A 576716-nucleotide genomic window follows, 5' to 3' on the forward strand; every position below is an offset into this window, starting at 1 on the left:
GGAAGTGTACTCTATGTAGGCGTTAACCCCAACGCATTTTGCATTAGGCTTCTTCAGGGATTCAGAAGATAGAGAGTAACTGTGGTTGCTGATAAAGACAGACAATGTAAGAGTATATACACATAAAGCAATATACAGAAACAATATGTATATGAATAATGTACAACCACTTACATCTTAGGCCCTCTAAGGGTGCCTAATTTCTATTTGGTGGATGCCCAGAAAAACACAACTGGTGAGATTGAAGGTCAGATGATAAAACATGTGAGGCAGTTACAGTGCCCATCAGTCCATGCCAAATGAAGCAGCGGGCCAGATTCCGGGGGGGGGGGGGGGGGTACACGACACCAAAGTCCACTCTCCACTAGTAGTCCCATCAAGATGCTAGAAGTCTTTTTCAGCAGCCTTTCCCCTATGCCATATAATTGTGCTGCATTTTACATATAATATATCATCTATAAAGAGTTTATATGTGTTTATACATGTGTGGGGGAAGTGGTTGATTGGCAGGGGAGGTGAAACTGTGGTTTCTTCTTGCTGTTTTTGGGGGTCATGCACACCAAAATATTTTAATATAAAAAAATATAACAAAAACATTTTTGTGTTTTATAATTTAGTTCTTGTGAGTTTTTTTCTTAGAGGGAGAACCTCAGTTTTGTTAAAATCCCAGTACTCTTCTTTTTTGTTTTTTAATATATTCACTATGGGGATGAGGAGCTGAAATAGTCAGCTAAACCTATCATCAGTATTTACACTTACCTATAGATATTGACCTATGATCCTATTAGGTCACTGTGCACCTTGCCTTTTATTTGGGCCTTTTCCACCTCCAGGTTACACCAGATGCATCAGCCTTGCTCCTCCTCCAATATCCGTTTCCACATATAAGGTGAAGTCTCTCCTCTCAACTTAATGTAGCTCAAAAATAACAAAAATGTTCATTGTGCAGGACATTGTATAAAGAATTTTGTATTTATTAAACTGAAAGCCACTTACAGATATGGTGCACTTCAATTCAGTGTACCAGAATGATTTTGCTTTAAATGTTGTATTGTCCCTTTAAGTTAAGGCTTCATCATCACATTTCTGGAAAACACCGCACTTCTGGTTCTGGTCGTATGTGTGATGGTGTCACATAGCTCTGCCCTGATGCATTGTGTCACACCTCATGACTCCCTCAAGGGGAAAGGAGCCACGCATAGATGTTTAAAGTAAACAAAAATCTTCCCTTATCTTCCTGTGAGTGAGCTAAATATTCATTTTTTTTATTACTCAAGTGTTCCCCCCCCATACACAGCCTATAGTAGGAGGGTTTTACCAACAGAGGCAGTGCTGTCAATCTAGAAAGCAGTGTGCAAGTATAGGTCTGGTGCTGGGTGACCATCTACAGGCTTGTGAATCAGCAGTGGCAATGCTTGAAATAATGACTTATCCAACTGTAATGCTAGCCCAACCTACATAAGAGTGGCAACACTGCTCTGAATTCAGAAACAGTGCAGAATCATTGCTGCACCATCTTGTCTGTGCCTCACCGCTGTGACAACAGCAGAACAATTTCTCTTCTTGTTATTGTGGGTTCAAAAGTTTCATGTTATATATGTTAACATTTTATCTACACATGAGTACCAACACCTGTACATGGAACTCAGGGTGATTCGCTGTTTCTTCAGCGCTGGACATCTCTTCGGCGAGTATATCCATCAAGAATTCAGTTGGCCAATGCCATAGCTGTGGCCTATATCCATCACCAAGGAGGCACCAGGAGTTGCGCCACTCTAAAAGAAATGGACTTGATCCTCTCTTGGGCAGAACTTCACATTCAACCCTATCTGACATGCACATCTCAGGTGTAGAAAATTGGCTGGTGGACTTTTCAGTCATCAGCATCTAGATCCAGAGGAATGGGCCCTTTATTGGGAGGTACTTTAAACCAGGGCTTAAAATTTCGAGTCTAGACCTACTAGGCAGGCACAAACCTTACTCTCCACCAGTTGCCCTACCCAACCTTGCCCAGGTCTGCCTCCAACCCAACCCCGGCCCACCCCCAACCCGCCCTCAGCCCTGCCCCCAACCACGCCCCCTTAAAGCTTATGAAATTACATTTTTCTTTAGAATAAAGAGTCCAAAATATAAAACTGTATACAGTAATGTATATCCCAGCTCCTTAATTACTGTATACATGTCATATCACTATAATGGAGTACAGGGGAGCTGGGATATTCATTACTGAGTAATGTATATTCCAGCTCCCCTGTACTCCATTATAGTGATATGACATGTATACAGTACTTACTCCTTGAGTCCCCCACGGTGGTGTAGAGGGTGTCTCCTCTCAGCGGAGGAGAGTGGACCTCTCCTGCACCTGTCCCCTTAGTGGCAGTGCCGAAGAAGCCGGGAACCAGAACTCGGCTTCACAATGAGGCTTGGAGCGCAGCCGCTCCATCATCTGTGCTCACCGCTGGCCGCTAGAGAATTTCTCCTCGCATTTGGCGAGCGGGCGAGCGGATTTTTCAAGCCCTGCTTTAAACTCTTTATCACACATGGGGGAAGCCAGATGTAGATTTACTGGAATTCGGATTCAACAACAAAGTGAACAGATTTGTTGCCAGATCATAAGATCAGTTCAGCCTGGTCTATGACTTTCCACCTCTTCAGACTCTCCCTACTTCACAAGATCAAGACTGAGGGAATTTTGGTGATCATCATTGTACCAAACTGGTCCAAGAAGATGTAGTACTCAGACATACTTAGACTCCTGTTAGAAACTCTGTGAGAACTTCTAAACTGTCCAGACCTCTTGTCCCAAGGACTAGTGTTTCATCATGGTCACTGGCTTTAATGGAATAGCTGTTGAAACCATGACCCTGAGGGACAAAGATCTTTTGGATCTTGCCATTCCTATCTATTAATGACTAGGAAGTTGACTTCTCACAAAGTCTTCCAACACACCTGGAAGTACTGTTGTTCAGTGTACAAAGTAAAGAAATTTAATCCCAGAATGTACTCCTTGGGACGTAATAATTTTTTTCCACACTTCGGATTGGACCAGCATCTGGCCTCCAGTACCATGAAGAAACAAATTTCAGCCTTGGCTTTTCTGTTTCAAAGGCTTCCAGCCTCTCACTCTATAGTTGAAGCATTTGCTCAGGGCAAACATACTGTAGCTCAGATCTCTCCTCATGTCTGATCTCCTTATAACCAAGAGCTGGGCTACAGCAATATGGAGACAGAGACATTGCCTTTTATTCCTATATCCCTCCACTAAGATACTGATGTTATGCTGCACCATTCTTCTGCAGCCAGCCGGGGGACAACTAAAGTCAAGCTATCCATAGACTTCTATCCAGAGAATCCTGGGAGTTGTAGTTTGAGATGGCAGCCATATAATAGGAGAAATAGACCCCTTACATTACAGATCCCAATAGGCACTATGCATTAGGAAAAGCAGAGAGATTATTTTTATTAAACTGCCTGAGAAAGTTCTTCCTCTTGGCACTGAAGGAGTTAAAGTGAGAACACCTCTGTCTGGATATTCACCTGTCAGTGGGAGACCATACCAGTGGAGATCTGAGCCTGAGACTGGGAGTGAGGACATCTGGGGGCAGCACAGAATTGCACACCTCACAGCACCCACACCTCTGCTGCAGGGAGACTGGAGCATCCATGTACCCTCTGATTACCACCGCTGATTATCGGAGGCTTTTGGGGAGAGGCCATGGGGGTTTTCCTTTCTACATTGAGAGGTCACCGCAGCATCTCAGGGACTGGTGAGAGGGCTATTCACCCATTGCTGATACTTCTAATAGGGACAGAGCAGGGGACCAAGTGTGTACCCAATCCATACAGCACCCATACTGCACTCTATATTGCACTTATTTTAAATCTAGACTGCACTTACACCAACCCTATACAGCATTATATCAAAGCTGTACCACATCTGAACTACATCTACCTTGCACATGTGCCAAGACTATACCGTACTTATACTGTACTTATACTGCATGCATGTTAACTGGCTCTGTCGGTAAGTGCATCAATGCTCTTAAAGGGCTCCAATGATATCCGAGAGAAGAACATCTCAACAGACTGCCCCTCCCATAATAATTATTCTGCAAGCCCCTTTTGTTCCCCTACCCCCTCCACCAGGGGCGGACTGACCATTTGGAAACTCGGGCACTGCCCGAGGGCCCAGGGTCAGTAGGGGGCCCCATGAGATGCCCTTGGTACCTTTTTCATAGGCTTTTTTGAGTTTGATCCCCTATTGCCCGGGGGCCCCATGAGTTGTCAGTCCGCCCCTGCCCTCCACTCCCATCCTCCTTTTCTTTTGGACAGTACATACCCAGTCAGTCTAGGACTAGTATTGTAGCCATAAATGCACTCAGTGGATAAAACTATACTATTGTTCACTGCTGCACTTGAGGTGGCCTTGCTACTTTTTATGCGGATTTGGATGCCAAACGTCATTTTATTCCTAGTCCCTACTGTTAATCACTTTGTATGCTAATTTGTGTTATTACCATGGTTAATCCATTTCATGCTTGCCTAGTTACTAATCATACTGGGTGACAATATATTAAGTCTGCCTTTACTACCTGGTTTGGTGCCTGTTTTCTTTGATATAGCACTACTATTGGGTACTATGTATTACATTCAGTGATTTCCTGCGATATTGTAAGCTTGAACACTCAACTTGGTGTGTCAGATGGGTTGAGATTCTTGAAAAAGTCAAAGCAAAGAATAAATGACCCACCCTGTCCAGTGGCTCCTAAAGGTTGAGCTCCTGTTTCTGCTTTGGACCTCAATGTGGTTCTCTTGGCTTTTCAGAAGCCACCTTTTGAAGCTATTACGAATAATGCTATCACATCTGCAGTACAGGGCACAGGTCCCTCCCTTCTCCCAGCTAGCTTCAGATTCGTAGCAAGTGGTAGTGAGATCATAAGAACAAAGGGAAGGTATCTGTGTCCTGTACTGTACTCCAGGAAATGGATTTTACTGGAAAGCCAAAAACCCTTTTTTGATCCAAAACACAGATGTTCCGTGCATCCCAGTGCAGGCAGTCCCATTCATGTCAGTTGGGACACAGCGACTGCACAGACACAGCAACTGATTGCCCCTGAATGCAGACAGAGTGCCTCTGGGGCTGTGCACCCACACATATGTCAAACTGGGTGTAGCGGTTGTGTCCATGCAGCATGGCTTTTGCACGGGTGTATGCTATAGTACGCCCATGTGAACAATAACTTAAATACAATACAATTCAAGTACATGTAAACCAAAGAAATAACATTCTCAAGTAGGTTATAACATGTTAAGAGTTACTTTCAATATTTCTTAGATCTGCAGCTTTCATTAAAATAATACCTGGTCATCCTGCCATAAAAGTTCTTATTCAGGCATTTCATGTTATAAGGTGACAATGTTATGTCCTTGTTTCCCAATTGTGCTTCTACGTTGTTACTCTGTCATAAAGTTAAACCAATGCATGGAGGTTTAAAAGTGTGTTATATCAAGAGTGCATCTGTATTTCATCCTCATTTGATTGTTTTGACATGATAAGATTTACTACAACTGGAGAGTGCAAAATATGGTGCATGCCTGCATGGTAGCCAATCAGCTTCTAACCTCAGCTTATTCAACTATGCTTTGACAAAAAAAACGGGGAAGTTGATTGGTTTCTATGCAGAGCTGGAGCAGATTTTGCACTCTCCAGTTGTAGTAAATCTTATCTTATCTTATCTTTAGTAAATCGACCCCTAAATCTATAAGCCAGTACCAAGATTCACACTTGTGTACAAGGTAAAGAAACAAGGTCTGCTGGGGCAACCTCTTTCTTGCTGCAGCAAAAGTCTACAGCTTCCCTCAGTTTAACTGTGAGTGCCACATACTTTTTGTATTTTTACATTCTATGAAGGTTTGGTGCATTCTACAATTACATTCTATAAAGGTTTGGTGCATTTTTTTTAACTTCTGAAGGTCCTGTAATATGTACAGTATAAACAGAAGAGGTGGATGGAAGATGTGTGTCCCCATACTTTTTGAGGATTTTTGGAGGAATTTAAAAGGAGACAATACATTTGGATTTTATCTTTGTGCATTAGAAAATGTCATTCCTGTACCTTGTTATGTAACAGTAGTATGTAAGAGCCTTTTATTTCACAAAGCTGATAGCCATGTTTGTTTGCAGGAGACATTACTGAAATGTATTAAGAGATGACAGTGCTATGCCCCACATACAAATACTATGCAAGTGTGTGTCACTGTTTTCACACCACAAACTCACACACCCTTCTAACAGGCTCATGCACATACTCCTACCAGAGCTACCTGATTCTCATGTGGCAATGTGTATGCAGGTCAGGGTGTGGGTCCTTTTTTTCTCCCACCCAGAAGCCATGTCCCCACCTTACCAATCTTCATCTCCTCCCTGAAGCGTTTCCACCTCACTCCAAGCAGTTTACAAACCGGTCGAACAGGTCAAAAGAAGATGATGACAAAAAATAATAATACAGAAGTGGATCCTCCCCCCCACCGTTATTTCACAACTGGTGCCTTCTTCGCAGACGCTCATACTTCATCTATTCACGTTTGATCTTTGGAAGAATTCAAAGAGGAGAACAGTTCATAAAGATTTTGGCAATATACCTCCTACCATTTCAGCTTCAAATTAATTGGATTTTACATCAGTTCCATGTTGACCTTTAGAATACTTCCATCAGTCTGTACAGAAAGTTTGGATCAGGTATCTTTGAACCTGGTAAAATTTATGGAATTGGAATTCATCTGGTCACTTTTCTTTGCATTTTACCTATGACTGAGAAGCATGGTTAATCAAAATGTTGGAATTTAAGTTCTGAAACCGTCGTCTAGAAGATTGCCAGGGACATATTTCTACAAAATTCATTTCTGGACTTTTCTATAATTCGATTTTACACTTTCAATCACAAGCAAGTTCACAGTATTGGATTATGCTACTAAATCTTTACAATTGTTATAAAGGGAAATTGGCCAATTTTGGAGGATAATGGATTAGATGGATTGTGTTGGGACAATTGTAAAAAAAAACTTGATCCTAGAAATTTCTTAGCATAGATTTGAAAACATTTTGGATTATCTGACATTAAAACAGGAATCAGGTGTGAAGCTATAAAGCCTCTTTAAGCAAATTACAGTACTGAAGCTGCAACTGTCAACGAGTCAGATTACCAGATACGTCCAGGAGATCTCAAGGCGGACAATATGCCCAGGGCATTTCTGGTGAAGAAGTCCAGCCTGAAATCAGGAAAGAGAAACTGGGGAGAAGTGCCTGATGAGGACAGAGGAGAGCTGTATATCCCAGGTGAATCATCTATTCTCTTCCTCTCATTTAACATTAAGTATCCCATAGCTTGGAGAACATAATTTTATAATTAGTCCTAGTTACCTTTAATGGTACAGATCACTGGTTAAAGCTTTTGTTGGTGGCTTGTTAAGACACTTATGTCTTGACAATGTTCTATTAATCACTAAAGCTAGTAACTGCATATACTGTTTGACAGTTACACTATGTACAAACAAACAGCCGGATATTCATGCTGTTTCACTATCACATGATTGTTAAGCTTAAAGTGACACTAAACTCTAGTTTTACAAAAGTCTACTCAAGTATGTATTCACAAGAAAATATCTTCTATTACTCTCAACCTCCTCCAAATTGTTTTCTGCATTTGTCAGACTTCATGTTAGAGGGTGGTGACATTTGTTCTCCATGGTCCCACTATATGTAGGTAAGCAGCTACCCTTTCTTGATCACTTCTGAGATGGACCATGGGCTATGGGATTTGTAGTGCGCATAGAGCAGTGCAAATGACTGCAAATAATGTGCACTGCTCATTCCAAAAAATGGGGAGGGGGTAAAAGAAGGGGTTCAGGAGCTCACAGAGGATGTTGCGAGGGGCAGAAAAACACAGCAAGAAATTATATAATGAAGGATAGATTACAGGGCCATTAAGTAATGGATATGCATGGATTATTTTTGGAACATAAGGATATTGTTTACTGTGACTTTAACTAGACATTAAACTAGTGCTAAAGCCATAACCTAGAGTGCAGGCGGGGGACCCCAGAAGAGGAGGATTGGGGCTGCTCTGTGCAAAACCATTGCACACAGCAGATAGTTATACCATGTTTGTTATTTTAATTAAAAAAAAAAAACCCTGAAGGTTTAATGTTACTTTAACATCACTGTGATGTACTAATTTAAAACTGTTGTGAAATGTGTTGTATTCTAATAACTGTATAGAACCAATACATCAGTTATAGTATTCAGTGTTTGTTTTTTTTTCTTGTTTTTGTTACCTTTATATGCAGTCCAAACTGTTAAGAAAAAAGTGACAGTTACATGATTTAGAACAAAGTATACCACTGCCAGTTGCAGTGTACTTATAGAAACTTTGTGTGTGTTTTTACAGTGGAAAGGTAACTACTGTAACCATTTTAACAGTGTTAGGCCAGCTTCACGCTGTTGTGCTGCAGTTCAGCGCAGCATGTGTGTATCTGTAGTTTTTGCATGTTTTCCAGCGGTTTTGGCCGCAGTCCCATTAGACTTTCTATTAGGTTGTGTGTTTTTGGCTCATTTTATGAAAGCGCAACAAAAGTACTGCATGCACACATCTTGGTGCACTTGCAGAAAAAATGTGCAACCTAAAAGAAAGTTTGGGGACTGCAACTAAAACCACAGGTAAAATGCACAAAAAAAGGATATACCCATGCTGCTGCCAAATCGCAGCACATCAGTGTGAAGCCGGCCTTATACTTTGATCCAACTCCTGTTACTATAACTTTTTCTGAAGGGTTTGGCTTGCATACAAATAAAAAATCTACCACCTTCTTAATCAATGGCTCCAGACCCTGTGCTCAGACTATGAGGCTTCTGATGCCTCTGCAAGGCACAATCCACCTAAGAAAATGTCTTACAGCTCAATTCATGTGATTTAATAAAGGAAGACCACATTTTGTTGACCTAAGAAGGGAAGGGGTGGTGCTACAACCTGTCAGCCAGCTTTGGGAGGAAGCAGACAAGCGGGTGCCAGATCATCAGCCACACTACTGTTAAAGCTTCATTCCTCACAAACTGATCGGCACACCAGAGAGCTGCAGTAAAGTTTTCCCTTTATTAAATCATTCACAGGGATAAAAACTCACAGAAAAGTTGACGCGTTTCTGCCCAAAAGAGGCCTCTGCCATTATGGCCCTTTGGGGCAGAAACGTGTCAATGTTTCTATAAATTTTAGTCCCTGTGGATGGATTAATAAGATTAAGATTTTACTGCAGCTCTCTGGTGTGCCGATTGATTTGTGTGGATTCAATTTTGTTGACCACCTTAGGTGCCGACTTTTTCTCCAGTGCATTAAAAAGCTGGTGAAAAGATTAATCATATTAATTCTTAATATTATCCTACCTGCTCTGATGACAGTTCATTGAAAAAGGATTAATGTTATAAGTTCTTGCGCTTTGTATATTCTTATTGAACTTTTTCCTACCTAACTAAAGTTCGCTTACTACTTTCAAATGTGGATTTGTGGAAATCACTAAGGGGTCTAAGTTTAAAGTGGAATTCCAGGTTTTTTTGCATTATAACATTCGTCCAGCTATGTATGTGTCCTATTTGGCTGATCCCTTTGGAAGATGAATATCAATGTAGTAGGCATCACTACTACAGTGATTGCCACTAGTTTCTGGGTCTCATGTTGAGCGCTTGCCCTCCTGCTTAGTAAACACAGAATGTCCGTCAGTTGTCATGGGCCCAACTCAAAGAACAGTTTAGCTCAGCTTGTAGAAAAGAGTGACAATGCTGCATCTGAACTGAGAGCTGGTGCACACGGGCCGGCTGAGCACATTCAGTGTATTTTCCGGTTTATGTCCTCCCCCCCCGGAAGCCCAGGTGCAGCACACAGCCTGTCATTGACCTGAAAGGCTGTGCCACTGTTCTTCTGCATCTGATGGTGCAAGCATACAGAGTATGGGAGAACTTTTTGCATAATTGCATTTTCCCATACGCTGTACTTGTGTTTATGATTGCACAGTCGTATAGGCAAACACAGTGGTACATAGCCGTTCATTTCAATTACATAGCTGCATCTGGGCAACCCCCTGGGTGGAAAGAATATCCCAGGAAACACGTTGAATGGGCTCAACCAGCCCATGTGCAAAAGCCCTTTGAATGGAAGGTCACCCTGAAAAAGAAAAACCTGTAGGTATAGCTTGCTGGTATTAGTTATTTAAACAACAACATTCTCAATGAATGCAAAGTTTTTTCTTATTGGGTGAGGTGGCAAAGAGGGGTGGTGATGTTACAGTTCTGTGCCAAATGAGCGACCTCCTGTGTTCATTAAGCAGCAGGGCAGCCACTTGGGACCCGGAAACTAACAGTGACTGCAGCAGCAGTGTGTACTACAGTGATTTCCAGCTTCTGTGGGAATTGGCCAGGTATAGGACATGCATTAATTAGATTGGTCCAAGCTGGTCCTTTGTAACTTTGCACAAAATATCCATACCTGTAATTCAGATTTTACTCCATCCAAGCATCATATGCACAATGCACATTGAGTTTGTGTTTTATGTTCCTTGTTCTGGACACATTAATATGGATCCTTGGTGGAACCAGGAACAGGAATGGATGTGACAGCATTAGGGTGCTTATGAGGTTCAGTGCTATCATTAGATCTGGGTGTTTGGGGAATGCTAATCTGACATTCAGAAGACCCACTGTGTACCTATTATGAGGCCATAGTATGCTTAAAGAGGTTCTTCAGATGACAAAAAAAAAAAAAGCCAGCAGCTGCTGACTTTTAATTAAAGGACACTAAGCTGTCCAGGGATCAGTGATATCCTCACCTGGATCAGTCTTCCGGACCCCTGCACTGCACTGTTTACTGTGGGAAGCTGGTTGTGACTACATGTGGCTTCACAGCTGGGTCCCCACTGCGCATGCATGAGTCGTGCTTTACTTTGTGAATGGAACCCCAACCTACTGGGACACGGGACATGTTTCAGGATATTGCAGGTGGGGGGTGGGGTGGAAGAACTTCCAGTGGAATTGCCTAGGTGATTCCTTTGGGGTGGGAGCGGGTACTGACAAAACTAGGTACGTTTTCTCCCCCCCAAAAAAGTTTCAAAAGTGGTAGAGGAGGTGGGGGGGGGGCATAATGCGTAACTTCCCTTTTGAGGTGAAGTTTCACTTTAAGCCTAAGGGTTGGAATAGCCATTCAACTCTGCCTGTGTCTCTAGTGTAATTATGTATATATTTATATCCCAAATCCAGGTTATAAGGGCTTTAAGAAATTAATTCTTTTGCACCAACACCATATTTTCATGATCAAGTTCTTGTCAATGCTTTTGAAAAAGTTGTGTTTGTACAGAGAAAATATACATAAACCCAGACAGACCAGTCATTGAGCTCCCTGCCACAGATGCATAGAAGAGACTGAACAGTAACTTAACATATGAACTATGTACTGGCTATGTGTCTTTGAAGGTAAATGTTCTCACATATTGCCAGAATGATGACTCCCATTGGATGAGTCGGGTGAATCTGCTGCAAATGTTTCAGTTCATCCTCTCACATAGTTTGTTCACCTTGTGTAAAGTCTCCATATTTATTTTTCATCTGTAGTGACCTTTCAGTATGTTGCCCGAAAGGAAGTTGAACCCGAATATGATAACGAGGTGGCTCTGGATCTGTCTCTTCATCACATTCGCTGCTTGGCAGGACCTTCCCCTTATCGAGGGACAGAGAGGAACATCATTCAGTTACCTGAAATGCAAGACCAAAGGCTTTCAACACAGGTAAGAAGGGAATCAATATGTCTATATTTTAGAATGGGACTGAGCAGGTTGTGTGGGAATAGACCAACTCCCTCAGTAGTATAAGCATCTCTTCACCTAGAACTTTCCTAATGCATCTAGGTGGCATCATGGAATTGTGAATGTCCATAGGTATGTTTTTATCCTTCTTGAATTCCTGCAAAGCATCCATTTGCAAACAGCTCACATGCAAATAAGTTCTCTCCGTTCATCTTATCTCAGCCACTTTGTCACTGCAGGCTTAGATCACCAGGGGAATGGAGTTTATTAGCTTACACTGTAAAGAATCAGCGGACGTTAAGTTGTGGCAGTGTCTTTCTTCCACAGCTAAGCACCTGGTCACAGGATTCACCTTGCCTTGAACAAGCCTGGACTCTTCTGAATACAGCAGGATCTGTAGGCAACCATCTCTTTCAGGGTTTACATACGTTATCTTGTATTTTCTTATTGCTCCACTCCTTAACATCCCCTGGGCCACAGGCCCTATCTTCATGAGCCTCCAACTTACATTTGTTGCTTGGGAAAGACTCCTTTTTGGAAAGAAATCCAGTTATGCAATCATGCAAAGAATGCCTGTCAACTCTTGCGTTTTGTGCCAACTATTCGTTCTGTTTCTTAACAAAGGTACACAGAAAGGTACCACCACCATAAGTTTTTGGTGCGGGTACATTTACATTGCATGTATTGCTTAGAATTTTGGCTGCAATCTACTGTATCTATCTCAATGTTATTTGACAACAAAATATGGGCCACACTCTCATATAGGCATGTATTATATAGAGCTCTGGTTGGTTTAATTTAGCCTTGGTCACCTACTTGTTTAGCAGTTTCAGTGCGATTGTTTGTCCTTCTGTGACCTTTCCAAGATTCCTTCTTTCCTTCCTTGAGATTAATTTTCCATGTAGCTTCTGGGGAGTTTGATGTAGCTTCCACATTCTCATTACTGAAGCAACAGCTCTGTCCTGGACATTCAGATATTTGCATATTGCTTTATATCCTTTTCCTAAGATTTTCATTTGTATTACTATATATTTCGTAAATGGCAAAGACTTTTCTTACTGAAAAAATTGTAAAGTCACAAAATATAAGTAATGATGCCAGATACTTTAGAAAAGATACTTCCTGCAATAGGAAATGCTCAAGTACATCATGGGAGATTGCTTAGTTGTCATGAGATGGTAAATGAAAAAAAGTGAAAAATTCAGTGCCAAAGATTATTCTACCAAAATACGTTGTGGTGGCATTAATTGTGAATGCCACTCCAATGCCTTGCAAAATAGAACACAATGCACATGGACTGCAGTGCACCACAATGCACATACCATGTGTTGAGGTGCACTGTGTTTCAAAAAAGAAGGATCATGTACAATTTTTCATGTATTGTGGTGCATTGGCATGTGCATTAAGAGACTGCATTGGAAAACTTAAGTGTGAATGGGTCCTGAAGTCATACACAAGCTTTGAACAAGACATCACACATTTCTTTAGATCATTACCTTATGTCTGTGGGTGACCAAGGATAGCAGATCTGCTAAGTGCTGCAGAGCACTCAACAGTGCCGAGACAAGGTCATCCAGTGCCCAGGGCAAAGATGCCAAACTGCGCCCTCCCTCCCTGGCTTGGGGATCCTATGCCCAGCGGTCGCTCGCTTGTCAAAATATCTGTCGCTGTTACTACTGCTGTCAGCCTTGTAAAAGGAGGAAGGCACCCCCATCTCTACAGTAAGCCATTGTGACCAGGGCAGCAACCCCTCCCGCCCAGCTCTTTTCCTAGCCCTGGCACTCAATACAAGCAAGCAAGGTCAGCCCTGCTACTCTAGCAAATTTATGTGAAATTAATGTAGAGGGTAGGAGATTTGTAATGAAGCCGGAAACTGTTGGTTCTGCTTATCTTGGGGGAAACCAATAGTGGTTTTCTGTTATGGCCAATATATTGTTTTCTCCCAATGATGCCTGCTAGTGTATGTAGGCAGGACCAGCAGACTGGAGATCATCACCTCATCTAGGCAGAAAACAGACAGGTCAGATGCCTGTCATCTCAAGACTATGGGTAGCCTAATTCAGAGATATTCTTTAGATTCACAACAAAGAAATATGCTTTAGATCAAAACTGTAGCATGGCAGAGGGTCAGACTCTGCGTTTGCCCTTCTCCAGCACTGATAGCTCTGCAATCCACTGCTGCTGCCATCTTCATCTTGTCTGGCATCAGGGAAGCCAGTGATGATAAAAACCAACTCTTTAAAAAGAACCTAAACCGTGGAAGCTCTGGACAAAAAAGGCAAGCAGAGAGAAAAAGGCTAGTCACCAGTATGGCCTATAGGTTCCCTGCAGCTGATTCTTTCCCCATTACTGCCCTACAATGCTGTGTTTTGCATTGTGTCCTTTGTGTTGATGTGGCCTTGGTAGAAGAGCTTTATTTCTTCATGTCAGAGCCTGCTTCCCCCTAATGACAGATGTGGACAAATAAAGCACAGATCTATAAAATGAATGAAGCTGAAGTAAGCAGATCCTTACACTGCCAGTCTTCAGGCATATCTTCATCTCCAGCATGGCGAAATGTGATCAGCACCATAGTGACATCATCAAACCTCACTCCATATCTCATGAGACTAGAGGCAGATGACCTCAGAATACAATTAGCATTTCTTGATGCTCCCTATAACATAGTAGGGCTTTACTTTTTGAGTTCAGGATCACTTTGATTTGATCAAAATCTACTTAACAGCAATTCTTAAAAATATTAAACATTAACATGAAACTTTTGTAAGAATGTTGTGAGTGCCTTGTTGCTTTGGTACTGATGTAGACAAACGCATACAGAGAATGTTGTTTTGTAATGGATATTTCCTGTATCTCACATTAGGAGGAGCAGAGGATGCTGTTCCGCTGTACTCTCTGTGACAAAAGCTTTTCATACCAGCGGATGTTGAATCGTCATATGAAATGTCATAGTGAAGTGAAGAGGCATCGATGTGAACATTGTGGAAAAGGTTTCAATGACACATTTGACCTCAAAAGACATGTCCGTACCCATACAGGTAAGAACAACATAAATGACAAAATAGAAGGGAAAAGGGGAAAATAAATATAGCACTACAAAACCACATATCATTGCTTTTTATGTCTTACATATGCTGTATTTAAAGTGTTACTAAACCCAGGACCCTGCATTCACTATATCTGGTCTCCCACAGTACTTAAAACATGGAAATGCAATTACTTTAGTAAAAATAAACTGCTAAATACCTTTTCTCATCAGCAGTTACAGCAGTCTTGTGATTTCAGCAGAGCACAGGTTAAAGATTGTAGGAGGAGTTTTCTTTCTGCTCTAGGAGGATGCAAAACCTCTGATCCTCTGTCTGGACAGTGCTGATTGGCCCTGTGCTGATCACATGCAGTCTCCCAAGAAAAAAAAAACCTCTCTGGCAATACACACTAAACTGAGCACTTCCATGTGGCTACGGGTTCAGTCTGTCTTATCAGGTGGACATCTAACCAAGAGGAGGGGGAGAGAAAACAGGATCAAGACCTTTTTTACACAATGCAGAGGATTAACCCCTTAGGTTCCACAGTGAGTATAACAAACATGCTTTACTGTATATACAGACTGATTTTACTGTTGTGGGTTTAGTAACATTTTAATAATTTCATTGACACCTACATTTTGATACAGTTTTTTAATCATATCACACATTTCTAGCCCTGTACCTTACTTTTATGAATAATCATGTTTCATGGTACTCAGAAAGTGGTACATATGGATTCCTGGCATCACTGATTTCAAGGTCAAATCAGTAAAGCCGTTTTTAATGCTTGGATTGGTGGACAGGCAACCAACAGATCAGCCTATAAAAAAAGGCTGCCGGAGTCAGGTTCAAGTTCAACCCACACAACAAGGTTTGTGAATTTCTATTGTTGCCTTTCACAGGGTGAATGTAACATTTTCTAACTTTGGTCATTAGGCCTCAAGCACAGTGTACATTAACCACTTCACGCCTAAGGGTAAAACAAATCTAAATGCCTAAGCACAATTTTGCAACGATGACATGTGTTAGTAAAACCGTACATATCATCACAACTACTTTGTACATCCAGGTGAATTATACCTTGTTTGTTTTCAAGACAAATTGGGCTTTCATTTGGTGGTAAATTGTAATGGATATCTCTTGATTTTTTTTTCATTATCAAAGGAAAACAGGCCCAAAATAATAAAAAAAAATTTTTTTTTTTATTTAGCTGTCTTTCTTGTTACTACCATAACTTACCACCAAAGAACAACCCAAAATAAATTCTCCAGCTCTTGACGATCGCAGCGATACCATATATGTGTATGTTATTTGTTGTTTTTACCCATAGTACAGCCCAGAAACAATAGTGCATATTTTGTTTTTGTCTTTTTTTTTTTTTTACCTAAAACACACTGACACTGACATTGACACTAACTGATACAGGGGCGGACTGATCATTTGGAAACTCGGGCACTGCCCGAGGGCCCAGGTCAGTAGGAGGCCCCATGAGATGCCCCTGGTACCTTTTTCATAGTCTTTTTTGAGTTTGGGCAAGAACACAGGGGCCCCATGATCCACTATTGCCCGGGGGCCCCATGAGTTGTCAGTCCCCCCCTGCACTGATACCAATTTTTTTTAAAACATCCTGACCTTTGATCCTGACCTTTTGACCTTGACCTTTGATCCTGACCTTGACTTAAACACTAACCCTGGCATTGAACTAGATCAAAACTTCGTCTAGGTATTTTTTCTTTCTTTTTTCTTTTTTTTTTAATATTTATTTCTTTTTTTTTTATATTTATTTCTTTTTTTTTTTTTACAAACATTTTTTTTTAACAAACATTTTTTTCCCTCTATGCCAGGAGTTTGAGAGATACAATATATCTCTCTCCTCCATTCATAGAGAGAGAAAAAAACAAGGGGGCCGGGCTGTACAGTGATTGCTCACTGTGATAGCCAATCAGAGGCTATCACAGCGATCATGTGACCCGGAATTGAGAGTCCCGAGTTCCAATCGTTAGAATGGGACCCAGTGCTCTCAGTGCTCCGTGCGGCACGCTCCCAGCACAAAGACAGGTACGCAGTTATGCGGCACCACAGAAAAAAGCCCAGTTCTGTGAGGTTGCATATTTGTGTTACGTCGGCGGCAATTGCCTTTATTTCTGCCTGTAAACGCCACTCAATGTCCATGCACCCATAGGCGTTTAGAGGCCACTGCCAGCACATTCAGGAGCAGCAGAAAAACACGTGACGCACCTAAACATGTGTAAATGCTAAGCACGTTTAGTATACACTATAAACTATTATTCTGATCAGTGAAGTGAACTAACGCCCAAATGCTTGACTGGCCTAAACTGATCTAAACACACTTAAATGTGTTTACAAAAATAGGCCTTTAGGCATGTTTTTAGTGCTGCTTTTCTCCTGCCGTGAGAAAGGCATACAAGAGAGCTAGGAAGACACCCAGAGTGCATGAGGCTCAAGAGAAAAAGTCTTAACATTCATTCAGAAGATTTAAAGAACACTGGACTAAAAGAGAAAATAGCTTAAAACCAGGACCGCTGATAAGGTGGTACCACCAGTTCTTATGTACGGGGCCCAGGTCAGTAGGGGGACCCAGGTAGCAGGGGGAATCGTATGTGGGCAGGGAGGGGGATCAGTGTGTGTGTGGGGGGGGGGTAATGGGTGGAGGTTGTGATAAATACTGGAACTAATCCCTTGTATAGCTCCCTCTGCAACAGCTAAAATTCAGCATCTTCTCTCCCTCCAGCTGGCTTTCAGCTGTTGCAGAGAGAGCTATCCAGGGGATCAGTTCCAGTAACTGCCCCACCACTGTCATGCTGATCACCCTCCCTATCTACCATCCTCTTCACCCTGCTGCCTGGACCCCCCTGTGTGCCCCCTTCCCTATGAAGCGTTACCGGCTCCCTCCTATCCCTCCCACCAGCACATAGGGATGTTTTAGGATGGAGAACAGGGAAAGTGCCGGTAAATATGTAATTTATCACCCCATTCCTTTCCTGAATGAACAGAATGAGTGATTGGTACCGATAAACTGTGTTTAGTATGCTTCAGTTTAAGAATGAACAGGAGCCTCTATACACAAAGGTTTCCATTCATTCATTGTCCAGAGCAGCTGCAGGGAGAGAAATTTATATACACTGTCTGTGTTTGGGGCCGTACATCTCCATCCATACGGCTGTCAAATTAGGACCTGCGGCTGTGTTCATACAGTTTCTGTGCCCTCATAGAATAACATAGGCTGCCTACAAACAGCTCCATCCACAAAAAACACTAATTCACACTGTACAGGCCACAGCACCCATTTGATGAGCTCCAAGACCTCATTAACACATACAACTTTATTAATTCAATACAGTTTTATCTTTTTGATTTAGCAGGACTTTTGTAAGTTATGTCGTGTTTGTGTCTGCTAATAATGATCTTAGCGTATTTTTAGTCAAAATATTGTTTTGATAACTGGGGGGGCTGTGATTTTAACCGCAGCCCTGCCTAAAGCTATAGGCTAAAAAAATTCGACCAGAAAAGGAAATAATATGAGGCAGACCTGTGCACTGTGTACACTGTGTATGGAGATATCAGCACTCGCCAATGACAGTGTAATGATTCAGTTACTGCAAATGGTGAACTGCTATACAGAATTAAGGGGAGTAATAGTGCCCTATCATTTGGTTCATTGGAAGGAATAGTGTCCCATCGTTAGTATCAATGGGAGGAATGGTGCAGCATCATTGGTATTAAGGAAAGTAATAGTCCCCCATTGTTGGTATCATTGGTAGTAATAGTGCCCCATTATTGGTATTAAAGGGAGTAATAGTGCCCTATTGTTGGTATCAATGGGAGGAATAGTGCCCCATCATTTGTATTAAGGGAAGTAATAGTTCCCCTATCATTGGTATTAATAGGTGGAATAGTGCCCCATCCTTGGTGTCAGTGGGAGGAATAGTGTCCCATCATCAGTGTCAGCGGGAGAAATAGTGTCCCATCATTGGTGTCAGTGGGAGGAATAGTGCTCTATCATTAGTGTCACTGAGAGGAATATTGTCCCATCATTGGTGTCAGTGAGAGGAATAGTGCCCCATCATTGGTGTCAGTGGGAGGAATAGTGCTCCATCATTGGTGTCAGTGAGAGGAATAGTGCTCCATCATTGGTGTCAGTGGGATGAATAGTGCCCCTTCATTGATTTCAGTGGGAGTAATAGTGCCCCATCATTGGTATCAGTGGAAGGAATGGTGCTCCATCGTTGATGTCAGTGAGAGGAATAGTGCCCCATCACTGTTGTCAGTGGGAGGAATAGTGTTCCATAATTGCTATCAATGGGAGGAATAGTATCCCATTGTTAGCTTCAGTGAGAGGATTAAACCCAAAAGCAAGCATTTATTATACTTCAGCTTACAAATACGTAGATGTGATGCCTGCAGTAGTTTTCTTTTTCAGGCATTTTTTCTTTTATTTTCATTTAGTGGTCTGTCCAGTATATTTGTCCTTTTTCAACAGAACAAGCTCTCCTGCCGTGCAGTGCAAGTTTTATGTGAAAGTTATTGTGTCTACAAATGGTGGAATATATACTGGAATTTTTTTTTATACTAGTAATAGCGGTGATCAGCGACTTAGGGGTTAACATTGGGGGCAATCAAAGGGTTAACTGTGTGCTGTTTTACTATGTGTGTTGCGTGTGTTTTACTATGTAAGCATGTTGCTTTGTATTGCTTCTGCTATGCAGAGCAATACAAAGCAGCATGCTGGTGCTGACAGGGGAGAGGTCTGTGTTGTTTACATACAGACCTCTCCCTTGTCAGTGTTCCTTGGCAATCGCTGTGTGCTGGCGGGGAATCTCCGGCCGGGACCCAGTGATCGACAGCTGTAGTTGCCAATGGCAGTGTGGGTAGGGCGATGCAGGTAGGTACCCGGAAATGCAAAGTCACGTATATATATATATATATATATATATATATATATGTGATTTTGCGTAGCCCTGCCGCCCTGTAGCAGTAGTTCTGCTATAGGGCTGCGGGGAACCGGTTAATTCCACTTTAATGCGGCCTAGAGTCATTGTCAGATAAAGTACATTAACCTCTTTGCTCCAGTGCCTCCCGACCCTTTAAGAATTTCAGAAGCTGGGATGCGGGGCAGGCTTTTAGGGTCATGTGACCGCCGTGATTCGCCGTTATGGCAGTCACATGATCGGAAAAGGTCCCGATCGAAAGGGGAGATCGGGACCTTTCCGGGAGTCATGGACATATGAGCTGGGAGCGCGCAGGATGCACGCTCTCATTACATATGTATTTTCTAATTGCACGCAAATATGCGGGCACTTGGCGCCAAGGCCCAGACGACAAGAGACCGCATATTTGCGTGTGATCGGCGTCAAGGGGTTAAGCTTAGTGTAAGGGAGATCATACATTGTTCAAATGTAAGCCTACATACACATTGAGGAAAATGCTAAAGTTAAAGCAGTATTAAACCCAACTGTGGAACTTTGCTCTATCTGATAACTGAAAAAATGTATGCCTTGTATGTACCTTTTAGACTTTTGAAAATGGCGGAATGCTGGCTCCGGCCAATGAAGTCACTCACGTATGCACACTCCACTCTACATTCATGGCACTGTGCTAAGATTGCAGAGCCGCGATGGTGACTTCCTTGTGCATGCCTGGGAGTGACATCATCACAGCCCAGACAATTAGGTGGCCGGAACACATGTATCATGAAGGAAAACTGAATCATATTGTGCTAATATGTGGTGCATACTGGCCCATTATGGCATCAACCACCTGGGGCCCATTGAAAAAAAATCCCGGTGTTTAATACCACTTTATTAATGTGGTAGTAAACTGGACAAAAACAAAAAACTGGAGGTTTATGCCATCATTTTCTAGTATCACAAGCTGTGATTATTATTATACAGGATTTATATAGCGCCAACGGTTTGCTCAGCGATTTACAATATAAAGGGAGACAATACAGCAACAATACAGTTGAATACAAGAGGGTTAGGAGGACCCTGGGAGCTTACAATCTAAAAGGGAGGGGCTGGTGGTACAAAAGGTAATAATTGTGGGGGATGGACTGGTAGGAGGAATAGAAGATTCTGTTATTAGCTGAAGGCAGTATAGGCTTCCCTAAAGAGATAGGTTTTCGGAGATAGCCTAAAAGTGGGCAGAGTAGGTGATAGATTGGGGTAGAGAGTTCCAGAGGATGGGGGAGGCTCTGGAGAATGTCACTACACTCTGCATCCTACAGCACACTCTGCTCCCTGAATGAGGAGTGTCACTGTACATGCGTGAGTGGCGTCATCGGCTATTGCCAATGTAAAAATCTCCTAAATGGTACATGTTTAGGAAATATTCATCAGAGGCATCCCTAGGGTTGGTGTCACCCGGTAACACTTGGTGACACCCCCTCCGACGATCCCTGCAGAATGGATCAGATCTGCAGATTGAGAATAATTATTATTATTATTATTATTATACAGGATTTATATAGCGCCAACGGTTTGCTCAGCGCTTTACATTATAAATGGATCAGACTCCGATCCATTATGCTCAGTCCGCAGATCTGATCCATTCTGCGGGGATCGTCGGCTTGCTTTACAACTTACCTTTTCGTGGAACGGGTCCGGTGTCACCCCATGCGGTTGGTGTCACCCAGTGCGGGCCACACTCCCCGCACCTGCCTCGGGACGTCAGCAGGGGCGGACTGACCATTTGGAAACTCAGACACTGCCTGAGGGTCCGGGGTCAGTAGGGGCCCCATGAGATGCCCCTGGTACCTTTTTCATAGGCTTTTTTGAGTTTGGGCAAGGACACTGGGGCCCCATGATCCCCTATTGCCCGGGGGCCCCATGAGTTGTCAGTCCGCCCCTGGACGCCACTGATATTCATTGCACAGGTGAACCTGATTGTAAGCTTACCTGTATATACCTGTTCACATGCAGAGTTGACTACTGCGTAAGGCTTGGTTCACATATGTGCAGGTGGTCCCGCTGCAGATCCGCACAAAAATCTGCAGCCGCACCACCCATACAGAGGACTGCGCACCCGCGGGCAGGTGCCATTAGTTCTGGTGACATCCTCCCTTGCTAATACTCTAACATGTTACAAGAGTGACATCTACTGGCTATGTGGATGTACAGAAATTAAAGAATTCTGAGTCATGAGTGCTTGTAAATGAATTGAGAGACTTTTCATTATAACCAATATTTCCTGTAGAAGATTTAACTGTTCAATAGTTAAATTTACCTCATAAATTTGGGCAGATGTGGGATTTGTTTTAAAAAGATACATAAATTATGTAGCCTATTTTGCACAATATTTGCTTTCAGTTTTGCTTCATTTTGATAGGTTTGATGGGGTTAAAGTTATATTAAAGGCATGCTTTAAAAAAAAATAAAAGTCATACTTACCTGCTCTGTCCAGTGGTTTTGCACAGAGAAGCCCTAATCTTCCTCTTCTCAGTTCACCCATCTGCGTTCCTGGCCCCTTCCTCCTGCCCCCAGAGCACGCAGCTTGCTATAGGGGCATCCAAGCAAGCTTGCTCCCAAGCTTCTGCTCTGCGTGTCCATTCACACACAGAGCTGCAGCTCGGCTCTGCCCCTCTCTTTCCTCATTGGATCACTGTCTGTGATTGCCAGCAGTGGGAGCCAATGGCTCCCTCTGCTCTCAAAGCCAATGAGAAGGGAGAATCCCAGGAGAGCACATTTCTGGATTATGATGGGGCTCAGGTAAGTACAGTTGTGTTCAAAATAATAGCAGTGTGTTGAAAAAAGTGAATCAAGCTCAAAATCCTTCTAATAGCTTTTATTTCCATACACACAAATGCATTGGGAACACTACACATTCTATTCCAAATCAAAACATGAAGAAAAATATATCAAATTTGTGTTGTTCCTCTAAACAAATTGAAGAAAAGTGAATATTAGACTGTTCAAAAAAATAGCAGTGTTTGTATTCTTCTTTACAAACTCAAACATTCACTATATAAACTGAAAAATGTTTGAAGATTTTGCTTTCCTTTGAATCACTTAATGAATATTTAGTTGTATAAGCACTGTTTCTGAGAACTGCTGTACATCTGTGTTGCATGGAGTCAACCAACTTCTGGCACCAGTGAACAGGTATTTTAGCCCAGGATGATTGGACTACATTCCACAGTTCTTCTCTATTTCTTGGTTTTGCCTCAGAAACTACATTTTTGATGTCACCCCACAAGTTTTCTATTGGATTAAGATCCGGGGATTGGGCTGGCCACTCCATAACGTCAATCTTGTTGGTCTGGAACCAAGATGGTGCATGTTTACTGGTGTGTTTGGGGTCATTGTCTTGTAGGAACACCCATTTCAAGGCCATTTCCTCTTCAGCATAAGGCAGCATGACCTCTTCAAGTATTCTGATGTATTGAAACTGATCCATGATCCCTGGTATGCGATAAATAGGCCCAACCGTAGTATGAGAAACATTCCCGTATCATGATGCTTGCGCAACCATGCTTCACTGTCTTCACAGTGTACTGTGGCTTGAATTCAGTGTTTGGGGGTCGTCTGACAAACTGTCTCCGGCCATTAGACCCAAAAAGAACAATCTTACTTTCATCAGTCCACAAAATGTTGCGCCATTTCTCTTTAGGCCAGTCAATGTGCTCTCTGGCAAATTGTAACCTCTTCAGCACATATCTTTTTTTCAACAGTGGGACTTTGCGGGGGCTTCTTGCAGATAGCTTGGCTTCACATAGGCGTCTTCTAACTGTAACAGTACTCACAGTTAACTTTAGACCTTCTTTGATCTTCCTGGAGCTGACTGTTGGCTGAGTCCTTGCCATTTTGGCTATTCTTCTATCCATTCGAATGGTAGTTTTTCACTTTCTTCCATGTCTTTCAGGTTTTGGTTGCCATTTTAAAGCATTTGCGATCATTTTAGCTGAGCAGCCTATCATTTTCTGCACTTCTTTATATGTTTTCCCCTCTCCAATCAACTTTTTAATCAAGGTACGCTGTTCTTCTGAACAATGTCTGGAACGACCCATTTTCCTCAGAATTTCAGAGAGAAATGCACTGTAACCAGCATGTACAACATTTGCTGCCTTCCTTCCTTAAATAATGGCAATAATTGCCACCTGTTTTTCAAAGAATGAATGACCTCACTAATAGAACTCCACACTGCTATTATTTTGAACATGCCCCTTTCAATTAGTGATTCAATGACACAGAATCAGCAGCATGTCATGACTGTTGGGTCTGTTGGATTTCTATTACTCTACTACACCTGCTAGTAAATTATTTGCCATGTAGAAATATCATTTCTACCAAAAACAGTGAGTGATCAGGTTAGTGATGACTGACTGCTATTATTTTGAACACAACTGTATTAGGGGGACTGCTGCATGAAGGTTTTTTACCTTCATACATAGAATGCATGAATGTAAAAGATCCTGAGCCTTTAGAACCACTTTAAGTTTTTTGGGGGAAAATGTCAGAAAGTCTTCATAGATCAGTAACATTTTTTACTTGATTTTCCTGTATTAATTTAAATTATTACAATATTTTCATACAACTTTAAGAGAACTTCATTTCCCCCTCTCTTTTTTTTTTCTATCCCTTCTTACCCGGTATGCAGCACTGTCGTTTCCTCAACCACTGGACTAATTTGTCCTCATGTCCAGTGTTGGGTCAGAGGCTTTTTATTGGACTTGATGATGTTAGAGTACCTGTGACTACCAAGGCAAAGGGAAGAAGAGGCTGTGGGGTCGGTCTTACAGCCTGGAGCGAAATTTGTTGAAGTGGAGAGTCAAGAAAGCGAAATTGCTTTTTGCGGCCTCCTAGACTTAAACGACCATTTAAACCTTGCAGTGTGGGGGCAGTCCCAATGTGAAGGACAATTTTTATTTTTTCTGGAGTTCAGCTTTGAAGGAGAAGTAGGACCAAAGCACTGTCGGATGACATCACTGAACAGGTCCTGGCTCTGGAGAGATGCCAAACTTTAAAGTTGGGATCCACCGTGATTCCTGACTGGCAGTTGGCTCAGCCTCTTAGCAAGCGGTATATTTGCGCACCTGTCTTTGCGGCGCTCTCCCAGCAAAAAAAATGCAGTGTCACTGAGAGTCCCAGGTCCCGTTCTAATGACCGGGACCCGGGACCTGGGACTCCCGATTCCGGGTCACAGGATCGCTGTGATAGCCTCTGATAGCCAACTATCACAGTGATCAGTCACTGTACAGCCCGGCCCCCTTGTGTTTTTTTCCCTCTCTATGAATGGAGGAGAGAGATACATTGTATCTCTCTATCTCCTGGCATAGAGGGAAAAAAATGTTTGTAAAAAAAAAAAAACAGAAATAAATAAATATTAAAAAATAAAATAAAAAAATAAAGAAAAAATACCTAGATCAAGGTTTGATCTAGTTCAGTGCCAGGTTAAGTGTTTGGGTCAAGGTCAGGGTCAAAGGTCAAGGTCAAACGTCAGGATTTAAACAAAAAAATTGGTATCAGTGTCAGTGTATTTTAGGTAAGAAACAAAACAAAACAAAATGCGCACTATTGTTTCTGGGCTGCACTACGGGTACAAACAACAAATAACATACACATATATGATATCGCTGCGATCGTCAAGAGCTGGAAAATTTATTTTGGGTTGTTCTTTGATGGTAGGTTATGGTAGTAACAACAAACACACAGCTAAATTTTAGAAAATGATTTATTTTTTTTACTATTTTGGGCCAGTTTTCCTTTGATAATAAAAAAAATCAGGAGATATCCATTATCATTTGCCACCAAATGAAAGCCCAATTTGTCCTGAAAAAAACAAGGTATAATTCACCTGGATGTACAAAGTAGTTGTAATGATATGTACGATTTTGCTAACACATGTCATCGTTGCAAAATTGTGCTTAGGCATTTAGATTTGTTTTACCCTTAGGGGTGAAGGGGTTAATTTACATACAGCCTCTTATGAAAGTACCTAGTGCTACCAGCAGAAGATAACTATCAGGAACAGTGGTGTATAGAATATGGATCTATAGAAAGAGCAGTAACAGAACAGCTACACAGAAGTCACAGCTACACAGGGTCAGATTTTATAAAAAATGAGGTACACAGAAACACAACCCTGCATTATACACAAAGTGAAAGTGGAACGTACACATTATAGTATGTAAGGTAGGATGTGCATTTGTGCCAGCACAGCACTACAGATGTTAACACTCTTAACATGCAGATAATTATCTGAAGCACAGTGTTTACACAGACTGAAAACTTTTCTACCAATTTTGTTTTCTGTAGGTGTTCGCCCATACAAATGCCACTTGTGCGACAAAGCCTTCACTCAGCGATGCTCACTGGAGTCACACTTGAAGAAAATACATGGAGTGCAACAGAATTATGCCTATAAGGAACGTAGGAACAAACTCTATGTTTGTGAGGACTGTGGATTTACAGCAGACAGCCAGGAAGCACACCTTCATCACATCCAAAATGTACACCCCAACAGTTCCCTAATCCAGCGTGCCTCCAAAAAATTGGCTGTCAATCTGCAAGATGATGTTAGCCCCTTGCTACACAGTAGCCATATTATTTGAGCAATTTTGCTCTGCATAGACATAATCGAGCTTTGGAATCATTTCAATGGAACTGCTAGTCATGGACATTATATTAACCAAGAACTTTGCAAGAGGGAAAATTACACCCAACACTGTCTATGGCTGATTACCAGTTCAGAAAAATAACGATTGTCTATCCTATCTGTATAAGAAAAATGCATCCATTTCTCTCAATGATATGATTAGACAAGAAAATCCTGAAGTCATTACAAAAATAACTATGTTAAAGGGAAAGTGTATTACTACTGAGCACTCATTTTTATTATTACTACAGTATTTACCTTAAAGTCATTTTGATGGAACTTTTACATTAAATGCTTGCTTTTGTATGTGTTTGTTATTGAATTAAAGGTTATTTAAACCCATAAACTCTCAGGCTCCCCCCACATTTTCACTTGGTAATCATACAAATAATACTGCCTGCCCTAAGAAGACTACACTAATTCTACTGCATCTATTTAGGAAATAGGGCTTCTTTCCCTATTTGGACTACAAACTTTTTTTTGCTCTTCATCAGTATTACATAGATGTCAGAGGAATTTGTTATTGGAAGGAAGATAACCTTATTTGTGATTTTAGTAGAATTCACAGGAAGCTCCAATCATTTTTGTCTAGATGTTCAAAACAGCATAAATGCATACCTGGAAAGAGAAGCGCAATACTTGAAGTCAAGGCGTATTTGACACACCCAGCATCAGCTATGGCAGTTTAAGGTTTACAAAGGAAGGGTAAAAATTAGCTTGAAAAGTTTAGGTGAAAGATATCTAGGACATAAAATAGTTGTAGGGATACATAACATACAAATGAGATGCAAGTCCTAGGGCCCCCTCATCATATTGTGGCTCTCGAGTTCTGTGTAATAATATAATCATGCTGAAGTATGAATATATCAAAGATCAATGCCCAGAAGTAGCAGAATGTGTCATTTTGGAAGGCTTAGGCGAAAGAAAGCTATTGCATAAAATAGTTGTTGGGATACATGCCATACAAATGAGATGCAAGTCCTAGGGCTCCCTCGTAATATTGTGTCACTCGAGTTCCTGTGTAATATTATAATCATGCTGAAGTGTGAATTTATCAAACATCAATGACTGATGGTAGCAGAATGATGCAGGGTAATTAATAGGGACGTTGTGGATAGGGAGGATCAGAATGAGATACAGAATAGGTAGCAAGGGTATCTGGTAAGGGCTAAAAGTTGAAAAGTGGAGGGACAGGAAAAGAGAAGGGAAAGTACACGAATAAGGAAACCCTGATTAATACATTTGTGACCACGTTGGATACAAACGTGGTTTGGAAGGAATGTACAGGTAGGTTCAAAGACAGAAATTAAAATTGTAACGGAATGTACATGTTCAGTCAGTAGGCAATCTTTTGATCTCGTCTGTACAGAAAAATTCAGTACAGTAAAACAACATGTAAAGAAACTTAAGAGTGTGTGTTTTTCATGAGCTAATGAGGATCTCCATTAACATAATATCAGCCTGTTTGATGCACAGGGGTGAAGAGGATTTCCACAATACTGGGATGCAGGAGTGTGCTGCATTGGACAAATGTCAAAGGACTGATTTTTGAGTTATGATAGAGAAGAAAAACTCCTATGGATAGTTCTATCTGTAATTGTTAGGGTTATCTCACATACGTCTATCCAAAAGTTGCTAAAGATCAGACAAGACCGGAAGATCTGTAACAGATATCCAGCACATTGCTGGAAAGGAAGGGTAGATGACATGGAGTACTGCTGGTGTACAGGACCAGTGGGTAACAATTGCATAGCTGGATTCCTGTTATTTATTGCTTATAGAAGACTTGTAGGACATGGTAAGACACATATATTGTGCCTATGATGACAAGGTGACACTGTGGTCCTTCTCCCAGTGCTCCAAAAATTGCACTGGGTTCTTGAGAAAGTAAGAGCATGTCAGATCAGTCCAGCTGTTTAACGTTCCTATTCAACTGGAATAATGCACATGAGAATTTAGCTGGAGTCAGCAGTGATCACAGGAAACAGCCATCTTGTAATATTTGCATTATGCCTTGAGAGGAAAACACTGGATCCATTGCCATTTGGGTGGGGGACAACCAGGATGAGTGGCTTAGAAAATATTTCACACACCATTTTTTCTCCTGGAGGCCAAGAAGAAAATTGGGGTTTCTCAAAATGAGAGTAAGGAGTGAGGCAAACAGGACAATCCATGAGATTGGAAAGCTGTCTTACAGGTCTGCCTAGTTGCCCTAAAAGGGGATGTTTATTTAGGTCAGGTGCAGCGAGCATAGGGGACCAAATAAGTGCTTTTAAAGAGACAGGAGAGGCTTCATGTTCAATTGTCAACCATTGTTTAAATACTTCTGTCTACACAAATTCAGGGCTACAGTTATGTGGGTGTCAATGTAGTAAAGCCATATATGTCTGAGCATACCATAACACCCAGTTCCTTTGGTCTCCAAAGGATGATCTTCTTTATGTGCACAGGTTTGGAGGACCAAGTTTTTATAAGGAATTGAATGTAAAATGTAACCTATAGGGTTCCACAGTGAGTATAACAAGCATGCTTTACTGCATATGCAGTCGGATTTTAATGTTGTGGGTTTAGTAACACTTTAAATACAATCACAAAATGTAGGCTCAAGAGTGAATGAAAACCCATCTGGGCCAGGAGCCTTACTGGTTTTAGTGGATTTAACTGCTAGGAGGAATTGGGATGATTCAATCAGTTCTTCAAGTACTTGAGAGCTACAGGTGTCTAGGGAAGGTAAAAATGGGATTTTTTTGTACTCACCGTAAAATCTCTTTCTCTGAGTTAATTGACAGACACAGCGCCATCTTCAACATTAATGAAGCAGGGTTTTATAGCCCCACCTACACGAGTAGGACACTAGGCAGAAAAAATTACTTGGCACCTCCTATGGGCAGTCCTCTCAGGGTATAAAACCCCCTCTCTGCTATAGGTCTCCAGTCCGTCACAAGGAGAGATCTCCCTAGAGGGGTGGGTGCTGTGTCCGTCAGGGAACTCAGAGAAATGGATTTTACGGTGACTACAAAAAAAATCCTTTTTTCTCTTACGTTCAATGACAGACACAGTGGCTTCTTCCTTAACATTAACGAAGCAGGGATGTCTCTAAGCAGTGCCAGAATGTAGGGAGGGCAACCATACAATGTAAAAAGAAGAACAAGCCAACACTCCGAACAACCCCAAAAAGGGAGGCCCAAGAGCCCTAAACAGCCGCCTGCAACACTTTGCGGCCAAAACTAGCATCAGGGGATGCCAACACATCAACTTTATAGAACTTCGTAAACGTGTGCACAGACAACCAGGTCGTTGCCTTGCAAACCTGAGAAACAGATGCCTGATGTTGGAACGCCCAGGAGGCACTTTCCGCCTTAGTGGAGTGTGCCGTAACTGGGAAGGGAGGCTCCTGCCCCTTAACAGCATATGTCTGAACAATCGTCTGCCGAATCCAACGAGAAACAGTGTCAGAAGATGCTGCCAGGCCCTTCTTTGGACCATTCGTGAGGACGAAGAGAAAGATTGACCTCCGAAAGGCAGCAGTTACAGACAAGTACATGCGAATCACATGGACCACATCAAGGGAATGCCAGGGCCACCTCTTTAGGGTGTGTCAGTCAAGGAGACAGTGAGGGAAGAACAATATCCTCATTCAAATCTAAATCTGACACCACCATATGCAGAAAGGAAGGGAAAGGCCGAAGCACCACCTTGTCTTTGTGTAAAACCATAAAAGGCGGCTTACAGAACAAAGCTGCCAACTTGGACATCCTTCGAGCTGAAGTGATAGTGACAAGGAAGGCAACCTTTTGCGAAAGTATAAGCAAGGGGATTTCCCGAATGGCCTTAAATGGAGGCCTCTGAAGAGCTGACAAAAGGGAGCGCACAGGAGGGACCATGTGACGAACCCCCTGAATGAAAGCAAGGACCAAAGAACGTGTAGCTATGGGCCACTGAGAGAAAACAGCCAGAGCAGAAACTTAAGCCTTGATTGTGCTCAACGCAAGCGAACACCAGAGCCACAACGAAGGAAAGAGGCTGGAACACTAAGGCTTTACACCAACCAATATAGGCTCTTCAGGTGCAATGATAAATCTTCCGGGAGGTAGACTTACAGGCTTTCAACATAGTCGGAATCACCAAACCACACAATCCCCTGTCCTTAAGAACCTGCCTCTCAATAGCCATGCTGTCAAAGCCAGCGACAGTAAAGCAGGGTGGAAGCCTGGCCTTTGAGACAGAAGGTCTTTCCGAAGAGACAGCCTCCAGGGAGTATCCATCACCAATTGCACTATGTCGGCTTACCACAGACGAAGAGGCCAGTCTGAAGCAATGAGGATGACTGGGATCCCTTCGGCCTCCATCCTGCGTAATAGACGAGGAATCAGTTGAAGGGGTGGGAAGGCGTAGATGAGAGTGTACTGATCCCACGGCACCACCAGCGCATCCACTGTGTCTGCCAGAAGATCCACATCCAGAGTCCCCCAGTGAATGCAGAGCTGATGGAACACTTCCAGATGTAGGGACCACTTGCCCTGATCCAGGGTCTGATGGCTGAGATAATCTGCTTGCCAGTTTTCCACACCTGGAATTTGTACAGAGGACAGAGCCGGAACAAACCTCTCACTGCAGAATGTGAGAGGCCTTCAGCACAGCTGCTGCACTTCTCGTGCATCCCTGATGATTGATACAAGCCACCACAGTGGCATTGTCCGACTGAATCCTGGTCGGTAGACCCTGCAGATGGTCCATCCAATGTGTCAGTGACAACCTGATTGCCCGAAGCTCCAGGATATTGATGGGTAAGCAAGCTTCCCCCGGAGTCCATCGATCCTGAGCAGAGTCTGCTCCAAGGACTGCTCCTCAGCCCGACAGGCAAGCATCTGGCAAGTGAATGGAGAGGAAAGACTTTCCATTCCGTAGAGCCGGGGATCTCATCCACCAAAGAAGGGAGGCCCTCGTTGACCATTCCAGGTGAATCCGAAGGTCCAAGGAGGCGGAAGCCCTGTTGTATTTCGATAGGATTCCCTTGTGTAGTGTTCTTGTATAAAACTGGACATACGGAACCACTTCAAAGGTAGCCACCATCAAGCCTAACACCCGCATGCAAAGATGCAGAGAGGGCAGGATGCCGGAGTTGCTGAACTGCCGACTGAAGCTTCTCCAATTTCTCCGATGGAAGAAACACCTTGACCTGCTCTGAATCGAGAATCAGCCCCAGATACTCCAGGTGCCTGGAAGGAGTCAATACCGACTTCCTGAGGCTCAGGATCCACCCGAAGTCCCGTAGAGAATACATGGTGATCTCCACACTGTCTAATAGTGAGGAGCGAGTCTCCGCAAGCAGGAGCAAATCATCCAGGTAGCTGAATACTGCAATTCTGTTATCTCAATAAGGCCAGGACCAGGGCTAGGACCTTGGTAAACACCCGAGGTGCAGAGGCCAGAACAAAGGGCAATGCCACAAATTAATAATATGCGTCCCCTATGGCAAAACGTAGGAAGCTATGATGCCCCTCGCAAATAGGGATGTGCAGGTTAGCGTCCTTGATATCCAAGGAGGCCTGGTGGAGGGAGGCCACCACTGAGTGAATAGATTCCATCTTGAACTTGTGAACCTACATGAAGACATTCTGGGCCTTGAGGTCCAGGATAGAGGCGAACCCCGTCCACCTTGGAAACAGTGAACAGGTTGGAGTAGAAATCACTCTTAATTGGGTACTGTGACGACCACTCCATGGAGCAGCAGTTCCTGCACAGCCCAGTACAGGGCTTGCAGGCAACCTGGCGAAAGCTGCAGATTGGAGGGAAAAATTTTGTCCAGTGGAAGGGAATGAAACTCTACCTTATATCCTGATAGAATGATCCTGTGAACCCACTTGTAGTGAATGAGGGAGGTTCACGGGCCCAGAAACCTGAGAAGATGCCCCCCACCCTGGAAGTGGGTGGGGGCAAACCTTCTTTCTGTGGGAGACTTATGTGCGGGCTTGGGGGACTTCTGGGGCCATGGATTCTTGGTGCTGCCTTCAGGGGCCTTAAAGGGCCTGGAGTCCTTGGCTGCAGAGCCAGAGGGGCGAAAAATGCATTTATGTGCTGTAAACGTTGGCCCTGACTTCCGACGAGCTTCCTTCCCCTCCTTGGCCTGAGGAAGGAAGGTACTTTCACCCCCAGTAAGGTTCTTGGTGACGTCATCCAGGGTAGCACCAAAAACCGGTCGCCCAGAAAAGGCAGGTCCACCAGAGCTTTCTTGGAGGTCTGGTCCACCGACTAACACTTGAGCCAAAGGACCTGCTGGAGCACAATGGCCGAGATGGACGTTTGGAAAAAAGAGGCGCTGCATCAAGGGCTGCGTCAGAAATGTACTTTAAGTCCTGGACCAACACGTTCGCCAGCTCCACATACGTTTGGGGTAACTGACTAAAAGTCAAGCCTTGGCCCATTCTGCCAGTCTCTGGGAGACAAAGGCCATAGCCAACACCGGCCTAAGTGCCGATCTGGAGACAGTGAACACCGAACAGGTCACCGCCTCTGCCCTGTGGACTGCAGGGTCCTTAAATGAGAGGGATTCCTCCACAGAAATTAACATGACCTTGGTAAGCTTGGAGATGGGAGGATCATCCACTGGCAGAGATGTCCACTTCTTCAGCAGGACCTCCTCAAAGGGATAACTCACTGCAAAGTGTTTGGGAAGCACAAACGGATGCTTTGGCCTACTCCAATCCTTATAAACAAATCTGTCAAAATATTCGGGGTAAGGAAAAACCTTAGCAGCCTGAACTGGCTTGTGCGTACCAAAAGGAACAGGTACAAACTTTAGCGTTTCACACACCAAATCAATAAGTGCTGCTACCTGTGCGGCAACAGAGGCAGAGCACCCATCCTCTCCTCATCTGAGGAAGCAGGGGAACACGGCTGTGGGATCTGACTCGGTCTCGGAATTGTCAAAGGATGAGGGAGATGGCAGGGGGTACTTCTTGTGGTCAACTGCTGCCTCCACACGGGATACGAACGTCTCCAGGATGACCGACAATGTGTCTAGGGTCTAGGGGGACCAAGGGACCTCCAGAAGGGGCCCGAATGTGCAGCATGCTCCTGAGCTTCCATGGGACAATTCCCCCCAGCTATACAGCGCCAACGAACGCTCCCAGTACAGAAGACCACCCCAGTAGGGAGACAGGAGAGAGAGACCCCAAGGGAGGACTCACCACCACCGCCAGGAGCTGCCAAGGTTCCCTCATGTCCCACCATCTGTCCCGCACCATGTGTATGTTGAGCCCTGCCCCCAAAAGCCCGAGATGCCAGCGAGAATTCCTGCTGTGGACAATGACAAATTGACTGCCAAGGACCCCCCCCCCCAGCCAGCCTCCATCGCTTGATAGCCACTCAGACCCCCAAAAATGGCCACCAACCAAAAATCGCCAGAAAAATGGCCGCCATGTCTGGCACTAGAGGTAAAAAAAAACTCTAAGAAAATGGCCACCACGGCTACAATAACATGACTGCCAGCCATCCCAGCCACATGTAACGCTCCACGCATCCCCGATACAGGCAGGCCTGCAAACCATAAGGGAGACCTCCCTCCAAAGAAGGACAAGGCCCCCTCCAGCCCCAGAGCACAGAGGGAAGGAGAGGAAGCACGCACTACCAGGGTCCAGCCAGGAATGAGGTATCTGGGCTGAGCCCACACCTTTTCCAGGGTGCTGGTGCATGAAGAGGGGAGGGAGGGGAGTGGGATATGTTGGGAGGGGACCCTGCAGGACCAACCACCCCAGGGAGCACCCACGCCCCGCACCGTATCCTGAACAGGAGGGAGGCACAACTTACCAATCCAGTGGAGCGTGTGGGTGAAGCTCCCGTGACAGATTCTCCTCTCCACGTAAGTGGGAGGGATGTCAGACAGGGGTACACTGTGACACAGACTAGAAGCACCCAGTCATGTGCGTCCCCACAAGGCTTTTAACTCACTGGCCACCCCTGTCCATGGGGCATAGTCATGGCCAACTGAGTGCGGAGCTTGTGGTCTATGCGAGCTTGCTGGTCAGACTGGGTTGACCACTTTATCTAGTAATCCAGCCCATAGCCCAGCCCGACTGTTGATAAAAGATCTCTGCAGGAACACAAAAGTCCAGGAAAAAAGAAAAGGAAAAATTGTGGGACCACGAGTCCCAGCAAAACTTCACATCAATATTCCTGACACTAGAAAGAAAAGACTAGAGACCTATAGCAGAGAGGGGGTTTTATACCCAGAGAGGACTGCCTAGTGTCTTACTCCTGTAGGTGGGGCTATAAAACCCTGCTTCGGTAATGCTATAGAAGCCGCTGTGTCCATCAATGAATGTAAGAGAAATTGGATTTTGCAAGATAATCCCTTATTCTTACTATATGTATCTTCATTGGGGTACATCTTTCTCTGGGCAAAGATCATAGAGCTTGTCAGAGTAGTCTCCAACTGTGGATGCAATATCTGGAGGAAGTGAAGTCTTGGATCCATTAAAATTATTGATACCAGGGATGAAAAGCTTTTGTTCTTTGCTGACAGAGGGCATTAGATAATTTACTACAGTGATTCTCACAGACATTACTTCAACATCTAGTTAGAGTTGCTTTTACATTATTTAGACGAGAGACCCAAGGCAGAGTCTGTAACTGTTCTGTAAGTATATCTGTTGTTCGTTTTTGTTGCGTTTCTAATCTCTGCTAGTAATTTAGGTTTGTGTTGTACTAATTGTTTAAGACAAGACCCATGTTTAATCTGCCTCTCATATAGGATTTATGGGCATCCCTGAGCATGTGGGTATGCATGTCTGGGGTTACATTAGTAGCAAAGTATGGTATTTCCTGCACTACATCTGTTCCAATTGAGGAGTCTTGCGGGAGCTACATAGCTAGTCCGGCTGAAAAACGGCAAAAGTCCATCTAGTTCAACCATAAAACAAACAAAAAAGTTATAATCCTATACCCACAGTTGATCCAGAGGAAGGCAAAAAACCCAGCAAAGCATGATCCAATTTGCTCCTGCAGGGGAAAAAAATCCTTCTTGATCCCCCCGAGAGGCAATTGGATATTCCCTGGATCAAGTTTATCTATAAATGTTAGTATCCAATTATGTATATCTAGGAAAGATTCCAGGCCTTTTTTAAAGCAATCTACTGAGCTAGCCAAAACCAACAATTGATGGAGTCTATTCCACATCTCTTGTGAAGAAACCTTTCCGTACTTGGAGATTAAATCTCTTTTCCTCCAGACGTGGCGTGCCCCCATGTCCTTTGTGATGACCTCAGGGTGAATAACTCTACACCAAGTTCACTATATGAACCACTGATGTATTTATACATGTTGATCATATCCCCCCTTAATCTCCTCTTTTCAAGAGAGAATAAATTAAATTCCTTTAATCTTTCCTCATAGCTGAGCTCCTCCATGCCTCTTATCAATTTGGTTGCCCTTCTCTGCACTTTTTCCAGTTACCCCATATTATTTTTGTGAATTGGTGCCCAAAACTGAACTGCATATTCCAGATGAGGTCTTACTAATGATTTGTACAGGGGTAAAATTATATATCTCTCTTGGAGTCTATACCTCTTTTAATACAAGAGAGGATTTTGCCCGCTTTAGAAACTGAAGCTTGGCATTGTATGCCATTATTAAGCTTGTGATCTACCAGAACTCCCAGATCCTTCTCCACCATTGATTCCCCCAGTTGTACTCCCCCTAGTATGTATGATGCATGCACATTCTTAATTCCCAAGTGCTTAACCTTACATTTATCAACATTGAACCTCATTTGCCACATAGTTGCCTAATTGAACAGTGTATTGAGGTCGGCTTGTAAGTTGAAGACATCCTGTAAGGACGGTATTCAACTGCACAGCTTGGTGTCATCTGCAAAGACTGAAATGGTATTTTTAATCCCAGACCCTATACCATTTATAAATATATTAAAAAGTAAGGGTCCCAACACTGAGCTTTGGGGTACACCACTAAGAACCCTAGACCATTCAAACTATGAATCAATAAACCACTACTCTCTGAATTTGATCTTTTAGCCAGTTTTCTATCCATTTACATACATATCTTTCCAAGCCTGTAGACTTTACCTTACACATTAGCCGCGTGTGGGGAACTGTGTCAAACGCTTTTGCAAAATACCACAGCAACCCCTCTGTCCAAGGTTTTGCTCACCTTCTCTTAAAAAGAAATCAGATTTGTTTGAGAACTTCTGCCTTTCATGAATCCATTCTGTCTGTTGCTTAAAATATTTTTTTCAAGCAAGAACTCATCTATGTGGTTTTTTATTAAACTCTCCAGTATCTTCCCAACTATAGAAGTTAAACTAACAGGTCTGTAATTACTTGGTAACGATTTTGATCCCTTTTTAAATACAGGCAAAAATTAAATAAATTAGAAACAATGGCTTTGAAATGACAGAGCTCAATTCTTTAAAGACCCGTGGGTGTATGCCATCCAGTTCAGGTGCTTTATTCAGTCTAAATAATTCTGGATTATTATTATGGACAAGAGCTTTGTATACACAAAACTGAAGAGGGTATTTAATAAATTTGCCTTCTCTTTGTCTCCATTCACCCACTCTAGATTATTTTGTAAAGGGCCTACATGCTCGGACCGGACCTTTTTACTATTAATATATTTGAAGACGTTTTGGGTTTGTCCTGTTATCTTTTGCAATCTGTCATTTGTTTATAATTTTTGCGGCCTTGATTTCCTTTTTACATATCCTGTTATATTCTTTGTAATGTGTAAACGATGATAGTGTTCCTTTATTTTTTATATTTGATAAGAGCTCTTTTCTTATTATCTATAACTTTGGCTGTAAGCCACATAGGTTTGATTTTTAGCCTTTTAAACTTGTTGCCCATGGGAATATATTTTGCAGTGTGTTCATATACATTCTTTTTAAAGAACTCCCATTTCTGTGTTCTGTTCATTGATGCCAATATTCCCTCTCAGTCTAAGTCTTGGAGAGCAGCTCTCAGCCTTAGAAAATTAGCTCTCTTAAAGTTGAGTATTTTTATTTTTCTGTGCTTGTTGTTTACAGTTAACAATAAATGAAATCATGTTATGGTCACTGCAACCCAGATGTTCTGTTATATGGACATTAGGAATAAACTCTGCATGGTTTGAGATTACCAGATCCAGCAGAGCATCACTTCTAGCTGAGGCCTCTATAAACTGTACCGGAAAATTGTCACACCAGTAAACATGCAACATCTTGGTTCCAGACCAACAAGATTGACGTTATGGAGTGGCCAGCCCTATCCCCGGATCTTAATCCAATAGAAAACTTATGTGGTGACATAAAAAATGCAGTTTCTGAGGCAAAACCAATAAATAGAGAAGAACTGTGGAATGTAGTCCAATCATCCTGAGCTGGAATACCTGTTCACAGGTGCCAGAAGTTGGTTGACTCCATGCAACACAGATGTACAGCAGTTCTCAGAAACAGTGCTTATACAACTAAATATTAATTAAGTGATTCAAAGGAAAGCAAAATCTTCAAACATTTTTCAGTTTAATAGTGAATGTTTGAGTTTGTAAAGAAGAATGCAAACACTGCTATTTTTTTGAACAGTCTAATATTCACTTTTCTTCGATTTTTTTAGAGGAACAACACAAATATGATATATTTTTCTTCATGTTTTGATTTTTAATAGAATGTGTAGTGTTCCCAATGCATTTGTGTGTATGGAAATAAAAGCTATTAGAAGGATTTTGAGCTTTGTTCACTTTTTTCAACACACAGCTATTATTTTGAACACAACTGTATGTATATAAAAGGTGTAAAAATATATATACAATTTAAGAGGGGTGCCTTGTGGTTCTATATTTGGTTTTCTTTTTCATATAATAATACATAAACCATAAGAAATATAAAAAATATATAAAAAATATAAAAAAATAATACATTTTCAAACAAAGTTAAAATTATGGGATTTTCAATTCAGTATGATTCATAAAATAAAATGCACATAATAAAACCAAATACATGTAAATTATTATGATTGAATAGTATGATGTTTTGATATATATATATATATATATATATATATATGTGTAAATAACCTAACTGGATCCTATCTTCTATTTGTTAATGGATATGTGATATGTATATCCAATCCGTATAAACTCTAAATAGATTAATATAAAAATTATTCCACTGAGACACCACTATAGTATTCATAGGTCTTCAATGTTATTTAACAGTCCCTGTTTCTAGTGAGGTTATGTAACCTTCTGATCAGTTACATAACTTATTAGCTTTGTCAATAAAACAGTTGATGTTTATTTCTATATTGTGGCCTTGGGGTGTTAGTGATTTTACCTCATAAATCCATTTAGTTTCGAGTTGTGATATGGCTCGTTTTTTGTTGCAGCCCCTCCAATGCGGACTTAGAATATCTATACCCACAAATTTAATGTCCCTAGGATTTCTATGGTGGACATCCTTGTAGTGCTTGGATAAAGAGTGTTCCTTATAACCTCTTTTGATGTTATAAACATGTTCCCTCATCCAGAATCTCATGCATCTTGTTGTTCTTCCTATGTACTGTTTACCACATGAGCATTCCAAAAAATATACCACATATTTGCTGTTGCATGAAATAAATTTGTCTATTTGATAAGTTTTATTTGTGGTATTAGAGGTAAAGGATGTGATTTTTGGAAGTCCATTAGTACCTAATACAAATATTGGGCAGTGGTTACAGGGATAGAAACCTTTTAATTCACCGAAAAATGACATTTGTTTTGGAGGGTTTATAACATTAAGCTCTATTTTATCCCTTATGGTTGGTGCTCTTCTATAGACTACCTCTGGTTTCTGTGGGAGAAGGTCTTTGAGTATTGGGTTGTTCCTCAGTATTTGCCAATGTTTCTTAAAATATTTTTAATTTGATACTGTTGTGATGAATAGTTGGTGATAAATGGGCAAATCATTCGACGTTGTTTGTCTTTATTATCCACAAGTAGATTGTTTCTATCTAAATTCGCTATTGCTGCAATGTTGATGTTCAGGGAATCAACAGAATACCCTTTTTCCACAAATCATTCTTTCAGGACATTAGCCTGTGTATGGAAGTCACACAAACTATGACAGTTGCGCCTAATTCTTGGAAATTCTCCCATTGGTATATTTTTCAACCACATGGGGTGGTGGCAACTGTCCATAGGGATAAAGCAGTTTCTGTCCGTTTGTTATAATAGGTTTTATTTACAATCCTATTGCCATCATTGATTAATGTTAAATCCTAAACATTTACCTGATTTTGACTGTACGTATGGGTCAATATGATGTTCAAAGTATTATCATTAAGAGTGGTAATAAAGTTATTCAAAGGAATCTCCTTCCCATGCCACAAAAACAGAATATCATCTATATACCTACTATAGAATATGAGGTCAGGCCAGTCCCTTGCATAAATCACATCTTCCTCCCATCGGGAAATAAATAGGTTTTCCAAACTTTGGGCAAGCTTAGCGCCCATTGCAACTCCCTTTATTTGGCTCCTGTGGTTGAGCAAATCTTTCCCAGATTTAAAGAGGCACGCGCCACCGCTTCTGAGAGGATGCTGGATTAACCCCAACTACCCCTGCACCCAGATGTGACAGAATTGTAACCAATGCCTGTATACATCAGAGTTCTGGTGAGTGCGCACCCATAAGAAGTGGTGGATATTTTTAAAGACACATGCACTACTGCACTTTGATACAGGATTTATCGTTTTAAATGGACAATTCTTTCTGATATTGCTGTTTATTTTTTTAATACTCTCCTTGGAGTACATATAATGATGATGGACTTTTTACCTTCACTTATGGCAATTATTATTATTATTATACAGTATTTATAAAGCGCCAATGGTTCGCTCAGTGCTGTACATTACAAAGGGGGACAGAACATGTGACAGAACAATACCAATACAATGCAAAACATGAGGGGATCGAGGGCCCTGCTCTTTCGAGCTTACAATCTAGGAGGGAGGGGATGGTGGCACAGCAGGAGATAGCTGTGGGGGATGGAGTGGTAGGAAGAGTGGAGGAGGTCGGTCAAGTTAGCAGGGGGTGGGGTAGCCTTCCCTGAAGAGATGGGTTTTCAGGGTGCGCCTAAAGGAGAGGAGAGTAGGGCATGGGAGGAGGAGACCAGGGAACTAGAGAGAAGGAGGTCTTCTGAGGAGCGGAGTGTGCGTGCTGGGCGGTACTTGGATATTAGGTCAGTGATGTAGTACAGGGCAGTATGGTGGACAGCTTTGTACGTCAGTGTTAGGATTTTGAATTTGATCCGTTGCGCAATCGGAAGCCAGTGGAGGGATTGGCAGAGGGGGGTGGCGGAAATGGAGCGGTTGGAAAGGTGAATGAGTCTGGCAGCCGTATTCAGGATCGACTGAAGCGGGGATAGCCAGCGGCGAGGCAGGCCAGTGAGGAGGGAGTTGCAGTAGTCGAGTCGTGATATGATGAGGGAGTGGATGAGCTGTTTAGTGGTTTCTGGGGTTAGGAACGTGCATATTTTGGCGATGTTGCGGAGGTGGAGTCTGCACAAGTTTGTCAAAGATTGGACTTGGGGCTGGAAGGATAGGTTGGAGTCCAGAATGACACCAAGTGCTCTGGCCTGCGGGGCGGGTTTGATGGTGGCGTTGTTGGATGTGACGGAGAAGTCAGTGAGGGGTGGTGTCCGAGCTGGGGGGAAGACAAGAAACTCGGTTTTGGAGAGGTTCAGTTTAAGGAAGTGGAGCGACATCCAGTCTGATATGTCGCTCAGTAGGTGTGTGATTCGGGCGGAGACCGAGGGGGTGAGGTGGGGGGTTGAGAGATAGATTTGTGTGTCGTCGGCATAGAGGTGGTAGTTGAAGCCGTGAGAGTGTATGAGTGTATGAGTTGGCCAAGGGAGGAGGTGTAGATGGAGAAGAGAAGGTAACGCTGAAAGAGCGTTGTGACAGGTAGGATGAGAGCCAGGAGAGAGCAGAATCTCTGAGGCCGAGGGAGTGTAGTTTTTTGAGGAGGAGGGGGTGGTCGACTGTGTCGAAGGTCGCAGAGAGGTCAAGGAGTAGGAGCACTGAATAGTGGCCATTAGCTTTGGCGGTTAGCAGGTCGTTGGAGAGTTTGAGTAAGGCAGTTTCGGTGGAGTGTAGGGGACGGAAGCCAGACTGTAGGGGATTGAGGAGGTTGTTGTCATTGAGGTGAGAGCTTAGGCAGGTGTAGACTAGGCGCTCGAGGAGTTTAGATGTAAATGGAAGCAGGGAGATGGGTCTGAGGTTGTTTGGGTCATTGGGGTCCAGGGAGGGCTTTTTAAGTATGGGGGTGATGTGTGCATGTTTCAGAGGGGAGGGGAAAGTGCCGGAGGAGAAGGAGAGATTAAAGATGTGGGTGAGGGAGCGTAGGATGGAGGGGGAGGGAGGTCGTAGGAGTTGTGAGGGGATAGGGTCGAGGGGGAAGGTGGTGAGGCGGGCATCAGAGAGGATCTTGGAGACTTCCTCGATGGTAGTAAGGTCAAAGGTGCGGAGTGTTGGGGGGGCTTCAGTATGAGGAATGTAGGGTGGGGTGGAAGTGGGGGTCAGAGCGGTGGTGGGGCCGTGGGAGAGGGGTGATGAGGGGGTAGCTGAGTGAGGGGGAACAGAGTTGGAGGGAGTTTGAGCAGCGACGAAGTCCCTGCGGGTTATGTCGAGGGAGAGGGGGGATGAGGGGGTAGCTGTGTGAGAGGGGACGGGTTAAGAGGGTGTGTGAGTTGCGGCGATGTCCTTGTGAATTGTGTCAATCTTGTTTTTGAAGTGATTGGCAATCTTAAGGGCAGTGAGTGAGGTGCTGGGTTGAGGTGGGGGTGGCGAGAGTAGAGAGTTGAAGGTGGAGAAGAGTAGGCGAGGATTGGAGGAGAGGGCCTTGATGATGGTCAGGAAGGCTTGTTTGGCGGCGTGGAGGGAGGAGGTGTAGGTGTGGAAGGCAGATTTGTAGCGGGTGAAGGCTTGTTGGGATTTGGTTTTGCACCATAGTCGCTCCAGGGCACGACTGCGTCATTTGAGGGTTTTGGTGTGATCAGTCTGCCAGGGCTGGAGCGGTCGGGGTCTGATGTTGCATGTGGTTAAAGGCGCTAGTGAGTCAAGGGCTGTTGATAGCGCGTTGTTGTAGGCAGTCATAGCCAAGTCGGGGCAGGACAGGGGAAGGATGCTGTCGTGGAGTTGATCAGCTGCAGAGTGGAGGGGGGCAGGGTTAAGGTTGCGGAGGTTACGGCTGGTAGTAGTGTGACATTTGGAGGAGTAGACGTTGGAGGATGAGGAGATAGAGAAGATAATCAGGTTGTGGTCAGAGAGAGGGAAGGGGGTGTTCGTGAGGTTGTGGGGAGCGTTGGAGAAGATGAGATCAAGGATATTATCGTCGGAGTGGGTGGTGGATTGTATGCACTGTGCAAGTGCAAAGGAGGAGGTTAAGTGGAGGAGATGGGATGTGTCTGGGTTGTCGAGGTTGACAGGGATGTTGAAATCCCCAAGGATGATGGTGGGTAGCTCAGAGGAGAGGAAGAAGGGTAGCCAGGAGAAGTCATCCAGGAAGCGGGATATGGATCCAGGAGGCCGGTATATCACAGCAATCTTCAGGGGGGTTGGGGAGAATAGTCGGACGCAGTGGGCCTCGAAGGAGGAGAAGGATAGGGAGGGGGGGTTTGGGAGGACTCGGAAGGTGCTCTGCGGTGACAGGAGCAGACCAACCCCACCACCTTTACGACCGTTAGGCCTGGGTGAGTGGGTCCAGGTGAGACCTCCGTAGGAGAGTGCAGCAGGGGAGGTAGAGTCAGTGGGCTGGATCCAGGTTTCCGTGATCGCTAGGAGGTTGAGGGAGCGGGAAACAAAGAAGTCGTGGATGGCGGTAAGCTTGTTGCACACCAGGAGTGCACATGAAAACGGGGGGGAGATTTTAGGGAGCAGGGGGACAGATACTAAGTTACGAGGGTTGCGGCAGGACGTGGAGGCAGGAGGGTGTTGTGTGGGTGAGGGAGGTGGTGGAGGGCCAGGATTCGGGGAGATGTCCCCCGTGGTTAGGAGGAGAAGGGGGAGAAAGGTGGCATGGGAGTGGGATGTGCAGGAGCGTGAGAAACTACTAGTGGAGGTGTTCGGGTCAGTGGGAGAGTGGAGTAATAGGAGGAGGTGGTGGGTGCCGTAGAGGGGTGAAGGAAGCAGTGAGGACACAATATACAATTATTTGGGAGGAGCAGAGGGATATAGTGAATGGATTTTGGGAACGGAGGAAAGGAAAATGAGGAGTGGAAGAGGCATTTTGGGGAGGTGGTGAGAGCAGTAGTAGGGAGATGATAGCAATGAGGGGGAGATGTACAAGTTTTGGGGTAGAGCAGAGGGGTAAAGAAATTAAATTTGGGAACAGAGGATAGTAATAAGATAAGGAGAAGAGGGGGCGTATTATATAAAGGTACACGGAGTGGGACTCAGGTATGTAAGAGATGTTTCCCAGGGTGTTTGCTTGCAGTCTGTCCAGCGTGCAGTAGAGTTTCTTGCTGTTGTTGTGTCTTCCTGCTGCTTAAGTTCTCCTGCTTTAGTTCAACTGCTGTGTTTAACTGCTTTGCACTCCTTCAACGCAGCACTGCTGTATTTAACTGCTTCGCACTCCTTCAACGCAGCACTGCTGTGTTTAACTGCTTCGCACTGCTTCGCACTCCTTCAATGCAGCACTCAATCAAAAGCAGCACCCCCATCAGAGACTGTGACCCCCATCAGTGATCTCCCCCCATGAGCTGATCTAAATTTACTCCACCCCAATTAGAAGCTGATAAGGATCACATGAATAGTGGGGGATGTTTCTTAGGAAACAGGCTACAGTCGTAAACCTGAGTGCGGCTAGAGGTGAGGACTGGTCAACATACACACAAATATAAATACACCATTTGTTCTGAATTTAACAGGAGTCAATGCGTTTTTCTAGTTAAGAGCGGAGATAGGAGATAGTTGCATTTACCCAGAAGAAAGCAGCAGGAGTCAATGCGTTTTTCTAGTTAAGAGTGGAGATAGTTGCATTTACCTGTGAAAGTAGAGAAGCAATAATTGCACTTTTAGAATTGAATGATATATGCTATGTTTATTTCCATATGAACTGATTGACAACATACGGAGACTGTTTTTCATTTATTTATTATTGCTTATATATTGCAGTTTTTTTTACACGTATAGCACTTCATTGTTATTGTGCACCATTTTTATATATATATATATATATATATATATATATATATATATATAGATATGGGCTGAAATAGCGCTGCACTTTATTATTATATGATGTTAAGAGTGAAGCCAAGATTCAGAAATACCAATTAAATCATAGTTCTCTTCATGCACCAAAGCTTCCAACTCACCTATATTGCTTGGCAGACTTCCGGCATTGGTGAACAAGTACTTAATTCATTGATAACCTTTGCACACATTTTTTATTTTCTTACAAAAAAATACCAATTCCAACGATTGCATGTAACATGGGAACCTTCTTATCACCTGCCATAGCCCTCCCCTGCATTCCACCCACCAATAAGGACTAACCTGTCTGCCCCATTATACTCTAATTTTCGCTCCCCCTCGATCCTAGTTTAACTGCTTACCCGCCATCGTATAGCAGATATACTGTGATACAGTGGCACGGGTGTGCAAAATCACATATCTATTATTATTATACTATCTATCCAGTCGGATCCGACCCTTGGCGACTGTATGGACAGTCACTCGTAATTGACTTTTTCCATGAATTCTTTTAGCAATTATTTTACAGGGTAGGTTACCAGGGATGAAACTAGGACAATTTAGACAGGAGCCATTTAACCTACCAGAAAGTCTTTGGAGTGTTGGAGGAAACTGAAGTACCTGGAGGACCCCACGTGAACATAGGGAAGAACATGCAAACTGCATGCAGGAGGCGCCATGGTTGGGAATTGAACCCATGACCCAATTACTGCAAGGCAAAAGTGCTAACCACTAAGCCAGCCCACATGTGTTTTTTGTATGTCCCGGAGCCAAGCCACCATTCACCGATGTCAATTGCTGGAGTCCGCAATCAATGACAGGGAAAAAGACTTTTGTTTAGTCTTCCTCTATCAGCTCGGGCACACAGCGAAGCACCCCCCCCTAGTAAAACACTCCCAACACACAGTTAACCCTTTAATCACCCCTCACATTAGCCCCTTCCTACCCAGTGTCAGTGCTGGTTTTTTTTTTTAGCACTGATTACTGTAGTAGTGTCACTGACACGAAGTTGGTTCCCCCCAGTGCCAGAATGCCTGCTGCCATCCCGCTAAAAGTCGCTGAACACCGCCATTACTAGTAGAGAATAAAAAACCCCACAGTATCTATACTGCCATTTGTAAATGCTATAACTTTCACGTAAACCAATTAATTTAACCACTTCCTGATGGCCCTATAGCAGAACTACTACAGGGCAGCGCAAAATCACGTGGATACGTGATGTTCTACTTCCAGGAAGGGAGCACACGCGCCGCCATTGGCAGCTTCAGCTGTTGATCATCGGGTCCCGGCCAGAAATTACCCACGGGCACACAGCGATCGCTGAGGAACACTGACAGGAGAGGGGTCTGTATGTAAATACAGATCTCTCCCCTGCCAGCACGCTGCTTTGTATAGCAGAGCAATACAAAGCAGCATGCTTACATAGTAAAACGGCACATGTGAAACAGTTGATGGCACCCCAGATGTTAACCCCTTCCTGCCCAGTGTGCTTTTTATTAGCACTAATCACTGTTATTAGTGTCACTGGAGATGTCAGTGATTTACACCTCCCATGTGTAGGAATAACCACTGTAAGTCGCTGATTGCTGCCATTACTAGTATTAAAAAAAAAAATTAATTCCAGTATATATTCATTGCCCTTTGTAGATGCTATAAGTTTCATGTAAACCAATAAATTTACACACATTGGGATTTTGTTTTAGCAAAGATGTAGCAGAATACATTGTAGCCTAATTTTATTTTTACTGGATGTTTTAGGGCTCATGTACACTGCAGCTGATAAACATTTAGGAGCTGTTCAGTGTTTTTTTTTTTCCCCAGCAGCCCCTGAACTCACCCTAATGTTTTCCTATGTGTCCATGTACACATCTTCATTTCCAGGCATTTTTTTGAACACAGAAATTGCATTCAGCAGACGATTTTATCAGGGTTTCAAAGGCAAAACACTTGTAAACGCATTTGAAATTTTTTTAACTCTTCCAGTTCCCGATGCTGTCCAGAGCCTTTTTTCATCATGAAAAATGCATGGAAAGTGCTTCAAGGTACTTAAATGGACAAAACACTGAACAAAGAATGTTCCTGCCAAGCTTATCAAACATTGTATTGAACAATTCATACCTCAGACCTCTCCCACCCTTGGAAACAAAAAGATATGTTAATGACCATTCACACCTCAAATTCCTCATAAGGACCCCCTGCCAGGTGGCCTTAATGACTCACTCCACCAGACACCTGTCCCACCCTTGGAATGAAATGTTAATGAGCAACTCACACCTAAGCCAATTTCAAACACATACTGCGGTCTCTGCTTCTACTCTCTCTGAAAGTTAATTACCACTTTTCAGTGCATTCTGGGGATTTGGGTTCTCCTGTGCTTATCTTTCAAAAATGCTTCTAAAAGCACACGCATAAATGCAGTATGCAAGCACAGCTAAACTGACATTTTCCAGCAGTCAATTTCCATTGTTCCGAAGTGTCCCATGTACATAGGGCCTTATAGCTAAAAGGCAAAATATTTCCCCCCATCTTCAAAACTGTCACTTTTCGATTTATAGCAAAAAAAAAAAGCCTGGTCAGAAAGGAGTGTAAATCCTCTAGAGCAGCGGTTCTCAACCTGGGGGTCGAACGACCATTTTCCAGGGGTCGCCTAAGACCATCGGAAAACACATATTTCCGATGGTCTTAGGAACCGAGACACCGCTGCAGTCTCCGGCGATGTGTGGGCGGGATGATACGCTGCTGTCACCTGGCCACACCTCCGGGATTGCTCAGCAGCTCCGCCTCCTCGCCGCTGATTGGCCACTGGAACTGTAGCTCAGGAGAGGCACACAGGCGGCCAATCACCGGCGAGGAGGTGGAGCTTGGAGAGGAGGAGCCGAGCGGCAGCGCGCGTACATCAAAGAAGACCGAGGGAGCTGCCGGAGCGAGTGAAGAGGAGAGCAGCCAGAGAAGGAAGACAGCTGACAGGTAAGTGAGAGAGCGAGCCCAGGCTGGAGCAGGGGTCAGCAAAGTAAGTATCATTGGTGTCAGTGGGAGGAATAGTGCCCCATCATTTGTGTCACTAATACCAACGATGGGGCACTATTCCTCCCCCCACTGACACCAACGATGGGGCACTATTCCTCCCCCCACTGACACCAACGATGGGGCACTATTCCTCCCCCCCACTGACCCCAACGATGGGGCACTATTTCCCCCCCCCCCCCACTGACCCCAACGATGGGGCACTATTTCCCCCCCCCCCCCACTGACCCCAACGATGGGGCACTATTTCCCCCCCCCCCCCCCACTGACCCCAACGATGGGACACTATTTCCCCCCCCCCACTGACCCCAACGATGGGGCACTATTCCCCCCCCCCACTGACCCCAACGATGGGGCACTATTCCTCCCACTGACACCAGTGATGGGGCACTACTCCCCCCACTGACACCAGTGATGGGGCACTACTCCTCCCACTGACACCAGTGATGGGGCACTACTCCCCCCACTGACACCAACGATGGGACACTACTCCCCCCACTGACACCAACGATGGGACACTACTCCTCCCACTGACACCAACGATGGGGCACTACTCCCCCCACTGACACCAACGATGGGGCACTACTCCTCCCACTGACACCAACGATGGGGCACTATTCATCCCACTGACATCAGTGATGGGGCACTATTCCTCCCACTGACATCAGTGATGGGGCACTATTCCTCCCACTGATACCAACAATGGGGCACTATTCATCCCACTGACATCAGTGATGGGGCACTATTCCTCCCACTGACATCAGTGATGGGGCACTATTCCTCCCACTGATACAAACGATGGGACACTATTCCTCCCACTGATACCAACAATGGGGCACTATTCATCCCACTGACATCAGTGATGGGGCACTACTCCTCCCACTGCAAAATTACAGTTATGAAGTAGCAATGAAAATAATTTTATGGTTGGGGGTCACCACAACATGAGGAACTGTATTAAGGGGTCGCGGCATTAGAAAGGTTGAGAACCACTGCTCTAGAGGGCAGGTGGTTAAATACTCCACCAGCTGTCCCATAAATCTCTTCCCCCACAGAGCAGACCTCCCCTTCCAATTAGGTGCAAACCATCTCTAGCATAGGTTGTACCCCAATGAAGTCAGCCTAGTGCTCTACAGGTGAAACTCAAAAAATTAGAATATTGTGCAAACGTTCATTTCAGTAATGCAACTTAATGGTGAAAATATGAGAGACTCATTACATGCAAAGCAAGATAGTTCAAGCCGCGATTTGTCATAATTGTGATGATTATGGCTTACAGCTCATGAAAACCCCAAATCCACAATCTCAGAAAATTAGAATATTGTGAAAAAAGGTGCAATATTCTAGGCCCAAAGTGTCCCACTCTAATAAGCTAAATAAGCCATAACACCTGCAAAGGGTTCCTGAGCCTTTAAATGGTCTCTCAGTCTGGTTCGGTAGGAATCACAATCATGGGAAAGACTGCTGTCCTGACAGTTGTGCAGAAAACAATTGACACCCTCCATAAGGAGGGAAAGCCTCAAAAAAAGGTAATTGCAAACGAAGTTGGATTTTCCCCAAAGTGCTGTATCAGAGCACATTAATAGAAAGTTATGTGGAAGGGAAGTGTGGAAGAAAAGGTGCACAAGCAGCAGGGATGACTGCAGCCTGGAGAGGATTGTCAGGAAAAGGCCATTCAAAAGTGTTGGGGACTTTCACAAGGAGTGGACTGAGGCTGGAGTCAGTGCATCAAGAGCCACCACAGACAGCTCCTGGACATGGGCTTCAAATGTCGTATTCCTCTTGTCAAGCCGCTCCTGAACAAACATCAGAAGCGCCTTTCGAGTTTCACCTGTAGAAACCCAAATCATTCCCTCTTACAACAGGTCTTAAGCCATGCATTCAGTTCTCTAATCTCAGTCTTCCCCGTGTTGCACATGGCACAGGTAATATTGCAGAGATAATCACCTTGGAGGTCCTTCCCTTCAACTTGTAGCCTAGTTCTTTAAATTGAAGGTGGTACCTCCACCTTTCATGTATTGTCAATGGTTTCAACATGACAAGACTGCTAGGTCATACCTAGCCCTCCCAGTAATTTATCAACCTGAATCAATCTCTCATATCTGTCTGAAGTATTGTTTTGATCTAAAAAGTTGTAGTCATGCCTTAGGAGTAAATACTGGCTATACACAAGCCTGAAGCTCCTGGTTGTTAAACATTAAATCACATCTAATAGGCAGACAGATGACACAGGATGGGGAGGTTCACCTTAAACATGTGCAAAGCATACACTTTACCTGGGAGAAATTTAGCCAAAAAAATAAAACCCAAGCAGGATTCAGTACCAAGCAAAATTATCTTGGTTTATCTACAGCCATGTCCCTGCTGAGGATTTCAACTTTGTAATGCTGTGTCTTTATTGGAGCAATTTCTTTACACTACTCATCCAATGCCAAAATTTCTTGCTATAGCAGAGCTTAGCACCACATACAGCAATAAAACCATCAGTGCTGGATATTCTGTCCTGGCGCCACAGGCAAAGCCCAAACAGATATTACTTAGCCATAAAAAAAAAAAAAAAAAAAAGGAACAGAAATATTAAGTGACCACACAGTACACATACTTTCATTATTTTATTAATGCTTATCTGCCAATATGACCATATTAGTAACGCAAAACAAAAAAAGGAAGTTGAGACTGCAATGAACATATGATTTTAATGGGAAGGACTGTAGAGGTGAAAAGAAAGGCTCCAGCCACCTGAATTTCTACAACCCATCCACAAGACCCCCCCCCCCCCCCAAAAAAGTCAGATAAGGGTCACAGCATTGAGGGAAATTGGCAAAATATACTAAATGTGGCCATCTATTTTAAAAATGAAATATGGAATGCTGGGTCAGGGTCAAAGAGCTGTGCTATGTTTTACAAGTTAATTAAAAAAGTAATCTTAAGTTACATTGATCAGCGGAAAATACTAATTACCCTGCAGATGCCAGATAGAAGAATAAGGAATGTTGAAAAAAACAAGTGGAATATTCAGGTGCACTCAATTTACATGACAGCACAATGAAGCCATCTCTACATAAAAGTAATAATGATCAGCCACAAAGTGCTAGGGGCAGCAGTTTGATCCCAAATGTAAGTTTTGGTCATCTAGGTTGACATAGCCAAATTGCCTTGTAAATACAGGAATGTGGGAGTGGAATAAACGCCAGTCTGCATTTGGCAAAATAACTCGACAAGCACAGGGAGGGGAAAAAAAAAAAACAAAAAAAAAAAACAGAAAATGTTGCTAGAAAGAAAGCTACCTCTGTAAAATCAAAATTAAATAACTTTCAAAAACACTATACTGTGGATTCATGTATGCAGGTGAATGGCTTCTAGGAGAAGGCTGCCTGTAGAATGAACGTTTCTCCTCTTCAAGAAGGCTTTCAGGGACTAGGAACAGGAGACACTGTCAGGGAATATGGTTACATGGAAGCCCCTTTATGAAGTGGCACAGACACTGGGAGAGGAGGCAATGAGGTTCTTCACAAGGGGAATCCTTCCACAGAGGTTACACAGCTGTTGCTACCTCCAAGTCTTTCAGCAAGGCAACTACGATCCTTTATTTCAGCAAGGCAGTTTACCTGATATTCGTGTTTGATGCCTAGAAACAAAACATCAGATTAATAATCTTGAAACTAGGAATTTAGTTATGCACAGACACCACAACTGTATATATGGTCCTTACCTGTAAATTTCTTCTTGATTGCATCTTTAGAACAGGCATATATCATTTTACTTTTCAATGGAGCAGATTCAGGAGCCCTGTGGAAAATATAACCAATAGTTTGTGGCTGTAAAACTTGTCACTTGAAAAATGCACAAGTTACTCCTTATGACTAATTCAGAATGATAAAGAGTTCCCCATGTTTAACATTTATATTGTGGCAAAATGCTGCTGCCAAGTTAAGCATAACTAAAGACAGAACTCAATTTTAACAGAACAGATGAGAATACTTGTCAGGTTTTTTTTTTTTATTGCTGCCTGTGTCCACAATTAGGGAGACTCACCCTATCCTTTCCACCATTTAAACTGCAAATTTTGCAGTCCCAGGGAATCTTTCAATAGACACCAGTGGGGGGTGGGGGTGAAGGCAACTCTCCCAAATGGGAGACAGAAGAGAAACTTAAAGCGGAACTGTAGGCAGAAGACGCTACTTCTAAATGTAAACTTGTTTCAGTTGAGCAATTGACACTACATCCACCAGTGTCCTCATTGCATGTAGTCAGCCATATAAATAGCACAATGCAATTTCCTGGCTGCTGCCTTTTCAAAATACTTGAACACTTTTTCCAATTCAATGAATGGGCTCCTGTGTCTGCACAAACACCCCAGTGTGAACCTAGCCTATTTAGTGTGTTTGAGGGCAAGGTGCATTTTTCAAGTGGAACCAAATGCCAAAATATCTAGAATTCCTTTGAGTTGTTTGTGAAGGGGGGGGGGGGGGGGGAAGAACACTCCACACAACCCAAAAGGAATTCTAGATATTTTGGTTCCACTTGAAAGGTGCACCTTGCCCTCAAAACACAATAGGCCAGGTTCACACTGGGGTGTTTGCGCAGACACAGGAGCCTGTTCATTTGAATTGGAAAAAGTGTTCAAGTATTTTGAAAAGGCAGCAGCCAGGAAATTGCATTGTACCATGCAATTTTCCCCATGCACTGCATTTGGGGATGCCACCAAGAATGAATTGCACTCTATTTAAAGAGCAGCACTGTTAGCTGCAGGCGTGTGAACAGCTGATTTCCCCCACCCACAATAGTCTGAACCTAGCCTACAGCTGGCCATACACATGTAGATTTTCTGATAAGAATATTCTTAAAATTCTTTGCACATTTGATGAATTGACAAATGTCATTTAAATGGTCTTTTGCCATTTGATTTTAAAATTATTAGCTGCACAGTTTTCCTCCTTTCATGTATAGAAGGTAAAAAAGCCACAAAAACCCAACAAATTTGTTTCCGCCTTTGGCACATCAATTAACAGTCAAATGCCCTCTAAGGATTCAGCAAGTAAGGGTTGAGAAAGTGCTGGAGCAACTTAAATATACTTGCTCTCTGCCTAAAAGCCACTATTCTCCATGTAGTGGACACCACAGCTTAGGTTTTGATACATGCTTGCAAGTGCATGTGACACAAACAATCTGGTGAAATCTCACCTTGTATACCCAGTAACTATCTATAGATTTAAATCAAGGGAGTGTTAATGCACTGTACACTTTACCTTTCTACGGTTTGCCAACCACCATTTTATAGATTTGGCCAGATATGTAATCCCCATATCACTTCTGTGTTCTCCATTTGTTCTGCTTACGGTTATCAAAAGTGAAAACCATTCCAAATTGTGAATGGACATCAGAACAGGAATTAAGGGGAATTTTGTAATGGGGACACAAGTTATGTTGACAACCCAGGAATCCTTCACTTTCCTGTTTTGGCTTTGGAACAAAAGGGATACAGATGTCAAAGAAAACCCCACACACCACAATAAGCCATGGTGTACTCCTGGATGGTTAAAAACCCCCCACAAACTATAGATAACGGGAGGGTGGAAATGTTGAATCTCTTGTTTTCCTGTTGAGGGTGGAGCAACTCAAGTAGCTGTCCTGAAGAGGATTTGGGAAATATGTTTTGCCTTTACTGACACTTTAAGGGCTCAAAAAGTGCCAGACCATATACAAGAGGGTACACAGGAAATTCCAAAATATGCTAAAGGTTCTGAATTGCCATTCTTGACATGGTAAAATACTGGCAATTAAGAAAATTCTTAAACAGGTGGCATCTGTTGTACAGACCCCCTGCACTAGATTTGAATTGGAAAAGCTCTAAACCCAAGATCATGCAATAGAAAAGGTGGGAATGTGTGATCCAGGAATGTAGCTACTGGGCTTTTCAACAATTGATAGGTGATCCTGTACAACCCTTCAGTCTGAAGTTAGGCAAATAATTTTTTTTTTGTAAAAAAGGACCCAGGGCTTTACTGGACTATTGCAGTATAGCCACTAGGAGGTTATGAGTCTTGTCTGGTGTCCCAAGTTGCTACCAGAGTGCTTTGAGAAAATCTCAGGTACACTTTCACATAAAATATAACACCTGTATTGTGCATTTGCCATTTCTGAAACTGAATAAGTGTCATATGTAGGAGGTAAAGTGTATGAAAGTACAATGATTAGTAGCAAACAGCTGCAAAGAGGCAGGTACAGAATGTAGGGTGGGCAAGCCAACTTCCACTTAATTTACAGAAAAGCAAAAAAAAAAAACCCCACAACTACCAGAAAAGTCAATCACGAGTTAGGCTAAAGCTAGCATTGGGCACCATTACCCCATCCACAAAAACCCCAAGACTTAGGTGTCAGTTTATGAACCAGCAGTAAATGATCGCTGCTCAGTTCTCCAGCATTCTCAGAGAACACCGTTCTCCTGTGAATGCCGTTTATGAAGCGGTGTAGATCAGTTCTACAAACGCTGGAAACCGGCTGCGTTTACTATAGTCTCGCGAGATTACAGTAAAATCAGTTTACTAAGAAGTGGTAAATTGCTGTTTAGTTTGCAGTTCCTCCGATTCTCCAGCTCTGGGCTGGAAAATCTGGAGGGAGAACACAGATTGCCAGTGAAGGGCTGACCGCTCCTCGCTGATCTCCTGAGTGTCAAACTGAATGACCAGAGAATAGCTGCGATCCTCTGAATCACAGCTATTCTGTCATAAACTCACACCTTAATTACCATGACCACATGACTGCTTTGGCTGTGGTTTTGCAATTGGCAGCATCTCTTCATATGTCCGATCTTAACAGCAATACTAGCATTCATTTAGAACTACGGGGAAATTAATTTCATTTTGGATAGAGCAAGGGAGGGTTATAAACCCGGTCAGTTTTTTGCCATCTGTGTTCCACAGGAAGTGAGATTCTCTGCAAATTAAGGGAATTCCTTGGGGACCCTCAGGTCACCAGAACTAAAATCCCCATTGGAAAAAAAAATTTCCCGCTCTTACTTTTCTGGGGACAACCCAAAATGTGGTGTTCTCACTTTTGGTGAGAACAGTAAACAGGACACAAAGTGTGAATCTCCCTAATGCGAGCACAGACTGCAATAAAAACCCTATGAGGGCTCTGAGGAAGAGGCTAGTCCTCGAAACATGTCAGCCTTTTGGATGTCCAAAGTTCTCAAAAAACAGACAGTGCGAATTGGACAGCTGTATTTTTGTGATGTGCTTTTTTGTTTGACCATTTGTAAGTACAACACCTAATATTTTACATTCATTAAACATACTTTTAAGGTGATGCACTAGACCGATGTGCCCTCTGTTTTTCTCTATTGCAATAAAAACCCAACAGGTGTTCTAACCCCTCTCCAAAAGATGCCCCAACCATATATGGCCATCTCATTTTCTATAATGTCTATTACACAATTGTGAAAGGTCAGTTTAACTTGTATGTCTGTACTTTGTTCTGTGCTTTTCATGCTGCACAATTTAAAAAGATACTGCATCTAAAACCATTATATTCATGGTTCTCAGAAAGTCACATGGCAAAGTAGGCAGCAGAAGCCATCATATAACCAATGCTAGACAGTAGATATAAAGTAAGCCAGAACATCTGTTACAATTAGGACAAATCCTTCCAATATTTCACTTGGTAAAGGAAAGCCAAGTTAACCAGTCTCCCAATATTAAAAAAACAAAAAAAAAAAAAACTCGGTATTGAAAGAACTCACTAAAACTGGAGCAGACAAATCTAGAACAGCTGCAACTAGTAATTAAATTGGCTTCCATTTTTTTTTAAAAAAGGGAATCTAGAAGCAGATTGGTTGCTATGCACAGTTACAGCCTTAGGCTGGCCATACATTATACAATTATCTGCAGATTTTTGGTTTAGATTAACCAAAAACCATATAATAGGAGGACAAACCTAAACAACACTTTCAGTTGTATCCAATTAGGCAGGCCCTTGCACTACATAGTTGAAGGTAAATCTAAAGGAAATTGGGCAGAAAATCTGCAGATAATTGTATAATGTATGGCCAGCCTTAGTAAGCTGCTTCAGTTTTAGGTAGAAATCAAAGTGCAAGTTTACACATGTAAGAAATGCAACACCAGTTTTAGTAACAAACTTTTCACTACATGATCTCACCAGAATACAAAGATTAGCTCTTCTTTCTTGCTCTCCTTTGTTTCATAGCAGCAGTCATAGAGAGCATATCGGCAGTCATTTGGTGGTAGCATTTCCACAAAGTGCTTGTAAGGGTCACAAGCATGATGGACATCTCCAACTAAGATCTCCTTGCCCTCTTCTGGGATGATAGTTTTCTTGTCATCACTCATGCAAAACAGGATTGCCTTAATACGCTTGCTTTTATCTTCTAACGTTTTGTGCAGTTTCATAGCATTGAATATTTTAATGACCAAGTCAGATACTGTCACACCTGAGGCCTGAAAAACAAAATTTTTTTGGATTAGAACAAAAAACCAAACCCCTAATTAAATGCAATACATTTGAATAAAAACACCTGGTATGAGTGCAGAGTTCAGGTGCAAGTGAGCTAGCAAGCAGTTCTTGCTTTCCACTGTCATTTTAGAACACTATCACTTCACAATGATTGAGTTCTACAGGGATGCCTGCAGCTGCAGGCATCATCCCAGTATTGTTTCTCAGCTGACTGTTAGCATTCTTGTAGAAGCAAAGCTAGTGGCCAATTAGCCACTGGACTGCTTTTATGAGCGGCAGGAGGGGACTTCTACCCCTACTCGGTCTCTTGCATCCCACTGGGGAACCAGAGTGCAGCCAGTGGTTCCACAGGCTGACCATAGAGCTGATCAGGGGACCTGTTCTCATGTATAGTTTCCATCTATTGTATGGAGTACATGCTATAATGGTATACTCTACAGACCCTTAAGGAAGAAAATGAGAACTTAATTGTTAGTACCTAGTAACAAAGGTGAAATAGCCATGGTTTAGGTTTTATGCCAAACTGACTAGCTGTCAAGTTCAATATTTATTTGGACATCTTAGTCCTGATTTTAGAGATCCCAGAAGCCCCATTACCTTTATCCCCCTATACAAGTCCTTAATTTGCCCTAAAGCCTTAAAATGGTTGTAAAAGCAGAGGTTTACCTTCATGCATGAAAGGGAAAAAAAAAAAAAAAACTCCACCACACCCCTTCTGTGTGCAGCTCTCCTGGGTTTCTCTCTACGCACTGGCTGAGACAGCAGCAGCAATTGGCTCTCACTGCTGTTAATTACAGCAAGTGCCTTATAGAAGCATGGAGTGGGGCTGAGGAGCGAGCATGTACGATTGCCCACATAGCAGCTTGTTATTGGCAGCATGAGCACCGGCAGGGGACCAGGGCTGCACGATACCCTTTTTATAGGGGCAAGTACTGATACGTGTGCTCAAATACTCACTGATGCCAAGTACCAAAACCTTTACAGTGGAATTTGAGCCCATACAAAAATGAATGGCTTAAATTGCAATTTGAACAGGAATGCAGTGCAATTAGTCCAAATCATGTATGGTTTCCTGCGCCACTCCTGTGGAAACCTAGGTTGAAGTCACCATGACATATCACTTTAATTAGGTTTAGCAAGTTTAAACCCCAGATATATTTTAAACCCCATTATGATTCATATATTAGACCAAAGTCTGTCTAGCAAAAGGATTCAAATTCATCAGGAATGGTCATGTGACTACAATGAATTAATGCATTTAAAAGAAAACTGGATAAGCACTTTTGCACCACAGGACAGTAGCTCGCTTTATCAGGGGACTCCCCAAATAGGTGTTCACCATCAAAAGGCATGTATATAAAAAGGTGTCTTACAAGTTGCTTCAGCAGACAAAGCTTTTAAACCACAAAATCCTACAGAGGGAGACATTTTAGAGACTTTTGCATTCACATTCTAGAGAAAGCAACTTGCAAAGGCCAAGGGCTGAACCCGCAAGTGCAGAGGAGGCCTTAAGGGGGCTTCAGGCCACCTATCAACAGAATACTTGAGGGAACACCCTCAATAGAACCGAGGTGTAAGAAAGTACGGTGGTAGACTGCAATTTCATCCCTCAAATTCCTTTTCCGTAGGATAAGAGCACAAAGCTTAAGAGGTGGTAATTTGTAGGATTAGGCCAATTCTCAGTGCATATTCAAAACTGAATAGGGAAAGTATTTTTGGATTTGCCAGCCTCTTCTTACCCATGGGGGCTTATTTTGGCAGCAAAGAATCAAGTGCTGCTAGGCAAAGGATAGACTGCAATGTGTCAGTGTCGAGTGAACAGCATATCAAGAAGCCCTAGCTTGTGGCTCAAAATACAGGGGTTGAAAATTAACAGGATCAGGGGAAAGTGCAGTTTTTGGTGCCTGGAAACTGAATGCTTTAACCATTAGCCGCCCGGCCAATGGCCGTTTGGCGTCTTGAAAAGCGCTGCAGCTTTCCGGGTGCACGCCATTTGGCGTGCTCCCGCACATGCGGTTTGCGCGGTTGCAGAGCGACGCAGCAGTGCAATCTGTCACCGCCCGTGCACCTCGGACACGGCCGATGACAGATCCGAGTACCGGCTCCCGTTGCCGGTACCATGTGACCTGCTGTGACCAATCACAGCAGGTCACATGACAGTTGTATACAATGGATGGCTTCATTCATGATGCCATCCATTGTATACTAGTGCCTAGCTGTGAATGGTCACAGCTAATCACATGCCCATGTCATGTGATTAGCTGTGACCAAATCACAGCTAAGCACAAAAAAAAAGCTGAATGAATCGATTTCATTCAGGTAAATGCTTGCTTATAGCAAAGTAATTCTTTGCTATAAGCAAATTGTGTAAAAAATAATAAAATACTGATCACTTCCCCAAAGTAGTACAGTGTTACTATGGTAACATTGTACTATTTTGGTCATAGTAAAATGTGAAAAAAAATCTTAATAAAAAAAAAAGGTAATAAAATAAAAAAAAAATATATATATATTTTTTTTTCATACTGTCACCAGTCAGTGTTGCTGTTCACCGCCATGCCAGTTATATGATGACGCTGTACTGCACTGGTGACAGTATGTAAAAAAAAATAGTGAAAATAATTTTTTTAATTTTTTCATTTTCCGAAAAATTATGACAAAAAAATACAACTTCAAAAAACTCGCCATGCCTCTTATGAAGTACGTCGGACTGTCTACTCTGCAAAAAGGGGTCATTTGGGGGATATCTGTACTATTCTGACATTCTTGGACCTCAAGAAATGAGATTGGCTGTCAGTACTTCAGGATTGATCAATATTCAGATCTATACCATAGTTTGTGAACTCTAACTTTCCTACAAACTAAAAATTACATCCTAATTTGGGTTATTTTCACCAAAGACATGTAGCAGAATACATCTCGGCCTAAATTTATGAACAACAATTATTTATTTGTAAACTTTTATAACAGAAACAAAGAAAAATGTGGGGTTTTTTTTCAAAATTTTTGGTCTTTTTTTGTTAATTTAGCAAAAAATAAAAACCCCAGCGGTGATTAAATACCACCAAAAGAAAGCTCTAGTTGTGTGAAGAAAATGATCAAATTTTAGTTTGGGTACAGTGTTGTATGACCGCGCAATTGTCATGCAAAGTGTGAGAGCGCTGAAACCTGAAAACTGGCCTGGGCAGGAAGGTGTAAAATTGCACGGTATTGAAACTGTAAAAAAAAAAAAAAAAAAAAAAAAAAAAAAAAAAAAAAAAAAACTTTCAGCACTCTTAAGAACCTTCAGACAATGGCAGAGAAATGCACTTAGACAGGTCACACTGCTGCCAAGGAGTAAGCGCAAGGAAAGGAGCAGTAGGGCAATATGCTGGGACAAGAATAGGTATCGGCCTACAGGAGACACGCCATTGTTCAGGGTATCAGCAGAAAGCATGTTATTTGGCCCTTGTCCAAGTAACCTGTATCTGATCCACCAATGCTGATGTGAAGGGATCCCTGATTGGGTACTCAGATGCAGGAGTTGGGTGTCTGAAATACAAAAACTACAATACATAAATGCTTGGGTTGCTTTTCCATAGTGGGAGGCTGCAGGAACTAAAGAGCGCAGAAGGGCAACAAGCTGGGAGGGGTGTCAAGATCAACCTAAATTTTAGGCAGCAATACTTTTGACCATGAAACTAATCACGTTACTCTGTACCCGTTGTGTGCCAAGCACTGCAGGTTGTCTATTGAGCCAGCCGTTTTTTGCTTTGCAAAACGCCAATGCTCTTACACTGGATTGGTCTCACTTTGAGACATGGGCCCTACCCCCAGAACCTGGTTTCCTTGAGCAGCTCTCTGCCTCTCCTCTGACATCCCTATCTGGCTAATACCCAAAGCAAGGCAAGTGGAGCACCGAAAGCAATAGGATACTTGTACAAAGCAAGTCAGAAATGCTTAAAGTGTTACTAAACACACAACCCTGAATTCACTATATCTAGTTTCCCACAGTACACATGAAAATGCAATTATTTTAATATAAACTGCCAAATACTTGGCAGTATATAGCAGTCTTGTGACTTCTATCAGTGTCCAGTTGAGCTCTGAAAACTCCCAAGTTTTAACCATTCAGCTTTGACTGTCCTATGGGGCTGCATAACCCCTGACCCTGTCTTAACCATGGTGATTTGGAGGGTGCATGTGATCAGCACAGGGCCAAAAAACAAAACAAACTGAGCATGTAAAGAGTGACTCCTAGAGCTCTGTACTATCAGCAGATGGATTGAGGACAGTAGAAGGGGCATATCAGAAGAGGATCAAACAGAATTTTTTCACAATGCAGAGGGTTAACCAGTAACCAGCATGCTTTACTGCACAGACTGATTTTTATTGTTCTGGGTTTAGTAACATTTTAAATCAATATTCCTGCAAAAAACACTGGACTGATTTAACATTACCAGAGAGCCCTGTGTAGCACTGGTCCTAGAACCAAAATGACCATTTTAAACAAGGAATTCTCTAATTGCACACTGGCACTGTACTATGGTTTGCAGCCTCCATACTGAGCTTCAGGATGAAGAGGGACTAAACACTGAACTTCCACCCAAAGCATGCTGAAAATACTGGGGCTGCATGTCACCTGCAGGAACTTATGCCTAAGAGCGGGCATGCAGGTCACCTTCACTGAAACCCCAGACTTCTGCTCTCCCTCAGGCTGTAACCCTAGCAGGCTCCCCTCACTGCAAAGTTAAAAGTGCAGGGTGCATATCTGATTTTTTTTTTTTTACCATTCTCAATAACTTCACTGGGCTTCCTTATAGCTGAACTCAAAGCTACTGGTCCCTGCTGCCCAGCCACCAACTGTACAGACTTAGAAAAGAGGCTTTGGAGCATCAGTTGCACAGAAGGGGCGTCTGTTGGATTGAGAAATAAGGCAAGTATTATATATTCCTCATCCCCTACAGGAAAGGGCCTTTGCAGTACAAGGGCAATTCCCAAACCTAGGCTTATTCATTTATCTGGTCTGCACTAAAATTAAACAATCAGACCTGTAGTATTTTTAGTATTGTAGCGCACTGACCGGTGCATTAGGGCGCCATTCACAAAAAATGCTCATGCGACAACAACCTGCTAGTGTGAATGGGCCCTCAATGGATTCAGACTCTGCAACTTTACTAAACAAACCACAGGTTTGACTAGGAGGTAACAAAAAGACAGTTCCTATCATTTAGAAATTAGGACAGGGTGAAACAGAACAGTTATAAAACTGCAATATTTACTAAAACACTTAACATGCATTTAGATCACACCTAGAGGACATCACTTTTTTCAACAAAGTGAGTTAAGACTGTCACCACTACCACATTCAAACCTGTCCCAGAATGAGAACTGCACTGTGAATGTAATAAACTTACAAGAGGAATGTGTCACACCAGAAGAGGTCTCCAAGTAACCTGAGCTATGGCAATAAATGACGTTTTCCAACCTGGAGGCCTTGACACCAGACCTTACAGGAAAATAAGGTCTTCTATCTTGCAGTACCGACACCCAAAAAACCCACCGCAAGCCATGACAAAATGATGAACATGCCTACCTCAAATCCCAGCTTGCTGCAAATGCTGGTGATGTCACCAGGCCCCACCCTGGATCACATCCTAGAGTGCATTCCTGCAACATCTGATCTGCTTTCCAAGAATTCAGCGACACTAGCTTCTGACGAACTCACCTAGGTTAGAGTGCATTGCATGTTCATTTATCTTCAAAGGTTTTATTTTTACAGCTTTTAGCAAGGTTTTTTTTTTCATATATATGGGGTGCTGCATGGTGCAGCCCCCATTGTCCTTTAAAGGCCAAATTGGGAAAATGTACGAGTTCTCCATTAAAGTGATTCTGCACCAGCACTGCAAGCATTAAGTGTACATTTCTATCTAGGGGGTGGTAAAGGCAATTATACTTTCCAGATCCTCCACTCTGCCATGTTCTTGCAGTGGATTGTCCCTTGGCATCCTCACAAATGCAGGGCTATGGGTTCTGCAACAGTCTTCACGTCAAAAGTATCCTACCACCAGAGTGCAGGGAAGAACAGACTGTAGGGACCATTCTAGCAGTAGGAAGAGTCTGTAGGTGGAGGATCAGACAAGTAAAACTGCTTTACTTGTCTTCTATACACATGAGTATTTAAAGTGTTACTAAACCCAGGACCCTGCATTCACTATATCTAGTCTCCCACAGTACATGGACGTGCAATTATTTTAGTAAATATAAACTGCTAAATACCTTCTCATCAGTTAGAGCAGTCATGTGACTTCAGCAGAGCACTGGTTAAAGCTTGTAGGAGGAGTTCTTTTTCCGCTCTAGGAGGATGCAGAACCCCTGACCTATCTGGACAGTGCTGATTACATGCACTCTCCCAAGAAAAAACCTCTAGCAATGCACACTAAACTGAGCATGTGCAGAAGGGCTACATGTTCAGTCTGTATTAACATTGACATTCAAACAAGAGGAGAGGCAGAGAAATCAGGATCAAACAGCCTTTACACAATGCAGAGGATTAACTCCTTAGGTTCCACAGTGAGTATAACAAGCATGCTTTACTACATATACAGATTGATTTTATGGTTGTGGGTTTATTAAAGCTTTAAGCTTTGCAGGGCCAGAAGTGTACTTGCTTTCCCCAGAGTTCAACTTTAACAGGCCAGTTGATAGGACCTCCTGTACACAACACTGAAAACTCCTTATGTATGAAACACATACAATACCACTCCAGGACATTCCATGCTTGTCCAAATTATAACTGTATGCATGTCCAGCTCATTGCTGAAGATCAACAAGAATGGTAACCACACTCCAGTAGAATGATTCCTTTACCGTTGTGTAGCCATAACAATACAGCAGGGGGAATGACCCAATATTTCACAAAAAAGCACTTGGTATCTATACAGTCAAGCACTTCCTGATGCGAAATCCATTCGAAGTCTCGCTCCTTCTGCTGTATTGTTTTTATGATGTACAATAAGAACTCCTACACAGTAAAGTATGGATGTAGCTGCTGCACCAGGAGACAACTACATCCATACTTTACATTGTACAGCCATTACCAAAAACACAGCAAGGTGCAAAGAGCCTATGGCATCAGTCACAGGTATACGTGCATTTTCTACAAGAAAGGTTCCTGCTGGCAGAGCTAAGAAAGCCTGTGTTAAATAGGCACCTAAAATACTTGTGTTAATGTACATTTATATGTGCATGCGCTGCAGTTGCATCTTGCTTGTGCACTGCTAAATGCAGCACACATTCTTATATGCAGCTGTGCGTATGGGCTCATTGATTACTGGCTGTGGTTAGCACTTCTGCCTGGCCGCACTAGGGTCATCAGTATAAATCCCAACCTGTCTGAAGTTGGCATGATCTCTGCACAGGTTTCCTCTGGGAACTCCAACACTATAAAGACATCGTGGTAGGTTAATTGGCTCTTATTTGAATTGGTCCTAGTATGTATGAATGTGAGTTAAAGACCTACAATTGCCAGCTCATTGAGGCCAGGGACTAATGTGAATGTATGATACAGGTTTAGAGTGCATCTAGATCCTCCAGAGTTTTGACTTGAATGCATTTAGGTTAAATCCCCCCCCCCTCATAAAAACAAAAACCTGCGTCATAGCCTCCCCCCCCCCCCCCCCCAATACTTACCTGAGCCACATCACGATTCAGGGCTGTGCACAAGAGCTGCTGCTCCCGCAAAACTCCAGTGACAATTGTCAATGGGCACTGCAGTGGGGCTCAGGAGCGAGCCCCCACAGAAAGTCTATTGCAAGATCCAAAAACAGAAGCCAGGAGCTCTGGCTGAAGACCTGAGGAGAGAAGGGTCAGGGACACTGATTCTATTCCACAGAGCGGGCAAGTATAGAATTTTATTCCCTGACATGAGATCCTTCACAACTGCTTTAAGATTGACAGCGCTATACAGATAGCTGTAATAAATAACTTCAAAGTGCTGCATCTAGGAGGCACGCCAAGCTATCTGCAGCAGTTTTCTACCAGTGTGAATGAATCCTAAAGCAATCTTCCTATTGGAGTACAGCCATACATATTATAAAGCCTTTAAATATAATCCGGTTTCAGTGACTTTCTCCACGTTATGGTGAGTTATAAGCTACACCCACACATTACCTGCTATGCACTACCATGACTCCACCGATGTCACACCCTGACAACACACCGGCAGGCTGTAGCGTTCCAAGATGGACTGAAGAGCACTTGGGCCGACACTGCAGTACCGCTGCGCACCAGCTGGGGGCAGCAGCGCGTTGGACTCGCCAAAGCCGGCCGTCACACGTGCACGCGCCCACATCCCCGGCCGCGCAAAGGGACTGACGTAGTTAACAGAGACCCTCCCACTGCTCTATTCAAAGTCTATAAGAATAAGGTCGCCATGTACATTGAAGCAACGCCACAATAGCCCAGTACGAGACCAATTTTATCGGCGGCGCTCCAAAAAGAAAGCAGAACACCAACACAGCCGGCCGGATAGCCCCGCCCCCATCCACCGCACAGGTAGCGTCAAGGCGCTTTAGCTGCCGCTAAACCACGCCCAGTGCCCGGCGCGTACCGTTCCCGCCCTTCGATCACCCGGCGGCTGGCACCCCGTAGCCTCCACCACGTGACCAGGCGCGGCCCGTCCGTCCATGATACTGACAGAACACCGGCTATAAGCGCGGAGGTAAGAAAACCTCCCCCCCCCCCCCACACACACACAGAGAACCCCAGGTATATTGTTAAAGCTGCTCTTCTTCACCCCAAAGTCCACACACGGCATAAAGAGGCCCGTGACAGGCCAGGCCCAGTGGTAGCGCCTTTAGTATTCTCACCTCCGCGCCAATCCCTGACAGACGGGGGGCGCAGAAAATGGCGGCACGAGGAGACGGGGCGTAGACCCGCCGCATTATGCCGGCTAGCCCCGCGCTCGGTCCCAGCTACTCACCATCTTTCACTCGGGGTAGAGGAGGCTGGAAGAAGCGCAAAGGGTGCAGGAGATGAAAAGAAAAGACAGCCGGGGGTCACGGATGCTCCCACTGAAAAAGGCCGTGCAGCTGCCTGACAGACGCACACCAAAATGAAGCCTTCTGCTCCCCTCTTTCCGCTTTCTTTAAGCGCCGCACAATGAGAAGGGAGGGGCCTATTTCCGGTCTGCCCTCGCACAGCCTGCCGGGAGTTGTAGTTGGATGGGAGAGCTAAGGGCGGGGTTGTGGCTGACGTCACCCCCTGCTGTGAGCGTGGTCAGCGGACGTGACACTCGGATAGCTCCGTGTAAGGTGGCAGAGTACAGAGAGATGTGACAAGAGGTAGTGGGAGGGCAGTGCAGGGCTGTCCTGATGGATGCTGGGTGAGCACTGTCTTTGCTGGCCACAGTAATCAATCAGAGGAGAGACTAAAGGAGCTGATGCCTTTGTGCAGAAGAGTGAGCTCATAAGCAGAGCTATTTAGCAATCTGTGGTGGAGGGGCCAGTAATGACAGCAGACGTTTAGAAAGATTTTGTCTGGGACACAGCAACCGTATATTAACAGGGGGCAACGTTCTTATGGAGGACCTCAACATCATCAAATGCATGCACATAAAATGAATGCTATTCATTGTCAGAGACAGCAGACACACAACAGGGTATAGTAAAAGACTATGGACAAAATACAAGAGCTGGTCAGAGATTGCAGCCGTGATACAAGAGCTGGTCAGAGACTGCAGCCGTGATACAAGAGCTGGTCAGAGACTGCAGCCGTGATACAAGAGCTGGTCAGAGACTGCAGCCGTGATACAAGAGCTGGTCAGAGACTGCAGCCGTGATACAAGAGCTGGTCAGAGACTGCAGCCGTGATACAAGAGCTGGTCAGAGACTGCAGCCGTGATACAAGAGATGATCAGAGACTGCAGACGTGATACAAGAGATGGTCAGAGACTGCAGACGTGATACAAGAGATGGTCAGAGACTGCAGACGTGATACAAGAGATGGTCTGAGACTGCAGACGTGATACAAGAGATGGTCTGAGACTGCAGACGTGATACAAGAGATGGTCTGAGAATGCAGACGTGATACAAGAGATGGTCTGAGACTGCAGACGTGATACAAGAGATGGTCTGAGAATGCAGACGTGATACAAGAGATGGTCAGAGACTGAAGACGTGATACAATAGACAGTGACTGAGGACATGATACAGGATACAATAGATCAGGGCTCTCCAAACTTTCTAAACAGAGGGCCAGTTTACTCTCCCTCAGACTTCGGAGGGGCCAGACTGTGGCCAGTGGGAGTAGAAAATGTTCTGTTGTCATAGGGAGTAAACAATGCCACATCTTCAGTAGGAGGAATAGTGCCCCATTGTTGGTGTCAGTGGGAAGAAAGGTGCCCCATTATTGGTGTCAGTAGGAAGAATAGTGCCCCATTGTTGGTGTCAGTGGAAGAAATTATGCTTCTATTGGTGGGATTAATAGTGCCCCATCATTGGTATCAGTGGGAGGAATAGTGCCCAATCATTGGTGTCAGGGTGAGAAATAGTGCTCCATTCTTGGTGTCATTGGCAAAAATTCTACCCCCATTGTTGGTGTCAGTAGGAGGAATAGTGCCCCAAAGGCTGGATAAAGGCAAGCAAAGGGCCAGATGTGGCCCCCGGGACGCAGTTTGGAGACCATTGCAATAGATGGTCAGAGGAAGCAGACGTGATAAAGGAGATGGTCAGAGAATGCAGACATGATACAATAGATGGTCAGAGACTGAGGTCATGATTCGGGAGATTGTCAGAAACAGAGGATGTAGTAGAGCAGATAGTCAGGGACTGTAGACGTGGTACAGGAGATGGTCAGGGACTGTAGACGTGATAAAGGAGATGGTCAGGGACTGAGGACATGATACAAGACTTGTTCATACAGTGAGGACATAGTAGAGAAGATAGGAACTGTAGACATGACACAAGAGTTGGTCAGAAACAGAGGACATAGTAGAGAAGATGGTCAGGAACTGTAGACATCATACAAGGGCTGGTTAAAGACTGCAGACATGTTACAAGAGATTGTCAGACACTGAGACGAGAGACCCTGAATTAATGTAAACACTCAGATATGTGGTTACAGGTTTGTTCGACCCCCCCCCCCCCAGCACACCATTGGTAGTAAATATTTCCCTGCAATAACACTAATAATCTTAGAGACTTGACGGTGTCTATAGTGCTGCGTTGTAGCTACCCCTATAGAAACACCCATAAATTGGGCTTTAGCCTGGGATGGAGCTACAGCAAAGCACAGATAGAAATACAAAACTGCTTTTATAGCATGACGGCTATGGATCAGAAAAGGACCAAGTGCTGCATGAACTTGATCCCCTGGGGGATGCAAAAAAGATTTAAAAGTTGCACTAACGTGGTCATTAAAAAATCTGCTTGAGGGCTGGTTCACACCATGCCCATACATGAATTGCATAGGAACGTGCTGTGAATTCCTGTTTAATTCACATGTGATTCTGTGCAGTGTGATTTCAGCGCATTCATTTTGAATGGGCTAATATCACAAAGCACCAAAAGTAGTGCCTGCACTACTTTTTAAAATGAACTGTAACTGGATCGCATGGTGCATAAGTACCATGCTTTCTGGTAGGGGCAAATACATTGTGTTTATGACCTGGATTTGGGGTGTTTCTATTGACACCTGCTGCAGATCGCAAGTGGAGTGTGTTTTGCATGCGGTCTGAATCACACAGGAATACACAGTGCAATTCATGTGCGGGCAGGGTGTGAACCAGCCCTAAAGCTTGATGAAAATTTGTAAATGCTTGCCATACACATTGCTCATTAGGGAGGCAGAGAGCAATGGCCCTTCAGTTTTTGAATATAGTGTGTGGACCAGTGAAGGGGAAAGCAGGAATGTACAAAATGGAAAAAGCAAAACCGTAACACTGTATTTGTGATGCATTATGACAATTCTGTATCACATATTAGAAGCTGAGATATGGGTTTCAGTCACATCTCCAGTCATATTACTGTATAGTGAAATGCTTTGGCTTTAAGGACTTGGGAGATCAGAATACCTAATATTTATATTTATTAATACCCGTATTGTTCTGTTTTTGAGTGTTCTAGTTTGAAAATCGAAGGCCTCTTGCACATAGACGAAACATTTACTGATGTTGATATGCAGGATACTGCGTACCTGGACGTCCTCCCACTGGCACTCATTGGGAGCGCTATGTGTGCCTTAGACAAAGCAGATCACAAAATGGGGTAACAGGCCAATCACAGCTGCTCTTTACCATGTGATCAGCTGTGTCCAAAAACAACTGTTACCGTGTAAACAGTCTCAGTTCCTTTTCCAGTTATCAGCTATCCCCTCCTCACACAGAGACTGTGTGTGAGGAACAGAGAGTCAGATCTGTGAGGGGCACGTTGAGTACAGTATTTACACTGATACACAGTGCCCTGATCATCAGTGTCCGGATTATTAGTGCAGTCTCATCAGTCTCAAAAGAAAAGTTAGTTATTTGCAAATTGTTACAACAGAAACTAAGAAATATGTTTGTTTTTTTAATTTTGATTGTTTTTGTTTATTTAGCAAAAAAACTAAAAAAACCCAGTGGTGATTAAATACCACAAAAATAAAGCTCTGTCTCAAAAAAATGATAACATTTCAATTGGGTACAGTGTTGCATGACTGAGTAATTGTCATTCAAAGCACTGACAGCACTGAAATATGAAAATTGGCCTGGGCAGGAAGAGGGTGAAAGTGTCTGTTATTGAAGTGGTTAAAGAAAACATTAAATTGTTTAAAAGAATGAGCAGTTTGTAGGAGGGGACAGTGAATGTCTATTTGAGGCATGATGGAGTGAAAGTGATTTGGAACCATTGGCATTGTGGAGGTGATGTTACTAAAACTGGAGAGTGCAAAATCTGATGCAGCTCTGCATAGAAACCAATCGGCTTCAATTTGTTTTGTGTCAAAGCTTACCTGAGCAAGCTGAAGTTAGAAGCTGATTGGTTGCCATGCACAGTTGATTGGCTGCTGGGCACATGTTTTACACTCTCCAGTTTTAGTACATCAACCTCTATGAGCTTGTGTTTATTATCTGTGTCTGTTATATAAACATGGATTGCTATGGAAGACAGGGATGCTATGTTTCAAAATCACACTTGAACATTTTGCACTCAAAGCTCGATGCTCAGAAGCACTCAACAAGTCAAATCCCATTAATTTCAGTAGCCCCTGTTCACATCTGAGCGTTCTGATGCCTGTAGCAAAACGCCTGGCGCTCAAAGTACATGCGTTACTTTTCAGGCATATTTGAGCAGTTCTTTAGGCTTTTTTTAGGTGTTCTCCTCCCCCTAGTGATTTCTATTGGCTAAAACAAAATGCCTAGATTAAAAAAAAGCCTGACACATTTTTCAAAAAAAAAAACACCTGAAAAAAAAAGCTGCTTTTCAGCTCCATGTGAATGTAGTCCTAAAATGGAACTAAACCCTCCTATCCTTTTAAGCCAGAGAAGCTGCCATCTTGGTCTCTGATCTGCAACTGTCACATCATGGTCTCTGTTTGATCTGCAACTGTCACATCTTGGTCTCTGTTTGATCTGCAACTGTCACATCTTGGTCTCTGTTTGATCTGCAACTGTCACATCCTGGTCTCTGTTTGATCTGCAACTGTCATGGTGCTGCACATGTGATCAGTTATGACACCAGACATTTGATGGGTTGACAGTTTGGCTGAGAACACAAGCAAATGTGACAGTTAGCAATACCAGCATTCCAGGAATGTGACTGTTTTTTTTTTTAAACTTTTAAATCGATGAGTTTAGTTCCACTTTAATGATTGACATCTTTTAATGGCAATGTACCCCAACATCTCCATGCCTCTTAACCCAGATGATTTTTAATCAATTGTGGTGGTTAGTAAAGCACATCTTTTTAAAGTGGTTGTAAAGGCTTAAAGTTTTTTTAACTTCATGTATTCTATGCATAAAGGTAACACCTGTGTGCAGCAGTGTCACCAGCCCCCTCAATACTTACTTGAGCCCCATCGCAATCCAGCAATGTGCATGACAGCCTCAGCTGTCCTGAGTCTCTGCTTTTGCCATTGGCTCCCGCTGCTGTCAACCACAGCCAGTCAGCCAATTAAGAGAGGGGGGGGCAAACCGCGGCTCCATGTGTGAATGGACAGACGGAGCAACGGGTGCCCCCATAGCAAGCTGCTTGCTGTGGGGGCACTTGACAAGAGGAAGGGGCCAGGAGAGCCTGTGGGGATCCGAGAAGAGGAGGATCCAGGATGCTGTGTGCAAATCCACTGCACACAGTAGGTAAGTATAGACACGTTTGTTATTTTCCAAAATTAACCTTTAGAATCACTTTAATGCACTCTTATTCCAACTTGGGCTGCATCTGCACAGTAAGCAGCCAAAGAGCTGGATAAGAATGTTTCCAGAGCATCTTCAGACTCTCTGATTTACAGAAGTACACCTATGTTGTAAGAGTAGTGCAGTAACAATGTTTTTTCTTAATATGTGGGTAAAAAGGGCAAAAATGTCCTCCACAACCAGCATAATTTTTATTCGGTATGATCCATGCAGGTTATTTTATTTATTACAAGCTTTTCAAATTACAGCCATGCAAGAATCACAGTCAATTTATGCAGCACTTTACATACTGTACATTCTAATCAGTCCCTGAGCTCAAGGAGGGTACGTATTGTCAATATTCCCACATAAGAGGGCACCTTATTCTACTTATTCACTCTCACTTTGCTGGTGGAAACAGCAGTTGGGACATAATAGCCATCTGTGACAGGATGGTATGTTGTCAAGTGTTCATGTACATTAGCGAATAGGTGCTTCTTGACAAAATAACCTTGACACCTGTTCCACCTGATGATCAGGTTCTTTATAGAAAGTACAAAACAATCTGCGTTCACTGCTGTGATGTGTACAAGCTGCAATGCTCATCTAGTGCAAAGTGGTACGAAAAAACACATTTGGTTTACAATGTGGCTAAACATGTATCCCAATATTTTCTGAGAGGTGCTAAAGTGAAACTCCAGCTAAAGCCTGGTACACACAGGAAGTTATTTTTCCCGTTCAACCCTGCCAGTGCTGATCGGATGCTCGTTTCCAGCATGCCGGTTGACAGAAGCTGGTTGTGAGACCACATTCTGTCAGATGAGGAGCTGTACACATGGGCCAAATGTCAGCCAGTGCCTGCTGAACCAACTGTTTTTGGCTGATTTTCAGCTTATGTGTACCCAGCTTAACACTTTTTTTCCACAGTTACAGCGACCCCTTTTTCCCATTTGGAATAAAGGTTTTACAGCTGACCATTATAAGCACCCCTGCTAGTGTAAAATTGTACCAACCCTGTAACTGCCCCTTGCTGGACAGCTTGTTGTTTTAAAGAAAGTTGAAAAATAGACTTACTGGCTGGCTCACCAGGTGAAAATAAAGGTAAAAAAACAAAGCAAATGCAGCCATCACAGCTAAGAATTGGCAAGCTGCAATATATTCCATTTTTGTTTTGGAGTTTAAAATATGACTAAAGAAAAGGCTTTTTTTTTTAGTTTTGGATAAAGTAGAGAGGGATTAGAACACCTGTCGGTTATTTATTGCCTTGGAGATTTACCCTCTATTTGTCCTGCTTACTGTTATCACAGAGTGAAAGAAAATTGTTGGCCCTGGTGACAACCAGGGACTCCCTCACTTTGCAGAGACTTCCTCTTTTGGCTTTGGGACAGGAATTGAGATAAATCTCCACAGATGGCAATAAAATAATATATATATATATATATATATATATATATATATATATATATAAAATATATTATACTGTTGATTGTAACATTCCATAAATATACTTATGCATCCTTGTAAACATAGTGAGAGGCCCACTTGAGGAAGACAACAGTCCTCTTTTCTGCGTATCCATTCTTTTACTATGATAATGTAACATTATGGAACTTGATGTCTCAGTTTTGGTTACTTTGTGATTATGCTGTAAGGAAAAAATTGCTTTTTTGTTTTGGTCCACAGTCTTCTAAAAGTGAAACTAATGTATACCTGCAAGTTGTGTGGATATTTTTCATGCTGTGTGTGAGCTTACACTTTCTGCATGAAATTCTTTCTGTATTTCCTTATATGGACTGAGCAGAGTTCTCCTTCTAATCTGACCTTTCATTATTTCGTAACTCTTTGCAATATAGGAAGTAAAGAAAAGCAGCCTGTATACAAATATCAAGCAGTAGTCAACTTTCTGTAACTTGATGGGATGTGCCAACAAATACTGTTCAGCAGTTCAGTTATTAGACTAGAAAGCAATGGATTGTTATTACTAGATCACTCTGCTGTATATATATATTGATCTAATGTGAAATTATATACTAGTTCACACTACTATGTGAACCATTTTGTTTAGTTCTCTAGTACAAAAATACTCTTTTGATGATTGCATTCATTGGAAGCGATTGGCTAATGTTGTTAACCAATGACAGCACTATAGTGTCCAAGATGAGCATTATCTGGTCTAAACAGTGATTATTTTGGGTTGATTCTAAAGACGGTTTAAATCTCGGCCAGTTCAGCAGAGATTTGGCCAAGATTTGAATCATCTATGGGCAGGCTGGTTGTACTGAAGTCGATCCATCAATCCACTTCAGTACAACCAGGCTGTCGGATTGTTTGTATGCGATTACTGCCGGCAGCTATAGCCACTAGCAGTAATCATTGTTTTCTGCCTGTAGGGAAGGGTCCCCGCCAATATAACACAATAGCACTAGGAAAGGGATTCCCCCGTCAATCCTGACTGTGTTGATGGGGGAATCAAGGGATTTTTCTATCCTTCCACCCGCTATGAAAGGAAAAAAAATTGTGCCATTTATGGCCTGCTTAAAGAATATGTGAACCCAACATTTCATATTCCTGCTATGTGCCTGCTGTACCATGTACTTGTATGAAAAATTATCCTGTATCATTTCTCTTTTAAAATGAATGGGTTATTTTACAAGGTGAGGGATTACAATCACTTTAAGTGGCCAACTGCTATCCAGAGAAAGCTATGTACAATGCTAGCTAAGCTTTACTGTGAAGGACATCTCTTCTAGAACTAATATGCAGTGAAAGCACTGTGATGTATGGGTCAAGGAGTTGTCATTAGAACTATAGGCAAGGCTTTTTCTTCAGTTTGGATACAGTAAGGGGGGTGTTGTATAACCTCTGTCCTATTGGGAAGATTTCCCTTCACTTCCTGTCTCATAGAGAAAACATAAAGTGAGAGGAAATGCCGCCAAAGTGAAGGAATCTTTGTCCGTCACCAGGGTCACAACAGTTAGTGTTCGTTTTGGATGATTTCTCATCCATCACTGTTCTGGGGACAACCAAACATTTGGGATTTTCCTTTACTCCTCATGCACGCTGGACATTTTTACAGCGGCTGTTTTTGGCTTTTGACTTTTTTTTTCTACAGCCAGTAAACCCCCCAGCATGTTATCCTATGTGTCCATGCACACATAGACTGTAATCAGTGTTTTTTGGGTGGAAAAAGCCCCCAGGACTAGTGGATTTCTAGAGGAGTTTTTTAGCTGCAAAAACTCTCTAACGCTGAAAAATGTGGCAAAATGCGGTAAATCTCGGCATAACAGCTTTTTTGGACTGTTTTTGACCAAAACAACCCAAAAAAACACAAATGCAAAAAAGCCACTAAACGCTAATGTAAAAACACTGAAAAAACTCACGGTTTTAACGTGACTTTACATAGCTAACGTTACCGGCGTTATTAAAATGGCCCTGGAGCCTTTCTTTCACTTTCGTTAATAACAGTAAACAGGACAAATAGAGAGGGTGAATCTCCCTAATGGGGACAGCAATAAAAACCTGACAGATGTTCTAATCTCTCTCTAATCTATCCAAAACTAAACGTTTTGCCTTAAAAGAGAAGCGTGAGAATCATTTTTACTTTTAAATCATACTTACCTAGATGGATGCAACAGAGAGTGGTGACTGTCAGTCACCGTTGTCTGCCCTGCCCCGCCCCTTGCGCTCATTGGAGTGCTAGGCTGAGGAGGGGAAGGAACGGCTGGCCTAGGCTATCAGCAGATTGCTGGGCGGCTGAGCCAGGTGCCGCTGCAGACTCTGGGGTGGATCCCGACTTCAAAGGCGTTTGAGGAGCGGCACCATAGACTTGAATGGGAGGCTGCAACTCCTCCTGACTTGACATGAGGCATCAGTTTTGCCACAACGCGATGCTAACGCTTCAGTGTGAAGAGCACTGTGTGCTGCCATGTGCAGAATTTTCATAGGCGTTTGAGAAGTGTTAAAAACGCTTCCCAAACGCCTGTCTGACATCTGCTGACAAAGCTAACTTTGCTGCAAAAAAATCAAAACTACACAGAACAGAAATGGAATTTCATAAAAAAAAGATGAGATAAAGAAAAGGTTCACTATCAGATTTTACTTGTGCATAGCGTAGGAACACTAAGCAATGTGCACTTATTTTTCATCAACCATTTCCACTACATAAATATTTATTGAAGGGACATAAGCATTAAAAGATGCTATACAAATGAGCCACATTATGATAAATGGCTATTACATTTAGCCCCTATTCACGTCATGCGATTTGAGCGTTCAAAATCGCATGACAAGTGGCGCCCTATTTGTGCCTGTGGAACTGTTCAAATTGGTGCAACTCTGACTTTGCGGTGCCGCACCGATTTTGAAAAAGGGTTCCTACACTATTTTTGGCGATTTCATGTGCGACTTGCATAGATATCTGTGCATGAAGTCGCACAGATGTCAGGCAAGCCGCACATAAAATTGCACTGACCAGTGGCTTCAGGATTTCAAAGTCGCATTCATTGCAAACCAGGGCTTAATGTATTTACAGAAAAAAGTCACACCATCCTGGGTATTTTTTAATAACTGAGGCCTTGCATTATAGGTTTGGCTGAGAACGGGAAATCTCCACACATGGGAAAAAAAAACTGTTTTACAGAAAAGGCTATTCAAGTGTATACTAAGGCTCTATTTCATTATATAGTCAGAACACGAAAAATAATCATTCACTACCAGGAAGTTTGAGGTTTCTTCCTCTTTCCCTGCCCAGTAAATTACAATTTCAAGGTTATATATTATAGGCCCACAAGTGGACTTTACAAAGCACTAATAAGCTTTTTGTTCAGTAGGATTTGGCATGTTAATTTATGACACCAGGCTTTCTTAGCTGACTATGCTTCTGACTAATGTTTCATAATCGTAGGGTGACAAAGCAGAAAAGGGTTGGTTTTTATAGTGGCTCCTATCCTGTCCCACTTTTGTTTTACCATAGAAATCATGCCTGTGATATAAAGATCATGTGCTTTGTACGGCTAAGAATATTTGTTAGTATAGTTTCATAATGTCTCTTGAAGCTCTGATTAATAAGTCAAAGTAACTATCTATGTAGCATGAAGTCACCTATAGTGTAAAACAAATATATCAGTAAAATATGGTTTTGTGCAGTAGCACTGATACTGGGCGAGCAATGAAGCAGGTGCTTTATTCTGCAGTTGCTGGAGGGAGGAGATTCCTCCCTGCATGATCTTGTGTGGAGCAGGCAGCAAAATCTGTTAGATTGTAAAAGGCTTCTTTTTTCTCATTCCTGCTATGTATTTGCCTGAGCAGAGAGAGCAAAACCAAGGTTTGCCCTATATGTCCTAATATGGCCATGTAAGCTGCAGAGGCGTTCCCTCTGCTTCATCAGAGCCAGAAGAGGGAGGGGGAGAAAAGGCGTCTGAGACTTCCTTTTTTGGAAGTGCTAAACCTTCCCAGCCTTGATGTGAAGGCAGAGCTTAGAAGACATCCCATGACATTTAGCAAGATGTGGGAGGTGGGAGTTGATGCTACCCTGAAAGTGGAGTGTGCCATTGTTCTGTACCTTGACACCGAATTGTTTCAGTGTTGCTAAACCCCCATAAAGACTCTACCATGTATAATGTAGATCATAGCAGTGTCAACTGTGATGGCAAGCTGTATTTTGCAGGAAAAATACACTTTTTATTACAATAGTAAACAATACAATTTGATGTTAGTTATACAGTAATATATTGCTGATTTCATTTATGTATTTTGTACATTTAACCTGTCATTTGAAAGCTCTTTGTCCCTTTTGTGATAATAGAATGAATTTTATGTGTGTGAATGTATATATTTTATAATATATATATATATATATATATATATATATATACACACATACATACAGCGTGTATGTATATATGTGTGTGTGTGTATACTGTATGTGTGTGTTTATATACATAAATACACACACACACATATACACACAGTGTATCTCTTAGATTGTAAGCAGGGTCCTCCTAACCCTCTTGTATTGAACTGTATTGTTGCTGTATTGCCTCCCTTTATATTGTAAAGCGCTGAGCAAACTATTGACGCTATATAAATCCTGTATAATATATGGTACCTCTGGAATGACTGCCAGCTAGTTTGGTAAAAGCAAATGTCTGTGGCATCAGCAAATGACAGATCGAAATAGGCCTTCAGGGGATCACCCGTGAGGAAAGGAGCAACAATACCAGCCCACTGGTCTTGGGGCCACCCCTCTGTTTCTGCTGTTCTCTCAAAAGTAGAAATGGCCATCTGGGGTAGAAAAGACAGTTTTTTTTCTCTGGCTTCTTTAGTTAAAGGTATTTTCCAGTATCCTTTGGTGAGGTCTAAGGTGGTAATGTACCGGGCTGGTCCCAACCTCTCTATCAGTTCGTCTACTCTGGGCATCGGGTATGCATCCAACTTCGATACCTCATTGAGTTTGAGGAAATCATTGCAAAACTGCAGAGTCCCATTAGGCTTCGGTACCAACGCAGTGGCACAATGGGGCTTGACCACCCACTCTGCGGTTCCTCAATGATATCAAGTTCAAGCATTTTCTGGACTTCCTGTGCCTCAGGAATGCGATAGGGTTTCACTCGAACTTTCACATTTAGGTTCTGTGACAATATCATGTTCAATAAAACGGGTGAGACCTGGCAGTCCTGAGAACTTCTTGTCAAGGTCCTACCTTTTTACCAGAGGTTATGTTACTCCATGTGCTGGCATCCATCTTGGATTTCTGCAGAGCATGGTGGGAATCTTTTATGCCTTCAGGTCTCTAAGGTCCATCCCCCAGAGGGGTGTGGCTGATGACATAAGCCTGTGTTCCGCACATGCTCTTTGCACTTGTGTCTTTGTGTTGCTGTTACTCTGTTCTGACTCTCGTGACTCTCCTGGAATCTGACTCGGCTTGTGACCTGACCATTCTTTGTGTTCTCCTTTGATCTGACCCTCCGTTGCTGAACCCGGCTTGTGACCTGTGATTCTCGTCTGCTGTCCTGTACCGTTTTGTCTCGTTGTTGTTGACCCGGCCTGCCCGACTACTCTATTGTCTTTACCACTAGCTACACGCCATTGGCAGCGGCCATTACTGCAGCTGGGGTGCCTCGAGGGCCGCGACCTGGTTCCTGGCTGCGTCAAGTCCATCCCCACCATCAGGGGCCCTGGTGAAGGGTAGCCTGGGACTTAGACTCCGCGCCCTGAGGGACTTCGGTCTGTGGGTGGTGGTTGTCGTCAGCCTGTGCGTTACATTGTTATTAGGCCTGCCTGTCCGTTTCCCAGCTCCTGCTCTGACATTACACAAGTGCCATGAATCCTGACGGTGCAGGTACGCCTTCGCTCCCAACGTTAGTCGCCAGACTCGATCAACAGGATCACCTGTTGGATCAGTTCGCTCAGGCGTTGTAAACTCTGCTTGCACGCACTGCGCACCTTGCTCCTGGTGCTATTAGGCCGGTAGTCACATCGGTGGTCGCTCCCGCTGCGACTCCGCTTGTTGCGCCCACCACCTCAGCTGCTGCATCATCGGCGGCACCCAGAGGTATGACTGGTTCTGCCCCTCTTCCACAGCGCTTTGGGGGTGAGCCGAGTCAGTGTCGCGGGTTCCTCAACCAGGTGGGCATTTATTTTGAGCTAATACCCTACGCCTTTCCGTCTGAGAGGTCAAAGGTAGGGTTCCTAATATCGCTGCTCTCAGACAAGGCCTTGGCCTGGGCAAATCCCTTATGGGAGAGGAACGACCCGGTGATTCGAAATTTTTCCGGTTTTGTCGATGCCTTCCGCAGGGTATTCGATGTACCGGCTCGTTCCACCTCGGCGGCCAAGCTGCTCATGACCATGCATCAGGGTTCATGGACCGTGGCCGAGTACGCCATAGAGTTTCGTACCCTGGCGGCAGAGGTGGGTTGGAACAATGAGGCTCTGGTGGCTGCGTTTTCCCATGGTCTTTCTGACGCATTGAAGGACGAGATTGCAGCTAAGGAACTGCCTGCGGAGTTGGAGGAGCTAATCTCTTTCCTTATCCTGATTGACACCAGGCTCAGGGAGAGGCCTTCACTTAAGGAACACCTGCGGAGGCCTTCCAATCGACTGGCACCTGCGTTTTTGTCTCACCCGTTCCTCCCTCTCCTCCCACACCTCCTGGGGATAGCTTGTCTGGAGGTGAGCCCATGCAGCTGGGGTTTGCTCGCCTTTCCGAGGGAGAGCGGGTCGCTCGGCGTCGGGAGGGTCGCTGCCTGTACTGTGGCCTCGATGGGCACTTTCGTTGGTCTTGTCCGATCCGTCCGGGAAACGCTCGCACCTGAGACAGCTCGTTTGCTGCGCAGCACTCCATTCCCCTGCAGGCTTGTGCTACCCCATTGGTTCTCGAAGCAATAGATGGCAGGCCCCTGCAACCGCCGCAGGTTACCCACGAGACTCTGCCAATTGAGGTAGCTATTGGGGCTGTTCACAGGGAGTTGGCCTGTTTTCAGGTGATTTCTTCCCCACACTATTCGGTGGTTTTGGGGTATCCTTGGCTCCAGAGGCACAATCCAACCTTCAATTGGCGAACAGCCGAGATCCTCTCATGGTCTCCACAGTGTGGGGCCGGCTGCATCCGGGGGCCGGTTAAGGTGTTGTGTGCCTCCTCGGACTCTGCATTGCCCATCAACTATGGGGAGTACCTGGACGTCTTTGATAAGGTACGCGCTGGTGCCTTACCTCCACATCGCCCTTACGACTGCGCCATATCCTTGCAACCCGGTGCCACTCCTCCGCGTGGCAGGGTGTATCCTCTCTCGGTTGCGGAGAATAAGACCATGGAGGAGTACGTTATGGATGCACTTTCTCGGGGGCACATTCGTAAGTCTACCTCTCCAGCAGGAGCAGGTTTTTTTTTTGTAAAGAAGGGTGGGGAATTGAGGCCTTGCATCGACTATAGGGGTCTCAATCGGATCACCATCAAGAATGCCTACCCAATTCCTTTGATTTCTGAGTTGTTCAACCGCCTTAAAGGAGCAACAGTCTTTACCAAACTCGACCTCAGGGCGGCGTACAACCTCGTACGGATCAAACGGGGATGAGTGGAAGACCGCGTTTAACACCAGAACCGGGCACTATGAATATCTGGTGATGCCCTTCGGGTTGTGTAACGCGCCTGCGGTTTTTCAGGAATTCATAAATGATGTCCTTCGTGACTTGTTGCAGCAGTGCGTGGTGGTTTACCTGGATGACATCCTGGTTTACTCTACCTCCATGGAGTCCCATATCCAGGATGTCAAGCGGGTGCTGCAACGATTACGGGAGAACGAACTCTTTTGTAAGCTCTAGAAGTGCGAGTTCCATTGATCCCAAGTTGCCTTTTTGGGCTACATCATCTCCGCGGAGGGATTCTCCATGGACCCTCAGAAGGTTGCGGCGGTTCTGCAGTGGCCTCGTCCCAATGGTCTTCGGCCCATTCAGCGCTTTCTGGGTTTTGCCAACTACTATCGGAAGTTCATCAGGAACTTCTCCACGTTGGCGAAACCTCTCTCTGATTTAACCAAAAAGGGGAGTAACCCTCACGAGTGGCCACCCGAGGCCATCTCCGCCTTCGAGGCCCTGAAGTCCACCTTCGTTTCGGCCTCGATTCTGTCTCATCCCAGTCCTGGGTTGCCTTTTGTCCTCGAGGTTGATGCATCTGAGATGGGAGTGGGAGCCCTCTTGTCTCAGCGTCAGTCACCCAAGGGACCCCTACTTCCTTGAGTGCAACTACCAGATTGGAGACAGGGAGTTGTTGGCCATTATTCTGGCTCTCAAGGAATGGAGGCATCTGCTTGAGGTTTCTGTGGTTCCGGTCCTAGTTCTCACTGACCACAAGAACCTCACATATCTCTCGGAGGCTAAGAGGTTGACGCCTCGTCAGGCCAGATGGGCCTTGTTCTTGTCACGCTTCAACTATGTGGTGTCCTATTTGCCTGGTTCCAAGAATGTCAGGGCTGATGCGTTATCACGGCAATACTCGGAGTTGTCCAGGGAGGACTCTGAGCCAACCTCGGTTATACCTCCGGATCGGATCCTTTCTGCCATTCGCACCAGTCTGACTTCTCCTCCTGGGGAGCAGATCTTGGCGGCTCAAACTGACGCTCCTCCCGAGAGACCGGAGGGTAGATGCTTCGTACCTGAGGAATTGCGCACCCGCCTGCTGCGTACATACCATAACTCCAAAACGGCCGGGCATCCGGGGAGGAACCAGTTGTTCTGGGTCGTCTCTCGCTTATTCTGGTGGCCAACTCTCCGTGCCGACATTGCTTCGTATGTAGCGGCATGTTCGATCTACGCCCAGAATAAATCTCCACGGCATCTCCCATTGGGTCTCCTGCAACCCATTCCCAATGGGGAGCGTCCTTGGTCACACCTGGGTATGGACTTTATTGTAGAGCTCCCGGTGTCTCGGGGTCATACAGTCATTCTCATGGTCGTCGATCGTTTTTCCAAAATGTGCCATTGCATTCCACTCAAGAAATTACCAACAGCGCAAGAACTGGCCACAGTCTTTTCCAGGGAGATTTTTCGCCTGCATGGGTTGCCCAAGGTGATTGTCTCGGACCGCGGGAGTCAGTGCGTTTCCAGATTCTGGCGCGCCTTCTGTTCCCAGTTGGGTATTAGGCTCTCCTTTTCTTCAGCCTACCACCCGCAGTTAAATGGGGCTGCGGAGCGTTCCAATCAGGCCCTAGAGCAATTCCTTCGTTGTTACATCTCGGACCATCAGGACGATTGGGCCGATCTCCTGCCTTGGGCAGAGTTTGCCAGGAACTCGGCAGTCAACTCCTCCTCCGGGATGTCTCCCTTCATGGCCAACTATGGGTTCCAACCCGCAGTATTAACTGAGAGGTTCTCACCCCAGGACATTCCGGCTGTGGAGAACCATCTTGCTGCTCTGCGTTCCTCATGGGGGCAGATCCAGAGGGCCTTGAGGGACTCAGCTCAGCGCCAGAAGTTCCAGGCTGATCTCAGACGGCTGCCCGCCCCTTCATATCAGGTCGGCGATCGGGTGTGGTTGTCTACTCGCAACCTCAATCTTCGGGTGCCCACACCCAAACTAGCCCCCCGTTTTGTTGGTCCTTTTCGCATTCTCCGCAAGGTGAATCCGGTGGCCTATGCCCTAGCCCTTCCTCCTGGGATGCGGATCTCCAATACCTTCCATGTATCCCTGTTGAAACCTCTGGTCTGCAATCGCTTCACTATCTCTCTGCCTCGGCCCCGTCCCATCCAGGTTGACGGTCATGAGGAGTATGAGGTGAGCCGGATCCTGGACTCTCGATTGGTGCACGGTCGGTTGCAGTTCCTGGTCCATTGGCGTGGTTATGGTCCTGAGGAACGTTCCTGGGTTCCTTCCGCGGATGTCCATGCTCCTGCCCTCCTCCGCGCTTTTCATACCCGCTTTCCTCAGAAACCTTTTGTTGAGCCGCGGAGGGGGAGGGGCCCTTGAGGAGGAGGTACTGTCAAGGTCCTACCTTTTTACCAGAGGTTATGTTACTCCATGTGCTGGCATCCATCTTGGATTTCTGCAGAGCATGGTGGGAATCTTTTATGCCTTCAGGTCTCTGAGGTCCATCCCCCAGAGGGGTGTGGCTGATGACATATAAGCCTGTGTTCCGCACATGCTCTTTGCACTTGTGTCTTGTGTCTTTGTGTTGCTGTTACTCTGTTCTGACTCTCGTGACTCTCCTGGAATCTGACTCGGCTTGTGACCTGACCATTCTTTGTGTTCTCCTTTGATCTGACCCTCCGTTGCTGAACCCGGCTTGTGACATGTGATTCTCGTCTGCTGTCCTGTACCGTTTTGACTCGTTGTTGTTGGCCCGGCTTGCCCGACTACTCTATTGTCTTTACCACTAGCTACACGCCATTGGCGGCGGCCATTACCGCAGCTGGGGTGCCTCGAGGGCCGCGACCTGGTTCCTGGCTGCGTCAAGTCCATCCCCACCATCAGGGGCCCTGGTGAAGGGCAGCCTGGGACTTAGACTCCGCGCCCTGAGGGACTTCGGTCTGTGGGTGGTGGTTGTCGTCAGCCTGTGCGTTACATTGTTATTAGGCCTGCCTGTCCGTTTTCCAGCTTCTGCCCTGACACTTCTCTCTATTCCTCTGTAAGAACTCTTTTACCTGCTGTGTTTGTGGCTTTGATAAGGAGTTGGAAACTAGGACTGAGTTTTCCCCTAATGGGGACTTAGAACTAACTTCAACCAGGGCAACTTCTTCCTCATGGTCCTTCCAGGGCTTTAGGAGATTTATATCGTATATCTGATGGAGCTTCCTCTTCCCAGGTTGTTGTATGTTATAGTTAACCTCCCCAACGTTTTCTACCACCTCCAAAAGGGCTCCTGCCACTTGGCCAGGAACTTACTTTCTACTGTAGGTATGAGCACAGCCACCCGATCCCCAACCTGGAACTAAGTTTGGCAGATCGGTTGTACACCTTTCTTTATGCCTCCTGCACTTTTTGTATATGCTCCTTGACAAGAGGCATCACCTTAGCGATCCTCTCTCTCATTTGAGTTATATGTTCTACAACTGTCTTATGAGGAGAGGACTCACTTTCCCACGTTTCCTTCACTTTGTCAAGAAGTCCACATGGACTTCGCCCGTACACCAATTCAAACGGGGAAAATCCTGTGGACGCCTGAAGAACTTCCCTAATTGCAAACATCAATGCTGGGAGTAGACAGTCCCAGTCTTTACCATCTTGTTGCACAACCCTTTTAAGCATAGACTTGAGAGTTTTATTGAACCGCTCTACCAGTCCATCTGTCTGTGGATGATAGACAGATGTTCGCATTTTTTTGTTTTGAAACAACTTGTACAGATCTGCCATCACCCGAGACATAAATGGGATGCCCTGGTCTGTCAAGATCTCCTTCGGGAATCCTGTCCTTGAGAACATATTAAACAATTCCCTGGCAATTGCTTTGAAGTAGTCCGCCTTAGGGAAATGGCCTCTGGATACCTAGTGGCATAATAGAGTACCATGTGAATGTGTTGGTGGCCCCGAGCTGATTTCACTAAAGGGCCCACTAAATCCATCGCAATACACTCAAATGATACCTTGATAATGGGCAACAGCACCAAAGGGTTCCTCAAGTGGGGCATTGGCACAGGCAGCTGGCAGGTGGGACATGAACTGCAATAACGTCGCATCTCTGCTGTCACCCCTGGCCAGTAGAACTGGTCTGTTATTTTTCCTCGGTCTCGTCAGCTCCCAGGTGACCCCCTAATGCGTCATTGTGAGCTTGGTTAAGTACCGTGCATCAGAACTGGTTGACCACTTTTCCCCTAACCTCAGTAATCTGGTATAGCAGCTCACCAATGACCACAAAGTGGGGAAAACTTTTTTAAGCTTCAGGTACTTGTGATACTCCATGAACTATGGTAACCTGTTCCCAGGCATTTTTCAATGTGGGATCCCTCTTTTGGGTAGAATAAAATGCACCCCGTGACACCTCGAGATCAGGATGGGCAAGACTAAAGGAGCTCTCTCCCTCGTCCTCCTCGGACATAACCTGCAGAGGAGAGGCTTCCTCTATGTTCTCCCCAGCCATGACCTGCATAAGAGTGGGTTCCCCCCCTCAGGGGCCTCCTTAGCTGGTGGAACATCTTCCCCACATGCAACTCTACCAGTGTCCTCTACAGTCTTGGTCTCCAGTTCCTTAAAGGGAACTAAGCAATCTGACTGTCCCAGAAGTCCTTGGCTCACATAGTCCCAAATTCAACAAATAAACGGCAATCTCTTCCTATAACAACATCATGGATGAGGTCAGGTACCACCCCAACCTCCTGGACAATTGTGCCACAGGCCGTGGTGATTGTCACTGACACCAGTGGGTATTCTTTGGTGTCCCCGTGTATGCATAACACCCTCAGAGTTCTTGCTGCTGGACCCACCTCTCCAGCTACCCTGGTACCCACAAGTGTTACCATACTTCCAGAGTCAAAACAATGCTCTGGCGTGAAGCTGGTTCACCTAAAGGTCACATTCAAACCGCCCCACAGTCAGGTCTAGGTGGGCATCACAGACCCTCTGGGCATAAAAGGACATCCTCCGTAGAGCGCTACACTCCATGGGCTCCTACTGCAGGGGACAGTGGGCCTGGATATGGCCCCAGGAGTGACACCGCCAGCGCGGCATGCCCTCATTCCTTAGGGCCAGAGCAAAGCTATGGGGGGGTCGCTCCTTGGCTTTTTTGAGTGCTGACTCCCAGGTTTATGGGTGGCTTGGCTCTCCCCACTGGTAAGGGTCCTCGAGGTTTGGCGGGTCCCAGTCGATCCTCCACCACAGCGTATCTCTCGACCATTTCCACTAGTTCTGCTGTCTTGGGGTCCCCATGACTCACCCAGCACTGAAGGTCAGTTGGCAGTGACCTGCTTGACCATCTGGGGACCAGTCAACACCTTGGGCTGCAGCCATTTCTTGACCAGCTGCCTCCACATCATCACTTGGCATCAACTTTTGCAGGTAGTGGCTGGCCCTCACGGCGACCTGGTTGCTAGGGGCAACAACTGTTTGTTCCTGACCCTGTGCAAGACGCAGCACTGCTTCCTGTAAAGCAGCCACCTGCGCTTGAGTGGTTTCTTGCTGGACTGTGAACTGGGCGACCATTAAGCGAGTAGTTTCTTGTTGCTGGGCCATTGCCTCCTCGTGGCGATGGTTGGCCTCTGCAGCGGCCTGCTGCTGGGCTATTGTGCTCTGAGCCAGGGCTTTTATAAACTCCTCCATGTTGTCTGCTGAGGTTTTCAGAGCTTGTGCAGCCCTAACCCAGGACATGCAAACAAAGGGCCTGGTACTGGCCCTTTAAATTTTACTTATGCATCCAAATACTTTTTGCAGCTACTCTCTGCCGTGCATCTGCCACCAACTGTAATATGGGGTAGCGCTGGAATGATCACCAGCCAGTTTGGTGAAAGCAAAACAGTTAATTTATTTGGATCATGGCTAAATAAAAAGACAGCTTACTTCAGCCAAAGTCTATAATCAGTCCAAAACCTGGTATCAGAAGCTAAACCACAAGCTCACAGTTAATTTTCGGCCCCATACAGGGGTTAGGCTACTCCATAATAAGGATTCCAAGCAGGCCACATTGGGGGATGAGCAGCCCGTGTCTCAGCTTGTTTGAGAACTTCCACTTGCCACACAGCTTGTGAGTCTCTCTCCCATTCACTTCCCTGACACACCTGCTGATTTCCCTCTGCTGCCATTTAAGCCTCCCTTACCTGGGACTTAACCCCTTTGGGACCAAAGTCCTGGTAGTCTCTGCAATTGTCTCCCTTAATGCGACCACACCAGAAATATCGAGGAAATGTATCTGCCATCCAGGACAAAGTCCTGTACACGATACTGTGTGTATGTATATAGGTGTGTGTATGTATGTATCTGTGTAATATATGTATATATATAGTGAAGGAAATAAATATTTGATCCCCTGCTGATTTTGAATGTTTGCTCACTCACAAAGAAATGATCAGTCTAAAAATTGAATGGTAGGTGTATTGTAACACTGAGAGACAGAATAGCAACAAAAAATTAAAAAATGCATGTCTAACAAATTATGCACTGATTTGCATGTTCATGAGGGAAATAAGTATTTGATCCTCTTCACAAAACATGACATAGTACTTGGTGGCAAATCCCTTGTTGGCAATCAGAGGTCAGACCTTTTCTGTAGTTGGCCACCAGGTTTGCATACATCTCAGGAGGGATTTTGGCCCACTCCTCTTGGCAGATCCTCTCCAAATCACTAAAGTTTGATGGCTGACGTTTGGCAACTCGAACTTTCAGCTCCCTCCACAGATTTTCATTCGGATTTAGGTCTGGAGACTGGCTAGGCCACTCCAGGACCTTAATGTGCTTCTTCTTGAGCCACTCCTTTGTTGCCTTGGCCGTGTGTTTTGGGTCATTGTCATGCTGGAACACCCATCCACAACCCATTTCCAATGCCCTGGCTGAGGGAAGAAGGTTCTCACCCAAGATTTGGGGGTACATTGCCCCATCGATCAGCCCTTTGATGCGGTGCAGTTGTCTTGTCCCCTTAGTAGAAAAACATCCCCAAAGCAGAATGTTTCCACCACCATGTTTGACAGTTGGGATAGTGTTCTTGGGATCATAGGCAGCATTCCTCCTCCTCCAAACACAGCGAGTTGAGTTGATGCCAGAGAGCTCGATTTTGGTCTCATCTGACCACAACATTTTCAACCAGTCCTCCTCTGCATCATTCAGATGTTCACTGGCAAACTTCAGATGGGCCTGGACATGTGATTTCTTGAGCAGAGGGACCTTGCAGGCACTGCAGCATTTCCATCCTTGTTGGCGTAGTGTGTTACCAATTGTTTTCTTGGTGACTGTGGCCCCAGCTGCCTGGAGTTCATTGACAGGATCCTCACGTGTAGTTCTGAGATGATTCCTCACTGTTCTCATGATCATTGACACTCCACGAGGTGAGATCTTGCATGGTGCACCAGTCCTATGGAGACTGACAGTTGTTTTGTGTTTCATCCATTTGCAAATGATTGCACCAACTGTTGTCACCTTCTCACCAAGCTGCTTGGTGATAGTTTTGTAGCCCAGTCCAGCCTTGTGTAGGTCTACAATTTTGTCCCTGACATCCTTGGACAGCTCTTTGGTCTTTGCCATGGTGGAGAGTTTGGAATCTGATTGTTTGTTTGCTCTTTTATACAGGTAACACAATGAGATTAGCAGTACTCCCTTTAATTGACTGCTTCTAATCTCAGCTTGTTACCTGTATGAAAGACACCTGGTAGCCAGAAATCCTGCTGAATGATAGGGGATCAAATACTTACTTCCCTCATGAACATGCAAATCAGTGCATAATTTGTTAGACATGCATTTCTTTAGAATTTTTAGTTGCTATTCTGTCTCTGTGTTAAAATTAACCTACCACTCGATTTTTAGACTTATCATTTCTTTGTGAGTGGGCAAACATTCAAAATCAGCAGGGGATCAAATACCTATTTCCTTCACTTTGTGTGTATGTATGTGTATATATATATATATATATATATATATATATATATATATATATATATACACACACACACAGTATCTCACAGAAGTGAGTCCACCCCTCACATTTTTGTAAATATTTTATTCTATCTTTTCATGTGACAACACTGAAGAAATGACACTTTACTACAATGTTAAGTAGTGAGTGTACAGCTTGAATAACAGTGCAAATTTGCTCTCCCCTCAAAATATTTCAACACACAGCCATTTATGTCTAAACTGCTGGCAACAAAAGTGAGTACACCTCTAAGTGAATATGTCCAAATTGGGCACTAAGTGTCAATATTTTGTGTGGCCACCATTATTTTCCAGCACTGCCTTAACCCTCTTGGGCATGGAGTTCACCAGAGCTTCACAGGTTGCCACTGGAGTCCTCTTCCACTCCTCCATGACGACATCACAGAGCGGCTCAACAGGGTTTAGGTCTGGAGACATGCTTGGCCAGTCCATCGCCTTTACCCTCAGCTTTTTTAGCAAGGCAGTGGGCGTCTTGGAGGTGTGTTTGGGGTCGTTCTCATGTTGGAATACTGCCCTGCGGCCCAGTTTCTGAAGGAAGGGGATCATGCTCTGCTTCAGTAAGGCTGGCCATACATTATACAATTTTCTTGAGAATTTTGCTTTAGATGTACCAAAAACCATATGAGGTCAAACGTAAACAACACTTTCAACTGTATCCAATTTGGCAGGCCCTTGCACTACATAGTTGAAGGTAAATCTAAAGGAAATTGGGCAGACATTGGACAGAAAATTGTATAGTGTATGGCCAGCCTTAGTCACAGTACATGTTGGCATTCATGGTTCCCTCAATGAACTGTAGCTCCCCAGTGTCGGCAGCACTCATGCAGCCCCAGACCATGACACTCCCACCACCATGCTTTACTGTAGGCAAGACACACTTGACTTTGTACTCCTTACCTGGTTGCCGCCCCACACGCTTGACACCATCTGAACCAAATAAGTGTATCTTGGTCTCATCAGACCACAGGATATGGTTCCAGTAATCCATGTCCTTAGTCTGCTTGTCTTCAGCAAATTGTTTGCGGGCTTTCTTGTACATCATCTTTAGAAGAGGCTTTCTTCTGGGATGACAGTCATGCAGACCAATTTGATGCAGTGTGCAGTGTATGGTATGAGCACTGACAAGCTGACCCCTCCCCACCCCTCCAACCTCTGCAGCAATGCTGGCAGCACTCATGCATCTATTTCCCAAAGACAACCTCTGGATATGACTCTGAGTTGTGCACTCAACTTCTTTGGTTGTCCATGGCGAGGCCTGTTCTGAGTTGAACCTATCCTGTTAAACCACTGTATGTTCTTGGCCACCGTGCTGCAGCTCAGTTTCAGGGTCTTGGCAATCTTCTTATAGCCTAGGCCATCTTTATGTAGAGCAAGAATTCTTTTTTTCAGATCCTCATAGAGTTCTTTGCCATGAGGTGCCATGTTGAACTTCCAGTGACCAGTATGAGAGAGTGAGAGCGATAACACCAAATTTAACACACCTACTCCCCATTCACACCTGAGACCTTTTGACACATGACATCGGGGATGGAAAATGGTTAATTGGGCTCAATTTGGACATTTTCACTTAGGGGTGTACTCACTTTTGTTGCCAGTGGTTTAGCCATTAATGGCTGTGTGTTGAGTTTTTTTGAGGGGACAGCAAATTTCCACTGTTATACAAGCCGTACACTCACTACTTTACATTGTAACAAAGTGTCATTTCTTCAGTGTTACATGAAAAGATAGAATAAAATATTTACAAAAATGTGAGGGGTGTACTCACTTCTGGGAGATACTGTATACACACACATCATAATGAGAATTCAGCAGCAATGGGACTTGCTTATTATATAGATTTTACACCGTGTTAAAATACTCAAAATCAATGCTGATTACATGCATTTGTACAAATAAATGACACATGTTCACAAATACTTGTAGGAATTTTTAGAAATAAAGGGTTTTACTAGTGAGAGTATAGTTTATGATCAGGTAGATTTTATGAAGCCGAATTAACATCTTCAGAAAAAACAACAACATTGCTTTACCCTGCTGTTATTTTCGTAGATTTTTTTACCTTTCCTAGCAGATTATGTTTAGATTTTAACAAACATAATACAAAAGAGAACATGTTTGTGTTCAGCAGTAAGCTAGGTATTATAGCTCTCCAGTATGCAGAGAAACGGAATCTTTTTAGGAGTGTCCATTTCCTTGTGCCCTTTGCCCCCTCAGTCTTGCACATACCTGCACTGTGACACAGGGCCTCAGGTAGGGTGTGTATGGCCAGGCTCAAAGCAGAGATAGTGTTGGGCGTGTTTGGACTGTAACACTTTTTTTTTTTTAACCACCTCAACACTGGGCACTTTTATTCCCTTCCTGCTCAGGCCAGTTTTCAGCTTTCAGTGCTGTTGCACTTTGATAATTACTGAGTCATGCAGCACTGTACCCATATGAAAGTGTTATATTATTTTTGCTTTCCTTTGGTGGTATTAGCGCTATAAACGTAAAATGACCACAAATTTTGAAAAAAGTGTTTTTCTTAGTTTCTGTTATAAAATTTTTCATGTAGTTTAATTTTTCTTCATAAATTTTTATCAAAATTTATACTGCTACATTTTTTTTGTAAAAATAACCCAAATCAGTGTATATTTTGTGGTCTATCTTTGTGAACATTATAGAGGCTACAAGTTATGGTACCAATAACTGAAAATTGATCACACCTGATGTACTGAGATCTCATTTGTTGAGGCCCTAACATGTCAGGACAGTACGAATACCTCCCAAATGACCCTTTATTGAGAAGTAGACAGTCTGAGGTATCTAGTAAGAGGCAAGGTCAGTTTTTTGAAGTTGTAATTTTTCCATAATTCTTTGGAAAATGAAGAAATTAAATAAAATGTGTTTTTTCTTTTCCCACAAAAATGTCTTATTAACAAGTTATTTCTTACACATGGCATAGGCATACTTGGAAAGGTACCCCAAAACATATTCTGCTGCTCCTCCTGAGTATGGTGATACCACATGTGTGAATTTTTTTTACAGTCTAGCCACAAAGACAGGCCCAGCATCCAAGGAGAGAACCTGCAGGCGTTATCCACTTTAAGACCAAGATGCCTTCTGATACTTTTTGTTTACAAGTGAAAATCAATATTTTGCTAGAACTTAGGACCCCCAAACATTATATATTTTTTAGCAGAGGCCCTAGAGAATATAATGGTGGGGTTTGCAAATTTTTATGTCACACAGTATTTGCAGAGCTATTTTTTGAATGCAAGTTTACACACTAATGCAAAAAATACACTTTAAATTATTTTAATTCACACAAACACAATATTTTCACGCTTGTAAAATGGCGCCAAACTTCGGTATTTAAAAATCTCCATAGCCGACACTGTATAAGCCTTTGCAGGTTACCAGTTTAGAGTTACAGAGGAGGTCTGGTGCTAGAATTATTGATTTTGCTGTAACATTCACGGCAATACGTAACATGTGGTTTACGTATGTGTATGGGACCAATGTGTGCGTTCGCATTTGCACGCGAGCATGGGGGGGGCACGGGCGTGGGTGCTTTAAGTTTATTTATTGATGGGACACTGGTACATTGACAGATGTTTTTGTGCACTTGTACAGATTTTGATCGTCCACTGGCAGACACGGACATATGTTGATGTTGCAGTGGAACACCATTGCAGATGTTTTTGTGCACTTGTAGACTGTGACAGATGTTGATGTGACACTGGTATACTGTGACAGATGTTGACTGGACACTTGTACACTGTGAAAGATGTGGATGTGACACTGGGACAGGGACAGATTGTGCTTGGTGTACTCTGTGGGGATGGCTGCAATCTGTGTGTTCTTTGTATAGTTGAACACTAAAAATCATCAGCTATGCAGAGAGCTGTCACAGGCTGCAGCATCCTCCTCTCCCCTCTGCACTGAACTCTCACTGAGCTCAGCAAGAAGCTCTGACACAGTCATGTGTCTCTGTTTACAGCCATCGTGTGATCAGAAGGGCCAATCACAGCTCCCATGTCCTTACCTGTGATGTGCTGTGTCCGAGGGACACAGCCATCATAGGAGTGCACCTCTGCGCGGCCCACGTTCTGACAGGACATTCGGGAACATCCACTCAGAATGGGAAAGCTCCCACCCGGCTGTTTATGTACAGTGGCCAAGTGAGAAGCGGTTAAATAAGGTGTTTATTTGCTGGAATGTAATGTTGGCTATTTACTGTGGAATTTCAATGTCTCAATCATGGACTATTTTTAATCATTATGCTGCTAGCATTAGTAAATAGATAGGATAGTCTATCGTAATAACTAGTTTTCATTTTTTTTTTTTTACATTTCTTCAGTTACTTCTTGGTTTCCTGCCTAAGCAAATGATGTCATACATCCCAGGAGTCTTCAAAAGAGGAGGAGGGCTTTCAGCTTGGCCAATGCCTGAGATAAAGGCAGGTGGATTCCAGGAAGTAAATGCTACATGATTCATCTGCCCTTACTGCCAGAAATGCTAGGGGTGTTTGTTAAAATTATTTCTCAGCAAAATAAATAATGGAGACATTGATGGAAGGGGGAATTTGCTTTTAATATAAACAATGAATTAAATAGCATTTTTGGTTTGTGGTGCTCAGAGGCAGTGTAGTTCCACTTTAAGCCTAAAGCATTGTAATTCAGTTTGTATCTAAGCTAAATATACACTATATTGCCAAAAGTATTGGAACACCTGCCTTTACACGCACATAAACTTCAACTTCAGTCTTAGTTTGTAGGGTTCAATATTGAGTTGGCCCACTCATTGCAGCTATAACAGCTTCAATTCTTCTGCGAAGGCTGTCCACAAGGTTTAGGAGTGTGTCTATGAGAATATTTGACCATTCTTCCAGAAGCACATCTGTGAGGTCAGGCACTGATATCGGACAAGGAGGCCTGGCTCGCAGTCTGCGCTCTAATTCATCCCAAAGTTGTTCTATCGGGTTGAGGTCATTCAATTTCCTCCACCCCAAACTCGTTCATCCATGTTTATGGACCTTGCTTTGTGCACTGGTGCGCAGTTATTTTGGAACTGGAAGGGGCCATCCCCAAACTGTTCCCACAAAGGTGGGAGCATGATATTGTCCAAAATGTCTTGGTATGCTGACTCCTTAAGAGTTCCCTTCAATGAAACTAAGGGGCCAAGCCCAACCTGTGAAAAACAACCCCACACCATAATCTCCCCTCCACCAAATTTTACACTTGGCACAATGCAGTCAGGCAAGTATCAATAAGTGTATATATATCCTCAGATACATACACAGGTGCCGCGCTCCATATATACCAGTAATCATATAAATAGTGCTGTGACAAAACTTAATGTGCTAAAAAACAGTGCAACATATGGTGCTCAACAAAAATAAATGCTGATTCAAAAAAAAAAAAAAGTCCTCTTTATACTTTATATATATTCAGTGACAAATTCTGTGCCGTGCCACACTCCCCGTGCTCTAAAGATAGATGTGCGCTCACCTCCTTCTTTAGCCAAACACAGTGGCTAACAGCGCTTTTTGTCCTCTCAGGACTAGGTAGTAATCTTCATATATTATATATATCCATCCTTGCCATGGATCTATATTGCCCTTTTCCTGCCACCAGAGGTCTCCCTTTTTATCCTCCTTCCACACTGAGCCTCAATGGATAGTAGGGATGGTTATTAGTAGTATTTCCTCCTCCCAGTAAAACAGGATACCATGTAAAAAAGAGCCACAATGGTGCCTTATCCTTTGTGAGGTTAAGTATTTTATTGTAAAAAAGATGCCACTCACATTGTGCTGTCTCCCACAGAGCTGTATCCAATAGAGCTGTGCCCAGATCCTGTGTTTGTAAATGCCGCTCGTCCACCGCGGCGTCGTGACGTCAGAGCCCCTCCCCTACACGTTACGCCACAGGGTCACGTGGCTTCATCAGGGGGAAAACAATTGGACGTCACTTCGCCCTGCTCTATATATATAGGCAGTCGGCGCCATTTTCTTGTAGCCCGCATGCGCGCGGCCATTTTCCTGGGGTCTATATATGCTGATTCACTACTGATATGTATACACATATCAGCTGTTCCATATAATATACTCTACTTCGTTCCTATTGCTATTTCTGACTTCATTGTCACTATTTACAAGCCAACAGGATCTAAGCACATTTACAACTTGATCATTAGTGAGCAGTAATTTATATAACTATTAAATACATGATTTTATTAAAACATAAACTATACCATTTTATTTATTAACAATTAAAAATATGCATAATAAAAAAAAAAAAATATATATATATATATATATATATATATATACTGTGGGGTTAGCTCAGGTGGGGGATCTCCTTCCCTGGGACAAAGGTAGACCGCACAGCAGGCTTTCGTCAAAATCTGACTGTTTGTCAGTTTTATTAAAAGGTTTGCAAGAAATATAAAAATAAAACAAAACATCAAAAATAAACCCTTGCCATTCAGGCACTAACTAAACAGAAGATGATTCCTCTCTCAGAGGTGAAGGGCTTCTCCCTGTCACCAAAACAAAATAACAGCAAACCTTTTCTTGTAGGTATAGTCCATACACACAGCTCTCTCAGAATACCTCTCTGAGTCCCAGGCCACGCCACTCCTTGCTCCAGCCCTGCCTTATTTATGCCACCTGTTGGTGGTCATCAGTGGAGCCCAAACTCTGGTCCGGAACCACCTCTGCCATTGTGGCCCCGAAAACCCGGAGCGGACTCCACCTTACACCTCACAGTAAGATCTCATGCGAGGTGACACATACCGTCCATCCATCAGTTTGCCGTTCATACTGTCACATATCCCCCCCCTCTGCTCAAGCCCCTGTGGCTGAGCAACTGTCCCAACCAGGCAATGGACCCGGGAAAGGGCATCTACATTACTTTGTAGTTTCCCCGCTCTGTGTTCCACTGTGAATTTGAACACTTGTAGCGCGAGAAACCACCTTGTCACTCGACTGTTTTTCTCCTTATTATCACACATCCATTTGAGCGGGGCATGATCAGTAACCAACTTGAACGGTCTTCCTAACAGGTAATATTTCAGGGCCTCCAAGGCCCATTTGATGGCCAAACATTCCTTCTCCACAATGGCATAGTTTCTCTCATGTTTGTTGAGCTTTCTACTGAGGAAGACCACAGGGTGCTCCTCCCCTTCTCTGACTTGGGACAGTACCGCACCTAGTCCCACGTCAGAGGCATCAGTCTGTACCACAAACTCTGTTGTGAAATCTGGGGTCACAAGCACAGGTTGAGCACAGAGAGCTTGTTTTAGCCTTTGAAATGCGGTCTCCGCCTCGGGATGCCACTTAATCATGACCGACCCCCTACCTTTTGTCAGATCTGTCAGGGGGGCTGCAATGGTGGCAAAATTGGGGATAAACCGCCTGTAGTATCCCGTGATTCCAAGAAATGCCCGGACTTGCTTTTTATTTACAGGTTGGGGCCACTTTTGAATTGCCTCAATTTTATTGATCTGAGGCCTAATGAGACCTCGACCAATGATGTAGCCAAGATATTTGGCCTCCTCTAAGCCTATAGCACACTTTCTGGGGTTGGCAGTAAGACCTACTTCCCGCAGCGAATCTACGACCGCTTGCAAGCGGGACAAATGAGATTCCCAGTCTGGACTGTGGATGACGACATCGTCCAAATAGGCAGCTGCATATTGGCGATGTGGTCTCAACGTCTTGTCCATCATCCTTTGGAATGATGCAGGAGCCCCATGCAAACCAAACGGCATCCGCCTATACTGAAAGGACCCCTCGGGGGTGGAGAATGCCGTCTTTTCTTTTGCAGCTTCCGTTAAAGGAATCTGCCAATAGCCTTTGGTCAGATCTAAGGTGGTTATGTACCGAGCCGTTCCCAACCTGTCAATGAGCTCATCCACCCGAGGCATCGGGTATGCATCAAACTTAGACACACTGTTCAGTTTCCTGAAATCATTACAGAAACGAATTGTTCCATCTGGTTTTGGGACCAACACTATGGGACTCGACCACTCACTGTGAGATTCCTCAATCACTCCCAACTCTAACATGTCCTTTATCTCCTTTGCCACCGCTTCCCGCCTGGCCTCGGGTATTCTATAGGGCTTGACATTTACGCGGACCCCGGGCGGGGTACCTATGTCATGCTGTATGACCGTTGTCAGTCCAGGTAGGTGAGAGAAGAAATCTCCATTTTTCCTCACAAACTCCTTAACATCATTTTGTTGGGCTACTGACAAGGTTTCCGTTACAGGTACCTGAGGGGCCACGGGAACCACGTCCTTGAGGGGCCTTGGTACTGCCAACAAACTTTCCCTGTCTTTCCAAGGTTTTAAGAGATTAACATGATAGATTTGTTCGGGTTTCCTTTTTCCTGGCTGGTAAACTTTATAATTTACTTCCCCCACTTTCTCCCTAATTTCAAAGGGACCTTGCCACTTTGCGAGGAATTTACTTTCCACGGTGGTGACGTAGCCCGGACGGACGGTGGGGCGGAACGTGTAGAGAGGTCTGGGCGGGGATGGCAGACCCGGAGCTGGAAGCGATAAGACAGCAGCGGCTGGCGGAGCTACAGGGGCTGCGATGGGGAAGCAGCCGGGAGATAAAGCGGCTGGATCGACTGCCAGGGCCGGTGCGGGGCGTCCCCGCGGGAATATGAAGAAAAAGACAAATTCCACCCCGAAGGACCCGGACACCCAGGAAATCCCGTTCAAGCTGCGAGAAATCATGAAGAGTCGGATGGAAATGGACAAACCGAAGAAAAAGAGGCGGCCAGTGCAGACACGAGGGCGGCACAGTGAGGGGTTGCAGACGGACATTCCGGTGCCGAAGTTCAAGCGGGAGAGAAACGAATCGGTCGGCGCCTTCCTGAGCCGCATGAATCGGGAGACCCAACATGTCCTCTTCCTCACCAAGAACCAGCTGGAGCGCCGGCCTGAGATGGATCTGGATGAGAAGGGAGAGCTTCCCAAGAAGGAGGAGGAGGTGGAGGTCACCAAGAAGCAGAAGTCTGAGAAGAGGAAACAGTTCGATCGGAAGTGTTTAGATAAATTCGTTCGGAGGCGAGAAGAGAAAAAAGAGGCTCGTCTGGAAAAGGAGATTTTCAAAGATGAAGTGATGTTCGGTGAAGTCGCGCTGGAGCCCCCATCACTCACAGTAAAGCCAAGAAAGGGTGCAGCTGGAACAAAGCCGAGAGAAAAACAGCTCTTCCTGAAGAAGCTCTTGGCCAAAGCGAGCGCTCCATCGATCCCGCCTCCGATGTCGATGGCCAGGAAGAGAATGGTGGAGGAGGAGCGAGAGCGGGTCATCAATGCCTACCGCGAGATGAAGAAGAGAAAACAGCAGCAAGCAGCCAAACCCTCCAGGTCTCCCCACACATGAGGGACCATCACTGGTGCTCTGTGGACAGCTGAGGAGGGGTTTGTGGGAGCTTTGGCTTCTGATTGGCTGTTATGAATTGTATTGGGGCACATCTGAGTGCGATTGATCAAACTATCCTGTAATTAAAGACCCCCAGCAGTCAATGATGGGGGTAGCCCTTGGTTAATGGGTGCCTCTGGGGCAAGGGCTTTCTCTAACGTTCTACCTTCAAGTGGGCATCTGAAGGCCGGCGTCCGAGATCAGTATTTACAACAAATAAACCACCCAACCCCCTCTCCGCCTCTCTCCATGAATGCCCGCATCCTCCACCATATGTGGGGTTAGCTCAGGTGGGGGATCTCCTTCCCTGGGACAAAGGTAGACCGCACAGCAGGCTTTCGTCAAAATCTGACTGTTTGTCAGTTTTATTAAAAGGTTTGCAAGAAATATAAAAATAAAACAAAACATCAAAAATAAACCCTTGCCATTCAGGCACTAACTAAACAGAAGATGATTCCTCTCTCAGAGGTGAAGGGCTTCTCCCTGTCACCAAAACAAAATAACAGCAAACCTTTTCTTGTAGGTATAGTCCATACACACAGCTCTCTCAGAATACCTCTCTGAGTCCCAGGCCACGCCACTGCTTGCTCCAGCCCTGCCTTATTTATGCCACCTGTTGGTGGTCATCAGTGGAGCCCAAACTCTGGTCCGGAACCACCTCTGCCATTGTGGCCCCGAAAACCCGGAGCGGACTCCACCTTACACCTCACAGTATGATCTCATGCGAGGTGACACATACCGTCCATCCATCAGTTTGCCGTTCATACTGTCACAATACTCATACATATATATATAAAAAATGAAAAATATATGTGTTTAAAAATTGTATACCATGCGGGTAAATACAAGCCTACTTTGTATAACTGGGATACACAATAGTATGTGGGGACCACTATATTCCCCATAATATATCCACTGCTTAATATTATCTTTATTTATTTATTATTCTCCTCATTCCAGATATCATATCAATAAATCATATACTAAAACCTACTTCTCTATATATCTTTTTTTACTAAAATTATTTTATTCTTTTAACCATAATATGGGTTCTATGCTCTTCTATTGTAATTATTTTCATATTAATTTATACTACCTATATTTCATAATTAGAAATTCTCTTAATTACATTATTTTAATCCATTTAAATATATACATAAAATCAAAACAATATCCATATACAATGAATCCATCTGAATAAAAATATATTATAAAATTAAAAATGTTTAAAAATTACTGATAAAACACGTGAGGTCAAATTCCTTATTTAAACCATGGGGGTCTAAACATCTCATTTCATAAATCCATTTTGACTCTTTTTTGCTTATCTCCCTTACCAAATTATCTCCTCTCCAGTGTCTCTGATGTTTCTCTATTCCCCAGAATTGTAATTTAGACGCATCTTGATTATGACATTGTCGAAAATGATATGACACATGATGGTATCTATACCCTCTATTGATGTTATAAACATGCTCCTTGATGCGTTCTTTTAGTGTCCTTTTAGTTCTACCGATGTACATCAGATTACATGGGCACTTCAGCGCATAAATCACTCCCTTCGTTTCACAGGAAATAAACTGTTTAATTTTATATTCCTTATCATTATATGTGTTCGAAAATGTAAATCTGCATCTTGGATTATTTACAACTCTCTTACACCCATAGCACCTCCCGCATGAATAGAACCCTTTACCTTGAAAGAAAGTAGAATGATTATTAATTTTCATTGGTTCCAATATATTTTTTACCAGTATATCTCTTAAATTCGGTGCTCTTTTGTATATAAATTTTGGTTTCTGGGGGATGATATTATTGAGATGTTTGTCTAATTTTAATATTCCCCAATGTTTAGAGATAATTCTCTGTATGGCTTTATATTGTTTGTGATAGTCCAGCACTATGGGTATATCATATTCCCCGTTCTCTTTCTTTGGTTTATCCATCAATAGGATATCTCTATTCATCTGTCCCACTTCATTTCTCTCTTTCTCAATTTTTATTGGATCATACCCTTTTGCTAAAAATCTGTTTTTTAAAACTTCACTTTGTACCTTATAATCTTCTTTTCTACTACAATTCCTTTTTAACCTTATGAATTGGCCCTTCGGGATATTATTTATCCACGGTTGATAGTGACAGCTCGTAGTTGGAATATATGCATTCCGGTCAGTCTTTTTAAAATAATTTTTTGTATACAATGACTGTCCTTCCTTTTTAATTGAGATATCCAGAAAATTAATTTCATCCTCCTTCATATTCCAACTTAAATTGATATTATCTCTATAGCCATTAAGATCTTGGTAAAATGATTCTAAACTTTCCTTACTGCCATTCCATATTATAATAATATCGTCAATGAATCTGTTATACAGTCTAATTTCTTCCCTGGGATTATTGTAAATTACCTCCTCCTCCCATTTTGACATATATAGGTTCGCTACACTCGGGGCGAATTTAGCGCCCATTGCTACTCCCCTTATTTGTAAATAATAATCTTTATTATACCAAAAGTAATTGTGGAATAAACAAAATTTCAAGCTCTTAATGATAAATTTTTTATGTTTATTAGGAATACTCGAGTATTTTTTTAAAGCCCATTTTACTGCTTCTACTGCTCCTTCATGATCAATATTCGTATATAATGAGGAGATGTCAGCTGTACTCATAATAATATTTTCATGTACCTGTATATTCTGTATCAACTGTATAACATGCTTCGTGTCTTTCAAATAAGCTGGCGTATTCTCTACTAACGGTTGCAAAAAGCTGTCAATGTACTCTCCCAATCTTGATGTCATTGAGTCTATGCCATTTATAATTGGTCGGCCTGGTGGGTTGGTACTGTCCTTGTGTATTTTGGGTACAGAATATATAACTGGCAGTTTGCAAACAGTGGGTACTAGATATTTCTCTTCTTTACTGTTCAGTATGCCTTTTTTAGTTCCATATTTTACTAGTTTGACCAATTCTTTTTTGTATTCTTTAGTGGGATTGCTAATGAGTTTCTGATAAGTGTTATTGTCACGCATCATATCTTCCATAGTGGCTTCGTATTGTTCCTTTGACATAACCACTATGCCTCCCCCCTTATCCGCTGGTCTAATCACTAAGTTTGACCTCTTCTTTAGGCTTTTGATGCCTTTCTGCAATTGTATATCTTCTTTATAATTTTTTATCCTCAAATTTTCTAAATCCTTACTAACTAAATTTTTAAAAACATTAATATATTTCCCATCAATATTGGTTGGGTTAAAAACTGATTTATTTTTCAAATTAGTATGATATCTGTATGAGGGTTCATTACAGCCAATTGAATTGGCTGGATATTGTGCGTAATATTTCTTAAGGTTTAAATTTCTAATCAATTTTTGTAAATTCACATATGTATCAAACTTATTCAACCCTCTAGTTGGTGCAAATTTTAATCCTTTATCTAACGCATGGATCTCTTCTTTTTTAAGGGGAACCCCACTGATGTTAAAAATCCCCTCCCTTTTAATCTCTCCTTCTTTTTTTGTTGTTGCCTTCTCCCTCCTCTGCACCCCCTCTTTTTGGTTTTCCCTTTGTTTCCCCCCTTTCTACTTGGGGGTACTGATTCCATCCTAAAAAAGGGTCATATAACGGTGTTTCTGGGGTGTGTGTTGCCAGTGGAGAGAATCTATTGTATTGGGGTTCCTCAAATCTATCATACATCGGTCTATTGTAGAATTGTGGCCTTTGAGGTTTGGGTGGGTATTGTGCATAAAAATTAGGTTGTGGGTAGTAATTTTGTGGTCCTCTAGGTTGATAACCTCCATGATTTTTGTTGTAATATGGTTTGCCTCCCCAATATGGTTGTTGGGGTGGGCCTCTATAACTAGGTTTCCAATTTTTGTTATTATTGGGTTTCCTATATCCTTGTGTATTTTGGTCTGGGTGATTATGTATAGGTTCTCTCTGTTCTCTGTTCATAGAGTTAGGAGGTGTTTTAAACTCCAATACTTTTTTATTTGGAGATAATTCCCCCATTTTTACTGGTGTAGATTCTGTGGATCTGATCTCTCCTTGTGTGAGTTTAGTTTGCCACTTGAAAACTTTTTTCATTTGGTAATCCTGTGTTACTTTAAGAAATTTTTTCTTTTTCTTATTTTTATTTTCCAAGTCTTTTTTTTGGACATATTTATTAAGTTCATCCATATACTTGACAAACTCCGGGTGTCCTTTATATGTCTCTATTTTGGCTTTATTCTCCTGTAGATTTGACTCTACCATCCTCATCTTTTTCTGTTTTCTTTTAATGAGAAACTGTAGGGTTTCCATACCCTTTTCATTAAAGAAATTAAACCAGTCTTGGACATCCTCCTCCCCTACTAATCCATCCGCTATTGGCAAGTCCCACCGTAACTTTCTATGTATCTGAGGATATATATACACTTATTGTTATATATTACATGTTTCACACAGATAATGAGTATTGTGTAAAGTGTTGATGCACCATTTATCTGATCTTTAAAAAAAATTTTTTGTACTAGGGGAGTATCACATTTTGGCTCACGAGTATCACTATATATTTTTCAGTCAGGCAAGTATCATTCTCCTGGTACCTGCCAAACTCGAACACATCCATCGGATTGCCAGACAGAGAAGCCTGATTCGTCACTCCAGTGAACATGTCTCCACTGCTTTAGAGTCCAGTGGGGGGCGTGCTTTACACCACTTCATCCGATGCTTTGCATTGAACTTGGTGATGTAAGGTTTGGATGCAGCTGTTCAGCCATGGAAACTCCTTTCTGTTGTTGTGCTAATCTGAAGGCCACACGAAGTTTGGAGGTCTTTAGCTACTGACTCTGCAGACAGTTGGCGACTTCTGCGCACTATGTGCTTCAGCATGTGCTGACCCCGCTCTGTCATTTTACGTGGCCTACCTCTTTGTCGCTGAGTTGCTGTTATTCCCAGTTGTTTCCACTTTGTTATAATACCACTAACAGTTGACCGTGGAATATTTAGTAGCAAGGAAATGTCACAAGTGGACTTATTGCACAGGTGACAACCTATCATGGTACCATTCTTGAATTCACTGAGCTCCTGAGAGCGACCCATTCTTTCACAAATGTTTGTAGAAGCAGTCTGCATGCCTAGGTGCTTGATTTTAAACTACCTGTGGCCATTGAGGTGATTGGAACACCTGAATCCAGTGATTTGGAGGGGTGTCCCAATACTTTTGGCAATATAGTGTATTTCTTCTCATCACATGGCATATACAAACCTTGACAACAAATATAATTCTGCCAATAGTGAACAAAGTCTTCAATGCAAATAGGCAAGCTGTGGGGTCTTGATACATTTCCTTCAAAATATTCATAGAGAAATGCTGCTATTAGTGACACATTCTAAGACCCTTCACAAGGCACAGTCAGCATTTGTCTTCATTTAATGAAACTGCAGCATTATCATGAGAAGTCTTATTCCTCCAGTGTGATCTTGTGTGGTTTTGCCTATATTTAAAATTATTCTAGATTTACAATGTTCAAGTAGCCCAACTATAACTGGAACTATACTATTGTAAATTAATAGATTTGAATTAAGGAAAGATTTCCGTTTACTTTTTCTTTTGATTTTTATGCTTTTAGTTTATAACACATACATACTGCTCTGTGTGGCAAATGCTGTCTGCTGACAGTGCTTACAAGGTGAATATCTGTCTTTGGGTATCCAACAGTTACTGACAGCATAGTCATTTATGTGGCAGTATGTACATTTTTATTTCTAATTTAATACACATAGGATGGCATGGGAGCCCCATGATTTTTTACATGTTTGACATATGTATACTTTCTGCAAAGACAAATAACAGTTTAATTATGTATACAGTTGCAAGAAAAAGTATGTGAACCCCTTGGGATTACATGGAGTTTTGCATGAATTGGGCATAAAATGTGCTCTGAACATCATCTAAGTCACAACAATAGAAGAACACAGTCTGCTGAACATAATACTACACAAACATTAGATGTTGCCATGGTTTAATTGCACATAACATGTAAACATTCACAGTGCAGGGAGGAAAAAGCATGTGAGGCCCTAGCTTAATGACTTCTCCCAGAGCTAATTGGAGCCAGGAGTGAGCCAACCTTGCCTCCAATCAGTGTGATGATATTGGATGTGTTGCTGACAGCTCTCCTGCCCTTAAAAAACACACACCTGTTTTGGGTTTACTGGTTTCAAGAAGCACTGTCTGATGTGAACCATGCCTTGCAGAAAAGAGCTCTCAGAAGACCTACGATCAAGAATTGTTGACTTGCATGAAGCTGGAAAGGGTTACAAAAGTATCTCCAAAAGCCTTGATGTTCATGTGTCCACAGTAAGACAGACTGTCTACAAATGGAGAAAGTTTAGCACTGTTGCTACTCTCCCTAGGCGTGGTCGTCCTGTAAAAATGACTGCAAGAGCACAGCGCAGAATGCTGCATGAGGTAAAGAAGAATCCCAGAGTGTCAGCTAAAGACCTACAGAAATCTCTGGCACATGCTAACATTTTTGTTGACACATCTACAATAGGGAAAACATTAAACAAGAATTGAGTACATGGGAGGACACCACTGAGGAAGCCATTGCTGTCCAAAAAGAATATTGAAGCACGTTTGAAGTTTGCAAAAGAGCACCTGGATGTTCCACAGCACTACTGGCAAAATATACTGTGGACAGATGAAACCAAGATTGAGTTGTTTGGGAAGAACACACAATACTATGTGTGGAGAAAAAAAGGCACAGCACACCAACATCAAAACCTCATCCCCACTGTAAAACATGGCGGAGGGAGCATCATGGTTTGGGGCTGCTTTGCTGCCTCAAGGCCTGGACAGATTGTTGTCATTCATGGGAAAATGAATTCCAGAGTTTATCAAGACATTTTGCAGGAAAACATATGACCATCTGTCCGCCAACTGAAGCTCCGCAGAGGATGGGTGATGCAACAGGACAATGACCCAAAGCATACAAGTAATTCAACAAAACAATGGCTGCAACAGCACAGAATATGCCTTCTGGAGTGGCCCAGTCAGAGTCCTGACCTCAACCCGATTGAAATGCTGTGGCATGACCTTAAGAGAGTGATTCACACCAGACATCCCAAGAATATTGCTACACTGCAACAGTTTTGTGAAGAGGAGTGGTCCAAAATTACTCCAGATCGTTGTGCAGGTCTGATCTGCAACTACAGGAAACGTTTGGTTGAGGTTATTGCTGCCAAAGGAGGGTCAACCAGTTATTAGGTCCAAAGGTTCACATACTTTTTCCTCCCTGCACTGTGAATGTTTACATGTTATGTGCAATTAAACCATGGCAATATCTAATGTTTGTGTAGTATTATGTTCAGCAGACTGTGTTCTTCTATTGTTGTGACTTAGATGACGTTCAGAGCACATTTTTTGTCCAATTCATGCAAAACTCCACGTAATCCCAAGGGGTTCACATACTTTTTCTTGCAACTGTATACTGGCTATCCTTGTATGGATATATATGACAGAAATGTCTTCCAGGCATCATGAATTGCTGAACAGAGATGTGCTATTATACAGTGAAGGTATATTACTTTTTTTATGGTCAATTGAGGGACAAAGAAAGATAGTAATTCTAAGGCTATGTTCACACTTCAGCTCTTCGGAAATGCAAGCAAAATTGTGTGCATTCCCACAATACACAGAAATGCTCTGACCTTTATCAGACGTATGGCGGTGCCATTCATTTCCAGATGACACCCCATGCATCTGCAAACTCAAGTGTTTTCGCGCATGCCAAAACACATGATGCTGAATGCTTTCTCAACAAAGTCAAGGACCTTTGAGCGTTTCCCAGGTGTAGGCAGCCCTTTGAAATGAATGGGCTGTCGTACATGCAATGTGCAGAACCTCTCATTCTTTAATATGAATTGAATCTTAGACATTTGGGACATACTGTGGCCTTTTATATTATTATTATACAGGATTTATATAGCGCCAACAGTTTGCGCAGCACTTTACAAAATGAAGGTAGACATTACAGTTACAATACAATTTGGTACAAGAGGAAACAGAGGGCCCGGCTCGTTAGAGCTTACAATCTAAGAGGAAGGGTTGAGTGATACAAAAGGTAATGGCTGTGGGGGATGAGCTGATGGAGGAAATAAAAGGAAGTTTACTAGTTAGAAGCAGGATAGGCTTATTTAAAGAGATAGTCTGAAGTTCTACAATCGTCTTAGATTGTAAGCTCCAAGGAGCAGGGCCCTCCTCTTGTATTGAACTGTATCGTTGCTATATTGTCTCCCTTTATATTGTAAAGCGCTGAGCAAACTGTTGGCGCTATATAAATCCTGTATAATAATAATAACAATAAAAGGTGCATAGATTAGGAGATAGCTGGACAGATTGGGGTAGGGAGTTTCATAGAATGGGAGAAGCTCAGGAGAAGACCTGGAGGCGAGCATGGGAGGCCTTCAGGAGATTTGGACAATGGCAAACCAAAAAATGTTAAGCTAGGGCCCATATAATCCCACCTCCAATCATCAGTTTTTTTTACAAGTGTTTGACACCTTTTTCCGCTGAGAAAAATGTTAACATTTTTACTAGACTTTTTATTCTGATTTATTCTTCAGTCAAGATACTCTGTAAACAATGGATGCTTTTACTGCTACTAAAGGTTATTTTTCTTTTTAACTTAAAATAACAAACATGTTATGCTAAATTACAGAGTGGCCTCGATCCTCCTCTTTTCGGTTCCCCTGCCAGCGATCTTGCCTCCTCTTCTTCGTAGTCAGACGCACACAGCAGGGCTTAGCCCTGCCCCCCACTTCCTTCTCACTACATTTTATTGACAGCAGCAGGAGCCAATGGCTTCTGCTGCTTCTTGAGTCCCTGTGGGAAGAGGAAGAGAGGGGGAAGCGATGCAGCTGTGCACAGCACTGGATCTCTTCTCCCCTCCCTTTCCCTTCATACAGGAAAGGGGGGGGGACAGCAAGCTATAAAATGTTTTTTTTTACCTTAATGCACGGAATGCTTTAAGGTTAAAAACGTTTTGGCTTTAGAACCACTTTAACCCCTTCATGCCTAAGGGTAAAACAAACCTTAATGCCTGAATGCAGTTTTGCAATTTTGACATGTGTTAGTTAAACTGTACATATCTTTGCAACGGCTTAGTGTATCCAAGTGGATTATGCCTCGTTTTCTTCAGGACACATTGGGCTTTCTTTTGATGGTAAATGTTAATGGATAATTTATACATCTTGTTTTATTATAAAAGGAAAACTGGCTCAAAATGGTAAAAAAAAATCAGTTTTTCCATTTTAACTATAGATTTCTTGCTGCTACTATGACCCACCACCAAAAAACAACCCAAAATAACTTCTTCTATTCCTGCTGTGAATAAATATGCCAAATATGTGTGTGTTATATGTTGTTTGTGCTCATTATTGGGCCCAAAAACCATAGTGAACATTTTGCCCTTAGGAGGGCAATTAATCCAAGTTCACTTTTCAGGGACCATGCATTCATTACAGACAATTTGTTGTATCCAAATAATGGAATTACCCCTCAAATCACTCCATCTTGAAATCATGACCCCCTGTCGTATTTTTTTAGGGGTAAATCTTGGGTTTTTAGCCTCTCTGTTTTCGTAGGAATGATTTTTAATTTGGTAGAGAAAAACAAAAATCTAAATTTTTTCCAAAAATGTTTCAATTTATCTGTATATTTTGTGCTTTTACTATAACCTACCACCAAAAATCAACCCAAAATAATTTCTCCCACTTTTTATGTGCATGGGGATACTATATATGTGTGCATTATATATTTTTTGTACCTGTAGTGGGGCTCAGAATCAATAGTGTGCATTTTACCTTTGAGAGGGCATTTAATTCAAGTTTAGTTTTCAGGCACCATGCATTTATTGCAGACACTTTATGGTATCCAAAAAACAGAATTACCCCCCAAATCACTCCACTTTGCAATCAAGACCCCCTAAGATATTTATATAGGGGTGCAGCCTGGGGTTTGACCCTCTCTTTTTGAAGGAAATCTTTTTGATTTGGTGGGAAAAAAAATAAAATAATTTTTTTTTTTTACAAATGTTTTAATTTAGCTGTATATTTTGTGCCATTACTATGACCTACCAACAAAAATCAACCCAAAATAAATTCTCCTACTTCTGACGTGCATGGGGATACTATATATGTGTGCATTATATATTTTGTGTACCTGTAGTGGGGCTCAGAATCAATAGTGTGTATTTTACCTTTGAGAGGGCATTTAATTCAAGTTTAGGTTTCAGGCACCATGCATTTATTGCAGACATTTTGTGATATCCAAATAACAGAATTACCCCCAAATCAATTCATTTTGCAATCCAGACCCCCTAAGATATTTATCTAGGGGTGCAGCCTGGGTTTTGACCCTCTGTTTTTGAAGTAATTCTTTTTGATTTGGTGGGAAAAAAAATAAAATTACATTTTTTTTCACAAGTGTTTTAATTTAGCTGTATATTTTGTGCCATTACTATGACCTACCAGCAAAAATCAACCCAAAATACATTCTCCTACTTCTGACGTGCATGGGGATACTATATATGTGCGCAATATATGTTGTTTTTAACCATAGTGGGATCCAAAAACAATAGTTTGATAATTCGATTTGGATTAATTGCCCTCTCTGAATGCAACACTTCAATATATATATTACAGACACTCTGCAGCGTGATATTATTTTTGAAGGATAAGTTCACCTTTTTTAACATGTTACATGTTACACCCTCAATATGGGTGTAACATGTTACATCTGCCCCCACACCCCCCCGATCTCCCGTTTCTGTGACAGTGAGTGGGGGGTTGACGATCCCCCACTCGCTGTCCCAAACTAATGTGATCGAATGTGAAAACTACAAGTACCAGCAGCCTTTGTGGCTGTCGGCTTGTAGTCATCAATGGACTACCAGGGCACTGTTGAGATCTCTAGATAGTTCATTGATGCTTCCTGTCATTGTGTAACTAACTGCCCATATCAGAGGTTCGGCAGACAGCAACACAGACAAGCCTGTAGGAACATGCCATTACACCCACGACCTGCTGACCATGAGTGCCATGATTTACAGGCTCCTAACGAAAAAAAAATTAATGCATATTTTTTTACCTGCAAAAAAATGTGCATTTTTTTTTTTTTTTGTGAGGGTGAATTTATCCTTTAAGGGCTAACTTAAAAATATGCATAAAATACTGCATAAATGACTGGCGCTATTTTAATAGAAGGGAAGAAATAAGGTAATAGTTAACCTCTTCCCTCTTAATATTTCTGGTTTTCAATAATGCACGATAGAGTGGTAAATTTCAAAACAAGGGTGGATGCACAGGCCTGGTTTGGAAGGGCATCTTGGACAGTGGTAACGAGTATCACTTCTTTTCCCTTTTTTGCTGCACACACGACACTTCTTCCTAGGGTATTTGTTGGTTAATGAGAAGGGGATAGGACACATAAAATGTTTTTCTGTTAGTCTCTTAACATCCTCTGATTCTATTGGTTGTCTGGGTTCTTCTTGAAACATCAGGTGTTCTATAATTTTTTCCTGGTACTGCAGGAAGGTGTCAGTACCACCAGATTTTTTATAAAGGACAAATGAATTGTGCATAGCCACCTGGATAAGGTATATTGCAACCTTTTTGTACCAGGCGTTTGATTTCCTCAGCACCAGGTAGGGCTGCAAGACCTGGTCAGAGAGGTCAACTCCACCCATGTATTTGTTGTATGCCATAATACACAGTGGCTTTTCCTTCAGTGTAGCTGACCCCCGTTCTGTTACAGTCACTGTGCCCTCTGGGTGGATTGTTGTCAGCATATAGACATCTTTTCTGTCTGAGAATTTGACAGCCATCATTTCCTCCTGTTGGTAACTGAGAGATGCGCCTCTCTGCAGATGTTGTTTCACCAGCTGCTGTGGAAAATCTTTGCGGTTTTTCCGCATGGTACCACATGCTCCTGTGCCAGCAGCATGCAGAGCTCTAAAAAGTGGCACACTGCTGTAGTAGTTGTCAACGTAAAGATGGTAGCCTTGGCGGAGCAGAGGTTGGATCAGCTGCCAAACAAGTTTCCCATTGACTCCAAGGTTGTTTGGGCAGCCCTGGGGGTTTAGTTGTCTGTCCCGTCCTTCATACATTAGAAAATCAAATGTATACCCTGTTGTACTTTCGCACAATTTGTAAAATTTTATGCCATACCGGGCACGTTTTGATGGCATGTACTGCTTAAAATGCAGTCGGCCTTTAAAATTCAGCAAGGATTCATCAATGGAGATATTCTTTTCTGGGGTATAAACAGCTGAAAATTTTTCAGAAAGAAAAGAAATTAGGGGCCTCAATTTGAACAGGCGGTCATATCTGGCGTCACTGCTTGGGGGACACTGCAAATTATCATTAAAATGCAAAAATCGCAGCAATACTTCAAAGCGGTCTCTTGAAATAACTGCAGGAAAAGATGGTGTGGTATGGATGGGGCTAGAGGTCCAATACTGCCGAATTGTGGGCTTTCGGACTATGCCCATGTTGAGTAACAAACCCAGTACGATTTTGAATTCTGTAAGGTGTGTTGGCACCCATCTCTTCCTGTGAGAAGATGTCGGGTGTTGAGCCATAAACTGGGTGGCATAAAGATTAGTTTGATCAATGATATGCTCTAGGAGCTCATCACTTATGAATACCTTGAAGAAATCCACATGGTCAAAATTTTCAACATTGATATTTATGCCTGGTGAGGCCGTAAATGTTGGTATTTGAGGGGTGAAAGACCTCGCAGGTATCCACTGAGAGGTGTACTGTTGTGCAGCAACTGATGTGGGGCTACCCTGTGCATCCTCTTGCTGCCTGCTAGTACTCGGACTTTCAGAGTTGGAGGAGCTGCCTGAAGTGGCACTTTTGCTGTCACAGATGAAATCCTCATCTTCTGAGCTTGACTCAGCTTCACTGTCAGAGCATAGGAGGGCATATGCCTCTTCAGCAGTATACAGCCTTCTTGCCATTTAAAAAAAAAATATAGGCCCCAAACTATGCAAAAGTATGTAAAATACTGAAATCTAAAACTTTTTTCTTAAAACACTGACACGATCAACGGCATTCACAGGAGCACTGATACTGGCCAAAGCACTAATTAACACAATTTTTTTTTTTTTTTAGTTGTACTAACATACAGAAATGGACAGTATGGGCACACACTAAATCTAAAAGTGTATGTATATATAATTATTATTTTTTTAATATAAAACACTGATATCAACCAGTGAATCGCTAACGCTGGGACCAACAGGGACGCTAACGCTGAGACCAACAGGGATGCTAACGCTGAGACCAACAGGGAAGCTAACGCTGAGACCAACAGGGAAGCTAACGCTGAGACCAACAGGGAAGCTAACGCTGAGACCAACAGGGACGCTAACGCTGAGACCAACAGGGACGCTAACGCTGAGACCAACAGGGACGCTAACGCTGAGACCAACAGGGACGCTAACGCTGAGACCAACAGGTATGCTAACGCTAGGACTAACAGGGATGCTGACGCTAACGCTAGGACCAACAGGGATGCTGACGCTAACGCTGGGACCAGTTGCAATAGGAACACAAACGCTGGGACAACGGTGACAGGTGAACTGGAGCGAAGCAGTCACAACACTACACTAACAGGAATGATCAGAGCCTAATCTGGGAACTACTGTGGGCTGATTATATTATATTTTACTTTTACTTTTTTTTTTTCTCAGAGAAAGATCTGAGAAACAGCACACTGTATCACTTTCTCCTCACGATCTGAAGAGAAAGAGATACTAGGAAGCTGTTTGACAGGCTTCCCATTCATGTGCTCACTGTGATTGGCTGTCACAGTGATCACATGACTGGGGGTGGGTTCTCCTGCCTGCCAATCATCAGTCCAGTTCCGAAGCTGTCATTGACACTCCACTCTCCTCGCTGCGGGCACGCGATCGGGCGCGATCCCGGTAAGAACATACTAGGAAGCTGTATGACAGGCTTCCCATTCATGTGCTCACTGTGATTGGCTGTCACAGTGATCACATGACTGGGGGTGGGTTCTCCTGCCTGCCAATCATCAGTCCGAGTTCCGAAGCTGTCATTGACACTTCTCTCTCCTCGCTGCGGGCACGCGATCGGGCGCGATCCCGGTAAGAACACAAGTACGCAAATATGCGGCTCCACGGAAAAAAGCCCAGTTCCGTGGGGCCGCATATTTGTGTACTGTCGGCGTCAAGGGGTTAAAGTTTGTAATGTATCATATTTCTGATATGTGTCTATGTTACCAAGTACTTGTATTAAAAATATCCTGTTATATTTGCATTGCTTTCTTTATGTGAAACAATTGGTGATTGTCACGTACCTGGATAGTGAGCCTGACGTGAAGAGGCAGGCCTCCAGTACAGCTCCGGCTCGAGGTAGGAGTGCCGGTGATCAGTCCAGTAGTGGGTGTTCCAGCAGTAGCTGGTAGGCAGATGAAGCAGCAGGGCAGACTGTTGGCAGAGAGCAGGATCCGGGTGCAGCCATGCTGGATGGATGGATCGCTGGGGAGCAAGGTGGAGGATGCGAGGTCAGACGAGCCAGGTTGGTAGCAGTTGGGCAGATCAGGCATAGATGGCAGGAGGTAGCGTAGTTGGGTCACAGGCAAGGTCAGCAGCAGAGGATCAATTGGACATGAGCAGGAGACAGAAGAGTAATCCAAGACAAGCCAGAGGTAAGGGCAGGTAGCAGACAAGCGGAGGTCCGGAACAAGCTGGTTCAGTATTAGGAGTCAAGCACAAGGATTGGGAAACACATGCAGAGGCTAAAGACCAAATGGCAAGGAGACATTAACTGCAGCCAGTTTAAATAGTTCTCTTGGCGCCAGCATTAGTGACAGGTGTGCGCCTGGATGCGCGACTGTGCATGTATGTGCACAACTGCGTGCGCCTATGCCCAAGTACATGCACATCTGTCTGGCCGTCATTGTTCTGTGCATGCACATATTTGTGCGCCGCAAGTCTTCACCTGTACTGTGGGCAAGCCTTTCCTGACAGTGATACTGTGAGTCCCCCTGCTTTCCTGTTTCAAATTGACAACACCAGGCATGGAAGCACACCTATCCCGGAGTGGACAGTTTTTTCTTCTTCGCATTCTACCTGGGAGCACAGCCTCCCTGTGCTCTAATTATCAAAGTTTTGCTGACATGCCCTCTGCACAGCTCTTCACTGGGAAGATCAGTGTACTGCTGTTTCTCTGTCACCTACTGACATGTCCCACCCCCACCCCCCTGCAGTTTCCATCCCCAGTTCTTAAGCCCCATAGGCCTCTTGCCATGGGAGTACAAAAACCGCCACATTTTTTATGTTTCTTATGTGATCACTTTTATTTATATATATGTATATATATATATATATATGTGTATTATAAATTGTTTTTATATATACACACTTGCACTTCTATTTTCAGCTCAATGGGTTGTGACCCAGTCTCCAAAGCCTAATGTAGTGAGTATGGCTGGAGGGCTGAAGCACTGGGAGCTAACTCATGGTTGGTACTGTTGGTGCCATATTAAATTTCCCATTACTGTTATTTTGTATCGGTAATAGTTGAGGCTAAGGGAACAGTGCAGTGACATCATCTGCTAAGTAGAGTGTGCATGTGTGCTTTACATGCTTTTTTACCCATCCTTATTAGCCTAGAGCAGGGGTCTCCAAACTCTATATACAAAGGGCCAGTGCACTGTTGTTCAGACTTTAGTGGGGCTGGATTATGGACATCGGGAATAGAAAATGTTCCAGTATCAGTGGGAGCAAACAATGCCCCATTTTTGGTGTTAATGAGAGAAACGTTGTGTCACTGGGGAATCGTGCCCCAATCATTGGCGTCATTGGGAGGAATTGTGCTCCATCATTGGTGTCATTGGGCAGAACTGTGCCCCATCATTGATGTCATTGGGAGGAATTGTGCCCCATCATTGGTGTTATTGGGCCCAAATGTTGGTGTTATTGGGAGGAACTGTGCCCCATCATTGGGAGGAATTGCACCCCTTCATTGGTATCATTAGGAGGAATTGCGCCCTTCATTGGTGTCAGTTAGGGGGAATTGGGAATTATGTCCCATTGTTGGTGTAAGTGGAAGATATAGTGCTCCAAGGGCCAGATAAAAGCAAGCAAAGGGCCACAATTTGGAGATCACTGGCCTATAGCAAGTGAACTGTGTAAAAAAAAAAAAAAAAAAAAAAAAAAAAAAAGTGTAGCTCCCTTCTTTGCAGATCCACCATTCTCCAGTCATACTCCTGCCTGCCTTCTGTAACTTGGCCTCCTCTTGCCATTTGTGAACTTCCTCAGTATCAGCTGCTCAGGTTTTTCAGTAAGAAAATCTTGCCTCTCCGCAGGCTTATCTGCAGTTTGTTGCACAGTACAACTAGCTTCGTAATGAACAAAGGACAATTCTGCTGCAACAAGTGACCTCAGCCCATACTCCTGCATTGTGGATAGGTGTAATTTCTTTGTATCCCCAAAAGGGTCTGAAGCTTGCAATATAGATCCTATAACCCTGCATTATTTTACATTCATCATCATCATCTTCATCAGCATCGTGTCCACAGCGTAAGCTGAAGACCTGTTCACAAGACTTTTAAAATCCATTTTGGATTTTGAATCAGTTTGTGCACAATTAATGCAGCAATCTGCTTGCAGGTGGTCCAAGTGTGCTCCAGTACCTTCCGTAGCACAATCACATTCTGTTCCTAGCAGACCTCCACCACCGAGTGTGCCTGAGGCATATATCGCTATCTCTGATTCAGACTCAGAGCCTTGAAGACTTCTTTTGATAAGCCTGCATTTAAACCAGTTCAGTACGACTCTACCATATGTACAAGGAGTCAGTGAAATGCTGATTCAGTGTATACTGCCATGCATTTGGAGGACTGGCTTGTTGTTACATATAGGTTCTTTTAGAGCTGTTGTTCATAAGACCTTCCTTATACTCCTTCCTCTACGAAGATCTTGACCTTCCTGTGGAATCATAGCTTCCTCCTGACAATATGACAGAGGCAATTTGTCTTTTAAACAGAATTTATTGATAAATGGTCTCTGTCCACTGCTCCAATAATTAACATTAACAAACTGCCAAACAGGTGGATGATGATTTTGATTTTTGGGATTTCACTAGCAGATATGTGGAGTAGATCTCATTTCTAGTTATCTGGTATAATGTCAATGTCCCCTATCGACAGTGACTTAGATTTATGAATCCATGTAAGTGTGGATCAGTTCTCTGAAATGAGACTTCTTCATCCCCAGGTTAAGCCCTCATGTCCTCGGTCAATTGTCTGGAGCCTTGTGGTTCAGTTGTGCTGGTTTCTTGCAGGCATGTAATCTGATCTTGCATGAGTGTTGTCTGTTCAATGCACAGGGTTTTTTGGTTTCATGTCTGAAGATATGCCAAAACAAGTTACTCACCCCTAAAGGATAGGTTTCTCTTTGGTTCTAACTTTGACACAATTATTCCTGATGCTACTGGTGCTCCGAATGTATGCCTTACTCAGCGCAGGAAATCTTGAAATAGGGCAGAGGATCCCCATTCTTTCTACTACTACATTCCACCTCCAACTCAAACTGCTGACATTAAAGCCAACAGTTTTCTGATTCATCTGCTCAACCCTCTGCATAACACTTATCAGACTTATTAAGTTGTTTTTTCAAGTGAGAGGTAATTTGTATGTTCTGCTGGATCTCCCAGCAGTTTAGAGTCTCAGGTTTTTCCTTGTAGCTCCAATCTTTAACTTTACATCTTTTTTATCTGATTCTGGCGTTACTGAACTCCTTGCACATTTTTTCAGAATTGTTTGAGTTCCCTGCTTCCTGGGATCTCTGGTTCATATTTTGGTAGAAATCTACAGTGCCTTGAAAAAGTTTCCACATTTTGCCATGTTACAACCAAAAACGTAAATTTATTTTATTGGGATTTTATGTGATAGACCAACACAAAGTGGCACATAATTGTGAAATGGAAGGAAAGTGGTAAATGTGTTAAATTTGTTTTACAAATATCTGGAAAGTGTGGCATGCATTTGTATTCAGTCCCTTTTACTCTAATACCCTTAACTAAAATCTAGCGGAACCAATTGCCTTCAGACATTACCTAATTAGTAAATAGAGTCCACTGGTGTGTAATTTAATCTCAGTATAAATACAGCTGTTCTGTGAAGCCCTCAGAGGTTTGCTAGAGAACATTAGTGAACAAACAGCACCATGAAGGCCAAGGAACAAACCAGAGAGGTCGGGGATAAAGCTGTGGAGAAGTTTAAAGCAGGGTTAGGTTATCAAAAATATCCCAAGCTTTGAACATCTCATGGAGCACTGTTCAACCCATCATCCGAAAATGGAAAGAGTATGGCATACCTGCAAACCTACCAAGACATGGCCGTTCACCTAAACTAACAGGCTGGGCAAGGGGAACCATAATCAGAGAAGCAGCCAAGAGGCCCATGGTAACTCTGGAGGAGCTGCAGAGATCCACAATTCAGGTGGGAGAATCTGTCCACAGGACAACTATTAGTCGTGCACTCCACAAATCTGGCTTTTATGGAAGAGTGGCAAAAAGAAAGCCATTGTTGAAAGAAAGCCATAAAAAGTCTCGTTTGTAGTTTGTGAGAAGCCATGTGGAGGACACAGCAAACATGTGGAAGAAGGTGCTCTAGTCAGATGAGACCAAAATATAACTTTTAGGCCTAAAAAGCAAAATGTTATGTGTGGTAGAAAACTAACACTGCACATCGCCCTGAACACACCATCCCCACTGTGAAACTTAGTGGTGGAAGCATCATGTTGTGGGGATGCTTTTCTTCAGCAGGGACAGAGAAGCTGGTCAGAGTTGCTGGGAAGATGGATGGAGCCAAATACAGGGCAATCCCAATAAAATACATTTTATGTTTTTGGTTGTAACATGACAAAATGTGGAAAATTTCAAGGGTATATGAATACTTTTTCAATGCACTGGATCCCACATGCTTCTTCATAGCAAAGACCTTTCTTTTCCACGATCCTGGGCTACTCTCCTGGAAATGCTTCAGTTCCTTCAAGTCCTATTCCTTTTTGAAAGATTTTCTGACTTGCTGAATCACAGAGATCAGTTTCCACTACTCCCTTGTCCAGTTGAAGCCTGACTCTGGAGCACTCTGGTAGAATTACTCCCCATCCATGACACTGCTGTATATGTCTACCCTGGGCTACTTTCTTAGGTTCCCCTTTGTGCAATGTCCTGAAGACCTGCGCCAAAAAAAGTTGGTGTCCTAGTTCCTGCTGAGCCAAGGATCCTATCGCCTACACTCTGGCTATACAGATGTATCTAATCTCCACCTTTCTGAGGTTGATTTACTAAAACTAGGGAGTGCACACTTTGGTGCAACTCTGCATAGAAACCAATCACTTCCATTTTTTTGTCAAGACTTAAGCAGGCCATACATGGGTCGAATTCCGAACGATTTTTGCAACCAATGATTTTGAAAATTAGTAGTTTTTCACAAATTTTCCAGCATGATCGATAAAAGAAATGGGGAGGAACCACGGTGCCATTGCCTCACTAACAGAGCAAAAATCGGCCAATTATTCTTAGGTCCGATTTTTGAATGAAAAATCGTTCGAAAAACGACCCATGTATGGCCGGCCTGAATTGAACAAGCTGAAGTTAGAATCTGAACAGGCACAGCTGCACCAGATTTTGCACTCTCCACTTTTATTAAATCAACCCCTTTGAGTCTAGTTCATCATCACAGTCTGTTTTCCATGTTTGAGAATTCTCCCTGTTGGGCAAAGGCTGCAGTACTTTTGTCCTTCAGAAAAGTTTTGAAATCTCGTTGTGTAACTGACTCCCTTCTCTATACAGTGCTCAGCATGTATTTTATGCCCGCACAGTTTACTAGATTCACATCTGTGTGAATTTGGGGCCCGTGTTTGCAGATGAACGGGCTGCTGTGTCTGCGTTTCCTATAAAAAAAAAAAAAAAAAAAGGTTCTGTGGGTCGAAATGCGTGGGGGTGCCATTAAGAATGAATGTCAGCCCTGCATGTCTCTACAGAGCAGCGCAATGTGCCTGTCTGTGCGGGAACAGGAATCACAGCTCTTCCCGCACCTGCAACCACCCACAACCAATTCATGCTGCTGTGTAGAGACCCACATGGCTGCCATTCATTCTTAATGGCATCCCCACGCATCTCAACCCGCAGTGTGTTTGCGGGTGCGGAAACCGCAGGGAAATCGCATGGTACAAAAACACCATGCGTTTTCCCTGCAGCTACATTTTGAAAAATGCGCAAACCTCTTTTTTTTTGCGGGAAACACAGGCACGCAGCCCATTTAAATGTGCCCGTGCAAACGCTGGCCGCAAACGTGCACAGCTGTGAACCTAAGTTAATTGTTGCTGTCAGATTCCTTTATCTATTGTTCTTCACTTAACATAGTGAGGGTATTGCAGAGTGTAGCCCCCTTTTTCTTATAATGAAACCTTCTTCTTCTAGTCCTGTAATCTTCTCCTGTATGGTCAGCCAGCAGGATTGTGTTACCTGGCTACACAGTTTTTTCCCAGTGGCATAGCATAAGTCTGAAAACCTTTGAGAGCCTTAATCTTTAGAAGATTTATCCACTTCCTAACTATTATAATGGCTAGTGTGTCCCCTGGTCCTAGCACATGAAGTTTCCTCCTGGCGTCTATTGGGGAAAAAAAACTGTTGCCCATTACAGAGCTCTGTTTCATTATTCTTAGAATCGTGTATTTAAAGCGGTATTAAACTCAAAAGCAGTTCATCACAAAAACATTGCTGAAACCAGAAATCAGGAATCTTGTGTTTTTTATTATTTACTAACTGGCAACTGTGCATTGTGATATGCATGGAGTGGGGTACAGCTGGACACCTTGTATCTGCCAGCCACTTTTACATCTGCTGTTGTTTCCACCCTCCTGCTCAAAGCACATCCCTTCCAGGGAAACTCTACCATGCAGACCTATGATCAGCAGGGTCGCTGTACAGGGGAGTCTTCTGCACTGGTCATTTGATATATCACAGGACCCTGTTAGGGAAGTTTAGAACAAACGACTTCCTGTAGCTGGTGGCTCTGGTAATCAGAAGTCTACATAAGTGCAGGGGGTGAGCACACCAGGCATTTCAAGGATGGAGGTGGGATTGCTTGATGGTCTAAGAAATTGCATAAGTTTGGACACCTGGGAAATAGTGCCTGGTTGGTCACTTATCTGCTGTGCCAAAGAAATGCAGGTGCCAGACAGAGATCCACTTGCTTACTTCTTTTGGGACACTGTCGCTACTGCGATGGAAATGTTTATAGCTCATATCCTTGCTGAAAACGTGTGGCTCTCGCCTATTATTGGGTGTCAGAAGACCCTCTGCTAATAATCTAGGAGGTAAGAGACGGAGGAGATATTTGTCACTCTCTTCCTGGTCTTTACTATACCTAATATAACCAATTAACTAATAATATGTAGTATTTTTCTTCAGTCTATGATGTTTTGGGCCTATTCACACTTGTGCATTTGGGCAACACATGCATGAACACGTTACCAGGATGCATTTCAACTCAACTGCTGTATTTGAGGTATGTTGCAGTGCCATTCATTGTGACACCCAAAAGCACTGTACAGTAGAGTGCAGCACACCACAATGCACACTCTTTTGTTGTGTGGCATTACTAAAAATGTATCACATCATGTGCATTTTTCAGTCTGTAGTGGTGTGTTGGAAGCGCATTCATAATAATGTGTATTTAAACACCATAACGAACAGTAGAGTGTGAATCAGGCTCGCCATACATTATACTGTTTTCCTGTACAATTTTCCTTTAGATTTACCAAAATCATATGAGGTTAAACCTAAACACTTTCAATTTTTATGCAGTCAGGCAGGCGTTTGCACTGCATAGTTGAAGGTAAATCTAAAGGAAGTTAGACAAACTTGTATAATGTATGGCCAGCTAAGACTTTATATAGTCTATGGTGTAGAAAACAGATTAGACATAAGGATTAAGTGAACCAATTCTTAACCCCTTCGTGCCACGCCTCCTGGCCCTTTAAAGGGTTTGTCATGCTGGGAGGTAGGGCGGGGTTTATGATCATGTGATCACTGTGATTGGCTATCACAGCAGTCACATGGTTGGAAAGCTCCCGATCAGCAACTGCTCCAGGAGCGCGCAGGGCTCGCGCTCTCGGCACATGTTTGTTTACATTTGGTACGCAAATATGTGGCCTCTCGGCGTCAAGGCGCACCCTCCCAGGGGCCACATATTTGCATACCATCAGCGCTAAGAGATTAATATGCTAATTCAACACATTGTGGGTAAAATCAGGCAACCAATTTGTGATATGATAAATGAGGTTTGAATTATCAGAGTGATAGAGGGTATCTGGTCAGTTGTGTTTTTTTTTTTTGTTATTAAATAGCATTTAAATATCCAATTACATGGCTTACAATTTTTAATTGGTTTGAAGTCAATGTTCACAGTGAGTCTTTTCACAGGATGTATCGGGCAAGGAAATTGTTCCTGCATTTTTACTTGAGTCACATTTCCTGTAAGGGCAAAGAAAACAGGTGAGGAAATCAGTACTTTCTGTTGTCTTAACACTCTGTTGTCATTGTTGCTGAAGGAAACACTCTTCTGTCTAAAAAGTTATCTGATCTGACAATTTTGTTTATATCTTCATGTTAGTAATTTATTTGTTTTTCATTTAATGGCAGATATAATTTTTAAAAAATATTATTAGGGATTACAGAATGTTGTCAAAACACACCATTCTGAAGTATTTTCAATACTTGAAACAAATTTGATATTTAGATTTTTTTTTTTTCTGTAGTCCTTAACCAAATTGAGCAGGGCTTTAAATGTATATCTGGGCATAGCAACAGTCTTGTGCCACTTACTCCCTGCTATATGGCCTTCCACCTTAAAACAGCTACTTCCTTTGCATGTTTTCAGGAATCTGCACTGTTGACAGATAATGGATGTGAATAATTTCTATAAATAATAGTTCCCTGAATAATCAGAATGGGTTGGTGAATAAAAATATTGCAGAGTCAGTTGGTGAAATTTAAATGAATTGGCTTGTAGGACCTAAGGCTTAGACTACTTTCACACTGTGGAGTTTTTGAAGCGCTTTTGTGTAAAAAAAAAAAAAACACCTGGAAAGCTGAAGATAAAAGCTTCCCTATGTATGTTTTCGCACTGGGGCATTGCACTTCCATTGCGGTATAAAAACTCCTGCTTGCAGCATCCTTGGAGCATGTTTGTTCAGTTAAAAAAAAACCTCCCTAAAAATGCATCTTCCCATTGAAATCAGTGCAAAATGCCTGAAAAACGAGAAGCATTTTTGGTGCAGTTTTTATGTTCTATGCTCTTTAGAAAACGCTCAGCGCAGCAAAAGAACAGCAAAAACGTGGAAAAAATGCATATGCAATTTTGCTACGTTTTTGTGGCGGATCAGTGTGAAAGTAGCATAAGGGATTAGATGGTCACAAAATAGAAAGTTATCGGGAACCGATATTTCATTTTAAAGTGCCAGGTTCATTTAAAAAAAATCCCCCATCACCTATTTTTTTTTTTTAGGTATAAAACAAAACAAAAACTCAGCCAGGGGACGACCCCTGCTGTTGGCCCAAACCCACTCACATACAGAAGAAAAAAAAATTCTTTATTGTCCATAGATGAACACAGAAATTCAGGGTTATACTGCCACACTGGTAAAAAAAACTTTACGCTAGTCCCCATATAAACCCCTCCTCCCCCCAGATTGCCTATATTTTTTGCTAGTATCCTAGTAGAATGTACATCTTTTCTTCATCTCTGCTGAACAAAGTCTAACTAAAATTTTGCTATCCTACTATTGTCATTATATTGATAATATACAATCTTCATACTTTGTTGAATCAAGATTTCCTTATCTCTGCTTGAGCTGGTCTCTGCATAGCAGCTATAAAGATCAGTGTGTCATCAGAAACTGCTTTGAGGGCTGCACCTGAACCTTGCTGGATTAAATGATTGTACAATGTGACCTTCAGCAACCAGGCTCTGCATTGTGACACTTTTTAGACCTTTTGTGTACTTTGTTAGTTGCAGCACACTTTCCAGGTTCCAGCTGTTGTACAGCCTTTGATGCGATCCTGTCCCTGAAGTATCACTTAATAAGGTCAGTCAGGCTGAATCATTGATACAACAACAACACAAGCAATACAGCAAGACACTAAACTTTATTGGCCAGTGATGACTAAAATAGCCCCATTAGTCCTGCTGCTGTGAAAATCCACTCGAGGGTAGAAGAAGTCAAAAGTTAACTCACAAAACACAGCGCAAGGACCATGAGAGTATATATGGTGTCCTAATAAACAGCCCAGATTATGGTGTTCATATTAGGGTCTTTAGTGAAAATAAATATTGTAGTGCAATAAGCCCCACCTCCTGTGTAATGGATGTATAAAGAGAGCACACATCCAGGGAGGCCCATACATAACCATCTTCCCACTTATAGCTAGCTTGTATTTCAGGGACAAGACTAGATTCATGGATGTAGGATGGAAATTGGGAGGCAATGGGCTGCAAGGAATGGTCTATATTTTGGGCAAGCCCACTGGTGAAGATGTTAGTGCTAGCTATGATGGGCCACCCCAGAAGGTTCTCCACCGACTTTTGTATTTTTGGTAGATGGTAAAAATATAGCATACTGAACTGTTGGGGTAATAAGAATAGTTTTTCTTTTTTATTAATGACACCGTCCTTAAAGGCTTGTTCTACAAGACATTTTAAAATAGGTTGCAACTCGGGTAGAGGGTCTCTTGGGAGCTTCCTTTGTTTTTAACCCCCTATTGACTCAGTAAAGTGTCCATTGGGTTTTAAATGAGATTGACATCCGGGCACAATAATTCAACACCACCATAAGAGTGTTTATTGCTTATTTAGGATCCTGGGCCCCTCCACAAAAAGGGGCAAACTTTTTTCCTTTGAGAGGGAACTTACTGATTAGTGGTCTCTTCTCACTGTAGATGCTCTAGTGATCCACGTCACAGGCATGCTCTTGAATGGGTTGATGATTATTATTATTATACAGTGTTTATATAGTGCCAAAAGGTTTGCTCAGCGCTGTACATTAAAGTGGGGGGACAGAACATGAGACAATACAGTAACAGTACAATACACGAGGGGTTCAAGGGCCCTGCTCTTTCGAGCTTACAATCTAGGAGGGAGGGGGTAGAGGTACAGGAGGAAGTGGCTGTGGGGTATGGAGTGGTAGGAGGAGTGGAGGAGAACGGCTGTTAGGTGAGGGTGGGGTAGGCTTCCCTGAAGAGATGGGTTTTCAGGGTGCGCCTGAAGGTGAGGAGGGTAGGTGACAGTCTGATGGATTGGGGTAGGGAGTTCCAGAGGATGGGGGAAGTCCTGGAGAAGTCCTGCAGTCGGGCGTGGGAGGAGGAGACCAGGGAGCTAGTCCTGCTACAAGTATTTTGCATGGAGCTGATTTCCATCCACATTTGTGAGCACTTTGGTTATGTGCTTGGGAAACACGTGATATGCCCAAGGATAATCTGAATTGGTTGTCCTTTGAAGGGAAGTTACCTCTTTGGACCTGTTCTTAATTGCCATATTTCATTCATATTTCATTCACATATATTGTATACAGTATAGTATATCATGCCGCTATATTTTGTTTTTTTTAATCCTCTAAGGATCTTATTCCTGAAGCATTGTTGTGTGGTCACATAATCTTTCCATATAACCCTGTTCTTTGGCATCTGCATGGAAACATCCTTGGGAGGGGCTTCTATTAATGAGGTATAAGTCTGTGTCTGTACAGCCCTGATTGGTGCTGTGCCAGTCCCATGACTTTAAAAAAAAAAAAGGTTCAGAAGAGCAATTCAAATTAAATAAATATCCAAAAACTGTTTTACAGCTCTATAAATCTATATTGAACATCAAATGTGTATTTTTTTTTTGTGTACTATTATGGTGTAGGCAGAGACAAATATGACTATCACTAGCTTTCATTTTGTTCAGACAGCATCTGCATCCAAGGCTTTTTTTTTTTTTTCTTTACAGGTATTCGTAGTTACTTTCAATATATTTAATACTGATTTTTGTTAATACTAAAGTTTTTTGTGAGTCAATCAGGATACTCTATCCCACCCCATAGTGTTTAACAATAGGAGGACACAGAGGAGAAGGGGTGGTGGGATGGGAATGACATTTAACACTGTAATTACACCAACATGTGTGACTCTATAGTCACATGGGCTGTACAGGTAAGAAAAAAGAGGAAATGAACAGCTTAAAAGAGAACCTAATGTGGAGCATGCTCAGTAGATGACAACAGCTGGTCTACACAATGCTAGGTTGCAATGGGGACACAGAGAAGATGGGAGGGACAACTGAAGGCAGGCTCAACCGGGTATATTTCACTCTACACAAAATGAATGCTTTAGTGGTTATGTGAGTATGCACACTCTGTTTTATAGCATGTAATGAGAGTTTGTCATAGTCTGTGTGACACTTAAACACCTCCATTAGCAATGCCACCGTTGGTCAGAGTATGCGCCTGCCTCAGTGCAGAAGGTCTGTTGTATGTGTGGAGGAACCCCACCCTTCTCCTTTATCTACCACAACACTAGGAGCTCGTAGGCAGTTAGGGTCTGCTGCAGACCCAGAGGTCATCTAACCCCTCTGCTCAGCCTTTTGCATGAAGGCGCCCCCCCACTTCTACAAATAGGGGACTGTTTATCCATCTAGCCTTTATTAGTTTACCTACTCTGCATTTGGATGTTCAGGTCTCCCCCTTAAGCCTCCAGCCTAGACCTGGGAACTTATTTAATTTGCCCTTCTTCACACTTCTATTATTACTGTACCTCCTTGTGCATCTTCCCAAGTTTGTTTAGGTTCCCCACACCCTGGGATCTCCGATTCCTACTCTGGTAGGAGCCTGTCCTTAGGAATGGTATCCCATTTGGACTGGCACTCTTCCCTTTAGGGAGTCCTTTTCCCTCTCATATAGTTGCACCCTTGCAGTTCTTGACCTCTCTCTGCTCTGTTCCTCTTTTGAGGGAACTATTGACCTACAAGAGGTGATCATGGTCCATTTCCTGCTATTCCCTTCCCTATTAAAGACCTAACTCTTCACTGTCAACACTGGCCCTTATGTCCACCTTAGTGTATTTTCCTGGCATCCTCCTTATGGAACGCTTCTAGGGCCCTCCCCAAAGAGTGTCAGTTTTCTGGAGTCTCATGGTTTGGGTAATGCTGAGGTTTCTGTGGCTTTTCCTTATGTGTAGCAGACTTTTTCCCATCTCCCCTTTCAGGGTTTGTGGGGTTGTTGGAGGATGCCCATTAAGTATGGTTTCCCCTCCTTCCTGTGTAGTCTTTTATTGCCTTTCAGCCTCTCCCTTTGTTAGGGAGTCTGGACATTGGGCAAGACATTAAACTGGTCTCTTTGGCCCAAGAAGTTCTTGAAGCTATTTGCCAGCCTCTGGCAGGGGATGGAATGTCTCTCCCTCCCTCATCCCCACCCAGGGAAGGACCCCTCTGAGGGTCGATCCTTGTGCCTGATCCTTGAGTCTGAATCCCCAGAGTAGACAGAGGGGATCCTTCTATCAGGTTGTATTCTTAACTGACCTTCTCTGGACAACATCTGGGTGCTACAGAGCCTTTACCTCTGGAACGGTATGGGAATTTTCCCTGCAACAGGTCCCTACAATGGACAGCTCTGAGTGGGTCATTTGTCAACATTCTATTACCTTCAGGATCCCTTCAACTGATGGTATTCACATTGAAGAATGAGGGTTTAACACTTGAGTGCCCCTTTTTTCCTGCTAGAAAGAAAGTGTTCTTTGCCAGAGGATCCTCTACTCCCCTGGATGGTCAGCAGACAGGACATGCTGATTTCCCCTTTGGGTGATAGTCTATGTCCAGAGGCCATAGTGGGACCTGATCACCGAGTCACAGGTCTTCCTTTGGCCGAGTTGCAGTCTTTTGAGTACATTTCTTTAGATTCCTTCCTCTCTGGTCCTTAGTCAGATGTATGTTCCTAGTTGTTAGGGATCCGGGTGTGACCAGAAATGTGTGGACTGACACAGGGAAGTAGCAGGCTTCAGGAACACAGGCGTAGTCAGGGCTGGAGAGGTGGAATGGTCAGGCAGGCCGCAAGGTACTGTCAGGCTCCGCCCAACGGGATCTCTAGTGGTCCACGGCACGGGGTTTCCCAGGACGCGGAGTCTAAGTCCCAGTCTGCCTTTTCACCAGGGCCCCTGATGGTGGGGATGGACTTGGTGCAAGACTGAAACCAGGTCGTGTTCCTGGGCACCCCCAGCGGTGGCAGAGGGGTCCCACTGAGGGTATGTGCCCGGGTTGAGCCTGCTGTGAAGGGGATGACAGATCCCGATCCGAGCGGGATGGATGGGATGACAGATCCCGATCCGAGCGGGATGGATGGGATGACAGATCCCGATCCGAGCGGGATGGATGGGATGACAGATCCCGATCCGAGCGGGATGGATGGGCGACTGTCAGGAGTAGGCTAAGTCAGACTAGCCGGGTCGGTATCGTGCGGGCAGCGTGGTACAGGGGGAGCAGGCAGAGAATAGTCAGGGTCACAAGCCGGGTTCAGTAACTCACGGACAGCGTGGTACGGGGGATCAGGCAGAAGGATGGTCAGGCAAGCCAGGGGTTCAACAGGAGACGGTCAGCAGAGGTCAGGATCAAGCAGGGTCAGCAACGAGGCAGGAACACAGGATACCAGGTACAGGGGCTCATGGGAAAACATACACCAAGGCCCTGATCACAGGTCTGGCCATTCCTTAAATACCCCCCCTGCAATCAGCCCCAGGTGTTGGCTGATTGCCTGGAGTGAGCTTCTGGCTGCTGAGAGCACCCGCTGGTCAGCCCTGGTACTGCAGCCCACACGGCAGGTGAGTGCCACCACCAGTGCTGAGTCCATTCCTGACACTAGTAGTAGCACTAGGATTCCTACCCCTCACTCATTGGCTGAGAATGCTGCTTTCTTCAGGGGGTAGGTTATATGATTTTTATCTCCAGGTTATCACACCCCAAGGATGTTTCCTGCTGTTGGCTAGGAGATCTTCTCTTCCTTCTGGTCCTGGTATTATTGTACACCAATCTGCTTTACATTATACCATCATCCCTGCCTACCCTTTTGTGAGTGTCATCGATCACCTTACTCCCTCCTTCAAGAGGATTTGGGTTTAGTAGTCTTCAGTTTTCTTATCTGTTTGTGGTGGTTCTGCAGATGTCTGCAAGGAGTGGATAAGCTTTACTTGGCATTCTGTTGTCAAAATCATTTTGCATCACTATATGTTTGGGGAGGGCTTTACTAAGAAAACTGAGGTTTCCCCTTGGAGTGGATTGGCCTGCTTTTAGCTGAATAAGTTCACAAAGTTCCCTTCCACACAGATCGATGCATAGTGTTGCTGGATCCTTATTGTGTCCTGTGCCTTGTTAAAATGACCTTAACAGAATGGGCCAGGCTCCTCACATCATGGTTTGTTGAATGAACAGGGATCTCCTGTTTTTTTGGTACATGTGTGGAACAACCGATTCAGGGCCTCACTTAGGTATGTGATGCGGCATTGTATGTTAGTTCTCTGGGTTCTGACTCTTAACCTTTTCTTTAGTTCTTTGTTGAATCATGTGGCTCAAATGTTGGTTTGTGGACCAGTTGTGGCTTAACTTCCTTTTTGTGGAGAACACCTGGCTGGATTGGCACTGGTTGAGCTCATGCACAGGGGGCATGGGTACCTTCCTGCCTCCAGCCAAGAAATGAAAGGCTCAGATTCTTCTTTTTCCATTCACAAGCTTTTTTTTTCATTCACAAGAGACATGTCTTACTTTGTCTTTCTTGGATCTTCTACATCTTGGCAGTTCTAGCCTAGCAGGCCCTTGGTTAAATAAATGTTTGCACACCCCTGTTCTTATCCAGGTGGGGGAAGTCTTCTAATGCTGAGAATATTCCTAGTGCTCCCTATCATTCCTGCTGCCTTGCATCAGTGACCCCCAGAGTCAGTGGGACGCCAACCTGGTTTCAGCTCCTGTGACTCAGTGCACTTCAGCCTGTACCCTGCTCCTGTGCCCTTGTGCATTACAGACAGCCTGTGTTCTACTCCTGTGTCCCCATGCAGGTATCCTGCTCTAGTGACCCCATGCACTCCAGCCAGTTTTCCGGCTCTGGTGATTCCTGTGCACTTGTCAGGGCAGGAGCTGAGGAACGGACAGGCAGGCCTAACAATGTAACGCACTGGCTGACGAAAACCACCACCCACAGACCGAAGTCCCTCAGGGCGCGGAGTCTAAGTCCCAGGCTGCCCTTCACCAGGGCCCCTGATGGTGGGGATGGACTTGACGCAGCCAGGAACCAGGTCGCGGCCCCCGAGACACCTCAGCTGCGGTAATGGCCACCGCCAATGGCGTGTAGCTGGTGGAAGAGACAAAAGAGTAGTCAGACAGGCCGGGGTCAACAACATGACAAAACGGTACAGGACAGCAGACGAGAATCACAGGTCACGAGCCGGGTTCAGCAACAGAGGGTCAGATCAAAGGAGAATACAAAGAATAGTCAAGTCACAAGCCGAATCAGATACCAGGAGAGTCACGAGAGTCAGAACAGAGTAATAGCAACACAAAGACACAAGACTCAAGTGCAAAGAGCATGTGCGGGCCACAGGCTTATATGTCATCAGCCACGCCCCTCTGGGGGATGGACCTCAGAGACCTGAAGGCATAAAAGGATTCCCACCATGCACAGCAGAATCCAAGATGGACGCCAGCACATGGAGTAACATAACCTCTGGGAAAAGGTAGGACCTTGACAGCACTCTAATCACATTCAGTCTTCCAGCTCAAGTGTCCTTTAAACCCCAGCCCTCCAGTGTGTTCCCCATGCACTTTTGCTGCGTGCAGAATCCCGCCTTCAGTGTGATCCCTGCGCACTCCTGCGACAACCAAGATTCCTTCCTTAATGAGTTCCCTGTGCACTCCACCAATACCTATTACTTGCATTCTCTGAGACCCCTGTAACTCCAGTGTCTCAGGTCTACCTGAGCACACCTGTGACCCCAGTGTCTTCAGCAATCCCTGCAGCCTGGTTCTACCAAAGACACTGTTCTCCAGTGTGTCTCCCTGACTTCCCCCACCAGTTTGTCTCCTGCACAGTAAATCTAGCATTTTTGTCTTCCATGTCCTGTGTGCCCCTGTGTACTCTTACTAGCACTCCGGCCCCCTTGTGCATCCAACAACTCAGTGCCTCACTATACCCCTGAACTTCCCTCCTCCACCTTCAGGAGCTCTGGTGAAGGCCAATAACACCTTGGATTCTGCTACCAAGCATACAGGCTGCACAATGGGTCCACATTCTGCAGCCATAGGTGACACTCAACATCTGACAGATTGTCTTTGGCAGTGCGTGGGGGAGGGGATTCAATTGTCAGTTAGAAACGTTTCAAAGGCATTGATTTAGTATATTCTGTCTTTATTAAGTACTTTTAGCATACTGTATATAAACAATACAGGGTAAAGCATATCCACACAGAGAACTGTCATCATCTGGTAAATATTGACAAATGCAAGACAACTAAAGCAACCAAAACAGGAGAGAGAGAGAGAAAAGGGGTGGGGGAGAGAAGGGGAAAGGCATTGATTTAAACCTCTCCACTGTCGTAAAGAAGGATGGGGTTTGGCCCATCCCCAGAAATCTGGTCTTGTCCCATCTTTCCACCTGGCATTCCTGGGTCTGGCCCAGCCCACCTGACTGGCAAGGTGTGTTTCCCATCTGAGAAGCTTCAACCCCACATTCAGCTCCTGTGCTACCGCAGGTGGACATTAATTTGATGTATGGAAATTTTGAGTCTTCCAGTCTTTTCATTCAAGGCAATCCTCTATAAAAACACCACACTCTAGTCCTTTACAGGGAAATTCTCTCGAAGTAGAACAATTCTAAATACTCCCTGGACAGGGAAATCAACCTGAGGCATTTGTCAAAGGCATCTCTACTTTGATGGCTTTGCTCACCACTGCTGAGTGCTGGGAAGGACTTCCTGCTGCTTTGCTGGATGATCATTACAACGGATGCCAGATCACTACATGAGAAGATGTACTGGGTAAACTCTTGACTCTGAGTCTCTGGTCCAAAGGGAAGGCTGGAAGGCTTCCTTCCCTTTTAACATGCTAGAAATCAGACTGTCTTCGGAGCAGTCATACTGTCACACCTGCACTGGACATGTCTCAGGGAAGGGCAACCAGTAAGTTTGCAGTCTGACAACGCCACTGCTGTGGCATATATCAAACACAAAGTAGGAGCAAAGAATATGCATGCATCACTAAAATTTCTCCACATCCTGTAATGGGCAAGAAAACATGTTCCTTCCGCAGTACACATTCTAAGTGAAAACATTTTGGCAGGCTATAAGTAACCAAAGTCTGGCTGTCAAAGAAAGTGGTCTCTTCACCATGAAATCTGTTACTAGTTGTCCTGCAGTGAGGAGGACATCAAATGTGAACTTGATGGTGTCTTACCTCAGGTGCAAGGTAGACGGGTTAGTAGCTAGTGTAAAAATTATGTAACTGTGCTGAGTGCCAAAAATCCAAACAAATTGTGAACCATAAAGCAAAACAAACAATGAAACAATAGCCGCACTCAAAAATACCAATACAAATGCTCAATAAGTGATATCCAGTTAATACTCTATAAATAAGTGGCGCGCAACATAAAATATGTAATTTATCCCTTATGTGCAATCTTCATAATAAAGTGCCTGTGTAATTACCCGTATAGCTTCTTATAAAGTGCATATAACATCACAGTGCATACATAAACAATTTGTGACATAAAGATCCCATATGGCAAAGAAAGTCTTTATATGACAAATTTATATCAATTCTTCTAAATAAAGTTGCTTAATTGTTGTAGATATTTGTGCACCTTCCTACTATATGCAAACACCCTTCTGTGTTTCTCCTCCATCGACACATATGTACTCTCACCTCCTTGATTTGACCTAAATATATGCAGGTCAAACAGCGCTTTTTCCTTTTAACCCGGGTAGGTATAATTCCTTTAATAGCTCCACTCTCCTCTACACTTTCCTCCAGAATGGTCTTCCTATTTATTAACCAACATGTCCTCCGAACATGTGAAAAAAAACACCCATTATAGTGTATCACTTATAACAACTAATATTTATTAAGATTGAGTGCACTCACATAAGTGTCCAAACTGGGGCACTGCAGTTGAAAAGCTTCCACAAGAAATACATCCAGTGTTCTACGGTGGCTCACAAAATAGCGGCTTGCAAACTTCCGGTCATGCGGCTTGACGTCATCGGCCCATGAGGTGGTGTAACAGAGCATGATGCTAAACATACACTGTATTGCCAAAAGTGCCAAAATGTGCCTTTATTAGCACATGAACTTCAATGGCTTCTCAGTCTTAGTCCGTAGGGTTCAATATTGAGTTGGCCCGCCCTTTACAGCTATAACCGCTTCAACTGTTCTGGGAAGGCTGTTCACAAGGTTTAGGTGTGTCTATGGGAATGTTTGACCATTCTTCCATAAGCGCATTCGTGAGGTCAGGCACTGATGTTGGAAAGAAGGCTTGGCTTGCAGTCTCCATTCTAATTCATCCCAAAGATGTTCTATCGGGTTGAGGTGTAGGCCAGTCAAGTTCCTCCACCCCACACTCCCTCATCCATGCCTTTATGGGCCTTGCTTGGTGTGCAGTCATGTTGGAACTGGAAGGGGCCATCCCCAAACTGTTCCCACAAAGTTGGGATCATGAAATTGTCCAAAATGTCTTACTATGCTGACGCCTCAAGATTTCCCTTCACTGGAACTGAGGGGCCAAGCCCAACCCCTGAAAAACAACCCCACACTATAATCCCCCCTCCTCCAAACTTTACACTTGGCACAATGCAGTCAGGCAAGTACCATTCTCCTGGCAATCGCCAAACCTAGACATATCCTTCAGATTGCCAGACAGAAGCGTGATTCGTCACTCCAGAGAACACATCTCCACTGTTCTAGAGTCCAGTGGTGGTGTGCTTTACATTACTGCATATGACACTTTGCATTTCACTTGGTGATGTAAGGCTTGGATGCAGCTGCCCAGCCATGGAACTCATTCCTGAAGCTCTCTACGCACTGTTGTGCTAATCTGAAGGCCACACAGTTTGGAGGTCTTTAGCTATTGACTCTGCAGACAGTTGTGACTTGTGCGCACTGTGCGCTTCAGCATGCGCTGACCCCACTCTGTCATTTTACATGGCCTACCACTTTGTCGCTGAGTTGCTGTTGTTCCCAGTTGCTTCCACTTTGTTATAATACCACTAACAGTTGAGTGTGGAATATTTAGTAGCAAGGAAATATCACTGATGGACTTATTCCCCAGGTGGCAACCTATCACGGTATCATGTTTGAATTCACTGGGCTCCTGAGAGCGACCCATTCTTTCACAAATGTTTGTAGAAGCAGTCTGCATGCCTATGTGCTTGATTTCATACACTTGTGGCCATGGAGGGGATTGGTACACTTGAATCCAATGATTTGGAGGGGTGTCCCAATACTTTTGGCAATATAGTGTATCTTGTTTGTAACATCCTAGATATAAAAGAGGTTTCACAGACTTTGATATCTCTCCTCCTCTCTTCCTCCCTTATTGGGATCTGCTGTGTACTCGGTCAAAAAGAATACTCCAGATACTGTGATATCGTACAAATGATTTATTATAGTAAAAAAAAAAGAAAAAAACGCTTACAAACTTCAAAGACAGACGAGCATGTAAATCATAAACGCCGTTGGTGCTGGCTGCAGACAGGCATGGGTGACGTCAGCACAATCTCTGTCCAGCCCCAGGGCTCAAAGTAAAATTCTTTTTTCTGAATCCATTGACATACATGGCACCCACCCCTCTGATTTTGTTGGCTACTGCCCATGTATGTTGGAGTGTTTTTTCTTTGTTTTTACTGCTCATTTAGAAACTAAGCTCTTCAAGAAGAGAGTAGATTTAGTCACCAATCAGCTGCTCCTAGGCTGAGCTTAAAGTTTATTTTATACCTAGTGTCCTACTCCTGCAGGTGATAGTATAACCCAGTTGAGAGGAATTGAGATAGCTTTATCCATCAATGGACTCATTGTACTCCATGGATTTATTTTCTATCCTTTTTCCTACACCGCTAATAGAAAACCTCTCTATTAAAATTTTGTTCCTGATGGAAAGTTTTAATTCCTGTCCTGGTCACAATGTTGTCAGCGAGACAAGTAGTAAGGAGAAAAACTCCTGAATCGGGCCATAGACAGTAAAAAAAAAAAACCCTTGGGTTCTGTTTCTTACACTATCCAAAACTGCAAAAATGTTTTGGCTAGAGACGCAGTTTATTATCAAAAATCCTTGGATACACAAAGTATAGCTTGGGACCTTTGTTCACACCATTGTATTTTCCAGGGTATTTTACTGCTTGGAAAATCACATTTAAATTCCTGCCCAGGCTTGTGAATGAAACTGTTCTGCGATGTACTCCCAATTGTTGCATGCTGCAGGTTAGGTATGCTTACTTGGAGTGAAGTGATAGCACTTCTACCTTACCACCGCACTTTTAAAGTTGTTTAACATACTAGCTTTCATTTGAGGAAACTTTTTAACTGGTGTTTGTGACTGAATATGTTTTTTTTTTTTTTTTTTGCTCTTGAGGAAATATTAGCAGCAGGATTCAAGCAGCTACGTGTTTTCAGCATAACTGCAACATTCCAATTCCATAGCCTTGCTTTAAAACAAAAGTTGAAAAGAATGTTCCTATTTGGCAGATGCTTTGGTGATTTCTTTTGCAGTCAGTGATCTGTCAGTGTCCATATGTAACCCAAACTTTATTATGCTCAAGAACTTTATCAGAGGATTTTACACTGCTGTTTTCTAAATAAAATACTGCAAGTTTTAGTTATTACACCACTTATAGTTTGCTCCTGAGTAAAAAAACAAAAAAAGAAACTGGGAAGGGTCAGGGTTTAAAAGGTGTGTGTGTGTGTTAACCTTTACTATTGGTTTATTGTAACAGTTGTTGATCTGCCAGAATGCACTGCTTTTTTATCAGCATATTGCTAGTGTATTATTGTGTCTGAATCCTGTGAAATATTGTCTCACTCAGAATCATAGGGTTCCAGTCTTGTCAGTTTTTAAAGCACATTCAGATTTGACGTTGTGGCCAAGATCCACTGTCCTACGCTTAAAGTATAACTAAAGGCAAAACTTTTGTTTTTAGCCTTGGATAGAGTGGTGAGGAGTTTGGACCATGGCTTTTATCATTGTCTGTCTCCGACTTAGGAGGATTCAGTCTCTCTAATTGTCTTGATCCCCAGTGTAAATATATTTCAATGTAAGGGTAAATACAAGATTTTGAGTTGCCACGAGAACAGGAATAGAGGGGAAATCTTCCAATATGGACATTTTGTTTCTGAGACATCTGTCTAAAAGGTGATTCCCCTAACAATACAAAGATATCCTTTCACTTCCTGTTATGTCTATAAGACAAGAATATCGTTTTAAAATGACACTAAACTCTCATTTTAAAGAAAAAAATCAAGCTTGTTTGGCCGTACTTCTCCTGTGTATCACGAGTGCAGTTCGTTCTGCACTCCTGTGTCCTGTTTTCAGACGACAGTGGGCTAAAGTCCATTGTCAGTTGACATCACTCAGCCGGTCCAGGCTGGGAAAAGATGGTCGGGATCCAGCCAGGAGCCTGGACCGGCACCTGGCTCAGCCTCTCAGCGATCTGCTGTGAGTGCTGGGTATGGCAGTGCAGACAGCAGGGACTAATGCAGGCCATAGATGGGGAGAAAAACGGCAGATTTTTCTTTTAAAAAACGAAAAATCGGTAGTTCAAGCGGCCGACGTTACCATCAATGGTAAAAAAAAAAAATCGGCCGATTTTCATCCCGTCTAGAGCCGGCAAAAAGTGTCCCTGCAGAGAGCTCTGCTATTTCTTTGACAGTTCTCTGACAGTTCCTTGACATTTACAGAGGTTGCAACATTGTATCTATTTGTTTCCATTTAGGATACAGATGTTTTTATTCGGAAACAAATAGATACATTGTTGCAACCGCTGTAAATGTCAAGCAACTGTCAGAGAACTGTCAAAGAAATAGCGGAGCTCTCTGCAGGGACACTTTTTGCCATACTGGAATTCCTCTAATTTTTCATTCTTCTTCTTCTTCTCCTGCTTCATCATCCTCCTCTTCTTCTTCATCATCATCCTCTTCTTCTTTTTCATCATCATCATCCTCTTCTTCTCTGTCATCATCCTCCTCTTCTTCCTCTTCTTCATCATCATCATCCTCTTCTACTTCTTCCTCTTCATCATCATCATCCTCTTCTTCTTCTACTTCTTCTTCCTCTTCATCATCATCATCCTCTTCTTCTTCTACTTCCTCTTCCTCTTCATCATCATCATCCTGTTCTTCTTCTTCTTCCTCTTCATCATCATCCTCTTCTTCTTCTTCTTCTTCTTCATCATCATCATCCTCTTCTTCTACTTCTTCTTCCTCTTCATCATCATCCTCTTCTTCTTCTTCTTCTTCCTCTTCATCATCATCATCCTCTTCTTCTTCTACTTCTTCTTCCTCTTCATCATCATCATCCTCTTCTTCTTCTTCTTCTACTTCTTCTTCCTCTTCATCATCCTCCTCTTCTTCTTCTTCTACTTCTTCTTCCTCTTCATCATCTTCATCCTCTTCTTCTTCTACTTCTTCCTCTTCATCATCATCTTCTTCTCATTCTTCTTCTACTTCTTCTTCCTCTTCATCATCTTCATCCTCTTCTTCTTTTACTTCTTCTTCCTCTTCATCATCATCATCATCCTTCTTCTTTTACTTCTTCTTCCTCTTCATCATCATCCTCTTCTTCTTCTTCTTCCTCTTCATCATCATCCTCTTCTTCTACTACTTCTTCCTCTTCATCATCATCATCCTCTTCTTCTTCTACTTCTTCATCATCTTCATCCTCTTCTTCTTCTTCCTCTTCTTCATCATCATCATCCTCTTCTTCTACTTCTTCCTCTTCATCATCTTCATCCTCTTCTTCTTCTACTTCTTCCTCTTCATCATCATCATCATCATCATCATCATCCTCTTCTTCCTCTTCATCATCATCATCCTCTTCTTCTTCTACTTCTTCTTCCTCTTCATCATCATCATCCTCTTCTTCTTCTTCCTCTTCATCATCGTCTTCTTCTTCTTCTACTTCTTCTTCCTCTTCATCATTGTCCTCTTCTTCTTCTTCTACTTCTTCTTCCTCTTCATCATCATCATCCTCTTCTACTTCTTCTTCCTCTTCATCATCATCATCATCCTCTTCTTCTACTTCTTCTACTTCTTCTTCATCATCTTCATCCTCTTCTTCTTTTTCTTCTTTTTGTCTTCCTCTTGCAGGTCACTGCTCATGCGCAGATTTTTTATCGGTAAAAAATCGGCCGATTTGCTCATTATTGCTGCGAAAATCGGCCGATCGGCAAAATCGGCCGATTTTTTTCCCAACTTTACCGAAAGAAAAAAAACCGGCCAAAATACCGAAAAATGGCCGACCAAATCGCCCACTAATGATCCGAAAATCGGCCGATTTTATTTCCGGCCGAAAAATCGGCCGATTTTCGACCCATCTATGGCCTGCATAACAGTCACTGCTCTCTTCTTAGAGTGGCAGGGAGAACTGAGCGATCAGTGGTGTCTGATCACTCAGTTCTCAGTCTTAGAGCCAGTGGGGGACAGATGCTGCATCAGATCAATGCTTCATTTTCTAGGCAAGTATGATTAAAAAAAACAAAACAAAAAAAATAAACCCCAAATACTTCCTTTTTAAGGTATGTATTCTTTATTTAACCAGTTCCCACCCACCACAGTACATTTACTGAGGCTGGACAGCATGGGCAGGCTGGATCACTTACATGTCATCCAGTCTGTTTTAGGTTAGGGTTAGGCTGTCCCGCACTGTCACTAGCAACAGCAGGAGTTTGTCAGCAGGTCCCAGCCAGTGATTTATGGCTGAGACTGCTGATTGGCTGTAGCTGATCACAGCAAAGTGTCCTGTGTTTACAAGCACCCAGGGCTCTGTTCACCGAACGGCGTTCTGGCTGTTTCTTCTCCCTGCAAAGCAGGGAGAAAAAACAGCCAGCACTGTAAGTAAAAATGGAACATCTTACACACATTGCACTTGTTAGGCACACAGTTAACCCTTTAATCACAACTTGATATTAACCCCATTCCCAGCCAGTGTCATTAGTACAGTGACAGTGCATAGTATGCTCACTGATCACAGTATTAATGTCACTTATGATGTCAGTGTCCTTCCTAGCGAGGGTCTGTTACCATCAGATTGCCCGCCGCCCTATCACAGTCCCACTGATCACTGCCATTACCAGTGTAGCGTCATAGCTGCGTAAATTCCAGGCTAGGTTTACCTTTTCCAAAAAAATGATTGCACACCTTTTTGCAAGTAAAAAAATGTACATTTATTATGTTTTTACTCTGCAGCCTGTAAGGCATTGCACCTGCAATCAGCAGATCACAGGTACAATGCCAGGCTCCTGCAAAGATTCAGTACAGCTTTCTGCCCATACCTCATAGGGGCAGACAGTTACTGAATGACAGCAATAATAAAAAAACTATGAGGACGCTCATCAGCACCCTCCCAGTTCATTGAGAACTACAAGCCGTAGGCTGCAGAGACCGGAGTAGATGCAATTTATGCATTCGCACAGCTGCGCTGTTTTTTACATCTTGACAGTGGATGTGGGGGCTCTGGGGAGAGGGTCCCTGCCCACTGTCACGGTGGGGGAAGATTGGGGGTGGAGGCAGGATTTGGAAAATGTTACAAGCTCCACCCTAAATACTGATGGAACATGTCAAATGAACAAGAGACAAAAGATGGCAGGTAGAAATGACTAAGGTCATATTGTGCTGTACCAATGAGAAAATTCACAAAGAAGATTTGAGCCTTTGCAGCCTTTGGAGCTCCAGTCAAAGCTAAAAAAAAAAAAAAAAAAAAAAAATCAGCTACAAAAACTGTAGCTGCTGACTTTTGAAAAACAACCACTCACCTGTCCCACGATCCAGTGGCTGACTTTTGAAAAACAGCCACTCACCTTTCCCACCATCCAGCGGTGTACTCACCGCAACCGGTTTCACCAGCCATCCTTGCTCCCCGGGGTAGACATCTTAAGTGTGGGCATCCAGCTGTGACAGCTTGTGACATCACAGCCGGGTGCCCACTGCGCTTTCGAGAGTAGAGTTGCTCCTTAAGAATGGACCCATAGTCTTCTGGGACAGTCACGTGTCCTAAAAGACTACGGGGAGAGAGGGGGAGGGCAACTTCTGCTTCTGATTGCCTAGGTGATCGCAGCGGAAGTGGGAACGGGTACCTTTCAAAATCGGGCACTCACTCCTTCAAGGTACCAATTCCTCACAGGGAGCGGGGACCAATACTTAAAGCGTTACTTGCCCTTTTAAGTGGAGTTCTGCTTTAAGTATACAACTAATTACAAAACTTTTATTTAGTTTTAGTTAGAGTGAAGAGGAATTAGAACACCTGTCATGTTTTTATTGCTGTCTGTGATGTTATTGGGGAGATTCATCTTCTCTTGTCCTGTTTATTGTTATCAGGGTTATCAGACGAGCCAGAGTCAGGGAACCAGAAGTCAGCGTAGTCAGGAGCCAAAAATCAGGAATCGGAAGAGAAGTCAGCCAGTCCGAGTTGTAGGCAGGAACACACTGGAGATCATAGACCACGCAAGGGCAAGGAGGAAATGAGCTAAGCTGCTAAAATAGCAAAAAAGGCTGGCTGTAGGCTGGACTAATGAGGCAGGTAGTGGTATCCAGGTGAGTCATTGTGGAACGAGTGACTGGTATTTAACCAACAGCTGAGCAGCTTCTGAGCACTGAAAGAAGAGAGCTGCTCGCTAAGTAGCAGGAGCCCAGCCCTGAAAAGTACCCAGGGGCAGACTGAGAACTCATGGGGCCCCCAGGCAATAGGGGATCATGGGACCCCTGTTTCCTTGCCCACACTCAAAAAAGCCTATAAAAAAGGTACCAGGGGCATTTTATGGGGCCCCTTACTGACCCCGGGCCATAGGGCAGTGCCCGAGTGCTCGAATGTTCAGTCCGCCCCTGGAAGTACCCCTTCCTGGGGGGGGGGGGGGGGGGGGGCGCGCCAGGCTTAAGGGGAAAACCTAAATGGAAAGCATGAGGGAAGGAGCATGTACGTCCGAAGATGAGACCCAAGATCGTAGTGAACTAGATATTGTATGTGTCCACGAAACCTACGGGAGTCAGTGATAGATTGTATTTCATATTTCTCAACCTGAACCGGGCTAAGGCGAGGTACTGAGGTAGTATAGTGGCTACACACCAAAGGTTTTAATAAGGAAACATGACATACGTTGGAAATATGCATGTTGGAAGGAAGATCTAATGCATATGCCACTGGGTTAACCCTACGGAGTATGCAGAAAGGGCCAATATGCCAAAGCACCAGCTTTAGTGAGGGAACACGGAGTTGGAGGTTACGGGAAGACAGTCAGACCCTCTCCCCAACTTGGTAGAAGGGTGCCGGTAGGCATCGGCGGGCAGCGTGGAGTTTGTACCTCTCTGGAGAGTTGCAAGCATTCTTGGATATGCTCCCAAGTGGAACGGAGTTCTCGAAGATGTTCCTCTAACGTAGGAATTCCCTGCGGAACAAATGTATCAGGCAACATGGATGGCTGGAACCCAAAGTTTGCCATAAAAGGAAATAATCGGGAGGCGGCATTGATGGCATTATTGTGAGCAAAGTTGCCCCAGGTAACAGGTCCGACCAGTTGTTATGGTGGTCTGAAATATACCAATGTAGGAACTGTTCCAAGGCTTGGTTGGCCTGTTCTGCGGCCCCATTAGACTGCGGGTTATATAATGAGGAGAAGGAAAGCTGAGTTTCCAACTGTGCACAAAAGGCTCACCAAAACCTGGACACAAACTGGCTATCCCTGTCCAAGATGATAACTTTAGGTAACCCATGTAACCGAAAGACCACCGAAAGGAATATTGATGCCAGTTCTTTGGATGTAGCAACTTCTGTAGCGGAATGCAGTGTGACTTTTTCGAAAACCGGTCACCCACCATAACAATAACTGTATTGCCCTGGAAGTTAGGTAAATGCACAATAAAATCAATAGACAAGAGGGTCCAATGCCTCTCTCCACTGGTTGTGGGTTGTAGAAGGCCTACTGGAAGGTGCCAGGGTATTTTATTCTGAGCACACATGGCACAAGCAGCTACAAAGGTGGTTACATCAGTGTGGAGTCTAGGCCACCAGAATTGTTGAGCCATAGACATATGAGTTGATTTTTCCCTGGGTGCCCAGCTGCTTTGGAAGAATGGTAGGTTTGGAGCAAAGAAGCGAGGAGATTTTCAGGGACAGCAGCGGTCATGAGGTTTTCCAGGAGAAGAATGGATTTAAGAAGCCAAAATTCCCTCACCCAAAGGTGAGGTGAGACTAGTGTGAATAGTGGCCAAAATACGGCCCGGAGGTATCACAGGAGTAGGAACAGACTCCATTTTGGAAGAGGAGAAATTCTTCGTACCGGGTAAGTGAAGCATGTAGTTGAAGCCTGACAGAAAAAGGGCCCACCGAACTCTTCTAGGAGATAAGCGTTTAGCCTCAGACAAGAATGTAAGATTTTTATGGTCAGTCAAAATGAGGACTGGCACAGTAATACCCTTGAGGAGATGCCTCTATTCTTTAAGAGCTAAAATGATTGCTAATAATTCTCTGTCCCCAATTTTGTAATTGCAATCTGCTAGAGACAATTTATTTATTAAAGTAACCACAAGGATGCATAGGGTCCACAGGGGTAGGACGTTGAGACAGGAGAGCGCTTACTCCAGTCTCAGACGCATCAACCTCACAAATGAAGGGTAATGTAGGATCGGGATGTGCCAGCACTTGGACTGCAGCCAAAGCGGCCTTGAGGGATTCAAAGGCCTTAATGGAATCTGGAGACCGATTCTGTGGGTTACCCATCTTTCTGGTCATATCAGTCAGGGTTTGACCAGAGAAGAGAAATTACAAATAAATTTCCAATAATACTTGGTGAAGCCAAGAAAATGTTAGAAGACGTAGACCTATGAGTTGAGGCCACTGTAGGACTGCAGACAGTCTGGGTCCATATAAAACCCAGCAGCAGATATTACATAACCCTAAAATTTACCTGTTCACGATGAAACTCACACTTTTCCAACTTGCAGTACAGGTGGTTCTCTCTCAAACCCTGTAGCACACGGGAGACGTCTATGTGGTGGTTCTCTAGGGATTCTGAATATATGAGAATATCGTTGAAGTAAACCACCACACATTGCTGCAGCATATCTCAGAGGACATCGTTAATAAATTCCTGGAAAAGTGCAGGAGCGTTGCAGAGACCAAAAAGGCATTATGAGGTAATCGTAGTGTCCTCTCCTAGTATTAAAGGCAGTTTTCCATTTGTCGCCCTCTTTAATCCTCACAAGATTGTATGCCCCTCTCAAATGGAGCTTAGTGAAGACAGTTTCTCCTTTGAGGCAGTCAAATAGTTCTGTTGTCAATGGGATCGGATAAGCAATTTTAATAGTAATGCGATTGAGATCCCTATAATTGATACAGGGTCTCAGTTCACCACTCTTCTTTTTCACAAAAAAAAAACAGCACTGGCAGGAGAAGAGGATTTGTGGATGAATCCCTGAGATAGTGAATCCGCAACATACTCCTCCATAGCCTTCCGAGACAGACAGATGGTAAACCTGGACACGAGGAGGAATGACACCAGGTTGAAGATCAATTGTGCAGTCATAAGGCAGAAGACATGCAAAAGACTGTACTCAGTTTCTGAAAACAAGTATTAGTGCATTGTGGCAACCATGACAGAACCTCGGCTCTATGCCAATCAAATGAAGGATTGCGCTTCTGTAACCAAGGATAACCAATGACAACTGGGTAATGAGGTGAGGAAATGACTTGGAATTGGATTATCTTATGGTGAAGAGCCCCTACAGCCATGGTCAACTGAGTGGTTTCATGGGTCACATGGGCATGCTGTAGAGGTCTCCCATCAATAGCCTCAATGGCAAGTGGGGAGGCATGAGACTACAGTGGTATCAAGTGCTTTAACACAGAGGCATGATCTGTGAACAAGCCTGCAGCCCCTGAATTGATTAGTGCCTGGATGTCAATGGAAAACTCGACCAGGAAAGGGTAACTGGAACTAGAGGCTTATTTTTAAAGATGGGGATGCAAAGACGCCACCTAATGTCAGTCCCCTACAGGACCTCAGGTGTGTGCGTTTCCTGGATGGATTGGACAAGACTTCAATAAGTGACCTACTTGGCCACAGTAAAGGCACAATCTCCCTTCTTCTAAAGGCCCTCTTTGGCAGAGAGACATGTGAAGCCCAGTTGCATGGGTTCTACTTCACTGGAGGACTCGGGCACAGGAGGCATGAGAGGTGAGGGAGGCATGGGTGGGAATGCAAAGCTCGGAGCCAAACATACAGGAGGCTTCTGCGAGCGCTCCTTAAAGGAAGGTCTCTCTCTGAGTCTATCAATGAAAATATTGAGAAAACGAGATCAACTCCAAGATTCTTCGGTACATATCGAACTGCAATCTCATCTTTAATGTTATCAGACAGGCCATAGAGAGCCCCAGAGTCAGGGAACAAGAAGTTAGCGTATTCAGGATCCAAACTCAGGAACAAGAATCGGAAGAGAAGTCAGCCAGACCGAGTTCTACACAGGAACACATGCAGGAACACACTGGAGATCATAGACCACGCAAGGGCAAGGAGGAAATGAGCAAGCTGCTAAAATAGCAGAAAAGGCTGGCTATAGGCTGGGCTAATGAGGCAGGTAATGGTATCCAGGTGAGTCACTGTGGAGTCGAGTAGCTGGTAAATAACTGACAGCTGAGCAGTTTCTAATCACTGAAAGAGAAGAGCTGCTCGTTAAGTAGCTGGAGCCCAGCCCTGACAATAGGATACACTATACAGTAAGATGAATATATATAAGTGCAGCGCTTAGGAAATTTACCACACTAATCCAAGTTAGATCAAAATAAATCAAATATAAATAAGGCCAAGAGTGTAGTTTTTTGAGGAGGAGGGGGTGGTCAACCGTGTCGAAAGCCACAGAGAGGTCGAGTAGTAAGAGCACTGAATAGTGGCCATTAGCTTTGGCGGTTAGCAGGTCCTTGGTGAGTTTGAGTAGGGCAGTTTCGGTGGAGTGTAGGGGGCGGAAGCCAGACTGTAGGGGATCAAGGAGGTTGTTGTCGGTGAGGTGGGAACTCAGGCAATTATAGACTAAGCACTCTAGGAGTTTGGATGTAAATGGCAGTAATGGCTCCATCTCCAGGAACTAAAAAAGCATTAGTGGAGACACCTAATGGAGAAAAAGGAAAATACAATTTGAGAAATTCTCTTGTAAGTTGTCATTTGTTCCTGCTGATTAGAGAAGTATTAGTTTGTAGGATATGAAAATTGATTGTACCTATATTTTAAAATGTTCAATGGTTTAACTTTTGTATCAATAAAGTTGTTATCAATTTTTTAATAGTAATAAACTTGTTGGATGTATTTTTGCTGCACTAAAGTCCAAATTGTTTACTCACTCACAAGGTAGTCTTCCTCGTTGCCATCACCTCTGAAAAGTGGTTCTCAGCGTTAGTGGCCTGATCCTCTAAAAAGCTCTTTCTAGTGTTACACAGTGGCAAGATTGTCTTGAGGCCCAAGGCCACCTTACTTCCCAAAGGGGGGGGGGGGGGCTTCACCTTCAACCTTAACCAGGAAATTGTTCTTGTCTCTGTGTCCTTCTCAAAAACATTCCAGGAAAGTTTATCCATACTGTCTGGATGTGCACACTGTGCAAATATCTACCTTTCAGCTATGGCTTATTTTAGATAGTCAGATTCACTCTTTGCTTTTTCACAGGTTCTCTGTAAGGGACACCCTGCATCTCATTTCACTATTTCTAGGTGAAGCAGACGGATCATCATTTGAGCCTATAGTCTAAAGTGGTGCCAGGGAGAGAAAAAGACAGCAGGTTTTAGGAGTATGCAAGTGTTCCAACAGGTTTTAAAAGTACTTGTGGATGAAGGGGGCAGGAGAGCACAGTGTTAGGGGGTTTAAAGTGTTACTAAACCCATAACAGTAAAAACAGTCTGTACATGCAGTAAAGCTTGCTTGTTATTGCTGTGGAACCTAAGGGGTTAATCCATCACATTGTATAAAAAGGCTGTTTGATCCTGTCTTCTCTGATCCTCCCCTTCTACTTTCCTAAATCCATCTGCTGATAGTACAGAGCTCTAGGAGACACTCTGCACATGCTCAGTTTAGTGTGCATGGCTAGAGAGTTGTTTTTTTTTTTTTTTTTGTAAGGATGCATATGATCAGTACATGGCCAATTAGCACTGTCCAGACAGAGGGTAAGGGGTTATGCAGCTTCATTGGACTGTCAGAGCAGAATGAAAACTTCTACAAGCTTTAACCAGTGCTCAGCTGGACACTTATAGAAGTCACAAGATTGCCATATACTGCTGATGAAAGAGGTATTTAGCAGTTTATATTTACTAAAATAATTGCATTTCCATATTCTGTGTACTGTGGGAGACCAGGGTCCCGGGTTTAGTATCACTAACTTTAAAAAATTAGAGGGCCTCAAGTATGACTGCCAACACTTCCAGAGGGCTACATAACACAAGTGCACTATTGTGCATTCAGGTGCATCAAGCTAGGCAGCCCATTCAAACTGAACCACCTGCAGTGCATCCCAATGCCTGGGAATGTAATTCCTGCTGCATTTTTTTTTTTTTTTGCAGCATTCCTCAGTGCCCACTGAAGAAAAATTTAGGAGTACAATGAGCTCCATCATCACTGTCAAAACTCCCAGTGTTGTAAGCTGATGCAATAATAACCCCTAGGATTGGTGCCAATAGCCAAAATAACCACTTGGCGACTGCCCTATAGCAGTTTTACTGCTACAGGATGGCCGCTGTGTGCTGAATCACATATATGTGTGATTCTGCACTTCCGTATAGGGGGCTCGCCGCTTCTGCTGTGATTTGTCCCAGCAGAAGCCAATCAGCAGGGAATAAAATCCAGCACATCCCCTAGTAAAAACACTTCACAGTACACACACCAAGCACTGTTAGGCACACTTTGAACTCTTTGCTCGCCATAGATGTTAACCCCTTCCCAGCCAGATCACTGTATTAGTGTCACTCGTTCCCACAAAGTGTCAGTGTCAGATTGTCCACTGCAATATTGCAGTCCCGTTATAAATTGTTGATCGCCGCCATTAGTAGTATAAAAAAAAAATTCTAGTATATATATATATATATATATATACATATATATATATATATATACATACACCATAATTTGTAGACGCTATAACTTTTGCACAAACCAATCAATATACACTTATTGGGAATTTTTTTTACCAAAAATACGTAGCAGAATACAAATTTTTTTTTACTGGATCTGTTTTTTAGTGGAAAGTAAAAAATAATGTTTTTTTTTTCCAAATTGTCAGTATTTTTTGTTTATAGTGCAAAAAATAAAAAACCCAGAGGTGATCAATCACCACCAAAAGAAAACTCTATTTGTGGGAAAAGATGCCATAAACGCAATTGTCAGTTAAAGTAACACAGTGCCGTATAGAAAAAAAATGGCCTGGCCACGAAGGGAGGTAATTCTTCCAGAGGTAAAGTGGATAATAACCCCTAGAATTGGCATCAGCGGCCGCAATTATATTAGAATCTGCAATAATAACCCACAGCATTGATGTCAGATAGCACAATAATAATTCTCATCATTGCTGCCAGAGACCGTAATAACAACCCTCAGCAATCGTGACAGTGGATGCAACAATAACCCCCAGCATTTGTGCCAGTGAATGCAAAAAAAAACCCCAGCATTTGTGTCAGTGGACCCAATAATAACTCCCAACACTGGTGTCAGGTAATATCTAATTACCTCCTGAGAGATCGAGTAGGAACTGTACTTCCCCCACTGAAGCAAATTGGACCATGCTTTACATAGTTAGTCTGACTGGCTTTATTAGGGTTTTTTCTTGCCTTCCTCTTGATCAACTGTGGGTATAGAATTGTATATTGTAGAGCGGGGGGTTCAGCAACCAGATTACGATCTATCAGTAGACTGCTGCCAGGTGTCTGGTAGATTGTGAACTGGGCTTGCTGATGTCCCATCACAGAGCATCATACAGTGCAATGAAGAGGGACTACTTGTAAAGTTGAAGCTGTAGTGGGGAGCAAGAGCTGCATAAGCCGATTCCTCCTTTGTAGTGCTGGGTCCTATCCCACGTGAAGTGAAACCAACTGCACTCCACCTCTTATTCTGGCTAGTAGTCTCCAGAATAGTGTCGGGAGCTGGAAAGAGATCTCCAGGTCAGTGTGAAGCAAGACACTGGGAATAATAATATAAGGCTGCTTTCACAGTGCTACACTGCGATTTACCCACACTGTGGTGTGGCGGAACGCGGCGTCCGACCCCTGCCCTTCTCACCAACTTGTGACCAAAGGACCAGCCGATCTTGCACCGCGCTGTCACTTGCGTAACAATGCCACTCTCAGCTGAGCCCTGCACAAAGATTTTCCAGCTCGCAGGCCCACAGTCTATGTGCCAGCAGCCTTAGAGCGATTGTTACTGAGTTAGGTTAATTACGCAATTAACCCTTCACATTGCCGCCACCACCTTTTTACAGAGAAGGAGGAAACTCACAAATCCTAGCATTAAAACTATGATATTAGCATAAGTGTCTGTAATACACACTATCACCACAGACAGGGATATTCAGAGGATTATTACATACAGTAGCACTCTTCAAGAGACAGGGATTCTTTAGTTTGCAAAATAGGGTTTATTACTAAAAAGGTCAAAATGGTGCAATTACAATATTTACAGAAAAAGATGTTACAAAAATATAAAGAGAACAATAAAGCAGAATACTTGCAATGTCCTTGGTTTTAGCAGAGTCCAATTGTCTGAACAAAAAGATTGCCTTGGCTCTCAAGTCCGTTAGATGTTTCCTGATGATGTTAACCACTTCCCGACCGGCCGTTGCATATAAACGGCCGGACGGTGGCACTGCAGGGTCGGGTGGCCGTTTATAAACGGCCTCCCTGCACCCTGCTTGGGCGCGCTCCTTGGGAGCGCGCAGCACCGCGATCCGGTGCCCGCTGTGTCCTCCGGACACAGTGAAACACCGATCGACGGATGGGACCTCTGTACGAGGTCCCGATCATGTGATCACTGATTGGCCAATCAGTGATCACATGCAGAGTAGTAAGCAAGATGTCACTTGTGACATCATTGCTTACTACGTGTGAAATCTGTGAATGATCACAGAGGTCACATGGTACAAGGCTATTCACAACAGCCTTGTACCATGTGACAAGCTGTGACCAATCACAGCTCACTCAGTACTTCTCAATGAGTGCAAGAATGCACACAGAGAGAAAGAGAAATGATTGCTTTTACATCCTATATGTGTAAAAAAAAAAAAATCTTCATCACTCCCCACAAGTAGTACAGTGTCACCATGGTGACACTGTACTGGTGACACTGTACTGCTAGGGTGACAGTATGTAAAAAAAAAAAATTAAAATAAAAAATAATATAAAAAAATAAAAAAATTTTTTAAAAATTATACTTTTTGGTTATAAACTAATTTGGATTTTTTTTTTACTAAAACGATAACGGAATAAATTTTGGCCAAGATTTATGATGAAATATTATTTATTTGCAAAATTTTATAAAAAAAACACTTTTTTTCAAAATTTTTGGACTTTTTCATTTACATAGCAAAAAAAATAAAAATCCCAGCGGTGAATAAATACCACCAAAATAAAGCTTTATCTGTCTCCAAAAAATGGTAAAAAATTCATTTGGGTACAGTGTTGCATGACCGCGCAATTGTCAAAGTGTGATAGCGCTGAAAGCTGAAAATTGCCCTGGTCAGGAAGGGGTAAAAGTGTCCGGTCTGGAAGTGGTTAAATAAGAGCTCTCTTCTTCAGGCCTGTCAGTCTTTTCTATGATATGAAAGGGGTGTCGTCTGTGAACAAATGACCAATCATCCAGTTTAGATATGGGTGCTAGGCGGTGACCAAGGTTATGACCACGTCTCAACTGCAGTTTCATACTAATATTACCTTCCAGCATGTGCACGTGGCATTCTAGCAACTGGCAGATTAATATTCAGAACTATATTTCAAACCCATGGATATCAAACACAGCGTACCCTTATCACCCAGGAGGGAATAGACTGCTTTCTTCTCTCTCCTAGTTGCTAATATAGTTATGTATAGTCTTGTCTGACTCACATTAAAATGATCTATCCAAATATATACCTAATATTAATGTGCCCAGTTCCTGCTGAACTTTATGAACTGTATGTGAAATTGTTACATGTGGAATGGACTTTTTATGGAACGCTCTAGCCCTAATGGCCTAACAGGTCATGACTGACTGAGTTATTGTTTTACGACTGGGCAGAGGAAAGTGGTTTTCAAAGCAGACCTCCTGCACCAGACTAATTAGCGGTTTACACCCCTGGAGTTTCATGTATCTGTATTTTATTTAAGATAAGAGGCCCTTTTGAAGTTCGTTCAGCTTACAGCTACAAATTCCATTTCAAGAGGGAGGAGAGGAGAGACAAAATGGCTGAGGCCTAACAAGATGGCTCTCACGTACAGCGTCCATGTCTCTATTGCGCACAATCGTCACATGTGGGTGCAGTGCAGTGTACCTACAGCTTTCCTGTGGGTTTGCTGTGCTTAGCCATAGACTTCTATTATATCCTGTGGGTTTGGCACACTTTCAGAAAGTGCACCACACCTGCAGCATATAATAGAAGTCTAAGACAAAGCTAACCCAGGAAATTCGCAGATACACTGCGATGCACCCTCTGTGCAGCTGAACTGCAGCACATCAGTGTGAAAGCAGCCTGAAAGGGGGCTCAGAAAAATAAGGGTTGATTTACATTTACAGTTTGGGCGGTGGTAAAATCCCATAGTTAAGATGTGTTTTTACCAACCCCTGCCCCAACCGCACCCCTTTAGTTGCAGTGGCCAGGGGTGTACACATATAGCAGCCACAGCAGGAGTTATATGCCCTGTCATGGTTGGTGGGTGTAGCACCTGCAAAGCTTGAGCCATTCAAGTGAATGAGGCCACTCAGGAAGTGCCCTGCAACCTTGTGCAGTACAGCAAACAAGGGATTAAAGCAGGCAGTGTTGTGTTGCTTTCTCACTACCTGCTTTAACTCCTTGGACCCTGCAGAAGCATACAGATGCAGGGCACTTGCAGAGTGGCCCCATTTACTTGATTGGGTCGTGATTGGCAGGAGGTAGCACCCACCAAAAGAAACAGGGGTTTTAATTTCTTCTGCAGCATGTGTATACCTTTGGCTGGTGCTCTCCCCCAGTCCCCCCTTATACTTACCTGATCTTGATCCAGCACTGTGCCCTAGAGCAGCATCTCTCCCTCTCCCTCCCTCTCTCTCTCTCCCCCCTCTCTCTCCCCGCTCTCTCTCTCCCCCTCTCTCTCTCCCCCCCTCTCCCCCCCCCTCTCCCTCCCTCTCTCCCCCCCTCTCTCCCCCCCCCTCTCTTGGTTTCAGTTACAGCAGGAGCAACAATTTGGAGTCTCGCAGGACCCCTTCATCAGGCTTGTGTCGCAGGCCTGATGCCTCTCGGTTCCAGCCTGTGGTCACTGCACAGCACCCACCTACATGTATAGCCACTCTTTGATACAGGAACGTGTGCGTTGGGTTTTTGGAATTGCGCTTAGAGATAACGTTGCCTCACAGTGAAATTTATTTTAGTGCAGGGTGCTGGAACACAGAATGTTTCAATGCCTGGCACCTTGCTGCCACCCTTGTGCCCAGTAGGTGACAGACCTAGCCCAACACATGGTGGGCCACACACAGAGAGTCCACAATAGTGCAAGCAGCCACAGCCAGAAAGAGAGGCGTTGACTTTAATTTTGGGCTGTGCAGCACTGATTGAATTAAAGCTGGAGTTTAGGTTTTTTTTTTTTTGCATAGATACTTTGGTACAACTTGGATCGATGTGAGCATGCATGTTTCATAGAGGCCTGATCCCTGTGTAAGCTGCAATTCACTGTAGTAGTGGCCAGTACTGCAGTGATAGCAGTTTTACAAGTGCAGTGCCAGGGAGCTGCATTTTTGCATACTATCCACAGGGGGTCGCTCCCTCTGCACTGCTGTACTTCAGAGAAAGCTTTGTTTTTTTCAGTTAATACAAGGCGTAATCTGATTGGACACCTGTCCAACCAATCTCATTATCTAAAATGAATAAGCTTCATGGTCTTGTGCCTCAGGCTCCAACACTGCTGCGTGATGATGTTGCCAGAACTATGTAGGTGTTTTTGGGAGGGACATCATTTAATGTGGTACTGTCAGCATATCTGGATATTACTAAATCCAGGAGGACTTGGGGCACATGCTACAGGTAGGGAGATCTAGAGACACCTACGTTATGCGCGTCATTCTTTTTTAGCATTTAATGTTGCAAGATAAACTTCCACATAACATAATCCCAATGAAATTTTAGAAATTTTTGTGCAATTCTAATTAATATCACCATTCCTATCAGGTACCTCTAAACTGAAGCTTAAGTGAAGATACGTGTTATTGCACAGTTATATTGATCCAGCTTGGAAGCAGAGGATCATTGTAGCAGCTGCCTCTACTGCAGTGATTTTCACTGTCTTTCTGGGCGTCGGCCACCCAACATAGGAGCCATTCAGAGAATGCCTTGTATTTTTTCTCAGTGAGGCACGCTCTGATTGGATGAAGTGGAGACGTTACCACCCCACATTACCCACTCCTTCAATCAGCAAATGCTTTTGCATTCATTGGTAAAATGCAGGCCGTTCTCAGAATGGCAACTATGCCAAGCGAGCAAACGACTGTGGTTACTATGCCACAGGGAAGCTGCTTTGGATGGAACCTGCACAGCGGGGATCACTGTAGTGGCAGCTACAATGGAGCACAATATAAGAATACTTGTAAAAAAATGAGCTGCATGGTCCAGTTGTCAGAAAGAAGCCTTTACTGCACCAATTAAAGCAAAAAATCAGCGAGCGCTCAGGAAAAAAATATCGCAAGCTGTATATGCACCAGTAAAGGAACCCTCAAGCCTTGTGAACAATATCAAAATAAAGAAATGGTGCAACGCTAAAATATATTAAATTGAAATAAAATAAGTAATATAATCAATAGTAATCAGATCATCCAAATTATAACGTAATGTGTAATATATAAGTGAATAAAGCGCTAATTTAGATGCCAAACATAAATGCGCTCATGTGAACAGTTTTTAATCAACAGAAGTGTTCATAAATTAGTGCAGGCTTGACGCTATCAGGTCAGCATATTAGTGATTCATAAAATTATATTGAACTAGTGACATCCAATAAATCCTTGTGACTTAATCCATGCAGAAAACTGTAAGAAATGCACACTCACCAGATGCTCATGATAAATGCGCAATAAGCTGAATATGAATCTGTAGGAAACCCCTTTAAGTGGATCTGCCAGACCGCATGGAACCAGGATCCCTCCTCTGGACATAAGCGTCCTCTGCAGCCACGCTTCCACTGGGGTCCTAGAAATCCTTAGCTCAAGCCAGAGCCAATAACAAAGATGCCTCATAGTGTAGTAATTAAAGTTGATTTATTGTATAAAAAATAGAAGCTAAATGATCATCCAGGTAAACGTACAAATTTCTGCTTAAAAAAGCTAAATTTTGGCTTGAACAGCCACTCACTAAGATGGCCGCCGGACCTTCGTGCGGCTCCGGCGGCGTGACAGTTGTTTCACAGTTGTTTTCTGGTTCCCATGGGTTAGTATCTAGCCTGCTCAGTGCATCCACATGACAAACTCACTGACTAATTGCAATGTAAAAAGCCACAGATGTGAGAAATGACCCTTTAATTGCCATTTTAACCTCTGTGTGTCACCTTGTATGTCTGTACTAAAGCCAAACATTCCAGGGTATATAAACTTTTGGTCAGGGCCATTTGGATGATTTCTGGTATTATGATTTAAAAAGGAGCCAAACAACTTTGTGAGAATAAATGGTTTCATCACTGTCTTTAAATAAAAGTCAGTTTTTTGGCATGATCAGTCATATTTTCAATATCGATGCCAAAATTTCACAATTTCTGTCGGGGTTTGCAAACTTTTCAGCACAACAGTATGTGTCTGCTGTACCATGTGCTTGTATGAAAAAGTATCCTGTTCTCTTTGTATTGCTTCTTTTATGTGAATTTCCTGGCGTTCCTGCCAGTCTCTTTGTTTTCCTATTAAAAACTGACCACGCTAAGAGAACGCACCGTGGTCAATTCTCTAGCTATGCTGGGAACTCAGTGTGCTCTCCTCTAATGATCAGACTTGTCCTGACACCCCCTTCACACAGCCATTCACTGGGAAGATCGGTATGCTGCTTTTTCTCCTCCCCCAGCTCTTATGCAGCTGAGAACAGAGGGAATGTGATCAATTATAAAAAAGGAGCAAAAAGTATTTATAATGGTTTTGCCTTTCATTTGTATTTTAAACTGAAAGGGTTGTTTTACAAGGTGAGGGTTTACATTTACCTTAAAAAATAATCAAATAGCGTTTTAATTTTGTGTTGCTTATACAGTCAAAGGTTAAGTTCACCTTTACATAAAAGAATAATAAATACATATTTTTCCAGGTAAAAATAAATGTGCGTTTATTATTCTGTAAAACAGGAGCATGCAAAGAATGGCACCTGCGATCTACTTATCACGGGTGCAAGAGTTTGCAGACTCCTGTACATACTGCCTACAGCTCTGTTGCTCGTACTTCTGTATGGGCTGTCATATTCAGAGCTGTAGGCAGTGTGAATGAATCAGGGGCGTGCTGATCAGTGTGCCCGGAGTTTATTCAAACTATAAGTCCATCTGCCATAGTGGCAGACGGTACTTGTAGTTTATTTGTTCACAGTAATCTGTGAATGAATAATGTTCCTATGTGTGCAGTGCCCCACACAGTCGCTTTATTCTTAAAAAGTGACAGTGCGCGCGGGGAGAAGAACCCCTGCTGTCACAGGAAGAGGGGGCAGGAGCTAGAACATGTTACATGTTCACCCCTAAATACAAGGGCAACATGTAACATGTTCCAAAAGTTTTAATTCCTGTAATTCTGGGAGTAGGCAACCAATGGTTCTCACTTCCTAGTAACAAGTCAGGACGTGGGGGTTGCTTTTTTAACCAGGCTTTTGACCTACAGGTAAAACAAAATAGTGAAATTTTACAAAGTTGCACATTTGTATTCTCTACTGGGGCCCCTTGATTGCAAAGGCTGTTTTCTAGAAAATTTGAACTTAGCCTTTAAGTTCAGCTTGAAGGCATGCACAAAGTAATTAGCATCACTCAAATTTTCAGGCAATTTTCTAGTATACAAGATAAATGACACAGTCTATTTCAGATACCACCATCTTATTGTTTTTTTTGTTTGTTTTTTTACAGCAGAGCCTGAAATTCTAAACTAGATACCAGTTCAACTACCAGTGCAAAAACCACCAGGTAAGAGCTGCAGTCATCTGAGGGTTTGGGTCTCCAATTTTTCTTTTGGTAGTTGAGATAGCAGCTTTGATAATTTGCAGCTAGAAAAGATTCTCAACATGCCCAGTCTATCTGTTCTATGTCCATAAAATGGGAAATAATATATGGCAGATTGTATCAAACCCAAATATGCCTTCATATGATTTTCTTACTGTTTCTTTTGTGTGGGAGAGGATACAATTCAATAGACTGGGTTTTGCAACCTTTTTTGGTTTTGTCCCAAAATACAGTACTGTTGAGGGAAAATACAAGTGATTGGACAAGGTTTTAACATTACATTGTGTCCTGATATGTTCAAAAACACCAGACAATGAGAATGTCTTCTAATTCTATGGGTAACCTAAAGCGGTAGTAAACCTTGTTTAAAAAAAAAAAACTGGTCTAGTATGCACCGCCATCCCGGCCACGACACCGCTTTCTCAGTGGATGGCATGCTGTCCATTGAGAGTACAGTGCGCATGTGCCGGTGACATCAGCAGCTGGTATACATGTAAATATCTCGTACACGGTGCACGTTTAGGAAGTATTAACTCTACCTACAGGTCAGTCTTATTATAGGTACAAGATACAAGGCGGAGTTTACTACCGCTTTAAATGAGTTCTTATATACCTAGTATCCAGTAATAATAAAGTTTAAGTGTTACATAGGGCATTCAAATCCCAGTGTAACTTTTCAATAGCATTTTAAAGGAGTTAGCTTATTTAAGAAACAGTTGTCCAATCACCTTAACAAGGCAGACAAGCTTCCTGAAGCAGAATTGCAAAGGCTCTGTGTCTTTAGAGTGCTCAAATTGTTTAACACAAACTGTGATTATTCTTCAGTTAGGTGTAGTATCTTCTGTGATCTGCTTATATTCTTTAAGAATACAGGTGATCTGGTGGCATTAGTTCATACACAGACCATAGATCCTATATGTAATCTGGTTGTATACTTTCAGACTGATATTATCATTATAATTAAAGAGTAACTTCACCCTTCCCCCCCATTAATTTTTTTCCCAGCTTATCTGATGCTGAGTTGTCCTCAATTCAGATAATTGCGGATCCAACGTTCTCCTGCTGAGATCTTCTTCTCTGCAGCCACCGCTCGGGTTCAGTGCCACCATGTTCCCCTGTGACATCATCGGCAGGCTGACGACTCTTCTGGGTTCAGATGCAGCTTCCCAATGATGTGCTGCTAGGCCCACATCCCTCCTCCTTTAGTGAATGGAATGACTTTAGTGCTCCTGGTTCCTCCTGGGATATGCACGTCACATATCCCAGGAGGCTCCGGGGGCTAGGCAAAAAGAGAGGATGGGACCGGGCCGAAACCTATTTACTGAAAATGTATTTAAACAAAAAAAAGATATTTGTGTAACGGAAAGAGGCGAGATCAAGAAAAGGATAGTTGTTTTAAAGGGTAAAGATCCTCTTTACTTATACATTTTAGATGCTGTTACAAATGTATTCTACACTTCCTGCTCCAGTGTACTTCAATAGACAATATCTTTATATTTCTCTCTATAACCCCTAGGAAGCAAATTCCTATGGTCCAGGCAGTGTGCAGCTGTCTCTTTTAATACTAATATCATGAATTCATTTTCTGCCGTCCATATTAAAATAGTTGTAAACCTCAGATATGAAGTATGAACAAAGTATATCCCTCTATTGTGTGTACTTGTCTCACTTAAAGTGTACTAAACCCAGAAGAAAAAAATCAGTCTGCAGTAAAGCATGCTTGTTATACTCACTGTGGAACCTAAGGGGTTAAAAAGGCAGTTTGATCTTGACTTCTCTGATCCTCCTGTTGTTCAAATGTCCACATCTTATCTACTGATAAGACAGACTGAACCCGTAGCCATTCTGCACATGCTCAGTTTAGTGTGTATTGCTAGAGAGGTTTTTTGTTTTCTTGGGAGAGTGCATGTGATCAGCACAGGGCCAATCAGCACTGTCCAGACAGAGGTCAGGGGTTTTGCATCCTCTTAGAGCAGAAAGAAAACTCCTGCAAGCTTTAACCAGTACTCTGGTGAACACTGATAGAAGTCACAAGACTGCTCTAACTGCTGATGAGAAAAGGTATTTAGCAGTATATATTTACTAAAATATTTGCATTTCCATGCTCTGTGTACTGTGGGAGACCAGATATAGTGAATGCAGGGTCCTGGGTTCAGCAACACTTTAAGAGCACGAAGTATCATTTCTGTCTGCTGCTTCGTTCCTCTGCTTATTAGCAAGAATCAAATCTGACAAGTTTTCCTGATACCAAGAGAAAAAAGGAGACTAGGGAGGGAGCTCCAGCTCACAGCTTGTGATTGACAGTCTTGGCTCTGCAGTGTGTAATTTCAGCTCTCTGCCCGTTTTCTGAAAGTCCTAACAAGCTTTTTAACTTCTGGATTTTTAACGGATGTAGCTTGAGGTGACACTCTCCTAACATTCTGCTAAAACTTTGTAGTAGTACTGCCTGGACCTTGAAGAAGGGGGCATAGCCCGAAAGCCTGTCCTCAAAATTGTATGTTAGTGCAAATAAAAAAAGTATCATGTCAGTACTCAATTGTTTCTAATGGAAGTAGAGAAGAGATGGCTGCAGATAAATTGGTACAACTTATGTAGGAGGATTTGGATCAAGTGTTTGTATCACCTGAGTCCCATCACTTCACTGGGTATATGTAAGGGTTTACAGCCACTTTAAGGACTCATTTTATACTGCAATTCTTGCTTTCAGTGTGCAATGCTGTGAGCTCATTTACATGCGTTATTTAATGCAATGTTGTGCATTTTTACTATTTTCTTTTACTTAGTTGCAATCACATGCGTTTGTGATGCTTTCACGTGTGTCCTGGTATGTTCACTTGCAGAACAAATACAGCATGATGTTTTTGTTTTTTTTAAATTGACATAACGGCGTCACAATATTGTAAACTAGGCTCATTGAAATACATTAAAATTTTTCTTCCATATGCCTTTGTACTATGTTTAATCACAGGTTTGATTGTTTCTGGTGTGAATGAGCCCTAAGTACATGCCAGAGAATGTAGCATTTTATTTTCCATAGGCCTAGAGACAGTTTGCCTGCTATGCTGCACATACGCCTTTCATAGAATATTCGACAGTACAGTCATAAAGCTAGCACAAGTTATTTTTGAACTTGTGGAAAAATGTTCAAAACTTGTTATTTTAACTGAGCAACATGTCCATGTCAGGAATGTGAGTCTAGCATAGAAGACTAAGCAGTTACATGAAAAGGGGCCAAGTCAATCCAGCATAAGGGAAAATATACTGCATAAAGTCAGATCCATAGAGTTAGTCATGGCCAAAAATATTGACACCCCTGCATTTCTGTCACATACAGGTGAAACTCGAAAAATTAGAATATCGTGCAAAAGTTCATTTATTTCAGTAATGCAACTTAAAAGGTGAAACTAATATATGAGATAGACTCATTACATGCGAAGCAAGATAGTTCAAGCTGTGATTTGTCATAATTGTGATGATTATGGCTTACAACTCATGAAAACCCCAAATCCACAATCTCAGAAAATTAGAGTATTACATGCAATCAATAAAACAAGGATTGTACATAGAACAATATTGGACCTCTGAAAAGTATAAGCATGCATATGTACTCTGTACTTGGTTTGGGCCCCTCTTGCAGCAATTAGTGCCTCAATTCGGTGTGGCATGACTCCAGCCTCAGTCCACTTCTTGTGAAAGTCCCCAATACTTTTGAATGGCTTTTTCCTGACAGACCTCTCCAGGCTGCGGTCATCCCTGCTGCTTGTGCACCTTTTCCCTCCACACTTTTCCCTTCCACATAACTTTCTATTAATGTGCTTTGATACAGCACTTTGGGAACATCCAACTTCTTTTGCAATTACCTTTTGAGGCTTTCCCTCCTTATGGAGGGTGTCAATGATGGTTTTCTGCACAACTGTCAGGTCAGCAGTCTTTCCCATGATTGTGATTCCTACTGAACCAGACTGAGAGACCATTTAAAGGCTCAGGACCCCTTTGCAGGTGTTATGGCTTAATTAGCTGATTAGAGTGGAACACTTTGAGCCTAGAATATTGCACCTTTTCACAATATTCTAATTTTCTGAGATTGATTAAAATATGAATATAAATAATGAAATATGTTACAACCAGTGTTATCCAAACTTTCCTTTATATGAATACATGTAATAATCTCTGCATTCTTTCAGTATAACAGTCCGATATGGGAAAGTATGAACCTTCCCATAAAATTATTCTGTAATACATTTTGCTGTTCCAGTAGTCCCCTGCAGCCAGCAACAATAGCCCCCTCCCAGCAACAATGTGGCACTGCTGAGGTGTTATGGAAGACCAGGATGCTTCAATAGCGGCCTTCGGCTCTTCTGCATTGTTCGGTTTCATGTCTCTCATCTTTCTCTTGGTAATGCCCTATAGATTCTCTATGGGGTTCAGGTCAGGCGAGTTTGCTGGCCAATCAAGCACAGTAATCCCACGGTCATTGAACTAGGTTTTGGTGCTCTTGGCAGTGTGGGCAGGTGCCAAGTCCTGCTGGAAAATGAAGTCAGCATCCCCATAAAGCTCGTCTGCAGAAGGAAGCATGAAGTGCTCCAAAAACTCCTGGTAGACGGCTGCGTTGACCCTGGACTTAATGAAGCACTGTGGACCAACACCTGCAGATGACATGGCTCCCCAAATCAACACAGACTGTGGAAACTTCACACTGGACTTCAAGCATCTTGCAGTGTGTGCCTCTCCATTCTTCCTCTATACTCTGGGTCCTTGGTTTCCAAATGAGATGCAAAAGTTGCTCTCATCAGAAAAGATGACTTTGGACCACTGAGCAACAGACCAGGTCTGTTTTTCTTTAGCCCAGGTAAGACGCTTCTGACATTGTTTATTGTTCAGGAGCGGCTTGACAAGAGGAATACAACATTTGAAGCCCATGTCCAGGATCAATCTGTGTGTGGTGGCTCTTGATGCACTGACTCCAGCCTCAGTCCACTCCTTGTGAAAGTCCCCAACACTTTTGAATGGCCTTTTCCTGACAATCCTCTCCAGGCTGTGGTCATCCCTGCTGCTTGTGCACCTTTTTCTTCCACACTTTTCTCTTCCACATAACTTTCTATTAATGTGCTTTGATACAGCACTTTGGGAACATCCAACTTCTTTTGCAATTACCTTTTGAGGCTTTCCCTCCTTTTGGAGGGTGTCAGTGATGGTTTTCTGCACAACTGTCAGGTCAGCAGTCTTTCCCATGATTGTGATTCCTACTGAACCAGACTGAGAGATCATTTAAAGGCTCAGGAACCCTTTGCAGGTGTTATGGCTTAATTAGATGATTAGAGTGGGACACTTTGAGCCTAGAATATTGCACCTTTTCACAATATTCTAATTTTCTGAGATTGTGGATTTGGGGTTTTCATGAGCTGTAAGCCATAATCATCACAATTATGACAAATCACGGCTTGAACTATCTTGCTTTGCATGTAATGAGTCTATCTCATATATTAGTTTCACCTTTTAAGTTGCGTTACTGAAATAAATGAACTTTTGCACGATATTCTAATTTTTCGAGTTTCACCTGTAATATAGCACTTTGCCCACAAAATTGTGGCAATTACAAATGTTTAGGCATTCTCATGTTTATTTCTTTTGTTTGTAATGGTATGACACAAAAAGTGGAGAAACAAAAAGCCAAATCTGACACATTCCACGTAAAACTCCAAATATGGACTGGACAAAATTATTGGCACCTTTTCAAAGCTGTAAGAAATAATTGCATTTCAAGTTTGTGATGCTCCTGTAATGTGTAATTAAACTTACCTGTATCAAACAACAGATGCTAACAATGTAGAAATCTAACTGGCAACCAATCAAAATGGTGAAAAAATTACCTCTCTTTTGTGTATCTCTGTGTGCCACAAGGAGCATGGAGAAGAGACAGAGCAGCAAAGAATCTTCAGAAGACTAGGGGAGGGAAGGAGTGAGGACACCTTCAGTTTCCGATCACCTAGGCAGTCCAACCACAATTGGGAGCCAGTACCTGTCAAACTCTGGTACCCGCTCCCCCCTGCCCCCCAAAAGTGCTAATCCTTAGTGGGGATCGGGGGCGCAGTCCTTAAAGCGGAACCTCCCCTTTTGGGCGGAGCTCCACTTTAAGGGTGGGCTGGGGGGAGCTGACATTGAAAGCTTTTTTACCTTAATGCAGAGAATGCTTTGTGGTAAAACAATGTTTAGAACAGGGTTTAATATATTTCCTTTGAATGTAGGACCTAGCTAAAAAAAGTTAGGAGCCAGGTTTTTTAAGCGTAGCGGCAAGCTTCACGCAATGTTTTTGGGCGACAAGCTTCACACAATGTTACTTGCAACGGGACAATCACGGCAAAATCGCACTACATTTTAGGTGCTATTGAAGATAATGGCACCTGAACATGCATTTTGCAATTACAACAATTCTGCTGTGATCCCAAAATGCCCAGGTGTGAATGGAGCCACCCTAGTTCACACATATGCGATTCTGGATATGTTTTCAAACTCACTGGTTCTCATGACAGGCTAGATATTATGTGTTCCTATCGAGGTGGTTCACACAGATGCAATCCACATGCATTGTGTTTTGAATGCCATTACAAAAAAGGGTCCTGCACGAGTTTGTAGCGGTGCGTTCTAGACTTGCAAATGATAGAGTAGAGTGGCATATGGAGATAAGTGTTCACATAGGATTGCTATTAACAGGAGTGTGACAGAGCGTAGGCAGGACAGAACACACAGAGCAGATGATAAACACACAAAGCTTTATTTAATTATGACAGTCACTCAATTTGGGTCTGAAGGTAGCGTCCAAGTACCCGAAAAGGGGAAGAGCAGGGATGCTTGGAGTCTCTGGTAAATTGCAATCCAGGCAGGGAAGGGTAAGGGGGGAAAGTTCACGGACAGTCCGTACAGGGGGGAAAACGGGCACAGACACTTACAGTTCCGGCAGGGGTTTCTCCTGGCTCACAGTGGCCGATAACAGGGGGCGACACTTAGCACACAGCTGAGGGTATACACAGCGGGTATAGTTCTGATTCTCCAGCACACAGCAACACGGGCAATCCTGGCCCCACAGTATTAGGCAGGGTAGCAGCGGGTGCTCCTCCTGAGCCCTGAGTATTAGCAGTGTTCAGTGGGTAATAATCCTGAGTCTCCCTGGAGTATTATGCAGAGTGTCAGTGGGTAATAGTCCCGGTATTCCTAGAGTATTATGCAGAGTGTCAGTGGGTAATAGTCCCGGTATTCCTAGAGTATTATGCAGAGTGGCAGCGGGTAATAGTCCCGGTATTCTGGAGTATTATGCAGAGTGGCTGCGGGGGTCTTGCCTCAGTGCAGACCTCCCAGCAGCTTTGCAACAGATGGGACAACACGGAGAATCCTGCCGCCAGCCTTCTTAAGACCAAGCAGGACGCTCCTGCTTGCCCTGGCAACGCCCGGCCCAGCAACGCATTGCCCGGGCAACGAGGCACGCCCCCTTGACACGGGCCGCGCTCTCGAGAACGCAGCCTTTGTCTCCGGCAGGTGCAGGACTCGCGCTGGAACTCCCGGCAGGGGTCCTGGCTATATGGCCTGGAGAGGTGTGAGTACCGCCGCAGGGGTCACTTTTCTCCCATCCTGCGCAGCCTGTCTTCAAAGGCTTCGTCAGTCTGTGAGGAGGTGACCAGAGGCAGGGGGGAGAGGTGACACTTCTCATCCTCTGCAGTCTAACTTCAAAGGCTGCGACAGGATGAGAAGAGGGTGAGAGGACACGGGGAAGACACAGGCACCCGGGGGGGTTTGCAGAGGAGCAGGCACTCCGTGACAAGGAGTTTTTGCATTGAAGTCAATGGGAGGTGTTTATGCATTGAAGTCAATGGGATGCGATTTGGCATGAAGTCAGTGGGAGGCAGTGTGTGAACCCAGCCGCCAGGACGCAATTTCTAGTCGCCATGGCGACCTGGCGCCTGGGATTTGTCCAGCCCTGCCTTTAGAACCATGTTAAGCATTCACCCTTTGGACATTATATGTTTGTCCTAAGAGCTGAACTAGTTAAGCTGAATGGGCTGTTTTACAAAGTAACGATTCACATTTATTTTAAGCTGCAATTTCTTTCTATGTAAAGTACATCCACCGTACCTGCATTGTAATAATTGAAAACAATAGGAAATCTTAAATTCTTCAAATAGGAATTTTTAATGACTTGCATACTATAATTTGATAAGTTTTCTATTAAAGATGTTGCAATGAGAAATTTTCTGCAATAGCGAGTTCAGGCCACAAGTTCTCCTCAAACGTGTGCTTGTAAAAGAAAAGTGTTAAATTCAAATACAAGTTCTAGACAGCTACATGACTCTGGCGCACACTGTGCCACTTTAAGAACACCCATGAGACACTTTTGCAAGTTCTGTGTGTCTTTTTTTTCTATTTAGACTGGTTCTGATCTCTCTTTAACTGGAGCATCTTTCTTAGGGTTCTCTGCCCAGTTCAAGTTCCTTCGAGAGAGTTCTTTCTCTCCTCATTGACCACAGTTTAGTTGCCAGTTCTTTTCTTGATGGAAATTTTTTGTTTATTACACCCTTCTGGTTGTGTCAAGTTAACCGGGTTCACGTTTTTTTTTCTATGGCTGGTGTCTCTCTCCCATATCAAGACATTTTCACTGATTAAGCAACCTTTCTCTTGGGGCTTGGGCATGAGGCATAGTTCCCAATCTTCTGGTCTGGTTAGTTTTTCTTCTTTCCAGGTGGGGGGGTTTGGCCTCTGGTGTTATTGAGTATGGGTTTCCTAGGCAGCTCTTAGGCTGTTGGCATTCCTCAGTTGTTATTCACATTGGGTCTGTTAGCAGTTGTTTTCTGTTGCCCATCCTGACAGTTAACCACTTGCCTACCAGGCACTTATACCCCCTTATTTACCAGGCCAATTTTCAGCTTTCAGCGCTGCCGCACTTTGATTGACAATTGCGCGGTCATGCAACATTGTACCCATATGAAATTTTGATCATTTTTTTCTCACAAATAGAGCTTTCTTTTGGTGGTATTTAATCGCCACTGGGCGCTTTACTTTTTGCGCTATAAATTAAAAAAGTGCAAAAAATTTGGAAAAAAAAAAAAAGTTTCTTTGTTTCTATTATAAAATTTTTCAAACAGGTAATTTTTCTCCTTCACTGATGTGCGTTGATGAGGCAGCACTGATGGGCACTGATAGGCGGCACTGATGGGCACTGATAGGCAGCACTAAAGGGCACTGATAGGCAGTACTAATGAGATGGCACGGATAGGCGGCACTGATAGGCAGCACTAATGAGGTGTCACGGATAGGCGGCACTAATATGCAGCACTGATAGGCGGCACTGATAGGTGACACTGATGATGGGTACTGATAGACGGCACTGACTGGCATCACTGCTGGGCACTGACTGGCGGCACTGACTGGCACAACCGCTGGACACTGACTGGCAGCACTGCTGGGCTGCACTGGTGGGCAGCACTGGTGGGTGGGCACAGGTGGGTGGCACTGCTGGGCACAGGTAGGTGGCACTTCTGGGCACAGGTGTGTGACACTGCAGAGTGGCACAGGTGGGTGCACTGCTGGGCACAGGTGGGTGATCTGCTGGGCACAGGTGGGCGGAGCTAGTGGGCGCACTGCTGGGCACAGGTGGGCGGAACTTGTGGGTGGCACTGCTGGGCACCGATCATCAGGGCACTGATCATCAGTGCCCTGATGATCGGTGCCGATCCTCGCTCTGACAACTGCCGGTTCTCGGCAGTACTTTCCTCACAATCTGACAGCGTGAGGAAAGTGCAGCCGAGAACCGGCACTTGCATTTCCCTGTGATCAGCGTGTCATTGGACACCGCTGATCATGTGGTAAAAGGCCGGTATGATTGGCCTTTTACCACATCTCATGATCAGCTGTGTCCGCAGGACACAGCGATCACGGAGATCGCCGGGTGCGCGCCCCCTGGGACGCGCAGGAGAGCGCGTTCTGGGGGGACGTCATATGAACACGATAAATGCCTGGTCAGGAAGTGAGGTAAATCCTCTGGAGGCCAAGTGGTTAATCAGAGGAGATATAGAGGGGGTTTATAATATCACAGCCTGTATTACTATCTGACAGACCCCCATAACCCCAACTACCGTCCCTCCCCCCATTGACAGACATCTCTATCACACCCCTATCCTCTTTCCTATCCCTCATACGTTAATCAGTAGGTGCTTTAAGTTGTACATGGTACAATATTGAAGTTTATTGGGAGTACCATATATCAGAGGGTTCCACCATTATTGTCAAGTTATTGATTAGTGAGGTAGCGCTGCACTTTTTTTTTTTTTCATGCCTATCCTTACTTTTGCTACATGCTGAAGTTTAATTGTGCCACATGCCGATCATTAGTATAATAGGTAATCACCACGCTACTATTTCCAATAAAATAAAAAATTGTGAGTAAAGCACTTTTTTCACCCCCCAAAAAAGCCAAAAAGTGCAGCTCTACTTTACTAATGAACGTAACAATAATGGCAGAACCCTCTAATGCAGTGTTTCTCAACTCCAGTCCTCATGGACCCCCAACAGGTCATGTTTTCAGGATTTCCCTCAGATGAAACAGCTGTGGTAATTACTAAGGCAGCGAAACTGATCAAATCACCTGTGCAAAATAATGGAAATCCTGAAAACATGACCTGTTGGAGGTCCATGAGGACTGGAGTTTAGAAACACTGCTCTAATGTATGGTACTCTCAGTAAACTTCGATATTACCACAATATCACAATAATAGTAACTAAAACATATCAAATTCAGTGTAACAATCTAATTCTGTGAATTCTATCAGTGTCCAACAAAACACTGATAAAAGCTTGTAGGAGGAGTTTTAATTCTCCCCTGATTGTCCTATGAAGCTGCAAAAACCCTGACCCTCTGTCTGGACAATGCTGATTGACCCTGTGCTGATCACATGCACTCTCCCAAGGAAAAAAAAAAAACCCTTGTAGCAATACACACCAAACTGAGCATGTGCAGCTTGCCCCCAAGACTCTTTTCTATCTGCAGATGAATTGGGGACAGTAGAAGGGGAAGATCAGAGAAGACAGGATCAAACATTCTTTTTACACACTGTGGAGGATTAACCCCTTAGGTTTAACAGTGAGTATAACAAGCATGATTTACCGCATATACAGTCTGATTTTACTGTTGTGGGTTTAGTAACACTTTAAACTCCCTTACGCTGTTCTCTTCTGCCCCCTTCATCCATTAAGCATTTTTAAAACCGGTTGGAACACTTTTATACTCCTAAAACCTGCTGTCTATGTCTCTCCCTGGCACCACTTGTTTAAGCCGGCTGAATGAAAAAAGAAATGAACAGATTCATTTATCCACACAGGAGTTGGATGGGGGAATTCCCACTGCCAGGATATGGTATTCTGACAGCAGCTTCTCAGCTGCAGCTACGGATTGAGAAAAGTTTTTCTCAATCAGTTTTTCTGTCAAGCACTGATTGAAATCCTGCCAGTCCTTGCTGAACTTCGATCCATCTGTGGCTAGCTTGACTGTGGGGAATCTGTAATACAGCAATTCCGATATGTCTGCTTTGCGTACTCCCCTTGCATTAAAGTCATTGCTCTGATCCATCTTCTGGATACTGACTACTGCAGGAAAATGTTATCTGAATTAGAAAATTACCATCGGCCCATATCTGTTATTTATACTTATGTAAAACTTTGGTGTTGTTAGTCATTTTAAACTATGTTTTGTGTGTCACTCTGCAGAAAATGCTCATCAATAGCTAAAACGTTTTGAAGGCTAGAAGATGCCAGGTCCAGTTACATTTGGACGCAAACGTCCTCTTCCTTCCTGTCCAAACCCTCTCTTTCTGAAATGGCTGACAGATTGGCGAGAGTCTGCTGCTGAGAAAGGCCTGAAAACACAGTTTGTATACCAAAAGGTAAGCTGTGCTGTACATTTATTCCTACAGCCTTCTCTTCTGTGTCTAAAGAAGAATATAGAAATATGCTGTTCTATCTTCATCCTACATGCTGTAAGATGAGCATTATGGTAGATTACATAGCACAATAATGTTATACATGCAGCATCTTTGTGGAGAAATGCTCTATTATGTATTTCTGTGCTGTCATTTTCAGCAGAGAAAGCGCTGATTCATGTGAATATCATGGACTTGTTGGTGAGAGCTTTCAAGGTTCTTTTTTAAGTGCCCAACATCACACTGGAAGTGCCCCCATCTCACATCAATGTGTTTTTTTTTTAAAGTCTGGAATCTCCTACAATTCAATATTTTGTTTAAGGAACTGGAAAGTTAAGTGAGAAGCCAGTGAGCAGAACGTATGTGTGGAACTTTGCCTGTAATAGTTTATATGCAGTACAGGGAGTAAAGCATTAAACTACACTATGAAACAAAAAAATCACCGATAGCTGAAGATTCCTTTGACTGTGGTAATTGATGAAAATGTGTGTATGTATATGTGTGTGTGTGTGTATATATATATATATGTATGTATTTATATATATATATATATATACACACACACACTTTTTAATGAGATGTACACCAGACTTATTTTAATGATTACCATAACCTGAATTTATGACACGGAAACACAATCTGTGTTTCAGGAACAGAGTAACACTTGGTGCTCATACCAATCACTCAGCAGTGTGTGCTTTGTGAATTTCCTCTTGTGAACACAGGTGGGTCAATTACAGATTGATCTCAGCAACTCAAACCCCTGTGCTTTTGTGAGAAGATCCCTATCTTGTGCTGCTGGTAAGGCTTGGATCCTACAGTCATAAAGAAAAGAGTTCAGCATTGTGTAAATATATCTAAAGAAAACAAGACAATATTGTATTAGCTAACAAATTAAAATAACTGGAAGCAGCTGAAGATGGATTAAATACATAGATGTTTGATTTTCACAAAAAGCTAAGCAAAGCTGAATGTAAACATGCTTCATCCTGAGGCCACTTCTAGTGACAGCCACAGGTGGTGTACACAGAGAGCCATGTTTTTTCTTGTCTTACACTGGTTTTGTGTATTTTTAGTATTCTTTATTTTGCTTGCTTGTGTCACTGTATTTGCTTTATAGCTGTTCAGCAGATTTGTGAAAGCTATACCAGGACAAAGTCCCTTCCAATTAGAAGTATGTACTCTTATACAGAAGAGTAGATATATCTGAATTTGCCTAAAATAATGCATAATGGGATGCTTTATTTACTCCTGGTAAGATATATATCTTTTTGAGATTGTAAAAAGCTTGTTTTTAGCAGTTTATATTTTTATATGGTCTCTCTGGAATATCCCACTTTAACTTTTGTTCCATCTGGGCTTTTTGTTATTTTTTTACATAGTTGGTAAGGTTGAATAAAGACACTAGACCATTTCTTAGTAAATAAAAATTATTGTGCTGCGCTCCCTAAAAACAAAAACAGCATGTGCATATATATCAATTTTCAGAAACATGCAATAACCCACTTAATTGTGTTCCACTAAAAATCGACCCATGCAGCAAAAACATCCCAATATAATACACAAAAAATCCTCATAGAAAATCACCCATGCATCAAAAAACATCCCAGTGTAATAAACAAAAGTCCTCTTTCCCATAAATGAGCTTCAATCAAATGGATTAATTCCAGGTTTCCAAGTTCCTTATAGCAACACTGCTGCTCTATTATGCGCTCACCTCAATTCATAGCCTATCAGGCTAATAATCGCAGTTTATCCCACATAAGGATGAAGGATCCCTGGGATGACCACCACCTTCTTTGGATCTCTCCACACTTCAGTGTTACTGATTAACCACCTGGACACTTAATCCTCTTCTATGGACATACGGATAAATGGATATAATATGCCTCTTCCACCCCTCCTGGGGAATTAACCTCCTAAAGATTACTCCAGCAATCTCCACATGTATGGTAATAAAGGGAAACAAAGAATAGTGCTTTATCCTTTTAAAACACTTTATTGCAAAACTAAGTTTGCCACACTCACATTGTAACAGATAAAAACAAGCCCATCAGTAAAAATAGCCATCAGTGTGTATCACACTCTCTCTCAGTACTCGCCGTATCACAGCAAAGTCGATCGAACGCGGTGACGTCAGAGCCCCTCCCCATTACTAATATGTATTTACTATTATATACACTATTATATGAGTTGGGTGTGAAGTGTTTGCGAACCACATATTATTTTTATTTTTGGTTTATTTTATGTTTTTATTCCTTTTTTAAAAAATAGTATATTTTATTTTGTTACACATTCTGAAGATGAAAGTCACTATATTGGCTCACGAGTCTTTTTTAAAAAAATTTTTTTTAACTAGACCATTTCTTGTTTTGTTTTTTTCATGTGAAGGTGAATATGGTTCTCGATTGTTATTTGTGCCAACCCTGTCTTAGAACAGTTTCTTCTTGAGTTTCATGGATTCGTTCTAATTTATATTTGGAAATATATGCTACATCTGTCCCCCACTGGCTGTAAGGGTGAGAACTCAGCAATGACATGACTGCTGATCGCTAAGTTCTCATCACCACTATGAGCAGAGAGTGACCGCTGTCAGCTCTGACATCTCCCTCCCTCCGGCTCACTGGAGAACTGGCCTGGGGAGGGGGAAGGAGCGACTGGATTGCCGAGAGGCTGAGCCAGTGCGCTCCAGACTGCGGGATGGATCCTGACTTTAAAGTTAGGATCTTTTCCCAGCCTGGACTGTCTGGGTAATGTCATCCAACAGCGGGCTTTAACCCGCTGTCAGCTGAAAACAGGTCATAAGAGTGCAAAACGAAGTGCACTCCTGTGATCCACAGAAGTACAGCCAAAGAGCTTGGGCTGTACGTCTCCTTTTAATATAATATGGTGTCAGAGTTATTTGATGTGATTTGAATAGTTGCTGGTTTTATTTGTCTCATCAGATATCCCCCATGTGCATTTTAATAAATTCAGTAACTACATTTATTATGATTTTGTTATGGAAAAGCTTTTAGGGTCCTTTTCACACGGGCGTGCCGTATCTGTTTTTCATCTGTCCATTTACGGATGAAAAACTGACCCCCCCCCATGTATTTCTATGTACTTGGGGGTGTAAACGGATTAACAACTTTTTATATCCTTTAATTTCCGGATCCGTTAAAATCTATTTTTTTTTTTTTTACGTAAGAAAACCCTATTTTTCTTCAGACAAAAGACCCGGAACAGACAAAAAACAGATGTCAACGGATTGTATGCAGCACAGCAGGTCAGGAAAGGGGGGGGGGGGGGGAGACAACATGTGGACAAGGTGCTTAAGGGGGGAAGCATCCCCCCATGTTAAGGGCATGTGGCCTGGTATGGTTCAGGATGGGGGGGGGGGTGCTCACTTCCCACTCCCCTTTCCTGACCTGCCGGGCTGCATGCTTGGATAAGGGTCTGGTATGGATTTTGGGGGGGGGGGAACCCCAGGCCATATCCCCCCCCCCCCCACAGTTATTTATCTTCCTTTTTTTCACATTCAGTGGTCAATGGGGAACCCTGCTGACAGCTGCTGACTACTGATGACTAAATACGGATGAAAAAAGGATGTAAACGTATGTAAACTCACCCATTTTTTCTTTGGAAAAACATGACTGAACTGATTGAAAAAAACAAAAAAAAACGGAACGCCCGTGTGAAAGGACCCTTAGTACTGTAACTCAGCAAGGGGCGTGCTTGATCTCTGCAGTGAGATGAGCAGTCCTTAGCTGCAGGCTGGTTGAAGGGGACTGGCTGTCTTAGTAGCAATGGGTACTTTATTAATAAGATATTCCAGTTAAGGCATTAAACACCACACCTGTGATTTTGGTTCATCCAAAACAGTGGGTGTAATTTTAGAAAATAAAAAAGTTCATTAGCACTTTAAATGTGATATCATATGAGCTGTATGAAACTTCACAAAATGCCATTTTCCATCCCTTGACAAAACGTAACATTGCCTCTTCTTCTGTCAGTTTTATATGTATGCTACAAAGAAAGGAATTGCAAGAATGCAGCTTTTATCTAAACCAACAGCATATGTTTATCATATGTGTCTGGATTTATATTGCTGTCATATGGTTACATTTATAAGGCTTGGTGAATAAAAAGATACAGAAGGCCGTGAGGTATTGTAATTTGTGCCACCTAACCAGCCTTGTAAGTGTCAAAGTCAAAAAATTATTTTGTGCATTCTGTTATGTAGAATATTTTGTAATGAACAATATCTGTCAGATTTCTTAGTCCTACAGTACAGGGCACAGGATCTACGGCCATTAACACTGGGTTATAAATAACACAAAAAACAGCGCAAAAATTCAATAAATAAAAATAATCACAAATAAATAAATGTCCGTACAAAAATATATATATAATATTTCAAACATAAGTCCTTATTTTCCCAAAAGGATTTTCAAGACAATGTTCCAAAATGTGCTTCCACCTAATCACCACGTGAAAAATAATATTGACCGCACTCACCAGATGGAGGTGAGTAATAAGCCTCATAGGATATAATGGATCCTATAGCCCCTCAGGAGGAACCCAAATCGCCTTCACCCTGCTTAGATACAGCAATCGACTCCACTCTACTTCTCCATGGAATCCTCAATAGTGTGCAAGGAAAGAAAGGCTACATAGTGTAATATTGCCACTCAATACCATATAAATCAATAGAATAAGGACACTCACATGTTTCAATAAAATAACAGGCCTTGTTTAATAGCCTCAAAGGCTTCAAAGGAACAAGTTTCCAAATTGTAAATATAGGGATCTCACGCTTTAAGGATCACTGTAGAGGATGACCAGCTTTCCACCTCAAAAATGGCTGCTTGAACTGCGAAAGTCAGCGTGCGTTGCAAATACCGGAAGTGACGTAGGCCAAGATGACGGCAAACCGGAAGTGCGTCAACGCGTTTCGCCCCACCCACAGGGCGTTCTCAAGCAAACACTGGGTTATATGCAACTACCATCAAGTGACTGGGCACTGGCAAAAAAAGAAGGCTGAAGGTACATCATCCTATATAACTCCAGCCACTCTCAGCTAGCCAGAGTTTTTGCTAATATTCACTGTGTGAATATTAGCAAAAACACTTAGGGAGAGCTTTACTAAAACTGGACTAATCAGAATCTGATGCAGCAGTGCATGGTAGCCAATCGGCTTCTAACGTCAGCTTGTTCCGTTAAGCTTTGACAAAACGTGGAAGCCGATTGGTTTCTTTGCAGAGCAGCACCAGATTTTGCACCATTCAGTTTTACTAAATTAGCCCCACCCTGTCCGATTTCTAAGATGAATCTCTTCTTCATCCACATGCACAGGATAGTTTCCTTAACTTCAATGCCAAAACCTTGGGTAGTTGCCCTTTGAAGGTGTTCGCCTCTTTGATATCTCCTTGTATCTCCTCAGTACTTCAGGGATATTACCAGGGTCCTTCAAAGATTTCTTTCAACCCTCCCTCTCACTCCTTCTATTCCAAATCAAAGGCAGGAACATAGACAAGTGTTAAGTTCATTTCCAGGGGCTACCAACTGGAGTTTCACTCTGCCTACTTCATGCTTTCAATCTTGCCATTTTCCTTCTTGCGTCAAATGGATCTTCTTGCCTGCTGTCCAGCGGCTCTTGCCTAAAAGGCTAATTATACCTGTACAAACCGATGCTTTGAAAGGTTTGTACGATTTCCAAAGCAAAGTTTAGTACAGAAACTGCCAGTTTGGTCATTGCCTCCTTCCAGGGAATTTTCTAGCTTCAGTAAACATCTGGGTAGCTTACTGGCACATTCCCATCTTTCCATCTCATTAGTGCTATCAGTGTTTTGCAGGGGGTGATCAGCATTATTAATTTGTTGCCCTCCCCTTTTGGCCTTTCAACGATCACCTGGGTTTTTACCAAGGATCTTGCCCCAGTCTTGGCTCTGTTCCCATGCTCCGGGGATATTGTGGGATATCTGGATGATCTCCAACATTCTGCAGATAGTGTGGACTCCAGAAGGTTTCAGTTGGCTCCTCAACCCGATGAAGCCATTGCTGGACCCATTTTTACAGATTGGAGTACCTGGCCCTGACAATGGACATGGTCCTGTCCAGTATCTTCCAGTCTTGGGACAACTCTATCGCTTTGTGCTTGGGTCTCATGATTGCCTTCTTTGAGGCTGTTCTGTATGTCTAGTTTCACTCCAGACCATTGCAACACATCGTTTTGGCAGTGTGGGACAAACAGACTCCGTCCTATGCACCTTACCCACAAGGCAAGACTCTCCCTAGTGTGGCTGATTGCCAACCTAGCTCTGGAGTCAGAGAAGCTGTTTCCTCTAAAATGCTCATTCTGCTTCTCTGTCACCAGCTTTAATGCATTCCTGCTGAGCCACAGTTCTGGGAAACAGGGAGCTTATCAGACTCGGTCATTCCTACCTTCTTGAAGGCCAAGAAATCAACTTCTTACAAAGTTTACCATCACAGCTGTAAGGCCTATTTTGCTTGATGACAGTCAAGGAAATTTCATGCTAAAAAGTACTTTGTGGAATTTATTCTGTCCTTCCTCCAGTATTTGTGTTTGAGTGCAATCAATGAGCTAGCTTTTGCTGTTCTGGTTAAAGGGCCATTGACTTTCACTCTCTAGTTAAGGCCTTTGTTCAGTGTGCTGTGCACATATCTTCCCCTATACACTCTGTCTCCTTGGAGCCCTAATCTAATTCTTTCATCTCTTCAGAAGCCAACTTTTAAACTATTAAGAGATATTTCATTTGCTTGAACTCACTCCTAAGGTGACCTTTCTTGCCGCTGTCATTGTTGCACAGATGGTCTGAGTTAGCTGCCTTATACTGTAAGGAACCCTTCGTAGTGTTTCACAAGGACAAGGTTGTCTTGAGGTCCTAAAGCCGCCTGCCTCCCTAAAGTGGACTCTTCCTTCCACCTTTACCAGGATATTATTCCTTCCTCCCTTTCTCTCTACTGTATTGACATGGTACGCAGTTATCTACATCTCAGTTACTGCCGCTTTTAGGCAATATGATTTCATCTCTGTACTTTTTCAGGGTTCCCAGAGGGGCCTTCCTTGTCATTCCACTATTGCTAAGTGGATCATACAAGTTTTCATCCAAGCATATAGTTTAAAGGATAGGGTTCCCCCTTCCCTGTTAAGGCATATTCTACCAGATTTGTTAGTGCTTCATGGGCTTTCCAGAATCCTCCTCTGATGCCAATTTCAGATATAAGGTTCTAAAAACTGCTTTCTGAGTCTGTTGAGCTTTCTTGACCTTTTTTGTTTCGTGGGCCTTTTTGGCATTGTTTACTGTATTGCTTACCCCTTAGTTAAAATGCTTTTGGATGGCCCAATGGTAAGGACTTAAGATCCTGTCTTTCGTACTGTACCACCAAGAAAATAGCATATTTAATTTAAAAAAAAAAAAAAAAAGGTCCCTCCCCTCCTGTGTTTTTTTTTTTTTTTTTTCTTTTTTTCTGTGATTTTTCATTTTGCTTGCTGAAAAACTGAGGCTAACAGGCAGTGTTAGGATTAATTTAGGATGATGTACCTTCAGTTTTCTTTTTTGCCAGTGTTTAATCTCCTAAAGGTAGCTGCAGTCTTACCCAGTCATAATGATTAAAGATCATAATAAATAAATAGGTTCAACGCTAAAAATGTCCATAAATTACTTAAATAAGTTAAAATTAAATGCCAGAAAAGTGACCGTCCGTGCAGGTCAAAGTGCGAATAAGCAGTAAATCCAGTGATAGTGCTCCAAATCGTGTGGTAAAATTACGCACTCACCAGATGCATAATGTATATACGCATTAAACAAATCTGTAGAGGTCCCCTTTAGGAGTTGGATAAAATCCTAATCCAGGATAATCCTCCCTCTAGGTAAGGTGGTGCTGTCAGGAGCTCACGGGTAGATACAGGATCCAGCTGGCCAGAGATCCCTTTAAGGGATGATCAGGTATAGATGCCTGCTTTAAGGGAATCCCTTCTCTGGGTACTTAAGGATGGCTGGATCGGATGGGCTCTATAAATAAATTGCTCCGCACAGGAGACCATAAAGAATGCCCATAGTGTAGTAGGTACTTACATAAATTTATTGTTAAAAACGAATTTGCAAATTCCAAAGAAATAAGATCAGGTATTGGACTAACTGTCCAGCAAGTAAAATAAAATAACGGGGAGGGGGAAAGAAGAACCCTTGCCATCCCCCGCCCCCTGCGCAGCGGTTGCACCATGCATGTGAGGTATCACCATGAACGTCAGATCGAGGGCAGTAATTCTAGCACTAACCTCCTGTGTAAATAAAAATTGGTGACTTATAAAGTCCTTTAAAGCATCGCGTATCGATACTAAAAATGTATGTAGTTTGTTGCCATTGTACCGGCATGCGTAATTTTAATGCATGTCATGTTTGGTATCTATTTACTTGGCGTAACATCATCTTTTATAATTTATCAAAAAATTGGGCAATATATTGTTATTGTGCATTAAAATTCTAAAAAGTGTATTTTTCCCAAAATATTTGGGTTTGAAAAATCGCTGCGCAAATAATGTGTGAAGTAAAAAATTTCGACACCCATTGTTTTATTCTCTAGGGCTTCTGCTTTAAAAAAATATATAATGTTTGGGGGTTCAAAGTAATTTTCTTGCAAAAAAAACGTTTTTCATGTGAACGAAAAGTGTCAGAAAAGGCTTGGTCTTCAAGAGTGGGTGATGTGTGGCATAAGCTTCTAATGATGTCCCTGAAATGCCAGGATAGTAAAAGCAACCCCTCCAAATTACCCCTTTTTGGAAAGTAGACACTGCAAGGTATTTGCTAAGAGGCATGGTGAATATTTTGCAGATCTCATTTGTTGCCACATGTGTTTGGAATACGAAGAAAGAAAGCAAATGTATTGTTTCTTTTCTTTTCCTTTTCCAAACCCTGTGACAAAAATGATATCTTTAAAATACTTACCATGCCCCTTATCAAATACCTTGGGGTGTCTACTTTCCAAAAAGGGGTCATGGGGGGGGGGGGGGTTGTACTATCCTGGCATTTTAGAGCCTCTGAAACTTTGATAGGTAGTGGGGAAGTGCTATGAGGAAATATGCCCTTTGAAAGCCTGGAGGTGGTCATTGGATTTTGTACGTCACTAGGCTGCCAAAAAGTCACATGTGTTATCCCCATACTCAGGAGAAGTAGATGAATGTGTTTTGGGGTGTTATTCCACATATACCCATGTCATGCATGATCAATATATCATTAAAGTGACAACTTTGTGTAAAATAAAGTTAAAAAAAAAAAGTCATATTCAAAAAATTTGTGGCAAAATATAAAATGTTCCATGGACTCAACACACCTCTCTGCAAAATCCTGGTGGTATCTACTTTCCAAAAAGGGGTCATTTAGAAGGGATTGTACTGCCCTGGCATTTTAGCACCACAAGAAATGTGATAGGCAGTCAGAAAGCAAACGCTACTTAAATTCCAATATATATGAGTTAGGTCCATATATATTTGGACAAAGGCACAATTTTAGGTATTTACCAAAACATATTCATGCATAGATAGTTATATAATGGATATGGGCTGAACACTCTCGGGTTTAATTTGAGGGTATGTACATCTAAATTGGAGGAAGGATTTAGGAATTATAGCTCTTAAATAGAGCCATCCCCCTTTTTTTTTTTCAAGGGACCAAAAGTAATTGGATGAATGAATATAATCATAAATAAAATGTTCATTTTTAATATTTTGTTGAGAATCCTTTACTGGCAATGACTGCCTGAAGTCATGGAAATTACTAAAGACTGGGTTTCCTTCTTTCTGATGCTTTGCCAGGCTCTAACTGCAGCTGTCTTCGGTTGTTATTTGTTTGTGGGTCTTTCTGCCTTTTTAGTTTTAACTTCAGCAAGTGAAATGCATGCTCAATTGGGTTGAGTTCAGGTGATTGACTCTGCCATTGCAGAATATTCCACTTCTTTTCCTTCAAAAGCTCCTGGGTTGCTTTTGCAGTGTGTTTTGGATCATTGTCCATCTGTACTGTGAAACGTCGTCCAATCAATTTTGCTGCATTTGGCTGAATCTGTGCTAACAGTATATCTCTAAACACTGCAGAATTTATTCGGATGCTTCTGTCTTCTGTCACATTATCAATAAACACCAATGACCCAGTGCCACTGGAAACCATGCATGCCCATGCCATCACACTACCTCCACCATGTTTTACAGATGACATTGTGTGCTTTGGATCATGAGCTGTTCCAAGCCTTCTCCACACTTTTCTTCCCGTCATTCTGGTACAGATTAATCTTAGTTTAATCTGTCCAAAGAATGCTTTTCCAGAACTGGTCTGGCTTTTTTAGATGTTTTTTTTGGCAAAGTCTAATCTGGCTTTTCTATTCTTCAGGCTTATGAATGGTTTGCACCTTGTGGTGAACCCTCTGTATTTGCTCTCGTGAAGTCCTCTCTTGAGCGTAGACTTTGACAATGATACGCCCACCTCCTGGAGAGTGTCCTTCACTTGTCTGGATGCTGTGAATGGGTTTTTCTTTACCATAGAGAGGATCCTGCAATCATCCACTACTGTTTTCTTCTGTGGACGTCAATGCCTTTTATGTTGCTGAGCTCACCGGTGTGTTCTTCTCTCCTCAGAATGTACTAAACTGTTGGTTTGGCCACTCCTAATATTGCAGCTATCTCTCTGATGGATTTTTTTCGTTCTTGAATCCTTACAATGGCCTGTTTCACTTGCATGGAAAGCTCCTTTTTGAACGCATGATATAGGTTCACAGCATAGATTCCAAATACAAATTCCACGCTTAGAATCAATGCCAGAACTTTTACCTGCTTCATTGATGAAGAAATAACAAAAGAGTAGCCTACACCTGGCCATGAAACAGCCTTTGATTCAACTGTCCAATTACTTTTGGTCTCTTGAAAAAGGGGGGATGGCTACTCTTAAGAGCTGTAATTCCGAAACCCTTCCTCCAATTTGGATGTGCATATCCTCAAATTAAACCTGAGAGTGTGCACTTGCCCATACCCAATACAGTTGCAAGAAAAAGTATGTGAACCACTTGGGATTACGTGGAGTTTTGCATGAATTGGGCATAAAATGTGCTCTGAACGTCATCGAAGTCACAACAATAGAAGAACACAGTCTGCTGAACATAATACTACACAAACATTAGATGTTGCCATGGTTTAATTGCACATAACATGTAAACATTCACAGTGCAGGGAGGAAAAAGTATGTGAACCTTTGGACTTAATAACTGGTTGACCCTCCTTTGGCAGCAAAAAACCTCAACCCAATGTTTCCAGTAGTTGCAGATCAGACCTGCACAACGATCTGGAGTAATTTTGGACCACTCCTCTTCACAAAACTGTGAAGAGCACATTTTATGCCCAATTCCTGCAAAACTCCATGTAATCCCAAGGGGTTCACATACTTTTTCTTGCAACTGTATATATCTATAGCTTGAATATGTTTTGATAAATATCTGAAAAAAGCTAAAATTGTGCCTGTGTCCAAATATATATGGACCTAACTGTGTGTGTGTATATACACACATATATAATTTTATATATATACATACACACCATAGTTTTGTAAATGCTATACCTTTTACACAAACCAATTTACTATACATGTATTAGGATTTTTTTTTTTTTTTTTACCAAAGACATGTTACAGAATACATGTTGGCCTAAATTTATAACTAACTTTGAGTTTATTGGATATTTTTTATAACCAAAAGTGAAAAAAATTGTTTTTCAAAATTTTCGGTCTTTTTTTGTTTATAGCACAAAAAGTAAAAACCACAGAGGTGATCAAATACCACCAAAAGAAAGCTCCATTTGTGTGAAAAAAAGAACATAAATTACGTTTGGGTACAGCATTGCACAACTGCGCAATTACCAGTTGAAATAGCGCAGTGCAGAACAGCAATAAATGGCCTGGTCATGAAGGGGGGTAAATCTTCTGGAGGGCAAGTGATTAAACTACATGATGCAAAATTTGGCGCAGCTCTGCATAGAAACCAATCATCTTTCAGGTTTTATTGTCAAAGGTTAATTCAACAAGCTGAATTTAGAAGCTAATTGGTTACTTTGCACAGCTGCACCAGATTCTGGGTGCACCAGGTTTAGTAAATACTCCTTTTAGTCTTTTGGCTGATAGTGCTCGGCTATGAACAGTTTTCTTCAGGTACAGGGAATATCGATACCTCACCAGCTTCAGTTCTTTGTCATGCGTTTTACTGCAGAGGCCTCAACACTTCATCAGTTTCTCTGCACTGCCCCCTCTATCAGTTGCATTGTTTTCTCTTTCCAGTGAGTACTTGTTTTTCACTAAGAACCACACTTTACATGGTTGGGCTTTGCAGAGTGAAATGTCCTATTATGGACTTTTGGTTTTCCCTTCTGAAGATTGTCTGTAAGTGAGCTAACAGGATACTAGATTTTCAGAAAAGGGTGAATCTGTAAACTGGAAAAAGTCCGGGTATTTGGTGTTCATGTAGATTTCCAATCTGTGGCATGTCAGGCAGCTTTCTCAGAGCGTTATTCATGGAAGGCCAAGGCAAATGGGAGGCCAGATAGTAGTCTGTTTAATTGAGCCAGATTTACAGTTTCACTTAGTCGCATCAAAGCCAAAATTTAACCTGCCCATTCCGTATACTACTGTACAAATCAACCAGCAAAAAGTCATGGACATGTACTGAGGAGCAGAATGATCAGTTAAAAGCTTTAAGTGGAAGATGACAGTAAATACAGATTAACAAGAACTTTTTTTTTTTCTCCCAGCAGGTTCCCTTGCAATATATTTTAGTATATTGTAAAGATTTGTGTTGATACTTTTGTTCACAAAGACTGGTTGGTTTAGAAATGTTGATTATATAGTTAATTTGGAATGATTAATATAAAAAATATCATGCCTCCTGTATGGGCAATATTTATGTATCAAGACATTCTGTCTTTATAGGCCATTAGCTCACTGAAGAAGTACCCCCTACCCCTCCATAGTGGAAAGGAAGCCAAAATACTTCAAAATTTTGGAGATGGAATTTGCAAGATGCTGGATGAGAAATTAGAGAAACATTATGCCGACCATGGTATGTACTGTCCATTATAAAACTCTGTTATGTTTTTGTTATCTTGGTTAATTCAATAATAGCAACCCTAAAATATTGTATTTGAATGTTATAAACATTCTATGGCTGTTGAAAACGTGAGAGTAAAAGGAGAAAGGATGCTGGAAAATTAAAGTTGAACTTTAGTGAGAAAATTTTAAGTCCTGCTAGATCACTTTAGGCTGGCCCCTTTTGCAGGTAAAGCTGGCCCCTTTTTTGCAGGTAAAGCTATGTAAAACATTAAAAATAAGTGTATATACTGTATAAAATCCAGCAATACACTGTCTCACCCTGCTGTGCACTTGCTTAGTTGCTCAGGGGCTTTGGGTGTTAACAGAATGGTAGCCTTCAGCAAGTAGAAACCAGAACAATGCTGGAGGCTTTTTGTTTTCATCACACACTAATTTTGGTAGCATAATTCTTAATGTGGAATGTATGTTCCTTGCTAAAAAAAAAAATATTTTTTACCAAGTTGTTATGCTTTCTCTGCCATCTAACTATGATGTAGCTTAGGCAGTGTGTACATACAAGGTGGTTAGGGTACTTTCTTGGATTTAACGGCATTTGCAAAGAACCCGTATAGCTGCAGATGATTTTGAGAAAATATAAGAAAATGTTAACTGGCAATATCCCAGTAATTAGAGGACCAAAGGAGAAAAAAATATTAAATGGTTTGTTTACCTGATCGCTTCATATGTCTGTGTATATTAAGGAGTAATTCCACTATGTTGAGAGAAAAAAGCATTCCCCTCTGGGTGATTTATGTACACTGCAAGGATCTTAACAAACTTTGTTGTATACTCCTACTTTTTGTTATTCTGAAGAAAGAGCTGTTTGTGTCTGTGTCCATGTGCTGAGTGAATCTGTATGGGAGTGCTTTTATAATTATCATTCAGCTGTTGCACCTGCAGGGCTCTGAGGTAATTGGCAAGGTCTGCATCCCTTATAGACATGATTTCTTTTTGGGAGCTTCTCACCAAAACTGACAATTTTGTTGCGGGGATGCCCAAAATCTAACTTGTATCCTAGTGCAGATTTCTGGGAAAATCAGTAAGCCAATTGCACAAGCAGGAAATTACATTTTCAGGGGGCATTCTGTACACAGATGGTAGCCAGGTAGCCATATTGCATTTTACAGAAATGCTGCAGATTGAAAAGGAAAGGTAATTTTTAATGTTTAATACAATATGACTTGAGTCGCAATTGTATGCGCTATATTATAATATTTTTTTTATTTGCAATTTTTTTTCTCCCACGAAACTACCCTTTAAGCTAAAATCCTTGGCCTTTTTTTTGTTGAAGAACAAACTGCACACTGGCATTGTGTGCCACCTTTCATATAACCTTTATTAAAAATAGTAAATGTGGTGCACACTGATGTTCTTTACTATCATGCTAAATCACATAAACTGGCATCCAGGAAGAAACCTGCTCAACCATCTTCTTGGGTGCCACTTTTTAACCAGTTGCCTGCCGCCCTATAGCAGAAATACTGCTACAGAGTGGCAATGCTGCGCAAACTTGTGTATGTATAATAAATAAATATATATATATTGTGTGTATGTGATTTGCATTTACGGGTAGGGGGTGTGCGCCATGGGCGTGTCCCAGCCGGAGATTCTTTGCCGGCACCCGGCGATAGGTGAGTAACACTGACATGGGAGAGACTTGTGTGTAAACAACGCAGGTCTTTCTCCTGCCAGCAATAACATGCTGTGCAGAGAAATACACAGCAGCATGTTTCCCAAGTAAAACACACACAGCACATGTTGTAAAACCGCACACAGTTAACCCTTTGATCGTTCCAGATGTTAACCTCTTCCTGCCAGGTGTCATTAGTACTTTTTGTTAGCACTGATCACTGTATTAGTGTGATTGGGATGCCAGTGGCAGTTAGTCAGTTCCCCCCAGTGTCAGAATGCCTGCCGCAGTCCTGCTATAAGTCTCTGATTGCCGCCATTACTAGTATAAGAAAAATAAAAATACAAATTCCAGTATATAATTTACATGTTTTGGGATTTCTTTTTTTTTTAGCTAAGCCATGTAGCAGAATACATTTTGGCCTAAATTTATTAAGAAATTTGACTTTTTTTTTGCTGGATATGTTTTATAGTAAAAAGTCAAAAATCTTTTTTTTTTTTTTTTTTTAAATTTTCGGTCTTTTTTTGTTTTATTGTGCCAAAATAATTTAACGCACAGTTGATAAAATACCATCAAAAGAAATCTCTATTTGTGGGGAAAAAAAGAACATACATTTTAATTTGGGTGCAGCACTGCATGACTGTGCAATTGTCAGTTAAAGTAACGCAGCGCCATTGCCTGGTCAGGAAGGGGGGTAAATCCTCTGGAGGGCAAGTGGTTAATAAAGTTTATATGAAGGTGTCACACAATGCTTGTGCGCTTTTTGTTTCTTCTATAGCATTTTATAAAGATTCACAGTTTTGAAAGAGGCAGCAAAGTCGTGGATACTGTGTATCAGGATTAACAAAGCTGTGGATACTGTTTTCTGTAATCACATTTACAAAAGAGAGCTTTTTTACAGGAAAGGACATTCCTAAGTTTCCATGCAACAAGATTGTATCCCTTCCCCCCCCCCCCCCCCCCCCCCCCGATTGACTGACTGTATTTCATCGCAACTTTTTAAATTGATCCAGGTTGGACCAATGTAAGTATACATAATGTATACCTGGCTCATCCCTGTGGAAGTGGATAATAACTGTAGTAGCTACCACTATTACAGGTGATCCTCACCTTGCCTCTCTGATAGGAAAAGGTGGAGATTGTGATGTCACTGCCCCACCTCTCCAAGGTGGACCAATGTATCTGTGCAAAAAAAGCATACATGGAATTCGGCTTTAACATCTATACACATTACTATAATAGATAGTGGGATTAAGTAGAACATTTTCATTCAATAGCATCACAGCATCTGTGTTGTAATTGTATAGCTCATGGAATGGGAGAGCCCAGGATAACCAGCAGCCACGTTGTTTAAAGTAACAATCTTTATTTTCCAAAAAGATAAATAGAAACAGCTTGGAAATACAGTTGTGGCCAAAATTATTCAACCCCCAATGCTGTAAAGGGGTTTAGGGACTATAGTGTACATTTGGAATTGTATTCAGAATCAAATCCTACAAGGACGTTGTAACTACCCAAATGCAACTAAAATGACATCAATTGTTTATGTAATACAGTAGTAAATGGTTCTTATGTGGTTTCTTCATTGCCACAATTATTCAACCCCTTAAAGACTACCACTCTGAAGAACAGAGGTTCATACAGGTGCTTTCCATCAGGTATTGAAAACACCTGTGGATGTCACCGAGCAGCAATCAAGCATAATAAGCACCAATTAGGCAGCTTTAAAATGACTGTGATACTCAGCTCCTTCTAGACATTTACTGGTGTGGTTACAAACATGGTGAAGGCAAGAGAATGGTCCAGGAAGACAAGAGAAGAGGTGATTTCTCTTCACAGGAAGGGCAATGGCTATAAGAAGATTGCAAAGATGTTAAACATACCAAGAGACACCTTAGGAAGCATCATTCGCAAATTCAAGGCAAAGGGCACTGTTGAAACGCTACCTGGTCGTGGCAGAAAGAAGATGCTGACTTCGACTGCTGTGCGCTACCTGAAGCGTAGAGTGGAGAGAAGTCCCCGTGTGACTGCTGAGGAACTGAGAAAAGATTTGTCAGATGTGGGTACAGAAGTTTCAGCCCAGACAATAAGACGCACACTGCGTAATGAAGGCCTCCGTGCCAGAACTCCCAGGCGTACCCCCTTGCTGTCTCCAAAGAATAAGAAGAGTCGACTGCAGTATGCCAAAAGCCATGTGGACAAACCACAAAAGTTGTGGGATAGTGTTCTGTGGACTGATGAAACAAAATTAGAACTGTTTGGGCCCATGGATCAACGCTATGTTTGGAGGAGGAAGAACAAGGCCTATGATGAAAAGAACACCTTGCCTACTGTGAAGCATGGTGGAGGGTCAATCATGCTTTGGGGCTGTTTTGCTTCTGCAGGTACAGGGAAGCTTCAGCGTGTGCAAGGTACCATGAATTCTCTTCAGTACCAGGAGATATTGGATGGAAACGTGATGCAGTCCGTCACACACCTGAGGCTTGGGAGACGTTGGACCTTTCAACAGGACAATGATCCCAAGCATACCTCCAAGTCCACTAGAGCATGGTTGCAGAGGAAAGGCTGGAACATTTTGGAGTGGCCATCGCAGTCACCAGACTTAAATCCGATTGAGAACCTCTGGTGGGACTTAAAGAAAGCAGTTGCAGTGCGCAAGCCTAAGAATGTGACTGAACTGGAGGCCTTTGCCCATGAAGAATGGGCGAAGATACCCGTAGATCGCTGCAAGACACTTGTGTCAAGCTATGCTTCACGTTTAAAAGCTGTTATAACTGTAAAAGGATGCTGTACTAAGTACTAAGATTGAATGTCACTTGGGGGTTGAATAAAACTGATAATGCTGTGAGCACAGAAAAGACATTTGTGGTTATTTCATTATAACTGTTATGTTATATTTGTCTGACCTACAAGTGCCTCTTTAATGTAAATGTAAGCAAGATGACTGAATGATCAAAAGCAATGTCAAACTGGCCAAAACACTCAATTTCAGTGGGGGTTGAATAATTTTGGCCACAACTGTAGCTGATTTCAGCATGAAACAATAAACAAAACAGTTCATACTCTTGATACAAAAAATAAAAGTTCGACTTACTGCCCATGAAACTTGCCCCTTAACAGGATTTTAGAGTTCCCGTCTGCTTCAAGGGTCCAGAAATCCAGAATTGGCTCAAGAGCTCAGCATTATCGTCCCAGTAATCAGACAGCCCACAGTTCTCACACAACTGTGTCCTTCCACACCCACCATCTCACAAACACCTGCTGACTGCTTCCTGCCCCATTCAGTCCTCTTTCAGGCAGGTTAACTATTTCAGGGCCTCAGTCCCCGCAGTCAGGGTTGGAGGCTCTTTCCCACCCAAAATCTCTGAGTCTCTGAATTCTGGATCTCATACCATACATAATAATCCGGGGAAAACTAGGTCCGTTTTCCCTATTGCCTGACCACCCCAGAACCCCATCACCCTGCATGGGTGAGAAACCCTGAGTACTCCCAACTTCACCCCCTTAACACCTTCCCGCCAATGCCTCCTGGTGCTTTAAGAGCATCTAGATACTGGGAGGCAGAAGCAGGCATTCAGGTCATGTGACTGCTGTGATTGGCTGTCACAGTGGTCACATGATCAGACAGCTCCTGATTGCAAGTATGCATAGGGAAGCTTATTGATCCCCGCCAGCTACTGTGCTGGGAGCATGCAGGGAGCTGCTGTCAGCACAGTAATACAGGGACCCATATATGTGGCCACTTGGCAATAAGGGCCAACCACCAAGAGGCCCCATATATGCGTATGGCAGACGGAAAGTTGTTAAAAGGGTCACAACTGAAATAATGTAAATGCATATATCCCATCTAGGTTCCATCTGTGGTGTCCTGAACAAGCTGTTTAGCTTGTAAATAGAATGTGTATAATATTCTGATATATTTAAAAAAAAAACAAAAAAAAAAACCTGTATTTATTTTGGCAATCCCTATAAAACAATTATTTGCATTAGTCTGGCATAAGATAGTTTTTTGGATCTCTGTACATGTATAACATTTTGAAGGGAATAAAGAATGCTACATTGAACTCCTAAACTGAGCACAATATTCTAGTTTTATAGAAATACTTTAGCTCCCTTCTCTCTTTGAATGATGCCAAATCTTATAAAATATCACCACTACATCATTAATCAAACAGGTTACACACATTTGGAGAATCTTACTAAAAGTAACTTGTGAAGCATATAGGAAATATGGAAGCCAGGCATAAACAAACCCTGGACAATTGCTTTTGAAGTCATTGGTGACATAGCTGTGGTACAGAATTGTGAACATCTTTCCTGCAGTCTTATGTCATGTTAGTGCATCCTAGTCCATTAATGAAGCACCTAGTGACCTTTTAAAACTGATGTTCTCAGTGAGTGTGAATTAAATTTGCAATATATGGCCTGGCCATGTACACCAGGTAACTATTGAGTGAAGATTTGAGAACCCAAACTTTGCAAGGCCTTTCTTGCCCTCTTCAAACCAGCTTTGCTTCAGATACAATAGGTGTTGAGATGCTCTGTCAGTTAAAAGAGCAAATAAAGCAATACGAGGATCTTTTTAAATTTTTTTTGTAACTGGGCAATAATTCCAATGGAGACTGGTAAATTCTTGATTGCATTGGGCAGATTGGTTTGAAGCTGATTTAGGCATCTACAGTCATGGCTAAATACAATCTGACTCGTCAATATGAATGAATTTTATAGGTAGAGATGGGGCAACTGCCAAACCTGTATTTCTTAATTGTACATCACAGACACAGAAGATTTTATATTTATAGCTACCTATGCTACCACTTCCAAGCGAATGGACATTGGCTAAAAAAAAGAAGGAATAACCCAGACATAACCTCTCCCAGCTCAGATAAGCCTCCATTTTTAGTTAGTGTCCTTAGGTAATACTTGTGCCTCTCGTTCTCTCTGAAGATCTCTTGTGAACGTGTTCCCATGACTTGTAGCCTGTTCTTACATCCCTTTTTGGGCAGAGGTAGATTTTATCTGGATCAGTCACTACAGCCAGCAGGCCAAGAGGGGACCATACCTTGTTTTTTTTTCAAAAGTTTCAGTTATTTTTTTGTTTAGCAAAAAATAAAAAATCGAGTGGTGATTAAATACCACCAAAAGAAAGCTCTATTTGTGTGAAAAAAAATGATAAAAATTTCATATGGATACAGTGTTGCATGACGGCGCAATTGTCATTCAAAGTGCGACAGAGCTGAAAGCTGAAAATTGGCCTGGGCAGGAAGGGAGTAAAAGTGCCCAGTACTGAAGTGGTTAAGGAAGAGTGGCAAGAAGAGAGCCATTGTTGAAAGAAAGCCATAAGAAGTCCTTTTTGCAGTTGTGTGGGACACAGCAAACATGTGGAAGAAGGTGCTCTGGTCAGATGAGACCAAAATTTAACTTTTTGGCCTAAAAGCAAAATGTTATGTGTGGCGAAAAACTAACACTGCACATCACCCTGAACACACCATCCCCACCATGAACCATGGTGGTGGCAGCATCATGTTGTGGAAATGCTTTTCTTCAGCAGGGACAGAGAAGCTGGTCAGAGTTGATGAGAAAATGGATGGAGCCAAAATCAGGGCAATCTTAGAAGAAAACCTGTTAGAGTCTGCAAAAGACTTGAGACTGGGGCGGAGGATCACCTTCCAGCAGGATAACGACCCTAAACATACAGCCAGAGCTACAACGGAATGGTCTAGATGAAATCACATTAATGTGTTAGAATGGCCCAGTCAAAGTCCAGACCTAAATCCAATTGAGAATCTGTGGCAAGACTTGAAAATTGCATAATCTCTCCATCCAATCTGACAGAGCTTGAGCTATTTTGCAAAGAAAAATGGGCAAAAATGTCACTCTCTAGATGTGCAAAGCTAGTAGGGATATACCCTCAAAAAACTTGCAGCTGTAATTGCAGTAAGAGGTGGGTCTACAAAGTATTGACTCAGGGGGGCTGAATACAAATGCACGCCACACTTTTCAGATATTTATTTGCAAAATATTTTGAAAACCATTTATCATTTTCTTTCCACTTCACAATTTTGAGCCACTTTGTGTTGGTTTATTACATAAAATCCCAATAAAATACATTTACGGTTTTGGTTGTAACCTGACAAAATGTGGAACATTTCAAGGGGTATGAATACTTTTTCAAGGCACTGTATTTTCATCCTAAACTCTGTAATTTCTTTGAGGTCATTACCTTGAAACCAAAGGAACCTCGAGTAGTTGTGGTTATCTTCTCTAAGCACGAAATAGTAAAACATTTGTTACACATCATTAGTAACTGCAGCTTGCTCTTTGCATAAACGTATAAGGACACCTAGCAGCATGTTATTCAAATCAGGGTCGCTAAGAAGTGCATGATTCAATGAGATACCGTCCATAATGAGCACTAGAATAAAAAATGACTCTGATCTGCCCTGGTTTTTGAGGGTGATAGATGCCAAAGATTGGTAGGTACCAATCCTTTTAACCTGGTTTCATTGGTGTGGAAGGTTCTGCTTGGTCATGATCAGAGATCTCTTGCATAAAGTTAGCAAAATGTCTTTCATTTCAGGTTTTCTTGCAAAGGAGTGCTGTAGAACAAGGAGTTTATTCTGCGCTTGCTCCCTGTTTTGTAGTCTAGGGCGTAGTGAGCAAAATGGTAGGGGTGCTACCCAGTGGTTTGCTTTGTCCACAAACCTCTCCTTTTCAACTACATCAAGGAACATATGATCTTCGGTGGACATAGCAGGTCTTTCATCATTTTTAGTGTTTTCGTGAACACGGCACCTAAACTGTCGCTGCTACAAGCTGTGGTCCCTGAATGGCATATTGGAGTGCGTGGCTGTAGTTGGCAAGCATTAAAGATCTTGTTTACTTGCATATGGCTGGTGCATGGATTGAATAGAAAAGGGTGTCCATTAGGCAGCATGTTTGTCTTAAATGAGGTTACATATGCTGGTATGTGAGTCCCACTTAAACATACTTCTCCAACTATGACCCAACCTAAATCCAAACATTATGCATAAGGAGAGTTATGGGGTCTGTTAATCTGCTCACACACCTTTTGCACCCTGAGAATATCTCTTCCTAGCAAGAGATGTATTTGGACATTAGAATCAATTGTGGGCATCTTATCTATTAAGGTTTTCAGATGAGGGAAGTGCTATGTAATCTCGGGGGTTGGTATTTCTAACCTGTCATTAGACATCATGTCACATTCAACGCGAGTGGGAAATTTTATGTGTGTTTTCTTATCAACAGACTGAACAGTGAAGTTCGATGCCCTACGTTCTGGTTTTACCATAGTACCTGAGCATGTTTTCACTGAACAGTCGGGTTTGTTAGAGGGGTATACAGTCGCTAAACAAATCTTGGAATGTGATCTGGGCCTCGCCCCTTCTGCACATACCTCCGTACACTTGGATACAACAGTTCATGTGGTAGGTTCATCTACCTCCTTGCCTGGCTGTTTGTTGGTTACCAGAGTCTCTGTTGCCCAAGGGACTGGACCTGACTGCAGGGCCGACGTATGCTGGTCACTACTGTACTCTCTGCATATTATACTGGCCTTGCAGTTTTTAGCAATGTGTTTGGATGCACAACATTTGAAGCAGATAGCATTTTCCTTCAGGTAATCTCTATGTTCATCAATGTGCTTGCTTCTGAACCCATAATACTTTGACAGTGGGTGTGTTTTTTATGGATTGGACATGAACTGTCTGGGTCCATTGGCTTCTTTTTAGAGTTGTTAAGATGTAAAGCTGTATCAGCGGCTCACAGCTCTATCTTTCTGACTGACACTGATGGTCTGTTGCCATGCTTTGCCCCTATCTTCTCTGCGTTTGACATCCTGGTTACTGAACATCGAGAATTTAAAGCTAGGGTCATTGCTTGTCTGCTTGGTTGACGATAAACTAGGTGAATAAATTGAATGAGCTTCCTTGTACTTGGAGCCTTGAGAAGTCCACTTATCTTGCAGACTGTATGAGAGCATTTCAGTCATTGTTTTAATCCCACGTGCTGTGTTCTTTTAACATTAGGTTGTCTTTGTTAGAGATTTTAGGGAAGTTTTCCAGTTTCTTCAACAGTGTTCTCAATAGCTTCAGGGCTGCCATGACAGTCCTCTATTTTCTGCCATACCATTTTAACCGCAGCAGCTGGATCCTGAATGTGTAGAAACCTGATTCTCTTGGCCTGTCAAGATGACTCTGGTCCAAGCCACTTTGATAGCAGATCTAGCTCTTCTCTAGCCATAAGACTGAGATCTCTGATGATGCCTTGGAAAGATGTCTTCCATGTCCAATAGTTCTCGGGGAGATCATCAAATGTTAGTAGCCTTGTGCTCACTAATTCTTGGTGAATTAGGTGCTTTGCTAGATCAGTTGTCCCTGAGGATCGGACCATTTCCGAAGGAGGATACATGGTAACCCATGTTGCGTGGTTAATGCTGAGGGTTAACATCGTCTGTTTCCTTGAACGTGTGACAGCTTCAGAATTATTGTGGAAAGCAGGGGACAGTACAGGTATATCTGGAGAGGGCTGTCAGTATGTCAAGTTAGGAAACTGTGGGAATGTGTTGCAGATAGGCTTGATAGAAGCATACTCTGTTCTAACTTGGTCTGGAGCATGGTTCTGTACATATGTTCCTGAGTCTTTTTGCGCTGAATAATGCGTTGCTGTTTCCTCAAGATCTTGGAACCAATCTCCTTCTGTGCCAACCGCATTTTTTTTATACTGCGACTTCTGCTGATGCTGCCATCTAAGTCTGCAGCACATGCATACAAGCTTCTAGCTCTGCTTTCTGCCTCCAAGAGTTGGATTCTAACTATACTTTCTGCCTCATCAAGTCAGCTTATTTTTGAGCATATAAGGCCTCTGCTTGTGCTGCTTCTGCCTTTGCTCTTGCTCTGAGGCCTGCAGAACTGACTTATAATCTGCTAGAACGCACTCAATATCTGGAGCCAGACATGTAAGACCTGGTCTTTGAAGTTTTGTGTGGAATGTCCACACTCCTATCTGGATCCATGATATATGAATTAAAGTGGACTGCAGTCCCAAGTACAGTTTTTGTGTGGATTCTTTTACGTTAAGCTCATTTTATCTTTGCCTATATACAGATGTCTATTTATTATGCTGTCCTACTAACGGTTAACCGACAGCTATCAAAACTAACAGAAGCAGTGTTGTGTTTAATTCCAAAACTGAATTTACTTTTTTGAATAGTTCTGTAAAACTGCAATACAATTACATAAACTGAAGTTACAATATACTTGTACATGACTTTTACAAATGCATACTATGAACACCTTTCTTGCAAACAGCTACCTATAAATCACATTAAATACATTTAAATGCAATCTGGATATATATGTAACTTTAATAAACACAACAAATTACCTTACAGGCATATGTGTATGAAAGGGAGAATGGAGGAGACCTTATCTGATGTTCTTCAGGAAGCTAAAATGGCTGCAGTGGTTGATGGAAAATCTTTAATACCAAAACACTCCCTATTCTTGTTGAAACGAATAATAAAAACAGGTGCAGTCGCAACGAACACCAAACAAATGGTTCCCTACTCAACACAATGATAATATACAGAACACTAACAATAAGGATAGCTGATGGGGAAAAAAAGTCAGGCGGATTACAAGTTAATGGTCACTGATCTAGATAGTATGTAATGAGTATTACAACTTTTTTTGTAATATTTTGTATTATAAAAGTAAAAGAAGGCATCATAAAATTAGTACAATATTTGGCACTGTTTTTAATAAACAAATTTATCAATATCTCATTCGATGGATGTAGTAGCAATTTTCAATGAATTCTGAAGGTTATCAGATTTTTTAGTTCTAATTTTTCCCTTTTGTGTGCTTCATGCTTGAAAATAGTTGTTCACAAAAATAGGTGCTGCCAAAAATTGATGACATGAAGGTTTAATTGTGAAGAATGGGAAATTTTTTCTTTGGGAAGATAAAACTTACAAAAAGTCCAGTAAAGAGACACTGTCAATTGTTTTTTTGGCCGCATATGTTTCCTAAGTGTAGATACATTTAAAAAAAAAAAAATATTCCAAATAAAAAAGTTGAGCCGCATTCATAGCTGTCTTGGGACGCAGGATGGACACCCCTGGTTTATAGCAAACAGAAACCTGTGATATAATCATCCCAATAACATTGTAAATGTGGTCCACAATATACTTTAAAATATAAGCAATACATCAAAGATATTCTTCATATGGATTGCAATATCACATTACTGCTACTCTTACTTTAGGGGTTTAGTTATTGTGCACTTGATGCGTTTCCTACATAGTTTTATCAGGAGTGCAGAGGTGCTGTTGAACAAAATAATTTAATCAGAATCAGTCATAATAAACCAAATGCATATATTCATATATGTAAGACTGCTATATTTACAGAACATACTAATTACATATTTACATACTAAATAGACGTGCCAAATACTGTTCACACAGTATGTGTTGGTGCTATACAAGGTAAAAGGTAACACATATGCCAATACTCTCAGCATAGGGTGAATACTATAGAAATCAGACTGTATAAAAATGATTTCTATAATTTTTAGAGATGAGCGAATTATTCAAAAATTCGATTCGACTGATTCGGCGAATTCGTGAAAAAATTTCGATTCGAGTCGAATATATTCGCTGCGAATTTAACTTATAAAAGGGTGTTTCTAGGCTTCAGAGAGCCTTTATATTAGTGCAGAACACTGTACCTTTAATTTAAATGCCCTTGGAGTCTGCTGGGGAAGAGAAATAATACTGACAGTCAGTATGACATGCAGATGAGTGCCATCGATCTTAGAATCACCGCACACTTCACTCATTTGGGCAGTCACGGGGCCAAAACCAGAGTGTGGAGCCACAGTGTGGCGGTGGAGGCAGCAGCAATGGGAGGCCATACAGCACCCTATGACAAAAATGGAAACCACCAGCAGTGTGAGGAGACCTGAAAGTGGCACATGGCAGAGTGTGGCGATGGAGACAGCAGCAATGGGAGGCCGTACAGGGACCCATGACACACTCTGGACCTGGCAGCAGCATGAGGAGGCGGTACAGGGGCCCATGACAGATTACGGGCCTGGCAGCAGCATGAGGAGTTGGTACGGGGGCCCATGGAAGATTACGGGCCTGGCAGCAGCAATGGGAGGCCGTACAGGGACCCATGACACACTCTGGACCTGGCAGCAGCATGAGGAGGCGGTACAGGGGCCCATGACAGATTACGGGCCTGGCAGCAGCATGAGGAGTCGGTACGGGGGCCCATGACACACTCTGGACCTGGCAGCAGCATGAGGAGGCGGTACAGGGGCGCATGACAGATTACGAGCCTGGCAGCAGCAACTTGGACAGGAGGACGTTCAGCTTCTGCACCGTCGGGTGCGTGCTCGCAAACTGTTGTCTCTTGGAAACGGATTCCAAGAAAGACTGCTGATGGAATCCGTGAAGAGGAGTAGCAGGAGAAGGAGCATCTGAACGAGCGGAATATGCCAACAAGCGACAACAGGGGCCCATGACAGATTACGGGCCTGGCAGCAGCATGAGGAGTTGGTACGGGGGCCCATGGCAGATTACGGGCCTGGCAGCAGCAATGGGAGGCCCGTAATCTGCCAGCACCCTATGACAAAAAATGGAACACACCAGCAGTGTGTGAGGAGACCTGAAAGTGGCACATGGCAGAGTGTGGCGATGGAGACAGCAGCAATGGGAGGCCGTACAGGGACCCATGAGAGACTGTGGACCTGGCAGCAGCATGAGGAGGCGGTACTGGGGCCCATGGCAGATTAGGGGCCTGGCAGCAGCAATGGGAGGCCCGTAATCTGCCAGCACCCTATGACAAAAAATGGAACACACCAGCAGCGTGTGAGGAGACCTGAAAGTGGCACATGGCAGAGTGTGGCGATGGAGACAGCAGCAATGGGAGGCCGTACAGGGACCCATGAGAGACTCTGGATCTGGCAGCAGCATGAGGAGGCGGTACAGGGGCCCATGGCAGATTAGGGGCCTGGCAGCAGCTATGGGAGGCCCGTAATCTGCCAGCACCCTATGACAAAAAATGGAACACACCAGCAGTGTGAGGAGACCTGAAAGTGGCACATGGCAGAGTGTGGCGATGGAGACAGCAGCAATGGGAGGCGGTTCAGGGACCCATGAGACACTGTGGACCTGGCAGCAGCATGAGGAGGCGGTACAGGGGCCCATGGCAGATTAAGGCCTGGCAGCAGCAATGGGAGGCCCGTAATCTGCCAGCACCCTATGACAAAATGGAACCCTGGGCTGGGGCAGGCAGAACCGCCGTATCTTTATCACGGTTTTCCCAGGCCACCGAATGGCGACGCTGCATATGCTGACGCAACGCTGTAGTCCCAACATGGGCCCCCTGGCCACGCTTGACTTTCTGGCCACATAGTCGACATACGGCTACGTTTACTTCCTCGGGCGGCTTGACGAAAAATTGCCACACCGCCGAGTAGGAAACTTTGCCCCCGCTACTCCTCACTGGCTGACTGCTACTTCCTCCGTGCACACCGGCACCACTACTGGCCGTGGTGGTAGGCTGCAGTGGAGCTGGTGCTCTACTCCGTGGCCGTTTGCCTCCACTGACACTGCTGCGACCCTGCTGCCTCCTGGCAGCAGCAATGGGAGGCCGTACAGGGACCCATGACACACTCTGGACCTGGCAGCAGCATGAAGAGGCGGTACAGGGGCCCATGGCAGATTACGGGCCTGGCAGCAGCAATGGGAGGCCCGTAATCTGCCAGCACCCTATGACAAAAAATGGAACACACCAGCAGTGTGTGAGGAGACCTGAAAGTGGCACATGGCATGAGACACTGTGGACCTGGCAGCAGCATGAGGAGGCGGTACAGGGGCCCATGGCAGATTAGGGGCCTGGCAGCAGCTATAGGAGGCCCGTAATCTGCCAGAACCCTATGATAAAAAATGGAACACACCAGCAGTGTGTGAGGAGACCTGAAAGTGGCACATGGCATGAGACACTGTGGACTTGGCAGCAGCATGAGGAGGCGGTACAGGGGCCCATGGCAGATTAGGGGCCTGGCAGCAGCTATGGGAGGCCCGTAATCTGCCAGCACCCTATGACAAAAAATGGAACACACCAGCAGTGTGAGGAGACCTGAAAGTGGCACATGTTTGGGGCATGATTCATGGCGGATTTAGTCAGTTGTGTCAGGAACTGGTGGTTTGAAATCCAGACTAATCCACGCCTGATTCATTTTCACAAACGTGAGTCTCTCCACACTTTGGGTGGACAGTCGTGTCCTCCGCGGAGTTACAATACCTCCTGCCGCACTAAACACGCGCTCCGATGCCACGCTACTGGCCGGGCATGACAGCCTTTCAAGGGCAAATTCAGCTAGTTGGGGCCAAAGGTCAAGTTTCGTTGCCCAGCAGTCAAGGGGATTGTCTACCTCGGTTGGCAGGGTGCTGTCCAAGTAGGCCTAAGCCTGTTGTTTGAGGTCCTGCTCCAGGTCCACCTGATGCTGCTGCTGCTGCGGCTGGTTAGTAGTTTCCTCACTGCGCTGGTGAAGAAAGCTACTCATCATCGACTGCAGACTGAGGCAGCCGCTGCTGGTGGAGCTGCCACTGCTCCTACCACCCCACCCCTCCCCTGCTGCCATGGCAGCGGAACGCGAGCGCACAGGGCCCACAGTGTCTGAGGATGGACGTTGGCGCAGAAAGGCAGAGACCAGCTGACTACATAGGTGGTTTTTATAGTACGTTATTTTGGCCTCCCTCTCAGCAGGTGTGAAAAAGGCCACCATTTTTGAACGGTAGCGAGGGTCCAACAAGGTGGACAGCCAAAAGTCATCCCTCTGTCTGATGGTTATTCGGCTGTCGCTACGCAAGCAAGCGAGCATGCTATGGGCCATTTGTGCCAAGGAATGCGAGGGACTCCCTGCCTCCATCTCCACAGCATACTGCCACGGTGCGTCTGGGTCCTCTGTCTCCTCCTCCTCTAACAGATGCTCTTGCTCCTCCACTCCTGTCCGCTGAGTGGAAAAACCACCCATTTCACTCAATAATTCCTGAGCACCAATGTCCTCCTCTACCTCCTCCTCTTCTTCCTGTCCTGCCCCCACAGGGGTCATGTGGCGTTGAGATCTGTGCGCCACGTCTACCGCACCCTGACCAGCCATTGTTAACAGCATTTGTTCCAGGACGTGCAACAGAGGAATGACGTCGTTCATCCCATAGTCCTGCCGACTCACGAATAGCGTGGCCTCCTCAAAGGGCCTGAGCAAGCGCAGGTGTCACGCATGAGCTGCCAATGGCTGACATCTAAGTTACACAGGGAGTACCTTTATCCGCTTTTAACATCAGGAAAGCTGTGATGGCCTTTCGCTGTTCGTAAAGGCGGTCTAACATATGTAGGGTTGAATTCCACCTTGTTGCAACGTCACAGCATGAGGAGTCGGTACGGGGGCCCATGGCAGATTACGGGCCTGGCAGCAGCAATGGGAGGCCCGTAATCTGCCAGCACCCTATGACAAAAAATGGAACCCACCAGCAGTGTGAGGAGACCTGAAAGTGGCACATGGCAGAGTGTGGCGATGGAGACAGCAGCAATGGGAGGCCGTACAGGGACCCATGAGAGACTCTGGACTTGGCAGCAGCATGAGGAGGCGGTATAGGGGCCCATGGCAGATTAGGGGCCTGGCAGCAGCTATGGGAGGCCCGTAATCTGCCAGCACCCTATGACAAAAAATGGAACACACCAGCAGTGTGAGGAGACCTGAAAGTGGCACATGGCAGAGTGTGGCGATGGAGACAGCAGCAATGGGAGGCCGTACAGGGACCCATGAGAGACTCTGGACTTGGCAGCAGCATGAGGAGGCGGTATAGGGGCCCATGGCAGATTAGGGGCCTGGCAGCAGCTATAGGAGGCCCGTAATCTGCCAGCACCCTATGACAAAAAATGGAACACAGCAGCAGTGTGAGGAGACCTGAAAGTGGCACATGGCGTGAGACACTGTGGACCTGGCAGCAGCATGAGGAGGCGGTACAGGGGCCCATGGCAGATTAGGGGCCTGGCAGCAGCTATGGGAGGCCCGTAATCTGCCAGCACCCTATGACAAAAAATGGAACACACCAGCAGTGTGAGGAGACCTGAAAGTGGCACATGGCAGAGTGTGGCGATGGAGACAGCAGCAATGGGAGGCCGTACAGGGACCCATGAGAGACTCTGGACCTGGCAGCAGCATGAGGAGGCGGTATAGGGGCCCATGACAGATTAGGGGCCTGGCAGCAGCTATAGGAGGCCCGTAATCTGCCAGCACCCTATGACAAAAAATGGAACACACCAGCAGTGTGAGGAGACCTAAAAGTGGCACATGGCATGAGACACTGTGGACCTGGCAGCAGCATGAGGAGGCGGTACAGGGGCCCATGGCAGATTAGGGGCCTGGCAGCAGCTATGGGAGGCCCGTAATCTGCCAGCACCCTATGACAAAAAATGGAACACACCAGCAGTGTGAGGAGACCTGAAAGTGGCACATGGCAGAGTGTGGCGATGGAGACAGCAGCAATGGGAGGCCGTACAGGGACCCATGAGAGACTCTGGACTTGGCAGCAGCATGAGGAGGCGGTATAGGGGCCCATGGCAGATTAGGGGCCTGGCAGCAGCTATAGGAGACCCGTAATCTGCCAGCACCCTATGACAAAAAATGGAACACACCAGCAGTGTGAGGAGACCTGAAAGTGGCATATGGCATGAGACACTGTGGACCTGGCAGCAGCATGAGGAGGCGGTACAGGGGCCCATGGCAGATTAGGGGCCTGGCAGCAGCTATGGGAGGCCCGTAATCTGCCAGCACCCTATGACAAAAAATAAAACACACCAGCAGTGTGAGGAGACCTGAAAGTGGCACATGGCAGAGTGTGGCGATGGAGACGGCAGCAATGGGAGGCCGTACAGGGACCCATGAGAGACTCTGGACTTGGCAGCAGCATGAGGAGGCGGTATAGGGGCCCATGGCAGATTAGGGGCCTGGCAGCAGCTATAGGAGGCCCGTAATCTGCCAGCACCCTATGACAAAAAATGGAACACACCAGCAGTGTGAGGAGACCTGAAAGTGGCACATGGCGTGAGACACTGTGGACCTGGCAGCAGCATGAGGAGGCGGTACAGGGGCCCATGGCAGATTAGGGGCCTGGCAGCAGCTATGGGAGGCCCGTAATCTGCCAGCACCCTATGACAAAAAATGGAACACACCAGCAGTGTGAGGAGACCTGAAAGTGGCACATGGCAGAGTGTGGCGATGGAGACAGCAGCAATGGGAGGCCGTACAGGGACCCATGAGAGACTCTGGACTTGGCAGCAGCATGAGGAGGCGGTATAGGGGCCCATGGCAGATTAGGGGCCTGGCAGCAGCTATGGGAGGTCCGTAATCTGCCAGCACCCTATGACAAAAAATGGAACACACCAGCAGTGTGAGGAGACCTGAAAGTGGCACATGGCAGAGTGTGGCGATGGAGACAGCAGCAATGGGAGGCCGTACAGGGACCCATGAGAGACTCTGGACTTGGCAGCAGCATGAGGAGGCGGTATAGGGGCCCATGGCAGATTAGGGGCCTGGCAGCAGCTATAGGAGGCCCGTAATCTGCCAGCACCCTATGACAAAAAATGGAACACACCAGCAGTGTGAGGAGACCTGAAAGTGGCACATGGCATGAGACACTGTGGACCTGGCAGCAGCATGAGGAGGCGGTACAGGGGCCCATGGCAGATTAGGGGCCTGGCAGCAGCTATGGGAGGCCCGTAATCTGCCAGCACCCTATGACAAAAAATGGAACACACCAGCAGTGTGAGGAGACCTGAAAGTGGCACATGGCAGAGTGTGGAGATGGAGACAGCAGCAATGGGAGGCCGTACAGGGACCCATGAGAGACTCTGGACTTGGCAGCAGCATGAGGAGGCGGTATAGGGGCCCATGGCAGATTAGGGGCCTGGCAGCAGCTATAGGAGGCCCGTAATCTGCCAGCACCCTATGACAAAAAATGGAACACACCAGCAGTGTGAGGAGACCTGAAAGTGGCACATGGCAGAGTGTGGCGATGGAGACAGCAGTAATGGGAGGCCGTACAGGGACCCATGAGAGACTCTGGACCTGGCAGCAGCATGAGGAGGCGGTATAGGGGCCCATGGCAGATTAGGGGCCTGGCAGCAGCTATGGGAGGCCCGTAATCTGCCAGCACCCTATGACAAAAAATGGAACACACCAGCAGTGTGAGGAGACCTGAAAGTGGCACATGTTTGGGGCATGATTCATGGCGGATTTAGTCAGTTGTGTCAGGAATTGGTGGTTTGAAATCCAGACTAATCCACGCCTGATTCATTTTCACAAACGTGAGTCTCTCCACACTTTGGGTGGACAGTCGTGTCCTCCGCGGAGTTACTATACCTCCTGCCGCACTAAACACGCGCTCCGATGCCACGCTACTGGCCGGGCATGACAGCCTTTCAAGGGCAAATTCAGCTAGTTGGGGCCAAAGGTCAAGTTTCGTTGCCCAGTAGTCAAGGGGATTGTCTACCTCGGTTGGCAGGGTGCTGTCCAAGTAGGCCCAAGCCTGTTGTTTGAGGTCCTGCTCCAGGTCCACCTGATGCTGCTGCTGCTGCTGCTGCTGCGGCTGGTTAGTAGTTTCCTCACTGCGCTGGTGAAGAAAGCTACTCATCATCGACTGCAGACTGAGGCAGCCGCTGCTGGTGGAGCTGCCACTGCTCCTACCACCCCACCCCTCCCCTGCTGCCATGGCAGCGGAACGCGAGCGCACAGGGCCCACAGTGTCTGAGGATTGACGTTGGCGCAGAAAGGCAGAGACCAACTGACTACATAGGTGGTTTTTATAGTACGTTATTTTGGCCTCCCTCTCAGCAGGTGTGAAAAAGGCCACCATTTTTGAACGGTAGCGAGGGTCCAACAAGGTGGACAGCCAAAAGTCATCCCTCTGTCTGATGGTTATTATTCGACTGTCGCTACGCAAGCAAGCGAGCATGCTATGGGCCATTTGTGCCAAGGAATGCGAGGGACTCCCTGCCTCCATCTCCACAGCATACTGCCACGGTGCATCTGGGTCCTCTGTCTCCTCCTCCTCCTCCTCTACCAGATGCTCCTGCTCCTCCACTCCTGTCCGCTGAGTGGAAAAACCACCCATTTCACTCAATAATTCCTGAGCACAAATGTCCTCCTCTACCTCCTCCTCTTCTTCCTGTCCTGCCCCCACAGGGGTCATGTGGCGTTGAGATCTGTGCGCCACGTCTACCGCACCCTGACCAGCCATTGTTAACAGCATTTGTTCCAGGACGTGCAACAGAGGAATGACGTCGTTCATCCCATAGTCCTGCCGACTCACGAATAGCGTGGCCTCCTCAAAGGGCCTGAGCAAGCGGCAGGTGTCACACATGAGCTGCCAATGGCTGACATCGAAGTTACACAGGGGAGTACCTTTATCCGCTTGTAACATCAGGAAATCGGTGATGGCCTTTCGCTGTTCGTAAAGGCGGTCTAACATGTGTAGGGTTGAATTCCACCTTGTTGCAACGTCGCAGATCAGGCGATGATGTGGAATTCCGTTCTGCCGCTGCAGCTCAAGGAGGGTGTGCTTTGCGGTGTAGGAATGGCTGAAATGCATGCAAAGTTTACGTGACATTTTAAGGATGTCTTGCAGTGGGATGGTGGATTTTAGGAACCGCTTGACAACCAGATTGAACACGTGAGCCATGCATGGTGCATGGCACAACCTTCCTTGACGCAGAGCAGACACCATGTTCTTTCCGTTGTCGGTCAACATGGTTCCGATTTTAAGTTTGCGCGGAGACAGCCATCTGTCGATTTCTCTGTTCATTACACTCAGAAGTTCCTCCCCTGTGTGACTACGTTCGCCAAGGCATACCAGGTGCAGCACAGCGTGACACCGTTGCGCCCTGCACATGTGATATGCCGGTCGGGTAATGGGACTTGGCACGGGGGGTGGCGGCTGAGGACACGGCGGAAGAAGAGGTGGTAGAGGCAGACATCTTTGCCGGACCAAGGACGTGCAAACGTGGAGGCAAAAGCGGCGTGACCTGTCCAAGTTGCTGGTGCGGCTGTGATGGCACCACGTTCACCCAGTGGGCCGTAAATGACATGTACTGTCCCTGACCGTAGTTACAGCTCCATACGTCGGCGCTGCAGTGCACTTTGGCAGAGACCGACATGCTCAACGACTGGCCCACCATCTCTTCTACATGTGAATGCAGGGCTGGCACTGCCTTTTTGGCGAAGAAATGACGGCTTGGCACTCTCCACCGCGGCGCGGCACAAGCCATCATTTCTCGGAAAGGTGCTGAGTCCACCACTTGGAAAGGGAGGGACTGCAGCACCAGCAACTTGGACAGGAGGACGTTCAGCTTTTGCACCGTCGGGTGCGTGCTCGCAAACTGTTGTCTCTTGGAAACGGATTCCAAGAAAGACTGCTGACGGAATCCGTGAAGAGGAGTAGCAGGAGAAGGAGCATCTGAACGAGCGGAAGATGCCAACGAGCGACAACTCCCCTCAGCAGAGGTGTTGGAGCCTTGACTGGCTGATAGAGGGCGATTGACGTCGGGTGACGGAGCAAGTAACGGAGCGGGTGATGGAGCGGGGGCTGGGGCGGGCAGAACCGCCGTATCTTTATCACGGTTTTCCCAGGCCACCAAATGGCGACGCTGCATATGCTGCCGCAACGCTGTAGTCCCAACATGGGCCCCCTGGCCACGCTCCTCTGCCACTCCTATGCATGTTGTCTGACATACTCTTTAATTAAACGATTCTGTGTCCCTGAGTAAAAATTCTGTGTCTGTCCCTGAGTAACAATTCTGTGTCCCTGAGTAACAATTCTGTGTCCCTGAGTAACAATTCTGTGTCCCTCAGTAACAATTCTGTGTCCCTCAGTAACAATTCTGTGTCTGTCCCTGAGTAACAATTCTGTGTCCCTCAGTAACAATTCTGTGTCCCTCAGTAAAAATTCTGTGTCCCTCAGTAACAATTCTGTGTCCCTGAGTAACAATTCTGTGTCCCTGAGTAACAATTCTGTGTCCCTGAGTAACAATTCTGTGTCCCTCAGTAACAATTCTGTGTCCCTCAGTAACAATTCTGTGTCTGTCCCTGAGTAACAATTCTGTGTCCCTCAGTAACAATTCTGTGTCCCTCAGTAACAATTCTGTGTCTGTCCCTGAGTAACAATTCTGTGTCTGTCGCTGAGTAACAATTCTGTGTCCCTCAGTAACAATTCTGTGTCCCTCAGTAACAATTCTGTGTCTGTCCCTGAGTAACAATTCTGTGTCCGTCCCTGAGTAACAATTCTGTGTCCCTCGGTAACAATTCTGTGTCTGTCCCTGAGTAACAATTCTGTGTCTGTCCCTGAGTAACAATTCTGTGTCCCTCAGTAACAATTCTGTGTCCCTCAGTAACAATTCTGTGTTGCTGAGTAACAATTCTGTGTCGCTGAGTAACAATTCTGTGTCCCTCAGTAACAATTCTGTGTCCCTCAGTAACAATTCTGTGTCTGTCCCTGAGTAACAATTCTGTGTCTGTCCCTGAGTAACAATTCTGTGTCCCTCAGTAACAATTCTGTGTCTGTCCCTGAGTAACAATTCTGTGTCCCTCAGTAACAATTCTGTGTCCCTCAGTAACAATTCTGTGTCTGTCCCTGAGTAACAATTCTGTGTCTGTCGCTGAGTAACAATTCTGTGTCCCTCAGTAACAATTCTGTGTCCCTCAGTAACAATTCTGTGTCTGTCCCTGAGTAACAATTCTGTGTCTGTCGCTGAGTAACAATTCTGTGTCCCTCAGTAACAATTCTGTGTCCCTCAGTAACAATTCTGTGTCTGTCCCTGAGTAACAATTCTGTGTCTGTCCCTGAGTAACAATTCTGTGTCCCTCAGTAACAATTCTGTGTCTGTCGCTGAGTAACAATTCTGTGTCCCTCAGTAACAATTCTGTGTCCCTCAGTAACAATTCTGTGTCTGTCCCTGAGTAACAATTCTGTGTCTGTCCCTGAGTAACAATTCTGTGTCCCTCAGTAACAATTCTGTGTCCCTGAGTAACAATTCTGTGTCCCTGAGTAACAATTCTGTGTCCCTCAGTAACAATTCTGTGTCCCTCAGTAACAATTCTGTGTCTGTCCCTGAGTAACAATTCTGTGTCCCTGAGTAACAATTCTGTGTCCCTCAGTAACAATTCTGTGTCCCTCAGTAACAATTCTGTGTCCCTCAGTAAAAATTCTGTGTCCCTCAGTAACAATTCTGTGTCCCTGAGTAACAATTCTGTGTCCCTCAGTAACAATTCTGTGTCTGTCCCTGAGTAACAATTCTGTGTCTGTCGCTGAGTAAAATTCTGTGTCCCTCAGTAACAATTCTGTGTCCCTCAGTAACAATTCTGTGTCTGTCCCTGAGTAACAATTCTGTGTCCCTAAGTAACGTTTCTGTGGCCCTAAGTAACGGTTCTGTGGCGCTCAGTAACAAATCTGTGTCCCTCAGTAACAATTCTGTGTCTGTCCCTAAGTAACAATTCTGTGGCACTAAGTAACGTTTCTGTGGCCCGAAGTAAAGTTTCTGTGGCCTTAAGTAACGATTCTGTGGCCCTAAGTAACGTTTCTGTAGCCCTAAGTAACGTTTCTGTGGCCCTAAGTAACGTTTCTGTGGCCCTAAGTAACGTTTCTGTGTCCCTCAGTAACAATTCTGTGTCTGTCCCTGAGTAACAATTCTGTGTCCCTAAGTAACAATTCTGTGTCTGTCCCTGAGTAACAATTCTGTGTCCCTAAGTAACGTTTCTGTGGCCCTAAGTAACGGTTCTGTGGCCCTCAGTAACAAATCTGTGTCCCTCAGTAACAATTCTGTGTCTGTCCCTAAGTAACGTTTCTGTGGCCCTAAGTAAAGTTTCTGTGGCCCTAAGTAACGATTCTGTGGCCCTAAGTAACGTTTCTGTAGCCCTAAGTAACGTTTCTGTGGCCCTAAGTAATGTTTCTGTGGCCCTAAGTAACGTTTCTGTGGCCCTAAGTAACAGTTCTGTGGCCCTCAGTAACAATCCTGTGTCCCTCAGTAACAATTCTGTGTCTGTCCCTGAGTAACAATTCTGTGTCCCTAAGTAACGTTTCTGTGGCCCTAAGTAACGGTTCTGTGGCCCTCAGTAACAAATCTTTGTCCCTAAGTAACAATTCTGTGGCCCTAAGTAACAATTCTGTGGCCCTAAGTAACGTTTCTGTGGCCCTAAGTAACGTTTCTGTGGCCCTCAGTAACAATTCTGTGTCTGTCCCTGAGTAACAATTCTGTGTCCCTAAGTAACGTTTCTGTGGCCCTAAGTAACAGTTCTGTGGCCCTCAGTAACAATTCTGTGTCTGTCCCTAAGTAACAATTCTGTGGCCCTAAGTAACGTTTCTGTGGCCCTCAGTAACAATTCTGTGTCCCTCAGTAACAATTCTGTGTCTTTCCCTAAGTAACAATTCTGTGGCCCTAAGTAACGTTTCTGTGTCTGTCCCTAAGTAACAATTCTGTGTCTGTCCCTGAGTAACAATTCTGTGTCCCTAAGTAACGTTTCTGTGGCCCTAAGTAACAGTTCTGTGGCCCTAAGTAACCGTTCTGTGGCCCTCAGTAGCAATTCTGTGTCCCTCAGTAACAATTCTGTGTCTGTCCCTAAGTAACAATTCTGTGTCCCTAAGTAACGTTTCTGTGGCCCTAAGTAACAGTTCCGTTGCCCTCAGTAACAATTCTGTGTCCCTCAGTAACAATTCTGTGTCTGTCCCTAAGTAACAATTCTGTGGCCCTAAGTAACGTTTCTGTGGCCCTAAGTAACGTTTCTGTGGCCATAAGTAACGATTCTGTGCCCCTCAGTAACAATTCTGTGTCTGTCCCTAAGTAACAATTCTGTGTCTGTCCCTGAGTAACAATTCTGTGTCCCTAAGTAACGTTTCTGTGGCCTTAAGTAACAGTTCTGTGGCCCTCAGTAACAATTCTGTGTCCCTCAGTAACAATTCTGTGTCTGTCCCTAAGTAACAATTCTGTGGCCCTAAGTAATGTTTCTGTGGCCCTAAGTAACAGTTCTGTGGCCCTCAGTAACAATTCTGTGTCCCTCAGTAACAATTCTGTGTCTGTCCCTAAGTAACAATTCTGTGGCCCTAAGTAACGTTTCTGTGGCCCTAAGTAACAGTTCTGTGGCCCTCAGTAACAATTCTGTGTCCCTCAGTAACAATTCTGTGTCTGTCCCTAAGTAACAATTCTGTGGCCCTAAGTAACGATTCTGTGGCCCTAAGTAACGTTTCTGTGGCCCTAAGTAACGATTCTGTGGCCCTAAGTAACGTTTCTGTGTCCCTAAGTAACGTTTCTGTGGCCCTAAGTAACGTTTCTGTGGCCCTAAGTAACGTTTCTGTGTCCCTAACTAACGTTTCTATGTCCCTAAGTAACGTTTCTGTGTCCCTAACTCTCTCCCTGAATACAGCCAGGTCTGCCTCTGTTGAATGACTGGAGGCAAATGGAGAATTCTAAAATGGCCGCCATTTATAGCTCGACCATTACACAGTGCTGGCTGGCTGGCTGGCTGCTGATTGGCTAATGCGATCACATGTCATGAATGAATGCATTATGGGTCAGCGCGCCTTGTCTGCGTGCCTTCCCAGGCATCCCTGCTCCGTCGCCGCACATGTCGCCGCCATTTTAGGAAAAATTTTGATTCGCGCATCTGAAGTCTGCTTATTTTCGGATTCGGCGCGAATCTAAATTTTTCTAATATTCCACTTCGCCTACTTCGATTCGCTCATCTCTAATAATTTTGTATAAATTATAGAAATCAGACTGTATAAAAATGATTTCTATAATTTTGTATAAATTATTTATTATTGTTGCTGAAATAAGTACTTTTTCTGTTACCCTGAGTAATAATAGACAAAGCTCTAATGGATAATTGTGAGTATTGTATTGTTTTTATTATGGAAAACATGCTATAGCTGTGCTAGAAAATGCTGCTTCAACGTTATTAACCATTTGTCCTCCAGAGGATTTACCCCCCTTCCTGATCAGGACATTTTTTGTTGTACGGCGTTGCGTTAATTTAACTGACAATTGCGTGGTCCTGCAACGCTGCACCCAAATGAAATTTATGTCCTTTTTTTCCCATGAATAGTGCTTTCTTTTGGTGGTATTTGATCACCTGTGCGGTTTTTATTTTTTGCACTATGAAATAAAAAATTACTGACAATTTTGAGAAAAAAACATTAATTTTGACTTTTGCTATTAAACATGTCCAAAAACATTTTAAAAATATAATTTCGGCATAAATGTAGGCCAAAATGTATTCTGCTACATGTCTTTGCTAAAAAAAAAAAAAAAATCCCAATACGTGTAAATTAATTGGTTTACGTGAAAGGTATAGCGTTTACAAATGGCGGTACATTTTTTGGTGTAATGGTGGCAATCAGCGACTTATAACGGGACTGCGGTGGGCATTCTGACACTAATAAACAGCACTGACATAATGGCACTGGGCAGGAAGGGGTTAACATGTGGGGCAATCAAAGGGTTAACAGTGTGCTGTTTTACTAGGGGCTGTGTCTCTGTGCTTCACTGTAAGCACACACTGTAAGCACACTGCTTTGCATGGCTGTGCTGTGCACAGCCATGCAAATCAGTGTGTAGGAGCTGACGGGAGAGAACACTTTTGTTTACAAACAGTTCTCCCCTCCCCTTCGGAGATAGTCGGCAATCGCTGGACGCTGGCAAGTCATCACCGGCCGGGACCTGGTGATTGGCGGCAGCGAATGGTGGCGCAGGTAGGACGCATGCGCCGCCTACCCGGAAATGCAAAATCACGTGTGCGTGTATGTGTGTGTGTGTATGTGTATGTGTGTGTGTATATATATATATATATATATATATATATATATGTGTGTATATATATATATATATATATATATATATGTGTATATATATATATATATATACATATACATACATGATCTTGCCATCCTGTAACAGTACTTTTGTTATAGGGTGGATGGGAAGCGGTTACTATTATTATTATACAGGATTTATATAGCACCAACAGTTTGCGCGGCGCTTTACAACATGACAACATAAAGATAATGCTTTCAGATTTCTTTATGCTTTCTTTTGTGTAGAATATTGTTAATGCCTGTCTAAAGAATCAGTGCACCCAAATCACCTTTATGCTGTATTGAGTATGGTATCCTGAGCTTTTGGCTAGGGCTTAAAGCAGCCTTTCTCAACCTTTTCAGAGGAACCCTTGACTTTCCAGTCTCAGGGAACCCCTGCTAAAAATGACTTTATCTACAATTCATGATACATTAGTGTGATAATCAGAGGTAAGAATGCTCCTTACACTTGTGGTCATTGGGAGGAATTACCCCCTTACAGATGGCTAAAAAGATCAATAGTGTCAGTGGGAACATACCCGAGAGGCAAAAATTGCTCAAGGAACCCCTGGCAACCTCCTGGAGCAACCCTAGGGTTCCACGGAACCCTGGTTGAAAAACCCTGGCTTAGAATAACTGGGGGAAGTGGGGGTGCCAAATAGACATCTACCCTTTTTGTCGTCTTCTATTTGAGGTCTTAAAACAGGTAAATGTTATAACTGGCACTATCACTAAAAGGGCAGTGCAGTATGTGTGCATCTAGCTGTATGTACTCACACATCCAGGACAGACTGCAAATGCTTGTTTGAATTAATGATATACAAGGGGGGTGCCGATTCTAGGCATTGTGTAGATTGTGAAAGCTGCAGTTTCTTAATGAAATCTGGTTTATATTTTTGTGGATAAAAAGTAGATGCCATTTTGTGCTAAAAAGTGTGACATTTAACAGCTGGAAATAAGATGATGGCTGGAAATTATTTTTTCTATGCAGACAGCTATGGAAGTAATAGTACAGTCTTTTCCAAAACACTAGACGAGTGAAAGCATGAATTTCAGAGCAGCCTGGTGAAAGAATTTGCAAACTCCAAGGACTTGTTGAAGAGAATTTTTAGACATGTTCAAGCTTGGATTGAGATGTGATCTCTGTTTGCTTAGGTTGATGTCACAAGAAAATGGCTTCTGAGATTGTTTTTAATGAATGTAATAACACTGCTGCCACCTAGGGTTGAATCTCTACAATGCATTCTCTTTCCTGTTCCAGTGAAGAATGAATAGGATTGTATTCAAAATAGTGTTCGGAGCTTAAGAGCAGCAACCATAACAACCAAATGGAATCCACTTTATCTGAAGATACACCAATACAAGATGAAACCTAATTGCTTGATTATGGATTTTGCATTTTGCTCCATGTTGAATAATCTATATTGATTTCTTGTGGGTTTATAACAGTAGTCATAGTTAATTGTGTAAAAGCTGTTGATTCATGAGTGTACGAAACACCTCCTAGGTTTAAGACTGCCATTTGATAAACATGACACACATTGCCTTCTGATTACCAACCTTTTATTTTAAAAGAGGCAAAAACAGCCACATTGATCCTTGGAAGTTTCAGTTACTTTGAAAGCTCTAGTTAATTACACAACTGTATCTTTCATTTTATTGAAGGGGGTGTAAGTATTACAGCAAATTAAGGGCCTATGTCGACTGGCTTTGTTGAGCAAATGCAGTCTGCTTTTGCTATCAGTTTGACATACTTCCGGGATTATTCACATATCATTACAGATGAAATAATCTTGTATTTGACCTGTTTCATCTGCTTTTGCATTCCCATAGACTTATATGGGAAGTGAAGCAGTTATGAAGTGGAAAAAAGCCCATTGACACTAGCCCTTAATATAAAATTTAAAGATATCAGAGGGCCATATTAGAAAATGTAATTCTTTAATAAATTGCAGTGTCCCATACTAGATTATTCTGTATGGAACTCAAAACAATGAGCTCATTTAAATGATCTACAGTTATTATTTTAAACTAGGAATATCGTAGAACAACATTTGATTAGAATAGAAGCATTTCCACACTCAAAATCTGCAAATATTTTGAAATAAATGTCTAATTGTATCCACTAATCTTTATTTAAATGTTTTACAAGCAAATGCTGTACCATGTGCTACAAATTCTGATCGTGTCTTACATCCTCATTTGTATCTTTTGCTTTATAGGTCCTAATGCCCCAATACATTCACTTCCACGTTCCAGTGCTACATCCAAAAACCATCAAAGAAGCTCATCCCCCATTTCTACTTCTACACTGGAACCAAACTTGCCAGAAGTCAACCAAGATCCATCCCCCACAGTAAGTGAGCTCTGTACATCTACATGTGTGAAAATATGTCTGTTTATTGCATGTTCAGTGTAATTTCCCATATTATCTACTACTATCTTTTTTTTAATACAACCTTCTAACCCGATTTCCTGGTAAAAAATGTAAAGGTTTTATCTCCAGTGTAAAGAGGAACCTAACTTTTCATGTATTATCTATCACAATATTAAATGTTACAATCTTTATATAAATAAACTTCAAACCTGATTCAAACTAATTGCTGTGTAACAACAAGAATTGTAAAGAATGTCTAGTACTATAAATTTGGTGTGCTCTTAGTGGTTTGAAACTGTCCACCTGTCTTACACTGGGGAAAATAATTATTTGATCCCCTGCAGATTTTGCAAGTTTCCCCACTTACAAAGAAATGCAGGGTCTATCATTTTTAGCATAGGTGTATTTTAAATGATAGAGACAGAATATCAACCAAAAATCCAGAAAAAACACATGATACAAATGTTATAAATTGATTTACTTTTCAGTGAGTAAAAATAAGTATTTGATCCCCTACCAGCCAACAATAATTCTGGCTTCCACAGGCTGGCTATGTGCTCATGTGGTACACAGATTAGTCCTGTCAATTTAAAAAGGTGCTCCTAAACTCGTTATGTGTATAATATTAAGAGCTGTCAAAGAACATTAGGGACAAGATTGTAGACCTGCACAAGACTGGAATGGCTACAAGATCATCAGCAAGAAGCTTGGCAAGAAGGAGACAACTGTTGGAGCGATTATTCGCAAATGGAAGAAATACAAATTATCCATCAATTTCCCTCGGTCTGCAGCTCCATGCAAGATTTCGCCTCATGGGGTAAGGGTGATCATGAGAAAAGTGAGGGATCAGCCCAGAACTACACAGGAGAAGCTTGTGAATGATCTCAAGGCAATTGGGACCACAGTCACCAAACAAACCATTGGTAACACCATATGCCGCCATGGATTGAAATCCTACAGTGCCCTCAAGGTCCCCTCCTCAAGAAGGCACATGCACAGACCAATGTGAAGTTTGCATATGAACATCTAAATGATTCAGAGAAGGATTGGGAGAAAGGGCTGTGGTCAGATGAGGCCAAAATTGAGCTCTTTGGTATTAACGTTACTCGCCGAATTTGGAGGAAGAAAAAATGTTCACTATGACCCTAAGAACACTATCCCTACAGTCAAGCGTGGAGGTGAAAACATTATGCTTTGGAGCTGTTTCTCTGCTAAAGGTACAGGCCGACTTTGCCGCATTGAGGGGCCAGTGTATTGTAAAATCTTGGATGAGAACCTTCTTCCGTCAACCAGAACATTTAAGATGGATCATGGATGGGTCTTGCAGCATGACAATGACCCAAAACATACCACCAACAAAGGTAACAAAGGAGTGGCTGAAGAAGAAGCACATTAAGGTCATGGAGTGGCCTAGTCAGTCTCCAGACCTTAACCCTTTAGAAAATTTATGGAGGAAGCTGAAACCTCGAGTTGCCAAGCGGCAGCCAAAAAACCTTAAGGTTTTAGAGAAGATCTGTAACAAACCTGGTGTCCAACCACCAGAAACGACTTCCTTTGCACGTGCCAGCAAGGGTTTCTCCACCAAGTACCGAGTCATGTTTTGCTTGGGGATTAAATACTTCTTTTACTCACTGAACTGCAACTCCAATTTATAACATTTGTATCATTTTTTTTTTCTGGATTTTTGGTTGATATTCTGTCTATATCATTTAAAATACACCTATGATAAAAATTATAGACCCTTCATTTCTTTGTAAGTCGGGAAACTTGCAAAATCTGCAGGGGATCAAATTTGGTTTTCCCCACTGTATGTATACTTACTCTGTGTTGGCTACTGAAATTATCAGAGCAAGATGTGAGATGACAGCCTTGATGTTTCCCTCCAGAAATATTTCTTCTATATCTGCTCCAGCTGCATTTTCCCTAAAATAAAATATTTGAAAATTTTGACATGGAAAGTGAGATCCCCTTGTAGAAGGTAGCAAGTGGGTGCAGTCCTATCCAGATATCTTACCAATGGGTTTAATAAAAAATAAGAATCTAGCAAATGACATAAACCTGACGTATATTCCTAAAATATAAATGTGTTTTGGGTAGTTCGCTCTCACACCCTACAGGAGTTGGATTTTAAAGCAATATTAAACCCAAAACAAAAATGAAATGTATTGCAGTTTACTAGTCCTTAACCACCTCCCGTCCGGCCATTGTATATAAACGGCCGGACGGTTACAGTGCAGGTTCGGGTGGCCGTTTATAAATGGCCCCCCCCCGCACCCTGCTTGTGCACGCTCCCTGGGATCGCACAGCACCGCGATCTGGTGCCCGCTGTGTCCTCCGGACACAGTGGAACACTGATCGCCGGACGGGACCTCTCTACGAGGTCCCGATCATGTGATCACTGATTGGCCAATCAGTGATCACATGCAAAGTAGTAAGCAAGATGTCACTTGTGACATCATTGCTTACTACGTGTGAAATCTGTGAATGATCACAGAGGTCACATGGTACAAGGCTCACACAGCCTTGTACCATGTGACAAGCTGTGACCAATCACAGCTCACTCAGTAGCTCTCAATGGCTGCAAGAATGCAGCTAGAGAGAAGGAGAAATAGTTGCTTTTACATCCTTTATGGGTGTAAAAGCAATCAGTGTAAAAAAAAAAATCTTCATCACCCCCCCCACAAGTAGTACAGTGTCACCATGGTGACAGTATGACAGTATGTAAAAAAAATAATAATAAAAAATAATATAAAAAAAAATGTTTAAAAATTATAATTTTTGGTTATAAACAAATTTGGGTTATTTTTTTTTTTTTTTTACTAAAAATATAACGGAATAAATTTTGGCCAAGATTTATGCTGAAATACTATTTTATTTGCAAAATAAAGAAAAACACTTTTTTTCAAAATTTTTGGACTTTTTAATTTACATAGCAAAAAAAATAAAAATCCCAGTGGTGAATAAATACCACCAAAATAAAGCTTTATCTGTCTCAAAAAAAAAAAGCTAAAAAATTAATACAGTGTTAGTACAATATTGCATGACCACGCAATTGTCATTCAAAGTGTGATAGCGCTAAAAGCTGACAATTGGCCTGGACAGGAAGGGGGTAAAAGTGTCCGGACTGGAAGTGGTTAAATGTGATTGCTGCAATGGCTTTCTTTTTTTTAAAGGATTTTATTTTAATTTATTTTAAGTGAAGCAGTCGGTATCACACTTCCCATCTTATGGGTATCTCCACTCTGAATAGAGGAGCACGAAGACACCTTTGGACAGCCGAATTGTCAATCTGGAGAGAGGATAGTGTTCGATGCACTAGTAGATTTAGATTAACTTGACTAATTAAAGCCAATCTCTAGCGAACACATTACAACAATATTACAACAATATTTTTCCTTTTGAGATAAAGCTTTTACATAAATGAAAAAAGCTTGCCATTGTGAGCAACTTTTCAGTGTTAAATGTTTTGTTTTAACCCATTAACTGACACTTTTGCTGGACAACTTGATATTTTTAAATAGAGCTGAAAAATAACAGACTTCAACTGGCCATACACTAGTAGAAATTTTAGTTTTAACGTTCATTCGATTTTCTAATCATTAGTGGGATCAAATGATTTTAATTTTTGAAATTTCGGAGACTCAGGATAGAAAATTTTCTATCTAACCAAACAAATTTTTTGTATGAAAGTTTGTTAGAAAATTTGCTAGGGTAGAGCCATCTTTACTGGCCAGATCAACAGGTGACCGTAAAGGAAAAAGCCTAAAAGGGTCCTTTCAATAGGGATCTGTCCATGAACAGATCCCCTTCTGAAATGGAGCTGTATGGGACAGATGTTCAGTTTCTGTTCACATTTTGAAAGAAAACTAATACAGCCACCATGTTTAGGAATTGGTAAGCTGCAATATATTAAATGTTTTTTGGGGGTTTAATTAAGAGACTCTCTTAGATTCCCAACGGTGACCTTTCCTAGAGCTGCACCCAACGCACTGACTCACAGATAGTAGCAGACGGTCTGCAATTTTATTGACTTGATTTTCTTGAGGAGAGAGGGTTAGGAGTGCAAGATACCCAAAACAGCAGCAACAATCCCTTTGCACAGCAGAATTCTTTGGGCCCTGGCAGACAGATATCTTCTGGTTTCCTAGGCCTCTGCCACAAACTACACTGCTCAAAAAAATTAAAGGAACGCTTTTTAATCAGAGTATAGCATCAAGTAAATTAAACTCCTGGTATATTGATCTGATACAGACCTCTACAGACTAGACAATGGCACCCTGACTGCCATTAGGTATCTGGATGAAATCCTTGGACCCATCGTCAGACCCTACGCTGGTGCAGTGGGTCGTGGGTTTCTCCTGGTGCACGACAGTGCCCGGCCTCATGTGGCAAGAGTATGCAGGAAGTTCCTGGAGGATGAATTGATACCATTGAATGGCCCCACGCTCTTCTGACCTAAATACAGTAGAACACCTCTGGGATATCATGTTTCGGTCCATCCGACGCCGCCAGGTTGTATCTCAGACTGTCCAGGAGCTCAGTGGTGCCCTGGTCCAGGTCTGGGAGGAAATACCCTAGGACACCATCTGTTGTCTCATTAGGAGCATGCCCTGATGTTGTCAGACATGCATACAATCACATGGGGGCCATGCAAACTACTGAGTACCATTCTGGGTTGCTGCAATGAAATTTCAGCAAAATGGACTTGCCTGCTGCATAATTTTTTCACTTTGATTTTCGGGGTGTTTTTAAAATTATCAACCTACAGAGGACTGAATTCATTTCCATCAAACGATAGGTCATCCTTACGTTCCTAACACATTATTTTTCCCCGTTTGAGATCTGATGTGCTGACAAAGTGTTCCTTTAATTTTTATTGAGCAGTGTAGTTTGGAATTCATTTGATTCTTAGACCGCTTTCACAGGTCAGCCTTTGGTTCTCTAGGCCTCTGCCACAGGCCACTTTAGATTCCTATTGAGCACAGGTTCAGGCATCTGGGTGAACAAACCTTCTTATACTCTGCCTTCTTCCCCCAAAACAAAGGCCTATGAGGCATTTGCCTTCCACAATTATATTATTTGCAAATACAGGCCTGCATGGGAAGGAGCCCTCTAGATCCGTCTAGAAGGTTACCCAAATATTTATGCTTTCCCTCCATTTCACATCATTGGAATAAACTAAGACTATATGAAAACACTAGCTTAAAGCAGTGTCCTTACATATACAATGGCTGACAAATGTGTTTCCTCTGCATTTGTGATTTTAGAAAAAGAAAAAGACAGATGGGAAAAAGCAGCGGGAGTATGTGCCTCAAAAAAGGTCAGGGGGCTATGCTGTGCTGTTGACTCTCTACAAGAACAGCAAGGTAAGCAAGATGAAATCCAGATTTTTTTTTTAAACTTGGGTACCATGGCTTAACACTATACTTTCATGTACTTTTCATATTGAAGGTTATATTGATAAGGTTTCCCAGTTTTTTTCTTTTTTTTTTTCTTTTTTTATGGAATGACAGTGACTGTTTGTTTATGGTTGACATTTATGTAATTGAGTGGACCGAGGTCTATTGCCATTCCCATGGGCTAGTGAGTTTGGTTCAGGAAAAAGGGTCAGCTGCACACTGGAGGATAGATGAATATTATTGATCTATAGGACACACAACACCAGAACATGAATACAGAACCTTTTAACGCGTTTCACGCGATCTCGTGCTTAATCATAAGCACAAGATCGTGTGAAATGTGTTAACAGGTCCTGTATTCATGTTCTGGTGTTTTGTGTGTCCTTTAGATCAAAAAATATACACTATATTCATCTATCCTCCGGTGTGTGGCTGGCCCTTCTTCCTATTGCATCGTTTGTGGTGGCGAGCCAGAGCCTGCACCTGTTGTGGATTGATCTGGATTGTTTGCCTGAGCGGTATACCTCTGTTCTCTAGTGAGTTTGGGTGCTAGACCTTTAATAATCTGTAATACCGTACAGATACATTGAATTTGTTTGAATTATGTATTTTTTGTTGAGCTTAACGTCTGCCTGTCGCCAGAACTTTTTTTTTTGTCTTAGCTGGCAGAGGGAGCAAATAGAACTTCTGTCAGGTGTTTGTTTCTGCCCTACTGAGGAAGTTTAATTTTTCCCATTGTCATTTGGGATTGAAAGTGATGGGAAATCCAAACTGTTACAGTTGTCGCTGCAACAGAAAATGAAGCGATAACTTATTGAGTAGTTAATGTCTCTGAAAGAAACTCAAGATACAGACAGCAATAAAGAAAAAGTAAAAAAAAAAAAGTAGGAATTCTAAGCATTCCCCACCAAAGCCAAACCTGAAATATGCTTTTTATTTACATTTTTCTTGTTCGACCTATTTATTTTCATAAGCAGATACAAATAGACTGTGAACAATTCAAGACTTGAAAGTAAACAAAGCAGGGTGGATAAAAATCAATGATTTAAAAAAAAAATAAAAAAAATCGGATTTTTTTATTTAAATCGGATTTTTTTTATTTAAATCGGATTTTTTTTTAATAAAATGCTTTTTGAGGAAAATATATTACCATCCAAAGGTTATTCCATCATGAAATAAAGATTAGTTTTTTAATTATGTAGAATAAGGCTGTATATGTTTAATTTTTTTGGTAAATAAATTCCATTAATCCATTCACAATGTCATGCTCTTCCAGAGGTTTTTGTAAGATTATTGGGCAGTTTCTCTGCCTACAAGATATTATCACAGATGCTTGGTTTACTTTGCAGTTCTCAAAACTGAATTTGACTCAGCGGAGATCACATGCCTCTTCTTCACAGCAAAAATGTTATAACATGAACATGAGTTAAGAAAAAGACCTTAATCCTAAATTCTACAAACCTATGAATACAGAATCAACCCCTTCAGTGCTAAGTTTCAAGAAGTTCAGTGAATAGAATAGAAACAATATTTTTCTGATTGTTTGAAGTGGAATAGATCTGCACAAGAAGAAAGTGAAACTAAGTGTGAGGAGGAAGGGGCTGACAGTCTAAGTTTCTTAAAATATATATATTTTGTTTAGCCAAATTAGTTAACAAACATGGATGTTTGTTTAAGCAAATAACATATGCTGGAATGTTATTGTTTCAGTTGCATAAATCTATTTAAATTGTTATTATTAAGGGAATGATTATTTTTCTCCTTCCTAAGTACAACAGAAAAGTTGTCCAAATATGAATGATTAACCTATTAAACTGGGGATAAAAAAACTAATATGAAAAGTTGTTATTCTAAAAATCTTCATCTACTTGCATATTAGTTATACCAGCAAGAATTAGTCTTTATGTAGAAAACTATGATTTTAATCAAGCTTTACTGACTAGTGATTTAAATCGTGATTTAAATCAGTTTGATTTAAATCAAATCCACCCTGAAACAAAGTAACCTGACCATCTAGGATAATCGTCTATGAAGCATGATACAAAGAATCCACATTAGACAAGTGAATCAAATTAGGTCATTTTAAAGCAATGATGACGACTATCCAAGTGGAAGGTTCGGGTAGATGGCCATCAAGAGTAGGGTGTAAGTAGAAGGGAATAGGTAATGAGGGGGGAGGAAAAAAAAAAAGGGGGTGTGTGGTTGGTGCTCCTTGAAACAAAATAAGCAGTGCAGCGGGTGGGACAGATCTGCTTATCTGCTTTCAGTCTAAAAAGAACAGAAGGTCTTGGTCAAATCCTGCAAGGAGATAGTGAAGTGTCAAGGATCTTCTCTACTTTATCAGTGAGTTTTGCTTGTATTTTTTTCATGCAGGAGGACCGTGTTAATTCTGGACTTGGTTTCATTTAGAGAGAGGGTGGGCGTTTAGCAATTGTTGGTATAGCTGCTGTAATTACATTTGAACAATAGTTTAAAAGTACATTTATCTGTGCGTGGGAGCCTTAGATTTAAAAGAGCAATTGAGCTGAAAAAGAGACTGGAGTAGCTGAAAGTTCAAAAAGCATCCAGTAAAGGTCACAAAATGTGGTGCACTACAGGACAGGTCCACCATACGTGGAAAAAAAAATGCCCACAGCTCCAGAAGCAGTGAGTGGACTATCCTGGGACATAATGCGTGATTTTAGAGGGGACTAAGTACTATTTGTAGTTTGTTTAAATAGCCAGAGCATTGATGGCACAGGATTTAGCTGTCTTTCAAATTTGGGACAAATCCTGAGCGTCCAACTCTATTTTTAGATCTGATGACCATTTTTTAGTGTATGTGGGAAGGTGCTAAGAGGAAAGGGTAAAGCAGTTAATAGATTATTTGATTGTTTTTCCTTCCATCATGAGGATGGGGAGGGTGACGGTTCTCAGCGGGCAGAACACAATGGTTACCTGTAGAGGCTATGGCTGCTGGCAGTAATCGAATGTGAAAAAATCTGACAGGCTGGTTGTATCCAAGGCGATTGATGGATTGACTTTGGTACAGTCAGTCTGCCCATACACAGGTTCCCGCTGAACCAGCCAAATATCAATCCATGTATGGCCAGCTTAAAGTGGTTATACAACCTTAAATATACCCAGTGAAGTGACTGGCCTCAGGCAATACACAGGGATTAAACAAATCCTCCTTCATAAATTGTACCTGTCTGTCTACAGTCCTCTCTTCTCTACATCTGCTCAAAGTCCAGGATTTATAAAGCTTGACTGAGCTGTCAGAAAAAAAGGAGCAAAAAGCTGAAATCACACTGCAGATCTCTGTGAGGAGAGCTCTGAGAGCTGATTGGAGGGAAGGGACACACCCCCATTCACGCAGCTCACAGGAACAGAGCTGATGCTGTAAGTCAGCAGGAGTTCCCTCCCCTGTCACCTTTTTTCTCTTGGTGTGAGGAGAACTTGTCAGAAGTAGTTCATGCTGATAGCAGAGGAATAAAGCAGAAGACAGAAATTACATCTAGTGCTCTTAGTGTTAGTAAACCCAGGACCCTGAATTCACTATATCTGCTCTCCCACAGTACACATAACATGGAAATGCAATTATTTTTGTAAATATAAACTGCTAAATACCACAGCCATGCACAGCAGTGTGCTTACAGTAAAGCACTAACACACAGCCCCTAGTAAAACAGCACACAGTTAACCCTTTGATCGCCCCACATGTTAACCCCTTCCTGCCCAATGCCATTAGTACAGTGTCAGTGCTTTTTATTAGCACTGATCACTGTATTGGTGTCACTGGGGATGTCAGTGAAACCAAGTCAGTTCCCCTCAGTGTCAGAATGCCCACCGCAGTCCAATAGTTGAGCTATAAGTCACTGATCACTGCCATTACTAGTATAAAAATAAATTAAAATAAAATCCCAGTATATATACCGCCATTTGTAAATGCTAGAACTTTCACGTAAACCAATTAATTTAGACGTATGGAGATTTTTTTTTTTAGCAAAGACATGCAGCAGAATACATTTTGGCCTAAATTTTATGACAAAAATTTTTTTTTTTAAACATTTTACTGGACATGTTTAATAGCAAAAAGTCAGAAATATTGAATTTTATTTTTTCCTCAAAATTGTCGGGTTTTTTTTTTATAGCGCAAAAAATAAAAACCACACAGGCAATCAAATGTCACCAAAAGAAAGCTCAATTCATGGGCAAAAAGGACGCAAGTTTAATTTGGGTGCAGCGATGCATGACCGTGCAATTGTCAGTTAAAGTGACGCAGCGCTGTAACGCAAAGAAAATGGCCTGGTCAGGAAGGGGGGTAAATCCTCTGGAGGGCAAGTGGTTAGAGTCCCTAAAAATCAGAAACAATGTTTTTGAAATGACAGAGCTCAATTCTTCTGGGTGTATGTTATCAGGTCCAGGTACTTTATTCACTTTTATTCTGTCTAAATATTTCTGGATCATATCAATTTTGAACTATTGTGGATCATTTGGATCTGTGTCAATATCATCCCCATTATGGACATGAGCTTCCCCATGTTCTGTATGTATACACAGAGCTGAAGAAGTTATTTAATTTGCCTTATGTTCCCCAGTCACCACTCTAGATTATTTTGTAAAGGATCTTCAAGCTCAGACCTGACCTTTTTTACTATTAATATATTTGAAGAATTTTGGGGGGGTTCGTCCTACTATCTTTTGCAATCTGTAGCTCGTTTTGAATTTTGTTTGCATCCCTGAATTTCTTTTTACATATTCTGTTATGTTCCATGTAATTAAATGATGACAGTGTTTCTTTATTTTTATATTTTTTAAAAGCTCTTTTCTTATTGTTTATAGCTTTTGTAACTTTTTGGCTGTGGGCCACGTAGGTTTTATTTTTATCCTTTTAAACGTATTGCCCATGGGAATATATTTTTCAGTGTGTTCTCATATGGTCTTTTTGAAGAATTCCCATTTCTGTTCTGTGTTCATTGATGCCCATATTCCCTCCCAGTCTAAGCCTTGGAGAGCGGCACTCATCTTTATTATTATTATTATTATTACATCGAGTTTATATAGCGCCAAAGGGTTTGCTCAGCGCTGTACAATAGGGGGGGGACAATACATGGCACAGTACAAAAATAACAAACAATGTACGAGGGGTAAGAGGGCCCTACTCTTTCGAGCTTACAATCTAGGAGGGAGGGGGTAATGGTACAGTAGGAAGTGGCTGAGGGGAATGAGGGGTGGGAGGAAAGAGGGAGAAAAGCCGTTAGGTGAGGGTGGGGTAGGCTTCCCTGAAGAGATGGGTTTTGAGGGAGCGCCTGAATGTGAGGAGGGAAGGCGACAGTCTGATGGATTGGGGCAGTGAGTTCCAGAGGACGGGGGAGGACCTGGAGAAGTCTTGCAGTCGTGCATGGGAGGAGGAGACCAGGGAGCAGGATAGAAGGAGGTCCAGTGAGGAGCGAAGGGTACGGGTTGGGCGGTACTTGGGGATCAGGTTGGTGAGGTAGTCAGGGGCAGTGTTGTGAACGGCTTTGTAGGTCAGGGTTAGAAGTTTAAATTTGATGCGTTGGGCAATTGGGAGCCAGTGGAGGGAGAGGCAGAGGGGGGTGGCAGAGGTGGAGCGGGTGGTGAGGTGGATGAGTCTAGCCGCTGAGTTCAGGATGGTCTGGAGTGGGGAGAGCCTGCACTTGGGTAGGCCGGTGAGAAGATAATTGCAGTAGTAAAGGCGTGAGATGATGAGGGAGTGTACTAGAGGTTCGGTGGTGTCAGGGGTGAGGAAGGTACGTATCTTGGCAATGTTGCGGAGGTGGAGCCTGCATGTGTTTGTAAGTGATTTGACATGCGGTTGGAAGGAGAGGTTCGAGTCAAGAATGACGCCAAGGACTTTGGCTTGCGGGGCGGGAATGATAGTGGAGTTGTTGGTGATGATGGATAGGATGGGGGGGGGGGGGTGTGGGCAGGGGGAAAGACAAGGAGCTCGGTTTTGGAGAGGTTGAGCTTGAGGAAATGTAGCGACATCCAGTCTGAGATGTCGTTTAGGAGGTGAGTGATGCGGGCGGAGATAGTGGGGGTGAGGAGAGGGGTGGAGAGGTAGATTTGGGTGTCGTCAGCATAGAGGTGATAGTTGAAGCCGTGGGAGTGTATGAGTTTTCCCAGGGAGGAGATTTGCTCTCCTAAAGTTTAGTGTTTTTATCTTTCCAGTATGTGATTGTTGTTTACAGCTAACATTAAATGAAATTGTTATGGTCACTGCTACCCAGATGTTCTTTTATATGAATAGGTCCAGCAGAGCATTATACCTAGTTGGGGCCTCCATGAACTGTACCATAAATTGTCTTGTTGTAACAGGTTTACAAAATGTTTGCCCTTTAACTGTTCCTGCAGTGCCATTACTCCAGTCAATTTCCCAGTAGTTAAAATCCCACATTGTTATCACTGTGCCAGCTCTTGCAACCCTTTCTATCTGTGCAAGGAGCTGTGTCCACCTCGTCATTAACACTGGGTGTCCAATAACAAACTCCATTATTTACCTTTGTAGTATGCACACTCATGTGCAATTCCACTCATAATGCTTCAGCCTCATCACACTCTCCATCAACTAGATCCTCTTTCAAACATGCTTTGAGATCACTTTTCACATAGAGACAGACACCACCACCTTTTCTTTTTACCCTGTCTCTCAGAAAGAGCGCATAGCCAGGAATATTATTAGACCAGTCATGTGAAGAGTGAAGCCAAGATTCAGCAATACCAGTTAAATCCTAGTTCTCTTCGTGCACCAAAGCTTCCAACTCACCTGTTTTTCTTGGTAGACTTCTGGAATTGTTGAATAAACACTTTAATTCATTGTCACATTTTGTACACACATTTTTCACATTTATTTTGTACAAAGTGTACCATTTCCAGTGTTTTTTTTTTGTAACATGGAAACCTTATCACCTGCCATAGAACTCCCCCCATCTTTCCCCATTTCACCCACTACTAGGGACTGGCCCCTTTATGACCTGTCTGCCCCATTATAATCTAATTCTCCCTTCCCCCTCAATCCCAGTTTAAATACTCCTCCAGCCTTCCCATAAACCTCTCCCCCAGCACAGCCTTCCCCCTTCCATATAGTTGCAAACCATTTTTAGCATATAGGTTGTACCCCCAATTAATTTTTTGTTGTAAAGGCGCAAAGGGCTTGACCCCATTTTTAGTTATGAAGTGTCTCACCTGGGTAATATTTTTGATAGTCCATTGCTTGAATACCCAAGGGATGGAAAGACTCAAAGGAAACAGAGTTATATGTAAAAGCCATAAAGGGCTTATGTGGGGACAGAAGGTTATCAAAATATTTAACTGACTTGTAATGTTTATTTTGAGATGGGGGTTGGTGATAAAGCGCCTGTCTGATGGGTGGAGCCAAAATAAATTCTCAACTTTGATGGGATTGCAGCCTAAGACTTCTAAGGTCGCCCATGCAGGGGTTTCAAGTTAAAAGTGAAATTTAAGTATTTGAAATAATTACACAGCTTGTCTACCCGATGTATGGTTTAAATTCAACACTTGTCAGTATTTCCAGTGCTGGCTTTTGCCCCAGGCAACTAGCTGTGTCATCCTTGATCATCAAAGCCCCATGCACAAACTGTCACCCATACAGTGCCAAAAAAATTATAAATATTTTGGCTAATTTGGGAGATACAGCATTTGCCAGACTTAAAGCAGACTACCCCCTCCCTCCTTTTAAACACTCACCTGAGTCCTCTTCATCCAGTGTTGTGCCCGGCTGCAGTTCTTCTATCCACTCTTCCTAGTCTCACAGGAGCCTCAGTGTGGATTCACACATGTGCGGTGCGAATTGAAGTTCCGTTTTCACAGCTAATTGACACAGTAGTTGATCAGCGGATCAGGTCAGATTTACATCAGGATCAGGGAAAACCAGTGTAAAATTGTGTTCACAGACTCATGATGTGAGAATCAGCAGGGGTTTCCATAGAAGTCAGTGAGCCTGTAATCCACACCTGAACCAGACCGCTCTACTCAGAAAATCGGACAGCCACAGAGTGGTATACAGATCCAGAGCTGTGGTGCATCCCTAGGGAATCCAGTCCCTAAGACCCCATTGGGAGTATGCCCACCGTGATGGGTAAAACCTGAACTTCATATACAGTGTAGCATTGTGCATAGGCAAGACAGGGTCACCCTGTATGCTTCTAACCGTCATGGTTAAAGAACAGGGCAATATTTGAATGGTGTTCACGATGCTGTCAGCTTTTCAAATTTTGCGCTAAAACTACAGCTAAATGGACTAGAGAAATAGACAACCAACATGACCCTGTTTTTTAAGATCATGCTTTAACAGATCAATTCTAGCAGCTACCTTCCACTGTGCTCTATTGTGTGGATGCCCTATATCTTGTCATGAGACAGATCTACAGAAAGGTTTTAATCAACATTCACAGGCACAGAATCTTGTGGCTAAAGACCTGGACAGCTGAGGATACCTGTAAAAAGTGCCTCACACATATGTCTTTTGAAGGAATACCTCTATTTGGAGAGGCACTTGATCAATTCATCGAAGATGTCATAAGAAGGGAGGGGTTTACTCCAACAGTGGAAGATCACAAAACTCCCCTCCTCAAGAGCCTCTACCTCCTCAAAATGTAGGTAACCTATCTGTTCTACCTGGGCTTCTACTTCAAATTCTAAGTTCAGCCCTTTCTTTTGACTTCCCCCTTTCTCAATGAAGGGCTTCCCTAACTCATGAAAGCGAGGGATGTCTGTTACAGTTACAGTCCCTCTCTGGGTCACAGACCTGTGTATTCAATCAGTGGTTTCAAAGAAGTACAAAATAAAGTTCAGAACTCTACCCCATCACCATTTTCTTCTCTCAAATCAGCCAAAAACTGCCCAAGGACAGTCAGATTTGCAGAATACTCTGAATCTCTTGTTCCAGGGAGTAGTTGTTCAAGTGTTTCCACAAGACAAGTTTAACGGATCCTATTCAAACATGTTTATAGTATCCAAAGCCCATAAGGGATATTCATTCTATTCTGGACTTAAAATCTTTCAACAAATACCTTCAAATTCCAAATTTTGCATGGAATCCGTAAGTACTGTAGTTGCCTCTCTGACAGAAGGTGAATACATTACATCCATAAACATCCAAGATGAGTATCTGCATGTTCCCATTTATCTACATCAACACTTTCTGTGTTTTGCAATGGCAGACAATCATTTCCAGTGTATTGCACTGACCTTTGATCTATCCTCTGCTCACAAAAGTGCTAGCATCTTTTTGCCTTTCTCAGAATTCAAGGAATCAAAATCACAGGCTGTTCAGAAGACCTTCTCCTGAAGGACTCCTCTCCCATCTACCTGTCCGTACATTTCCACAGGACAATTCAGATGCTCCAGTCTTTAGCTTGGGTGATCAGTATAAAAAGAGAGTCTACTTTTCAGTCTTCTCTTCACCTGAAATACTTGGATCTGGTCCTGGACTCCCAATGCAATCCCAATCAATGGTTTTCCTTCCAGAAAAGAATTCTTTCTCTGAGTCCACAAAAAGGGATATCCCACAATGAGAAGATTCTCCATTAGAGTTCTAGGTCTCGTGGTACCCTCCTTCGAGGCGTTACCATTTCCTCAGCTTCATTCAAGAACTATTATCTCAGTATCTAGTATCTCAAGGCCCTCTGTGTCAATGTCTCTGGCTTTAACAGCATAACTTTTGAAGCCCAGGTCTTAGAAAGATATTGGGGTCTCTAAGTCTGTTATTTCTAGCTCACTAAAAGCAAGAAAAGCCACTTCCAGGCAGATCTACTATTGTACCTGGAAGTTGTCCTTTGCCTGGTGTGATCACAGGCTTCAATTCCAGAGATTGCTCTGTACTTTGCATTGCGGCCTTTCCACATTAGGGTCTTGACCAGATCGTGGCCTTAAGTATGCTGAAAAGACAGGTTTCTGCCTTGTCCATTTTCTTTCAAAGACCTCTGGGTTCACTCTCCCTTGGACAAACTTTTCTTCAAGGTGTACCTCACATTAAATCCCCTATTGAAGGACCCTGTGCTTTCTTGGGACCTCAACTTGGCTCTTTTTGCCTTGCTGAAACCACCTTTTGAACCCATCAGGGGTATTCCCTTAAAAGATCTGTCCTGCAAATTAGCTTTTTTGGTTGTTATCACATCTGTCAGATGTGGCTCTGAGTTGGTGGCCCTCTCCTGTAAAGAGTCATTCCTCATACTTCATACAGACAAGGTTGTCTTAATCCCAATGAAGAAGAATTTGCCCTGCTGCAAAGAATCTTAAGAAAAACTTTCCTCATTGCCTGGGCATTGTCAGAGCTATCACAATCTACCTCAAAGCTATACTGTAGCTCTGATAGGGCAGATGTATTCCTTTATTGTCCTGTGCTCAGGATCTCGCAATGGACACTCTTGCTTCCACCATCTCCAAATGGATTGGAAATCTGATTGCTAGAGCTCAAGTTCTCAAGGACAGATCTCCTCCTGTGCTTCTACACACCCATTCCTCCACAACAGTGGAAATTTTATGGGCATATTGACTTCAGACCTCAGTAGACCAGCTGTGTAAGGCTGTCCCTGGGTCTCTGAATTTGTTTGCCTGTGTCCTGTACCATGCAATTAAGATAAGAAAATTTTTGACTTGCATGTAAATTCTGTATCTTGGAGTACTTAACAGGACACAGGCCACCTCCTTTCCATTCCATTGTTACTCAGCATTGCTTGCTACAACACTGAGGACTCATGGAGTAGGGTAGGGTTATAGGGAAGGTGCCAAGGAGCATGTTCCCAAAAGCTTTGCCAGTGTCCAATCACTTGAAGATACAAGCCTATAACCCAGAGTCTGTAAATACTTTGCTCGTGTCCTTTACTGTATTCCAAGATATAGAATTTTTACAAGGAAGTCAAAATTTTCTCTTTTAACTAGCTTTTTTATTCTTTTTTTTTTTTTTTTCTCTTTCCTTGTTTTTCCAATCAAGATATTCCATACACCATTGATATTTTTTTCAGTGATTTCAAAAACACTGCTTGAGCTGTTCTCTACACAATAGTTTTCTGAATCTGTGTATCCTCAGCAGCAACTTTGGACACCGTCACTGGACGGAAAATTTGCAGGGCTAGCACTTAGAATGTGACCTTCAAGCATTGGGCTCTGTGTTGTGGCATTTTACAAACCTCTGTGTAATGAGACCTTAGAGAGCCAATTCCACTGCTAGTCCTGCTTTTCAGGCCCTTTTTGTGAATCAACCACTCTCCAATTGTTTTCTACAATGGCATGGTTACCACCGGCCACCTAAAACCCTCTTTAGCATCAGCTGCTCAGGTTTGAGTCAGCAAGGCCTAGCTTCCCTTTGGGACTAGTTGTTTCTGTGCTGCACAATGCAAGACCCTTTTATAGGGCACTGAAAGGACAATTCTGCTGAAACCGCTAACCTTGCCATACTCCTCTATTGTTGCTAGGAGCAATTTCTCAGTATCCCCAGAAGGGACATGCACCTGTAACCTAGATCCTGGAACCCCTAGTACTATAGGGTCATAATCATCCGTTTTGTACAGCTCTGCAGTGTGAGACTGAAACCTCCTCTATGGTCACCTGCGGTTTCCCATAGACTTTTATTATGTCCCACATCTTTTGCACATTTTCTGAAAGTGTGTCTAAGATGCAACATGCAGGAATTTTTGTGTGCTTTCAGAAAACCTGCCAAAAATGCGGGACATAACAGAAGTCTATGTGAAACCATGGTTAACCTGCACAAAATCTTCAGGTACACTGTGCTGCAGTATGAAAGCAGCCTAAAGTGTTCCTGAGGCCCCTATTAGCAGATGTTATGGCTGCATAGACTTTTCCAATATACTCATTATGTAAGACATTCCACTATGAGAACTTGAAACAACCTGTGGAATCATCACATTCTCCTTGCAATGTAAAATTATATTTTGCCTTTAAAAGGGAATTTATTGATTAGTTATTTCTGCCTACTGTAGGTGTTAGTCATCCACCTTAACAAACATACCACTAAACAGGTTGATGATGTTCTTACATTTAGGGATTTTACTGGCTTGCCATTGGTTTCACTGCTTAGGTCTCAGTTTGATCCTTTGGTGATGACTCCATGTCATTGTGGATCAAGTCTCTTAAGAGACCCCTCTATCTCATTGACAAACTCTTGTGTCCTGGAAGTTTTGGAACAAATGCCTGGAGCCTTGTGGTTCAGCTGTGATCTTTTACAAGCATCTAAGCTTGTGTTTCACATGGGCGTAATGTCAGTTCAGACACATAGGGTACTTGGCTTTGTGTCTGGCACACTAAAGATACTCTTAAAACAGTTGTAAAGTCCATTTAAAAAAAAAAAAATAATAATAATAAACATGTTATATTTGCGTGCTCTGTGACCCCTTTCCTTCTCTTCTGTTGTCCACCGCTGGCACTCTTGACTTCTTTTCTCTAAATGCCAGCCAGCTGCTGTAGAAGCACTCATGTCCATAGACGCTCGGCCCCACCCCTCGCTCCTTCCTCACAGGCTTTGACTGATGGCAGCAAGAGCCAATGACTGCTGCTAATCTCAGCGAAGCCTATGAGAGCAGGGAGAGGGGAGAGATTTACAGCTGGGCAAAGTGCTGGATTGAGAGAGTACTCGGGTAAGTGTTTCGGGGGGGTGGCAACATTTGATTTATATGCCCTTTTAAGGGTAAGCATATCTTGTGATTCTGCTCTTGACACTGTCATTCCTGATGACTCCGGCTGGGTCCCTTGGAGGTTTACTGCCACACAATTTGGATGCTCAGGGATCCCCTTGTAGCTTCCACTCTAGATCCTTAATCTAGGTACCTTCTTGGCCTGCATTTTCTGGAATTACAGCACTCTGACATGCTTTTTCCCAGGCTTGTTTGGGTACTCTGCACTCTGGGATCTCTGATTCCTACTCATGGTAGCACCATACCCCTGGGAATTCTATCCCATTGTATGTTGCACTCCTTTTGCAGATAAGCCCCCTTTTCCTTTGCAATTGGTTATACCCCTTGTGGTTTTTTAATTCACTTCAACCCCATTTGAGAGACTTTGCACACTGCAAAATCGTCATAAAACATTTCCTACTACTTTTATCTTGCAATCACTTGACTATTCATTGTCCTCCAAATTGTTCTGAAACCTAACCATGGAACAGACCCCTATATCCACCTTTGTGCTATATTTATCTGATATCCTCATCTCTTAACCACTTGCCTACCGGGCACTTATACCCCCTTCTTTACCAGGCTAATTTTCAGCTTTCAGCGCTTTCGCACTTTGACAATTCCACGGTCGTGCAAGATTGAACCCATATGAAATTTTTATCATTTTTTTTCTCACAAATAGAGCTTTCTTTTGGTGGTATTTAATCGCTGCTGGGCACTTTACTTTTTGCGCTATAAACAAAAAAAGTGCAAAAAATGTGAAAAAAAAAAAGTTTCTTTTGTTTCTATTATAAAATTTTTCAAACAGGTAATTTTTCTCCTTCGCTGATGTGGGCTGATGAGGCAGCACTGATGGGCACTAATAGGCAGCACTGATGGGCACTGATAGGCAGCACTGACAGGCAACACTAATGAGGTGTCACGGATACGCGGCAATGATAGACAGCACGGACTGGCATCACTGCTGGGCATTGACTGGTGCAACTGCTAGGCATTGACTGGTGCAACTGCTGGGCACTGACTGGCACAACCTCTGGGCACTGACTGGTGGCACTGACTGGCAGCACTGGTGGGTGGCACAGGTGGGTGGCACTGCTGGGCACAGGTAGGTGGCACTTCTGGGCACAGGTGTGTGGCACTGCTGGGTGGCACAGGAGGGTGCACTGCTAGCACAGGAGGGTGCACTGCTGGGCACACGTGGGCAGAACTGGTGGGTGGCACTGCTGGGCACTGATGATCGGTCCCGATCCCTACTCTGACAACTGCCGGTTCTCGGCAGTAATTTCCTCACGCTCCTGGCAGCGTGAGGAAAGTGCAGCCGAGAACCAGCAATTGCATTTCCCGGTGATCAGCGTGTCATTGGACACGGCTGATCATGTGGTAAAAGGACGCTGTGATTGGCCTTTTACCACATCACGTGATCAGCTTTGTCCATAGGACACAGCGTTCACGGAGATCGCCGGGTGCGCGCCCCTGGGAGCGTGCAGGAGAGCGCGTTCTGGGAGGATGTCATATGACGCCCTCCCAGAACTGGCCGGCCGCAGTGTAGCCATCATTCGGCTATCTGCGGTTGGCGAGTAGTTAAGTCAAATGTTCAGAAGCACTTCACTTAAGAGTCCGTATCCTACTTGCTCACACTTTACCCTAAGCCTGTCGTTTACACTCTTGTGGACCTTTGCCCCTAATTTTTAGCAGTTTATTTAACATGGCTCCTCCAGAGAATCTGGATTCTCATAGTACTTTCCCAGCTCACCCACCATTGGCATCCTGAGTGCCTAGGAAGGCAGTGGGGCCTAGGATATATGGTGGAGGATAGTCAGGTGGTACCTCCCAGCAGAGCTGCTGATAAGGGTGTAGCACCAGTCCTCCTGTATTGGCCCAGACTAGCAAGAGGGCCTGGGCAGCAGGGGATTTGGATGTGGGCAGGAGAGGGGGTGATCGGTGCAGTGGGGGTACAAATGCAGGAACTGATCTCCTGTTTGTCTGTCCCTGCAACAGCTGAAAGCCAGCTTCTCCTCCTCTCCCGACTACTACGGATGTAGTGTTTACTGTCGTGTCAGTGATAGGGTTCTAGAGCATACTTGTCTACCAGGTTATATTCAAATTTTTTGAACCTCTCTGTGACTGACCTCAAAGGTTCAGGGAGCTCTGTTTAAGCCTTCGGCTTTAGTCTGGTTGGTCTTTTCTTTTTTTTTTTTTTTTCCTGGACATACCTTGTCTATTCTAGCTTACTTTGCTAAAGTCAAGGGTTAGGTATTCTAGGCTAAGACTTTTACCCTAGTAACTTACCTTATTGTTGTGCACCATAACTGTTGGTCCAAGTTTCCTTATCCTGCTCAGGTGCTGTATTTCACCTGTTTTCCCGATGAGTGATTATCTTGCTCATTGCTAAATGAGGCACATCATTTTTCAGGTAATAGTTTTCCCCTAGTGGCATTTTTTGTCCTACTCTGAAGCACTAGTCTGATCCTAGGCTCCCTATGAAGGTGGCAAATACCTTATTTGCTTGCCCCTCTCTTTTATCAATTTTTAAAAATAGTTTTTTTTTTTTATTCATTCCCTTTAGCAAACTTAATATGGCTAAGAGTCCAAATATAAAATACCCCTTGCTGTGAGAATGTTCATTAACCTTGCAGAAGAGAACCAGGAGTGTGCAACATGTGTGTTCCTAGTACTCAGACCCACTGTCAATCATAAAAATAAGTCATTGAGTTATTGTCAAGTTGACTGATGGATACTATCACTGCTAAGCTTAGTTGGCGCATCTAAGCTGCAAAAAAACTCTTATCATAAAAGGGAAATGTAAACCTTTTTTTAAACTTTGTTTTGTTAATGCGTTTTTGACTCACATTAGATGGCATGGAAAATGGAATATTGTTGCAAGACACTATTATTGCCAAATAGGTCCATAGTGAAAATTTAATAATTCCTTGCTCTCTTGTCCATTAAGGTCAACTGTCATATTTTACTGCCGCCTACAGGAGGATTGGACACTGGCAAAAGAAAAAATTGTAGACCAGCCCAGGATAACACCTTCTACTACCAGTATGCCTCATCTTTTTTTTTTTGCTAGTGTCTTAGAAAGATGGAGGTTTTTCTTCTCCGTTATAATGGGAAATGACCAGCTTAATTGTTTGCTAACTTTTTTTGGTTTTTTTTTTCATATTATTTATTCAGTCTTGAGTTTTCTTTAAATTGGTTCTTGAGTTAGTCACTACAGTGACAGCTGTCCAGATTGGCCTTGGCAAAGCCTAGCTTGGAGTGCCATATCCAAACCCTTCTTTGGACTGGATGTTTCATAGATAGCCTAGAAGTGATGTTCAGGCAATGGTTTCTGTGTAAGGCACATTCTAAACCCTGTTTGATAATAAGTTATCTGTAGAGCACTTTCCAGGTCCAGAGCCTCAGCACTTGCCCTGTCTCTGAAAACTCACTTAAGCATCAGGAGCTACCCCATTATAGGGACTGCTATGTGTCTTTTAAATTTCCATCTTACTGACATTTTTACCATGGAAGGGGTTAATACTGAGTCCTGACATCATCTGCCATGGGTGCCATGCACTTTTTGTTCTGTTTCCCACCATTCCCATCTCCCCACTGCTGCTCCTGCTTTGCAAAGAGCCATTCAAGCTTCTTCTTTCTTCGATCCATTTCTACTGCCCACCTACTGTAACTTTGCTTATCTCAGGCCATCTGACCCTCACTGACTACCAGCTGGTTATGTTTCCAAGCAGATCGTTTCCCAGCTGTCTGGAACCTGAGGCCTTGTCTCATAACCTGAGGTTAGCTACTTCACCACCACATGGTCACAACATGTCTGTATCTAGACACAAGGGGGTTTATTTACTAAAGCTGGAGAGTCCAAAATCAGACTCCCTTCTGCATAGAAACCAATCAGCTTCTAACCTCAGCTTGTTCAATGAAGCTTTGGAAATGAAACCTGGAAGCTGATTGGTTTCTATGCAGAAGGGAGTCTGATTTTGGACTCTCCAGCTTTAGTAAATAAACCCCAAAGTGGCAGTCCAGCTGCAACATATGACCCCATCTTACACTCCCCTAACAGGTTCAGTGATGTTAGTTCTCTGCCTTCCGAAGGTACTGATGTCTGGATTACTGTTGCCCTTTGGCTGTAGGGTACACCTCATAATCCGAATACTTTATAGCTCCCTCAATGAGGATATGTCAAGGGTGCCTACTATAGTTATGCAAGACTTTTGGCCAAATTCACCCAGTTCTTTGTTGGTGTTGACTGCAGAGGCTCTATCCATGCTCCTATTCCTTCAACTGCAGAGTCTTTTTAGTGTCTTAAAGATGGTTGAGCCATCAGTTGCAGAGACCATCTCTGATTCTAATTTGGAGTTCAGTCTCTACCTGATGAGATTGTTTGAATCACAGTGGTCTGTTTATACACCAGATTTATTGATGCGATACATACTATTCTGCATCTGAAGTATCCATTCTAGGGTCTTTTGGAGCTCCTACAACTGTAAAGACAGACTGGAAGCACTCTGAGAGGTCCTGGACATGCCCTGATTGCTTGCTGAATCTTTTTCTGTTTTGGAAAGGATTTTGTTAATCAGTGGTCTATACCCATTGTGGATTTACCATTGACCCACCTTAACCAGGGATACCACTAGATGCGTATAGGCGTCCTTACATTTAATGATTCCTCTGATCAACAGCTAGCATCCCTCTTTAAAACCCAGCTCTCCCAGAAAGGCCCTGAGACTTGTCCCTTGTTTGGGTCTGTTTTCTATACAAATGCAGAGCACTATGGTTAAAGTACTGGGATGTGCACAGTGCATTCAAGGAGCTCCTGACCTATCAAGGAACTTTCTTCAGCTCCCCACCTTCTACCTTCCTCTGTCACCACACAAATTAGCAGACCTACATCTGCTTCCTTGGAATCTTCTGGATCTAAAATTCCTTTTGCCAGATTCTTATTGGCAGCTTCGTCTTGGGAGCTGCAACCAGGCCACTGTTCTCTCTCCCAGAATAAGTGTTTCTCTCCCTTGAGACACATCTGTCTGTCTTGAAACATCTGTTTTGTTTCATATATATCAGGCATACCACCCTTCCCAGAAGCACCCTCTGGCCTTTACAGACCACTGATGTGTAAGGCACAGTCTACGGGCTTGGAAAAATTTGCATGTAAATGGATAGAAAACTGGCTAAAAGATTGTATTCAAAGAGTATTGGTTAATGATTCATGGTCTAGGGTTGTCAGTGGTGTACCCCAAGGTTCAGTGTTGAGACCCTTACTTTTTAATATATTTATAAACGATATAGGGTCTTGGATTAAAAATACCATTTCAGTCTTTGCAGATGACACCAAGCTGTGCAGTGGAGTAACGTCCTTACAGGATGTCTTCAACTTACAAGCTGACCTCAATGCACTGTTTAATTGGGCAACTATGTGGCAAATGAGGTTAAATGTAAGGTTATGCACTTGGTGGCTAAGAATATGCATGCATCATACATACTGGGGGGGTACAATTGGGGGAATCAATGGTCAAGAAGGATCTGGGAGTTCTGGTAGATCACAAGCTTAATAATGGCATGCAAGCTGCGACTTCTAACGCGAGCAAAATCCTCTCTTGTATTAAAAGAGTGTAGACTCCAGAGAGTGAGATATTATTTTACCCCTGTACAAATCATTAGTAACACCTCATCTGGAATGTGCAGTTCAGTTTTGGGCACCAATTCACAAAAAAAAAATGGGGAACTGGAAAAAGTACAGAGAAGGCAACCAACCTGATAAGAGGCATGGAGGAGCTCAGCTATGAGGAAAGATTAGAGGAACTGAATTTATTCTCTCTTGAGAAGAGGATATTAAGGGAGGAGATATGATCAACATGTATAAATACATCAGTGGTTCATATAGTGAACTTGGTGTAGAGTTTTTTTTACCCTGAGGTCATCACAGAGGACAAGGGGGCACTCTTTAAGTCTGTAGGAAAAGAAATGTAATCTCCAAACACGGAAAGGTTTCTTCACAGTGAGAGCTGTGAAAATGTGGAATAGACTCCCTCGAGTTGGTTCTGGCCAGCTCCGTGGATTGCTTTAAAAAAGGCCTGGATTCTTTCCTAGATACACAGAATATAACTGGATACTAACATTTATAGGTAAATTTGATCCAAAGAATATCCAATTGCCTCTCAGGGGATCAAGAAGGAATTTTTTTCCCTGCAGGAGCGAATTGGATCATGCTTTCCTGTTTTTTTGCCTTCCTCTGGATCAACTGTGGGTATAAGATCATAACTTTTTTTTTCTTTTTTTTGTTAATGGTTGAACTGGATGGACTTTTGTCTTTTTTTAGCCAGACTAACTATGTAACTAGGATGAGTGCCATCTGATTACTGTCCTTCCAATGCTCTAACTCCTTAGTATCACTCCTGCATCCCAAATGTTTTCCAGGGTGCTGGCCCAAGTGTTTGCCTTGGTGTCCTCTCATAACACCTCCATTGGGGAACTCTCAGACGACCTATGCAGAATGCTGTTGTTCTAATTATACAAATGTTTCTAAGACTCTGAGCTGACTCTTGTATCATCGGGAATCAGCATTTCAGCACTGGAAAACCTCATCCCCTGTAGACAGTTTAAATCTGAATGGTTCCTCAGTGGAAGAGAGCATGTCTACGTCATATTTACCAAAAATGGCAACCACCTTAATTTATAACTAGCTTTTAAAGTAGGTGCACATAGAAAGGGCTTTGCACAGCACAAACAAAACCAAAAGTTTTCTCAACACATTTACTAGCTAGCCAGAAAAAAAAGTTGCACCGTCTAACAATTAAAAATAGATGCAAGCACAACATTTTTCAAATATATGTGGAAGATGCACTGTCTCGTCAAGACCCCTCTGTATAGTACAGGACTAACTCTAAACTTTGATCCATGTTGGAGCACATATAGCAATGGATAAATTAAGGGCGAGTACACCTGGAGGCAGCCCATTGCTCTTTGAAGGATCAGGGACACACCCAAAGCCCAGCAAAGCACAGTGGCAACTGAAATCAGTTCCAGCAAGCTAAACACATGGCAACCATCCCAATTTATAACTAACTTTTAAAATAAGAAGTAAGGTGCAGGGCTTTCCACAGCATAAAGAAAACAAACATTTTTCTTCCATACTTACCAGGTAGCCAGCAAAAAAAAAAAAGGAAATGACACTGGTTTAACAATTTGTGTTAAAAACAGAGCATGTTTGCCCTAATTTCTCCTTCCCTTTAGTCAGACAGTTACCTGCCTCTTTTTGTGGTTGGAGAGTTGTGGGTTGAGGGATCAACCTCTCGGAGGCACCCTTTTTCCTTTGGTCGCTTCTTACACTATTTCAGTCCTGGTATCTGCTGATGTGGATCAGGATTCTGAAAAGCCTGAATTATCCAACCCCAAGGATGAGGTAGTTTCTACCCTGATTAACAAGTCTTCCCGTTCTTTTCCCACTACCTGGAAGATCCTGTGATTGGAGAACACTTGTCTTCTGGGTTACATTCTGAAGATCCAGAATGAGTGGTTCCTCCTGAAGCATGGATCATTCCCTGGGCAGGTCTCCTGGTTTGAATACTGTTGCACAGTATCAAGGTGCTGACATGGCTTTCCCATTAAAGAGAAAAAGTAAATCATGTTTTGACATGACAGTTTGAATAATGAGTTTAGGTGAAACCTGTTCTACCTCTGTTCACTCTTCTCCTTTCAAATGCTATCTTTGCAAGGCCAGTTTTGTTAACAAATCACTTCTGGACATGGAAGAGCAACCAACACATTAAGGTGTGTTCCAGGTCCTGAGCTGCTGGAGTTAGTGAGAGGAGGACCTCCTGATTCCTTGGCCATGCTGAGCAAGCTACTTCCTGATGCAGCAAACCTCTGGAGGTAGCAGGGAATGTTTAATGTTATCTGTTCACCTGGATCTAGACCCTGCATCCTTGGGGGTTTCCCAGCTTCAAAGGAATGATTCTTCTAGTGATCCTTCTTGCTTTGGTTTTACCTAGGTGAATGGTCTTTACTTCTCTGATAGGATTCCTGACTGTTGGTCTATGGTCTCCAATGCATTGTTGGATCTGGGGGTGTTGGAAGCATATCTAGCTCTGTGACTCTTTGAAGTTTTGTTGTGTACTGTATATATACAATGACAAATAAAGTATTCTCTGCAAGTAGTAGTTTTTTTTTTCTTCCATGGATGAATATATTGTACATTGAGTAAAAAGTCAACAATGTGAGAGTAAATATAACTGAAGCTCTTGTTACAGAATCCTAATTTCAAAGGTTATATGACCAAGGCGGAACTGCAAAGAGAAGCTCAATCACTGTGTGACAAATCATTTACTCTGGTAAGCTTACCTTCATTTTCTTGTTCTCAGCATGACATGATATATCCTGCCACAAATCATTATGAAATAATTCCTAACTGGCTCAAATTCCTTTATAAGTACAGTAAGGGGAATTTACTAAGACTAGTAAATCTGGAGAAGCTGTGTGTGACAAATCAGCTTATAGCTTTCATTTTTAAAGCTTAACTGAACAATTTAAAGATAAAAGCAGATTGGTTACTATGCACAGTTGCTCCAGATTTTGTTTGCTCCACTTTTTAGTATGTAGTAATTCCTCCCATTGAGTCTAAAAGAGCTACTGCCAGTGATACAGATCAGAAGGCAATTCGACAATCATACACAATCCAGCCAAGGTGTTTTGTTTTTTGTTGTTTTTCTGTTTAAAGTGTCATAAATATTTTTTTCATAAACACTTTTATTGCTGATCATGCATGTTTATGGCTATATAGAGGGAAGAGAGGAAGACATCCATTAAGTGACGAAGTAGAACAATAGCAATTCATACTTCCCAACTTCAGAACTTGAGAATGAGGAACACTTCATGGAGACGGTGACCTGCTGGGCAGAGTACACTGCTGCACAAAGTGGGTGTGGTTAAATTACGGCAGCTGGAAGGGGACAATCTTCCTCAGCGCCAGGGGAATACTTGGATTGTAAAAAAAAAACTGAGACACCTTTAGGTACCCCGGGAAAAGTATGGTAAAATTGTTAACAGCAGGAGGGGATTAAGGGAAATGAGTAAACAAAAAATGAAAAAAAAAAGAGCCAGGCTAGTGTATTATCCCGCAGTGTTTTGTTTTTAAATCCTCATAAATTATTCTCAGAAGCATGTGAATTAAAATTGCTCATTGAGCTACTCATCTGTAGCCCAGTAGTCCAAGACTCGGCACACTCCGGAGTGCAGGGTGACCTCATGGGAGTCCTAACTGGCTAACACATTTTGAAGGAAGCACCTTCTGCATCAGAGCCAGAGGTACTTCCTGGCTCTGAGACACACCAGTGGGAGCCATTGGCTCCCAGTGTTGTCAATCACAGCCAGTGAACCAATGAGGAGAGAGCAAGGGCGGGGCTGAGCCACGGCTCTGTGTGTCTTATGGATGCATAGAACGGGGCTTGGGAGCAAGCTTGCATCAGTGCCCCCATAGCAAGCGGCCTGCTATTGGGGGCATTGGTTAAAGGGGAGGATCGGGCTACTCTGTGCAAAACCGCAGAGCAGGCAAGTATTATTTTGTATTTATTTATTTTAACCAGAACCGTTAGTATCACTTTAAACAAAACCCAGGCTGCTTTGTACCCCCAATTCCCCACCTCCAGCACAAATTCTCCCTTCCAGCACAAATCCTTTCCCTACTTCTAGCACAAATCATCTCCTCTCCTAAATCTTGTTCCAGCACTGGGCTCCAGGATTTGGCCCAGACTTTTGGGACACCAGAATTTTGTTGAAATCCTGGGACAGTCCAGCGGGATTTGGGACGGTTGGGAAGTACAGCAATTGTCTGAAAAAACAATCACAAACTGATTGTGATTTCCCTTCATATTAACCAACTGAGGATGTCTCCTGTTGCAGTTCATGATCTTTTTGTCTTTAGGTTATCTACATGCAGTATGTATGGTATTTCTCCCAGTAATGTCCGACTTAAAGCGTATTTAAATATTTAACAACAAAAATATATTATTTTGCAGATTACCAGTCCTTAGGCTAGGTTTACACTATATGAGAATTCGGGACTGTGTGTAATTGTATGCTTTCCTGCATCTGCAGCAAAAATTTGCTTCTGTTAGCGGACACTCGGGGTGCCATTAAGCCTCAAGGGCACTCCCACACACTGGACGCAAAAGCGTATTTTCTTGTGCTGAGAACTGCATAGCACTATGCAGTTTCCCTGCAGCTGCGTTTTAGGTATCCCCTGCAAAAAAAAAAGTCATTTTTGGTGAGATACTCCCAAAGAGTTAATTTCTTCTAAAGGGATGCAGACCCTCAACTTTCCTCATTAGGACACTGCAAGTGCATCAGCTGATTAAAAACAAAAAAGTGACTCCCATTCAGATTCGCTCTGCACACAACAAACCGCTATATCTTAAGAGCAGAAACCAGAATGAATCTGAGACAAAGTTTTTTTAAATCCTTAATCCATATAATGCACATTGGTCACCCAGAAGGGATTGTCTTTTTCTCAACAAGACTGGAGTTACCCTGTAAACACTAATGTAGTTTTGTTACTGCATTAAATATAGATTTGTAGTTTGGCCATTAGAGAGAGCTTTATATTGCACTGTAATCAGTTGGCCTCCTTTAACAAATATTGACATTTGGCCTCAGTCACACAGGGAGTGCATATCTTTACTGTATTAGCCAACACCTAGACATTCAGTGCAAGAAGGAGTATAGCAGAATATTGTTCAAACAAGCTATTTAAAACCGAAGTATGGCCAAAGCTCTTTTGCTCATCGCATAGAAACAGCACAGCATAACAGAATGATGGAATCTCAACATGCTGACACGTTTCAAGGACTTGGCCTCTTCCTCAGAGCCCACAGGGCTGTTATCTGCTCCCAGACTAATATATAGTGTGTGGTGTGATAACCACCAATTAGTCCGGGGGTGTTCCTAGTCTGCCCATGGGTGGGGATTAGCACTATGTATCCCCTTAAAACTTTACGGCATCAACCCCTGCATATATTTTATTCCTCACTGACCATAAAGAACATGGGTTACCCAAGATAATGACAATGGAACTGTATGATGTTAAATTTAAAAGTAATAGTTTTAATGATACAAAACAATGGTAAAGCACTAGCAATATGACACAAAAATCGATATAAGATGAGCATACACACAGCAAATACTAAAATAAATAAAATTACAATTCAGTGTGCTGATCAAATCGGATCAAATAAAGTGCTGCTAATAGTGGACAGGTAAACCTGTACTCATACAAGTGAACCCTTTCCCGAAATGGGAAAAACAGACCAGCCACCCCTTGTCCACTTGGGGGACTTGGGTATATAATCAAGTGACCCCTCTGGGGGTGAAGACACAACAAAAGTGACCATTATATAAATAAAAATGAATCACTCCCACAGATAAATATTAGATGCACATGTAACCATGAAAAAGTCCAGAAAGAACTGTATAGCAATCACACAAGTGCTGGTAATACGTGTGGATATCCAAAATGCAGAATGGCTGCAGATCAACAACTATGTGCTCGTGGTAGGTGATCTTCAAACCGGGTGATAAGAGTCCTAAATGGCAGAAATGCCCCCTCACCTCCAAGCAGTGACCACAAGGGCCAGCTCGCCTTATGAATCTCACCACAAAGCCACGTCCAGACCAGGATTTTGCAAGGGATCATCTGTCACTAGCAATCTAAGGTCACACTCCCCACAGAGCCATAGCGTCAAAGATATAAGCACAGAACACCCTCCATCGTGTAAAAGCATTTATTGATCATCAATAAGTAGATTAAAAATGCCCACTCACATGTAGGAAAGGATAAAACCGCATTGCCACCACTTAGTATGGGTGTACTGCATGGATCCCAGAAAGGCGTCCAACCGGAAGTGGGTCACCGGAACTGACGTACCGATGCGTTGCGTCACAATCACGTGACTTCCTCAGGGTATAGTTTTAACGGTATTCATACAGAGTAAATGGGTTTGCTTACGCATTGTTATGATACAGAAATTGTTTTTATCGTATCCATATTTGGCCTGTGTCCCATATTGTATGTGCTCCCGTCTGGAACCCACACCCACAGACTGGAAATGCGGGCTATCCGTACACTCCAGCCCCTGCCTGCAATCCAAGCATCCAGCTGGAGCAAAGATACATAGTAGCTGCAGAAAGCACCCTCCGAAGCCATCTCGACTCTGCAAGACCTTTTCAGCATAGCAACTGAATTCCAAACCAGGGGACCTGACCACCCCAGATCTCCCATCCAACGATGTGCTCCAGCTTGGAATGCATACACGACTCCAGGGGCGTGAAAAGGCAGTGCGTTCCAGCATAGGACACAAGCTCATTCCAGAGGGCTGATCCACTACTGATAGGAGTCCCCAGTGGCAGTCACTTGCAGTGTATAGAACAAATCAGTGCAGGCTACAGTGGTACGAGGCTGCAGTGGTGGGCCACCCAGTGGTGGCCAATGGTTATCGCATCAATGCACATCTACAGAAAAAGATGTGGGTACACGTGTGGAAATGATAATAACAATATTGATGAAAACATAGTGAATTATCCTGATGAATAAATAGTGTCAGCACTGTGGTCATTGCATGCAGCTCAAATGTCTGGGTACTGAGTATTTGTCTCTCTTATTCTCTTTCTTACTGATGGACAAATAAGTCCATATATAATTAACTGCAGCACATCTCACATTGTATATGGACTTACAATATTTGCCCATGTGGTCTCCTCTGTTGGTAGGACAATACGTCCTTTAAGAGTGAGATTCAGTGGGCATAAATGTAGTATTATAAACATCAGTAAGAAAGAAAGAATAAAAGAGACAGATATTCAGTACCCAGACATTTTCAAGAAAAGCATAATAGTGACCCAAGGGGCATGAGAGTATTTGGAATTGAATCAGTCGGCGATGATCCTGACAGTGGTAGAAAAATTCCAGAAGTTATGTGCAAGAGAAACTTACTGGATATTCACTTTGGGGTCCCTTGCTCCAGGAGGTCTAAATGAAGATCTGGAGATACATGGGGCTTTACAGTGAGATATTTACAGACCACACTCTAGTGTGGGCTACTCCTTTCTGTGTGTTTTTGAGTTTCACTTATAACTTTTAATGTCTTTATTGCTTGTAATGTATTTATTTCTATTTTTATTTTTGAACTTTTTAATGACACTAGGTATCATCCCTCATTTCTGTTTATTTAGGGAGATGAAGAAGGTAGTGTCAGAACTTTAGCTCTGAGAAAATAATCAGTATACCATTTATGAAAATAGGCGGGGATCTGGAATTAAGGAGATTCCCTACTAATTTTCATAAATCAACTGATAATCCAAGTTCTTTTTTTGCGCTAATTTGAAGACGAAATAAAAAGCAATAATGTGCAAAAATATACATTTTTTTAATAATAAAAATCAGTGCAAAATGGCAATGAAATATTATAGGTGATGATAAATAATAAACAATTCAAAATAGCAGTACAATAGTCTAACTCAAAATAATGGTTAGAAATTCAAATCCGCAATTACTTTCAAATATTAATGAATTAGAAGCATTTGTCTAGAAATGCAGTGTAAGGAAACTATCAGTCTACAACATGTGACAACAGCTATGCAAATCGACCACCAGATATTCAAAGCTCAACATGTACGTTGGCATGAATTGATTTGTCTACCTTGTCATACATTTTATATGTGTGTGTGTGTGTGTGTGTGTGTGTGTGTGTGTGTGTGTGTGTGTGTGTGTGTGTGTGTGTGTGTGTGTGTGTGTGTGTGTGTGTGTGTGTGTGTGTGTGTGTGTGTGTGTGTGTGTGTGTGTGTGTGTGTGTGTGTGTGTGTGTGTGTGTGTGTGTGTGTATATATATATCTCCATTTAAATTAGCTTAAGGGATATTTAAAATAGAATTTCCCCCAGAGAACTGAAATGAAAATAATTCATACTGCAGTTAAAATTACTTCACATCAATTCCTGTGCTAACCAGAACCATTATCAGACTAAACAATTTTGCTGGAGATAGGCTAGTACAAGTTAGCTGAAGAAAATAAAAGTTATAATTGCCAGTATGGACTCTATGGTGTCAGAGATGTCAGCTCACTTCACCGTGTGTCTGTCTGCTGTCACTTGTCTCCTGTCTTGTCTTGTGATGCTGTCTTTTTTGGTGATGTGTCCTCTCTGTCTTCTACTTTTATCCCCCCAAAAAACCTAGGTGATTTCAATTACCTGAAGGGGGCAGTATAGATTAGGAATGATTGTGGGTTTCTCTGACTTGCCTGCTGTGGCATGTCAAAAGTTGACCTTTAACCTTGCACACCTCATGTGATGCTTCCCAACTCATTTGATGCTGTCCCCATCATGTCCTGCTGCCCACCTCCTGTGACGCTGCCCCTCTCCTGTCCCGTTGCCCTTCTCCTGTAATGCTGTTCCCCTCCTGTCCCTCTGCCTACCTCCTGTGACGCTACCCTCACTTGTCCCTCTGCGCCCCCCAAGTTGGTCTGGAGACCAATGACCCACAGGCTGCTGGGTTGACTGGCAGGGGCAGCCCCTCACCCACGTGTCTTGTGATTTCATCCTGGCAGTGCAGAGGTGGTGATGTCTGCATGAGGAGTCCAGGGTTGGGGAGCATCCATCTGTATGAGGAGTTCTGGGATCTGGTGAGTCCGATCATGGGGAGGATCTGTCTGTCTGCACACATTACAGTCTGCACATGGCCGCTCTGCTCATCACTCAGCTGCACATAACTCATTTTCCATGGGTCCAGACTGGCTCCTGGAGCCCGTATACATCTGGACACATCAAACTTTTACTGATACACACACACACATTCACACAAACACGTACACATGCATATATACATACGCACGCACACACATGCCCATACAGTACATACATGTATGCACATATGTACAGGGCCAGTGGCAGCATACTGCTGATTAGGCAGCTGCCTTAGAGTGCCAGGATTGAGACACTCTTCCTTCTGCACATATTACTACTACTACTACTACTACTGGGACTGGAGAAAGAGGACATGGAGGAAATGTTTACATTACATATGTTAATATTGTTAAATTTGTTAATTATTTTTGTAACTTTATTCTTCATAAAACATTTAACAGTGTCATTTCGAGAGATAATTTTACGAGGGTGTGTTTTAGTGTCCAAGTCTCATGTAGGTATCAGTATTACTCATATGTCCCAAGGCCTTGTGTTTCTTAATGAACTCCAAGAATAGGTATTATGGTATGTCAAAAATGTTTTTTTTCTTATCCATTGAGGAACACAAAGTGTTTTACTTTTAGGTTATGCTGCCACCCACAGGAAACAAAAACCTTTAGGCCAGCCCTGGTTAACGATTCCCACTACCAGCCAGCCTCGTTTTTCAGAATTGTCCCCTGGAGACTTTTTTTTTTTTTTTCTGCTCTTCTTCTTTTTTTCTTTTTTTTTAAATGATTTTTCTACTATCAGCAGCTATTGGTAGATTCAGAGAAGATACTGAAATCTTTGAAGGCTGTCCTGTCAGCCACTGTGTGCAGATTTTCCCAGTTCGTTAAGTATACTCTTGCTCTCTCTGCGACAGCCCAGCATACCTGCCAGTTAACCTGGTATGTGGTCCCAATACACAGGACTCTGCTACAGATCAGGCCAGTATTCTGGGCATTCTGCAAAATGTTGTACTCAGGATCAGAGCTGTGGCAGTGCTCCATCTGTCCCTGTTCGCACACACTTCAGGTGAGCTACATCGACCTGTTATTGCTGTGTCAGATGGGGGAGAGTCCTCCCTTTTATTACCGTAAAGGTCTTTTGTGTGTCTTGTGTAGCTGCTAGTTACTGTTTCATGTCCTGCAACAGAAATTACTTTCTATCACCTCTACATGTCAGGTGGGGGGAAACCTTCCTTCTTATTATTCTAAGGACCTTTTGCGTGTGCCTCTGTGTGGGAGCTTTTCAAGTGCTGCAGTCATCATTGCTTCTTTGAACCTTCCCAGCATTTTGCAGGCCTGGTGAGGTCATGTCTTGAGTCAGAGTTGTTTCATGCACTCCTCATGTCTCCTAGCTCTCTATTACAACTTCACAGCTTTTGTGCCTCTACACTGGTATAGTCATGAAAGAAACTGGCAGAACAATGTGTCAAATCCAGCTGGGAGCCCTGAAAGAGTGAGTGTTGCCCACCTCGGTCTGAGACATCCATATCATGAGGCCCAGTGCCAAACGCCAGGACACTGGCAAGCTCATTGCACCCAGTGGGCCCCACTGCATAATAAAGTGGGTGTATATGACACCAGGGATGAGTCCTGGATGGGAGGCATGTGTCCCCTTTGGGTTGTGGTCCCTTTAAGGGCAGGATGAAGTACTCAAGGTTTCTGACCTATGCAGTATGAGGGGGTTCCAAGGTGAACCAGCAAAATAGGAAAACTGACTTAGTTACTCCAAGATTGGTTAATCTTTATATGGAACTTGGTACTCAGAGGCTCAGAGGGATTTGGGGGGGGGGGGGAGAACCTCCAACCCTAACTACATGTACTGTGGTCCTGAGAGCATTAAGCAGCCTGTGAGAGGGGGCTGAAAAAGGTCCAGAAGCAGTTAAAAGGTGTCTGTGAAGTTTGATGTGGAACAGGACAGGCTTAAGTTAAAGAGCTGTAGGTTGCTCATTGCTGAGACACTTCTAGCTGTGGTAACCTTATCCTGTGGACATCCGAAGCAGGCAAGAATGGTATAAACATGTTAAGGGACAAGTTTCACTGGTGGTAAGCCAAAGTTTTAGTTTGATTCAGAGCTGTGGACCGTTTGTGTTTTGTATGCTGAAGGAAATCTGTTTTTGTTTGGTTATTTTGAAAAATAAAGAAAACTTTGCTTTTATAAAGTCAGCTGGCTGATGACCTGAGACCTTCACATATCACAACTGGCACTTGGATGCAAGCATACTAGCCAGGAAGCCATTTTGAAGCAAAACAAAAATACATTTAAAGTGCCACTGTCAGCTTTGCATGTTGTGGGGCAGTACAGCACAATCATTACACAAACTCCATGCCTAAGCGCTACTAGACTCCGGTAGTATAGTGACACTTGTCCATACTGAGGAGGTTAATAGAGTAGGCCCCGTAACTAAAATCCTCAGAGTGGTATGTGTACATGGGGACACTAAAGAATATCCACTGATGCCAGTGATGATCACCACTGCGTGTGGCATGGTTACCCAAGAGGTCAGGGTGGTACCTAACCATTCATACCAGCATAGTGGGGCAAGACTGTCCTCATGGAACTATGTGAGCAGAGGACTGCCTGAACAGTATGACCATGTTCCCTTTGAAGGGTTTGACAGTGAGACTAGATGATGAGGTTGTACTGAAGTCTGGAGTGAAGTTGTGGACCAGTTATTGATACCCAGGCCTTTTATACGCATGGTAATCAACCTGGCTCACAATGACGCACTGGAAAGTCACCTTATGGGCTGAGAAAACAGAGGAACAGATAACAGACCGGTTCTACTGGCTGGGTGTCATTGCTGAAGTGAAAAGGTATTGTGGCTAATTCCACACTTGTCAACTAACTGCTGCAGTGTCACCAAGGCATTCAGTTCATGTCAAAGGTGATGGCAAATCTATGCAAGTTATTCAAGATTAAACAATTGCATATTTCTGTCTATCACCCACAGACAGATGGACAGGCTGAAAGGTCCAGTGGGACCCTAAAATCTATGCTCAAGAGTTATACAAAAAGATGTAAAAGATTGGGACTGCTTACTTCCAGCACTTACGTTTGCCATCAGATACAGTGCCTTGAAAAAGTATTCATACCCCTTGGAACTTTCCACATTTTGTCATGCTACTACCAAAAAACGTAAATGTGTTTTATTGCGATTTCATGTGATAGACCAACACAAAGTGGCACATAATTGTGAAGTGGAAGGAAAATGATAAATGTTTCACATATAAATATGTGGAAAGTGTGGCGTGCATTTGTATCCAGCCCCCTTTACTCTGTTACCCTAACTAAAATCTAGTGGCACCAGTTGCCTTCAGAAATCACCTAATTAGCAAATCGAGGTAGTCCAGACAACAGAGCTTTCTTAAAATATGATTTGTAGCCAGTTTTAGTTAAAAGGTTGCAAGCACCATAAACAGAACAGAAAATAATCCCTCGCCATCCAGACACTAACTAAACAGAGGAGATTCCTATCTCACAGGTGAAGGTCTTCTTGTTCTCTCTGTCACCAACAAAAACAAAACGGTCTGCAAACCTTTTCCTTTCTTGTACAATGCAAACTTGCATCCACAGCTCTCTCAGTTATGGCGCTCTGAGTCCCAGGCCAAGAGCAACTTTTTGCTCCAGTCCTGCTTGATTTCTACCACCTGCTGGTGGTCATCAGTGGACCACAAGCTCCAGTCCGGAACCAACTCTGCCAAAGTGGCCTGGAAAACCCGGACTGGACTCCACCTTAATCTCCCAGATATGAACACATGAGAGGTTACACATAGCGTCCATTAATCACCTTGCCTTTCATAATGTCACATATCCCCCTCCTCTCAAGCCACTGCAGCTGAGCAACTGTCCCAACCAAGCAATGGACATGGGAAAGGGCATCTACATTATCCTGATGTTTCCCCGCTCTGTGCTCCACTGTGAATTTGAATGCTTGTAGCGCAAGAAACCACCTTGTCACTTGAATATTTTTCTCCTTGTTATCGCACATCCATTTGAAAGGGGCATGATCCGTAACCAATTTGAATTGTCTCCCCAGCAGGTAATGTTTCAGGGCCTCCAAGGCCCATTTGATTTCCAAACATTCCTTCTCAACAGTTGCATAATTTTTCTCATGTTTATTAAGCTTTCTGCTCAGTAAGACCTCTGGATGCTCCTCCCCACCTCTGATTTTGGACAGTACAGCACCGAGTCCCACATCAGAGGCATCCATCTGTACCACAAAGTCTTTTGTGAAATCTGGGGTCACGAGCACAGGTTGGGCATTTGAAATGCTGTCTCTGCCTCAGGATTCCACTCAATCAAAACCAACCCCCTACCATTTGTCAGATCTGTCAGTGGGGCTGCAATGGTGGCAAAATTGGGTATAAAACGCCTATAGTAGCCTGTGATCCCAAGAAATGCCCAGACTTGCTTTTTATTTATAGGTTGGGGCCACTTTTGAATTGCCTCAATTTTATTGATCTGAGGCCTAATCAGTCCTCAACCAATAATGTAGCCAAGATATTTGGCCTCCTCCAAGCCTATGGCACACTTTTTGAGATTGGCTGTAAGACCTGCTTTCCTAAGCGAATTTACTACTGATTGCAACCTAGACAAATGAAATACCCAGTCTGGGCTGTGGATGACTATATCGTCCAAATAGGCAGTTGCCTATTGGCGATGTGGTCTTAACGTTCTGTCCATCATTCTTTGGAATGAGGCAGGAGCACTATGCAAACCAAACAGCATCCTGCTATATTGGAAGGACCCCTCGGGGGTAGAGAATGCTGTCTTTATTTTTGCAGATTCTGTTAGGGGTATCTGCCAATAACTTTTAGTCAGATCTAAGGTAATTATGTATCGGGCCATTCCCAACCTGTCAATGAGCTCATCCACCTAAGGCATCGGGTAAGCGTCGAACTTGGACACACTGTTCAATTTTCTGAAATCGTTACAAAATCTGATTGTTCCATCCTTCTTTGGGACCAACACTATGGGACTTGACCAATCACTGTGAGACTCCTCGTTCACTCCCGTCACTAACATTTCTTTATTTCATTTGTCACTGCTTCCCATCTGGCCTCGGGTATTCTATAGGGCTTTACATTTACACGGACACCTGGATGTCATGCTGTATTGTGGTCAGTCCTTGGTAGGTGAGAGAAAAAGTCTTCATTTTTTTTTTTTTATGACAAACTCCTTAACGTCATTCTGTTGGGCTACGGACAAGGTTTCAGTTATAGGTACCTGAGGTGCCATGGGGACCATGTCCTTTTGGGGGCTTGGTACTGCCAGTAAACTCTCTGTCCTTCCAAGGTTTTAAGAGATTAACGTGATATAATTGCTCAGGTTTCCTTTTAGCTGGCTGGTAAACTTTGTAGATTACTTGACCTACTTTCTGCATAATTTCAAAGGGACCTTGCCACTTTGCGAGGAATTTACTCTCCACTGTGGGAACTAGCATCAGCACTCTATCCCCAGGGTTGAAGATATGGATCCTGGCACCCCGGTTATAAACCCTTCTCTGGGCCTCCTGGGCTTGTGTTCCCGTGCAAGCGACATGATGGCTGCGATTGTATCCTGCATCTGTGATATATGCTCGTTGATGCTTCTATAGGGCATGGTCTCTCCCTCCCACGTTTCTTTTGTGACATCTAGCAACCCCCTGGAATGTCTACCATACAGTAGTTCAAAATGAGAGTACCCTGTTGACGCCTGAGGTGCTTCTCGTATAGCAAACATGAGGTACGGTAACAACTTGCACAATTCTTTCGTGACTCTGGACATGAATGGCGTGCCCTGATCCGTTAATATCTCTTTTGGAATACCCACAAGACCAAATACCTGGACAATCTCTCTGGCAATAATCTTAGCAGAGGTATTATGCAAGGAAATGGCTTCAGGATACCGTGTGGTATAGTCCAGCATAACCAGTACGGGCTGATGGCCCTGGGCAGACTTTACTGCTGATCCCACTAGATCCATGCCCACTCTTTCAAAAGGCACTTCAATTATTGGTAAAGGTACCAGTGGACTGCGAAAATGGGGTGAAGGTGCATAATACTGACACTCTGGGTGTGACTCACAATACTCTTTGACATCTGCATATAAACCAGACCAAAAGAATCTCTTGGGTTATTCTCTTCTTCGTTTTATATATACCCAGGTGTCCACCCATATTATGGCCATGGGCTAAATCTAGTACTATCCGGTGAAAGGGTTTGGGGACCACTAGCTGCTCCACCACCTCCTCCCCTTGCTTTACCACTTGATACAGCCAGCTATTTTTAAGAGACATGTAGACAAAAGACACCCCTACACTAATTTCAACTGGTTCCCCATCAATCATTTTAATGTTTTTGTCGAGCTCTATTAATTGTGGAGTCTTTCAATTGTTTCATACAAAAATCCTCTGTGCTGACCTCTAGGTAAGGCACCACATTCTGTCCACTCTCATCAGAGCTAGAGATAATCTCTTGTTCAGTATCCTCAACCTCTGGGTTGGAATCCAGCTCCCCCTGCTCCGCAGCCATTACAGAGAAAGGGAAAGGATCTACCCCTTCCTTGGACACACCAACAGTTTCTGCTTCAACTTTGCAGTCAAAGGGGTCAGTAGTGAGTTCAGGTGTTTCCCCAGCAGGGGGAGCTCGGTCCTCCTGACTCCTCTCATTTTACCACAACCTCCAGAAATGGGAAAATCTCTTCACACTATGGCTTCATGAAGTAGTAAGGGTACCACTCCCACTGAATGTATGACAGGGCCTCAGGGAGTATCAATCTCAACCATAGCAGTCTGGTAGTTGTGTATCACCATGTATACAAATAACCCCAATGGTGCTAGGGTGTAACCTTGCAGGGTTTACAAAATCACCTTTGACTTGGGTCACAACACTACCAGAGTCTAGCAGAGCAGTTACTAGCTTTTCATCAATTGAAATCGCACACATTTGCTTTTCCATGCGTTCCTGACATGCTGCAGCACATACCATCAAAAAGTGCAAAAAGAGACATGCTTTTTTTTAAATAAGCATTTTCACATTGCATAGGTTCATCATTTAGGGAACAGTTTGCAGCAATGTGACCTAATGCATGGCAACGATAACACTTTATAGGTTCTGCACCCAGACCTCTAAATGGCCTCAGGAACCTTCTTGACTTATTTGGCCAGTCTCCAGGTCCTGAGCCCACAGTCCCTTTTACCTGAAGCAATAGTCCTGTAATTTTTCCCTGAGCCTTTGACCCCTGGAACAGTCTTACCGGATCCTCCAGGCAGTTTTCACCCCTAGCGACATTGGAGTGGGGCACGGATGAGTGCAACAGCAGCTGTATATCTCTCCACCAGGTCCACCAGCTGGTTTGCAGTAGTGGTCTCCATGGCCAACCCACTTCCTCAAAGTGGCAGGGAGTGCACGTAGATATCGGTCCATGACCACACGCTCCACAACCTGAGAGGCTGAAGCCACTTCCTGGTGAGATGTATTAAGTCAAACATCTGGGAGCGGAGTGGCTTGTCAGTACTGTAATACCACTGATGCACCCGTTGACCCCAGGCGTGCAAGGACCTCAGCCTTCAGCTTCTCATAATCCTGGGCAGCATCTGGTTCCAGGTCATAATAGGCTTTTTGGGGTTCACTTGTCAAAAATGGTGCAAGCAGTCCCGCCATTTTTTGCCATTCTTCCCGAACAGCAACTCTTTCATAAGTTGTGAGGTAGGCTTCCACATCATCTGCAAGCATCATCTTTTGCAGGAAATAGCTGGCCCACACCATTTTCTGTTCCACTCGCAGCAGACCCCTTCTTTAATTCCACCAGGTGTTGGGCCACCTCCTTAAGGAGCTCTCGGTCTGATTGTTGGGCCACTGGCGATTCGCCTCCTGTTGTGCTGCAGTGGCCTCTGCAAACTGGCGATTGGTTTCCTGCTGGGTTGCAGTGGCCTGCAGCAAGGCTCTTATCACCTCCTCCATCTTCCCACTTGCTCAGGAAGTCGCCTGCCAAATCCACCATATGTGGGGGTTAGCTCAGGTAGGGGATCACCTTCCCTGGGAAAAAGTTAGTCCAGACGGCAGGGCTTTCTTAAAATCTGACTTGAAAGAGAAGAGAAGGGCGCCGGACAAAGTGCAGCATTAGTAGTAGCAATTTATTGGCATACCAATAACTTGCTACTACTAATGCTGCACTTAGTCCGACGCCCATCTCTTCTCCCTCTTTGCTTACAGAGTCCAGCTTTACTCTACTCTAAGGGTGCTTGCATTGATGCTGCTGTTTTTTGTTCATTGCCTTTGGGAATACTCACAGCTTGTTCCCCCCTCTCTCCCTCACCCCTCCCCCTACCCTTTTAACTTTATTAATGGAATTTTTGGACTTTTCAGTAGAACCATAATACCCCTCCAGTGCCAAATATTTACATATTGTTTAAAATCTGACTTGTAGCCAGTTTTATTTAAAAGGTTGCAAGCATCATAAACAAAACAGAACAGAAAATAAACCCTCGCCATCCAAGCACTAACTAGACAGAGGAGATTCCTATCTCACAGGTGAAGGGCTTCTCCCTATCACCAACAAAAACAAAATAGTCTGCAAACCTTTTCCTTTCTTCTACAATGCAAACTTTCATCCACAGCTCTCTCAGGTATAGCTCTCTGAGTCCCAGGCCAGGAGCAACTTTTTGCTCCAGTCCTGCTTGATTTATACCACCTGCTGGTGGTCATCAGTGGACCACAAAAACCAGTCCGGAACCAACTCTGCCACAGTGGCCTGGAAAACCCGGACTAGACTCCACCTTAGTCTCCCAGATATGAACACATGCGAGGTGACACATGGCATCCATCAATCACCTCGCCTTTCATAATGTCACAATAAATACAGCTGTTTTGAAGCCCTCATAGGTTTGCTAGAGAACATTAGTGAACAAACAGCATCATGAAGGCCATGGAACACACCACACTAGTCAGGGATAAAGTTGTGGAGAAGTTTAAAGTAGGGTTAGGTTACAAAAAATATCCCAAGCTTTAAACATCTCACGGAGCACTGTTCAATCCACCATCTGAAAATGGAAAGTGTATGGCACAGCTGCAAACTTACCAAGACATCCACCTAAACTGACAAACCGGGCAAAGAGGGCATTAATCAGAGAAGCAGCCAAGAGGCCCATGGTAACTCTGGAGGAGCTGCAGAGATCCACAATTCAGGTGGGGGAATCTGTCCACAGGACAACTATTAGTCGTGCACTCCACAAATCTGGCCTGTATGGAAGAGTGGCAAGAAGAAAGCTATTGTTGAAAGAAAGACATAAGAAGTCCTGTTTGCAGTTTGTGAGAAGCCATGTGGCGGGCACAGCAAACGTGGAAGTAGGTGCTCTGGTCAGATGAAACCAAAATTGAACTTTGTGGACTAAAAGCAAAATGCTATGTGTGGGGGGAAAAACTAACACTACACATCACCCTGAACACACCATCCCCACTGTGAAGCATGGTGGTGGCAACATCATATGGGGATGCTTTTCTTCAGCAGGGCCAGGGAAGTGTCAGATTTGATGGAAAGATGGATGGAGCCAAATGCAGGGCAATGTTAGAAGAAAACCTGTTAAGAGTCTGCAAAAGACTTGAGCCTGGGGTGGAGGTTCATCTTCCAGCAGGACAATGACCTTAAACATGCAGCCAGAGCTACAATGGAATGGTTTAGATCAAAGCATATTCATGTGTTGAAATGGCCCAGTCAAATTCCAGACCTAAATAAAATTGAGAATCTGTGGCAAGACTTGAAAATTGCTGTTTAGACGCTCTCCATCCAGTCTGACAAAACTTGAGATATTTTGCAAAGAAGAAAGGGCAAAAATTTGTACAAAACTGGTAGAGACATACCCAAAAAGACTTGCAGTTGTAATTGCAGCGAAAGGTGGTTCTACAAAGTATTGACTCAGGGGGGCTGAATACAAATGCAAGCCACACTTTTCAGATATCTATTTGCAAAATTTCTTTAGATTTAACAAAACCAGAAATTATGAGGTCAAACCTAAACACTTCATTTGTGTGCAAGCAGGAAGGCCCTTGCACTACATAGTTGAAGATAAATCTAAAGGAAATTGAATACAAAAATTGTATAATGAATGGCCAGCCGTAGTTTCAAGTTGGAAATCAAGTGGCTGTGCTTATACCCATTTTGCAGAGTAAGTCCTAAGGTGGTAGAAAAGGCCAATGATGTAAACTATGAAGTACACAAATCTGAGAGACGGCAACCTTACCAAAGCTTCCATTTGGATCTTTTGCAACCCTGGAAGGACCGAGAGAGATGCTGAGTTCCTACATTTGCTGGAAACAAAAACCCCACAAGCAGATTTCTAATCCTCAGAGGTTTTCTTTATTGTACATGACGGGACACAGAGCAGGCTATAATCATTACCATCTTGCTTATGCACCACCTATAGGTGAATGGACACTTGCAGACCAAAAACAGACAGGAAGTCCTACCCTATATAACCCCTTCTACAAAGGAAGTCCCTCAGTTTTTTCGCCAGTGTCTTGAAGGTGATGGTCACCGAAGTTAAGCTCTCTGTGAGAGTGCTATCAGTCTCAAAAGGGTTCTTAGATTGAATCAGGGGACTGCGTATTTGGATCCATTCGAATGGCTGGATGCTAAAATGGATGGTACCCGGCCCTGTGGTATGATGGAAGAAGTAGGGATTGCCTGTAATGCTACCTTACGGCATTGGATTCTGCATAACGAAACCCTGTGCAGTTATCTGACCAAGGCGCTTTCCGGCAGGGTATTTAAGAGGGGCAGGTATATTCAAAAGCATAACCAGAAGCGGCTGTTTTCAGTAAACATGTTCATATTCTGGCCACCAGAGGGCAGGAGGCCTGCGCTGTGCCTTCCTGGGATGTAAAAATTTTGATTATAAGAGCAGCAGCACTTGTGTGAGGTACCATTATGTGAGACGTCCACCCTTTAAATTATGGCGATCCCGTCTGCTCATAGTTTTGCTGCTCGTATCAGCACTTCTGGCCGTATGAGATTTCTGGCTGGCTGTGGGGCGCATGTGCGGGAGCGTGCACAGCGAACCTCTTCACGGTTCCAAAACCAAATGGCAGTGTAAGACCTATCCTAAATCTCAAGGCAATAAATCAGTTACTGAACATTTGTTCTTCCTGGATGGAATCGGTCTGCTAAGTGGTAGTTTCACTACAAGTGGGGAACTTTCTAGCATCCATAGACATCAAGGACACGTACTTGCATGGGCAATATTACACTCCAGGCCCCTGTAGAGTAACATCCTGTCAGTTTGGAACAAGAAGGTCCAAGCATTGTGTCACGGAGTGCCTGCTCCTCTGCAAACCCCCCCCCCCCCCCTCGGTGCCTGTGTCTTCCCCATGACCCCTCACCCTCTTCTCATACTGTTGCAGCCTTTGAAGTTAGGCTGCACAGAATGAGAAGTGACACCTCTCCTGTTGCCGCGTGCCCCCTGGCGGGTGCAGCGCGGGCACAAGGCTTCCCACGCCCTGCACCTGCCGGAGACAAAGGCAACGTTCCCGAGAGCGCTGCCCGTGTCAAGGGGACGTGCCTCATTGCCCGGGCAACGCGGCGCTGGGCCGGGTGTTGCCAGGGCAACCAGGAGCGTCCTGCTCGTCCTTAAGAAGGCTGGCGCAGGACTCTCCATGTTGGTGTTCCGTTCCGCTGAGAAGCTGCTTGGAGGTCTGCGCTGAGACGAGACCTCCGCAGCCACTCTGCATAATACTCCAGAATACTGGGACTGTTACCCGCTGCCACTCAGCATAATATTCCAGGAATACCGGGACTATTACCCGCTGACACTCTGCATAATACTCCAGGGATACCAGGACTATTACCCGCTGAGCGCTCTGCATAATACTCGGAGGGATTCAGGATTATTACCCGCTGAACACTCTGCTAATACTCGGGGCTCAGGAGGAGTGCCCTCTGCTACCCTGCCTAATACTGTGGGGCCAGGATTGCCCGTGTTGCTGTGTGCTGGAGAATCAGGACTATTACCTGCTGTGTGGACCCTCTGTTGTGTGCTGAGAAGTGCCGCCCCCTGTTGTCGGCCGCTGTGAGCCAAGAGAAACCCCTGCCGGAACTGTGAGTGTCTGTGCCCGTTTTCCCCCCTGTACGGACTGTCCGTGAACTTTCCCCCCTTACCCTTCCCTGCCTGGATTGCAATTTACCGGAGACTCCAAGTTTGCCCTTCCTGGGGCTGGATTACAATTGTTTTGGGCCCCATCCCTGCTCTTCCCCTGCCCCGGGTACTTGGACGCTACCTTCAGACCCAAATTGTGACTGTCATAATTAAATAAAGCTTTGTGTGTTTATCATCTGCTCTGTGTGTTCTGGCCTGCCTACGCTCCGTCACACATTGGATTATTGTATCTCTTTGACCGAAGCGGTTCTATGGAGTCTGAAGTGGTGATTAGTGACTCAGAATTTGGAGAAAGGGAAGGCTTTTTTTCCTGTAGTTTGGAAAACAGGGACTATGGATGCCAGTTCTTCATGGTTTAGGGAAGGAACCACAGTCCAAGGAAGGTGGGCTCATCTAGAGAACAGTCTGCCCATCAGTATCTTAGAGTTTCATGCGGTATGCCTTGCTCTGGAATTTTTACTCCATCGGAATCCGGTTAGAGTTCAGTTAGACAATAAATAGATATTAGCAGCTGACAAAAGCAGACCTGCCACAAAGTGGTATATTAACGAATCCCAAGCGGAGTAATAATCACTATATTAGTGGATGCAATAGTATTTATTAAGATCACATGGATCATGAAAAGGTAGACCTTATATCATGGTGAACAGTGTCAATCATGAAAATAAAATCAAAAAAGTAAAAAAAAAAAGTTCTGCATTTTCCACTTAGCTGCATAAGTGATAAATGAGCAAGATGAAATAAGTAAATACTACTTCTGTATTCATTATGGAAAATCCATATAAAAATCCAGGTATATTTAAATCTTCCGTATTCTCAATCTTTATCTTTTATCTTAAGGGTATCAAAAATTTCTTCCAATCCTATTATGGTGACAAAGGTCCTGGAGAATAAATAAGTAATGAATACATGAAGCCCTTGAGTTTGCTAAACTTCTCTCATTAGCTTGCTATATCAAGATAACAATTGAATGGAACCATATGTCCACAGAAAGGCATAATATAAATGATATATAGGTATATTACCTTTTTGGCGACTCATCAACATCACATAGATAAATTGTAGTTAATTCACAGTGTATGGCCAGTTTCAATCGGCTGATATTCCTTAAATGAAATGTTTTCATAGGATAACAATGATTAGGTTTATAGAATGAACAAACAAATGTTATTGTATCAACTTCTTCTCATAAAAATCATGGAGATTGCTAACTGGAATGATTAATTACCATAATAGAAACCATGATGTTTTCACTGATGAAATATCAATCTGTATAGATTCTTAAATCGATGAGAGGTATATTCTCCTTTATATCAAAAGATTGTTGGATATAGTTGAAAAAAATCTTGATTGTGCATAATAGCACTGAAACATTCCAGTGATTTGCCTATAAAAAGGCTCCAAAAATGTATCTTCTATGTAAAAGCAAGTGTGGTTCCTTATAGGGATTATTAGGACTATTGTCCCGTTTAATAAGAAAAAATACTTGTGAGATAATACTCGCTATTCACCTATGAAAGGCCCAAAAATTTCTCTATATATGAGTGCCTGAATTCCCAATGAAAGCATAGGGTATAATAATCCCGTATCACTGTAAATTGCAAGATATGACTTGGCTCTATTCAGGGGTACTTGCCACCGGTGGAAGTGAATTAAGCCACTTAAATTTGCAATAGACTCCCGGGAGTAATATGTATTTGTGGTTTTCCGTGTTGCCTCGTGTTTATCCAAGATGGAGACGCACAGCTTGCTTCTTTCCCCTCATGGACACCACAGCATGGAAGGACGCAGAGCGTGATGATGTCACTAAGTTGACGCGTTTTGTCCGCCAATCATCGCGAACTGCGTCAGACTGGGAGGGGATAGCGCAACTATTAGTGCGATATTTGCATATTTCCATCATTATATTGCCCTCTTGTGTTGAAATGTCATCACTACATTTTTAGTCCAAATTGAATTAAAAATAAATATGATTGGCATTGAATATCAGAAAATGGCCATTATAGTAAATTGGAGTTCAGATAATGCTCTTAATAGATGAATTAAATCAGATGACAATAAAATAAAAAAATTGTGCGGCATGCCTTGCTCTGGAATTTTTGCTCCATCGGAATCCGGTTCGGGTTCAGTCAGATAATGCCATGACTGTAGTTTACATCATCCACCAAGGGGGCACCAAGAGCTGGTTGGCTCAGGAGGAAGTAAACCACATTCTGGTTTGGGCAGAATTACATGTGCCATTTTTGGCGACAGTACACATTGCGGGGGGTAGAACACTGGCAAACAGATTTTCTCAGTCGCCAGCAGTTGGTTCCAGGGGAGTGGTCTCTGCACCCTGTAATTTTCCAAGCAATTTCCAGCGTTGGGGTTCCCCAGATGTAGATTTATTGATATCCAGGTTAAACAACAAGTTGGGGAAATTTGTATCCAAGACAAGGGGCCCACTCGTGGTTGGAGTAGATGCTTTAGTGGTCTCTTGGGACCAGTTTTCCCTGATCTGTGCCTTTCCCCCAATTCAGCTTCTTCCTCGCCTCTTATGCAGGATTCTGACGGAAGTGAAACAGGTGATATTGGTTGATCCAGCTTGGCCCAGGAGAGCTTGGTATGCAGACATTATGAGAATGGCAGTAAATGGGCCATAAAATTAGAAAAACATAAAAAAAGTACATATAACTCAAAAATACTCCAGCTGTTTGAGTTGTCTGCGACTTTTATATATCTTTTATGTGAGTGTTTTTAACTCTTTTTATTGTAATGAATTGCGTATGGAGAGCTTGATTAGTCTTCTGAACGCAGAATAAAAAACACAATTTGCCATGTGAAAAACAAGTGATAATTGCAGCAAAATGCTAAATTAGAAAAACGTGCAAATCACAAAATGTTCCATGAACTACTTTGCAGCATGTAGGGCAGGCCATTAAAATCGATGAGCTGCCCTATGTGTGTTGCAGGAAAAATTAGCCAAAAAACATGTGCTCCCAGTACGCTGGGTGTGAATGGGGCCTGAAAGTGAAACTAGTGTGTTTACACAAGAACCTTGGTGTTCCATTCACATCTGTGCGCTTCTGAATGCACAGTAAACTGCACAGAAAACTCACACTTTGATGCGTGTTTTGCAAATGCACATCGCACTTGCGTTGTTGTTAAATGTTAATGGCACCTCAAGCACAGGTAAAAGGCATGCGTCTGTCATGTGACAGATGCACTGCAAATGCACCAAAAACCACAGTAAAAAAAAGTTCTGGTGTTGCTTTGGGGCAATTATTGTGAACAAGGAGGCCCAGTCATGTGAATGGGATGCACTATGCAGGATGACCAAAAAAGCTCCAAATTGCCCAAAAAATACAAAATGCGTGCGGAAAAGTGAGTTTCCGCTATGCGGCGATGTGAGCAAGGCCTGACAGCTGAGTGTCTCTGTCCACTCCATGCTCCTGTGTACTTGTATAATGCTGGCTATACACTATGCAATCTGATTGTACAATCTCTGTACAATTTCCTTTCGATCTACCAAGACTATGGGGCAGGAGGACCCACCTGAACGATCTATTCAATGCAGACAAGCTCTTGCACTACATAGCTGATGGTAGATCTGAAGGAGATTGTACAGAAAGTGGGTAGAAGAGGTGGTATAGTAAGGAGAGAGGTATGGTCCAGAGTGGAGAACACACCCTATCGTGCCCTATTCTGTGATGCAGCAAGCCAGTGCATGATGGGATTCAAAGCTTCCTGTATGTCACATGATCTACAGCAATTGACAGAAGCATAAAACATTTTAAAAAATGGAAATAGATGAAATTTCAAAGCTGTTATAGTTGGGAAGTAAGAGTCAAGCACATTGGAATGGCTTTTGTAGAAATGACATTACAAAAGGCTTTTATTTTATTTTAGCCTGTAACCAGGACATCATTCTTCTGTTGCTCTGTCTGGCTGCAGTTCATCAGAAATAAATTTCCCTCCATTGTCTGTCTGTACAGTATATAGTAACAGTTGGTCCCTCCTAAGGGTGCACTGATTGCTCATTCGACATTCTAGGTGGCTCAGAGAGACAGTCATCCAAGCTTATGGTCTCAAGTGATTTTTGTCATCAAGAAAATTGTTTACCAGATATGCAAGACTGTCACCTGATCTTCTGTTCTCACATTCTCTATTTTCTACCGGGTGGGTATTCAGACCTCATCTGATGCCAGCTTAGGGTGCAAGGTCCTACAGGTGGCTTTTTAAGTTGCAGGCAGTCCTCCGTTTTCTGTTGTTTTCCTGGGTGTGTTCGTGTTTGGTGTGTTGCCCACTCTTCATTTCTGCTTTTGAACGTCCTGAAGGTAAGACTCCTGAAGAAGAAACAAAATAGGATTTTTTTGCTCCCCGTAGAATCTATTTCTTGAGGTACATAAATTCCACCCTTTTCTGATTATGTTCATGCTTTCAGTACTACTTGTATAAATCTGAAGCATTCTGGCAGTGGGAGGGGTTATCCTTGGTTAGGGTACTTTTTTTTTTTTTAGTTGCCAGTGTCCAGTTCTCCGGTAGGTGGCAGTATAACACGGAGGTAAAGCCATACACTAGTAGATTTACAAATGAATGTTCCTCCAAAATGTACATTAAGACAATTCTCATTGGAACATTCAATGACATAACTGTAATTCAAAAGTACTTCAAAAACATTTAGCATTCAATTTCAGAGTTAATGGACGTTCTCAAAACAACACCACATTCACTGTTAGAAACTTGAGAAATTTTTTGTTATCCAGCTTTGAATTTTCTCGTCACCATGGGTAAAAATTGTGCCATGAGTACAAACATCCTATTGTTTCATTTTCTAAATCACTGCTCAAACTGTTGGTGCTATATAAATCCTGTATAATAATAATAATTATTATTATTATTTCAGTCTAGTGTGTTTACATTTCAAGCTATGTTTGTTTTCATTTACATTCTCTTTATACTGTTTGTATGCTGCCCATGTAGTGAGCCGTTTTCTTTAATTTCACCTATGTTAAAAAAACGTTTTTTTTAACTTCTGATAAAATTTGTGTGTTTGCTGTTTTTCAGGTTGACCACAATAGTAAATACACTGCCTGGTCTTCTGTTAGTACTTTAATTCAGAAGGAGTTGGTCATCAAAACTCATAGCCCAGCCAGGTAACACAACGAGGCTTTTGCACCAGAATTCACAAGATGGCATTGAATATAACACTGCTGAATATCTAGTGGGAGGAGTTTAGTGTGGAGCGAACTGTGACCCATTATTACAGAGCTCAGTAGAAGAACATATTACAAAACTTTCCACAGCTTTCTTTTTGTATATCACAGAAACTGCACAGACCGGAGGTATTATTTGTACTTAAAGTGATACTAAAGTCTTGTATGTTTTTTTTTGTTTTTTGTTTTTTTTTCCTTAACCACTTGCCCTCTTTTTTCCCACCAATTGAGCTTTCTTTCGGTGGTATTTGATCGCCTGTGCGTTTTTGGTTTTTGCGCTATAAGCAAAAAAAAATGTCAATTTTGAGAAAAAAAACAATATTTTGGACTTTTTGCTATTAAACATGTCCAGTAAAAAAATTTAAAAAATCAAATTTAGGAATAAATTTAGACCAAAATGTATTCTGCTACATGTCTTTGCTAAAACGAAATCCCTAAATGTGTAAATTAATTGGTTTACATGACAGTTATAGCGTTTACAAATGGCAGTATAGATACTGGGATTTTTTTTTTCCTTACTAGTAATGGCGGCGATCAGCGACTTTTAGCGGGACTGCAGCGGCATTCTGACACTGTGGGGGGAAACTAACTTGGTGACACCAATACAGTGATCAGTGCTAAAAATCAGCACTGACACTGTACTAATGACACTGGGCAGGAAGGGGTTAATGTGAGGGGCGATCAAAGGGTTAACTGTGTGTAGGGAGTGTTTTACTAGGGGGCGGCGGGTGTGTGCTTCACTGTAAGCACACTGCTCGGGATGGCTGTGCTGTGCACAGCCATCCCGAAATGTGTGCCCGAGCTGACAGGGAGGAAGACGGTTTGTAAACAAAACTGTCTTTCTCCCCGTCGGTAATTGTCTGTAATCACCGGCTGGGACCCGGTGATTGACATCCACGGCTGCGAATGGAGGCGCAAGTAGGGAGCTTGCGCGCGCCCCCTACCTGGAAATTCAAAATCACATGTATGTACATGTATTTGCGCACCCGTGCCACTATGTAACATTGTATCTGCTATACGGCGGCGGGTAAGTGGTTAAAAATAACAAACATGTCTATACTTACCTGCTTTCTGCAATGGTTTTGAACAGGGCAGCCCAGATCCTTCTCTTCTCGGATCCCCCACCAGTGCTCCTGGCCCCTCCCTCCTGTTGGGTGCCCCCTAAGCAAACAGCTTCCTATGGGGGCACCTGACAGGTGTGCTCCTGAACCCTGGCTCTGCATGTCCATTCACACTCAGAGCTGTGGCACAGCTCCATCCCACACCCTCCCTCTCCTGATTGGCTCACTGGCTGTGATTAACAGCAGCAGAAGCCAATGGCTCCCACTGCTGCCTCAGCCAATAAGGAGTGAGTGTCCTGGAAGAACCGTGGCTGTCTTGGACATCGCTGGCTCAAGAGGGGGCTCAAGTAAGTGTTTGGGGGTGGAGGGGCAGCTACACACAGAAGGTTTTTTACTTTCATGTATAGAATGCATGAAAGTAAACAACTCTAAGACTTTAGAACCACTTTAAATATACTGTATTTTAAATCGGCACAGACACTTAGGGCCCAGTGTATAGAAAATTCACTTTGTGAATGTCTCAACATTTGTGCAAGTGTAACGAATAATTCTCATAATTTTAGTGAAATGTGTGTATTAGTTTCTTTGTAACCTTTCACAAGGCAAAGGTGACAACCATGAACATTCAATCCTTAGAGAAAAATAGCTTAAACCATTTGAGCATGAAAATTAAATGGCTAAGAACATTTGACCAGCAGGAGATGTAATATGAGGGAGACTTTTGCACTTTGTGCAAGTCTGTGGAGAATCTTGTGCGAATGTCCGAATGAATGGGTGTTCGACATAGAGATGTGAAATTTCTGGAAATTTTGAAGCCATTGGAACATTTTTTTCCAGAAAAAAATGGAAATGTTCGGAAAAATTGAAAAACAAATTCAGTGTGGAGTAGTCTTACAGATGGAAAGTAATTTTGTTACACTACAAATTGCAGCTTTGCTCTCAGCAGAAATTGAACTGTGGAAATGTTTTCAAACTCTAGATAGGGGCTTTTCAAACTTTTTACCTTTATGGGACCCCTAGCAAAATGTCTGAAATCTTGAGGAACCCCTGAATTAATTTTCGTGTGTACGGCTCACGGAACATTGATATGATCAGCGAGCTATAGATGCAATATAACAATTATTCTTACAGCATTAAACAATAGGATAAATATTAACTTACCTTGCCAATTTGAAACTTGTGCTTGCTTTTTTTTTTGCATAGATTAACAGTTCTGGGTCAAACTTGAGATAAGCAGGGCAAAGCACAGGGGATCCAGGAGGAAACCAATGCAGGGGGACCAGGAGAGAACTGTACAGGAGAGGGGGGGGGGCAAAAGGAAACAGCACGAGGGGAGAGGCAGAAGAACACAGCACAGTATGGTGGGCCAGGAGGGAAAAGTACAGAGGAACAGGAGAGAACAGTATGGGTGGAGCAGGAGGAAACAGTATGGGGGGGGAGGGACATGAGGGAATGGTATAGGGGGGCCGGTAGAGCACAGTACAGGGAGACCAATACCAGTTTTCCTCATGCAGAGTAGCTCTGGAAAGCTTCTGGATCATATGTGGCATGCTGATCCTCTCCCGTCCTCTTCTCTTGTCCTTCCTGAGTGATGTCATTTGCAGGCAACTGGGGCAGACAGGAGGGAAGGACCGACTAGGATTGACATAGGACACTGATGCAAGTTGTTTCCCTCTACAGCTCTGCAGCTTGACTGTCAGCTATGTGGGGATGCGATCTATCCATCTTCTGCTTGTGATGAGTGTGCAGATTGTTGCGGAACCACTGGGGACCTCTTGCAGAACCCCGGTTAAAAAACGCTGCTCTAGGTGTTGGTTTCACTATTTAACTGAGAGGAGGAAAAGAAAAACCAATTTACTGACCAGAGTATAGGTAAACATAATGCTGTGATGGTGGAGAACAATAATAGGATGTTTTAAAGGTTATAAAGATAAACTCATTTGTCAGATTTACCCTCTTACCTGTCAATTAAGGCCTGAGAGGAGGACAGAAACTATCATCTACTGTATCCCAACTATCCCCTAACTGTAGGAGGTACAAGATGGAGCCGACAAGCAAACACTGTTGGAGCCTTTCCCCCACAGTGCCCCCTAGTGGCAGAAATGCAGACATCTCTTGTCTGAGAACTGCATTGAGAAGTACAGTGTTACTTGAATTGTATTCCAGGATTTTCTTATCTTCAGCTGAGAGAACTTTGCATAAAATTTCAGAAATCTTTCATTAAGGTCTTCATGTTATATAGTTTGAATACCGTGTCATAGATATAGTATTTGTCATTTTAAAAGAACATATTCCACACTTCTTTTTATTTTTTTCCATTTTTTTTGCAAACAAAAATGGCTTTGGGAAAAACAACTGAAAAAAAACGTTTTTGTTTTTTTTTGTTTTTTTTTTTTCTTGGCCTTCTCATCTCTAGTTCGGCCAAACAAAGTTCCAGCCTGCAAAGTGAAGCAAAACATTTAGCATTGGTATTATTACTACTGCTAAATGTGACTGCTTCCACCTGGTTTTGGGGAGCTGGACCTATCAGCATCCTAAAACCAGTGACCCTTCCCCACCTAGCACATTCAGCTATCAGCCAGGGATTCCTGACTGACAGTTGAATGTGAAAAAAACGGGATATTGTAAAAAAACAAAACAAAAACAGCGTGAGGTTCCTGCCAAAATGCATACCAGGTCTTTAACCACTTGGTAACCGCACTATAGACGAATGACAGCTACAGCGCAGTTACCCAGTTCTGGGAGGGCATCATATGACGTCCTCCCAGAACGCACCCTCCTGTGTGCCCCCATGGGCGCGCACCCGGCGATCTCCGTGATCGCTGTGTCCAATGACACAGTATATCAAGAAGTAAATACCATTAGCAGTTATCAGCAGCACTTTCCTCATGCTGTCACAGTGTGAGGAAAGTACTGCCGATAACTGGCAGCTGTCACAGAGCAGATCAGCACTGATCACCAGGGCACCCATGATCAGTGCCCAGCAGTGCTGCCCAGCAGTTGCGCCCATGAGTGCCCAGCAGTGCAATCAGTCAGTGTTGCCTGTCAGGGTTATCAGCGCCACCCATCAGTGCTGCTTATCAATGCTGCCTATCAGTGACCATCATTGCTGCATATTAATGCCTTCTCATCAATGCCCATCAGTGCTGCCTATCAGTGCAGCCTCATCAATGCACAATCGGTAAAGGAGAAAAATTACCCGTTTGCAAAATTTTATAATAGACACAAAGAAAAACTTTTTTCTTTCTCAGTAAATAAATGGGCGGGGTCATCCAGTGATATTTCCCACTGATCCCGCCCCTTTGTTTACTTTAGTGGCGGAGCGATGACAGCTCCTCCTCAGAGCTATAGTGGGGGAAAAAAAAGCCGGTAATTGCATTTAAAAACTGGCAATGACATTTAGCGGCGGCAGGTGAGGGAGCCTGTCTGTATATGCTGTTCCCTCACTGTGTACACTGCTCTTCTCCTGTCCCCTCCTTGCATACACTGCCCCAACCCCCTACAAAAAGGACCTGTCACTTATATGCTATCACATAGGAGACAATAAAATCATACGTTAAAAATAAATAACACATGTTAAAAGTAAAAAAATAAAATTGTGAGCCCCCACCCCCACATACGCAGACATTTCGGTGTCGGTTTTTGACCAAGTGCATCCTGAATTTTCAATTTTGGAACCACTAACAGTTTATCCAGAATATTTAATAGCAAGCGACCCATTCTTTCACAAATGTTTGTAGAAGCAGTCTGCATGTCTAGGTGCTTGATTTTATACACCTGTGGCCATGGATGTAATTGGAACACCTGAATCCAATGAGTCGGAGGGGTGTCCCAATACTTTTGCCACTATAGTGTATATAGTGCAAAAGTTTTAGATTTGAAAAATGCTGTAACTTAATGCTTTCAGAAATAGAAGTGTTAATAGTCTATTTTTGTCAATTAAAATAGAAAGTAAATGAAGAGAAGAGAAAATCAAATCAATATACCATATGGCATGACTACCCTTTGCCTTCAGAACCGCATCAATTCTTCTAGGTGTACTTGCACACAGTTTTTGAATGAACTCGGCAGGTAGTTTGTTACAAACATCTTGGAGGGCTAATTTTTCTGTGGATGTAGGCTGCCTCAAATCCTTCTGTCTCTACATGTAATCTCAGACAGACTCAATGATTTTGATATCAGGGCTCTTCCAGGACAGGTTCTTCTTTACACTGAAGATAGTTCTTAATGGCATTGACTGTATAGTTGGGGTTGTTTTCTTGCTGCAGAGTAAATTTGGGGCCAATCACACTCCTCCCTAATGGTATGGCATGAAGTATAAGCATCTGCCTGTGTTTCTCAGCATTGAGGACACCATTGATCCTGACCAAATCCATTTGTAGAAATGCAGCCCCAAACTTGCAAGGAACCTCCACCTTGCTTTATTGTTGCCTGCAGACACTCATTATTGTACCACTCTCCAGCTCTGTGGTGAACAAATTGCCACCTGTTACAGCCAAATATTTCAGATTTTGACTCCTCAGTCTAGAGCACCAGTTAACATTTTTCTGCAACCCAGTTCCTATGTTTTTGTGCATAGTTGAGTCGCTTACCCTTGTTTCCACGTCAGAAGTATGGCTTTTTGGCTGCAATTCTTTCATGAAGTCCAGACTTCTCCAGACAGTAGATGGGTGTATCTGGGTCTCACTGGTACACAGTTCTCTGCCGATGGCACTGCTGGGCATCTTCCAATGTCGAAGAGAAGCAAGCATGATGTGTATTTCGTCTACTGCATTAAGTTTCCTTGGACGACCACTGCGTCTATGGTCCTTTTTACATTGCCTATTTTTTTGTGCTTCTTCAAAATTGCCTGAACAGCACATCTTGAAACCCCTGCAGTAAAGAGTGAGCACAACAAGATACAAGGTAGTTACATTGTGTCTTGTTGCTGTGCTCTGTCTTGCCATGGTGTACAGTTGCAAGAAAAAGTATGTGAACCCCTTGGGATTACGTGGTGTTTTGCATGAATTGGGCATAAAATGTGCTCTGAACGTCATCTAAGTCACAACAATAGAAGAACACAGTCTGCTGAACATAATACTACACAAACATTAGATGTTGCCATGGTTTAATTGCACATAACATGTAAACATTCACAGTGCAGGGAGGAAAAAGTATGTGAACCTTTGGACTTAATAACTGGTTGACCCTCCTTTGGCAGCAATAACCTCAACCAGATAGTAAATGAGAATAATAACATGACCCAGGACCACCTAGAGATACACAGAGAAACAATAGCCCTTAATAGACTAGTAACAGTGGTTAAGTGGTTAAGTGCAGGATAAAGTGTCCATAGTTCATACAGAGGTGTAAGTGAATCACAGCACACTTCAAGGAACGTGACCCCGGGCAGTCTTGCTGCAGTGGCCTCTCACCTCCACTCCACGACCCTACAGGGCCATAAAGCGTAATGTAGATCACCACGGAATCCTCCAATTCAGGGACTCTTTAGATGAGTGAATAACCAGGGACAGAATTCCTCCAGGCCAGTGGATGAATAGAAGGCACTCTCCTCCGATATCACAGCCGCTCATATGCCCATAAATGAGGAGATAAACACAATCCTCATAGTGTATTACCGCTTTATTTGAATAAAGGCAACAAACAAAGAGGGAAGGTAATCCACTTACATAGCAAACGGCTTGTATGGAGATGCAATGCTGGGTGTACAGCAGGATCAAAAAGGTGCACCAAGATGGCGTCACGCCGGAAGTGCGTCACCACGCTATTGCCGTCGACGCGTTGCGTCACGTACCTCGTGACTTCATCAGGACAGCGTGATTGGCCGGCGGCACTTCCTTATAAAGGCCGAGAACCGCACCCATCAAAACCACAGTGGGCGGTGCGATCGCGGCCATATTCTGATAGTCCAGCATGCCAAGAGAGACCCAGGCAGCCATATAACTGAAGTCTAATAGGGACAGACCTTCTCCCATTAGATCTAGCAATCCCAGTGAAGCAATACACTACAAAAAAGTACCACACATCAATGTCTCTCTATAGTCACCACATAGAGAGACTAATATATAAAAAAATTATTTTTTTAATAAAAAATGTATACGAATAAAAAACCCATAATAAAATTTAATGGAAATAAATAAAAAACGAGCATAGTCAGAATATACTAAAAAATATATATGAAATAAAAAAAATATATATATAAAAAATATATATATATTAAATAAAATAATAAAAAAAACGCTCCTCTGTAATCCTGCATAAACTCTATACATCAAATACTACAACACACATGATATCTACATGAAAGAGGTTATCGATCACTGATAAAACAGTTCAAATCGAACTCAATATTAAGTCCCATCGGGGCAAATGTATCCATAAGGAAAATATATTTTGATTCTATCTGACTTAGAGATCTCACTTTGTGGGACCCTCTCCAGTGTTTCTTGTATTTCTCGACTCCCCAAAATTTAAGACCAGAAGGGTCCTGATTATGGTATAGCCGAAAATGATTAGATAGACAGTGTTTTGGAAAGCCCTTTTTTATCTTCTGGACATGTTCTCTCAACCGGACCCATAAAGGTCTTTTTGTCCTTCCCACATATTGCAAACCACATCCGCATTGGAGAACATACACAACCCCCTCCGTTCTACACGATATAAAGTCCTTAACTTGAAAAGACCTACCATTACTAGTAGCTGAAAAAGAGCTCAATCTAGTGTTAGAACCCCTGGTGGCTCTACAGGCATAACAGGTCTTACATGGGAAAAACCCTTTATGGTCAAGAAACGTAGCCTTTGGACTTTTAATAGGGGGGTTCAATACACTACGAACCAATTTGGACCTAAGAGTAGGGGCCTTCCTATATATGAATTTAGGTGTAGCCGGTAACAATTTAGAAAAAATGGGGTCGGTTATTAGAATGGGCCAATACCGTCTGAATACACTCTCTACCTGTTTATAATTACTGGTAAAATCCAGAATAATCGCCGTGTGATCCCTCAGATCTTCTGTCTTGGGTTTATCAACAAGAAGGTTACTCCTCATCGTTGTTCCCACTTCTACGATCTTATTTTTAATCATTTCTCTAGAATAACCTTTGCTACAGAATCTCTCTTCCATAATATTGGCCTGCTCATAATATTCCTTGATATCTGTGCAATTCCTTCTAAGTCTGACCAGCTGTCCTTTTGGGATATTCATCAGCCAAGGGGGGAAATGGCAACTGTCTAGTGGAATGTATCCATTCCGATCTACTTTTTTGAAAAAAGTTTTAGTAGATCGGAATGGATACATTCCACTAGACAGTTGCCATTTCCCCCCTTGGCTGATGAATATCCCAAAAGGACAGCTGGTCAGACTTAGAAGGAATTGCACAGATATCAAGGAATATTATGAGCAGGCCAATATTATGGAAGAGAGATTCTGTAGCAAAGGTTATTCTAGAGAAATGATTAAAAATAAGATCGTAGAAGTGGGAACAACGATGAGGAGTAACCTTCTTGTTGATAAACCCAAGACAGAAGATCTGAGGGATCACACGGCGATTATTCTGGATTTTACCAGTAATTATAAACAGGTAGAGAGTGTATTCAGACGGTATTGGCCCATTCTAATAACCGACCCCATTTTTTCTAAATTGTTACCGGCTACACCTAAATTCATATATAGGAAGGCCCCTACTCTTAGGTCCAAATTGGTTCGTAGTGTATTGAACCCCCCTATTAAAAGTCCAAAGGCTACGTTTCTTGACCATAAAGGGTTTTTCCCGTGTAAGACCTGTTATGCCTGTAGAGCCACCAGGGGTTCTAACACTAGATTGAGCTCTTTTTCAGCTACTAGTAATGGTAGGTCTTTTCAAGTTAAGGACTTTATATCGTGTAGAATGGAGGGGGTTGTGTATGTTCTCCAATGCGGATGTGGTTTGCAATATGTGGGAAGGACAAAAAGACCTTTATGGGTCCGGTTGAGAGAACATGTCCAGAAGATAAAAAAGGGCTTTCCAAAACACTGTCTATCTAATCATTTTCGGCTATACCATAATCAGGACCCTTCTGGTCTTAAATTTTGGGGAGTCGAGAAATACAAGAAACACTGGAGAGGGTCCCACAAAGTGAGATCTCTAAGTCAGATAGAATCAAAATATATTTTCCTTATGGATACATTTGCCCCGATGGGACTTAATATTGAGTTCGATTTGAACTGTTTTATCAGTGATCGATAACCTCTTTCATGTAGATATCATGTGTGTTGTAGTATTTGATGTATAGAGTTTATGCAGGATTACAGAGGAGCGTTTTTTTTATTATTTTATTTAATATATATATATTTTTTATATATATATATTTTTTATTTCATATATATTTTTTAGTATATTCTGACTATGCTCGTTTTTTATTTATTTCCATTAAATTTTATTATGGGTTTTTTATTCGTATACATTTTTTATTAAAAAAATAATTTTTTTATATATTAGTCTCTCTATGTGGTGACTATAGAGAGACATTGATGTGTGGTACTTTTTTGTAGTGTATTGCTTCACTGGGATTGCTAGATCTAATGGGAGAAGGTCTGTCCCTATTAGACTTCAGTTATATGGCTGCCTGGGTCTCTCTTGGCATGCTGGACTATCAGAATATGGCCGCGATCGCACCGCCCACTGTGGTTTTGATGGGTGCGGTTCTCGGCCTTTATAAAGAAGTGCCGCCGGCCAATCACGCTGTCCTGATGAAGTCACGAGGTACGTGACGCAACGCGTCGACGGCAATAGCGTGGTGACGCACTTCCGGCGTGACGCCATCTTGGTGCACCTTTTTGATCCTGCTGTACACCCAGCATTGCATCTCCATACAAGCCGTTTGCTATGTAAGTGGATTACCTTCCCTCTTTGTTTGTTGCCTTTATTCAAATAAAGCGGTAATACACTATGAGGATTGTGTTTATCTCCTCATTTATGGGCATATGAGCGGCTGTGATATCGGAGGAGAGTGCCTTCTATTCATCCACTGGCCTGGAGGAATTCTGTCCCTGGTTATTCACTCATCTAAAGAGTCCCTGAATTGGAGGATTCCGTGGTGATCTACATTACGCTTTATGGCCCTGTAGGGTCGTGGAGTGGAGGTGAGAGGCCACTGCAGCAAGACTGCCCGGGGTCACGTTCCTTGAAGTGTGCTGTGATTCACTTACACCTCTGTATGAACTATGGACACTTTATCCTGCACTTAACCACTTAACCACTGTTACTAGTCTATTAAGGGCTATTGTTTCTCTGTGTATCTCTAGGTGGTCCTGGGTCATGTTATTATTCTCATTTACTATCTGGTTATATATTACATTTAGTTTTTTAGCGCTGCATCAACTTTATATTCTATTCATATTGCCCTTATTTGGTGTGGGACAGATGCTGGCTGCTTTTTAGTGTCTTTATTCACCTTTTGCCATAAGAGCGCAGGAGGATTTTTATGTTATTTAATAACCTCAACCAAACGTTTCCTGTAGTTGCAGATCAGACCTGCACAACGATCTGGAGCAATTTTGGACCACTCCTCTTCACAAAACTGTTTCAGTGTAGCAATATTCTTGGGATGTGTGGTGTGAATCGCTCTCTTAAGGTCATGCCACAGCATTTCAATCGGGTTGAGGTCAGGACTCTGACTGGGCCACTCCAGAAGGCGTATTCTGTGCTGTTGCAGCCATTGTTTTGTTGAATTACTTGTATGCTTTGGGTCATTGTCCTGTTGCATCACCCATCCTCTGCGGAGCTTCAGTTGGCGGACAGATGGTCGTACGTTTTCCTGCAAAATGTCTTGATAAACTGTGGAATTCATTTTCCCATCAATGACAACAATCCGTCCAGGCCCTGAGGCAGCAAAGCAGCCCCAAACCATGATGTTCCCTCCGCCATGTTTTATAGTGGGGATGAGGTTTTGATGTTGTTGTGCTGTGCCTTTTTTTCTCCACACATAGTGTTGTGTGTTCTTCCCAAACAACTCAATCTTGGTTTCATCTGTCCACAGTATATTTTGCCAGTAGTGCTGTGGAACATCCAGGTGCTCTTTTGCAAACTTCAAACGTGCTGCAATATTCTTTTTGGACAGCAATGGCTTCCTCCGTGGTGTCCTCCCATGTACTCCATTCTTGTTTAATGCTTTCCTTATTGTAGATGTGTCAACAAAAATGTTAGCATGTGCCAGAGATTTCTGTAGGTCTTTAGCTGATTCTGGGATTCTTCTTTATCTCATGCAGCATTCTGCGCTGTGCTCTTGCAGTCATTTTTACAGGACGGCCATGCCTAGGGAGAGTAGCAACAGTGCTAAACTTTCTCCATTTGTAGACAGTCTGTCTTACCATGGACACATGAACATCAAGGCTTTTGGAGATACTTTTGTAACCCTTTCCAGCTTCATGCAAGTCAACAGTTCTTGATCGTAGGTCTTCAGAGAGCTCTTTTCTGCGAGGCATAGTTCACATCAGACAGTGCTTCTTGTAACCAGTAAACCCAAAAGAGGTGTGTGTTTTTCAAGGGCAGGACAGCTGTCAGCAACACATCCAATATCATCACACTGATTGGAGTCAAGGTCGGCTCACTCCTGGCTCCAATTAGCTCTGGGAGAAGTCATTAAGCTAGGGCCTCACATACTTTTTCCTCCCTGCACTGTGAACGTTTACATGTTATGTGCAATTAAACCATGGCAACATCTAATGTTTGTGTAGTATTATGTTCAGCAGACTGTGTTCTTCTATTGTTGTGACTTAGATGACGTTCAGAGCACATTTTATGTCCAATTCATGCAAAACTCCACGTAATCCCAAGGGGTTCACATACTTTTTCTTGCAACTGTATGACCAGTAACATGAAACTGTCTTCCACAACCTCACCTTATTAGCAGAGTTTACAGAAGAAGTAGAGATTGCCAGTAGTACCTACCAATACCACTCTATTAGGACATATTGTAAAAATATTCCCCCATTGAATAGGACTTTATTGGCAGAAATACACAAATATTAAAAGAATTACATCAATCTTTATTGTGGTAACAGTATACAGTACAATTCATAGCCGTGAAACCTTTTTATACCTTTTATGATTGTTCTCACAATAAAGATTGATGTAATTCTTTTAATAATTTGTGGCATTCTGCCACTAAAGTTCCATTCAATGGGGAATTAGTAGCAGAGTTGGGTTGTCATTCAGCGATGCAGGTCCACGTCAATCACCATGAATGACAGCCATCTACTTGCCAAAAGAAAAAAAAACAGATTACACCAAGACATGCTCATTTTTGTAACTTTTTTCGTGCCAAATGACATCTCCAGGTCCCCTCGCTAAAGTAAACTAAGTGGTGGATCATCCAGTGTCATTGACCAAATATGGACATGTCATTTAGCGCCAGGGAAACTATGGGATAGATATGACACAGGTTTTTCTTTATTGTACATCACGTAACACAGAATGTCTTCAAAATCCTTGCAACAGGGTTATGCCACCACCTTCAGGTGATTGGACACTGGCAAAAAGGCAGGAAGTCAACTCCTAGTCATAACTCCTCCCCGGTAAGAAAGGCTGCAGTGTTTATTGCCAGTGGCAGAGGGAGATGGACACAGTTGTGCAGCTCTCTGCTTGGTTTTAGCTAATTTCTCAGCAGTTCCACCTGGAAATCAGAAGACTAGCTTTATTAGATCCTTTCCTATGGCTTTAATTTCCCAGGGGACATATACCCAGATCTCGCATGGGATGACATGGGGACAACCTGTAATGTTGCTGGCCAGCCCTGGACCCTACACGAACAGAACCCTGTGCAATGATATATTGTCTGGTGAATAGAGAATGCTTTGTCTAGTTCTGGAGACCTCATTTACAAAAAGATATCAATAAGATAGAAAGAGTCAAAAGACTGGCAACAAAAATGGTGAAAGCTATGAGGGATAAAAGAAGAGACTTTAGGAACCTAATATATACAGTTTTGAGGAAAGGGGGGAAGGGGGAGACACGCTTAAAACCTATAAATACATGAAAGGGGGAAAAGGTTATGGAGGGGCAGTATTTTCAATATCAAGCCAAAATCAAGAACACAGGGACATGACATACTAGCAGGAGGAAAGTTCAAAACTAATCTTAGCAGTATTTTACCAAAAGAATAGTTGATGCATGGAATAAACTTCCAGACAGGTAGTGAGTAAATTAACAATACGTCATTCCACATTTTGTTTTTAGTGGGGTATAAGTCTGGGCTCTGACTAGGCCATGCAAGGACATTCAACTTTTTCTCCTTCAACCACTGTGTGGTCATTTTTGTTGTGTGCTTTGGGTCACTGTCATGTTGGAAGATAAACCTTCTTCCCATTGACAACTTTCCTTCAGAAGAAACAGATTTTTCTCAAGACTTTGGTGGTATTTTACCCCATCCATTTTTCCTTCTATTCTGAAAAGTGCTTTAGTTCCTGCTGCAGAGAAACACCCCCATGACAGGATATTACCACCTCCATTTACTGTTGGAATGGTGTTATTTGGATGGTGAGCTGTACTGGATTTTCTGACATATCTTTTAGTGTTGAGGCCAAATAATTAAATTTTAGCCTCATCTGACCATAACACCTTTTTTCCATGTAGCCTCAGAATCTTCAAGTTGCTTTTTGGCAAAGCTCAGTCGTGGCTGCATGTGGCCTTTCTTGAGGAGTGGCTTTTTTCTTGCAACCCTCCCATACAACAAGTCACATTTGTGGAGAATTTTTGATATTGTCACATGCACACAATTAAATTCTTGCAACTGCTTCTGAGTTTCTGTAGACCTCTTCGTAGCCTCTCTGACTAGTTTCCTTCTGGCTCTTTCATCCAGTTTGGAGTGGCGTCCTCATCCAGGGAGGGTCTGTGTTGTACCAAATACCTTCAACTTCCTAATAGACTTCACTGTACTTCTAGGCATTGATAAAGCCTTTGAAATTTTTTTGTATCCATCTCCTGACTTGTGCCTATCCACAACTTTATCCCAGAGATCTTTTGACAGTGCCTTGCCACCCATAGTTGATTGTTTGCTTCAGTTGCACATCCAGGGACTGAAATGTTCCAGGAAAGCTCTTTTCATGCTGAGCTAATCAAAATAACCTCAGCTGATCATAGATGAAAGTCAAATGACTTTTAGAAGGTGATTAGCTACACCTGATTGAGTTTACAAGTCAGTTTTTGGAGGCTGTGGTCCTTTTTCCAAGTCCATGATGCTGTTGTTATATCTGTCAATTGGATGTTATTAGGTGCACTGAGTAAATACAGCTGGATAAAACAAAAGGGGGGTGATTCTTTTTTTATACCTACTGTATATGTGTGTGTGTGTGTGTGTGTGTGTATATATGTGTGTGTGTATATATATATATACTGTATATATATATATATATATATATATATACTCTCACACAGATCAAATGGGGCAGGCTTGATGGACCACTTGTTTTTTGGTTTTTTTTTGCCATCACTCTTCTATGTTTCTATGATGAACGGTAAACATTGGACCCCTTAGTGGGTCTTGTGGCTGGACTGGTAAGGGGACACCCTTATTTCAGTACACCCTGCAGCCTAACTTGCAAATGTAAGCACTTCCCAACTCTTCCCCCTTCCTTATTATTGGAAAAGGACCCTGTGGAGGAAGACTTAGAAGAAGAGAAGCCTGTTTTGGATGTAGCGTGTGGAAGACTGCTCCTTAAAAGAGACTATGCCTGAAGATCCCAGAGTCCGAGTTTAACTCAAACCCAGAAAGCCTTTGTGGAATTTCTTCTGGAAGTTCACACTAATTTGAAGTTACCACTTTTTGAGTCCTCTTCTCCAAAAGTTTCAGCGTTTGATCTTGACCGCCACCGGGAGACCCTCAATCGTTCCCTATACTTCCCCACCTTAAGGACGTTTTGTACACAGTCTGTCTCTCCCTGACAAGGTGTTCACTCTGCCAAAGGGGTTCACACGCCAATACCACAAAGAGAGAGTGGTTCACTAAGGCTGGCCACAACAAGCCCTATGTTTTCATTCAATCAGCGGGTTGAATGAAAGAAAATGTCTCAATTCCCTCATCAGCACAATCAATGTAGATGGGCGAAATCTCTACTGCTGTGTTATTGTATTCTTACAGCAGGAAGATGTCCCCGCTGTCAGAATACGTTAGCAGGCAGTGTCAATCAAGAGAGTTTTCAACAGACTGGTTGTACCCAAGCTGATCGATCAACTTGGGTATAACCTCTCTACCTCTGCTAACCCGGCCTAATTTTTGATCCATGTGTGGCCGGTTTAAGTAATGGAGTTTGCCTTTGGTACATCCAGCAGTTTCTTATCTCGCTAAGGACCTCACAAGCGGGAAATGTCCAAGTATTCAAGGATGCTTTGGACAAACATCTGGAAGTGTTATTTAAAGCCTTGTTTGCCTTGGTGGGGGCAGCTTTGCAGCCGGCGATTGTGGCTATAGGTGTCTGCCAAAGTCATATGGTCTGGGCTCGTATGATGGAAGAGAGGGACCCTTCCAGCAGGGATTCTGATTTAGCAGGAACCTGGAAGATTTTCCTTGTGCTCCCAGCTTTTCAGTGGATAAATTGAAAGACTTTATACAGCAAATATCTCTTTTGAGACTTTTGTCTATGCACATTGACATGATTTTGAGTCTGAAGTCACCTAAGCCACCATGCTAGAGGCATGTGGAACCATTTACCTTTTTCAAGGGGAGCACTTGTTTGGCTGTGCTCTGGATGATTACATCCAGAAGATATCAGGAGGTAAGAATACTTTGTTACTGCTTAGAAAGAAGCATGTGGTTCATAAACTTGCTGTTCCTCTACGTCTGCAAAGCATTCCTTTCAATGATCTCAGTCCTTTGCAGGGATTTGGCTGGGGGAAATTGAGGACATGTGGGTCCACAATATAGTGGCTTGCATCTCTCAACTGGAATTTCATAGCTTTCCCCTCCATGCTTTTAAATATATATTTGAGTCCACAAAAAAGAATTGCTCTGTTAAACACTATTGATATTCTTCTCTCCCAAGGAGGGAATATTACGGTTTCTAACGACAAACAATTTCACGGTCGTTACGTGAAACTCTGCTTGGTTATGAAGCCAAACAGTGATTTTTTTTTCCCCCTTCTTGAATCTTAAAAGCCTCCAAGTTTCTGCATGTGCCGGATAGAATTAGTCCCGGATAGAATTAGTGGCCAGTGGTGGCCTTTCTGCAACAGGGAGATTTTCTGCCACCAGTGGATCTCAAAGATGCTTACCTGCATGTTCCATGTTTCCCCTTCGCCAAAGGTTTCTGCTGTTTGCAGAGGAGGATTAGCTTAGTACAGATTAAACACAACATCTTCTATTGAGAAAAGCATATACAATTAATAAAAATAAACTTTTTTTTTTTTTAATACCATAGATGGGTACCTTTAACCGCTTGACCTCCAGAAGGGTTTACCCCATTCATGACCAGGGAATTTTCTTTCTATTCATTACTGCACTACTTTAACTGGCAATTGCGCAGTCATGCAACACTGTACCTAAATTAAATTTGTATATTTTTTTCACATAAATAGAGCTTTCCTTTGGTGGTATTTGATCACTACTGGTTTTTCTTAGTTTTTTTTTATATATATGAAAAAGACTGAAAATTAAAAAAAACCCTGATATTTTCTACTTTGTTATAAAACACATCCAATCAAAACATCACATTTCTTCATAAATTTAGGCCAAAATGTATTCTGCTACATGTCTTTGGTAAAAACAATAAGTGTATATTATTTGGTTTGTGTGAAAGTTACAGCATCTACAAACTGGCATATATACTGTTATTGAAGATGATCAGTGAATTATGGTGGGACTATGATAGTGTGGTGGGCAATCTGGCGCTAACAGACCCTTCCTGGGAGGTACACTAATTGACCAACTGACACTGACATCAATAGTGATTCTAATTCAGTGATCAGATAGAAAACTGTCAACTGTCAGTAAATCTCCTGTGACCAAGCAGCAATTGGTTAAAGGGGTAACCAGTTCAAAGGTAACATGCATGTTTCACCCGGACAATTTACTGGGATGTCTAGAACTAAGCTTAAAGTGCATTTAGACCAGAAAACAATGTAATATATTACAGCTTACCAGCTCTTAGATTGGGTGACTGCATTAGTTTTCTTTTTTTTTTCCCTTTGCTTTCACCTGTCCTAGGAAAATCGCATTTCCTTTTCTTTGGATGGCTGCGCTCACTTACTCCACTGTATCTTTGGAGGGATCCATGGTTATAATCCAGGTTGGACGTCAAACATGTCTTCCTGTCTTCATCTCCATTACCTAGGAAGTTAAAGGATTAGTGGTTTACAGAAGTTTGATAATCTTGTTTATTTACTGTAAGTTCAACTCATAGGAAGTAACAAGGACACTGCATTTCTAGCAAGATCAACAGGTAATTTCTGTACTTGCTGAAAATGTTCCTAGCTTGAAAAAAAGAAAGCTAATGCAGCCACCATATCTAAGGACTGGTTACCTGCTATATATTAAAATTTTGTTTCTGGGTTTAGATATCCTTTAAAGCTAAAGTCATAATAACCTTTTGGGTTGGGTGTTGGGTGTATATTATATAATTTCATACTGAAAATTTCCTCATCTACACAGATATTCCCTGACTGACAAAGGGCTTGAACTGGCACAGAGATTGGAGGTAGCTGATCAACTGCTTGAAGGCAAGAATAATGTGGTCAGGCACAGTGATTCTCATTCTACAGATGAAGGATCTGATGATGCTAATAATGCGGGACTCCAAGCAACTCCAGCCACCGTGTATGTAAATTGACATATCTCTGTAGTGTTCATATGCATTTTTATGTGCTTCCATAAGGAGATTAAAAGGTAAATCCGCCATCAATCGCAATGTTATTGCAGAATTATTGAATATCTCATCCACTTGGAATCGAAGATATGTTAGTATCAGTAGTTTTCACAGCCATTCCCACAACCAACCTGCTTTACAGCTATTACTGTCTTGTGTGGCTTCAGGCTGAACAAGGTAAATATGCCTCATAAGGTAGGTGGGTGGTTGTTGGAGTGGGGTTCGGCCTACCTTTTAAAGTAAAGACAGTAATGGATAATGAAAACTTAAACTGTGAGACTTCTTTTTGTCCTGAAAGAGGTATAAGCAGTCAATATATTCTATACAACACAAGACTCTACCTAATACTGAATAATTCCTTTTGGGGGAGCTTTCGTATTTAGCATTTCTACCTTTCAGTACTTAAATTGTCATGGTTTTGTTGTTTGAGCAACTGTTTGTTTTGTTTGAGGAATGTTGCTGTAAACACAGAAGCCCTCTCTATAGGTTGCCATTGCCCCAAACCAGTGGTCTTTATCCGGCCCTTAGGGCACTATTATCCCAACTGACTGACACCAATAATTGTGTACTATTCCACCCACTGACACAATCAATGGGGCACCTTTCCTTCCACTGACACAAATGACGAGGCACTATTCCTCTCACTAAAATCATGGGAAGTAGTTCACTGCCACTGATGCTGGGGCATTTTCTACTCCCACTGGCCAGAGTCTGACCCCCCAAAGCCTGAAGGACCTTAAACTGGCCCTTTAGAAAGTTTAGAGACCACTGGTAAAAACCAAGCAAGTATGAAGCAAGAAAATGCAAGAAAAACATATTGCAATGTATCGAAAACACACAGTATGTAAAACCCCTTTGCAAAAATACACAAAGAAACACATGAAGAGGCAGAGACAGATGTGAACCTAGCATTATTCCTAGACTATGTTGTACCACTTTAATTTACTGCTGTACATTGGTGCATCAATTGAATAGCTTTGTAAAGTGCCTGATTTACTTCTTTTTTTTTTTAAGTAAACTTGTGTTCACTTTAACAGGGGAAGTAGGGCCAATATAGCTTTGGCCCTACTTCTGTGGGTCACAGGGGAGCACTTCGTCTGGCACTCTGCGTCTGCGGGCTAAAGTTCTCTGCCAGCTGACATCACTCAGCCGCTCCAGACTCTGGGAAGATCCCAACTTTAATGTCAGGGTCCGCCCAGATGCCTCAAGGCAGTTGGCTCCGCCTCTCAGCATGCAGCTGAAAGCCTTAGCCAGCTTCTCCCACCCCCGTCACAGCCTGGTGCTCCAGTGAGTGCTGAAGGGACAGAGCAGAGAGCAGTGACTGACAATCACTGGCTCTCTGCTCACTGAAGACTGAGAAGTTAGCGTTCAGTGGTCTTTGATCACTCAGTTCTCGGTCTTAGAGGTGGCATTGGACAGATGCAGTATCAGACTGATGATGCATCGACGTAGGTGAGTATAAATGTTTTATTTTTTTTCTCATTCTCATACTTCTCTTTTAGGCCCTGTTTACACTGGCATTAAAAGCATGGGTTTGAGGTATGTTTGTAATTTTCCTCAAACTCCTAGTCAAGCAGTCTGCAGTTGATAATATGGACAGCATACACTGCAGTTCACATTATCAAAATATAATGATGTGTTGCTGCACTTCAGAAATGAAGCTTCATGTGGAGTTTGGAACTCCTTCCATTCAAGTCTGTGGTAACACATAAATGCGCTGGCACTCTTATAGGATGCATTTGTGGTGACTTAGGTCTTGTTTACAACAGCCAAAAATGAAACCTAGGCATCTGAGGTGCATTTTCAAATGCCTTTAGCACGCGTCGGACACATGTCAAATGCGCATAGGGCATTTGGGGAGCAGTTTGAACGCACATTAGATGTGTGGCAAATTCAATTAAGAACTCGCTTCAACGCTACAGGCTTGTTTTGTTAAGCATCAGTATTTTGAGCAAGTGTGAACAAGGCTTGAAGCATAATCCTCTCCCTGCCCCTATCCTTTGATTGGACAGTGAAGGAGCAGTATCAGGCTGATTCTTCAGCTCATTTCACTCACTACTTCTGTTAGCATATGTGCTTGCAGCATACCTGATTGGCCCCTGATGCTGCCCCTCTATCTTTTAGTCTGTGCAGGGGATTGTCAGAGGCTAACACCAAGTCTGTTTCAGGTACTTGATGCTGTTCTGTTTATGAATACACTGTGTAGGTTATTTGTATATTTGCCTGAAATTCAGCTTTAAGCATAAAATGCAATTAGTGATTGCCATTCTGGAATCTGTGTTTTGCCCCACTCTGTATTATTTTACTATTTCTGGTGTATGGCGATTTATTGCTAAGGATCTTTTGTATTTTGCAGTTTTCCACAATACGCAACACTTAGTATGCCTTCAGAAACACAGCAGCTCTATGCAGATCCTGTAGTCAACTCCTACCATCATATGCCTGACTTTACACTGCTTCCAGGACACTTCAATGTAATTCTTTGTGTTGACTTCATTGAAACTACAGGGTAAGACAACAATTATTAAGGTCAAGGTAGATTAATAAAGGACAAAGAGAAGTGGGGGAGGGGGGAGAGAGAAATAGAGGGGAGAAGGAGGAGGGGGAAGACAGAGATGACGAGAGAGGAAAAGGAAGAGGAAAGGAAGGGGCAGAGCAAAATAAAAGGGGGAGGGGGTTGTTCTGTGTGCAGAAGTTTCACTTCACACATGGATGATAAGGAGATTAAACAGTACTGTTACTAATCTTGATTTTTTTTTCTTTTATAAAGTCATCAGCAAGCCCTCTGACTTGACATATGCAAAGAACAGTGATACAAGACTGTCACAGGAATTCCTTAATTTGTGGACTGCAACTGATTAGTCTGGCATTATCTTTTCTATTATGTATGTCAGACAAGATGATAGCAATCAGTGGGTCATTAACTGGTTCTAACAGATTTGAGCAGAGTTTTAGTTTACTGAATATGCAATGTTAAATTTGTGTTTATTTTAAGATGAGTAGTTCATATTTGGTAGTGTCCACCCCTGTATCAGCCAGCAGCAGCTGCAGGGGAGAGGAGACTGCACAGACACCAGAGGTGCTATGGGAGCCTATGTGCGATGTCACCACTCCCAGGCATTACCAGCCTTTGTCAATCGCTCTTTCCTCTCCCTTGCAGCTGCTGCTGACTGACACATGGGAGATCACCTAGCCAGTATGGAGTGGTATTTTTGGACAGCAGCATTATATGTCTGGGGGTAGGTGAGTATTAGATGGACTAGCAAATTAGATACACCAACAAATGGGAGCCAAACAGCAGGTAACATTTGATAAGAAGTTACAGCAACAGTTTTTTTTTTTTTTTCTTCATTTGGGATAAAGGTCTTATATAAATAAATAAAAACTGATCATTATATGTTCCCCTGTCATTGGTAAGTCTCATCCCTGTAACTGCTACGTATGCAAGAGTTCTTTTAAAACAAATGTCCAAGGCGCAAAAAACAACCTGATGTCAGCTCTCCTATCATGCACAATTAGCACCATTCACTATCAAACATAAGTGGGTGTTAGCAAGAGGTGTATGAGAGCAAAAAGCAAATATACAAAGAAACAATTTTCTAAAACCATACAACATGTTTCAAAGTAAATAACAAGTCTCAGAGTTCAGGCTATGTGTAAGTACTGATTTACTATTACTAGCTAATGGCTGTGCTGCCACTTAGAACCGAATTGGGAAACCAAAATCTGCAGAAAACAGACAGAGAAGGGCACAAGACAGCCTCACAATGTAGCAGAGCTTTATGAGATTAGGGCACACACAAAAACAAATTACAATTACAAGCATATGAGGAGTAACCAGCATACAGTGAGGAACAGAAGTATTTGAACACCCTGCGATTTTGCAAGTTCTCCCACTTAGAAATCATGGAGGGGTCTGAAATTCACATTGTAGGTGCATTCCCACTCTGAGAGACAGAATTAAAAAAAAAATTCAGGAAATCACATTGTATGATTTTTAAAGAATTTATTTGTCTTGCACTGCTGAACATACGTACAGTCAGGTCCATAAATATTGGGACGTCGACACAATTCTAACATTTTTGGCTCTATACACCACCACAATGGATTTGAAATGAAACGAACAAGATGTGCTTTAACTGCAGACTGTCAGCTTTAATTTGAGGGTATTTACATCCAAATCAGGTGAACGGTGTAGGAATTACAACAGTTTGCATATGTGCCTCCCACTTGTTAAGGGACCAAAAGTAATGGGACAATTGGCTTCTCAGCTGTTCCATGGCCAGTTGTGGTTTATTCCCTCATTATCCCAATTACAATGAGCAGATAAAAGGTCCAGAGTTCATTTCAAGTGTGCTATTTGCATTTGGAATCTGTTGCTGTCAACTCTCAAGATGAGATCCAAAGAGCTGTCACTATCAGTGAAGCAAGCCATCATTAGGCTGAAAAAACAAAACAAACCCATCAGAGAGATATCAAAAACATTAGGCGTGGCTAAAACAACTGTTTGGAACATTCTTAAAAAGAAGGAACGCACCGGTGAGCTCAGCAACACCAAAAGACCCAGAAGACCACGGAAAACAACTGTGGTGGATGACCGAAGAATTCTTTCCCTGGTGAAGAAAACACCCTTCACAACAGTTGGCCAGATCAAGAACACTCTCCAGGAGGTAGGTGTATGTGTGTCAAAGTCAACAATCAAGAGAAGACTTCACCAGAGTGAATACAGAGGGTTCACCACAAGATGTAAACCATTGGTGAGCCTCAAAAACAGGAAGGCCAGATTAGAGTTTGCCAAACGACATCTAAAAAAGCCTTCACAGTTCTGGAACAACATCCTATGGACAGATGAGACCAAGATCAACTTGTACCAGAGTGATGGGAAGAGAAGAGTATGGAGAAGGAAAGGAACTGCTCATGAACCTAAGCATACCACCTCATCAGTGAAGCATGGTGGTGGTAGTGTCATGGCGTGGGCATGTATGGCTGCCAATGGAACTGGTTCTCTTGTATTTATTGATGATGTGACTGCTGACAAAAGCAGCAGGATGAATTCTGAAGTGTTTTGGGCAATATTATCTGCTCATATTCAGCCAAATGCTTCAGAACTCATTGGACGCCACTTCACAGTGCAGATGGACAATGACCCAAAGCATACTGCAAAAGCAACCAAAGAGTTTTTTAAGGGAAAGAAGTGGAATGTTATGCAATGGCCAAGTCAATCACCTGACCTGAATCCGATGGAGCATGCATTTCACTTGCTGAAGACAAAACTAAAGGGAAAATGCCCCAAGAACAAGCAGGAACTGAAGACAGTTGCAGTAGAGGCCTGGCAGAGCATCAACAGGGATGAAACCCAGCGTCTGGTGATGTCTATGCGTTCCAGACTTTAGGCTGTAATTGACTGCAAAGGATTTGCAACCAAGTATTAAAAAGTGAAAGTTTGATTTATGATTATTATTCTGTCCCATTACTTTTGGTCCCTTAACAAGTGGGAGGCACATATGCAAACTGTTGTAATTCCTACACCGTTCACCTGATTTGGATGTAAATACCCTCAAAAAATCTTGTTCATTTCATTTCAAAGCCATTGTGGTGGTGTATAGAGCCAAAAATGTTAGAATTGTGTCAATGTCCCAATATTTATGGACCTGACTGTATTTGAACACCTGAGAAAATCAGTGTTAATATTTGGTACAGAAGCCTTTGTTTGCAATTACAGAGGTCAAACGTTTTCTGTAGTTCTTGACCAGGTTTGCCCACACTGCAACAGGGATTTTGGCCCACTCCTCCACACAGATCTCCTCTAGATCTGTCAGGTTTCGGGGCTGTTGCTGAGCAACAGTTTCAGCTCCCTCCAAAGATGTTCTATTGGATTTAGGTCTGCAGACTGGCTAGGCCACTCCAGAACCTTGATATGCTTCTTACGGAGCCACTCCTTGGTTATCCTGGCTGTGTGCTTCGGGTTGTTGTCATGTTGGAAGACCCAGCCACGACCCATCTTCAATGCTCTGACTGAGGGAAGGAGGTCGTTGCTCACAATCTCACAATAAATGGCCCCATTCATCCTCTCCTTAATACAGTGCAGTCGTCCTGTCCCCTTCGCAGAAAAGCACCCCCAAAGCATGATGTTACCACCCCCATGCTTCACAGTAGGGATGGTGTTCTTGGGATGCAACTCATCCTTTTTCCTCCAAACACGACGAGTGAAGTTTAGACCAAAAAGTTCTACTTTGGTCTCATCTGACCACATGACTTTCTCCCATGCCTCCTCTGAAGTTTGCCAATGACCATCTGGATGATCCAGAAGGGCCTGGACATGTGATGACTTGAGCAGGGGAACCTTCTGTGCAATGCATGATTTGAAATCATGACGGCGTAGTGTTCTACCGACAGTGACCTTTGAAACTGTGGTCCCAGCTCTCTTCATGTCATTGACCAGCTCCTCCCTTGTAGTTCTGGGCTGATTCCTCACCTTTCTTATCATCAGTGATACCCCACGAGGTGAGATCTTGCATGGAGCCCCAGTCCGAGGGAGACTGACAGTCGTCTTTAGCCTCTTCCATTTTCTAACAATTGCTCCAACAGTTGATCTATTTTCAGCAAGCTGCTTGGCAATTGCCCCGTAACCCTTTCCAGCCTTGCGGAGGTCCACAATTTTGTCTCGGGTGTCTTTTGACAGCTCTTTGGTCTTGCTCATGGTAGTAGTTGGCGTCTGACTGACTGTGGGGTGGACATGTGTCTTTAAAGAGCTCAGACAGGTGCTACTAAGTTAGATAAATGAGTGGAGTAGAGGTGGACTTTTTAAAGGCACAGTAACAGGTCTTTGAGAGCCAGAATTCTTGTTGTTTCTTAGGTGTTCAAATACTTATGTTCAGCAGTGCAAGATAAATAAATTCTTTAAAAATCATACAATGTGATTTCCTGATTTTTTTTTTTAATTCTGTCTCTGAGTGGGAATGCACCTACAATGTGAATTTCAGACCCCGCCATGATTTCTAAGAGGGAGAACTTGCAAAATCGCAGGGTGTTCAAATACTTCTGTTCCTCACTGCATCATAGCAGAGTGTGTCCTGGATGGCTGGGTGTATCACATAGTTCATAGCCTATGTTGCTATCACTGGATGTTAGAGCAGTGCCACAGAGCGGGAAAAGAGGACCAGGCCACGGGAGACAGTTCCATACTGAAGGATACTGCTCCTGCTTCTTCCTACTCATCTCAATTTGCAAAGAATTTTTGAATGCATTTCAGAGATTTTCTCTCTGAGAATGTATTCCCAGACTTTTTTGCATACCAAGACGAGCAAGTAGAAGCAGCAGCAGTAATCTTCTGTGTGGAAGTATCTCCCGTGGTGCAGTCCTCATTTTCCCCTTCTGTACAGTGGCAGTGCTCTAGGCTGTGTGTTACACCCAGCCATACAGGACACACTCTGCTCTGACATGGTATCTGTGCTTAATCTAACAAAGCTTTGCTATGCTATGAAGCTGTCTTGTGTCCTTCCCTGTCAGTTTCTATGAAGTTGAAGTGTCCATCTTGTTTTTAAAATTGAGTGAACTCCTTTAGCATCAAAGCAATGTCTTGCTCCGCTCGTAGCTCAGACTTTCATCAAAATAGTATGTTCGGTACAGTAAGTTATTGCATAATCATTTTCCTATTTTGTCAGGGGTTCTGCACACAAAAAGCAGGAATTGGTTTCAGAACTGAAGAGAAATGGAGTGAATTTTGATGTACGCAAGCTCCACATTGGAGACTTTCTGTGGATAGCACAGGAGAAAGTCCATCCTGTACCAGGTCAGTGAACTGATGCTGAGGGAAATTTAAAACTGAAGTTTTCTATAAAGTTAGGCTCTGCCCTAGCCTGACAAACCATATTGCTCACTAACTATTTCAACACTACATACTGTTTACTGCCTGCACCTCCAATACATGCTGCTCATTGACCACTGTGTCATTGCATACTGCTCACTGACTGCACTGCCACTACATACAGCATTAACCTGCCACTACATACTGCTCATTGACTGCCCTGACCTTATATACTGCTCCCTGAATGCCTGACACTATATACTGCTCACTGAGTGCCCTGCCACATATCATACGGCTCAATGACGTGACTGGAGTGGCCTGAAATTTTTTTTTTTTTTTTTTTTACATAGTTTATTCAGTATAGGTATTATAAGGGGGGAGAAAGCAATTGTAAGATTAGTTCAATATAGCATAGAATTCCACTTTAATTGTTAGGGCCTGTTCATAATGCTTTTGCATTTTAGTGCTTTTTCAGTGCATTACCCATACATTACCATTGATTATGATGTAACATGATTTTACCAAAATGCACAAAAAAATGCAGCAATCAAGATTTTTTAAAAATGTTCAACGCATTTCCCTCTGTCATAAAGCACTGATGTGAAGAGCTTTATATATCAAAATAACTAGTTTTCATGCACGTTTATAATGCAATGTCCTGTGTTGTAGTGCACATAAAACGCAATGGCGTGAACAGACCTTTACATAGAGGTAAAATATCACTCTGGCTAGATAATGATCCAGGAGATCCCACAGTCCTGGTGAAGGAGAATTACCAGCCATTACATTTAACCACACTTTAGTTTCTGGAAGGGTGGGTAGGAGATCATCAGCTGCCATACTAATAGTGGATGACTTTTAAGAATCACTTTAATTTAATGTGACAAAAGTCTGCTGTCATGCATAATGATTTATGCTTAAAATGTTTTTCAGGACAATTGCGAATTCCACAGCCTCGGGAGCTGGTGCTAGATTATGTTATCGAAAGGAAAAGAATGGATGATCTTTGTGGAAGTATTATAGATGGCCGCTTTCGAGAGCAAAAAGTCAGTAATAGTTTACTCATGGGTTTCAAAATATGTCACTGCACCTTTACCTGTATTCTCACATCAGAGACCATTGTGGTAGATTCAGTAGTTTTTTTGAGGCCTGTACTTTCTAGAAAAAGCAGTATGCTTGTGTCATGTTTTGTTTGTAGTCTATTTTGAACCTGATAAATGTACTTGGTAGCTGACTTCTTGTTTCATTAGACAGTTTTTTTCCCCACCTCATGAATTCTGCGAGTTAAAGCAGTTCTTCAGGCAAATTGGAAAAGAACACCCTTTTATCTGGTTAAATTGTTCAGTCTTCCTTCTCAGGTATATGCCCTGCCTATAAAAGGTTGAGCAATATGATAGTTGCTCCTTGCCTCCTGTGGGCTTTACACCTACCCTGAGCTGCAGCCGCCTCAGTCCTTGCTATATATCCTAGATATCTGACGACTTTCTATACTTGGTTTTAGTTGCTAGTTTTACTAATTGGTTTCCTGTGTGTTCAACCATTTGTGCTGCTTGCCATGTTCCTATGTTATCCACCCAACAGAACTACCAACTTGGCCATGGGTATTATAGCACTGTTGGCCCTTTTACTGATGCATAATCTGGTCAACACCATTATGTTATATGAACTATAGGTGAAAAAGAAGGCAGAAACAGTTTCTACTGAAGTTGGGGGGCAGATCACAGCTTCCAAGTCACATCTAAATGCTGATTCCAAATCTAGCAATAAAGACTTGCCTATAGATCAAGTAAGGCAGGCCATAGACTGTTCAGATTTCTTTCCTGCAACCACGGGTTGCAGGACAGGAATTTTGCGCAAATTCCCCCACCAACACAGACAGTGTTGACAGGGGAATCCTTCCCGCTGGGCTATTGTGTTCTCCCAGTGGGAGAATCCGCATCCAATGGGAGAACACAGTGATTATTGCTAATGGCTATAATAGCGAGAAGATCACAGTGATTACTGCTAGCAGCTATAACAGCCGGGAGAACATGGTGATTATTGCTAGCGGCTATAATAGTCGCTAGCGATAATCGCATGTCAAATCCGGCAGACTGGTTGTACACAAGTTGATTGATTGATCAACATAGGTAAATTCAGCCTGTCCATACATAGCAGTCTGTGGCCGGCTTAATTCAACAGAAGGAAGCTATAAAACAAAACTTATAACATTTAGCAACACCACCAGAGATGTCTTCTATTGTAAGAGGTGATTACCTAAAGTATATCTTTACCATCAACCACATTTTGGATAACTAGTTCATAATTTAATCTGGACAACTTTGATTTGTTTCTTGAAGCACTTGAAACATATATTTAGAAATGCTTCTTTTATCTTACTTTTTTTTTCAGCTTTTTATCTCAGAGGCGAAAGCCATCAAAGTAACTGATGTAAATATGGGGTTTTTAAACACCATAGTAAATCTAGTTAGAAGATACCTTTTGCTTCTAACACAATTATGTGGTGTACCCAGTGTAAATGCATGCAGCGATGTATACAGTATTTTTTACAGGCATTTGCCCACCTAGACTTTTCCATATTTTCTAAGTGAGAGCTTTGTCCATGCTAAACTGAACCGCATTCAGGCAAGAGGGGAAAAGAAAGCTGCTGCAGGTATGTGGAAGTACCTCCTAAGTGCCTGATCTTCATACCTGCTAGCAGCTTTTATTTTTTTGACAGGTACTTTTAAACAAAACACTGATTGTGAATGTTTCATGATAGTAATATTCCTGTTTCTTTAGTTTCGTCTTAAGAATTGTGATCTGCTTCATCCGATATATTTAGTTGAAGATTATGGGTCAGCACAACACCTAAGTATTCCAGAAGCGACCCTGCAGCAAGCCATAGTGAACACGCAGGTAATGTCTTTACAAGTCACAGGGTACAGTTTTCTATAGTCATTTTGAGTTTTCTTGCACTGCAGAGTTGTGTATAATGATTCAGCAAAAAAATAATGATTTCCTGAAACTGAGGAATAGAAAAAGAAGCAGAGGTTGAGTAAACTAATAAGCTTTCTTATTTTCTGTGCTGGAAAAATCCTCATTAATTGACATGGGCCCAGATGCAGTTTAGTGTGTGTGTGTGTGTCACTTAAGAGTGAGTAACATTTGTGATTTCAGAAATGAAAAACGGAATTCAAAATCAAGCAGGTTTCTTACTTACTGCTTCCATTTAAATAATCAAAATGCTTATTTGACTTGAAAAAGAACGTTAACTCGAACTGATTGCTGTATTGCTTTAATGCGAAATGTGTCATTTTTGCACTTGAATACATAAGTAAATGAAGCTTTTAGTGTGTGTGTGTTATTTATTTATATATATATATATATATATATATATACACACTCTCTAGATCATTGTAAGGTGGACATTCTCAACTGTGTTGGTGGCAGCAGTAAACCCACCGACAGGGACATCAAGTTGTTGATCAGTCCAAGCAGATTTGACCTATGCTTTTATTCAGCAATGCAGTAAACAAACTGCATTAATGCAGGCATTTCTATAGCATGTTCATAGCATAAAACAAACCATCTTCTCACCTGAACTACTAGTTAAACTCAAGTCTGTTTGTGACTAACAGTGTGCCTCCTAAGGCCTCTTGCATACAGGGCTGTCCACAAAGAAAACAAACAGAGGGCGCATCGGCCTAGTGCATTACCTTTTATATAACATTTATTGATAAAAATAAGTGATAGACCCACAAAGGACAAATGTATATAAGCTCATCATAAAGAACAGCACTGTCTAGTCCGCATGGTATGGCTATCCACATAGGAACACTGGACCTCCAACAGGCTAACGTGTTTGATGACTTGCCTCTTCTTCAAAGCTTTCCATTGATTTCAATGGGGAGGTGTGTTTTGGTGTTTTTTTTTTTTTACCACACCAAACCTGCACCACAAATGCAGCAAGCAGGATTTTAAAAATCGTACCATACCCACATCAGTGTGAAGAGTTCCATAGGAATACATGGTCACAAAAGCAGAAGAAAAACAGATCAGTGTGAAAGTAGCCTAAAGCACTGGACAGCCCAGTGTGCAAGAGGCCTTATGGATTTTCATTTTCATGTTCTGTCATCGGTCAGCCTTTCCACTCAGCAGCAGGCTTTCACAACAGAGAGAGGGAGATAGAGAATCTCCTGGAATCAGTCAGCTCAGATATACCTGTGGACTAATTGGTTAGGTATTGGCTAACAGGTAAAACCACAACCCAGGACAGGATGCTTTATCCCACCCAAAGCTCTACAAAGCCTCTAGAAGAAATTACACTTTGCTACAATGTAAAGTAGTGAGTGTACAGCTTGTATAACAGTGTAAATTTGCTGTCCCCTCAAAATAACTCAACACACAGCCATTAATGTCTAAACCGTTGACAACAAAAGTGAGTACACGCTTAAGTGAAAATGTCCAAATTGGGCCCAAAGTGTCAATATTTTGTGTGGCCACCATTATTTTCCAGCACTGCCTTAACCCTCTTGGGCATGGAGTTCACCAGAGCTTCACAGGTTGCCACTGGGGTCCTCTTCCACTCCTCCATGTCGACATCACGGAGCTGGTGGATGTTAGAGACCTTGCGCACCTCCACCTTCCATTTGAGGATGCCCCACAGATGCTCAATAGGATTTAGGTCTGGAGACATGCTTGGCCAGTCCATCACCTTTACCCTCAGCTTCTTTAGCAAGGCAGTGGTTGTCTTGGAGGTTGGCATTCATGGTTCCCTCAATAAACTGTAGCTCCCCAGTGCCGGCAGCACTCATGCAGCCCCAGACCATGACACTCCCACCACCATGCTTGACTGTAGGCAAGACACACTTGTCTTTGTACTCCTCACCTAGTTGCCGCCACACATGCTTGACACCATCTGAACCAAATAAGTGTATCTTGGTCTCATCAGACCACAGGATATGGTTCCAGTAATCCATGTCCTTAGTCTGCTTGTCTTCAGCACACTGTTTTCGGGCTTTCTTGTGCATTATCTTTAGAAGAGGCTTTCTTCTGGGACGGCAGCCATGCAGACCAATTTGATGCACCAATTGTAACACACCTGCTCCCCATTCACACCTGAGAGCTTGTAACACTAACGAGTCACATGACACTAGGGAGGGAAAATGGCTAATTGAGCCCAATTTGGATATTTTTCACTTAGGGATGTACTTGCTTTTGTTGCCGGTGGTTTAGACATTAATGGCTGTGTCTTAAGTTATTTTGAGGGGACAGCAAATTTACACTATTATACAAGCTGTACACTCACTACATCACATTGTAGCAAAGTGTCATTTCTTCAGTGTTGTCACATGAAAAGTTATAATAAAATATTGACAAAAATGTGAGGGGTGTACTCACTTCTGTGAGATACTATAATGCGCCCTGTTTCTCTCAAAGGAGAGACTGCTTTTGTGCTAGGCAGCTGGTTCATATCTGTCTCCAATATGTGTTAACCCCCCCCCTTCCCTCCTAAGGAGCCCGATTTACCCTTTTGGGAAAAAGGGGGCATTCTCATGCAAGGTCGGGGTGATCCTAGTTCCAGGGTGATCAACTTGGAGGGCCTCAACCTCGTCCACAGTTTTGGGGCCTGTGGGCCTACAGTAATGCACTGTTGTATCTTAATCAGCAAGGCAGACCACTTGCTCCACAATCAGAATTGTGTAGAACACCTGTATTTGCAACCACAAACACATGCTGCGCCATGGTAACCCTGAGCCTGGCCAGGATTTGAACTTGGGATACTCCCTGGAATTCTAAGATTGCAGGCCCATGTAGGCCTTTCCACCCAGCAGCAGGCCCTCACATCAGAGAGAGTAGGAGCCCCTACCTTCAGTCATTTCAAATATAAAAAGGCCTGCATACAATTGGGATTAATTAGTGAGGTCTGGCTGAGAGGTAAGAAATGGAGTTAGAACTGGAGGCTTTTTGCCACCCAAAGTTCTACAAAGCTCCTAGCATCCAGCACCCTGACTGGAACAATTTAAGATCTAAATAAACAACAAAATTTGTTTACTGCATAGGAGACAAAACCATTGGAGCCCCACACCATGTCTTGGTGAGAAACCTAGGTGACAAGTATGCAGGATATGCAGTGTGTGTGTGCATGTACTGGCAAACATGGTCACTACATTACCTTGGTTGGGAACTAAACACCAATCTTTTTCTTCAATGTATCTATACCCTCTGACTGCTAAAGACATGTTCCATATATCATGGCTGTACTATTTACTAGGCAGCCATTGACATATGGAACTTACATGGCAGCCAAAGGCTTTAAAACATGCTTGCAGGCATGACCTGGTTTGAATTCCGTGTCCTTTCCACCTTCAGTAGAAGTTATCACTTGTAAGTAAGTGTATGGGCTCCTACCTCCTCTACTATTGCCAAACTCATTGCTAGTTTTCTAGCTCAGAAATGGCAACCATTCTTTAGGAAGAATATCTGTATGATGGACTGTGATGTGCTGTTACCACAAATAAACAAATGCTGCTTAGCTGTTATGTGTTATCATTCTTAGGTGGTTGATGGGTTCTTTATCAAGCGTACCAAAGATGTTCGGGAGTCTGCAGCCTACTTGACTATAATGACCCGCTATCTACAGAACATGTTTAAGGTAAGATGTGGTCCATTCAGGAATTTGATTCATAGACTCTCACTGCAATGCAGGCCAAGAGCTAGCCTTATATGGTATTTTTGTGTTCTTTTGATTTACAATTCATAGACATACTGTTTTGTGTTCTGCCTAGCCCTAGTTTTCTGATTGTAGATATTTACAGAACAAAACCCTGCTGAGCTGCACTAAAGAGGAAGCCAGTAAATGTCATCGTGTCTTGCAACATGATGCCCAGAGCTGCATTCTGATGGAGTTTAAGGAGTTTAATGAAGGGGCCATGAAAAATAAGGTAATCCCTCACATTTTAATAAGCCTGTATTTAATATTTAAATGTGTTGTGTCTACTTATGTACTTCTCAGGTTTAATTCCTTCCTTATGTCCATTTGTTTCTAGAAACTGTAAATATCTGCACATCAAACTTTGGGGAATTCATAAAGAGTATGTATGACACTTTCAAGAATTCAGTGTTGACTCTCTTTTACAAATGTCAGTACTTGCTTTAAATTCATTTTACCCACTGGAAACCAGTATATGAATTTGGGACAAACACCGGCATTTGTTGTGTGGAGACACACTGACAGCAAAATGTCCTTACACACATTCAGTCCTCAGTGCAGCTGAGCTCTCTCCCTGCCACTGCACCTCTCACACAGACCGTGCAGCAACGTTTTGTAGCTGGGTGGGTGGAGCCTGATGGGGATTCATAGACACTAGTTTTCTGTCAGATCCACTGCTCCTGTAATTGACAGCAGACAGTGGGTGGATTCCATAAAGCCAAACTTTCTATGTAAATGGGACTTTAAAAGCCCCAATGAATACAAAAAAATATCTTAAAATTGTATTACAGATATCCATAAAAGGGATAAAATACAGTGGCTCACAATGTTTAGATCCTCAATGCTACTCACAGTGTCTAACATAGTATGACTATTACTCTTGGTCACATGTGTCGTATATTTATATCACCATAATATGTCAAATTTTGATGGAAGATCTAATCTGGAGCCCAATGTGTTTCAATTATAAAAAGTTTGGTTTCTGTTCGTTTTCCAGGGATATGGCACCTAGGGCATATCTTGCAAAACCTGGCAATACAATGTTTAAAAAAAGGGCTATACGTTTGGCTATGGAATCTGAGTCAATCAGCAGGAGCAAGCAGCTTGCTATTGGAGCAAGGAGGCTCGCTCCCAAACTGCTGCTCTGCATGTCTGTTCACACAGAGTTGCGGCTCAGCCCCTCCCCTTCCTTATTGGCTCACTGGCTGTGATTGACAGCAGCAGGAGCCAATGTCTGCCGTTGCTGTCTCAGCCACTGAGGAAGGAGGGTCTCCAGAGAGCTTAGGCTTTCATGCACATCACTGGATCGCGATGGGACTCAGGTAAGTATTTGGGAGGGCTGCTGCACACAAGGTTTTTTTACCTTTATGCATAGAATACATGAAGGTAAAAAAAACCTTAAGCCTTTGCAACCACTTTAATATCATGTTATTAGTCAGTTTGGATGTTAACTCAGAATGACAGGTTTTTTTTTATGTACATAAATGCTTGCTTTGTGGCCAAGTACTCGTTTGCTTAATATTGAGTAATGGAAGAAAATATAGATTTACATGCGGCCATACCAAGATATGAAACATTTTCCTATGTTTTTGCTTCTATAGAACACATTGTATCCATCTCCTGCGTGACACTGTTTTTCCACTACAGGCTCAGACAGTGAAAGAGGTGTTTGCTCGGCAGCTAATGCAGATTAGTGGTGTGAGTGGAGAGAAGGCAGCAGCTATCCTGGAAAGATATAACACTCCTACCAGGTAAAGTAACATTACATGTACACGTGTTGCGTGAATAATAACAGTGTTTATCAAACTGTTCCTCAATGACCAATAATAAGGCATGTTTTCCAGTTCTCTTTACTAAATCACAAGTGAAATATTAAGGGTTTTTTTCCCTAATTGTTGCTGATTTATACAATTGTACAACTTCTTGAAACTTTGCAGTGAATACCTGTCATTGGTACTAAGAACCTGAGTCAGGAGATACTGGGTAAAGTATATAATTTACTTAAAGCCAAATTCCAGGCAAACATCTAAAATACAAATAAGGTAGGTGTTTTATCTGACAAATGATTTGCATTTCTTTATATTCAGCTCTTGAATCTACACAGCTGCTTTGTAAAAGACAGGAGGATAATACCATCTTGTAAATGGCACCCCTGCGTTTTCATTGGACAGTGAAAAAAGCAGCAGAAGACTGACAATGTCATCTCTCTGTTCACTCAGCTCTATTCTTCTGTCAATTGGTACATAGTCAGTAAATCTGCATGCAGCACACATGATTGAATTCTAGTACTTTCCCTCCCTTTCTTTTCCAGTCTGAGTGCTGCTATAAAGGGGTTTACAAGAGACTGATCTAAAGTGTAATCAAAGTACATACGTTAGTTACATTTGAAAAATGAATGTGATGATTTGTTTTTTAATACAGAGCTGTGTTCATTTGTGTCTTTTATATCTGCCAGCAGTTAGTGCAAAGGGTGGAGCTGTGCACCCTTTGAATTGGATATTTAAAGTTAAAACTGCTTCACCTCATTCACTAACATACACTTTGCAAAGTGGTTCCTGAACCCTGAAGACCCGTTCAGAGGTATGCCTACTGTGACAGGCAAAGCCTGGACCCCTAATGGGCCCAACAAGGTAGATAAGATAAGACAGGGTCTCTGTAATTTGGATAGGTACCAAAATGTTGAACCCCTCCTTTGACACTAGCTCCCTTTAGAAAATTTTGGCATTCTTAGGACCTTTAGTTTCCAAAGCTTTTTAATATGTATACCTGCACCATCTTGATTTGCAGAGCAGCTGCAGCGACACTTCTTGTGTCGCCTTATAGAAATCTTAATATGCAGCGCTCCCTATCAAGTTCTTATTGCACCATAAATAAATCATAAAATATTTAATGTACTATGTATAAAATCCCCACCTCTATAAAGTGCCTCTTAGCTCCTTTCCTACACGTTTCACCTTCTGGTATCCTTAGGGAACAAAGCACATAAGGGCAGAGCTAGCAGGTGCTAACATCACTTCCACCGGAAGTTAGAAGTACTGTGAGACGCAACAGAGCCAGTATAGTACTGTATAATGGGAACATAGTGCTGCCAGAGAACTTGAAAATGTGAGCGCAGTGATTGTGTTATGTTTTGAAGTGGATTGTTTTTCAAATAAAAATAAAAGGGTTTTACTCAGAGTATTTTTTGCATCTTCTCTATGGTCCATATATGGAGAATGCGGTGTAGATTGTGGTGATCCTGAGAGGGGAAGAGCAGAAGGAAGGTATCCTGTTCATGTAAAAAAAAAACCAAAAAACGTTTTGACCTATTTGAAAAATAAAAGGTGTCAATCCCATCTGGTGGGTTCTTGGAAGTGGAAGCAGATGCATGATCACTGGTGGTACGGAGTTAAAGTTTGCTGTGGACACACTTGAGAAAAGGAGGTTAATTTTAAAGGCACAGAGCACTTTTGCTTGGCAAAGAGTGGAAACAACTATCTGATACTCTTGGTCTTATTGGTTTGTGTTAATTCTCTAGAGAGTGTTCGCTAAGCTTCTAGAATGTCTCATGTCTACATGGATATATGCAAGATTTTGTGGTTAAAGGCTTGAATTGCTGAAGCTGCTTGTAAGAGGCGCCTTTTACACATGTCTTATGACATTAAGAGCCTGTTGGGGGAATCCCTTTGTAAATTCATCAAGAAAGTTAATGGAGGAAAGGTGCTTCTACCCTACATAAATAACTAAACCTCCTATGGCTACCACCTCCACTAAGAGAAAGGGGATTTTTCGCTCTCCCCAGGTTTCATCCCTTATACCGAGGCTTAGCACTTCCTTTCTTTTCAAGCCTTGGACCCCTAAGACCCCACCAAGCCTGCCCAGAAGCGCTCTTCACAATGAAGGGGTCCCCTCATTCCTTTGTCTATTCTAGATCTGAGACATCTCAGATCTCTGTATACAAATCTGTCTTTTTAGAGGAGTAATAAAATAGAATTTCTCTCTCTGCCCCTTCCTCACTTCCTACCCTCCAGTCTGTGCGTATCTGTTAAAAAAACAGCACATTTACTGTCCGTCTTCATCGAATTCACTCACAAGGGGTGGTTGCACCAGTTCCTTCAGAGGAAAGGTTCAGGGCCTTTCGATCAAACGTATTCATAGTCCCCAAACTAAATGAGGGCATCTGACCCATATACAGTCAGATCCATAAATATTGGGACATCGACACAATTCTAAAATTTTTGGCTCTATACACCACCACAATGGATTTAAAATTAAACAAACAAGATGTGCTTTAACTGCAGACTGTCAGCTTTAATTTGAAGGTATTTACATCCAAATCAGGTGAACGGTGTAGGAATTACAACAGTTTGCATATGTGCCTCCCACTTGTTAAGGGGCAAAAAGTAATGGGACAGAATAAAAATCATAAATCAAACTTTCACTTTTTAATACTTGGTTGCAAATCCTTTGCAGTCAATTACAGCCTGAAGTCTGGAATGCATAGACATCACCAGACGCTGGGTTTCACCCCGTGTGATGCTCTGCCAGGCCTCTACTGCAACCGTCTTCAGTTCCTGCTTGTTCTTGGGGCATTTTCCCTTCAGTTTTGTCTTCAGCAAGTGAAATACATGCTCAATCGGATTCAGGTCAGGTGATTGACTTGGCCATTGCATAAAATTCCACTTCTTTCCCTTAAAAAAACTCTTTGGTTGCTTTTGCAGTATGCTTTGGGTCATTGTCCATCTGCACTGTGAAGCGGCATCCAATGAGTTCTGAAGCATTTGGCTGAATATGAGCAGATAATATTGCCCGAAACACTTCAGAATTCATCCTGCTGCTTTTGTCAGCAGTCACATCATCAATAAATACAAGAGAACCAGTTCCATTGGCAGCCATACATGCCCACGCCATGACACTACCACCACCATGCTTCACTGATGAGGTGGTATGCTTAGGATCAAGAGCAGTTCCTTTCCTTCTCCATACTCTTCTCTTCCCATCACTCTGGTACAAGTTGATCTTGGCCTCATCTGTCCATAGGATGTTGTTCCAGAACTGTGAAGGCTTTTTTAGATGTCATTTGGCAAACTCTAATCTGGCCTTCCTGTTTTTGAGGCTCACCAATGGTTTACATCTTGTGGTGAACCCTCTGTATTCACTCTGGTGAAGTCTTCTCTTGATTGTTGACTTTGACACACATACACCTACCTCCTGGAGAGTGTTCTTGATCTGGCCAACTGTTGTGAAGGGTGTTTTCTTCACCAGGGAAAAAATTCTTCGGTCATCCACCACAGTTGTTTTCCGTGGTCTTCTGGGTCTTTTGGTGTTGCTGAGCTCACTGGTACGTTCCTTCTTTTTAAGAATGTTCCAAACAGTTGTTTTAGCCACGCCTAATGTTTTTTCTATCTCTCTGATGGGTTTGTTTTGTTTTTTCAGCCTAATGATGGCTTGCTTCACTGATCGTGACAGCTCTTTGGATCTCGAGAGTAGACAGCAACAGATTCCAAATGCAAATAGCACACTTGAAATGAACTCTGGACCTTTTATCTGCTCATTGTAATTGGGATAATGAGGGAATAACACACACCTGACCATGGAACAGCTGAGAAGCCAATTGTCCCATTACTTTTGGTCCCTTAACAAGTGAGAGGCACATATGCAAACTGTTGTAATTCCTACACCGTTCACCTGATTTGGATGTAAATACCCTCAAATTAAAGCTGACAGTCTGCAGTTAAAGCACATCTTGTTCGTTTCATTTCAAATCCATTGTGGTGGTGTATAGAGCCAAAAATGTTAGAATTGTGTTGATGTCCCAATATTTATGGACCTGACTGTAGGACTTAACATCTCTAAACAGATTTTTTGTGTACCAAAATTCCAGATGGAATCAAAAAGATCTGTTGTTTGCTTCTGTCAGACAAGGGAAATGTCTAGCCTCAATACACATACAAGATGCTTATCAACACATCCCGTTCTTCCTTCCACATCAACACTTCACTTTCAACATTTTGCTATGGAAGACAAACACTTACAATTTGTAATGCTACCATTTGGGCTTTCTTTTGCATCATGAGTGTTCCTCATGTTCTGGAACAAATGCACCCTCTGGATTATCCTGTGAATCTGTCCAGCCAGAGAAAGCTCTCTGTGGTATGGTGAATGTCTAATTCTGCCCTAGCGTAAGGAAAGTCATTCCTTCTCATGCCCTGGGCATACGGACCCTCAGATCCAAAAAGCACCCATCCGTTTGCTTCTGCATGAGGGTTCTGGGCCTAATGGTAGCCTAAATTTTAGACTGTTCCTTTTGCGCAGTTTCAATCCAGGTCACTTCAAATCAACATCCTCACGTCATAGAACAGACACATCGACTCTCTGGATCATCATATGTGTCTATCCAGTGAAACAATGCTCTCACTGGTTCAGTGGATCTCCATATCTGCCCTGAAACCTAGGAAGTAATTCCTTTCTGTGCCCTGGAAGGTGTTGACAGTAGATGTTAGTCATACAGGCTGAAGGGGAGTTTACAACTCCTAAACTGTCCATGGGACCTGGTCCTCAGAGGAGTCAACAATGCCAATCAACAATCTGGAACTGAGAGCTATTAAATGAATTCTACAACGCTGGACCTCCCTTTTACCAGGTCACTCAGTCAGTGCATTCAGACAATGCCACAGCAGTTACCTACATAAATCATAAAGTGGCACCAGAATTTGAGCTGTTCTATAGGAAACAAACTTGATCCTTAACTGGGTGGTAATTAAATTACTAGTTCTCTCTGCTGTCCACATCCTTGGAGTGGACAGTTGGCAGCCAAAGATTTTAAAGCCAACCATACATGGCTTGAAATTCAGCTGGTTCAGCAGGGACCAGATGAATTTCAAACTGATTATGGGCCGGGAGGTTGTACAGAAGTCAATCCACCAATCAGTCTGTTCAATCAGTGTTGCCAACTATAGCCAACAAAACTGATCAGTGTATTTTGATGGCAGGGAAGTCTCCCCACTGTCAGAATACAATCGCTCCGCAGGAGGATTCCCTCATTCATAGGCATGTGCAGTTTGTTTTGTTCCAAATCAAAATTCAGATGAAATTTACATTATTGGGAGATTCGAAATGTATCCCAATTTCCGAAATACAAAAGTAGCAAATTTAAATGAATCCAAAACAATGAAACAAAATTTGAAACAAATTTGAAAATGAAATCAAATTCAAAATCTAAACATACTGCTGACTATTGCTGATTTCTTTCAAAGACTGTGTATATTAAAATATAGCAAGCCATCTTCTGATATTCAAATTTCAAAAAGAATAGAATAAAACTGAATAGAATAGAGTAGAAAATAAAGGAATAGAAAAAATAGAATAGATTAAAATAGAATAAAATAGAATATAGCTGTCTTACAAGCTTTGAACTTCGAATAAAAGAGAACATAGCCAAAATCTGAATTTTGAAAAGAATAGAACAGAATAAAATATAATAGAGTAGAACAGTATAGAATAAAACAGAATAGAGAATAAAAAATAGAATAGAAAAGAATAAAACAGAATATAATAGAAAATAAAAGAATAGAAAAGAAAGGAATATAATGAAATAGAATAGATTAGAATAGAATGAAATAGAATATATCTGAATTTTGAATAGAATATTGCTGTCTTCCGTAATTTGTATTTCAAAAACAATAGAGTAAAATAGAATAGAAAATAAAAGAATAGAATAGGAAAAATAGAATAGATTGGAATAGAATAAAATTAGTATGTAGTCGTCTTCAGAAATTCAAATAAAATAAAACCAGCTATTCTTCACAATGAATTTGGATAAGATATTTTTTATTCAAATTTAATTCAAATACTTTAAATCCATTGAAAAAATATGAATCCGGTCAAAAATGAATAAAGGGAACTAAGCGGAAAAAAAAATTTAGTTTCGAATGCATCAAAACTAAATTAATAACTTATCAAAACTAAATGAATAACTTAACGAATTGATCCGAAAAAAAAAAAGAATTTTTCTTCTGCACATGTCTACTCATCCACATTAAGTGTGTAGATGGGGGAATCAAGTCCGTTTTTTTTCTTTGTTCAAGCCACTAGTTGAATGAAAAAAAAATTACTTCTATTTGGGCTGGCTCAGCCACCAACAGCTAGAACCAGGGGAGTGGTCTCTGCACCTTAAGATCTTCCAAAATCTTTGTTGGGGGAGCAGATATGGACATACTGACCTCCTTATTCAACAACAAACTGAAAAGAGTTACAGTCAGGTCCATAAATATTGGGACATCGACACAATTCTAACATTTTTTGCTCTATACACTACCACAATGGATTTGAAATGAAACAAACAAGATGTACTTTAACTGCAGACTGTCAGCTTTAATTTGAGGGTATTTACATCCAAATCAGGTGAACGGTGTAGGAATTACAACAGTTTGCATATGTGCCTCCCACTTATTAAGGGACCAAAAGTAATGGGACAAAATAATAATCATAAATCAAACTTTCACTTTTTAATACTTGGTTGCAAATCCTTTGCAGTCAATTACAGCCTGAAGTCTGGAACGCATAGACATCACCAGACGCTGGGTTTCATCCCTGGTGATGCTCTGTCAGGCCTCTACTGCAACTGTCTTCAGTTCCTGCTTGTTCTTGGGGCATTTTCCCTTCAGTTTTGTCTTCAGCAAGTGAAATGCATGTTCAATCGGATTCAGGTCAGGTGATTGACTTGGCCATTGCATAACATTCCACTTCTTTTTCTTAAAAAAACTCTTTGGTTGCTTTTGCAGTATGCTTTGGGTCATTGTCCATCTGCACTGTGAAGCGGCGTCCAATGAGTTCTGATTATTTGGCTGAATATGAGCAGCTAATATTGCCCGAAACACTTCAGAATTCATCCTGCTGCTTTTGTCAGCAGTCACATCGTCAATAAATACAAGAGAACCAGTTCCATTGGCAGCCATACATGCCCACGCCATGACACTACCACCACCATGCTTCACTGATGAGGTGGTATGCTTAGGATCATGAGCAGTTCCTTTCCTTCTCCATACTCTTCTCTTCCCATCACTCTGGTACAAGTTGATCTTGGTCTCATCTGTCCATAGGATGTTGTTCCAGAACTGTGAAGGCTTTTTTAGATGTCGTTTGGCAAACTCTAATCTGGCCTTCCTGTTTTTGAGGCTCACCAATGGTTTACATCTTGTGGTGAACCCTCTGTATTCATTCTGGTGAAGTCTTCTCTTGATTGTTGACTTTGACACACATACACCTACCTCCTGGAGAGTATTCTTGATCTGGCCAACTGTTGTGAAGGGTGTTTTCTTCACCATGGAAATAATTCTTCAGTCATCCACCACAGTTGTTTTCCGTGGTCTTCCGGGTCTTTTGGTGTTGCTGAGCTCACCAGTGCGTTCCTTTTTAAGAATGTTCCAAACAGTTGTTTTAGCCACGCCTAATGTTTTTGCTCTCTCTCTGATGGGTTTGTTTTGTTTTTTCAGCCTAATGATGGCTTGCTTCACTGATCGTGACAGCTGTTTGGATCTCATCTTGAGAGTTGACAGCAACAGATTCCAAATGCAAATAGCACACTTGAAATGAACTCTGGACATTTAATCTGCTCATTGTAATTGGGATAATGAGGGAATAACACACCCCTGACCATGGAACAGCTGAGAAGCCAATTGTCCCATTACTTTTGGTCCCTTAACAAGTGGGAGGCACATATGCAAACTGTTGTAATTCCTACATCGTTCATCTGATTTGGATGTAAATACCCTCAAATTAAAGCTGACAGTCTGCAGTTAAAGCACATCTTGTTCGTTTCATTTCAAATCCATTGTGGTGGTGTATAGAGCCAAAAATGTTAGAATTCTGTCGATGTCACAATATTTATGGACCTGACTGTATAACCAAGACCAGGGATACTCTGGCCTTTGCAGTAGATGCCCTGGTGATTTCTTGGACTTCATTCTTCAGTCTGATATATGCCTTCACTCCGATAAAGATTCCCCCCCAGCTGTTACATAAGATAGCGGTAGAAAGGGTTCAGGTAAACTTATGGCACTGAATGGGTCCAGAAGGATTTGGTGCACAGACTGAGTCAGGCTGCTGGTGGGTTAACCTTGGCCTTTTCCAAACAGACTAGATTTACTCGTGCAAAGACCCCTATTTCTCTGTTTTTCTGTCAGTGCCTTTAATGGCATGGCTGCTGAAACAAAGGTCCTGAAGTACGGGGGCATTTCTGACTGTATTTCCCCACCTTACTCTGAGCAAGAAAATCAACCTCCCATAGGATTTCCCATCATACATGGAAGGCTTACTTTCCCTGGATGTCTGGAGGACAGACATCTGAATCCCAGGGAATACTCTCTGTTGTTCATATTTTGACCTAACTTCTTTGGCGTTGACCAGTGTCTTAAGGGACAGGTTTTTGCTTAAGCCATTCTTTTCTAGAAATTTCTTGCTTCACAGTCCTTAATCAAGACGTATCGTTACGAAAATGCTTACAGTCATGGCGCAAAATATTGTCAGCCCTGCATTTCTGTCAGATAATGCGCCACTTCACCCAGAAACCATTTTCTGGGCAAAGTGGTGTGTTATCTGACAGAAATGCAGGAGTGCCAATATTTTTGGCCATGACTGTATGTTTATCCCCCAATTCAACCTCTCGTGTCACCTTGGTATCTGAACTCCAAAGACCCCCCCCCCCTTTGAGCCAATTAGAGATATACCTTTGGGATACCTCACCTGTAAAGTTGCCTTTCTGGTGGCCATTACGTCTGTTAGACATGTTTTTGAGCTGGCAGCTCTTTCTTCTTTCTTGTATTGCACAAGGATAAGGTGGTCTTGAGACCAAAGCCTTCTTTTCTCCCCAAGGTATGCTCTTCTTTTCACCTTTAGAATATTGTCTTCCTTTCCATGTGTCCTGATCCAAAGCAGGGCAAGAAATTTTCCCTACACTGCCTAGATGTTGATAGGGCTGTCGGGGTCCACCAGGTAGCCATGTCTATTCACCAAGCTGTGCCCTGTTTTGTTCTCCCTGCAGGCTTTTGTATAGGCCATCCTGTCTGTGGCTCCATCACTGCCAGGTGGATCAGACAAATTATTTCCAGAGTCTACGCTCTTAGGTTAAGAATTCCTCCTTTCACTATCAGAGAACACTCCAGTAGACCAGTTGATGTTTCTTGGGCTTTTCAGCATCACGCATTATGTATCTCAGATTTGCAAGGGTCCTCTCTTCACATGTTTTACCAGGCGGATGTTCAGGCCTTGGCTGATGCGAGCTTTGGCTGCAAGGTGCATCATCTCTTATTTTTGTGGGGTTTTTTTTTACTTTCTTAACCCCTATTTGTTGTGAACCTGTTGGCATTTTATGTTGTGTTGTTGCCCATCCTTCAGTTAGTTTTGGGACATCCTATGGTCTGTGGTCTATAAATACAAGTCTTATGTCCTGTACTGTATGATTAGGATAAAGAGAATTTTGACTTACCTGTAAATTTCTTATCTTGGTGTACAGTACAGGATGCAGTCCCCCCATCTCCTGTGGTCCCATCTACTGCTTGAGCACTTGATGCAGAATCCAGTGCCTGAAGCAAACATTACAGGCTGACCCTACACACTGGAGTCTGGGTACTGAGGGTTACTGATCCCAGGGCAAGAAGTCATCAGATCTTGATAGAAATTTCTTGAAGAAAAAGAAAAGGAAAAAAAAACTTCACCAAAAGGAGAAAAGGTCCATCACCTAAAGATATGAGCAAAAAACGTCAGTCTCACAGAGTGGTGGGGTTATTTGAGCACGCACTAGGAACGGCCGTAGTAAAGTTTTGGTTAGTAAAGTCTCCAATCACCTCAAGGTAGCCTGCATATAACCCATGGTCTATGAATACAAGCCCTGTGTCCTGTATTCTAGGATAACAAATTTGCAGGTCAGTCAAATTTTCCTTTTTTTTTTTTTTTCATACATCATGGAACACAGAGCAGGCTATATTCATGACCATCTGGGTTATGCACCACCTATAGGTGAACAGACACTGACAGACCAAAAACAGACAGGAAGTCCTCCACTATATAATCCCTCCCACAAAGGAAGCTCCTCAGTTTTTCGCCAGTGTCTTTAAGGCGATCGTCGCTGATGTGCTGCTCTCTGGAGAATACTAAAGGTCCTGGATCGGTTCTAATATGAATCAAGGCATTAGAGCAGAGGTGGCGAACACGCGGCTCTCGAGCCGCGTGCAGCTCCCGGCCAAAATGAATGCGGCTCTTTGCCTCTTATCATATTTTGTATACTGTGGCTCTTTGCCAAGTTTCATGTTTCTCTTATTTTTACCTGTTCCTCTATCCAGCGGCGCGCTGTCTTCCGGCTTCTGTAGTGTGGGCACTGGGCATGACAGCCGGGTGCCAAGTGCGCATGCGCAAGAAGCGGTGCTTTTTGTGAATGGTAAGGCGGTACCTGGGACACATGACAGATCCCAGAAGCCGCCGGACCAATCACAAAGCGCAAGTGCTTCTCGCTCATGCGCACTGGGCACCTGGCTGTCATGCCGAGCGCCATTACAGAAGCCGGGAAGACAGCACGCGGCTGGATCGAGGAACAGGTAAGATCAAACAAAAACTCTGCGGAAGTAAGAGCGGGTACCTGTCAAATTCAGGTACCCGCTCCCCACCTCCCCAAAGGTCAGCAGTCATCTGTACTGTCCGCAGTCTCTGGTCATCCCTGTGCTGTCTGCAGTCTCTGGTCATCCCTGTGCTGTCCGCAGTCTCTGGTCATCCCTGTGCTGTCCGCAGTCTCTGGTCATCCCTGTGCTGTCCGCAGTCTCTGGTCATCTCCTGTACTGTGTCTGCAGTCCATTAGTTCAGAATTTTTTTTTGTATAATTGTGTGTTAGAGTGAGAGAGAGAAGGGAGAGAGAGAGAGACAGGTGCCACAGCAACCTCCAGGGTAGTTGATGTGTTAGCTCTGGCTAAGTTGCATTTGATGTGTGTGTTGAGGGTGGACACTTACCTTGAAATGAACACATTGTTGTTTTGTAAGGGGAAGAAAGTGTTATGGTGAATAATATGGTTTTAATTATGTGTTTTTGTGTGAGTGTTTGTCTGTTTTGGCAGGTCACTGCGTGGTGTGGCTCTCTGACTTTCACTGTTTAAAATTTTGGCTCTTTGTGTCTAACTTGTTCGCCACCCCTGCATTAGAGTATTAGATCCCTTTGGATGGCAAGAGGCTAAAATTCATGGTACCCAAATCCCATTGGATAGGATAGAAGACTCCTTGGGGATTGCCTGTAATGTAGCTGTACGGCGCCAGACCCTGCATGACTGAACCCTGTGCAGTGTTAATCTGGCCAAGAAGTTTGGCAGTGGACCCCGTTGTCAGGGGTACTGAGTCCTTGAGAGTCTTTGAAACCAAGCCCACCGTGCTGGGTGAAGATTGGACCCCTACTAAAGGTCAGGGTCCTACAGCGTGACTGGGAAGCCACTCCAATACACTGTCTTTAGAAAAAAAAAAAAAAAGAAGAAGAGCAGACTGGTTTGGCTGTCAGATGCTTTTTTCACTACGGTCTCTTAGGGGAATGCTGTGGTGTCTATCTGCTTAGTAAGGCCAAGCTTTGAGTCTGGGAAGCATGAGGTTGGTAAGGATCTGTGCTTATGTTCAGATGGGTATGGCTGTAGAACAGTGTGCACATTTGTTTTTTTTCTCTGGATTCTGGCAGGCTGCAAGGGCTTGCACGTGGCCTGTGCACATGCTAAGTAGCGGCCAGAAGCGATAATTTGGTCATCTTACTTAGGGGAGTGAAGCCGGAGCACACATGGGCTGTTGGATCACTAAGGTTCCTGAAAGGCTGCAGGGACACAGAGCAGACTTTGGCTGGGACACGTCAGTACTCTCCTGGAATAAATCTGTATGACGAGACAGTACAGGATTCTGCTTTTATGTTGCCTTAGTTCCAAAAGGTTGCTTAATTTGGCTGCATGCAAGCTGCACTAGTGTTTGCAGTGCATACTGTGGTTTATTCCTGGAGATTGGTATATACTGTTGCCTTTTGGTACAGTCCCCGGGAACTGGTGAGAACATGTCTTGCAGGAAGTGGAGTGGGGGGAAGGGGGCACAGCAGGGAGGGGCATGAGTGCACTGCTGTTGGGTTCTGAGGTTCCTGGTCAAAATTCCGCCGTGATACCATCCCCTGAAAGACCAGAAGTGACAGGCCAATCTGAGCTGCTGTACTTATCTGGCATTGTAGCTACTACTAATGCATCCGCTTTGGCGTATGTCACTAACGATGACATAACAGCAGCATTATCAGGGCTGGAAAGCAAGATCGTAGGGATGATAGCTTCCATAACTCACGGTGAAAAGAAACGTGAAAGATCCCCTTCACCTGAGCCTCCTGTTCTCAAGCAGGAGTGGGTGAAGTGTGAGGAGGAGGAGGCTGTGAAAAAGTTGGAAGGTCTGGCGGAGATTTCCACTTCTGAAGAGTCAGAGCCTGAGGAGGGGCAGGTGCTATGTGCATTGCATGCACAAAGATTGCTGGTTCAGTCCCTTACCTCTGGTGGAAGCTTCAGCACATACTTCTCTCTGGGTTCTCTGCGGCCTCCAAAGAGTTCTCAAGCCTTTTTCTTTTACACCTGCTCCTGGAACAGGTGGTATATGCAGACCGGGAACACCCAGATAGGGTATGTGTTCCAGCCAAAAGATTTAAAAAATGGAACATGCGGCAGTAGATGCAGCCGGTTCTTTGCTGAATAGAAATTTAACTTGTCCAGTGGACAAAGTTCGGGTGTTTAAGGACCCAGCGGATAAAAAACTAGAATCACTACTGAAGGCTTCCCTTGCTCTGTCTGGGTCTGCCACACAGCCAGCCATGGTGGCAATTGGCATTTGTCAAAGTCTGAAAGTCCACATCAAGCGGTTAGTGAAAAAGGCTCCAGGGTAAGGGGAGGATACTGATGAGGGTTTGGCAGCACTACTCTGTGCCCTATGTTTTGCTGTGGATAACCTTAAAGATTCATTACAACAAATTTCACACAATACTCTAGTGTCCATGCACATGCAAAGAGTCTTATGGTTAAAAAGTTGGTCGGCTGAGCTACCATGCAGAAAGTTGCTGGTGGGTTTTCCTTTTCATGGGGAATGCGTGTTTGCCGAGGATTTGGATAAATACATCCAGAAAATCTTGGGTGGAAAGCGTTCTCTCCTGCCGCTTAAGAGGAAAAGTAAGCACCTGACCTATTAAGGGTCTGGGGCTTCGGCAGTTAGTTCCTCATCTTCTAGACACCAGCAGGCATCTGTGTCTAGAGTCAAGTCACAAGGCCAGGGGCAGAGGAAACCCTGGGTGCAGAAGTCCTTAAAGGCAGATTCAAAGTCCTCCTCTTTATGGAGGGGTGTGGGGGAGGCTACTACAATTTTCAAGTATCTGGAAGGAGGTGGTCCCATACAAGTGGGTCATTTCCACAGTTTCCCAGGGGTACAAACTGGAATTTTGGGTCATTGACCATCCTGATTCTTGGGGTCGAATGTACCCACAAACCAGCTGAAAAGGAACTCCTTATTGTGGGCACTCAACCAGCACGTCAAGCAAAAGGGTCAGGGACTTCTACTCAAACCTGTTCATGGTCCCAAAACCAAACTGGGACACAAGGCCAATCTTCGCTCTCAAAGCACTAAACAAACTTCTAAACGCTCATCTCTTTCAGATGGAATCGGTTCAATCGGTGGTGGCCTCACTGCAAAAAGAAGATTTTCTAGCATCCATAGACATCAATGACGCGTACCTTCATTTGCCAGCTTTTCAGGCTCATCAAAGGTTTTTGCGGTTTGCAATAGAAAATCGCCATTTTCAGTTTGTGGCAATGTCTTTTGGGCTGGTCACAGAGCTCCGAGTATTCATGAAGGTTCTAGCCCCATTGCTGGGCTTGCTAAGAACACAGGGGGTGTCAATCTAAGGATACCTGGATGATACTCACGGAGCACTCCTTCCAAATTTAAGGCAAAATGTAGCTCTTGCAGTGTGTACTGTAGAACGCCTTGGGCTGGGTTCTCATCTCTGAGAAGTCAGCTCCAGAGCCAGTGCAAAGCCTGGGGGTATTTGTGGCTAGTCCTGGATACGAAAGGCAAGAGTGTTTCTCCCTTCGGAAAAGCTGGTCTCTGAGAGATCAGGTGCGGAATATAGGAAGCAATAGGTATCCTTTGATATGTCTCTGCATGAAGTTGCTGGGAAAAAAGATGTCTACATTCCAGGAGGTTCCCTACACGCAATTCCACTCCAGACCTTTGCAGAGGAACATTCTATCTGTTTGGTGCAAGGAGGTCCAAGCATTTGGTTGCCATATGTCTTTATCCCCTGGGATATTGCAAAGTTTGAATTGGTTTGGTATGGAAGATGGTAACCACCGATGCCAGCCTCTCCGGTTATGGAGCTGTTCTGGAGATGGGCACAGTCAAGGGGGGGACTTGGACTCCACAAGAGAGAGTACTGCCCATCAATATCTTGGAACTTTTGGCAGTACACCTTGCTCTGAATGTTTGGACATACCAGTTGCAAAACCTCAATTAATCTTTCATAACAAGCGAGTCTTCAGAAACTGGGATTTCCACCCCTTCTTTCTTTGTTCTCTTTTCTGCTTGTTCCCTCTTCTTTCCTTGATTACGGCTAACTCACCACATTTTCTTTCTTCTCTTCTTTGAAATCCGTTACCAGAATAAGCCTCAACCATTGTACCAAAGCATGTATGGTCTTGAGATGGTACAAAAAAGAAAAAGCATTTCCCCGACTCTTCATAATTGAGGTGTGGATTCTAAACCAAAAAGCTTATAAGAAAAAGTTAGCAGCTAACAAGAGCAGCCTGCCAAAAAAGACGGTATATTATGAATCCTATGCGGAGTAAATATTCACTATAAATAGTGGATGCAAATATTTTATTGAGATCAGTTATATTTGGATTTAACACTATGGACTTCCTACACCAAAACATAGAAGATGTGTTAACCTTGATTCCAATGCCTACCTTTTCATGATCTAATTGATCTCAATAAAATATTTGCATCCACTATTTATAGTGAATATTTACTCCGCATAGGATTCATAATATATTGTCTTTTTTGGCAGACCTGCTCTTGTCAGCTGCTAACTTTTTCTTATATGGCCTTGAGATGACATGGTGCTCCTGGATTGATTATGTAAAAAAAACGTAGTATATCAAGATTTTGCTAAGGCATTTGATACAGTACCCCATAAAAGCTTCATTTACAAATTAAGGTGCTTTGACATTGAGGAGATTGTATATTCCTGAACAGATGGTGTGCAACCAGATGGTGATAAATGGCATATTTTATGAATGGCCTGAAGTTTTGAGTGGGGTACCCCCAGAGCTCTGTCCTTTAGACCAGTTCTGTTTAACTTGTTCATAAAGGATATAGCAGTTGTAATAAATAGTTTAGAGTATGTGAACCCCCACCTTGTAATACAACCCATTCCGTTTAACCATTTCAACCACTTAGAACGTGCCCATATGTCCTCAGGTGAAGTGGTTATCCTGGGATGATGCCTGCACCATCAGGTTTTGGTTTGATGTTTGTATGCAGTTACTGGCTTGTAACTGATTGGTTTGTATGCAGAACTGCACCAGATTTTGCACGCTCCAGTTTTAGTAAATCAAACCCTATGTAACCCCTATGTAACCCCTTTGATATAACATATTACAGTGTATTTTCAAGCACCACTTTTTTTAAGACAAGCTGCAGCATAATGTTATGATAAATGGGAGTTTGATCCCAATCCCTGCTGTATGTAACATTGATATAACATATGGACGTAAACATTTGTTTTCTCTGAATTTGATATTGTATTCCTTCCATACTGCTTTTTGTAGGTGAATATGTGAATTTAAAAAAATACACATTATAGATAAAAAAGAAGAGAAAAAAAAATATCCATTCTCCTAAGTATACTATATAAAATACAGTTATAGAAGAGATATCTAAAATTATTGAAAGAAATAATGGCATTGGGTACACATTTTTGATCATCACATAAGTTAATGCTATATAAATGATGGCAAGTTAATTCTCAGCACCACATGATGGGTTTATACTTTTCCTCTCTGTTGTGTAGGGAATTTTTTGGATGATCTTTCCAGTATCACCTTGCTTACCTTCATTTTGTGAGAGTGTCAACTATTTTGCATATGTAGTATATTTCTGTGTCACCTCCTTATGAATGCTTGGAGGTCTTATAATCTAACGGTATGTCTGTAAGAGATAGGGGTAATTTCCAGAAGCATCGAGATGATGCCAGCCTTATCTTATGAAACATCTGATGGACATGGTGGGCATGTACAATTACGTAACCAAGCAATATATTATTTTGTAATTGGTTAACTATGAATATATAACCATTTGTAATGGCCAGTGATGTCTGGTGTTTGTTATCTTGATTGTACAGTACTTAAACCGGCACTTCACACAAAGGCTTCCTCCACCCTCCTCTTCAACTTTTGGCACTTTACTTTTTGTCAGGAGAGCGGCTACTTGGTTTTGATAGGTACCCACTGTGATAATTGTGCGCACAGATATGGACAATGACAACCATAATTTGGATCATACTCTGCAAATGTCATTCTCACTCCAAATCATTCTCTCCCCCCTCCTTTTCTTTGAATGGAATGTGGTCTAAGTGTGTGCTGAGTTCAGGAGTGCACAGGGCACAGCTGGATATGCTTCATGGTTATAAACCCAATTAGCTGGTTCCAGGATGTCTGTCAGGCTCTTTCCTTGGCCTGGTCGTAAAGCTATAAATCCGCCAGTCAATGGACATGAAAGCATTCCAGTGTGGCAGTAAAACATACATCCCACTTGAAACGACTTTTTCATACAATTTCATAAATCCTGGCAGGAACAAGGTACAATAAAACAAAGCACATACTCAGATAGGTCATTTTAATACGAGTCACCTGATACCTTACAGCCCTGGGTGGCGTCTACAGGAGAGTAGAAAGCCATGTAATTTTATCTGGAACGGTAAGATATGTCATATTTGATGTCTGGACGTTCAGGATATCATTCTGCATATTAATCTGCCAGTGGTTAGGATGCTACATGGACCTATAGAAGGTTATTGACCATGGTATAAACGCAAGAGGGATTTGGTCATAGCCGGGGTCCCCGCCTAAACACCCCTCCCCAAATGAGGTGATTGGTTCTCTGCTTTAATGAGACACCCTGCTGGGTTCCTAGAAAACAGGCTGTCATGCCTGGAGAGAGAGATGCAGATATTCTCCCTTTTAACATCAGGAACCAACTTTGGGAGAAAAGGCACCCTTTTGTTCGGACACTTGAACGCTGCTTAAGCCAGGACTTGTGCAAGTATTCTACTTACTTAAACTTATTTCTTTTATCTCTCAGTTGTGTTATTTCTTTCTCTCTCTCTCTCTTTATATATATATATATATATATATATATATATTGGTTACATCTTTTCTGTAAATATTTTTATTGCACCATTTTGACCTTTTTAGTAATAAATCCTATTTTCTGAAAAGTGTTGAATTGTTTCTAAAGCTCTTTAATGCAAACTAAGAATCCCTGTCTCTGAAGAGTGCTACTGTGTGTTTTAAAACCTATGGATACATCTGTCTGCGGTGACAGTGTGTATAAAGTACAGACGTTTATTTAAACATCATAGTGTTACTGCTAAGATTTGTGAGTTTCCTCCTCTGTAAAAAAATGGTGGTGGCAGTGTGAAGGGTTAATTGCGTAATTAACCGTTTCCATACCAGGCACTTTTACCCCCTTCCTGCCCAGGCCATTTTTCAGGTTTCAGCGCTCTCACAGTTTGAATGACAATTGCGCGGTCATACAACATTGTACCCAAACTAAAATTTTATCATTTTCTTCACACAACTAGACCTTTCTTTTGGTGGTATTTAATCACCACTGGGGTTTTTATTTTTTGCTAAATTAACAAAAAAAGACCAAAAATTTTGAAAAAAAAAATAATTTTTCTTTGTTTCTGTTATAAACGTTTGCAAATAAATAATTGTTCTTCATAAATTTAGGCCAAAATGTATTCTACTACATGTCTTTGATGAAAATAACCCAAATTAGGATGTATTTTTAAGTTTGTACGAAAGTTATAGAGTTCACAAACTATGGCATAGATCTGAATATTGATCAGTCCTGAAGTACTGACAGCCAATCTCATTTCTTGAGGTCCAAGAATGTCAGAACAGTACAGATATCCCCCAAATGACCCCTTTTTGCAAAGTAGACAGTCCGACGTACTTCATTAGAGGCATGGCGAGTTTTTTGAAGTTGCATTTTTTTGTCATTTTGCGAAAAATGAAAAAATAAAAAAAATTATTTTCACTATTTTTTTTTTTTTACATACTGTCACCAGTGCAGTACAGCGTCATCATATAACTGGCATGGCGGTGATCAGGGACACTGACTGGTGACAGTATGGAAAAAAAAATATATATATATTTTTTTATTATTATTTTTAATTTTACATTTTTTTTACGTTTTTTTTTTTTCATATTTCACTATGACCGAAGTAGTACAATGTTACCATAGTAACATTGTACTACTTTGGGGAAGTGATCAGTATTTTCTTTTTTTTTTTTTTTTTTATTTGCTTTGCTATAAGCAAGCATTTACCTGAATGACATCGATTCATTCAGGGTTTTTTTTTTTTTTTTTTTTTTTTTGTGCTTAGCTGTGATTTGGCCACAGCTAATCACATGACACAGCTGGGCTGTGATTTGCCCAGCTTGTGCATGTGATCGCTGTGACCAATCACAGCTACGCACACTAGTATACAATGGATGGCATGAATGAAGCCATCCATTGTATACAACTGTCATGTGACCTGCTGTGATTGGTCACAGCAGGTCACATGGTATTGGCAACGGGGCCGGTACTCAGATCTGTCATTGGCCGTGTCCGAGGTACACGGCCGGTGACAGATCGCGCCGCTGCGTGGCTCTGCAGGCGCGCAAACTGCGCATGCCCGGGAGGACGCCATATGGCGTCCACCCGGAACGCTAATGGATTTTGCACTCCGCCATTCGGCCATTGGCCAGGCAGCTAATGGGTAACCTGACCCAGTAACAATCGCTCTCAGGGTGTTGGCACCTAGATTGGAGTCCAGTGAGCTGGGAAATCTTTGTGCAGGGTGCAGCTGAGAGTGGCATTGTTACGCAAGTGGCAGCACGATTTTAGATTGGCTAGTCCTTCGTTCACAAGGTGGTGAGAAGGATTGGGGTCTGACACCGCGCCTGTCACACCCACTATCACTTTCTCCCTGGAAATCTGAGAGGAGGCTCGGTTTGGTTCCCCCACTCTTTGCCAGCAACCTTCTGGGACACATCACAGGTGTCAGAAGATGTGGAAACAGTCACAAAGCTTGGCACAGCTCACACTTGCACAGTGGGAAGCCGGTTGTTAAGTCACAAGGAGACCAGTAAAGAACTGGCCTGGATAAGGATGGCACTGGATCCTTGGACAGGTATTGCCCTTTTATTAAAAGTCAGCAGCTACAGTATTTGTAGCTGCTGACTATTGATTGTTTCTTTTGAGGGTGAAGATCCTCTTTAAAAACTATCTGAAAATAAGCCGTAGTAGTCTTCTATTTCACTGGCTAACCCACACATTTGATCAGAATGTATAATAAACTCTTATCTAATTTGGACCTTGTCACAGACTTGTTGTCTCTTTTGGGACAACTTCATATTCACTGTACACAGGACACTATATTTGCCGCTCTGTGGATGAGGTATGGTCAACCAGCTCACCCATTAGCTTGCACTCAGGCTTGCTCAGGGTGGACCCTCCATATGCAATGTCTTTTTAAAAAATGATTAGCACATCCGACCTAACATAAAACTCTTTTCTAAGGTAGCAAAATAGCAATCTAGTCAGATAATGCGTTTCAACATTTAGTGGGCCTTTTTCAAATCCATTTGCATTTAAAAAAAAACCTGGTGAAGATCAAGTGCATTATTCTTCTTGGGCGCTATATTATGACCGTTTTAATTTGAAAAAAATGTTTGTAGATGCTGATTGTTTTTTTTTTTTGTTTTTTTTATTAAATGACATTGTAAAAGAGATATACAAAATGAATTTGAGAATGACATTGTATACACATAACTGAGCATCACATTTTTTATGCCATATGAATGTGTTAACCCGAGCACATTATAGACAGTTGTCTCTTCTGTTTGTCACCTAGTCTCTTGTCTGCTTATGAGAACTGTTCTACTGAAGAGAAGGAAAAACTACTGTCAAGCGTGAAATGTGGGAAGCTTCAGAGGTATGTGATACAAAATGCAGTGCTATACTTTTTGTTACCACTGTCTTTGTGTAAAACATTTACTGTATACTTTAGTCAAAAAAATACTCCTGAGTATTTGTTAGATATACACAGTTGTGTTCAAAATAATATCAGTGTGTTGAAAAAAGTGAATAAAGCTCAAAATCCTTCTAATAGCTTTTATTTCCATACACACAAATGCATTGGGAACACTACACATTCTATTCCAAATCAAAACATGAAGAAAAATATATTAAATTTGTGTTGTTCCTCTAAAAAAAATTGAAGAAAAGTGAATATTAGACTGTTCAAAAAAATAGCAGTGTTTGTATTCTTTACAAACTCAAACATTCACTATATAAACTGAAAAATGTTTGAAGATTTTGCTTTCCTTTGAATTACTTAATTAATATTTAGTTGTATAGCTACTGTTTCTGAGAACTGCTGTATATCTGTGTTGCATGGAGTCAACCAACTTCTGGCACCTGTGAACAAGTATTCCAGCCCAGGATGATTGGACTACATTCCACAGTTCTTCTCTATTTCTTGGTTTTGCCTCAGAAACTGCATTTTTGCTGTCACCCCACAAGTTTTCTATTGGATTAAGATCCGGGAATTGGGCTGGCCACTCCATAACATCAATCTTCTGGAACCAAGACGTTGCACGTTTACTGGTGTGTTTGGGGTCGTTGTCTTATTGGAACACCCATTTCAAGGGCATTTTCTCTTCGGCATAAGGCAGCATGACCTCTTCAAGTATTCTGATGTATTCAAACTGATCCATGATCCCTGGTATGCGATTCATAGGCCCAACACCGTAGTATGAGAAACATCCCCATATCATGATGCTTGCGCAACCATGCTTCAGTGTCTTCACAGTGTACTGTGGCTTGAATTCAGTGTTTGGGGGTCGTCTGACAAACTGTCTCCGGCCACTAGACTCAAAAAGAACAACCTTACTTTCATCAGTCCACAAAATGTTGCGCCATTTCTCTTTAGGCCAGTCAATGTGCTCTTTGGCAAATTGTAACCTCTTCAGCACGTCTTTTTTTTTCAACAGTGGGACTTTGCGGGGGCTTCTTGCAGATATCTTGGCTTCACATAGACGTCTTCTAATTGTAACAGTACTCACAGATAACTTTGGACCTTCTTTGATCTTCCTGGAGCTGATTGTTGGCTGAGTCCTTGCCATTTTGGCTATTCTATCCATTCGAATGGTAGTTTTTCGCTTTCTTCCACGTCTTTCAGGTTTTGGTTGCCATTTTAAAGCATTTGTTATCATTTTAGCTGAGCAGCCTATAATTTTCTGCACTTCTTTTATATGTTTTCCCTCTCCAATCAACTTTTTAATCAAGTTACACTGTTCTTCTGAACAATGTCTGGAACGACCCATTTTCCTCAGAATTTCAGAAAGAAATGCACTGTAAGCAGCATGCTGCCTTCCTTCCTTAAATAAGGGCAATAATTGCCACCTGTTTTTCAAAGAATGAATGACCTCACTAATAGAACTCCACACTGCTATTATTTTGAACATGCCCCTTTCAATTAGTGATTCAATTACACAGAATCATCAGCATGCATGTCATGACTGTTGGGTCTGTTGGATTTCTATTACTCTACTACACCTGCTAGTAAATTATTTGCCATGTAGAAATATTATTTCTACCAAAAACAGTAATTGATCAGGTTAGTGATGTCTGACTATTATTTTGAACACAACTGTACATGCGCTTACCAGACTGCAAACTTCTGAAACTCTGGTCATTTATCAGAAAGCTGCTTTATGAACGTGATTCTCTGTGTATCCTCTAAAGCAACCACAAGGTGCTGCAAAGGAGCTACAATTCTCAGCATTTCTGAAACATTGGGAATGTATTTCTGAATATGCTAAACTCATGGCTCTGCAAAGATCTGTTGCTTTCTTATGACATTTTATACCTTTTCCTACTGTGTAACATTGGATAAAATTTCTGTGACAGGCCTAACCAGTCATGCTGTTCCAATGCAGTAATATTTGTGAAACTGCTAACTAGAAGCAAATACCCAAATCGGATGCTGTATGCTTGTTGTAAGTCAAATGTCTCAGAAATTATTAAAGCAAATTTCACCTAGGCAGCTATCATTTTTAAAAGGCAATTGGTAATGGCAGCCTACTTATTTTTCTTAATGCATAATTACATTGAAGGTGAACTCCAGGCAAACCGATAAATACAGATGAACCACATGTATGGGGTCTGTTTTACCTGCGAAATAATTTGTATTTGTGACCATCCAATCCTAAAATTTACACAGCTTTGATTTTATTTCTCATTCATAGAGAGACACAGAAAGTTTCTCATCTTCGACTTATACTGCTGCCTACACTGGACATTGGCAAACAGCAGCCACACAGAACTCCGATATTATATCTGTTCCTGCTGCCTGCCTACAGTGACATGAACAATGAATGAATGGATGCCATTCATAAAAATTATTACTTTTAACAGTAATCATCACTGTTATAAGCAATCATAGTGTAAAAAAAAAATGTTGATCACTTCCCCATAGTAATACAGTGTCACTATGACAACACTGCACTGCTCTGCTCACAGTATGTAAAAAAAAAAAAGTGGAAAAAATGAAAACAAAAATTGAAAAACATATTTTTTCTTATCTACATATTGTTGAGTAACCAACCGGTAAACGGTTTAAAGTCTTCTCCCAAAAATCTGTTCTCGCAAATGAGCTCTGATCTTCGCCCTATCCAGGCTGTGAATTCGCTTTGCCTGACTATGGCTGACTATTCAGAATCCATTAATAGGGACCCAGATACTGTTGAGGTTGATCCTTTGCTTTATAGAATGGCTGTATCTTTAAATTTCAGTTGCGACGGTCTGCAGGAAATTTCCCATCTCTCACAGAGGTCTTCTCAATACACATGCATATTGCACTTTAGTTAAAAAACACTGGGCTGCGGAACTTTTACATAAGAAGCTTATCATCTGCATGGCCTTCAAGGATTATGGGGTTGATTTACTTAAAGCAAATAGGCTGTGCATGTTGCAAAGTGCATTTGCTCCAGAGTTTAGTAAATAAGCATGAGCTCTGCTGACTTCAATCATCAAATCACGTGCTAGCAAAAATTCTGTTTTTTTTTTATTTTCCTTGCATATGATTGGATATTCTTTGCAAAGTGGAGCTTTACCTCATTTACTAAGTTCTGGAGCAACTGCACTTGCAGAGTGCACAGTCTATTTGCCTTTAGTAAATCAACCCCAATGTCTTTTCAGACCAGACCATTATCAGCAGAGGAAGCCCAGCCACAAACTGGGCAGGTTCATCCCTTTCTGAGGGTCAGTATAAAAGTCTTTTTTTCATTGTACCAGTCCTGCAGCATCCACATTCAGAGCCCAGGGTTCCACCCTGCCCTGTCAAAGCACAGTCTATTAGATCTGTGAGTGCTTCTTGGCCTTCATCAGGCAACTGATTTGCAAGACTGACAACTAGTCCACTGTTCACAAAGTGAAAATGTGAACTAACACAATACACCCTACACTCCCCTTCCCCCCCTCCCGGTCCCCAATGTCTTTATCTCTGTAGCTACTGAGCTAGTGTCAGTCCAGCAGTCCAGGAACATGAAATCCCTGCTCTTCTCCCTCTTCTCTGTGCAAGTCTTCCAGGACAGACCAATCAGATTCACTCTGTTCTGTCCTTGATGTGCTCCACAGAGAAAAGTGAGAATGAGAAGAGTGGGGATTTCACATCCTTGGACTGGCCCATTGGTATTGACAGCTCAGCATCCTTGGAGGTAAGTACAGTGGAGACGGGGGGTACGGTATTACTTCTTATTTTCATATTCATTATTTGAGATGTTGGTTTTTTTTTTCTCCCATTGTGTATTGTTGCACCCTTTGTAAAGGATGGTTGGAGCCCATCTCTCCGTCCAATAACATTTTCCCCTTAGTGAGGATTATATGACCTGGGTTAGAGCACTAGCTGTCCAGTCCACACCTTTGTCATGGCAAATTCAATATTGGTTTGACCCTTTCTTCGTCTAGCTTTGATTCAGGAATTGATCCCTTCTGTAATTTTTGTACAGATCTCCATATCTGTTGGATCTCTCAGTGGCTGATGCCTGCCCTATTTTCTTTTCAGTGTCCCACATTTTAAGATTGCCTAAAGTCCTGTGTACCTTAATGGACAATATAGAAAACAAGAATCTATTAAAGTGGATGTAAACCAGTAAAGTCATGAAATCTGAACAGAGCACAGCTATCTGTTGTGTTTGCTTGTCTCTCTCCAAAAGTGTTGTTTCTCTCTGGTGCTTCTTTCTCTGTTATCAGCATGTGTCACTTCTGAGAAGTTTTCCTGACACATGAGATACATTTGGGGGGGGGGGTCAGAGCTCAGCAGACAGCTTGTCTGTTCAGAACATAGCTTCTGTTTGCTGTGTGGAGGGGGGGGGGGTGTTCCTTTCCCCAAGTCAGCTCTCAGCTCTAACAGCAGCTCCCTACCCCCTCCTCTTTAATACTGAGAAATGCAGAAGGATTTTACCTAAAATTAGCCCTTTTAACTAGTTGCCCACCGCAGATAGCCGAATGACGGCTGCACTGCGGCTGGCCAGTTTTGGGAGGGCGTCATATGAAGTCCTCCCAGAATGCGCCCTCCTGCGCATCCTACGGACACAGCTGATCATGTGATGTGGTAAAAGGCCAATCACAGCGGCCTTTTACCACATGATCAGCCATGTCCAATGACACGCTGATCACCGGGAAATACAATTGCCGGTTCTCGGCTGCACTTTCCTCACTCTGTCAGAGTGTGAGGTAAGTACTGCCAAGAACTGGCATTTGTCAGAGCAGGGATCGGCACCGATCAGCAGGGCACTGATGATTGGTGCCCAGCAGTGCCACCCATGAATTCCGCCCACCTGTGCCCAGTAGTGCCACCCACCTGTGCCCAGCAGTGCCACCCACCTGTGCCCAGCAGTGCCGCCCACCTGTGCCTAGAAGTGCCCACCAGAGCTCATCAGTGCTGCCCAGTCAATGCCACCCAGCAGTGCCGCCAGTCAGTGCCCAGCAGTGCCGTCTATCAGTGCTGCTTATCAGTACCCATCATCAGTGCCAGTTCATCAGTTCCGCCTATCCGTGCTGCCCATCAGTGCCGCCTAGCAGTGCCCATCAGTGCAGCCTCATCAACGCACATCAGTGAAGGAGAAAAATTACCTGTTTGCAAAATTCTATTATAGAAACAAAGAAACTTTTTTTTTTTTTGCTATTTTTTTGTTTATAGCGCAAAAAGTAAAAGACCCAGTGGCAAGAAATACCACCAAAAGAAAGCTCTATTTGTGAGAAAAAAATGATAAAAATTTGATATGGGTATAATGTTGCATGACCACGCAATTGTCATTCAAAGTACGACAGTGCTGAAAGCTGAAAATTGGCCTGGTAAGGAAGGGGTATAAGGCAAGTGGTTAAAGGGATGTACAAAAGAGTAGACTGCAAATAAACAAGTAAAACCTATGTAGGAGGATTTGTTTCACCTCTGCATCATCTGAGGCTATTAACTTCACTGGGTATATGAGAGGGTTTACAACCACCCCTTTGTATTCTTGGCTCTTTGTAGTGCTTGCTCACAAAAGTAAGGCATGATGGTTAGAGGTGAGGTATACAGGGGCTAGCTTAACTTTTTGCCAGTGTCCCAACCTTGTCCGGAGGGCAGTATAACTTGGTTAAGAATTCCTTAATTCCTGTGTCCCTCATTCAACTTCCAGAAAGAGTTTATGGTAAGTAAAAAAAAAATATATATTATTTTTCTGTACTGTAGTTAAAGTGCACATGTGCCCATACTATGCACATGAAAGTACTTTTATATTCTGAACAAGCAGAAAATTTTGCTTTCACAACAAACAAGCCCTCATTTACTTCTGTGAATGTAGAGAAATTTAACTTCAGGGCTGGTAACATAGGCTCAGAAATCTTGGCTAGTTCCAAATTACTTTCCAATGAAGCACTATCTTTGCAGGTGGTCAGTGGGTGTGCGGTTAGAAACCAAATGAAACGTGACTAGGATCTTTGAAGTACAAATTACTTTACAGTACAATAATTCAGAGAGGTCAGGCCTAGCTTGTTTTAGAACTTTTTTACTGCTTGTATGTCCATACTCTGGACACAGGTGCACATTAAGTAACACAGTTAAGTCACCTACTCTCCCCAGCCTTGAATTGCATGGCAACAGAATAAGGGGGCAATCTTTTTGCTCCTGTCAGCATCTTCCTTTCAAAAAATTTGAATGCAGCATACCTGATTGGCCCCAAGCCCTTGTCTTTAACTCTTCTGGTCTTAGTTCTGTTGTAAAAGAAATTGCAGGAGGCTGATAGCGAGTCAGTCATGCCCTTACACTATTTGAATTTAAAAATACATTTACTGATTTTATTAAAACACAACTGCTTTCACTGAGTGACATTTTTGACCAGCGATTTGCAGAAGCTACAGGTAGTTAGTATGCTGTTTCCCCAAAGGCTGTACTATTATGCAAAGCTCCCTGTATGTAAGCACCAAAAATCACATGTACAGACCAGAACAAATCAGCACTGTTTGTGGAGTTTTGTCCAGTCAGTAGTCTGTTCATCAGTGCTAATAAAACAGTAAAGAATATAGATCATTTGGTGCTACTGGCTGCTTTCTCATAGCATATGCAGTAATAGAACCTCAGATATGTGCTAAATGGCAGATATGAGTGTCTGTTGAAGAGCAGCTCTTCCATGGTTTGTTTAATTAATTTCATGATCGGTGACTTTTCTTGTATATTTCTCTTTTTTAAATAAATCATGTTTAAACCATGAAAGAGAGAACGAGAGGATGCATTGCTGATCTCCTTCTGAAGATTCTGGGTACCTGTCTGTTAGGGTCTCGGTCAATGGCCTTTTTTTTAATGTCAGAACTATTTCTCCATGTAAGTCCATGGAAATTTAAAGGCAGTGTAATACAAGTTGATACATCTTAGAAGATCAAATGCACTTGTCAACAAACTCTAAATGATCTCTGAAGCATCTCAAACTGACCTCAAATAAAAAGAGACTACACTAGAAAGTAAGCTGCATGTTTACACAAGCTCCAACCCCTTTAAAAGAGACCTTTATTCTGACCCATTTGCTTTAATAACCAATGGCCCAAACCAGATATGCAGATCTGAAAACTCAGAGAAGATTCAGACGTTCTGATCAGTCAGGCAGCTATAATTTTCAGAAAGTTCGGTGGCAGTCTTTGTTTCTCTTAGGACATCTTTCTTTTCAAGGCTGCACTCCAAATAATTAATCAATAAAATCAGGTTCTTGGATTGCCAACATTCTTAACTCTTCATGTGTCTAAACTAAAACATGTTGTTATTATTATTATAATACAGGATTTATATAGCGCCAACAGTTTGCTCAGCGCTTTACAGTATAACGGGAGACAATATAGCAACAGTACAATTCAATACAATGCTCCTCGGAGCTTACAATCTAGGAGGGAGGGGCTAGTAGTACAAAAGGTAGTAATTGTGGGGAATGGACGGGTTGGAAGAGTAGAAGATGCCATTGTTAGCTGAGGGCAGGATAGGCTTCCCTGAAGAGAGAGGTTTTCAGAGATCGCCTAAAAGTGAGCAGAGTAGGCGATAGTCTGATAAATTGAGGTAGAGAATTTCAGAGGATGGGAGAAGCTCTGGAGAAGTCCTGCAGACGAGCATGGGAGGAGGAGACAAGGGAGCTAGAGAGCAGGAAGTCCTGCGAGGAGCGAAGAATACGGTTTGGGTGATATATAGAGATAAGATCGGTGATGAAATTTGGGGCTGAGTTATAAATGGCTTTATACGTTATTGTTAATGTTTTCAATTTTATCCGTTGGGCAACGGGAAGCCAATGGAGGGATTGGCAGAGAGAGGTGTCAGATACAGAACGGTTAGTAAGGTGGATGAGTCTGGCAGCAGCATTCATGATAGACTGAAGAGGGGATAGCCTGCAATGAGGTAGGCCAGTGAGGAGGGAGTTACAATAGTCAAGGCAAGATATAACAAGGGAGTGAATAAGTTGCTTAGTGGTTTCCGAGGTTAGGAACGGGCGTATCTTGGAGATGTTGCAGAGGTGAAGTCTACAAGATTTGGACAGCGATTGGATTTGGGGCTGAAAGGACAGATGGGAGTCTAGGATTACAGCTAGTACCCTGGCATGAGGGTAAGGACTGATGATTGTGTTATTGATCTTGATGGAGAAGTCGGGGAGGGGGCACGGGCTGGAGGGAATACTAAGAGCTCAGTTTTGGAAAGATTGAGTTTGAGGAAGTGGAGTGACATCCATGCCGATATGTCACTTAGTAGGTTAGTAATGCGAGAGGAGACTGAAGGGGTGAGGTGAGGGGTAGAAAGATAGATTTGTGTGTCATCAGCATAGAGATGGTACTTAAAGCCATAAGAGTTTATCAAGTGACCAAGGGAGGAGGTGTAGATGGAGAAGAGAAGGGGTCCAAGGACGGAACCTTGAGGGACCCCTACAGAGAGAGGGAGTGAAGAGGAGGAGGCAGCATTATAGGTAACGCTGAAGGAGCACTGCAATAGGCAGGAGGAGAACCAGGAGAGCGCAGAGTCTCGGAGGCCAAGAAAGTGGATTTTTTTAAGGAGGAGGGGATGGTCAACAGTATCAAAAGCCGCAGAGAGGTCAAGTAGTAAGAGTACGGAGTAGTGGCCATTGGTTTTAGCTGTTAGTAGATAATTAGTGAGTTTTAGTAGGGCAGTTTCAGTGGAGTGGAGTGCGCGAAAGCCAGACTGTAAAGGGTCAAGAAGGTTGTTGTCGGTGGGGTGGGAGCTCAGGCGATTGTAGACTAAGCGTTCTAGGAGTTTAGAGGCAGCAGGGAGATGGGTCTTAAGTTCGGGTTGGTGGGGTCCAGGGAGGGCTTTTTAAGTATGGGAGTGATGTGTGCATTTTTTAGAGGGGAGGGGAAGGCACCGTTCAAGAGGGAGAGATTGAAGATGTGAGTGAGGGAGCCTAGGATGGAAGAAGAGGGTGACCATAGTAGTTGTGAGGGGACAGGATCCAGGGGGCAGGTAGTGAGATGGGCTTCTGAGAAAACTTTAGTGACCTCTTCGGTAGTAGCAAGGTCAAAAGAGGAAAGTGTTGAGGGAGGTTTAGTATAAGGTATGCTAAGTGGGATGGATGTCTGTGCAGTGGCAATGCCCCTACGAATTGCGTCAATCTTGTTTATGAAATGATTTGCAATCTCGTGAGCAGTGAGTGAGGTACTGGGTGGAGGTGGAGAAAGTAGAGAGTTAAAAGTAGAGAAGAGACGACGAGGACTGGATGACAAGGTATTAATAAGAGTGACAAAGTAGGCTTGTTTGGCAGCATGAAGGGAGGACGTATATGTTAAGAAAGCAGATTTATATAGGGTGAATGCTTGTTGAGATTTGGTTTTACGCCACAATCTCCAGCACACGGCTATGTCGTTTAAGATTTCTGGTGTGGTCAGTCTGCCAAGGTTGTAACGGTCGGGGCCTGATGCTTCGTGTTGTTAGAGGAGCAAGCGAGTCTAATGCGGATGAAAGCAAACTGTTGTAGACAGCAGTGGCCAGGGCAGGACAGGGGAGAGATTTTGTCATAGAGTTGGTCAGTTGCAGAGTTCAATGTTCAATGTCTTCTGTGAACTGCATCAGTTGAATGTAGGAACTTCTTCCCAGGATCATGATTTTTCTTGGCAGTTTTATAAAAATGTTGCCAGATATATGCCAGAGTTTACATCACAGTCTGTTAACTCACCAGATAACGAATTATATTTTTCTCTCCTAGATGTCTTTTAAGCAGCTGAGCCTGGCCTCTTTCTTTCTCTCCCTCAGCTTACATCCTTAACATTAAGATCATTATTCTGACCTCTCTGAATTCTTACTGTAAAGTAATTTGTACTTCCCAATAACATTTCATTTGGTATCAGTCACCCTAGTTTGTTTTACCTTTTTTTATTTTAATGTCTCAGTAACACTGTATTAAACTTAATTGTTCATGTTGTCCCTATTTCTTTCCACCACAATAAACTTCTACTAAGGTGAGGCAATCCTAAATGGTATAGTTAAGCATCAGGCATCCCAACGCAGTTAATGGGATTATGCAGAGTGAGCATGATGTTTAAGGCCACAACTCTGTCATTTGCTGCTGTCATATCTCGTGTCAACTTGTGTTCTCTGACATCCAATCTGACATGGCAAGCATATCAATAAACTAAATTTCACATCATTTATCATGTACCTTGTTGAAAGTTGAAATCACCTTTAACATAAATATAATAAAGTTTAGCCTCTGATTCTGGTGCAGCTTGGTTGCCATTGATTACAGTTACATTTTTATTCTTTCTGTAGAAACCTTGGACCCGTTCTGAGCAGAACTATTGCCCAACTTTACTGCACTAAAGAAGCATTGTCCTGATGTATTCTAATGGAACAATACCACATTATATGATGCCTTCACAGAGGAATTAGAGATAACAGGGTGTTATCCATATTCCCTTGCAAGGAAAGAGGTCATCTGTTCACTATGCATAATACTTCTTACAAAATAAAATACTGTAGCCAGTCTGCTATTTCTGTTGCTATGTGGAAGAATATGTTATTACACCTGTAATGCCAATTAGTATATAGCATTTGTGAATTTAAGCATAGTTCAGCTATCAAAAACTGTGCAGGTAAGTAATGCCTGTAGATAAAAAAAACTGTTCAGCTTTGTCCAAGATTGCGTAATGACCTTGCTCTAAGTGTAGACTATTTACGTACTTTATGAAGTCTTAGTGAAAAACTCCCAGAGATGGTATCATCCCATCCTGCCTTGTTGCTAGGACATTGCTAAGAGATTCCGGGCTCTTACTATTCACCTCCACCAACACTGAGCTCAGACCTTCTCTGTCAGGGGAGAGAACGTGCATGTGATGGATTTTAAATCTGAGAGAGAGAGAGCTCTTGTTATGGTGGAGGTGAATAGTAGGGATTGTTAGTCTCCTAGCAACAAGACAGAATAGAAGGATGCAATCTTTGAGAATTTTTCACTCAGGTTTCAGGAGATTTGTAAATGGCCTACACCTATAGCAGGGTTATTATTCAACTTTAGTCAAAGCTTCACAGTTTTGTTTTTTGTTTTTTTTTGGGGGGGGGGGCGGGTTTATCAACAGGTGCCCCTTACCTGCATAGGTAGGTTTTTGGTAAATGTAAACTATGCCTTTAAGCCTGTAGGAAAGAATAATGATTATGTCAAGGCCCTAAACAGAATCTGTTGCTCTGTGGTCTTTTAAACATGTCATGTTGTACAGAACATTTTTTTTTGCTTCAGAAATGACTGTAGACAGTAACCTTTTCTACTGTGATTGATTGCTTCCCTTTTTGCTTTGGAATTCAATTCCAAAAATTTCTTCTAATGACCAGCTACCAAGGCATTGTTTCTTGGACATGGACTACCTCATCAAATGTTAAAAACACATGCATCTTCCCTTTCGTGTTTAATGCAGGCGTGTATATTTCAAAACGTATAACTTGGGATCATGTATTTTGTACAAGTAAAATATGCATTATCTGAGTTGGATCAATTCATGTCCTAAATTCAATAATAACACATTTTTTTTCTAGGTTTGCCCTGGGACTTTGAGTGAGGTACACCCCACACACAACCACATATTGTAATTAATACACATGATTACAGGTTTAATAATATATAGATACAAATTTCATCACCGTAAAATACAGTTAAAATAATATTAAGCTAGTTTATAATATATAAATTCATACACAATTACAATGTTGTTGTACATATACATTCTAACTATTGATACATAAGTGTGTAGCAGTTTGCTACACACTCATGTATCAATATTTAGAATGTATATGTACAACATTGTAATTGTGTATAAATTTATATATTCTAAATCAACTTAATATTATTTTACTGTGATGAAACTTGTATCTGTGTATTAATAAACCTGTAATCATGTGTATTAATTACAATATGTGGTTTTGTGTGGGGTGTACCTCATTCAAAGTCCCAGGGCAAACCTAGAAAAAATTGTGCATATACTGAATTCGGGATGGAGGTACATTACAAAAATAATGGTGTCTTCAGATCACATCTTATATATGTTTGTAAATTCAATAATAAAATATATTTTGTAGACATTATTTGCCTTATAGTTTTGATTTAAGCTCTGCAAAAATGTTCCAGCATTAACCGCTTCCCGACCGCCCTACAGCAGAAATACTGCTACAGGGCGGCACAGGTGTGTGTATACATATATATACACGTGATTTTGCATTTCCGGGTAGGGATCGCTTACGGCTGTCAATCACTGTGTCCCGGCCAGTGATTACCCGCCAGCGCCCCGTAATTTCTGAGCATCTCCGACGGGGAGGAGGATTGTTTTGTTCACTAAAAGTTCTCCCTGTCAGCTCGGGTACACTGCTCTGGATGCCGACTGAAGAAATCCCAGATGTAAGTCTTCTGTTGTGGAGTGGAAGGACCAGCAGAAGAGCGGGATTGTGGTGCAGTCAGGTGGATGAACGATCCTGCTCCTCTGCCTGTTCTTCATTTCCGTAAACCGACTGGAGGATTTTAATATGTAAGTCTTTTGCATTAAAGCCTTTACTGTGTTACACTATTCTCATCTGGTGCCTCCTTTCCTCTGCTTCCCATGGCACCTGTCACGACACCTGTCATCTTCCCTGCCAGGTGGAACTTTGAACACATATCACCGAGTTACAAGCGTCTCCCTGCATGGTCCCACTGCTGCCACCGATCCATCCACCTGACTGCACCCCGACCCCGCTCATCTGTTGGTCCTTCCACTCCACATGCCTACTTAAGGAATCCCAGATGTAAGTCTTCCATTTTTACAGTTTTTCACTGAGTTTACTCCTCCTGATCTAGCGCCCTCCCTTTCTCCTGCTTAACTCTGTAGACTTGCTCGTTGGAAGTGCAGCAGGACAAAAGTGCATAGTTTGAACAGCAGTAGTTGGAAAACAGCAGGAGTTTGGAAACTGAAAACTATCATTGGTTAGTACTTGTGTTTGAATTTAAGTAAATCTTTTTTTAAATGTCTGGTTTAGTTCAGTGCAGCACTTGTTTGGTATTTGTTTTTTTGTAGTGCTTTTTGGAAGCTGGGATGCTGTCCCATTTGTATGCAGATTTCTAGTCTACGTGATATTGCTTATCACGTATCTGGTGATGGAGGCCAATGGAGAGAGGGCTTCCCTTGCGGTTAAGTTCCAGACTCCCCTGAGAGTGGGACAGCGGGAGTCAGGCCCAAAGTGGCACAGGTCGCCTGTAAGAGTGCTGGTTGGTGGTCCATCCCGAAGCACAGCTGATATACAGAGATAGGTCTGCAGACGGGTGGCGCCTGTGCAAGGTATGCAAGACCTTCCGGGTTTTAGAGATTTACTGGATAGCCAGTTCAAGGCAAGGTCAGGTACCGGGTGGGAATCAAAGCAGACGTAGTCAGATGGGATAGCCAAAGTCATACACAGAGGAGTGAGAGAGAGAGTATCCGTAAGCCAAGCCGAGGTCAGATCAGGGGTTAAGCAGAGTAGACAGGTCCAAGAGCAAGCCGAGTCGGTATCAGGAAATCACAGGTCACAATAACACAGGAACAAGGCACAGGGAGCTAGAGATCATCCAGCAACTTGAAGAAGTGATGAGCCTCCTTATAAAGGCCGTCCAGCACCAAACTGAGGCTGATGTGTGCTTCTGTGGCCATGCAGGGTACTGGCAGAAATGCCAGATCTTCCAGAACTTCTGCCGTTGACAGGACCCTGACAGTGCCCCCAAAGGGCAGCCTCCGGATGCCCACCTGGGCTATCTTTTCAGGATACTTGGAACTAAATTCTTGGAGAAGCCTGGGGGCATGTACATTGTCTTTTGCTTCCCAGGAACTTTCTTCAGGTGGGTACCCCTTCCATCTGACCAGGTACTGGATTTGTCTTCCCCGCCTTCAGTCCAGAATTGCTTCAACCTTGTATTCCGTCTCCTCCCCAACTGTTATTGGCGGAGGAGGTGGTTCTACTCTCCCTGGAAAAGGATCAGGAACAGCTGGTTTGAGTAGGGAGACGTGGAAAACTGGATGGATCTTGTATGGTTCCGGAAGAAACGGCTCAAACGCCACTGGATTGATTTCCCTCTTGATCCGGAAAGGGCCAATGTACCTTGGTCCCAACTTACATGACGGGCAAGGGAGTTTTAGGTTGGCAGTTGATAGTCAAACTTTGTCTCCGGTCTTCAGAGGAGGGTTTCCTCTCCGTTTCCTGTCGTAGTGCTTCTTATAATCCGCCTGGGATTTCTGTATAGACTCATGGAGAACTTTACAGTTGTTCAGTATCGTGGAGAGTCTGTCCTGTACTGCGGGTACCAAAGTTTCAGGAATGGTGTCTGGTATGCAGAAAGGGTGGAATCCATAATTGGCCCAAAATGGTGTCTGGTTTGTGGCAGAATGGACTGAGTTGTTGTAGGCAAATTCCGCCTAAAAAAAAAAATGGGAGTAGGGATGCCCAATCATCCTGGGAAAAAGTAGAGAAGCACTGTAAGTATTGCTCCAAAGTCTGGTTCATTCGCTCAGTTTGCCCGTTACTCTGCGGATGGTAGGCGGACGATAGGCAGAGATCCACCTTCAGGGCCTTGCAGAACCTGGAAGTAAACTGCACCCCTCAGTCTGAGACAATATTTCTGGGCAGACCATGTAATCTGACAATCTCTTTGTTGAAGGTCAGTGCAATCTCTAGCGCAGATGGAGTACCCACCATTGGTAAGAAGTGGGCCATCTTGGATAGCCGATCCACTACTACCAGAATGGTAGTAAATCCCTCAGAGGGCGGTAAGTCCACAATGAAGTCCATTGCGACCATTGCGACCATTTCCCAGGGATGATCAGGAATGGAAGGGGCCTCCATAACCCCCAAGCCTTGGTTTTGTCTCCCTTGTTACGTAGACACACTGCACGATTTCACATAGGCTCTACAGTCTTGATTCAAGTTGGGCCACCAAATGGATTACTGGATTAGTTCCATTGTTTCACAGGCTCCAAAGTGCCCAGCCAGTTGATGATCATGGAAAGCCCTGAAATCTTGAGATCTTACTTCTTGGGGTACAAAGATCTTATCCTTGTGCCTTCTTAACAAATCTTGTTCGGGTTCAGGACATAGTGCAGAGGCTTGCTTGATCGAAGACTTTAGGCTGGGTTTGATCAGCAAAAGTTTGGGCCGACAAGATGGTGTTGGGGGGAGAAGGCTCCTCTGGGTCCGGTAACATACTTCCCGCATCTGCATTTCCTTTCTCCCTTTCTTGGATCCTGGACAGTAGGTTATGTGGAAATTAAACCTGGAGAAATATAAAGCCCATCTAGCCTGCTGAGGTCTGAGGCGCTTGGCGGATCTTAGATACTCCAGATTTTTATGATCCATGAAAATCATAATTGGGTGGTTGGCTCCTTACAAGAGGTATCTCCATTCTTTGAAGGCTATCTTGATCGCTTAAAGTTCCCTATCACCCACATCGTAGTTCCTTTCAGCTTGGCTCAGTTTCCTAGAAAAGGCTATTGGGTGAAGCAGAGCCTTTGGGCCCTGGCTTTGAGAGAGTACGGCTCCTGTAGCAACTTCAGATGCATCCACCTCCAGGATGAAGTGAATTGTTGGTTCTGGATGCTGTAACATCAGAGCGGAAGTGAACTGATCTTTTAACTGCTCGAACGCTATTTGAGATTCCTGGCTCCAGCAGAAACGTGTATGCCTGCGAGTGAGTTGAGTAATAGGGGCAATGATGGTGGAAAGGCCCTTAAAAACTTTCCGATAGAAATTGGCAAAGCCCACGAATCTTTGGACCCCTTTCCTGTGTGAAGATGCAGGCCATTCCAGGATAGCAGGGTCCATGGAGATTCCCTCAGTGGAAATTTCGAACCCCAGGAACTGGATGGACTGCTTTTCAAACTCGCACTTCTCCACCTTTGCGTACAAGCCATGCATCCTTAGAGTGTTTACCACTTTCCTAACATGATCTCGATGGAATTCAAGTGAGGTAGAGAAAATTAGGATATCGTCCAGGTAGACAATTACGAAAAGGTCAAGGTACTCTCTAAAGATCTCGTTTACAAAGTGTTGAAACGTAGCAGGGGCATTACATAGCCCAAATGGCATCACCAGGTACTCGAAATGCCCAAAGCGTGTTCTGAAGGCGGTCTTCCACTCATCGCCCTCCCTTATACGGACTAAATAGTAGGCCCCTGTAAGTCCAATTTAGTGAACACTCGGGCTGTTCGAAAGCTCTGAAACAACTTGGGCACAAGAGGAAGAGGATACCGATTTTTAATGGTAATTCTGTTAAGCTCTCTGTAGTCAATGCAGGGTCTGAGACCAATCTTTTTTTTCAACAAAGAAAATACCAGCCCCGGCAGGGGAGGAAGAGGGGCGGATGAATCCTTTAGCGAGGTTCTTGTCTAAGTATCGCTGGAGGTCTTCCAGTTCAAGCTCGGACATCGGGAAAATTCGTCCAAATGGTATTTCTGCTCCTGAAAGTAACTCAATTGGGCAATTGTAAGACCGATGAGAAGGCAATGTGTCAGCCTTCTTTTTAGCAAACACAAAGTTGTGGTAGGTAGAGGGAACTGATTGACTGGCCTCTGGTGAAGGTTGGACTGAGAGACATATGGAAGAGTTGGTGAAAGCAGGAGCACCACAGTGTTGCAGACAATATTCTGATGAAAAGATGATTTCCTTTCTTGGGCCAATTGATCTGTGGATTGTGGGCTTGCAACCAGGGTATTCCTAGGATGGCTGGAAACATTGGGGATCTGATGACGTCAAAATGAATGAACTCCTGATGTCCAGAGTCAGTGGTTGCTAGAATAGGAATGGTTTCCTGGGTAACAGGTCCAGAGCTCGGAGTAGTGCCATACGCTAGTAATACGTCAAGTCTCTGTACAGAAGAGGGATGTGTAAGTCCTTGGCCAATCTGATGTCCAAGAAACGGCTACAGGCTCCTGCGTCAATGACTGCCCATAACTTGACATCCCTTCCAGCCACCTGCAATGACATGGGGAGAATGACATGGGTGGTTAAAGTCATGGATAACTGAAGGTATGAAGGATGGGGCTGGCTGGAATTACTTGGTCGTACTGACAGTTACGCAAGAAATGGCCCGTGGCCCTACAGTAGAGACATAGATTGCCTTGCTGTCTGGGTAGCCTTTCTTCCGGAGTTAGGACAGGTCGGAGAAGGCCAGTTTGCATTGGTTCTACCTCAAAAGTGCTGATGGGTTGCGGAGTAGGGGCAGGAGCTGTTGGTCCTGGAATCTTTGGCAGAACCCACGTGGGTCGAAAGGTCTGAGTACGCTCAGCATGTCTTTCCCGTAGACGCCGATTCAACTGGGTAGAGAGCAGGATAAGGTTCTCCAAGGAGGAGGGAGCTCCCACCCTGTCTAACTCATCCTTGAGTGATTCGGACAGGCCTAGGCGGAACCGGTACTTTAATGCTGCATCGTTCCAACCAGTATCCACTGTCCATTTGCGGAACTCTTCCTCCACAGGCTGCTGACCTTGTACTAGAGCATGGAGGGTGGACTCAGCAGTGAAGGTCCTCTGGGGATCATCATAAAGGGCAGCCATTGCTTCAAAAAATTCACTCACTGAGTTGAGTGCTGGGTTCTGTTCCAGTAGACTGTGCCCAAGACTGAGGTTCTTCAGACAAGAGGGAGATGATGAACCTGACCTTGACCGCTTCCAGTGAAAAGGTTCTGGGTTGTAGAGAAAAATACAGACGCCCTTCCAACTGGAAGTATCCTTGCCGTAGATCTTTCACTGCTTGAGTAAGTGCCGTCATTTGTTGGCACAGAGCCTCTAGTGCGGAAGCGCCTCTATCGGCCTCGGAAATACTGGTTGGATGATCTCTAGCTCCCCGTGCCTTGTTCCTGTTTCCTCTGTTATTATGACCTGTGATTTCCTGATACTGACTTGGCTTGCTCTTGGACCTGTCTACTCTGCTTAACCCCTGATCTGACCTCGGCTTGGCTTACGGATACTCTCTCTCTCGCTCCTCTATGTATGACCTCGGCTATCCCATCTGACTACGTCTGCTCTGATTCCCACCTGGTACCTGACCTTGGCTTTAACCGGCTATCCAGTAAATCTCTAAATCCCGGAAGGGCCTCGCACAGGCACCGCCTGTCTGCAGACCTGTCTCCGTACATCAGCTGTGCTTCTGAGTGGACCACCAACCAGCACTCCTACAGGCAACCTGTGCCACTTTGGGCCTGAGTCCCTCTGTCCCACTCTCAGGAGAGTCTGGAACTTAGCCGCAAGGGAAGCCCTCTCTCCATTGGCCTCCATCACCAGGTACGTGATAGTATCATCCAGCAACTTGAGAAAGTGATGAGCCTCCTTATAAAGGCCGTCTGGCACCAAACTGAGACTGATGTCTGCTTCTGTGGCCATGCAGGTACTGGCAGAAATGTCAGATCTTCCAGAACTTTTGCCGTGGACAGGACCTGGACATTGCTTGTCTAAATTCACTGGTTAGTGCCCTGCAGTCTGAGATCAGGAGGCTGTCTAAGCCATTTTGTTCTGTTGAGCTGCCTTCCAAAAAGTCACCTCTTCCTCAAACTGCACAGGAGAAGGGCAGTGTGGACAATTGTTAGGTCAGGAAGAGTGAGGCCCGTGGACCATAAACATGTAGCTTTTGGTGTGACACTGCATAACTCCTGTAGTGTTTTTTCTGAGCTAGAATCGGATACAAAGGTTGCAAACATAGCTGATTGTGAGCATTGGAAGGAGAACCCTGAGAAAAAAATTGCTTTGCCAAAAGTAACCATTTTATCTGAGGTTCCATTCCAGGCAAGTGTTGTGGATAAGGTTCCTAAAAGGAGAAGTTATCTTCTTGTTGGTGATTCAATTGTAATAGGTGTTTCTTTAGGAAATCATGTGGAAGTGTCAAAGGAAGTTAAATGTTTACCTGGTGCTACTGTTAGGAGAGATAAAAGTCGTATTTTAAAAATTGTCAAAAAAGCTAGTGAAGAGTGCAATGTTGATGTTGTCGTGCACCTTGGTACAAATGATTTGTCCCAGATGGAGCTGTGATCTGTATAGAAGGATTTTCAGTATTTGGGACTGGACCTTCAACAGGTTGTACTGTTACATTTTCGAAGGTCTTACCTGTGCATAATGGACAACAAGAGAAAGTACTTGGTATAGCACAGGTCAATGTTTGGTTAAAGAATTGGTGCAAAGATGAAGGTTTTGATTGTTAGTCACAGAAACAATTGAGTACTGTCCGTGATACTTTTTTTATTTGCATTAACATACAATTTTGAGGACAAGCTTTCAGGGTATGTCCCCTTCAAGGTCCGAGCAGTAATACTCACCTTGTTAGTTACCTTGTTAGTTAGGTTGTTAGTCATAATGCTATCAGGTGGTCTGACATTGAACTGTACAAAAGAGATGGTCTGCATCCCACACACAAGGGCGCTGAGCTTCTTAGTATGGAATTTAGGAGTTTTTTGGACATGCATTTAAACTGAAAAATGGCAGAGATGTAATTGTTGAGGAGCATTTCTGTCCCCAGCAGGTTGAAACAAATGTGAGGGTTTGTGTTGCTAAAGACTGGGCTGGTGGAGTGGTCACTTCAGATAAAGGTAAACCATTACATTTACTAAAAACAGAATAGCACTCACAAACAAGGTGTCCCCGCCGACACCAGCATAATCCACATAAGCAAATGAATGGACGAGCCCCGCTCACTGTGGACGAACAGCCGACAGTCACAGGGAGCGTCCTGACGTCACATCCATTAAGCCCCGCCCTATGCATTTCGTCAATACGACGCCCTCACAGAGCGTTGATTCATTTCCTTATGCGGATTATGCTGGTGTCGGCCAGTGCCCTGCAGTCTGAGATCAGGAGGCTGTCTAAGCCATTTTGTTCTGTTGAGCTGCCTTCCAAAAAGTCACCTCTTCCTCAAACTGCACAGGAGAAGGGCAGTGTGGACAATTGTTAGGTCAGGAAGAGTGAGGCCCGTGGACCATAAACATGTAGCTTTTGGTGTGACACTGCATAACTCCTGTAGTGTTTTTTCTGAGCTAGAATCGGATACAAAGGTTGCAAACATAGCTGATTGTGAGCATTGGAAGGAGAACCCTGAGAAAAAAATTGCTTTGCCAAAAGTAACCATTTTATCTGAGGTTCCATTCCAGGCAAGTGTTGTGGATAAGGTTCCTAAAAGGAGAAGTTATCTTCTTGTTGGTGATTCAATTGTAATAGGTGTTTCTTTAGGAAATCATGTGGAAGTGTCAAAGGAAGTTAAATGTTTACCTGGTGCTACTGTTAGGAGAGATAAAAGTCGTATTTTAAAAATTGTCAAAAAAGCTAGTGAAGAGTGCAATGTTGATGTTGTCGTGCACCTTGGTACAAATGATTTGTCCCAGATGGAGCTGTGATCTGTATAGAAGGATTTTCAGTATTTGGGACTGGACCTTCAACAGGTTGTACTGTTACATTTTCGAAGGTCTTACCTGTGCATAATGGACAACAAGAGAAAGTACTTGGTATAGCACAGGTCAATGTTTGGTTAAAGAATTGGTGCAAAGATGAAGGTTTTGATTGTTAGTCACAGAAACAATTGAGTACTGTCCGTGATACTTTTTTTATTTGCATTAACATACAATTTTGAGGACAAGCTTTCAGGGTATGTCCCCTTCAAGGTCCGAGCAGTAATACTCACCTTGTTAGTTACCTTGTTAGTTAGGTTGTTAGTCATAATGCTATCAGGTGGTCTGACATTGAACTGTACAAAAGAGATGGTCTGCATCCCACACACAAGGGCGCTGAGCTTCTTAGTATGGAATTTAGGAGTTTTTTGGACATGCATTTAAACTGAAAAATGGCAGAGATGTAATTGTTGAGGAGCATTTCTGTCCCCAGCAGGTTGAAACAAATGTGAGGGTTTGTGTTGCTAAAGACTGGGCTGGTGGAGTGGTCACTTCAGATAAAGGTAAACCATTACATTTACTAAAAACAGAATAGCACTCACAAACAAGGTGTCCCCGCCGACACCAGCATAATCCACATAAGCAAATGAATGGACGAGCCCCGCTCACTGTGGACGAACAGCCGACAGTCACAGGGAGCGTCCTGACGTCACATCCATTAAGCCCCGCCCTATGCATTTCGTCAATACGACGCCCTCACAGAGCGTTGATTCATTTCCTTATGCGGATTATGCTGGTGTCGGCCCGGACACCTTGTTTATGCCAGCATATAAGAGATTCAAGGAAACGGAAGGTGTGGCTGACAGAGAAGAGTATAAGAATAGACAGAAAATTTCCCCCTGATGAAGCCACATGACCCGGTGGCATAACGCATAGGGGAAGGGGCTCTAACGTCACGACGCTTAAGGAAACAGGCAACACACAGCAGGTACACAGCAGTGATTTCAAATGCACATTCTGGATTGGTTTTAAAGCAATTTTAACTATAGTTATATGTGAGTGCACTATCAATTGTTTAATAAATGTTTTAAAAGAATATAAAGCACTATATTTTTATTACTCTTTATGGCATATATACCTATGGAGGAAGAGTCCTAAGGAAGTAAGGGGATCTCTAACTTTGAAGAGTGACATTCCTATCCAGTTCCAAGTCCAATATAAAGGGACACAAGCCTTATATGACCTCACTTACCTGTTTGGTCATATTTACCAGGTGAGAGCACAGCCGGTGAAGGTGCACATTTGGTTATTATAACAACTCATTATTGGTGGACTGAATACAAATCGTTTTTGTTACATCACCTGAAAGAGTCTGAAGTCTCGGTTTGATTATGGACACTTTATTTTGAAAGTGATATTGTATTTGTACATGATGGCTGACAGACAGGAGGAATCATTTATGACAGAAGAGACATATATGGTCTCTTCTATCATAAATATCCTGTCTCAGCATTTTTTTTTTGTAATAAAATGAAAGCAATTTAAAAAAAAAACAAAAAAACACTTTACTATGGCATAGTGATGCTGTTCCTTTGAATATGGAGCAATCTTCTAACTAAAGATAGTCCAAGAACATACTAGAAGGGCTTTTGTTACCTTATAAATGATCTGATGATAACAAATAGACAATGATAATTTATCCATCATGTATTCCTCTTTATTGATGAACAGTAATATTTTGTAATACAGAAAAAAACTTGTACAAAGAGGAGAAATTTACAAGGATAGGGAAGCCGAGGCTGAACAATGATATAATCTTACACAGTTAGTATTGCACACTCAGTAGACAGAATGTGCATTGGGCACCTTTACCCTCACTTTACTTTTTAATTTCCACATTAAAACTGAAGTTGCCTTGAATGTGACTAACAGGACAAATTGTATATCACAATTACATTATGGTCTTTGTAGTTTAGCCTTTGTAAATATGTCAACGTACATTTAAAGAAAAATACACCTAAAATAGTGACGATCACATATGAGGCATCCTATAACATTCATGGTAATGTCTAACAAAGTTCAAAAACTTGAAATGTGTCACAACTGTTTTGCCTAATATATTTGGTGAATGCCACTAAAAATTGACTCTGGGATAACTGTACTCAAGAAATGTCACCCCATTTGAGTCTTCCCCTCATATCATGACATCACTTTTAAATCAGTGCTTATGCTTATATGCATGAGTCATTATATTTTTGCGTCTGGTGCATTGCATATGACAGTTTTTCCCATCTCCAGTCCTCTGGACATCTTCCAGTGCTCTTTTCAGAATTTTGGGTAGAATATTTAGAGTGGATGAAAAGAGGGGTGTATTAATGCACCTGTGTCCATTTTTAAAGTACAAACTTGCAGTGCTTTGTCTCCAAGGGTTGGTTTGGGAAATAGTGGCATGTGGACATAGATCAACCAACTGTACATCAAGTAATCTTAATCATCAGGGTTTTTGCTGGTAAACAGGGCAAAACAACATTGACCTTCGTTCATGAACAACACATTTAAATATCCATTATATTTAACAAAGCTAATTGTTGCTCATGAGCACTCTGTATGTTGTACCTACAGCATTCTACCTGGAAGTCGAGCAACACCTTAGAGTTTTGTAAGACATCCCCTATTCAACAGATACAAATCCAGCACAATCTGGCTGTCCCTGATTTGCAATGTAATCCGAAGACTACTGTTAGCAGAAACCATATTAAGTCCAATTGTATAGCTGATACTGTGCTGTTACATAATCACTCTGCATTACACTGAAATCAGAACCTTCTAAGTCTGGTTCTTGATATTCTGTTAAACCCAAGACCTCACTGACAAGGACTTGGTCAACCTTTTACAGTGCCAATATCTTCCATAGCTTTGCACTGAAATACATCCTTTTTCAAAACAATCTGTTTTAATTGACAAAAAAATAAAATATCAGTGAACAAATATATTTACCAAGAGAAAAGTTTTATAGCCCAATAGATAATGCAGTGACTTGTTCTAGAAGGGATGTGCCCCAACGAATATAGTGAGTCTGAGTACAGAGCTGGAACGATAGCTCAGTAGGGAGTTGGTGGTCAGCATTTCCAGATCCAGAACATACTCTTGGGGGCCGGTAATAGGACGTGCCAGTACAAGCATCGCACTAATATTGTTTATTTGCTGGAGGAGAAAAACGAGAAGTGTGAGAATCATTTTCTTCTAAGAATCTAAGTTAACGGGAAGGGGCAGTTAGTGTCTCCGGAACTTATGCTTAGCTGAAACATATGTTTAGCTGTACACAGAAAACTATTAAATATAAAGCAGGCAAATGGCTAAATTCACAGCAGAAATATGCATGTTTACTGTAGTATCTGCCACAAAGTGGCACATAATTGTGAAGTGGAAGGAAAATGATAAATGGTTTTCAAAATTTTTTACAAATATCTGAAAAGTGTGGCGTGCATTTGTATTCAGCCCCTCTGAGTCAATACTATGTAGAACCACCTTTCGCGGCAATTACAACTGCAAGTCTTTTTGGGAATGTCTATACCAGCTTTGTACATCTAGAGAGTGACATTTGTGCCCATTCTTCTTTGCAAAATAGCTCAAGCTCTGTTAGATTTATTTATTTATCACAGGTACTTTACGCAGCGCTTTTACAAATACAGTATATTGTACATTCACATCAGTCCCCAACCCTCAAGGGGCATACAATCTAAGGTCTCTAACTTACATTCATACATACACATACTAGGGCCAATTTAAACAGGAGCCAATTAATCTACCAGCATGTCTTTAGAGTGTGGGAAGAAACCAGAGTACCCGGAGGAAACCCACTCAGGCACAGGGAGAGCATGCAAACTCCAGGCAGGTGATGCCGTGGTTGGGATTTGAACCAACGACCCTAGTACTGCCAGGTGGAAGTGCTAATCTTTTAGCCACTGTGCTGCCCGATAGATTGGATGGAGAGCATCTGTGAACAGAAATTTTCAAGTCTTGCCACAGATTCTCAATTGGATTTAGGTCTGGATTTTGACTGGGCCATGAATATGCTTTGATCTAAACCATTCCATTGTAGCTCTGGCTGTATGTTTAGGATCGTTTTCCTGCTGGAAGGTGAACCTCCACCCCAGTCTCAAGTCTTTTGCAGACTCTAACATGTTTTCTTTTAAGATTTCCCTGTATTTGGCTCCATCCATGTTTCCATCAACTCTGACCATCTTCCCTGTCCCTGGGAAGGGACACAACACGATGCTGCCGCCACCATGTTTCACGGTGGTGATGGTGTGTTCAGGGTGATGTGCAGTGTTAGTTTTCCGCCACACATAGCATTTTGCTTTTAGGCAAAAAAGTTAAATTTTGCTCTCAACTGACCAAAGCACCTTCTTCCACATGTTTGCTGTGTCCCCTACATGGCTTCTCGCAAACTGCAAAAGGGACTTCTTATCGCTTTCTTTCAGCAATGGCTTTCTTCTTGCCACTCTTCCATAAAGGCCAGATTTGTGGAGTGCAAGACTAATAGTTGTCCTGTGGACAAATTCTCCCACCTGAGCTGTGGATCTCTGCAGCTCCTCCTCCAGAGTTATCATTAGCCTCTTGGCTGCTTCTTTGACTAATGCTCTTCTTGTCCCACCTGTCAGTTTAGGTGGACAGCCATGTCTTGGTAGGTTTGCAGGTATGCCATACTCTTTCCATTTTTGGATGATGGATTGAACAGTGCTCCGTGAGATGTTCAAAGCTTGGGATATTTTTTTTATAACCTAACCCTGCTTTAAACTTCTCCACAACTTTATACCTGAACTGTCTGGTGTGTTCCTTGGCCTTCATGATGCTGTTTGTTCACTAATGTTCTATGACAAACCTCTGAGGGCTTCAAAGAACAGCTGTATTTATACTGAGATTAAATGACACACATGTGGACTCCATTTACTAATTAGGTGACTTCTGCAGGCAATTGGTTCCACTAGATTTTAGTTAGGGTATTGAGAGTAAAGGGGGCTGAATACAAATGCATGCCACACTTTTCAGATATTTATTTGTAAAAAATGTTGAAAACCGTTTAGCATTTTCCTTCCACTTCACAATTATGTGCCACTTTGTGTTGGTCTATCACATAAAATCCCAATAAAATACATTTTTGGTTGTAACATGACAAAATGTGGAAAATGTCAAGGGGTATGAATACTTTTTCAAGACACTGTATACTGTATGGTTTTAATGGATACCTATACTTTGCTTTAGTTATTCTTTACCTGACCTACTCAGAATTTCCACAGAGTTTTAATTCTGCCCATAGATGAGTTGAAACATTCTTTTGATCAGCTTTATACTCGCCTGTCCACACTTCTGCCAGAATTACACTATGCAGCCTAATGGGAGCCATACAGCCACCACTGCAAACTTTCCTGACTGTTGTAGGGAGAGTTGGCTAGAGTGGTAACTTAAAGGATAATTATATAAAAGTGAAGTTAAATTAATCCTTTAAAGGAAACCTGTACTGAGAGACATATGTAGCCTACTATTATTCGCTTCTCAAAATCCCAGATGCATGGTTGTCATGCTGATCCAATAACTTAAATGATTGCTGGGACACTGATCTAGAACAATAAGGCTGATATTGCCAGCAACTAGCCATTTCAGAAGGATGTTGACAATATCAGGCTAGATATTTGTCTCAATGCAGATTTTCCATAAAACCACTGAGAGCCAAACGTCCAAATTAAAATACTGTGTTTATTATGCTTTAAAGGGAGTGGTTTTTTTTCATTTTTATGTTCAGCACATAAAACATTTTTTTATGTTAATTTGAATTGCATAAACACAAAATATTGAATGAGAATATTTCATATTTATATTTTCTGCCAGTAGGTGTACCTCTAGGGGTCTCCAAACTGTGGCCCTTTGCTAGCCTTTATGTGGCCCTTGGGGCACTATTCTTCCCAATGTTATGAGGCACAATTCCTCCCACTGACACCAACTATGGGGCACTATTTCTTCCACTGATACCAATAATGGGATACTATTCCTCCCACTAACACCAATGATGGGGCACTACTTTTCCTTCTACTGACCACCAACCCTGAGACCTTGTTTATGCTCATTGATGCTGGGACGAGACATTTTCTAACCCCACTAGCCACAATCCAGCCCCCATAAAGTCTGAAGGACTGTAAACTGGCCCTTTAAAAAATGTGGAGACCCCTGCTCTAGGCTATACTTCACAGGATTGCTTTGCTGAAAAACACCTGCTGTTTAAATAGGTCAAGCTCAGATTACACGCCAAGTAAATTGTCTGCACTGTAATGCACTACCACAAATTGTAGTGTGCTGCATTGATAAAATGGCACAGGCACCCTTTTCTATGCATTTTGGTGCATTCAGCAACCCTTTCAGATGCAACATGCTTTAATACAAGTGCATTAAACAGAGCTCACTAATGTAAATGGACCCTTAAAGCAGTATTAAACCCAAAAACATAAAAATGTAATATATTGCAGCTTACCAATTATTAGATGTGGTGGCTGCATTCATTTTCATTTTTAGGCTTTTTTCCCCCCTCTGTTTCCCCTGGTGATCTAGTCAGTAACACACCCTCTGTATTGGAGTGCCTGCACTCTGCATGAAGGAGCACAGGAGCACCTTTGGACAGCAGCACTGTCAGTCTTGGGAAAGGGGAGTGCTAAATACACTGACAAGTTGAACTCAAATTCCAGCTAATATGTTATAAGCAGCACTGCTGTCAGTGTTAATGGTTTGTCTCATCCCTGTAACTGCTATATCTGCAGGAGAGAAAGCCTTAAAAAGAAAACTAATGCACCCATCACATCTAAGAATTGGTAAGTTGCAATATAATAGATGGTTCCTTTGGGGTTTAATACCACATTAGGGTTATAATGCAGGATCAATGATATGTCTCTGCCAACGTCTACTTTAGAAAACACTTATTCTAAAAGTACACTAAGCTTTTGTTTCATGGTCAATGTAGAAGCAAATAATGTTTAGCAGAGTTCTTAAAGCAGACCTCCCTAACCAGCATAACAACCCTGTTTCTCTACCATCCATTGAGGAACACAGCTTGGTTATAATTACGCATCCTAGGATTATTCTGCCATCTACAAGAGACATGGACACTAGGCACATAGAAAACTAAAGGCCAGCACCCCTCCAACATCACACCTGCCTGGTTTCACTTTGTGTTCTTAAGAGGTTGTCTCTTCTTTCTGCTATATTTTTTTCTTGAATTGGGAGATTTGTTTTCTACCATCAACAGATACTGGTAGAATCAGGTCAGATGGTGGAAATCCTGGAAGTCTCCCCAGTTAGCCCACAAAATGAACTTTCTAAGTTCATTATGTATACTGGTGTTCTCGCTGTGACTGTCCTGCAGTCAGCAGTGAAAAACTGGTCTGAGGGGCATAGCTTTGCTGCAGATACATCCAGGTGGTGATTGCTCCCCCAATTACTGGACATTGGTTGCATTATCCATGTACACTCATGTAGCTCAGCTGGTTTGTATTTCTGAGGGAGTTAAATTTCTGACTCTATTTCATCCTTATGTGCATAATCCTCTTCCTGCCTCTCAGCCGTTCTGTTATGAAAAAGTGTATGCCGCAAGGGTTTAAAACAGTCTCCTTCTCCAGTGGAATCTGATGCAGAGATAGCCAATATTTGATTCTGTCAGGGAACCAACAGCGATTTTATTTGTTGTTAGACGCTGAGACCCCATGAGCCGAATTTCAGTCAATAGCTGTTTCACCTAAACAATAGAAAACTGTTTCCTTTCTAATCAAAGCTGTGCATTCCACTTTAAAATTAGAGGATTGCACATGGACTTAATTCTCATTGGCCCAGACGTTCCACTAGTAATGTGTTTCCTCATTTTCCTCTATTCAATTAATTTATCAATTCCTTGCCTCTAAGCCAGTGGTTCTCAACCTTTCTAATGCCGCGACCCCTTATTACAGTTCCTCATGTTGTGGTGACCCCCAACCATAAAATTATTTTCGTTGCTACTTCATAACTGTAATTTTGCAGTGGGAGGACTAGCGCCCCATCACTGATGTCAGTGGGATGAATAGCGTCCCATCGTTGGCGTCAGTGGGGGGAATAGCGCCCCATCGTTGGCGTCAGTGGGGGGAGGAATAGTGCCCCATCGTTGGCGTCAGTGGGGGGGAGGAATAGTGCCCCATTGTTGGCGTCAGTGGGAGGGAGGAATAGTGCCCCATCGTTGGCGTCAGTGGGGGGGGAGGAATAGTGCCCCATCGTTGGCGTCAGTGGGGGGGGAGGAATAGTGCCCCATCGTTGGCGTCAGTGGGGGGGGAGGAATAGTGCCCCATCGTTGGCGTCAGTGGGGGGGGAGGAATAGTGCCCCATCGTTGGCGTCAGTGGGGGGGGAGGAATAGTGCCCCATCGTTGGCGTCAGTGGGGGGGGAGGAATAGTGCCCCATCGTTGGCGTCAGTGGGGGGGGAGGAATAGTGCCCCATCGTTGGCGTCAGTGGGGGGGGAGGAATAGTGCCCCATCGTTGGCGTCAGTGGGGGGGGAGGAATAGTGCCCCATCGTTGGCGTCAGTGGGGGGGGAGGAATAGTGCCCCATCGTTGGCGTCAGTGGGGGGGGAGGAATAGTGCCCCATCGTTGGCGTCAGTGGGGGGGGGGGAGGAATAGTGCCCCATCGTTGGCGTCAGTGGGGGGGGGGAGGAATAGTGCCCCATCGTTGGCGTCAGTGGGGGGGGGGAGGAATAGTGCCCCATCGTTGGCGTCAGTGGGGGGGGGGAGGAATAGTGCCCCATCGTTGGCGTCAGTGGGGGGGGGGAGGAATAGTGCCCCATCGTTGGCGTCAGTGGGGGGGGGAGGAATAGTGCCCCATCGTTGGCGTCAGTGGGGGGGGGAGGAATAGTGCCCCATCGTTGGCGTCAGTGGGGGGGGGAGGAATAGTGCCCCATCGTTGGCGTCAGTGGGGGGGGAGGAATAGTGCCCCATCGTTGGCGTCAGTGGGGGGGGAGGAATAGTGCCCCATCGTTGGCGTCAGTGGGGGGGAGGAATAGTGCCCCATCGTTGGCGTCAGTGGGGGGAGGAATAGTGTCTCCCACTGACACCAATGATACTTACCTTGCAGACCCCTGCTCCAGCCTGGGCTCGCTCTCTCCCTCTCCCATCTACAGCCTGCATACCTGGCTGCAGCAGCAAAATTTGCACTTACCTGTCAGCTGTCTTCCTTCTCTGGACTCTCTTCACTCGCTCCTGCAGTTCCCTCGATCTTCTTTGATCTACGCGTGCTGCCGCTCGGCTCCTCCTCTCCAAGCTCCACCTCCTCGCCGGTGATTGGCCGCCTGTGTGCCTCTCCTGAGCTACAGTTCTGGTGGCCAATCAGCGGCGAGGAGGCGGTGACAGGGGCAGCATATCATCCCGCCCACACATCGCCGGAGACAGGAGCGGTGTCTCGGTTCCTAAGACCATCGGAAATATGTGTATACCGATGGTCTTAGGCGACCCCTGGGAAATGGTCGTTCGACCCCCAAAGGGATCGCGACCCCCAGGTTGAGAACCGCTGCTCTAAGCAGTTCTTGGCACTCTATCCTTTTGCAAACAACTTGATCAAAATATGGTTTACTCCTTCTGTAGTTGATATACAGTGGGGCAAAAAAGTATTTAGTCAGCCACCAATTGTGCAAGTTCTCCCACTTAAAAAGATGAGAGAGGCCTGTAATTGGCATCATAGATAGACCTCAACTATGAGAGTCAAAATGAGAAAAAAACCCCCGACAATCACATTGGCTGATTTGGAAAGAATTTATTTGCAAATTATGGTGGAAAATAAGTATTTGGTCACCTACAAACAAGCAAGATTTCTGGCTCTCACAGACCTGTACCTTCTTCTTTAAGAGGCTCCTCTGTCCTGCACTCATTACCTGTATCAATGGCACCTGTTTGAACTTGTTATCAGTATAAAAGACACCTGTCCACAATCTCAAACAGTCACACTCCAAACTCCACTATGGTGAAGACCAAAGAGCTGTCGAAGGACACCAGAAACAAAATTGTAGACCTGCACCAGGCTGGGAAGACAATCTGAAATAGGCAAGCAACTTAGGAACAAATCAACTGTGGGAACAATAATTAGAAAATGGAAGACATACAAGACCACTGATAATCTCCCTCGATCTGGGGCTCCACGCAAGATCTCACCCCGTGGGGTCAAAATAATCACAAGAACGGTGAGCAAAAATCCCAGGACCACACAGGGGGACCTAGTGAATGACCTGCAGAGAGCTGGGACCAACATAACAAAGGCTACCATCAGTAACACACTGCGCCGCCAGGGACTCAGATCCTGCAGTGCCAGATGTGTCCCTCTACTTAAGCCAGTACATGTCTGGGCCCGTCTGAAGTTTGCTAGAGAGCATTTGGATGATCCAGAAGAGGATTGGGAGAATGTCATATGGTCAGACGAAACCAAAATAGAACTGTTTGGTAGAAACACAACTCGTCCTGTTTGGAGGAGAGAGAATGCGGAGTTGCATCCAAAGAACTCCATACCTACTATGAAGCATGGGGGTGGCAACATCATGCTTTGGGGCTGTTTCTCTGCAAAGGGACCAGGATGACTGATCCATGTACAGGACAGAATGAATGGGGCCATGTATCGTGAGATTTTGAGTGCAAACCTCCTTCCATCAGCAAGGGCATTGAAGATGAAACATGGCTGGGTCTTCCAACATGACAATGATCCCAAACATACCACCCAGGCAATGAAGGAGTGGCTTCCTAAGAAGCATTTCAAGGTCCTGGAGTGGCCTAGCCAGTCTCCAGATCTCAACTCCATAGGAAACCTTTGGGTGGAGTTGAAAGTCCGTGTTGCCCAGCGACAGCCCCAAAACATCACTGCTCTAGAGGAGCTCTTAATGGAGGAATGGGCCAACATACCAGAAACAGTGTGTGCCAACCTTGTGAAGACTTACAGGAAACGTTTGAGCTCTGTCATTGCCAACAAAGGATATATAACAAAGTATTGAGATGAACTTTTGATATTGACCAAATACTTATTTTCCACCATAATTTGCAAATAAATTCTTTCCAAATTAGCCAATGTGATTGTCTGGATTTTTTTTCTCATTTTGTCTCTCATAGTTGAGGTCGACCTATGATGCCAATTACAGGCCTCTCTCATCTTTTTAAGTGGGAGAACTTGCACAATTGGTGGCTGACTAAATACTTTTTTGCCCCACTGTACCTCTATTTCGCATTAATAAAGCTTTGACTATTCCCACAGAGGATTCCACTATCTTTAAAGGACCCTGCTACATAAATTTGGAAGCAAATTCTTGTACCATTTATTTATTGAAAGGTTATGCCCTTCATCTTATGTTTGTCTTGGCACTCATCTCCCAAACTTTGGTCAAAATCCTTCAGTAGTAACCATGCAGCTGTTGGTGTTGATGCTCAGCTTATTGATTTCATAGATCAGATAATTGTCACTCTGCCTGTGTTTGTTTAGGTGTGCCCATCCCTCTGTTTGGACTTTTTTGACATCCCTGGATTGCATAATTATCATCAAGATGTGACCCTCCATGAACGATAGAGAAAATGTTGGTACTCCCTGTAAAATCCTTTTCTCACAGTCTGTTGAGGAACACAGCTCGCTCCCCTCATATGCTATTGTCCTCTCTTGGACTTAGCAGGTGAGAGGAAATATAGCCTCAAAGATGCTAGTGTCCATTTCAACTGTAGGTGGTAGTATAACCCAGGTTGCTTAAACTGTCATCAAGCTGTGTCCCTCAATGGACTCTGAAAAAATGATTTTAACAGTAAGTACAAAAATCCTATGTTTACACCCCTAGCGATATATACTAAAATGTGCTGACTAAATCTGCAAAATAATGGTGTCCTGAATAAACCAATGCTGCTACCTGTCCATAGCAGTGTGTCATATATCACATATAGATGTACTGTATATTCACTCCAGAAAAAGAGATTGTGGTTTGCCGAACCACTGATTGGCTGGGTCTGCCTGAACACCACCCGTGTGCAGCATCTGTAATAGAAGCACATAGCAAGATCGAGTATACACATCCATTACAAATGGTTTAGCTGCCTAGCAACCAAATGCCTTCTATTCCGGAATGGTTCAGTTCCCATCCAGGGATGCAGCAGTATTGGTTTTCTGAATATTACTTTAGTCTATTGTTATTTGGTGTTTACCCTTGCTCATATGAAGATTTGTTTCTGACATGACACTTTGGGGTTTATTCCCTAAAGCCGAAGAGTGCAAAATCACGCTCACTTCTGCATAGAAACCAATCCGTTTCTAACCTCAAGCTTGTTCAATTAATGTTTAGCAATACTACCTGGAAGCTGATTGGCTTCTATGCAGAAGTGAGCCTGATTTTGCACTGTCCAACTTTAGTACAGAAGTCACAATAATATCAGCCAGGAGTTTTGTGGGAGATAGCTGTTATGTTTTACCCTTTACACCTGTTGAAACATTTATAGGGGTCTGGCGCGGTTCCTAAATAGTGGTGTGATTTTTTTTTTTGCATTATGTGGCAGTCTCTTTGTTGCCATTGCACCCATATTAAAGGGGATGAAGTAAACTGGAACTGGAGTATGGTAGGAACTGTGGATTTCTATGTACTAGTTGTTTTGCTATGTCAGGTGGGGCTTAAAGTGATTGTAAACCTACAATTTTTATTTTTTTAAAATAACATACATCATACTTACATGCTCTGTGCAATGGTTTTGCACAGAATAGCCCTGATCCTAGGGTCCACCGCCGGCATTCCGGGATCCCCCCCAAACCGCTTGCTATAGTGGCACTCATGCTTGCTCGCTTACAAGCCCCTCTCTGTGTGTCCATAGGCACACAGAACGTGGCTCAACCCTGGGCCCTTGCTTCTGCTCATTCGCTGTCATTTACAGCAGCAGAAGCCAATGGCTCCCACCGTTCAGTCAATAAGGAGTGAGAGAGCTGCTGCTCTTGTGCACATTGCTGGATCGATATCAAGCTCAGGTAAGTATAAGGGGGCTGGGTGGAGAGCAGACCGCAGAAGGTTTTTTACTTTAATGCATAGATTGCATTAAATTAGAAAAAAACCTTCTAGCTTTACAACCACTTTAAGGGGAACCTGGGGTGGAATAAAAGTACACCTGTGCCACCACAATGCAGGCACCTCCAGATAATGTCATACCATTTAAATTAGCAAGGTTACTCTATGTAATTAAGGGAAATTGTTAAATTATTTCTTTAAAAAGAAAAGTGACACAGTAAACATCTCATACAGAACAGCAATTTTGTCACGTCACTTACCCTGATGTAAAAATCTCCCTGCTCATTTCCTGATCGTATCTGGAAGGTGTTGTAAGCCCGAGGGTAGACACTGGTGGCTTGGATCTGGAATATATCTGAGGGCACACTGCGGTCTGACGTGATGCTCATGTACCTATATACCACAGAACCAGGTTCATCACGGCACAGGGGGTTACTGCTTGAGCACATACATCGGCTGCAATACAGAGCAGAGTTTGATAAAGCAATGTCTTATACCATCAAGCTGTTGTCTTTCAAACTTTTCAACACCTGTCACTGGGATTTTTCCTTCTAGCTCTGCAGTCAAATAGATCAAGGTACAGAAGCACAAAGGAACAAAGATGGAAGGGTTTACAGTTTAGATCTAGGAGTCTGACAAAGAGGCCAGTATATGGTGTTGGAGAAGGATGCTCTGGCTGTATGCTCTTCCTTTTTCTGCTTGGCCTTCTTACAATACAGAGTGAGACAATGCAGTACAAAAAAGTACATACACAAAAATATTACACAGATTTCATATTCTATATGGCACAGCTGCTTTAAATGTATTATGATACAAATATGTAGGCTGACTTTGCCAATTTCTTATGAGAATGCTGACTGTCATGGTAAACCAATAGATTTGATACTACTGACCTCTAACAAATATTCAGATTAGGAGCTCTGATTTAACTCTGACTTTGCAGGCTGCATGTTTGTCTGGATTAGGAACTTGAGGAATTGAAGTAGAAAACTATCAGGGATCTAGTGTTCTTATATACTCTTATTTCTCTATAATTTTCTCACTACAAGTTAAGGGCAGTTATAAAGTTAATAAAGTTGAAAAAAAGACACTAGTTCATTTATTTCCATGTTTCTCAAGTAATGGATCATGACCCAAATGTGGGTCGTGACCAGGGGCGGACTGGGCTGCGGGGCAAATGCCCCCCAGCCTTCTCTAATGCCCCAATAAAACATCTGGTGCCCTGACAACATAGCTTAATAAAAACTGCCAGCCACAATACTATAAATGTTAAGATGACTGGGACCGCAACTACGGCCGGCCTTAATATTTGTATTATTGCGGTCAGCCGGTCCTATTAAGCTGGTGTGCACAGTACACTTACAAAGTGGTCCCACAGCCCTCACGCTCATTCCTCCTTCCTCCGTGGCAGCATTGGGAGAAAGAGGCATATTACTACACTTACTTCCAGCCAGCCATGCAGGAGGGAAGAAAAGCACCACTGTACGCCAGGGAGTGACACCGCTAGGTACTTTTCCTGCGTTGTGGCTGTGTGATGAAGTGTGCATTTTGAAAGGAGTGAAAGAAAGCAGGAAAGCAATGGTGTTTGGGAGGACATGAAAAGGGGGTCAAGGTGGGTATTAAAGGAGGGTATGAAATGGGGTAAGGAAAGAGCATAAAAAGGGAAAGGGTTAGGGGCATGAAAGGGTGGGCTAAAGCAGGGCATGAAAGAGGTGACTGAAGAAGTTCAAGAAAAGGGAGAACTTGAAAACCCTCACACAAATATTGCGCAAACTATATTATTTATTTAAAAAGCTACTGAAGACATTAATAGTCTTAACTTAGTGTGCCTTTGAGAGAGTGAGAGGTAGAGGAGGCATTGTTCAGCTTAATGGGCTATTAGTGTGAGGTACATTGCTTAAAGTTGGGGGGTATTGGTGGATTTTTGTTATTTTATGTAAGCTAAAGCTGGCCATACATGTATAGATTATTGTTCAAGAATTTTCATTTCAGGAATATTTGTTTGATTTCCTAATCGTGCGTGGGGGTCAAATCGATGTTTGTTTTCGACAGCAGTGATGGGAAAATTCGAAGGGGCAGGAAGTAAACTTTTCTTGATCAAATTAATTTTCGGCCAGTGTATGTGGTTATCATTCAGAAATTACATTCATTTTAAAATCGAAAGTTAAAAGCAAAGGAAATTTTTCAAACGATATTCGTCCATTCATCGAATATTCTCAGCCGAAAATCCACACGTGTATGGCCAGTGAAAAACAAAGTATTACATTTAAAAAAGTGTTTTTCTATGTCAAATTATGTACATTGTAGAATGCTGTTTCGGAAATTAAATTATTTTTGGGTCGCAACTTAATGACCAAGGACAAATGTGGGTTCTAAGGTTCCACAGCTTGAGAACCACTGATCTAGTTCAACCTAAAAGAAAACACACAAACACACAGAAACCTCTATATACACAATAATATACAGTACCTACAGTTGATCCAGAGGAAGGCAACAAAACCCAATAAAGCATGATCCAATTCGCCCCAATGGGGGAAAAAATTCCTTCCTGATCTCCCAAAAGGCCGTCAAATATTCCCTGGAGCAACTTCCCTGTCGTTATCACCTCTAAATATTAATATCTAGTTATATTTTGTGCACTTAGGAATGCATTCAGCCCAGTAATTGCGTTACCCACTAGTTTGATATTAGGCAAACCACAGAAGCAAAAATGAATTAAAAAATCTGAAGCACGGTTGGTCATTTAAAATTTGGCCATCACATAGGCTTTTATTATTTTTTTTTTTTTTTTTATAAAAAAATAATTATCCCAAATGATTTCTCTTCTTACATAAATTATCCCTGTATATGACTTTCTTTCCTTGCCCTCCCCCCCCCCCTCCACCCCCCCATCTCCTCCAACCCCTCCCACGCTCAACATTCTTTTTGCTCTCGTTAACTCCATATTATTCTGTTGTTTTTAGATCTCAGTTCTAAGCCAGCTTCCAGGAATATTATTACTTCATATATTTCACCTTTTCTCTGTATTCTTCCCAGCCTTTCCATTTTTTATTATATAACTCCAACTTGTCCTCGTGCGTGTAATACAATCTTTCTGTCCCAGAGATCTGATTTACTCTAGCCATCCAATCCTCCTCAGTTGGCACCTCTCTTTTCTTCCAGAACCTAGGTATCAGACTCTTCGCTGCGGTCAAATAATGCCATATCCCAGAACTCCTATATGTTTTCACTGAGAGCTCTGAGATATGGAGGAGACATACTTCTGGATCTAATCCTATATTGATCTTTGTGATTTTCCCTATCAAATAAACTATCCTCCGCCAAAACACCTGTATTTCTGAACACTCCCACCACACATGATACCACGTGCCCACCTCTCCACAGCCTCTCCAACTCTTGCAGAAATACCACTGAAGATTTTCTATGTTGTAGTTCTTTAAATAACTTAAATCTCTTTCCTGGACAACTTAACCCTTTTACATTGTAGGTTATATATTGAATTTCTTCCATCTTACTCTTTTTCTCCCATCTCCTTTTCCCTCCTTACTTTCCTCTTTCTTATTCCTATAGAGCGTTTTTATCCCACTAACCTTTTCTCCCTCCTTACCCCCCCCCTCCCCACCTTCCCATTCCACCCCCTCCCTTCCACCCCTCCCCCCCACTGCATTGTTGCCATCCCTCCCCCCCTCCCTCCCCCCTCTTTTTAGGCCTTCGCTTTGCCTAACTATCATTTGTGGACCTAACATCCACTTTTGATATAGTCCTTGGGGCTACACTCCTCCCATGGACAGCCTCCCCTCCTTCCAGATCTCCCCATTGAAGCCCTTTCTACTTATACTTCTTGACAAAAAGAAGATGAAAGGGAGTCAAGCTAGGGGTATGAGGGGGTAATAGGCGATAGGGTGGGGGCCAGAGGGTAGAGAAAGAAAAAAAAAAAAAACCCACCACTCTCTCCTCCACCCTCAACCCGCGCCCTTCCTCCCCCCCCCCCCCACCAGCCTCCACCCCTCTCCTCTCACTAATCTATTTCCCCCGGGTTCTTCTTCCCATCCATTAATTTCAATTCTCTGCATTTCCAGTCTACTGCAAAAATTTCTTAAGTCCTCTGGGAACCTTAATTGGGCTGTTATTCCGTTTTTCCATCCTATTAGGCACTCTGGTGACCCCCATCTATATTGCACCTTCTGTTTCCTCATCTGCTCCAACAAAGGCCTCAGTGCTCTCCTCCTTCGGAGAGTCTCTGGTGACAAGTCCGCAAATATTTGGATGTCCATTTCTCCATATTTTATTACTGGTTTTCCCTTGGTTTTCCTCCAGATTCTTTCCCTTTGCCGCAGTTCATAAAATTGGACCAGTATGTCTCTCGGCCTTTCCTTCTCCTGGTACCCCTGGGGTTTCCCAATTCTAAAGATCCCTTCTATGTTAGTCCTTTCCATATCAGAGTTTCCCGTTATAAAGTTCAGTATTTTACAAACCGCCTCCTCCATTAGTTCTCCTTTTAGGCTTTCCGGTACCCCTCTTATCCTTATATTTCTCCTTCTTTCTCTATTCTCTTGAATTTCCACCTTATACAGCAATTTTTCCTGAACTTTTTCCATATTAAGTATTTTCTTTTCCAATTCGGAAATAATCTGGGTCTGATTTTTAACTTTCTGCTCCGTTTCCTCCACTCTTAATAACAGCTGCCCCAGATCACTCCGAATATTTACCAATTCTTGCTTTATTGTTCTCGCCAGATCTTTAAACATTTCTGTCATCTCTTTTTTTATTTGGGATTTGTAGATCTTTTTCTATCTCTGATATTTGTTGACTACCGTTATCCAAATCCATTAATTGTTTAGGACTACTTTGCATGCTTAAGTCTGATTCTCCTTTGTCATTTCTGCTCTGGGGCCTTTCCGGGGTCACGTTTCCCTGGGATGTGTACTTTTTTATTGTACCCGTTTGGGTCCCTTTAGGCCCGTTTAACTTTGCACTTTTATTTTTCATTTCTTCTATTTCTTTTATTTTTCTCTCGTAAACTAGAATTTTACGCAGAAAAAAGAAATTCTGGTATAGAGATAGAGCTCCCAGGCACTTTTGTTACTTTTTCTGTGTGTTATTGCCTGCACCTTGCGTTCTTCTTTATATTCTCTGGGGGCCCCCCCTTTTCCTCACTTTTTGCCTTCCTTCAACATAATACGATTTCTCCCATATCTGCACAGTTTTTATATTTGAGGTCACAGCCGGAGTCACTCACCCTCCCTGCTCCTCACATGGGACTGCTCCTAGCTCCATTTCTCCCACAGGTCGGCATTCTTGCTCTCAGGGGGACCCTCCAGGGCTTTCCTCTACTTTCTTCTTGAGCAGGCAGTTCTTCACAGTTCACCCCCACTGGGCTGCAATAGGGGCTAATCGTCCTGCAGGACGGTATCTCTCCGTTCCCCTTCTGCCTCCAGCCGGCCGGCTTCCTCGCCTCCCAGGGATGCACTGCGGCCGGTCACATGTCCCGGCCACACCTCCTTGTTTCCCGGCAACCGCACTCAATGTCTCCACCTCTCTCAGAGAGCTCCGTTCCCCGGCTCTTCCTCCAGCATTCCTCCGCTCCACCGAATGAGCCCGCCTGTCCGAGGTAGGACTCAGGGTTCTAGGGTTCCATGCTTCAGGGGAATTCCGTGGGTCTCAGTAGGGGATCAGTCGGAGGGGCTCCAAGCGGGAGCTCCTACCACGAGCTCTCCGCTGCCGCCATAGTTAGGCTCCGCCCCCGGTATGACCCGAGAAGGTCTACCACCTGGATTCTTTCTTGGATGACATAGGGTTTTATTATTTAAAGCCAATCTGAACGTGCCCATACACAAGCCAGTTATCAGCTGTGATTCAATACATGTTTTTTTTAGGTCTAATTTGCTGATGTGAACACACAACTTTTCCACTAATCACTGTTTGCTTGGATATACTGCAAGTAGGATTGAAAATCTGGTAATGTTTTTCACTTGTAAAGTCTACAAATGTACATCTATCATGATTGAAGTATAGGGCTGCTGTTGCTGGCCTTCTCCATATTTGTCTCATGACAGGTTTAAAACCACCAATACATCTTAGATATTACAACCCAGCTGCCAAATCTGTATCCTTTCTCTCACATGTGCATGTCTGAGAACCACCACTTTTGTATTTGCAGTGTGATGGAGCAGCTAAGAACTAGTTTTAAATTACTAACCTTCCTAATCATCCTATCATATGGTGATAGTGTTGTCTGGATATCTGTCATTTAAGTATCACATTTTACCTGACTGTAAAGCATCAGAATGAACATATAAAAGATAGTGGGCAGATTTGTCATAGTGGACTGACCAAACAACACTAGATGTGCAATGTCAACATCAGCTGACAGTGGGACTGGCCCACCTATCATCCCATCATCAATCTACTTAGTGATACAAAATAATAAAGAGTTTTACTTAGTTATTCTGTAATTTTTTATTATTATTATTCATCACAATTACATTTTATTCTGCAACCTGTTATTTTCTACAACTGCCAAAAAAAAAAATCAATAGTCCCCAACCTGTAATCATATAAACAGTATATAGTTTGTAAGCAGGATTTCCCAGAATTATGTTCTTATGAGTGATGTTGACTCATTCCCTTTCCAAGAAATGTGTTCAGCGATTGAAGCTAAACTACCAACAGCCACCTACAGGGAATAATGTATACTCAGCTATGTCTTTAAAGCAGTACTGCACCCAAAAGCAAACATTTATTATATTGCATCTTATTAATTCTTAGATGTGTTGGCTGCATTAGTTTCATTTTTAGGCTGTTTTCACCTGGATATCTGGCCAGTAACACACTTTCCTCCTTTTGCTTATATCTGGCGACCCAACCAGTAAGTCTGGTGTTTTTCAAAAGAACAAGCTCTTTTGAAGTTACAGGGATGAGACAAACCATTTAACCCAGACAGTGATGCTTAAAATGATCAGTTTTTATTAATGTAAAACCTTTATCCTAAAATGGAAACAGTTTGCTGTAACTGATTATAAAGTATTAGCTGGAGTTTGGCTTCAGTATATTAGTGTCATGAAATCTTCTAGTACAAGGGGTAATCAAGTCAAACTGGGACTTTTAATTTTGCAGGTATAAAAAGGGATGCTAGCATGGCAGTGGCAAGTGTGTCCTATTACTGATAGGTGGCTCACTTGTTGCGGGCCAGTCCAGAAACCGTTAATCAAGATGGCAGACAACAGTGTTAATGAGTGCATGGAATAGTGTGGTGATGAAGTTTCTTGTGAACAAAGGTGTAAAACCCACAGATATCTGCAGAAGCCTTTGAGCACAGTATGGTGATGAGACGCTCAGCCACAGTAAGGCATTTGAATGGTGTAAACATTTCAAAGATGGCCGGTATGTCCGCCAGTGATGATCCTGGCCGTGGTGGTTCCCAGCCCACAGCAGTCATTCCTGTGAACATTCAGCATGTGGAACGCCTGATCCTGGATGATCAACGCATAATCTGTTGTGAAATGGCTGTCCTAGGATGGTTCAGGCGTACTGACAAATCTTTCAATGCCAAAGATTTCCAGGCATTAGTTAAACGCTGGGATAAGTGTATAAATGTATCAGGGGAGTATGTTGAAAAATAAATGCAGTTTGCACTCCTTGAAATTTGTTCTTTTATCACATAAACACAAAAATCCTGGTTTGACTTTAATGCCCCTCATACGTCTAACAGTCTCCTCCCCCCAGACTGATAATGCTACTCTCCAAAGGTAGGCACTCTAATACAGGAGGAATGTTACTGGCCAGATGAAACCAGAGAAAAAAAGCCTGACAAAAGAAAAAAAGCCTGACAAATCTAATGATTGGTAAGGTGCAATATATTACATTTTTGGTTTTGGTTGTAATACTGCTTTATATATATATGCGATTTGCATTTCTGGGTAGAGGACGCGCGTGTTCCCTATCCACGCCACTATTGGCTCCTCGGCATGTCAATCACTGGGTCCCGGGCGCCGATATTCGGCCAGGGCTCGGTGATCGTCGGCAGAGCTGACAGGGGAGAGGTCTGTGTGCAAACAACACAGATCTCTGTCAACACGACCATGCTGCTTTGTACTGCTCTGCACAGCAGAGCAATACAAAGCAACATGTTTACATAGTAAAGCACACACAACACACTATGTACAACACAGCACACTGCTAACCCTTTGATTGCCCCACGTTAATCCCTTCATACCCAGTGTCAGTACAGTGTCAGTGCTTTTTATTAACACTGATCACTGTATTAATGTCACTGGGGATGTCAGTGGCAGTTAGTTCCCACCCAGTCTCAGAATGTCCGCTGCAGTCCCACAGTCCCGCAAGAAGTCGTTGATCACCGCCATTACTAGTAAAATAAAATAAAAAATTCCAGTATATATACCACCGTTTGTAGACGCTATAACTTTCACAAAAACCAATGAATTTACACGTATTGGGATTTTGTTTTTAACAAAGACATGTACCAGAATACATTTTGGCATAAATTTATGAAGAAATTTTATTTTTAACATTTTTTTACTGAATATGTTTTATAGCAAAAGTCAGAAATATTGTTTTTTGTTTTCAAAATTGTTGGTCTTTTTTGTTTATAGCGCGAAAAAAAAATGCAAATACCACAAAAAGAAAGCTCTATTTGTAGGGAAAAAATTACATAAATTTCATTTATGTACAGCATTGCATGACAGTGCAATTGTCAGTTAAAGTAATGCAGCGCTGTATCACAAAAAATGGCCTGGTCAGGAGGGGGGTAAAGCCTCTGGTGGGTAAGTGGTTAAATTCACTGCATTATGAATTGTGGGTGTTTAATCTCTAGTGAGAAACTTGCATATCTACAGGGATAACAAGGAGCCATGATTATTATGAGCCTGTTGCTGATCGTGCGATTGTAACAAAGGCAGAACTTTTACTTGCTTAAAAAGATTTCAGATAGTATACTTGACAGGCCTACACAACAAATCAGCAAAAAAGGCTTGCAAAATGGGAATTTCACTTTTAAGATTGTAGTTTTATTCTGTAAGTCTCACTATTTTTAGCTATGTGACTTCACATACTGTTTCTATGAGAACGTATGCAATCAGCAAGAAAAAGAACACTCTTCTCAAGAGACTTACTTGTCAGACACTTGAATATATGGTTCTATGCAGAGATTCTTTTCTACACAACGGTAACCCCCATGGAAGTTGACGCAGCTCTGTTGCTCAGTGCAGGTATGGGCTCCGGTCTCGCATTCATTGATATCTGGTTAAAAACAAGAGATTATGGAACATTATTGAACTGGCATTACCATGGTTACACATGCTAGGGAACATTTTAAATCAAAAACTGGGATGTCATCTAGTGGAAGTTGGCTGTCACCAGAGATAAAAAAGCAATTATAGTTAGACAGCTCTTATGGCAGATTTGATAATATCTCTTTTAGACCTACTCTATAAAAAAAGGGTTTTGTTTTAATGTTCCGGCCATGCAAAACCCAACAGTTATGCATTTGAGATAGCTGGGATGGAAGATTCAGCTGTCATGTGTACTGGGATTTATAGTGCGGTGTGCTGAGAGCATTGAGGTTTGTGACAGGGGGTACTTTTTGTTTTGGGGCTCATAGTAGGTTATCCACTCTGTACAATGTGCTGTACAGTATGTGAGATACTCCAGACTACTCCATTGTACACAATGTACTTTGTTACATACTTCACAAAGCTCCACCTTGAAGGCTATGCTCTATGCCACAGGTGTCAAACGGGCGGCCCTCCAGCTGTTACAAGCATGACTCCAAAAGGCAGAGGCATGATGGGACTTGTAGTTTCGCAACAACTAGAGGGCCGCCAGTTTGACACCCCTGTCTATGCTATATACTGCTATATATATTGCTGATCACCAGTATTTGCATATTAGTAGACAGAAGTTATTCATACCATTGCAACTTCCAAACTTCACCCCATTAAAAAGCAGACATATGTTTGCTAGTAAATATTATTAAAAGCTGCAAAATAACTTACATAAAAGTACAGTTGGTGGAATCTTATGGGTTGTCTGCCACTCACCAATAAACCATCAAATCCTGGCTTTTGGCTGACTTGGGCCCCTTTCACATAGGATGGACTCCTTTTATATTAGAGGGTGTTCTGTCTGCTGATCCAACCACTCTTCTCGGATCAGCGGGGGATGACAGGTCAATGTCTGCTCAGTTTATGCAGAGTGGAAAAGGACAGAGCCTGCTGTACTCTATGGGTGACCGGGAGAAAATGGATTCCACTGTCCATTCACACTCGACTGACCACTGATCCAATCTGCATAGACACAGAGGGACAAATTCCCTTCAGTTTTTTTTAGTGGGTTGGATTGGAGGAAGGACTTAGGCCTTTTTCACATGAAGGGTCTGATCAGGTCCACCTGTCAATTTTTCAGGCTGACCTAATCGGACCCTCCATTCACCCCTATGGACCAGCGGGTGTAAAAGAGCTTGTGTCTGTTTACATCCGCCTACCTCCAATCTGATCCAGCCTGCTAACAAAAAACAGAAGGGGAATCTATCCTCCCATCTAGGTAGATCAGATCGGAGGGCAGTTAGGTGTAAATGGGAAGTGGAGTCCATTTACTCCTGGCCACCCACAAAGTGTGCTCTATCTGTGTCAGCTCTGCATAAACTGAGTGGACACGGACCTCTCATTTATCCACTCTGCTCTGCTCAGCATGTGATCAGTGAACAAATCCCCTGCTGATAAAAACCGAGTCTGCCCTGTCTGAAAGGGGCATTAGACAGTCTACTTATTTTTTTATGTACAGCACTTTTGACTGGAACCAAAATAATTTTTACTTTTCTGTGCCTCATAATCCACTACAGTGTATTTATACACAGTATCTTATCAGCTAATTAACTGAACACTCTGTATTGAATTGACTGTGCTTGCTCTAGCATAACCACACAAGGCTTGCTCTGGAAGGCTAAGAAAAGACATACAGAAGTCATCAAAGCCACAATTCTGCAGCATGTTTACGAAGCAATGCTCAAAGTAGAAGTTGTTAACCAAAATTAGGGGGCATGTGTACTTTTTATATGGTATTTGATGGTAAACCATTTATGACATATTTGATGGTAAACCATTTAAAATAGAACCGGTACATTTTCTGCAATCACTGTAGCTAAAGGCATTAAAATAACTGAAACAATGGATAGCTCATGCTGAGATACTTTAAAGGCACAAGATCCATTTTATCTGGAATTTTGGCCAGTCCTAAAGTAAAAAACAAAAACAAAAAAAAAACCTGAAGGGACATAGACAAGTAAAAAGAAAAAGACTATTTCCAAAACAAACACAAGGTTCAGCCATTACATATGCTTTAACCATTTGACCTCCAGAAGATTTTACCCCCTTCCTGACCAGGGCATTTTTTTGCTATTCGGCATGGCACTTCTTTAACTGGTAATTGTGCCGTCATGCAACACTTTACCCATATGAAATTTATATAATTTTGTTCACACAAATAGAGCTTTCTTTTGTGGTGGTATTTGATCACCACTGGGTTTTTTTATTTTTTGAAATATAAATGAAAAATACCGAACATTTTGAAAAAAAAGGATATATCCTACTTCTTCTAAAAATAATCAAACTCAAATTTCGTCATAAATTTAGGACAAAATGTATTCTGCTACATTTCTTTTGTGAAAAAAAAATTCCAGTAAGTGTAAATTAATTGGTTTGTGTGAAAGTAATAGTGTCTACAAACTAAGGTATAGATATTGGAATTTACGCAGCTTTAACTTTCTGACTGCCTATCACATTTTGTAAGGTGCTAAAATGCCAGAGCAGTGCAAACAACCCCAAAATGACCCCTTTTCAAAAAGTAGACCCTAAGCTCCCTGGTATCCTGGACTCAAAGTCCAGTGATGTACCAGATAGTCACTGGTCCTTGTTGGGGGCATATATGTTCTTTTTTTATGCAGCCTTTGGGCTGAATGAAAAAAAGAGAAGAAATCCTTGCCAGAAAAAGTGTGTGGTATGTGGTGTTAGTGTTGGTTCATATATATGCGGATTGGATGCGGTTTGAACCGCATCCCATCCACATGACATGTGAAATAACATTGCTTCCTATGGTGCCTGTTCACATATGTCTGGTGCACTGGCGATGCAAATTTAAAAAGAGTGCTGTCCCATTTCTGCACAGTGCAGTCTGGTTCAGGTGCGGATTATAGGCTGTGGACTTCTAACCATTTCTAAACCGCACATGTGTGAACCTGACTTGAACCACTGAACAACAACTGTGTCAATTAGCTGTGAAACCAGAGATTCAATTCGCACCTCACATGTGTGAATCAGCTCTTAGAATATATTGCCCAGCATCCACCCACCCCTAATGTTGGGCATACATGAAATGTTCTTTTTTTTTTTTTTGTTCAGCCTAAAAAGAATTAAAAAAAAAAAGAGTTCTCCCGTCACATCGATCGGTTTGGATGAAGAACTCTCTGCCAAAAAAAGAAAAATATATATGCCGAAGCATAGGAGCAATCCGTCCACTGACCACCCCAGGCCCCCATGCTTGGGCATATGTGTTCTTTTTTAATTGTGGATGAGAAATCCCATCCAGCAGTGCTGCACGCACTGACGTATTTCTGAGAGCACATTCTTTTGCTGTCAAAATAAACAGATCAGTGCTGCAGCTGAATGGCGTTCCTGCAAAGAAACAACAATGGTTAACAATAAAACACAGTAAAAGTAGCAGAACATTAACTCAGTAAATGATTTTTGGCTTTATTTTTTATTCTTTTTTATTTCATGGGTTTTTTTTTTTGTTTTTTTACTTTTTTACACTTTTATTATTACTGATTTTACTGACAGACTGATTTTAGGGTCTCTCAAAATGCGATAGTCAGTTTTCTGACTACCTAACATCCATTGAAATCCTGTGTAAATGTGTACCCTAGACTGTGCCATGCTGTACCCTATACTAATACTCCACTAGTGTGTGGTAGCGACGGAAGCAGAGACCAGGTTGGCCAAGACAGGAGGGACAAAAAAATCTGGTGTCACTTCTGTGTCTGCTACAGACACATCTTTTTTGGGGTTAGTTTTGGGTTGTGGTACCAGGAATGACATCAGGAAAATGTCTCTCATGCAGCCGGCTCACTGGTCTGGGTTGGAGGTTTGGGCCACAAAACCTGCTGGATACAAAGGGGCCATGATGATGTCTTCCTGAAATTTTAGGAAGGATCAACTTCGTCCAGTTGCTTTGTAAAGCACAAAAGCATTGTACAAAGCCAATTGAAATAAATATACAGACACTTTTTTGTACCAGCATCTGGCTTTATAGGAAACAAAGTACAGCTTTATTATCTGGTCATTGAAGTCCACCCCTCCCATGTTAACATTATAGTCATGGACACAGAGGGGCTTCTCAAAAACACCAGTTGCTGTGCAAATTTGGACTGTCGTGTCTGCATGAATAGAAGACAGGACGAAAACATCCCATTTGTCCTTTCAATTCACTACACACAATTCATTATTTCTCAAGCAAGCTTTCTGCCCATTTCTAATTCATGAATTTACAAGCCGTTGGGGGAAGCCCCACCGGTTAGGTCACATGGTGCCACATGAGCCAATTCCAAGATTGTCTAAATAGTGGCACACTTTATAAAAATTGTCCACATACAAGTGGTAACCCATAAGGAAAAAGGGTGACACCAAGTCCCAAACTATCTTGCACTGCTCCCCATGTAGTCTGGGCATCTGGTGGGCTCCACGTGACTATCTTTTCCTTCATAAATCTGAAAATTACATGTATAACCTGCTGCCCTCTCACAGAGCTTATACATTTTGTCCCCATAACTGGCACGCTTGCTGGGGAGAAACTGAATGCAGGGCAGCCAGAAAAATTAATGAGGGACTCATCAATGCAAATGGTTTGATGGGACGGATATACATCTGCAAATTGCTGGTTAAGGTGATTTATGAGGGACCAAATTTTGTGGAGCCTATCATATTCAGGGTCACTACGAGGACAACAGTGTACTGTTGTTGAAATGCATAAATCACATTATATTCTGATATCTGTGCCTGGCCATAGCAGCAGAGAACACGGGCATAAGATGAATCGGGTCTGTGGACCAATATGACCTCAACTAATTTTTTGTAATCTTCAGGGTTAGGCCAAAAAAATTTTAAACTCAAAAACCGTAAAAGATTTCCATGCAAATGGTGTGGCAAGGTTTGAATTTGGGTTGGGGGTGATAAACTGTTCTGCGTATAAATTGCTTTGGTCCACAATCAGTCCATACAGATCTTCCGTGAAAAACAGCTCCAAAAAATCAAGGGGAGTAGTTAAATTTGCTGTTTCCACCTGAGTTCTGGGTTGGATAGTGAATGGAGGAAGTACAGGTGCTGCAGAATTTGTGGGCTGCTAATCAGGAATTGCAAGCACATCCAGAAGGACTCTATGGGCTATATGGACCTGTATTTGTATTCTCGGTGGCTGCAAGGCACTACTTGTGCTAGCCATTGCACCAGCTTGTACTGCACTTATGGGACTCACTATGTCACCAAGTGATAGTGCACTGCTGGTATGTAAAAGACCAGGATGTACTGCTGGTGCTTGCCAGTTCACCAAAAGGTATTGCGGCACTAATACTGGCTGTCAGGGATCCCGGGTCCTCGGCGGTGCGCACATGCGCAGACGGCCGATCCGTCCCGGCCGGCGATCGCGGCGGCCGCGCATGCGCAGTAGCGATCGCGGCCGCACCAATGGGAGAACAGGGTGCTCTATTTAAAGCTGCCCTGTGCATCTCCAGGTTGCCGCAAGGTCTTGTTCCTGTCCTGTAAGTACGCTTCCTAGTTGCCAAACTCTGCCTGTTCTGACTTATGCTGACCCTCTCCTGCTCTGACCCCGGCTCATCCCTGACCATCCTCCTGCCTGACCCTCTGTACCGTGCTGCCCGCTACCTGCTGATCCTGGCTTGTGACCCCGACCATTCTCCGCTTACTCCCCCTGTACCACGCTGCCCGCACGATACCGACCCGGCTAGTCTGACCTCGCTCACTCCTAGCTGTCACATATCCATCCATCCCGCTCGGATCGGGATCTGTCATCCGTCCATCCCGCTCGGATCGGAATCTGCCATCCCATCCATCCGCTCGGATCGGACCTGTCGTCCCCTTCGCAGCGGGACCCCTCTACCACCGCCGGGGGTGCCCAGTTCCAGTCTTGCACCAAGTCCATCCCCACCATCAGGGGCCCTGGTGAAAAGGCAGACTGGGACTTAGACTCCGCGTCCTGGGAAACCCCGTGCTGTGGACCACTAGAGATCCCGTTGGGCAGAGCCTGACAGTACCTTGCGGCCATGACGGAGCCTGGAAGGGGAACGTCCCCTCTGGATGACATCTGCCGACAGATGGAGACCCTTACACTAGGAATTAGGGGTCTACAGGAGGGTTATACAAGATTGGACAGTCGCATGCAGACCATAGCTACATCTACCGGGGGGTCTGGGGAACCCACTAGGGAGACACCAGGGTTGTTACCCGCGCCTGAACCCGGTGTCCCCACACCAGAACGTTTTTCTGGAGACCGAAGTAGATTCAGGGCCTTTCGTAGCTCCTGTCAGCTATACTTTGACCTCCAGCCTCGGACCTTTTCCTCTGAATCAGTGAAGGTAGGGTTCATCATTGCCCTACTACAGGGTGGACCCCAAGACTGGGCCCACCGGCTCCTAGAGAATCGAGACCCGCTGTTGAGGTCAATGACAGTATTTTTTGAGGCTATGGCCCTCTTGTATGACGACCCGCTGCGCACCGCAACGGCCGAGAGGGCCCTATATACACTCAGGCAGGGTCACCGGACAGTGGAGGACTATGCCGCCGAATTCAGGCGTTGGCGTAGTGACAGCCAATGGAACGAGGCGGCTCTGCATCACCAGTTCTGCATTGGGTTAGCTGAATCACTGAAGGACGAATTGGCCCGAATAGACATACCTAGTACTTTGGAGGCCCTAATAGCATTGACTATTCGAATTGACCGCCGGTTGCGGGAGCGCAGGCAGGAAAAGTGCAACCAAGGACGAGGACCAACTGAAACACCCCCTCAGGCTTCAACCCAGTTCCAGCCGGCAAGCCAGAATCAGGATGCTATGGATACACCCAAAACCGGGCCACCGGGAAGGACACGGCTGACACTTACACCTGAGGAACGCCAGAGGCGTCTTACCAACTATCTCTGTCTATACTGTGGGGGAGCAGGCCATGTGGTACGTACCTGTCCAGCCAAGGGGGGTAAGTGTTCCGCTGTTTTTTCTACGGTCAATTCTACCAGTGTGGGCAACACTAGTTATCTAGCGGTACCTGTGTCACTTCAGCTGCCGGGGAGCTGGTGACCACAGCAATTGTGGATTCTGGGGCGTGTAGTTGCTTCATAGATTTGGACTTTGCAGTTCAGCAACGAATCCCACTACAAGCTAAGGAGGTGGGATTAAATATTTTTCTGGCAGATGGATCCCGTATTAAGTCAGGGGTGGTGGACCATGAAACCCCACCTATCCGTACCACTATATCGTCCCATCATGAAGAAATCCTTCGGTTAGACGCCATAGCATCCCCATTATTTCCAATTATTTTGGGGCTCCCGTGGTTACGAGCCCATAATCCCCAGGTGGACTGGAAGACGGGTTCTAACCAGTTCCTCTCCACATACTGCCAGCAGCATTGCCTCCTTAAGACTTCCCTGATTCCGGGGACCTTGTTGTGTCTAGAGACAGATGTGGAACTGACGCAAGTCATTCCTTCGGCCTACCATAGTTTTTTGGATGTGTTTAGCAAGCGGGGGGCGGACACTCTCCCCCCGCACTGAGGTTATGATTGCCCAATTGATCTCCTCCCAGGGTCGGAGATTCCATTTGGGCGGATATTCCCCTTATCCGAGCGGGAGTTAGGGGTACTGAGAGAATATATCGATGAAAACCTCCATAAGGGGTTTATTAGACCCTCCACGTCGCCAGCTGGGGCGGGCATTTTCTTTGTGGAAAAAAAGGACAAGTCCCTCCGGCCCTGCGTAGATTACCGGGACTTGAATAAAGTCACGGTGAAGAACCGTTACCCGCTACCACTAGTCCCCGAACTTTTTCAGAGGTTGAAGTCAGCATCTGTCTTCACTAAACTAGACTTGAGAGGTGCCTATAATTTAGTCCGTATCAGAGAGGGGGACGAGTGGAAGACAGCATTCCGTACCAGATTTGGACACTTTGAATATTTGGTTATGCCCTTCGGCCTATGTAACGCTCCAGCCACCTTCCAGCATTTCATAAACGATGTGTTCAGGGACTATCTGGATATCTTCGTCATTGTATACCTAGATGATATCCTTATCTTTTCCCCAACCTTGGAGGACCATAGGGGTCATGTGAAGCGCGTGTTAGAACGGCTCCGCCAACACAGCTTGTATGCCAAGGCAGACAAGTGCTGTTTTGAACAGAGTAGTATTTCATTTCTGGGCCTAACCATCTCTCCCACGGGAATAGCCATGGATCCCCAAAAGGTTTCGGCCATTTTAGACTGGCCAGCACCCACCGATAAGAAAGCGGTCCAACGCTTTATTGGCTTCGCGAACTTTTATAGGAAGTTCATTAAGAACTTTTCGGGCCTAGTATCCCCTATCACCCAGCTGACCAGGCAGGGGGTCCGCTTCCAGTGGACGCCTGAGGCACAGAGGGCATTCGAAGCTTTAAAAGAGTTGTTTACGGCAGCTCCTATTTTGAGCCACCCCGATTCATCCTTGCCATATATCTTGGAGGTAGACGCATCCGAGAATGCGGTCGGGGCGATCCTGTCCCAGAGGAAGGGCATCAAAGAGCTTGTGCACCCGGTGGCTTTCTTCTCCAGGAAACTAACTCCTGCTGAAAGGAATTACGATATCGGGGATCGGGAACTCTTGGCGATCAAGGTGGCACTAGAGGAATGGAGATACCTGTTAGAGGGGGCGGTACACCCGATATTGATTTTCACGGATCACAAGAACCTAGAGTATTTGAGAACAGCTAAACGTCTGAGGCCACGTCAGGCCAGGTGGGCACTGTTCTTTTCACGGTTCTTTTTCCATATAACTTATAGGCCAGGGTCTAAGAACACGAAACCTGATGCGCTCTCCCGCATGTTTGGGGACCCCGAAGAGAGTCCCAAGCCAGACACTATCCTGTCCCCAGGGAATTTCCTAGCCCTCCAATTGGAGCTTCATTCTCAATTGCAGACCGCGTCCGTAGGTATGCAAGGCCCACCCGGTGTCCCCTTACTAAATAGGGAGGGACTCCTCTGGAAGGAGGATCAGATTGTGGTCCCTGAGGAAGCCCGTACATTGGTATTAGGATACTGCCATGATCACCCACTGGCCGGGCACTTTGGGGTACATAAGACCTTGGAGCTGTTGCAGCGTACCTTCTGGTGCCTAATATGGCCAGAGAGTGCGAAACTTACGTAAAAACCTGTCCCGTTTGTCAGAGGAACAAGCCTACTAGGAATAAGGCTTGGGGTCTCTTGCGTCCATTACCAATACCCGACAGACCATGGACAATGATTTCCATTGACTTTATTGTGGAACTTCCACTCTCTCAGGACCACACAGCAATCTTCGTGATTGTAGACCGCCTGTCCAAGATGGCCCATTTTTTACCTCTAAAGGACACACCTACGGCCCTTGAGACAGCACGTGTGTTTATTAAAGAAGTGGTAAGACTCCATGGAATTCCCAGGGATATTGTATCTGACAGAGGGGTTCAGTTTACATCCAGGTTCTGGAAAGCTTTATGTGATACCCTGGGAATTAAGCTGTCATTCTCCTCTGCTTACCACCCACAGACCAATGGCCAGACGGAGCGTACAAACCAGACCCTAGAACAATACCTCAGGTGCTATACCACCTTCCTCCAAGATGACTGGTTTACTCTCCTGCCACTTGCGGAATTCGCATATAACAATGCGAGTCACTCGGCTACTAGACAGTCCCCGTTTTTCGCAAACTACGGGTTCCACCCTGTATTCCTGCCCGATCTGATCCCGGAGGTCGCAGTCCCGGCCACGCAGGATATGTTGAACTTTTTGTCAACCAATAGCAAGGTATTGCAGGAAGCAATGGCAAAGGCCCAGGGTGACAATAAGAGGGCATTTGATAAGAAGAGAAGGGGGGAATTGAGTTTGCAGCCAGAGGACCAGGTTTGGTTGTCCACCGCAAATTTGAAAATGCCCTGCCCTTCGAAGAAACTGGCTCCCAAATTCTTGGGGCCCTTTCGTGTAAAACGTAAGATCAACGAGGTGGCATACGAGCTTGCACTGCCCGAGTCTATGAAGGTTCATCCGGTCTTCCACGTGTCCCTGTTGAAACCAGCAACTCCAGATCCCTTCCCGGATCGAAGGTCTAAACCACCGGAGGCAGTAGATGTGGATGGGGAGGAGGAGTTTGAAGTTGAAGCTATCTTAGATTGTAGGAAGAGGGGAGGCCGAACTCAGTTTCTGGTTAAATGGAAAGGATATGGGGCGGAGGAAAATTCATGGGAGCCGGCCCATAATGTGCACGCCCCAAGACCTGTGCGGGAATTTTTTCAGAACCAGCCGTTCGGTAGGGGCATCCGGAGGTTGCCCGTAGGGGGGGACAATGTCAGGGATCCCGGGTCCTCAGCGGTGCGCGCATGCGCAGATGGCCGATCCGTCCCGGCCGGCGATCGCGGCAGCCGCGCATGCGCAGTAGCGATCGCGGCTGCACCAATGGGAGAACAGGGCGCTCTATTTAAAGCTGCCCTGTGCATCTCCAGGTTGCCGCAAGGTCTTGTTCCTGTCCTGTAAGTACGCTTCCTAGTTGCCAAACTCTGCCTGTTCTGACTTATGCTGACCCTCTCCTGCTCTGACCCCGGCTCGTCCCTGACCATCCTCCTGCCTGACCCTCTGTACCGCGCTGCCCGCTACCTGCTGATCCTGGCTTGTGACCCCGACCATTCTCCGCTTACTCCCCCTGTACCACGCTGCCTGTACGATACCGACCCGGCTAGTCTGACCTCGCTCACTCCTAGCTGTCACCCATCCATCCCGCTCGGATCGGGATCTGTCATCCGTCCATCCCGCTCGGATCGGAATCTGCCATCCCATCCATCCGCTCGGATCGGACCTGTCGTCCCCTTCGCAGCAGGCTCATCCCGTGCACATACCCTCAGCGGGACCCCTCTACCAGCGCCGGGGGTGCCCAGGGGCGCGACCTGGTTCCAGTCTTGCACCAAGTCCATCCCCACCATCAGGGGCCCTGGTGAAAAGGCAGACTGGGACTTAGACTCCGCGTCCTGGGAAACCCCGTGCTGTGGACCACTAGAGATCCCGTTGGGCGGAGTCTGACACTGGCACTCTGCTGCATATGAGAATCATCATGCAATTTTAACACCTCAGCAACCTGGGCACAGGTTTAGGTACGCCTGACCTTAGAACAGACCTCTTCTCCAACATCTGAGCTATCTGCCAGGATGCCACTGCTCTCTACAGATTCGTATTCTGAGCCTGATTCTGTCAGTGAGGCTTTTCCGTCGCTCTCATCTGACATACTCAGAATCCTGTAGGCTTCTTCACTAGTGTCTACTGACACTGCACTTGCTGGCAGGATGAGGGTGGGGCGTAAGGGCTAAATGCCGGTGCTGCCAGGTGTTGGGACTGATCCTGCTAACGCTGCATTTTTGAGGCCACTATACTATTGTGGATGCTACTATAATTGTGATCTGATCAAAGCTATTGATCTGTTCAGACATTATTAGCAATGGAGGTTTATAGTGTGTATGTGATCGTGTTCCTGGCAACCAAAAGGTTAAAAGTAATGGTAATATAGTGGCGGGCAATCTGACGCTATCTGGGAGGGATGCTAACTGACACTAACACTATCTGAAATCACCCAACACGAGTACACTGATCAGTAAAAAAAAAATCTGTACACTGTACTAATGACACTGGTGATAGGGCAGTGAAATAGTTAACTGGGGGTGATCAGGGGGTTCAAATGTGCCTAACTATGTGTTTTAGGTGTCATTGTGCTGCTTGTTCTCACACAGATCTGCTTTCTTCTCTCTCTGAAATGGAATGTACTCCAGTGAGAGAAGATTGCTTAATTTCCTGTGCCTGTGTTCGGTAAATACAGCCACAGGATGATCTTTGATTCAATATAACCAATCAGCAGGTCCAGGTCAAACATAATTGGAATGGATCTGGTGAGTGATCAGTGCTGTACTGTATCACAGCATTGGTGAAACAGCCCTGAAACATGGCAAGAGCGCGGATCACGTTTATATGTGTGATTTTGCGCAGGGAGTGTGCCCTGCACTATTAAACCTGCTATGGGGCAGACTTCAAGTGGTTAAAAGAGTATCTAAAGCCAAGAACAAAAACAATATATGCTGCAGCTTACCAGTCCTTGGATGTACTGGGTGCAATTGTTTTCATGTTTTTTTTCCCTTTTTTATTTATATGTTGATCCTGCCAGTAACACACTTCATGTCTTAGGGTGGCCCTACTCTATCTAACAAACAGATATAACAAAATTCTTTCCATTTATAGTTAGCAAACCAAAGGGGAACGAATAAAAGAATTTAACTGTTAGGCATTATATGTACTTTAGGAATCAGTAAGAGGGTTGGGTCTCTCCTTATACTACAAGGAAAGCTTTATCTTGGACTATGGTTACCCGTATATGCAAGGAGTTGTGATTTGTACATCATGAATGAACACAACTACAGAAGTTTGCATTTTGACCCAGCATACCTATCCAATGGATTATGCAGACAACGTCCCCATTAAACAATATGTGCAGTTAAAGTGGTTGTAAAGGCTCAAGGTTTTTTACCTTCATGCATTCACAGAGGGACAGTGGCCAATTATGGCACAAATGTTCCAGATTCAAATCACAATGAGAATAAAATGCATTTCACTGTAGAATATACATATTTGTAAAGGACTAATAGCTGATTGTCTGTGTATAAAACTTTAGGATTCAAGACCAAAATTGTTCTATTACACAAGTTTGAAATCCCTTTAAAACACTGTTGTAATTAACACAATCTGCACTGGTAAACCTTGGACAATAGTTTGTTCTCCATGCTTACAGCTCTGTGTCTTATTTTTTTGCATTGCTCAAACACAAAATAATCAATTTCCCAAATTAGACCTTTTCACTAACATGCTGTATATACAATATACAGTTTGAATTAATAATGGAGGAACATAATTTGTTGGCAATACAAACTAGGTAATGCTAAAACAAACATGCTTTACTTTATCAGTGCATGATGAACCAAAACAGTATATCATAGCACACAACCACACAACCAAAAGGACTTGTCCAAGGCTACAATTTTGTTGCTATTTTTACTAAGCTGTGTGTAATTTTATATATGTTGTATATGCAATGAAAGGGTAAGTATACTGTATTTTATTGAGTGTATATTTCGAAATATTCTTGTAGTGTTTTTGTAACAACCATTTTTTTATGTGGCTTTCACACTTTTACTTGCTCGCAGTTTTACCTTTTTTTTATTATTTTGTTAAATGTAGAGATTTACAGCCACATATTATTAGTGTTAATGTTTTAAATAGCTTCAGTGCAACTACCTTTATAAATAATCAAGTACAATGTACAGTATGTGACAAAGACCAAATATAAATTATGTGACTAGAATTTAATATGCAGACAATATGCTCTAGTCTTTCAGTTCAATTATATTGTTTAGTGATCTTACCTTGGCAGAGGCGGGTGCCCAGCAAATTGTATCCCTCCGGGCAAATGCAGGAAAACCGTCCAGGCTCGTTCACACACTGATGCTGGCATATGTAGCTGGAGTAGCTGCATTCATCAATATCTTTGGATGTACAATTTATATTATCAGTAAGTTAAACGCATACCAATGTTAAAGAATCTGCTAAGCACTATTTACATGTAAATTGGTAATTATATAACACCAATGAAATTCCAAAAATACAGCAATTCTTTCATCTGAATAATAAAAACTCTCACTACTGTTTTATTAGTCATTCTCATGAATTAAAAAAATTTAAAATTTAGAAGCTAGCAGTGGCCAGTCCTCCTTTTAAGTATCTATATCTGTCAGTAGGGGGTGGGCTCAGATGCAGCACAGCGTCTGTTGGCTCTCAGTAACTAAGGCAGAGTGGTTACAGCTCACAGATTCTTCTAACTAGAAAAAAAGTTTAGTTTAGACTAAACCCTATTTTTAAAGTGTGAGTTCATCATTTCAGAAAAAATGTAAAGGGGAACCAACATCCTACATCCTCCTAACTCCCCTACCCCCAGTTCCCACTATACTTACTGTACCTCTGTGGGTGATAAGCTATCAGTGCCCATGCAGCCGCTGTGGCGGTTCTGAAATCCCTGTTCTTCTTCTCCTTCTCTTTGTAGGGTTTCCGGGAGTGATCAGAGCAATTCTGAATGGTCAGTGCCACCAATTAATTTCATGGCATTCAATTCATTGGAATTGCTCTGATCCTTCTTGGAAGCCCTATAGAAAGGAGAAGAAGAGTGGGTATTCCAATTCTCCAGATTGCTACAGTGGCCGCATGGGCACTGACAGCTCATCACCCACAGTGGTAAGCACAGCAGGTACTGTGGGGGTGGGGAGGGTTTAGGGCATTGATGGGCAACTGTTGCCCTCCAGCTGTTGTAAAATGACACGTCCCATGAGGCATTGTAAGACTGACAGTTACAAGCATGACTCCCAGAGGCATAGAGATGATGGGAAGACTGACAGTTACTCCTAGAGGCAGGGACATGATAGGCCTTGTAATTCTGCAAAAGCTGGAGGGTTGCAGGTGCCCAGCCATGGTGTTAGTTCACTTTTTCATTTTTTCTGAAAAGGTGAACTAACACTTTTAGTAAAAATTCATGCATGCTCACGTAATGAAAATTTGCAGTGATTGAGGGAACAAAACCAATCTAAAACCATGGTTGCCAACCATACATAATTTATGGACAGTTTGTAAATATCTGCTGATTTACAAACTGTCTGTAAATATCTGTTATCTCGTAAAATAAATATCGCGGCCGGCCCAGTTCTGAAGCCGACCGTGCTCAGACGGGGCAGACATTCAGTGATGTTATTGTGTCACATGGTGCTTTTTATGAATTGTAGCAGGGCCTGCTGGAGAAGAGGACACAGTGCAGAGCAGACAGAGATGGTGATAACTGAAAGCAGAGGAGGAGCAAGCTGCCTGGAGGATGGGACTCTTATGGAGGAGGTTAGTGTGACATTGTTATTTCAGCCTTGTCAGTTGCCACACAGTCTCTGTGGGGGGAGGGATCACTGATGTTAGAGGACAGTGAATGGACTAAGGTAAGGGGGACATTGATATAAAAGTTCCTCCTTATATCATTAACTTCCCCCCCCCCTTACCTTCATGTATTCCCTCTGCATAAGGTGGTCTTTGCCTCTAGTCACCAGAGTCCCCCTCCCCCCCCACATTAGAGTTCCCCCTAAAATCAGTGTCCTAAAGAGTTCTCCTTTACATCAGAGTCTGCAGGTTTTCCCCTTACAGTGCAAGGGGGAATGCTGCGGACCCTGATGTAAAGGGGAACGCTGCGGACTCTGATGTAAGAGGGACCAGAGACCCCTTACATTAGAGTTCCCCTTCACACCAAAGTCCGCAGCATTTTCCTTTACATCATGATCTGCAGCATTTCCCTTCACATCAGGGTCCACAGAGTTCCCCCTTGCGCTGTAACCAGAGACCCCCTTGTGACGAGTGTGGCGTCAGACCCCAGCCCTTCTTACCAAACTCGTGACCGAAGAACTAGCCAATCTAAAACCGCGACGTCACGTGCGTAACAATGCCACACCCAGCTGCACCCTGCACACCAATTTTCCAGCTAATTGGACCACGATCGACGTACCGGCAGCCTGAATGCGATTGTTACTGGGTCAGGTTAATTACGCAATTAACCCTTCACACTACCACCACCTCCTTTTTATACAGAGAAAGAGGAAACTCAGCAATACACTAGGATGATTGGTTAACCGTCAGTATACCGCTATCTCTACAGACCGGTTATACAGAGGGTTAAATACTCATAGTAGCGCTCTCCAGCGGCAGGGATTTGTAAGTTACATTCAGGAGCTATAGAAACAGTTCAACACTTTTAAAAAGTAAGATTTATTACCAAAAGGTCAAAAGAGTGCAGTAAAAATATTTACAGAAACCAATGTAACCAATATATATATATATATATATATATATATATATATATATATATATATATATAAATATACAGAGCATAACAGCACAGCAAACAGATAACAAAAAGGAGTTTAAAGGGTTACAGTACTTGCCAGTCAGCCTTATTTTTAAGCAGCTTCAAGTCTCATGACTAAAAGGATGCTTTGATCTCCCACTGTTAGTTTCGATATTAAGGCAGGGAGATCTTCTTTTCTCTCTCTGCGAGATGTTGCACGCAAAAAGTCCTCACTTCTCTGACTACACACAAAGCATAACAGCTTCTTTTTCTACACAAAATCAACTGGTATCTTCCTACCACAGACAAGCCAATCCTTATTTGGCAAAGAATTGTCAGGCAGGGGCTCAGCATCACACGCTGATCGCATTCCTGAGGGAGGGGGAATGAGGGGTACCTGAAGACTTCTTAATACAGTGAGAGCCTGTGCCTGGCTCTTGTATGCATGACTGTGACACTGATGTAAGGGAGAACTTTGGGGACTGTGATGTAAAGGGAAACTCTGTGGACTGTGATGTAAAGGGGAGCTCTGTGGACTTTTGTGTAAGGTCTGGTGACCAGAAACCCCCTTACTTCAGTTTCCCTTTACATCATTCTGCAGCATTCCTGCCTACATCAGAGTTTTCAATTTTTGCGGCTTTTATTTCTTTTTAGCATATTCTGTTATATTCTTTGTAATGTTTTATAGATGATAGCGGTCCTTTATTTTTATATTTAATAAAAGCTCTTTTCTTATTATCTATAACTTTTTTAACTTTGGCTGTACGCCACATAGGTTTGAATTTGAGCCTTTTAAACTTGTTGCCCATGGGAATATATTTTGCAGTGTGTTCACATACAGTCTTTTTAAAGAACTCCCATTTCTGTGTTGTGTTCATTGATGCCAATATTCCCTCCTAGTCTAAGTCTTGTAGAGCAGCTCTCAGCCTTGGAAAATTAGCTCTCTTAAAATTGAACATTTTTATTTTTCCCATATGTGCTTGCTGTTCTCTTTTTCACCAAGGTCATGGTCAGCAGAGTTCCTCCTTGCACTGTAAAGGGGAACCCAGCTGACTCTGATGTAAGGGGAGACTCTGTGCTGGGTTATGTTACCCTGACCTTCCTGTAAAAGGAGAAGTATGTTTTTTGCATGGCCCACACTAGTGTGAACCAGGGGTCAGGGACATAACTTCTGTCAGTTAATTTTTTACCCTCCGTGTCCTATTGGGGAGCTTTTCCCAGACGTTGGGGGGTTTTTTACTTTTACTTTCAATGATAATAGTAAACAGGACAAATAAAGAGGGTAAATCTCCCTGGGAGCACAGACTTCAGTACTTTAAATACATCAGATATTAAATATTTCCAATTAAAACTTTTGCACCAACATGACCACATTTCTTTCTCTATAAGGTGAACTGCTTTCATCGGAAGGATGGACTAATCAGATTGTGTGCTGAAACAGCTGAAAACTCAACTCTCCTTATCTATGCTACTCAAAATAACAGTTTATAATGGCATATCACAGAATAAGGTTGCTTACCATTGCAGCTATAACCATCTTGATCCAGTTCATAGCCTTGATTACAGCGACAGAGAAAGGTGCCATAGGTGTTGTAGCAGCGCTGTTGGCATGGTGCGCCCATTGAGCATTCATTGACATCTGTAAATGATAAGAAAGCTATGTGTAACACGTTCTTTTAAATAAGGCAATAAGCAAGAAAAAAATTCTTGTAATGTGTCTCATTGTGTCTTGCACAATAAATGGTTCAGCATAAGCTTTTATGGAGGGCTGCCAAGCCACACTTAACTGTGACATCTCAGAATTCTCACCATTTTATGCATGATTTCATAGCCCTTTCTCTGCCAGAAATACTCTCCAGGGACCTGTAATGACGACTCTACAGAGCAATCTTTTTCAGCTGGTCTTTTCCAACACTTCTATGAACTGATATTATGTGTATAATTTCACTACTTCCTGAAATCTGACTAATCTAGACCCTATTTTCAGTAAACTTTTAAAACCATAATTTAACCACATTGTAAGTTGACGATTAGATAATAACTTGCACCAAAGTCTGGGAAATATCACATCCTCCAAATAGCTAATAAATCTCATGTAACTGATTTTAGGCAAAATGATTGTTTAAAGCATTTCCCATCAGATGGGGATATTTCTTGTTACAAAACTGTCCTCTGACCAAAGAAAGGAAAATCACAAGAAAAGATGCAGTTTTTACATCAAATAAAGGAAAGCAATATATAAAAATATATTTGTTATAATTGAAGAAAGTATTTTATGGATATATACAGGGCAGGTGCTTCCACTAGACAAACTAGGCAGTTGCCTAGGGCACTCTGCCACCTAGGGGCACCTGGGCGCACCCCAGACTGGCACTCTCTCTGTGTGGAAAACTGCCATGTCATGAATAATTCTGCAGCTGAGAGGAGTTTCGGCATAGGGGAGGAAGGAAGGACAGAGGAAGATGCCGGCTGTCTGGAGACAGTGTAGCAGCTGAGCTGCCGCTCCTTCCAGTGTTCTTCTTAGACTCAGTCCCTTACTGCAAGCTGCTGGCTGCTGCTGATCACTATGGAGTTCCAGCCCTTCTCTTCCCATTCATCAGCACAGGCAGAGCTGCACCTGCAGAGGAAGGTAATGTCTGACTCTCTCATGTCTGTGTGAGTGTTTCGTGTCTGTGTGAATGTGACCTGGCCAACCAGACATCCATCACATGTGCAATGTGTTGGTGAGTGATGGCTGTTTTTTAAATTTTTTTTGGGGGGGGGGATGCAAGTAGCTGGTCTTGCCTAGGGTGCAAAATAGTCGAGCACCAGCCCTGGATGGATATACAGTGAGGAACAGAAGTATTTGAACAAGTCATGGAGGGGTCTGAAATTCACATTGTAGGTGCATTCCCACTCTGAGAGACAGAATTAAAAAAAAAAAAAAAATCAGGAAATCACATTGTATGATTTTTATAGAATTTATTTGTCTTGCACTGCTGAACATAAGTATTTGAACACCTGAGAAAATCAGTGTTAATATTTGGTACAGAAGCCTTTGTTTGCAATTACAGAGGTCAAACGTTTTCTGTAGTTCTTGACCAGGTTTGCACACACTGCAACAGGGATTTTGGCCCACTCCTCCACAAAGATCTCCTCTACATCTGTCAGGTTTTGGGGCTGTCACTGAGCAACACGGAGTTTCAGATCCCTCCAAAGATGTTCCATTGGATTTAGGTCTGGAGACTGGCTAGGCCACTCCAGAACCTTGATATGCTTCTTACGGAGCCACTCCTTGGTTTTCCTGGCTGTGTGCTTCGGGTCGTTGTCATGTTGGAAGACCCAGCCACGACCCATCTTCAATGCTCTGACTGAGGGAAGGAGATTGTTGCTCAAAATCTCACAATAAATGGCCCCATTCATCCTCTCCTTAATACAGTGCAGTCGTCCTGTCTCCTTCACAGAAAAGCACCCCCAAAGCATGATGTTACCACCCCCATGCTTCACAGTAGGGATGGTGTTCTTGGGATGCAACTCATCCTTCTTTTTCCTCCAAACACGACGAGTGAAGTTTAGACCAAAAAGTTCTACTTTGGTCTCATCTGACCACATGATTTTCTTCCATGCCTCCTCTGGATCATCCAGATGGTCATTGGCAAACTTCAGACGGGCCTGGACATGTGATGACTTGAGCAGGGGAACCTTCCATGCAATGCATGATTTGAAACCATGATGGCGTAGTGTTCTACCGACAGTGATCTTTGAAACTGTGGTCCAAGCTCTCTTCATGTCATTGCCCAGCTCCTCCCTTGTAGTTCTGGGCTGATTCCTCACCTTTCTTATCATCAGTGATACCCCACGAGGTGAGATCTTGCATTGAGCCCCAGTCCGAGGGAGACTGACAGTCGTCTTTAGCCTCTTCCATTTTCTAACAATTGCTCCAACAGTTGATCTATTTTCAGCAAGCTGCTTGGCAATTGCCCCGTAGCCCTTTCCAGCCTTGTGGAGGTCCACAATTTTGTCTCTGGTGTCTTTTGACAGCTCTTTGGTCTTGCCCATGGTATTAGTTGGCGTCTGACTGACTGTGGGGTGAACAGGTGTTTTTAAAGAGCTCAGACAGGTGCTACTAATTTAGATTAATGAGTGGAGTAGAGGTGGACTTTTTAAAGGCACAGTAACAGGTCTTTGAGAGCCAGAATTCTTGCTGTTTCTTAGGTGTTCAAATACTCATGTTCAGCAGTGCAAGACAAATACATTCTTTAAAAATCATACAATGTGATTTCCTGAATTTTTTTTTATAAACTATGTCTCTCAGAGTGGGAATGCACCTACAATGTGAATTTCAGACCCCTCCATGATTTCTAAGTGGGAGAACTTACAAAATCGCAGGGCGTTCAAATACTTCTGTTCCTCACTGTATGTAGCATCCCTTTTTATACCTGTAAAATTAAATATCCTGATTTAACTTGAATGCCCCTCGTGTGTGTGTGTGTGTGTATGTGTATATATATATATATATATATATATATATATATATATATATATATATATATGCTATTATTTATTATAGCATATAAAATTAAGGTAACCTAAAAAGCTATTTGACATGTATTGATTCTCCACTGTGCTGTCCATGGATATCTTCCAAAAAGAGCCAGGGTGACAGGGAAGATAACTGGGCTTAAACTAGGGTACAGGGTTAGGGCTAGAGAGTATTTTGCAAACTCCAGTGTGACAGTAAGGCAGGGCACAGATGATGGCTTTTTTTTTTTCGTTCAACCGGCAAGTTGAGCAAAAAAATTATTAGCTTCCCCCATCAACACACTCCTGTGTTGATGTGCGAATCCCTCCAGTGGAGCTGTTGTATTCTGACAGTGGGGAGAGTTACCCGCTATCAGAATGCTATGATCAGTGTTGCTGGCTATAGCTGGTGGCACTGACTGTGCAAAAAAAAAAACAGACAGGCTGGCTGTAAAGAAATCGACTTCTGTACAACCAGCCTGCCCATGGATTAGAATTTGTCCTGCTGAACCATCTGAATTTCGATCCATCTATGGCCAGCTTTAGTGTAGAAATTAGTGTAATTTTAAGATAGATAGGGATCTGGCAAACTGTTAATAGGAAGGTTAGGCATATGACAAGAACAATCTGGTTTTTAGTAAATTGACATATGCAATCCATTGTTCATGGCTATATAACTTGAGACCAGCTCACTCCTATCTGCCACTGACAAAGATTTTATCAGAATATTGTTATCTATCTAATGGCTTTACAGAATGGGAACACTATCCGTTTTGTGTATACGTCGAGAGCAGAGAACCAATAAACATTCACTTTGCCTCTGTTTCATGCAATTCAGCCCCAAAACATGATTCACCAGAATCATTTACCATTTCTGTGTTTGGAAATGTACCTAAAAAAGTAAAAAAATTTCAAATTTGTTGGGGGTGGAGCTTTGCTAATGGGGCACCAGTTAGGGATTATTTTAAAGAAAGCTTCAGATTTAAAAAAGTTTAAAATTACATTAACATATTAAAGCTTAGATATACTTTAAACAGAGATTTGAAAGTTATTATAACCCTTACTTTACAAAACGTGATAACTGTCTATCTAGCTAGCTGCCAGTTTCATAGTGTAATTTAGAACCATTATTGTGTATTGTATGTAGCACTACCCTCGTGAGAGCCACTGGAAAATGCTTGTCCTATTGGTTGCTCTGACCGTGTGAACTCCCCGACACTTCTGACACTCTGGGTTCTGAGATTCTTCAATCAAACAGAAAATACACAACACCAATAGTTGTTAAAATGTATAAGTCTACACTTTAGTGAAGATTGAGTCAACTTGATAATAAAAAGGGGGTGCAGGTAGTAACCTGAAGTGCAAGATATTGAAATAAAGCAGGATCACAGAATACACAAAAGATTAGCAATGTAATAAATCAAATGATTATGACAAACAGGCTGGAATGGATTTATGACCCCAGAAACATGAGGAGGAAGAGGAGATTTTTAATCAGTCCACTCCCTCTAGTCCCTGACACCACAAGCAAGATGGAGTAAAGAATAATAGCAAACCTAGTGTAAGAGTTCCTCCTTAATAAACAATAGAGCAACAATAAGAAAGTTATATTCTTCCACTGGCTCTATGAGCAGAGTTTCCTTTGAGGGAAAAGAGGTCCATGAAATATGGGTATCCTTTAATCTTCAGCTAGCTTTGATGGGGCCCAAATATATGCGGTACAGCAATAAACCAATGAGGCTGAGTGTAAAAGGTGTTATGTTGTCTGTGATAAAGACCATCTAACAGGTTATGTGTAGTAGTGTCTGCATGCAGTGTCCTTAGGTGCAATGTTAAAAATAGGATGGGTTTTTGCAAGCTCACCACTCTGGTAGATACACAGACGGTGAATAGGATGTCCCCGCTCAGGCTCTTGAATGTCCACAGTGAGTTTGGAGGCACCCGACTGGTGCACTGTAGGCTCAAGAACTCCGCAATTTCCACATAGGTGTGCAGGGAATGTGAGCCCAAACAGCGATATGGTGACAGCAACAGAAACCAGGTGTGAGCGATACAGTGTTGTGGAAGGGAGGCCCCAAGCTCTGACCGCCATGCTTGACGTGATGACCTTCTTTCTGGTCGCCCTGAATCGCTGGTCCTAAGAGAGCGTGCCTGCACAGTCCAATTTATCTCCTTCCCCAGAATCCCTTTCAACTCTCTGGAAATTGTAGTTTCAAACAGTATTAAGGCTATGATAAGTCCAGGTGACCGGACTACACATCCACAATCCTCTGCTTTCAGTCAGTGAATTTTTCCTCTGCATTCAGGAAGTGATGTAATTATCTGCTTTTGAGCATTAGAGGTAAGTGTTCCAATCTCCTCCCAGACATTTTTAGGAATAGGCCCATTATCCTGGTCTAACTTTACCCTGGAAGGCAAGGGGTATTTATAAAAAGAGCTCTCTAAAAGGGCTAAATGGGTAGCAGAAATGAGTCCTTTGGTGGAAGTTACGTGTACAACTCTGTTCAAAACTAGCACCAGGGAAAACCAGACTGGAGAGGAAGAAAATTGAGCATGCAAGGCATGGCGCAGCTACAGATGTTGGTAAAACCACTTAGGGTTCAGAGAAATCCCAATGTTAGCTGCTCAAAAGATTTAAGAGAACCAATCTCATATAATTGTACAAGAGTATGAACTCCTTCCCTCTCCCACCTGTAAAAGCCCTGCAGGGTGGATAACTCAGGGAGCCTGGCATTGTCCCATATAGGGGTATATTTAGGGGAAAAAAATCCCATTGACTTCTTAGCAGCATCCCATACCTTGTACATCAGCACAAAGGTGGGCATAATAATAAATGAGTAACACCCCTGGAGGAAAAGAAATTTAATCTCCAAACACGGGAAGGTTTCTTCACAGTGAGAGCTGTAAACATGTGGAATAGACTCCCTCAAGAGTTGGTTCTGGCCAGCTCAGTGGATTGCTTCAAAAAAGGCCTGGATTCTTTCTTAGATACACAGAATTTAACTGGATACTAACATTTATAGGTAAAGTTGATCCAGGGAATATCCGATTGCCTCTCAGGGATCAGGAAGGAATTTTTTCCCAGCAGGAGCAAATTGGATCATGCTTTGCTGGGTTTTTTTTGTGCCTTCCTCTGGATCAACTGTAGGTATAGTATTATAACTTTTTTTTTTTTTTTATGGCTGAACTGGATGGACTTTTGTCCTTTTTTCAGCTACACTAACTATGTAACTATGTAAACCCAACAACCCCTCCAAGGCATGCAGAGGCGATTGTCCCCCATGTCACCCATGAAGTTAAACGGTAAGAGACGCTAAACAGAATCTCAGAGTCCCACCGTACCAAATGCTGCAATTACCACCCACCTAGTTACAGAGATCACCGAGAAAGGCAGTGAATAGAAATGTATCCAACAGGGACACAAACAACAATACCATTTCTAATAGGGTGGTGAAGAATTAGAACAGCAATAAAACTCTATCCAAAATAAAAACAAATAATTTTGCACTCCTAATTGTAGCTTGTATTTTAAATACAAACCCTTAACCTAACTGTTTCTTAAAACAAGAATTATTTTAAGTTTTGACAGCCCTCTGGCATCTGGCCATTGAAAGTATTCTGCCTCCAATAGCACAAACAGGTTTTATTGGTGAATACATGACCTCACTAGTCAAATGCTGGTTGTAAGATTACATCTTCCAGCTTCTGTATACTGACTGTAACATGGTTGTAGACAATATGTATGTTGGCTTTCAAAATGAGATGGTGCATGCATGGAAAGACATGATCATTTGCATGACCTTATACCTGTCCAGAGGATATAAAGAGTTTAGAATTTCTTACCTACACATGAGCGATTATTAGATGCCAGCTGAAATCCTGGCTCGCACTGACAGGTGAACGATCCAGGAGAATTAACACAGCGATGTTGACAATATCTGTATCTGCACTCGTCAATGTCTGCAATGGTAGGAAGACAAAAGTATTAGAGGCATAGAGACAGTGTAAGCAGTAGAGTGTGCTTCTACAATTAACTGACATCTAGCTGTGGGCCATAAAGAGAAACTTCAGGCAAGCAGAAAAGACAGTCTTTTAGCCCTGTTAACTATTCATTACAAGATACCTCTCATGAAGAACTTTGGAGGAAGCCAACTGCTGATGGTCATGTTGGTCACGTTGTTTGATTCTTCAATACTATCTAAGTTACCTACCTGGAACAGTTGCACAGAACAAGAATTGTAACTTCACTCTAACTTTACTTGATGCATCATACGCCATGTATAGGAATCAGAGAGCATTGAAACTAAACACAACCAGGCAAGAAGCTTTTTTCAGAAGAAGGTCAGCAATATCAGCTCCCATATTTCTTGCATGACTGGTTCCCATTGTTTGAAATATTGAAAGTATAACTGCCTGAATCAGAGATTGTGATGTCATCCTCCTGCCTCACGCTTCACCCAATCAGAGGAATCTCTGTATTCATTCACAGAATACAAAGCTTGCTGTGAATGGCTGAGCACGACCTAGGCTGACTTGGTCTTGTTCTGGTAGTCTCCATCTCAGAAAGGAGCAAGAGAGGGTGGCTACTTTTTTTTTTATATAGAGAGACTATGGAGAACTAATGCAGCCACCCTCTAACAGAAAGTCAGATCACAGCAATAAAACAAAAGAATTTGAAGATTTGGAGGTGCTGAAAGCAATAGAAGGTACATATTTGAGCACTTTAAGTGCTTTGTGAATGCTCAACAACATTTCCATTATGAAGCCATTTCAAAAGCCTGTTCAGAATTTGAATTAGTAACTAATAAAAACAGGTTGGTCAGACTTTATAAACATATACAGAAATTTACTGTATTAATAAAAAAATCTGTGTTGGATATTAAAAGGGTAACACATGCACTAACACAACACTGGAGCAACGGTTTGGAAATGATTGTACATGATTATTATTAACGGTGAGCTTTTTTTTTAGCATTAAACAGAGTAAGGAAGGGTTGGAATCTCTGGCGTTTATTGCTGTCTGTGTCTCGTAGGAGAATGCACCAGCAGCATTTATTCTGGTGGCCATTCCCAATAAAACAAAAAAGGGATAGGATGTCCAACATTTCATAATCATCACCAACACTGAAGTTAAAGGGGAGCCTCCCAAATGGGGACAACTGTTCTGGTGACATATGTCATAGAGGGGTTTTCCCCCCATGTAAGACAAATAACTAGTCTCTGGGACAGGAGGGGAAGGAAAATGTGTCCAAAGTGTAAGTTTTAAACCTTATTGCTCTATCTCCAATCTGAAAAAAGGGCTTTGGTTGGAGTTCTACTTTAATTTCCGTAAAAAGGTAAATCAATGCACACTTGGGGTATTCAGTTTAGCATACTTGGTAAGCAGATGTATGAACACTGTATAAAAAAACAACTCCAGACTGAATTGGAGGATCTAGTTGGAAGATATTTGATCCTTTTAGGTACAGCTGAAATAGCTGAAATATTGATTATGTGACTAGAAGCAAATAAAGTAAAACTCAAAATGAGTGAATATATAAATAGTTTCATCTGTTTCTTCCTATTCATAGGATAAAGCTATTTAATAATTACTCCCTTCAGCTTAAAGCTCAGTTGCAGTAGTGGAGATAGATCTGCTGTCCCATGGAAATTGTACAGGTGTACGAACAACCTCCATTCTCCTAGCCTTACCACCACTTTCCTGCTAGAGTAACTGTGCAGGGATGCCAAATATGACTGAAGTCCAATGGGCACCAGAGTTAAGCTGGGTATGCACTGAGTTTTTTTCATTCAACCTGTGGCCTGAAAAAAAAAAAAAACTTGCAGATTCCTGTATCCACACAAGTGATGTGGATGCAAGGATCTCCCCTGCTGTGAACTGTATTCTCACAGCAGGGACTCCCGCTCCCATCAGAATACACTGATCAAATGCTGGTTCTCTAGCAGGACCATTCGACAGAAGCTAATCTAATGATCGGCTTCTGTTGAACAGACAGCGCTTCGTCCTGCTTAACGGATGAATGTGTGTACCCAGCCTAAATCCTGCTGCTCTCAGTAAAAGAACTGGCCTGACACACTCGACTCTTCTCTGTAATACAAAGTCTAGGTGAGGACACTTGTGTTGAGGGATGTTGCTGTTACTCAGCACTGCCAGTATAGGGTACTGCTTTGTTAGAGCTAGAGGAGTATTTTTATTGAGAGATCACAAAAAAGTTTTTAATACTATTCAGGACTATAATAAGATTAAAAAAATGAAGATATAAAAAGGTGTTAGACTTCAAGTGGGCTTTAACCTTCACAGAAGAGCCTAGGGTTGTCTTATTCCTTATCAAGGATAAGCAGTGCTGAAATAGCCTGGTTGTTAAGCCAGCCATAAATGGTTCGAATTTTACCCAAATCGATTGATGTATGACTTGGGTACAACCAAACGGTCGGATTTTTTTGTGTGATTCTTGCCATCAGCTATAGCTGCTAGCAATCATCACTGTAATCTCCAGGTAAGGATGCCTCCTCCCTGTGGTTGCAGAAAAGAAAATCACATCATCTCTGGCCAAATTTTGAGAAGTTGATGCAATGGACAGATACTGTATATTGGATCCTCTCCTAATGACCAGTTCATCTCAGCAATGCAGATCTGTGATAAGGGCTCACATATCAAACAACCCTCAGCAATCGTAAAGCAGGAATGAAGGGTTTTTGTGTAAATTGCAAGTGAGTAGGTCCCTATTGAAAAAGAGACTCTGCCTCATCTGCAAAAAAGCTAATTTTCTGCCCACCATATTTTCTTTGGATTGTACACTGAACCACGCATGTGCAGATCAGTGTACACTTTCAGGATGCTATGCCGACATGTGGAAGATTCCAAACCCAGGAAAAGAATGGAGGAAAATGACAGCAGCAGTGAGGGAGTGACAAGGGAAAGGACAGATGTACCACTGGAGCCCTGATGGACCCTAATGTGTTTAGTTATGCTTTAAAGAAATGAGGGATCTTAGGGCTACAAATCACCAAATAGTCTTCCCTTGTGAAAAACTAGTAATTGTACATATGTTCATATGTCTAGAGAAACTCTTGTAAGTGGAACTCTGGCCATGGGAAGGCATGATTCAGGTATGTCATGTCCATAATAAACTGTGAATGGTATGCTGCAATATTTAGCACTTAATTTTAGTATTATTTTTTATATAGCAATGTTTTTACAGGCTAACACTGCACCAGAGGGAGATTTTCTATGAATGAAGGTACACAAAATATTCTAAAACTAAGAAAACATTTTAGCCAAAAATCAAAAAGCTTACCAACAAGATGTACTCTGTTAGTTATTGCTGTCCAGATTACTACATGAATAGTAATGGAAACTATGTCACTGGAATCCATTACGAGTACAGTATAGTAAAGGGCCTATAACATGCAGAGGCTGAATGGAAGGTCATAAATGAACCACTTTGACTAGAAACATAAACATAATTTCTGTATACCACTATAGTTACCACTAATGGCTGCAATGTGTTTCAGGTTACGGGGTGTGGTATGTCTCTGCTTATCATATTTGAAGTAGTTATGGAAAGGTAGAAAAAGCTGTGAAAAGCCAGCCATATGATGTACATGGTTATACTCACCTACACACTCGTTTCCAATCTTCCTATAGCCATCTGGACATTTACAGTGGAAGCCACCGGGTATGTTTACACATTCCTGGCTCGGCAGGCAGTCGTCAATTTCATGGGCACACTCATCTACATCTGTGAAAAAGTACAACACCATGTTGGTGGCAAATTCTGATACATGTGGCCTAAAGTAGTTGTTGGGTTGTAACATGTAAAATGTGGAACTTAACCTTTGTTATTCTTTAATGCTTCATTTAGGGTGATTAGAGAAGGAATATGAAACATTTGAGAAATAAAACACATTTGACATCTACTAGCTTGTAATTAATTTCACAGATTTTTTTAGATTTCCTCTGATAAAATGCAACCAAATGTCCAACATCTGAATGAAATAGAGATAAACTATCTTATATATTTTAACTTAACTCAGGCTGTAGAACAGGTGGTAAGTATCTCAATGTAACATGACAGTTCAGCTATCAACCTTCTGTCCCTCTTACATTGATAGTAAATCTGAGTTCTCTTTAAAGTTGCTTTAAAGGCATCATCATAAACATGTCATATATACCTGCTCTGCGCACAGAGCAATTTCCTACCTCCTCCTCTGGGGTCCCCCACTAAAGCACTGGGCGCACTCCTGAGCTAAGCCGTATGCATCCATAGACACAGCTCCCCTCAAACCCTCCCCTTAAAGACTTACCTGGCTCCTCTCTCGATCCAGCACTGTGCCTATATGCAGCAGCACTGCTCTCACGTCCTCATTACAGAGAACGCAGAGGCAGCAACAGGTTCCACCCCCCCCCCAACCCACTCCTCACAGGATTTAATTGTCAATAACAGGAGCCAATGGCAGACAGACACAGCTGGACCAAGAGAGGAGCCAGGTAAGTGTTTAAGGGGTGGCTGGGGGGAGCTGATCATGGAAGGTTCATCCAGGCACAGGATTTTTTATGATTTTTGTAATCTTTAATTCACAAACATATGTTTTTCCTTTACTCTTTCAGAAGCTCTCTGAGCTAAGTTGAGATTTAAGCTTTGTGAATGGCACAGAAGAGTGGGAAGTTGTGGATGCTGAACACCTGAACTGGTGAGGATTATAAACATTGTTCCAATGCAGTGAGGATCTGGAGATACAGATTCCCACTCTACATATTAGGGCACAGGTGTCAAACACAAGGCTCACGGGCCAAATCCGGACCGCCAGGCCATTTCAGATGGCCCTTGCAGATGCGGCACCCCCCTCATCTCCAATCCACTTTGTCTTAGAAGTTGGCAGCAGAGAGGAGGACAGAACTCCTCCTACAGATTCTGCACCTCTCTGTGCAGCTACAGCCTCATCCCCACCTCCCCTGGTCTCAACATTCAGCAGACTCCATCCCTTCTCTTTTGTCCTCCTCCAGACCCTGCACTTTTAGATTCCTAGCTACACCCCCAGCTTCATCCCAACAGCAGCACAAGGTTAGGGGGGGCTGCACTGTGATGTAAGGGAGGGTGGGGGGCTCTTTACATCTAATGTAAATGGGGGGTAGGGTGCTCTGGACATCCAGTCTTAGAGATACAACTGGCCTTTGAGGGCAGCCGTAATGCTGATGCGGCCCAAGAAGAAATTGAATTTGACACCCCTGTATTAGGGGATCTAAGCAGAGCTTTAAAAATTCATGAAAAATAGCTGTTCCTGGAGTTGGGTTTTGAAGTTTGAAAAATGTCTGTATGCACTGGCAGTATTTATATTAACACAGATGTCATATTAAGCTGAAGCAGAACATCCACTTCTACGGTCACTTAAAAGAAAGTTTGAGATCCCTAAAAATATCCCTAATAATAAAATAAACCATCTCCAGAGTCACACCTCACTTACCTACACAGGTACCCAGTCCTTGTGAATCAGGCTGGTACCCATTTGGACAAGGGTTGTTTCTTTGATCAGTTCCAGCACCACCATGAGGGTTTCCAGCAGGTCCAGGATCAGGGTGGGAGTCACTAATTACAGAGGCAGAACGAGGAAGGCATAGGTAACCACCATAATGATTGATGCACTTCATTTCACCCTTGCAGGCATCAGGGATTGTCAAACACTCGTTGATATCTGCAGATGTTGTAAATAAAGTTGGTAAGGACTAAATTGACAAAGGCAGTAGATGAAAAATTATATAAATAAACTTTACCAAACAACATTGACCATGAGCAATTGGGAATACCACTGTCTTCCTGACGTTCTTGACCATATATACCTGTGTGCATTTCTCTATATATAAGTGTTTCCCCTTATTGAAGAAATTCAAACAATGGGGTTTTTTTTTATGATAAAATATTTTATAATACAAGCAACAAAGATATTAAATATATTAAATTATATTTTAATCATATTTTAGTTGTTTGTTTGCCTTCAAAATCTCATGTTAGAGATGATTAAATGTTCAATATACTGTGTGTGTGTGTGTGTACATATATATATATATATATATATATATATATATATATATATATACACACACACACACTATATTGTCAAAAGTATTTGGACGCCTGCCTTTACACGCACATGAATTTTAATGGCACTCCAGTCTTAGTTCGTAGGGTTCATTATCGAGTTGGTCCACCCTTTACAGCTATAACAACTTTAACTCTTCTGAGAAGGCTGTCCACAAGGTTTAGGAGTGTGTCTATGGCAGTGTTTCTCAACTCCAGTCCTCATGGACCCCCAACAGGTCATGTTTTCAGGATTTCCATTATTTTGCACAGGTGATTTGATCAGTTTCACTGCCTTAGTAATTACCACAGCTGTTTCATTTGAGGGAAATCCTGAAAACATGACCTGTTGGGGGTCCATGAGGACTGGAGTTGTGAAACACTGGTCTATGGGAATGTTTGACCATTCTTCCAGAAGCACATTTGTGAGGTCAGGCACTGATGTCGGACAAGAAGGCCTGGCTCACAGTCTCCACTCTAATTCATCCCAAAGGTGTCCTGTTGGGTTGAGGTCAAGATTCTTTGCAGGCCAGTCAAGTTCCTCCACCCCAAACTTGCTCATCCATGTCTTTATGGACCTTGCTTTGTGCACTGGTGTGCAATCATTTTGGAACAGGAAGGGGCCATTGCCAAACTGTTCCCACAAAATGGGGAGTATGAAATTGTTCAAAATGTCTTGGTATGTTGACGGCTTAAGAATTCTCTTCACTGGAACGTAGAGGCCAAGCCCAGCCCCTGAAAAACAACTCCACACCATAATCCCCCTCCGTCAAACTTTACACTTGGCACAATGAAGTCAGGCAAGTACAGTTATCATGGCAACCGCCACACCCAGACATGTCCATTGGATTGCCAGACAGAGAAGCGTGATTCATCACTCCAGAGAACACGTCTCCACTGTTCTAGAGTCCAGTGGCGGCATGGTTTACATCACTGCATCCAACGCTTTGCATTGCATTTGGTGATGTAAGGCTTGGATGAAGCTGCTCAGCCATGGAAACGCATTCCATGAAGCTCTCTATGCACTGTTGTGCCAATCTGAAGACCACATGAAGTTTAGAGGACTTTAGCTATTAACTCTGCAGACAGTTGGTGACTTCTGCGCACTGTGCTCTTCAGCATGCGCTGACCCAACTGTCATTTTACATGGCCTACCACTTTGTGGCTGAGTTGCTGTTGTTCTCAGTTGCTTCCACTTTTTTACAATACCACTAGCAGTTGACCGTGAAATATTTAGTAGCAGGGAAATTTCACAGATGGACGTATTGCACAGGTGGCAATGCTTGAATTCACTGATCTCCTGAGAGTGACCCATTCTTTCACAAATGTATATAGAAGCAGTCTGCATGCCTAGGTGCTTGATTTTATACACCTGTGGCCGTGGAGGTGACTGGAACACCTGAATCCAATGATTTGGAGGGATGTCTCAATACTTTTGGTATATACAGGTGAAACTCGAAAAATTAGAATATCGTGCAAAAGTCAATTTATTTCAGTAATGCAACTTAAAAGGTGAAACTAATATATGAGATAGACTCATTACATGCAAAGCAAGATAGTTCAAGCCGTGACTTGTCATAATTGTGATGATTATGGTTTACAGCTCATGAAAACCCCAAATCCACAATCTCAGAAAATTAGAATATTGTGAAAAGGTGCAATATTCTAAGCTTAAAGTGTCCCACTCTAATCAGCTAATTAAGCCATAACACCTGCAAAGGGTTCCTGAGCCTTTAAATCAGGGGTCCACAAACTACGGCCGCCAAGGACATTTATCCGGCCCGCGGGCAGGGGCGTATTTGCCACGAGGAAGGGACACTAAGTACAGGGGCGGGCAGGGGGCTGCTGTATCTTACCTGGCTCCGTGTCCCAGTCCCACGACGTTCCAGTCCAGGAAGCGCTGCTCCTTCATTTACTCTGGCCACTCCCTTACTCGATGTTCGCACTGCCGCTCGGCTCCACCTCCTCACTGGTAATTGGGCGCCAGAACTGTAGCTCAGGAAAGGCACACAGGCGGCCAATCGCCTGCGAGGAGGCAGAGCCGAGCGGCCCCGCGAACATCAAGTGAGGGAGAGGCCAGAGTGAAGAAGGACAGCTGACAGGTAAGTGTGCAGTGCAGATGGTGCTGCTGCAACCAGGTATGCTGGCTGCAGCAGCACCATGCCGAAACAGGGGTCAGCAAGTTAAGTGTCATTGGTGTCAGTGGAAGGAATAGTGCCCCATAGTGTCACTGATACTAATGATGGGGCATTATTCCTCCCACTGACACCAATGATGGGGCACTATTCCTCCCCCCACTGACACCAACGATGGGGCACTATTCCTCCCCCCACTGACACCAATGATGGAACACTATTCCTTCCCCCACTGACATGAATGATGGGGTACTATTCCTCCCACTGACACCAATGAAGTACTATTCCTCCCACTGACACCAAAGATCAGGGACTATTCTTCCCACTGACACCAATGATGGGACACTATTCCTCCCACTGTCTCCAATGATGGGACACTATTCCTCCCACTGACACCAATGTTGCGACACTATCCCCTTCCCCCACTGACACCAATGACGGGGCACTATTCCCCCCCCACACTGACACCAATGATGGGGCACTATTCCTCCCCCCACTGATACCAACAATGGGGCACTATTCCTCTCCCCACTGACACTAATGATGGGGCACGATTCTTCCCACTGACACCAATGATGGGGCACTATTCCTCCCACTGACACCAATGATGGGGCACGTTTCTTCCCACTGACACCAATGATGGGGCACGTTTCTTCCCACTGACACCAATGATGGGGCACGTTTCTTCCCACTGGCACCAATGATAGGGCACTATTTTTCCCACTGACACTAATGATGGGGCACAAGTCTTCCCACTGGCACCAATGATGGGGCACTATTCCTTCCACTGACACCAATGATGGGGCACTATTTTACTCCAAAAGACACACTTGGGTGAAATGTCTGTGCGTCTCATGGAGCGGCCGGCCCAGTATTCCCGCCGCTGTTATATGTCCGCAGTCACTGGTCATCTCCTGTACTATGTCCGCATTTGTTCATAGTTTTTTTTTTAAACTATAGTCCGGCCCTCCAACGGTCTGAGGGACAGTGAACTGCCCCCCTGTTTAAAAAGTTTGAGGACCCCTGCTTTAAATGGTCTCTCAGTCTGGTTCAGTAGGAATCACATTCATGGGAAAGACTGCTGACTTGACAGTTGTGCAGAAAACCATCATTGACACCTTCCATAAGGAGGGAAAGCCTCAAAAGGTAATTGCAAAAGAAGTTGGATGTTCCCAAAGTGCTGTATCAAAGCACATTAATAGAAAGTTATGTGGAAGGGAAAAGTGTGGAAGAAAAAGGTGCACAAGCAGCAGGGATGACCGCAGCCTGGAGAGGATTGTCAGGAAAAGGCCATTCAAAAGTGTTGGGGACCTTCACAAGGAGTGGACTGAGGCTGGAGTCAGTGCATCAAGAGCCACCACACAAAGATGGATCCTGAACATGGTCTTCAAATGTTGTATTCCTTGTCAAGCTGCTCCTGAACAACAAACAACGTCAGAAGCCTCTTACCTGGGCTAAAGAAAAACAGACCTGGTCTGTTGCTCAGTAGTCCAAAGTCCTCTTTTCTGATGAGAGCAACTTTTGCATCTCATTTGGAAACCAAGGACCCAGAGTATGGAGGAAGAATGGAGAGGCACACACTGCAAGATGCTTGAAGTCCAGTATGAAGTTTCCACAGTCTGTGTTGATTTGGGGAGCCATGTCATCTGCTGGTGTTGGTCCACTGTGCTTCATTAAGTCCAGGGACAACGCAGCCATCTACCAGGAGATTTTGGAGCACTTCATGCTTCCTTCCGAAGATGAGCTTTATGGGGATGCTGACTCCATCTTCCAGCAGGACTTGGCACCTGCCCACACTGTCAAAAGCACTAAAACCTGGTTCAATGACCGTGGGATTACTGTGCTTGATTGGCCAGCAAACTCGCCTGACCTGAACCCCATAGAGAATCTATGGGGCATTGCCAAGAGAAAGATGAGAGACATGAGACCGAACAATGCAGAAGAGCTGAAGACCGCTATTGAAGCATCCTGGTCTTCCGTAACACCTCAGCAGTGCCACAGGCTGATAGCTTTCATGCCACGCCGCATTGAGGCAGAAATTGCTGCAAAAGGGGCCCAAACCAAGTACTGAGTACATATGCATGCTTATACTTTTCAGAGGTCAGATATTGTTCTATGTACAATCCTTGTTTTATTGATTGCATGTAATATTCTAATTTTCTGGGATTGTGGATTTGGGGTTTTCATGAGCTGTAAGCCATAATCATCACAATTATGACAAATCACGACTTAAACTATCTTGCTGTGCATGTAATGAGTCTATCTCATATATTAGTTTCACCTTTTAAGTTGCATTACTGAAATAAATTGACTTTTGCACGATATTCTAATTTTTCGAGTTTCATTTGTGTGTATATATATATATATATATATATATATATATATATATATATATATACACACACACACACACACAGTGACTTTCATGCACTTTTTGAGGTGTTAGGTCATATAGATTTAGAATTTTTCCATCTGGCTTATGCGGCGAATATAAGCTTTATATAGCTTTATATATCAACTAGGCAATGAATGTTTATGTGCTGAGAAACTGCTCACTGCGTATTTCCAGCAGAGACCAAGAAGTCAAAGACTAAGTCTACGGTCACATCAAGCCCGACTTTGAAATCGTGCAACTTACACTGAAGTCACACGATTTCAAAGTCGGGAGACTGCCAATTTCAGTTGTGATTTTCAAGACATCTGACACAGATGTCTATGCAAATTGCAAGAAAAGTAGTGCATGTACTACTTTAGAAATCAGTGCGGCTCTGACCAAGTCGGAACCGCACCGATTTTACCGCTGTAATTGCAGACAATAGGGTACAACTTGGCATACGATTTTCAAGTTTCATGGCATGCAAATGGCATGCCAAGTTGCTCCCAGTGCGACCGGGGTGTAAGGAGCGATACATGGCACGACAGGCTTCTGATCATGTAACCACCGAGACAGTCAATAACACTTTTGTCACATGATCACCGATCTGTCCCGCTCCTGGGCATTCAGAACTTTTTAATGGGGCTCTGGGGTGGGCAGACCAGTAGAGATTGCCAATGCTGAACCGTTCCACAGCCAAAAGCACCTACAATGCACAAATGAGCATCAGAACTGGACCACGGAGCAGTGGAAGTAGGTGACTTGGTCTGATGAAAAAACACTGTTCAGTCCACCTCGTTAGCTTTTTTTCTACCCCTAAATGACCACCCAACACACAGCAATGGGCCATGTCCAATACAATCTTCATATTAGACTGGGGAACCACCAGCTGATGCACAACTTGTTAACATTCTTTATTTATACAGTACAGTAAGTGATGGGATACCAGACTAACTTTTGGCTCTTAGAGTTTCCTGTGCATCACCTTGACATTTTTCCATGCACGCAGTTGATCTTGCAACTGTGCAGTCCCAAAATCTTCCTTGACCACCAGTTTATCTGACTCTGAGGTAATTTATCCTGACTTCTCAAACCATGACCACTAATTGGAAGTTTTTAGGTACCTATAATGTAGAGTTATCAACATCTCCTGCAAGCTCAGGCAAAATAGGAGGATCATTTACCTTTACAATGCTGTCTCTCTGAATCCCACTCATAGCCATCTGTGCATTCCTAAAAAATACACGGAAGAAAATTAGGTAAGATTTGTTCATCAACATGTTGATATGGAGCACATGCAGAAAAAAAGAGCAGCAAGACAAAATGTAATGTACTGTAGACAATAGCAACCAACCAGATTTTATCTTTTACCTTTAGCTTAGAACAATTGGCAAAATGTTAGCTGATTTCTGCATGCACGCATACATAGGTTATGCCACTGTGCAGATTGCTTGTTGTCCTACTAAATACCTTAGATATACTTGTACATGATGCTGTTAACTATTTTGTACAGAGAGTAATACATTTTCTACAGTTTGGTATAGATGTTGCAATAATTGCAATCATACCTATGCTATTGTGTACTGATACAAGTTGAATGGGATCAGTTCTAATCCAGTGTCCTTTCTGTCCCATGCATGGTGAAGTCAACCAGGTGGCCTGGACTGATGAATCATGTTTTCTTTTACATCACGTTGATGGCAGGGAATAAGTGGGTTGCTTACCTGGCACCAGAATGCACTATGGGAAGAAGGCAAACCAATGGAGGCAATGTTCTGCTGCGAAACTTTGGGTCCTGCCATTCATGTGTTTTTTTTAACTTGATGTGTACAGTACCACCTACCTAAACATTGTTGCTGACCAAGTACACCCCTTCGTGGAAACAAGTTTGAAGTGTTGACTTGGCCTCAAAATTCCTCAGATCTCAATTCAATCAGGCATCTGGGGGATGTGCTGGAAAAACAAGAGTGATCCATGGAAACCCTACCCTGCAACCAGAGCCGATGCTAGACTATTTTGTTCCCTAGGCAAGAACAGCTACTTTCGCCCGCCCCCCCCCCAAAATAAATTTTTTTAAAAAGTAGAAAATATTAAAACAACAAAACATAGAACTGCTAAATTTATTTTAACTGCAAAAATAAGTGCCACCAGCACCAATATTAAAGACAAACGGTCCATTTCTGATGAGCACATGCCCATTGCTGGTGATTTTGGCTGTGAACACAGGGCAGCATGGGCACCCTGAATGGTCTGCGACTACACAGCCCCATATACAACAAACTGTGATCCGCCTTTTTTTTCTGCTTTCAACACATCAACTTCAGGGACAACATGTTTACTTCCTGCCTAATACTGTACATCCCACCGATCTTTAGCTGTCATTGTAACAAGATAATTAATGCCATTCACTTGACCTTACAGTGGTCATAAAGTTTTGGCTGCTCGGTGTAGCTGCCTGAGGTGCTGATCATTCAAGTAATATTCAATACACAAACCTTGAAATAGCCAAGTCCGCAAAGACAGAAATTAAAATAAGCCTGGTTGGTATGAAAAGCTTTATTGTAAGCATGCATATTTACCAGCTAAAAGGGCTCTTTGTAGTTCCATAGTAGCACAGGCATAGTGTAACAAGAAAGGGAAAGAGTCCATCAAGCTCAATCAGGTCTTACAAGTTCTAATGCTGAAGCAAACCAAATCCCCAATGAGACAAATGCCATCTGAAGAGCTGGAGATTGTCCATCAATTATTCTGCATGTTACAACAAGGACTCTCTGTTACCTTGCTACAGTTTATATGCTTTTCAGCTAGGATAAAATATGTCAACATAGTATCCGAAGTAATACTAGTTGCTTGGCTGCTAAAACCCAGAGCATAACCCTGGGTCCTCTTGCACATTACTCAGATCATTTCAGACATGACTTTCCTTGATAATTTAAAATACCAGTGTTATTGGTGCTACATTTGTTCGTAAATAATCTTTCCTAAAGCTGAACTTCAGGCAGACAGTGGAATGCACAGATGAGTACAACACTAATCTTTTTCTACTACAGTGTCACTTTCACTTACAGATGTCCTTCGCACTCCCACTCTGTGACTGGACAGTAAAAGGAGAAGCAAAACACAAATCAATTCATCTCTCTGTCCCTCTGCTTTCTCCTCCTATCAAAATGCTCTTTGCACTGTAGAACCCCTGATTGGTTGTTTGACAATGTCTGCCTCTCTGAGCTCTGTTGTACAGACAACTGCAGAAGGCTGATATTAAGTCAAATTCAGCTACTTATGGGTCTGACACTTCCTCTTCCAAGCTCCACTACCTGTAGGTGAGCTCCTCTCAATCTGGGCCCCCTCCCAGGCTCCTGCCTTCTGCCTCACATCCTCTCTGTCTTCCACCCAAACTCTTCTGCTGCTGAGCAGGCTCTCTCACTTTTAAGGGTTGTCCTGGCCCCTTGCCAAGCCTCCTGTTGGTGATTGGCCAGGATCCCTCAAAAGTGCAGATCAGCCACTCCTCAGATTCATTCACTGCTTCTAGACCTTTCTCCAACGTTCTAGAGCAGGGGGAAATTCCAGAGGGCTGGTCTGCAGAGTCTCTCAGCTCTGATCATAATTTGACCCCTGTTAGCTATCACACCCAGGCTGCTACTCCCCCTTCTCAATAACAATTGGAGTCTAGCTCCCCCTAGCTGACTAGGAAGGTGCTACACAGAGAACATGGAAATGAAATTATTTTAGTAAATATAAACTGCTAAATATCTTTTCTCATCAGCAGTTAGGGCAGTCTTGTGATTTTTATCAGTGTCCAGCAGAGCACTGGTTAAAGCTTGTAGGAGGAGTTTTTATTCTCTCCTGATTGTCCCATGAGGCTGCAGGACCCCTGACCCTCTGTCTGGACAGTGCTGATTGGCCCTGTGCTAATCACATGCACTGTCCCAAGAAAAAAACTCTCTAGCAATACATGTGCAGCTTTCCCCCAATGTTCTGTTCTATCAGCAGATGGATTGGGGACTGTGGAAAAAAGGGAGGATCAGAGAAGACAGGATCAAACAGCCTTTTTAGACAATTCAAAGGATTAACCCCTTAGGTTCCACAATGACTATAACGAGCATGCTTTACTGCATATACAGACTGATTTTACTGTTGGGGGTTTAGTAACACTTTAAATACTGTCAGGGCAGATTATTTTGTACAAGACATCTCACACAAGTAAGATATGGAGAGCGTGGTTCACACGTCTTCTATTTATAAAGATTTAACTGCCAAAAAAATATTTAGCTGGAAAAAAATCTTTTAGAGTGTTCCTGTTGCTAAATAAAGCAATGACTGCGCTCAGTTTGAAAGAGGGTTTACGGGAAGGTTTCCTCCATTAAAGAAACACTAATCTACTATTTTCCATTTCCTATTTGTGTTTGCTCCTTGTAAATATTAGGGAACCAGCATATATAAATTCTGCATATCAGCAGATGGATTGGGGACTGTGGAAAAAAGGGAGGATCAGAGAAGACAGGATCAAACAGCCTTTTTAGACAATTCAAAGGATTAACCCCTTAGGTTCCACAGTGAGTATAACAAGCATGCTTTACTGCATATACAGACTGGTTTTACTGTTGGGGGTTTAGTGACACTAAATCAGCTAAATACATTTTAGGTCCATCAAAACAAAAGGTGTTCAGTGTCTTATAGTTAATTTTCTTCCTATTGCAGCTGCAGGGTTGGACCAGCTGTGGGAAAACTGTTCTCTCTGCAGAGGTCCAACACGCCTCTTCTAAGTAATAGCTATAGCTCATCAGTGCTCATGCAATCAACAAGGCTCATTTTCTCTGCTGATTGGAGAACTCTAGCTCCTACTCAGCAAGAGGTGTATTAGACCTCTACAGAAAGATCACTGCTTCCCCATAGAGAGCAAGGTATCCCACTCTGCAGCACGCTGAGAGTATATAGACTTTTCTATGCAGGTTGAAGCTGCTTTAGAAAGAAAGCAGACTTTGACACTTTGAAAACCTTTTGTTTTGATGCATCTGGCATGTCTTTACCTAATTTAAACAGTGAAATTGGGCTTTAATGGTTTGGTTTTGGGAAGAGCAGAAAAACAATTTGTACACTTGCTTTCTGTGCCAGTCATTCCTCTAACTTTCAGATATTCACATTCTCAGTGTCAATTAGCAATGAATTTTACAAAACTATAGAGCAGGGGTATCCAAAGTATGGTCCATGGGCCAAATCTGGCCTGACACAGGATTGCATCTGCCCAGCAGCCAGGGTCATGTTTGCTGCTGCTGCTACGCTGAGTACAGCTACGATACAAGATAGGTAAGAGTGGACCACTGATAGGGAATATGATGTAAAAGGGGCTCAGATGGGGATGCTGATGTAAGGGTGGGCTCTCATGGGGATGCTGATGTAAGGGAGGACTCTGATGGGGATCCTTGATGTAAGGGGGGGGGCTCTGATTGGGACCCTTATGTAAGGGGGGACTCTGATGTAACAGAGAACTAATAGGGTGGACTATGATGTAAGGGGGCTCTGATGGGGACACTGATGTTGGGGGAGCACTGATGGAGAATTTGATGTAAACTGGAGGCTCTGATGGGGACCCTGATGTAAGAAGGACTTTCTAGTACTGTAGTTCTTTCCTTTTGTTCTGAATCATACCATGTGAATTCCAATAAAGATTCAAGCAAAAATGATTTATTCATTTGTTTTTCATTGATTTATGAAACTTTTTTTTTTTGAGCTCACAAATATTTGTATTATATATGACGTGGCCCTCATACTGAAAAGTTTGGAGACCTCTGCTATAGAGGATAAAGAGGGTGGGAATGTCTGAACCTACAATTTACAGAAGTAAAAAAAAATCTTGCAGTCTATGCAAGAAAAGTAAGAAGATTCAAATGCAAACTGACATATTTGTATGAAAACAAAATGTAGTGGTTGCTCTTGCTTTTCCTAGCGTTGTCCACAGCAAGGCTGACCACAAACACAAGTATTTCAATATAGAGCTGGCCACATGCCAACCTCCTGTATGCCAAAAAAGTTTATCACTTGTGTTAAAAAAACCCCCCAAAAAACCTAACAGCAGGGTTGAAGAAAAACTCCGGTGGGGACTGATGATGACATGTGCAAGTCACCCTGGAAACACTGGAATAGTCATATAACAGCAGAATTTATATATGCTGGTTCCCTAATATTTACAAGGAGCAAACACAAATAGGAAATGGAAAATAGTAGATTAGTGTTTCTTTAATGGAGGAAACCTTCCCGTAAACCCTCTTTCAAACTGAGCGCAGTCATTGCTTTATTTAGCAACAGGAACACTCTAAAAGATTTTTTTCCAGCTAAATATTTTTTTGGCAGTTAAATCTTTATAAATAGAAGACGTGTGAACCACGCTCTCCATATCTTACTTGTGTGAGATGTCTTGTACAAAATAATCTGCCCTGACAGTATTTAAAGTGTTACTAAACCCCCAACAGTAAAATCAGTCTGTATATGCAGTAAAGCATGCTCGTTATAGTCATTGTGGAACATAAGGGGTTAATCCTCTGCATTGTGTAAAAAGGCCGTTTGATCCTGACTTCTCTGATCCTCCTCTTGTTCAAATGTCCACGTCTTATCTCCTGATAAGACAGACTGAACTGTAGCCATTCTGCCCATGCCCAGTTTAGTGTGTATTGCTAGAGAGGTTTTTTTTTTTCCTTGGGAGAGTGCATGTGATCAGCACAGGGCTAATCAGCACTGTCCAGACAGAGGTCAGGGTTTTTGCATCCTCCTGGAGCAGAAAGAAAACTCCTCTTACAAGTTTTAACCAGTGCTCTGCTGGACACTGATAGAAGTGACAAGTCTGCTCTAACTGCTGATGAGAAAAGGTATTTAGCAGTTTATATTTAATAAAATAATTGCACTTCCACATTTTGTGTACTGTAGGAGACCACATATAGTGAATGCAGAGTCTGGGGTTTAGTATCACTTTAAAGGAAACCAGTCATGAACAAAACACATATAGTAAACCACCACTATTTGACTCTAGATGCCTAACTATTTAACTTCAATTACATCTGAGCTCAGGGGTGGACTGACCATTCAAGCACTAGGGCACTGCCCAAGGGCCCGGGGTCAGTAGGGGGCCCCATAAGATGCCCCTGGTACCTTTTTATAGACTTTTTTGGGTGTCTTTTGGGTATGGTCAAGGACACAGGGACCCCATGATCCACTTTGCCCGGGGGCCCCATGAGTTGTCAGTCCGCCCCTGTCTGAGCTACTGACTGACCCAGAACAAGCATGAAGCCAGTGAAATCAGATCGATCTACAGTACATATTCCTACTTGGTTAGCGACTCACAAAGTAATGATGTCAGAGGAAGAGCATGGCAGCCAGCATTTTCAGAAGGAAATCAACAATGGCTCCCCCATTGCTGCTAGCTGGCGGATATTTTACTTTAAAACTTTCTCTTCTGCAAAGACTGCAGACCAGTGACAAGCACAGGTGTGTTCAGACGCCAGTTCAAACCCGCCTGAGCTATCCCACTGGGGAGATGTCAAAGCTGACAGCCAATCATAGGCAGTGGAGGCATTCTGTACCCCACAGCTGGACATATGCATGCCCCTTGCATACAAGCAGCTGCAGGCAGGGAATACCGCCACCACCTATGATTGACTGCTGGCTTTGACAGCTTCCCGGCGGAAAAGCTCAGTCAGGTTTGCACTCATATCCGAACATACTTGATCTTATCTCTACTGTTGGCCAGTCATGTGAGAAATATGGAGGGGTGACCTCCTTCTGAAAATTCTAGTTTCCTGTTATTGACTTCAGTACCTTTTGAGTCATTTAGCTGAAATATGTATGCAGCAATACAGGGAGCAAAGGCAAAAATCATACTCTTTCACTCACCCAGAACAAGTATGCGTTTTCAAGAAACAAGGCCAACAATATTTTTTTTTCTTTAATCCTAAACTGTGACATTTGTCTGAAGAGCATCAGGCTGAGCAAGCAAAAAGCTTAAAATAGTTTTCTTAAGGCTCTTAAATCACCCCTTCACCTTCAGTTTGGGGGTGGCAATGATATGAATCATAAGAATATGGATGGCTGTAGTATTGCTTGGGTTTTATCAGGCTTTAATTTTTTAACACAAACACATAGTGACAATAACAATACAATAAAAGTGTAATAAATAGTCTGTCCAATCAATGTGCTGATAAACTAGAGGCATAATCAAAATATAAAACAAGGAACACTGTACCCAGTTAGTGTACAGCTCCATTACATAACAGGATCTTAGATTGTAAACTCTAACGAGCAGGGCCCTCTGATTCCTACGGTATTGTAATTGTACTGTCTGTCCTTATGTTGTAAACTGTGCTCTATAACAGGGTCTCCAAACTTTCTAAACAAAGGGCCAGCTTATTGTCCTTCAAACTTTAGGGGGGCCAGAGTAGCCAGTGGAAAATGTCCCAGCAAAAGTGGGAGTAAAAAACATGACATAAAGTTTGTAGTCAGTGGAAGGAGGAATAGTGTCTAGCCATTGGTATTAGTTGGAGGAATAGTGCCCCATGACTGGTATTTGTTGGCAGAATAGTGCCCCATCATTAGTATTAGTGGGATCAATAATGCCCCATCATTGGTGACAGTGGGAGGATTAGTGCCCCATCACTGGCGTCAGTGGGAGGAATAGTGCCTCATCATTAGTACCAGTGGGAGGAATAGTGCCCCTAAATTGGTATTGGTTGGATGAATAGTGCCCCATCATTAGTATTAGTGGGATCAATAATGCCCCATCATTGGTGACAGTGAAGGATTAGTACCCCATCACTGGTGTCAGTGCGAGGAATAGTGCCTCATCATTAGTACCGGTGAGAGGAATAGTGCCCCTAAATTGGTATTGGTTGGAGGAATAGTGCCCCATGACTGGTATTTGTTGGCAGAATAGTGACCCATCATTAGTATTAGTGGGATCAATAATGCCCCATCATTGGTGACAGTGGGAGGATTAGTACCCCATCACTGGTGTCAGTGGGAGGAATAGTGCCTCATCATTAGTACCGGTGGGAGGAATAGTGCCCCTAAATTGGTATTGGTTGGAGGAATAGTGCCCCATCATTGGTGCTAGTGGGATGAATAGTACCCCATCATTGGTGACAGTGAGATGAATAGTGCCCCATCATTGGTATCAGAGGAAGGAAAAGTGCCCCATTATTGGTGACAGTGGGATGAATAGTGCCACATCATTGGTATCAGAGGGAGGAATAGTGCCCCATCATTGGTATTAGTTGTAGGAATAGTGCCTAATTGTTTATATCAGTGGGAGGAATTGTGTCCCATCAATGGTGTCAGTGGAAGGAAAAATGTCCCATTGTTGGTGTCAGTGAGAGGAATGGTTACCCACTGTTGGAGCCAGTGTAAGAAATTTTGCCTCTTTGTTGGTGTCAGGGGGAGGAAAAGTACCCTGAGAGCTGGATAGAGGCAAGCAAAGGGCTCTATAATGATAATAGTAATGAGGAAAGTTGTACGAGCAGGGGAGCCATGTGATGAAAAACATTTGAGGGTTTGAAGTTGTCATTAGCTGATTTTACAGTGCCTTTGATCATAACAACATCATTCAAGTGTAATAGTTGACAAGAAAACGATTTTATCATAACTGTCACTTGTAAATACACATCTGACATATAAAAATCTCCAAGGCTCCATTCACAGCTGAATGATTTGAAGCTTGAAGCTCCAAAAAAACTCAACATCCAAAATCCCTTGATTTCCAGCTGTGACTGCTCAAACCTGAGTGTGGTGAAGCTGGAAAAAGTACACAAGCTTCTTTTAAGCTACAACCTTCAAGCATTTTTTGCCTCAATTGACTTCAGTAGGAATGACTGAAAAGCATGCGAAAAATTAGCAAACATGCATATTGTACCTTTTTCCCCCTAGTAATTAGCTTTCAATTGGTTAAAAATAATTAACTAAAAATTGTCAAGCAAACTCACCTGCCAAAAAGCAGAAAAAAAACTGTAAAAACAGCCAAAGATGCTCAACTCAAATGCGTAGGCAGCCTTGAGCTGAATACAAATGAGCATTTTGTAATTTTACTAACTTGTAAACCCTATCCTCAAGAGTGTCATGAACAAACATATAGCAAGCTTCAGTGGTCATTTAGAGCTCATTCGTGGGTGTGTGTATAAGAGACAAATATTTATTCATTTTTATGGGCCCTCAACACCCATGTCTATGGACCAAAAATGCACCTGACTGACCCTTTGAGAACACACTGTAAGGTAACATGGATTTTTTATTGAATGCACTGCAGTGTGCCAAGGTTCAGGTTTTGATCAAGTATACTGTATATATTGGGGTGTGATTTAGAGCTGATTCACACATGTGCGGTGCGGATTGAAGCTCAGGTTTCATAGCTAATTGACACAATAGTTGTTTTGTGTTTCAGGTCAGGTTTACATCAGGTTTAGGTCAGGATTTTATCGTGTTCACACATGTGCAGTTTAGAAACCATTGCCTTAGAGGTCAATAGCCTGTAATCCGCACCTGAACTGGACCACACTGCACAGAAATCGTACAGGACTCTTTTTCAATCCACACTGAATCCGCACTACCATTACACTGGACATATGTGAACAGGCTCCATAGGAAGCAATGTTATTTCACATGTCATGCCGATTGGATGCAGTTCAAACAGCATCCAATCCGCATATATGTAAACCGGCACTTTAAATGGATAATCACATGCCCCATAGCACATACACCACACACTGTACCATGTGTTGACAGGCTCACATGTATGATAGCAGCATTAATAGACATTTAGTTTCTACAAAGGTCAGTCCAATGGCCTCTTAAAACTCTATCTGTGGGAGCTTGATAAAGCTACAACCAGCATTCCCATTAACAACCAGCCCACCCAAACCTAATGTTTCAGTTTCTGATAGATGTTCGCAGACTCACCTGGTGAGATCACTGCACTTGAGTTCCTGCTTTGGCTAATTTAAGGGGGTCTCATTATTTCTGATGGATTTTTTTGGAAGAGCAGGAACAACTCTTATGTAGATAGAAGAAGGGTCAGGAAATACAGCAGCTCCAGCACCATGCTCAAACTATAACTAAATATTACTGTTGGGTAGGGTGGCCCTACGTTTCCAAACTGGAGGTAAACGTTGCTCAGAAAACTTAAAGAAACTTTTTCAATTCTTAGTAAAACCTTGCTGATCATGAAGCCTTTGTCACTAGCATTTACAAGTTTAGATTTAAAAAATGACTGCTGTACTTGAGTATAAATTATACTTGAAGCTCTTTGTCATTGAGGTTGTATCACACGATCTGACAAGGTACAGTGTGAGGAGGCTGAAAAAGAATACATCTAGTGACTATGTACTGTAGGTAAGGAAAGTAGAGATTACCGTGAAAGTGTTGGGCTCCTCATTCTCTTGTTGTAAACTGGGGACCAGAAGGACACAAAATACCAGGTAGCAGGATAACCGCATCTATGGAAAATGTTAAAACAAAAGTGTTCATTGAATGGTTTGAAGCACCACACAGTTCATTTCATATCTGGATTGTCTTAAAGATATTTTTGAAGCTGTGAAATGATAACAAACAGTTTAGCGTCTCTTTTCAGAAACCTTAGACCAAAAGACCCTTTCTGTGGTTTTAAACATAAGTTGATCATCACCTGACCTTGCTAAGCCCCCGAATCTGTAGAACCCTTAAGCTTATATATCAGAAGGAAAGTCTGGTTGAATTTTCCCACATATTAGTTATTGTTACACCAAATTAAGTCTGATGCTGGATGTATCTACTATACAGAGAGGAGATGGAGGCAGAGGCCAATAAAAAGACATGTGAGACTGGTGGCCCTTAGCTGAGATACTTCACTATTAAACATCAATGAAAGCAGTACCTGCAGTTAGGGACACATTTAGTATTACTATATTGCTACCAGACCCTGTTCAGACATTAGAACACAGCATCTGGCAGAGGCAAGCACCGACTTCCTTTTGCGGTTCTGGGATATCAAGTGACCAAATTCTGAGAGCTGCAAAGGAAGCTGATCCTAGAAGATGTGAAAAAGTGTGTTACATTAAATCATGTCTTTTAGAAAAACCAACCTTTCACCATGCCTACTAATCAATGAGGTGCCATGGCACATGTTCTTTAGACCACAGAAATATTTTCCTACCATGAAATGGCTAGTAGGTTGCGTTTACCTTCCAGGCTAAAGGTTCCCCAGTCTTCCCCTGCATACAAACACACACTTGTGACTGTTGAACAGCTACACAGTCTCTAATCTTGTACATTTGTTTCTTATTTAACCCCCCATCTAAAATTACATCTACCACTAGTACAATTCTCAGACCAGCCTCTTTTTTTTGTTTCTGAAGCTGGCCATTCACCAGGAGAATTTTGTTAAAACAGTTTTTTGTTTTTGGAACATTTGTTGATGAGAAAATTTGAAGTAGCAGGATGGAAATTATTTTTTCAAACAAACAAAATTGTAATTGTGAAAGTATGATCTGTTTTAGTCTGCCTTTCATTTCCCCTATAGATCATTATCTATCATTATAGATCATAGCTCATTACCTATCTATCTAACCATTGTTTATGGCACAATCTAAGCACTTAAACAGCCTTATCAGAAAAGTGTTATCCAATATCTATTTGTGCTTTTAATTCCCGCAGGAACTGTTATATAGAATCTCCTCTGCTTATAGATTACTGCACTCTGCACATCTCTACTACACTTTTCACACTGACAATTGAATCAATGTGAAGATGATTATAAGGTATTGTCTATACACAAGACAGAGGAAATATCAATGACTTCTCTAAAATAGATTCCATTCCTATAATAAATTGCATCCTGTGCTTCTTTTTCATAAAAATAAAATAAAGTTATACTTTACTACTTTGCTGACCTTGCACTTTAGGATCCCTCACTGGTTTGATGCGTACATGACGATACATTTTTTACCCTATGCTAGAAATCACAGAGACGCTTCACTACACATCACATTTGTGTTAAAGCTGCCATAATAGCCACCGTAATATGAAAACTAATTGTACACTCATTCAATAAGTGGGTTCCAGACAACCGTGTTATTACGTGATAGATAGCCAGATGTGATATTTCAGATTACTCACAGTTTTTGTTTGTCTGTCAGCGCTTCTGTTCGCAGTTGTCCTGCACGTCGTTCCAATTCCTCCTATATTTTCTCCCTCTTTCCAGAATAATCCCACTCTCCTCCTTCTTCTATGTTCTCTCCAGTTTGAAATGTCTCCCTTGTTCACTTCCTTCTTGTATGGCTTTCCCCTCCTTCTCGTACCATTTACCAGGGACTGTCTCTTTCTCCGAGTCCCACTTTTTCAATCTCATGTACTCTCTGTCCTCTCTGATCCTGGAACCACGTCCCACTCTGTCTTTCAGTGTCTCTACTCTCCTACTTCTATTTCTCTCTGTCTCCCTTTCTCCAAATTCCTGACTTTCTGCCAATCCCTCCCTACTTTCCAGTAAAATTCCCCCCACACCTGGTTTTACTTAAACACAGACACACAGCTCTTTTATGTCCAGCTGTTCACCCCCATCTGGGTCCCCACCCCTTACACACCCCTAGAGACCTGTGTCACAACTTTTCCCCCTAGAGGTCCCTAGGACTTTTAATATTGTGAGACCTTACCTTGTAAAGACCCCCTTGCAAGCAAGAGCCTCTTACACGCTCAGAGATCTGCTCTCCTCCCCTTAAAGAATGTTACCAGAACCACATTATAACACCACCACAGAAAACGATCTCATCCGCCACACACCTTTCACCTAACCACACAAGTCCATTGAGTTTTTTACTGTAAGGGGCCCCAAGCCCCTAAAGTTTTTCAAAAGATGCTGTGATTGCAGTAAAGGAGGTACTGCTTACCGTTACCCATCATTACTCACCTTCTGTAACACTTATATAGTATGTGTCCTCATTAGTCTAGGTTCATACTAGTACTGCCGCATTATCGTGTTGTTTCAATGTGTTTTTGTGTGTTTTATGCACATTTGTGAGTTCATGCTTAATACTTTTTTTGGTAGGAGAAGACTGCTTGTTAAAGTGATTGTAAATCCTCACCTCATAAAACAACCCATTCAGTTTAAAATAGAAATGAAAGGCAAAGCATTTGTGTATTCAGGACTGGGAACTCTTTCCCCATTCATGTGAGAGTGCTTGGTTAACAACCACAGACCAGTGCTGTCATGTGGGAGAAGGAGGGTGAATGCTCTTTCATACCCGAAAGTACCAGGCATTCTGTTTGTTCACAGCTGTTACTGAAGTACAGGAGAAGTGCATGAAAGGTGAGTATATTCTGCTGGGACAGAGGGCAAAAACCCATTGCTTGGCCTTGCTAGGGTAAAACATAGGTTTGCTTTAAAGCGTGGGTCATCAATCAGTAGACCATGATCTACCAATAGATCTAAGACAGGTAACTGGTAGATCTCGGTCTGGGCTTGCTGACCCGCCGTCCAACAGCATAAAACAGAGTGCAATGCAGAGAGACTACTTGTAAATTTGGAGCTGTAGTAGGGAGCAAGAGCCGCATATGTTGATGCCTCCCCTGTAGTGCTGGCTCCTACGCCCTGTCATAGTTGGTGGGTGTAGCACCTGCCAAGCACAACCCATTCAAGTGAATGAGGCTGCTCTGCAAGTGTCCTGAAGAAGGGGTTAAACAGGCAGTGGTGTGTTGCTTTCTCACCACCTACTTTAACCCTTTGGACTCCGCAGAAGCATGCAATTGCAGGGCACCTGCAGAGTGGCCCCCTTTACCCTAGTGGGTCTTGATTGACAGATGGTAGCACCCACCAAATGTAACAAGAGGAAAAATTTCTGCTGTGGCATGTGTACACCTTTGGCTGCTGCCTCAGCAGCTAAAGGGGGTAGGGACTGGGGGTGTTAAAACTGTGACTCAACCGCAGGGTTTTACCCCCCAACTTTACATGTGAATGAACCCTAAGAGTGCCACTGCCCGATGCAACTAACGTCTCATTCACTGGCATTCACTCACTGGCACTGCTGCTCCCTGCAAAGTGTTCTGAGTGTGTTTGACAGGTGGTGAGCAGACAATATGTGGGTGTCTCCTCATTACCTGATTTGCCCATAATTGCCATGCAATGCATGTGATTGTGACACAATAGTATGGCAACTAGTCAGATCTGAGGAGGTGACACTAGCCGACACTGTTCCTGGTGATCTTTGACTTCTTCCATGTTGTTCAGGTAGATCTTTAAGGTTGCCTACTACTGCTTTAAAGTAAACTTCAGCTGAATTCCAATAAATTTTGCTTGATAAGTAAAGCTGAACTCTAGGCTGAGAGAACACCTTGTAGTCACTGAAAAAACTAAAAAGCAACTATGGCCAGGGTGCAGTGAGGTAGTGCTGAGCACAGGACCCAGAAGATCACAGCAATCACTGTAATAATGCTGAAGACTACAATGCTTGTCAGTTTCCACATCATTCCTTCAGGTCTGAGATATGCATACTTACATCGGTCCAAGATGGGCTAATGTAAGAATGCAATTAAGATTGTACCTGGAGTTCTCTTTAAAGAGGAACTTCAGTCCCCTTGATCGTGGCTCCATCCCTCCACTGGTGCCACCATGTTTGATTGACCAGTGTGTGCACAGATGAGACCAAGGTCTCTGCCCAACCTTTGGGACCTGGCAGAGCCCTGTGGCGCTTCTGCTTATAGGCTGAGCTGTGCTCACGCAGGCACTGGAAAAGAGGTTCTGGACCACCTTCATGGAAACCCACATGTGCAGATGTGCTGAAGGTCTCAGCTCGGTCTTGAGGCCTGGAAGAGGCCTTCAGCACATCTGTGTACGCATGTGCAACATCATTCTCTCCTAGGCGAGAAAGCAGAAAAACAAAGCACTAAACAAAATAAAAATAACCATTTGTGGTAAAAGGAGGGGGCTGGAGTGAGGAACAACCATGTGGCTTTTGGGGTGAAGGTCTACTTTAAGTATTTCCTGGAGAACAGTTAGGTATAGTGTTTACAGTTATACAAACCATCATTGTTACCCAATTCAGCCAAAATTGTCTGCTCTAAAGAAGAAATATTTCATGAAACCTAAACACTGTGGGGTTGATTTACTAAAGGCAAATAGACTGTGCACTTTGCAGGTGCAGCTGCACTCTGCAAGGGCATTTGCTCCAGAGTGCAGTAAATAAGGGGGAGCTCTGCTGACTCCCATCATCCAATCGTGTGCAAGCAAAAATGCTGTTTTTGTTTTTCATTTTTCTTGCATGTGATTGGGTATTCTTTGTAAAGTGAAGCTTCACCTCATTTACTAAGCTCTGAAATGTCTTGTGTTCTACTCAAAAAAGTTAAATGCAGCCTAAGGGTCACAGGAACTCAGCAGTGTCTGATTACTGGGGTCTTCTCACTAAAGCCCATCAGATCATGCTAGATTTCAGGTTGGATATTAACTTTAAAATGAAGCTACCCGATGCATTTTATAGTGCACAAAATGCCTTGAGCACACAATAGGCAGCTCCATCACTTCCCATGTCAAACAGATGTATTTCATGAGACAACCCCTGGGGCTGTCTATGTATGGAATAGGTCCCACTGGATATGAATTTTATTTCCTGGCCTATCCCAGAGCATCTTAAAAAATTTTTTTAACTCTTTTTGAGGCATTTGCACATGTTAAAAATGCTGCATTCATACAGAAAAAGAGTTGGTAATGAGAATTGGGAATTCCTCACCCTCAACTTATCACATATTAGTATGGGCTGCCACTGCACCAAACTAGACCTATATACACACATGAACTTGGTTTTTAGTGCACCACAATACACAGATGGTCCACATCTGTGTATTGTGGTGTGCTGAAACATAGATCCATTACAGTGAATGGCAAATGTGCCATTGACAGAGAATAGTACCATAACAGACTGCCAGACAAGCAGAATCTGCCTGCCGAATGATCATTGTATGAACATGATAGCACCTGAGCAACAGCTTAATTTCAGGGAAATTCATAGAATCGGTCCAGAAAACACATCCTACCAAAAGTGCTCAACTTGGAGATGACAGGAAATTTGGTCCAGTTTTAACCAGGCAAATCAGATGAAAATTCCCTCAGTTGCAGGCATCTCAAGTCCATTATGTATTCCTAAAATTTTGCATTTGTACAATGCCTGTAGCATAGAGCTTCTCTTTCAACCAGGGTGCCTTCAGGTCTCTTCAGTGGTGCCTTAGCAAAATGCCCAAAAATCATATACAAGCCAGCGGGTGGATCAAGTTTGCCTTTAATTACACAAAGCCACAGGTTTTCATTGTGCACCATTACAAACGTCTAGCCGCCAGCGTCCCAACAGCTAATGACATCATCAGTTGATTAAGAGGACGTCGGGCACCTGCACAGCATCCTTGTTTGCCCTCCCCTGTCCCTCTCCATCAGCACTGGGATCACATTAGCTGAGTGATGGAAAGAAATTGAGGGAGAAGAGAAACATTGGAATACTAGTCAGTACCAGCGTGCAAAGATGTATTTACTTTGGAAGAATAAATCATCTCTAACGTTGGGTGTCCTACATGTGTGTGGATGTTGCTGCATTATATACAACTATGTTCAATTTTTTACATTTTAGAGAGGAGTGCTTCAAGATTGTGCAGAATTTTAAAGGGTGCCTTGACTGAAAAAAGGTTGAGAAACACTGGCATAGAGCTTCTTTTGTATCTGTTGGATATAAACTTGCCAAAGCTTACAATGGAATTTTACCCAAAAGTGAGCATTTAAAAGGGAAAACATTTCCAACAAAGAAGCTTGTGATGTTAGCTAATACTGACTGAAATAGATATTCTATTGCGGCTTGTTTTATGTTCAACTTCAGACAATCTTTTTTTTCGCTTTTAGTTTTGGACATCTAGCAAGGGTGAGAATGGTGTTAAGGAGATTTCTCTTTACTTCCTATACCAGTGACACTGTCAGAAAATATATATAAATCTCCCTTTTCTGGGAAATCTTCCCAGTGGTGATATAGACAGCATTAACAATCTGTTAGGAGTTCCAACCTTTCCTGACACTAAGCATTTGGCCAAAGTGGTGCTTTAAAGGTACAGGCTCACTAGATGTTACCTCCACCCTCTATATGCAGCAGGCATGTAGCCAGCAAAGCCTGGAATGTGTGAAAATGTGTGAACTCTCATCTTGTATGCTTGTTCCAGGTCAGTAAAACTCATATCGGTATGACAGTTTGGGAGCTTGTACATTTCAGAACAGTAAAGGTGCTTCCATAGCTTGTAGAATTGTTTTAGGATAAACTGAGTATACATTTTGCCTTTGACATAGCAGCAGTGTTTCCTGGTATTTCTCTGGAATTGCTCTTTAACACCTTCTGCGCCGCCCTATAGCAGACATACTGCTACAGGGTGGCACAGGTGCACAAAATCACACACGTATATATATATGATTTTGCAGTTCCGGGTAGGGGAATTCGCGGCCTTGGCTGTCAATCACCGGGTCCCGGCTGGTGATTGCTCGCCGGAACCCGGTGATCGCTAAGTATCACTGACAGGGGAGAGACCTGTTTATAAACAACAAAGATTTCTCCCCTGTCAGCTCCTGCATGCTGCTTTGTATGGCTCTGCAGTTACAGTGAACATTTTTTTTCCTTTCGGAATAAAGGTTTTGCATAAATTAATAAAAGGTGATCATTGTAAGCACTCCCTGCCAGTGTTAAATAGTTTATTTCATACCTGTAACTCATGCATCTGCAGGACAGTTTGTTCTTTTGAAAAACAACAGACTTGCCAGTAGGATCATAAGGTGAAAATAAAGGTAAGAAGCCTAAAAAATAAAACAAATGCAGCCATCACATCTAAGAGTTGGTAAACTGCAATATAATAATTATTTGCTTTTGGGTTCCTTTTCCAGTAATTTTTATTGTTTGAAACAGCAGTTCAAAATACAAAACATATCATATATAGCTCCACGAGCAGGGCCCTCCTATTCCTTCTGTACTGAAATGTATTGTAATTGTACTGTCTCCCTTATATTGTAAAGCACTATATAAATTCTGTATAATAATAATAATATCATCTATGCTTTTGCACAGTACATTTCTCAAACAAATGTGACACAAGGTTTCCTAAGTTTTTGCATGTTCTGTATTCAGGATCACCACCTTAACAAATAAAAAATGGCAAAAAAGAAATCCTTAAACCAGGACTTGTTACAACCGTAACAATGCTAATGTAGCATATATGAGCAGATACAGTAAACATAAGAAAAGAGAAACTAGAGGAAAAACAAGGTAAAAAGAGGGAAAGAAGAAAAGACAAGAGAAGGTGTGTGGAGAAATTAATCCCTTCTCTTCATCCGTCCCACCAGTCCATGCTTTCACTCTGTTCAATGTCTGTATCCAAGGGTCCCATATTTTTTCCAGTAAAGGTACTTTGTCCTGCAATGTAGCTGATAGTTTTTCATTTATCATTATCCATGACAGCTTTGAGTTTATCAGTGTGAATGGGATGAAGTATGAAATATGAAGAAATCTATTTTTTGGTATGTTTTGGTAACTCTATTGGGCAGCCAAGTAAGACTTGCCATGAGGATTTTTGAGAGTCTGCTTTTGGGTTTAATACTGCCTTAATTACATATATACTTTAACGAGCTCAGAAAGGGACACTAAGGAATTCTAAGCATCCAGGGTCAGTTACCAAGGAATCCCAATATAACTTAAAATAAACAAAGATCACACAGAATATTGATACAGGAACAGTAACCACAAGGCTTTTGGGCACAAGGCTGGTGAAAGCAGGTGACCATAACAAATGTGTATGCAGGCTGGGTGGTCTGAAGAAGGCACAGCTGTCACTCTATAAAATTCCCTCCCTATATACTAGCGGGAAAGTGAAGCCTGAGATTGTGATAATCTGTTATCTACATTAGGAGATGGAGGAGTGCAGAAGGCAAAACAGAAAACTGATATTAAGAAAACAGCAAGGAAGCCCAATGTGTAGATGTCAAACACAATCTGTCATCATGACCGGTGGTGTCCAAAGTCACACACATCCCAGGTGACAAGCAGAGTTGCCCCTCTCTTGTATTATTTCAGGGGTGGGTGCAGGAATTTCACACAAAAATTCACAATAAGGGCTATACGGGTGGTTTTAAAGTAGATCAAAACCAAAACACTAAAATCTCATTCAAGCTGTAACGTGTTCATGCAATTTTAAACTTTCTATGCAATCTGTTTAAATCTACAGCTTCCACGAAGGTAAACCTGCCATGAAGGTCCTTTTTCTGGTACTTTATGTTATGGGGTGACAGTTGACTCACAATTGTGCTCCTGAATTGTCACCTTATATGCATCTCCAACGGGGGTTATAAGTGGCCATGCTGACACACGGTGTGGAGGCATGGTCCTTTGTTGTCACTGTCAGTATGTGCAGCTGACCTTGGAGTCAGTGCATGCTCAGGCTGGAGGAGATCAGCAGCACTAAGATGGAACGAAAGATGAAAAAAGTTGAAAATAGCATTCCTTTTTAAATGATACACAATACTTTAACAAACTGTTGTCCAGTTATATTTTAGATCTGCAATAAAGCTGAATTCCAGGTATAGATTGTTTTGCATCGTTACATTGGTCCACCTTGGAACAGTGTAAGAATGTATATTCCATACCTTAGGGACAACTGTGGAAGCAGAGATTCACTGTACTAGTCAACACTACTACCAGTGATTGGCACAGCCTTCTGGGTTCCATGACAAGCGGCTGCCCTGTTGCTTAGTAATTACAGGAGGTCATGTGCTTGCATAATTCATAGAATGACTTGTATTTTTCACAATGAATGCAGGGTGTTGTCTGACTGGATGAGGTTTAGAGGAGAGCAGTGACAGTTAGCAATCCCCTTTGTTTACTATGCAGCAGGACAACAGTATGGGACCCAGAAAAGAGGGGGTTGACTAGTAGTAGCGGCAGCCAGGGGTGTAGCTGCCGGGATGCAAACAAGCCGTTTACCTAGGGCGGCAGTTTTCGGGGGGGCAACATCGCCCCCAGACAGAAGGGACAGGGGACCAGTTCTTGCCAGGTCGTGAGAGCTCAGCAGGGCTTGGGTGGGAGGCAGGCTCAGGCGGAGGCAGGGTTTAAGCAGGGGGGCGGGCTCAGCAAGTCTTGAGCAGAGGAAGGTGGGCTCAGCTTATGCCACCCTGAGTTAATGGCAAGCCAGCTGTCTTACCCTCTCTGTGCCTTCCCAGAGCACTGATTCCCTGCTGCACCCACTGACTTTAAGATCCGGCAGGAAGCCCAGACCCGAACTGACCATCGCAGCTATGCTCCGCTCACCCGGCCTCTCTGCAGCCAGCCGGCCGTCTATCCCATTCACTGCATAGGGCCGGAGGGAGGAGCCTAGATGTCAGCTGACCATGAAGAGGGGGTGCAGGAGAGAAGACCATCGCTGCATGTCAGGTATCAGTGCAGCCACAGACACCACGGACCCCAGATAAGTGCTCCATTACTTGTCAAATAGAGTCTCCCCCTCTCTCTCTCTCTTCTCCCCTCCTCTCTCTCTTCTCCCCTCTCTCTTCTCCCCCTTCTCTCTCTCTATCTCTCTTCTCCCTCCTCTCTTTCTCTATGTCTCTTCTCCCCCTCTCTCTCTATCTCTCTTCTCCCCCCTCTCCCCCCTCTCTCTTCTCCCCCCTCCCCCCCTCTCTCTCTTCTCCGTCTCTCTTCTCCCCCCTCTCTCTCTCTTCCCCCCTCTCTCTTCTCCCCCTCTCTCCCCCCCATCTCTCTCTATTTCTCCCCCCTCTCCCTTCCCCCTCTCTCTCTTCTCCCCCCTCTCTCTCTATTTCTCCCCCCTCTCCCTTCCCCCTCTCTCTCTTCTCCCCCCTCTCTCTCTCTTCCCCCCCCATCTCTCTCTCTTCTCCCCCCTCTCTATTCTCCCCCTCTCTCTTCTCTCCCATCTCTCTCTCCCCCTCCCCCCATCTCTCTCTCCCCCCCCTCTCTCTCTTCCCCCCCTCTCTTCTCTCTCTCTCTATCTTTCTCTCTCCCTCTCTCTCTTCTCATCTCTCTGTCTTTCTCTCTCCCTCTCTCTTCTCCTCTCTCTATCTTTCTCTTTACTTCTCTCTCCTCTCCTCTCTCTATATTTCTCTCTTCCTCTCCTCTCTCTCTATCTCCCTCTCTCCCCCTCTCTCTTCTCTATCTTTCTCTCTCCCTCTCTCTCTTCTCTCTCTATCTTTCTCTCCCCCTCTCTCTCTTCTCCGCTCTCTCTTTCTCTCTCCCTCTCTCTCTCTTCTCCTCTCCCTATCGTTCTCCCTCTCTCTCCCTCCCTCTCTCTCTTCTCCTCTCTCTATCTTTCTCTCTCCCTCTCTCTTTCTCTCTCCCTCGCTCTCTTCTCCTCTCTCTATCTTTCTCTCTCCCTCTCTCTCTTCTCCTCTATCTTTTTCTCTCCCTCTCTCTCTTCTCCTCTATCTTTTTCTCTCCCTCTCTCTCTTCTCCTCTATCTTTTTCTCTCCCTCTCTCTCTATCTCTCTCTTTCTCTTCTCCTCTCTCCCTCTCTCTCATTTTGAACAAGATAAAAGTAATCTGGGGGCTAACAAGCCTCTAAATTACTTTTACAGGTGGCGGAAGGGAGTCCCTCCCCCTCCTGCCACCGACGCCTTTACCGGGCTCTACCATGCAGTCCCAATGCAAACGATCAGAATGATCTGTGTCTGATCGCATGCATTGGGAGGCCAGAGGAGAGATTTGGGGTCTAATAGACCCTAGATTTCTCCATAAACATGAACTGTCATGGCCCATGCTATCACAAGGGATGTTGTTCATCCCTTGTAATAGAAATAAAGTTAATAGAAAAAAAAAGTTAATTATACAGTGTACAAAATTTTTTAAAATAAAAACATAATAAAATAACAAAAACAACTTAAAGCACCCCTGTTCCCCCATGCTCACAGCACATAGGTCCCTCACGCATATGTAAATGGAGATCGCACCACACATGTGAGGTACTCCCATGAATGTCAGAGTGAGAGTAAAAATCCTAGCACCAGGCCTCCTGTGTAACTCTAAACTGGTAACGTGTAAAGGCTTTTAAAATGTTGCCTGTGGAGATTTTTAGGTACCATAATTTGGCACCAAATGGTATACCGTGGCTGGCGTAGGACAAATTCAGATGTTGGGGGGGGCGCCCAATTTTAGTCTTGCCTGGGGCAGCACAAAACCAAAATACATCACTGGCGGCAACTACTACAGTGATTCTCAGAGCTACCCCACCCCAAGATATTGCACACTTAAAACCATGACAACAATGAAACCCATAACCCATACCCATAACAGGAATTCAGCTTTCATTTCTTGCTACTTTGGCATCAGGGTGTAGTTAGTAGGCTTGCATCCAGCAAAAAAATGCTATCTGCACTGCATGAGTTTGTATATTCACCCATTGTTTGAGATTTCACAACTTACCTAATATCACGTACCTGGTGATGGAGGCCAATGGAGAAAGGGCTTCCTTTGTGTCCGGACTCCCCTGAGAGTGGGACAGCGGGAGTCAGGCCCAAAGTTGCACAGGTCGCCTGTAGGAGTGCTGGTTGGTGGTCCACTCAGAAGCACAGCTGGTGCACGGAGATAGGTCTGTAAACAGGAGGTGCCTGTGCGTGGTATGCAAGCCCTTCCGGGATTTAGATGTTTACTGGGTAGTCGGTTCAAGCCAAGGTCAGGTACCAGGTGGGAATCAGAGCAGATGTACTCAGGTGGGATAGCCGAGGTCATACACAGAGCAGCGAGAGAGAAAGTATCCGTAAGCCAAGCTGAGGTCAGATCAGGGGTAAATCAGAGTAGACAGGTCCAGGAGCAAGCCGAGTCAGTAACAGGAAATCACAGGTCACAATCACAGGAAACAGGAACAGGGCACGGGGAGCTAGAGATGATCCAGCAATTTGAGGAAGTGATGAGCCTCCTTATAAAGGCCGTCTGGCACCAAACTGAGGCTGATGCGTGCTTCTGCGGCCATGCAGGGTACTGGCAGAAATGCCAGATCTTCAAAAACTTCTGCCATGGACAGGACCCTGACACCTAATCATATCAGTGTCTCAGATAGTTCTTAAACCCTGTCTCTTATCTCTGAATCTCCAACGTCCTGTTGGAGCACCCTAACCATTTTAAAAAAATGTATGCATTCGCTGGCTTGATTCACACTTGTGTGGGCTGTGCAACGTTTTGAAATCATGGCCACAGGGAAATTGCATGGTCATTTTGACCATGCAATTTCCATGCGATTCTCACACCCGCAAATGAGCTGCGGGCTGAGATGCTTGGGGGTACCATTCAGAATGAATGGCAGCCCCGCGTGTCTCATAAGAGTAGTGCAATTGGGCTGCGGGTGGTTGCAGGTGCGGGAACAGATGCAATTCCCACACCTACAACTAGCGTGCACAGTGTGAACCAGGGCAGGTGTACTCAGTCCAGCTGTGAGCAGGGGCGGACTGACAACTCATGGGGCCCCCGGGCAATAGGGGATCATGGGGCCCGTGTCCTCACCCACACCCAAAAAAGCCTATGAAAAAGCCAATGAAAGGTACCAGGGGCATCTCATGGGGCCTCCTACTGACCCCAGGCCCTCGGGCAGTGCCCGAGTGCTAAAATGGTCAGTCCGCCCCTGGCTGTGAGACATCCCAGCACTCCCCTCAGATTCCTCGAGGACCTGATCTCACAGGAGTGGATTGAATGAAGCTGTGCATTATTCAACCCCATGAAGGGGTGGCGATAAACTGGCAACTCTGTGGGGGATATCATAGAGGATAGGGTAAGTATGGTATACAGTGCTGCTTTTTTTCAGTTGCTGATTTTCTTTATTTGTTGCTTAAGCTAAACTTTGGCTTTAAAATAGATGTAAACCAAATAAATAAAATATTGTATAAGCTTTAACATGTTAAAGTAATTGTATAGGCTGTTTTATTTTCTTTAAATAACAAATGTTATATTTATCGACCCCTGATAAAGTTATGTGATTTGTGACACACCACGTGGGGAGGAGCTTATGTGACAGGAGGGCAGGGCTGTCTTTAACACAGGGCAAAAGGGGCAGCTACCCTGGGCCCAGTCATTATTGTGGGGCCCAAAGCAGCTGCCCCTTAAACCTGCACTTTTCAAGGTTTTCCGGCACTGGCCATGGATGGAGCAGTCAGCCACATTTACCTCCTCTAGTCCTGGCTGCAGATTAATCTGTCCTCTTCCGCTCCCCGCACAACTTCAATTCCATTGGGGGGAGTTGCTGCTGCTGTGGCTGCACGTGCAGAGAGTCTGGGGCTATCTGCCTCTGGTCAGTGACTATTAATGATTTGTAAGACAGCCTGGAGATTGCAACTTTGAAGACAAGGCCTCAATGGCAGCTCCCATACATCAAAAAAAAAGTTTGACACGTAAAAAAAAAAGATATTGCACACTTAAAACCATGACAACAAAACACACACATAACTGAACATACAGAAGTAAAGATACAGTACATGAAGCTAAAAAATGCCATAAGTACAGTATGTTTCATAAGGGTGGTGACACATAAGCGTTTTTTCAGCTACAGCTTTGCTATCACAAACCAACTGGGCTTCATAAGGTCTAGATGGTCCACTTTGCCCCCTTTCCCCAAGTTATAACCCAAATGAGACAATGATATTATGGCAAAATCTGGCAAACGCAGTTTTATCTGATAAATTTATGACATATAACACCATGAAGTGCTTCTGCAGATCATGTCACGTCGTTCACCGCACTACAATCCAGAACCCCCCAGTTAATTCTTCTCAGACTCTGCTGAGGCCCATATGCATCCAGCTCCAGAATACCCATATTAAATTTCTGGCCAATTGAACTCTGTCACGCAGCCAAGCTCTGCTTGTGATCAGCTGCCCATGGAGGAGGTGACACCGACTGTACCATACCTGCAACATCTCCTCCAAACCTCAACCATGGCTGTCTGCAGTAACAGTAAGCAGTAAGTCTGCTGCATGGTCAGAACTCATTCCGACTTGTAGGATCCTTGAGAGGGTACCAAATCTGGCTTGCAAGTTGCCCCAATCTGCCACTGCAAAGTAGGGCTCCACAATTTTCCTCCCTTCCATTAATTGATCCCTACTTTGTTTACCCTACTCACCTGCAACTTATCTTCCATCTCCCCAGCTTCTCCTGTATGATGTTGTTAAAAATGTCAAGGTCCACCTTGACATTTCCCTACAATAAGCCCATGTTTGATAATGGCTCTGCCAATTTTTTTCACAATACAGCCACCTGTCTAATTTTCTTTTATCCTAGCCCTTTCAATTGTTGTGTATGGTGCTGTTTCATTCCATGCCCTTCTGCTGACGATTCTGGACCAGAAAATCATATGTCAAATGACAGGTCTAGATACTTTCTATTAGTCAGGTAATTACCTCCAGTGTGAAAGATGACAGCCGAAGGGGGGCCCCACCTCACTGCAGTTTCTTTCATAAGGCCATTCATCTGCCCTCATCTCAAGCAGACTTGCAGATTTGTTTGCTCCAAACTCAGGTGGATGCCAAATTTTGGTCCCCCATAGACAAATTAATTTTATATTATTATTATTACACAGTATTTATATAGCGCTAAAAGGTTTGCTCAGCGCTGTACATTATAGTGGGGGACAGAACATGAGACAATACAGTAACAAAACAAAACACGAGGGGGTCAAGGGCCCTGCTCTTTCGAGCTTACAGTCTAGGAGGGAGGGTATAGTGGTACAGGAGGAAGTGGCTGTGGGGGATGGAGTGGTAGGAGGAGTGGAGGAGATCGGCTGTTAGGTGAGGGCAGGGTAGGCTTCCCTGAAGAGATGGGTTTTCAGGGTGCGCCTAAAGGTGAGGAGGGTAGGTGACAGTCTGATGGTTTGGGATAGTGAGTTCCAGAGGATGGGGGAAGTCCTGGAGAAGTCCTGCAGTCGGGCGTGGGAGGTGGAGACCAGGGAACTGGAAAGTAAGAGGTCTTGTGAGGAGCGAAGAGTACGGGTTGGGTGGTATTTGGGTACCAGGTCGGTGAGGTAGTTTGGGGCAGCGTTATGAATGGCTTTGTATGTCTGTGTTATTAGTTTGAATTGAATGCGTTGGGAAATTGGGAGCCAGTGGAGGGAATGACAGAGTTGGGTGGCAGAAGCGGAGCGGTTGGTAAGGTGGATGAGTCTGGCAGCTGAGTTCAGGATAGACTGAAGCCGGGATAGTCTGTGATGAGGTAGGCCGGTGAGAAAGGAGTTGCAGTAGTCCAGACGTGAGATAAGAAGGGAGTGAACTAGTTGTTTAGTAGTGTCTGGGGTTAGGAACGTACGTATTTTGGAGATGTTGTGGAGGTGGAGCCTGCATGAGTTTGCCAACGATTGGACATGGGGTTAGAAGGACAGGTTTGAGTCTAGATTGACACCTAGGACTTTGGCTTGCAGGGCGGGACTGATGGTGGCGTTGTTGGTCGTGATGGAGAGGGTGGGGGGCGCAGGCTGGGGGGAAAATCAGGAGCTCGGTTTTGGAAAGGTTTAATTTGAGGAAATGGAGCGACATCCAGTCTGATATGTCGTTCAGAAGGTGGGTGATACAGGCGGAGACTGAAGGGTTGAGGCGAGGGGTGGAGACGTAAATTTGCGTGTCATCGGCGTAGAGGTGATAGTTGAAGCTGTGGGAGTGTATCAGTTTGCTGAGGGAGGAGGTGGGAGGAGGGAGGAGGAGGTGTAGATGGATGAATGACCCAGAATCCACACAGTTCCCTTTGTGCCTAAAATTAAATAAAAAACATTTAGCAATATAGCCCAAAGACAAAGTCTCAAACTTTGCAGTGACCAACCCCACCAAAATGCGCATCATTGGCTCATCAACATACCCTGTATATGTTGATGCATCCATGTCAAGCAATCTTAATTTCCTTCACTGGCGTGCACCCAGTTGCCAACGCAGTGGCTGTCTAAAACTTGAATGTAAGTAACAAAATGGCTGGGATCCAAGCCCACCTGCCTCAGACACATTCAAAGCATGGCAGTGAATTGAAATATAGACAAAGAAGTCCCATCTCATTGTCTAAAAAACTGTACAACTCCCTTGCCCTTGATTGCCAGGTATCTCTCCACAGTTCCTACCAGACACAACCCATCACACCTTCTATTCAAGACCACCTAAGATCCTTTGCTCGATTGGTTGGTTTTTGACCTGGCATAGTTACATAGTTAGTCTGGCTGAAAAAAGACAAAAGTCCATCCAGTTCTACCATAAGAAAAAAAGAAAAAGTTATAATCCTGCACCCACAGTTGATCCAGAGGAAGGCAAACCCCCCAGCAAAGCATGATCCAATTTGCTCCTGCAGGGGAAAAAATACCTTCCTGATCCCCCGAGAGGCAATCGGATAATCTCTTTACCTATAAATAGTAACCAGTTATATTCTGTGTATGCAAGAAAGAATACAGGCTTTTTTTTAACGCAATCCACTGAGCTGGCCAGAACCAACTCTTGAGGGAGTCTATTCCACATTTTCACAGCTCTTACTGTGAAGAAACCTTTCTGTGCTTGGAGATTAAATTTTTTTTCTTCCAGACGTAAAGAGTGCCCCCTTGTCCTCTGTGATGACCACAGGGTGAATAGTTCTACACCGAGTTTACTATATGAACCACTGCTGTATTTATACATGTTGATCATATCCCCCTTAATCTATTCTTCTCAAGAGAGAATAAATTCAGTTTCTCTAATCTTTCCTCATAGCTGAGCTCCTCCATGCCTCGTATCAGTTTGGTTGCCCTTCTCTGTACTTTCTCCAGTTCCCCAGTGTTCTTTTTGTGAATTGGTGCCCAAAACTGAACTGCATATTCCAGATAAGGTATTATTAATGATTTGTACAGGGGTAATATGATATCTCTCTCTCTGGAGTCTATACCTCTTTTAATCCAAGGGAGGATTTTGCTCGCTTTTGAAACTGCAGCTTGGCATTGTATGCCATTATTAAGCTTGTGATCTACCAGAACTCCCAGATCCTTCTCCACCATTGATTCCCCCAGTTGTACCCCCCTAGTATGTATGATGCGTGCATATTCTTAGCCCCCAAGTGCATAACCTTACATTTATCAACATTAAACCTCATTTGTCACATAGTTGCCCAATTAAACAGTGCATTGATGTCAGCTTGTAAATTGGAGATATCCTGTAAGGACGTTATTCCACTGCACAGCTTGGTGTCATCTGCAGACTGAAATGGTGTTTATAATCCCAGACCCTATATTGTTTATAAATATATTAAAAAGTAAGGGTCCCAACACTGAACCCTGGGGTACACCACTGATGACCCCAGACCATTCAGAGTATGAATCATTAACCACTACTCTCTGAATACGATCTTTTAGTTTTTTCCAACCATTTACATACAGATTTTTCCAAGCCTGTAGACTTTACCTTACACATTAGCCGTGTGTGGGGAACTGTGTCAAACGCTTTTGCAAAATCCAAGTATACCACGTCCACCGCCACCCCACTGTCCAAGGTTTTGCTCACCTCCTCATAAAAAGAAATCAGATTTGTTTGACAACTTCTGTCTTTCATGAATCCATGCTGTCTGTTGCTTAAAATATTTTTTTCCAGCAAGAACTCATCTATGTGGTATTTTATTAAACTCTCCAGTATCTTCCTAACTATAGAAGTTAAACTAACAGTTCTATAATTACTTGGTAAAGATTTTGACCCCTTTTTAAATATTGTCACCACATTGGCCTTACGCCAATCCAATGGTACTATGCCAGTCATTAAAGAGTCCCTAAAAAATTAGAAACAATGGCTTTGAAATGACAGAGCTCAATTCTTTAAGGAACCGTGGGTGTATGCCATCTGGTCCAGGTGCTTTATTCACCTTTATTCTGTCTAACTATTTTTGGATCATATCAATTGTGAGCCCATGTGGATCATCTGGAGCTGGGTCAATACCATGCCCATTATGGGCAAGATCTCCCCCATGCTTCCTTGTACACAGAGAGCTGAAGAAGGTTTTTAATAAATTTGTTTTCTCTTTGTTCCCAGTCACCCACTCTAGATTATTTTGTAAAGGGCCTACATGCTCGGACCAGACCTTTTTACTATTAATATATTTGAATAATATTTTGGGGCTGGTCCTGCTATCATTTGCAATCTGTCGTTTGTTTTCAGTTTTTGTGACTTTTATTTCCTTTTTGCATATTCTGTTATATTCTTTGTAATTTTTAAATGATAGCGTTCCTTCATTTTTATATTTGATAAAAGCTCTTTTCTTATTATCTATAGCTTTTTTAACTTTGGCCATAAGCCACATAGATTTGATTTTTAGCCTTTTAGACTTATTGCCCATGAGAATATATATTGCAGTGTGTTCACATACAGTCTTTTTGAAGAACTCCCATTTCTGTGTTGTGTTCATTGATGCCAATATTCCCTCCCAGTCTAAGTCTTGGAGAGCAGTTCTCAGCCTTGGAAAATTAGCTCTCTTAAAATTGAGCATTTTTATTTTTCCCGTATGTGCTTGTTGGTTGCAACTAACAATAAATGAAATCATGTTATGGTCACTGCTACCCAGATGGTCTTTCATATGGACATTTATAATAAACTCTGCATGGTTTGAGATTACCTAGTCCAACAGAGTATTATTCATAGTTGGGGCCTCTATGAACTGTACCATAAAATTGTCCTGCAGTTGGTTTAAAAATGTTTGCTCTCTAACTGTTCCTGCAGTACCATTACTCCAGTCAATTTCCGGGTAGATAAAATCCCTCATTATTATCACTGTCCCACCTCCTCATTAACACTGGGAGGCCTGCAACAAACTCCAATGATTACCTTTGTAGTACGCACCCCCATGTGCAGTTCCACCCATAATGCTTCAGCCTCATCACACTCTCCATCAACTAGGTCCTCTTTCACACTCGCTCTGAGATCACTTCTCACATAGAGACAGACACCACCACCTTTCCTATTTACCCTGTCTCTCTGAAAGAGAACAGAGGCAGGAATATTAATGGCCCAGTCATGTGAAGAATGAAGCCAAGATTCAGCAATACCAATTAAATCATAGTTCTGTTCATGCTCCAAAGCTTCCAACTCACCTATTTTGCATTCAGCAAGCCTCAGTCTCCCCTCTTGTTGCGGGACACTGATTCTCCAACCCTGAAAGCCTCTTCAAAAGCTCATTAAAAAGGCAATTTCAAATAGAACCACTTTGCCGCAGACAGACCTATTGTAGTGCATACAGGGGCAGCTCAGCTGCTTCTCCCATATGTAATCCTTTATGCTCTTCAGTTTTTGTTGTGCTTTAGCCCACCCTTTTATCACTCTCCTAACTGCAAAGCACCTGCGAAGAACTTGTTACCAGTATTGCCTGTGGTCTAGCTGCAGCTGATGTATTCCCTATTACTGACTTACCATGCCTTGTTTCAAACTGTGACCCTGTGTGGAGACGGCCACATTGGTAAAAGTAGGGCTTTGCATCTTTATATTGATCAAGGAGAACAGTGAGCAGCACCACCAGTTCTCACGCCAAACCTTCCAAAACTAGCAGTGCCTTAGATCTCACACTGCAGATATACAATTATGAGACTGTTCAAACCTACTCTAGTTCACAGCTATTTTTCAGGGGTAATTCAAGACAAAAGGTACATTTTTTCAAGATACTGGTAGGCACAATGAACATTCTTAAATGTTCCCAATTACAAAGCAAATATTCACTTTTTGAGTTCAGTTCTACTTTAAGAGCATCATTGTATTTTGTCAAATATTACATAGTTTTTAAAGTATTTATTTTTTGCTTTTAACAGAGATATAATTTAGGTACCGTTACTATGTTTTCAAGCCTGTAAGGTGCCTGCTGTTGGTGTCTAGCTATATCAAGTGCAAGTCCAACAGATAATTCACTTTAACAATGTTCCTGGGTAGATGAAGCGCTAACACTGCAAGACTGAATTTATACATTTGTCAGAACACAAAGCTCAGTAAATGTGTATTGCCATTAATTCTGATTTGTGCCTAATATATACTGTACATTAGATCCTATCAAACCTGTGATATAGCACACAGACCCACAGAGATATAAAAAGCTCTATGCCTTGTGGTGTGCTGCATTGTCAAAAATAGTGCAGGGGGTTTTGTCATGTGTTGAGATACCGTTTGAAATTAATTAGCTTCCTTAACATAAAATATATCAAAAGTGAAAATACATTAGTCGATGAATGCTGAGTGCATCAGTCTGTACAAGGATGTGTCCACAGCAGTCTTTTTCAACCTGGGTGCCTTCTGGAGTCTTAAGGGATGCCTTGGCAAAATGTCTAAAAAATGCTTCTAATTGCCCAAAAATTGTGTACAACTCAATAGGTGGATCAAACCTGCTTTTTGGTTACACAAACTCACAGGTTTCTATTGTTTAACATTACGACTTTGAGCACTGTCCAGACCAGCCACCAGAGTCCTATCAACCGCTGACGTCACTGGTTAATAAGCAGGACATGGCATCTGTGTTTGCCCGCACCCCTCTCATCAGCATTGGGGTCAAGTTAGTTGTGTAGGCTATAGAAAATAAGGAAGAAGAAATGCTGGAATTCTAGCCAGTACCAGCAGGCAAAAGTGTATTTGCTTTGAAAGAACATTTTAGAATAGGGTCCCTCAAGACTGTCCATATTTTTAAAGGGTGCCTTGACTGGAAAAAAGTTGAGAAACACTGTTCCATAGAAACAGCAGTGGTATGATCGCAGCATAGCTACGCTTTCCACAGGTATGTACTCAGCTACTGTGCTTAGACATACACCAATTTTACATTTGTTTGTGTTTTCTTGACAGCTCTTCCTCATAGGATGTACTGTATGTGACCTGAGGAGGACAGAATAATGTGGTTCATCTCCACTTATAAATTGATAACAGTCTTTATTCCCAGAGCCATATAATACATTGATTAGTTTCATTAACAGCTTCTCTCTTCTATGTTCCAGCTAAGGAAGTGCTGTGCAATGCAAGCTGTAGTAATTATGCCATGTTATGCCACAGTATTTGTATAGCAAAGCTCCTTGAAATCCATGAGTCACATAAAAGAATGAATTACTAGCCATTAGGTGTGGAGACCTATTTTTAGGTAAACATACGAAAGAAGATGTAGCTGAGAAGCAAATCCTTTTTTATCCTAGTCTAGTAATATATTAATTTGAATTGGCCAAAGCTAATTATTTCCTGTTCAAAGTCCTGTGTAAACACGGATTCTCGATAGTCCTCAATAGGAAAATCTCACCGGCACACCCTCTTGGACCAATTTATGAAAAAAGTTGAGCTGTTACTTATAGCAACCAAAATCTTTGTGTTATCTGAAATATGAACTCTGATCACTTACTGTGCATAACAGCCCCACTTTACACACACACACGTAATATGGGTGAAGTGCACAATGATGATCAATCACAGTGCATAGCAATAAGGCTCTCCCAAAGGCCATATATAGAAAAAAGTAAATTGGATTGCTGCACATAAAAAAACTTTTATTGTTGTAAAAACACCATACATAAGGGTGATCCAAAACAAATGGACAAAGCCATACATAATAGTGTTCAACAAACAGTTTTGGGCTATTAGGTTAACGCCCTTCTTTAGATCAGAACACATATTGAAATACAAAATGCTAATTAGATCAATATATACATACATCATAAGTGGAATCAATTTGTAATTAACCACAAATTGAATGCACATCAGATGAAAATCTAATAAGGGTGGTGGTTTAAGAGTAAAAATTCTGTCAGGAGGAAACATCCCCATATTAAAGATGTGGAATGTAGACATAAATACCTATTATAAAACGTACACATATATATATACACATATATACACACAAACACACATATATTTTAAGGAAAACCCAAGAAGAAATGAAAAAGTACATATGTGCACACACAAACACCAAAAAAGAAAAAAAACACAAAATAATTATTTTAAAGAAAATAACTACATATCAAAATCTGAATTTAATTTCTTCTTGGTTTTTCCTTAATTATATATATATATATATATATATATATATATGCTTTTTATAATAGGTATTTATGTCTACATTCCACATATTTAATATGGGGACATTTCTTCCTGACAGAATTTTCACTCTTAAACCACCACCCTTATTAGAAGATGTTCATCTGATGTGCCTTCAATTTGTGCTTAATTACATAATTGATTCCTAATTAGGATGTATGTATATATTGATCTAATTAGCATTTTGTATTTCAATATTTTTTCTGATCTGAAGAGGGGCGTTAACATAATAGCCCAAAACTCTTTGTTGAACACTATGATGTACGGCTTTGTCCAATTTTTTTGGATCACCCTTTTGTATGGTGATTTTTCAACAATAAAAGTTTTTTTCATGTGCAGCAATTCAAATTTCTTCTCTCCTCTCACTCTGTGTGTGTGTGTATATATATATATATATATATATATATATATATATAAAATAATAATTGTTTTTATATTTATACAAATAATAAGGGAATACATATAGGAACATAGCTAAATATTTGTAAAGAATCTTTCAAAGAAATCTATGATCAAAGCACACACTGCCGAGACTCCAGTATACCGGCGAGGAGGCGGAGCCGAGCGGCCCGCGAACATCGAGTGAGGGAGAGGCCGATGTGAAGAAGGACAGCTGACAGGTAAGTGTGCCGTGCCGATGGTGCTGCTGCAACCAGGTATGCTGGCTGCAGTAGCACCTAGGCTGGAGCAGGGGTCAGCAAGTTACATATCATTGGTGTCAGTGGGAGGAATAGTGCCCCATCATAGGTGTCACTGATAGTAATGATGGAGCACTATTCCACCCCCCACTGACACCAACGATGGAGCGCTATTCCCCCCCCCACACTGACACCAACGATGGGGCACTATTCCCCCCCTCCCACTGACACCGATGATGGGACACTATCCCCCCCACTGACACCAACGATGGAACACTATTCCTCCCACTGACACCAATGTTGGGACACTATCCCCCCTACTGACACCAATGACGGGGCACTATTCCACTCCACTGACACCAATGACGTACTATTCCTCCCACTGACACTAAAGATGGGGCTCTATTCCTCCCACTGACACCAATGAAGGGACACTATTCCTCCCACTGACACCAATGATGGGGCACTATTCCCCTCCCACTGACACCAATGCTGGGGCACTATTCCTCCCACTAACACCAATGACGGGGCACTATTCTTCCCCCACTGACACCAATGACGTACTATTCCTCCCACTGACACCAAAGATGGGGCACTATTTTTCCCTCTGACACCAATGATGGGGCACTATTCTTCCCACTGACACCAATGATGGGACACTATTCCTCCCACTGACACCAATTTTGGGACACTATCCCCTTCCCCCACTGACAGGGCACTATTCCCCCCCCCCCCCACACTGACACCAACGATGGGGCACTTTTCCTCTCCCCACTGACACCAATGATGAAGCACTATTCCTCCCACCACCGACACTAATGATGGGGCACTATTCCTCCCACTGACACCAATGATGGGGCATTATTCCTCCCACTGACACCAATGATGGGGCACTATTCCTCCCACTGACACCAATGATGGGGCACGTTTCTTCCCACTGACACCAATGATGGGGCACTATTCCTCCCAATGACACCAATGATGGGGCACTATTTCTCCCACTGACACCAATGATGAGGCACTATTCCTCCTACTGACACCAATGATGGGGCACTCTTTTGCTCCATAAGACACACTTGGGGGGAAATGTCTGTGCGTCTTATGGAGCGGCCGGCCCAGTATTCCTGCTGCCATTGTATGTCTGCAGTCTCTGGTCATCTCCTGTACTGTCCGCATTTGTTCATAGTTTTTTTTTAAACTATAGTCCGGCCCTCCAACGGTCTGAGGGACTGTGAACTGGCCCCGTTTAAAAAGTTTGAGGACCCCTGCTTTACAACCTGCCCTGACCACCAAAACTGACAGGGGATACGAGACCACGTAAGACCATTATCCAGACTTTTCTTGCCCAATAACTTCCTAAATCCGTACCCCAATCGCAAGCAAAAGAATTAGATGGAGCTTTAACATCGACGGAACTACAACAGGCCATTGCACAACTGAAACCAGGCAAAAGCCCGGGCCCAGATGGACTTATAACCACATATTACAAATCCCTCCTTGATGTTCTAGCACATCCATTCCTAAAAGCCTTTAATTCGCTAGATACCCCAGGGCAGTCCATGCGCCATCTCTCTGAAGCCCATATCACGCTTATACCGAAAGAAAACAAAGATCTGACATCCCCAGCGAACTATCGTCCGATCTCCTTGCTGAATGTTGATTTAAAGATTTTTGCTAAAATACTGGCCAATCGCTTACTACGCATTATTGACCCCATTATTTCCACTGATCAGGTGGGGTTTGTACCTGGTAGAAAGGCTAGAGACAATACGATCAGGGCCATAAATATACATCATTGGTTGACGCAAAAGAAGAAATCTGGCTTCTTCCTCTCCCTAGATGTGGAGAAGGCCTTTGATAGATTGGCATGGGACTACATGGAGGCTGTTCTGATGGGTCTTGGGCTTTCTCCACGACTCTTGATCTTTATCATGTCTTTATATGCAATGCCAATGGCTTGAGTGAGAGTCAGCGGCATCCTTTCAGACGCTTTTTCGATCACCAATGGGACCAGACAGGGTTGTCCATTATCCCCCCTCCTATTCATTCTCACATTGGAACCTTTTTTGAACTGCATTAAAAAGAATGACAGCATCAAAGGGATTTTGATCAATTACAAGTTCACAAGGTAGCAGCCTTTGCTGACGACATCTTGCTTTTCCTGACAGAACCAAATATTACGTTACCTAACCTACTACACGATTTCAAATTGTTTCAGTACTTGGCCAACTTTAAAATAAACTTTATTAAATCCCAGGCCCTAAATGTTTCCCTGACCCAGGATACGACCAAACAAGCGAAAACGAATGTTCCCTTTGTATGGCAATTCAAGGCCATCACTTATTTAGGAATTCAATTGCCAACTCACCTTACAGAGCTCTATACCAAAAACGTCTTACCCCTCATACGTAACATCACTAAAGGTCTTTAGACATGGGACAAACCATTTTTGATCCTAATGTCTCAGATTCATGTTGGAGATGTCACCAGGCGACGGGTTCACTCTTGCATGTATGGTGGGACTGCCCTTTGCTAATGCCCTTCTGGAGAAAAGTTCAAACCATAATTACACAAGTAACTATGTACGCTCTGGACCTCTCCCCTGCACAATTCTTGCTCCACCACTCTTTACTCCCTTTTAGGACGTACCGTAAATCACTGGCCTTGTACATGGTAAAACAGTGTATCCCAGTCCACTCGCGCTCAACACATGTCCCCAATATTCGAGAATGGTTTACTAGGATCAACAAAATTGAGGAAATGGAGGAACTGATTTCAGTGGCACAGTAACGCCCCAAGAGATTTACGAGGACATGGGGCTGTTGGAGTCATTTCAAAACCACCACTACCTATCACACAGTAGTACATGAACAACTTAGACCCCCTGACTAAATGATTAGATACAATGCTGTACTAAGAATGCCCGGTTCATCGAAGATGTTTTTGATTCACAATTGGATGGGCTGAAAGTTTGCAGCATAATGTGACGTCTGAGTTTTTGACCCACATTTACCCTATTGACTGATCATACGTGTATTGTATGCTAAGCCAAATGAAGACTTTCCTGGCTCGGCTCCTACATAAGGATATGATCTATTTATCCGCTATTATCCATTCCCCCCCCCCCCCCCCAAAAAAAAATGTTTTTTTCTTCTCCCCCCCCCCCCACTATACCACTCCTCACTCCTTTCTCTAACTGTCCTATTCTTCTTTCGGACTTATCTTTATTCTTCTTCTTGTATACACTCTCATCAGTCACTTAACACCAACAGAATATAGCATTTATTCTCTTACAGACGCGACTACTTCTATGTAACTCACACATTCTTGATACGGATGCACAACACAGAACATATACGCCTTTCAAGGCTACCCTTACCCAACACCTTACACTCCCTCAACATAAGAGCTTATTATTACATGGGTCAATATCCATTATATATATTACTTTATCTAATATACTCCTTACATCTGCAGATATGTAATATGCACTTGTCCTAATGTATTGTCCTACTCTGATTGCACTGTAGTCTAAATCTTTGACCCGTCTGCGACACGGGAGGCTATTTACTGTGTTTATGCTCGGACTGCGATCCGTAGTTGTATATGCCTTGATATGCCTTTTTTCTTCTAATAAACTATTTTTTGGAAAAAAGAAAACAATTGGTAAAACACTACGCCGACAAGGATGGAAATTCTGCAGTGCCCGCAAGGTTCCTCTGCTCAAGAAAGCACATTTCCAGACCCCTCTGAAGTTTGCCACTAAACATCTGACTGATGCAGAGGAGCACTGGTTGAAAGTGTTGCGGTCAGATGAGACCAAATGCGAGCTCTTTGGCATCAACTCAACTCGCAGTGTTTGGAGTAGGAGGAATGCTGCCTATGACCCCACGAACAACATCCCAACTGTCAAACATGGTGGTGGAAACATTCTGCTTTGGGGGTGTTTTTCAGCTAAGGGGACAGGACAACTGCACCGCATTAAAGGGGCGATGGACAGGGCAATGTACCGTCAAATCTTGGGTGAGAACCTTCTTCCCACAGCCAGGGCATTAGGTCGCGGATGGGTGTTCCAGCATGACAATGCCCCAAAACACACGACCAAGGCAACAAAGGAGTGGCTCAAGAAGAAGCACATTAAGGTCCTGGAGTGGCCTAGCCAGTCTCCAGACCTTAATCCGATTGAAAATCTGTGGAGGGAGCTGAAAGTTCAAGTTGTCAAACGTCAGCCAGCAAACCTTAATGACTTGGAGAGGATCTACCAAGAGGAGTGGGCCAAAATCCCTCCTGAGATGTGTGCAAACCTGGTGGCCAACTACAGGAAACGTCTGACCTCTGAGATTGCCAACAAGGGATTTGCCACCAAGTACTAAGTCATGTTTTGTGAAGGGGATCAAATACTTATTTCCCTCATGAACAAGAAAATCAGTGCATAATTTGTTAGACATGCATTTCTTTTTAATTTTTTGTTGCTGTTCTGTATCTCAGTGTTACAATACACCTACCATTCAATTATTAGACTGCTCATTTCTATGTGAGTGGGCAAACATTAAAAATCAGCAGGGGATCACATACTTATTTCCTTCACTGTATGTAAAGTGCTGTGTAAATTGATGGCGCTATATAGGTACCTGTAATAAATAAATATGTTTACAATCTTCAAGATAGTTCAGAATAATAGGAGGACAGAAATAATTGAAATACAATGTAAAAATGAATATAAGATTTTAAATGTTGACCATATAGATGCTTTAAGATTACTGGATACTGGACTGGAGGCACAAAGACCCTCCACTTACCGGTACTTGAATTGAGTGCTTTTCTGAGTGACAACAACCCTTTAGAAACAAATGGTCTATTTAAAATAACTTTTATTAAAAAAAGGTATGAATAGGACCAATACGTTCTATATTTACATATATACACACACATTAACAAGACACAGATATTGAAGGCGTGCCATATCCTATTCTTAGTTGTAAATTAAACTTGCGTAAGAAAAATATGTGGGCTGCCATTGCTAATCTCTCCTAAAAATGCTAGGTTTTTCGTCTGTCATGCTGACCCAATCGAAGCTGCTGGCTGAAACAAATTCTTGACTTTGCATGCTCCATGTTTATTCCAGGTTGGTGACCAAGAATGCAAAAATCAGGGACAGCCAAGCATATAGCATTTTCATTAGCAGGTTAGCACTGGCAACTTAAATGCATCTCTCAGTACATGTTATCAGGCATGAGATTACTGGAAGTGTACTTAAGCCATGAGTGTGTTGCATTAGTTGTGGTACATTTTCAGGAGACAGCTTCGTAAAGTACCCATATATCTCTCCCAGAGAGCTTGTTGCCTGGGGAAAAAAAGACAAAAAAAAAATACTATAAAGAGATATATTTAAAATGCAGACTCATATTAACAAATATATATATCCCGTACTGTGAGTAAAAATGGACAGAGCTGAAAGTGTTGCCTTTTTTATTCAAAATGTAATTTGAAATCAGACTGGAGATTGGTCATGTGACCAAAGCATTGGTCACCTGGTCTCTCATGTAGTATCTCAGAACTGGTGCTAGAAAACTATTCAGGAAGAACATGTCAGTAGGGATTTCAGGAGCAACCTTCTGATGTCAGTCAAGATTTTTTGCAACTTCAAATGCCAGGCTGCATCATCTTAGCCTAGTCCTAAATCATGTAATTAAAATGGGCACAATTTCATCTCTTTCATTCACTTTTAGTAACAGCGACAAATATCAAGTTTTTTTTGTTTTTTTTTAATGAATCTTCATTTTAGACAATATATCGGGACATAGTCATTATTTAAATCCTACTTAACAGAGGTGTGAAAAGTAGAGATGCTGTCCATATCAACTAACCACATGCTTGTATTAATTTTCTATCCTTCCTAATAAAACATGACACTAGGAATGCTGTTGGTGTTATGAGCAACATCTGCACTTTCAAATCCTCCATTGTTGTGGAGTTGTCTACTATATCTCATTTTATAACAAAAACTTACTGATCATTATAAATGACTGCAAAAATCTCAGCGTAATTTCCAGCTGCCAAGTGATCTCTGAGACATTTGGCTCAATACGCCTTATTTGTGCCAAATTCAAGATCAACAAAGCAAAGGCTTCACAGTCAGTCAAGTTAAAACATCGCATACTTCAGCATCTGAGTGCTGTGACGTATTTTACTCATTACATGCTAGAAGAAACCTGGACACTGTTAGCGAAGCATGCAGTAAATACAGACATGGCTCATGATCTTTAGAAATAGTTTACAGGCTGCAAACTAACGGTCTAACAATTTGCAGAGAGTCAGGTAGGTTTTAATAAGCATTTGTCTACAGATATGGTCACAGGCATCAGAGAATGGAGCAAAGGACAAAAAGTGATAAACAGCAGGCCGCCATAGCTGGGGTTAACCATCCTTTTATTCTCTAGGACCTGTTATATATAGGCTGTTCCACAGATATTTATTTATTTCAGGTACTTATATAGCGCCGTCAATTTACGCAGCGCTTTACATATATATTGTACATTCACATCAGTCCCTAACCCTCAAGGGGTGTACAATCTAAGGTCCCTAACTCACATTCATACATACACATACTAGGGCCAATTTAGACAGGAGCCAATTCACCTACCAGCATGTCTTTGGAGTGTGGGAGGAAACCGGAGTACCCGGAGGAAACCCACGCAGGCACAGGGAGAACATGCAAACTCCAAGCAGGAGGTGCCATGGCTGGGAATCGAACCAATGACCCTAGTACTGCCAGGCGGAAGTGCTAACCATTTAGCCACTGTGCTGCCCAGTTATTAGATTGTTGCTCAACTTGGTAGAAAACAACTGGACCAGGTGCCTGTCATCCAATGTTCAAACAGACCTTAAAGTACAAGTAAAGGTAAAACTTTGGGGTTTTTTTGTATAAAGGGGAGAGGGATCAGAATGCCTGTAAGGTTTTATTGCCATCTGTGCCCCCATTAGGGAGAGTCACCCTCTCTATTTGTCCTGTTTACCATTATCATTGAGCCCTGGTTCACACTGATGCGGTGCGGCATTCACAGCGTTTTCAGTGCGAATTCCGCACCGCATCACAATCGCAACCCGTTCATATGAACCGATGCGGGAGTGTATGTTAACAACACCCCGACATCGGTCCGCAAAATGTGGTGCGATGTGCAGAATCGGATCGCATAGGTGTGAATACCTAAGCGATCCGATTCTATTGCAGACCAAAAAAAGGGTCCTGCACGTTTTTGGTGTGGGTGCGGTGTGAATAGAGGCATACAAAATGTATGGCTCTAATCGCACCGCATACAAATCACATGTGATTTGTACAGGAATGCAGTGCGGTTCCTGTGCGAATCACATGGGATTTACCGCACCGCTGTAGTGTGAACATAGCCTGAAAGTGAAAGTAAAAAAAAAATTAAAAATTTGAGGTTGTCCCCAGAAAAGTTAGAGGGGAAATCTTCCAATGGGGACACTAATTCTGGTGACCTGGGGGGCCCCCAAGGGATTCCCTAAATTTACAGGGATTTCCTCTCAATTCTTGTTTTGGCTATGGAACAGAAAGTGAAGGTAAATCTCCCCAATGGGACAAAAAGGGCAAAAATAAACCTTACAGGGATTATAACCCTCCCTTACTCGATCCAAAATGAACAAAAAAACAATGCCTTTTTTTATTTGTGAATATAAATTTAAAGGGCATAAACCTAGGAGTATGAGATGCAGCGATGTGGGCAAGTTCTGTGTTTTTTTACTGAACATATTTCTGAATTTTAGAAAGGTCACACGACACAACACAATGAAGGGTCATGATGTCTCCATGAATGTCTCTCAATCAAGTAAAGTAGAGTAAAAAAAAAATTAAAATGAAGAAAACTGAAAGAAATGGTAAGAAAAGTACAACTGTAATGACAGAACTCCTACCAGGAAGAAAAGACATAAGTGAATTGAATTGTGAGGAAAGGGACATGATGGAGCAGGATGTAATGGTGACAGCAGGGAGACCAATAAAACACTCACTTGAAGGCGTCAAGCGCACGAGCAGATGCTGTGTACTGAGTGAGAAACAGTTGAACATCCGAAAAAGACCAGTTAGCAGCTTTACAGGGCTCTATAAACTGCATGAAAGTAAAATGAAGGAAAGAGGGCTGTTATTTATTACAAAGGTACAGTTTATAACCTAAATAAAACAGAATGAAATCCAATCAGAGGTATTATTAACACACAAAACATGCAAACAGCTCCAGGGAGAAGAGAAATATGGGAGCCACCATTGCTGATTTTTGTTTTAAAGATGCAGACACCAAAGCTGATTCCATCTGCATCGCCTCATGAGTCACTGACCTGGAACAAGCATGCAGGTTCTTTTTAGGGATTGTTGACACCATGTCCCTTGAGCTGCATTATTCTACACACTATCCGCATGTGTGAACAGTGCATATGGAATACAATTGTTTTTTGGGTGCCCCATTTACACCACACATGTGCAAGGGTGTTCAGAAAAAAAAATCAGCTCTGCAACCTGTTTGCAGATTGTACCAGATCAGTGACTTATGAGGTAGTGAAGTCAGAATCAGGTAGACACTCTGGAGCCTAAACCTTCATAGAGAACATTAGCAATCACAGCTCCTAGATTTCTACTCTTATAAGTTCATGTTATATATAATGAAAACGGATTATTTACTAGAGATGCTAAAATTAGCAAGAAAAAAACTGCACTTTGGAGGTCTACCCTACTGTGTGTGCACAAAACTTGGTGACAAGTATACTGAACAAATCTGCCAAAACACTAAAACCTTCATAAAATAAACTATTTTCTATTGTGACATCTATTTGTATCCAAGTATATACAAAAAGTCTACACACCCCTGTTAAAATGACAAAGATAAATCATTTAAGAACGTTTCCCACCTTTAATGTGACCTATAAACTATACAACTCAATTGAAAAAACAAACTGAAACCTTTTGGGGGGGGGAACATAAAAAACTAAAATGTGGTTGCATAAGTGTGCACACCCTCTTATAACTGGGGATGTAGCTGTGTTCAGAATTAAACAATCACATTCAAAATCATGTTAAATAGGAGTCAGTACACACTTGCCATCATTTAAAGTGCCTCTGATTAACCCAAAATAAAGTTCAACAGTTCTAGTAGTTCTTTCCTGACATTTTCTTAGTTGCATCCTACAGCAAAAGCCATGGTCCGCAGAGAGCTTCCAAAGCACCAGAGGAATCTTATTGTTAAAAGGTATCAGTCAGGAGAAGGGTACAAAAGAATTTTCAAGGCATGAGATATACCATGGAACACAGTGAAGACAGTCATCATCAAGTGGAAAAAATATGGCACAACAGTGACATTACCAGGAACTGGACGTCCCTCCAAAATTTCTGAAAAGACGAGAAAAAAAACTGGTGTGGGAGGCTGCCAAGAGGCCTAAAGCAACATTAACCCCTTGATGCCGATGTCACACAAATATGCGGCCTCACAGAACTGGGCTTTTTCCATGGGGCCGCATATTTGCATACCTGTCCACACAGTGCGCTCTCAGCACAAAGACCGGGGTGTCACTGAGAGCCCCGGATCCTGTTCCAACGACCGGGAACCGGGACCCCCGATTCTGAGTCACATGATTGCTGTGACAGTCTCTGATTGGCTATCACAGTGATCAGTTACTGTGAAGTCTGCCCCCTTTGGTTTTTTTTTCTCTCTGGAGGAGATACATTGTATCTCTTTCCTTGCAGAGAGGAAAAAAAACTGTTTGTAAATAAAAAGATAAATACAATAAAAAATAAAGAAAAAATACCTAGATCAAAATTTGATCTACCGTATTTGCCGGCGTATAAGACGACCCCTACCTTTCCTGTTAAAATATAGGGTTTGGGCTATACTCGCCGTATAAGACTACCCCTCTTCCAACGCACACCAAAAATTAAAAAACATCAGATTTGATTTCAATATGGTATGGGATTCTAATGATGGGGCACGCTTCCTAACTCTGACACCAATGATGGGGCACTATTCCTCCCACGGACACCAATGATGGGGCACGATTCGTTGCTCTGACACCAATGATGGGGCACGCTTCCGCACTCTGACACCAATGATGGGGCACTATTCCTCCCACTGACACCAATGATGGAGCACTATTCCTCCCATTGACACCGCGCCGCCCCCCTAAAAAGTGCCCCCTGACGTGTACCGGCGTATAAGACGACCCCCGACTTTTGAGAAGATTTTCAAGGGTCAAAAAGTCGTCTTATACGCCGGAAAATACGGTAGTTCAGTGCCAGGGTTAGTGTTTGGGTCAAGGTCAGAGGTCAGGTTCAAAGGTCGGGATTTATTTTTTTAAATTGGTCAGTGTCAGATACACCCCGGTCACATTGATCCTGACTTTGAAAATGTGCGACTTCACTGTAAGTCGCACGATTTCAAAGTCGGGATGTCATTGCGATTTGCAAGACATCTGACACAGATGTCTATGCAAATTGCACCAAAAGTACTGCATGCACTACTTTAGAAATTGGTGCGGCTCCGACCAAGTCGGAAATGCACCAATATGATCGCTGTAATTGCGGACAATAGGGTGCAACTTGCAATTTGCAAGTTGCACGGCATACAAATCGCATGCCAAGTCGCACCCAGTGTGACTGGGGTCTTCGTGTCAGTGTGTTTTAGGTAAAAAAACAAATGCGCACATTTGTTTCTGGGCTGTAGTACTGGTACATACAGCAAATAACATACACATATATGGTATCGCTGCAATCGTGAAGAGCTGGAAAATTTATTTTGGGTTGTTCTTTGGTGGTAGGTAATGGTAGTAACATGAAACACACAGCAAAATTTTAAAAAATTATTTGTTTTCACTATTATGGGCCAGTTTTCCTTTGAAATAAAAAAGGAATCAGGAGATATCCATTACCATTTACCACCAAATGAAAGCCCCATTTGTCCTGAAAAAAACAAGGTTTAATTCACCTGGATGTACAAAGTAGTTTTGATGATATGTACGGTTTTACTAACACATGTTAAAGTTGTAAAATTTTACTTAGGCTTTAAGATTTGTTTTACCCTTAGGCGTGAAGGGATTAAAGGAGCTACAGGAATATTGGCAAGTACTAGCTGTGTGATACATGTGACAACAATCTCCCGTATTCTTCATATGTCTGGGCTATGGGGTAGAGGGGCAAGATGGAAGCCTTTTCTTACAAAGAAAAACATCCAAGCCTGGATAAATTTTGCTAAGAAACACCTGAAGTCTCCCAAAAGCATGTGGGAAAATGTGTTCTTGTCTGATGAAACCAAGGTTGAACATTTTGGCAATAATTCCAAAAGATACGTTTGGTGCAAAAACAACACTGCACATCACCAAAAGAACACCATACCCACAGTGAAGCATGGTGGTGGCAGCATCATGCTCTGGGGCTGTTTTTCCTCAGCTGGAATTGGGGCCTTAGTCAAGGTAGAGGGAATTATGAACAGTTGAAAATACCAGGCAATATTGGCACAAAACCTTAAGGCTTCTGCTAGAAAGCTGAACAAGAAGACAAACTTCATCTTTCAGCATGACAACGACCCAAAGCATACATCCAAATCAACAAAGGAATGACTTCAGCAGAAGAAGATTAAAGTTTTGGAACAGTCTAGCCAGAGCCCAGACCTGAATCCGATCCAAAATCTGTGGAGTGATCTGAAGAGGGCTGTGCACAGGAGATGCCCTTGCAATCTGACAGATTTGGAGTGGTTTTGCAAGGAAGAGTGGACAAATATTGCCAAGTCAAGATGTGCCATGCTGATAGACTCATACCCAAAAAGACTTAGTGCTGGAATAAAATCAAAAGGTGCTTCAACAAAGTATTAGATTAAGGGTGTGCACACTTAAGCAATCATATTATTTTATTTTTTTTATTTTCACATCCCTCCACCTAAAAGATTTTAGTTTGTTGTTCAACTGAGTTGTACAGTTTATAGGTTACATTAAAGGTGGAAAACGTTCTGAAGTTTTATCTTTGTCTCATTGTTTTACATCACAGAAAGCTGATATTTTAACTAGGCTGTGTAGACTTTTTATATCCAACATGCAAAAACACACAGGAGGGAGCAAACACATAGTGCATTAGCACCATAAATGTATTCAATTTAAAAACAGTTTTATACTCACAAACTTGAATAATAGCAGGCACATCAAACAAGCTCCCCAGCCATATGTGATATCATCTCATCATATGTCAAACAGTTGGAAGGATAGCACGTTTCAGGGTAACAAGACTCCTTCCTCATAGCTCTGTACCCCGAAATGCGCTAAGCCTACAACTGCTCTCTCTGTCTCTGCCAAGTCACCTCTTGGCAATTCAATCAACAGCTAAAGTACTTCTGTCTGCACATTTGAAATCATAACTACACAGACAAAATAAATACTTGTTTGTTGCAGCTCAAATCTCAACCCCAAAAAGGGGGAGCAACATAAATATCTTTGCTTTAATCATAAAAAAAAACAAAAACAGAAAAATTCAGTGCATGATCTTCCTTTAAACATATAAAATGATGGAAAACCAGTCAGTTACAAAAGTTGCAATAAATTTTGCACAATTATCTCAAGGAAAAAAACACATCATAAACATCAAAGAGTGGTCTATAAAGACAGGTGCAAGCAGAAGGAAATGTGTTAATACCTTTTCCACAAGATCAATGAAGAAGTCTCGAACATCCTTATTATGAGTGAGGCTGGTTCCAATATTCACCAAAGCTCGGGAGAGTGCCTGTAAAAAAAAAAAATATTCCTAAGAAATAGAGGCCTATACTGAACATGGTTGCTACATTTTTATAGACAGTGGGGCTAATTTACTGAATAAAGACTAGACCACAGGAAAACAGGATTATTCCTTTCGAAATCAGTCAAACTGCATTATTTTAGAAGCCCCGAAAAAACAAACAAACAAAATAAACTAATACCAATTTGTACTTGCTAAAAAGTCCTCAGGCACCATCGTCACTACATTGTACGTGCCTTCTGTTTTTTTTTTATTTATGTCATCTGCCAAGGTGTCCAAAATCCAGGCCACACAAGTATGAAGAAAAATCCAATCTCATGATTGTCAGTGTGGCTCCACCACTTACCAGGCCAGTATGGCCCCACATCACTGTCATAGCAGTATGGTATGGCTTATATAATACCTTTTGGTTGCTGTTCATTTATTTATTTCAGGTACTTGCATAGCGGTGTCAATTTATGCAGCACTTCTATACATACAGTTGTGTTCAAAATAATAGCAGTCAGACATCACTAACTTGATCAATCACTGTTTTTGGTAGAAATGATATTTCTACATGGCAAATAATTTACAAGCAGGTGTAGTAGAGTAATAGAAATCCAACAGACCCAACAGTCATGACATGCATGCTGCTGATTCTGTGTAAAGCATGGTTGCGCAAGCATCATGATATGGGGATGTTTCTCATACTACGGTGTTGGGCCTATTTATCGCATACCAGGGATCATGGATCAGTTTGAATACATCAGAATACTTGAAGAGGTCATGCTGCCTTATGCTGAAGAGGAAATGCCCTTGAAATGGGTGTTCCAACAAGACAACGACCCCAAACACACCAGTAAACGTGCAACATCTTGGTTCCAGACCAACAAGATTGACGTTATGGAGTGGCCAGCCCAATCCCCGGATCCTAATCCAATAGAAAACTTGTGGGGTGACATCAAAAATGCAGTTCCCGAGGCAAAACCAAGAAATAGAGAAGAACTGGAATGTAGTCTAATCATCCTGGGCTGGAATACTTGTTCACAGGTGCCAGAAGTTGGTTGACTCCATGCAAAATCTTCAAACATTTTTCCGTTTATATAGTGAATGTTTGAGTTTGTAAAGAAGAATACAAACACTGCTATTTTTTTTTTTGAACAGTCTAATATTCACTTTTCTTCAATTTTTTTTAGAGGAATAACACAAATTTGATATATTTTTCTTCATGTTTTGATTTGGAATAGAATGTGTAGTGTTCCCAATGCATTTGTGCATACGGAAATAAAAGCTATTAGAAGGATTTTGAGTTTTATTCACTTTTTTCAACACACTGCTATTATTTTGAACACAACTGTATATATTGTACATTCACATCAGTCCCTAACCTTCAAGGGGCGTACAATCTAAGGTCCCTAACTTACATTCACACATACACACACTAGGGCCAATTTAGATAGGATTCAATTAACCTACCAGCATATCTTAGGAGTGTTAGAGGAAACCGGTGCACCCGGAGGAAACCCACATAGGCACAGGGAAAACATGCAAAACTCCAGGCAGGAGGTGCGGTGGCTGGGATTCGAACCAATGACCCTAGTACTGCCAGACAGAAGTGCAAGGAAGGAGTAGGAGAGAAGTAGTGTATATAGTGAGGGAGCAGTGTATACAGATAGTCTCCCTCACTTGCCGCTGCTAAATGTCATTGCCAGCTTTTTTTTTTTCTTCACTTTATAGCTCCGAGAAGGAGCTGTCATTTGCCCTTCTGTCATTCTTATAATACTATTTTCGGCTGATATGTTTAGGCCGCCAGAATTTCAATGCATCCCTAGTTATTATTATTATACAAGTATATATCTATGCTTACCTTAAAATTTGCCTCCATTTCATGAAACACACCAATTTTTCCTCTTAAAGATGTACATACCAAACTGGAAAGAAAAAGTAAATCAACTTTACTACACGATTCTCATTATATTTTGTTAGCAGTTCAGTGTAACCAACAAGCTCACCTAAGGGTAGCCTCCCAGTATGGAAACACAAAAGTAATGTCTGTGGGGAGAACATTGACACTCCTTACATAGCAGAATATGCTGAAAGCATGCTGTTGTTGCCCATCTAATGAAGCTCTTCAAGCCAAACTAAAGATAAAAATAATTACCTTTGTTCCAACGGTTCAATGCCCACGAAGTCCCTTGCTGCCGTCTGCATTTTCTCCCTGGTTTCTTTCATGTACCAGTCTTTGGCCACCTTGATTGGCCAACAAGGGAAGATGTCATTCCTGTGCATATGCAGGAGTGTCATCCCAGCAGTGTTTGGGAACAGGCAGGTAAGTGTATTTTATTGCAGAAGAAACACTGTATGTCTCAATTGCAAAAATCTTATTTTGTTTCTTCTTTATTGAGAGACATAAGAATTCAGATGCAGTATGGGTGTCCCGAAACCAAGCGGTGAACAACAGTCACTTACAGACCCCCCCATGAAGGGACTGGGGATGGTTTGCAATTAAGAACCACATAAAAGGCCCAATGTCCAAATCTGAACCAGATTAGGTGAAGCTGCCTGCAATACAGGAAAAGCTGCCAGCAACCAAGGGGATCAACCTGATGCTCATGACCAGGACAAAAGAAATAATTTCCAAGGGCAATGACTCCACTTGAAGAAACATGGAGCCTGAACCAGCAAGAGGCTATGAAACCAAAACCTCACCAAAACAGACAGAACAACATAACTATAGAATTAACTCAGATAAATTCCCACAAAATGTCTTCAAAAGAATAAAACACTGGGGCAAGCCTCTAGGAACATCAAACAAAAAACAGACTTGCATACAACACCAGCCTGCATATACGGGAAGACCCAAACCTCCATTTCATGAAACACACCAATTTTTCCTCTTAAAGATGTACATACCAAACTGGAAAGAAAAAGTAAATCAACTTTACTACACGATTCTCATTATATTTTGTTAGCAGTTCAGTGTAACCAACAAGCTCACCTAAGGGTAGCCTCCCTTAGGATTCATGGAAGAAAGAGGGATAAGAAAGAACCAAAAACAAGCAAATGGCGCTCATCAACCATGTTAGCCCCAGAAAGTCCATGTAAATGAGTCCAAAAAGTCTGTATCCTGCTCCATGCAAAACCAGCGCCTGCTCCGCATAAGAGTGAAGTGACCTCTGAGAAAATAAAATGGGAAAGCCGAGTGCGCCAGACTAAATACAGTAGTATGAACACAATTTTTATTAAAAGAAAGGATGGTGCTGTGGCCATCAGCAGGATGAGATGCTGCTGTAGGGTGAGCCAGATAATGCACATACCTAGGCTTGAACACACAGGGCACTGGACTGGAAGTGACATCACCATGGGTGGAACAGAAAGCTTAGAGGTGTGGTTACATGGTTCAAAGCCTTGTGGTTTCTTCCTCAAACCATCATGGGGGCAGTGCCCCATGTGTCCCAGTCTGGTTCTTGGCATTACCTGGCTCATTTTACATCCTGCTCTGTTCTTACAGCTAAAAGTAAGTTTCCAATCGTCTTAATAAAAACTGTGCTCATACTACTGTACTTAGTCTTGAGCCCTCTGCTGTTCCATTCCACTAATAAGAAGGTGGCTTCCTAGCCAGACAACCAGTCTTGCTAAATAAGATTTCTAAGAATGTTAGAATTATCATAGTGCTATAGCCTATAAGGATTGTGAAGTGGTTTCTGTGACCAGCAGAGTACCCAAAGGGTAAAATCTCAGAGTTCGCCTGACTTACAGGGGTAGGATGCACGAGAGGTACCCAAACAGGTATGGGTAGAAATTATACCAAAATCCCAGACTTGTTGACGATGGCACCAGAAGAAAAGGAGGATGAACAAACAACCAACCACATTAACATTTAGAGGTCTATCTAGGGCCTGACCGAACAACTCTGCAGGACCCGCTTAACCTTGAATATGGAACATGGTTTTAGTAATCTCCCAACTCGTCTAGGTTCAGCAAATTGTCCAAAGCCATGAAGTGAAGAACAGGAAACTTAACCTCACTGCTACTAACAATTACCTGATTAAAAGGAAGAACATGGGAAGGTAATCAGGAAAATCTTCCTCAAAAGGCTGCAGATTAACTACAGAAGGAGGACCTATCCCCAAGTGATCAGGTCACACAAAGCCCTGCAGATGTACTCCATCACCAACAGAAGGGGTACCTGCAGAAGGAATCCAGCATGTTCTACCTGCTGACAACGCAGGGGGGCATACAGCCCTCCAATGATGACTGCTGACTGCTACGTAGGAGATGACGAGCACCGTTGAACAAAGATCTTTCTTTGTTGCAGAAACCACCAGTTAAAGTCTGTTTGTTCTGTCATAGGCAGGGCTCCCACACCTTCCTGGTGACAAAGGCACTGCAACACCTACATAATGTCCAGTGAAGAGCAAATTCCAGAAGGCAGATCAAGGCAGGTTACCCTGACAAAGAGAACCATCTGGTTTGGGAAACCAGACAGCATATCTCACTCAACCGGAGTGTCCCCATATCTGGATATGGGGACACTCCAGTAAGTGGGATATGTCAGGCAGGGAGAAGAGACCAACCTGCTCACCTGCGGAGACTAAAGTCATGCCAGAGAATGTTTGGTCCACAGAAACACTCCCACTCAGAGCCAAGGTTCACAGCAATAGAGGAGGTCTGAGAACGACCGACAGCCAATTAAAGAGGAGACCAACACCTTACTTATTAGTGATGGGGAAAGGGGTGAACTCCCTGACGGCTGATGAAGGGTTCAATGGTAGACAGAGTGTACAACCTTTTTTTAGTGAGGGTTTAGCTGAAGCCCATCAGTGACAGGTAACTACCAACATCAGACACCTGCGAGACCATATTTTGTAAGATCTTACAGATGTTAGGCAAGGATTTACAAAATAAAACAAAAGCTCTTCAGAGGAGGCCGTATGAGCATCCCACAATAGGAATATTCAGGAGAGGGCACTAGAGTGAACACAAGAGCAAGTGCTTTGACAATTGGCAGGTGCATACGAAGAATGCCAAAAAGATTGGGTAAGGGAGAGCCAGAACTGGTCCTGAATGACATTATGGGTCAGTAAGTTTCTCTGGACAGGAGGTATGCTAAGGGGTACAGAAACCATAGACAGTGGATTCTCCTAAAGAAGGAAAGCGGGTGTCTAGACAGGGTACAAAATTCCGGCCACCCATGACATTGCTAATCATGGTATCAAGAGCAATGCCAAAAAGACATCACTCAAGATTTATCAAGTTGGAGACCCCTTGGATGCAACATCAGCGTCCCAACCATGCAACCAGAGTGCTCCGTGCATATGTATGAACATCAGCACCATGACAGAAACAAGTTGAGATGCTCATAATCAGACATTACACCTGAACAGCAAAGCTCCAGACATTTGCTCCTTGAAACAGGGACCTATCTGGTGGTGAATGGGACCAAAATGGGACACCAGCTAAGAACAGTCAATTCAAATAAGGATTTAAAGAGGGACTCGGTGTAATTCCTGTTAAGGAGGGTCACGGTGTACCAACGGTGAGAATAGAACACGGATTTACAGATTGCCTCTCAAAAGTTCAGAGAGTCAGTTCACATACAAAAAGAAAAGAAACAAAATGTTTTTGTAATTGTATTACCCAGGAATAAACAAACATCAACAAAATATATCCAAGTGTACCTAAACACATATATGCATAACTGCTTCTGTGCCTTCAACTTGTCAGTAGTTCAGAAGGTCATGTAAACTAGCAGGATACTCCTCACCTGTAACACTTCCCCATTGCAGAAAATTTAATTACCATACATGCCCTGGAATTACAGTGGCAATCTGTCTAATATTAGATCTACTGGAGCAAGACCTGATGCGGCCAACCATCCTCCCCACACTTAGATGAGAGATATTAATGCCACACTCTCATATAAAAAATAAATATGCAAACATAGGGATTTCCCAAACAAATATATAAAAAATATGGGATAGATGTCTGTCACATTCCGGGACATGCACATGATTATAATTTCCTGTTTACACTGCCAATATTAACGGTTGTCACCTGCTTATCTGTGCCCATCATGCCTCCATTATTTCGCTTTTTGTCATCACAACCCATGATCATACCTATGCTTAAAGCAGAGATCCAGTCAAACCTAAAAAAACAAAACAAACAAAAAAAAAACCCAGCCACTCACCTGTTCCACAATCCTGAGGTGTATTCACCGCAGCTGGTTTCAGTGGCTGTACGCCTTCCCTGGTGCCGGCATCTTAAGTGTGGACATCTGGCTGTGACAGGTTGCAGCTTCACAGCTGGGTGCCCACTACACATGCATGAGTAGCACCGCACCTTGTGAATAGTCCCGTAGTCTTCTGGGACCTGTCACATGTCTCAGAAGACTATGGGGAGGGAGGGAGGGAGGACAACTTCCACTTCCGATTGCCAATTCTGACAGGTACCCACTCCCCAAGGTGCCAATGCCTCACAGGGAGCAGGGGACTGGTACTTAAAGCAGAACTTTCCCTTTTGGGTGGAGCTCCACTTTGTTGACATAATACAGTCATACATGATCTATGGTAGTTTAATATGTACCATTTATTAGACTTTTAGGACTCAATCTTAATCAGGGATGGCAAAATGAAGCAAAGGTCCAGCCTGACAGAAGGACTCTGTAAAATCAGAAACAGACTTTGCAGAGGAAGGTGCAGAAGCACGCCTTAAAGCTCCTGCAGGCAGGGTGCCCCAGTAACTGGACACATGGAGTAAAAATTCCTGGGTAGACACGCAGGTCCTAGCGGATATGGAGGAGGACTCAGCCTTGCCCAGTGGAGCTGAGGAAGATGATGACGATGACAATTCTATAACAGGGGTTTCAGGTTCCAGATTGCATGTACCAGTTCCTTGTGAGAGTAAATGCCCCCATAATCACTAGGGGAGATTAGGCTCACTAGTAGCAGCAAGATTGTCCCCTCTATGTCTTAGAGAGGACATACTACACCCACAAAGAGGTAGTGCAACTGGGCCTCTGGTATTTAAGGCAGCTGGTGCTAATGAGGATTTTAGGTGGCTGGAGCTGACCACTGTAGGTGGGCAGTAGAAACAGAATGGATCCTTTAGCCTGTACCATAGTAAAACTGGAAGTGGCAGGAAAGGTGTTCAACAGTATAAACAGTGAGGTAGCTCCTGATGTTTTAGCCTGAATTGCCTTACTCATAAAGGGAGTCTTTAGAGACAGGGGCACACCTGGAGCTGCATCCAAAGCTCTGGACCTGGAAAGTTCTCTGAGCTAACACAGTACACCCAGGTCTGGAAAGCAGGAAGGCACAAACCAATGATGTCAGATCAAATCTGACTTTATTAAAGCCGGACAAAGAACACTGAAGCCCTACCTAGGACTACTCGTTTTTAACTTTTCACCCAATACAAGCTGGATCACAGGATGTGATCAACTGGAATTGTTGGTGAGGGTCAGTCCTAGGAGGGACTGCAGTGTGCTTTGTCCAGCACTATTAAAAGTTGGATGCAATCTGACATCATTGATATGAGACTTCCTGCTGAGTTTGTGGAGCATGGTTGGGGCAGCCAGCACCTGGAGTTCCAGAGATGAGGGATTTTCATGTGGGGTTGGAGTTAACAACTCTCTACAGGTCTGGAAAACTTCACAATGCAAAGCCCAGTGTCCAAAGGTCACAGTTACATGTAAATACTTTTCTCCTGTTATCTGTTTGCTGCCTTCCAAACTAATCACCTCTTATGCTGATCCAGAAGGTCTTTGTCTGTTATCAAGATTTTCAGGTCTTTTAGATCCTGCAGAAATTCCTTATCCAAATCCATATCCATGTCCTCTGCTACATCTTAAGGGGAAAAAAAAGAAAACTGTAATACAAACAATGTAATATGAAAGATCATGTGAAAATAACAGCATCAAGTTACTCTAAAGGTAAAAACTGCATAATTTCTAATACAAAAAGCCATATTTATTGCAATTTTTAAACATATACTAACCTTTACATGCAATTGAAAAATTTCTTGCATTCTGTAGAAATGTTTATGTGACCAATCTCTATCCCAATGACATTATCAATAAGGGCAAAGGATAATCCAGCAACTTCCTTTCTGGTTTATTATGCTGGCCCTCATGCTGAAACATTGCATATGCACGCCCAGCGAGTCAGCCAGGGAATTGTTTTGATTACAAATTGCCATTGTATTAGTAACATGTAAACAATATGACTCTTTGGTTTGCGTGTTGGGTGCGCATGAGCCATCAATCAGTGCATGTGAACCCAGCGCTTTAGCGGTATACATGCTGACGACACTTTGGCAGCTTGAAAACAATACAATTCCCCAGCAAAAGTACTAGGAGTGCACGCACAGTATTGGGGCCTGAAGATGTCTAGGATATATGATGTTTATATCCTAGAAATCTACAGACAGTGATATGTACAAACTATGCTATTCTGTCCTAGATGAGAAGTATGGAAGTAGAGGGAGGGGAGAGGTAATTACAAAAAAAAAATTATATATATATATATATATATATATATATATATATATATATACACATACACACACATATACATACACACACACACACACACACATATACATATATATATATATATATATATATATATATATATATATATATATATATACACACACATATATACACACACACACACACACACACATTTCCTATTTACACACCCACTGCTCCTAGAGTCCAGTTTTGAATTATATGTTCAGCACAGGTAGCAAAGTCTTCAAATGTCAGGTACTGAAGTTTTCGTTTCCCAGTTTCAAAACGACTGTTTGCAAAGAAAACTATTGCAGCATAATCCCTAAGGAAGGAAACCACATGGTCAGCAAAGCTTAAAATAGCAAATGTAGGAAACATGAATAAACATCAAAGCACCTACTTATTCTTTTGCCAATATCTCTTCTGCCAAGGAACACTCCCTGCCACATTTTCTGAAATGTCCCCAAGGAAAAGCCATTTTACCTGTCTCCAAACGCCAGAATATATGCATGTTAAAGAGACACTGTCATTTTTCCTTTTCAGAAGAAATTGACAGTGCTTGCAGATATAGCCCCCTCAGGCAGTTATACTTACTGAGCCATGCCCCTATACCAGTTGTCCACTTGCTCAGGACCAGGGCTTCCTGGTATGAAGGAGGACATGACCTCCACCATGTAACAGCGTTCAGACTTATCAAGCCGATCACTAAGCCCCAACACTGTCATATGAGGAGTGAGGTCTGAAGTGGTCTCTGTCTAAACTCTGACACCAACCGACACCAGAGCTTAGACAGACTGATATGCTGCAGCTGGAATACAGCAAGGAAGTGTTGCTCTGTAAGCATAAAAAGCTTGGGGGGCGGAACTACCTACACTGTTACTGGCCCCTGATGCAGCAAATATATGGTTTCAATAAAAAAAAAAAAAAAAAAAAAAAAAAAAAAGAAGAATAAGAATGATCTAAAGACAGCACAATAAAACACAAGCAACATAGCTCCATTAGTAAAAAATTTCGATCTACTAATAAAATTCCCGTTAGTTAGGTGTTCTTATTTCTGATCATTACAATAAAAGTTTACTGGGGTTGTTTTATTGCACACACCTCCACAGTGCATTTGGTAACTGGTATCTACAAATGCAAAAACTTTCTACAGAGGATTAGAAATATAGGTCTGAGCCTCCCTGCATATCACTATATCCTGATGTCAGCACGACAAGAAAGCAAAACAACCTTTCTTAATACACTCTCTCCAAACCCTCAACTTCTCATCCACAGGCTTGTTTTTTCACTTTGGCAAACAAACCTGTACCTAGAATTTGGAAAGCTTCTCATAACATTATATCTCCTGAAGACATCCATTGTTAGGATGAAATGCGTTGGGTGGGGCTTCTGGTGGCATCACCTCCTTTCTTTGGAATGCACTTCAGAGGCGCTTCCAGGTTTGTTTGCGATTGTAATGCAAGTCTTTGTGAGTGCAATAATTTTAATGGCTTTAAATGTAAGAAATGAGATTACACTATGGTAGTTTTCCCTATTTTTCTGCCTGCCTTAAATACAAGGGTGATTTTGGACGAGTACATGCACATTGGATACCAACTGAGGGATACTGCCCTTGCTATAGGTGTTCTCATGAAGCCTGACTGAGCTTTTTCTTTGCTTCAAACTCCCTCACATGCTCTCTCTCCCCCCTGATGGAGTAATTCTGAGCTCAGAGTTTGTGAGTTCACACCTATGATGGTGAAGGTAAGCAGTAATGACTAGGTCTCACTTAGCAACGTCCTAGCAATGCCCTGGGAGTATTCCAGTCAGGCTTCATGAGGTACAGTGCATCCAGAAAGTATTCACAGAGCTTAACTTTTGCCACATTTTGTTATGTTACAGCCTTATTCCAAAATGGATTAAATTATTTTTTTTCCTCAACGTTCTACAAACAATACCCCATAATGACAACATGAAAGAAGTTCGTTTTGAAATCTTTGCAATTTATTAAAAATAAAAAACGAAAAAAATGTACATAAGTATTAACAGCCCTTGCCATAACACTCAAAATTAAGCTTTGGTGCATCCTGTTCCCACTGATCATCCTTGAGATGTTTCCACAACTTGATTGGAGTCCACCTGTGGGACATTCAGTTAATTGGACATGATTAGGAAAGGCATAAACCTGTCTATATAAGGTCCCACAATTAACAGTGCATGTCAGAGCACAAACCAAGCCATGAAGTCCAAGGAATTGTCCGTAGACTTCCAAGACAGGATTGTATCAAGGCACAGATCTGGTGAAGGGTACAGAAAAATTTCTGCAGCATTGAAGGTCCCAATCAGCACATAACAAAATGTGGCAAAAGTTAAGCGCTGTGAATACTTTCTGGATGAACTGTATGTAAAAGACGTACACCTATAGCAAGGGCATTATTCAACTTTAGTCAGAGCTGCACAGTTTGTTTTTATATACAGGCGCCCCTTATCTGCAAAGGTAGTTTTGTGGTAAAAGTAAACTATCCCTTTAAGCACTAAGCATGTTTGTTTAACTTTAGACCCAGAAACAATTATTCACAATTTATTTGCTGTTGGATTGTAGATATTAATTTGACATTATTTGAACAACTGAAGAGGAGGATGGTGCAGTGATGGTTTATCTATGTTCTTAATGATAGCAAAGTGTCAGAAAAACACAAATAAAAAGAAAGCAGACAGACCTGGCTAACTTGTCTGATAACAGAAAATTCTGCTGAATGTTCTCCACTAAATTGCCCCTCATTTCTTCAACCACCTTGAACACCCGCTTGAAATTGTCAAACTATACAAGAAAAAAAGAAGAAATCTTTAACACAAATATTAACGTAGTAGCAGAGTATACAATAGATTATAAAAGTAATGTACCTGTCTCCTGCAGCTTTTCAGGGTCACTCCAGTCTTAGCACTTATGTCATCCAGATCTTTTTTAGTTCCTTTTGAAAGCTTTTTACCAAGAACTTCCCGGACAAAGGCTTCATCAAATGCATAATACCTACAAGGGAATCAAGCTACATTCAGCAATCAAAATAGTGACTACAATTTGGATAAAATGGTCATCCAGGACTATATAACAGCTAAATAACAAACACGATTATTCATTGCTAGGTTCAACACCCACCAGTGCCAGCTGCTGCATGGCGTTTGTCTGTGTTTTAAGTGACTTTTCTCCAGGTGCTCTGGCTTCTTTTACAAGATGAATACCTTGATGATTTGTTTCCACAACCAGCATCTTGTAGTGCAGGATCCTTAGTCTTATCACAAAGGATTTTCATGCAAGAGTGCTGAGTATTTAAAGACGTTGTGAACATATTATGTTACAGAGACTTTCCAGTACACTTATGACTGTGTAGGCACCACAACTGCTTTTGCATAGTTTAAAAAATTATTGTTCTGACCTTACCTTTTTCACAAGGTTAAAAAGTTGTCATGTGACCACGCATCTTAACTAACAGATAATGGGCGGTGGTTTGCAGGACACTGTGCAGACACGCAGTCTGGCAAGATGCAGGCTGTACTTGATCATGGGGTGTGTTCAAGAGCTAGGCTGTGAATGGGAGGGGGTGTGTGCCAAAGGCAGGCTGTGACTGGTCAGGGGGTGTGTGCCAAAGGCAGGCTGTGACTGGTCAGGGGGTGTGGCAGCTGAACAAACTAACTCAATACAGGCATGCTGTGTGCCTGCACAGTATCCTGTACCTGAATGGCTAGCTAAAGAATGAAAACTGACCACGCTACCACAGATCAGCTTCCGTAAAAAGGTTGCTGGCAAGATCAATATGGTATTTCAGGTGGAAGAAGTTCATGAAACTGATAGAGACTATGATTTATAAAACATATGTGAATTCACTCATAGAAAACATAAAAACATATTTAGGAAAACTATTAAGGGGTTTAAGAAGAACTACAAGCAAAACTTTCTTTTACATTTTTTATAAAGTAAGGGAGGGTTATTACTCCCATCTGTTTCCCCATTGAGGAGAGTTCCCTTCACTTCCTGTCCCATAGTCAAAACAGGAAGAAAAGAGGAAATCCCTGCACATTAAGGGAATCCCTTGAGGATCCCCAGCCCACCAGAACTAGTGTCCTCAATGGATGATTACCGCTCTAATACTTTTCTGGGGACAACCCAAAATTTGGGATTTTCCTTTACTTTCAATGATACTGGTAAACAGTATAAATACAGAGTAAATCTCCCTAACGGGGATACAGGCAGCAATAAAAACTGGGAAAAACAGGTGTTCTAATCCATCTCCACTCTGTCCAAAAAAAAAAGATAAGGTTTGCCTTTAGCTATACTTTAAGCTCACATAAAGAAGGGTTAGGGTGAGGGTTAAAGGATAATTTCAATTTTTGGACAAAGCGCCGTGGTAGTTCATTGAGAACTACAAATCGACAGCCGCTAAGGCTGTCAGGACTTGTAGGCACTCATTCACAGAACTCTGTGAATGAGTGACGTGGCTGTAGCCCCGCACAGCCGCACGGTTTTCAAATCTGACAGATAGTATGCGGAAACTTCTCCCCGTACTATCTCAGATGGAGGGGGGGCATCGGGTGCTGCTGCGGCAATGGGAACATGTTACATGTTCCACCCTAAAAACAGGTGGAATATGTAACATGTTCCAAAGGTGAACTTATCCTTTAAAGTGAACATGAACCTCTACAGGGCAAAGTGACAGGTTTGCTTTAGAGTAGGGAGTACAAAGAGTACATTCTACTCTGTTTCCCTGATACAACTCAGAGCAATGAAAACACTGAGTTGGTGTTTAGACAATTCTCAATCCCTGACCCATTGAAAATGCTCAGGCGTAGAGACTGGCTGTTCCATCAACAATTGCTGCATTGTGGGGAACCAGGTTTTTCTCTGGTTTGGGTGAACAAACATGGTGGCAGGGGTGCAAATTGAACATAACCCTGTGCTACTTACTATCTCCACATTATAGGTCAAAGTACACATTTCTTTCAATATGAAGACAAGCATGAGTCCTTTATGAAGGGCATTGCTTTAAGGGCCAATAACAAAGGAACCAATTTATAAAGGATAGTGGATGTTGTCTACTGCACTCTGCATTGTTTTATTAAATTAATTAAATGCACAACTCTATGTCAGTCATATGGCTGACATGTCAGGCTATCAGACTGTTCTCTTACCACTTTTTTCCCATTCTTTCAATAATAAATAGAGCTCTGCTTGCTTGAGTCCTAAAGCAAATGGAGAGTGATGTATAGATATAGAGGACATCATCATTTCTTTATAAATATCCTCAGCAGGTAGGAGTTCTATATGTATGTGAAGAACTCATAGCAAGTTATTTGGGGAGTCATGTTTTGATTAAGTTCAGTATCAACATACATAGAGGTTTTCCAAAACCAATCCCTCACATACAGTATCTACTTAAAGTGGAAATACCCTGCATCTGAGTAGCACAAAACCAAAAATGCTATTCATTTCATTTTTAGTATTCAAAGCAAACTCCCCCATCCATCCAGGTCTCAATGCTTTATTTTGCTAAAAAATCACTTTGTAAAACACCCATGTAGCATTTCTGGCTGAGGCCATCTTGAGTAAGAGCAGATGAATTTACTTCCTGGAATCCATCTGCCTTTAGCTCGGGCAGGAGGGTGTGCTTAGCTGAGAGCCCCTCCTTCCCTCCTAAAGACTCCTGGGGTGTATGACATCATTTGCTTAGGCATGGAAACCAGGAAGTAACTGATGAAATATAAAAAAATTTAATATACTTTCCTATCTATTTAGTAATATTAGCAGCATAAGTACTAAAAATAATCAACGTTGATTGAGAGAGTGAAGTTCCACTTTAAAGATGCTGTGTTATACATTTCAAGATCAGGAAAATAGAGGCCTCTGTTGATGGAAGGTTGTTGTAGAATACGTAGGTCTATGTTTGCTCTGCTGTTCCAGGTGAACTCCTGAAACATTTTATAGACACACTTGAGATCACAGTGCTTAAAGCCTAGTACACACAATCAGAAATTCGTCTGAAAATACTGCTTTCAAAGCGATCGTACAATAATCTGATTGTTAATACACAGCTTTCGTCCAAAATTGATCGAAGGGACAAGCACAAAAATTTCTCAATATCAAATCGTACGATTTTCATTTAATCAGTAAAATTTTAGTCCAAAAAGACAATACAATTATATTACATCACTTCTGAATTATTTAACCTCTTCACTTTTGATATGAGACTAACAATGGGCGATCATTCGTCCAATATTCTAATCATGTGTACGGGGCTTAAGGAGTAGGGTGGAGCTTAAATGTTGTAAAATAGCTTAAGAATGGCGACCATTTTTACTAAACTCATTTTGCCCATGCAAGAAATGTTCCAGTGTTTCCGAGCAGCAAGAGACACTTTTATGGAGCACAGCAAAGAAGTTAAAGAGTTACTAAACCCAGGACCCTGCATTCACTATATCTGGTCTCCCACAGTACACAAAACATGGAAGTGCAATTATTTTAGTAAATATAAACTGCTAACTACCTTTTCTCATCAGCAGTCAGAGCAGTCTTGTGACTTCTATCAGTGTCCAGCAGAGCACTGGTTAAAGCTTGTAGGAGGAGTTTTTTCTGCTCTAGGAATTGCAAAACCCCTGACCTCTGTCTGGACAGTGCTGATTGGCCCTGTGCTGATCACATGCACTCTCCCCCCCAAAAAAACCTCTCTAGCAATACACACCAAACTGAGCATATGCAGAATGGATACGGTTCAGTTTGTCTTATCAGGATATAAGACATGGACATTTGAACAAGAGGACGAGCAGAGATGTCAGGATCAAAAAGCCTTTTTTACACAATGCAGGGGACTAACCCCTAGGTTCCACAGTGAGTATAGCAAGCATGCTTTACTGCACATACAGACTGACTTTACTGTTGTGGGTTTAGTAACACTTTAACCTATAGGTTGTGGGGGTTTTTGGATATGGATACGCCAAGATACAACATTTTTTCCACGCACCAAATAAAGGGGTATGTGTTACTTCAAGGAGGTATGTGACGGTTGGTTAGGTAGAGTGCTTTTGATTTGTCAAGATTGATGGAGTAGCCTGACACTGAAACAAAGGATTTATTAAGGGACAGTATACTAGGCAGGGAAGATTCTAGGTGGGAAATATATAGAAGCAAGCCATCTGCAAAAGCAGTAATTTTAATGGTTTTATGGCCTATGGTCATGCCCTGAAATGTGGGTTAGGATTCTTGCACCGTAGCTGCAATTACTATTCCTTTACCAATAGCAGAATGTTTGTTGTGCAGGAAACCAATTGGTGGGAGATGAATAGCAGAGGAATTTGGGTTTGAATATCATCTGCCATGATTTTGGCTAATAGTTTATAATCTGTGTTAAGTAATGAGATGAGCCGGTAGGACTGAACGAATTAAGAATATTTCCACAGTTTTAAAATTAGGGTAGTGCATGTTTCATTGAATTCTGGATATGGGGATATATGTAAGGATGAAGTTGCAGATTCATGAGTACTGGGGAAATTTCTGCAGATAAAGAGTTTATAGAAGTTAGCCGGATAGCCATCTGGTCCAGGGTTTATGTTGCTGGCTGAGTGTTTCATGGCTTGTTGGATTTTTAGGGCAGTGACTGGGGAGTTAAAGCGGAATTACGGTCTAATTCTAACTAAGGATAGGTTCACACTGTTGCAGCTACGTGAGACGCTTTTGTACGGGCGCGGCAGCCCATTCATTTGAATAAGCTGCCGTTCCACCTAAAACGCAGCGAAAAAGTCCCTACAGCATTTTAGAAATCACAGCCTGCACAGGAACTGCAGGTCGATTGCCAGTGTGGGAGCAATTTCCAGTTCTAATCAATTAGGATTAATGGCACCTGCACGCATCCAGCACATTTTTCTGTGCGGGTGGTTACGGCTGCAGGAACAGGTGCAGACCTGCAGCAGGAACCAACCACACAGATGTGAACCCAGCCTAATGCAGGCCATAGATTTTTCTTTAAAAAAAAAAACAAAAAAAAAAAAAATCGGTCATTCAATCGGCCAACGTTACCAGGAACGGTAAAATAAAAAAAAAAAAAAAAAAAAATCGGCTGATTTTCATCCCGTCTACAGTTGACAAAAAGTGTCTCTGCAGAGAGCTCCGCTATTTCTTTGACATTTATAGCGGCTGCAACATTGTATCTATTTGTATCCATTTCGGATACAGATGTTTTTATTCGGAAACAGATACATTGTTGCAGCCGCTATAAATGTCAAGGAACTGTCAAAGAAATAGCGGAGCTCTCTGCAGGGACACTTTTTGCCGGACTGGAATTCTTCTTCTTCTTCATCCTCTTCTTCTTCTTCATCCTCTTTTTCTTCTTCATCCTCTTCTTCCTCCTCCTCTTCCTCCTCCTCCTCTTCCTCCTCCTCCTCTTCCTCCTCCTCCTCCTCTTCCTCCTCCTCCTCCTCCTCCTCTTCCTCCTCCTCCTCCTCCTCCTCCTCTTCCTCCTCCTCCTCCTCTTCCTCCTCTTCTTCTTCCTCTTCCTCCTCCTCCTCATCATCCTCTTCTTCATCCTCTTCTTCTTTTTGTCTTCCTCTAGCAGGTCACTGCTCATGCACAGATTTTTTATCGGTAAAAAGATCGGCCGATTTGCCCATAATTACCATGAAAATCGGCCGATCTTTTTCCAACTTTACCGATAAAAAAAATCTGACAAAATACCGAAAAACGGCCGACCTATTAACCCACTAACGATCCGAAAATCGGCCGATTATATTTTCGGCCGAAAATTCGGCCGATTTTCGACCCATCTGTGGCCTGCATTAGCCTATATCCAGGGGCATCCAGAGGAGAGTTACCAATCATCCCTTAGCAGCTCTCAAAATTTCCACTCACCCGCTCACATTGGCTGAGTGGAAATAAGGTGGGGGCTTCTCAGTGCCCAGCCCCTCCCTCCATCCTTCGCACCAATAGGAGAAGAGGGGAGAGATGCTGGATCTGCTTTGCCTCCCCCTGTGCACAGGGGCATTTATAAAGAGATTATTTACTTGCAAAATTTTATAACAGATACAAAGAAAAAACACTTTTTTTTTTTTTTCGGTATTGTTAGAAGGAAGGGGTGGGTGTATGGAAGGGAGGGGTGGGTGGAATGAAGGAAGGTCGGACTCGCATGCTCAGTCAGATGCATCAGAGCTGTTGGCTGCTCTGTGTTCAGTTTCCCACCCACACATCCTCTGAAACTGCATGAACTGGAGTGTGGGCAGCACACTCCAGTTCCTGCAATTTCAGAGGATGTGTGGGCGGGAAACTGAACACAGAGCAGCCAACAGCTCTGATGCATCTGACTGAGCATGTGAGTCCGACCTTCCTTCATTCCACCCACCCCTTCCAACAATACCAAAAAAAAACAAACCTGTTTTTCTTTGTATCTGTTATAACATTTTGCAAATAAATAATCTCTTTATAAATTTAGGTCAAACTGAATTCCTCTACAGAAAATAACCCAAATAAGTGTATATTGTTTACTCTGAAGGAAAGTTAGAGTTCACAAACTATAGTATATATCTGAAAATCGAACATTCCTGATGTACTGATAGCCGATCTCATTTCTTGAGGCCCAAAAAAACCAGGACAGTACAAATACCCCCTAATGTCAGGAGAGCACAAATCCCCCCAAATGTCAGGACAGTAGAAATCCCCACCAATGTCAGGACAATACAAATCCCCTCCCAATGTCAGGACAATACAAATCCCCCCCCCCCAATGTCAGGACAATACTGGTGACAGCATGTAAAAACAAAACTTTTTTTTTTTACAACTTTTTTTTTTAACACTGTGACCAGAGCAATATGATGTTACCATAATAACATTGTAGTACTCTGGGGAAGTGATCAGGATTTTTTCTTTTTACACACATTACGATTGCTTATGTCAGTGAATTTCACTGTTAGCAACCATTTTTACTGAATGAAATTGATTAATTCAATGTTTGCTATTGTGGCTAGTTGCGATTGGCACTGTCTGTACCACAGCGGCCGGTACACTGATCGGTCATCCGCTGTGTTTGGAAGAGACACAGCAGTTGACAGATTTTGCCACAGCGTGGCCTGTTCCAGGAGGACATCATATGACATCCACCCAGAATGGTGAATGTCCCGCCTTGCCATCATATGACTATAAGCCGAGCAGGAGATGGTTAATGTTGCCTCTTCACCGCCTGTTTAACCCATAAAAACCTGCACCACAATCCACATGGTGAATGAGTTGCATTTGATGGGTGCTACTGCCTGTCCACTGAGTGCAACAGCATTTATAGCTGTTGCCCCCGTCAGCTGCCTTTAGAGCTCAAGCAGGAGAAGTTGGTGTGGGTGGGGCGGTAAAAATGCAGTAAAAGAGCTGGAAAAAAAAATTGTCTATATGTACCTATTCTAAAGCCGCTCTGGTCATATGATCAGGTCTCAGAGCCAGCTTCACTGTAGAAGTGGGACAGCCGACAATGGATGCCCCATAGTAAGCCATACATCTGTGTATTAGGAAAATAATTCTGCAGTACATGGTTACAGCTGGATGTGAAATATTTCGCTGTTTGAAGTAACCTAGTCTTCCGGACCATGAAACTATCTTTTTCAGGAAGAAATTTGTCTACAGAATGATAGAGCTACAGCACAACTGTGATATACTATCCTGAAATGCAATCAAGTTTAGGCTAGGCATCTTGTTTTTATTTACTGCTATAACTCTTTTAATCTCCTCTTTAACCACTTCTATGCCGGGCACTTTTACCCCCTTCCTGCTCAGACCAATTTTCAGCTTTCAGCACTCTCGCAATTTGAATGACAATTGCGCGGTCATGCAATGCTGTACCCAAACTAAGTTTTTAATCAGTTTGATTACACAAATAAAGCTTTCCTTTGGTGGTATTTAATCACTACTGGGTTTTTTTTTTATTTTTTGCTAAATTAACAAAAAAAAAACGAAAATATGGGAAAAAATACGTTTTTCTTCGTTTCTGTTATACAATTCTGCAAATAAATAACGGTTCTTCATAAATTTAGGCCAAGATGTATTCTGCTACATTTCTTTGGTGAAAATACCCAAAATTAGTTGTTATTATTTAGTCTGTAGGAAAGTTAGAGTCCACAAACCATGGTATATATCAGAAAATCAATCAAACCTGAAGTACTGACAGCCAATCTAATTTCTTGAAGCCAAAAAAATGTTAGGACAGTACACATATCCTCCAAATGACCCCTTTTTGCAAAGTAGACAATCCGAGGTATTTAGTAAGACGTCTGGCAAATTTTTTGAAGTTTTAATTTTTTTTTGTCAGAATTTTATGGAAATTTCAAAATTTTTTTTTTTTACCTACTGTTACCATTGCAGTACAGTGTCATCATATAAAAATAATTTAATTGCTATAAAAAATAATTTATCTGAATGAAATCGATTAATTCAGGTATTTTGTTGTGATTAGCTGTGACTGGCCACAGCTAATCACATGGCACAGATGGGTTGTGATTGACCCAGTCTGTACCATGTGATTACTGTGACTAACCACAGTCAGAGACACAATTGTATACAATGAATGGCATGAAAGGAAGCCATCCATTGTTTACAATTGTCATGTGACCTGCTGCGATTGGTCACAGCGGTCACATGGTACTGACAACGGGCTGGTACACAGATCTGTCATCGGCTGTGTCCGAGGGACACATCCAGTGACAGATCTTGCCACAGCGTGGGTACGCGAGAGGCACGATCTCGGATGACGTCATATGACGCCCACCCGGATCGCCACAAGTGCTGCTTGGTCATCATTTTGCATTGGTCAGGTGGGAACTGGTTAATGTGATCTACTCCACTACAGGACATTAGAGCTCTGCTACTGGTCTTCGGCACCTGCACTTTAATTATCTACAACTGGCAGTATTAAACGCGAAATCAAAAAATGTAATATAGCAGCCTAAAAGTTATTAGATGTGGTAGCTGCATTAGTTTTCTTTTTAGGCTTTTTTCACCTTTATTTTCAACTGGTGATCCAGCCAGTAACACACTTCTGTCTTAAGAGTGTCTCCACTCAGGATGGAGGCGCAATGCAGACACCTCTGGACAGCAGTACTGTCAGTCTAGGGAGAGGGTAGTATTATGCTGGCCATACACTTTATGAAAAATCAGCAGAAATTCTAATGATCTGAACGTTCAGCCAATTTTCTAATAGTTAATGGATGAGAAACGATAATTGTTTTCAAATTTTCACATTAAAAAAAACTGACTGAAAAGTTAAAAATGTCCTTAATTTCTTAAAATATTTTAAAGGTTAGTGGCTTTCACGTATGCTGAAAATCGTTCAATTTTTCGTGCACATGTGCAAAGTCAGTTTTTTTTTGTCATTTCCTTACTAATTTGACCAAATCAAACGTGATGGTAATATCTTTAGCATTGCCGAAAATTGTTTTGTTTTTCGCAAGCGCTATCGACCGATTTTTTTTGTATACTGTATGGCCAGCATTAGACTAGCAGATTTAGATGGACTTGACTAACAAATAAAGCTGAAATCCAGCTAACAGTTATAGCAACATAAAGAAAGCTGACCATTGTAAGCATCCCTATCATTGTTTCTCTCTACCCTCTAAGTGCCACTTTTGCAGGTCAGCTTGGTCTGTTGAAAGCAGTTGAAAAATAACAGACTAAAGCTGGTCATACACAGATCAAAATTTGGCTGGTTAAGCAGAACACGGTCGAATTTGCATCTGTACACAGAGTCCTATCTGATATACGATTTGTACATACAGTCCTATCTGTTCAACAGATGCCGGTTGTTAGACTGCCTTCTGTCGAATGGTCCTGCTGGAAAACCAGCATTCAATTAGTGCATGCAGCCAATTGGGTGAAGGGCTGATCAGTGTATTTTGATGGCGGGGGGAGTCCTACTGTCAGAATACAAAAGACACAGCAGGAAGGATTTCCTCATCCACCCTGAGTGTGTGGATGGGGAAATAGGTTCAGTTTTTTTCTGTTCAGTCAAAATGAAAAACTGAGCCAAGTATGACCAGCTTTATTGGCCACATCACTAGCTGAAAATGAGAGACAGAAAGCTTAAAAAATTAATGCAGTCACTACAACCAAGAATTGGCAAGCTGCAATATATTTAGGTCTTGATTGAGTTTAATACTTAAGGTAATGACAGGCGCAAGGCAGTTCTCTCGTTCTGGGAGAATGTCACATGACGTTCTGCCTTTCTAACCGCGCATGCGCGGCTCCGGGAGCGCAGAACGATCGGTGGTGCGCTGTGTCAGTCGGACACAGCGGATCACCAATCAACGGAAAGAGCCGAAGATGTCGGCTCGGTCATGTGATCAGCTGTGTCCAATCACAGCTGATCACATGTAAATAGGGAAATGCCAGTTATCGGCATTGCTCTCCTCACGAGCTGTCACGCTGACAGCTCGAGAGGAGAGCCGGTAATTGGCTTTACTCGGAGGGGACATGTACATTGATCATCAGGGCACTGATGATCAGTGTGCCCTGATGATCAGTGTAGCCCCAGCAGTGCCACCTGTCAGTGTCCATCTGTGCCAGCTGTCAGTGCTCATCAATGCCACCTGCCAGTGTCCATCAGTGCCACATATCAGTGCCTACCAGTGCACATCAATGCCACATATCAGTGCCAATCTGAGCTGCCTTTCAGTGTTACCTATCAGTGCCACCTATCAATGCTAGTCAGTGCCGCCTAACAGTGCCACCTATCAGTGCCATATATGAGTGCTTCCTTTCAGTGCCCATCAGTGATGCCTGTCAATGCCCATCAGTGCCACCTATCAGTGTCCAACAGTGCAGCCTATCAGTACCCATCACTGCAGCCTCATTAGCGCACATCAGTGAAGGAAAAAAAAAATCACTTATGTACAAAATTTTATAACAAAACTAAGTGGTTTTCAGTGGTTTTTGGTTTGTTTAGTAAAAAATCAGCTCTGTCTCAAAAAAAAGGATAACAATTTCATATGGGTACAGTGTTGCATGACCGAAAATTGGCCTGGGTAGGAAGGGGGTATAAGTGCCCTGTAGGCGAGTGGCTAATTGGGAATCAGTTGTGGCATCCTCTCTTTCCAACATCTTATGCTACTTCACGCTCTTTTTTTCTCCACTTGCTGTCCTTCCTCTGTACTTTCTAAAAGACCTTGTAACTTTTCTATTTTTGGTTACGATGCCATCAAATAATTTTGTTACCCTTCCCCTCGCATATCTTCTGTTTTGTGTACTTTATCTTAGTAAATGTAAAGAGATATTAAGCCATTAGTTTTAGGCACTTTCAGCATTTGATCACTTAGTAAATATGCAGCATCTTTAACTTTTAATCCTTGAAATGTTCCAGGTTAAGCTGGCGCTGTGACTGCTGTCCAAGGTTTTCTGGGTGCCTCCTTTCCCCTGAAGCGTCCTATGGAGATTACCTTGCATGCATGGACTAGAGCTGTGTCTCTCTACACTGTGTGCATCAATAGAAGCACACTATCCCCGTAGCCTAGGAAGGCAAAGCTTTCCCCCATTCCTCCCTCCTCCAAGTTAAAGACTGATTCCTGACTGCACTGTCCACTGTTAATTCTTTCCTATGAAGACTGGAAGTTCACAGAAGCAGCTCTGAGAGAGCAGGTGCCAGCAGCAACTGAAAGTTGTAAACTGCAAGTGCTGGAGTAAGAATTTTTACAGATATCTTACTCTGGAATGTTTACTTTAAACGTCTTAATGTGTTAGGCCCCTTCTGTTCCGCGTATGCAGAGCAGACACAGGCACAGCCTACTATGAACGGTCGGATGTAAATGGATTGCCTGTCCGTTTACACCCGACTGCCATCCGTTCAGATCTGCTAGACGGATCGGATGTCGGTAAGTATAAACGGAAATGTGTCCGTTTACACCTGCTGCTCCAAAGAGCAGAATGGAGGGTCCGATAAGGTCCACCTCAAAAACTGACAGCAAACCTGATTTGTCCTATTGTGTGAAGAAAAAAAACTGAGGGTTTAATACGAATTTAATTTCTTAGGTTGCTTGGGACTTACATGTCAGAACTGGTGTTTAGAGACCAAGGTCTAATTTGGATAATTACTTTTAAGTTTTCATGTATTTATTGAACATTTCATAGAAAACATGACAAGCTCACAGTTCACCCTCGCAGGAGCGGAAATAAACAGTCACATGTAAAAGCTAGTACAAGTAGGCAATGTATCATGTTAAATCAGCAGGGATCTAACCACAACCAAGGAGGATAGAAGGACAGTCAAAGCCAAGCTGTCCTCTATGAGGTAATAATCCCCGCTAACAAGTATCAGCCAGAAAAAAAAGGAAGAGGGAAAAACAAAGATGGGAAAGGGGGGAGAGAGAGGAAGGGGGGAGAGAGAGGAAGGGGGGAGAGAGAGGAAGGGGGGAGAGAGAGGAAGGGGGGAGAGAGAGGAAGGGGGGAGAGAGAGGAAGGGGGGAGAGAGAGGAAGGGGGGAGAGAGAGGAAGGGGGGAGAGAGAGGAAGGGGGGAGAGAGAGGAGGGGGGAGAGAGAGGAGGGGGGAGAGAGGGTGGAGAGAGCGAGGGGAGAGAGGGGGGAGAGAGAGAGGGAGAGGGTGGAGAGAGCGAGGGGAGAGAGAGGGAGAAGAGAGAGAGGGAGAGGGGAGAGGTGGGAGAGAGGGGAGAGAGAGGGGGGAGAGGGGAGAGAGAGGGGGGAGAGGGGAGAGAGAGGGGGGGAGAGGGGAGAGAGAGGGGGGGAGAGGGGAGAGAGAGGGGGGGAGAGAGGGGGGAGAGGGAGAGAGAGAGAGAATAAGTCAAGAAAGAAAGAGTATCACAGACCGGAGCAGGCAGCAACTATAATATTATCCAGGGTTCCTAAACTCTAAGAAACTTCAGATGTGACTCCTTAAGAATACTGGACATTTGCTCATTGACCATCATGGCAGTCCAAAGCAGTCTTCCTAGCTTGAGCTATAGTATGTTTGGCAGAGAAAAAAAAGATAGCCAATTTCAGCTGGGTTGTGAAAAGGCCCGGAATAGGACAATGCACGGTGCAGTTTCTACAAAATAAATGTTTTAGACCAGATGAAATGTGAAAGAAACCTGTCAATACATTCATCCAATTACCCTGAACACATATGAAACTAAAATCTCTCTTTCCTGATCTCCATACTTGTTCCAGGTCAGTGAAACAGAGGGAGAGATGTACGAAAACTGGAGCGTGCAAAATCTGGTGCAGCTCTGCACAGAAACCAAATTTATCTTCCACTTTTTATTGTCAAAGCCTAATGTAAAAAGCTGAATTTAGAAGCAGACTGGCTCCATGCACAGCTGCACCAGATTGTGATTGCACCATTTTTAGTAACCCCCTCCTAAAATATGCTAGCAGGTAAACAAAACAGCCACACAACCAGCATTTTCAGAAGATGGTCAGCAATGGCAGTGTCTGCATTTCTCCCATGACAGGTTTACTTTAAATAACACACAAGTAAGATTGTTTTGGTATACTACCTCTCAATCAACATGCTCTGCTTGTAAGGTGGTATCTGAAAGAGTAACTGCTGCACCAGCTTTGGGGGATAGTGAAGGAGCCTTTCAATCATTTGAAATGTACGATAATGGTCCATGGTGTCACTCTCAAGGACATCAGGTCCTGCTCCAGTCTGATCAAGAATTCCACTTTTCAGTCGAATATTGACAGCGTCACCCACTGCAAGACACAGGTGTAACAGACTTCAGCTCATATGGTTTAGGTCCATAGGAATTCATTTGGGCTTTAAAAGGTAAACTGTATTTAAAACGTTAGGGATGGATATGACGAGCCGAAAAATACATATGCAACTGTATGTCAGAGTATTGCCCACTTATAATGAAAATGCAAATCACACAATGATTATACACTGATCAGCTATAACTTTTTGACCACCCACCGAATATTGATTACATCCCCTTTTGCTACCAAAACAGCTATGACCCGTTGAATAATGGATGCCACTAGACCTCTGAAGGTACGCTGTGGCACCAAGCCATTAGTAGCAGATCCTTTAAGTCCTGTAATTTGCAAGGTGGGGCCTCCATGGATCGAACTTGTTTTTCCAGCACATCCTGCAGATGCTCGATTGGACTGAGATCTGCAGAATTTGGAGCTCGAGTCAACACCTCAAACTCATTACAAATGTACTCGAATCGTTTCTGCAGTGTGACAGGATGCATTATCCAGCTGAAAGAGGCAATTGCTATCAGGGAATACTGTTTCCATAAAGGGGTATACTCGGTCAGCAATAATGTTTAGGTATGTAGTATGTATCAAGTAGCATCCACATGACTGGCAGGACACAAGGATTCCCAGCAGAACATTGGCCAAAGTATCACTCTGCCTCCACCGACTTACCTTCTTCCCATACTGCAACCTGGTGAAATCTCTTCCCCAGGTAAGCATTGCACACATCCACATAATTTAAAAGAAAATATTATTCATCAGACCAGGCTACCTTCTTTCAATGCTCCGTGGTCCAGTTCTGATGCTCACGTGCCCATTGTAGGCCCTTTTGACTGGACATGGGGCAGGTTGACCACTCTTATGTAGCCCCATAGACAACAAACTATGATGCCCAATTTTTCTACTTCCAACACATCAATTTTAGAGAAAATACGTTTACTTGTTGCCAAATATATCCCGACTTTTAGATGCCATTGTAACAAGATAATTAATGTTATTCACTAAATCTGTTAGTGGTCATAAAGGTATGGCTGATCAGTGCATATTACAGAAAATTGTTATCGGATACTTACCATAATTTACCTTTCCTGGGCCTAACATCATGTCAGCACACAATGGGTTAACTCCTCCTCTGGAACCTACAGGACCACATTTTCTTAGCTCAATAAAAGACAGTCCCTCCGCAAACTGAAGTATTTGACAGCCTAGCCTGCAACAAGCCACTAGGGAAGGGGTCCTGTTCTGACAGGAGGATAGACCAGGAAATGAAAATTATGATAAGTATCTGATAACAATTTTCCGTATTCCTAGCCTACCTCACGTCAGCACATAACGGGATATAACTAGCAGAATAAGTGGTTGGGAGAGAATACATGAAAAGAGAGACCGACAATCAAAAGAAAATCTGCTAAAGACAAAGAAGAATTTAGGTCTCAAAATTTTTCAGAACTTGCTAACCGCATGTCTAGTTTGTATCTCAAATGAAGGCCACACAAGAACTTCAGCTAGCGGTCTTCCATATATATTCCACTGAAATCCTTGCATAACTGCCCCAAGGGCTGCCACCCCTATGGTTGATTGCATGCCAATCTAGTCACCCTGGTAATTAAATAGAAGTTTCCTCTTTAGGACCTGATGGCAAAATAAAATGGTTGTCCACTTTCCTCATGTCTTTTGACCTTTGCAAGAACACTGTTGACCATGTGTAAGGAACTGAAGCCTTCCTGCTTTGTACTCGGTGACTCTTGTGCAAAAAGTCGTAAAGACTGCCTCCCAGCTTTCATGGAACTGGTTTCCACTTTAGAATTGAGCTTTGGAGATGGATGTAGTATTACGATTTCTGGTAAAAATACACAAAAAGGGCTCTTTACAGGAAAGTACCAAAATCTCTAATACCCTACTGTCTGAAGGAATTGCTGTCAGAAGAACTAGTTTTACCAAGCGGAGCCCCAATGGAAATGAAACTATTGGAGCAAAGGGTGCCTGCACCAATGCTATCAGAACCAAGCCTAGAGTACCATCCCTTGGTGGTCTTATATGAATTTCCACCTGCACAAAGCATCTGGTCAATGGCTCTTTCACCCATTTGCAGCCCAAGAAAGAGGATAACGCAGAGATCTGTATTTAATGGAGTTGTATGCCAGACCAATCTCTAGCACTAATTGTAAAAAAGTCCAGGATATTGGCTAGAGCTAAGAACACCAGAGATAAATCATTTGCTGAGCAAACAAAACAAACCTCCTTCATATCTTCTCGTATGTAGCATTCAGGGATAATCTTATGACCTTCACCAAGGTCTGAACCTCCTCAGATGAGAATCCCTGCACCTCTAGTCCGGCGGATTCAATAGCCAGGGTATTAAAAGTAGGCTCACTGGATTGGGGTGCTGCCAGTGACACTGGCATAAAAGATCTTGCTTGACTGGAAACAGGATTGGTGGTGCTGATGATATCTGGAGAAGCAGCGAAAACCCAATGCCTCCTTGGCCGGTATAAAGCACCTGTATGGCACGAACATGTTCTGTCCAAATTTTCAGAAGCACCTTCATAATCAAGGACACCAAATGAAGACAAAGACCAACAGAAAATTCCATGGCACCGTGAACCCATCTTGTATCAGTGCGTCTTTGCATTTGTACCACTATAAAGGTCCCGATGAGTACAATGCAATCCCTCGCTGACATAAATGCTGCTTCCATGACTCTTTGTAAGCAAATTTTCATTTTGGAAGTTTTGAAAAACCACTTGAATTATTCGGGTATGAAATACTACTCTAAGACTCTTCTTCCTTGTTTGTTCACTAGCTGACCGTACTTGGAATGGACTTCTAGGACAACGTTGTGATGCTTTGCCACCTGCCAGCTTGAATTTGCGACAATCAAAACATCGTCCAAGTAGTGGTAGATCCTTATCTCCAAAAGTCAAATTATCGCCACCACTGCCAAGATCACCTTCGAAAAGACACATGGTGCTGTGGCAATTATAAAAATTAACTGGAAGTGACATACAGGTACTGCAAATCCCAAATGTCTCTGGTGCTCTGCACTGATCTGTACATGGAAATATGCATCAGTCAGGTTGACTGACACTAATCGGTCTTTCCACTAGACTATCTCAATGACTGTCTGCAAGGACTCCATCTTGAACGTTTTTGCGTGTATGCACCCATTCAATTTCTTCAAACCCAGACAGGCTGGAAAGCTGCTGATGCCTTGGGTACTAGAAAAAAAAAATAGAAAAACTAGAAAGAGAAAACCCCCAGACTCTGTTCTTCCGGCAGAACTGGCACTATGGCCTTGTTGCAGTATAATTCTTATACGTAATCTTGAATAACTTTTCCTTCTTGAGATTTGTTGGTCAAGAATGAAATGATTTAGTGGTAAACTTTGGAAATTTCTCTTGTACTCCCCAACTATCTTCTGGACCCACCGGTCTTTGATATTTTTCACTCAAAACCTCCAGATGGAGGCTATCCTGGCCCTCATTGGAAGAGATTGGTTGGGTGCACCTTCAAAAGCCTTTCTGTACATCCTAGCAGTCTGCTCTGAATTTGGTCTTGTGTAAACAGGAACTTTGAGCAGCCTCCACTGTAACCTGTTAAGTTTGAAGCCTGGCTTATAAGATTTGGCCTCCTGAACTCTTCTGAAGTTCAGTTGACTTGAGTGAAAAGATAGCTGCTTCCTCTTATTAGACTGTGGCCACAGTCTGTACTTTCCACCTATCACTCGCTTAATTGCGTTGTCCACCGTTTTGACAAATAACAACCTCCCATTATGGGGAATGTCACAGAAGGCTTGTGTGGAAGCACCATCTGCCCTCCAGTGGAGTAACCACAAAGCTCTCTTGGCTGTGACTGAATGCGCCAACACTTGTACTAGGTCAGTCAAAGCCTCTGCAAAGGTCAGCTGCCAGGTTCAACTCCTCCAGACTCTTGCAATTTCCATTTTTGAATTAAAAGCCATTTCTTAATGCTTTAGCCATCAAAGGTAAAACTGCTGCAGGATGAAAGGCAACACTTGCCACAGTATAGATTCTCTACAAGTCTGATACCAGTTCACAATTTCTGCGTTCTGGATGGGTTTCTGCATGCACATTTTTTATGTGTTGTGTTTTTGAATGTGTTTTGCCATGTTCCAGATGTGTTCCATACAGAAAAAATGCAACATGTTCTACTTTTGTTGACTTCACTGCATTGGTGTGAATTAGGCCATTGGAATCTAGGGAAACACCATCCATGCATATTTGATGCAAAATAAAACCACACTGGACTGCATCTGGTGTAAACCAGCCCATATCCATTTTTCGATCCATAGGATCCCTGAAGGCAACTGAGTTATTGAATGGCAAAAACACCGGATGAGCCAGACGCTGGAGGGCCTTATCCACCCTTGGAAGTGCGTCGCTTAAACATGCATCGGCCATCTTCATCGGATAAAACCTAAAGAACATGTTCTATAAAAAATTGGCCTTATCAGGTTTGTCCCATTGTTCATTAATGAGCTCTTTACTCTGTCATTATGGGAAAAGAAGGCCCTTCCTACTTCACATTTGGAAAGATCTGCATGCTTTTAGCTGTGGTTGGGCCTCTTGTTATGCTTACTCTTATCTCAGGAATATTTGCCACAAACTTTCTGCTACAGCCTCCTAAATATACGATTTGAGCTAATCTATGCAAATTAATTTTTGCCAACACTGCAGACTGCATGCAGGACAACAAGCACCCTGAGTTGGGCAAGGCATTTCCGATCATGCTGATATAAACGCATGTGAACCATTGCCACATAAGCTGTTTGGGAAGCATGAAAAACTCCCTGTGCAGGAAACTAAGGAATGCAGATTGTCCTGGTCAGCATATGACCGATGTCGGGTCTTGCGTTTTCTGTAGTGTTTGTGTTTAGGGCTTCTGCTCCTAAAATAATACAAAAAAACCCCATAATTTGCTTGAGAACTCTTAAAAACATGTCCCAAGTTGCCTCATTTATTTCTCACCAAAAAAACAGGTACACTGTCCCTTTAAGACCCATCTTACTTCAGAAGCAGCAACAGGCGAGCCCAGGCAGCCCTTCCAGGTAGATGTGGCAGGGGGGATATACCTGCAGCAATCAAAGTACTTACCAACTGCAATCATCAGGTGGCCTGAAGCATGTCCAAAAAAAAAAAGAACACTTCAGTTGGAGGAGGGGCTGTCTTTTATTGAACTAGGAAGAGGTTGTGCTGTATGTCCCAGAGAAGGAGTTAACCCGTTGTGTGCTGCTGTGAGATAAGCCAGAAAAAGAAAAATTAACAAGGCTTCTTCAATATGACAAATACCTGAGTATCCGTCCAGCCAGAGCTGATAAACCTCTTCATCTATCAGGGTGGTATTTCCCACAAACACATCCAGTTCATTTGACATTGCGGGGGTTTCTGTAAAGATAATTAAACACTTTGTCAAATGTTATGTTAGGCAAAATATAACCATTCAAATTTTGATTGGGTACCTCAATATGGGCCTTGCAAGAACCTGTGTTAGTATTTCAGAGTGGATTTTAGATTTTGCTGCTTCATCAAAAAAAATCCCAAAAAACAACATACAAGTAACATATTGTACTGATGGTGTTAAACTGCAATTGACTTTTTGGATATTCTTTGAGATGTAATTACACTTAAGTTATTAGGATGAAATCATCAGCAATGGGGATCTTCACTAGTAGAAGATGCCTGAAAGCAACAGTTCGGCTAATTATCTGCTGGATTGCATTTACAAGCAGTAGGAGGTGATGTCCCCCTCCCTCCTACTTTCCATGGTTCTTGGGCTCTCCTGTCCCACCAGAGAACCCGAGAGTGTAGCTGGCAGTTCCACCGGCTGACCATAAGACCAGAATGGCTAAAACCTTCTCTATAGTCTAAGGTTGGAGCAAATTTCTTTCCTGCAACCACGGAGAGTGTTGACGGGGGAATCTCACATCCATGTATGTATGGATTGCTTCAAGTGTTACTGACATGTGGTGAAAATTTCATGTCAATAGCACCTTTAGAAATATATTTACCGAGAGAAATGGTGACATGTCCAAACTTATTTTACTATATAGTCCCTGTGATAACAATAAATGTGATTACAAAAAATAAATAAAATGACAGTGTAAAAAAAAAAAAAACCCACACGCATCAGTCCTACATGCATACGTTAATAGCAATTGAACAACAGGTATCACCGCTAACATCAGATCGTGGACAGTAATTCTAGCACCTGACCTCCTGTGTAAATCTAAAGTGGTAACTTGTAAAGGCATTTAAAGCATAGCCTATGGATAATAAAATGTATGTAGTTTGTCACAGTTGCACAGGCGGGCACAGTTTTAAAGTGTAACATTTTTGGCATCTATTTAGTCAGTGTAACATCATCTTTTTTTATATTACCAAACAATTGGGTACTGAAATTCAAAAAAGTGTATTTAAAAAAAACAAAACAAAAAAAACAATTGCGTTTGAAAAAACCACTGTGCAAATACTGTGTGACACCCACCGTTTTATTCTCTAGGGTCTCTGCTTTTAAAAATATATATAACGTTTTGGGTTCTAAGTAATTTTCTAGCAAAAAAATACTGATTTTTACAAGTAAACAAAAAGGGTTAGAAAAGGCCTGGTCTTCAAGTGGTTAAAGGATAAGTTCACCTTTTGTACCGTGTTACACCTATATTTAAGGTGTAACATGTAACGTTCAGACCGGTCCTCGCTCCCCCTTGATCCCCGCTTTGACAGCTAGCATGGGATCTTCTCCCCCCTTGCTAGCTGCCAAATTTTAAAAAAAGGTGGCCATGCAGGGCTCCGCCCACACGGCCGCATCATTCATTCCCAATCATCTGTGCATGAGAGACTACAAGTCCCAGCAGCCTTAGCAGCTGTCAGCTCAATGAACTACCATGGTACTGTGAAGTGCCGTGGTAGTTCATTTATTCTTCCTGTCGGAATATCTGCTTGTTCATACATTCCGTAGGGCAAGCAGATATTCTGACAGGTCTGTAGGAGACCTGCATGGCATCAGCCATTTACTGATCACTGGTGCAATGCTTTCCAGGCTCCTGCAGACAAAAATAATACAAATTTTTTTTTTACCTGCAAAAAAATGTGCATTTATTATTTTTTTCTAAAAGGTAACCTTATCCAGCTGCGAACAGGAGTTTTTACTCTACAATGGAAGCGCAATGCCCCAATGTGAAAACATACATAGACATACATAGGGAAGCATTTTTCTTGAACTTTTCAGATGCCTTTTTTTAATGCAAAGTGTGACAGTAGCCTTAAGATTGCTTTAACGCTGCCACTCTGTGGTTTGGCCGCAGTGCAGGTTACCCGTGGTTTTTCCATTGACTTTCTATTATGTCTCATGTTTTTGGCGTGTTTTCTGAAAAAATGGGTTGCCAACGTACCAAAAACTAGAAACGCCCCAAAGTTTTTAGCGTAACACATGATTATGCATTGCGGAGCACTGCATTGCTTAGTGTATTGGGTTGCTGTTTGTGTTGTATGGGCAGCTCCATGTGTTCTGGATACACAGAGATGTAAAGGAGACTTTACCATCCCACTGGCTGCAATGCAGACCTGTGCTTTTAAGGATACAACCCCCTAAAACCCAGAACACTTCCGGCTCCATGACAAGCAGCACCAATACTGATGACATAGAAGCAGCTTCCAGTCTCAGCCTGCCTTGTGCCATGGCCGGTTCTCACCAGCAGAGGGAGTGTCAGACTAGCAGCATTTAAGAAAAAAAAGGTTCTGCCTGTAAATGAAAGACACCATTCTAATGAACTAAACACATCCCAGTGAGAGCTTGGAATAGCACAGCACGGCCACTACCTCTCCTGGATACAAATTCCTCCGCTCGTCACTGCACACGGATCACCTTTCTCAGCTTCACACTCAACCTACTCCGCAGCCGCTTCCTCTGCAGTAACCAAACCTCGATCTGGATACAGAAAAACCAAGCCTCGATCTAGATACCGAGTAACCAAGCCTCCATCTGGATAGAGAATAACCTAGCCTCGATCTAGATACCGAGTAACCAAGCCTCCATCTGGATAGAGAATAACCAAGCCTCCATCTGGATAGAGAATAACCAAGCCTCCATCTGGATAGAGAATAACCAAGCCTCCATCTGGATAGAGAATAACCAAGCCTCCTTCTAGATAGAGAATAACCAAGCCTCCATCTGGATAGAGAATAACCAAGCCTCCATCTAGATAGAGAATAACCAAGCCTCCATCTGGATAGAGAATAACCAAGCCTCCATCTGGATAGAGAATAAGCAAGCCTCCATCTGGATAGAGAATAACCAAGCCTCCATCTGGATAGAGAATAACCAAGCCTCCTTCTAGATAGAGAATAACCAAGCCTCCATCTGGATAGAGAATAACCAAGCCTCAACCTGGATAGAGAACAACCAAGCCTCGATCTGGATACAGAGTAACCAAGCATCCATCCGGATAGAGAATAACCAAGCCTAGATCTGGATAGAGAATAACCAAGCCTCCACCTGGAAAGAGAGCAACCAAGCCTCGATCTGGATAGAGAATAACCAAGCCTCCATCAGGATGGAGAATAACCAAGCCTTGAACTGGATAATTATAACCAAGCCTCCATCTGGATAATTATAACCAAGCCTCCATCTGGATACCTACAAACAAGCCTTCATCTGGGTAGAGAATAACCAAGCCTCGATCTGGATACTGATAACCAAGCCTCCATCTGAATAGTATTGGTCAAGCCTCAGTCCAGATAATTCAAGCTTTATTTGTTCATCTGCCCTATATATTACTGTAACACATAAATTACCTTTAACCAGCCTTTTCTGACACTTTTTCTTTACATGTAAAAATCAGTATTTTTTTGCTAAAAAATTACGTAGCGGCTCTAAACATTATATATTTGTATAAAGCAGAGGTCTTAGAGAATAAAATGGTGGGTGTTGCCATTTTTTTGTCACATGGTATTTGCATAGTGGTTTTTCAAATGCAATTTTTTTCTTTAAAAATACACTTTTTGGAATTTCAATGCAGAAAAATACAATGTAATACCCTCACCCGCACAAAACCCTCCCGCCTCCACGTCCTGCTGCAACCCCCGCAACTTAGTATCTGTACCCCTGCTCCCTAAAATCTCACTTACGTTTTCATGTGCACTCCTGAACGCCCGATCGGTGTGCAACAAGCTTACCGCCATCCACGACCTCTTTGTTTCCCGCTCCCTCAACCTCCTAGCGATCACAGAAACCTGGATCCAGCCCACTGACTCTACCTCCCCTGCTGCACTCTCCTACGGAGGTCTCACCTGGACCCACTCACCCAGGCCCAACGGTCGTAAAGGTGGTGGGGTTGGTCTGCTCCTGTCACCGCAGAGCACCTTCCGAGTCCTCCCAAACCCCCCCTCCCTATCCTTCTCCTCCTTCGAGGCCCACTGCGTCCGACTATTCTCCCCAACCCCCCTGAAGATTGCTGTGATATACCGGCCTCCTGGATCCATATCCCGCTTCCTGGATGACTTTTCCTCCTGGCTACCCTTCTTCCTCTCCTCTGAGCTACCCACCATCATCCTTGGGGATTTCAACATCCCTGTCAACCTCGACAACCCGGACACATCCACTTCATCTCCTCCACTTAACCACCTCCTTTGCACTTGCACAGTGCATACAATCCACCACCCACTCCAACGGTAATATCCTTGATCTTGTCTTCTCCAACCGCTGCACTCCCCACAACATCACTAACACCCCCTTCCCTCTCTCTGACCACAACCTGATTACCTTCTCTATCTCCTCGTCCTCCAACGCCTACCCCTCCAAATGTCACACTACTACCAGCCGTAACCTCCGCAACCTTAACCCTGCCCCCCTCCACTCTGCAGCTGATCAACTCCATGACAGCATCCTCCCCCTGTCTTGCCCCGACTTGGCTATGACTGCCTACAACAACGCGCTGTCAACAGCCCTTGACTCACTAGCGCAACATCAGACCCCGACCACTCCAGCCCTGGCAGACTGATCACACCAAAACCCTCAAACGACACAGTCGTGCCCTGGAGGGACTATGGCGCAAAACCAAATCCCAACTAGCCTTCACCCGCTACAAATCTGCCTTCCACACCTACACCCCCTCCACACAGCCAAACAAGCCTACTTCCTGACCCTCATCAAGACCCTCTCCTCCAATCCTCGCCGACTCTTCTCCACCTTCAACTCTCTACTCTCTCCACCCCCACCTCCACCCAGCACCTCACTCACTGCCCTTGAGATTGCCAATCACTTCAAAAACAAGTTTGACACAATTCGCAAGGACATCGCCGCAACTCACACAACCCGTCCCCTCTCACACAGCTACCCCCTCATCCCCCCTCCACCTTGACATAACCCGCAGGGACTTCGTCACTGCTCAAACTCCCTCCAACCCCGTTCCCCCTCACTCAGCTACCCCCTCATCACCCCTCTCCCACGGCCCCACCACTGCTATGACCTCCACTTCCACCCCACCCTACATTCCTCATACTGAAGCTCCCCCAACACTCCGCACCTTTGACCTTACTACCATTGAGGAAGTCTCCAAGATCCTCTCTGATGCCCGCCTCACCACCTGCCCCCTCGACCCTATCCCCTCACAACTCCTACGACCTCCCTCCCCCTCCATCCTATGCTCCCTCACCCACATCTTTAATCTCTCCCTCTCCTCAGGCATTTTCTCCTCCCCTCTGAAACATGCACACATCACCCCCATACTTAAAAAGCTCTCCCTGGACCCCAATGACCCAAACAACCTCAGACACATCTCCCTGCTCCCATTTACATCTAAACTCCTCGAGCGCCTCGTCTACACCCGCCTATGCTCTCACCTCAACGACAACCACCTCCTCGATCCCCTATAGTCCGGCTTCCGTCCCCTACACTCCACCAAAACCGCCTTACTCAAACTCTCCAACGACCTGCTAACCGCCAAAGCTAATGGCCACTATTCAGTGCTCCTACTCTTTGACCTCTCTGTGGCCTTCGACACAGTCGACCACCCCCTCCTCCTCAAAAAAATACACTCCCTCGGCCTCAGAGATTCTGCTCTCTCCTGGCTCTCATCCTACCTGTCACAATGCTCCTTCAGCGTTACCTATAATGCTACTACCTCCCCCTCACTCCCCCTCTCTGTTGGGGTCCCTCAAGGCTCTGTCCTTGGGCCCCTTGGCCAACTCATACACTCTCACGGCTTCAACTACCACCTCTATGCCGACGACACACAAATCTATCTCTCAACCCCCCACCTCACCCCCTCAGTCTCTGCCCGAATCACACACCTACTGAGCGATATATCAGACTGGATGTCGCTCCACTTCCTTAAACTGAACCTCTCCAAAACCGAGTTTCTTGTCTTCCCCTCAGCCCGGACACCACCCCCCATTGACTTCTCCATCACATCCAACAACGCCACCATCAAACCCACCCTGCAGGCCAGAGTACTTGGTGTCATTCTGGACTCCAACCTATCCTTCCAGCCCCAAGTCCAATCTTTAACAAACTCGTGCAGACTCCACCTCCGCAACATTGCCAAAATACGCACGTTCCTAACCCCAGAAACCACTAAACAGTTCATCCACTCCCTCATCATATCACGACTCGACTACTGCAACTCCCTCCTCACTGGCCTGCCTCGCCGCTGGCTATCCCCGCTTCAGTCGATCCTGAATACGGCTGCCAGACTCATTCATCTTTCCAACCGCTCCATTTCCGCCACCCCCCTCTGCCAATCCCTCCACTGGCTTCCGATTGCGCAACGGATCAAATTCAAAATCCTAACACTGACGTACAAAGCTGTCCACCATACTGCCCCGAACTACATCACTGACCTAATATCCAAGTACCGCCCAGCACGCACACTCCGCTCCTCACAAGACCTCCTTCTCTCTAGTTCCCTGGTCTCCTCCTCCCATGCCCGCCTCCAGGACTTCTCCAGGGTGTCACCCATCCTCTGGAACTCCCTGCCCCAACCCATCAGATTATCACCTACTCTCCTCTCCTTTAGGCACACCCTGAAAACCCATCTCTTCAGGGAAGCCTGCTCCACCCCCTGCTAACTTGTCGACCTCCTCCACTCTTCCTACCACTCCATCCCCCACAGCTATCTCCTCCTGTACCACTATCCCCTCCCTCCTAGATTGTAAGCTCGAAAGAGCAGGGCCCTCAATCCCCTCATGTTTTGCATTGTATTGGTATTGTTCTGTCACATGTTCTGTCCCCCTTTGTAATGTACAGCACTGAGCGAACTATTGGCGCTTTATAAATACTGTATAATAATAATAATAATAATTGGTAAAACATAAAAGACCACCTAACCCCCCAAATGACCCCTTTTTGGAAAGTATACAGTTGCAAGAAAAAGTATGTGAACCCCTTGGGATTACGTGGAGTTTTGCATGAATTGGGCATAAATTGTGCTCTGAACGTCATCTAAGTCACAACAATAGAAGAACACAGTCTGCTGAACATAATACTACACAAACATTAGATGTTGCCATGGTTTAATTGCACATAACATGTAAACATTCACAGTGCAGGGAGGAAAAAGTATGTGAACCTTTGGACTTAATAACTGGTTGACCCTCCTTTGGCAGCAATAACCTCAACCAAACGTTTCCTGTAGTTGCAGATCAGACCTGCACAACGATCTGGAGTAATTTTGGACCACTCCTCTTCACAAAACTGTTTCAGTGTAGCAATATTCTTGGGATGTCTGGTGTGAATTGCTCTCTTAAGGTCATGCCACAGCATTTCAATCGGGTTGAGGTCAGGACTCTGACTGGGCCACTCCAGAAGGCGTATTCTGTGCTGTTGCAGCCATTGTTTTGTTGAATTACTTGTATGCTTTGGGTCATTGTCCTGTTGCATCACCCATCCTCTGCGGAGCTTCAGTTGGAGGACAGATGGTCGTACGTTTTCCTGCAAAATGTCTTGATAAACTCTGGAATTCATTTTCCCATCAATGACAACAATCCTTCCAGGCCCTGAGGCAGCAAAGCAGCCCCAAACCATGATGCTCCCTCCGCCATGTTTTACAGTGGGGATGAGGTTTTGATGTTGGTGTGCTGTGCCTTTTTTTCTCCACACATAGTGTTGTGTGTTCTTCCCAAACAACTGAATCTTGGTTTCATCTGTCCACAGTATATTCTGCCAGTAGTGCTGTGGAACATCCAGGTGCTCTTTTGCAAACTTCAAACGTGCTGCAATATTCTTTTTGGACAGCAATGGCTTCCTCCGTGGTGTCCTCCCATGTACTCCATTCTTGTTTAATGTTTTCCTTATTGTAGATGTGTCAACAAAAATGTTAGCATGTGCCAGAGATTTGTGTAGGTCTTTAGCTGACACTCTGGGATCCTTTTTTACCTCACACAGCATTCTACGCTGTGCTCTTGCAGTCATTTCTATAGGATGACCACGCTTAGGGAGAGTAGCAACAGTGCTAAACTTTCTCCATTTGTAGACAGTCTGTTTTACCGTGGACACATGAACATCAAGGCTTTTGGAGATACTTTTGTAACCCTTTCCTGCTTCATGCAAGTCAACAATTCTTGATCGTAGGTCTTCTGAGAGCTCTTTTCTGCGAGGCATGGTTCACATCAGACAGTGCTTCTTGAAACCAGTAAACCCAAAACAGGTGTGTGCTTTTTAAGGGCAGGGCAGCTGTCAGCAACACATCCAATATCATCACACTGATTGGAGTCAAGGTTGGCTCACTCCTGGCTCCAATTAGCTCTGGGAGAAGTCATTAAGCTAGGGCCTCACATACTTTTTCCTCCCTGCACTGTGAATGTTTACATGTTATGTGCAATTAAACCATGGCAGCATCTAATGTTTGTGTAGTATTATGTTCAGCAGACTGTGTTCTTCTATTGTTGTGACTTAGATGACGTTCAGAGCACAATTTATGCCCAATTCATGCAAAACTCCACGTAATCCCAAGGGGTTCACATACTTTTTCTTGCAACTGTATCTGCAAAATACTCACCATGCCTCTTTTTAAATTCCTTGGGGTGTCTACTTTCCAGAAAGGTGTCATTTTGGGGGGTTTGGTGCTATCCTGGCATGTCAGGGCCTTCAAAACTGTGATAGGTAGTGAGGAAGTGTAATGAGAAAGTTACGCACCTTCAGGCTTTCAAAGTGGTCATTGGATTTCAGGCTCCTGTATGAGGCTAGGCTCCCAAAAAGTCTCACAAACGTGGTATCCCCATACTCGGTAGAAGTAGCAGAATGTATTTTGGGGTGTAATTCCACATATACCCATGGCTTGTGCAAGAAATAAATCATTTAAATGACAACTTTGTGTAAAAAAAAAAATGTTTTTGTCATTTTCCGGAAACTTGTGGAAAAAAATAAATCTTCCATGGACTCAATATGCCTCTCAGCAGATAACTTAGGGTGTCTACTTTCTGAAAAGGGGTCATTTGAGGGTGTTTGTATTATCCTGGTATTTTAGCACCTCAAGAAATGTGATGGGCAGTCAGAAAGTAAAAGCTGTGTAATTTCCATTACCTATACCATAGTTTGTAGACGCTATAACTTTCACACAAAGCAATCAATATACACTTACTGGGATTTTTTTAACCAAAACAATGTAGCAGAATACATTTCGGCTTAAATTTATGACGAAATTTAAGTTTTTTCGGATTTTTTTTATGACCGAAATGAGAAAATATTGTTTTTTTCACACGGAAGGCAGTCTGTATGTGTGTGTGTGTGTGGGGGGGGGGGTGTCCCCTCCTACTGCTTGTAAAAGCAATTCAGCTTGGATTTCTTTTACAAGAAAGTCAGACCCCGGCTCAAAAAACAATCCAGGGATCTGGTTATTCTTTGTTATCCCTTTGACTTCTTACTCATGCCTGCTTGTAAAGGCACTAAAGGAAATTGCAAAACATGCATCTATAGAGTGAATAAGTATGTGCACGTTGAATGAACAGAGAATCTTGTAAACATTTGTTCTCCAATAATCATGTCCATTGTATGTAGTGAGCATTTATAAAATGATACAAATACAGACTTCATTACTCTCCATGCAGCAATGAGACCCTGTCGCTGCTGCCTGAAGGACAGGCCCTTAGTGGTCTTGGAATGTTGCTGCTTTCAGTTGGTGACAATAAAGGGTCCTGTCTGTTTAGATGGGCTTGGTGTGCTGGTTATATCCCGCATTGCATTATAAAATTAATTTTAAAATAATGAAAATTATATAGATATGTGGGTGGGGATGGCCGTAAAGCTGTGACTTAAAGTCAACAGAAAAGACAAAGTTTTCATTGGATTTTCTTTTTTATGCAATGAATAGCCAGTAGTTAGAATAATGTGTTTGCTTCCCAAAGTTGCGCTATGGACAGTAAGATACTAAATATACCCACCACAATGCTATCCACTAGTGCTCAAGAAATACCTTTTAAACGGCTATCTGTATGGCTCTTTATGGAAAGAGTTGAACCAGTTTCCCACTCTTTTCTTGGTTCTGCCTCTCTCCATGTGCTATTAATAAAAGGGAGGAGGGCTCTGCCCAGACAAGACACATTCTGCTGCATGGCAAAGAAGACACAGACAGCCTTCAAGATGCAGGAGAGCTGTTCCAGCTCTAGAGTGCCTGCGCTTAGGTCCTGTTACTGTTGTCATGTCATTCGCCCGCATCTGGGAGCCTTCCACAATGTAGGATGACTGATGGGACCTGTTGTTCACCCTGAAGATACCAGCTGCTGGAGAACTGCCATCATGGACTATGCCAAGTATGGACTCTTACCTGTGCATGTATGCTGGACAGCTGCTGTAGTTATGGATTAGTCTAGGGAAAACACTGTTACTGTTGTCATCTGCCATGATTAAGTTCTTCAGTAAAGCTTTGAAACTTGCCTTTGCCTGTTCTAAAGTTACTAAAGTGGTGTACGCAAGTAACCAGCACAAATGTGGCTTCCAGTCTGGGTCAGTATGCACATTGAGGTTACCCTCTTATGTGACCCACACTTGGTGAACAAGGAGGAGGGGAACATGGAGGAAGCACCACCCACCTACCCTTACATGCCAGCTAATGCAGAGAAGAGTGATCACCGCGTCACTCCTCCTTCTGCCACCCACTTGAACAGTGATTCCATTGTTTGGGAGCATAGGAGGCTTCCAGTGCACCAACCCCTTAGATATAGGTCCTACACAAGAAGAGAAAGTACTTAAAGGGTAGCTAACATCTTTTAAAACGCAATAAATGTACAATAATTCTTTTCACTTCTATGTTGCTCAGGAAATCTTATAAATCAGGCATTGTTATTGCTCCAAAATACATCTCGTTTACTGATTCCAGTGAGTGGTGCGGATGCTGCTTTCTTATATTTTATAGAAAACAGAATGCTTTTGTTGATGCGTGTATTTTTTGTTACTAAAGGGATCAAAATTGTCAGGCAAAATTCTCCCATTAATTTTGATAGAATTCATCAAATACCCACACTGTTGCTAGGGAAACAGCACAAAGGATTTGATTAATTGCATACAGTCAATGGCTGAGGCTTTAACTGGCTTACTTTTCATTTACAGCATGGCATCCCACAGGAAAGAATTGTCTGCTGAGCACAACATTTGACAAAAGCAAACAGAGGCCAAAAGAGTAAGATGCAAACATAATATTCCAGCCAATGTTGTTTCTTTTACTTCTTCTGTTTGTTAATATGGAGGCTATTTGTATGAATAGTGCACAAGCAATCACTGTGAGTGGAATATATTTGCGTTAGCAATGCTAGCTTAGTTATTATGTTATTGTATATTTCAAGAGCTGTATGAAAATAATATTTCAATAGTTCATTTATGTAATTTTTTAGCAAATGCACCAGGATACAACTGTAGGCAGAAATGTGAGCCTTCCATAACATAACATAGGTTTCCTCGCTTTAATATTGATAAAGATGTTTTGTTGAGAGCACTCTATATTAGTAAGCCTGGAGCTTTCAACTTCTAAGCTGCAAAATTAAAGTTGATGTAAACCATGTCATCACTTCTCACTGTATTCTCTTAAAAGATAACTAAACCTAAAAATAAAAAATGTAATATATTATTATTATTATACAGGATTTATATAGCACCAACAGTTTGCTCAGCGCTTTACAATATAATGGGAGACAATACAGTTCAATACAAGAGGGATTTGAGGGCCCTGCTCCTTGGAGCTTACAATCTAGGAGGATATATTGCAGCTTACCAGTCCTCAGATGTGGTGGCTGCATTAGTTTTAGTTTTCAGCAAGTACAGAAAATACTTTTTGATCTTGCCTGAAATGTGTTGTCCTTGTCACTCCTGTGAGCTAAATTAGAAGCATAACACAACTGTATCTTTCTTATGTAGACTACCAATCTTCCCATCCACATGTAATAGAGATGAACAAAGGTAGACAATCCAGCCTAGGTGCCAGTCATGTATTTTTTTTTGTGTGATTATTACGCAACAAAAAGTGTGAGAAATACAGGCAGATACGTATCCATTGTGCCATACCATCAGGGAGGTGTGTGATTGGCCCCAAATTAATTCTGCAGCAGGACAATGACCCCAACCATACAGCCAATGTCATTACTTGCCCTCCAGAGGATTTACCCCCCTTCCTGACCAGGGCATTTTTTGTGATACTGTGTTGCGTTACTTTAACTGACAATTGTGCAGTCATGCAACGCTGTACATAAATTAAACTTGTGTAATTTTTTTCCCCACAAATAGAGATTTCTTTTGATGGTATTTGATCACCTCTGGGATTTTTATTTTTTGAACTATAAACAAAGAAAGACCAACAAAATGTAGGCCAAAATGTATTCTGTCTTTGCTAAAAATAAAACCCAATAAGTGTATATTATTTGGTTTACGTGAAAGTTATAGCATCTACAAATGGCGGTATATACAGTTGTGTTCAAAATAATAGCAGTGTGTTGAAAAAAGTGAATAAAGCTCAAAATCCTTCTAATAGCTTTCATTTCCATACACACAAATGCATTGGGAACACTACACATTCTATTCCAAATCAAAACATGAAGAAAAATATATCAAATTTGTGTTGTTCCTCTAAAAAAATTGAAGAAAAGTGAATATTAGACTGTTCAAAAAAATAGCAGTGTTTGTATTCTTTACAAACTCAAACATTCACTATATAAACTGAAAAATGTTTGAAGATTTTGCTTTCCTTTGAATCACTTAATTAATATTTAGTTGTATAAGCACTGTTTCTGAGAACTGCTGTAAATCTGTGTTGCATGGAGTCAACCAACTTCTGGCACCTGTGAACAGGTATTCCAGCCCAGGATGATTGGACTACATTCCACAGTTTTTCTATATTTCTTGGTTTTGCCTCTGAAACTGCATTTTTGATGTCACCCCACAAGTTTTCTATTGGATTAAGATCCGGGGATTGGGCTGGCCACTCCATAACGTCAATCTTGTTGGTCTGGAACCAAGATGTTGCACATTTACTGGTGTGTTAGGGGTCGTTGTCTTGTTGGAACATCCATTTCAAGGGCATTTCCTCTTCAGCATAAGGTAGCATGACTTCTTCAAGTATTCTGATGTATTCAAACTGATCCATGATCCCTGGTATGCGATAAATAGGCCCAACCGTAGTATGAGAAACATCCCTATATCATGATGCTTGCGCAACCATGTGTCACTGTCTTCACAGTGTACTGTGGCTTGAATTCAGTGTTTGGGGGTCGTCTGTTAAACTGTCTCCGGCCACTAGACCAAAAAAAGAACAATCTTACTTTCATCAGTCCACAAAATGTTGCGCCATTTCTCTTTAGGCCAGTCAATGTGCTCTTTGGCAAATTGTAACCTCTTCAGCACATGTCTTTTTTTCAACAGTGGGACTTTGCGGGGGCTTCTTGCAGATAGCTTGGCTTCACATAGACGTCTTCTAATTGTAACAGTACTCACAGGTAACTTTAGACCTGCTTTGATCTTCCTGGAGCTGATTGTTGGCTGAGTCCTTGCCATTTTGGCTATTCTATCCATTCGAATGGTAGTTTTTCTCTTTCTTCCACGTCTTTCAGGTTTTGGTTGCCATTTTAAAGCATTTGCGATCATTTTAGCTGAGCAGCCTATCATTTTCTGCACTTCTTTATATGTTTTCCCCTCTCCAATCAACTTTTTAATCAAGGTACGCTGTTCTTCTGAACAATGTCTGGAACGACCCATTTTTCTCAGAATTTCAGAGAGAAATGCACTGTAACCAGTATGTACAACATTTGCTGCCTTCCTTCCTTAAATAATGGCAATAATTGCTACCTGTTTTTCAAAGAATGAATGACCTCACTAATAGATCTCCACACTGCTATTATTTTGAACATGCCCCCTTCAATTAGTGATTCAATTACAGAGAATCATCAGCAGAATCAGCAGCATGCATGTCATGACTGTTGGGTCTGTTGGATTTCTATTGCTCTACTACACCTGATAGTAAATTATTTGCCATGTAGAAATATCATTTCTACCAAAAACAGTGATTGATTAGGTTAGTGATGTCTGACTGCTATTATTTTGAACACAACTGTATACTGGAATTTTTTCTTTTTTTATACTAGTAATGGCAGCGATCAGTAACTTATAGTGGGACTGCAGGACTGCAGCGGCCAATATGACACTAGGTGGGAACGTACTAACTGCCACTGACATCCCCAGTGATACTAATACAGTGATCAGTGCTAATAAAAAGCACTGACACTGTACTAATGACACTGGGCAGGAAGGGGTTAACATCTGGGGCGATCAAAGGATTAACTGTGTGCTGTGTGTGTTTTACATTGTGTGCTGTTTTACTTGGGAGACATGCTGCTTTGTATCCCTCTGCTCTCCTGAACTCAGCGGCTAGACTCATCCACCTCACCAACCGCTCCACATCTGACACCCCCCTCTGCTATTCCCTTCACTGGCTCCCGATTGCCCAGCGCATCAAATTCAAACTGCTAACTCTGACCTACAAAGCCATTCACAACGCCGCCCCAAACTACCTAACCGACCTGATACCCAAATACTACCCTACCCGTGCCCTTCTCTCCTCACAGGACCTCCTACTCTCTAGCTCCCTGATCTCCTCCTCCCACGCCCGAGTGCAGGATTTCTCCAGGACTTCCCCTATCCTCTGGAACTCCCTACCCCAATCCATCAGACTGTCACCTACCCTCCTCACCTTCAGGCGCACCCTGAAAACCCACCTCTTCAGGGAAGCCTACCCCACCCTCAGCTAACAACTGACCTCCTCCACTCCTCCCACCACTCCATTCCCCACAGCCATTTCCTCCTGTACCACTTTCCCCTCCCTCCTAGATTGTAAGCTCGAAAGAGCAGGGCCCTTGAGTCCCTCGTGTATTGTATTGTTTCTGTCTTGTCTCATGTTCTGTCCCCCTTGCTATTGTACAGCGCTGAGCAAACCCTTTGGCGCTATATAAATACTGTATAATAATAATGTTTATGCTGACGGTAGAGAGACCTGTGTTGTTTACATACAGGTCTCTCCTGGCAGCTTTGCCGGCAATCGCCCAGTGCCAGCCAGGAATCGCCGGCCGGGACCCAGTGATTGAGTCTCCAACCACCAGTAGCTGCACGGGTAAGTCGGCGTCACGCTTGCCCTACCCGGAAATTCAAATCACGTATATATACGTGATTTTGCACAGCCGTGCTGCCCTGTAGCAGTGCTTCTGCTATAGGGTGGATGGCAAGTGGTTAAGAACTGTCTTCAGTGTAAAGAAGAACAAGGAGTTCTGGAAGTGATGGTTTGGCCCTGATCTCAAAATCATTGAGTCTGTCTGGGAATACATGAAGAGACAAAAGGATTTGAGGCAGCCTACATTCACAGAAGATCTGTAGCTAGTTTTCCAAGGTTTTTGAAACAACCTACCTGCCGAGTTCCTTTAAAAAATGTGTGTAAGTGCACCTAGAAGAATTGATGTTGTTTTGAAGGGAAGAGGTGGTCACACCAAATATAGATTTGATTTAGATTTCTCTTCTGTTCACTTGCTTTCCATTTTAACTGATAAAATAAAATCATAAAACTATTTCTGAAAGCATTCTTAATTTACTGCATTTTTTCACTTGCCTAAGACTTTTGCAGAGTATGGTATATACAGTATCTCACAGAAGTGAGTACACCCCAGGGGCGGACTGACCATTTAGAAACTCGGGCACTTCCCGAGGGCCCGAGGTCAGTAGGGGGCCCCATGAGATGCCCCTGGTACCTTTTTCATAGGCTTTTTTGAGTTTGGGCAAGGACACAGGGGCCCCATGATCCCCTATTGCCCAGGGGCCCCATGAGTTGTCAGTCCGCCCCTGGTACACCCCTCACAATTTTGTAAATATTTTATTCTATCTTTTCATGTGACAACACTGAAGAAATTACGTTGTAAATTTATTGTCCCCTCAAAATAATAATTTTCACTTAGGGCTGTACACTCACTACTTTACATCGTAGCAAAGTGTCATTTCTTCAGTGTTGTCACATGAAAAGATAGAATAAAATATTTACAAAAATGTGAGGGGTGGACTCACTTCTGTGAGATACTGTATAATATACTGTATATATTCTTCTGTGCTCCTGTGTTAAACCTTCTGTGCTTTTATATGTATCATATCATCCAGTGCTCCAGTGCAGTTTATTCTGCATATTATGGAGGTCAAGTCAAGCCATTTTCTCCTTATGGAAGTCAGAAGTACAATCTGCTTTGTACTTCCTCCTCTCCTTATCTCCAATGCAAGTGTTGCTCAGGGCAAAGCAAAAAGAGACTACACAATGCTTTCCACATAAAACATAATTTAATAAAAAGTTAAAAAATTGTACTCATAAGGCATTGTACACTAATTCTCTGTGTGCCCAGTAAACCACTCTTTTAAAAACAACATCAGCTGCATGGATATGACCATATACCATGATTTTTGCTAAAACACCATTCCTGGCTTATGCAATTTGGCATCGCCCAGCTCTGTGCTATGCATTACGTCACATGACTTCATCAGGGGCTGCTGAAAACGGATCAGTGTGAGCACAGACAAAGCTGAGTATACCTTGTAGAATTTTGAAAGACATTTTGTACTAAAGTTCTTAGAAAAGTTTGTAAGAAAAATTCTCAGAATATTTGAATGTTGTTCAAAATAAGTTCAGGATTTTCATTGCTTTTATCAATTTTTGAAATGAATGGAATTTACTGAACATAAACCACATACACTATTAGAAATATGTACATCTGAGAGAAATTTTCCATCCTGCTCCTTCAAATTTTCTCATCCCTGTGGTCAAAAACGAACGTCGATTTGACCCCACAAACAACTGGAAAAATGAACATTCTTACAATAATTCTACTGTACACAAAGTTTAAAGAGAACAGCTGTGATAGCTGGCTGCAGCAGCATCTGAGGAATAGAGTCCACTCTCACAGAGTAAAGCTATTGGACGTTGTAAAGGGCTAATGGTTGCTATGACAATGCCTTTCAGGGGCATGCCCCCCTTTGTCAAGACTTCACTCAGCTGATTTATCATCTTATATGTGCAGCGGTGGGACTACTATACTTATTATACTGGTGGGTTGAGAGGTCTTTCAGGGCTGTAGATGCAATTCTACAAGTGAATTGTACTTTCATCTAAGGGTGAGTGCATTATTGTTTTATTGATTTTAATAAAAAGATTCACTGCGCTAGGTGTTTGCACTTACTCTCTCTTTTTGTCTTAAAACTTTCTTCACTACTCTGTGATTACATAGAGGCTGCAGGACTTTGAGGCAGTTATATCCCAATATAAAATAAAATAAATTTAGCTCTGCACTTTGGATAAACTTGTGCCTTAAAGCAATAAATATAAACCAGAATACCGTGATTACTTGCAGTTAATGAAGTGTGCTATATCCAACACAGTCCACCAACAAAGACACCGCGCATGTCACATACATATACTCATATTCCATAAACTGTGTCCAAAAAAGAATTACAAAAGAAGGTCCAATTTAAAGTTCCAATATGTGCAAAGTGCCTGTGCTTTTATAAACATATCATTGTGCTTCACTTGACAGTGCTGTTTGTGCCCCACATGGACTATCATTCACTCTATGTAGGTGACCACCTATCTCTAGTATGGTCAATAGCGCTTGTGTGGCATTCCCCTGTATGATCACCACCGCTCCATTTTGCCAGAAGAAGTACAGCATACAAGAGGAATCCATTCAAAAGGGAAGAATCACAGGAAAAAGATATATATATATATATATATATATAGTTGCAAGAAAAAGTATGTGAACCCCTTGGGATTACGTGGAGTTTTGCATGAATTGGGCATAAAATGTGCTCTGAACGTCATCTAAGTCACAAAAATAGAAGAACACAGTCTGCTGAACATAATACTACACAAACATTAGATGTTGCCATGGTTTAATTGCACATAACATGTAAACATTCACAGTGCAGGGAGGAAAAAGTATGTGAACCTTTGGACTTAATAACTGATTGACCCTCCTTTGGCAGCAATAACCTCAACCAAACGTTTCCTGTAGTTGCAGATCAGACCTGCACAACGATCTGGAGTAATCTTGGACCACTCCTCTTCACAAAATTGTTTCAGTGTAGCAATATTCTTGGGATGTCTGGTGTGAATCGCTCTCTTAAGGTCATGCCACAGCATTTCAATCGGGTTGAGTTCAGGACTCTGATTGGGCCACTCCAGAAGGCGTATTCTGTGCTGTTGCAGCCATTGTTTTGTTGAATTACTTGTATGCTTTGGGTCATTGTCCTGTTGCATCACCCATCCTCTGCGGAGCTTCAGTTGGCGGACAGATGGTCTTACGTTTTCCTGCAAAATGTCTTGATAAACTCTGGAATTCACTTTCCCATCAATGACAACAATCCGTCCAGGCCCTGAGGCAGCAAAGCAGCCCCAAACCATGATGCTCCCTCCGCCATGTTTTACAGTGGGGATGAGGTTTTGATGTTGGTGTGCTGTGCCTTTTTTTCTCCACACATAGTGTTGTGTGTTCTTCCCAAACAACTCAATCTTGGTTTCATCTGTCCACAGTATATTTTGCCAGTAGTGCTGTGGAACATCCAGGTGCTCTTTTGCAAACTTCAAACGTGCTGCAATATTCTTTTTGGACAGCAATGGCTTCCTCCGTGGTGTCCTCCCATGTACTCCATTCTTGTTTAATGTTTTCCTTATTGTAGATGTGTCAAAAAAAATGTTAGCATGTGCCAGAGATTTCTGTAGGTCTTTAGCTGACACTCTGGGATTCTTCTTTACCTCATGCAGCATTCTGCGCTGTGCTCTTGCAGTCATTTTTACAGGATGACCACGCCTAGGGAGAGTAGCAACAGTGCTAAACTTTCTCCATTTGTAGACAGTCTGTCTTACCGTCGACACATGAACATCAAGGTTTTTGGAGATACTTTTGTAACCCTTTCCAGCTTCATGCAAGTCAACAATTCTTGATCGTAGGTCTTCTGAGAGCTCTTTTCTGCGAGGCATGGTTCACATCAGACAGTGCTTCTTGAACCCATAAACCCAAAACAGGTGTGTGTTTTTTAATGGCAGGACAGCTGTCAGCAACACATCCAATATCATCACACTGATTGGAGTCAAGGTTGGCTCACTCCTGGCTCCAATTAGCTCTGGGAGAAGTCATTACGCTAGGGCCTCACATACAGTCAGGTCCATAAATATTGGGACATCGACACAATTCTAACATTTTTGGCTCTATACACCACCACAATGGATTTGAAATGAAACGAATAAGATGTGCTTTAACTGCAGACTGTCAGCTTTAATTTGAGGGTATTTACATCCAAATCAGGTGAACGGTGTAGGAATTACAACAGTTTGCATATGTGCCTCCCACTTCTTAAGGAACCAAAAGTAATGGGACAGAATAATAATCATAAATCAAACTTTCACTTTTTAATACTTGGTTGAAAATCCTTTGCAGTCAATTACAGCCTGAAGTCTGGAACGCATAGACATCACCAGACGCTGGGTTTCATCCCTGGTGATGCTCTGGCAGGCGTCTACTGCAACTGTCTTCAGTTCCTGCTTGTTCTTGGGGCATTTTCCCTTCAGTTTTGTCTTCAGCAAGTGAAATGCATGCTCAATCTGGTTCAGGTCAGGTGATTGACTTGGCCATTGCATAACATTCCACTTCTTTCCCTTAAAAAACTCTTTGGTTGCTTTTGCAGTATGCTTTGGGTCATTGTCCATCTGCACTGTGAAGCGGCGTCCAATGAGTTCTGAAGCATTTGGCTGAATATGAGCAGATAATATTGCCCGAAACACGTCAGAATTCATCCTGCTGCTTTTGTCAGCAGTCACATCATCAATAAATACAAGAGAACCAGTTCCATTGGCAGCCATACATGCCCACGCCATGACACTACCACCACCATGCTTCACTGATGAGGTGGTATGCTTAGGATCATGAGCAGTTCCTTTCCTTCTCCATACTCTTCTCTTCCCATCACTCTGGTACAAGTTGATCTTGGTCTCATCTGTCCATAGGATGTTGTTCCAGAACTGTGAAGGCTTTTTTAGATGTTGTTTGCCACACTCTAATCTGGCCTTCCTGTTTTTGAGGCTCACCAATGGTTTACATCTTGTGGTGAACCCTCTGTATTCACTCTGGTGAAGTCTTCTCTTGATTGTTGACTTTGACACACATACACCTACCTCCTGGAGAGTGTTCTTGATCTGGCCAACTGTTGTGAAGGGTGTTTTCTTCACCAGGTAAAGAATTCTTCGGTCATCCACCACAGTTGTTTTCCGTGGTCTTCCGGGTCTTTTGGTGTTGCTGAGCTCACCGGTGCGTTCCTTCTTTTTAAGAATGTTCCAAACAGTTGTTTTGGCCACGCCTAATGTTTTTGCTATCTCTCTGATGGGTTTGTTTTGTTTTTTCAGCCTAATGATGGCTTGCTTTACTAATAGTGACAGCTCTTTGGATCTCATCTTGAGAGTTGACAGCAACAGATTCCAAATGCAAATAGCACACTTGAAATGAACTCTGGACCTTTTATCTGCCCATTGTAATTGGAATAATGAGGGAATAACACACACATGTCCATGGAACAGCTGAGAAGCCAATTGTCCCATTACTTTTGGCCCCTTAACAAGTGGGAGGCACATATGCAAACTGTTGTAATTCCTACACCGTTCACCTGATTCGGATGTAAATACCCTCAAATTAAAGCTGACAGTCTGCAGTTAAAGCACATCTTGTTTGTTTCATTTCAAATCCATTGTGGTGGTGTATAGAGCCAAAAATGTTAGAATTGTGTCAATGTCCCAATATTTATGGACCTGACTGTACTTTTTCCTCCCTGCACTGTGAATGTTTACATGTTATGTGCAATTAAACCATGGCAACATCTAATGTTTGTGTAGTATTATGTTCAGCAGACTGTGTTCTTCTATTGTTGTGACTTAGATGACGCTCAGAGCACATTTTATGCCCAATTCATGCAAAACTCCACATAATCCCAAGGGGTTCACATACTTTTTCTTGCAACTGTATATATATATACACATACACATATATACACACACAGCATATATTAGTGCCTATAAGACCTGCATCCAGTGTAAACAGTTTGTGTATAGGGGGAAAGATGATACCGGAAATGGGGTGCGTTCCACTGCCCGAAAGTGACGTCAGCAGCAGAATCTTGAACTACACTTTTTTACCATTCGATTTTGGAATGAATGGACTTTACTGAATGAAACCCACATACACTGTTAGAAATTCGTACATTTGAGAAACGTTTCCATCCCGCTCTTTCAAATACTCTTGTCAATGCAGTTGCAAACGAATGTCAATTTGACCCCACTAATGATATTCGAATGTACCGAGAATTTTCATTAAAATTTTCGTTCAAAATTCTACTAGTGTATACCTAGCTTTAGGGTCCCCTTTATACTATATGCGCACCAGGTGGGTGCTGGGATTCCATGCTGTCCCATAGACCTGAACAGTGATAATCACCTGCCTGACTGCTACTGTGAATTCGAGAGACCGAGTTGCCAGCTCTTCATCTTATACTCCTATGCCCAGACACATAATCTGCTGCATGGAAAGGACCTGGGACCTACAGTCTGCCCTGAAGACAGCAGTTCTGGAGATCTGCCACTATGGACTCTGCCAAGTATGGACTCTTGCCTGTGTAGGTACACTGGGGCAGCCACAAGCATGAGTTAGGGGTTAGGAAAGTTAGGGAACGATTATTCGTTTTGTTTTTGAAACTGTTATGCTGAAAGTTTTCAGTAAAGTGTTTCAAACGTTGTCCTTGCCTGGTCTAAAGGTACAAAAGGAGTGTATGCAAGTAACCAACACATCTGCTCTTAGTCTACAACATGGGTCGAGTTAAAACACATGGGAGTATGAAGACAGCAAGTGGTTACCAACAGTAACAGAGGTTACACAAGCAGCATGTTGTGAAGCGTGTACCTGTGATAAGTGGGACATCCTCTAGTAGCGAGGGAGTGGCTGTCGGCGTTATCTCCCCTGGTAGTCTGTCTCTCTTAGCAATCGGAGTGGATCAGCTCTCAGAAGTCTCCATCCTGTGCACTAAGTACAGAAGAGAGGGAGTTAAGTGAGTGCGCGTATGGAGCCCGTGTTGGCACATGGCAGGGCCCATTCCATTACAGGGAGTGACATAGCTGAGATACACCGGACAGGTGGAGTGGATATAGGCTCAGCGTGTCCCTCCTAAATTCAGACATCTACAGTGAAGGTGTACATTGACACAAGGACAAGAGAGTTAACTGGAGAACAGTTTATTGTTCAAGTGTACATAGTGTGCAGCCATCTCTAAAGTTGGAGGTCCACCTTAAGGTTGAGTTATTCCTGAAAGCGGTCTTCACCCTGTCTCGGGGCAGCACAGTAAAGGTACCCCATGTGGTGAGTGACCCACCCCAGGGTATGCCCCCATGTGCCCCACACTTAGCGCCCAACGAAGAGGGGAACATGAAGGGAATGTCTGCCTATCTGCCCTACAAGTGTATCACAAAGACTACTAGCAAGATATGCATGCGTCTGTGGTGTTGGGCCAGATGTAGACATTGGGCACTTCAGGTTTGGGGGGCTCTCATACACAGATTTGGTTTACACAGAGTCATTTGTTTCAATATTTTTATTAAAGGTTACAAAAATACCCCCAAAACAATCGTGTAATCATTATTCAAGTACAAGTTCAGGTGAAAGCCCACATCATCTCATTCTGAGGTCATGCATGCACATACACATGCAGTCATAGATCACCTTCCTTAGGTCTGGTTCACACCTATGCGTTTTTTTATGCTTTTTGTAGAAACGCACTACAATCTATTAAACATGGTTTCCTATGGGACATGTTCACATCTATGCTTTTTTCAGCTGCTGCGTTTTTGAAAGGGTCAGCAACTTTTTTAAATGCAAAATGGTGCATTTTTGGTTCAATTAACTTCAATGGAGACGCTGCAGAAAACGAATGTATTGTGTTTTTGAAGCGTTTTGTGTTTTATAATCTGTCCACCAACAAATTGGCCAAAAAAAAGCATTAAAAAAAGCCAAACGTATCAAAAATGTGCAAAAACGCGCTAGTAAAGCACTTCGGAAATGGATCAAAAGTAAACTGCATAGGTGTGAACCAGGCCTTAACAGCACAAATGCTCTATATGTCTCTAAAGATGGATATCATGAGAAAAATATTTAGGTTTTCATTGCCGTTCTCTCCTGAAAAAGCTAACTGCTTGGCTGTCATAATGATTCTTTGGTATCGATACTTTGATAGTACACTGGTACTATTGGTGAGTGACTGATCCAGTTATTTCGTACCCATACAGATTAATGGAGGATTGATCACTTGTATTGAGTCCAGGTCCTGACTAGATCCTAACCCTGATGAAGGATTTTGGTTTGGTTCCTGAAACGTGCTGATTGAGGTGTGAACCGTTAAAGCATTGTGGACATCTAAGGCCCCTTTCACACTGACAGCCCCTTTCACAGACCATCCATAGCCCTCTATGGACCAGCGAGTGATAGCGGACATGTGTCCACTGACACCTGCCAGCATCTGCTCCGGTCCTGTTTGCAAAAAGCAGATCCGTTCACCATCAATCTGGCAGATTGGATCGGATGAAAGTCGGGTGAAAACAGACAAGCAGTCAATGACACAGCTGATCACAAAGTAAATACAGCTGCCGGAAAAACTGTGACAGCGTGAGAAAAGTGCTGCTGATAACCAGCATATGTCAAAGAGCAGATCTACACTGATAATCAGAGCACTGATTATCAGTTCTGCCCATCAGTGCCAAGCAGTGCCGCCTATAAGTGCCACCCAGCAGTGCCACCCATCAGTGCTGCCCAGCAATGCTGCCCATCAGTACCACCCATCAATGCCACTAGTCAGTGCCTTCAGTCAGTGCCACCCACCAGTGCCCATCAGTGCCGCCTGTCAGTGCCCATCAGTGCCGCCTGTTAGTGCCCATCAGTGCCGCCTGTCAATGCCCATCAGTGCTGCATATCAGTGCAGCATCATCAGTGCCTCCTCATCAATGACCACCAGTGCCACCTTATCAGTGCCACCTCATCACTGCAGCCTATCAGTGCCCATCAGTGCTGCCTCATCAGTGCCCATCAGTGCTGCCTATTAGTGCCCATCAGTGCTGCCTATCAGTGCAGCCTCATCAACGCACATCAGTAAAGGAGAAAATTAGCAAAATTTTATAACAGAAACAAAGAAAAACCTTTTTTTTAATTTTCTGCTATTTTCTTGTTTATAGCACAAAAAATAAAAACCCCAGTGGCGATTAAATACCACCAAAAGAAAGCTCTATTTGTGTGAAAAAACGTATAAAAATTTCATATGGATGCAGTGTTGCATGACCGCGCAATTGTCATTCAAATTGCAACAGCGCTGAAAGCTGAAAATTGGCCTGGGCAGGAAAGGGGTAAAAGTGCCCGGTATCACTGTAACAAGCAATAACAGTGTAAAAAAAAAAAATCCCTGATCATGATTCCCTAAAGAAGTATAGTGTCACCATGGTGACACTGAACTACTTTGAAGCCAAAATGTAAACAAATTGTAAAAAAAGAAAAACAATGAATACAAAATTATTTAAATTTTTTTACATAATGTCACCAGTCAGTATGCCCGATCACCACGAAACCGATGATGCTTTACTGAACTAGTGACAGTATGTAAAAAAAAAAAAATTGTGAAAAACAAAAAATAAATCTTATTTAAATTCTTCATTTTCCAAAAGATAGTGACAAAACATTACAGCTTTAAAAAACTTGTCATGCTTCTTTCTAAATTCCTTGGACGGTCTTTATTCCAAAAAGGGGACATTTGGGGGGGGGGGGGGTATTTATACTGTCCTGGCATTTTAGGGCCTGAAGAAATGAGAAAGGCAGTCAGTACATCAGGACTGATCAATTTTCAAATATATAGTGTATCCCATAGTTTGTAGACACTAAAACTTTCACACAAACCAATTATTATACACTTATTTTGATTTGTTTACCAAAGACATGCAGCAGAATACATTTTGGTCTAAATGTATGAAGAAATGGACAAAAATAATAAATGCACATTTTTCTTTCATTTTACCTGCAAATTAATGTGCATTTATCATTTTTGTCCAAAAGATGAACTTATGCTTTAAAGCTTGTAGGAGGAGTTTTCTTTCTCCTTTGTCCTCTGAGGCCCCATAACCCCTGAACTCTCTAGCCATACACTCTAAATTGAGCATGTGTAGAGTGACTCCTAGAGCCCTGTACTATCAGCAGATGGATTGGGGACAGTAGAAGAAGGAGAGGATCAGAGAAGGCAGGATACGCAATGCGGAGGATTAACCCCTTAGGTTCCACAGTGAGTATAAGAAGCATGCTTTACGGCATATACAAACTGATTTTACTGCTGTGGGTTTAGTAACACTTTAATTACTGACCCACAAGTGATAGTCTCACAGACACACATAAACCCCTGGACAAATGATTGCTCAAAAAAAATCAATTAGATATGACAAAATATATCACTTTGTATGACTGAGGCCCTAGAGCAGGGGTCTCCAAACTTTCTAAGCAAAGGGCCAGTTTACTGCCCTTCAGACTTTAGGGTGGTCGGACTGTGACCAGTGGAGGTTGAAAATGTTCTGGCATTGTTAGGAGTAAACAATGTCATCAGCTTGGTGGTCAGTGAGAGAAAATAAAAATTACATAATTGGTGTCTGTTGGAAATTAGTGCCCCATCAATGGTGTCATTGGAAGGAATAGTGCCCCATCATTGGTATCAGTGGGAAGAATAGTGTTCCATCACTGGTGTCAGTGGAAAGAATAGTGCCCCATCACTGGTATCAGTGTGAGGAATAGTGCCCCATCATTGGTATCAGTGGGAGGAATAGTGCCCCATCAATGGTTTCATTGGAAGGAATAGTGCCCCATCATTGGTATCACTGGGAGGAATAGTGCCCCATCATTGGTATCAGTGGGAGGAATAGTGCCCTATCACTGGTGTCAGAGGAAGGAATAGTGCCCCATCAATAGTGTCATTGGAAGGAATAGTGCCCCATCATTGGTATCACTGGGAGGAATAGTGCCTCATCATTGGTGTCATTGGAAGGAATGGTGCCCCATCATTGTTATCACTGGGAGGAATAGTGCCCCATCACTGGTGTCATTGGAAGAAATAGTGTGCAATCATTGGTGTCGTTGGAAGGAATAGTGACCCATCATTGGTATCAGTGGGAGGAATAGTGCCCCATCACAGGTGTCAGTGTGTAGGAATAGTGACCCGTCAATGGTGTCATTTGAAGGAATAGTGACCCATCATTTTACAGAGCAGGAGTTTTGAATTGCAAATCGCTATTTTACTGCTTCTATCATGTGAGTGACACTGTGGAATTATTTTATGTGGAATTAAAACAGTATTACACTATGGGAGATGTCCTCTGTTCTTTTTATATGTGGAGTTAAGCTGAGAGTCCCGTTTTATACTGTTATTGAAGAGGTGCCTGTCATCAGCTCTCTGCTGCCATCTAGAGCATCATTTTGGAATTACCATGCTTGGTTGACCTGTATTAATTTATAGGTCCACAGTAGGAGGTGAGCGGCCATCCATATATATTTTTAGGTGGAGGAACATTGAGCTAAGGTGGAGCACCGTTTTTTTCAAATAGACTTTATTCGGAGCACATCGTACTGAGTCTTCACCATTCAAGCACCTTATTTGATTTTCACCATTCAAGCACTTTATATGTATATTTATATTTCATATTTTGATTGAACTATCGGGTTTGAATCTGTTTATGGACTATTATGTCTATATGAGTTAGTGCAACACTATTTATGTATGTTTTATGCTTCAAGTGTGGGATCACCTTTTAAGTGTTATTGCAGCGGCTCTATTTTACCTTATTCACTAGTTTGATAGCGCACATCGTTTTTTTGTTTTTTATTTATTATATATTCATTTAGTGACCCATCATTGGTGTCGTTGGAAGGAATAGTGTTCCATCATTGGTGTCAGTGGAAGGAATAGTGCCCCAAGGGCCGGATAAAGGCAAACAAAAAGCCACATCCGGCCCGCGGTCCGCAGTTTGAGGACCACTGCCATAGAGAGTGGAGGGAAAGAGGGAGGAGAAAAAAGGGAGAGAAAGAGGGGAGAGTGGGAGGGGAAGAGGGAAGGGAGAGAGAAGAGGGACTGAGAAAGGAGAGGGAGGTGGAGGGAGAAAGAGAGTACGGGGGGGGGGGGGTGTTTTCCCACTGAGGCTGGACTCTCCAAGACTTAGACAGCGGCACCAGCAGTAAGCAGCAAGGATGAAAGAATAATTTGCTGCCTTTTAATCCAAATCAAGTTAAAATTTTGCAGTGTTATAACTGATTTAATTCTTAGTCCGTGTTATGATGCTGCTAGTTCCAAAATGCTTATGATCATTTACAGTAGTTGAATAATTCTGGTTAGGTGTTGATAGGGCAGGAAAACGTGTTTTTATGCTGGTGCTAGTTCATTAAGATACACGTTCATTCAGTTATGAAAATTCTTTGTGCGTTTTGAAGCAAACGACTTTCTATGCTTGTGTTAACATGAATTTTTTTTTCACTTTATATACTTCCTTGCCTTTATACCTTTTTTATGTCTTTCGTAATGGATAAGAACCTAGGTCAGGTCCCCAGTGAAGCTTTGAATTATAAATTGCAAATACAATTACAGAATGTGAGGAAAAGAGAAAAATGATAAAATATTTACCAGTGAATGTAGCCCTTATCATGCAGGAACTGGATAGTGGAAACAAATTCTGCTGCATAAAACTTGTTGGATAAAATTAGCTTGATCCTTAAGTTTTATTTTTGGATATAAACTGCATACAAGTGAAATATTCTGTACTACTTTTCACAGTGCAGCTAAGCAGCTACTGTCAAGTATTCAGGAGGCAATCCTGCCACCTTCAGAAGCAGCTAATGCACCACAACTGTGACCAAAGTAGCACAGCCCCTTTGACTTGAATGGAGATTAACAAGCAGTGCCACCTGTCAACTAGACATGCTGCGTTACACTTGCCACAGCATGTGAACATCATGCTCTGACTGTGTTTTAGACTTTAGATGGATAGTAAAACTAAGGCTCAACCTCTTATTTTTATGGCCCCCCCATATGAAAGAGGTCATACTATACTGTACTGTTCTAAATGTTTCACACTGGTCTGCTGGCTGATCTGCTGTACAGAGGGGTGTCAGAGAACCCCATTGCCTGCTGGATGGTCTTCATATACAGAGGAATACCTGCTGTCAAAGACCATCCAACAGGCAGTAGTAATCATTGTGATTAGTATATTATAATCATGATGAACTATCCTCCTTAACCTAATACCAGGTAGAAATGTATGCTTTAAATAATCTGCACTACAGTCACACCCAGGGGCGGACTGACCATTTGGAAACTCGGGCACTGCCCCAGGGCCCAGGGTCAGTAGGGGGCCCCATGAGATGCCCCTGGTACCTTTTTCATAGGCTTTTTTGAGTTTGGGCAAGGACACAGGGGCCCCATGAGTTGTCAGTCCGTTCCTAGTCACACCAGTGTATTCGGATGTAAAGGGTGTGATTCTATAATGCCTGCAGTAACAAGTATACCTTTAGGCCTGGTTCATATATGTGTGGCCGTGCAGGTCGCGTTTTGCGCAGACACAAGAGCCCATTTATTTAAAAGGACTCCCGTGCCTTGGGACATGCAGTGAAGAAGTCCCTGTACTTCTTTAGAAATCGCAGCCCGCACGGGAACCAAAGTTGCCAGTATGGTTGTGATTTCCAGTGCGGGCGACGTGCCATTAAAATTAATGGCACCCACCCACGGGTCCCGCATTCCTCTGTGTGGGTGGTGCAGCTACAGGTATTTGTGTGGGTCCCGCAGTGCCACCACCCGCACAGATGTGAACCAAGCCTTATGCAGGCCATAGACCGGACGTTTATCGGCCGAATTGTCAGCTGATAAACGAAAAATTGGTCGTTGCTGCCACCAATGCTTACAAAAAATGGCCGTTTTTTTTACAGATTTTCCAGCATAATTGATAAAAAGAAAAGAGAAGAACCGCGAAAATCGGCCAACGACATTGCCCCACTAACAGTGTGAATTTTTCATCCCCCATATAGTAATTCATCCCCCATATAGTAATTCATCCCCCATAGTAATTCATCCCCCATAGTAATTCATCCCCCATAGTAATTCATCCCCCATATAGTAATTCATCCCCCATAGTAATTCATCCCCCATATAGTAATTCATCCCCCATAGTAATTCATCCCCCATATAGTAATTAATCCCCCATATAGTAATTCATCCCCCATAGTAATTCATCCCCCATAGTAATTCATCCCCCATATAGTAATTCATCCCCCATAGTAATTCATCCCCCATAGTAATTCATCCCCCATAGTAATTAATCCCCCATATAGTAATTCATCCCCCATAGTAATTCATCCCCCATAGTAATTAATCCCCCATATAGTAATTCATCCCCCATAGTAATTCATCCCCCATATAGTAATTCATCCCCCCTATAGTAATTCATCCCCCCTATAGTAATTCATCCCCCATATAGTAATTCATCCCCCATATAGTAATTCAATTTACTTACCTTTGCTCCGCGCGTTCCTCTCGCAGTGTTCCAGCGCCGTTCCGGCCTTCAGGGCGGACTGTGAGAGGAGCCTAGCTCCCCTCACGTTCGTCACGCTGCCCCACCTACACACATCCTGACAGCCACCCTGACAGTATCACGCTCCGCGGGCCGGATTAAAAGGTCTGCCAGGCCGTATACGGCCCGCGGGCCGTAGTTTGCCCATTGCTGGTCTATACTGATGAACAAGGAGGTCCTGGGCAGGACAATGCACATATCAGCATAAAGTATATGATCTATTAGATCATCCCATTCTACTTTGCCTTTATATGAAAAGTAAAACAGAATTTGATAATTGGGCTAGTGGCATAATAAAGTTATTAAATATTCTTTTCTGAACTTTCTCAATCTGTGGCTATCAGGCCAAGTTTTAATTATAATTGACAATAGTTTCACTTTTGCAATTTGACCTTTATCAAGCCCATCTACTGTACATAGAAACTACATAATAGCCTTTTCTTACTTAAACAGGAACCTGACTGGCTTCCAAATTTTAGGAAGAAGAGTTCACAATCTGGCAATAGGAAGTGATAACAGTGCATATATACTGTGGTTGATCTAATTTGTGCAATAGATAAGGACAGTCCTAATTAGCTATAACAGTTCCTGTTTTAACCCACTGGTCAATGATTGTTGGAGAAAACATTGGCCAGCAAATTTGGGGCCCTTGAAGAAAACACAACAGTTCCCAACAGACAACAGATTAGCTTGTGCAATGTTAATCTCTTGCCAGGCCCAGGACACCCTCTTTGGGTTTCCAAACACATGCTCTGATCCAGTTCACATCCGCAGAGAGGGATAGGAGTTGATGTGAATTCTCTATTTCACTCCTTTCCTTAAAAGCAATAAAATCACACCTTATACCCTCCCAGGAAAAAGGTTCCTGGCGTCTGAGGTAAGGTCCTGTGCATTGAGCAGTCTCTTTTCTTCTCTGAGGTCTCACCCAGTTGCGGTCAGCTATGTCAGAGTTTCGTTCAGCCAGAGCAATGATTAAAGCTTGTAGAAGGAGTTTTCATTCTCCCCCGATTGTCCTATGAGGCTGCAGGACCTTTGACCCTCTGTCTGGACAGCGCTGATTGGCCCTATACTGATCACATGCACTCTCCTAAGAAAAAACAATCTCTAGCAATACATACCAAACTGAGCATGTGCACCTTGCCCCCTGGGCTCTGTTTAATCAGCAGATGGATTGGGGACTGTGGAAAAAGGGGAGGATCAGAGAAGACAGGCTCAAACATCCTTTTTACACAATGCAGATAATTTGGATTGGGGACTGTGGAAGAAGGGGAGGACAGGATCAAACATCCTTTTTACACAATGCAGAGAATTTGGAGACAGGATCAAACATCCTTTTTACACAATGCAGAGAATTTGGATTGAGGACTGTGGAAGAAGGGGAGGATCAGAGAAGACAGGATCAAACATCCTTTTTACACAATGCAGAGGATTAACCCCTTAAGTTCCACAGTGAGTATAACAAGCATGCCTTACTGCATATACAGACTGATTGTACTGTTGTGGATTTAGTAACACTTTAAGGGGGTGGCTGGGGGGAGTTGATCATGGAAGAATTTTTTTACCTTAATGCAGGGAATGCATTAAGGTAAAAAAAACTCATACCTTTAGAACCAAATTAACTGTCACTATCTCCAAGGGCACAGTCACACTGTAGCTGTGTCCAGTAATATACACATTACATACATTGCTGCTAGTGGTGCCATTTAGATAGTGTATTGCTGCAGCTAGGCTGACAGGTGGTTGCAGAAAGCTGCAGTCAGTAAGCCTCTGCAAAGCAATGACAGGCTGACAAAGTTCTGACAGTATGTACACTATATCAGCAAAAGTACGGAGACACCTGCCTTTACACGCACATGAACTTTAATGGCATCCCAGTCTTAGTCCATAGAGTTCAATATTGAGTTGGCCCACTCATTGCAGCTACAACAGCTTCATCTCTTCTGGGAAGGCTGTCCACAAGGTTTAGGAGTGTGTATATGGGAAGGTTTGACCATTCTTCCAGAAGCACATTTGTGAGGTCAGGCACTGATGTTGGACGAGAAGGCCTGGCTCAGTCTCCACTCTAATCCATCCCAAAGGTGTTTTATCAGGTTGAGGTCAGGACTCTGTGCAGGCCAGTCAAGTTCCTCCACCCCAAACTCACTCATCCATGCCTTTATGGACCTTGCTTTGTGCACTGGTGCGCAGTCATGTTGGAACAGGAAGGGCCATCCACAAACTGTTCCCACAAAGTTGAGAGCTTAAAATTGTCCAAAATGTATTGGTATGCTGATGCCTTAAGGCCAAGCCCAACCCCTGAAAACACCCGCACACCATGAACCCCCCCCACCAAACTTTACACTTGGCACAATGCAGTCAGGCAAGTACCAGTATCCTGGCAACTGCCAAACCCAGGCACATCCATTGGATTGCCAGACAGAGAAGTGTTGGTCACTCCAGAGAACATAACTCTACTTCTCTAGAGTCCAGTGGCGGCGTAGTTTACACCACTGCTTCCGATGATTTGCATTGCACTTGGTGATGTAAGGCTTGGATGCAGCTGCTCGGCCATGGAAACCCATTCCATGAAGCTCTCTATGCTGTTGTTGTGCTAATCTGAAGGCCACACCAAGTTTGGAGGTCTTTAGCTATTGACTCTGCAGACAGTTGGCGACTTCTGCACACTGTGCACTTCAGCATGCACTGCCCCGCTCTGTTATTTTACATGGTCTACCACTTAGTGGCTGAGTTGCAGTTGTTCCCAGTTGCTTCCAATTTGTTATAACACCACTATTAGTTGACTGCGGAATATTTAGTAGCAAGGAAATGTCATGGGTGGACTTATTGCACAGATGGCAACCTATCATGGTACCACGCTTGGAGTCACTGAGCTCCTGAGAGCGACCCATTCAAATGTTTGTGGAAGCAGTCTGCATGCCTAGGTGCTTGATTTTATACACCTGTGGCCATGGAAGTGATTGGAACACCTGAATCCAATGATTTAGAGAGGTGTCCCAATACTTTTGGCAATATAATGTAGCTTGAGTGCAACTACCTACATAATCAAGTACAACGTATGTGATAAAAAAACAAAGATACATTATGTGAATAGATTATCCATTTAATATGCAGACAATATGCTCTAGTCTTTCAGTTCAGTAACATTATTGTGTGATCTTACCCTGACAGCAGAGGCGGATGCCCAGCAAATTGTATCCCTCTGGACAAATGCAGGAAAACCATCCAGGCTCCTTCACACTTTGATGCTGGCACAGGTAGATGGAGGAGCTACACTCATCAATATCTTTGGATGTACAATTAACATTATCAGTAAGCTAAAAGCATACCAATGTTAAGGAATCTACTAAGCACTATTTACATCTAAATTGGTAATATCTAACTTTTGGCAATATAGTGTATCTGCACATTGAGCAGTGAGTTACCTATGGTTAGGGACAGATGTCCGACCCTGGATGCACACAGATGCATCCAGGAATAGACACCTGTCCCTAAACGCAGGTAACCATTTAGAAGCATATCATGAAATCAGTGGGCCCGTGTGCAAGATCAAAAGTGGGCCCAAGGCAGTGGTAAAAATGCAGAGTGCTGTGGCAAAAAGCGGGCGTGGTTTAAAGTGTGCTAAATATTGGGCGTGGCTTAAAGGGGGTGTGATTAAATAGAATCTAAGTTGGCTTACATAGTGCAGAATGTGGTAATGTTAAATCGGGAATGTACAGTGTGGAGTGTATGTGTCAGGGATCCCCTCGATCCCCGCCGCGTTGGTCCCGGCGCAGGCGCAGTATGCCGCCCGGCGCAGGGACTCGAGCACTGGTTCCGGGCCGGCCGCGGCGTTCGAGTTCGCGCATGCGCAGTAGAAGCCGCGGCCGCCCGCTGGGCACCAATGGCAGCGCAGGGCGGGATATTTAAACGACCCTGAGCTGTCATTCAGTGCCTTCTGGTCTTTCCTGCATTCTGAATCCTGTGAACCTGTACCCTGTAAGTTATTGACCCGGATTGTACCTGACCTTGCTGTTTTCGCCTGTTCTGACCCTTGCTTTGCCTGACCTCTCTCCTGAATGCCCCCTATTGGATTTGACCTGCTGTTGCTGACCTGGCGTGTGACCCGACCATTCTATGCCCGCTGCCTTGTACCTTGCCGCCCTCTCTGTTACCGACCCGGCCCGTCTGACCCTGCTCATCCATCCATCCATCCCGTGCAGTGGGGTCTTCTGACCTCCTCACATCAGACTCTTCCCCGTGGGAGCCCCTTGCGCATACTACTACCACTGACGGACGCACCCGGTAGTCACGACCTGGTCTCAGGGAGCTCCAAGTCCATCCCCACCATCAGGGGCCCTGGTGAACAAGCACCCTGGGACTTAGACTCCGTGCGCTGGGGACGCCTATTCAGTGGAGTGCTAGTAGTACCGCCGGGCGGTCCCTTACAGTACCAGAAGGCCATGACTGAGTCTAGAGGAGGTCCCTCGCCGCTGGAGGAGATCTGCAGGCACCTATCCAATTTGACACAGGCCGTATCGGCCCTGCAGGATAGATGTCAGCAGATTGAAACTCAATTCCAGGCCTGCACTATATCCGTTCCTGCCCCACAGGCCGCGGTCCCCACACCTCCAGCTGTAGCAGCCCCTGTGCTGGTGTCTGGGGCATCCGCTCCACTCCCGGCGGCCGACCCCCGAGTACCCTTACCAGAACGTTTCCACGGGGACCGCACTCGGTTCAGATCATTCCGCGAGTCCTGCCTCCTCTATTTTGAGCTACAACCCCGAACCTTCGTGACTGAATCCGTGAAGGTGGGGTTCGTCATATCCCTCCTGCAGGGTGAACCCCAAGACTGGGCCCATCGATTACGGGGAAAAAATGACCCTCACCTTGGTTCGGTTGACAGTTTTTTTGATGCTATGGCCATCCTTTATGATGACCCGCAGCGGGCAGCTTCTGCTGAAGCTACTCTGTACACACTCCGGCAAGGCCGCCGAGCGGCGGAGGAGTACGCATCTGAATTTAGGCGGTGGATGGGGGATACTCGCTGGAACGAGTTCGCACTCCTGCATCAGTTCCGTGTTGGCCTATCAGACGGCCTGAAAGACGAGCTCGCCCGGGTGGAGGTACCTGAGACTTTAGAGGACCTAATAGCACTGACCATTAAAATTGACCGTAGACTGCGGGAACGCAGGTTTGAGAGGTCCGGCCAGGGTCACGGAAATCCCTGGGGATCATTTCAGGGTCCCAGTCAAACACCTAGGCCAGTCATCCAAAACCGGCCACCTGGAGACAACCCCGAACCCATGCAGCTCGGCCTGGCACGGCCTAAACTATCCCCAGAGGAACATCTGCGCAGACGATCCCAGAACCTGTGCCTCTATTGTGGAGAAGCTGGTCATATGGCGCGTACCTGCCCGCAGAAACTGAGTAAGTGCACCTCTTCTTCCTTATCCCTTGGCAATGTTGGTCCATCCCAATACTTAGTGGTGCCCCTTTCCTTTCAGCTTCCAGAAAGGACCGTGGAAGTATCGGCCATAATTGACTCTGGGGCATGCAGCTGCTTCGTGGATATTAATTTTGCTCACCAGCAGGGTATTCCCCTTCAATTGAAACAGAAGGGGTTCAATATTTATTTGGCCGACGGTTCCCGAATAAAATCGGGGGTAGTGAACCAGGAAACCCCCTCCATCACCACTGTCATTGCCGGCCAGCACCAGGAACTCCTCCGCCTGGATGCTATAGCTTCACCCCTCTTCCCAGTCATTCTGGGGCTCCCATGGTTACGGGCCCATAACCCCCAGATTGACTGGGAGACCGGAGTAATCACGTTCCCTTCCCCATACTGTCGGATATACTGCCGCACTTCGGGCCCGGGGACCCCCCAAATCCTCCTGTGCTCTGAGGGGGAAGCTGAATTAAAACAAGTAATCCCTGCGGCCTACCATGGGTTTCTAGATGTGTTCAGCAAACGGGGAGCTGATACTCTACCCCCCCATCGCCCTTATGACTGCCCCATTGACCTGTTACCCGGCTCAGAAATTCCTTTTGGGCGAATCTTCCCCCTTTCAGAGCCCGAATTGGGGGCCCTAAAGGAATATATCGAGGACAGCCTCCAGAAGGGGTTCATCCGCCACTCCACTTCACCGGCGGGGGCGGGAATCTTCTTTGTTGAAAAGAAGGACAAAACCTTAAGGCCATGTATCGATTACAGGGAATTGAACAGGGTCACGATAAAAAACCGTTACCCACTACCGTTAGTACCTGAGCTGTTCCAAAGTTTAAAGTCAGCAGTAGTTTTTACCAAGCTGGATCTGAGGGGGGCGTACAACTTGATTCGCATAAGGGAGGGGGACGAGTGGAAGACGGCCTTCCGCACCCGCTTCGGTCATTTTGAATATCTGGTCATGCCGTTCGGGTTGTGTAATGCTCCGGCCACGTTTCAACATTTTGTAAATGATATTTTTAGGGACTTGCTGGATGTCTTTGTGATCGTTTATTTAGACGACATTCTGATTTTTTCCCCGTCTCTGGGGGAACACAGAATACATGTAGCAAAAGTATTGGGGCGGTTGCGGCAGCATGGGTTGTACGCCAAGGCAGAAAAATGTTGTTTTGAACAATCCAGCATTGCCTTCTTGGGCCTGATTATCTCCACCGCGGGGGTCGCGATGGATCCCCAGAAGGTCGCTGCAATACTGGATTGGCCTGAACCCACAGACAGGAAAGGCGTCCAGCGATTCATCGGCTTTGCAAATTTTTACCGGAAGTTCATCAAGAACTTCTCGGGTCTGGTCTCCCCCATTACTCAGCTAACCAAGCTGGGAACCCGATTCAGATGGACACCAGAAGCGCAGGGAGCTTTCGAAGCCTTAAAGAAGCTGTTCACTTCGGCACCCATTTTGGGTCACCCAGACGCCGCTCTGCCCTACATCTTGGAGGTAGATGCATCGGAGAATGCGGTAGGCTCCATCCTCTCCCAACGAAAAGGCACCAAGGAACTGCTCCACCCGGTAGCGTTCTTCTCACGGAAGCTGACCCCAGCGGAGAGGAACTATGATATCGGTGACCGTGAGCTACTAGCGATCAAAACGGCGTTAGAGGAATGGAGGTACCTGCTGGAAGGTGCGGTGCACCCCATCTTAATATTTACTGACCATAAGAACTTAGAGTATCTGAGAACTGCCAAGCGTCTACGCCCGCGACAGGCGAGATGGGCACTATTCTTTTCAAGATTCAACTTCCATATTACGTACCGGCCGGGATCAAAGAACACTAAGCCGGATGCGTTATCACGGATGTACGAAGACGCCAAGGAGACCCCAGTACCTGACACCATCCTGTCCTCGGGTAACTTCTTGGTCCTTCAGTCGGACCTTCGTTCCAGGCTAATGGAGGCATCCACAAACTTCTCTACCCCAGGCGGAGGGCCGCTCCAGAACAAGGGGGGACTCCTATGGAGGGAAGATCGAATTGTGGTGCCGGAAGAAGCTCGAACCCTGGTCTTGGGGCATTGCCACGACCACCCAATGGCGGGGCACTTTGGCCCAGAAAAGACCCTGGAACTTCTCCGACGCTCATTCTGGTGGCCAGACATGGCTAAAGATTGTAAGGGCTATGTCAGGTCCTGTGTCACCTGCCAGAGGAACAAGCCCTCAAGAAACAAGGTTTGGGGTCTGCTGCGACCCTTACCTATTCCTGAACGGCCTTGGCAAAAGATCTCACTGGACTTTATAGTCGAGCTTCCGCCATCCCGAGACCACACGGCAATCCTGGTAGTCGTGGACCGCTTGTCCAAGATGGCCCACTTCATCCCGTTGAAGAAGACCCCCTCGGCGGCCTAGACCGCGCGAGTCTTCATTCGTGAGGTAGTCAGGTTGCATGGGGTCCCCGAAGACATTGTCTCGGACCGAGGGGTCCAGTTCACGTCCAGATTCTGGAGAGCACTGTGCAAAGCCCTGGACATCAAATTATCTCTCTCTTCTGCGTTCCACCCTCAAACTAACGGTCAAACCGAAAGGACCAATCAGACCTTAGAGCAATATTTAAGATGCTATACCTCGTTTACTCAAGATGACTGGCTGCCACTTCTTTCTTTAGCGGAATTTGCGTATAACAACGCCCGCCACTCAGCAACAGGGCAGTCCCCGTTCTTCGCCAACTATGGCTTTCACCCAGTCTTCCTCCCGGATTTGGTGTCGGAATGCCCAGTACCAGCAACACAAGATGTGGTATCATTCTTCGCTGCGAACAATAAGAAGCTTCAAGTGGCCATCAGTCGGGCCCAGGAAGACTACAGGAAAGCATTCAACAGGAAACGGAGAGGAGATCTGGTATTGCGGCCTGGGGAGAAGGTTTGGCTGGCGACGTCCAATCTAAAGATGCTTTGCCCATCAAAGAAATTGGGACCCAAATTTATAGGCCCCTTCTGCATTAAACGGATGGTTAACGAAGTAGCCTATGAACTCGCCCTCCCTGACACGCTCAAGATCCACCCGGTCTTTCATGTGTCCCTTCTGAAGCCTGTGGTCCCAGATGCCTTCCCTGACCGGGAATCTAGACCCCCGGAAGCGGTAACGGTCGAAGGAGAAGAAGAATTTGAGGTTGAAACAATCCTGAAGTGTCGAAGGAGGGGAGGCCAGACCCAATTCCTTATCAAATGGAAGGGCTATGGTCCTGAGGACAATTCTTGGGAACCAGCCCATAATGTCCATGCACCCAGACTTGTCCGGAGGTTCTTTCGCGATCACCCGTGGTGGAGAGATCGGGTGGGCATCCGGAGGTTGCCCGTAGGGGGGGGGCAATGTTAGGGATCCCCTCGATCCCCGCCGCGTTGGTCCCGGCGCAGGCGCAGTATGCCGCCCGGCGCAGGGACTCGAGCACTGGTTCCGAGCCGGCCGCGGCGTTCGAGTTTCCGCATGCGCAGTAGAAGCCGCGGCCGCCCGCTGGGCACCAATGGCAGCGCAGGGCGGGATATTTAAACGACCCTGAGCTGTCATTCAGTGCCTTCTGGTCTTTCCTGCATTCTGAATCCTGTGAACCTGTACCCTGTAAGTTATTGACCCGGATTGTACCTGACCTTGCTGTTTTCGCCTGTTCTGACCCTTGCTTTGCCTGCTGTTGCTGACCTGGCGTGTGACCCGACCATTCTATGCCCGCTGCCTTGTACCTTGCCGCCCTCTCTGTTACCGACCCGGCCCGTCTGACCCTGCTCATCCATCCATCCATCCCGTGCAGTGGGGTCTTCTGACCTCCTCACATCAGACTCTTCCCCGTGGGAGCCCCTTGCGCATACTACTACCACTGACGGACGCACCCGGTAGTCACGACCTGGTCTCAGGGAGCTCCAAGTCCATCCCCACCATCAGGGGCCCTGGTGAACAAGCACCCTGGGACTTAGACTCCGTGCGCTGGGGACGCCTATTCAGTGGAGTGCTAGTAGTACCGCCGGGCGGTCCCTTACAGTATGGCGGTGGGTAGTATGTGCAGGAGAGGGGTGTGGAGTGTATGGTGGTGGGTAGCATATGCAGGAGAGGAGTGCTGAGAGTATGGCAGTGGGTAGTATGTGCAGCATGGTGTCAGTAGGGCAGTGGACAGTGTCAGTAGCTCTTTATTTATTTATTTTTTTACAATGTTTTTTTTTTTTTCACAATTTAAATTTTTATTATTTTTTTCATTTTTTCAAAATGCTTTTGGGGGGCCAGTGGATGGTGTCAATAGAACAATGGATAGTGTCAGAATTTTTTTAATTGTATTTTTTTAAATTTATTTTTGTATTTTTTTTTTTCACAATGATTTTGGGGTGGCAGTGGACAGTGTCTGTAGGGCAGTGGACAGTGTCTGTAGGTCAGTAGATGGAGTCACTTTTTAATTATTTTTTCAATTTATTTTTTATTATTTTTTTCACAATGCTTTGGGGTAAGGGGCAGTGGATGGTGTCAGTAGGGCAGTGGACGGTGGCAGTTGTTTTTTGTTTTTATTATTTTATTTTCTATTATTTTTATATATTTGTTTTATATTTTTTTTCATTTATTATTTGAATACTTTTTTCACAGTGCTTCTAGGGGAAGGGGGGGGCAGTGGATGGTGTCAGGTGGGAAGTGGACAGTGTCAGTAGAGCAGTGGGTGGTGTCAGTAGTTTTTTATTTTACTTATACTTACAATTGAATATTTTTATCATTTTTTTTACAATTAATTGTTTTGTTTTTTTTTTTTACAATGCTTTTTTTGGGAGGGAGGGGGTGGATGCTGTCAATAGTTTTCCGGTGGCGTAACGTCAAGGCGTGCAGAGCCTCTACATCAGGAGGTCCGGTGGCTATCACTTATATTCACTGGTCAGTGTATTTAAAGAGCTCATTTACACTATACCTGTATAGGTACTCTAACCCTGTACGTTTACTGTTTTATCTTAATGATATATACTCAATAAATACTTTTTATAATACTACACTATGAGCGTTCTCATCTCTACTACCTGGAACTGAGCTTCCACATCTCAGCCCAGCATTCTAGGAGTCCACCCAGGCAGGACAATTTGGGAAATTGGTCCAGATCAACTTCTCCGTCAGCCGTCACCCTATCCACCACCAGAGGGCACCTTTATCATCAGGCTATACCTTCATGGGACCTCCGGCTTCATGGAATTTCTATGTGCACATTAAATTGCACTTCCGGTGAGTGGGCAATTTTTCTACACCTTCATGTTAGGATGCTGGAATATACCCATTTGGATTGAAGTCATTTATACTCCATCACTGGAATATACCTGTGAGGGACCGCCGAGCGGCACCACTAGCACTCCACTGGTCAGGCGTGCCCAGAGCGCGGAGTCTAAGCCCCAGGGTACTTGTTCACCAGGGCCCCTGATGGTGGGGATGGACTTGTAGTACCCCGAGACCAGGTCGCCTCTACTGAGCACACCTGTCAGTGGTAGGGGTGTTCGCCAGGGGCTCCAACCAGGGAGAGCCAGATGTGAGGAGGTCGGGTGACCCCGATGGGATGGATGGATGGATGGCTGAGCAAGTGCGTAGTCAGACAGGCCGAGTCGGTAACGTAGAGGACGGTAGGGTACAAGGGAGCAGGCAGAGAATCGTCGGGTCACACGCCAGGTCAGCAACAGGAGGTCAGATCTAATGCGGGGCATCCAGGGAGAGAGGTCAGGCAAGCAAGGGTCTGGGCAGGAGAAATCAGCAGGTCAAGAAACAATCCGGGTCAATAAACTTACTAGGCACAGGTACAGAATCACAGGAAGCAGGTAAGACCAGAAGGCAACGAAATAACAGCTCAGGGACCTTTAAATATCCCGCCCTGCGCTGCCATTGGTGCCCAGCGGGCGGCCGCGGCTTCTACTGCGCATGCGCGAACTCGAACGCCGCGGCCGGCCCAGACCTAGTGCCCGTGTACAGGGCGGAGCAGTGCGCCTGCGCCGGGACCATCGCAGCAGGGATCGAGGAGATCCCTGACATTGCCCCCCCCTACGGGCAACCTCCGGATGCCCACCCGATCTCTCCACCACGGGTGATCACAAAGAAACCTCCGGACAAGTCTAGGTGCATGGACATTATGGGCTGGTTCCCACGAATTGTCCTCAGGGCCGTAGCCCTTCCACTTGATGAGAAATTGGGTCTGGCCCCCCCTTCGTCGGCACTTCAGGATTGCCTCCACCTCGAATTCTTCTTCCTCTTCAACCGTTACGGCCTCCGGGGGCCTGGATTCCCGTTCCGGGAAGGCATCAGGGACTACTGGTTTCAACAGGGACACGTGGAAGACAGGGTGGATCTTGAGTGTCTCAGGGAGAACAAGTTCATAGGCCACTTCATTGACCATCCGTTTGATGCAAAAAGGGCCTATAAATTTAGGTCCCAACTTTTTTGACGGGCAGAGCATCTTCAAGTTTGACGTAGCCAGCCAAACCTTCTCTCCGGGCTGCAACACCAGGTCCCCTCTTCGCTTCCTATTAAAAGCCCTCTTGTAGTCTTCTTGGGCTTGACGAATGGCTTCCTGTAGTTTTTTATTGTTGGAAGTGAAGGTCAGTGCATCCTGTGTCGCTGGAATCGGGCATTCCGGGACTAAGTCCTGGAGGAAGACAGGATGAAACCCATAGTTGGAGAAGAACGGGGACTGCCCAGTTGCTGAATGGCAAGCGTTGTTGTACGCGAATTCCGCCAAAGGGAGAAGTGGCACCCAGTCGTCCTGAGAGAATGATGTGTAGCATCGCAGGTATTGCTCCAGGGTCTGATTGGTCCTTTCGGTCTGACCATTGGTCTGAGGGTGAAATGCCGAGGAAAGGGACAGCTTGATATCCAGGGCTTTGCACAACGCCCTCCAAAACCGCGAGGTAAACTGCACCCCTCGGTCCGAGACGATGTCTTCGGGAACCCCATGCAGTCTACCGATCTCTCGAATAAAGACTTGCGCCGTCTCGGCTGCTGATGGAGTCTTCCGTAAAGGAATGAAATGGGCCATCTTGGATAAGCGGTCCACGACTACGAGAATTGCTGTGTGGTCCAGTGAAGGTGGAAGCTCGACTATGAAGTCCATAGAGATTTTCTGCCAGGGCCGTTCAGGGATGGGTAATGGACGTAGCAGGCCCCACGCCTTATTTCTTGAAGGCTTGTTCCGCTGGCAGATGGCACAGGAGCCCACGTAATTCTTACAATCCTTGGCCATGTCCGGCCACCAGAAGGAACGTCGGAGAAGTTTCAGGGTCTTGACCGGCCCAAAATGTCCTGCCATTGGGTGGTCATGGCAATGACCCAAGACTAAGGTTCGGGCATCCTCCGGCACCACAATCCGGTCCTCCCTCCATAGGAGTCCCTCCTTGTTCTGGAGGGGCGCCCCATCGGAGGTAGACATCGCTGTGGACGCTCTCAGGATCTCGGAGCGAAGGTTCGTCTGGAGGGCCAAGAAATTTCCTGCAGGAAGAATAGTGTCGGGTACTGGGGTCTCCTTGGTGTCCTCGTACATGCGCGACAACGCGTCAGGCTTCGTGTTTTTCGAGCCGGGCCTGTATGTGATGTGGAACTGGAACCTCGAGAAAATCAATGCCCATCTTGCTTGTCGTGGGCGCAGACGTTTGGCCGTCCTCAGATATTCCAGGTTCTTGTGGTCCGTGAATATCAGGATGGGATGGGAGGCACCTTCCAGCAGGTACCTCCATTCTTCTAATGCGGTTTTGATAGCCAGTAGTTCGCGATCCCCAATGTCGTAGTTCCTCTCCGAAGGGGTAAGTTTCCGTGAAAAGAATGCTACTGGGTGAAGTAATTCCTTGGCGCCCTTCCGCTGGGAAAGGATGGAGCCAACCGCGTTTTCTGACGCATCTACTTCTAAGATGTAGGGCAGGGAGGCGTCAAGATGACCCAGAATGGGTGCCGAGGTAAATAACTTTTTTAGTGCTTCAAAAGCTTCCTGTGCCTCTGGCGTCCATCTGAATCGCGTCCCAAGCTTGGTTAACTGAGTGATGGGGGAGACCAGACCCGAGAAGTTCTTGATGAACTTCCGGTAGAAGTTTGCGAACCCAATGAAACGTTGGACGCTTTTCCTGTCCGTGGGTTCAGGCCAATCTAGGATCGCAGAGACCTTCTGAGGGTCCATTGCGACCCCCGTGGTGGAGATAATCAGACCCAGAAATGTAACGCTAGCCTGTTCAAAGCAGCATTTCTCTGCTTTAGCGTACAACCTGTGCTGCCGCAACCGCCCCAACACCTTTGTTACATGTACCCTGTGCTCCCCCAGGGAGGATGAGAAAATCAAAATGTCGTCTAAGTAGACGATGACAAAGATGTCCAGGAAGTCCCTAAAGATGTCGTTTACAAAGTGCTGGAAGGTGGCTGGCGCATTGCACAACCCGAAAGGCATGACCAGGTATTCGAAATGGCCGAAACGGGTGCGGAAGGCCGTCTTCCACTCATCCCCCTCCCTTATGCGAACCAAATTGTAGGCTCCCCTTAAGTCCAGTTTGGTAAATACTACTGCAGCTTTTAAGCTCTGGAATAATTCAGGTACCAGTGGTAATGGGTAACGATTTTTAATTGTGACCCTATTCAGCTCCCGATAGTCAATACATGGCCTCAAAGTCTTGTCCTTCTTTTCTACAAAGAAGATCCCTGCACCTGCTGGGGAAGTGGAGGGACGGATGAATCCCTTTCGGAGGCTGTCCTCAATATAGTCCTTCAGGGCCCCTAATTCTAGCTCAGAAAGGGGAAAAATTCGCCCGAACGGAATTTCAGAACCGGGTAACAGATCAATAGGACAGTCATATGGGCGGTGGGGGGGTAGAGCATCTGCTCCCCGTTCACTGAACACATCAAGAAACTTATGATAGGCTGCAGGAATCACTTGTTTTAGACTGTCATCCCCTTCAGAGCACAGGAGGACAGGAGGACACAGTTTCCGACAGTATGGGGAGGGGAACGAGACAACCCCAGTTTCCCAGTCAATTTGGGGGTTATGGGCCCGCAACCAAGGGAGCCCCAGAATGACTGGGAAAAGGGGTGATGCAATAGCATCCAGGCGGAGGAGTTCCCGGTGCTGACCGGCAATGGAAGTCACAATGGAAGGGGTCTCCTGGTTAACTACCCCTGACTTTATCCGGGAACCATCAGCCAAAAAGATGTGAAACCCCTTCTCCTTTGGGCGGAGGGGGATACCCTGCTGGTGAGCAAAATTGATATCCACAAAACAGCTGCATGCCCCCGAATCAACTATGGCCGTCACCTTCACGGTCCTTTCTGAAAGCTGAAAGGAGAGGGGAACAACTAAGTACTGGGACGGATTCATATTGCCAACAGATAACGAAGATGAGGTGAACTTACTCAGTTTCTGCGGGCAGGAACGCACCATGTGACCAGCTTCGCCGCAGTACAGACACAGATTCTGGGAGCGTCTGCGCTGGCGTTCCTCAGGCGATAGTTTAGGCCGTGCCAGGCCTAGCTGCATGGGTTCGGGAGCATCTTCAGACGGCAGGTTCTGGATGTTTAGCCTAGTATGTTGACCGGATCCTTGGAATGACCCCCAGGTATTTCCGCGACTCTGACCAGACCTCTCCAATCTGCGCTCCCGTAGCCTACGGTCAATTTTAATGGTGAGTGCAATCAAGTCCTCTAATGTCTCGGGCACCTCCACCCGGGCGAGCTCGTCTTTCAGAGCCTCAGAAAGGCCCATACGGAACTGGTGCAAAAGTGCGAACTCGTTCCAACGAGTGTCACCCATCCAGCGCCTAAAGTCAGAGGCGTATTCCTCAGCCGCCCGCCGACCTTGTCGGAGTGCGTATAATGTGGCCTCGGCCGAGGCCGCCCGTTGTGGGTCATCGTATAAGATGGCCATAGCATTAAAGAAGCTGTCGACCGTAACCAGGTGAGGATCATTGTTTCCCCTTAGTCGGTGGGCCCAGTCTTGGGGTTCACCCTGCAACAGGGAGACAACAAACCCCACTTTCACCGATTCTGTCAAAAAGGTCCGTGGCTGCAGTTCAAAATAGAGCAGACAGGAGTCACGGAATGACCGAAAGCGTGTGCGATCCCCGTGGAAGCGCTCGGGTAAGGGTACTCGGGGTTCTGCCATAGGGAGTGATGTGGAAGGCCCAGGAGCCGGCTCGTGGGCTGCTGCGACCGGTGGTGCAGGAGCCGGGGCCTGTGAAACAGGAACAGATATGGTGCAGGCCTGAAACCGATTCTCGATCTGCAGACATCTGTCCTGTAATGTGTTTACTGCTTGCGTCAGGGTAGCCAGGTGCCTGCAAACTTCGTCCAACGGGGAGAGCCCTCCTCGAGGCTCAGTCATGGCCTTCTGGTACTGTGGGGGACCGCCGAGCGGCACCACTAGCACTCCACTTGTCAGGCGTGCCCAGAGCGTGGAGTCTAAGCCCCAGGGTACTTGTTCACCAGGGCCCCTGATGGTGGGGATGGACTTGTAGTACCCCGAGACCAGGTCGCCTCTACTGAGCACACCTGTCAGTGGTAGGGGTGTTCGCCAGGGGCTCCAACCAGGGAGAGCCAGATGTGAGGAGGTCGGGTGACCCCGATGGGATGGATGGATGGATGGCTGAGCAAGTGCGTAGTCAGACAGGCCGAGTCGGTAACGTAGAGGACGGTAGGGTACAAGGGAGCAGGCAGAGAATCGTCGGGTCACACGCCAGGTCAGCAACAGGAGGTCAGATCTAATGAGGGGCATCCAGGGAGAGAGGTCAGGCAAGCAAGGGTCTGGGCAGGAGAAATCAGCAGGTTAAGAAACAATCCGGGTCAATAAACTTACTAGGCACAGGTACAGAATCACAGGAAGCAGGTAAGACCAGAAGGCAACGAAATGACAGCTCAGGGACCTTTAAATATCCCGCCCTGCGCTGCCATTGGTGCCCAGCGGGCGGCAGCGGCTTCTACTGCGCATGCGCGAACTCGAACGCCGCGGCCGGCCCGGACCTAGTGCCCGTGTACAGGGCGGAGCAGTGCGCCTGCGCCGGGACCATCGCGGCAGGGATCGAGGAGATCCCTGACAATACCTTTTTGGACTGATATTATATTACCTTGGACTGTTTAACATCCAGTTTATGGGATTTTTCCATTTCTGTCATATTTTGTCATACTTTAGACAGTCTATTTTCATGTCATATTCCTACTGGACAGTTGACTCTCCCTACCTTAAGTTTTGGAAGTTTCCTCCAGAAGGAAGCGGGAGAAATCATACACCCAGCCTGGAAACCCTGACCAGACAAAAACAATAGATTACTGCTCTGCCGACTACAGTGAGGCCAAAAAGAAATTTAGCCTAGCAGTCTAACTAGAGTAGGGTGCTAAAGATACATGCAAATAAATACTTCTCCGGTCAGCATGTCATTGTTTTGTATGGGCTGAGCGGCCACAGCTGTACACACACTATCTGTCGACCCAGCTGCAATACACTGTCTCTTGCTGCGGCACGGATCATCACTCTTTTACAAAACTATGGAGCTGAAAGACAGAGGTTGTCAAAGAAATCTGATTTCTTTATATGAGGGGGTGAGCAAAACCTTGGACAGAGGGGTGGAGGTGAATGTGGTATACTTGAATTTTGCAAAAGTGTTTGACACATACAGCTAATGTGTAAGGTAAAGTCTACAGGCTTGGAAAAATCTGTATGTAAATGGATAAAAAAATGGCTAAAAGATCATATTCAGAGAGTAGTGGTTAATGATTCATACTCTAAATGGTCTAGGGTTGTCAGTGGTGTACCCCAAGGTTCAGTGTTCGGACCCTTACTTTTTAATATATTTATAAACAATATAGGGTCTGGGATTAAAATCCCATTTCAGTCTTTGCAGATGACACCAAACTGTGTAGTGGAATAATGTCCTTACAGGATGTCTCCAATTTACAAACCAACCCCAATGCACTGTTTAATTTGGCAAATATGTGGCAAATGAGGTTTAATGTTGATAAATGTAAGGTTATGCACTTGGGGCTAAGAATATGATGCATCATACATACTAGGGGGGTACAACTGGGGGACTCAATGGTGGAGAAGGATCTGGGAGTTCTGGTAGATCACAAGCTTAATAATGGCATGCAATGCCAAGCTGCTGTTTGTAAAGCGAGCAAAATCCTCTCTTGTATTAAAAGAGGTATAGACTCCAGAGAGAGATATATCATATTACCCCTGTACAAATCATTAGTAAGACCACATCTGGAATATGCAGTTCAGTTTTGGGCACCAATTCACAAAAAGAACATTGGGGAACTGGAGAAAGTACAGAGAAGGGCAACCAAACTGGTACGAGGCATGGAGGAGCTCACCTATGAGGAAAGATTAGAGGAACTGAATTTATTCTCTCTTGAGATAAGGAGATTAAGGGGGGATATGATCAACATGTATAAATACATCAGTGGTTCAAATAGTGAACTCGGTGTAGAACTGTTTACCCTGAGGTCATCACAGAGGACAAGGGGGCGCTCTTTACGTCTGGAGGGAAATATATGTAATCTCGAAACACGGAAAGGTTTCTTCACAGTGAGAGCTGTGAAAATGTGAAATAGACTCCCTCAAGAGTTGGTTCTGGCCAGCTCAGTGGATTGCTTTAAAAAAGGTCTGGACTCTTTCTTGGATACACAGAATATAACTGGTTACTATTTATAGGTATAGGGATTATCCGATTGCCTCTCGGGGGATCAGGAAGGAATACTCAGCGTAACATTATCTTTTATATTTTATCAAAAATTGGGTATTATATTGTGTTTTTGTGCTCTAAATATATATGTATATTTATCAGTGTATTTTTTCCTAAAATTTGCATTTTAAAAGTGACTGCACTAATATCATGTGATAAAAAAAATTGCAACCGCCATTTTATTTTCCAGGGTCTCTGCTTTCCCAAATCTATAATGCTTGGGGGTTCTGAGCAAAAAAACTGCAGATTTTTACATGTATGTCAGAAATGTCAGAGCTGACCTGCGAGTAAAATGGTTTATCTGCTTATATTTGTCCGGTGCACTCAGGCTGGGGAGAAAAAGGCTTGTTGATGCTGGATGTTTTTTTAGTCAGAGAATGAGATGGGCTCTTTCTAACTTGCTGCAGCTACTACTTCAAACTGTGAGAAGTTCACAGTATGCAGTGACATCAGCATAAGCAATTTCAGTACAGAAGAAGGGCCTTTACAACTGTGCAAGACTGAAAGTAAGGCTGAAGTTTAGCTTTAGTTATATGTAGAGTTGGGAAGGGTTAGAACCCCAGTGATTTTTTTTAATTTATTTTATTTTTTTGCTGACTGTCCTAGGAAAATTTGTCCTCTCCTTTTTTTCTGTTGGCTCTTCCAAGCAGAAAATAATCGGAAATGTGAAATTTTACAGGTGCTCCAAAACAAGAATAGAGAGATAATTTTCAAATATGGACACCTGTGCTAAGGACTCCTGTCTAAAGCCAGCCATACATGGGTTGAATTTTCTTTAGAATTCCAAAAGAATTTCCTTTAGAAAATCTTTTCTAAGAATTTTTGTTTGAATTCCACAGCATTAGTGGGCCACAGCAAAAACCGGTTTTGAAGCAACCATCGAATTTGAGTGATTGGACATGTTGGAAATTTTTTGAATTTCTAATCAATAATGGGAAAATCGTGTGAGAAATGTAATTGAAAAAGAAATGAGCATGAGCTGTGACCTGAAGGAAAAGAAAATTATTTTATGTTGTAACATGAGGTGAAATTAAAAGCTTAAAGTTGGTCAAATTTGGAAATCAATGGTGGCACCATCGGATTATAAAACACACAACATTTCTGATTTTCTAAAGAAAATTCGTTCAGTGTTCAACCCGTGTATGGCTTGCATATGAGGGGAATTTCCTTCACTTAGCAGAGATTTACTATAACAGGTCAAAGACAGCAAAAAAAAAATAAAGTGACAGGGGTTTTAACCCTTCCCAAAACTATCCAAAACTGCAAAAAAAGTTTAGTTTTGAATGTACATACAGTATGTTTTAAGCCAAGGTAGTTCTTCAATGCAGCATAGATTGGTGGCAGGGGGGGCAATACCGGCAAGTATTCTGCGGATTTAGCTAAGCTGCTTTAGCATTGGCAGTAGTGCATTGACCCTTTATTTAGCAGTGTCTGAGTTTTTTTTTATTTTTGAGCTAATATTTGCTACCTGAAAGCAGAACTCTAGCCAGAAAAACAAGATAAAAATGAAGAGGTCATGGAAAGATAAAATAACAAAACCAGCTTTTGCTGCAATATTCACGTTCAATCCAGAGATTTCTCACACAAAGTACTATTTGCTGCTGCTAGATGTCCTTAGTCCGATGGCCAGCATTTTTTTTACCCACTTCCTCTGAGCCCAGGTCATTCTGAACCCCCCCCAGCCTGTGACTGGACATTGAAATGAGAAGCAGCACAGTGATGAGTTCATTTCTCTCCTCTCTCCTCTTTTCAGCATGCTTCTTGTCAACACTTGAACTGATTGGTTACTTGTGCTGCTTCCTCCTGTCCCACTCAAATCCTGCAGATTTGTAGCAGAGCATAACCCAATGCCGTAGTGCATCACTGGCATTAGTGAGTTGTAGCAGGAATTAATTTCTGCTACAAAATTACCCATCTAACATCAGTCTATGCCTAGGTTCACACTACAGCGGTTGTGGAAATCCCATGTGATTCGCACAGGAACTGCACCGCATTCCTGTACAAATCACATGCGATTTGTATGCAGTACGATTAGAGCAGCACTAGAATTAGGTCCACACTAGAATTGGATCGTATAGATATTCACAACTATGTGATCCGATTCTGCACATCGCACAGTGTTCTGCTGATCGATGTGGGGGTGTCGTTAACTTAACGTACACACCTGCATCGGTCCGTGTGAATGGGATGCGATTGTGATGTGGTGCGGAATTTGCACTGAAAACACTGTGAATTCCACACCGCATCAGTGTGAACGAATGATAAAGGCTTGTTCATACATGCGGCTTTACTGGCGCCCCTCTGAAATGTTATCTGTGGTGGATCACTTCTCAAAGGGCAATACTTACTGCCTGTGTTAACCCTCAAAATGCCAATCCACCATGCCGCAGGATGGTTGCATCACAGCCCCATTCACCTCAATGGATCATGTTCAGCAGCAGAACTTCCTGCTGAATTTTTTTTCCCAAAAAGTAAGCAATACAGACATTTTATATTGTAAAGCGCAGAGCAAACTGTTGGCACTATATAAATCCTGTATAATAAGAATAATAAAAAAACGTAGTCAAAATTTAACACAATGTTGAACAGGGATCAACTTGAAAGTATAACAGGTACCAATCATGGTATCATGCATAAACAATGTTGGATCAGTGGGGCTTTGTCCCTGCAAAAAGGGAAGGGAAGGTAGCAGAGGGTCCCTAGGGTTGGTGTCACCCGGTGCAGTAACACTTGGTGACACCCCCTCCGACAATCCCTGCAGAATGGATCAGATCTGCAGACTGAGCATAATGGATCAGACTCCGATCCATTATGCTCAATCCACAGATCCGATCCATCCTGCGGGGATCGTCGGCTTTCTTTACAACTTACCTTTTCTTAAAGCGGGTCCGGTGTCACCCCATATATGTTGCATGCTGACGATCCTGGATTTCCCCCGATTTCACCTTCTGCAGCCAGAGGAGCAACAGGACAGGAGAGCACACCAGGCACCAAGTAGAGTGAATTGTGTTGTCAAGTGTGTTACAGTGTACAGTGCATTTTGGTATCAAGTGCGTTACAGTGTACTGTGCATTTTGGTGTCAAGTGCGTTACAGTGTACAGTGCATTTTAAATATTTATTGTTTTTTCCTGTTTTTTTTTGCACTACAAATAAGAGGTGCGTGGTGTGCACAGGAATTTGTTCATATTTTTTTCAAACTATAGTCTGGCCCCCCAACAGTGTGAAGCTCAGTGAACTGGCTCCCTGTTTAAAAAGTTTGAGGACCCCTGCTTTAGGCACTTTCCAGCAAATGATGACTAAGTGCCCGTTTACACCATGCCCAACCTAGAATCGCGCAGGAATGTGTGGTGTGTTTCTGTGCAATTTTGCAATCTGCAGCAGGTATCAATACGATGTTAACAACACCTCAAACACAGGTTGCAAACTGCTCACAACGGATCATGTTACTTTTGTACCATGCGATCTGCTTACAGTGTGTTCTAAAAAGTAGTGCATGTACTACGTTTGGCTTGGTGCAATTTGAGCCCATTCAAAATGAATGGGCTTGAAATTGCACCACACAGAACCACATGTGAATTGCACAGGAATGCACAGCTCCGGGCATGGTGTGAACCAGCCCTGAACACGTGTAAAATTCCTATAGTGTAGTATCAGAATTTGTTGCTGGGTGCAGCATCATAACTCCTTTTGATGGCGCCCAATACTTTGCCCCGTTTATCTCAAGCAGTGTCAGAGACATGCATTTCAGTAATAATTTAATGATCACCGAATGAGCCTTCACAAGCAATAAATCTAAATTAAATTAAATTAAAAAAAAAAATCTATTATTAGTAAAGATCCGCTGTCAGCAGCTAGGTGTACAAGATGCAGTATCTGTCAGACATTTCAGTGCCCCTGGTGATGGCTCATCTGATGACATATACATGGCTGTCATATCTAGATGCACATCTGGCCATGCCTGTAGACAAACAAGTCCCATATCCATCCAGTGTCCAGCAGTTTGTGGTGTACAGGATTTCCTGAGCTCTCCCAGCCTGTGACGTTGCACACCTCCCTTTCTCTGCCTTCTCCCCTCCTTCCCATGTTCTCCAGCTTCCACTCTCTCTCCATCAGCTGCAGGAGCAGGTTAGTCCTTTTCTGCTTTACAAATCCTGATCTGCCTGTCCATGTCTAGATTTTCATCCTCCATCATCCTGGTCTCCTTGCTCCTGATGATTGTCCTTTTATTTAGCTGTCTTCCATTCCTCTCCTTTACCTCTCCCCTGCCCTCCCCTCCTCCTTCTCTTATCTGCATCTGGCTTTCTCTTTGTATTTCTCCATTTCCCTCACCTTGCATTCCTTGCCTGCTTCTTGCCCTCTCCTCCCCTCCTTCTGTCACTGCAAGCCTCATCACCATCTGTGGGATTAAATCTGCTCTCCTGGATGGATCTCTGCATCCCCGGCCATCCTGCTCAGGATCTTCCATTTTATGTGCTTTACCCCATGCTGCATTGGAGCCCATCTCTCTATGCACTGTATAGTTTTCATCACATGATCATCCTTCTACTGACAGCCTGGTTTTGCTGCACATCTATAGCCCCATTTTTATCTCTTTTCATTGCTGTCATTTGACATCCTAGAAATAAACAATTCTTGGTTACGGTACCTCCTCTCCAGCCCCATCCTTTCTATGGTTCTATATATCTCAATGTAATTGATTCGACTCCCTTCTGCCGAATCAATCTGCTTGGCTTCCCATACGCCGTGTTTTCCTGGATTCTTATCACTTCCATTTCTTCTCAGGTTACGCTTTTTTTAATTGCAGTTTTTCTTTTCAACCCATCAGTGTATTCCTAAAAAATAAAATGCACATGCCATGTTTACCAGATTCATGAAGATGGTCTGGACTGTAATTTGCTGTATATCAAGGTGTCCTAAGCTCACCGCACACAATGCAATTGTTTGTGTACAATCTCCTTTAGATTGACTAACTATGTTGTACCTGCCTAATTGGATCCAGATTTATATGATAGTTTAGGTAGGTCTTTATATTGCATGGCTTAAAGCCCAACTCTGGGAAACCTGCAAATTATTCATTGCAATTGGGTTGTGCCTGTACTGTAAGGGTTAACTGCTCAATTAGTCCAGGGGCTGAAAAATATACTTTTACTTACCCCTCTCCCCCAGCAGACGGCGTTCCCCTATGCTCCAGGGGGGTACACTGTACCTCAGCATCCTCATTTCCAATGCAGGGCTATGGACCCTGCAGTAGTCATGATGACATCAGGGCCTCTAGAGCAGTGGTCTCTAGACCTCTAGAGCAGTGATCTCCAAACTGTGGCCCCAGGGCCGGATGCGGCCCTTTGCTTGCTTTTATCTGGCCCTTGGGGCACTATTTTATCCACTAGTTCCAACAGTGAGGCATAATTCCCTCCACTGCCCATATGGAAGAAAAATATATTTGAAATATATTTTTAAAATATTCTTCCCAAATATATTGACATATTTGAAATACTACAATTTTGGCCATATTCAATATATTTCAAAAAATATTTCAATAAATAAATTATATATATATATATATATATATATATATTGTATGTTGAAATGTGTTTTTATTACAAAATATATGAAAAATAATTTTAAAACTACATTTTCAAATATACTGTATGTCTTTAAAAATACAATTCTACATTTTTGGAATGCATTTACAAATGTATGTAAAAATATATGTTAAAAGGACTTTTTTATATATTAAAAAAAATCAGAAAGAATATATTTAAAAAAAGTATATTTTCAAATATATTTTTTATATATTTTGTAATATATAAAACATGCATTTCAACATGTAGTGTGTATATATATATATATATATACACATGAAAAATATATTTTACATATATATTTTTTAAAATATATTCTTCAGATTTTTTTACATATAAAAAAGTAATTTTAACATATATTTTTTATATTTTTTTACATATATTTTAAAATGTAGTTTTAAAAATATTTTTCATCTATTTTGTAATAAAAACACATTTCAACATAATATATATATATATATATATATATATATATATTGAATATGGCCAAAACTGTAGTATTTCAAATATATGTCAATATATTTGGGAAGAATATTTTAAAAATATATTTTTCTTTCATGTGGGTGACACCAGTGAAGGGGCACAATTCCTTCTAATGATGGGGCACAATTCCTCCCTCTGATAGCAACGCTGGGACATTGTTTTTTCCACTGACGTTGGGACCTTTTCTACTCCTATTGGCTATAGTCTGGCCCCCCTAAAGTTGTAAGGACACTAAACTAGCCCTTTGTTTAGAAAGTTTGGAGACCCCTGCTTTAGAACATGGGGGAGAAGGTGCTACAGGGACCGGTCTATCAGCATAGAGGAGCAGAGGACTGGGTCACCCATGCAATGTGGGCACAGCCCCACTGCAAGGGAGAATTTTTACGTTTCCTGGAGTTCAGCTTTAGTGACCATACACTAAACCTGACCGTATAATCTCCTTTGTATCAACCATCAATTTATAGTGTAAATCCAGCTATACATGGATCGAAATTCGTCCAGTTGAGCAGGGACCAGACAAATTTCAGTCTGTTGGGTTTTTCCTATTTGATCAGTACCGCTGGCTATAGCCAGCAGCACTGATCATTGTATTCTGACGGTGGGGAAGGCCTTCAGAACACAATGGCACCGCAGGAGGATTCCCCTACCTACATTGAATATTTGGATAGGGGTATCAAATAATTTTTTTTTCTTTCAAGATGCTGGTTGGATGAAATATATGATAAATGTGTGGGCTGCCCTAGGGCCTGACTGATTGGCTATGAATGGAATTGGTTGATTAAAGTGATATTAAGTGCCGGTTCACACCATAGAAACGCAGTCCAAATGTGTTCTGGATGCATTTCTGTATGCACGTTTTTGACGCATTTTTGCGCTTTTCTCTTTTTTTTAAACAATGTCCATACATGTGCGTTCCATGCATTTTTGATGCATTTTACTGTGTTCCAGTATGGTTCAGTGCAGAAAAAATGCAGCATGTTTTACTTTTTTCTGGAACTGGAATGCACTGGAATTGACTGCACTGGTATGAACCAGGCCATTGGAAACCATGTAACCTACTATTAATGTGTTTTTCATACAGAAAATAAACACACTGGACTGCATGTGGTGTGAACTGGCCCTTAAGGCAGATTTTTTTCTTCATACTTCATACTTACCTGCTCTTTACAGTTGTTTTGCACAGAGTAGCCCTGATCCTCCTCCTCTCAGGTCCCGTGCCGGTGCTCCTGGCCCCTCCTTCCTTCCAATTGCCTACCCATATCCAGCAGCTTGCTATGGGGGCACTCAACCAAGCCTACTCCTGAGCTGCTGCACTGTGTGTCCACTCTCACATGAAACATGACTCAGCCCCCCCTTGCTTTCCCCTCATTGGCTCACTGGCTGTGATTGACAGTAGCCAATGGCTCCTGCTGTTGTCTCAGCCAGCGAGAAATAAGAGACCCAGGGGAACTGTTCATCCTTGGATCGAGATGGGGCTCAGGTAAGTACAGACGTACCTCGGTTTGGGAACGCATCGGTTAGTGTAATTTTCAGTTTACGAATGAAAATCCATTGAAAACAATGGCTCAGTTTACAAATTTTTTTCGCAATACGAACGGATCAATTGCTTTGCAAAGCATTTACAAATTTTTTTTTTAATCATGTCCCTGTACAGTACTATTCCTTTAAAGTGCACTTTATAAAGAGTTTTGAACAGATAAGACCTATTTTTTACTTATTTCTGACCTCCGGAATGGATTCATTAGTTTTCAATGCATTTACGATTTTTTTTTTAATCATGTGCCTTTATGCCTTTAAAGTGCACTTTATAAAGAGTTTTGAACAGATAAAACTTTTTTTGACCTTTTTCGGACCTCCGGAACGGATTAATTGGTTTTCAATGCATTTACAAATTAATTTTTAATCATGTCCCTGTACAGTATTTATGCCTTTAAAGTGCACTTTATAAAGAGTTTTGAACAGATAAAAGACTTTTTATTTACTTTTTTCTGACCTCTGGAACAGATTAATTGGTTTTCAATGCATTCCTATGGGAATCCGCGTTTCGGTTTACAAATTATTCGCAATACAAAAAGTTCCGCAGAACGAATAAAATTCATAAACCGAGGTATGCCTGTATTGGGGAGGGGGGGGGGCTGCTGCACACGTTTTTCTACCTTGAACCTTTACAACCACTTTAAGTTTGTCCTTATATTACATAGTTTTGGTAAGCCAAGATTGTAAAAAGGATTGTACTATCAGATTGTATGGTATTTGGCTAGCCTAAAGTTGATTGTGCAGAGATTGTATAGTCAGATCGTAATGTGTATGGTGGCCTTTAGGCTTGAAGTAGAAGTTCTTCACTTATCACAATCTTCCTACCTTTCTGCCCTTGTCCATAATATGGTTTTGTCTTTATGGCAGAAAGGCCAAAAGTGTCATGTAGTGAAATTTTTACAACTTGGCATCCGCTCAGGAGTTCCCTAATTATGCTGAAAGAAGTACAAGTTGTAGTAAGAAAGGTGGGGTACATTCAGGGTGTGCTTGTTATCTAGACAGATTTTCAGTAATAGAGAAATATCAGCCTAGAGATGGATTTTCTTGGTGAACTCTTAGATGTAAGATGCAGAGCAAATTTCCTGATGAATCAGTGAAAAGCCAATCAAGGGTAGCCCTGACATCCTTCAAATTGAAACTATAAGGATCCAGTCAGAAAATTGTTGGCCAAATAGTCAGATGCATCTACTCTTTGGGTATTTTGACAGCCGTGAGTGCTGGCTCTCAGAATAAAATAGTCAACAGTGGAGATTCGTCAATGCACAATGTCCACTGCAGATGGGGGAATCGATAGATTTCTCTTGTTCAGCTTGCTGGACTGAACAAAAGAAATCTTACAATGTATGGCTAACTTAAGATCCAACATACGAAAACTGAGGACAAAGGTTAGATGACTTTCTGGATAGCAAGCCACTTGGTTGGTAATAGCATGGAACAAGTGTCAAAATGTATTATATGTCAGGTGTTGGGCGGATATCCACACTTTTGCATGTTACAAGTAATGCATGGTAACACATGTAACATGTTGCTACTTTTCAGTATCTCCTCTCCATTCTTATCCTTCATATGGCTCTGTATATCGCAATGTACGGTGACACATGTAACATGCATTGCTGCTTTTCAGTCTCATTCATTTGGAATGGCAGCCCAGTACACTAAGGCACCTGTGTGTAAGGCCATGCGTGTTGGCAGACCATTTATTCTGAATCAGCTTCCTTAGTGCAACACATATTATGCACCACAGGAATGTAGATGGGCCCTTAAAATGGTTGTAAAGGCTGAAAGTTTTTTTTTACCTTCATGCATTTTCTGCATGAAGGTAAAAAAACCTTCTGTGTTCCCCCCACAGCCTCCTCTAATACCTACCTGAGCCCCATCGCAATTCAGCCTTTGGCTCTCTGCGGACTCTCCCTTCTGATTGGAAGATACAGCAGTGGAGACATTGGCAATAACAGCCAGTGAGCCGAGACAGAGGGCGGGGCCGAGTTGCGGGTCTGTGTGTGAATGGACACACACAGCAGCAGCTCAGGAGCAAGCTTGCTTGGGTGCCCCCATAGCAAGCTTCTCGCTCTGGGGGCACTACGCAGGAAGGAGGAGCCAGGAGCACCAGAGGGGGACCTGAGAAGAGGAGGATTGGGGCTGCTCTGTGCAAAACAACTGCACAGAGCAGGTAAGTGTGACATGTTTGTTATTTAGCCCTTAATATTATTTTCAAGTGGGACAGGGAGTCACTAACAGAAGATATTTTTTGTTGGACAAGTCTATGTAAACCCAATTACTATAATCTCATATATAACTTTAACTGGTTAGTGTCATTTTCAATATTTTTACATTTTGTGGCTCATTAAAATAATGCCTGGTGATCCTACTATAAAAGGTCCTTGTTCAGACATTTCCTGTGATATGCAGCCAATGTTCTTTCTTGGTCTCCCAGTTGCCTTGTCACATGGACTTCCGATGGAGACTATATATGGTCTTTTCAGAACACATTACGCTGTAATCAGGAACTATCAGAAAACCCTGCCCTGAGAAATGCCATGCAGTCAACACTGGACTGCATGCATGTAGACTGGAAGTTAGATAAGCAGAGATAAGCAGTGCTAAGATGTAACAAAGCATTAAAAAAATATGAAACGTATTTTGTTAAAGCCCAACTCTGGGAAAATGTAAAATTATCCTTTGCAATGGGACTACACCTACACTGCAGGGGCCAAACCATTTTACTTGCTTGATCCACTGCTCTTCAGGCAGATGGTGCTGGTCCATGCTCCTGAGGTGAACTGTCCCTCGGGGTAATCACATCCAAGACAGGACTAAGGACCTTGCTTTGATTTTGATGATGTCAGGACTCTAGACCACTGGGGTGCAGGGGAGAAGAAGCAGAAGGGACCAGTCTAGCTGCAGGGAGGAACGGATAATTAGCTAAGTAAATCCTTTTTTTTTTTGTTCCCTTAGACCAGTGGTCTCCAAACTGTGGCCCTTTGCTTGCCTTTATCCGGCCCTTGGGCACTATTACATCCACAGACACCTACAATGAGGAATAATTCCTACCTCTAAAACAAACAATTTCTCCCACTGACACCAATGATGGGACACTGTTCCTCCCACAGACAAAAACAATGATGAGACACAATTCCTTCCATTGACACCAAATATGGGGCACAATTTCTCCGACTGACACCAACAATGGGACGCTATTCCTCCCACTGACACCAAGGATGGGGCACTAATCCTTCCATTGACATCAACGATGGGGAACAATTCCTCCTACTGACAGCATCAATGCAGCACAATTACTTACATTGATACCAACAATGGGGCGTAATTTTTCCTACTGACATTAGCAATGGGGCACTACTCCCCCCACTAAAACCAATGATGGAACACTATTTCTCCCTATGACACCAACAATGTTGAGGCACAATCCTTTCCATTGACACAAATTATGAGGCACAATTCCTCCCAATGACACCAACGATGGGGCACAGTTCCTCTCAATGACACCAAGGATGGGGCACTAATCCTTCCATTGACATCAACGATGGGGAACAATTCCTCTCAATTACACCAGCGATGGGTCATAATTCCTCCTACTGACACCAACAATACGGCGAAATTCCTCCCACTGATACCAGCAATGGGGCATAATACTGCTAACACTAATGAAGGGTCACAATTTCTCCCACTGAAACCAATGATGGAACACTATTCCTCCCAATGACATCAACCATGGGGCACAGTTCCTCTCAATGATACTAACAAAAGGGCACATTTCCTCCTGCTGACATCAACAATAGGACACTATTCCCTCCCAACGACACCAATGATGGGGCACTATTCCTTCTAGGGATGGGGCATAATTCCTAACACTAACCTCAGTGATAGGGCACAATTTCTCCCACTGACACCAACGATGGGACACTATTCCTCCCAATGACGCCAACAACATTGAGAAACAATTCATTCCATTGACACCAGTGATGGGGCACAAATCCTGCCACTAACACCAAAGATGGGGCACTACTTCTCTCACTGACACCAGTGATGGAACACTATTCCTCCCAATGACACCAACAATTTGGCACAATTCCTTCCATGGACACCAACGATAGGGCACAATTCCTCCAACTGACAACAACAATGGGGCATTATTCCTCCCAATGACACCAACAGAGGGGCACTATTCCTCCCACTGACCCCAAAGGTGAGGCATTGTTTACGCCCATTGACACAAAGACATTTTCTACTCCCACTGATCACAGCCGGTTCCCCAAAAGTCTGAAGGACAGTAAACTGGCCCCTTGTTTAGAAAGTTTGGAGATCCCTGCTGTAGATCCACTGCAAGAGATTATTAGTTGGCCGGAGTTAGTCTTTAAAAATGGCTTTTAAAGTCTTTTAAAAATGGTTTTCAATGATACACAGTACTTCAGCTAACTAAATATCATTCACTTATGGCTTACATTTACTTGAAACACGCCACAGGGGAAAATTCAAGCTGTGAAAAGCTGTACATCGAAACAGTCAGCGCATCTAGATTAGTTCACCGAAGTTTATGTTTATTCTGAACTTTCTCCTGCACAGGTCAATCTTGGCCCTGCTTCTTTATAGGTCACTGAAAATAGATTTCCATATTACTTCAGCTGCTTAAAGTTTACTGTATATATATATATATAATTAATTAAGTCATGAAAGGATTTGCTTGTATACATGGTGACGATATTGGCCTAGCCATTACAGACCTAGAATGCCAGAAACTGGTTGAAATAGTTTCTTTGGACATTGTATTCAACTAGTGGATAATAAAAGGTGACAGATAAGGTCCACGTCCTTCATGATGTGATTTCCACTGTTAGTGTTTCTGTTTTCAGCATGACCTATGCCATATAGATGACTGGTTCATCAAGACTATTAACCACATTTACAGTATATATGCTAAATCAGACAGAGATGTGGCTTTTTGTTGAGTTCAGTGGGCTGCTGGTAATTGTCCAGCTATTGATAAATAAATCATTTTCCCTAACAAACAGTTTTATCAGTTTTATGATAATAGTTACTGTGCCTAGATTTTGCTTGTCCCACAGCATGTACTTTGCAGCCCTATGTCCTTGGTGTTGTTACTCTGTTATCTCTGTGTAGAGAATAAATACATTCTGTGATTCACTGCGAAGACAATTGCATGTTGCGTTATTTAACCACTTGCCTACCGGGCACTTATATGGGCACAGCTGCAGGTCAGCACTGATGGGGGGCACTGATGGGTGGCACTGCTGTGCACAGATGGGAACTGGTGGGTGGCACTGCTGGGCACTGGTGGGTGGCACCGTAGGTCACTGATCATCAGGGCACTGATCTGGAACTGGACAACCGCACTGTAGCCATCATTCGGCTATAGCGTTGTAAGGATGCGGTCAAACAGGCCTATTTAAAGTGGTTGTAAACCTCTAAAATGATAAATGAACAAAGCATATCCCTCTACAGTGTGTGCTTGCCTCAATTCAAAGCACCTAGTGTGGTTCCTACCTGCTGTCTCTTTATCTGCATAAGTCACTTCTGTTAATGCCAACACCACAGAATCCTGGGGTCTACCCACTCCACAGCACACAGAAAATTATTGACAGCATCAGCTGTGAATGTTTCCCTATGAGACTTTGTAGAGGGGGGTATGTACTTTCCCTCCACTCAGGTCTCAGACTACATTCAGCTCTGTGCCCTGTAGTGAGTAAGGTCATATCCTCACCCCCTGCTTTCTAGAGCAGTGGTCCCCAAGCTGCAGCCCAAGGGCTGGTTGCAGCCCTTTGCTAGTGCTCTTGAGGCACTATTTCTCCTGACTTGACGCACTATTCCTAACACTGACATCAACAGTGGGGCTTAATTCCCCCGACCAGTGGGGCTTAATCCTCCCAGTGATTGGGCATTATTCCTCCCACCAATGATGGGGCACTATTCTTCTCTGTAATACCAATGGCGGGCACTACTCCTCCTCTTACTGACCACATGCACTATGCAACTGAACACCACACCTGAGGCATTGTTTACTCTCACGGATGCCAGGCTCCTGGACATTTTTATCCCCACTGGGCACAATCCAGCCCCCCTAAAGTCTGAAGGATGGTAAACTGGCCCTTTGTTTGGAGCGTTTGTAGACCCCTGTTGTAGAGCTATGACATGCTGTGTAAAATGTGTGCTTCAGGAGGCCGTGACGAAAAGAGGGCTGCAGAAAAACAGGTACAACTTATGTAGGAGGATTTGTTTCATTTCTGTGCATCACCTGAGGCTAGTCACTTAACTGGATATATGTAAGGATTTACAAGCACTTTAAATGACCACCGATGCTGGATTAACAATTATGGCTCATGTATGAGGTGTGACAATTTAATTCCCAAAATGTCCGCAGCATAGCACTAATGCAGGCCACAGACGGTTCATTTAACAGCCGATTTTTCGTCCGAAAAACGAAACATCATTCGTTCTGTAAACCGATGTTGCCACCAATGATTGCGAAAATTGGACGTTTTTCACGAATTTTCCAGCATGACCAATAAACGAAATGAGGAGGAACCGCGAAAATCGGCCGATGCCATTGCCCCACTAACAGTGTAAAAATAGGCCGATTATTCTTTCAGACTAAAAATTGGCCGATAAACAAACCGTCTATGGCCTGCATAAGGTGGTGAGTCACAAAACCATTTGCACTCAAGTGTGTTCTGACATGTTATAACTTGCACTTGCCTTGTTCACAGACCAGTTGACTCAGTCTTTAAGGCTTAGTAGATGAAATAACATATGTGTGCATTGCGCTGTTGGTGGAAAATAAGTGACAGGAATCTGTAGCAGGGGATTAATATAAAATTTTACTTGAAAATTGGCAAAAGTGCGAAACTTTACACTACAGGCTTATGGTGAACATTCCATGAAGGAATCAAGTGTTTTTAAATGACATAGGCGGTATAGGGAGGGGCGAGAAGGTGTCCACGATGACATAAGAAGTGGGCAGCCAAAAATGCAAAGGCCGGATGCAAATGTGGAAGATGAAAAAAGTTACAGGAATCTGTTCGGAGGAAAAGACCGGGACTCTGGCCTGACAAGTGGATTCTCCCACCACAACAATGCTCCTACACATGATGCGTTGTGTTCACGAGTTCCTGGCCCAGAAATCCATTCCGAAACTTTACCAACCACCCTATTCCCCTAACTTAGCACCCTGCGACTTTTGGCTGTTTCCAAAATTTAAAAATGCCTTAAAAGGACACAGATTTGATGATATTCTGAACATCCAGAGTGCTACGACAAAGATACTGCACAGCATTTTGGAAAATTAATTCCAGGAATATTTCTGGCAGTGGCACAGTCGTCTGGAAAAGTGTGTTGCAAGGTGTATCTACTGGCCATTCCAGGAATGAAATTGTCACATCTCGTACACAAATGCATTTGTTTGTACGTGATTCTGCATTTCCAGGTAGGGGGCGCGCGCACCGTCCCTACCCACGCCGCCATTGGCAACTACAGCTGTCTATTACCGAGTCCCAGGCAGAGATTCCCTGCCGGCAATTTTGCTGGAGAACACTGACAGGGGAGAGGTCTGTATGTAAACAATGCAGATCTCTCTCCTGTTAGCTCCAGCATGTTGCTTTGTATTGCTCTGCATAGCAGAGCAATACAAAGCAGCATGCTTACACAGTAATACGCACACAGCACAGTTTGTAAAACAGCACACAGTTAAACCTTTGATCGTCCTAGATGTTAACCCCTTTCTGCCCAGTGTCATTAGTACACTGTCAGTGGTTTTTATTAGCACTGATCACTGTATTAGTGTCACTGGGGATGTCAGTGGCACCAAGTCCTCCCCCCCCCCCAGTGTCAGAATTCCCACCACAGTCCCTCTATAAGTCGCTGATCGCCACCAAAAACAAATTAATTTACACATATTGGGATATTTTTTAGCAAAGACATGTAGCAGAGTACATTTTGGCCTAAATTTATGCCGAAATTACATTTTTAAAATTTTTTCACTGGATATGTTTTATAACAAAACGTAAAAATACTGGGTTTTTTTTCAAAATTGTCGGTCTTTTTTTGTTTATAGTGCAAAAAATAAAAAACACAGAGGCAATCAATTAGCACCGAAAGAAAGCTCCATTTGTGGGAAAAAATGGACCTAAATTTAATTTGGGTGCAGCGTTACATTACCACGCAATTGTCAGTTAAAGTAACACAGCGCCGTATTGCAAAAATGGCCTGCTCAGGAAGGAGGGTAAATCATCTGGAGTTCAAGAGGTTAAAAGCGGAGTTCCACTCACTCTGTAAATACATAAAAGTCAGCAGCTGTCCCACGATCCCTCGGTGCCCCTGCCGCAGCCCGTTTCACCGGCCATCCTGTATTCCAGGCGCCGGCATCTTTAGTGTGGGCACCCGGCTATGACAGCTTGCGGCTTCACAGCCGGGTGCCCACTGCACATGCGCGAGTAGCGCTGTGCTTCCTGAATGGCACCGTCATCTTCTGGAACCTGTCTCATGTCCCAGAAGACTACGGGGATGGAGGGTAGGAGGACAACTTCTGCTTCCAATCGCCTAGGCGATCATAGCTGAAGTGGGACCGGGTACCTGTCAATTTCGGGTACCCGTTCCCCAAAGGTTCCAATCCTTAATGGGGAGTGGGGGACCAATCTTTAAGCGAAACTTCCCCTTTTGGGTGGAATTCCGCTTTAATGAAGTAACTACAAATCCTGTCTGCCACCATGGCAGATGACTTCTAGTTTTTAATGAACTATGAGCACATTGTTCAGCACCATCATAGTTCATTGACTCTTTCTGCAGCTCAGTAACTGTCTGCCTATATGTCGGTTCAGGCAGATGACTGTACTGCAGGAGCCTGACATTGCCTCTACACTCCAGTGATGGTGGGTGAAATGCTTTGCAGGCTTCAGTGTAAAAAATAATAAATACACATTTTTTTAACCTGCAAAATCATGTATTTATTTATTTAATGAAAGGTGACCTTATCCTTTAATCTGTGTCAGACTATAACTGAAATATAGATTTACTGTAAATGCTTTATGTGAAATAGCTTATGTTGCTCTTTGAAACTGTATAGGAAAAAGAATTCACAAGTGTGCAGAAATATGATATTTTTGACTTTTCTGTTATTGTGCAGGCTAACCCCCAGTAACACCTTTACTTTTAATGCAGTTTTTGCGCATTTTTGCACATTTTCACATTCATTTGATATGCGTTGGTATGTTTTTGCAACATGAGTACTATAATAACCAAATGTAATATTATGTGCAAAAACTCAGAGAAATGCATATAAAAGCACATGATAAACCTTTTGTATTTTTTAAATGCGCAGGGCCCATTCACACTAGGAACTGCATGTGAGTCATCCCAGAACGCTGTATAGTTCCTCTGCGGTTAACATGCAGTTCCGTACAGTGCAATTTCAGCCCAATAATTTTGAATGGGCTGAAATCGCACCGCACCAGAAGTAGTGGCAACGCACTGCAACCAGAATATATGGTACTTTTGTAGCATGCAATCCAGTGCAATATGGTGCTGGCAAACGCACAGTGTTTGGGACCTACATTTGCCTGTTCCTTAACTTTGCACTGACACTTGTTACAGATCACGGTGTGGGAAACCGACACGAAATGTGGGTCTCCTGCACCACGTTCCAATGTAAACGGATCCTAAGGGGTGGGACCCCATTGCTCTACCAAGCAGAAAAACAACATATATAGTTTTTTTTCTATGTGATTCACAACAAGAATTCAGTTGTGGCTTAGGAAATATGCCCCTCTATATACCACCTTGATTTTAAAGCCTCAGGCACACTGGATATTTTTTCAGCTGCTCTTAGGGGCATCTGGCATTTTTTTTTCCTGCCTCTAAATGCCGTTGCATGTTCGTCTATGTGTCCATACACACATAGGTTTTTAGAAGAGTTTAGAGCAGGGGTGGGCAAACTTTTTGACTTGAGGGCCGCAATGGGTTCATATATTGGACCCGGGGGCCGGACCAAGAGTAGATGAATGATGTGTATGTGTCATCCATAGTAAGTATAGTAATATTCCCCCATAGTAAGCATAGTAATTAATCCCCCATATAGTAATTCATCCCCCATAGTAATTCATCCCCCATATAGTAATTCATCCCCCATAGTAATTCATCCCCCATAGTAATTCACCCCCCATAGTAATTCATCCCCCATAGTAATTCATCCCCCATATAGTAATTAATCCCCCATAGTAATTCATCCCCCATAGTAATTCATCCCCATATAGTAATTCATCCCCCATATAGTAATTCATCCCCCATAGTAATTCATCCCCCATATAGTAATTCATCCCCCATATAGTAATTCATCCCCCATAGTAATTCATCCCCCCTATAGTAATTCATCCCCCATAGTAATTCATCCCCCATATAGTAATTCATCCCCCATAGTAATTCATCCCCCATATAGTAATTCATCCCCCATAGTAATTCATCCCCCATATAGTAATTCATCCCCCTATAGTAATTCATCCCCCATAGTAATTCATCCCCCATATAGTAATTCATCCCCCCTATAGTAATTCATCCCCCATATAGTAATTCATCCCCCCTATAGTAATTCATCCCCCCTATAGTAATTCATTCCCCATATTAAGTCCCCAAGTCCCCCCTGTGTCAATTCACTTACCTTTGCTCCGCGCGTTCCTCTCGCCGTGTCCGCGCCGTTCCAGTGTGGCATGAAAATCTGTCTCCTATGAGGATCTGTCCCCCTCGACGTATCTGCGCATGTGCCAGTTTCAGGCATTAGCAGCCGATCGGCGATCTCCGGCACAGATACGTCGAGGGGGACAGATCCTCATAGGAGACAGATTTTGCTACACCGGTCTTCAGGGCGGACTGTGAGAGGAGCCTAGCTCCGCGGGCCGGATTAAAAGGTCCGCCGGGCCGTATACGGCCCGCGGGCCGTAGTTTGCCCATTGCTGGTTTAGAGGCAGAAAAAAAACATTGCCAGTGCATCCAGGAGCAGTGGAGTTTCAACAAAAAAATGCCTGTAAATGCATCTAAATGTGCTCAAGGCTACTTTCACACTGAGGAGTTTTTGAAGTGTTTTTGCGTAAAAAAAAAGCACCTAAAAGGCTCAAGAAAAATGCTTCCCTATACATGTGAATGTATATCTATGTATGTTTTCACACTGAGGCATTGCGCTTACGGTGTAAGAACTCCTGTTTGCAGCATCTTTGGGACATGTTTGGTGAGTTAAAAAATATGCCCCAGAAACACCTCCTCCCATTGAAATCAATGAAAAACGCTAAAAAAAACGCCTCTGTGAAGCGTTTTTGGAGCAGTTTTTAAGTCACATGTCCTTTAAAACCGCTCAGAAAGCGCCTATGCATTTTTGCTGTGTTTTTGTGGAGGATCAGTGTGAAAGTAGCCTTAGTGCTAGGCGCATTTAGCGATTGACCATTAGTTAATTTTATTGGCCAGAATATTGTCATTCTGGCCAATGAAATGAATTAACACCTAAATGCGTTACACCCTTTTACATCTGTCAAGCGTTTTTTTCTGACAAAATGCTGCTGCCAGGAGGAAAGGATTCTAGGAGAGTTGGAAAAACATCCTGTGTGCATGAGGCTTAAATATTGACTGTTCTGAGTGCCAGGGAACACACTCTGTCATTATACTGTGTCATTTCCCTGTGGAATAGTAAGACCCCATTCACATCTGAGCATTATGTAGCTTGAAGCTCCAAACACTCGACATCCACTTCTACAAAGCCATGCCGCTGGTGCATTTCACCCTGCCCAACGGGACTTAGTCATAGAGGTCAAGGTCTAAACCCTGGTGAAATGCGTCAGTGGCATGCCTTAGAAGGAAGGCTGGGGCTGTGCACATTCCTCTCCAGCTGTTGAGCTAGTGGTGTGAGGTCTCTCATCCCCGCAAGCTACTTTTAACCCTTTCGCTGCCAGGTCCATACATTGTACAGACCTGACAGCGGTGTGTGTGTGTGGGGGGCTTAGTGTACCTACATTCTGAATTGCATTACATTCAGTAAAGCACAGAGTAGACATCCAGGGTCTTTTAGATCTGGATGTCTCATTAAGGAGAACTTGTCATCAAAACATCATCGCATGGGGGACTTTTATTTATTTCAGGTACTTATATAGCGCCATCAATTTATGCAGCGCTTTACATATATATTGTACATTCACATCAGTCCCTAACCCTCAAGGGGTGTACAATCTAAGGTCCCTAACTCACATTCATACATACACATACTAGGGCCAATTTAGACAGGAGCCAATTCACCTACAAGCATGTCTTTGGAGTGTGGGAGGAAACCGGAGTACCTGGAGGAAACCCACGCAGGCACAGGGAGAACATGCAAACTTCAGGCAGGTGGTGCCATGGTTGGGATTCAAACCAACAACCCTAGTACTGCCAGGAGGAAGTGCTAACCACTTGGCCACTGTGCTGCTTTTTGCCTCCTATGTTATGAAAAGAAAGAAAAAAATGTAAATGGTAAAAAATTAAAGTTACACCCAAGTAACCCCCCCAAAAATGTTGAGGCCCCCCTCACATATAAGCATAAACACACGCATCAAGGGCGCCTACGCATGAAAACGTCTAATGTGATACACATATTACATATCACCGTGCATGCTGGAGTGAGAGCAATAAATCTAGCACCAGCATAACGCTAAACAGATGACCTATAGGGGGGGGCTTTTGAAGCGTCACCTATAGAAAATATAGGGTACTGAAGTTTGTTTCCCATTTGATGGGCCCACACAAACGTAAGGTTTGACATGTTGGGTATATACTGTGTTTACTCAGTGCAACCTTGCATTTTATATTTTACTAAAAATGTGGGTAATTTATTGTGTTTGTGTGCCCTAAAACTGACTTTAGTATGTTTTTACAGAAATTTTGCGTTTCCTAGACCTCCCTAGATTCCCAGCTGTTACTGTTCACCTTCACCATTACAGGAGTGAGCTGTCAAATATTGAGATGCTCAGAGCTGTCAAATGCTGAGATGCTAATGCTCAGAGCTACTGCTTCAAGGGGGAGAAAGTGCATGAGAGAGGCGTTTGAATCAGAGAAAGAGCTTGGTTCTGTGATGGTTGAGGTGAACAGTAAGGGCTGGCAGTGTCTTAACAACGTCCTAGCAACAAGGTAGGATGGGACGGTGCCATCTCTGGGAGTTTCTCAGTCAGACTTCAGGAGGTATGTTTTATGGTAAAGGTAAACTATGCCTTTAAAAACTTCAATACCAGGCACTTTCACCTCCTTCCTGCCCAGGCCAATTTTCAGAGCTGTTTCAATTTCAATAACAGTTGTGCGGTTATGCAACACTGTACCCAAAGAAAATTGCTTAAATTTTTTTTTCACACAAATAGAGCTTTATTTGGGTGGTATTTAATCACCACTGGGTTTTTAATTTTTGTGCTAAATAAACAAAAAAAGACCAAACATTTTGAAAAAAAAAGTGTTTTTCTTCGTTTCTGTCATAAAATTTTGCAAATAAATAATTGTTCGTAATAAATTTAGGCCAAGATGTAATCTGCTAAATTTTTTTGGTGTGTGTATATTATTTAGTCTGTAGGACAGTTAAAGAGTCCACAAACTATGGTATATATCTGAAAATCGATCAATCTTGATGTACTGATGATCTAATTTCTTGAGGCCCAAAAATATCAGGACAGTACAAATACCCCCCAAATGACCCTTTTTTGGAAAGCAGACAGTCCAAGGTATTTAGTAAAAGGCATGGCAAGTTTTTTGAAGTTTTAATTTTTAGTCATCATTTTTTGGAAAATGAAGACATATAAAAAAACATTTTTCACAATTTGTTTTATATACTGTCACCAGTGCAGTACAGCGTCATCATATAATGGTGTGGCAGTGATCAAGGACACTGACTGGTGACAGTATGGAAAAAAATAATAATTTTTTTTAATTTGTTGTTTATTTATTTTTTATTACATTCTTTTAGGATTTTTTTAAACAAACTGTGACCAGAGCAATACAGTGTTACCATAGTAACACAGTACTACTCTGGGGAAGTGATCAGTATTCTTTTTTTTTTTTTTTTTTTTATTGCTTGTAGCAGTGAATTTCATTGCTATAAGCAAGCACTTTACTGAATTAAATCTATTCATTCAGTAAGTATTGTGATTAGCTGTGATTTTCTGTGGGCTGTGATTGTCCCCGTCGGTACCATGTGATCACTGTGACTAATCACAGCTAACAATTGTACACAATGAATGGCATGAAAGGCAGCCATTCATTGTTTACAGTTGTCATTAAATCTGCTGTTATTGGTCACAGCGATCACATGGTACTGGCAGCAGGACGGTACAGTGATCTGTCATTGGCTGTGTCCAGTGGATTCAGCGGGTGACAGATCGCGCCCATGGGGCAGACGGACGGCCACCCAGAACGACAACAGTCTTGCCCGGCTGTCATATTACAATAGGCCAGGCAGGAACTGGTTAATCTGCAAGCTTCAGGCATTTTTCACCCCAATAAACTTCAATGTGAGTGCCTGAAAAACATGCAAAAATGCACATATCACAGGTTTTGTTTCCCCCTGGTTACTAGCTTTCTATTGGTTAAAAATGATAATAAAAAACTCTCAAGTCCACAAAAACACTGAAAAACACTTGTAAAATGCTAAAAAGAAAAGGAGTTGGTAAGTCTCCATGCACACTGGCTTATAAATCGCTGCTTCTACAGGAGTATTGTGTTTTGCCTGTAGAAGCAGCTCAGTGTTATCCTGAGTCCATGCACATTAGGACAATTAGAGGCATATTTTAAGCTCAGTGTTTAGAGGCAGGAAAAAACACCCTTCTGGTTTACGTATTTTGATTTGAACTTTCTAGCAGAAAAAACACTAAACTCTCCCAAACTCGCCTGTGTACAAGAACCCTCTATGGCTCCATGCACACTAGCATATTTTATAAGCTCAAAAAACGCTGGATAAAAACTACTAGTAATTGCGTTTTTTAGTAGCATTCAGAAGTGTTTAGGAGCATTAGTGTTTTATTAGCATTTTTCCAGTACATGTAGAGAAAAACAAAAGCTAGAAAAAAGCTGTTAGGAGCGCTTTAGCAGCATTTAGGAGTGTTACGCGTTTTTTTTCCTACTGGAAAAATGCTAAAAAAACTCTACAAAAAATATTTTTTTTCTGCTGTTAAAAGCTGAAGCTCAAAAAATGCTAATAGCCTAACGTATTGTGCATGGACACATAGGATAACACTATTTAGCTTCTAGAAATTGCTAATAATAGCTTTTAAGAGCTTAAATAAAAACGCCAGTGTGTATGGAACCTAAATCAGTGTTTTTTTCTGCTAAGGGAACTGGCCATTTTTTAAGCTCAGTGTGCATGGAGCCTAAAACTACCAGAGACTCACAGCTAATGGGTGAATGTTGCCTAAAAAGTGGTGAGAAGGTGAAAGATAATCAGCCCGTTACCTTGTAAAAATGTTTCTGTGAAGGCCCTGACCTTTCTGCAAGTCTAGGCCTGATATTTGCATGTCTGCCTAACATAACAAATACCATAAACAAGGTTATTTCAACACCGAAGTGACTTTAAAAAAAATACCTAACTGTTGGAATATTTTCTGTTCAATATTTGTTGTCATCAAAGCTATAGTAGTAGATTTAGATCAGGGGTGTCAAACTGGCGGTATTCCAGCTGTTGTGGAACTACAAGTCCCATGAGGCATTGCAAGACTGGCAGTTACAAGCATGACTCCCAGAGGCAGAGGCATGATGGGACTTGTAGTTCTGCAACAGCTGGAGGACCGCCAGTTTGACACCAGTGATTTAGATAGACCAGCAAAGCGGCCATTTATTTTAGATATATAGTGAAAACAATAGGACGCGGGCTCTGCGCTTTCACGTTCCCATGACAGTGTACTGGCACTTAGAAAGAAGCACAGCACCAGAGGTAGGAAGCCTTGGCCTGTCTTGTAAACATTAGATAAGCAGTAAGTTACATATAAAATTGTTCCATTGTAGTCCATGGACTGCCCAAAGCTGACAGTTCTTTACTATGCTTCTCCTATTACAGCACCAAGGTATAGCTGCAAAAACTGGCCTCAGGCTGTCTCATAGACATGCAGCTGCCATTGAGGCTTTCAAGACTGCAGGCCTTGTATCACAATGAACCGCTGGCTGAGGTTAAATAAATGTTTTTTTTTATTTTTTTAATTATTTCAAAGTGGCTCAAGGCTTGATACTGGGTGGTGTTTCTTCATAGTGCAGTTATCTATTAAAGGGTTAGTTCACCTGTACAAAAAAAAACTGCCTATGCAGATAAGGGGTGTCTGCAGATAAAAACAAACTATGCAGCTCTGACTAAAGTTGAATAATGTCCTTTTAATAGGTGTAGGCCATTTACATGCGTACCTTCCGAATGCGCTGACTGGAATACCCCCAGGATATTGCTAAGTGAGGCCTAGTCGTTATTGCCTACCTCCACCATCACAGGAGTGAGCTCTTCTCTGATTCAAACCCCCTCACATTCTCCTCCTCTCTCCTGATGCAGTAGCCCTGAGCTCAGTGTTTGAGAGCTCACTCCTGTGGCGGTGGAGCTGAGCAGTAATGACTAGGCCTCACTTAGCAATGTTCTGGGAGTTTTTTGCCAGTCAGGCTTCACGACGTATGTAATGCATTTGAGTTACCTACCTGCCTGTCTGCCCCTGTACAGTGAGCCACATAGGTGAAGTTCACTGTGCAACTTTGGCAATGCCAAACCTGACTGAACTCCCGTGCATGCGCAGGAGTGAAGTCATCTCCACCTGGCCAATAAAAGTGGCCAGCAATCATGACCTGGAAGCCGGCTGCCCAAAGATGTCACCAACTGGGCAGGGAGCTCTAGGATGCTTCATTGCTGGATCCAAGGTGAGTATAGTTCTTTAACCACTTCCCGTCTGGCCCATGTATATAAACGTCTGGACGGGAGCATTGCAGGAGCGGGTGGCCATTTATAAACGTCCTCCCCACTCCCTGCCTGTGTGCACTCCCTGGGAGCGCTCGGCACCACGATCTGGTGCCCGCTGTGTCCTCTGGACACTGATCGCTGTATGGGACTTCTGTGTGAGGTCCCGATCATGTGATCACTGATTGGCCAATCAGTGATCACATAAATAGTAGTAAGCAAGATGTCACTATTGACATCATTGCTTACTACTAGTGAAATCTGTGAATGATCACAGAGGGCACATGATACAAGGATATTCACAATAGCCTTGTACTATGTGACAAGCTGTGAATAATCACAGCACGCACAGTATTTCTCAATGGCTGCAAGAATGCAGCCAGAGAGAAGGAGAAATGATTGCTTTTACAGCCTTTATGGGTGTAAAAGCAATCAGTGCAAAAAAAAAAAAAATCTTCATCACCCCCCCACAAGTAGTACAGTGCCACTATGGTGATACTGTACTGCTAGGGTGACAGTATGTTAAAAAAAAAAACAAAAACATAAATAATAATATAAAAAATAAAAATGCCAAAACATTTTTGGAAAAATTTGGTTATAAACTAATTTGGGTTATTTTTTTTTTTTACTAAAAAGATAGATGAATACATTTTGGCCAAGATTTATGAAGAGAGATTATTTATTTGCAAAATTTTATAAGAAAAACACTTCTTTTTTCAAAATGTTTGGACTTTCATTTATATAGCAGAAAAATAAAAATCCCAGAGGTGAATAAATACCACCAAAATAAAGTTTTATCTGTCTCAAAAAAATTAATATGGGTACAGTGTTGCATGACTGCGCAATTGTCATTCAAACTGTGATAGTGCTGAAAGTTGGCCTGGACAGGAAGGGGGAGAAAGTGTCTGGACTTGAAGTGGTTAACCACTTGCCCTCCAGAGGATTTACCCCCCTTCCTGACCAGGCCATTTTTTGCGATACTTTAACTGACAATTGCGTAGTCATGCAACAGTGTACGTAAATGAAATTTAGGTCTTTTTTCCCACAAATAGAGCTTTCTTTTGGTGGTATTTGATCACTCTTTGCGCTATAAACAAAAAAAGACTGATAATTTTGAAAAAAAAAACAATATTTTTTATAAAACATATCCAATAAAAACATTTTAAAAATCTAATTTCTTCATAAATTTAGGCTAAAATGTATTCTGCTACATATTTTTAGTAAAAAAAATCCCAATAATTGTGTATTGATTAGTTTGCGCAAAAGTTATAGTGTCTACAAATTATGGTACATATACTGGAATTTTTAAAATGTATTTTTTATACTAGTAATGGCAGCAATCAGCGGCTTATAGCAAGATAGCAATATTGCGTCAGACATTTTTACACTAACTGACACTTTGTGGGAACCAGTGATGCTAATACAGTGATCAGTGCTAAAAATATACACTAATCACTGTACTAATAACACTGGTTGGGAAGGGATTAACATCAAGGGCGATCAAAGAGTTAAGTGTGTGCCTAGTTATGTGCTTGGAACATACCTGGAACGTGGGATATTTCTGAAGTCATATAGAATATTGAGACAAGAACATTAAGATATTAAATTTTACTGTGTCTGTTATCTATCAGTTATTTTAGCTTAGTACCTTTTCCCCATTGCAGGGTTGCTTTAACCAATTCTACTTATTTTGTTGATAGAAAATAAACGGATATTCTATATTAAGTTTACCCAAAACAGATTATTGAGTTTTGAGTAGTTGTTAATAGGTTCAATTATTTAGTCTTCAGAATACCAGCTATGAAATCTACCCTACTGCAAGATCAGAACTCTGTACCCCTGATGCGAATATGTCTTACAAGATACCTACCTTGCTTGGTTTATACCAGGCAGTGGTGCTGCCAGGCTTGTGCTTTAGCCTGTGTATAATTGTATGCAGAGTAAGATTATGGTATGCAATTTGAAAACTTTATCAAAATGATACAACCACTGCTCAGGACACCATATGCATGGAGGATGTCACCAAAAGACTCCAAAAAAGGTACTTGAATGTTAATCGCAGAGCTTCGCTACCATCTGCTGCTCATGGACTAGATTGGGAATTAGCTATAAACAATAAATACAAAGGAAATGTATACATACATATGAAGCATCAATCAATCAGCACAATTACCATGACTGTGATGAGTGCTCCAGATTGCTACATTTATGGGGCATTCACCCTTTAGGCTTCATGCATACTGTAAGTTTAAAGAAGTTTTTTTTCTCCTACAGGAGTTTAGTGGGGGGGTTTCGAAAAGCAGGGATTCTGATGCAGGGGGCAATCCCCAAAAATGTAGGGTGCTTATGCTGGTTGAAGTTCTGAAGTCCTAATGCTTGTAGAAACTCTGTCATTGTGTAGATTGGACTTTGGAATTTTGTGACAGATAGGTCTTTTTCAGTATTAAATTGTGAGTGTTTTAGGCCACTTTTATATTAAAGTAGCTTTACATGCTTCACAAGGCCAGTGCGCTCTGGAGTGTGTTTATGTTTTTTGCGATTTTGCCATGGCTGGACATGGAAGGATTGGGTACAGGGTAATGCAGTCTTTGGACAAGCCAGTGGGTGATCAGCCCCAATAGAGTTCTCAACTCAGCTGAATGAAATCTTTTGAGTGGACTTATTTAAACTGTTAAAAAATAATCACAAGTGACATTTAAATGTTTACCACAATGGTTGATGAAGTGGCCCTTCTATAGCTGCGTAGCTTAGCTTTACCAGGCAAAAAGTTTTTCTATCTCCGATAAGTATGCAGATTTGCACCTCAATGTTAATGTGCTCTATTTCAATTAGCTTCATTAAAATGAATTTGTAAACTCACACATGTACTTGATTAATGCATTTTATTCTTTTATCCAGATATTTTCAAGCTTTTCTGGATACAGTTCTGTAAAAATGAGGAACATGAACAAAAAGATAAGGTAATAGACACCTAGCAAGATCAAAGCAAGTCAGGCCAATTCTTGGTCTGTGAAGGAGTATAATCTCATATTTTATCTCATCAACTTGTCAGACAGTAAAAGGACTTCTGGGCTTAGCTTTATTAGGCTAGAAACCTTTTATGACTTTTCTATTTACTTGCTCTCATTTGGTCGAAAATATTTTATACCGCTTTTAAGAGGCCAAAACCGAAATTGTAGATTTTGTTCACGGCAGCTGGCACAGAGGATATACACAATGAATGAGGAATGTGGTCTACTGGGTCGAGACCTCTCCAAGATGACTGATGAAGAAATGCTGTCTCACAGCAAAGAGGAACTTGTCAGGAAGCTAAGAGAAGAGGAAGCAGAAAAAATGGCAGCTCTTATTCAAAGGGGTCGTCTTATAAAAGAGGTCAACCGCCAGCTGCAAGGCCACTTGACAGAGATTCGTGAGTTGAAACAAGTTAACCATCGTCTTCAGGAAGAGAATAGAGAGCTGAAAGACCTCTGCTGCTTCTTGGATGATGACAGATTAAAAAGCAAGAAACTAGCTAGTGAGTGGCAACTATTTGGCTACCATGCAGCTAAAGTCTTAAGGGAAGACTTGGGTGGGTACCTTAAAAAACTGGCTGAACTGGAGAGGCGGCAGGATGAGCTTGTGAGGGAAAACACATGTCTGTCTGAAGTTTTTCTGGCTCTAGAAGAAGATGGGGCCTCCATAAGGCACCATGCTAGCCCCGTGGCTTCATCAGAGCTTAGTCTTTTACCCTGTGGACCACGAGACTTAGGCGACGGGAGCTCCAGTACAGGCAGTGTCGGGAGTCCAGACCAACTGCATGTTGTTTGTTCCCCTGATGACTGAAAGGGGTTTGGCATACCATTTTCTTGAATGTATATGGCTGTGAATGACAAAGACTTTTGGCCTCCAAATTGGGATTCATAAGGCCATTGAAAGGGCGGGGGGAATCTGGGAATAACAGCTTGGTCTTTTTACCCATACACTCTTTTTCGTGTATATATTGTACACACAAAAACCTGAAGCCATGTATTCTTTTCTGTAAATAAGCTGATGAACAAATACTTTATATGTACACGGCTGTGAGCTAGTACAATTTCTGCTCTTGGTCGCTGTATATATACAGATAATAGATAGTACACATTCTACCTTGTCAATGATCTCTGTAGGTATACATAGGAAAGACAGTACAATCTCTTCTCACAGTCAGTCACCTCTGTATGTATACAGGCAAGCCATTGTACAATGTCTCTGTATGCATACAGGTGGGCGATAGTTCAGTGTCTGATCTCATGCACTGATCTCTGTATATTTACAGATAAAATAGTTACATAATCTCTCTACATACATTTTATAGTCTCAGATTATAGTTCTGATGTATCTGAGGTGTGTGTTTTTAATTGTTCATCATATTTCCACATTTGCTGCTATATGGCAGCTATGCATTTGAATACGTCTTTTATCACAACAGTCCTCATCTCCCACTGTGCAACAAAATGTACCTGTGTTATTTTCAATAATAGCCATGACATGCCATCAGTGACACTGAAAATGGTCTGGTTTGGTGTAATTGGTTGTCTCTGGCCTGCAGGGGAGATGCCTAAAAGTATAGGGTGATCATACATGGACTAGTCTTTGCAAGCAATGCCTGAAATCAGACCATGTATGGAATTCTTAAGGGGGTGATAATGAGTGCTCCTGACTATCATAAGTGACCAGGCATCCCCTGTGGGCGAATTGAGAAGATATTTATGTATAGTTGTGATAAATGTGAATCCCAGCACTACAGTGATGGGGAAAAGAATTGGCAGATGTCTCACTGTCTGTTCTTATTGGTGAGATATGTTCTTGTCTTTATGCATTGCCAGACAAATAGATAAGAATGTCATTGACAGGAAGGCTTCTTTAAATCCATGAAAATGACTGACAGCCTTATCTCTGCTCCTATATTTTTAAGAACAATGAAGGAAATGTGGTATTGAGAAGATAAACCTACAGTTGGCCAGTTAGGGCCGGTTCACACTTGTGAAGCGAGCTGCATTTTTCTGCATAAGGAAGATGCAGCTATCCACAAGGGCACACAGAAAACAACGTTTTTCTGTGTGCCCTGTTCACAATTGCTTCCAGCTGTGGGGCAGAACGATGCAGAAAAATATAACGTCTGCATTTTTGCACACTGCCCCGCAGGTCTCTGTGCTACCCTGTTTGTATGCATGGCAGCTGAGCTGCCATGTATAGAAATGAATGCAATGTCACTTTATGACATTTTATTAAAGTTTAGAAAAAAAGGAGAAAAAGTTGTAAAAAAAAACCCACAAGGCACTGCCCCCCTCCCCCCCTTCTTTGCTGGAAGCTGTTATCACTCCCCCCAAGAGAAAAGGGAACATTATTTTCTGTCGGTAGTGTGAACTGACCCTTAGAGCTACATGATATGATACAGTCTAGGCAGATATATGGCATTGGTCTTGCAAATTTAGTATTTGTGTGATTTCAGAGATCTGACAAACTCTTATGCTGCATTTCACAAGGAATAGATAAATCGTAAATAATGTCCTATAAGTCTTACTTTGTGCCAAGATTCTGCAGGTACCTGAAAAGATAGCATTATGCGGTCTATGGTGGCTAGGGCTGTAAAAATCCAGGTGCCAGAACCGGGTCATGTCATCCCTGTGATTTACAATTTTTTGTAGGTATTTTGTGCCTGATGGGTGATCAGTCAGTGAGCACTACATGCCTTTTCAATACAGGTGCTATCAATCATTAAATCACTTTACCTGGCATGGAGCTCTTCTAAGTAGGCAATAAATATGAGAGGACAGTCAACCATATGACTGGACTGAGCAACAAACTCACATCTATGGTAGCAGGCACATATCAGCCTCCGCCTGTACCACTCTCCTCGTGCAAGTTTTGTCAGTGCTTGGAAAGCTTCAGATCATACTTGAATATTTAACTACCCTCTTATATCAATTGCCAGTCTTTTATGATCCAGTGAGCCATGCACCTTTGGTTGATCACTCTGCAAGCACTGAGTAAACCAAAAAAATGAAACACAAATTCTTTACCAGTGGACCTCAGTATGTAATACATATATTTCTTACAGGGGCAAGGCTACTATTGTTTGCTACTGTGAAGCACTGATGAATAGTAAGAGGTCAGGGTTATTGAATGCACTGTAGCGGTTTGTACATGCAAAAACTCCCAGCGCAGGAGGTGTGAATATGGCACAATAAATGGTTAGTTAGGTAAGGGCTGAGTCCAGGGGTAGATTAGTGTAAGGATAAAGTGTCTTAGGCATTAAAGTGGAAGTCTTGGATGCTCTGAAAATTTGCCCTTAACTTCAATTCCCCAACCACAACAAAATTGAGCGTTTTTTTCTCACATCTTTTAGCTTAAACTTACCTTTTTAAATAGTTGTGATGTCATCAGTTTTCTTTTACGGTCAAGTATTCCCAGCCACTCAGGCACACAGTATCACACCCATTGCCTATTTGGTTGCCACCAATGGACCCTGAAGCCCAGAACTAAAATATTATCCACACACTTTATGGGAATCCTAAGATAAACTGCCATATACCAAAGGTACACAGTAAATATTTGCTGTAATGGGGAGTGCATTATGGTAATAAGCAGGAAACACTAAAATAGACCAAAAGGGACATGACCCAGGCTTTGGGCCTGGATTTGTTCAGCCATTATAATCAGAATGGAAACGTCTCCTTTGTAAAGAAAAAAAAGGAAGAAAGAAAAGCATCTGTTTCCCACAGCAAAGAGAAGCAGAACATGACTGGTTGCTATGGCAACACAGACACTTTCCTTTCCTCCAGGTTTTATAAATCTGGCTCTTTATGTATGTAAAAAGCAGTTCAACTTTGTTACCTGTTAATTATTCTCTGTAGATAAAACATGTGTATAAAAGCTTAATTTCTGCACACTTTACACACATTTAAATAAATATATATTTGGGAATTTATAAGTGACTACGTTTTGATGAAATCATAGTTTGTGTTGCTGGTTTATACATTTTAATGACTGACAGTAAATGTATGCTATTAAAAAACGCAGACACACAATATGAAATGTTAGCCTGCCACTCTCCTTTGCAGTGCCCCCGAGAAGGGATTAAGCAGGGTAACCACATTTACATACAGAATGATGGTTTTTGCCTTTTTAAAAAATGTCTCTTTTTAAATTGCTACTTTGCCTTCTAACATACATGTTGATCTTTCATGTCACACCCTTTTCCTCTCTTTGTTTGAGGCCTCTCTTTGGAATTATTAATAGAAAACAGGAAATGCGGAGACCCCAGCCTGGCTGTCTACACTCTGCAACCATGTATAAATTGCATTCCTGCTGATAACTCTAAAGTCAAATTCATTCCTCAATTTTGGAAAAAAAGAAGGCATTTTGGTAATCAACCTTGTTCTAGGCTTCAGAAATTAAACCAAATCACTAAAGTCTCATATAAGTTTTAACATTAATGTAATAACAAATGTTGTTTATCTTTCTAACTATGCAGCTTTTGTTAAAATGATACCTGGTCCTTTTTTTAGGTATTTCACATTCTCGGGTGACATCGATCCCCCAATTTTGCCTCTGTCACTCTGTCCGATGTGCCCTTGCTGATGACTACAAAATGCTGTACTAACAAACATTTCCCAGGCATGGTTCACTGTTGACACTATTAGCAACTTAGTCCTGAGTAGGGATGAGCTTGGGTTCAGTCTGAACTAATTTTTGCCTGATGCTAAAAGAAAGCTGTCAGTGCCAACCCAGTGCGGTTGTGGCATTCCCTGCTTGCCCTGTATCTGCACGTACACAAAGCGGTGGCTTGCTCCTGATATCAATAACCTAATATGACCATATTCAATTATGTCAGGAGCATCCGGCCCCTTTGTGTCAATGCAGCTGCAGGGCAGCCTGCAGCTGATTTGCCAGGACAAACAGCTTCCTTCTGGGTTTGGCCAAGCATGAATTTGGACCAATCCCAAGCTCATCCCTAGTTCTAAAGAATGATATGCAGCTGATGCTGGGGTTGCATACATGAAGTGGCTGAAAGTTAAGATACATAAAAAGGTGAAAACAGGGGCAGACTGACAACTCATGGGGCCCCCGGGCAATAGGGGATCATGGGGCCCCTTTGTCCTTGCCCAAACTCAAAAAGCCTATGAAAAAGGTACCAGGGGCATCTCATGGGGCCCCCTACTGACCCCGGGACCTCGGGCAGTGCCCCAGTTTCCAAATGGTCAGTCTGCCCCTGTGTGAAAATATATCTTATATAATACAGGAAACAGGCTAGATATTCATAAACTCTGGGTTATAGGCTGCTACCTTCAGGTGATTGAACGCTGGCAAAACTGTTGGAAACCCTCCCTTTGGGCATACCCCTGTAACCCTACCCCATTCCATGAGACCTCAGTTTTTTTATAGAGTCCTCTTGGTGATTGTCCACTTATCCTCTATGGAGAAGTTTCTATGCTTAACTGGTTTGTATTTGCTTTGAATTCTTCATCCAACCTCTTCAGTGCTTTCTGCTATAATGGAAGCAGTACGTCTGGATCTGTGCAAGCTCAGTAAAACCTTGGAAACTGTACATAAATTCCTTGCAGTGGAGATGGCCTGTAATGTTTCTTTGGGCACCAGATCCTGCTTGGGCGCTAATCTCAGCTGGGCAATATGTGTAGTTAGCTACAGGGTGCTATACAGGTCCAGAACAGTGGTCCATTCTTATGGCTCCCAGAACCAGAAGACACCCTCCTGGGGTATGGCCACCATGACAGAAGAAGCCTGGAACCATACAGGGAGGTGGAAAGGTAAGACAGGTTTGTCCCTTTATCGGACCATTACTGCAGCCTTTTAGCAAGTATGAGACTTAATATCTCCACTGCTTGCAATATACTTGCAGTGTCCCCAGAATAATATTCATTATTCAATTAAACTATCAGGCAACCAGGAATTTTTGTTTGACTATATTGACTTCTTGAGTGTGCAACCATATCAGAGCCCAAAAAAGCCAGGCTTCCTCTCCACCTCTATCTTCTCAAGCTGAGTTGGAACTACCTCCCTTAGATGAGGCAGATATGAAAAACTTTATTCTCTCAAACTTTATTAATATGCGCAGAATCTTATGGCTGAAAGCCTGGTCAGCGGAAGCTGCCTGTAAAGATATTCCATTCATATGCCCTTTGAATGAGGACTTGTTTTTGGTGAGGCCCTTGAAAATTTAATAAAAGATGTCACAGGTGGTGGGTCCTTCTCCCACAGCGGAAGGTTCCAAACGCCCCCTCTACTACCTCCTTAGAACTCCACATGACTCTCCTCAGGCATCATCTTCAAAGCCAAAATTCGTTTTACAACAAGACTTGGAACAAAAAGACCACCAAGTCTGCCAAAAATCCCTCTCCACAATGAAAAGGGTGCCCCCACTCCTAGGATTGAGGGGGGGGGGGAATATCTGTTACCATTTCTATTTCTCACAGACATCCCAGACCTACGTATGGGTTCAACCAGTGATTTTAAAGAGGTACAAAATAGACTTTTAAACTCTGACCCCTAATTATTTTCTTTTCTCAAACCAACAAAAATCTGGCCAAGGATGGCCAGATTTACAAACCGCTCTGCACCATTTCTTGTCATAGGAAGTGGTTGTTTTGGTACCTCTGGAAGGCAGGTTCAAAGGGTTCTATTCAAACCTGTTACCAAAATGCAACACTGGTATTCATTTTATAATGGACTAACTAAACAAGTACCTTTGCATTCACAAATTTCACATGGAATCCACAAGGTCAGTTATTGCCTTTCTAAGACAAAGGGAATACCTACAGTAGCTTCAGTAGACACTCAAGATGCCTACCTCCATATTCCCAGCTCATCAGGGCTTCATAATAGACAGACACTTCCAATTTGTCACACTGCCATTTAGCCTATGCTCTGCACCCAGTTCTAACAACTTGCACCTCTTCTTCCCTCTTAAGAATTTAGCTTCCAAGTTACTAGGTACCTAGACAACTTTCTTTTGATGGATTTATCTCCCCCACAACTATCTGCAAACTTAAAAAGGACTATCCAGATTCTTCAGACTTTTGGTTGGGTAATAAACTTCCAAAAGTTTCCCCTCCTGCCTTCCCTGCATCTAGGATATCTAGACCTCACCCGTGACATGACCCAGGCAAAGGTTTTCCTTGCACCAGACAAGCTTCGTGCTCTAAGGTCTCAGGCTTGAACATTAAAATCAAAAAGACAACCCCCTGTAAGATTCTCCTTGAGAGTGCTAGGCCTCATGGTTGCCTCGGTCAACAAGATTCTGTGTTCCTACACTGAGGCTCAGTTCCACTCAAGCCCCCCCCCCCCCACCATCACGACATTCTGTTGGTTTTAACAAACACTGTCTATCTTTTGACTTCCCTATGCTTTTCTCCAGTCAAATAAGGAACTCCATAGCTTGGTCAAATACCAATCCAGCATTGGAAATGGGAAAGTCCTTTCTCCCACCTTATGGAAAGTGATATCAACAGATGCCAGCCCCACAGGCTGGGGAGGTGTGTTTCAGTCTTTTACAGTTCAGAGAACTTTTTCACCCAGGGAAGCAAAGATCCCCATCAACACCTTGGAGGTTAGAGCAATAAAAATTGTCTCCACCACTGGACCTATCTTCTCCAAGGACAACGCCATGATAGTCTATTTCTGTGAGCCCAGGGAAAATTAATGACAGACTCACAGGGGCCATGTCCTTGATGCCCTGGGCTGACAGGAGTGAGTCAAATTGCACAGGGTGTCACTCATTCTGAAAGAGAAGCCAGGAATAGAGGAGGATGCACTAAAGTGTAGAGATGGTGAGCATTGCTTTAAAAGAGAAAGCTGGCAAAAGCAATATATTTACTTTTGTCCTCCTGTCACCCAGAATAAGCTTATAACAGACAATTCCCTTTTATCAGCTGATGGGGCAAAGTGACACCAGGCTCTGAAAGGAATCTGGCAATATTGTTGGAATCCACCTAGTTGCCTGAATGACAGCTGGCTCCGCCTTTCAGAGCATGGCTGACTGTCAGTCACTGTTCTCTGCTTTTAGCAAACAGAGCTGAGCAATCAGCGATCATGTGATTGCTCAGTTCTTGAACTTGCCTCTTGAAATTGATTCTACAGCAAGGAGGTGAAAATTTGAAGGTTTGTTTTTTACATACCATACTTCTTTAAGTCTTCCTTGAAGTATGGTTTCAGTCAGTAGTGCTAATATGCACAGAAAAGGTCAGCATTAAAAGTGAATACTGATAACTTTTTCGTTTTACCTGCATATGCCATGTACGTATATCAATATGCATTATGCACATAGTACAAGTAGGGGGAGGAACTTCCCTGAAAATTTGCCAGCTATTGTAATACAAAGGAATACATAATTACCAGCCCCTGTTTCTCATATATTTTTATCACTCAGGATTGTGAAATAATGACTGGATGGTACCAAGGGTTGCCATTTCTGATCAGTTTTTCCTGATACATTAACTGAAAATATACAAACTGATGAGTATTTGTATGGATCTATTGCAAAATTGTAACGTGGTAAGGATAATATAGCATTTCCAGCTCCTGTACAGAGTAAGCAGCACTTTCAAACTTTTCCTACCAGTTCTGTTGTTATTGTATACTCCTTTGAAGTTTTTCAGCCTCAGGCTCCTTTATTCATTGACTGCCAATTCCATAAATTCCGAAAGCACTTGCACATACCCTTGCGATATAGTATATCCCTGTCCATTCAAAGCAGTGTCAGCAGTTGTTTTATGGAGAAAGGATGACACCCTGACTAGTTTTCTAATGATGGAAAAGGAAGAGGTGTAACTGCTTTAGTGCTTATGCCCTGTTTATACATCTGTTTTAAAGTGATTGTAAAGTATATATTTTTTCAAAATAACAAACATTCTTACCTTCTCTGTGCAAGAGAACTACACAGAACAGCCCAATCCTCCTCTTCTGGGGTCCCTTGCTGGTACTCCTGGCACCTCTTCTTCTCAGTGTGCCACCATGGAAAGTCACTTCCTCTTGTGGCACGCCTATGGGTTCTATCCCAAGCCATGCTGGCCGTGTCCATAGACACAGACACAGTGGCTCAACCCCATCCTACATTCCCTCATCACAGAATTTGACTGACAGCAGTGGGAACCAATAGCACCTGCTGTATCAGCAAAGCAAGGACAACCATTACAGATGGGCATAGCCCTTGAACGAGTGAGAGCTCAGGTAAGTATGAGTGGGGGAAGGGGTGATACTAATCCCTAAACATTTTTTACCTTAATGCAGGGTCTGTAAAACTGTTTAAGCTTTAGAATCACTTTAAAGTACAACTGAAGATAACGTTTTTCATTTTGAATAAGTGAGGGAGCGTTATAATCCCTGTCATCTGTGTCCCATTGGGGACATTTCCCTTGATTTCCTGTCCCATAGCCAAAACAGAAAGTTAGCGGAAGTCCCTCCAAAGTGAAGGAACTAGTATCCTCATTGGAAATTTATCATCTATTCCTGTTTTGGTGACAACCTAAAGTTTGCGATTTTCTTTCACTTTTACTCTGGGTGAAAACAATAAACAGGACAAATAGAGAGGGTGATTCTCCCTAAAAAGGGGACATGTATTCTAATTCCTCTCCACTCCTTTTGAGACAATGGACAAAAACAAATGCCCCTGCCGGCTCCCAGTTATTGCTTATTACTTTTTATATTTTGTTATTTTATTTTGCAAGCCTACTGTATGCAGTGTACAGTACCTGCAGTTTCCAGAAAGTGATCCCACCATGTTTGCGAACAGTAGTAACTGTGAAATACCTCTTATTAGGCAGCTGTTCCTGCCAAAGTGACTCTGGATCCTCTTTGCTTCTCCTTGGATGGGATAGTCACCTACCTGTTTTTGGAGAAACTATGCCTATATTGTGTCACATTTCTCTTGGCCTGAAGCCCGCTCACACACATATTCCCAGCCAGAGGCTTGTTACCTGGAATAAAGAAATGTCCAATCCAGTTGCATTTTAATGCTATACTGTACAACTCTTCACTACCTACATTAGTCAATGACATGACATCCTGACAGAATTCTCCAGTGCAAAAAAACTATACCTCTCTCTCTCTGGTCTCTACTTTAGGCTGTCCTAAACCAAGCCACAGGACCTGCTAGATGAAGGTCAGGAGTGACAAGGTTTCTCCATCTGTCACCAATGTGTCCTTGCTGTCCAGTCTGGCAGTTCAGCTCTGCAGAGGGCTCTGCTTCCTCCAGCACAGCTCTACATCCTGCTGTTCAGGGGTGTCCTGCTCCCATACCCAAACTACCTGGGCCCCGCCCACAGCTGATATATAAAGGGGCACTATCTCCACCCATTACATCACTATGGGGGGCTACAAATAAAGGGGCACCAACACTGGCCAACACATACATTTTATTGAATAGAGCTGCACAGAGGAGCAGGAAAACAATCTCCCCCTTGGAAAACAATCAGAAAACATATGAAAAAGAACCCAAAGAATCTTAAAAGTATAAATTAAAAATGGAATGTTTTGTTAAAAACTGACATGTTCTGCTACAGGCTCCATACCCCTAGTGTTCTCCAATCCCAGGTGCAGCTTGCCAGCTAGCGCTCCCAAAAATAGCAGCTATATGCTCCAAAAAAGGAACTACAAATCCTCTCAATCTGATCAAATTTGCTAAGGGAAGGTGCAGCGCATAAATCAATCCAAGTATTAAAAACTCATAGTCTTTAAACTAATTAAAATCATAAAAGTCAATCAAAACAATATATATTTTACCAATGAAAACCAGCGCAAACCCACATATTCAATTGCATTACTCAACTTGAAAAATCATTTTTTTGCTAATAAAGATATATATAATAAATTATATATAAATAAATTAATATAAAAATAAAAACATTAAATTAAATTCATAAGTCCAGTGACAAAAAAATCAAGTGATAAAAAATTGAAAAAGTCCCAAAAAAATATATATATATTTAACAGTCCCGTGACAAAAATAAATCAATTTATAATTATCATTGGATTCTTCCGTGTTACTGATCCCTTCACCATCCACCAGTGCAGAAATCAACATTAACCGCACTCACCAGATATTAGTAAGTCACACGCCTTTCAGGAATATTAAGGGCTCCTGGACCCCCTTTACTTTTGTGAGACCTCCAAATGCTGTTTCCTCTTATATTTGGGTACCTCTTCTGCTTACTCCTCTCACCGAATCCCCCAAAGAAAATCAGGAAAAAGAAAAGACCATAGCGTGATACCGTAGTAATCTCTCCTCCAAATAATCTCTCCAGACCACTCACATTCTTTTGCGGGATATAGCCCGCCTTTTATTCAAAACAACAATGATTTTCTTCCAAAATGATCCACTTTTCAGGTACACCGACTTCTTATAAGAGACCCCACAGTCTAGTGTGCAGCAGGATGGCAGACCTCAGCTACAGACTCATCTACTAGGCTAAGATGGCCCCTTGGAACGCACCGCTCGGCGTGCGCTCCACTCACCGGAAATGACGTCAGACGACGGACCAGGCAACCGGAAGTGCGTCAATGCGTTTCACCCCACCCACAGGGCGTTATCAAGACGCTCATTACCACTTCCAAGCCGCTTATAAAGCATTAGGGGATCCCTCCCACTAATTAATCTGGACACAAAACCTGGACACAGGCATGTCCATCACCGCCATCCATCTGCACACCCATGTGGGGTCCCTTTACAACAAAAACCATTACAATAAATACATTAATTAAAAGACATAATACCTAATTTTAATCCTAAGTCTTCACCCCAAACACAAGGGTAAAGACAGATAAGAATAAATATAAATGAAAATAAAAATAAAATAATAATAATAAAAATAGAAATAAAAACAAATATAAGTAAATAAAAATAAATACAAAAATAAATATAAATATAAATAATAAAAATAAAAATAAATAAAAATAAAAAATAAAAATAAATAAAAAAAAAAAAAAAAATTATAATAAAAAATATAAATAAATAAAAATAAAGATAAAAATAAATAAAAATAAAAGTAAAAATAAAAATAAATATAAAAATAATAAAAATAAGATAAAAATGAAATAAAAACACCTAATCATGAACACGCACTACGGACTTATAACTGGATATTACCAATTCGACAAAAAGCAATTTATATCAATATCTACATTCAACCCATTAGGATACAATGTACCCATTTGATAAATCCACTTCGTTTCATTTTGGGACACATTTATTACCATATTACCTCCTCTCCAAGGGGCTTCTACTCTATCTATCCCACAAAATTTCAACGATGCCGGATCTCTGTTATGATAGCTTCTAAAATGATATGATAAACTATGATGTTTGAATCCCTTCTTTATGTTCCTAATATGTTCTCCCAATCTGGTGGCAAGTTTCCTAGTTGTTCTCCCTATATACTGGAGTTTACAAGAGCACTCCAGCAGATAGGTAACATGCGTACTATCACATGATATAACTTTATTGATCTTATGGGATCCTCCATTATAACAGGATTGAAAATCCTTGTATTGCTTCTTTCTATCCCCTTTCAGGGTTCTACAAGCCAAACACCTCCCACACTTGAAAAAACCAGCCCTATCCAAAAAAGTAACCAATTTCTTAGGTACATCTGGAACATTTTTAACAAGCCTAGACCTTAAAGTAGATGGTTTTCTATATATAAACAGGGGTTTACTAGGTAACACTTTCCCAAGGGTTTCATCCCTCATTAAAATTGACCAATATTTTTTAATAATGTTTTCAACTAATTTGTAATGCTTAGAATATCCTGTGATGAAAGCCACATCTCCCAACTTCTTTTTACTTTCTTTTTTCTTTAGAAGTTCATCTCTACTGATCTTTCTAACCTGTTCCAATGAAACCGCCTGATTTTCTTCTCCATAGCCTTTCTCCCTAAACCTTTGCAACAACACCTCAGACTGTTCCAAAAAAACACCTTCATCATCACAATTACGTTTGATCCTAATAAGCTGACTCTTAGGGATGGATTTTAGCCAATGTTTATGGTGGCAACTAAAATTTGGAATATATCCATTCCTATCTACTTGCTTGAAATATGTCTTGGTATAAAACCTGTCATCTTTCTTGTAAATTGTCAGATCCAAAAAATCCACTCCCTCCTCACTAATATTTTTAGTAAATGATATGTTAAAAGAATTAATCCCCATTTCTTGGATAAACTCCTCCAGTGTCTCTCTTGTACCTTTCCAAATTATAATAATGTCATCGATAAATCTTCTATACACTAGCAACTCTGTAGTTCTTTTCTTGAAAATGGCTTCACTTTCCCACCTACTCATGAACAAGTTTGCCACCGATGGTGCATACTTGGCCCCCATGGCCACACCCCTTGCTTGCCTATAATATTTCCCAGAGTACCAAAAGTAATTATGTGACATAGCTAAATTTAAACTATTAAGTAAAAATTCAGTTTGCTGTGATTTTAAACCTGCTTTTGCCTCCAAGGCCCATTTAACTGCTCCCAATGCATCCACATGCCTTATATTAGTGTACAGGGAATTGACATCCACACTAGCCATCACACATCTCCCCTCTTCCCTAATTCCCCTAATCAGATTAATCAAATCACCACTATCCCTCAAGTACGCTGGAAACATGGGAACTAGAGGTTGCAGAAACTTATCCACATATTCACCCAATCTACAGAACAATGAATCTATCCCACTAATAATGGGTCTCCCGGGAGGTTTTTTAAGATCTTTGTGGATTTTTGGTAATTGGTAGATCACAGGTGTTATTGGAGCAGAAGGTACCAGATATTTAATCTCTTTTTTGTTAAGTATTCCTCTTTTACCCCCTTCTTTAACATGATTTATCGATGACATTATTATAATTTGGAAAGGTACAAGAGAGACACTGGAGGAGTTTATCCAAGAAATGGGGATTAATTCTTTTAACATATCATTTACTAAAAATATTAGTGAGGAGGGAGTGGATTTTTTGGATCTGACAATTTACAAGAAAGATGACAGGTTTTATACCAAGACATATTTCAAGCAAGTAGATAGGAATGGATATATTCCAAATTTTAGTTGCCACCATAAAAATTGGCTAAAATCCATCCCTAAGAGTCAGCTTATTAGGATCAAACGTAATTGTGATGATGAAGGTGTTTTTTTGGAACAGTCTGAGGTGTTGTTGCAAAGGTTTAGGGAGAAAGGCTATGGAGAAGAAAATCTGGCGGTTTCATTGGAACAGGTTAGAAAGATCAGTAGAGATGAACTTCTAAAGAAAAAAGAAAGTAAAAAGAAGTTGGGAGATGTGGCTTTCATCACAGGATATTCTAAGCATTACAAATTAGTTGAAAACATTATTAAAAAATATTGGTCAATTTTAATGAGGGATGAAACCCTTGGGAAAGTGTTACCTAGTAAACCCCTGTTTATATATAGAAAACCATCTACTTTAAGGTCTAGGCTTGTTAAAAATGTTCCAGATGTACCTAAGAAATTGGTTACTTTTTTGGATAGGGCTGGTTTTTTCAAGTGTGGGAGGTGTTTGGCTTGTAGAACCCTGAAAGGGGATAGAAAGAAGCAATACAAGGATTTTCAATCCTGTTATAATGGAGGATCCCATAAGATCAATAAAGTTATATCATGTGATAGTACGCATGTTACCTATCTGCTGGAGTGCTCTTGTAAACTCCAGTATATAGGGAGAACAACTAGGAAACTTGCCACCAGATTGGGAGAACATATTAGGAACATAAAGAAGGGATTCAAACATCATAGTTTATCATATCATTTTAGAAGGTATCATAACAGAGATCCGGCATCATTGAAATTTTGTGGGATAGATAGAGTAGAAGCCCCTTGGAGAGGAGGTAATATGGTAATAAATGTGTCCCAAAATGAAACGAAGTGGATTTATCAAATGGGTACATTGTATCCTAATGGGTTGAATGTAGATATTGATATAAATTGCTTTTTGTCGAATTGGTAATATCCAGTTATAAGTCCGTAGTGCGTGTTCATGATTAGGTGTTTTTATTTCATTTTTATCTTATTTTTATTTTTATTATTTTTATTTTTACATTTATTTTTATTTTTATTTTTACTTTTATTTTTATTTATTTTTATTTTTATCTTTATTTTTATTTATTTATATTTTTTATTATAATTTTTTTTTTTTTTTTTATTTTTATTTTATTTATTTTTATTTTTTATTTTTATTTTTATTTATTTTTATTTCTATTATTTATATTTATTTTTATTTTTATTTTTGTATTTATTATTATTTTATTTTTATTTACTTATATTTGTTTTTATTTCTATTTTTATTATTATTATTTTATTTTTATTTTTATTTTCATTTATATTTATTCTTATCTGTCTTTACCCTTGTGTTTGGGGTGAAGACTTAGGATTAAAATTAGGTATTATGTCTTTTAATTAATGTATTTATTGTAATGGTTTTTGTTGTAAAGGGACCCCACATGGGTGTGCAGATGGATGGCGGTGATGGACATGCCTGTGTCCAGGTTTTGTGTCCAGATTAATTAGTGGGAGGGATCCCCTAATGCTTTATAAGTGGCTTGGAAGTGGTAATGAGCGTCTTGATAACGCCCTGTGGGTGGGGTGAAACGCGTTGACGCACTTCCGGTTGCCTGGTCCGTCGTCTGACGTCATTTCCGGTGAGTGGAGCGCACGCCGAGCGGTGCGTTCCAAGGGGCCATCTTAGCCTAGTAGATGAGTCTGTAGCTGAGGTCTGCCATCCTGCTGCACACTAGACTGTGGGGTCTCTTATAAGAAGTCGGTGTACCTGAAAAGTGGATCATTTTGGAAGAAAATCATTGTTGTTTTGAATAAAAGGCGGGCTATATCCCGCAAAAGAATGTGAGTGGTCTGGAGAGATTATTTGGAGGAGAGATTACTACGGTATCACGCTATGGTCTTTTCTTTTTCCTGATTTTCTTTGGGGGATTCGGTGAGAGGAGTAAGCAGAAGAGGTACCCAAATATAAGAGGAAACAGCATTTGGAGGTCTCACAAAAGTAAAGGGGGTCCAGGAGCCCTTAATATTCCTGAAAGGCGTGTGACTTACTAATATCTGGTGAGTGCGGTTAATGTTGATTTCTGCACTGGTGGATGGTGAAGGGATCAGTAACACGGAAGAATCCAATGATAATTATAAATTGATTTATTTTTGTCACGGGACTGTTAAATATATATATATTTTTTTGGGACTTTTTCAATTTTTTATCACTTGATTTTTTTGTCACTGGACTTATGAATTTAATTTAATGTTTTTATTTTTATATTAATTTATTTATATATAATTTATTATATATATCTTTATTAGCAAAAAAATGATTTTTCAAGTTGAGTAATGCAATTGAATATGTGGGTTTGCGCTGGTTTTCATTGTTAAAAGTTTTTTGGTTTTTGTACCTGTGCACAGCAGCATCTCACGGGGATTTGTGTGTTAAATAGGAGAGTCCTGGGCGCTGAGGTTTTGTTTTCTTTACAAAACAATATATATAAATGGATATAAAAGTCCCAATAAGCAATCTCTGTGACGTGAAGGTGCTATTCCACCAAGTTGTGCGCATATATACTGGAATCAGCCAAATAGTGGGAAGTGCTTATCATCTGGTGGTGTGCGATAGATTAGTGGGATTGCAAACTCACCAGAAGCGCAATCTTAATGCGCATTTAGCCAATATTTGCCAGCCTGGAGATCTTCCTTCAATGGAACCTGCTCTGGTCTGGAAATCTTTCCTTCTGATGGTGTGGGTGTTTAAGGTGAGGTCACTCAGAGGTTCCTCTCATGGATGGTCTGGTCATAGGGGAATTAATCCATCCTCCAGCCGGATGGGACCTAGGTCCTGAGGGTTTAAATGCTCATGGTAGAGAAAGAAATAGGGATCTCATACTGTAGTATTGTAGTACTCTTGTCATTTATTAATGGAGTTATAAATATGAATAAAAAGGTGTACACACATGTAAATAAAAATCAGGTGAGCGAAGTATGAAACACTCTGTAAACAATCAATGGTAGCTAGTCAGTGCTGCCAATATTACTAACCAGTCAGTAGGGAATGAAGAAATCAAAAAATCTGAGAAAAATTAACCCCTCACAAAGGCATGGAGGAGTATAACACTGAATCCAAAAGACTTAAAATTCACCTAGAGGGTGTGGAAAGGAATCAGAAAATAAAGAAAAAGAAGAAATATGCTAAAGACTCCAGGGATTACCAAGAAAATTTGGTTTTCAAATGGCAAGTTCCCAAAACAGAACCTGAGGGTGGGACTAACTTCACACGCCCTATTTCCATGGAGCAAACTGTAACCCTCCCCACTAGACCCAGACAGCGTATCTCATCCAACTACAATCAGGATTACAGATCGCCTAGAAGGGCATACCTTAAAGATGGAAACTCTATCCCCTTATTTAACCACTTTGACCCTTTACAACATATAACTGATGATAATATAGGCCACAGAGACATGAGATGGCATCCGGTACGCCCTAAGAAAAAGGGACGGCAAACTCGTAACGGCCATTCCCATCAACAATCCTATTCTAACAATAACCCTCACCAGTCCCATAACACCCCCAGGAAAGGATGGGGAACACCTCGAAAACCCATCCCAACTCTTACTCTAATTTTAACTTTAACATCAGGTATATTGGACGTACCCACCCTCCATCTAGGCAGCTAACACCACAGGAGGTTAATTACAACTAGAAAATCTACAATTTCTGGGGAAATTGTGTAAAGTGTTCTTGCCGCAACCTTTACCAAATGATTGATGAAATGTAAGCAGTGCACATTGCAAGCCTGATAGTGAGAAATGCATTTCAGCTTGTATTTTGAAGCTCACAGTCCAGCCTGGTGAGTCACCTGCCTCTTGAGTGACCTTTGGTTGCTGCACCTGGAGAGGGCGGAGTAGGCTCACTGTGCTGAGACAGCTGGGTTGCTATGACAACTCACTCTGAGAGGAATGTCAGCATGTCTGTTCTAAACAGGCTTTTTAAACTTGCCAAGTTCACTGGCGATTTCCATCTTCAAACACTTGTAGTTTTAAAAGTATAAATGCTACCGTGAAAAGGTTTATATTGTGACAATCACAAGAAACAGACCTAAATTGTGATATATAGTATGTCTCTGCAATATTAAAAATGAAGGCACAGTTGCAGTTTAAAAACGTCTTTTAAAATGTCAGGTATCTAGAGTGAAGTTTCAATGAAAGTCAATGGGAGGGGTGAGGTGCAAACAAATGGTCATATTGTGAAAACTATCAGGAGTATGTCCTAGCCGTGAACATTTTTAGTGACAGCAGGGTTAGCTGAACGTTTTGATATAAGATATGTGTAGGTGGGCTTGAAAATGACAGACTGATGGCAGTTTACAAATCATGTTCTGATTTTTCCTTCTACACTCTAGATTTGTCATTTCTCACTCTAGTTGCTCAATGCATTCCTATGGGAAAATTTCGCCACAAAAACCACGATATTTCTTGAACGATTTGGCGAAACATTCCACAAAGTAATAGCAATCCGATCGGGAACAATCCGCACGTTTTGATATATTACTTGTCTTTGTAGTGTAAAAACTGTGGGAGGAGTTAGCGTGGCAAATATGGCTATAATAAGAAACGGAATAAGAACTAGAAAATCTACAATTTCTGGGGAAATTGTGTAAAGTGTTCTTGCCGCAACCTTTACCAAATGATTGATGAAATGTAAGCAGTGCACATTGCAAGCCTGATAGTGAGAAATGCATTTCAGCTTGTATTTTGAAGCTCACAGTCCAGCCTGGTGAGTCATCTGCCTCTTGAGTGACCTTTGGTTGCTGCACCTGGAGTGGGCGGAGTAGGCTCACTGTGCTGAGACAGCTGGGTTGCTATGACAACTCACTCTGAGAGGAATGTCAGCATGTCTGTTCTAAACAGGCTTTTTAAACTTGCCAAGTTCACTGGCAATTGCCATCTTCAAACACTTGTAGTTTTAAAGGTATAAATGCTACAGCAAAGAGCCTTATATTGTGATAATCACAAGAAGCAGGGCTAACTTTTGATGTATAGTATGTCTCTGAAAAATGAAGGCACAGTCGCAGTTTAAAAACGTCCCTTAAAATTTCAGGTGTCTAGAGTGGATTTTCAATGAAAGTCAATGGGAGGGGTGAGGTGCAAACAAATGGTCATATTCTGAAAACTATCAGGAGTATGTCCTAGCCGTGAACATTTTTAGTGACAGCAGGGTTAGCTGAATGTTTTGATATAAGATATGTGTAGGTGGGCTTGAAAATGAAAGAGTGATAGCAATTTACAAATCATGTTCTGATTTTTCCTTTCACACTGTAGCTTTCTCACTTCTCACTCTAATGCAGTGGTTCTCAACCTTTCTAATGCCGCGACCCCTTAATACAGTTCCTCATGTTGTGGTGACCCCCAACCATAAAATTATTTTCGTTGCTACTTCATAACTGTAATTTTGCAGTGGGAGGACTAGCGCCCCATCACTGATGTCAGTGGGATGAATAGTGCCCCATCATTGGCGTTAGTGGGAGGAATAGTGCCCCATCGTTGGTGTCAGTGGGGGGAGGAATAGTGCCCCATCGTTGGTGTCAGTGAGGGGAGGAATACTGTCTCATCGTTGGTGTCAGTGGGGGGAGGAATAGTGCCCCATCATTGGTGTCAGTGAGGGGAGGAATAGTGCCCCATCGTTGGTGTCAGTGAGGGGAGGAATAGTGCCCCATCGTTGGTGTCAGTGGGGGGAGGAATAGTGCCCCATCGTTGGTGTCAGTGGGGGGAGGAATAGTGCCCCATCGTTGGTGTCAGTGAGCGGAGGAATAGTGCCCCATCGTTGGTGTCAGTGGGGGGAGGAATAGTGCCCCATCGTTGGTGTCAGTGGGGGGAGGAATAGTGCCCCATCGTTGGTATTAGTGACACAAATGATGGGGCACTATCCCTTCCACTGACACCAATGATACTTACCTTGCTGACCCCTGCTCCAGCCTGGACTCGCTCTCTCCCTCTCCCATCTACAGCCTGCATACCTCGCTGCAGCAGCAAAATTTGCACTTACCTGTCAGCTGTCTTCCTTCTCTGGCCTCTCTCTTCACTCGTTCCTGCAGCTCCCTCGATCTTCTTCGATCTCCGCGCGCTGCCGCTCGGCTCCTCCTCTCCAAGCTCCACCTTCTCGCCGGTGATTGGCCGCCTGTGTGCCTCTCCTGAGCTACAGTTCCAGTGGCCAATCAGCGGCGAGGAGGCGGTGACAGGGGCAGCATATCATCCCGCCCACACATCGCCGGAGACAGCAGCGGTGTCTCGGTTCCTAAGACCATCGGAAATATGTGTTTTCCGATGGTCTTAGGCGACCCCTGGGAAATGGTCGTTCGACCCCCAAAGGGGTCGCGACCCCCAGGTTGAGAACCGCTGCTCTAATGTGACTCAGCTGCCCCCTGAGTGACCTTTGGTTGCACCTGTGACTCAGTCAGTCACAGGTGTGTGACAAGCTCTGTTCTAACCACACTGCTCAAACTTGAAAAATTCACTGGCGATTGCCATCTTCAAACGCTTGTAGTTTTAAAAGTATAAATGCTACCATGAAAAAGTTTATATTGTGACAATCACAAGAAACAGACCTAAATTTTGATGTATAGTATGTCTCTGCAATATTAAAAATGAAGGCACAGTTGTAGTTTAAAAATGTCCCTTAACATTTCAGGTGGCTGTGAGTGAAGTTTCAATGAAAGTCAATGGGAGGGGTGAGTTTCAAACAAATAGTCATATTATGAAAACTATCAGGAGTATGTCCTAGCCGTGAACATTTTTAGTGACAGCAGGGTTAGCTGAACGTTTTGATATAAGATATGTGTAGGTGGGCTTGAAAATGACAGATTGATGGCAGTTTACAAATCATGTTCTGATTTTTCTGATTTTTCCTTTGCACACTCTAGCTGTGCTCTGCTGCTCAATGCATTCCAATGGGAAAATTTCGCCACAAAAACCGCGATATTTCTTGAACGATTTGGCGAAACGTTCTACAAAGTAATAGCAATCCGATCGGGAACAATCCGCACGTTTTGATATATTACTTGTCTTTGTAGTGTAAAAACTGTGGGAGGAGTTAGCGTGGCAAATATGGCTATAATAAGAATAAGAATATATATGTGAGATAACAATAAGTGTTCCTTGCTATGCAAGAACACTTAATAAGAAAGAAAATCTACAATTTCTGGGGAAATTGTGTAAAGTGTTCTTGCCGCAACCTTTACCAAATGATTGATGAAATGTAAGCAGTGCACATTGCAAGCCTGATAGTGAGAAATGCATTTCAGCTTGTATTTTGAAGCTCACAGTCCAGCCTGGTGAGTCATCTGCCTCTTGAGTGACCTTTGGTTGCTGCACCTGGAGAGGGCGGAGTAGGCTCACTGTGCTGAGACAGCTGGGTTGCTATGACAACTCACTCTGAGAGGAATGTCAGCATGTCTGTTCTAAACAGGCTTTTTAAACTTGCCAAGTTCACTGGCGATTGCCTTCTTCAAACACTTGTAGTTTTAAAAGTATAAATGCTACCGTGAAAAGGTTTATATTGTGACAATCACAAGAATCAGACCTAAATTTTGACATATAGTATGTCTCTGCAATATTAAAAATAAAGGCACAGTCGCAGTTTAAAAACGTCCCTTAACATTTCAGGTGGCTGTGAGTGAAGTTTCAATGAAAGTCAATGGGAGGGGTGAGGTGCAAACAAATGGTCATATTGTGAAAACTATCAGGAGTATGTCCTATCCGTGAACATTTTTAGTGGCAGCAGGGTTAGCTGAACGTTTTGATATAAGATATGTGTAGGTGGGCTTGAAAATGACAGACTGATGGCAGTTTACAAATCATGTTCTGATTTTTCCTTCTACACTCTAGATTTGTCATTTCTCACTCTAGTTGCTCAATGCATTCCTATGGGAAAATAGCAATCCGATCGGGAACAATCCGCACGTTTTGATATATTACTTGTCTTTGTAGTGTAAAAACTGTGGGAGGAGTTAGCGTGGCAAATATGGCTATAAGAAGAAACGGAATAAGAATAAGAATATATATGTGAGATAACAATAAGTGTTCCTTGCTATGCAAGAACACTTAATTACAGATCAAGAGACTAGCAAGGTGGACCATACCCACAGTCTCATTTTTTAGGGTCAGGCAACACAAAAGAAGCGTAAGGGGTGTTGCAATGGGGGCTAAATTTTCCCCTAGCCTGGCCAACCTTTTCATGGCCAGGTGGGAAGAGGACGTCATATACGCCAGGGATTGGCCAGAACTGTTATTTTACAAACGCTATATTGATGACATTCTACTCATTTGGCAGGGTGACGAATCTGCTTTAGTCAACTTTTTTGGTACGCTTAATAACAATGACCTAAATATACAACTCACGTACACTTACAGCACAACTGAAATCAATTTCTTAGATATTACGATACTGAACAAGGGAGGCTATCTAACTTCTGAAGCATTCTTTAAGCTAACGGATAGAAACAGCTACATTCCCACCGATAGCTGTCACCACCCATCCTGGTTGGCCAATGTCCCCAGAGGTCAATTCATGAGAATTAAGCGTAATTGTACTGACATTGAAGCATACCATATTAAGGCTAATATACTCAAACAGAGGTTTATGGAGAAAGGCTATGAAGAAAAGATTCTGGACACTGAAATATCCCATGTAGCAGACATGAATAGGGAGGTAATGCTGTCTAATACTGCCGTGCAGAAGAAAAGCATGTTCTGCCCTTTAGTCACCTCCTTTTCCATACAGCACAAAGTCATTAATAAAATTATCAGGAAAAACTGGAACATCCTTAAGGCAGATCTAATCTTAGCCAAAACATTACCTGATAAACCGGAAGTAGTCTTCAGAAGAGCACCCACCCTCAGAACAAAAATCTCACCTAATGTGATTTAACACCCCCCTAGACCGAGTTTTTTCACAAACATGAAGGGTTTTTTTCCTTGAAGGGTTTTTGTGTACAGACTAGAACATCTAAAAGAAGAATCGAAACTTTTATGTCTACTGTAACTGGTAGAACATTCGATATCACACATTTCATAACCTGCAATACTAGATACGCGGTGTATCTTCTGGAGTGCCCTTGCCGAAAACAATATATCGGCCGCACAACCCGAAGGTTACGCGATACATTTCGCAAACACTGCTACAACATCAAGAAGGGTTTCAGGGAACACTCGGTATCCAAACATTTTCGGTATCATCATAATTGTGATCCATCATCCCTTAAATTCACTGGAATAGACATGGTCCAGCAACATTGGAGAGGTTCAAACAAAAAGAGCCTCATTTCACAAATGTAAACCAAATGGATCTATGAAATGAGGACCCTTACCCCTGCAGGCCATAATATCGATATCAATATTAACTGCTTCATAGACAATAGTTGACAGTTTTACCAAATTATGATACCATGCTCCTGTTTGCATAATCTGTACCTCTTTATATATGTCTATCCACATGACCCCCCTTTTTTATCCATTTGAAGCTTGCATTGATGTTTTATTCTATTTTTATCATTTTTATTATCATTAGACCTTCATTGTTATTATCATTCTTATACCATAATGTATGGGTGTCATTAAGTCCATATTTAGCTTAAATCATCTTTGTATTATGTTTGCATTCATATTATTTGATAAACGCTGATTGTAACCTGTGATAACTCAATTGTATGCCGTAGTATGCCGTAGTCCGTGCTGCATGTTAAACACCAGACAGCATAATGCTTATTACCTCTATCTCTTATATTTAGATTTTATATACAGCTAATGAATCATCGCATAATTATAACATTATGGCCACATTCATGCTGAGTAGCTCAGACCCATAGTTAGCTGGCTGACTGGCACTTAATGTGTTTATCACCATCTCTGACTAATATTAAGTTCCGCCCGTATAAACGCATATATATTTGACACAGCTATGACCTTCAAGAATATGGCGGCATTCGCGCATATGCGATTCGCAATAACCGATAATGATCCACAGAAACATGGCGCCCACGGCTCTTGCGCAAGCGCAGTCTGATCTTAGAAGATTGTTGTAGACAACATGGCAGCATTTGCGCATGTGCGATTTGCAATAGCCGACAATGATCCACAGAAATATGGCGCCCGCGGTTCTCGCGCATGCGCAGTCTGTACAGATCTTCGGCAAAATGTTGCTCGCTAATAAGCGCGCGCCATTTGAAACTATATATATAGCACAATAGACGTCCAGGTAGTCAAGGCATCGCCCCTTCTGAGGACGTATGTTTATACGCAACGTGTCAAGGAGGAGCCCCACTACCCAGTGACGTCACGCCGCCGGATCAAGGAGGTCCGGCGGCCACCATTCCCTACTGACTGGTTAGTAACATTGGCAGCACTGACTAGCAACACCTGATTACAGTGTTACAAATTCCAAGTGTGACCTTAGTAGTAGGTCATAAATTGTTAACGTCTCTTGGGTAGATGAAATAACCCAAAAAGTATTACTACAGTTCTTCGTGATTGGATAAGATGCTACACAGCACGCTGGGGTTAGTATAAGTGCGTATAGTGAAATATCCATCAATCATCAATAACCAGTTGGCAACCATGACATTAGTGGTATGGTGAATGTGTAGATTGCACTAACCAGATAGCGCAAAATTAAGCGCATTTGAGTGATTAGACCAACTCCTGGTCATCTACATCTAGGCATCTGGAAATCCGGGTCATCTGGTGGACATCAGCAGGAATTACAGCATACAAAAAGAGCTTACATGTACAAGGAGTGCATGTACCAGGAGTGCAATCCAAGAACACCAGGGGGAGCCAACACTTGTGGATGTCATCAATGGTCTCCTTGAAAGGGAAGGCTCATAACAAAATGAGCCCAAGCACAAAGAATTGGTGCACATCGATCCATAGTGCAAAACTGCTTTTTTACAATTGAGGTATATCAATAATAAAGGAAAAAAAATTGCACTCTAAATGTGCAATGTTAAAGATGGCCGCTGGCCATATAAGGAAAGCCACGTGGTATGTCACTGAGGGCAGCTTCCTGACATGTTTTGTGCGAAAGCACGCTCTCAAAGGAAGCGTGCCTCCCTCTGTGACAGCTCTTATATACTACAGTTCGCACATGCACAGAGTGGGACAGTGACGTCGCTGCCGTCCATTCGCGCATGCACAGATCGCGCATGCGCAGATTGCGCGAGCGGCGGCCATTATTTAGTTTAGTCCTTACATAGACTTTATTTCATCTATCCAAGAGACATCAACAATTTATGACCTACTACTAAGGTCACACTTGGAATTTTTAACACTGTATATTTTAGCGCTGCATGTCTTTTATATATGTTTTCCTAGAAGGTTCAGGGGTGTTGCCTTTCATGCCAGCTGCTTTTTGTTCATAGATCCAGTGCTCGTTTTATATTATTATATTATAGCTACACCTGATTGTTTACAGAGTGTTTCATACTTCGCTCACCTGATTTTTATTTACATGTGTGTACACCTTTTTATTCATATTTATAACTCCCTTAATAAACGACAAGAGTACTACACTATGAGATCCCTATTTCTTGCTCTACCATGAGCATTTAAACCCTCAGGACCTAGGCCCCATCCGGCTGGAAGATGGATTAATTCCCCTATGACCAGACCATCCATGAGAGGAACCTCTGAGTGACCTCACCTTAAACACCCACACCATCAGAGGGAAAGATTTCCAGAATAGATCAGGTTCCATTGAAGGAAGATCTCCAGGCTGGAAAAATTTTGGCTAAATGCACATTAAGATTGCGCTTCTGGTGAGTTTGCAATCCCACTAATCTATCGCACACCACCAGATGATAAGCACTTCCCACTATTTGGCTGATTCCAGTATATATGTGCACAACCTGGTGGAATAGCACCTTCACGTCACAGAGATTGCTTATTGGGACTTTTATATCCATTTATATATATTGTTTTGATTGTCTGTTATGATTTTAATTAGCTTAAAGACTATGAGTTTTTAATACTTGGATTGATTTATGCACTGCACCTTCCCTTAGCACATTTGGAGAGCTAAAATGCTTACTGTGCCTTGCATAGGACACTAACTGGAGGGGTAACGTCACTTCCAGTCATCGGACAGTGCTCAGTTCTTCCAATTGGCTGCTAGGGCACTGTCTAAAAGACCACTCATAAGTCCACTATTGGGAAATCTCTTTGAAAAGCAGCAGGCCACCAAAGCCACACACAAAAGCGCCCTGGCCACCAGCAGAATTAAGAAGCCTCACTGCTACAGGCCTAGCACAGTGGCTTTCCGAAAGATACATCACTACCAGAGATCCACCAAGCTGCTAATACGAAAGCTGCCTTTCCAGTGACTCATCAGGGAGACTCACTCAGAACTGCAAGACTAGCCTGCACTTCCAGAGATCCACTATCATGGATGGACATTTCAAGGACACCAACCTCTGTTCAAATAGGAGAAGACCACATGCTTCTCCATACCCAGCAAAGGGTATTGCCACCAGCTGTGACAGAGGTTTGAAGAAATGCTGGCAAGGTGAGTATGAGGGGTTTGGGGTAAGGTAGGGGTGTTGCTTTACAAAGACAATGTCACTTTTCCCTGACAAGGTGACACTGTCCCCTAAAGCAGAACTCCAACAATTTTTTGTTTGGATCCTCCCTTTCCCTATAAGAAAAAATATATTCTCGGATTACCCACTTTATATTACAGTGGGTAATAGCACTGACAGTTCTCCTAGGAAAAAATGAGAGTCATGTCATTCTGCTCATTTCCTATGATCCCAGCCTGGAAACATGGCTGTTATTAAATCAAACTTGTTACTAACTCTAATTGCTAGAAATAGGCTTTCAGATAAAGACTAACTTCTGTCAGGTGTCAATTTGTACCGTACACCTGAAAATCTACCGTGAAGGGCTCCTTGAGGTTCTTGTATTTTTTAGGAGTAGTTTTTGTAATCTTCATTACACTGCTATTCCAGTGTTTTCCTTTCCTTTCTAGTTAATTGATTGGGTGTCTGTCATTTTTTTTTCTATTAGGTGATCAGCAGGTCATTTGGTTGGGTGTATCAGTTTTAGGTAACTATGTGATGAGCAATGTCTGACAATGCAACAACTCCTGGTAGAATACCTTGGCGCTAGTTGTAATGAATCAGCATTTACAATACAGTGGGAACAGAGTACTCTTCATTTGTGTAATGTGTCACCTTGCTTAGCCAACCTCAGAAACAGAATTGGGGTAAAAGCCAGAACATACAATATGAATAGTTAAATCTTTGAGTTAGGTGAGGTATGTGCAAATGAAGATTTTGGGATCCTGGCACAGAACCTAATACATCATTACAATTATGTCACCTGGCTGCACAGACCGTGCAATACTGTCATTCTCCTATGAACTGCCTGTCTTGATTTATACAGTGCTCAGCATAAATGAGTACACCCCAACAGATGTCAGAAAACCTTTACTTTCCTTTCAGAATCAACATTTGCTATGGGATACTATACTCCAAAATACTCCCATAAATGGGCCTTTGGTTGCAAACAAGATTTGTTAATTTGCACACACAAAAAAGTATTTTTCCTAAGAAATTCATTCAAGACCATGTTGCAAAAATTAATACACCCCAATAAAAGTCTTAGGAGCAAAGCTACATTTTAGACAGCAAAATCCTAATTAACAAGAATTCAGCTACAGGTGAGTCTAATTATATTAATGAAACAGGTGTCCAGCAGACAGCTGATTATAAAAGGGCACTTTTATAAAACAAATACTACAGAGGGATGGCATGCATGGGTGTCGTCCACGAAGGAAGCCTCTCCTAAAGCCCATGTACAAAAAAGCCTAGCAATACACACCAAACTGAGCATGTGCAGAGTGCCTCCTAGGGCACTGTGCTATCAGCAGATGAATTGGGGACAGTAGAAGGGGAGGATCAGAGAAGACAGGATCACACATCCTTTTTACACAATGCCTAGAATTTGCCAGCACCCATGCTGAAAAATAAGAAGACTACTGGTACTCTGTACTCTGGAGTGATGAGACCAAGATAAATGTTTTTGGAACTGATGGCTTTAAAACTGTATGGCATCACAAAGGTGAGGAGTACAAAGAAAAATGCATGGTGCCTACAGTGAAACGTGCTGGCAGTGTCCTTCTGTGGGACTGCATGAGTGCTGCTGGTGTCAGGGAGCTGCATTTCATTGATGGTGTCATGAATTCACAGATGTACTGCTCTATACTGAAAGATAAGATGCTACCATCACTCCGTGCACTTTTCCAACATGACAATGATCCAAAACACACATCTATGGCCACTGTTGCATTTCTGAAGAACAGGGTGAAAGTGATTTAGTGGCCAAGTATGTCTCCAGATCTGAACCCAATCCAACACCTATGGGGAATTCTGGAGAGACAAGTTGAGCATCACTCTTCATCCAGCATCCAGGCTCTAAAAGAGGTTGTTCCTGAGGAATGGAAAAAGATGTTTCAATATGTCGCCAACTCGTTCATTCCATGCCTAGAAGACTTGGTGCTGTCCTTACAAATCATGGAGGTCATACCAAATACTAGATGTAGTAGTTTTTGTTGTGGGGTGTATTCATTTTTGCACTAACTAATTTGAGTAAAACCGATAATTTTGTAATCTAAATTATATTGTTAACCTTACTGAGCTAAACAAATGTTCTATAAAAATCAGTTTTGTCAAAATTTGGGAAAAATTGGTCTTGTGTCCATTGAGATATTGATTCAAATCTCACTTTTCAAAAGGGGTCTACTCATTTATGCTGAGCACTGTGCATAACTGAAAATAAAGCTACAAATTAAAGTGTTACTAAACCCACAACAGGAAAATCAGTCTATATATGCAGTAAAGCATGCTTGTTAGTTATACTCACTGTAGAACCTAAGGGGTTAATCTACAGCATTGTGTAAAAAGGATGTGTGATCCTGTCTTCTCTGATCCTCCCCTTCTTCTACTGTCCCCAATCCATCTGCTGATAGTACAGCACTCTAGGAGGCACTCTGCACATGCTCAGTTTGGTGTGTATTGCTAGAATATTTTTTTTTTTTTTTGGAGGGTGCATGTGATTGGCACAGGGCCAATCAGCACTGTCCAGACAGAGGGTCAGGAGTCACGCAGCCTCATAGAACAGTCCTATGAGGCTGCAAGGTCAAACTTTAACCAGTGCTCGACCAGACACTGATAGAAGTCACAAGACTGCTATATACTGCTGATGAGAGAAGGTATTTGCAAAAAAAAAATTTAATTTCCATGTTCTGTGTGTACTGTGGGAGACAAGATGTAGTGAATGCAGGGTGATGGGTTTAGGAACACTTTAAGTGTTCAAAACTGGAGGATATACAGTATATTAGAGATTGCAATAGTCTCTCATCCAGGCTCTATGTTCCAGGATGATCACCTTGTTCACACTGGTGCTAAACAGGTACTTTACTGCCCCAGAAATAATGTACAGCTTGTAAGTTATATAATATCTTTCGTGAAAGGCTGCTTTAGACGGATCTGTAGACCACATTGATCCTGTTGTCTCAGCTGACTTCTGCATAATTTACTTGCAGTTATCCTTTGAGTAACTTTAAAAGTTTTCATAAATAATTTCCTGTCACATCATATACAGTAATGTCATAATTAAAAAGGAAAGTTCTACAGTTTATCTTTAGAAAGCAGTTCTTAAGTCACATTTTAATGATGAGTGAAACTGCCAAAATACAGTTTCATATGAATTTTTCAAAGCAAAAAAAAAATAAGACGAACTTGAGTTTCAAATAGAACTGAAGTCAGTGGGGGGGGGGGGGGGGGGCATTTTTACTGATCACCGTTGGCCTTTTGGAGGGCTGCTAGACAAAATATTGTAACACTGAAATGGCATAGGAAGTTCTCACAGCTCTGGGGAACCTTTGCTAATGCAGTTTGTTTTTTTATACTTGTTTATATGGCTTTTAGGGTGACAGGAGAAATACTCAAATCCTTTAAATCACAGGTTAGGGAAATGCCATAAAGCTGTATATAATTTCATGGGCCGACCATGATTTTCAGGGACTGAATCAGAAACAGAGTACTTTGGCAACACATATTTGGCTGTAGAATTTCCTTTTCTTTTTTTTTTACAGTTACTTTATAGCAGCGACAGAACTTCAAACTGCTTTTATTGGATTCACTTCTGTAAACAAGAGTATTTTTTCTATGCAGAGACACCTGTGTTTTCATTGTAGCTCTACCCCCTTAATGGTTGTTTAGCAATTACTTTGGGTTCCTTGTCAATCTGGAAATCTGTCAATCTGTTGCAAGCCCAACCTCTGCTGACACCACCGTGCTCCTGTGACCAAAGAAAACCATAAAATGGACTCACACACGAGTTAGTGTAAATCAGTATGAAGTTTATATTGAAATCAAAGATAACTTGGTCTAAAAGAACAAAATGACATTGATATATGTATCAAAAATAACCACTCTTTGTAATTGTGAGCAAAAGTAACAACATTCACCATGAAGCAACAATAACTGTTAGCAGGCCTGCTTTCAAAAATAACCCACTGCCTCCAATCTGAGGATCCTGCTGAATCCACAGTGAGCAGAAAACAACAGCTAACAAGAAACAGGGTAAAAAAAAAAACAGAGAGCTCACAACTGCCCTAGTGTAACTCCATTATTTAATAGATAAAATCATAAAACCAATTGCACTCACATGGTACAGTTATAAAAAGGCACTTTTGATATGGTAATCCTCCTCGGCTCCTTGGCTCCTTTCCAGCATTAGTAGGATAAACCATATGATGAGCTGGTTGGTAAGCAGCTCCCCTCAGTCCTGGAGCGGCCTAACAGAGTGTACCGCCACTACTGTGCATGCGCCTGAACCAGCCAGCGCACACATGGTGTTCACATCTCTCTGCTCCGGAGAGGAAGGGAGGAGGGAATGTCAGGCGTGGTAGCTATGATGATGCGTTTCGGAAGCATGGCTTCCTTTGTCAAGTCACACACACCACCTTAACTATCATTCGAAATCCACTTCTCTGTGTGTGACATATCAGTCGAATGGGTTGCTGACTATAGATCGATGATTTCTATCAGAGCGTGATCGGAAAATCAAAGGCTCATCAAAGCATGTAAAAGGTAAGCTCACTGTGGGTCCTCAGAACTAGATGACAAGGGTTAGATGTGAAGGAAAGTGAATTTTCAGTTGAAATTGAGCACTGTCCCTTGAAGAACAGTACAGTGTTTTCCGCGTGCTCGTTGAGGCCCAGTTCATATGAAGTTGAGTTGAGGTGTGGAATATAGTTCCCTGGGATGGCAACACAAAGATAGTGAAAGACCAAAGGGGGTTTAACACCTGTCCCCTTGGTGGTAGAGAATTAGAGTGGGGTCCCCTTTAAAACACTCACCATGGGGCAGATTTGTAGTACTGAATAGCAGCAATTGGCATGAATGTCTATAGGCAAAGACAGCTCCCTTTGTACATCAAAAGCAAAAGTTAACAGTAATGGGAATCCTGCTTTGTTGAAAAAGGGTAACTTATTTTAGTTGGCACTGCTGTATTCTAGCCTGCAACTGTATGTCCTGCGGTCAGCTTGTACAATAACTAATGTCGATGTATCTCAACGATGGTGGCTGTAGAAACTAGGCCGCAAACTGTGGCAACTATGTGTATTGTTCACAACTGTGTGTAAGTAGATGGCTAAGGTGGCAAACTGTCAGTATTCACTGGGTTAGTGGGTGCATGGGTCTCTCTCACACAATCAAGTAGTCCAGCAAATCGTAGCGGTCGGTCTCACTCTGTCTGCAAACTGGGTCAGCCCATGGGTTCCCCGGCTCAGACTCGGTGTCCTGTCTGCCTTCCTGCTGTCAGATTGGCCTGCTGTGCAGTGCGCCAGACTGGGTGACCTTTCCGGTCTTCCACTCTCTCCAACTCTGGCTCTGTGGCCTAGTTCAGCACTTCAGCTGTCAGCACACCTCCTTCTCTTTCAGTCTCTCCCCATGCTCTCCTGGCCAGTCTCTGGGGCTTTGATAGTTAAATGCCCCTGCCCACACGCTACCTCTCTTGGGAAATGCAGTCCCTGACTACCCTGCTCTCCAGCTGGGTCCTGCTATAGAGCATACAAGTTCCAGAGGGCTGTTCTGTCCATGTGAGTGACCCTGAATGGCAGACCACCGCCATATAATGTCCATTTTAATGTACTGCAAGTAATAACATTTCAATGGGCTACATCATCAAGGAGTGCCCAGAACAATCTGCAATGGGTGTATGGATATCCCAATTATTTAACCCCACTTTAGTTGAGAAAAAAAACCATTCCCCTCTGAGTAATCAAAGTACACTGCATGGATTTTAACATTTGGCTTGCAGAGTTCTAACGCCTAAACATTTTTTACCTAAATGCATTCCTTGTATAGCGCTACCCCCGCCACTTCTGTCTTGTCAAACAGGCAAAATAGAAATGATGGAACCTCCTGCATAAAGGCAAGGGAGTACCAGGAGTCCTGGTTACCAGTGGTCATAAAGATTAGCAGAGTAGGGGAAACCCTAGAACACAGAAGTAACAGTGGAATAAAATTAGAGGTACCATTCAGGTGGCATTTCCAGCCCCTGCTCTTCCAGGTTCCTTTGAAATGGCAACTTTTCATGTTTGACTGTAAGGTACATTGAGGTCCAATTCACATTATGATGCACAAGCATGAGGCATCGCACATATCTGCATTTTTTTTTGTCGTCCTACATGCATAAGACAACCTATTCATTTCAGTGGGCTGTCTTACATGTGACAAATGTAGCAAAGTAGATCATGCACCTTTTTTGAGCTTCACACTTTGTGCACTTTGCCATTTCTTGTATTAAAAAACATCTACTTGCTTGCCATGTTTGGTATGCCATAGCAATGAATGGCAATACAAGCACAATTCGCTCCTTTTTTTGTGCGTTTAGTGATGCAGCACAAAATCACGCAATTTTGTATGTGTTCACAAACTGTTATAGTGTGAGTGCAGCTTTAAAGCTTATGAATTTAAATTAAGTTCTTAATAAATTTACATTATTTGACATACAGTAGGTGTGATTGATATTATTTATATTTAGATTATCATATGTAGATTTACAAATGTAGAACACATACACTATATTGCCCAAAGTATTGGGACACCCGTCCAAATAATTGGATTCAGGTGTTCCAATCACCTCCATGGCAGCAGGTGTATAAAATCAAGCACCTAGGCATGCAGACTACAAACATTTGTGAAAGAATGGGTTGCCCTCAGGAGCTCAGTGAATTCAAGTGTGGTACCGTGATAGGTTGCCACTAGTGCAAGTCCCACCGTGAAATTTCCTTGCTACTAAATATTCCACGGTCAACTGTTAGTGGTATTATAACAAAGTGGAAGCAACTGGGAACAACAACAAATGTGCATGCTGAAGCGCACAGTGTATAGAAGTCTCCAACTGTCTCCAGAGTCAATAGCTAAAGACCTCCAAACTTCATATGGCCTTCAGTATAGCAAAGCAACAGTGCGTAGAGAGCTTCATGGAATGGGCTTACATGGCCAAGCAGCTGCATCCAAGCTTTACATCACCAAGTGCAATGCAAAGCGTCGGAATTAGTGGTGTAAAGCATTCCGCCACTGGACTCTAGAGCAGCAGGGACGTGTTCTCTGGAGTGATGAATCATACTTCTCTGTCTGGCAATCCAATGGACATATCTGGGTTTGGCAGTTGCCAGAAGAACGGTACTTGCCTGACTGCATTGTGCCAAGTGTAAAGTTTGGTGGAGGGGGGATTATGGTGTGTATAGTTTTTCAGGGGTTGGGCTTGTTCCCTTAGTTCCAATAAAGGTAACTCTTAAGGCATCAGCATACCAAGACATTTTGGACAATTTCATGCTCCAAACTTCGTG

General features: G+C 42.9%; 6 protein-coding genes, 1 long non-coding RNA gene and 2 pseudogenes across 13 annotated transcripts; 4 read left to right on the plus strand and 5 right to left on the minus strand.

The window, feature by feature from the left end:
- Positions 1–6218: 6218 nt before the first annotated feature.
- Positions 6219–26826, plus strand: OVOL1 (ovo like transcriptional repressor 1). Its single transcript, XM_089658087.1, has 4 exons — positions 6219–7336; positions 11651–11823; positions 14705–14879; positions 26141–26826. Exons 1-4 carry the CDS (start codon positions 7237–7239, stop codon positions 26434–26436), a joined length of 744 nt encoding a protein of 247 aa, XP_089514213.1. The 5' UTR covers positions 6219–7236; the 3' UTR covers positions 26437–26826.
- LOC149440855 (uncharacterized) lies at positions 10534–21932 on the minus strand. The gene is made up of 2 exons (XR_016307483.1): positions 21785–21932; positions 10534–11791 (listed from the first exon to the last, which is right to left on the minus strand). It is a non-coding gene; the product is annotated as an uncharacterized LOC149440855 (long non-coding RNA).
- A 3940-nt stretch (positions 26827–30766) lies between the features above and the next one.
- On the minus strand, positions 30767–31764 carry LOC149440856 (uncharacterized; annotated as a pseudogene).
- Positions 31765–50330: 18566 nt separating this feature from the next.
- On the minus strand, positions 50331–65341 carry CFL1 (cofilin 1). Its single transcript, XM_089658095.1, has 4 exons — positions 65166–65341; positions 55889–56187; positions 51444–51520; positions 50331–51359 (listed from the first exon to the last, which is right to left on the minus strand). Exons 1-4 carry the CDS (start codon positions 65166–65168, stop codon positions 51241–51243), a joined length of 498 nt encoding a protein of 165 aa, XP_089514221.1. The 5' UTR covers positions 65169–65341; the 3' UTR covers positions 50331–51240.
- MUS81 (MUS81 structure-specific endonuclease subunit) lies at positions 64592–372022 on the plus strand. Of its 6 annotated transcripts, XM_089658089.1 has the most exons (20): positions 64593–64904; positions 119546–119617; positions 152638–152694; positions 164479–164654; positions 177653–177782; positions 206601–206734; positions 212023–212121; positions 233057–233137; positions 256697–256785; positions 274527–274691; positions 277097–277249; positions 282405–282532; positions 283481–283593; positions 285329–285445; positions 289089–289184; positions 289348–289473; positions 290889–290992; positions 311437–311517; positions 369170–369275; positions 371656–372022. In XM_089658089.1, the coding sequence occupies exons 4-20, from the start codon at positions 164520–164522 to the stop codon at positions 371755–371757; spliced, it is 1959 nt and encodes a 652-aa protein (XP_089514215.1). In that variant the 5' UTR covers positions 64593–64904; positions 119546–119617; positions 152638–152694; positions 164479–164519; the 3' UTR covers positions 371758–372022. The 6 variants fall into 6 exon arrangements, 4 of the variants coding, with proteins under 4 accessions (XP_089514218.1, XP_089514215.1, XP_089514216.1 ...); XM_089658090.1 differs by lacking the exon at positions 119546–119617; XM_089658091.1 differs by lacking the exons at positions 369170–369275; positions 371656–372022 and adding an exon at positions 321877–321970 and having other exon boundaries at positions 64596–64904.
- On the plus strand, positions 96189–97261 carry LOC149440859 (coiled-coil domain-containing protein 137 pseudogene; annotated as a pseudogene).
- Positions 333644–403028, minus strand: EFEMP2 (EGF-like fibulin extracellular matrix protein 2). Of its 2 annotated transcripts, none has more exons than XM_089658094.1 (11): positions 403010–403028; positions 400736–400819; positions 390536–390584; positions 384232–384459; positions 382386–382508; positions 378610–378726; positions 371786–371905; positions 367766–367885; positions 354150–354276; positions 345279–345474; positions 333644–335155 (listed from the first exon to the last, which is right to left on the minus strand). In XM_089658094.1, the coding sequence occupies exons 2-11, from the start codon at positions 400817–400819 to the stop codon at positions 334994–334996; spliced, it is 1326 nt and encodes a 441-aa protein (XP_089514220.1). In that variant the 5' UTR covers positions 403010–403028; the 3' UTR covers positions 333644–334993. The 2 variants fall into 2 exon arrangements, with proteins under 2 accessions (XP_089514220.1, XP_089514219.1); XM_089658093.1 differs by lacking the exon at positions 403010–403028 and adding an exon at positions 402477–402804.
- Positions 403029–428857: 25829 nt separating this feature from the next.
- Positions 428858–469936, minus strand: FIBP (FGF1 intracellular binding protein). The gene is made up of 11 exons (XM_089658096.1): positions 469796–469936; positions 467270–467365; positions 461753–461951; positions 448163–448289; positions 447979–448079; positions 445468–445601; positions 444506–444611; positions 438629–438692; positions 436684–436770; positions 432033–432130; positions 428858–429348 (listed from the first exon to the last, which is right to left on the minus strand). The coding sequence occupies exons 2-11, from the start codon at positions 467352–467354 to the stop codon at positions 429279–429281; spliced, it is 1071 nt and encodes a 356-aa protein (XP_089514222.1). The 5' UTR covers positions 467355–467365; positions 469796–469936; the 3' UTR covers positions 428858–429278.
- Positions 469937–519220: 49284 nt separating this feature from the next.
- On the plus strand, positions 519221–546732 carry CCDC85B (coiled-coil domain containing 85B). Its single transcript, XM_089658097.1, has 2 exons — positions 519221–519368; positions 542679–546732. Exon 2 carries the CDS (start codon positions 542997–542999, stop codon positions 543600–543602), a length of 606 nt encoding a protein of 201 aa, XP_089514223.1. The 5' UTR covers positions 519221–519368; positions 542679–542996; the 3' UTR covers positions 543603–546732.
- Positions 546733–576716: the final 29984 nt, after the last annotated feature.

This window comes from Staurois parvus, unplaced genomic scaffold, assembly GCF_062004578.1.
Source record: "Staurois parvus isolate SC_StPar_1 unplaced genomic scaffold, SC_StPar_1.0 ptg001051l, whole genome shotgun sequence".
In the NCBI taxonomy this organism is placed as follows: Eukaryota; Metazoa; Chordata; class Amphibia; order Anura; family Ranidae; genus Staurois; species Staurois parvus.

Coding starts and splice junctions, on each gene's coding strand:
- OVOL1 (XM_089658087.1), top strand. CDS start 7,237: ATGCCCAGGGCATTTCTGGTGAAGAAGTCCAGCCTGAAATCAGGAAAG. Junction 7,337..11,650: donor AGGAGAGCTGTATATCCCAG/GTGAATCATCTA, acceptor TTTCATCTGTAG/TGACCTTTCAGTATGTTGCC. Junction 11,824..14,704: donor ACCAAAGGCTTTCAACACAG/GTAAGAAGGGAA, acceptor ATCTCACATTAG/GAGGAGCAGAGGATGCTGTT.
- CFL1 (XM_089658095.1), bottom strand. Junction 51,521..55,888: donor GAGCTAATCTTTGTATTCTG/GTGAGATCATGT, acceptor TATTTTCCACAG/GGCTCCTGAATCTGCTCCAT. Junction 51,360..51,443: donor AATCAAGAAGAAATTTACAG/GTAAGGACCATA, acceptor TTTTGTTTCTAG/GCATCAAACACGAATATCAG.
- MUS81 (XM_089658089.1), top strand. CDS start 164,520: ATGCCAGGTCCAGTTACATTTGGACGCAAACGTCCTCTTCCTTCCTGT. Junction 274,692..277,096: donor CAAGCAACTCCAGCCACCGT/GTATGTAAATTG, acceptor TGTATTTTGCAG/TTTTCCACAATACGCAACAC. Junction 282,533..283,480: donor GAAAGTCCATCCTGTACCAG/GTCAGTGAACTG, acceptor AATGTTTTTCAG/GACAATTGCGAATTCCACAG.
- EFEMP2 (XM_089658094.1), bottom strand. CDS start 400,819: ATGCGGTTATCCTGCTACCTGGTATTTTGTGTCCTTCTGGTCCCCAGT. Junction 378,727..382,385: donor GATTGGAAACGAGTGTGTAG/GTGAGTATAACC, acceptor CTACCATTGCAG/ACATTGACGAGTGCAGATAC. Junction 367,886..371,785: donor AGATGGTTATAGCTGCAATG/GTAAGCAACCTT, acceptor GTACATCCAAAG/ATATTGATGAATGCAGCTAC.
- FIBP (XM_089658096.1), bottom strand. CDS start 467,354: ATGTCAAATGAACTGGATGTGTTTGTGGGAAATACCACCCTGATAGAT. Junction 448,080..448,162: donor TGAAAAGCTGCAGGAGACAG/GTACATTACTTT, acceptor TTTCTTGTATAG/TTTGACAATTTCAAGCGGGT. Junction 444,612..445,467: donor CTGGACTCTAGGAGCAGTGG/GTGTGTAAATAG, acceptor TTTCCCCTTAAG/ATGTAGCAGAGGACATGGAT.
- CCDC85B (XM_089658097.1), top strand. CDS start 542,997: ATGAATGAGGAATGTGGTCTACTGGGTCGAGACCTCTCCAAGATGACT.